Source organism: Hemiscyllium ocellatum, chromosome 17 (assembly GCF_020745735.1).
Source record: "Hemiscyllium ocellatum isolate sHemOce1 chromosome 17, sHemOce1.pat.X.cur, whole genome shotgun sequence".
Classification (NCBI taxonomy): Eukaryota; Metazoa; Chordata; class Chondrichthyes; order Orectolobiformes; family Hemiscylliidae; genus Hemiscyllium; species Hemiscyllium ocellatum.
The window spans coordinates 26763874-27246126 of NC_083417.1; the positions used below are offsets into that span (position 1 = coordinate 26763874).

The 482253-nt window shown below is 40.3% G+C and overlaps 1 protein-coding gene across 1 annotated transcript; it reads left to right on the plus strand.

The window, feature by feature from the left end:
• Window positions 1-140403: 140403 nt before the first annotated feature.
• Window positions 140404-399818, plus strand: LOC132824060 (polyamine-modulated factor 1-binding protein 1-like). The gene is made up of 22 exons (XM_060838326.1): window positions 140404-140458; window positions 143295-143378; window positions 150048-150215; window positions 180283-180525; window positions 185474-185704; window positions 186282-186512; window positions 214120-214242; window positions 226083-226209; window positions 229626-229783; window positions 231108-231354; window positions 258269-258458; window positions 269518-269671; window positions 271745-271912; window positions 286863-287030; window positions 291576-291743; window positions 298042-298209; window positions 305035-305202; window positions 324274-324383; window positions 327243-327317; window positions 337239-337332; window positions 337657-337727; window positions 399677-399818. Exons 3-22 carry the CDS (start codon window positions 150153-150155, stop codon window positions 399768-399770), a joined length of 3051 nt encoding a protein of 1016 aa, XP_060694309.1. The 5' UTR covers window positions 140404-140458; window positions 143295-143378; window positions 150048-150152; the 3' UTR covers window positions 399771-399818.
• Window positions 399819-482253: the final 82435 nt, after the last annotated feature.

The following is a 482253-nucleotide window of genomic DNA, read 5'->3' on the forward strand; positions in this document are numbered from 1 at the left end:
GGCCAGTATATATGTCCACTGTATATCTCTGTGTTTAGAGTCATAGAAATGCACAGCATGGAAACAGACCCTTCGGTCCAACCTGTCCATGCCGACCAGATATCCCAACTCAATCTAGTCCCACCTGCCAGCACCCGGCCCATATCCCTCCAAACCCTTCCTATTCATGTACCCATTCAAACGCCTCTTAAATATTGCAATTGTACCAGCCTCCATCACATCCTCTGGCAGCTCATTCCATACACGTACCACCCTCTGCATGAAAAAGGTGCCAATTAGGTTTCTTTTATATCTTTCCCCTCTCACCCTAAGCCTATGCCCTCTAGTTCTGGACTCCCCGACGCCGGGGAAAAGACTTCGTCTATTTATTCTATCCATGCCCCTCATAATTTTGTAAAACTCTATAAGGTCACCCCTCAGCCTCCGACGCTCCAGGGAAAACAGCCCCAGCCTGTTAAGCCTCTCCCTATAGCTCAAATCCTCGAACCCTGGCAACATTCTTGTAAATCTTTTCTGAACCCTTTCAAGTTTCACAACATCTTTCCAACAGGAAGGAGACCAGAATTGCATGCAATATTCCAACAGTGGCCTAACCAATGTCCTGTACAGCCGCAACGTGACCTCCCAACTCCTGTACTCAATTCTCTGACCAATAAAGGAAAGCATAACAAACACCTTCTTCACTATCCCATCCACCTGCGACTCTACTTTCAAGGAGCTATGAACCTGCATTCCAAGGTCTCTTTGTTCAGCCACACTCCTTATGACCTTACCATTAAGTGTATAAGTCCTGCTAAGATTTGCTTTCCCAAAATGCAGCATCTCGCATTTATCTGAATTAAACTCCACCTGCCACTTCTCAGCCCATTGGCCCATCTGGTCAAGATCCTGTTGTAATGTGAGGTAACCCTCTTCGCTGTCCACTACACCTCCAATTTTGGTGTCATCTGCAAACTTACTAACTGTACCTCTTATGCTCGCATCCAAATCATTTATTTAAATGACAAAAAGTAGAGGACCCAGCACTGATCCTTGTGGCACTCCACTGGTCACAGGCCTCCAGTCTCAAAAAGACCCTCCATCACCACCCTCTGTCTTCTACCTTTGGGCCAGTTCTGTATCCAAATAGCTAGTTCTACCTTTATTCCAGGAGATCTAGCCTTGCTAATCAGTCTCCCATGGGGAACCTTGTCGAACGCCTTACTGAAGTCCATATAGAACACATTTACTGCACTGCCCTCATTAATCTTCTTTGTTACTTCTTCAAAAAACTCAATCAAGTTTGTGAGACATGATTTCCCATGCATAAAGCCATGTTGACTGTCCCTAAGTAGTCCTTACCTTGCCAAATACGTGTATCAGGATTCCCTCCAACAACTTGCCCACCACTGAGGTCAGGCTCACCGGTCTATAGTTCCCTGGCTTGTCTTTACCACCCTTCTTAAACAATGGCACCACATTTGCCAACCCCCAGTCTTCTCAGCAAAGGTTCCACCTGCTCCTTTGACTTTGTTGTTTTTCAACTATTGAATGTATTTCTCAAATTTGTTCTGGATCAAGGTGATGCTATGATTGAGCCAATTGTTGAGAAATGAAGTTAAGGATTTTCAAGCCAAGGACAGGATTTTGTTCAGGAATTTTTCAAAGTGTTTTCTCCAGTGAGCATTGACTGCCCATAATCCCGATGAGACACCTCTTCAAGCTTGGAGCATCTTGACAGCACTGAAGAAACATGTCCGTGATTTGTTAGATCTGTTCTTTGATCTGTTAGATTTCCCAGGTTCTTTCTACCCACCATTTGTCCTCTATATTGTGGATTTTATGTCGTTCTAGTGTTTTCAACCACCTGCTGAAATGCTGCTTTTCTCTTGAACCACAGTGAAGTTTCCAGTCAGTAAAAGCTTTGTTCTTTGTCTCAAATAGGTCCTGTATACCCTGGTCATTTTGCTGAACCAGTCACAATGTTTCCTGATAGATCCCTTTCTCAAGTGCTTGTTTAGGTTTATTTTTAGGCCAACCAGGCATTTTTGCACACCTGGTGCCTGGAAGTTGAGAGGTTGGCCATGAATTGCTGACTGAGGAAGGTCACCTTGGTCGGATTTAGAGGCTTCAATTTTTTTTTTCCTCTGTGTTGCTTCTGCTGTGTGAGGGCCAGACTGATAGAGTTGATGGATTGGATAAGACAATGAAGTCAATGATCAGTGCCGCAGTCATCAGAGCCTATCATGATACAATTTTGTGAGGATTGCTGCGAAGGAGAAAGTGCGGACTGCAGATACCAGAGAGTCAGATTCGAACAGTGTGGCGCTGGAAACGCACAGCAGGTCAGGCAGCATCTGATGATCAGGTGTGCCAATGTTTCAGGCATAAGCCCTTCATCAGGGCTACGAACCCTTGCTTGAATGATGATGCAATCAAATAAGTACAGGTGTCTGCACTATGACTGTGCAAAATGTCTTGTGCTTGTTCTGCTGGTGGAAGTTTCACATCTTTCCTGACTCTGGCATTGAAATTTCTAAGGAGGATTGGTGTGTTGCCTTCTGGGACCTAGAATGGGCAGTTATCAAGGTTGGTAGGATCAGCCTTTGATCTTGGCTGTTGCCTCAGTTTAGGAGCATATACGTGATAATAGTGGTATTTTGATTCCTTATTACAGGGAACCATGCAGCCACAAGATCCTTACCTCCATGTGGAGAGTTACAGAGGTTCCAAACAATCTCATTATTCATTACAGATGCATTCTTCCTTTCTGAAAAGTTCTCCCAGAAAAACATGCACCCCACCCCCAAAAAAATCAAGTAGAGCAAGCAAATGAGATACACTGGTTGATGCATCTTGTGTACATCAGAGCTCCAGTCTGACCAGTGCATTTGTTTCCAAGTATATGGAAGCTTCAAAACTTCCATCATCATAATAACAACCTAGGAATTTCTGGACCTAGGTACCAAAACTGAGACTTCCTGGCCTGTATAGCCCAATATAAACTAATGGTTTCATTTGTCAAGTGACTGATTAGAGTATGTATTTTTACCTTTATCTTTCCACCTTTCCCATTCAGGGTAAGTACATTTTGAAAATCAAAACTCGAATATTGTTAAAGAGGGACATATTACCACTGTTTTTTTTTGTCTTGCACTTATCACAATAAAAACAGGAATGCCAAATTTCAAGTGATCAGAATAATTTATACTACAGGAGGAAAGAGTGTTCATTGGTTGGCAAGATAACTCTGAATTGCTCAGGTATTACCATGGGAAAAACGAGAGAGAGCTCTCAAAGTTCTGGATAATTCAATAAGTTATAATGTTTGATAAACATTCCTTTGCAGAGAATTATTCTCAGCTTATGAAAATATGGCCTTCTAATAACGTAAATGAGTCATGTTTGACTGATTGTGTTATGTTCATTGTTAGTATATGATGATATGGAGGTGCCAACATTGGACTGAGGTGCACAAAGTTAAAAACCACACAACAACAGGTTATAGTCCCACAGGTTTATTTGGAAGTACAAGCATTCAGAGTGCTGCTCCTTCATCAGATAGCTGTGGAACAGGATCATAAGACACAGAATTTATAGCAAAAGATCTCAGTGTCATGCAATTGAAATTACATATTTGTTCAATATATCATTTCAGTTGCGTGACACTGAGATCTTTTGCTTTAAATTCTGCATATTTTGATCCTGTTCCACAGCTACCTGATGAAGGAGTAGCACTCCGAAAGCTAGTACTTGTACTTCCAAATAAACCTGTTGAAACATGGTGTTGTCTAATTTTTAACATTGTTAGTATAGCTATTGGTGTATTCAGGATTGTCGAGCAAGTGTTGCCTAATCACAGAATCACTTATAACAGTAGAAATTTTATTTTGGATTTTGCAAGTGCTAACTAGTTGAGTGTAAGCTGTACTTGGCCAATTCATGGGGAAGGTTGGGTGCACTAACAGTACAGTGGTGGTACTTGTGAGCAAGTGACAAATACTTTATTTTCTCACCAACCTCTTCTTAATTTGCCTTCAAAAAATGGCTTTAAAAATTAAAACGCCTTTATCATTCATTTCCTTCCAGAACAAAGTTACATAGCCATCTCCTTATTGTATGTTGAACATATCAGTTAAACAGTATTATGACAATTCCCCATTGTAATCCATTCTTAGATGATTAAGAGTGTCAATCTTAGTCATTTGGCGTGAGAGATTTGGCTTGTTTTTACTGTATTTAAATATTTTTCATGGATTTCTACGCTTAATGAATTGTGATAAAGTGTGGATGTAATATGAACGGCTAGATTTTGTACTAAAAAACAAATGTGGATACAATCAATCAGCAAGAAAAAGAGATCTTTCAGTTGTCTGTCAAAGCATAAAATGCATCCCATTGAATTCTTTTATATACAAAAATAATTTTCTTTTTAAACTTTAATTAGTTTAGCAGGAACTCTTCTCAGACATATATGCCTCTACTTACTTTTGCTATTGAAATATAACAAGCTAATCAAAACAATGTGAGAATGGGATATGATTGTCATTCTTGCAATCAGTTTTCACTTTGCACCAACACCACTCTTTCAACGCATTTTGTAAGTGACATTTTCATCTTTGCTTTTATTAGTTCAGCTGATAGTCGGTTTCAAAATAAAGATTTTTTTAAAAAGGTAGGTATATTTTCTCCTTTAAAAATATCCCAGTCTATTAATACCTTTACCTCCTTACTTTTAAAATTAACAATCAAATTCAGAATTTCTTTTGCATAAATGGTAGTTAAAATCTGTATATTTATTCTCCCAAATTTCTGTGGATACTGTTTGGAGTTTTCAAAGCATAAATGTCAAGTGATTTCATATATTTTTGCAGTTATGTTCACACTTGCAATTCACTGATAAAATTTTAGCCTAACATAAGGATATAAACTTGCCTTCATCTGGCACTATAGCCCCTGCCTGAAGCATAACATTCGTAAATTGAAGTAAAGTACTACCTGAATACTTGGTGCACGTTGATCCGCACTGGTTGCACCTCCATGAAAGCAAGATAGGCAAATGCAATTCAATGCTGTCTGCCTGGCTGGCAGTGGCCATAAACTAATTCATGAGGAAGGTTGGGGTGCACTAGCAGTACAGTGGGGGTACATGTGAGAAAGTGGCTATACTTGCAAATCATGTGGAACTGAGGAAACCTATCCTGATGACATACAAAGTGATTTTCTCTTCAATTCTGTACTAGCTATGCGTGCTGCTGAAGTGTCCTGTGTAGGGCTGGCCTGAAACCTAATGTTTGCAATAGAACCTTAAGAGAACCTTTAACATATGAAAAAAGTCAACTTGAGATTTTAGCTTGTCAGGGACACCAAAAGTGAGCACAATAAATTTGGCAGTAGGATTAATAGTTGCATTGATTGCATGTAGGCTGGTGCATTACTAAATTTGTATGTCTTGCAGACATTATATGTTTAAGACGCAAGCACGGTACAAACCAATTTATGCCACTTACGTGTCACATTACTTTAGCCCGTGCAACAGGCAAACATTGTGAATCAAATGAGGCATTGTACTGTTGCCCAACTTTTAAATTGTATCTTTGTGTGTTTTAAACTGGCTTTCTTGTCTGCAGATTTTCAATGTTAAAATTTAATGAATATTTGAGCGGTGACAAGAATACGTACAGCATACACAGAGTCCTTTCCAGACCCGTGATGAGGGAACAGTATATTCCAAGCTGCTTGTTCCCATTACTCTGAGAGAAGTAATAACGTCAAGTCAGTACGACATTAATAGTAAGAATATTCTGACTTCAAAGAACTAGGATCTACCAAGGTGTTAAATATTGCATGCACTGTTTTAAGCTGGTAAAACAAAGAAAATTCTGCTAAACTTAAGTTCAAGCTCTTTAGTTTATCAATTTTTTTTCAGATTTCCATGGACTGTTCTCAAGCTAAGTGTACAAAGTGTAGTTACGTGGATATCCCAACTCCTTTTGGGAAACAAGTGCTATTCAACACTATATTCAATCGATTGTCACGAGATTGAACTTTATGGGGATGGCAATGCAATGTAAAATTTAAGCTCTAAAAGCCTTTTGTGTTTCATGTGAAAATAAATTTATTAAGCTAATAATCCAGATATAACCTTTCTTTTATCACCTTAAAACAGGGCTTGTTTTGAAAATCTGTCATTCATGTTAAATGTACTCAAGCTTAAAGATAAATGTAGTTAAAATAAACAGATGAGCTGATGTGTGGTAAGGAAACTTTCAAAACCATACTGTGACAATGGGCAGTGTGCATACCTAGTTATGTCAGATATTTAGATAGAAAAATAGAAAATGACTAGGAGGAGGCCCTTTGAGCATACTCTGCCATTCAATATAATCATGACTGACCATCAAGCTCAATACCCTAATCCTGCCCTGAAGAAATTTCTCCTCATCTCAGACTGAAAAGGTTTACCCCTTTTCCTTAAACCATGACCTCTGGCTCTGGACTCCCGCACCATCGGGAATATCCTTCCTGCATCTCACCTGTTCAGTCCTGTTAGAATTTTGTCGGTTTATACAAGATCTCTCCTCATTCTTCCAAATTTCAGTGAATACAATCCTAACCAACTGAATTTCTCCACATAGATCAATCCAACTATCCCAGGAATCAATTTTGTAAATTTTTTTTTTAGATTAGACTTACAGTGTGGAAACAGGCCCTTCGGCCCAACAAGTCCACACCGACCCGCCGAAGCGCAACCCACCCATACCCCTACATTTACCCCTTACCTAACACTACGGGCAATTTAGCTTGGCCAATTCACCTGACCCGCACATCTTTGGACTGTGGGAGGAAACCGGAGCACCCGGAGGAAACCCACGCAGACACGGGGAGAACGTGCAAACTCCACACAGTCAGTCGCCTGAGTCGGGAATTGAACCCGGGTCTACAGGCGCTGTGAGGCAGCAGTGCTGACCACTGTGCCACCGTGCCGCCCACGTGGCTGCAAAACATTATTCCAGGTGTGGCCTCATCAATATCCTGTATAATTGTCGCAAAACGTCCTTGTTCATGTATTCAAATCCTCTCATTATGAAGGCCAATGTCTAGTTTGTCTCTTTTACTGCCAGCTGCAATTGCACACCTCCTTTCAGTGAATGGTGAACAAGGGCACCAGTGTCTCACTGAGCATGATCCTCTCTCAATTTACAGCCATCAAATAATAATTTGCCTTCCTATTTGTGCTATCAAATTAGATAACCTCACATTAATCCACAGTATACTCTATCTGTTACATATTTCCCCACTCAGTCAAACTGTTAAAATCACACCGCAGCATTATCTCACAGCTCACCTTCCAAACAGCTTTGTGTCATCTGTAAATTTTGAGATTTTATATTTAATTCCCTCACAAATTATTAACTATATTGTGATAGCTAGGGCCCTAGTACCAACCCCTGAGGTACTCCACTAGTCAAGGCATGCTATTCAGAAAATGACTCTTCAGTTGATGCTCTTTGTTTTCTGTCTGCTCACCAATTTTTATTCATCTCAATAAATTCCCATGAGGTTTAACTTCTCACATTTATCTCATATATTGGATGCTGTCAAAAGCCTTGTGGAAGTCCAAATAAACTACATCCACCAGTTCCTCCAATCAACTGTACTAGTTACATCCTTGAAGAATTCCTATAGGTTTGTCAGGCTTGATTTCTCTTTTGTAAATCCATGCTGAGATTTTGCAAACCCAATCATCAGGTCCAATATTTTTTCTTGCCAATTTGTATGCCTCATTTATGCATCTAATGCTATTGTTAACTTCGTAAGCCATGGTTGGTCACTGTTCTCTTTGCACTCTTGCACCAGACAAGAATAAACAATTCTTGTAGTTTACCCATTCATTCTTTGCATTTGCCTTTGCTCATCATTCCTCCCAGAAACGTTTCCCAATCATCATAGCCAACTCATATCATTGTAGTTTCCCTTGTTAAAATTCAGGGTCGTAGCCCCAAAGTCAACTACTTCTCTTATCATTTTGATGAAGAACTCAATCACAATGTGGTTGCTCACTGCCAAGGAGTCTTTCAAAACTGCATTACTAATTCTTCCATTCATTTTGCATTGTACAAAGTTGAAGCTGGCCTTGTCCTAGTTGATTCCTCAATGTTTTGGTCCAGTAAATCATCCCATTCATACACTAGGAATTTCTCCTCTCCATTATTGTGACTAAGTTGATTCAACCAATCTGTATGCAGGTTAAAGTCACTCATATTTACACATTTCCTTTACTGCACACATCTCTGATTTCTTGTTTAATTCCATTTCCAGCGTCACCACTCCAGTTTGGTGGTCTTTATACCACTCACATTAATGTTTTTGCCCCGAGGTATTTCTCAATTCTACTCACACAGATTCTACATTGTTTGAATTAATATCTTTCCTTAATATTGTGTTTATATCCTCTACTGCTTTTTTTCCCTTTTGTCTATTCTTTTTAAATTCTGATACCCCTAGATATTCAGTTTCCATCCCTGGTCACTTTGCAGCCATGTCTCCGGAATCTCAATGATTATCATGCCTGTTTGCATCTATTTGCACAATTAATTCCTCCAACTTATTTAGAATGCTCCATTTATTCAGGTTCAAAACCTTAAGGCTTGTCTGTTTTATGTTTCTTGTCCTATTCCCATGATTTTTTTGAACACTATGGCTAAGTTTAGCCATATGTTCATCCAATATGTCCTGTTATTTCTATTCTGACTAGCACATAGTTCTGGTAGTAGTCCTTAGATTACTAGCTTCGAGATCCTACTTTTCAGTTTGCTCCTTAAGCCATTATATTCTGCTTTTAGATCCCTATCCCCTTTTTCACCCATTTCACCCTTTTTCAAATGTGTACCATGACCCATGGCTCCTTGACCCAAGCACTGAGGAGGCAATATGCCATCCTGGAGTCACAGGAACACCTATGTAGTCCCAAAGTTTTGCTCCTCCTCTGTGCTGCAGAGCCAATTGTGATGCCATTAATTTGCTGTTGCTGTATTCCACTGAAAGACCATTCGTAGAATCATACAGCATGGAAACAGGCCCTTTGGTCCAACTAGTCCACAACGACCATGTTCCCAAACTAAATTAGTCCCACTTGTTTGGCCCATACCCCTCCAAAACTTTCTTATTCATGTATTTATCCAAATCTCTTTTCAATGTTGTAAATGTACCTGTATTCAGCACATCCTCTGAAAGTTCATTCCACACACTAACCACTCTCTGTTAAAAAGTTGACCCTGTCCTTTAAAAATCTTCCTTCCCTCGCCTTAAAAATATGCCCCTTAGTTGTGAAATCCCCCATTTTAGGGAAAAGACTATTGCTGTTCAGCTTATCTATGCCCCTCATTATGTAATAAACCTCTGTAAGATAACCCCTTAATCTCCTACGCACCAGTGAAAATGTCCCAGCCTATTTTTAATCACACAAACCCTCGAATCCTGACAATATCCTGGTAAACCTTTTCTGAACCCTCTCGAGTTTAATAATATCCTTCCTATAACAGGGTGACCAGTATTGCACATAGTAGTCTAGAAGAGATCTCACCAAGGTCTTGTACAACCTCAACATGGCATCCCAACTCACACTCAAAGGACTGAACATGAAGGCAAATGTACTAAGCATCTTTTTAACTATTCTTTGTATACGTAATGCAAATTTTAAATAATTATATTTCTGAAACCCCAGGTCTCTCTGTTCTACAGCACTATCCTCGGTCCTACCATTAAGTCCTGCCCTCGTTTGTTTTACCAAAATGCAAATCCTCACATTTATCCAAATTAAACTTCATCCGCCACTCCTCAACCCATTGACCCAAATGATCAGGATTTCTTTATGATCTTAGATAACTCTCTTGTTGCCCACTATACCACCAATTTTGGTCATGATTTAGAGATGCCAGTGTTGGACTGGGGTGTACAAAGTTAAAAATCACACAACATCAGGTTATAGTCCAACAGGTTTAATTGGAAGCACACTAGCTTTCGGAGCGACGCTCCTTCATCAGGTGATTGTGGAGGGCTCGATTGTAACACAGAACGTATAGCAAAAATTTGCAGTGTGATGTAACTGAAATTATACATTGAAAAATTGATTGTCTGTTAAGCCTTTCATCTGTTAGAATACGGTGATAGTTTCACTTCTTTCATGTGTAAATCACAAAACCCTTCTTTTTAAAGTTGCATTCTCAGGTTAGCTGTTAACAATGGTGATAGCTAGACAATATGTTGAAGGTGTTAGTCCCCTGTGTTCTCTGTCTATGACCTGATGTTTAGATTGATTCTAATCTAATAAGTGAGATAACAGTGTTTTACATAAATTCCTGCAGTTTTTGAGCTCAGAGTTCTACATGAATGTATGCAGTTTTTGAGCAAAGTGCAATGTAACTCTACAATACAAATTCACCCCACAAAATATATGTGTGCATGTGGGTCTTTGTCTGTCTGTGTGTGTCTGTCTGTCTGTCTGGGGTGGGGTGTGTGTGTGTGTGTGGTGGATGCAGAGTGTCTTAAGTCTGCGAGGCACCGCACAACAATCAACAGACAGGAAGGTTCCCTCCCAGTTGGGGAACACTTCAGTGGTCCATGATATTCAGCCTCGGACCTTCGGGTGACCATCCTCCAAGGTGGACTTTGGGACAGGCAGCAGAGGAAAGTGGCCGCGCAGAGGCTGACAGCTAAGTTCGGTACCCATAGGGAGGGCCTCAACCGGAACCTTGGGTTCATGTCACATTACAGGTGATCACCATTGCACTACACACACACACACTCTCACATACACACGGACACAGCTACACACAGACATGCACACAGACACCCACACACACCCTTATAGACACACACACTCCCACGCTCACACATGCACCCCCTCGCAGACTTAAGACACTCTGCACCCACTACACACACACACACACACACACACACACACACTCCCCACCCCAGACAGACAGACACACACAGACAGACAAAGACCCACATGCACACATATATTTTGTGGGGTGAATTTGTATTGCAGAGTTACATTGCACTTTGCTCAAAAACTGCACACATTCATGTAGAACTCTGAGCTCAAAAACTGCAGGAATTTATGTAAAACACTGTTATCTCACTTATTAGATTAGAATCAATCTAAACATCAGGTCATAGACAGAGAACACAGGGGACTAACACCTTCAACATATTGTCTAGCTATCACCACTGTTAACAGCTAACCCGAGAATGCGACTTTAAAAAGAAGGGTTTTGTGATACACATGAAAGAAGTGAAACTATCACTGTATTCTAACAGATGAAAGGCTTAACAGACAATCAATTTTTCAATGTATAATTTCAGTTACATCACACTGCAAATTTTTGCTATAAATTCTGTGTTACGATCGAGCCCACCACAATCACCTGATGAAGGAGCGTCACTCCGGAAGCGAGTGTGCTTCCAATCAAACCTGTTGGACTATAACCTGGTGTTGTGTGATTTTGAACCAATTTTGGTGTTATCCACAAACTAACCATGCCTCCTATTCGCTCATCCAAATTGTTGATATAACTGACAAACAAATCCATAATGGCACATGTTTGTCAGGGAAATGGTTACAGGGGCTTTCTGCATTGTCTGCTGAGTGGTCTTGCTCTATCTGATCACCTATTCCCTTTCTGTCTGCAGAGTCTTAGCCTGCAATATGACTAACTCTCTGTACATGCTAGCTATGTTTCTCTCAGCATTGTGGATGCTCCACCGTGTCCCCACTCCAGCTCCAAAACCCTGGCTTCCAGCAGCTATAGCTGGAGACATTTCCTGCACATGTGCCTGATTTCCCACATAGATCTGGAGGAGCACACCATGGCTTTGAGCTTTCCTACCATCATTTACCCCTTAAAATTAAACCTTTCGGAAGATGCTCAATATCAAATCATATCAATTTCTTTTCTGCTCCTGGTTACTATAGGCTATAGCCCTTAGGATCTGTAAGCGATTAAAAGTTGTAAATATTTATCTGAACTTACCTTTCAGCCCTCTACCTTGGAGCTTCTACTCCTCTTGTAGGCTATGACTAGTCCAGTTTTCCTGAATTGTCAGATTTTATTTCTTCCCAATGAGCAAGACACCCTTTCCAGACTGCTTCAGCGTAATGCCAATTGAGAGGAAAATCTTCCCAGACTGCCTTAAGGTGATACTGAATGAGAGGACACCCTCAGAGAAAGGGAGGATTGCAGATGCTGGCGGTCAGAGTTGAGAGTGTGGTGCTGGAAAAGCACAGCTGGTCAGGTAGCATCCAAAGAGCAGGAGAATCAACAGTTTGGGTATAAGCCCTTCATCAGGAATGTCCAAAAAGCCGATTCCTCTGCTCCTTGGATGCTGCCTGACCTGCTGTACGTTTCTAGTACCACACTCTCAACTGTGAGGACACCCTCCTCAGACTGCTTCACCATGACCCCGATTGCGAGGACACCTTCCCAGCCTTACAAGTTGAGCCATTACTAAATGATTCTACATATAATACTGTTATCTTTATCACTTTACTAACAAAAGCTTATATTTGAAGCCATTCATTTATCTTCATCTGTCTACTTACAATATTCATTTATTGATACACTGCTGAATATTCCAAAAGATATACTAATGAGAAACTGGCATTTCAAGGGGCTAACATTATGAATATAATCAAATGACTTTATTATAATCCATTCAGTCACTACAAAGTAAATAAATTGCAGTTAATTATTAGAGTCTAGAATGAGCTTTGGATTGATTTATGAACTGAACAAAAATTCTGCAACACATTTTTCTTAATTTGTTTTTAATGAGTCTTTCAATTAATTTTCCTGGAAACATCTTAATGATGTTCACCGCGGGTGTTGATGAGAATCTGTCTACTTGTGACATTATGCATATTTTAGAAGATGAAGATCATCTTTAGGGTTTCACTGAACAAATAGCATTTTAAAAAATCAAGTCAGAAACCTATTCTGAATGACTATGTATTATACATTCATTGTTTAGAACAAATAGTATGTTGATAATGTAAAATGTGGCAATTCAAATTGTTGAAGGGACTAAGAGAGTTCCTTTTATTCAAATCTCATCATGGCTAGATGTTGTATTTTTAAAGCCTGTCATGTACAAAATCTATATCCTGTCAAAGTGCAAGAGAAGGAATATTCAAAGATAAGATAATTTAATTTATGTTACACAGCATGAATCTGTGTGCATGAAGCAATGAGGACAGATTTCAGGAGGACACATGCAGCCTGGTGAAGTAAACAAACTCTTGGTGAAGAATCTTAAAAGGGTTTGAGTAAAAGTATGCTATGAAAAAATTTGTGGCAGAATCATACAAGGTAATGAGGCATATCTCTTATCAGGAGCATGACCACGACCTCACCTTCCATCACCAAACCATCATCTCCCAGACCTGTACACAGCCTCATCACTTCAGGGGATCTCCGACCCACAGCTTCCAACCTCATATTTCGGGAACGCTGCACCACCTGTTTCTACCTCCTACCCAAGATCCACAAGCCTGACTAAGCCGGCCGACCGATCGTCTCGGCCTGCTTCTGCCCCACTGAGTTCATCTCCACATACCTCGATACCTCGAAACGATCCCCCCGGTTCAGGTACTCCCCACATACGTTTGGGACATCACCCACGCCCTCCACCTCCTCCAGATTTCCATTTCTCCGGCCGCCAGCGCTTCATCTTCATCATGGACAACCCATCCCTATACACCTCCATCCACCAGGACCAGGGCCTCCAAGCCCTCCATTTCTTCCTCTCCCAACTTCCCCACCAGTACCCTTCCACTGATACTACTGATACTCTTATTCGTTTGGCCGAACTGATCCTCACCCTCAACAATTTCTCCTTAGAATCCCCCCACTTCCTCCAGATGAAGGGGTAGCCATGGGCATCTGCATGGTCCCCAGCTATGCGTGTCTCTTTGACAGCTACGTGGAACAGTCTATCTTCTGCAGTTACATCGGCACCACTGCCCACCTTTTCCTCTGCTACATTGATGATTGCATTGGTGCCACCTTGTGCTCCAACGAGGAGGTTGAACAGATCATCAACTTCACCAACACATTCCACCCCGACCTTAAATTCACCTGGACCATTTCTGACACTTTCATCCCCTTCATGGACTTCTCCATCAACAGTGACCAACTCAACACTGACATTTTTTACAAACCCACCGACTCCCATAACTACCTGGATTACATCTCCTCCCACCCTGCTATCCCTTATTCTCAATTCCTCTGCCTCCATCACATCTGTTCCCAGGAGGACCACTTCCACCACAGAACACACCAGATAGCCACCTCCTTTAAAGACCACAATTTCCTCTCACACGTGGTTGATGATGCCCTCCAGTGCATCTCAAGCATGTCCCATACCTCCGCCCTCGAACCCCACCCCTCCAACCGTATACATCACATCATCCTTCACCAATTCCGCCACCTACAAATGGACCCCCACCACCAGAGATATATTTCCCTCCCACCCCTATCCACTTTCTGTAAAGACCGTTCCCACCGTGACTACCTCGTCATGTCCACGCACCCCAACAACCCACCCTCCTCTCCCGGCACCTTCCCCTGCCACTGCAGGAATTACAAGACCTGCACCCAACCCGCGCCCCTCCCACACCCCCCACTCTTATCTCTGTCCAAGGCCCGAAAAGAGCCTTCCACATCCATTAAAGTTTCACATGCACTTCCACACATGTCACTTACTGTCTCCATTGCTCCCGATGTGGCCTCCTCTACATTGGGGAGACAGGAGTCTACTCGCAGAGCGCTTCAGATAACATCTCCAGGACACCCGCACCAATCAACCCCACCGCCCTATGGCCGAACACTTTAACTCCCCCTCCAACTCTGCGAGGACATGCAGGTCCAGGGCCTCTTCCATCGCCACTCACTTACCTCATCTTCCGCCTCAGGACCCTCGAACCCCATGGCATCAATGTAGATTTCACCAGTTTCCTCATTTCCCCTCCCCCTCCACCTTACCCCAGTTCCAACCTTGCAGCTCAGCACCGTCCTTGTGACCCGTCCCATTTGTCCATCTTCATACCCACCTATCCACTCCACCCTCCCCTCCAACCCATCACCTTTACCCTCACCTCCATCCACCTATTCCTCCCAGCCCCTCCCAATTATCTCTCCATTTCCGAGGCTCCCAGGCTCGCAGTCTCATTCCTGATGAAGAGCTTTTACCTGAAACGTCGATTTTTCTGTTCCTCGGATGCTGCCTAACCTGCTGTGCTTTTCTAGCACCACTCTCTTGACTCTATCAGGAGCACCTCATGCCATCTTGAATGTTTTTTTAAAACTGGCATGTCGATTTTCTCACTGGGCAGTAGTGAGTTCACAATGAAGGGGGATTGTTTCTTGTTATATGCCTTGTTAATGGCTCAATTCACCTCATTAATATTCAGCTTCCTATCTTATCAATATGCAAAAATTGCTGAAAGTCAAGGAAACTTGCTATGGGAATCAGAATGGATGCCTGGTGGTTTCAGATCACCATTTCCTCTAACCAATTTGTATGATGGATACTAGGCACAAATGCCTAAGGGCACGATCATGGGCACTAGCCACATGCAACCCATGTCCATGGATAATGGCATCTAAGAACTAGCATGGCACATTCCTGTTCTACTGACAGGACACTCTGCTCTTCACTGCTTTGAGCAGTACTGGTAACTATCAATGTAATGCTGCAGCAAGGACACCCTGCACTCAGAACATGCGCCCAGCTCATGGAATGGACTGGGCCACATCTCTGGACTCTTCACTCACTGTCATAATGCTTGCTCACTTTGAGCTGCTTGAATGCTTACAACATCCCTGCTGTAATAAGGTCAGCCAGATGGACCTCAGAATGTTACCTGATTAGATCAGATTAACAGTTCCAATCAGGGTGCTCTGGCTGACAGATATAAACAGGAGTGTCGGCATTTCCAATCACTCAGAGCTGGCTCTGAAGGAGCTGAATCAGTGTCAACGCAATGTTTGGTTTGATTTATTGTAATCAATTTTACCTAAGTACAGTGAAAAGCTTTGTTTTGGGGGTAGTACAGGCTGATTGTAGTGTGCTTAGAGCGAGGCATACAAGGTTACGTCTGGACAGGAGGTGCACAAGGCAAGATCAAATCTTATTTGAAGTTAGAGAGGTCCAGTCAGCAGTCTAATAACAACAGGAAGAACCTGTCCTTGAACCTATTGGTGAGTGTGTTCAAGCTTCTGTAGCTTTTACCTGACCGAAGAGGTTGGAAAAGATCATTATCAGGCTGGGAGGGGTCTTTGATGTTGGCAGCCTTTCAACGACAACGAGAAGTGTAAATGGAATCTATGGATGGGAGGTTGGCTTTTGTGATGGCCCAGGCTATGCACACAACTTACTGTACTGTACCAGGCCGCTATGCACCTGGACAGAATGTTTTCTGTGGTGCGTCAATAACAGTTGGTGAGGGTCCTTATGGACATGCTTAATTCCTTTAGCCACCTGAGAAAGAAGAAGCATTGTTGTACCTTCTTGATCGTCGCAACTACATGGGAAGTCCAGGACAGATTGTCAGTTATTGTCACTCTGAGGAATTTGACACTTCCTACCCTCTCTACCGCAACTCCATAGATGCAGATGGGGACACGGCCTCCTCCTTTCTTCCTGGAGTCTTTGATCAGTTCTTTTCCTTTGCCAACATTGAGGCATTGTTATCATTGCTCCAAAACACCAAGCACTCTATCTTCTTCCTGTATTATGACTTGCTGTTGTTTGATATCTGTCCTCCCACAGTGGTGTCGCCGACAAACAGAACTTTCCACGTGTAAATAAAGGGTGACTTGGGGACAGGATATGGGACTCTGGAGTTATTTCAGTGGCCGAGAATGGGATTGATGATATCTCCATCCAAAAACGCCTACTAACTGAAACCCGACTGGACTTCAAATAGGAACTACAACTGCCTTTATTATTATAAAATATTGCAAGTGGAGCATATAAATTGCAGGGTTTTCTGATGAAAATGGATACCCTCGCCACTCTGATACAGCTTGGGGAATACCACTTGAGTGATGGCAATTGCATTGCCTCACTAAGAAAATGTCATGAACAGAAGGACTCTAGTTCAGCCCACAGCAAAACCTCAAAACAAAGCCAAGCCTCGGCCAAACAGTTAAACTTTTCTTCAGGATCCAGGTCGGCAAGCCATTGTACTTGCTGTCAGTATGTGGACCTGAGACAGTTAAAGTGACCAACTGGGTCTGAATTGAGTAAGAGAACTCATAGGTCAGTTTCCAGGAGAGTGCACATCCTGGGACGTTCACCTACATCTTATCTCTGTGGAGTTATTTCACCTCCCTTGTTTCCTTTCCTTTGTGTATTTTGTTACCTCAGCCAGAGCAACAGGTTCATATTACTTCTCTCCAGCTATGCCATTTATTGCAGAAGCAAATGTAGAAAGTTTGTCATCGTTGTCTCAGTCACACCTCAGTTAAGTAAAAGGAGTTAGGCCTGCTCAAGAGGTGTCAGCACACTGTGTCAAGGGCTTGGACACAGTCAGCTACACAGAGCAGTAAGGGATACCTTTTCATTATGTAAAAAGTGAGGTCTGCAGATGCTGGAGATCAGAGCTGAAAATGTGTTGCTGGTTAAAGCACAGCAGGTTAGGCAGCATTCAAGGAACAGGAAGTTTGACGTTTCGGGCTAAAGCCCTTCATCAGGAATTCTTCATCAGGAATCCTGATGAAGGGCTTTAGCCCGAAACATCGAATTTCCTGTTCCTTGGATGCTGCCTGACCTGCTGTGCTTTAAGCAGCAACACATTTTCAGCTACCTTTTCATTATTCCAGGAACAAGATGGTTTATTGCATGACAGCATTAAGTCCAGTTTATATTACTGTTATAGGGTGGCTCACTGCTGCATCACAGTGCCAAGGACCCAGGTTCAATTCCAGCCTCAGGTGACTGTCTGTATGGAGTTTGCACATTCTCCCCATGTCTGCTTGGGTTTTCTCCGGGTGCTCCAGTTTCCTCCTACTATCCAAAGATGCGCAGGTTAAGCGAATTGGCCATGTTAAATTGCCCATTGTGTTCAGGGATGTATAGGTTAGGTGCATTAGTCAGGAGTAAATGTAGAGTAGAGGGAATGGGTCAGGGAGGGGTTTTCTTCAGAGAGTCAGTATGGACTTGTTGGGCTGAAGGACCTGTTTTCACACTGTTGGGATTCTATGAAGTCTAGTCAAATCGTAAGACATTGGAGCAGAAGTAGACCATTCAACTATTGAGTCTGTGCTGCCATTCCATGAGATCTTGGCTGATCTGATAATCCTCAACTCCATTTTTATACCTTTTCTCCATAACCCTTTATTCCCTTACTGATTAAAAACTAGACTTTCTCTGCCTTGAGTACACTTACCAAACCAGGCTCAACATAATTACTCAAAAGCTGTACAGAATACATCTGTTCTTGACAACAGCAACTGTAAAACTTAGTTTCCTCTGCCTCAAGATTGTGCAACTTCATTAGATTGGTGAAACAACTTCAATGTTGACTGTTTCAGAACCATGTCATACTCACCATCTCCCCCCACCACCCCAAGCTTTCGTACCATAGTTAACTATTATACATTTATATGTGGACCTATAGTTTGTTTTCAGTAACCCCATCTCCCCCAAGTCTCTGCCATCACAAATGCAAGCAGTCTGACTGATTTCACTGTCTCCCAGTACTCACACTCTTGACATTGGAGGAATGGTATGTCTTTCATTTGTGGATTGTTGAGTTTAGTTGATTATTTCTCACTGAAGAATCTTTGTCTCTGATAGCATTTGAGGAGGAACAATTCTTGGCAAACTCTTGTGTTCATTATCTTATCTGGAGTACCTTTAATCTCCTGAATACCCTTTGAAGATAAATTACCCTAACTTCAGTAGTTGTGGGATCAAATCTCATGAAAATTCATCATCAAAACATCTGTCCTTTAAACACAAGCACTTCCTTTCTCACAAAAGTCTAGCTTTCTGAACAAGATAACACTTTCTGATTGAAACAGGTTACTCTTTATTTCATATCATCCTGGATGCGAAAACTAGATAACTTTTTTTTTGCCTTGACCATGTCCTGAATCTGTGGGTCCCTGGTCTGACTCCCAAGAATTATATACACCTAATCTTTAGCTTTTTTGATTGGACTTCTTCAGTCACCCAGTCTGGTTGTCTAAGTAGCGAAGCAGACTTATTCAGACTCTCAGCCATATCACTATCTCTGTTGCTGATATTGACCATTCTATTTTAGAAAACAGTGCATTGAACATTTCTATAAAGGCCTGTCAAATGTGTAACCTCTTCTATATTAACGTCATTCAACAGCTCTTTTATGCCAACATAAATAATTTCATTGAATTTGACGATGATGCTGGGAAGGCTGATAAGATTTTTACTGATTAGATCTTGGTCAACTATGGTTTGTTCCTGGAGCGGTGTTTTGACAACTATTTCTAACTGGATCAGTTGATCTTGAAGATATAGTTGCTGTCCTTCAACTTTTCAAATCAAAGTTGAGTCTACACACATTTGACTCAAAAGTAAAGATTGTTTAAAACATGTATTTTAACATGTTAAACATGTGTGTAAATGTATCCAGCTCTCATCTATGTTGCATTGCTGTGTAAGTTGTAGCATTCTTACATTCTTGACAGTCATTCCTCCTGTAATGTCTGCTTCTTCAAAATTATCTGATAGGACAGTAACACTTGCTCCTGTATCATGTTTAACATCCTCAACAGGATGTTCAAATTGTGTGTCTCTTGGCTTATTTGGATCAGCTAGTTACCCTGTTAATGCCTCAAGTACATTTTCAAATAGAAGTATCTCGTCAAATATGGATACCTTTTCAAAGTTTCAAAGAGAATTTTAACAATAATTCTGTCTCTCCTGAATTCTGATTTCAAAGCTCCATATTCATAGTTTTCCACTACTCTGAAGAGGCTATTAATAAAATTGGCCACAGATTTCCCTGAAAGATGAACTCTTCTGTTACATCTTGGTCATTCAACAATTTTGTTTGTTCTTAAATTGAATTAATTAGTGACATCATCTGCAATAGCACCCACTGAATATTTTCACAACACACTTGGAAAGTGTGCTAATACTTGAACCCCTTCAAACGTCACCTGCCCAACATGTGGCAGGGAGTGTAGATCCAGCATTGGAATTGTCTAATTACCTGAGGACCCATAGTCTGCAGTGAAAGTAAGTTGTTCTCAAAGACTAACTGAAAGGAAGACAACATTACAAGTCAGGCATAAGTACAAAAGACTCTCTGGAGCTGCACAGAATTCTCCTGATGTCTACGAAGTCTATAAGACATTGGAACAGATGTAGGGAATTGGCCCATTGCGTGTGCTCTGCCATTCAATGAAATCATGGCTGATCTGATAAGCTTCATCTCCACTTTTCCGCTTTTTCCTCTTATCCCTTGATTGCCTTACTGATTAAAAATCTGTCTGTGTCAGCCTTGAATATTCTAAATGAACCAACCTTGACATCGCTCTTCAGTAAAGATTTGCAGGAAAGAGGAAATTCCTCTTAAATGGATAACTCCACTAGTTTTCACAGTTTGCTGTATTACAGAGGACACTCGATTATCCAAATGAGATGGGCAGGCACTACTTCGTTTAGATAATTGATTATTCGGATAATCAATAATCTTTACATTAAACAAGGAAAGCCATGCTGATCTAATGCTGTGGTCTACCGGAGAATTTGTTTAAATCTATAATTTTAATGAGTCTGCTATTTAAACAAACTATCTTTGCATTCTGCAAATTACAGGTTAAACTGAGAAGGACTAAACCCTTATCATCACATAAATATGTGAAGCCCCAGCATTAAGCAAGGTCCCAATAGCTTCTACAATCGCAAGAGCATTTGTCAGTTCCTAAGAACTCAGCGTCACGATAGAAAGACAGAAGAGTGCCTTGCGCATGTGTATGGTTTCTTGGCCATTTTTGTTCATGAATGGCTCAGTAAAGTAACAGGAATACTGTAAAACGCTTTCTTTTAGGGCTGCGTAACTAACCCTTACCTAAAAGAAATCCAGTCGCTGATGCTTGAGGTGCTTGTGTTTCTTTGTTTTTGCCAGCATCTTCACATGTTCTTCAGTGCAGTAAATCGAATACACTTACCTCTTTGATGTAAAGTTTTTGTAGGATCTTGAGGTCTTTAGATAATCCAAAATTCGGATAATCGAGGGTCCTCTGTATCCACATTCTGCCAAGGTTTTACCCACTCGACACTGTGTCATCCTCACCACTTGCCTTCCCACCTCTTTTTTATGTCATTTGCAAACTTGGTGATAGAAGGTTAATTTCTATCATCCAATTCATTATTTTATATCGTAAATAATTGTGGTCTCTGCATGCAACATTGTGGCAAACTGTTAGTTGCAGGTTGACATTCTGAAAATATTTCCTTTTTGCCAACTCTGTCTTTTGTTAGTTCGCCAATACTTTATCCATGTTAATATGCTAATCATAAGACCAAAAAATGCAGGAGTAGATGTAGACTATCGAGTCTGCTCCACCATCCAGTGAGGTGATGTCTGATCTGAATCCTCAACTCCACTTCCCTTCCTTATCCCAATAACTCTTGATTTCTTTATGATTAAAAATCTTAGCATTTATGGTCTATCTCTAATTGCTCTTGAAATGAGTGGCTTGTTCAGCCATTTCAGAGGGCATAAAAGATTCAAGCACTTTTCTGTGCCCCTAGAATCATGGATTAAGGATGTCAGATTTCTTGAAAGAAATTAGGAGCTGGGTTTTTACAGCAATCAATATTTTTATGTTCACCATTACTGAAATCAGCTTTCACTTCCAGGTTAATAAATCACATCTAAATTTCTAAGCTGCCATGGTGGGATTTGACCCTTTATTCCCAGGGCTCTGGTTTACTAGGCCAATGATAGTCCATCACTCTGTCACCATCTTCCCCCTAAAATTGGCACCGATCTGCCTAAGACACTTCAGTAAAGAATGGCTATTGACCTTGTTTAAGAAGTGGTGCTCGGTCATTTCTTCAAAATAACAAGACAAGGTCATGGAAGCTTTCAAAGTCATTTTTATCAAATCTATTAATCAATTTTGTAAAATATAATGGTGTTTATTTCTAGCTTTACTTTGATACCACATATCTTGATTCACTTAAATTTCATGCATATAAATATATTTGGCATTAAATTTGTTTGGTCACTAGTGCAAAATAGATGATAAATAAATAAAAACTGATTTTCCTGGTTATAAAAAGTCTGTCAATTTGATATACTTTAAAGAATGAACTTTAGCCCTATATATTCAAAGTCCTATCCAATACAAGTGGATTAATCTAAACAACACAATGCTGTGTTTGGAGATTATCTTTCATATGGGAATAAAATGTCCAAGAATGCTTTTAGGAGCTGAGGGGTAAAAACAACAAGCCAAAGATAGGAATATTTGGAGAGTGAGTAACGGATTGACCAGAAACAAATTTCAGCAAGTCATGTATGATGGAAGGGAATAGAGGATCTAAAGAAAGGTGCCCGAGGACACCTAAAAGGACCAGCTGCCAATAGTCTGGTGAAGGATGGGAGATGCTGTCAAGCTAAAGACGAAAGAATGGAACATTTGGGAGTTGGAGAAATTGCTGGAGCAGATTACAACAACTGAGTTATTGTGAGATTATGTAGGGATGAGAGTCAGGAGGAAGTATTTCAGATCTGAAGTGCTGAGAGACCAAGATCCATCAGGATAAGTCAGCAACAGGTGAGGTGATATGGTGTGATACAGAATAGGATAACCAAGCAGGATAATGGACATTTATGTTTTGAGGTCATCAAAAGTTGAATCTTGAGATGTCAACGTAAGACATGGGGTTTCACGAATAGTAAAGCCAGGCTAGAGGTGGATAATTTTATGTAGATGGACATTTGATCTTCTGCACAATCCTTATGATGGAAAATATATGGGCCCAGAAACTGAGTTCCTTTTTTCTTGTACTTTGTCCATGGATGTTGCTAGTGACATCCACAACCATGAACAAATAGGAAAAAAAGAATAAAATTAATTCAAGTGCAAATCAGGACCCCATTCCTGAAGAAGGGCTCATGCCCGAAACGTCGATTCTCCTGCTCCTTGGATGCTGCCTGACCTGCTGCTGCGCTTTTCCTGCAACGCATTTTCAGCTCTGATCTCCAGCATCTGCAGTCCTCACTTTCTCCATAGTTTTGCACAATCTGGTTCATCTCGACACAGTGGCTCTAGCTGAAGATGGAGTCAAGAAAGAAGTAGCAGAGTATGTGCTAGATTCTGTAGGTTAGAACTTCTTAAGCTTTTTTGGATGGGTATATGAATACAAAGGGTTTGGAGGGATATGGACCGGGTGCTGGCAGGTGGAAATAGATTGGGTTGGGATATCTGGTCGGCATGTACGGGTTGGACTGAAGGTTCTGTTTCCATGCTGTACATCTTTATGACCCTATGACTTTATGTACTGTATATCCATATCCAGATCTACCAGCTGTCCATGTATACTTAACAGTATGTAGGCCTAATGTTTTGCTCCATTCAGCATCAAAGCACATAATGCCCAAATTATAAAGTACAACTTAAGCAATGGCTTAATAGTATTACTCACCATTTAGCACATGAAGTTGTTTATTCCATTGTAGGCGCATAATATTTGCACTTAATGGCCGTTGAGTTATTAGTTGTTTCCTGCATAACTTTTGGTTCTACTTCAGTGAGAGAATTCAGATTTAAGACTGTCATCAGTTGAGAAATCCAGCAGCTTCCCTTTTTTTTAATTCTTGACTAGACTGGTTGCATGGATAATGCAGGAAGAATTGTGAAAGGGTGACAGACCCAGCTATTGCAGGGAAAGTAATCATACAATTGCCCTGCCAGTTCAAAGAGAAATTAATTTGTATTACCATTAATACTGCCTTAAACTGTAGTTTATTCATTGTGTTACATGTTTGATAACATTCCAGTGTTGCTTTTGCTCCATGGTGCATTATCCCAAAATTCCTGCTTTATTTTTTAACATGAATTCATTTTCTTTTCTGATCATTGAAGGTGTTTACATTGAGTGCTAGAAATCCTACATTTAGGCAACAGAACATATCTACAAGCCTCCTGGCCATGAGTCATGCTGACTTCTGTAACAGTGTGGGAAGATGGTCTGTAACAACAAACTCAATGTGAAATCCAAAGAAATGTGTCAAAATTGCGTTACAAGACGGACATTAAACCATTGTGTAGAATAATAGATTGAGCTGCTCACTTGCCTTTACATTACACAAGCAGAAAGTACTCTGGAATTCAAGGGGCCAATCTTTTGTAAAGCTTATCACATTCACTGCATTGACCAAAATCATTCAAGTCAATAGGCATGCTCTTGGAAATGAGTACTTCTGTACATATATTGCAATGCATGCACATTGAGAGCAACCAGTCTGATACATGGTCATCTACAGCGTCATTAACTTTGCTTAATTGGTGCAGATGTCATTACCTATGCCCAGATGGTGCCATGTAGATTTCATGAAACTGAATCCAGAAATTTCTTCAGCAATTGAAATGGTAGGCAACATCTGGTGAAACAAATTGTTCTACAAAGATATATTAAGCCAACCTGTAGATTTTCCCAAGAGTTAAATACAGCTACTAATGACAGTTGAGCTAGAACATTATTAGATAAGTCATTAATTCAACATAACAGCCTGCTTGGATAACAAATGACATTAAGGGGATGCCGATTGATTGGGCTATCATTAGCATGGAATGCAGCCAAGCTAATGATGGTCCAAACAATCCTGTTCTCATGCTGCATAAAATGGTGTCTTTGTTTATCCAAGTCTGTTTCTTGCATCCTGGCTCCGATGATTGCTAGATGAAAAGTTTCAACTTCTCTCCATTATGACAGTGTTTAAGTGAATTACTAGTACTATCAAGCATTTATTTATAATACCAATACCATGTCATGAGGATTGTTGGCAACTTACCCTTTCCAGTAGTAAGTGCATACCCCTGCATGTTCCTTCAGCTATCCCTTTCAAGGAAGCTGGGTATCACTAACGGCAGCAAAGTCAACTTGTCCTCTGAATAGTTCACATGTTACCATCACAGCTCTTCTTTCCAAGTGGTCAATCTTGAAATTATCCATCAGTGTTCAAATATTCCAAGTTGCAAAGTTTAAAGTTTTCTTTAACAAAAAGAGAAATTGCTGGAAAAGCTCAGCAGGTCTGCAACATGTGGAGAGAAATCAGAGTTAACAGTTTAGGTCGAGTGACCCTTTCTTCTTTTGTTTTTATTAAAGGTTTCTTTATTTGATGATGATCCCACAGGATTTGGTTTCCCAGTCTGGAGAAATATTTTTTGGGCCAACATTTCTAACCCCTTCCACATCTGACGGTATCCTGAAGAAGATTGCTTTGTCACATGCTGCTATCCAAAGACACCTCTGTTCTATGACAGATGACCTTCATGCATTTGTCACTTGAGTGTAGGTTCTTGAGTAGGGATTTACAAGTTCATAGCCCTGTCCCAGTCACCAGGGTCCTTACCACAGGACTTAGCAAATGGCTGTTAACAGAAGCCTATGCATGACTGTTTAACTTGGGGAACTTGAGACACCATGATTGTCCATGTGGCCTTGTTAGATATGTGGTCAGATTCAGTGACCATTGTAATACATGTTGCAGCTGGTTGTGATAGAATCTTCTTTGGGTAGATTTGTTGCTATTAGTAATCTGCAGGGTTTCCTTATATTGAGTGGTGAAGAAGGAACCACTAATAAATCTTCAGCATAAGATTTACCTGAGTAAACAATAAGTAGTTTATTACATGACAAGATAGCAGATTACATTAGCTTTAAGCTGATTAACTACACTAAAACTAAATAAGAAACACATTGCTACCTCCTAAGACATAGTAGCTAGGTTTATGCGACATTGCTATAGGCTGTCAAAGTGACGAGCAACTCACAACAAACTAGAATGTCCAGCTCCTCCTAGATATGCAATCATTTATATCTCAAAGGATGGTGCTAATTCAAAGCTTTTGAGTGAACTCTTTCAGACTAATTTCTTGATACAACGTTGGAGGGTTGAACTTCAACAACTAAGTCCACCTTACCACAGCAGCTGACTTCTGGTGTTTGGCACCAATGAGATGCACTGTCTTCCTTCATCTGTTTCACTGTTGTGGACCTTTTGGATCACACATTATCTTGCATCTTCCATCTTGCCATCACTGGTGGCCTTACCAGGAGAAAAAAGTTCCCAGTGGTGTCACTGAAGGGATTATCAAAGCAGAGAAGCAACCCCACCATGTCATTGGAGGTGATTCATTGGATCCCATCCCCCACCACAACTTGGTGCAAGTAAAATATAAAATTCATCAGTAGCTATAATGAATTAAAATTCTAGTTTGTTATGTCTGTATCATGCATTTATTTTTCAAATTTCTAATCAACCTGTTAGAACTGCTATAACACCTCCACTAGAGATGAGGCTTGAACCCAGGCCTCCTGGTACAGAGGTAGAGACTCTACCTCTGTGCCATTCTTATTTAATAATTTAGTCAAACCTTAGTGTCATTAGAAATACCACCTACCACCTACTTACATCATGTCATTCTGGGGTACCCTACCTGACACCAATCTCAGCCTTAATTCCACTTTGACTTCTAATCCGATAACCCATCACACCCTGAAGTCATACTTGCTCCTCAGAAGGTCAGAGTTTGTAGCCAACAAACTGCAGCAAGTTTCAAGTGAATAGCTGGGAGCAGCTAAATTAAATGGCTACTTTTTATTTGATAGTTTTAAAAATTGCAAAGAAAATGTCTCCAGATAAAGGTATACACATTTTCTCTTACCTTAAAAAGCAATTGCAACTTCTTTTGAGATGATGTACCTCCAAATGGCCGTCCAACTTCAAGACATATCTGTTGTTCTCAACTAGATAGCAAGCAAATCCTCTGGCCACTAACTGTCCGATTGACCTGACATCAGAGTTTCAACCCAAAGTCCCAAATGCTGTCATTGGTTACTCATTGTCTTATTTGAACCAACTCATTTGTGTATTAACATTTATGTAATTTCATTTTATAAGCTATTGATTATTGGGGTTAATATTAATAAATTAGATAATATGGAAGTCATACAACATGGAAACAGACCCTTCAGTCCAACCAGTCCATGCTGACCATAATCCCAAATTAAACTAATCCCACTTGCCTGAGCTTGGCTCATATCTCTCCAAACGTTTCCAATTCATGTAATTATCCAAATGTCTTTTAAACATTGTAACTATAGCCACATCCGCCACTTGCTCTGAAAGTTCATTCCACGCTCGAATCACTGACTGTGTAAAAAAAAACTTTCATGTCCTTTTTAAATCTTTCTCCTCTCACCTTAAAAAATATGCCCTCTAGTCTTGAAATCCCCCTCCATAGGGAAAAGACACTTGCTGTTCACCTTATCTATACCCCTCATTATTTTATGAAACTTAATAAGGTCACTTCTCAACCTCCTACATTCCAGTGAAAAATGTCCCAGCTTATCCAGCCTCTCCTTATAACTTAAACCCTCCTTTTCCAGCAACATCCTGGTCAATTTCTTCTGAACCCTCTCCAGGTTAATAATATACTTCCTCTAACAGAGCCAGTAGAACTGCACACATTACTCCAGAAGTCACCCCATCTCCAGTTAAAATTTCAGTGAAAGTTCTGAAAACATGAGTAACTGACTATTTTTACCATTTCCCCAAAGGTTCTGCTGATTCTCTGACAATGTAATGGCAGGACATCAGGGAAAACTTAAAAGAAAATCATGGTACATATGTCTGCCAAGAAACAGATCCTTGTATCCTTGTAGCAGTGAGAAATTTAAAGTGCCAAGCATTGCATGTGAAAATGACATAGGGTTAAGGTAAAGAACTTTAAGACCCTTAATAAAGCCGGGGCCAAAGTTCATTTTTCTGAACACAACATAATAGATTCCACAGATTTATTCCTTTGCTAGTATGTAAGTTTGGTTCAAAAGTTGGATCTGACTCTTTGGATGTAGTTACAATGAAGGAATATCATTCTTGCAAATAATTGGACTGGATTAGCAGATCTGATCCAACGAAACAAACTTAGGGTTTATATAGTGATGTTTGCAGATAATTCTTGGTCTTTCTGAAAGGACTGTTGCTGAATTATATGATTTATGCTAGCAGTTACCAAGTTCATTAGTTTGGGAAATGGAATTAATCTTGGGAATTTACTAATAGATGGTGTTATGTTCCTTTGCATTTGTTAGCAGACAGTAAGGGTCAGGAGCTTTTGTATTAACATCAAAACAGTATACACTGTATTAGTAAAGTGAAGATAGCAATGCTTTCTGGTGCATACAGTGTTGAAACTTCTACGATTGGTGATGTCTGTAAGTCTTTAGATTTTATGCTTTCTTTTTAACTTAGTGATATTACATTCTAATTTCTTTGGGGCTTTTGGATATTCCCACTTCCTAGAAGAGATGTTTTAAATTACTTGACCCATATTAACCTAGCCTTGGCACTTTTCCAAAAAGAAATCTTTAATACATTGGGAGACTTGTTTGTGTTTGGTAAAACTTTGTTGGAGAATGCTATGGTCTCCAAAATTCAGACTTGTTAAATGAATTAGATATGCTTAATGTCTCAATAGAGAGGAAGCATTTGGCGTTACATTCAGAAGGTAAAAAGAAATATACCATAACCACAAAAACCTAAAATTCCAACCCTTTGGTTCATTTCCAGTAAAACCTGAATTGGTGGGATATGAATAAATACATAGGAGAATTGCATAAGCTTTAAAATGACTGTAAGGATTGCATTGTGTCATTAACTCATACTTGTGCTCCGCATTGCATCTCACACTGTAACTGATGCAGCTAGCAAATGTTCATTGGCTGCAAACAGCAGCAGTATATCCAAATATCACAAGTGAGTCAAATTGCATCTGTTAAACTAAGGGGGCGTCATGGTGGCTCAGTGGTTAGCACTGCTGCCTCACAGCACCAGGGACCCGGGTTCGATACTAAATTGCCCATAGTGTTGAGTGCATTAATCAGAGAGGGGGTGTATGGACTTTTTGGGCCAAAGGGCCTGTTTCCATACTGTAGGGAATCCAATCTAATCTAGAAGTGTGGTATAGCTGCATTAAGTGCTACTAATTATTTTCAAAATAAATCTGCATTTTAATACAGTGAACAATGGCTCAAAACCAAGAAAGCATGCACCAAGATTTCCAGATAAAACATTGGAAGCTTCATGTTATGAAAAAGGTGGAATATCAAAAAGATGACTTGAATTCAGAGTTCATCATTCTCCCCAAGCTTTTTCTTTTCCCTGTTTGGTTAACCAATTAGACAAGTAGTTAAAGAGACATGAAATTGATCACTATGTCTTCTTCCCATCTAGCTTCCCCATCCCAGAAATCTCTGACTACACTTGTAAAGTCAATCAGGAAACTGATTCTTCCAGACTGCGCATGTGTTGCAGTTCACTGGCTTCAGGATGATTGGTTTGAATTTTGCTCATGTGCCATCATAGATTGGAAATGATTATACTGCTATGTTCAAAGTCAACAAATAAATGAATCAAACTATGTAGACCACTTGGCATTGACTTAGGCACCAGAGACGACAACAGCAAACACAGTCCTGTCAACCTTGCACTGTCCTCCTTACTAACATGTGAAGGATAGTGCCAAAATTGGGAGAGCGGTCTCACAGACTAGTCAATCAGCAGCCTAACCCAAACATATTCACGGTATCATACTTCACATACAATGTCCCAGTCAACAATATCACCATTCCTGGATATGCCCTGTGTCATCAGAAAGCTTTTGTGGCACAGTGGTATACATCTAAAAAGGAATTGTCATAAGAACCCTTAACATTGACTCCAGATGCCATAAAGTCTCAGAGAGTCAGGCCAATCATACTGGTTACGCCATACTGCCCCACATACTGGAGGACTCCAACACTAAGAGTGATTTGGCAGCAACACAATTAATTAATCTGATCTAGTCCTAAAGGACATAGTTGCTCAATTTTGTCTGCGAAAGTTGGTGAGGAAACCAACAGTAGGGAAAAGATATATGACCTCACCCTTGTGCTAAATGGACAGATTTCAAAGAGATCTAACAGTTCCAGACTATGGACCCATGAAGCCTTGAGGGCCATCAGCAGCAGCCAAATTGTACTTAAACATAGCACAGCATATCCTCCATTCTACCATTACCATCAAGCCAGGGGATCAACCCTGATTAAATGAACAATGCAGGATGGCAAGCCAGGAGCAACACCAGACATATCTGAAAATGAGGTGTCATCCTGGTGAAGTGATAGAGCGAAGCAATAAGACTGGACCAGATATAGTGCCACATTTAATTGTGAGTGTTGGTGAATAATTAAACAACCTGCTGAAGGACATCACTTTGGCAACATCCACATCCTCAACAAAGAGGGAGTCAGTACAAAAGATAAGGCTGACGCATCTGCAATGATCTTCAACCAGAAGTGCTGAGTGGATGATCCATCTTGGCCTCCTCCAGAGGTCTCAACACCACTGGTGTCAGCCTTCAACCAACTTAATTCAGTACATGTAAGAACAAAAAGTGGCTGGAGGCATTGGATGCTGCATAAGTTATGGGCAGTGACAACACTAATGCAAAAGAACTGTGCCCCTAGCCAAACTGTTGCTGTACAGGTATAACTCTGACAATGTGAAATATTACTCATTTATGTCCTGTATTTAACTAGCAGGACACGTGCAGCTTGGCAAATTGGCACCACATTAGTCTACTCTTGTCACTCAGTAGAATGATGGAGGGTGCCAAGTAGCACTTAATTTGTAAGAAACTGCTAACTGCTGCAAAGTTTGGGTTTGACCCGGAGCACTCAGCTCCTGACCTCATTATAATCTTCATTCAAGCATGGACAAAAGAGCTGTATCCTAGGTGTGGGTTGAGAGTCACTGCCCTTGATATCAAGCCACATGTAACAGAGTATGGCATTATTGAGCCCACCAAAACGAAAGTCAGTGGAAAGCAATGAGTAAATTCTTTCCTCGTTGGAATCATGCCTGGCACACAGAAATATTGTTGTGATTATTGGAGGTCAGTTATCTCAGCATGAGGATATCTCTGTATATGTTCCTTGGGTAGATTTTTTTATAATTAGCAGGAAAATCAATGTTTTGGGCAAAAGCCCTTCATCAGGAATTTCCAGCATCTGTGGTACTCACTTTCACCATTTTTATAAGTAGCCTGTTCAAAGACATTATTACACATCTTTGGAGCAGGTGGGACTTGAACTCAGATTCAAAGGTAGAGACACTACTAATTCACAGCAAGACTTTCCATTTCTTCAGGATAGTGTCCTAAGCCCAACCATCTGTAGCTGCTTTATCATTGATCTTCCCGCCATCATAAGATCATAAGTATGGAAGTTCACTAATGATTGCACAACATTTAGCAAAATTTGTGATTCCTCAGATACTTAAGCAGTCCCTCTCCAAACAAAGCAAAACCTGGACAATATCCAGGCTTGAACTGACTAGTGGCAAATAACATTCATGCTACAAGATGCCACGCATTGACCATCTCCAACAAGAGAGAATCAAACCATCACCTCTTGAAATTCAATGAGATTACCCTCACTGTATCTCTCACTGTCAACATCTTGGGAACTATTATTGGTCAGAGACTGAAGTGGATAAGCCATATAAATACGGTGGCTACAAGAGCAAGTCAGGGTCTAAGAATCCTGCAATGTGCAGCTTATCTCCTGCCTCCCCAAAGCTGGTTCAGCGTCAACAAGGCACAAGTCAGGAGTGTGATGGAGTGCTCCCCACTTGCTTCGGTGAGTGCAGCTCCAACAATACTCTGGAAATTTGACACCATCCAGTCAAAGCAACCCATCGTCACATCCACAAATATTCACTTCCTGCACTCCTCTCATTGATCAGTAGCACCAGTGTTACCATCTACAAGATTAACTGCAGAAATTCACAGAGGCTACTCAGAAGGCACCGAAGACCGCAACCAGCTGGAAGGATAGGGCCAGTAGATGCACAGGAATAGAGCCACTTACATGCTCCCCTCCAAACCATCCACTATCTTGTGTTGGAAATGTATTGCCGTTCCTTCAGTGTCACTGGTTAAAAATCCTGGAACTCTCTCCTTCACACCATTAGCAGCAAACCGCAGTGATTCAAGAAGGCAGCTCATTACTGTCTTTTCAAGGGTAACCAGGCATGGGCAATAGATACTGACATAGGCAGCGAAGCTGGCATCCCATGAATGAATAAAAATAATAAGGAACTTGGTGGGGAAAATGCATAAAGTCTGTGTTTACTTTTTCTATCATTTGTTTGGCAGTGGATGGCAACAAACTAGTTCTTCAGGAAAAGACGTACACTATTATCAAAGTCATGGTAATCATCTTTTCATGAGATCCTCTCACTGGCTTTGACATCTGCATTTATGCTTTCATTGTCCCCCTTTATCGCTGCTACTTCATGTGTTCTTTGAGGCAATTCGTTCGGAATTGGATTTCTGATGCAGCCTGGAAAATTGGTTTGCCCCTTCATAGCGTATATGGAAAATAGTAAGCTGAATAATGCCTTTGAGAATTTGGTATATATTTTTTCAGTGCCCCTAAACATAGAACATAGAATAGTACAGCACAGTACAGGCCCTTCAGCCCACGATGTTGTGCCGGCCATTGAACCTCATGTAAGATAAACCTAATGTACAAACCCTCACATTTCTGTGATCATATGCATGTCCAGCAGTCTGTTAAATATCCCCAATGGCTTCGCTTCCACAACTGCTGTTGGCAACGCATTCCATGTTCTCACAACTCTCTGCGTAAAGAAACCGGCTCTGACATCCCCTCTATACTTCCGCCAAACAGCTTAAAACTATGACCCCTTGTGTTAACAATTTCTGCCCTGGGAAAAAGTCTCTGGCTATCAACTCTATCTATGCCTCTTATTATCTTGTACACCTCAATTAGGTCCCCCCTCTAAAGGACAAAGTCAGTCCACATTTCAGCTGGTACGAGGTAAACAGAGAAAATATTAACTAAAGGCGTTATTATGGAAGTTAAGGGATGACATGAATATTGTATATAATGCTATAATGTAATATTTGTGAAGAAACTATAGGTTTGGCTTTGTTCTAGTCCTGGAGTAATTAAGGCTGGAAATGAGTGATTCATTCCAATTTTTTCTTTAACAAACATATAACGATTGTTGATTATTTGAAAAGTTCATTACATTTTAATTAAAAGTATAAACCAAAAAGGTGATTAAACAATCTTAATTAATTTGAGTAAATTGGCTGAAATTTATCCCTAGTGCGTTTTGAATTGTGGAGAGTACTTAGAGCTGATTGATTTAACAAAGAGAAAATCATAATTGTTTTGGGAATTATGCAATTATGCTAGACTAACAATTGTGTTTAATTAGTGTATGCCCAGTTTTAATTAGTGTGTATTGTTTCTTGTTGTCCTACTATCACAATAGAAAATTAGCAATAAATTTATATAGCTAACAAAATATAAGTAGTGAACTATAGATTTAAGAATATTATTCATGCAATGTGTGCTTTACGTTCTCATTTTATAATTGGAAATATGTAGAATATTTTAGAGGTAACTTTCACTTTGGGAAGCAAAGAAATTTGCTTGCTCATTTCACTTCAAAAAGGTGAGTGAAGGCGGAGTCTCCCATGTGGGATGAGCCATGAAGCCACACAGAGCAGTTCATTCTCAATTTGAAGGGTGACATTAGCTGATCTCAGTAGGAGTATCTATAAATTACGCTTTGTCTCAGCATCCCTGAGGAAAGAAATCAACCAAATGATCTACACATTAGTTGTTTATCTTGTTTACTTTTACATTGGTTTGGTGCCTCACAAAACAAAAAGAAATCTCCAATATACTTGCCAATTTTTTTTAAAAAAACAGCTGGAACAACTATGTGATAAATGTGTTTTCTGTTTCCTTGCCATGTTGCTTTCCGAGAATCCATCAAGCCATCTCAAATCCCCACTGTGGTGGAAGATGCACATGATTTGAAGGATCAAAAGGATTCTACAGTATAGACAATATATCATAATTTATTTCTAAAATAGATTACTCAACCCAATGGTGAATTTGCAGATGATTTCGGTTTCTGAGTTGAATAATTAGGAAATTGAAGTGGAATTCCAAAATTCATTTCAATTGGTATTTTATAAAGTTATGGCAAAAGAAACTTGCATCTATTTCGGCTGAACTGGGTTTGAACCCTGCCAACAGATGTGAAAGGGTAGTTGTGTAATGCACGATGCTATCTCAAAAACCTTGCTTTTATATGTTCTAATTCAATTTCCTTAAATGAAATATGTAATGGTTGAAGCAATCTCATTGCAGGCTTCAGAATTAAATTAATTTAGAATTGCAGTTAAACTAATGAGTGAATTGACAGGTTGGTTCCGTATTAGTCAGTTCCTCTTTGTATCAATGTCAGCAATGTAGCCGGTAGGTATAGAATCCACCCATAATGTTAGAAGAAGACATTTCCTATTGTGCTTCCCTTGTTCTCATGTTCTGCAGTACCATTAATTAGCTGAAAAGCCCAGCAGGTCTGGGAGCATCTGTGAAGAGAAATCAAAGTTAACGTTTTGGGTCCAGTGACCTGTCCTCAGAATCAGATGCAAAATGTTAACTTTGATCTCTCTTCACAGATGCTGCCAGACCTTCTGAGCTCTTGCAGCAACTTCTGTTTTTGTTTCTGATTTACAGCATCTGCAGTTCTTTCAGTTTTTGCCATTAATTACTTGTTCACTTGACCAGGTGCCACACAAGAGACTGCTGCATAAGATAAAGATGCATGGTGTTACGGTTAAAGTATTAGTGTGGAGAGAGGATTGGTTGACTAACAGCAAGCAAAGAGTGGGGATAGATGAGTGCTATTCTGGTTGGCAATCAGTAACTAGTCTTGTGCCTCAGGGATCAGTGTTGGCTCTGCACCTATTCACAACTTATATAGATGATTTGGAATTGGGAAGCACATGTAGTGTGTCAAAGTTTGCAGATGATACTAAGCTGAGTGGCAGAGCAGAGTGTGCAAAGGACGATGAAACTTTGCAGAGGAACATGGATTCTCAAAATGAGTGGGCAAAGATCTGGCAGATGGAATACAATGTTAATAAATGTGAAGTCATCCATTTTGGTAGGAGTAACAGTAAAAAGTATAACTTAAATGGTACAATGTTGCTGTATGCTGCTATGCAGAGGGGACTTGGGTGTCTAATGATATTTCAATTGTAATTGCGCAATTTTGCCAGGGAGTACAGAAACTTTAACCACCAGAATTGCTTGTTTTATTAAACTGATAATCTTGTTTTATGCAGACCACATTCCCTTGATTCTTTTGACCGATCTCGAAGCTGAGGGATCCCGTCTGGGATCCATATCTTCATTTGGGACCCCTCAGCTAGGTTATCAGTTTAATAAACAGTCAGGGAGCCTGACGCAATTCTGTCCAACAACACGGAGGTTAAAGTTTCTGTGCTCCGTGGCGAAATTGCACAATTACAATTGAACAATAAGCATTTTTTTATATGTTTTTTGTGAGACAGTACAGCCTTAATTACAAGAAAAGTCCAATCAATTGTAATATAGTGACATGATTGACAACAGGCTAATTCAATGATATTTCCTGGGAAAGGGGTCTTGTTTTATGTAAATCATCATCTTATGCTAAGAGTTCAAGGTAAGTTCAAATGGTCAATTAATGTGTCAGTATTCATTTTATGAAAACTCAATTCTTCGCCTTATTTTCTATTTCAGCTAATTCAGCAAAACAGCAGTACAGGTTCACAAAGTCAAGTTATATCTTGCACCTATGTATTGTGTTATTTAAAATTGAAAAGCCATTTTGTTGTTAATAAAAAGCCTACATATATTTGTTGCTTCTGACAACAGCTAGGATTAAAAATTTGAGTCCTCAGCAGTAAAAGGTATTATTACTTAAAAGGTACAAAGTTGCTGTATGCTGCTGTGCAGAGGGATATGGGTGTCCTTCTGTGTGAATCAAAGAGGGTTGGTCTGCAGATACAACAAGTAATTAGGAAGGCAAATGAAATTTTGTCCCTCATTGTTAAAGGGATGGAGTTTAAAAGCAGGGAGGTTAAGGTGCAGCTGTACAGGATGCTGGTGAGGCCACACCTGGAGTATGCATGCAGTTTTGGTCACCTTACTTGTGAACGGATGTACTGGCACTGGAGGGGATGCAGAGGAGGTTCACTAGGTTTATTCCGGAGTTGAGGTTGGCTTATGAAGAGTGACTGAGTAGACTGGGATTATGAGAAAGTGAGGATTGCAGATGCTGGAAATCAGAGCTGAAAAATGTGTTGCGGGAAAAGCGCAGCAGGCCAGGCACATCCAAGGAGCAGGAGAATCGATGTTTCAGGCATAAGCCCTTCTTCAAGGATCCTGAAGACGGGCTTATGCCCGAAATGTCGATTAGACTGGGATTATATTCATTGGAATTTAGAAGAATGAGGGGGTATCTTATAGAAACGTATAAAATTATGAAGGGAATAGAAATGATGGAAGTAGAATGGATGTTTCCACTGGCAGGTGAAACTAGGACAAGAAGGTATACCCTCAAAATTAGGGAAAGCAGATTTAGGAGTGAATTGAGAAGGAACTTCTTCACCCAGAGGGTTGTAAAGCTATGGAATTCTTTGCCCAGTAAGTAGTTGACACTACTTCAGTACACGTTTTTAAAGCTAAGATAGATTTTTTTCAACAATAAAGGAATTAAGGGATATACTGAGAGCGTGGGTAAGTGAAAATGAGTCCACGAAAAGATCATAAGCCCACAAGACATAGGAATGGAAGTAAGGCCATTCGGCCCATCAAGTCCACTCCGCCATTCAATCGTGGCTGATGGGCATTTCAACACAGCCGTGATCTTATTGAATGGCAGAGCAGGCTTGAAGAGCCAGATGGCCAACTCCAACTCTTAGTTCTTATGTTCACTTGGTGATGAATATTCACACTTTGAGGTGACATTGTTACTTTTGTGCCATTGCTTGCACCACCCACATTTTCAAATCCTTATAGCCTCAACAATGATACAGTGCCTAATGGCTAATGTCTCAGCTTCCACTGCAGGTAAGCATCAACTCCAACATCTGCATCCTTCAGTGGAACCTCAGTCAAGGGATAAATTATGGGATTAAGTGGTAAATCAAGGATTAGGGTCAAACCCAAAGAGAAAGGTATTGATACAGGAAATGATAAATAGATCATGACAGGAAGAGATAGAGAGTACAGATCTAATCAATGGATAAGATATTTAGCAAGGACAGGAAGCTTGGAAAAATGGGGTTATTCTGTTAGTTAATGATGATCTTATAACAATAGAGATGAATTACCTAAATTTACAAACCATGGTGTGGAAATGGTAAAGATGGGAAATGATAAAGGCAAGATATCACTTGGGGACTATTGTACCAGCTCAATAACATTAACCACACTGTAAAGTGGAGCATAAAGAAACAAATAATGGGAGCTTGTCAAAAAGGCATGGCAATAATCATTGGAGAGATAAATCTATATATTAACTGAAAAGATCAGCCAGGCAAAAGTAATTTGGATGAGGGGTTCATAAATTTTTTTAAGGATTTTTCTTAGAAGAGCTCCGAAACCAACCAGAGAGCAAGTTAAACTAGGTCTGATATCAGGTAATTACATAAGATTATAGGAAGCCATTGTGAATGGTGGACTCTTGCCTTCAGTTTGAGGAAGAGAATGATGGGTCCAAGACTTCTTTGAAAAATGAAATTGTATATGGGAAGTTATGAGAGTATGAAAGTAGAACTGCAGAGTGGTGTTGGCAATTTTTTAAATAAAAGTCAATAATGATGCAACAATAGGCTTTAAGGGGATATTTAAGCAAACATAGAACAGATATATTCTAATATAAGAAAACTTCCAAGAGGTTGACCCGCTACTAATAGTTAAATAGAAAGTTAAAGTTAGTGAAAAAGCATATAATAATGCAAAGACAGGTGGCAAGTCAGAGAATATAAAAAAGATAACCTAAAACCAAGCAGAGAAAATTAGAACTGCTGCACTTGACTTGCTGTGCTGGGACCTCTGGCTGAAGGCTTTGTCCCTTGACTCAACTAAGGACTACACCCCTTAGAGTTTTGGTCATTATGTCAATATGCTTGCAGTGTATTTGTTAAGTATCATATTGATACTTGGTCTTGATGTTAAATTGATATAGTGCTGCAATATGTCCAGTTCCTTGACTGATCACTGCTGACAGACATGCTAAGTTGCCTTCTTTGTGCCTGTGTTAAAAACAAGGCAAAGCATAAATAACTTACAGGAGCCTTTAAGCTCCAGCTTAGAAGCAAAGTACAAAAAGGAAAGACAAGGATATTGAATGAGCACAAAAAGAACAAGCAAGAAACCCTGAAATGCATTCTGATTGAATCATAAGCTGGATGCTTATCCCTGTACACAAATTGTGCTGGCAGCAGCATTATATTGAAAGGTGCTGGTGCACTCCAAACTGCAGAACCATATTGGAAGTGGTTAGGAATATGTCATGAGGATTTGGAAGGCTACTCAGTGTCTGATGCCAACATCTGTGGACAGGGGTTGCAATGGTTGCTCCCGTGGAGCATGCACTGAAACGTTGGCAACTGCTATCCACGACGGCGGCTGATCCAAGACAGACACTGCAGATCAATGAGGTAACATTAGACAATAATAATATGCTAAGGCATGCACAAGAATCCATAAATGCTTTTTGCCTCTCACTAGCAACATTCTCAGCCTACTGGTCAAAGCTTGGTTGAAGAATCAGACATCTTCCGCTCAAAGTTGAGACCCTTATTCTGCCAATCTCACCCTGTATTCCCAACCAACTCGCCAATGCCCACATAGGTCTATGCTACATAGTTTAGACTAGAGTGACAATGAAGGACTAGCAATATTGTTCCACCTCAGAATGGTGCTTGGCTTGGAGGGGAATTTGCAAGTAGTGGTATTCCCATGTATAAGCTGCCATACATATAGATGGTAGAGATTTCAGGTTTAGAGGGTACTGATGAAAGCGTCTTGGTGAGTTGGTGAGTGCATCTTGTTGATAGTACACACTGCTGCACTGGGCTCATGAAGCGCTTATGCCCAAAATAGTGACTGTCCTTCTCTTTGGATGCTACCTGATCTGCTGTGCCTTTTCAGTGCCACATATTTCGACTCTGACCTCCAGCATCTGCAGTCCTCACTTTCTCTTCGTCACAATGACAATTTGTGGTAAAGTATAGAGGAACTGAAGATGCCAGTCTCAGAAACATGACATCAGATGATGACTGGGGCATCGATTGTGGAAAACATAATAAACCTAGCGGGATTATGGTCAGGAATTTGTGATGAGCCCAGACAGGGGAGTCGTTTATAGGCGGTACTGCTTCAGAGCACCAGAATCAAAATGACATCAGATATGTTTGAGTGGCACAGTGATTAGCACTACTGTCCCACAACACCAGGGACCTGGGTATGATTCCAGCTTTGAGTATCTGTCTGGCGTGGAGTTGGCACATTCTCCCATGTCTGTGTGGATTTCCTCCAGATACTCCAGTTTCCTCCCACAATCCAAAGATGTGCAGGTTAGTGAATCGGCAATGCTTAAAAAAAAAGTACCCTGCAGGGTCCAGGCATTTGTAGATTAGATATGTTAGCCATGGTAAAATCCCCATGCAGGTTTTATGGGGATAGGACTGGGGTTGGTGCAGCCTTGATGGGCAGAATAAACTCTTTCTGCCCTGTTGTGATACTATGTTTTCACTGCTATTGAAGTATTTTATGTTATCTCTGAAATTGGTCCTCTTTGTGTCTAATCTTGGCCTGGAATCTATCACGTTAATTGGAGGAAAGTATAGCAATACATTTCTCACTCTACTTGATCAACTGGAAAAGACATCATTCACGTGACACCTCTGGTTTGTTCCCATAAAACAGGATATGAAGGAAACGGAATGGAGCTCAGGTTCAATTCAATTAAATCAATAAATAATGTTGCTTGTCCTAGAGTAGAGCTATGGATATCTGGTCTATGATTATGGTGCCAGGGCAAGGAAGCCAGTTGAATTCACAGAAGTTTGGATAATAAGGATCAGTATGGTGAATTTCATCACAATGAACTAACTGGCAATATTGAAGAGTTTATTGGAGTGTTTCTCTCAGTGAGCCAAGTGAGTTTGTTCACACAGTTTTAAGTTGCTGGCATAATTATGAATGTTTCACACCTCCATTCTGCCACATTTGTGTTCTCCTATGTTTACCATTGAGGGAAATAGTTGCCATTGTCAGCACCTTCCAGGATTCATGTCATCACCATCATATTTAAGGAGCAACTATACATTAGGTCAATTGTTGCCAGCCACACACAGTCCATCGGGTAGAAGGGAAATTATAGAGGAAAGCTTCTGATAACACATTCATGACATGGATGATACTTCATTGCAAAAAGCAGCAGATGGATGGAAACACCACCCCTATAATTTTCTCTCCAAGCCAAAACCCTTTCACTGTTTTTGAGTCAATATCATGAAATTCACTGCAGGTGTTCGTGGAATGCAATCCTTCAAGAAGGCAGCTCACCACTAACTTCTCAAGGACAATATCTGCTGATTTAGCCAGCAACACCTACATCCCATAAATGAATTAAAATAAAATAAACACTGAAGAAGAATTCTTGAAATTGATTTTGAGAAAGCTTGACCAATTTGAAAGGTTAGTCTATGGGAACATTGCATTCAGGTAGAGAATGTCACACTATTGAAAAAAAAAGCACTGACTGAAGATATATTTGGGGACTTTGGGGGAATTCAAACTGAACAAAGTGGACTGGTTTAATTACTAATGAAGTTCAACATTTGCTGAAAGTGAATAAAATCAAAAATGGAAATAAAGTAAATGTTTTCATTACCATGAGGCTGAATGATTTTGAAATGATGTCTAACCAATGCTGTACACAAGACCCCAAGTACTGTAAAATATAGTGAAAGCAATGACCTTCTGGACTAATATTATGGCCCAACAAAGAATGAGATTGCATTGAGAATTACAGTCCGTGAAAGGAAGCAGTTATCAATGAGTCTGTTCATATCACATTCTTGGAATAAAGAAAATTTCTCAGCACTTTGGACAAGAAAACAATGCTGAAGATACATTTGTAAAAGGCCTAAAGATCAATAAAAGCCTGACCAAGGTTTTGAGAAGAAACATTAAGCTAATGTCAAAGCAGGCCTGTGATGAGGCCACGGCCAAGGAAATGGCAGAAGGAAACTTACATTTTGCAATGGAATTCTCTCCTTTTACCAGCAGAGGAGGTTCATTTAAATTCAAAGTGAAAAACAACTAACGTCACAGCTCCAGAGTCTGAAAATTTAGATGCTCTCTATGCTATAGTAGCCACCAATAATTTAAATGCCCTAATTCTGTTGAAAGTCCCCAACTGTGGTGAAGTTGATTATATCTGGACAACACACAGGAGCAGAGGAAGCAGTCATGTTCCAGGTTACGGTGAAGCTTCAAGTCGTAGTAATACACTGGATTAAGCTGTTTCAGGAGGAAACCCTTAAAAATGCATTCGATAAAATGTACCAGCAGAGGTTCCTGTCATTGAATGGGAAGATCAATAGTTAAACTCTGTCACAGGATAAGAAAAACAATGCTTGTAAGATGAAAATAATATGGCTGAAGATAAAATTCCAGTGCCCACAGCATAAGTGTAAGTTGGAGATTCACAACATTGCTACAGCCACAGCAGTGTCTGTAATTTTGAAAGGAGAGTACAAGAATTTTCTAAATTCTATTCCCTTACACAAAACTGGTGTTAAAAAATTATTTATTTGAAGGATATGGTTATCATTGACAATTCCCTCATTTATTGCCCTTTGTTAATTGCCCACAAAAGGTTAATGATGTGATGCCTACTTGAAATGCTTCTGTCCATGTGGCATTGGTACATCCAGTGTGGCATTAGGAAGGGATTTCCAGGATTTTGACAGTATTCCAATGAGGTCAGGTTAGGGTTAAGGTGAAAAATAATACATTCTACTGCTTACAATTGGTAGTTATGGAATGGAACATAGTCTCTATTTTGAGAAGGCATTAGCTGAATAAGATTTGGTTATACTCGGCTGAGTTTTTTTTTAAGAGATTAGATTCCCTACAGTGTGAAAACAGGTTCTTCAGCCCAACAAGTCCACACTGACCTTCTGAAGAGTAACCCACCGAGACCCATTTCCCTCTGACTAATGCACCTACCACTATGGGCAGTCTAGCATGGCCAATTCACCTGATCTCCACATCTTTAGACTGTGGGAGGAAACCCCCACAGAGGGAGAATTTGCAAACTCAACCGAGGCTGGAATTGAACCTGGGACCTTGGTGCAATGAGGCAGCAGTGCTAACCACTGAGCCACGGTGCCATTCTGAGTAAGGATCCATAAGAGTATGTCTGATATAAGAAAATGGTAAGAGAACATAATCTGGTCTTTGAGCAAGGAGAACCAAATGATAACATTAAAATCACAGGGCAAAAGGTCAAGTTAAATGACAATATATAGACAACATTTTGTAAGGTCAGGTCAGATCAGGGTAATACGCATAGTTAGAAAAATATATCAGGAGCTGAATAGGTTAGAAAGAACACGGGCAATTAAGAATATAATAGTTCGAAAGCAGACTGAGAATTTTGGATTTATGACGATTATAAGCAAAAATGAAATTCAGTGACTGTGAATGATATTTGCTGACTGCCTACTGATGAAGACTGGTTTATCAATTTGGCCAACAGAAAGATGTTTAATACCATGGGCTTGTCAAATACATACATGCAATTAAGATGAACTGAAATGGAACTACTTACCATTCAGAGGCACATTTTTATACCATTGAAGTGTCTCCTGCTTTTGCAATTTTCTAGAATTCATGACTCAGATATTAAGAAGGATAATAGGAATATGTTGCTTTTTTGAAGGCATTTTGATCAACAGTGAAACTGAGAAAAAGCATTTTATAAGTTGAAATGAAGTTCTAAGTAATTTCAAAAGTATTGCATCAAAATGAGAAAACACAATTATTACTTCGTAGTGTCAAATATAACACAGCTGAGTCAAATAATGAAGGTGAGTGAAGTTGGTGAATCCAAATCCAGAGATAGTTGAAGATATTTGAAAGCAAAGAGACCAGACATTAAAGACTTGAAAAATGCACACCAATCCCTACGAATGTTCTACGTTTACCCCTGACTGATATATTTCCTCCATCATAACCAATTGTTCAAAGATGAAATGGATTCAGTGTGGTCTATGGACATTTTGTTATATTTGATTCGGTTGGAGAAGAGGTGTAAATAAAGTTGGTCAATAATGGCTGTGTCACAACTGTGTAACTGTAGTGTATATCTTATAAAGAAAGCTAATCTGACTTTTTTTAAAATGGGCACCACATCTTCCAAGATAGCTTTCAGAACACACTTGATTATACCTGTTACTTAACTTTCAGCCAAAAAGAGAAACTTGTTTTTTACTTCAGCATCAAGCACAAAGGGAGATAGTTAGAAATCAATTAATTTTGCACACATCTCATCCATGTCACACACCTCCACCCTTGAACCCCATCCCTCCAACCGCAACAAGGACAGAACCCCCCAGTCCTCACCTTCTACCTCACCAACCTCTGTATGCATCACATCATCTGCTGACATTTCTGCCACCTACAAACGGACCCCACACCAGAGATATATATCCCTCCCCACCCCTGTCCACTTTCCATAAAGACCGTTCCCTCTGCAACTATCTGGTCAGGTCCACATCACCTAACAGCTCACCCTCCCCTCCCAGCACCTTCCCCTACCACTGCAGAAATTGCAAAACCTGCACCCACACCTCCCCCCTCACCTCTGCCCAAGGCCCCAGAGAAACTTTCCACATCCATCAAAGCTTCACCTGCACTTCCATACATGTCATTTACTGTATCCATTGCTCCTGATGCAGTCTTCTTTATATGAGACAGAATGCCTTCTTGCAGAGCGCTTCAGAGAACATCTCCAGGACACCCACACAAATCAACCCCACCGTACCATGGCTGAACATTTCAACTTACCCTCCCACTCTGCCGAGGACATGCAGGTCCAGGGCCTCCTCCATCGACACTCCCTTACCACCTGACGCCTGAAGAAAGAATGCCTCATCTTCCGCCTTGTAACTCTTCAACCCCTTGGCACCAGTGTGGACTTCACCAGTTTCTTCATTTCCCCTCCCCTCAACTTACCCCAGTTCCAACCTTCCAGCTCAGCACCATCTTCATGACCTGTCTCACTGTCAATCTTCCTTCCCACCTATCCACTCCACCCTCCTCTCCAACCTATCACCTTCACCCCCACCTCCATCCACCTATTACACTCTCAGCTACCTTCTCCCCAGCCACCCCCCCCTCCCCCACGCCCCCTCCCATTTATCTCTCCACTGTTGAGGCTCTCAGCCTCATTCCTGATTAAGGGCTTTTGCCCGAAACATTGATTTTCCTGCTCCTCGGATACTGCTTGACCTGCTGTGCCTCTCCTCAAAGGCTGTCCACCTTCAACAAGTCACAAGCGTCAGGCAATGCTTCCCACTTACCTGGGAGTCAAATAATACTTAAGAAGCTTGACAGCATCCAGCATAAAATCAAATTGCTTGATTGTCACCCTATCTAACATCTTCAATATTTAGATTAAATTCCCTCCTGTGTGGAAACAGGCCATTTGGCTGAACAAGTCCACACTGACTCTCTGCAGAGTAACCCACCCAGACCCATTTCCCTACATTTACCCCTGACAAATGCACCTAACACTATTGGCAATTTAGCACGGACAATTCACCTGACCTGTGCATCTTTGGATTGTGGGCAGAAACCGGAGCACCTGGAGGAAATCTACACAGACACGAGGGGAATGTGCAATCTCCACACAGACAATCACCTGAGGCGAACATTGATCCCAGGTCCCTGGCCCTGTGAGGCAGCAGTGCTAATTACTGGAGCCACTGTGCTGCTCTAAACCATGCCACCCTTCACCACTAATGTACAGTGGCAGCAGAATGCATCATCTTCAAGATGCACTGTAATAAGTCACCAAGGATCTTTAGACAGCATCCTATAAACCTGCAACTTCTACCTCCTAGAAGGACAATGGCAGCAGATACATGGGAGTATCACTACTTCGAAGTTCCTGGGTACTAGATATGACTCAAACTATTGGAATGTTTTTCCCCGATTCCCATTATCTTCGAGTTCACACAAGACACACATCATTCTGACTTGAAATTAGTTCTCCATTCTGTCAAGACTTCTGTCACAAAATCCTCCCACACAGGAATCTAGTTGTACTAAAACTACATATATTACAGCAGTTCAGGAAGACAGCTCATGATCAACTTCTCAAAGGCAATTAGGTATGAGCAATAAATGCTGGCCCAGCCTATGACATGCATATTCCACTAATGTATTTATACATAAAGTTGATATTGATGTTTTCCTTAAAGTACACCGATTACAACCACTTAAAAGATTGCTGAGTCACACCGTGGAAATAGATTCAACTGATGAATTATACAACTGCCTATTCAAGATTCAGCTTAATGCAAAAGGAAGATAATTTGGTTAGGTTGCTGATGTGAATCCTTGTTGGATGCCCATATAAACAGGAAGGAAGCGTTGGCATTAATTCAGAAACTCAGCTAATGTTCTTGGGACCCAGGTTTGAATTCCATCAGATCAATGGTTGAGTTTGAATTCCATTAAAAAATCTGGAATTAAGAATCAACTGATGACCATGAAACCATTGTTGATTGTCAGAAAAACCCATCTTAGTTGAAGACAAAAAAACTGCAGATGCTGGAATCCAAGTTGGACAAGAAGGAAGAACATAGTAAGCCAGACTGCATCAGGAGGTAGAGAAGTCAATGTTTTGGTATGTAACCTGTCAAAAGCTGGTCTTTTTTTCCTAAAAGCTGTTCCTTTTCTCAAGGATACTGTGTCTTTGGGTATTTCCAGAGTGGTCGTAAACAGCTCCTAGTTCTGATTAGACTGGTTTGGTACAAAGATTAAAGGGTATTGAGAGGCCTTTTTGTTTATATGTAAACAGATGAGACTTCAGGCCAAACTGGTCACGTTTTAGAAGTGACCTGTATAATGAAAGGGGAGCAGTCAGCTCTCTAGCTGAGCAATTCAGTTCAACAGTGAGTTGTGTGGAAACACACTTTCTCTCTCTCCTTCTGCCCTTCTAACTTCAACCTGTAAGCATTTGTTCCATTTTCACTGTTTTTAAAAGGTGGTTTGCTTATTTGGACTGTTGTGTATATTCGGAGCAGCATAATTAAGTCTATTCGGAGCAGCATAATTAAGCAGCATAATTTGGATAGACTGAGTTCTGTAGGGGTTCTTTATTCTGTTTTTTCTGTTTCATTGTGTAATTTTGTGAATAGATTTTTATTTGTTTTCAAACCTGGTAGTCAACCTAGCTAACTTACTCTGGGTAATTTTCACAGTACACTTACTGAAACAAATTGCAAAGTTATGGTCTGGGCTACCTGCTTGAGAATGCTTTGAGGGGTCTGGCCTAGTTTAGATTGGCGGCTCTTTGCAGGGTATTAAACAGCGAGTGGTAGGTGCTAGTGTCTTCATTTCAGGTATTTGTTTGGTTGGGTAGACAAAACTTGGGATAGTAATGGCTCTTTCAGTCGCCAAACATTTCCTGAAAGTGGATGGGGTAACTTTAGAAGTTTTGCAAAAGGTGAATAAGACCAAGCCGCAGGAATGAGCAGAGAAGCTGGGATTGGACCTGCCTGCTTATGTAAGGAAAGGAGAGATAATTACAGCAGTAGTTCAGCATTTAAACTTGCCGGAGAAACAATCAGAATCTATGGAGAGGGCAAGAATTTGATTGCAAATGAAACAGCTTGAGTTTGAGGCAAGAGATAAGGAAAGAACGGCAGTGGTTAGCACTGCAGCCTCACAGCACCTGGGACCCGGTTCAATTCCCGCTTTGGGTGACTGTCTGTGTGGAATTTGCACATTCTCCCCGTGTCTGCATGGGTTTCCTCCGGGTGCTCCGGTTTCCTTCCACAATCCAAAGATGTGTGGGTCAGGTGAATTGTCCATGCTAAATTGCCCATTGTGTTCGGTGCATTAGTCAGGAGTAAATATAGGGTAGGGGAGTGGCTCTTGTGATATTTTTTGGAGGGTCAGTATGGACTTGTTGGGCTGTAGGAAATCTAATCTAATCTAAAATGAAACAGTTTGAATATGATTAAAAGCAGAAGAGAGGGAAAAGAGAGAGCAGCCGAAGAGAAAGTAAAACTGACACTTAAAAAGGAAAGTCAGCTTAAAAGGATGGAGATAAAAGCTGAAGGAAGGCCCCAAAGTTAAGGAAAATTATTGCATGAATGGTAAATGTTTTAGCTGGAGAAGAGAATGTTTAAGGATGATCATATTGAAATATTCCAAAGCTTAAAGCATATATGCAAAATAAGTATATATTTACATGTTCACCCCACTGTTTCCCTTGGCTTCTAATTTTGTATCTAGTGCTACCTAAGTGGTGTGCTCAAGCTCCTGACAACAAATTATCCACTACATACTCAGACCATACAACCTGTTTTCTAGCATATTGCACTGCACCAAAAATTCTTGAATACTGATGCAAGATGAAGGTGTCGTGACTACGGCCAGGAGACTGGCATCAATCTGCATGGTTCCTTGCCTATCAACTTACTTTAGCTGCACACAGGGAATGGAATCCCTTCACAGTTCTGTACATGCTTTGAAGTAATTGCAGTCAACTATTCCTTGCACTTGGACAAGGGAAAGGAGGTGAAGTTATTTCCCCTGACAAAGAGAGCCTCAGTAAAACTCCTGATGCAACAACTTGCTGCAAATAGAGTGAAGATGTTGATGATACCTGTGACAGCTGGGAATGACAGTAATGCATAGAAACTCTGGCCACAATGACCTTGTTAGTGGCAATGAAATGTAAATATGAACATTTACAAAAATCCATAGGTTCTTATTGCAATTTCCTGATTGCTTCAAGTATCAAATATCAATACTTCTGAAACATCTAACATAAGATGTTCAAAGCCAGAAACTCCCCTACAAAAGTTCCAAAAAAATTCTTATCCTCTTTGACAAAAACTGAGGCACTTCCCAGACTATTTCTACAAGGCTTGAAGGCTAAAAACACAGGTACTGTTCATGAGTACAATGGCAAAACTTCCATTGGAGTGGAAACACTATTGGTATCTATGTATCTCAGGCAGAGTCCAGGGACATATTTGAATGAATTTTCTGAGCCCCTGAACATTATGGGTAATGGTGAGTCAATTGGGGAAATAAGACTACAAGAGAAAAATGAGATTCTCAATGCTGAGATGAATAGGTTGGATTTTCCACTCAAGGCTCATGCCCAAAACGTCGATTCTCCTGCTCCTTGGATGCTGCCTGACCTGCTGCGCATTTCCAGCAACATATTTTCAGCTACAATCCCTGCCATGATAGTCAAAGCGGTTAACTTGCAGTTCCAGCTCACTGCTTGCTCTTCCAAACCTCCATCTTAGTCAGCAGTCCCCAAGCTCCATGGACAAGAATCACCCACATGCACTAATCACATAGATTGAGAATGGACACATACCAAGCTCACCACATCATCATGGTACATCTCTGATTTATTTAGATTACAGCTACCCAATGCCTCATCTTGTCAAAACCCCCAAGGGCTGAACAGCCTTCTCATGAAAAGTTTACAGTGCTGAGTGATGTGATCATTCTTTGACTGTAAATTTGCTGTTGCTGGAAAGGCAAACAGCCTCTGTTTGTTCCCAGCAGCAAATAATGTTTTTTTTAGTTTAGGTTTTTCTTCACTCTTTCTGTAGTTCAATAAAAGCTAACATTTTTAACTGTTTGAAGGCTTTCCATTATGTAGTGCTGCAAATGTGTTGCTGGTCAAAGCACAGCAGGTTAGGCAGCATCTCAGGAATAGAGAATTCGACGTTTCGAGCATAAGCCCTTCATCAGGAATAAGAGAGAGAGCCAAGCAGGCTGAGATAAAAGGTAGGGAGGAGGGACTAGGGGGAGGGGCGATGGAGGTGGGATAGGTGGAAGGAGGTCAAGGTGATTTTAAGATTCTCTTTCCAAGTTGAAAGGATTGAAATCTTAAAATCAGAATTCAATGTAGCTTCTGCAGTTGAAAGAATGGAGGTTTCTCCTACATGTGGTTAAGCAGAACAAGTGCTGGGATGGAGTGTAGGTCCTTTTCTTTTGTCTGTGTGGCATTGCAAGTATTGGCATTAGTAGCCTGGTTCAGCAAGCATTCGTCATGGAGAAAGTAAGGACTGCAGATGCTGGAGATCAGAGTTGAAAAATGTGGTACTGGAAAAGTACAGCAGGTCAGGCATCATCGGAGAAGCAGGAGAATCGACATTTCGGGCATAAGCTCTTCATCGGTAGTCCTTTAGCTGGGTTCCCTTTCTCTTTGTGCTCTGTTTGACTGAGAACTCTACATCTCTCATGGTCTCTCTGAGTTCTTCTTGAAGTTCTCTTAAAATGATGGTTCACAGTCTGTCTTATGACCAAAATTAAAATGGCTGCTCCATTAACTTTGAAAAATTGTTGTTCCAAAACAAAAATCAGTTATGATGACATCCTTCCTATCTCTTGTTTGCTCAGAAGCTTTAAATTCTCATATTTAGGAGGTCCCCATTTTGTTGTGCAAAGTTAATCGATTTCCATCTTTCTCCCTTTGTGATTAATGCTGAAGTAAATCACCAGTTTCTCTTTCTGGCTGTAAGTTATTTAACAGGTATAATCAAGTGAGTTCTGAACGCTATCTTGGAAGATGTTGTGTCCATTTAAAAAATCTCAGATTATTTTTCTTTCTAAAATATGTATTAGAGTTTCCCAGTTGTGACACAGCCATTATTGATCAGCTTTATTTACACCTCTGCCTCAACAGAGAAGCCAATATAACAAAATGCCCACAGATTACACTGAATCTGTTCCATATTTGAACAAATGGTATAGTGGAGCAAATGTTAGGGATGAACTTAGAACATTCATGGGGTTTGTTATGTATTACTCAAAGTCTTAATGTCTATTCCCTCTGCTTTTGAACCCTTCAACTGTCTCTTGATTTGGATTCACCAATTTCACTCACCTTCATCAACTGTTTGGTGACTCAGCTAATGTGACTCACTTCACACTATGAAAGAATAATTATGCTTTTTATGCTGAATCGATACTCTTGATTTTAGTCTGGAACTTCATTTCATCTTACTAATTGTTTTTTCTCAGTCTCACTGTCAAAATGTCATTTAAAAAGCAATCTACTCTTAATAAAACAATCTTCACCAGTAGGCAGACAGTAAGTATCATTCTCATTCAGGAGAAAGTAAGGACTGCAGATGCTGGAGATTAGAGTCGAGAGTGTGGTGCTGGAAAAGCACAGCAGGTCAGGCAGCATCCGAGGAGCAGGAGAATTGACGTTTCCTGATTAAGGGCTTATGCCCAAAACTTCGATTCTCTTTCTCCTCGGATGCTGCCTGACCTGTTGTGCTTTTCCAGCACCACACTCATCATTCTCATTCACTTCGTTTCACTTTTGCTTATTATTTTCATAAATTCAAGCAGCCTGGTCTGCCTTTGAATTATTACACTCTTAATTGCCTTATTCTTTCTAACATAATCAGCTCTTTACTTAATCTTATAACTGCATAATACTTAACCTTACAAAATTTTGTCTCTATGTTGTCATTTATCTCGACTTTGGCCTTGTGATGCTTAATTTTATCATATGGTTCTCTTTCACAAAGAACATGTTATGTTCTCATTGCACTTTGTAAGTGCCAGACGTACTGTTACTCATTTCTACTCAAAATAAATCAGTCAAATTTAACCATATCTCCTTATGCCACTTCCTTCCCAGCTTGAAGACTTTGTTCCATTCCATAACTACCAGCTGCTAGTGGTACGATGTATCACTTTTCACCTCAACACTAACTTGACCTAGCATTGGAATAATGTCAAAATCCTGGAGCTCCTTTCCTAATGGCACTCTGGATAGCCACATTTCAAGAAGGCAGCTGATCAGTACCTTCCTGTGGCAAAATAAAAATGCTGAAAATGTGTTGCTGGTTAAAGCACAGCAGGTTAGGCAGCATCCAAGGAATAGGAAATTCGACGTTTCGGGCATAAGCCCTTCATCAGGAATTCATGATGAAGGGCTTATGCCCGAAACGTCGAATTTCCTATTCCTTGGATGCTGCCTAACCTGCTGTGCTTTAACCAGCAACACATTTTCAGCTGTGATCTCCAGCATCTGCAGACCTCATTTTTTACCCGCAAAATAAAAATGGGCAATAAATGAATTGTATCTGCTTTATTGTCACGTACTCAAATGAGTACAGTGAAAAGTTTATAAGTCGCCACTTACAGCACTATCTTAGTAAAAATGTACCTAGTTGCAATCCTTAGTTATAGAATAGAAAAATGAATTTAAAAATTTACATTACAGCTATACACAGTATGACCATAGGTCATAAAAAACAAAAGCAAAGTTAAGAAGACTAATATCACAATCTGTCTCCAAAGGCTCTCCACAGCAGACCAACACAAGGGGCCTCCATGTGATCTGATCACTGGTTCCTGCTGCACTCCGCATTGGGCTGCTATCCCCACTCCCACACCAAGCCACTAGGCTCCTGTCTGCACTGGTTGCTGATGTCTCTACTCCGGCTGCTGGTATCTCCACTCCGGCTGCTGGTGTCTCCGCCAAAAGCCGGCACTGCTTCAGAGGCTCGGGCAGGTGTCCGGGACCGAGTGAAGGGTGGAGAGATGGAGAAAAAAGAGAAAAAATAACGAGCAAAGAGGAGGAATTCCAGCTGGGCATCCTACTCAGCTGCCATCTTACCTACAGGCAGTTATGAAATGCTGGACTTGTCAGTGCTAACCATATCCTTGAAAGAAATGACTTTATTAAAAACAAATAAGTTTCCCACCGGTTTTGGGAAAAGGAATATAGTTTAGAAAATTCTTGTAATTTATTGTAGAATAGAGAAAACAGACACTGCTGCAGCTGTATCAATAATGGAAATAAGTTGTGAATTTCCAACATACACTTATGCTGCGGCGCTAAAATTTTATCTTCAGCCTTATTATTGTGATTTTACAAGTACTGTTTTTCTTCCTTCAATGACATGAACTCCTGCTTACGCATTTTATCGAATGCATTTTTAAGGATTTCCATCCTCCTGAAACAGCTTAATCTGGTGCATGACTGTGACCAAGAGCTTCTCCATAATCTGGAACATGACTTTTTTCATTTTCACCTGCATGTTGCCCAGATATGACTTCCTCACAGTTGGAGACTTCCACCAGGATTGGGGCATTTATATTATTGGTGGCTACCATAGCATAGATAGCACCTAAACTTCTGACTCTAGCTGTAAAGTTAGTTGCTGTTCGCAACTTTCTCTAAGTGAACTTCCTCTGCTAGTAAAGGAAAATAATTCATTTGCAACATACAACATTTTCTTTCTGCCATTTCTATGGCCGTGGCCTCAACACAGGCCTGCTTTGATGTCATCGTGATGCTTTTTCTCAAAATCTTGTTGAGGCTTTCATTGTTCTTTCAGCCTTCTACAAATGTATCTCCAGCATTGTTCTCTAAAGTCGTTTCTTGTCTGTAGAGCTGAAAAATGTTCTTTATTCTAAGAATGTAATATGAATAGTCTAATTGATAACTGCCTCCTTTCATGGAACGCAACTCTCAATGCAATCTCATTCTTTGTCGGGCCATAATATGAGTCCAGAAGGTCATTGCTGTCACTACGGTACTTGGGATCTTCTGAACAACATTGGTTAGATATTATCTCAAAATCATTTGGCGTCTTTGCCATAATGAAAACATTTACTTTATTCTCATTTTTGATTTTATTCACTTGGGGCAAGCGTTGAACTTCATTAGTAATTATAGCAATCCTTTTTGTTCAAGTTGAATTCCCCAATGTTCCCAAAAATATCCTTAGTGTTATTTTTTTCAATAATGCAACATGCAATTTTCACACAGGTTTATCCTTCAAATTGCTCAAACTTTCTCAAAATTAACTTCAAGAATTCTTCAGTGTTTATTTTACTTTAGTTCATTTATGGGATGTGGGTGTTGCTGGCTAAATCAGTAGATATTACTTTTGAGAAGATAGTGGTAAACTGTCTTCTTGAAGGACATCTGATAATGCAGTGGCTTTAAGAGTTTATTTTATCCTGTTTCTTTTTAAAGATAGGTTGTAAGGCAGAAGTGCCAAGCAGTCTACCAAAATCATGAGGGTAAACTGCTTATGAGGCCTTGGGTTTCTTTTAAGTTGGAACAATGGAGGCATGCCAAACAGCCCAAGCAGCATGAGATAGACAGATCTACGCAATGCCAATTGTTCAAATCTGAACTCTGCAATCCAGCCACAGCCGGTTACCATTCGTGAGGGACAATTAAACATCTCATTGGATGGGAGGGCTGCACAAAAACTTCCATCTGCTATGATCAGGGAGCCACGCACATCAGTCAAAATGACAAAGCTAACACTTCTTTAAGTATCCTTACATAGAACTGCCAAGTGGACAATCCATCTTAGCCTCCTTCTGAAGTTCCCAGCAATGCAAACAGCAGCCTTCAACTAATTTGAATTGCTCCAGATACTGTCAAGAAATCACCTAAGTCACTGGATGCCACAAAACAAATGGACTTTGTTAACATTCAAGCAATAGTACTTAATAGAATAGAATAGAATACAATACAATATTCTTTATTGTCACATGTACTCCAGTATAAGAGTATAGTGAAAGATTTTTACAATGGCTGCCCTTAATGGCACTATCTAGTGCAAGTAGGTACAAATCTTGGATACAAAAGAAGAATAAAAGGAAAAATAGTCGCATTACTTACAGTGTCTGGAAAGTAAGTTAGAAATAAGACAGTTATAACATAGTTAAAGGATTGGCATTACAGTTTGGTAAAGAATTTCAAATAGCAGCAGCTCAAAATGTGGTCTGACCGCCAGCCCAACAACTGTCCAGCTTCACTCCAAGCCTCCACTCCACTCTGCACCAGCACTCAGCAGTAAGTTGCGCTGCTCGGGGACTCGCTTGCTCCTGTGCTATCCCAGGATTTCCCATCACACTACTTCAGGACTCCTTCCCCTTGCAATGCTCTGGGACTCAGTTGTGCTCCAGAACTAGCCCCACACCTGGCCAATCTGTTTCAGTATACTTGCAATATTAGCATCTTCTTGGCAATGTATAAAATTGCCCAGTTATTTCCTGTCCATAAAAAGCAGAATATATTTGACCTGTTCAATCACTGCCTCCCACAGTCCATTCTGTATTATAAGTAAAATGGTGAAAGGTGTCATTGGAGTGCTATCAATTGGTACTTACTCAAAAATAACCAACTCGGTGACACTCTGGTTTGTGTTCCACCAGGCTCACTCAGCTCATGGCTTCATTACAGCCTTGGTCCAATCACGACAGAAAAGCTGAACTAAGGTGAGTCGTGAGGAGGACAGCCATTGGCATCAGCCTTGACCAAGTGTAAAATCAAGGAACCATAACAAAATGGTCAGTGGGAATTAGAAGGAAGCACTCCATTGCTTGGAGTCATGCTTAGCACAAAAGAAGATGATTGTCATCGTTACAGGTCAATCATCTCAACCCCAGGACATCATTGCTGGAGCTCCTCAGCACAGTGTCCTGGGCCCACATATCTTCAGATTCTTCACCAATGATCTTCCTTGCATCAGAACTGTCAGAAGGTTAGAGATGTAAATGTTCACTGATGATTTCACAACATTTAGTGCCATTCAAAAATCCTCCTCCAAATGCAGCATGATCTGACAGCATTTGGGCTTAGGCTGAGAAGAAGTAGGTAGCACTTGCGCCTTACACTACCATGTAATGATCATCTCAAACAAGAGAGAATCTTTTACATTCACGAGAGTTTCAATAGCTGATTTTCAATAGTTGAAAGATTATCAGTAACCAGAAACTGAACTGGCCATATAAATATTTTGGGTACAAGAGCCATTCAGAGGCTGGGACTTCTGCAACATGCAACTCATCTGCTGACAGCCCGAAACCTGTCTATCATCTACAAGGCATAAGTCAGGAATGTGATAGTATAGTCTCCACTTGCTTAGATGAGTACACTCCCAATAATATTCAATAAGCTAAGCTCCACACAGGGCAAAGCAGCAAGTTCAATTGGTACTCCATCCTAAACTTTAAATATTCACTGTCTTCATCACTGACACACAATGGCACATGCTTATTACCAAGAGTCATTCCACCAACTCAACAAGGCTCCTTAGATAGGATCTTCCAGATCCCTCACTGCTAGAACTTAAAAGGACAAGGGCAGCATATACAAGGACATACTCCTCCAAATCACAAGCTTTCTGGGTTTGAAACGTTATTGCCATTCTTTTACTGTTGCTGGAAAATCCTGAAACACCCTCCCTAACAGTACTGTAAGTGGTTAGCAGCTCAAATATGTTGCTCATCTCTACCTTTCTAAGGGCAATAAAGGATAGGCAATTAATGCTGGCCTATCCAGCAATGTCCCAATCCTGTCAATGAAACAAATACTTTGCAGGGTTGTCAGGACTTGCCATTGTTGTTTTTGCTGTTGGTGGACAGTCAGTTTCATTCCCTTCTTTGACTGTGTAGCAGTTTCTTACAACTGAGCGGCTTGCTAGGTTTGATGTTTGTCATGTCTTATCCAAACTGATAATAGATTCCAATTTCAGTTCAGTATTCCCAGTGTGTGCCAAAATTTCAATCTAATGCAAATGCGATCAATGGAATATTCCAGTCGAGTCCCTGCAGCAACTTACTGTACCAGCCATAGAAATACTGTGATGTGATGTGATCTTGCACATGTGTATATTGTATTCCAACTAACTACAAAAACAGCTTATTTTCAGAACTTTGAATTTCATTGAAAACTTAGCATAATGATTCTGCTGAGTTAAGATGGACAACTTACGATATGATTTTTAAAATTAATATTAGCAGCAACCATTATGTTCCAAGTATATTGTGGAAGGAGGCATCTTTTGCATGAATATCTGGTGTTATATAATAACACCAGATTCTGCCTTTTGCAAAGAAGGATACACAAATATAGTTTGGAATTTCTTTACATTGTTGAAATAAATATGTTGTACACGTGGCAGTTTTGAGCAACAGTTTTTAGACTCGTGTTTTATTTCCTCTGCTTCTATTATGAAAATCTATTGAACTCAAATTGCATCCCTGTTTTTGACCACTTATACCAAACACAAAACAAAAACATATATTGTTAATTTCCATAGTTCTAGTTCCCTTCAACATTGCAACTGCAGATACCTGATCCCTCTAAGATGTTGATGCATGGTTGATGACACACTTTCATCAATGGCGATGAAAAAGAGTGTAACTGTCCAGTGTTCCTTCTCCACAAATATGCCAAATCAAAGGACCTCCAGGCATCCAAAATACCAGCAGACTCATTGCAGTACCTCCAAAATCCAAGACTCTCTCTGCACCTGCTGCCAGTTCATTGAAACTTTTCTCTTGTCTTCCCAAGTCCACTTGTCCTCATTGCAACTAAAGTACAGAACTGCCTCTAATGTAAAGCCAATTCCTGCTCCACAGTACCTCTACATATCAGCTACCAACTTGCAATTGATGTTTCTTGCATTCAAGATGTTAAAGACAATCAGAGATGTTAGAAAAATAAGGAAAATAATAATCTTAAATAGAGACCATTCATTTACAGTTATTGCAAAATGATGGACCTAATGGTGATGTTCAGTCCCCAAAGTATCAGCAAAAATTTTAGAAGGAAATTTAATTTAAAAATTGAATAACTATGTCATATTCAAACATAATAATCCAATTATCCTGGATTATTCCTAGATTTTACAAGCATATCTCTTGTTGTAAACTCACCTGTGGAATATCATAAGAGCTTAACTGGTAAGGTATTAAAATTGAACAATCCTTTGCAATTTAAGAGTTAATCAACGTCATCACCACATATTCTAACCCTAGTCCCTGTCTTTAGACACCCTTAATATTAATTTAAATAGAGTAAGGTAAACTGGTCACAAGTCATATCTGTAATGCAGACCTCCCATTAATTACAGACTGCAATTCTGTCTTCAAGTCTTCAGTGTTCATCTTTAATCTCTCTCAGCCTCATTGCTTCTTCTGCTCACTGGAACAAATTTCAACATAAAAGCTATTCTTGTCACTTATAATTTATCATAAATTTATATTTCCAAATTAATTTCAAATTAAAATCAATGTATACATAGTGAAAATCCATTTCTTCATGGTTGTTGCTCTCCACAATGGTTGCCTCCTGCATTATATACAAAAATTGCATCAATCATTTTGAATCTCTTGACCATTTTAATGGTGCTGATTGGCCCTCCAATATTTGTGACTTTTTGAAGTATCTGGGTAAATAATGTGGACCTAGTCTGCTCTGAAAAAGATGTTACCCCCCTCAAGACATATCACCTTTAAAAAAGAGAAATTTGAGCATCCAGTTGTGAGCTGAAAGGATAACATGATAATATTTCACGCTTAAAATTTACAATAATAAGGTCCAAATGTTCTAAAACAAAACAGCAGCAGGCGCTGAAGATCTGGAACAAAAACAAAAAGTGCTAGAGCAACTCAGCAGGTCTGGCAAGATCGGTGGAGAGCGAAGCAGATTTAATGTTTCAAGTCTAACATCACAATTCACCAGAACTCCAATGAACTAGGAACACTGTTGCCTAAACATTTTTTTTGTAACAATACATTATTTAGTCTGCAAATTGAGCTTTAACCAAACCAAAAGAAAAACCCCACTATCAAGTATGCATTTTACTGTACTTTAAGTAAACATTCAATTCTTCCAATAACAGTCCGAAGTTATTCTTAACCTCCAAGGGTGTACATACAAACTTCTTCTTTCCCAACATGGAAACTTTTAACTACAGAACAGGCTTTCACAGTGCATGTTTTCCTGGAGCTTGCCTCTAACTAAATCAAGTTAAATCTTTCATGCTTGTTTTAGCTCCTCATAAATTTGTTTATTCCTAATTGACCATGAGCTCCCACCCACTTAGCTATGCAGTGAACCTTAGAGACTTTCAGACTGTAGCTGCTGTCCTTTGCCAGACTCAGGCAGACTAACTGTGTTCATGGATTTTCAAGGGTATCTTATAAAGCTGAACTCTATGGCAAGATGAATCACATGCACCTTCTATATAGGTAGATAGCTTTGAATGCAGAACTCTTTTATTTCGGAATTAAATTGACGGCTTAAAACACAACTATTTACAACCAGATATTCTTGACACTTCCAAGGACTCTGTAGGCTCAGACGATGCATTTTAGCATAGAGGTTGCTGCCATTATCTCCAAGCATAAAAATCTTACAATCCCCTCTGCTTTGTAGTTCTCTATATATTAACCCATGAAACAAATACATGAAGATGTTCAATCACATCCTTCCTATAATGTGGTGACCAGAACTGAACACAGTACTCCAGTTGCAGCCTAAAACAGCATGTTGTACAATTCCACAATAACTACCTTGTATTCTATGCCCTGGCTAATAAAGGTAAGTAACCCATAACACCACAAGACCATAAGTTATGTTTTCAGCATTTGGCCCATCCAATCTGCTACACCATTCGATCATGCTGACATGTTTTTCAACCCCATTCCCCTGTCTTCTCCCCATAATGCATGATCATTTTACTAATCAAGAACGTATCTATCGATGTCTTAAATACATTCAATAACTCTGCCTTTACAGTCATATGTGACAATGTGTTCCAGAGATTCACCACACTCTGATTGAAGAAATTCCACCTCATCTCAGTTCTAAAGAGTCGCCCTTCAACCTGAGGCTGTGTCCCCGGGTTCTAGTCTCTCCTACTAATGGAAATATCTTCTGGAGGTCCATTCTATCCAGGCCTGTAAATAGGCTTCAATCAGATCCCCCCCTTGTTCTTCTAAACTCCATCAAGCACACACCCAGAGTCCTCAAAGGCTCCTCATATTATAAGCCGTCCACCCCAAGGATCATCCTTGTAAACCTTCTCTGGAGCCCCCCCCCCCCTCCCCCACTTCCAAATACACACACACACACTGACACACACACACACACACACACACACACACACACACACACACACACACACACACACACACACACACACACACACCTCTTCAAATGAATACCAAAATTGCATTTGCACTGCAAACTGGAGCTGTGTGTTGACCTTATGTGAGTCCTGAACTAGAACTCTCAAGTTTCTTTGAACTTCCGATTTCTGAAGCCTTTCCCCATTTACAAGATAGTCTATTCCTCTATTCTTTCTGCTAAAATGTATAATATCACACTTTGCTACATTGTATTCCATCTGCCATTTTTTTGCCCATTCACCTTACTTGTCCAAGTCCTTCTCTCTCTTCCCACTTCCTCAACACTACCTGTCTCTTCACCTATCTTTTTCTCATCTGAAAATGTAGCAATAATGCCCTCAGTTCCTTCATTCATATCATTAATATAAGACCTCCATTTTTTGTGCCCACACTATCTTTTCAACTCACCATGTGCCCAGATAACCACTGTCGATTCAGAGCTGCCCTGCTTGGTTCCTAACATTTACCCAGACATGGTAGACAAGGAAAATTGGTGCCGTCTTTACAGGCAAGGACCTGGAAGTCCTATTGGATGGGCTGGTATAGACACAGGACGTCCTGTTCCCATCGGACCAGCAATGGAGGCTGCAACATCAGATCACATCAGTCTCGGCTAAGGTTTCTACCAGGATTAGTGCAATCTCAACCATATGAAAGAATTCCCAGCACGTTGGAAAAAAGATCACTGTCTTTCTGCACTCTGCCGGTTGAAGTGTGACCATCTTATCTCTGAAACCTCATATACTCTATCTCTGCCATTTAGCCCCCTCTCACTAAGGCTCATTCTTTACGACTGTCACTATTGTCAGCAACTTTTTCCCTCACTAGCTCTCACCCAACCCCAACAGCACTAACTTGCAAGTCCTTCTTGCTGCCCACTTATTCACTCGGGAAACCTCCTCACCTGCACAAAAAGTAACGACCATGCCAATGGGTCTCATCTCCTTTTATAGTAGCCTCTCACCATTCCACAGTAGAAACAGCCCACAGTAGGATAGAAAGATTCAGTGAGGTGGTGGACTGCCCAACATTCAGCTCCTCACTCCTTAGGTGGAGAGTATCCCTAATCTGACTATGTTCATTCCTGGACTGGTATTGGAGGTTGCCTTTGAAATGCTATATCAGGACCCCTTGAAGAAAGGCTGTCCTCCTTGACTTGACTGATGACTGCCAACAACAATGGCAAGTTTTCTGGCTTTATCTCTACGCTAAAGGCAAGGCAAGACACACATGATATGAGTTTTATATCTCTAGTTGAGAGCGCAAAAGACATAAAGGCAAGGCAAGACAATGCAAGACAGGGGTATTGCAAGTATCCAGGTAGGCTTAGTGTGAGTGAGTGTTACGAGAGCAAACGAAAAGCCCAGAGATACAGTTTGGTCCAGTCCATGAGCTGAGTGCATGAGTTCTTGCTGTAGGATTAGAATGATAGTTGCTGCTGCACCCTTAGGTGCAGCATTGAAATGCATCCTGTAAGTGGATTGGAGATGTGTCATGAGTGTTCTTAGAGGCTGGCACATCAGATACTAAATGTCCATTGGTGAGCAGTATGTGTGGCCAGTGCCCTAAAACGTTGTGTGTCTGGTTTCCAACATGGAGGCTGCTTGGAGCCAGTGGTGAGTTGCAGTCAATAACTTCTCTGACTTCTATGTCGAGAATTCTCAACATCACATTTGTTTGGCATATGTTTCATAAAATGGGGAGTTATGAAGGAACAAATCCTCACATTATTCTACAGATGTTGCACAGATTATTTCTTGCTCACTCATTAAACCTGTCCACCCCACACCCCCCTTCCTAGCCTTTCTCTGTCCTCCTTGTATTTTATTTCCCACATAACTTTATGTTATCAGCAAACAATACAAGGATCCCATTATCTCAGTCATTCATAGAGATTATGTCCAATGCACTGCCATCTGAAGACAGAGGGTGGTGGTGGAGGATTGTTTTTCAGACTGGAGGCCTGTGACCGGTGGAGTGCCACAAGGATCAGTGCTGGGTCCTCTACTTTTTGTCATTTACATAAATGATTTGGATGTGAGCATAAGTGATACAGTTAGTAAGTTTGCAGATGACACCAAAATTGGAGGTGTAGTGGACAACAAAGAAGGTTACTTCAGATTACAACAGGATCTTGACCAGATGGGCCAATGGGCTAAGAAGTGGCAGATGGAGTTTAATTCAGATAAATGCGAGGTGTTACATTGTGGGAAAGCAAATCTTCGCAGGACTTATACATTTAATGGTAAGGTCCTAGAGAGTGTTGCTGAACAAAGACACCTTGGAGTGCAGGTTCATAGCTCCTTGAAAGTGGAGTCGCAGGTAGTTAGGATAGTGAAGAAGACGTTTGGTATGCTTTCCTTTATTGGTCAGAGTATTGAGTACAGTAGTTGGGAGGTCATGTTGTGGCTGTACAGGACATTGGTTAGGCCACTGTTGGAATATTGTGTGCAATTCTGGTCTCCTTCCTAACAGAAAGATGTTGTGAAACTTGAAAGGGTTCAGAAAAGATTTACAAGGATGTTGCCAAGGTTGGAGGATTTGAGCTATAGGGAGTGGCTGAACAGACTGGGCTGTTTTCCTTGGAGCATCGGAGGCTGAGGGGTGACCTTATAGAGGTTTACAAAATTATGAGGGGCATGGATAGGATAAATAGGCAAATTCTTTTTCCTGGGGTCGGGGAGTCCAGAAATAGAGGGTATAGGTTTATGGTGAGCGGGGAAAGATATAAAAGAGACCTACGGAGCAACGTTTTCACATAGAGGATGGTACATGGATGGAATGAGCTGCCAGAGGAAGTGGTGGAGGCTGGTACAATTACAACATTTAAGAGGCATTTGGTTGAGTATATGAAAGGGAAGGGTTTGGAGGGATATGGGCCGGGTGCTGGCAGGTGGGACTAGATTGGGTTGGGGTATCTGGTCGGCATGGAGAGGTTGGACCGAAGGGTCTGTTTCCATGCTATACACCTCTATGACTCTATGCTGCTGTACAGCTCAGGTCTGTCACAGAGTCAGCTCTGAAACATTTCCAGGACACATTCATCCTGTATCTGTGTGTCTGTCACTCTCTCGCTCTGTCTCTGAAATTAGTTTCTCCATACCATTACTGAGGATGCTAGAAAATAGCTCCATTCCCTCTAAACCAGTTTGAGATACCCTGAAGATATCAGGAATACTGTGGACCACTTCCAGTAAACAGTGTCTGCTTGGATCTTCCCAAAAGTAGATTACTCATCCTTGTTTACTTCATTATGAATTTTTGTGTCATCTGCAAATTCTGATGATATGTCCCGTTATATCGAGTTAGATACAGAGTAGAGCTCCCTCTGCAGTATCAGCATTAATGACTCCTGGGATAGATAAAGCACTGGGATCTCTCTGGATGATGTCACAGTCAAATATGTGAAAGACAAGCATCATCCAGGCAGAAATACAGAGCTAAATTCAGTTTGAATAGCTTGCATCACACATACAGAAACAAAGTGGAATGAGAACAACCTCTCTTTCAATGTCAGCAAAGTTAAAGAACTAATCATTGACTTCAGAAAGAAAGGAGGAGAACATGGCCCCATCTACATCAACAGAACTGAGGTTGAGGGAGTGGACAGTGTCAAGTTCCAAGCAGTGGCAATAAATGACAACCTGTCCTGTCTTCCCATGTAGATGTGACAGTCAAGAAGACACAACAGCGCCTCTTATTCCTTAGGCAGCTCAGGAAATTTGGCATATTCGTAAGGACCCTCACCAACTTTTACACATGCATCACGAAAGTGTACTACTTGGCTGCATAATGGCCTGATATGGCAACTGCTGTGCCCAGGACCGAAATAAACTACAGAAGATTGTTTGCACAGTTCAGGCCATCACAGAGAGCAAACGTCCAACGATGAATTGAGTATAAGAGTTGAGAGGTCATGTTACGGCTGTACAGAATGTTGGTTTGGCCACTTTTGGAGTATTGGATGCAATTCTGATCTCCCTCCTATAGGGAGGATGTTGTGAAACTAGAAAGCGTTCGGAAATGATTTATGAGAATGTTGCCAGAGTTGGAGGGTTTGAGCTATAGGGAGAGACTGAATAGACTGGGGCTGTTTTCCCTTGAGCATCAGAGGTTGAGGGGTGACCTTATAGAGGCTTATACAATCATGAAGGGCATGGATAGGATAAATAGGCAAGTTTTTTTTCCTGAGGTGTGAGAATCTAAATCTAGAGGGCATAGGTTTAAGGTGAGAGGGAAAGATATTAAAGGGATGTAAGGGGCAACTTCTTCAGGCAAAGGGTAGTGCGTATTTGGAATGAGTTGTCAGAGGAAGTGGTGGAGGCAGGAAAGTTTGTATCTTTTAAAAGGCGTCTGGATGGATATATGAATAGGAAGGGTTTAGAGGGATATGGGCCAAATGCTGGCAAATGGGACTGGATTTATCTCGGACATCTGATCGGCATGGGCAAGTTGGACCGGGGGGTCTGTTTCTGGGCTGCATATCTCTGTGACACTATTAAGGGGTGTGTTGCAGTATTAACAAACTATTTAATAAGCTATAGTGCCCCTTAGCTAGCAACTCATTGATGCCTGAAAAAAAACCCGTCACACTGTTTATCAAAAGCATAAAAGATGCAGCCAGTTGCTTGCAACATCAAGGCAAGCATTGCCAGACTTTTGATTTGATTCTATCACCAATTCCGCCGTAGCCCATTTCACTAAGGCTCCTATAAGACTAGTTTCTATACTTAGAGTTTCAAAGGTACGGGGTGAATCAGCCAAATCCTTTAAAATAACACATTGATTAACTGGGATAGATTTAGAGATACTAATTTCTCACGTGGTGGGAATTCAAACATGATATAATATTAAAATTTAAGTTCAGCAATTCTGGAATGAGATCAACAAAAAAATTCGCAATATGGTGCTGTACGTCCAAGATTCTATTCCCCCAAAACATGTAAACATGCTTAGTTAAAGTTTTCAAAGCTAAGATTAATTTGATACCTATTAGTCAAGAGTACCAATTGAATAGTGTTATTTCAGTGTTTATAATGTACCATTTCTTTTGGCTGACCATGAACAAATTATGTGACTATCTGTTGTGTACAAATCATTACATCTTCAAATCCCAGTAATAAACATGATAATATCATTTGTTCTTTGCAATGTAGCACTATCAAATTATGATCCCGAAACCGCCACATGAAAGAAACTGATTTCCACAGTTATGAGACGTACTTTGAGGTGGAAATTTCCTTGATGGCATATAGTTAAAATGATCATGGCTGCCTATAAACAAATATTAAGACATAATCCCTAAGTATTCTTTTAATGAAATAATTGCCGGGCAACATATAACTGTTTTTAAATTCCAAGAGATTTTTCATCAGTCTTGCCCTGTTTCTTTGACTGGTTCTGCCAATTTCCCATAGAACTTGTGGAGAAAACTCTGCAGGCATTTCAAATATGATGAATTATATAAGTGTTGGCCAACCAAATGCTTTTAGTTTTGGATCATAACTTTAAATGTTTGCAACACTTGCTTACTTGGTCATCTGTGATTAACTGCTAACATAGTCACTGAATAGAATTGAGAAGTTATTGAAACACAAGATAATTGTCCCAAACTTAATTTTAAAACCCCAACTTTAGGTTTAAAACTCAACATCAGTGTATTGTAATGAAATGCAAACAATGAAGTAACATTTAATAGCTATAAATGCAGACACAATGCTTAATGCTTCATAGGTCTGCAACAATAATTAAACTGCATATCCTAAATTTTATCCATTTCATCATTGTTACCTGCAATGTAGTATTCCAAGAACTGCATTTTCAAAATATACTACTAAGTATTTTATTTATTTTAGTGTTAGTTCTGCATCCAGTCCTACCTTACATCTAGGACTGATCATTTTCAAAACAACAGCCTACATGCACAAAAGAAATGCATGAAATTAGTTTTTTTATTAATTGTATTTATAGACAGTACTGACATATTCAGTGCAAGGCGGTCATAGTATCAGCCAAAAGCAGGAAGTGCTGGATAACACAACAGGTCTGGCAATACCTGTAGAGAGAAAAACAGAGTAAATATAACTCTTTCTCTTTATAAATGCTGCCAGTCTGTTATGTTACTCCAGCTTTTAAATTCTCTGTTTTTGTTTCAAATTTCTAGCATCCATTGTGCTCAGTGTTTCTTATAGCAACAGAGCCTTTGGTTTGCAATCAAATAGATTATATGGAACAGACAAACATATTTTTATCTTGCCTTCGTCAGCACACATTGCAAGGAATAATTAAGATAATTATTATAGAAAATAAATGAAATAAGTAAAAACATCCAAAATTCTATTCTTATTCAGGATGAAAAATGTTTTTATTTCACATTGGTATTTCTTGCAAATTCTCATGAGTGCAAGGCAAAGAGCTTTCTTTCTTGGTAATCTATGATTAACTGTCAACATAGTCACTGAATCCTGTCTTTTCCAATGAGACAAAAGTGGATAATATTCCAATATTCAGGAATTAGCACTTCAGTTGTCCACACAAACTATAATGCAAAAACATAAGAAATGTGGCGTATGACCCAAAATAATTAATAAATCAAAATGTGTCTCGTTACCAAAATATGAACAGATATCAGTTCTTTCTGATGCACATTTGCAAGTTTTGAAATCACTTGCTCAGGAATATAATTAACTGTAAAGTATTACCATTAACTGGTGAATCTGCTATTACATACCCAAGGTAATTAGCAGCATGCAGTGCATGATAGTATGGGCTTGCTAAGTCAAGACAGCAATTATCTGTCTTGGATTCCAGTCAGAACCTGAGATGTGTCTGTGCTGCAACAACAGTCTCTATACTCACCTTCGTTTAACAGGTGTGTGTTTGTCCAATCCCTTTAAAGAGAAATCTCTCTTCAACAAATTCACTTATTCCTATGCTCTTTGTTTTTGTCTTTATCCTTCATTCATAAATTTTCCTGTCTGCCTTTTCATTTTTTTTCATTCCATATTTCTTTTCATTTGCCTTTTTCTCTTTCTTAATTCTGTTCTATTGGCTTTCAGTTGTGTGTGAGGACAGTATTCAGAGTGAGAGTGGTGTTGAGGGGGATTGGGGTACAAGGTGAGTGTTCCTGTTTTTTTCCATATTAGGTAAGTATTTGTAACAATCACTTTTTGATGGTGGCTTCATGTAGACCCAAGTTCTGAAAAAAGTGTCATATTGATCACAAAACTATCTGTGGTTCTGTCACCATAGGTGCTGCCAGACTAGCATTTTTTGTTTTTATTTCAGATCTCCAGCATCCACAATACATTGCTTTTATTATTCATGCCGATCACGTTTTCTGAATCTAGTTGATGCAATATCACTGTTACTTTTCTAAAATTTTCAGAAGGTATTAGATTACTTATTTGTAAATGTTATTAGTAAGTGTATATTCCAAAGCTTGGTGCAAGGACATGATCTGGACACTGCTTTTCTGCCTTCATCAATATAATGGGCTGGTATAGGATGTGCTTTGGTATCCATTTATATCTGTAAAACTAGCGCATTATCAACCTCTGTGCTTGCCATGAACCGTCATTGTAAAGACGTGCACAAACTTTAAAAGTATACAGATAAAATGGCAAATTCCATCTGCATAAGAATATTATTCTACATGACCTAACCTGAATATGATGCCAAAATTGCAATTGAGACACAGTGATGTCTTACAGCTATTTAGGTTAACTAGGAGCATTCTGTGGGTTTTAATAATACTTTATGCTTGCAGGACATGTGATTGTATGCAGTCGGCTTTGCTCTTGAATCACCATAGCAACAGCTATTTCTTTGAATTATGTTTTATTCTAGACTTGCTTCAATAATTGGGCATAAAATTCTTTGAAAAGAGCACATGAATTACATACAGACCAGTTTTGAGAATTTAAAGACGTTCTGTAAAAAATTTAATCAAAATTTGTGATTTTTTTTGTAGATCATTTTAAACTGATACTGTATCCACATGTGAAAACAAAACATTTTAACTCTTAATAATCTTGGTCCAGAGAACATAAATGTAGACCGAACTGGAGCATAGGAATTATGCCGTTCAATCATTTAATCCTGTCGTATTGTTGGAGATCATGGCTAATTATCTCCACACTGCCACTTTCACCCACAATCTTTTACCCATTAATGTCCATACAAAACTCTCTAGAAAGCTATTGGTTTCCTTCTTGAACCTGTTCAATGATTGAACATTTGCAATACTCTACAATAGAGAATCCTAAAGATTTACCAGATTTTAATTGAAGACACCTTCTCAGCTGGTGTCATTAATAATTTTTTTAAATATTACAATTGGGTCCCGTATCAAACCATTTATATAGATTCTGAACAGTTATGGACCTAATACCAATACTTGCAATACCCCGCCAGTAACAGCCTGCTATTCTGAGAATACTGCGTTTATTCCTAGTCTCTGCTTTCTATTTATGAACAATATCTCAATCTATACCAGTCTAATTCACCTCTTTTCATCATTCCCCTCCTAAATCCCATGCCTTCTAACTTTATTTACTGATCTCATGTGTGGGGCCTTGCCAAAAACCTTCTGAAAATCCAAATATAGTCCATTCACTGGTTCTTCTTTGTTTATACTATGAGTAACCTTCTCAAAAAACTTCAAAGAGTTAGCAAACATAATTTCTCTTCCATATATTCGATGTGACGCTGCAGATTTGCCATTCTTTTCTAAATGTCCTATTATCACATCCCTTATAGTCGTTTCTCACATATTTCCTATTGTTGACTTCAAATTAACAGATCTGTAGCTTTCCGTTCTCTCTCTTATCACCCCTTATTAGAAGTGCAGTCATGCTGCATTTTCTAATTGTTTATTCAGCCTAAATGTAGAATCCTTGGATATTCATTTCCCAATCTTGGCTACCCTGTGCTCACATTTGTGTAATGGTAATTAATTCATATCCATTTACCTCAATTTGCGCATTCACATCACCAACCTTTTTTTCCCAAAAGCTTAACCTATTCATCCAGACTGCCTTTAATCCAACATTCTTAACATTATTCTTCATTTTGTTCTTAATATATGCCATTGCTTTGTGTGTCTTCGATGTTTGCTTCCTAATCTTCAAAATCAAATGCTGAATTTGATGCCCAGAGCTCCATAAATTAACATAAAACTGATTCTAAACTGCTTGTAATTGGTATTCTGTGTATCATGTTTAGTAAAATAGAAGGGGATCGCAGAAATATTATTCCTGATACTAAAAGGATTTTGTGAAGAAAGGTAAATGGCTGCCAAGTTTCATGATCAAGGAACATAGGAACAGGATTAGGCTACACAAACCAACCTGTGCTCATAATTTAACCATAATGCTGTTTGACCTATGGTGTACATCTTACAAAGTCACTACATCATGAGCCGTGGTGAGTAAAACTAAATCAGTATTTAAAATGGGATCTGATCAAGGCTCTGTATAAGCACATTCTCACTTTTGTAATCTAATCTCCTAAAATGAAGGTCAGCATTACATTAGTATTTTTAATTGTTATACCTTTGTCTTCCCCAAAATAATGAACACTATCTGATAAGGTGTGGGTCAGCAAGCCAGCCTTCTGTCCAGCAAAGTTGTCATCTTTGACCACAGACATGTTTTCACTTTTTTTTCTGAATATGACAAATATACTCTAATCAGGTACAAAAACAGAAATTGCTGGAAAAGCTCTGCAAGCCTGGCAGCATCTGTGGTGAGAAATCAGCATCAACGTTTCGGGTCAAATGAGCCTTCCTCAGAACAGTCCCGACCCGAAACATCAACTCTGATTCTGCCCACGTGTTACCAGACCTGCTGAGCTTTTCCAGCAATTTCTGTTTTTGTTTCTGATTTACAGCATCTGCAATTCTTTTGGTTTTTATTTGTTCCTGTCAGGTGCCTGGTACTACATTATCAAAACACATGCAAATATCCACAACAATAGAGCAGAAACATACCAGTTAATGGAGAAGTTGCATTTTGTTGACACCAAGTAAGCTGCTATTAGCTTGAACTCCACATTAAAATAAATGGAAATGGACTAAATCTCATACAAACTTTCGACTTAGCAACAGATGGGCTGGTAACTACACTGCATTCCCAAGCTTCATTGTTTGCATCGTCTTTATCCAAAGGTTTTTAGTTTTACATTTGCATTGGACAACACACATGATAAATTGCACATATATTCTGATACCTCTTGAGCTACTTTGAAATTACTTGCTCTTCACTCCATTTATCCTTTTTGGGAAGTATGTTAAATTAGTAAGCTAAAAAAAATCTTGCTACTTTATTCACAGCCCAAATCAACTGGACTAAATAAGAAACACAGTTGGCATCACCTACTCTGGTTTAGCAGATGATGTATTGGCCACATTCACCTCTCCTATTTGTTATTCACTTAGCCAAATTGGAAATGCTAAGTGCGTGAATGTGAGCCACAGATATCATGTCAGAATCTAATATGTTAAATTGTTGAAGTAGTCTGTACCCATGAACATTCGAAGATGTTACTGAGCATGGTAACATTGAAATTTGGCCCCTTGCCAAGGATCTATTATTCATCCTATTGGAAGGATGTTGTGAAACCTGAAAGGGTTCAGAAAAGATTTACAAGGATATTGTCAGGGTTGGAGGATTTGAGCTATAGGGAGAGGTTGAATAGGCTGGGGCTGGTTTCCCTGGAGCTTCAAAGGCTGAGGGCGAGCTCATAGAGGTTTATAACATCATGGGGTTAATAGATAAATAGACAAATTCTTTTCCCTGAGGTGAGGGAGTCCAGAACTACAGGACATAGGTTTAGGGTGAGGAGGAAAGATATAAAAGGGACCTAAGGGGCAACTTTTTCACGCAGAGGATGGAATGTGTATGGAATGAGGAAGTAGAGGTGCATGTATGCCAGGGGAAGTAGTGGAGGCTGGTACAATTGCAATATTTAAAAGGCATCTGGATGGTTATACAAATAGGAATGGTTTAGAGGAATGTGGGCCAAGTGCTGGCAAATGGGACTAGATTAAGTTGTGATATCTGGTCGGCATGGAAGAGTTGGACTGAAGGGTCTGTTTCCTTGCTGTACATCTCTGTGACTCTATGCTGCTCCTTGACAGTGAGTGTTTCATAGTTACAATTGTTATGATTCTGAGGTTGATAAGATTATTAGACTTGAGGATTGCATATTTTGGTTTGTTAGATTTATTTTGGAACAAGTCAGTTTCAGAGAGAGGCCAAGTACAATAATCGCTGGACTGTTAATGCAGAAACCCAGGTAACATTCATTGGGCCAGGATTTGAATCCTGCCATGACAGATGGCAGAACTTGAATTCCATAAAAATCTAGAATTAAGAGTCTAATAGTAGCCAGGAAAACCAATCTATTCACTAATGTCCTTGACAGAAGTAAATCGCCATCCTTACCTGGTCTAACCTACATATGACTCCAGATCCCACCGTAATATGGCTGACTCAACTGCTCTCTGGGCAATTATGGAAGGACAATAAATACTGACTTAACCATTGATGTCCTCACCCTGTGAATGAATAAAAAAAAATTATGACCTGTGCTGGACTCTGTCTGACAGTAAACCTGGGTAGTTTAATTTTTACACATCAGCCAAAGACTCTGGTTGTCTTATGGGAGGAAGGTCCAAGCTATTTACAGTTGAAGAGAATGAGCACAGTCCTTGAATAGATTCTGCATCTTCCGAAATCCCAGAGGATAACAAATTGTAAACAGCAGTGCTGTGCTGATCCATTTACTTCTAAGATGAAAGGGAGAGATTTTTTTCAAAATTCAGTCATGGTTTGTGGACATCACTGACTAGGATAGCAATTATTGACCTCCCTAACTGCACTGGAAAAGCTGCCTTCTTGAACAGCTGCAGTCTTTGAAGTGATGAAACACTCACAGTCCTCCTAGAAAGTGGATCAAAGATGAATAACTATCATTTCCACATAGATACAAGACAAATGTTTCCCATTGCTGTAGGGAAGAGAGTAGAGAAGGCATTCTGGTATCAAGTTTCCAAATAAACCTTGGATTATTTTGAATAGGTGGAACCTGCTGTTATCTTCTTTAGTCTGCAGTCATCTGAAAGGCTGAAAAACTCTACAGCAATGTTCTGAACGTGGCATTTTTGACCTCCAACGATGACAACTGTTTTGAGCTGTTTTCCCTGGAGTGTTGGAGGCTGAGGGGTAACCTTATAGAAGTTTATAAATTCATGAGGGACATCAATAGGATAAATAGACCAGGTCTTTTCCCTGGAATGGGGGAGTCCAGAACTAGAGGGCATAGGTTTAGGGTGAGAAGGGAAAGATCTAAAAGGGACCTAAGGGGCAACTTTTTCACACAGAGGTTGGTGCATGTTTGGAATGAGGAAGTGATGGAGGCTGGTACAGCATTTAAAAGGTGTCTGGATGGGTATATGAGTAGGAAGGGCTTAGAGGGAAATGGGCCAAGTGCTGGCAAATGGAACTAGATTAGGTTAGGATATCTTGTTGGCATGGACGAGTTGGACCAAAGGGTCTGTTTCCATGCTTATACATCTCTATGCCTCTGTGACTCTAAGAGTCTAGCCCATCGAGAATTTTCCAGCTGCTTCCTATTGACTGTTATTATCTAGTAGGCCCTGGCAGAGATGCGTGATGCCAAATTGAATTGGGAGCAAGTGATGCTTTTATGTTAATTGAAGGTATTTGGGTGAGAAAATGACAGGATAGGGAGCAAGTATTCATTGGGATTGGAATTGGTTGTATGTGAGATGAAATTAAACTCAGAACAGAAAAACACATGCCTGAACTTTGCCTAACCAATGATTAAGCCTCTGCTGTGAATATTGCTAGCAGACAGTGGGTAGCTGTTTGTCAGTCATAGTTTGAAAACTAAACATTATTCGAAGCAAAGAGTAATTTAGAAAAAAAAAATCTGCCTAATTAAAATCTGAAGTATTGGGATATGATGATACATTCCTGTTTTCTGAATGGGAACCTAAATGACCGCAGGAAGAATGATATAATCATGTGGACCTGCATTACTTTGTTATTGAAAAGAAATTGCTACCAAAGCAAAGCCTTTCAGACTTGGAGGCCAAAATTTTAAATACAGGTGATTTAGACAAAGGTTTAAACAAATTAGTAAGTTGTTTGACAAAAAATTATCAAACAAATGATTCATTAATTGTTACAGAGGCATGGTCAGATTTGATAAATTCAGAAAGAATGAAGATAGTTCCATGGAAGAGAATATAATGGAATTCTGTAGATTGTATGTGAGATCATAGAAATTCCATCAGGAAATTCCCTAATCTGTGCTAGCTTTTAAGTTAATAGACTGACCAAAGTATTGTGTTTAGCTAGACTGATAGTTTTATTGTGAGCTTCATTTACAGCTCGATACACTCTGCTAGAACAAATATTGGAAGCGCTGAAAAACATTCCGTGAAAGCAATTGTTTAGGGCAATCCACCACACAACAGAAAATGGAGGACACAATGTTAACAGAGCAGTAAGAACTCTAAATCATGTGGACATACATTTTGGTAATATCAGGACCTGGCTTTAAGTGGATATTAAGTTTTTCTGAGTGCATGATGTTCTGAAAAGATAGAAAAGAAAGGACATGGGTTAGAAGCATTGGTTAAGGAGAGCATTGCAACGTTGGAGAAAGAGGATGTCCCAGAAGGTTCAAAGGCAGCATCAAGTTGGTTAGAGCTAAAGAATAAAAAGGATGCAATTACAGTACTTGGTGTAGTGTATAGATCACCAATTAGTGAAAAGGATGTCGAGGAATAAATCTGCAGGGAAATTATAAAGAGACGCCAGCATTATAGAATAGTTATAATGCTGGACATTAATTACAGAAATGTAGACTGGGATATTGGTGCTCTAATTACAGGATCAAAAATGAAATCAACCATCCTGAAGCAAGCAACATACCTCTCCTCTGAGGCCAGTTTGATCTGGAAGAATCATCAAGCCTCCAGATCAATTAACTTTGTAAAGTCAAAGACTTTGAGAGGGAAAATATAGTGGTAAACTTGAAAGATTTATTTAAATAATTCTGTACTGGGTTAAAAAAAGCATGAAAAATGTTTGGAAGGTGATGTTGTATGAGTCAGTTCACCCAAAAGGGTTAATTTGGAAGCTTTGGAATAGCTGCTCTTACAAATATGTAAATAATTGTCTCTTGGAGGAACTAGACGTTCTAAGCAGTTGTTCCAAGTTGTAATTCTATGTTCATTAGCTCTACAAGCTTCAAACAGGCAACATAGACCTGATTACTATTTCTTGGATATAACAGTATCTCTTACCTAGAGTTAATGCTGCTAACCAGTCTTAAACTAATATAACCTATCATGTAACTTGTATGTAATAAGCTACGACTTCCTATTTAAGTACGAGTCTATTCTGCCAAAGAGCTATTGGTAGCTACTTAACTACTTAACACTAGTAAGTCTGTATAGATTAATATTACAAGAAATATTGGTAGAAGCACACTTACCCAGGGGACATACTATCACAACCAAGTGCCAAGACATGTGGACATGTCTTACAATAAGCACCTTAAAATTCATGAGCCTTACCACCTAGAAAGGCAAGAATAGCAGATACATGGGAACACAATTTATCCTCCAAGTTACACACTATCCTTACTTGGAACTATGTCACTATATTTTCACCGTTACTGTATCAAAATCCTGGATCACCCATTTTAACACCACAGAGAGGCTTCTACATCCCAAGAACTGTAGTAATTCAAGTTGGCAACTAATCACCAACTTATCAAGGGCAATTAAGGATGTGCAATAAATCCTGGCCTGGTCACCATTGCCACATCCTGTAAATGACAAAATAAATTCTAGATTAAATTGATTCCTACTATGTGTGAATGTATAAATCTTCTGGGAAACTTTCTGGAGGGTGACCACTGCACATGCAGCAATATCCCAGTAAAAGACAAAGTCTAGTGAAGACAGGAAAGGAACAAAGTTGAATTTGAAAGTTGGTGACAAAAGTGCAGATCATTTGGAAATAATTAGGTTCCTCTATTTTAAGTCATGTTCAGAATGATTGAAGTAAATGATGTGTCTAATTAACCCAGTTTCAATGCTTTTCACAAAAGAATTTGGTCGATTTTAGTTGTATATTAGCAGCACAACCATATTATGCTTTCCATCATCATGATAGACTTGAATATCAATTTCAACCAAGTTTAAATTTGCAGCCTATTACTGAATTGTTAATATGTTCTCATAGTTTTTGTGAATATAATTCCAAACCATTACATGGTAGAACTTAACTACAACATACTGATAAATAGAATGATTTATTTGCTGATAGTGCTAATTTATTTCAGAACAATAGTGAATGCATTAAAAATTCAAAACAGCAGAGGTAAATTATATTACATTTTGATAATTTCTGCTAAGAAAAACATCTATAATAAATAAAAGGGCAATCATGAAAACATGTCTGTAAAATAATAGATATCCTGTAATCAGATTACTTGTTCTTTCGCCTGAGTTTTGCATATCCTTCAGTAAAGCTTTGTTCTCATTATTAAGTCAATTTCTAGAAATGTCAGGTTCTATTTTACTACATTTCCATCGTGTGTGTGCGTGCGCGCGTGTGTGTGTATTCATTGATTCGAAATAACCACAAGTGAAAGATATGGAACAAAGTAATTAAAATTCAAATTGACTTGGGTTTCAATCCCTAAAGTGAAACTCAAAATTTTGAAGCAACATTACATTTAAAGAAAAAGGTAAAGAAAAAATACATGCTTTGTGATTATAAATGTTAAACCATTATGATGTGTAACTATCATAATTGATGGTCACTTCTTCGATAGTATGATGTTTCTATTTCAAGTGAGCACTTTTTACAAAATGGATATTTCAATTACAGAGTGTCCTTACAGAAAACCTACTCCCTGACTTATTAACGAAATCTTCATTCTACCATTCCAGAAAGGGCATTAGTCAGCATATCTATATGTAACTTCAATCACCAAAATGGTTATTTTAGGGAAAAAGTGGGAAAATGGGATTGACAAAACTATCAGTCATGATTGAATGGCAGAGCAGACTCGATGGGCTGAATGGCCTAATTTCTGCTCCAATATCTTATGGTCTTATTGTTGTTGCAGACCAGGATTCAGTTGAAATGGGTGCTTTTGAATTTTATGTCAACCACTGCCTAATATTTTCCCTGAATGTTAATGGATAGAGCTTAATTTTTGATAAATCTAATGTAAGAATAAACTCTTAAAATTAAACATACAAATGAACGGTGGTCATTGCCATCAGGCTTGTTAAGACAACAGTGCAATTACAGACTCTATCTGACCCTGACTTCCAAACTATTGGATATATAGCAAAATATATAGCAAAGTTAACAATTAACAGCTAGGTGTCATTTAGTTTATATTTTTCATGGGGTTTAGCTGTAGGCATCCAGTGTAAATATAGGAGCATAAAATTATAACTTGATAGGGGACTTTATAGGGGAAGCCCATCACATTGATTCATATGAAGTAAAATGAGCCCCGATTGCAATTTTGTCATATATCTATGACTACTGAAGGGTCCCCTAAACAAATTTTGTAAGGCTGAATGCATTCCTAACAAGACTCCCTTTGGCCCACAGAGGAGTTGACCTAATTTGGACTTAATGAACTAATGAAATTGTACTTTTAAAAAATTTTGAATAGCTGTTTTAGCACTCTTGGGCCTGAAAATATTTGGGGCAATGGAAAAACTGGAGAACATCCTGAAACTCACTGGCTCCAATGTAAACATGGTGATGGTTTTAGGAAAAACAATGTTCCATGTTCAGAAGTTAGAACTTGGATTCCATGATTTCAACTGGATTATTTATTTTCTTCTGGGTTCCGTATCTCCAAGGTGTCAAAGTTGTGTAGTGGAAGCAATGCACATCTATGTGATGTTGTTTGAAGTTCACCCTCTCAAAGGGCCAATACAGAAATAGAATGTGGAGGACTCACAGAGAAAAAGATCAGGTCACAATTCAGTGACACTTACTTTGAATTATTGTTGACTGTACTCAGAGTCAAGAGGGACATATTTTTCACTCATTGTAGAGTGAGGTAACCTGCTGCTATCACCAAAAAGATACGCTGAAGAGGTGTACAGCTTCAATGCAGTGATTGTTTTGATGACAAGTGAAGATGGCAGTGATAATGTCACTGTACTAGTAATCCAGAGGGCTAAGTTAATACCCTGACGTTCTGGATTTGAATCCCACCATGTCACCTTGTTGATTCTGAATTAAATTAGTAAACTCATGAAATAAAAGACAGTCTCATGAATAGTACTATAAATTTGTCATGAATTTCGTTTACCAATCCAATCTGAATCACTGACATACTTTTGGACATAAAGTCCACCATTCTTATATGTGACTCCGAACTCACAGCAATGCGGCTGTCTAATGACCTCTGAATGACCAAGGCTATTTTGCCCATTTGCAGATTCACCTGTGCCCAATGGTGTAAATTCCTTGTCTTTTAGGGTCTTCACATGTAGACTTAGAATTACTGGAGATGCACGAGATCAATTTCTCAGTGGGCCTCAATCCTCAGTGGGAACACTGTTAGAAGACATATGTGCATGACCCCTAAAAAACACTTGAATTTAAGTCCACTTACAAATTCAGATGGGTTTTCACGTGGTGATGCATAACATACAAGTAAGCACAAGGAGAAACTGGTGGCTCGGTTTGTTTCAGAAACTGCCCGTCAAAGGGTGCAATTCTTAATTGGATTCAACTGCTAAACCCCATGAACTGAAGATGAGAAGGAAAACAATATTGGCATTGTATCTAGCTTGAGAGTTACTGCCAGAAATTACACGTAAATCTTTGGTAATAGCAGTGATGATAAAGGAGTCGAACTCAAATAGTCTTCTCATTATTTAGTCATTGATAAGTGAAATCAGGTTATGTATGAGAGGGATATTTTTAATTCTGTCTCCTACTTTGTGAGCTCCCTGTCTCCTTATTTTCCACTGAGAAAAATGCAGATGCGCCAGCTGTATCCAAGGTATCCTTCTCTGCTAGCTGTGCTATTTCTGGTGGTCCACCTCCAGTATTTCATTCTTCCTTGTATTTTACGCTCACTTTGCTCACCAAAGACAAGCAAGGATAGGGTTCAGTAGTGGATGGGGAGATAATAAAAAGAAAAACCTAGAAGCTGAATAGATGTGAGGTATATGGTGTAAGCTTAGCAAGCCAATGTTAAAGAGGAAGGGGTGGGCTTAACATGTAAGACAGAGTTAAATTCACAAATGTACTCACTTTTCCTGACTCATATAGGCCATTAGTCTACTTCATGCATCCATGATGTGGGCACAATGAAGCTGATACTCACCTCAAATCATGTTACCTTGATGAGATTGCAGCTTTTCGTTTTGCCCCAGTTATTGTGGAATAAGTATGACTCTCCTGCTCTTCTTGACTGCTACCCAGAAGTAATTTCAATAGTTGTCATTATCTTTGGCAGCTACCCCTGCTCTATGACCCCCATTTATCTCCAATTTCACTTTATGGATTATATATTTCAAAACAGCTTAGATTGCTTTGGGTGAATATGCATCATGCCTGCAGCACATCTTAGTCAAGAAGGCCATGCAGCAAAACTAATTGATACAATTGAATTGAGAATGCACAATTCAACGTACTCAGTTGACTTCTGATTTTCCCTATGTAATTCCACTAACGTTGCACCTACCCCGCTACTAGGTAGGGTTAAAATTGCCACTAATATATTTTTACTTACAGTGCAAAGACTTCAAGTACAGTGGTTGACGGTCAATCTTTTTGGCCTAAGGCCACTGATTTGTTCGTATCTGCTACAATATATTTAGCATTTAGGGAGTATTTCATTATTGATCTAATGTTAAAAATCTACTTCTCTGTCTAAACTCTTATCGATTACCTCCTTGGAGAAGTGTATAAAGGATTGAGTGAATTGAAATTTCATTTCCGACACGTTGTTCCTGTTATTTTTACCCTTTTAGATGAAAAACTGTAAATGTGTGCCTGAACTCAATTTGGTCAATAGCTCTGCTGAGAAATTTAACATGATTTTCCAAACTTTAACACAGAGAATTAATGGTATATTTGTTGTGTTTGGACGTTAATAGATTGTAAGATAACTGGCTGAAAGGTGTATGAAGGGTTTCTTTTAGAGTTTTTTTTAAATGTATAATCAATGTGGAACTCAGATAAACATGTTTCAAAGCTAAGTAATTTAAAAACACATCAGAAATGAAACATTAAATATTGTAATTAATGTTTTTGTTTGCAAGAACGCATATTGACGTATTAAAAACAAAACTAGAAAATAATTTTATCTATCAAGAGGGTAACTAGTTCTCCTTTCCATTAAACATTCATACATGAAGAAACAATGTTAACTGAGCCCTGAACATTTTAGGCCATATTTTACTTTACCACAGGACTTGGAGTGCAGGCACGTAAGATGATGGGAGCTTAAGCAGTGTGTAGCCACCACATTCCACTACACACCATTTTCATTTCCTTGACTTCAAGTCACCTACTTCAAAGGAATGTGTGATTAAGTGAAAAGGCTGTGTTGTCCCATTTACAATTGTGACATACATGCCATTTTTTATAACCGTAGGCCCAACAATGGTCTGTCGCAAAAGCCTGCAGCAACAAGGGATCCAAGCCCTATTGATATATTAACTAGACCAGGAGACATAAATTTCTCTTAATGATTTCACAAAGAAACCTCGATACTCCCATAGTCCAGGAGATCCCTTCTGCCCAGTCTTGGATTGTCATGTAAGTTCTCTTTTCCCATATATACCCATTCAAAATTTCTTTGTTGGAGACTGCTTTGTGGGATCCTGGCTGCATTCATATTGGCCTGAACTCAGGTTGAACATAGATTGAAGCTGCCTGAAGTCTCCATTTCCAGACTGTCCTCTCTAGGGGCTAATAGGGATCCAAGAGAGCCTTAGTCAGCTGCTACTCACAACGATAGGAGACAATCAATTCCTTCAGATTTTTTGGCCACTGCAAATAGAGTTCAAATTGAATTGGTACAAATATAAAATGGAGATCACAAATTATCCTTGTGGGTGGTGGCACAGTGGTTAGCACTGCTGTCTCACAGCGCCTGAGACCCGGGTTCAATTCCTGCCTCAGGCAACTGACTGTGTGGAGTTTGCACCTTCTCCCCGTGTTTGCTCTGGTTTCCTCCCACAATCCAAAGATGTGCAGGTCAGGTGAATTGGCCATGCTAAATTGCCCGTAGTGTTAGGTAAGGGGTAAATGTAGGGGTATGGGTGGGTTGCGCGTCGGTGTGGACTTGTTGGGCCGAAGGGCCTGTTTCCACACTGTAAGTAATCTAATCTATTGAAAGGGGCTTAAGATCTGATTTTAATTTGAGGTAACTGGCAAACTGACAACCACATCAAGAGCAACAGACTCACTCCAGATCACCAACATGAAATTTAGATCATTTTGGTTCCTTTGCCTTTAACATAGAGCAGAATCTCCTTTCTGAATTTAATATGAATGACTTGGTGGACAGGAATGGGAAAACTAAGCAGAAGGAAACCACTGGGAATTCAGTTTGATCTGTGATTACGTAATTACAGTGGATGAAGGTAAACTGCTAGCCAGGGTGATTTTTTTCCTTGAAGAGCCTAGAGGAACATTCCTAGCCTATGGGGAAACATTTGAAAAATAAAATTCACTAATCTTTTCAGCTGTGGGCTGAGTCTTATACTCCACTGTACCCATTATTCCCAGAAAAGCCAGCACCAAATGATAACTACCCGCACTTGCCAGGGGCACAGATATTGTAAGCTTCCCGAAATGTATCTGAAAGGTTCTGGTAGGGCATATGTTTACCTTGAATTTGGGCATGAATACCTTTCTTATTTTTACCCGCTGTACACCTGTTGTGTTTTGAAATTTTATTAGCAATATAGGCAGTCACTAATCTAAACAAGTTTATTACTAGTATATATACAGAGACCACACCACTCTATAGTGTTGGACAACTTGATTGTAGTTAAGGTTATATATTTATACACCCTAGAATCATATTGGTAATGTAGATATTCCAATTATCACAGAATTAGAGACAAAACAAAATTATTACAGTATTTTACAACTCTTTGCAAGACAAATGAGTCCCAGCTGACACACTGACCAAGGTAACATCCTATGTAAGGCTAATCAGTTCTTTCCCTTTATACATTCCATATCACTTGTATGCTTTGTCTAACTATTCAAGTACCAATCAGTGCCTATTCCACAGCATTGTGTGTTTTGTGTTTAAAATCAGATCTTTTCCTTATCTGTTGTAACATTTACTTCAACCCCAGGTCAGGCATTAATCCTAGCTTGCCACATGATTTCCTCCTTTTGTGATAAGGAATCGTTTTCCCTCAAACTGTCTATTGCCATCAGTCCTTAACAAAATCAAAGATCATTCCTTGCATTTATGCAGTTACATTATGAAGGTTATAGCCTCTGTGTGTGATAATATTTTTCCCTTCCATCATCAGTTCGCAGGTCCCATTTCCAGGCTAAAATGTCTCAGTGCCTGTGGCCATGTTCCATTGTAATATCTATACTACCTAGTAATTTCTGCATTTTTTTTAAACTTCAAACCCCATTTTGGACCATGGCCATGACCAAGGAAGCCAACACAATAAATGATTCTCACTCCTCATCCTGCATTTCTGTAACCAGTCTGTAGGTTTGATTTGCAAGTTCCATGTTTTCTTTTCCCTTTTATCTCTGTAAATTATATTTCCCTGTGCAATCCTTGCCCATCTGCTCTCAACCCTTTGAATTCTCTTAGCAGTGCACGCTGGCACCTACTACATTCCAAACTAAATTTCAAAACTGACAAATCTATCAGCTCCACTACACCAGCATATATTACATAATGCCAATTCAGGAGTATTCTTCCATTTTGATGTCCAAGTCCCAGAGTCTCTGTCACCAAGGTTTTTCTGCTAACTTGGCCATCACATCAGCTGTTGGTGTAGTTGGTTAAATCATATTTTTTTCTGTATTGCAAAAGCATTCCTATTAGTGTTAAATATGATGTGACACAATGTGTGCCAGCTGGGTGAGTCCCTGTGAGTCTTCTCAGCATACAAAACAGAGTGGTATCTTTGTGTCACCTATCTTTAACAGGGTGGCCACACGCTGATAGGATTTTATAGATTTCCCTCCTACCCTGGATACCAGCATGGAATAGTTTACAATGGGCAATGGGAGATGGCAGTGTTAATAGGCTCTGATTGATATCTATGCACATTCTGCACTTCCAGCTCCACAACATTGCATTTGCAAACATCCTCGCCTTAACTTCTAGGGGGCCAAAGTTACTTATTTCAAGGATTCCAAGTGAAATCCCATCCCCCCCCCCCCCACTATCTCTGTCCAGCATCTCTTTGGCCAATGACCACTGAGAATTGGTTCACCTTACCTCTTTAGACCTCACTGCATGTATTTTCTTTTGATGCACTCATTCCCCCTTCCCCTTTAGTTTCAGTCCTCCTCCTCCCATTTCCTCTTCCCACTACACATTATAGAATGATAGATTTTTACAGTACGGAAGGAGACTATTTGGCCAAAGGTGTCTACTGGCTCCAGAAGGTGCTGCCTAACTTAGCCCATTCTCCTGGCCTATCTCCATCGCCCCCTAAATTCATCATTTTCAGTATTGTGATCAGAGTATCTTGGATCATAAGAGAACATTCACATCTCTACTTTGTAAGGGCTGTGGATATCAATTATTTCCTATAACTTGTCCCAAAGGTCTGGATGAGCGTGATAGTGCATTTGTACTGCAGGCAGCTCATCAGCTATTATCAGCTGATGAATGAAAGATATTTTACTGGTGTCTGTTTTATATTCCCTTGCCTGTACCATCTCTGCTCTTAGACTGCAGGAGTCATGACCATCTGGGTTGCCCTAGAGTTGAGCCCAACATATGGAGGGGGTGCATTCCATCCCTTATCATCATTCATCATGTTTCTTCCATGTCTAAATTGTGTTCTACAGCCATATGCTGTTGTCCAGATTTCTGTATGGCTTCAAATCTGGTCCTTTGTTTGGTCAGTTCCTGTATCTGTTTTCTCAGTCCTAGGTAGTGTACCTACTAAATAAATCACCAGTGCGTTAGCCTCTCTGTCCTTGTTTTGGAATTTCCATGTGAACTTTTGCATCTCTGGCTATCTCTTGGTTTCCAGCCCTGGTCCGCCATCCTATTGTCTAATTTCTCCTCTTATCCTTTGAGAATTTAGGTATGGACAGCTCAGTCCCTAACTAAAAGTGTCAACTTTAGATAGTTAGTTCTGAAAATGTCATGCCAACTGGAAACTTTAATTCTGTTTTTCTCTGTCTGCAGATATTGCCAGACCTGCTGAGTTCCTCCAGTATTCAGATTTCCATCATCCACAATATTTTGATTTTATTTTTTAGGCATGTTCTTGTTTCCACCCACAACATCTTGTGCCTCTTCTACCTAATTCTACTGGATCTCATTTCACCTCTGGTCCCTGCAATATTGCTCCTATCCCTAAGATTCTTTTAGATATCTATTCCTATTCCAAATCTGAATCCTACAATTCTCGCACCTATTACACAGTATCTTTTGATCTACCCACCAGTGATTCTGCCCTACCAGTTGTGTGTTAATCCATCTGCCTTTGTGTCCTATCCCCTTGTCTGCTTTCACCTCACTACCTCCAAGCTCAATCCCAATGGTAGGAAAGGTGATGGCCTAGTGGCATTATCACTGGGTTGTTAATTCAGAGACCCAAGTAATGTTTTGGGAACCCGGTTCGAAACCTGCCACAGCAGATGGTGGAATTTGAATTCAATAAAAATATGAATTAAAACCATAATGACCATGAATCCATTGCCAATCCCATCTGGTTCACTATCATCCTTTAGGGAAGGAAATTGCTATCCTTATCTGGTCTGGCCAAAATATGACTCCAGACTGACAGCAATGTGGTTGACGCTTAACTGCACTATGGGCAATTAAGGATGGACAATAAATGCTTGCCTAGCCAACGATGCTCTAATCCCATGAGTGAATAGAAAATAAACTCGATTAGCCACCAGACTCCACCTTCTGTAAGAGTGGTAAATGAAGATATATTTCTTCAAATATCCTGGCCTCTGATGAATTATTTTGCCAACCAAGCCAATTCTGAGTTGACAATAGAGACAATGGCAGTTGTTGATTCGGTCAAAACAAGAGTTTATTACAAGCATTCTTCATCAGGGAGTTAGACTCCTTGGTTGTATTTTGAGTTACATATTTATCTGCCCTAAAATCATTGGGTTACTTAGTTATTCCAATGACCACAGGCAATACAATATTTCACCACTCCTTGTGAAACAAACAATTGATACATTTTCTTTGTAAGACTAACTAATTCTTCCCCAGTACGCATTCCATTTCACTTGTGTCTGCTGTCTAACTAATCCAAACTTCAGTGGTGCCCATTCCAAACCTGCTGGTGCCCTTTTTGTTGAAAAATAGGTCTCCATTTTATTCATCTCTAGCAATTTTTCATCTCCAGGTCAAATGGTTCTTTAAGCTTTACAACACCGCATATTCGAATCTTGGAGTTAAAGTAGGGGCTTTCTTAAGCAATGACCTTTGCAGTTGAATATTACAAGTGGTCTCCAATGGCAAACAAAGGGTCAGGTACTATCTCATGACACACAAAATGAAACAAAGGACTGCAGGTGCTGAAGATCTGAAATGAAAGCAGAAGTTGCTAGAAAAACTCAGCAGGTCAGTCAGCATCTGTGCCGACAAAGCAAAGTTAACATTTTGAGTTCAGTGACCCTTATTCAGAACTTAAATGAGTTCTGAATAAGTATCACTGGACTCGAAATGTTAAGTCTGCTTTCTCTACACAGGTGCTGATTGATCTGCTGATTTCTTCAGCAATTTCTGTTTTTGCCTCATGACACATTCTAACAAAAAACTTCGCTCTTCTTTTCGGATAATTCAATGTTTTATTCAATAATTTATATTACAAGTTCATTGTATATGTGGTCTAAATGGATGTGTGCATTGCCATTCATTCAATATTGTTCCATGGCAGGTTGCAGAGAAAGCAGAAGAAATACAAGTAACTAACAGTATACATGAAGACTTGAAAGTAACTGCTGCACAATATGAAAAGACAATCTGTGAACTGGAATCAAAATTCCGTCAGGGACAGAGTAACCAGGAGCATGCTAGAGACAAGGTATCATGACAATACTTAATTTTATTTGACAAATGTGTAAATATGCTTCCCTTTACAGAAGCACATGATGATAAAAAAATTTAAATAATAACGCTATATAGAGTATTTGAAATTCAGTTTATTGATCAATATTCATACTGGATTTGGCAAAGTTTAAAAAGCTGCTACAAAATGGAATAGCTCTTAGATGAACCACAGAAAATGTTTACGTTATTGCAAGAAGTAGAAAATGCACTGAAAACAACGCTACATTTGGTGTTGTCACCTCAACAAAGCTACAGGAAGGACTTTGGATGGAATTGGTCTTATGCAGCTGACAGTGCACATATAATAGGATAGCTATCAATGTGCCCTTCCATTTTCTTTCCAGCAAGGGAAGTGACAAGATTACTATTGTGTTAGATTCGATTGTACAGCAACATTTTCTGAAAGGCAATAGCACACTATTTTTGTAATGTGTTAGAGAAAATAGTGACATTTTTGAAACAATTGCATTTTGCTATCATTATTAATTATTTTTGAAAGCAAAGATTTGCCAGTATGAATCTTCAATTTACCCTGATGCTTGCACAATAGTTAACTCATCATGAAACAAAATATTTTATTGACTTATTTGTCAAACAGATCTAACATGAAGGAGGAAGCAGAACCAAGAGTCAGCTGTAATCCAATGAAGATGGTTAAGCTAAAATATGCATTTCCTATAGAATTTAATGGAATAGCTTAGATTTATTCAATCATCAGCCAAACCTTGTGATTCCAAGAAAATTGAACTGCAATTTCAGTTCCCAATATTTAAACATAGGAAAAGTGACCTGATTAACAAAACAACGTTTGTCTGCCTTTAATACTTGATTACAAAAATATTACAGTTCTTGTTTCTTAAGTATTATATGATATATCAACTGAAATGTTCTCATTTGTTACTTTCTTATACGATAATCCTTGAAGTCCTGACATATGTGGTGGACAAGAATGCTGAGAAACAGAAAAGAGTCTAGAATATGTCACAAGGTGTTATTGACTTTTTTAACCATCCCATTTACCTGGTTCTGAGGTTGTTTTTCCATGAAGGATGTTGTTGCATTCCAAAAAGGACAAGCCCTCTCAATAGCCCTTCCTGTAACTCGATTGCTAAAGGTCTTTCCTCAGATCATTTGAACTCAGTTATGTTGCACCCAAAAAAAACTCATAACCCTTTAAAAACAATCAATAGCTATTTAACAGCTATAGGTGGCACCATGCTCCCTGCATCTGCTCTATCTTTTGTACATTGTCCATTGTAGACCACTGTGCTAATATGGCAATGACTTACTTCATTTACAAGATAATGCATGGCTTAGAAAGGGTGGATGCTGCGAAATTGTTTCCATCAGGTGGGGATACTAGGACTCGTGGGCACAGCCTTAGAATTAGAGAGGGTCAATTTAGAATGGAAATGAGGAGACATTTCTTCAGCCAGAGAATGGTGGGCCTGTGGAATTCATTGCCACAGAGCGCAGTGGAGGCCAGGATGTTAAATGTCTTCAAGGCAAAGATTGATAAATTCTAAATCTTGCAAGGGATACGGGGAGAGTGCAGTTAAGTGGTGTTGAAATGCCCATCAGCCATGATTGAATGGCAGAATGGATGGACTGAATGGCCTTACTTCCACTTCTATTTCTTATATCATTACACAATGTCAACCCTGAACATTACTAGAATCAGACAACAAGTAAAAACTTCTGTTGATCATGATTTACAGCAATTAAATATGTGGCCTCAGATTACCTAAAAACCAGATTCACCTTCACAGCAGATTAATGTTCAAAATGCTTAAGTTATTATAAAGCAATATAACACTCGAATTACACTGCAATAGAAGATTATCCAATGCATCAAACCTAATTTTAAATTATCAGCCGGGCTGGGAAGGATAACAAATTAGGAGAAATATCTGAGGTCATCTTTATTGCAACCTCATCATGCTAAAACTGTTTCACAGTTAAAATAATTTTGAAGAATCATTATTGTTACAAAATAAGCATGCAATTTAGGACAGCAAGTTCCTACACAGCAATTTATTGATTATCATATAATCAGTTTCCAGAGGTGCTGGTTGAAGAAAAATTAATCTTAGATGGAGGGGAGTGACAGTAGGTGGTTTCACCTGAAGGCCACCATGCCTCAAGCGAAGGATGAAACTTCATGGTAGCCTAAGTGGGTGTGGGAATTGAACCTATGCTGTTGGTGTCACTCTGCCTTGCAAAGGCCATCTTACCACCAACTGAGCTAACCTACCCCTTAGCTATTGCTAGATCAGGTTCTGTGGAATGAAATGGGTCAAGTAGATCAAGGGACAGCAATCATATGGTTTAGGATGTCAGTGGAAAAGATGTTGGTTAATCCAGAATACGAATAATCAATTGGTAGAGTAATAGTACCAATAGGGAAAGATTGTTTGGGCACATTCAAGGTATATTCCTTTCAAATGGAAAGGTTGGACAAAGAAAATCTATAATTCCTCAGATGATAAAGAAAATAGATGAGATGAGGAAAAACCTTTTCACAAAATGAGTGTTTAGGATCTGAAATTCACTGATGGTGTGTATGGCGGAGGCAGGTTCAACTGATGTATTCAAGAGGGAATTAATGATCATTTAAATAGAAATAGTGTACGGGGTTACAGGGAATGGCAGGAGATTACCTCTACATAAGAATGCTTGGAGAGTGGGTGCAGATATAATGGAGCTAAATGGCCTCCTGCACTGTGATTCCAGGATTCAAGGAATGTCACTGTGTCCCAAGGGACCAACTAGGAAAAGATGTATGAGGAAACGGGCTGCAAAGAACATATAGGACAGAGAGTCCATCTACCATGGACCTACTCTACCCATCTTCGCAGTCCCCATATTAGTGGGAAGAGAGCAAAACAGAGAGAGGAAGATTCAAGTACTGGCAGGGACAGAGTAAGAACCCCACAAGTAGCAAAAACATTGGAATACGTGGCTCACAGGATACAAAGATACACAGCCTCTTGTGCAAATAAGGGCATGTACTCAGGAGAGAGTCCAACATACACAGCTCAATAATCTGCAAATGTCCAAGTGGCAGAGTCAGTACCTAAAGCATTCCAATGAGTCTTTCACTGCTTGATATGTGTTGAAACTCATGGGATATTAGTAGCCTGAAGAACATCATGGTTCTCAACTTGAACATCTCCAAATCTTTGCAGGATACCACTGGAGTGGTATGAGATCTTATAGACTGTAGCCCATCAGTGCATCAAGGGGTTTCAAGAGGATTGCTAACTATATGTACTAATGAACAAAGCAGGACAGTCAGGTGGAGAGGCACATTGGTTTTTGGAACATTACTGGACAGCCCTAAAATGTCATTAACTGCATGTATGGCTCTGGTAGACTAGCCAGTGGCCTTTGTCAACAGGAATGGCTTCCATGCATCAATATGCAACTACTCCATGAGAATTAAAAGTGAATAGTTCAGGTAACTGCATAGTTGTCAAGAAACAGCCAAGTTTACCAACATGCTTTGGTAATCCATGGTTTCACAGCTTTTATGGGATATGCATTCAGGGATGAATTCTTGAAGACAAGAGCTATCCACTGGAGACAAGGTTATTCACACCTCTGTGGAATCCGGCACTGGAAGGATATAAGCTAAGGAAGCTAAGGAAGGATATAACAACTGCTATGGGTCCACAGAAGAAGGCATCAAGCAGACCATTCTGTAGTTGATGATGTGATTCAGATGCCTTGTTCAAGCCAGTGGATCCCTTAACTAGGTCCAATTGTGGTGGTCTGCCATGCTTTGTGCAACTTAGGATTGCTACGCATAATTAGGAAATCATCATCCGCCACACCTCTTCCCACAAGTAGGATGTGAAGCATGCTGCTAAGAGGAACCCCTTTGACCAGAAGCAAGGTCAATGAGAGGCATTCAAAGGAGTTTCATTGCAATCTCACTTGTTCTAGATTCCTGTAACACTTTGACTTTGAACCATCTGTGGACCAATCCATACCTTTATGTGTATCTCCTGTCATCTTCATTTTGTACTCCATCAGTAGCATCTAAGTTTCTTGGATGTGTTGGCAAAGTTGAGGAGCTGACCAGATAGAAGCAACTGCAACACCACCAGGCTATTTACAGAGCAAGACCAGGAGGATGCTGGCATGCTGCATTGGTGCAGGAGATTTCTCTGTCATCACAGCAACTTGAAGCATGGGGACTAAGGAGATGTGTTCAATATGGGATGCCCTGAGAAGAGTTCATAGGTGCAAAAGGTAAACACACCTCCTCGTTTGGAATAACACGTACCCCCCTGCTGATCAGAGAAAGAAGAACTGTTGGTCACCCTAGATGCCTGGATTCTCTGGGCTTGCTACTACTGCATAGAACTCACTTACAAAGCATTGGCATGCAGATTTGCACATATCTCTGACTGATTAATCTGCTGATACTGACTCAATATAAGGGGTGCCAAGTAAATATCATTCGTCTACCTCGCAAAACCTGAATGAACATCTCCAAATCTCTGCATAGATTTACAGAGCATCTGATATCTGTCAGACATATCTGTACCTGTCATTGTGCCGCCAGAAGTTACCATCTTGATTAACTCTAGAAACATGTTGTCAGCCTGGGGCTCAGCTTGAGTCAAGAGTGTGGTGCTGGAAAAGCACAGCATGTCAGGCAGCATTCAAGGAGCAGGAGAATCAACGTTTTGGTCAAAAGCCCTTCATCAGGAAGGCCTTGTCAGCCTGGGGCTCAGCTTGAGCCTGGTCTCCTGCAAACTTCCAATGGTCAGTAGCCTTACTCATAAAAGCCATCATCAGCTGCTTCAGTATGTCTGTGATACACTCACCAGCGTATGACCCTGAGTCTAATCACAAGCACATATGCACTGACAGGAAGGTTTCTGAGCTATTGGAATGTGCAGGTGGTTGATGTGATGGATCCCTACTTCTCCTCAGAGATGGACAGATTGCCACTAATCTGTCTAGTTGGGTGTCCTTGGTGATTATCAAGACCTACATGTGAGCACACAAATCTTTAGGGGTTAAAATCTTCACATTTCCTTATCTCAATCATGTCTGCAGTGAGAAACTCCAAATGTACAGTAGTAAACACATGAGCACCAAGCCTCGTGAGTCCCATTGTGCCACAGTGTCCTATGGTAACCCTCCTGGTTTCATCAGGAGCAATCACTGAGCAAACCTGAGTCCCAGTCAGTTTCAGGTTTTCTCATCCTCTTACTTGGGGCAGAATATACAGATCAGGGAGACCTGCATTGCTTTTAGCCCTCTTTCATTCCTCCAACAAACAGAAGGGACACTGTTTTCCCACAAAGACTGGAATGCTTATGCTGGAGGCACCTTTTTGGCTGATGATGGAAGTTCATAAATGCTTCTACCATACCTCTATTCTTCAGGAACTTTAGGAGGATCAATAAAATAGAAGCTGTTAAGATATAGATATGCCCTGCTACTGACCCCTGAGTCACATGCTGAGTGGTCACTCTCTCCCACCTAGCACATCCTCCCATGTACCACATTCAAACCACAAAAGGGAAAGTTCCTCTACAGCTGCTGACCTGTTCTGCAATCTCCGTCCAGGTATTTTTAGTCAGGAGAGAGAGTCTCATCTTATTCCACCGTGAAAAGGATCAACTTCCTTGCTCTGCAGCCTGGAGGAAAACCTGTAGGGAGGCAAACTGTGGAGCTGCCAGTGTCTTCACTCTGCCATGTAATAGCATATTCCTATATTGCTATTTCATATTTTCCACTTTATAGATCAGGAGGAGGAGGGGCCTTCTGCACTATAATTTGTATGCAAGCATTTCAAATAATGGAAGCAGGGCTGTCAGTCCTTTAAATATGGCACCAACACCCTCTTTTGAGTCAGCTGTCATGCCATTGACGCCTCATTGCTTGTCTCAGATAATTCATCAGTAACCACATGATCTTGTTCCGCCAACCAAATGTTCCTCCAAGATTAGCGACACCTGCTTCCATTTCTGCCACCAGGACCTGCGGTCTCCATCAAGATTCAGTCTTACGTGCTAATGTGATGTGGGGCTTTGACACCATTTTTCTAACCAAAGCAAGATAGACAATATTTTTTTTAAATTATGTTTACTAACTGCATGAAAGTGAACATGTATTCTTTAAATCTAGTTAATTATACAAAAGTTTTGATTTATTCATCTTGATTACTTATTACTGTGAAAAGGTACTTGCAATTATTTTTACCTATTAAATCTTAAATGATATATCATACTAGAATTACAAGTGATGTGATTGCATTTTTCTAATTATTTCGTATTGGTTCTCAAGCTCTACATGTAAATAAGTAAACAATTAACAAACACTAAGTGAAAAATAAATGCATATTCCATTTTGTTTGGTAATATTTTATCAAACTGCATCACTTAGTAAACAGAAAGAAACATAACAAAAAGTCAGGTAAAATTAATATTATGTTTTACTTGTATTTTTAACCTGGCAGTAATCATGTGTAATTTATTCAGTGCTAGAAGTTATTTTACATAATCAGATCCATAGTATTAGAATTATGCTTCCATATTAAATCTTTATGCATTGTTGGATCTGTAAAATTTGACATGTTGTAATATATTTTTGAGATCTTTAATAATGCTTTAGTTTCTTTTCAGATGGTTTCATGTTTATTGAGGGATTTGTATTGTATTATTGAAAACCTCTTATTAAGAATGAATTTGTAATCCATGTTATTTGGATGTGTGGTCCTGCTTTAGTTACTACATTTTCCACGAAAATCAACAGATAGGTGACCTTCTTTCGAAGTACAATATACTAGTACAACTAATAATATTTACTTTTCCAAAACATATGAGTAAAGGATAAGCTTGTTACAAAATCAAAGTTCTAATTCACAGATTGATCTTTTGTAGATTCATTATGCTATTTGTTTTCATACCTTTTAATAGGGTATAATGGAATATTTTGGAACTCTTTTGAATCAGGTGTTTTATGTTTAAATGGAAATAATTGAATAGAGGCCAGTATCCCATCACCAACTCACCCTTTATTTACATATGTAGGAAACACTAGCTGTGGTCAATCAGCTTACAGTCAGCCCCTGTCAGACAGGAGACTCTGAATTCCTTGTTTATATCTGTCAGCCAGGACCCCCCTGATTGCCCAGGTTAACAACCTCAAACAAGGATCTCATAGTAAGATCCACCTGGTTCCAATCACTGCAAAACTCCATCGAGGGAATGTGGGCATTGGTGGCTAGACCAGCATTTGTTTCCCTTCGTTAACTGTTCTGGACAATGAGGTAATGTGCAGTCTTCTTAACTGTTGCAGTCCATCTATTGAAGGAATGAAGCCTGTTTTGATAGGAAGGGAGTTCCAGGAGTTTGATCCAGCAGCAGTGATGCATTTCTGATATTGTTCCAAGTTAGGTTGGTGTGTGACTTGAATGGGAACTTGCAGCTGATGACATAAAATGTCTTTTGTTAGTCATGTACTTTCACAACTTTTGCTTTTTGTTGTTACATACTTTGTTCATGTTTTTGTTTAACATTGACCATTTAAATTGCCATGTTGACATTTCCATGTTAGTTTACAAAATCAACTATAACAATATAAGGACATCTATAAGCAATATACATTGTGGGCCTGCATTATCTTCTTCCAGTGGACGTCACCTACTTCTTATTTCTTTTCTGTGTTTGTCTTATTTGAATCTGGTCTCCAAAGCTTATAAAGCTCAATCCACACATGTATCAAGCTGATGCATCCATTTGCTTGTGGATTTATAGCTCATTTCCCACTGAGTATCAGTGGGATCAAGGCATCTCTGCCCATTGCTGCAGGACTAAAGTCATTGCCAGTTATGTGCCACGTTCAGTATGTCAATAAGCAATCTTGCGTCATATGATAGGCTGTTTATGCATGAACATGTGAATGCACCAAGGATGCCAGATGTACATGGCAGGATGCATCTGTGTCCAGTTAAAGTTTGGGCATTCATGGAAAGCAATGTTGTATCTGTCAGATTTTGTGAAGACTTGACCCAGTAGTGTATATTCCTCATCTTGACTGAATGGTAGCGTTTTTGCATGTTGCTCAGAAGACTGTGGTTTCAAGCCAGCTCAAGATTTTGAGTTCATAGACCAGACATAATTCAATGCAGCACTTATCATTTAAATGATACCTTAAACTAAGGTGTCATCTCTCTGTTTGGATGAACACAAGGGGTGGAATTTTACCAACACATGAATGGTGTGAGCTATGGCGAGTCAATATAGTGGTAGTACAATGAAAACAGAAATATGAGATTCTCAACATTGATTAGAAAAAATCTGATTAAAACCAAGGTTTTAATGTCTAGATGAAAGTCTCATTAGTGAGTGACAGCAAGCATACTTTTTGTATGCATTAACATCTCATTATTGCCTAATCTCATCTCATTTTCATGCAAGTTTTCTCAAGCAGTGGATTGAAACTAGACCACAGCAATTCCTGACAGAAAAGTCCAAGCAGAACCTTAATGCTATTGCTCACCCTTGTCTTTTCTGGGCCTTCATCTGATCTAACTTCCTTACACAACAGCTAGAATATGGTATCAGATAAGCCCCAGTCTCTCAATTTTATCAGGGCACATTTCCAACTCACTTATAAAAACAGTTCTCCACATTAATACCGCACATCAAAGCTCACAAACACCTACATTGCAATGCTGCTGCCAGTCTGCTTTGCATGCAGAGACAGGCACTCATCTTATGGATCAGAAATGGATGCACTCTGTTCTATTAGGTTACTTTCTTATCATTCACTCATTGTGTGTCGATTTAGATGCTCTTAACATCTATTCCTTGCTTTACATCACTTTTTTACATATTGCTGCCTCATGCCAAACTTCCAGTACTTCTGCCTTGCTCTTCATGCTGATTACCAATGTCAAAACAGCTCTGGATCTTGACCTCACTCGAGTCAACAAGAGCAATAAGAACCCGCTTCCATGCAGGCCCATGCCTGTGTGTTTGTTCCACTACCATACAGACAGATACCATCATTGAATCATTGGATTTCCTGCTACAGATAACTGGAGACTGCAATGAGGCTATGGGATTGATAACGTAGATCCATGAGAGCTACAGCATTATGTTGATTAGAGATATAATGACATTTGTCAAACAGAACAAAATCTTCAGTATCAGCCAGTGAGACACAGTCAAGACTTCCTTCTGAGCATTGTTCAATGGAACTGAATTGTGTCACCTTTCACTGACCTTTTGATTTGATGTTGGAGTGATCAGCATCAGCTGTGTAATTACAACTACAAATGCGTTTAGTGGTTTGATCATTCTATGCTTTTCATGTTGTTTAATAAACATTAAGGTTACAAACTGGTGATATGACAAGCAGAGCTGATCTAAATTATAAGAAGCAGAGTTGATATTTAAAGATATAATAAGCAAAGTTAATAATGTAGATATGTTGTATTTGGATTTCCAGAAGGCATTAAATAAAGTGCCTCCCAAAATGTTATTGCACAGGATCGGACCTCGCATATTGAGGATAATGTATTAATATGGATTGAGGATTGGTTAACACACCAAAGACAGAGGATCGGGATCATGTGGAAAGACATGTCGAGTGGACAACCAAGAATCAGTCTTTGAGCCTCATTATTGTGTACTAATTATTACTAAATATTATCATATTATTTACTAAGTGATTAAGAAGTTGGAGGATGGCACAGAGTATATTACATCTGAATTTTCTAACGTTCAGAAGTATGTTATCACATATTGTGATGACTATATCAGGAATTTTTGATGTGGATGTGCCGGTGTTGGACTGGGGTGGACAAAGTCAGAGGTCACGATACTCGGAAAGAGTCCAACAGGTTTATTTGAAATCATAAAATTTTGGTGTGCTGCTCCTTCATCAGTTGAAGTGGAGGGAAGCACACGGGCACGAATTTATAGGCGTAGAGATAATTGCAAGATAATTCCAGGTAATTAAGGGTGTCAAAAGATAGTACAAATGGTGTGAGTGAAGTGTCGATCGGCTGAATAACAAGTCTTTTCAGGTAATCAAAAGTGTCAAACATTGCTGACAACCATGGCAAACTGGTGTTGTGTCCACACTAAAAGATAAGGCAGGACAAAAGTGCAATGAGTTCTAAATGAAGAGGCTAAAAGGAAGAAGGCGCAGAATCGCAGAGATGCTGTGAGTATCCAATTAGTTGCAAACTAAAAGGGTGTGAAATGAACAAGCTAAGAGCTCTGAGATAACCCTGCATTGTCAAATCCGTTATTTTGATAAGATCAATGGTTTTGATAATTTCACTTCCATTGTTTTAAGCATGCATCCATCGTACTTCTTCTGGTCCATGCACTTTACCATGCAATTCTCATGGCTGTTTTCAGTACAGGAAAGGGAGAAGCCCTTTCATTAACCAGTTACCTCAGTTAAGCATATTACATTAACAAGAAGAGTTAAGTAAAGGATGTCCAAAAAATCCTTAAGGTGTACTTTATCCTTCCAAGTACTAGAAGTTTAATAATTGCAGATGAATTAATTAGTGCATCAGATATAGAGTTAAATGCCTTTGCAATGACTGATTAACATTGGCCTTTAGTTCTTTTGCGACAAAATGAATATTGAGTTAAAGAAGTTAACAAGAGCAATTCAGAATATTATGAAGGAGGAAGGTCAGCAATTGTTAGTTGAGTCATAACTCAATGGTTTTAGACTTTCCTTTTAAATGAGAGGTGCACTCTAAGATGACAAAATGTTTTGAATGGGAAAATAACTCTTCAAGAATAAATCATTATATTTCATGTAACGTGAAATTCACTGTATCTACATTTACAAATTGTGTCCTGTCAGAGGCATGTCTTGATGTTGTTCTGCTAGCCTAATACTTGACCTCAGCAAATATTGTTGCAGCATCAGCATATATTCTGTACTTGTTACTCTCTATGTTATGTATCAATTATATTATTGATGTAATATAAATTATTGATGTACAGAACTAGGGAATATAACTGGGGTAGTATGGTGGCTCACTCGTTAGCATTGCTGCCTCACAGTGCCAGGCACTCAGGTTCGATTCCAGCCTTGGGTGACTGTCTGTTGGAGTTTGCACATTCTCCCCATGTCTGCGCGGATTTCCTCCAGGTGCTCTGGTTTCCTCCCACAGTCCAAAGATGTGCAGGTCAGGTGAATTGGCCTTGTTAAATTGCCCATGATGTTAGGTACATTATTCAGAAGGAAATGGGTCTGGGTGGTTTACTCTTTAGACGGTCGGGTTGGGGCGAAGGGCCTGTTTCCACTCTGTAGGTAATCTAATCTAATTATAACAAAAATATGAAACTGAAGTAAGCCTATCTCCAGTTTGAATTTTTGAAGAAAGAGCTGGGGCTTTTTCAACATTCAGGGAATACTCTGATTTGTATATAAGCCTGAAAATTTGGATGCAATATATAGAATTGAGAAATAGTGTACTATCATTTGACAGAAATTGTGATTTTGTATTCAGAAACACTGTTTTTGCATAAATTATAGGTATTAAAATCAGTGCCTCAATTTCCCTGTAGTTTTATGATTTATTAGGTTATTCTGTTTGGTTGTTGTGCTGATCTTAGAGGATTGATGGTTCTTTGGCAATGTTTCTGTGCAAAACAAAGAACAAAGGAAATTAGTCTCTTATTTTTGCAGTAAGATATGACATTTAGCCTATCTCAGACTGATTACTTTGCTATCTTCTTTAAGAAACCATAACTTGTTATAGACTTGCAGCAATAATATTTAAACGAGCAAACAATTGTCTTTGCTCTCTCTTGGTTTTTTTTAAATTCCTTTGATTTTGTTTAACAGGATATAATCAATGCTGTTCACTCACAGGTTAGTGAGGTGGAAGATTTAATGCTCATTTCCAGTGTTGTTCCGTATCCGGTTTACAAAAAAAAAGTTACATGAATTAGAAGGGTTTCTCAGACATCTACTACTTTTGCGAAACCCTAAATGGCATCTAACATTCTCCCAACAGGTTAATTGCAGCCCACATCTCTCAAAGGAATAGTAATGAAAGCAGCAAGGCTCAGCACACCCTGAGTTTAATAGATTTTATTCCTGAATAAAAGTAGTACAAATACAAATTATGGATTGATCAAGACTTTACCGATGATTGGAATATTAAACAATTAGTGATTCATGTCAATATACAACTTGTTGATGTTACAGTGTACTTAACATCATATATGTACTTTAGGAATCTGCTGAAATTGTTCTAAAGTATGTATTATAAGATATTTATTTTAAGATCATAGATTTGAATTAATCTATTTAGTAATTCATTCATACTAACTTCTTAACCCTCTACTTGTTGATTTTATTTCATTCCCTTAATGTCCCCTTTTCCTTTCCATCTAATTGTATAGTTATTGTATGTAGCTCCCCCATGTCTCTGTTAGTTTCTATCAAATTTATATTCAGCAATTGCAGTTGTTCTCCACAGATGAGGTATTGTTATCAAGACTCCTCACAGCAGCAGCTTCCCTGTATTTCTTATAATGAAAACGGCACATGGTTCTATGTTATAATCATCAAAAACACTTTTCTTATCCTTCCTGTATTGTATATATAAGACTGTAGTTACTTTTAAAACTGACATAACTCGTAAGTGGATTATTTAAAGTGACAATATCCATCGAATGATACTCTGGTTATTTGATTTATGTCAGAGTACATGATTCCCCGTTACATATCGTCATAAAAGCAAGGCACATGAAAGGTAGATCATTCAGAACAACTGAATACCTAACCAGTCAATCAATAAGTAAATTGATTTTGAACTCCTCTTGATTATTATCTCATGCTCTCATGGTGACTGATCTTCGTCGCACAGCTGCCTGTTGATACCTTTGCAGTAATAAGTGAATAACTTTAAAATGAAAAGCAAACAAAAAGATAATAAAGTATAGTTATATGTGTTCACATGATGTATTATGAGGTAATTAATTTTTATGCAAATCATTATAAATATAATAATTTATTTTGGATAATCCATAAACTGAAAATTATCTTGGTTAAATTGACATGAATGTGCGTGATATTGGAAAATTTAAATAATTGCAAAGAAGAGTTTAAAAGGCATACATACACATCAATTTGGGTTAAAGATCATAGAAGGTTAAGATATTTTAGTGAAACTAGTCAAAATCTATTCATGGTTCAACTGCCTCTCATACAAATTATTCTCAATTATTTTGAAACAATTGCTTTAGCATGTGTTTATTTTATGGCTGCTAGTGATAAGGTTGCTGTTGGCACTGTAATGCTTCACTATAGCTAAACTCAAAGTGCAACACTATCTAGGGGTTTGACTGAAATTTGCACTTCTATTCATAAGATTCTTAAGTTTCAAGATCAGGTCACATGATTTAGACAATAGGTGCAGGAGTAGGCCATTCTGCCCTTTGAGCCTGCACCATCATTCAATATGATCATGGCTGATCATCCTTAATCAGTATCCTGTTCCTGCCTTATCTCCATAACCCTTGATTCTACTGTCCTTGAGAGCTCTATCCAACTCTTTCTTAAATGAATCCAGAGACTGGGCCTCCACTGCCCTCTGGGGCAGAGCATTCCACACAGCCACCACTCTCTGGGTGAAGAAGTTTCTCCTCATCTCTGTCCTAAATGGTCTATCCCGTATTTTTAAGCTGTGTCCTCTGGTTCGGCAATCACCCATCAGCGGAAACATGTTTCCTGCCTCCAGAGTGTCAATCCTTTAATAATCTTACATGTCTCAATCATATCTCCTCTCAGTCTTCTAAACTCAAGGGTATACAAGCCCAGGCGCTCTAGTTTTTCAGTGTAAGGTAATCCCGCCATTCCAGGAATTGACCTTGTGAACCTCCGCTGCACTCCCTCAGTAGCCAGAATGCCTTTCCTCAAATTTGGAGACCAGAACTGCACACTAGTACTCCAGGTGTGGTCTCACCAGGGCCCTGTACAGCTGCAGAAGAACCTCTTTGCTTCTATACTCAATCCCTCTTGTTATGAAGGCCAGCATGCTATTAGCTTCTTCACTACTTGCTGTACCTGCATGCTTACCTTCATTGACTGGTGTACAAGAACACCCAGATCTCTCTGTACTACCCCTTTACTTAAATTGATTCCATTTAAGTAGTAATCTGCTTTCCTGTTCATGCCACCAAAGTGGATAACCATACATTTATCCACATTAAACTGCATCTGCCATGCATCTGACCAATCACCTAACTTGTCCAGGTCATCCTGTAATCTCCTAACATCCTCCTCACATTTCACCCTGCCACCCAGATTAGTATCATCAGCAAATTTGCTAATGTGATTACTAATACCAGCTTCTATATCATTAACATATATTGTAAAAAGCTGCAGTCCCTGCACTGATCCCTGCGGTACCCCACTGGTCACTGCCTGCCATTCTGAAATGGAGCCGTTTAACACTACTCTTTGTTTTCTGTCAGCCAACCAACTTTCAATCCAATTTAGTACTTTGCCCCCAATACCATGCACCCTAATGTTGCTCACTAACCTCCTAAGTGGGACTTTATCAAAAGCTTTCTGAAAGTCCAGGCACACTATATCTATTGGATCTCCCTCATCCATCTTCAGAGTTACATCCTCAACAAATTCCAGAAGATTAGTCAAGCATGACTTCCCCTTCATAAATCCATGCTGACTCTGACCTATCCTGTTACTACTATCCAGATGTGTTGTAATTTCATCCTTTATAATAGACTCCAGCATCTTTCCCACCACTGAGGTCAGACTAACTAGTCTATAATTTTCTGCTTTTTCTCTCCCACCTTTCTTAAAAAGTGGTATAACATTATCCATCCTCCAATCCACAGGAACTGATCCCGAATCTATGTTGTATATGCTATACAACACACCAACTCAAAACAGTGTGTGCATCCAACACCATCAGCATTCTACACATCCATTGTAGTACTAACTGCAATCTATGCCAGCGATTAATGGAAGAGAACAGCAAACATGTCATGTTAAGCTGGATGTCTTCCACCAGTGTTGTTTATGTAAGATCCTGGGCATCACTTGAAAAGATAGCATCATCAGAGAAGAAGTGTTACGTAGGATTGGGCAAAGGCACGTACAGCACGTCATGACAAAGAAATAATGGAGACTGAGAAGATATGAATTTCATCTCCTGGACAAATGCTCCTCAAGATAGCTTTTAAATAGACACACTAGATGAGAAAAGAAGTCCAGGCCAAAGAAGTCCTGACAAAGTAACTTTAGAGAGCATCTTTAAGGGTGGAATTCCATCTCGGCTGCAGTAAAACAGCTTGTAGTGCATCAGGACCAGTGGATGAATCTTGCACCCATTATCTTGCATGGACCTGACAAAATAAGTCAAGGTGTTCATGCGGCATGTGTTTCACATAGCAAGCGCTCAAGGCTGCAATTTATTACAACATGGAGATTTTGAGTTCATTGTATTTAATAACTCAATCTCAAGTACTTGCATTTTTCTTTAATTATGTACATCAAACATTAAATTAGCAATCTGGCACATTTCACATAATTCATGTTGTGCAGCAGGCTTTGAGCGTGATTAAAGGAGTTGAGGCAAATTGACATGAGGCAATAAGGTTACTAAAATGTTCCCATTCCCTGCTTCCTTTCCTGAAACCTCTTTGTGACCAAGTGCTGGGGTGAACAACAACTGGCATGAGCAGCATTGGAAGTCATTTTTTTAAAAAAACATGGATAAGTGTACTAGCACTCCTGAACCATCAAGACACACATCTATGATATTGGAGCTCCAACTTTGGATTGAATCTGGATCTTGAACAGGAATGTAAATCTAGGGGTTGGTAATAGAAAAAGGCTGAATTTAGATTCCCTACAGTATGGAAATAGGCTCTTCAGCCCAACATGTCCACACCAACTCTCCAAAGAGTAACCCACCCAGACTGACTTCCTGCTGACCAATGCACCTAACACTATGGACAATTTAGCATGGCCAATTCTCCTGACCTGCACATCTTTGGACTGTGGGAGGAAACCCACACAGACAGGGGGAGAATGTGCAAATTCCACACAGACAGCTGCCTGAGGCTGAAATCGAACTGGAACCCTGGTGCTGTGAGGCAGCAGTGCTAACCACTGATCCACTATGCCGCTTGAGTTGAGGAGGGGGAGAGGCCACAACTTGGAGATCCGGAGAAAACACAACTTGGAGGTGAAGAGGTGGCAAGGCATTGCAGTTTGGAAATTAGGAAGGGGAAAAAGACCACAACCAAGACGTGTGAAGGAGGAAAAGCCACATTGGAAAGCAACTGAGGTGCCAATTAGGGTTCAGGAAGCAAAATTAAAACAGATCTCAGAATGTTCACTAAGCTTACAGACCCCATTATTTTACCCATGTTAAATCAAAATTGCATTAAATAGGCAGCTTTAACCAAGGACTTGTTGTACATGTTTTTAATGTGCTGTGTCTTAACTAGATTACAGTGTACATGTGTCGACTGCAATAAATTTAGCTCTTCTTCTATTGCATTCCAAAATGAAATTACAACCTAGTGAATAATGCCTAAAAATAATCCTTTCTTTCTCCTCTTGTCTTTTTGATGCATTTGTCACTGCGTAGTGCATAAGGTTATGGTCAGTTCTCTAAGGGAATGTTAACTAGCATTGCATGTTACTCATTTGATGTCACATTACATAAAGCAAAAAGCCATAATCTAGGGCACATGTTGATCAGTAACATCCGTTTGTTTTAAAGCTGAAACTATTCAAGTGAACACTTTCATTTGTGTGATGTAACCTAAATGATTGCTCTGTTCATTCATGCCAACGAAGAGGTAAGATTTACATTATATGTATTTGGTTTTACAGATGATAAGACTTGAACGGACAGTCAAGCAGCTTGAGGAAGAAAGGGTCCGACTGCAGGAGCACTGTAATGAATTGGTGGAAGAAAATGGGCAGCTTCACGCACGACTGGAAGTGGAGAATTTAACAGTTCAAAATCAACAAAATATTATGGCAATGGAGGTCATTAAGAGAGTTATTAGGTTTTTGACAATTAGGCCTTTGACATAAAAACATAAAGGGAAAACATCCTTTCTATTGTCGTTCATGCTTTGGACCTTTCAACCAGTTTCTACAGAAACTCATTTTACTCAGGAACTGTACTTGTGAGACAAACAGAAGAGTTGACTTGTAATTCAACAAAATTTTATTCACAAAATACAAAAGATAGGAAAGAGGCACTATAGCTCTATATTGACCAAAGCCCTGCTCTTTTGTGATAAAAATCAATTATTGTATCAGTAGCAATGTTAGGCGGTTGTCGCAATCTTTATGTAAACTACTACTGGCTACCAGCTACTACCCATGCAGTCATTCTCCCTTTAAGTAGTACTAGATTTTTTCACATTAGTAAGCAACTTCACATTTTCCAACATTCAGCTCAGTCTGCCAGATTTTTGCCTAGGAGCTCAATCTATCAATATCCATCTGCAACTTCTTTGCATGCTCTTCATAATTTACCTTTCTACCTATCTTTATGCCATCAGTAAATTACCATGACTTCACTCCCCTGATCTAAGCCATTGATGTAAGTTGTAAAAAAACTGAGGCCCAGCACAGACCCCTGGGGACTCCACTTGTTCACATTCTGTCTCTCAGAAAGTGACTCATTTGCATATACTGTTTTCTGCTAGCCGGCCAATCTTCTATCCATGCTAGTATGTTACCCTCTACACTCTGAACTCCTATTTAATACAGTAACCTTTTATGTGATACCTTGTCAAATATTATCTGGAAATCTAAGCACAGTGCATCCACAAGCTTCCTTTTATCCCAGCATATGTTATTCCTTCAAGGAACTCCAGTAAATTGGTTATGGGTGGCATGGTGGCACAGTGGTTAGTATTGCTGCCTCACAGCGCTGGAGACCCGGGTTCAATTCCTGCTTCAGGCGACTGTCTGTGTGGAGTTTGCACATTCTCCCCGTGTCTGTGGGTTTCTTCCAGTTTCCTCCCACGGTCCAAAAGATGTGCAGGTTAGGTGAATTGGCCATGCTAAATTACCTGTTGTGTTAGGTGAAGTGGTAAATGTAGGAGAATGGGTCTGGGTGGGATACTCTTCAGAGGCGTCAGTATGGACTTGTTGGGCCGAAGGGTCTGTTTCCACACTGCAAATAATCTCATCTAAATATGCTTTCCCTTTCTCAAAACTAGGCTGACTCTTCCTGATTACCTTGGGTTTTTTTAAGTGCTCAGCTATAATCACCTTAATGATCAATTTTAACACCTTCCCTGTGACAGGCACCAATCTTGCTTTTCCACGGCTTCCTGCTTGCTGCTACCCAGCTTTCTTGAATTTGAGAAGTTATATTTGCTACTTTCTAGTCTAATGGGACTTTCCAGAATCTAGCAACTTTGGTGAATTTAAACCAATGCACCTCTGTTAAAATGAGTATAGTGGCCTCGCTGGGAAGATGCTGGGAAGTTGAAAAATTTGAAAGCAGATAAATCACCCAAACCAAATGGATTACAACCCAGAATTCTGAAGGAGGTACTAAGGAGATGGTAGAGACATTGGTAGTGATCTTTCAGGAATCGCTGGAGTCAGGGAGAGTTCCAGGGGTTAGAAAGTGTGTAACGTAACACCCCTGTTGAAGAAGGGAGAAAGATACAACACAGGAAACTATAAGTTAGCTTGCCTGACCTAGGGCATTGGTAAGATTTTAGAATTCAGTATTAAGAATGAGATTGTGGATTATTTGGAAGTGCATAGTAAAATAGGATGGACTAAGTATGGCTTTGTCAACGGGAGCTCATGCTTGACTACTATGTTACAATTCTTGAGGAGGTAGCAAGCAAATTAGACAAAGGAAATCCAATAGATGTAATCTATTTGGATTTCCAGAAGGCCTTTGATAAGGGGCCGCATAGTAGGCTGCTAAATAAGATAAGAGCCCATGAGGTCAGGGACAAGGTACTAGCATGGATAGCGGATTAGCTTACTGACAGATGACAGAGAATAGGGATAATGGCTTCAGAAATCTTACGAAGGCAAATGCAATGTTGGTATTCATTTCAAGGGGGCTAGAAAACAAGACCAGATTTGTACAGAGTAAGGCTCTGGTCAGACCACATTTAGAATATTGTGGGTAGTTTTGGGCCCCATATTTAAAGAAAGATGTGCTGGTGTTGGAGGGAGTCCACAGGAGGTTTACAAGAATGATCCTGGAGATGAAGGGTTTATCAAATGAGGATCAGTTGGGAAATCTGGATCTGTACCCAGTGGAGTTTGGAGGATGTAGGGAGATCTGATTGAAACTTACAGCATACTGAGGTGCTTGCATAGAGTGTACATGGAGAAGATATTTCTAATAGTAGGAGAGTCTAGTACCTTGGGTGGCACAGCCTCAAGGTGAAAGGATGACCTTTTATAACTAAGATGAGGAGGAATTTCTTCAACCAAAGGGTAGTGACTCTGTGGAACTCATTGCCATAGAGTGCTGTGAAGGCCAGGCCAATGAATGTATTTAGGACAGAGATAGATAGGTTCTTGATTAGTAACCAGATTTTTTACTAAACAAACATTGTTTTATTATTGAAACACAACTTTTTCAATAAAGATACAATAATTGGTTAATAACAACAGTCAAGAATATAGAAGTGGAAATTTGTATCCTTCCAAATATCTCCCAAACAAATACGCTAACACACTTATACTCACCCTTCAAAAAAAGAGCAAACAAAACAGATTTCACTGCAAAAATTAGCTTTTTGAGAAAGTAAACACTTTGGTCAATAGATTGTCTTGAAGGCAAAAAGATAAAGTGTTGAAAGTCCCAAACATCAATTGTTCTAATATTCTAGCACATGTGTTCAGTTCACCAATCATGCACAATTTTCTTTGAAATCTTACAGACACATATCTGCTAAGGGAACACACTATTGAGATAGTGATTCAATCACCTTCAAAATAATACAAGTATTTCATCCTGAACTGAACAAGAGGGTTTTCATTTCAGAAATGGCAGAAATCAGCTGGACAGCTTGTTCTTAGCAAGCTTTACTTCAATTCATCTGCTTCTCAGCAGGCTTACCTCCAATTAAAACAGATAAAACAAGAGCATCTCTAAGCAACATGCTGTTTATCAAAGCTCCAGCAAATCAAGTAGTTGTTAGCAATCATGTGATTTATAGGAAGCTTTATTTTGGTAAAGCTCCAGTGACAACAGTAAACTTTCAATGAAGTTTATTGAAGATTTATTAGACCACTGCCTGGAATGGGGGAGTCAATTTATGAGGCAGTGAGCTGGAAGCATGGAGAGATAAGCTAGAGCAGGGTGGGGTGGGGAGAGAGTAGCATTTATTCCTGATGAAGGGCTTTTGCCCGAAACGTCGATTTCGCTGCTCGTTGGATGCTGCCTGAACTGCTGTGCTCTTCCAGCACCACTGAACCATCTGTGGCTGACTAAGGAAGTTAAGAATAGTTTCAGTTGAAATAACAAGTATGCAATAACTGCTAAGGTTTGCAGGAGGCAAAAAGATTGAGAAAATGTTAGAACTAACTACTGATACCTAAATGTAACAACAAAGGGAAACACATGAGATAAAAATGTCAGATAAGATAAAAATTTGAAAATATAAAAGCAATAAAAGTTTGTACAAGTAAATAAAGAAAAGAATAGCTAAACATTGGTCCCTTGGAGGATGTGTCTGGGAAATTACTAAATGGAAAGAAGGAAATGAGAGTTATTGTGTAGGGAGACTTTGAACTGTGCAGTTCAGAGGGACGAGGGTGTTCTTATCAAGAACAATAAAAACTGGCATGTAGATTCAGCAAATAATGAAAAAGGAAAAGGGAATGTTGGGCTGAAGTGCAATGAGGATAGAGTAAAAAATTAAGGAAGTCTTGTTACCTCTTTTTGTGGCATCTGTGAAACTTAGCTTGAGTACAGTTTTAATCTCATTTCTTTGGGATGGATGTAGAAAAATTGGAATCAATCCTGAGAAGATTGACTAGTTTGATTCCTGGATTGAAGGGGCAATATTATGAACAAAGGTTAAGTGAGGCCTATAGGCATTAGTGTTTAGAGAAATGAAAAATGAAACTACTGAAGATGTAAAATTCTGAGAGGGCTTGTCAGAGTAGCTGCAAGTCCACCATGTCCTGGCCAACATCCTCAATCAACATCATAGGAAACAGATCATCTGGTCATTACAGCACTGCTGTTGCTAAAATTTGGTGTGTGCAATTAAATGTCACATTTCCATGTGTTAGTGCTTCAAAAGTACTCCATTAGCTGTAAAGCACCTTGAGATGCCTGGAAGTCTGAAATATGCATTATAATTGTATGTCTTTTCTTATTTTCATTCTTCAGTTTATTTTTGAAATACTTTTGTATATGTCCTCTGGCTGTCATCATTTCCATAATAGTTCCTTCCCTTGTCTCCCTCCTCCACTGCCTCCATAAACTATAATTTTTAGCTCTTAGGCTGTCACTGACAGAAGTCACTGATTTAGAAATTTGATCCTCCCCTGTCCATTTTATAGGTATTCAACAGGTACCAGGGTCCAATGTAGCAATGGTTTATGCATGCTAACTCCATTCAAGATGAGTGCCACCTATTGGTTAGGGATCCCCACAAGGCATTCAAGCTGTACACCTGAAATTGGCGTGGAATCAAATAAACCTTTCTAAGAACGTCACCTTCCCTTAACAGTCGATGGTGTTGCTATTGCAGTGTTACTGTGAATTTCTGTTATGAAGAATATTTGTGGGGATCACAATTGATCAGAAGCTCAAATGAATCATCCACAGAAATATTCTAGCTATGAGAGCAGGTCAGAAGCTTGCTCTCCTGTTGCAAGTACCTCACTTGATTCCTGGAAGAAACGTAGAAAAATATGTCAAGAGTAGAATAGAATACATTCCACATACCTGAATTTGTGCATTTCCAGGAGTTTGACAATGCCCTAGATACTTGATCAGCAATCTATCCCTTCCATTCGACATGTAATGTGCAGTTGTTGCCATACTTGCTGTCTATGAGAAACTCTGACATAACATCAAGGCTTCAGTGGCAGTATGGCCCATATCTGTGAACTGCACTCCAAGAAAGATAGCGGCAATTCTTTGGAGCGCTGCTCCTTCATCAGGTGGTTGTGCAAAGTAAGACACGGAATTTATAGCAAAAGTTTACAGTGTGATGTAACTGATATATATTGAAAAAGCCCCGAATTGTTTGTTAAGTCTCTCATCTTTTAGAATGACCATGTTGGTATCAGTTCTACCTTATCTGGACCAACATGACACCAATTGTTAAAGTGCACTTCAGAATGTAACTTCTAAAAAATGTTTTTACATACAAAAGAACTGATACCAACATGGTCATCCTCAAAGATGACAGACTCAACAAACAATTCAGTTCTTTTTCAATATATAATTTCAGTTACGTCACACTGGGAAGTTTTGCTATAAATTCTGTGCCTTGCAATTTTACTCTCCACAATCATCTGATGAAGGAGCAGCACTCCGAAAGCTAGTGCTTCCAAATAAACCTGTTGGACTATAACCTGATGTTGTGTGATTTCAAACTTTGTGCACCCCAGTCCACCACCGGCATCTTCAAATCATCAGTAATTCTTTTTCAACTGAATAGCTGTATCATCTTATTCTCTTCTTTGTGCTTCAATAATGTTTGGCAAATGAAATTACTCTGTCATTGTGGCAATAACTCGCTATCAAGTATGATTGCCTATCTAGGAAATTCTGTGTCATTGGCCATGAATTCTTTAGATCTTTGCAGAGCTGATGAGCCTGAGCCTAGAACCACATTGCTAACCACACATTAATCAGGTGTTTCAGGGAAGTAGAATGAGTTTGAGGCCCTGAAATTGCTGACATTCTCTCTCCAGTTCCATTTCCATACTAACTCTTATTTCCACATATTCTCAAAGAATTGTGTCCTTTCATATAGGAGTTTCCTTCAAGTCTATTTCTTCTGAGTGATGGTCTCCCATGCATTCACATCTAAGTTGGACTTCTTGAGGGAGACCTTCAGGAGATCTTTGAAATACTTTTTGTGTTCTCTTATTGATCTGCTTTAGCAGTTGTAACTCAGGCATCCTAAGTACATAGTCAGCTCAATGGAGTCTGTTTCAGATGATCATGGCCTCAATGTTGGTGTTATTAGCTGCTTCAAGGACACTGGTGTTTGTACATCCATCTTCCCATCTCTAATAGCATTGGTGGTACTTCTCACAGGTCTTGAGGTGCCGACTGTATATAGTTATGTTTTGGAGCCATATAGAAGAGTCAGAAGGATGACTGCCTTATAGAAACTTGGTATCAGCACAGATTTCACAGCCCTTGAAGACACTTAACCTTACGCATCTGAAGGTGGTGCTCATAGATTAGATGCAGTGTTGAGTATCTGCACCAATGTGAGCCTTAGATAAGGTAAGGGAAGGCTCCACATTCGGGAGGACTTCTCCATTGATCTTAATGGAAGAATGGACCTAAATTTGACATGGGATGGATTGGTAAAAAGTTTCAGCCTTCATGGGTTGAGGCTGAGACCAATTCTTGGGTACGCTTCCACGAAGACATTAAGCAAGGTTTAAAGATTCTCTAGGAGAAAGTGAGGATTGCAAATGCTGGAGATCAGAGCTGAAAATGTGTTGCTGGAAAAGAGCAGCAGGTCAGGCAGCATCCAAGGAGAAGGAGAGTCGACGTTTCGGGCATGAGCCCTTCTTCAGGAATCCTGAAGAAGGGCTCATGCCCGAAATGTCAACTCTCCTGCTCCTTAGATGCTGCCTGACCTGCTGAGCTTTTCAAGCAGCACATTTTCAGCAGTTAAAGATTCTCTTCTGAGACATCAGAGATGATGTTATCATCTGCATTATTGAAGTATCACAAGCACGTAGTGTCATTTTATTCTTGGATTTCAATTGGTTGAGATTGAAAAGTTTTCTATCCATTCTGTAGACAATGTCAACACCAGTGGGAATCTTGTTCTTGACAAAGTGAAGAATGGTAATGATGAAGATGGAGAAAAGGGTGGGGGCGATAACAAATCCCTGCTTGACCTATATCTTGACCTCAAAGGATTTTGTCACTTAACTGTCAGTGAGGACTGTAGCTGACATCTGTTCATAGAGGAGACAGGGAATGTTAATGAATTTCACTGGAGAGTCAGGCTTTGACAGCACCCATTATAGCACTCCCTGATTGACTGAATCAAAAGTTTTGGTCAGATTGATGAAGGCCATGCAGAGTGGTTGATGTTGTTCCTGTATTTCCCTTGGAATTGCTGAACAGTGATTGTTATGTCCAAGATTTCCTGAGACTGGTTGAAGGCGCCTAGCGAGGATTCAGGGAATGATCTTCCTGGTGATAGAAAGGAAGGAGATTCTTTGGTAGCTCCACTGTCAACTTTGTCTCCTTTCTTGAAGACAATGGTAATAGTAGCAGGTGTAGGATTGGCAGGGATGATGGGTTCGCTCTGTGCCTCCAATTTTGAAAATCTCCACTAGAATCCCATCTACCCCTGCAGCTTTTCCATTATCCATCTATCTAATGGAGGCTTCAATGTATGCCACACTAGGTGGGAGTCCAAGATCATCTTTGATGGGAAGTTGAGGAATTCCACAAAGATTCTCATTGATTATTATTTCACAGTTTAAGAGTTCTTTGAAATGATCTCTCTATCGGAGGCTGATGTTTTCCCTGACCCTCAAAAAGGTTCATCCTTACACCACACTGGTTTGCGGTTAAGGCTATTGGCTCTCCTTGGTGGCACAGAAGAATCCCATGGAGACCTGCTTGGCAGCAAAAAGTTTCAGCTCCTTACCTTTCTCAGTCCACCATTGTTTCTTGATTTCCCTCCTTCTTCTTTGTAACTCCACCTTCACTGTTTGATAATTTCAGTTCTTTGTGTCGCTGGTGATGTTGTTTTGCCAGGCATAGAGAGTTTTCCTCTTCTTGTCGATGAGATCTAGGATGGTATGGTCATTCTCATTGAACTTATGTTAGTGTTTCCTGGTCTTGTAGTCAATGGTTTCTTCATAGCATGAGATGAACTCTTTAGAGATTTTGTTGAAGACTTTGTTGGTGTTCACTAGTCTGCTTAGTTCATGAAGCCATTCAATGTTGAGTTTTTGTCTAAACTGTTCCTTCATCTTCAGCTGTGTTTGGTGACATTCCATGGACATTGAGAAGCAAATGAGCCAATGGTTTGTCTAGCAACCATCTGCACTGATCATCACTTTGGTAATGAGGACATTCTTTAGATCTTGGGATCAAACAGTGATGTAGTCGATCATGTGCCAGTGCTTTGATCATAGATCTTTCCAAGAAGTTTTGAACTTGTCTTTTTGTTAAAACAGTGTTTTGGTGATCACCAGCTAGTGTTTCATGCATCTGGTGAGCAGCAGAATTCCATTGGTGTTGTAACTCCAGGCTCTTTTCTTTCGGATGGTGCCTTTTCACAGTTGGGCATCCTTTCCAACACTAGCGTTAAAGGATCCAAGGAGGATAATTTTATTTCCCTGAGAATGATGGTGAGTGTGGTGTCAGCTGAAATAGAAGCCTTCTTTGGATTCATCTGTAGCATCAAGCATTAGTGGATAGGCACTCACGATCATTGCTTTTTGGTCCATATCAAGTGTAGACAGAGAATCCTGAGGTAAATAATATTGTTAGGAGATCCCTGAAAACCCACAGATGCAATTAGTCTTCCAGAGTCCAAGACAGAGAGAGAGCAGTTGGTAGTCAAAACCGTCTGTGATGCAGGTGATAAGTCAAGCTAAAATTAAAAACACTAAATATGTTGGGAGTTAAAATAAGTTGGAAGATTTGCATAGCTTAACTTGAAGGGAGAAATCTATAGGAAAATTTGCAGCATGACAGATACGTTTGGAGTTAAACAGGGTTAGGAAAGAAAAAAATCAGGACCTAAGAATCACTGTTGACTGATTTTCAGAAAAGTTAAATCTCTCCTTAAAGGGCAGTGTAAGTACTGGTTAGGCGTGTTCTTTTCAATTGTGTTAAAAGTTATTTTCTGTATATTGAAGTATAAATTTCCTACAGAAGGACTTTGGTACTTTAAATTTGTTTGTTACATAAATGTTTTAAATGTGAATACCTATCATCTCATCTGTTCAGCTATTAATCAGAAATTTTAATTGATTTGTAAGCATTATTGGTGTCCACAGGGATGTTAGGAATAGAGTTCCTTTTAAACTACACGCATCATTTAACTTTGGACATGATGTTCCTTGGCTGACATTGGTCAAGGTCCTAGAGTTACCAATGTAACAGCACTGCAAAAGCATCCTCACTGTAAGCACTATAATGATTCAAGAAGAAGGCAATGTTTTCAAGGCAATGTGAGATGACCATTAAATGCCAGGATTGCTAGCTATGCCCATGCCCCAAGATCAGATTTTTATTAAATACATCTCATTCTATTCTAAGAACCATAAGTGAAATATCCTGGTCGAATCAAACTGATAACAAATTTTCACATTTTTGCTCCATATTTGATGCATAATTGTACTGTTAAGTGTATGTGAAAGGCAGGTGAAGGAATAGAAAATAAAGAGAAATAAATAAAAATAAAGGTGATAAAGACTAATAAAGGATTTCAGTTTACTTTTGAATTTATGTTTTTAAGGTATAACAGGTATTTATTTTTAAAAAAGCAGAGAAAACAGAATAAAATGATACTTTACCACATCATGATGAAGAATGACCTTTGTTATTAACTCAGTTTGTTTTTGTTCAGTTATGTAGAAAAGAAGACTTGATTCAGGAGTTGAAAAATGAAAAGATTGCCTTGCAGGCCAAAGCTAATTCAACTGCAGAGAAGGTAAGTGTTACAACTGATGTGTTACAACTCGGCTTTGACATAAATGTTCTGGAATTTATCACAAAAGGAATTTTGTTTATCGTAATTAGAAACCAGACATTTATGCAGAAAACAGTTGACAAATAATGTTCAATTAGTTTGATTTCAAAAATATTATGTGGACATTTGTATTGATAATACCAGCACTGTACAGAAATGCACAGTGGCATTTTGATGTAATTATAGCATAGAAAACCTGCAGGGGAAGTTTGGTTTGTAAATGTAGAGGTGGGGAGCAGAATTTCCACTTTCGGCACAAATTAAAGTAGTTACAACGGGCTAAGTTTTACCAAAGGTAGGCTAAGTGTCAATTTTGGAGAGTTTTCTGAAGATTTATTTTCAGGTTCTCTTGCAAATTATCTCATGAAATTCTCTGATGCTCATCTTATTATGTGTACTCCACAGCTTTGTGGCAGAACATTTGATCTACTGTGCACCCACAAGTACTCACTACTTCTGGGATTTCCACTGCCGATTCCATATTTAAAGCCCAGCTGTATGCAAGGCCAATCGCTGCCAGCCATGAGTAGCCCTTCACAGTATATGCATTGAAGGGAAATAAGAAAGAATAAGTTCTGAAAGAACATAGAAATAGAAGCTCGCATTCTTAAATATATTGTTACTGCACATGATTACCAATGTCCAGTGTAACTGCAATTACAGAAATGACACCACTCATTCTGAGCACCATACCATGTTAGAATGCCTGCTTGGAGGTTCCTACGCTTTCCATAATGATCACGATAGCATAACCTCCTGTCATTGTTCAATGTGAGAACATCACATGTTCTAGGAAAACCTTCAAACAATTGAAAGCATCAATTTTTATTGAAAACCAAGAAAAGCAAAGAAGAAGCTAATGGTAAAAGCTACATTTGCTTCTGTGACTAAACAGGAGCAGTTTGCCTTTTGAGCATCAACAAATTTACAGTCAATGAATGATTTCATCCAGCACTGATCTGTTGAAAACGAGTACCAATTACATCCAATGTGACTTATTGCACCCAATGCTGCACCATTCCAGTATGATAAAGGTGATGTTCCTCCTTTTCAATGTCCTCATCCTCCTCAGAAGATTGTTCCCACTCCCCCTGCTCTTCAGCATCCATCGCATAACTTATTTGCTTATTGTAGTTGAGCAGGCCAATACAATCAAGAACTATGCTTCACACTATGTCTGGAGTGGACTGCAAGACCCTTCCAGATTGAGTGAAGCATCAGAACATCATTTTCACAAGGTCTATTATCTGTTGTTAAATGGCTCTCTTGGAAGAATAAGCATCATTGTATTTGTACTAGATTTCATTCAAAGTGTTACATCAACTCTGAATGCAAAAAGTAGTCCTTGTTCCTCCAGAAACCACCCTTGTAAGACATCTGGCCATTGAAATAAAACAGAAACATGCAAGTTCTCAATAATATGGGCAACACTGTAGCTACCAGGATACCTGGCACAGATATGGCATTGAAGATCACAGTTGACCTTCATATTACAGAAGTAAAACCAATGTTTCTTCAAAGTCAGCTGCATTATCATATAACTCAAATCAGTTACAGGTCAAAAAAATTATTAAACATACATGTTTGTGTCGACGAGCTTAAAAGAACAGGTCCAATTATTATAGCCTCCCCAGAAAGTTTGGTGACCTATCCAAACAGACTGAAACAGGCAATGGGACTATTGTTGCAATGCCTCTGCATCTGCAATGCAACAGACAAATGGAAGCAGAAACTGCAGGGAAGGGATACAGCACAAAAGGGGAGGAAGATGGCCTCTTCACAGAAGGCCCTGCTCACTGGTTTTCATGTAGAAGCTTTTCAATTTCTTTAAGAACTACTGTCTGAGGGCACTTGAGGTTCAACAAAAAGGTATTCAGAGAACAATGCCATCTCTTTCAACTGAACCTGCACCCTCACACCAAGTCAAAGGCAGCACTATCAGCAGCCATCAAAGTCAATGTCACTGTAAAGGTCAGTGCTATTGGATCAATCCAGTCAGGATATGTGGCATAGTGAGCATTTTGCTGTATTCTTTACCTTACTGCAAAAGGAATGCAACAGTGGTTCTCTGCATACAAATACAGTCAGATTCATCATTTTTTTTCCACTGACTGGAGGGAAGCAGGATGTGCAGATTTATGACTTAAACCAGCATAGCAGGATTTTCTAATAGCTTATTGAATGCATACTTGTGGCTATGTGGATCTTACTTGCCAATGGGCAAGATGAAGCTGCTGTAGATTAGCAGCAAAAGAGGTCACTGTTGTATTAGGTATGAGTTGCATTCACTTACCTTGACTACTCATGTGAGGTCATTAAACCTTTTGCAGCATTTCTTCTAAGTCCTCAAGGCTGAACTTAAGAAATCAATCTTCCTTGCCACTTTCTCCTATTCATTTGGAAGACCATTCTCAAGGGCCTCATTGCCCTCCCCACTCACCATACCATAGAAATGTGGTCTATCTCCTCTTCTTAAGGTCCCCAACATTATATCTATTTTGCTGGGAATCCTCACCCTGCAGGAAATTTCAGGAGTGATAATCAAGAATAACTTCTTTCGAAGTTCAATAATTCATAAAATATAATTGAGTTTTGAAGACAATTATTATTTTGATAATGTAAACATGAATCCAAAGGAGTAAAAAATTGTCTATCTATGATAATAATTTTGTCACTATTTAAGGTGATATTTGGGTTAGAATGAATAGTCTTCTGACATACTGTGCTTATGTAGCATGCCACATATTTGATATAATTTGATGCCCAAAGATAATCTATTATCATTATTGTTGCCTTGTTTGTTGTCTGTCATTTCCAGTATTTTCATTACCTCATCAAATTGTTTTCAAATCTTTTTGTTTGTTCAATGGATTTGATTTTAATATTGAGCAATTGAATTGAATGGGCTGCTAATTAACAATGATCCATTTCACACATCACACAAGATCAAACTTTTTTTTAGATTAGATTAGATTACTTACAGTGTGGAAACAGGCCCTTCGGCCCAACAAGTCCACACCGACCCGCCGAAGCGCAACCCACCCATACCCATACATTTACCCCTTACCTAACACTACGGGCAATTTAGCATGGCCAATTCACCTGACCGCACATCTTTGGACTGTGGGAGGAAACCGGAGCACCCGGAGGAAACCCACGCAGACACGGGGAGAACGTGCAAACTCCACACAGTCAGTTGCCTGAGTCGGGAACTGAACCCGGGTCTCAGGCGCTGTGAGGCAGCAGTGCTAACCACTGTGCCACCGTGCTGCCCTCAAACTCTACCCAAAGAGTTTTTGTTGTTTTACTGAGACGATCTGTGCAGAGCATAGCTCTTTGAAACTTTCAGAAACCTGCTTACTCTATTGAACTAACCAACAGTAGGTCCCTTGTCTCCAGTTAAAACACTCATCTTCACTTTACAAAATTCTTTGTGTCTCACACTGCCATTGCATTCCCCTCCAGATCTGTGTTCATCCCACATTTTTATTATGGAACCCTCTTTTATCCTTCCCTTCTGTTTAGATAGAGTTTGTAGGTGCCTAAGTCTTAGGGTCAGATGTTTTTCTGCCAGAAAATTTCCAGACTCGACAGATCTACCCTTAGATAAGGAGCCATCACAAACAATTTCTACTCTGGGAAGGCAGAGGCGTTATGTGAGTGGGCCTTCTGCCTCCACGGAAATTTGGTGGCTCCTGCAGAGGAGGGTAAATGCAGAAGTGGGCTAATTAAGAGTCTACTTCAACTCTCTTGGATTTTATCTAGCTTTATGAAAGGCTGTTAATCTGTAGTCTTCATCCCTTAGACATCATGCTCCCTCCATGATTTCTCCTTAACACACCATCCATGGCATTCATTCTTATTTCCATGCATTCTCATGCCCCCATAACATCTCAATAGTCACTAATTATGTTCACTATGAGCAGAGCTGATAAATCATTTGGAGCTGAAAAAAAAACTCTCACTGATGCACACTTGATTAAAAAAAACTGTTGTTCATAAAATTAATTTAGCAACTCTCAAGTCACTCGTGGATTTAAACATCTGTTCCAAAAAGAAAAATAACTTATATTCAGTAACCACATCAAATATAACGAATCATTTAAGAGCTTCTTAAAACTTGAATCAAAATGCCAATTCCGATCTCCCTGGTGAAATCAGTGGTTTTGAGATTTTGCAATTCAGCCAAGCATTCATAATGGACTCAGGTATAATAATAGCCCTTAGTAATGTCAATGATGAAGTCTGTTGAAACTGCAGGAATGAATTGCTTGCTTTTGTGGGAGAGTCTAGGACCAGAAGGGATAATCTCAAAGTTAGGGGTTGCCCAATTAAGACAGATATGAGGATACATTCCTTCTCTTTAAGGCAAGTGAATTAGTGGAATTCTCTATCACTAAGAGATGTGAAGACTGGGTTGTTAAAAATATTCAAGAGTGACATAGATGGATTTTTAATCAGTAAGGGAACCAACGGCCTGGGGAAAAGGCAAGGAATTAAAGCTGAGGATTATAAGATTAGCCATGATCTCATTGAATAGTAGCAGACTTGGTGAGTCGAATAGCCTACTTCTGCTGCTACATTTATGATGTTAAGGATGACAATGGTTTTTATTAATCTACATTAGATACAATCAATACACTCCAGGAATGTGTTTTTATTTTAACTTAAGTTAACTTTTAACTTAGTGTTTTTCATTTTTAAAAGTTTGAAAAGTTAACTAACTTCAGACCATGATATTTAAACACTGTATCTGGTCTTCAGAAACCTTTATATCTCCTTCATAAATTTATGATTCCCATATTGTTCTAAAAGCAGTGAAACAATGCAACTTAGATTTGTTTAAACTCAGCACTGTTTTCAAACGGTCCAACAGATTTTGGTTTCACACCTGATGTGGGACTTACTTAGGTTCATAAGAATGAGTCTGAAAAAAGAACTAATGATAAAAATACCATGAATCAGGCTGTGGCTTGAGACCAGAGATGGATAAGAAATACAAAAAAGTGTTTTCTTCAACTAATACAGCTGAACACATGACTATACTAAGAAATACAGAAGGTAGTTTCCCTCCTGACAGTGCATTAAAAGCCACAGTTTTAAACATTGGCAAAAGTGCATTGTACACCAATTCTATTGCATAAAATGTGCTTAGAATAGGATTTGATGTCCACGACAGTGGTAGTAGGCGTGTTCAGAAATGGATTGAGTTGATGTCTCGAAAAAGGTTTGGCTCGAATGAAAGTTATATCTTCACCTATCATTATATAATATCTGACTGAGAAAGAGATGTAAACATTTACAAGAATGCATTCCAAGTAACATTCCTTCGTGTATGATGCATGCAAGTGCATAGATTATAAAGAAGAGGTGATTCAAAAACAAATTATAAAAAACACAGCGTGAATTCGTTTCTGAATTGTCCACAAAGAGCAGATAGTTGAAAGTTGTGTTTGTTTTTTAACATAAACAAAATCAGAAATTGCTGTAAAAGCTCAGCTCAAAAGATCTGACAACATCTGTGGAAAGAAATCAGATTTTACATTTCAGGTCCAGTGATCCTTCTTCAGATTCTTCATTAAAAAACAGAAAGGTGGATAAATCTCTGCAACCTAATCAAGTGCATCCCAGGATGTTGTGAGAAGCTAGGGAAGAAATTGCAGGGCCCCTAGCAGAGATATTTGTACCATCTACAACCACAGCTGAAGTGCTAGCTAATGCTAAGGCTATGCCTTTATTTAAGAAAACTTGTCAGGAGACGCCAGGGAGCTATAGATTGGTCAGTCTGACATCTGTGGTGGGTACCTTGATGGACAGGATTCTGAGAGATAGGATTTACATGCACTTGGAAAGGCAAGGGCTGATTAGGGATCGTCAGCATGACTTTGTGTGAGGGAAATCATGTCTCACAAACTTGGCTGAGTGTTTTAAGGATGTGACCAAGAAGATGATGAGGGCGGTCTACATGGACTTTAGTAAAGCCTTTGTCAAGGTTCCACATGGGAGACTGGTTAGTAAAGTTAGATTACATGGGATTCAGGGAGAGCTTACCAATTAGATATAAAATTGGCTTGATGATAGGTGACAGAGGGTGTTGGTGGAAGGTTGTTTTTCAGACTGGAGGCGTGTGATCAGCGGTGTTCTGCAGGGATTGATTCTGGTTCCGCTTGTGTTTGTCATTTGTATAAATGGCTTTGAGAAGAATTTAGAAAGCATGGTTAGTAAGTTTTCAGATGACATCAAAATTGGTGGAACAATGCACAGTGAAGAAGGTTATCTAAGATTACAAGCAGTTCATGATCAATTGGGCCAATGGACTGAGGATTGGCATGTTGGAGTTTAATTTAAATAAATGTGAGGTATTGCATTTGGTAAGATGAACAAGGGCAGGACTTATACAATTAGTGATAAATCCCTGGGGAGTGTTGTCGAACAGAGAGACCTAGGGGCTCACGTACATAGTGCCACAAGTAGATAGGGTGGTAAAGAAGGCATTTGACATGCTTGCCTTCTTTGCTCAGACTATTGAATATGGGAGTTGGCGTTTTGGACCAGGCCAGATCCCCTCAAACATTTTAAGAATAGCCCAGATCGTAGCTTCTTTAGAGTTGTTTTAGGCAGATATAAGGTGAATATTCCAAGAATGATGCAGCTTGTCAACTACTTGGTTTCAAGTAGAACAAAATTTATTTACATGCCACCAAATGAAACAAGGAAAAGAAAACAGAATTTAGAATAGCAACTATTTGAAAGCCCAAATGATGCCATATTCCTACAACTCAACAAAGGAAGTGTTCCAATTTCCTGCAGCAGCTCCGTAAAACACCCCTTGGCACAAAAGGTAACTTCAAATACAGGTTCTTACAGGAGACATGTCAGAGAGAGAGACAGCCAGAAATATCTGTTGAAGCAGGGAACCTTCTCCCCCAGCAGCTTCAAACATACTGCCTGTTAAAACCTAAACCAAACCAGGAACAAAACCCTGAACTGGGAGAACTGCCAATTCCCTTTCATTGTACATTGTAAAAAAAAACCTAAAAGCCTTTTAGACCATAAGATATAGGAGCAGAAGTTAGCCCATTCAGCCCATCAAGTCTGCTCTGCCATTCAATCATGACTGATAAGTTTCTGAACCCCACTCTCCCATTTTCTCCCCGTAACCTTTGATCCCCTTGATACTCAAGAACCTATCCATCTCTGTCTTAAATATACTCAATGACCTGGCCTTCACAGCCTTCTGTGGCAATGAATTCCATAGATTCACCACTCTCTGGGTGAAGAAGTTGCTCCTTATTCTCCATTCTAAAAGGTCTTCCCTTTACTCTAAGGCCATGCCCTCGGATCCTAGTATTTCCTAGCAATGGAAACATTTTCCCAACATCTACTCTGTCCAGGCCGTTCTTAATATGTTTCCTTCCTGGGGTCATTCCCATGAATCTCCTCTGAATACGCTCAAGGGCCAATTCATCCTTCCTGAAATGTGGAGCCCCAAACTGCGTACAATACCCCAAATATGGTATGACCTAAGCGTTATAGAGCCTCAGAAGTTGATCCCTGATTTTATATTCAAGTCCTCTCAAAATAAATGCCATCATTGCATTTGCCTTCCTATCTACTGAGTCAACCTGCAAGTTTACGTTGAGAGAATCCTGGACTAGAACTCCCAAGTCTCTTTACACTTCAGATTTCTGAAATTTCTCTCCATTTACAAAGTAGTCCATGCCTCTATTCTTCCTATCAAAGTGCATGACCTCACACTTTCCCACAGTGAACTCCATCTGCCACTTCTTTGCCAACTCTCCAAACCTGTCTAAATCCTTCTGCAGCCTTCTCGCTTCCTCAATGTTGCCTGTCCCTCTACCTATCTTTGTATCTTATGTAAACTTAGCCAGAAAGCTCTCAGTTTCTTCATTTGGGTTAATGTATGAAAAGTTATGGTCCCAACACAGCCTTACGGAACACCATTTGTCACCGGCTGCCATCCTGAGAAAAACCCGTTTATCCCCACTCTCTGTTTACTGCCAGACAGCCAAGCTTCTATCCATGCTAGCATCTCGCCTCTAACACCACGGACACTTACCTCACTCAATAGCCTCCTGTGCGGCATATTGTCAAAGGCCTTCTTAAAGTTCAGATAGATAACATCCATTGGCTCTCCTTGGTCTAATATGTTTGTTATTTACTCAAAGAATTCTAGCAGATTTGTCAGGCATGACCTCCCCTTGATGAAACCATGCCCTATTTTACTGTATACTTTTATGTATTCAGAAATCTCACCCTTCATAATGGATTCAGTATCTTACCCATGACCGAGGTTAAGCTAATTGGTCTGTAATTTGCTGTCTTTTGGCTTACTCCCTTTTTAAACGTGGGTGTCACGTTAGCAATTTTCCAGTCCTCTGGGACCCTCCCTGACTCTCATGATTTCTGAAAGATCACCACTAACACCTCCACTATCTTTTCGGCCATGTCCCTTATAACCCTGGGGTGTAGTCCATCTGTTCCAGGTGATTTATCTACCTTCAGGCCATTCAGTTTTCCTTGATTGTTGCCTTCGACAGTACCTGTTAGCCATTAGCATAGTCCCAAACCCAATCAAATCAGAACTTCTGCCTTAACAACCCCTTTTGAAAAAAGCTAAGGACAACAAAACTTTGTTCAAGAAGCAGCAGCATCACAGTTGGGGTGTCATGTTGCGGTTGTACAAGATGCTGTTGAGGCCACTTTTGGAGTACTGTGTACACTTCTGGCCCAACCCTGCTACAAAAAGAATATTATTGAATTGGAGAGGGTATAGAAAAGATTGACAAAATTGTTACCGGGACTGGAGGGTTTGAGTTTTCAGGAGAGGCTGAATAGCTAGGGCTTCTTTCCCTGGGGTTAGGAGATTGAGGAGTGAACTTAAATATGTTTATAAAATCATGAGGGGCATAGATAAGGTGAATCGCAAAGGTCTTTTCCCTCAGGTGGGTGTGTTCAAAACTAGAGGGCATGATTTTAAGAGGATAAAGATTTAAAAAGGACCTGATGGGTAATGTTTTCACAAGGGTGGTTCATATGTGGAATGAACTGCCAGAGGAAGTGGTAGTGCAGGTGTAATTACAACATTTAAAAGACATTTGATCGGTACATGATTAGGAATGATTTAGAGGGATATGGGGCAAACTCAGGCAAATGAGACTAGTTTATTGGGAAACTTGATCAGCATGGACGAGTTGGACCAAAATGTCTATGTTTGTGCTGAATGACTCTCTGACTATGACCTGGATGAGTCACACCCCACTTTCTTCCCATATTGGTGAAAATTGTATCAGCTGGAACAGGGCAGACTCCACATAAATTCACTCTTTTTTCAATTGAGCACCTCCCTAAGCCCTTCCATTTCTCATTTAGTCTTAAAAAACCCATACTTGAATCAGGCCTTTGATTGTCCCATGATTTGTCCATAGCTTGATTACAATTATCTATTTCCCTTGTAAAATATCTTCAGATTTTTAATATGTTCAAGTTATGGTATAAACAATTGTTCTTGTTGTATATTTTCAAAGCAAAATAATTCTGTTCTATTCTTGGATTAAACCAATATGAATAAGAAATTCATCAATATGTCCAGCAGTACCAGACTTGAGATTTATAACATTGATTCTGAGTATTCTATATGCTATGTTAATAATATGTATTTTGGAAATAGCCATGTGAAACTATCACTTCTGGAATCTTAACCTTTGAACCAAAGATTAATTTAGTCTTCTTGTGGCATTTGCAGTATTTTTTTCCTGTTGAATGAAGAGTTTTATTGTTCATAAAATAGCAGGACTATTATGATTTACTTTCTAAAAATTGAAAACAACATATGTTTTAGGCTTCATTGTTAATGTTTGACTTCACTGCTATCTGAGTCCTTTAAGGATACTGTATTGTCATTACTAAAGATGTCCTCCCATTAGAGAGAGAATGTCTCTGTGATAAATATTTTCTTTTCTGTCCTATCACAATAGATGTTTCAATATGAAATGCAGATTGAACATCTAATGCAGCAGTTTAAATCAGCACAGTCAGAGAGAGTGTCCAGCAATAAGGTGATCCACAGCTTAGAAAGTCAGCTGCAAGAATACAGAACATACCATCACGAAGCCACACAGGAGGTCACTGTTATATTCTAAGCTGTTTTACATCATAGTCTTTCACTTTAATATGCCTATATTCCACTTGTATAAGAAGAGTAATAGCCTGCAGATTCTTACAGGTTGCAGCAGTACTGATCAAAGCTCTCATTAATCAGGCAAAGATTCTTCCTGAAAAATGCAATAATGTGATTAATTGAAACAGAACTGGAATTCATTGGTTAATTTATTTGAATAGGATTTCTATTAACTGCCATAATTAACTTGCCTAAGTTTCACAGGTTTTCCATTTGAAATGTTAACGTTTAGATATGTGATTCAAGATGCAGGAAGTGAGGACTCAGGAAATAAATATTCTGACAACTTTAGATTTGTAATGTGAATTTCTACTCATGATGGCAACGCTATCATAAGGAGCTCCTTTGAAATGTATTGAGTGGAAGTGGCACTGTAAAATCATTATGCAGTTTTCTCTGAATCTACTTCCAGCATCTCATTATCACACTAAATTGGTAAGCTTTAAAAGGAAAATTTCACCAAAAATGACTACAGGATTTTTTTTAAACAAAGAGATGATTAAATATTTGTTTGATAGACTTTTATGAGTAGAATCCAAATTTTAAACCTCATTTTTGTCACTGGGACAAATTCCTCATGGTATTTATCACTAACATTACTCAAAGTTCTAATAAGAAAACTGTAAGTCAAATATCTATTGTCCCACCACAAAGTGGCTCAGAATACCTGCATTATAAGATTCAAATCAGATTATCACCACAAAGGGAAGCCTCTCCATTGTGGCAAAAATGGCAGAACTTCATGGAATCTTAATTCCCACTCCTGAATTTAGCATTTCCTGTTTTCATGGGGCAGGATTGACATCATCCATAGTTCATACCTCCATTTTTCAAGGAGGCAGTTGGCCATTTGCTGCCTCCATGAGAAACGTATTTTGGAGTCATTGGTATCTGGAACCTGGATTGTGGAGATTAAGCCAAGTAAGATCAGGTCTGTTCTCAGCGCATTTTTTTTTTGGATAGTTTGGGTATCCCTTGAAGAGCTGAGGTATCCTGTCAATATGGATACATAACACGTTGGGGACAGAGTCAGGGTTCCTTAGAGGGAGTGGGAGGTGGTCATGTGCCGTTGGGATTATTAACAGAAAAGAAGATTATATGGAAAATGCACAAACCCATTGGAACTGCCCAACATGTTGAGAAGTGCAAACCTGTCTAGAACACTATTAAAATATCAAGATCTGTCAAACCATCTTAAAATGTGTGTTTATTTAGTCTGTTTTCTATTCTAATCTGCTCTTCTCAATATAGTCTACAAAATAGAACTTTAAGTATAGAGCTTCACTTTTCCTCCTCTGTGCATGAGAACTTATGGATATCAGCTAAGTTGACATGCTAAGTGAGGGAGGAAAAGGTGGTGTGTAGAAATAGGAATAAAGTTGGCATAAAGAGTTTGAGGTACCATGGGATATGGAGTAGTGTAAGGCACCTGGTGAAGGATCATGGGAGATGGATGAAGGCCTCAGCTGGCATGGATTCGTATTGATGGGGCTTGGGGTGATGGGGAGTGATAAGAGTGAGAGCTTGAAGAGGCTGGCTTTCTGTTCAACTCATTGCAGTAACTGGCAGCCTCCTTTAAAATTAGTAAACTTGGCAGCCATTTTTAAAAGTCAGGTTTGTGGAGTTGGGATCTCTCCTGCCTCTATGCACCTGACCAGAGAACAAAAATATGGGACTCCATCCTTGTGATTTGTTCTTTTAAAATATCTCAATATGTTTCTACCAAATTACTTTTCTGGATAGTACATAGAACAAGATATATTTGCACAGTATCCAATAGAACGTAAAATGTTGTCAAATGACAACTAAAATTGATAGCTGAAGGCAATCTGGGGGAATCGCTTCAGTAATATCAAAAAGGGAAAGTTGGATGAAGGAACCCCAGTCATCACTAATATCACAATGACAATCCTTGTGAAGTCACACCAGGAATGTATCTAACTAACCCTAGCTGTTGGAATGGTAAGTGCACTTCTTTAATCTGTTCAAGTCCATCAGGTTCCCTTTATATCATATAAACAAGCTGTTGATCTTATGATGTGGCATGACATTTTATTCCTGTTTTAGGTAAATCATTGTCAGGATACAATAAGACAGCTGAATACAGAACTTTCATCTCTTCATATTGCTCAAGAATCTGCTGAAAAGATTTCTGAACATAAGCAGCAGACAATCTACCAGCTGGAGACTGAGACTCAGGCACTACAAAGCAAAGTGCTAGAGCTCCAGACAAAGGTAACTACTTTTCAATGATGGTAAAATACATAGAAATGTGTCTAAATAATAATCAACAATGGTGCAGGTACATTTTGACTAATTTTCTATAATCTCGACCCACTGATATTTCCCCCCTATATTTTGATGGTTTCATTCGTCTGAATCTAATAGTATGGATAAAGTGCTGTTTATCAGAGCAAAACAGCACATAGGCATCATGTTCAGCATTTTAATATTGCAGCAACAGAAACTAATTCTTGTTCAGTTCAAAAAATATCATTGAAAAAATCTTAAATTCATTTAAATTTGTCAAGCAATTTTTACTAGACTTAGTTACAGTTTGATCAAAGCACATTTATCTACTACATAATACATAGCTTCTGCTGAACTATTATTAAATTAGAAAATTATGATTACTGCTAGCAATTATAGCCTATTAGTTCCAGAGATGACTATTATTAGAGCATATACTGAAGTTTCATTCCAAAATAAATAGATGAATTAGAAATCATTGTATGTTTGTGTTTGTCTAAAGGTAGAAAAATGAACTTTGTTTTCTATTGAGAGAATGCTACCATAATGGACTGTGAAAGATTTTATTCCAATCATTGTTTCTGAGCTAAGACACTTGTAATTTAGATTGACTTGTACACTATTCCTTTGTTTTTCTAAATCAATTTCCTGTTCTGCAGAGACTTACTCAGTAGTCCATTCCATGCAGTCACCAGGTACTTGAGGTAATAAAATTCTGTCTGCTGTACTGTGAAGTGTTTGATGTTACTTTCTATAGAATACATCTACAGTTGCAGAATAATAATGTTAAATTCCCAGTGGGTTACATAGAACAGTACAGCACAGAAAACACTCTTCAGCCCTCGATGTTGTGCTGACCTTTTCTCCTCCTTTAAGATTAAACTAACCTACATACCTGACATTTTACCATCATCCATGTGCCAATCCAAGAGTCACTTATGTGTCCCTAATTTATCTGATTCTACTACCAATACTGGCAGTGCATTCCATGCACCCACCACTGTCTGAAATCTCCCCATACCTTCCTCCAAACAATTTAAGATTATGCCCCCTCGTGATAGCCACTTCTGCCCTGGGAAAAAGCTTCTGGCTATCCACTCAATGCCTCTCATCATCTTGTACACCTCTATCGGGTTACCTCTCATCCTTCTTTGCTCCAATGAGGAAAGCCCTAGCACCTTCAATCTTTCTTTATAAGACATGCCCTCCAGTCCAGGCGGCATCTTGGTAAATCTCTTCTGCACCATCTCTAGAGCTTCCACATCCTTCCGATAGTGAGACAACCAGAACTGAACACCATACTCCAAGTGTGTTTTAACCAGGGCTTTATAGAGCTGCAGCATAACCTTGCAGCTCTTAAACTCAATCCCCCTGCTAGTGAAAGCCATATGCCTTCTTAACAGCCTAATCAACTTGAGTGGCAACTTTGAGGAATCTATGGACATAAACCCCAAGATCTCTCTATTTCTCCACACTGCCAAGAACCCTACCTTTAATCCTGTATGTTGCATTCAAATACGACCTTCCAAAATAAATTACTTCACATTTTTCCAGGTTGAACTCCCATCTGCCACTGTCAGCCAGTTCTGCATCCTGTCACTGTCCCGTTGCAACCTACAATAGCCCTCCAGACTATCCACCGTTCCCCCAACCTTCGTGTCATCGGCAAATGTCTTAACCCACCTTTCCACTTCCTTATCCAAGTCGTTTATAAAAATCACAAAGAGCAGAGGTCCCAGAACAGATGCATGTGGACCACCACTAGTCACCGAGCTCCAGGGTAAATACCTTCCACCTACTACCATCCTCTTCTATGGGCCAGCCAATTCTGTATCCAGACAACCACATTTGCCCGTATCCCATGCCTCCTACTTGAACCTACCATGGGGGACCTTATCAAACTCTTTGCTAAAATCCACTTATATCACATCCATTGCTCCACCTTCATCAAATGTGTTTTGTCATATCCTCAAAGAATTCAATAAGGATTGTGAGGCATGACGTATCCCTCACAAAGCCACACTTGTGGGCGGCACGGTGGCACAGTGGTTAGCACTGCTGCCTCACAGCGCCTGTAGACCCGGGTTCAATTCCCGACTCAGGCGACTGACTGTGTGGAGTTTGCACGTTCTCCCCGTGTCTGCGTGGGTTTCCTCCGGGTGTTCCGGTTTCCTCCCACAGTCACAAAGATGTGCGGGTCAGGTGAATTGGCCAAGCTAAATTGCCCATAGTGTTAGGTTAGGGGTATGGGTGGGTTGCGCTTCGGCGGGTCGGTGTGGACTTGTTGGGCCAAAGGGCCTGTTTCCACACTGTAAGTCTAATCTAATCTAAAAATAAATCTCTAATTAAGCTATACTTTTCCAAATAATCATATATTCTATCTCTCAGAATCCTCTCCAATAACTCGCCCACGAACAACATAAGACTGACTGTCTGTAATTCTTAGGGTTATCCCTATTCCATTTCTTGAACAAGGGAATAACATTTGCCACCTCCAAACATCTGGTACTACTCCAATGGGCAGTGAAAACGCAAAGATCATCGCTAAAGGCACAGCATTTTCTTCCCTCGCTTCCCATGGCAACCTTGGGTATATCCCATCTGGTCCAAGGGAATTTATCTATCCTCATGCTTTTCAAAACTTTCAGCACATCCTCCTTCTTAACATCAATTTGTTCAAGCATATCAGCCTATTTCACACTGTCTTCACAAACAACAAGGTCCCTCTCTCTCATGACTACTGAAGCAAAGTATTCATTAAGGACCTCCCCTACCTCCTCTGAGTCCAGGCATAAGTTCCCTCCACAATTCCTGATCAGCCCTACCATTGCTGTAGCCATCCTCTTGTTCCTCACATGTATAGAATGCCTTGGGGTTTTCCTTAATCCTACCCACCAATGCTTTTTAATGCTACCTTCTAGCTCTCCTAAACCTACCCACCAATACTTTTTCATCCCACCTTCTAGCTCTCCTAAATCCATTCTTAAGTTCCTTTCTGGCTACCTTGCTTTTTCAACCTTAAGTAAACGTCCTTCTTCCTTTTGACTAGATGTTCGACATCTCTTGTCATCTAAAGTTCCTGCACACTACCATCCATTCCTTGCCTCAGTGGGACAAACCTATCCAGCACTCACAGCAAGTGCTCCCTAAACAACCTCCACATTTCTGTCGTGCATTTCCCTGAGAATATCTGCTCCCAATTTATATTCCACAATTCCTGTCTGATAGTCTTGTAATTCCCCCTCCCCCAGTTGAATATTTTCCCATACCATCTGTTCCTTTCCTTCTCTTTGACTATAGTCAAGCTCAGGGAGTTTTGATCATTATCACCCGAAGTGCTGTCCCACTGAGAAATCTGACACCTGACCTGGTTCATTGCCAAGCATCAAATCTAATATGGCCTCCCCTCTAATAGCTCTATCTGCATATTGAGTTAGGAATCCTTCCTGGACATACCTGACAAAATCTGCTCCATTCAAACAATTTGCACTCAGCAGGTTTGCATCAATATTAGCAAACTTGAAGTCACCCATGACAACAACCCTATTACTTCTACACCTTCCCAAAATCTGCATTCCAATCTGCTCCTCTGTTTCTCTGTTGCTACTGGGGGGGATCTATAGAAAACTCCCAGTAAAGTGACTGCTGCTTTCCTGTTTCTGACTTCTACCCATATTGACTCAGTAGACAAACGCTCCTCAACAACCTTCCTTTTTGCATCTGTGATTCTATCCCTGATTGGCAATGCCACTCCCCCACCTCTTTTACCTTCCTCCATATTCTTTTTGAAACATTTTTTGATAGTAAAGGAAGTATGAAGACTGATGATGTTTTCTGCATCAAGAATTGGGTACGAGCAAGAGTAGGCCTCTCGGACCTTTGAGCTTGCTCCACCATCTGGTCGGATTTAAAGGCCAGCTCTACATACCTGTATATCCCTGATGATCTTACATCTCCTTGGAGAGATGTGAATCAAGAATTACTGTCTTTTGAGGAAAAGAATTCATAAAACTCACAACCATCTGAGAGAAATACTTTTTTCCTCATTTATGCCTGAAATATGTGACCCATTATTTTTAATGTTAAAAATCACACAACAACAGGTTATAGATTTTTAATGGTGTACTTCCCAATTATTTTTAAACTATTTTGCTTTTCTTTAAACTTTCAAAAGGATATCAACCCTTGGACTTAGAGAATCTAGTCGATTAAAACAAGACAATCAATTTGTTTGTTGAATAAGTTAATGTTGATAAGGTTGCAAGGTAACCAAGGTGCAAAGCAAATATTCCCAAGAGACATTATTTTGAAGAAAACAGATAAAAAGTAAAAAAAAAGTAGTCCTGAGAGTAAAGGATGACATATCAAGACCAGTGAATGAGGATTTGCCTCAGGAATTCACCAGATAGAATCAGTATGACCGGAGATTAGGAATAACAGTATTTGGATACATCCTCTGACAATTATTGTACTGTTGCTCAGAGTTTTAAGCAAGAAATAATTGGAGCTTGTAACAAAAACATTGTATTAATTGTAGTAATGTATATAGGCATAATAAACTACATTGGCAACAGTACTCCAGAGAAATGCTATTGGGACATTTTCCTGGAGAATTATGTTACCAAGAAATTGGGATAAAGATATTTGTATTGTATAATAAGGGAGGATTCATTAATAATCTCAGTGAAAAGGTGATCATAAAACAGTTCAATTTCAATTAATGTTGAAAGCAGTAAACTTCAGTAATAAGAATCTTAAATGTAAACAAAGCCAGTTATGTTCACAGGAGAATTGTCCAAGATTGATTTAATAGACAATCTTGACAAAAATGTATGACAGTAAAGAAACAGTGCCAAATACACCCCCTGTTCATTAACACTTAATTCAGAGTAAATGCTGTTTAATATTACATAAACATAAAAAGCATTGTGGAAAACGATTTAAAGGGCATTTAGTATGTATAACAATAACATAATTAAGAAAAGAATCGTGATCTTGAGAATCAGCTGTCTGTAATCCAGTTGAAATTATATTAATAGTTTCGATAGTGGCATTAGCCATAATAATAGTAATACAGGTTTTCGGTATTTCCATTTGTTAATGAAATATTGGGTATAATTCTTTACCTAATCAAAATATAATATTTGACACAATAGTAGATTAAAAAGTTTGAATTGTTGTGATAAGCAGAAATTGTAGAACAGGTTCATTGAGCTCAATGTTCTATTCCTGTTTCACTGTTATTTTAAACAGTGCATAAACTTTATAGCTTTTAAAGTTAGATGTCATAAAAGATAATTCTTAAAAGATATGGGGAGGCGATGGCCTAACATAGTTAACCCAGACATTCGGGTAATGTTCTGGGGATCGGGGTTCAAATGGCTACAGATGGTGGGATTTGAATTCAATAGAAATCTGGAATTAAGAGTCTAATGATGACCATGAGTCCATTGTTGGTTGTCAGGGAAAATCCCATCTGGTTCACTCATGTCCTTTAGGGGAGGAAACTGCCATCCTTACCTGGCCTGGCATACATGTGATCCAGACTTACAGCAATATTGTTGAATCTTAATTGCTGCCAAGGATTGGGCAATAAATGCGGCCTACCAGCGATACCCTCAAACCGTGAATGAATTTTTAAAAATTGTACATTTGATAGTTTAAAAATTGAGTAGATAATATTGATTCAAGGAAATTAGTTTCTCTTTTCTGTCCTAATAAATTTATCCATTTTACATGTGTACTATGGTAATTATTACCAATTCATAAAATCATAATTTATCATATAGATATTTGATTCCTGAGGAGAATTGAACCTTCTAAATATATCTTTATTGAAAGTTAGGAAAGATTAGAAAGTCAGCAGTATCTGTTTAATGTTTATAAAATTTGATCAATATTTATCTTCTTTGTGGATAAAATTGTAAATGCATATTAAAGGCTACAAAAGATCTTTTCTATTTTATTTTCTTGACAAATCTGAGATGTTGTATATGGGGCTGCAACTAAATTTTGTTAAAATAAATGAAAGCTCTATTTGCAAGGTTGGAGAAATGTGGGTTGATGTAGCACAGTCTGCGTCAGCGGATCAGCAATTCAATGTGAGTTGCTCTCCCTAGTTTAAGTAAGGTATTGACACATGAAAAGCTTGCCCACGCAAAATGGTCTGTAACACAACAGATGCAATTTTCTATTTAACAGAAAATTGTGGCAGTGGCATATTAGAAGAAAGGGACTCAGCAAAACATTTGCAATTTTTTTTAACCTTGGTGGCCTTTACTTCTCATTAGCACCAGCTTGTTTCCCTTCTTGCTGATTGTTGAGCCTATAAAGCTAATTTTGTTTCAGCACTATCCTCTTTTCCACCCACAAAGTAGTCCTTTATTCTAAAAGTGCCAGCACCTTTCTATGTATAATTGTTGCTGGACATTCTTCAGCAAGCCGGGACCAAAACTTTATTTGTTTAATTCATTATGAGGCAAGTTCATGTTGTTTATGAACAAGCATAAAAGGTGTTCCTGAAGTTTTGGGCCAAATACTTTGCAATTAGGGTTACATAATTATTAGTCATCAAAGTATTCTAAATCTACAGGATTGTGTATTTAATAACCTCAAGCAAGTATCCAAAAGAAAATAAGGAGCTCAGCAAAGAAAATATTACTATTCAACAAAGCCACAAAGTGTCAAGGGAAATTAAAATAAGTTTGATCACAGCACACATTGCCTTTTACTCCAATAACAACAACTTTCTTAATATAGTGACTTTAACAAAGTAAATGATTCCAGGGTGACTGACAGGAGCAATAACAAATACAATTTGACAGTGAGCAATATGAGAAGATAGAAAGGTAGATGAATAAAAGCTTTTGCAAAGAGATTAGAGCTTCTCAAAGGAGTAAAGAAAGGTAAAGTGGCAGAGACATTTAGTGAGGGAATTCTAGAGTGTATGATCTTGACAGCTGAAAGAATGGCAGTGGCAATCATGGAATGGTTAAAAGTGGAAACGCTCAAGAGACCATAGTTGGAGGAACACAGAGTGCTTAGAGGGTTGTGGGTGGACAGGAACTTGCAAAGTGAGGGTGAGGCAAGGCACTGGAGGAACTTGAAAAGGTAGAAAATGAAAATCATATCTGCCAATCCCAGAAGAGCATGGACCTTGGTGAGTGAGGTGGGAAATCAGGGTGCAGTCAGCAGAAATGAGATTCATGCCTACAAGAAGTAAGTGGCTGATTCCCTAAGTGCTGAACTGCAAAACAAGAACCTTGCTAATGGGTATTGAGGGCCCTATTTACATTCATCTTTAGAATGCCCAGAGGTAATGATGTGGGCACAGCAAGTGTAGCCATTTCATGTGATTTGCTGGCTATGACTGGATAGATAGAATTAAAATGAATGTTTTCTCACTGCCTAAAGACAGAGAAAGGAGTTATAGGAAAGTGATGCCAAAGTGAACCAAACATTTCAGTACCTGTATCCTTTGGCCTTCTTTTGTCTGCACATCAAAGTCCTCACGTAAGTTTTGTACAGCAAAATAAAGGTGCAACCTTGCTATCTGATGAACTTATATCTATGTTTCCCTTATCTCCCACCCTGGCTACGCATTGTTTCTCCAAGTATAGACCTTTTCTCCATGATATCTGCTAAATGTGTGTACAATGTGAGTCTCTGAGCTGCTAGCTCTAACTGGAGGAAATATTATGATATTATCTCTTCATTACTGCATTCCTGTTCTTCCAACTCTTTCTCTTATCCAATTGATTGGCCAAGTTGTAATTCTTCAGTATCTGAAAGCAGAAAAGCACAAGATTGGGGTTGTGGTAAGGGGAGGGTACAAAATAAGATGTACACGCTCATGCTATGTGCATCATACAAATCAGAAGAGGTTATAGGATGAGATAGAAGTGGAAATGAGAAGGAGGATTAGGTACAAGAATATAATCATTTTCAATGTTTTCAGACCTATCACGGATTACCACAATGACGATGTGTATCTGGCTCCGCAGGGATGAGGATATGAAGTCTTTCAGTCCTCTACATGTACAGTGCTGCTGTCTCCAATAATTCATCATCCTGTCCTGCAAAAGGAGAGAGAAATTTATCAATATGTGTGATGCAGTTTGTTTCTGTGTGGCTACCATGGTTGAATGGCTGACAGTGTGAACAAACTAGAAGTGATAATGATGCTTGCAGCTCTGCTAGCAAAAGGGGTTTAGGTGAATGTTGAATATGAATTAAGATTGATAAATGTTGTTGGTGGGCATCTTATGAGGTGATAGCATGTTGAGCAGTGTGTGCAGGTATTGATCTAGGTGGTGATATTTGATTTTTGGAGATATGTCACTGACCTTAACTGTTAGGTTAGGTCATAGAGTCATGGAGATGTACAACACGGAAACACACCCTTCAGTTCAATTTGTCCATGCTAACAGGAAATCCTAAACTGATCTAGTCCCATTTGCCAGTATTTGGCCCATGTCCCCCTCAACCTTTCTATTCATATGCCCATGCAGATTCCTTTTAAATGCTGTTATTGTACCAGCCTCCACCACTTACTCTGGCAATTTATTTCATACACAAACCACCCTCTGTGTGAAAATGTTGCCCCTTAGATCCTTTTCAATCTTTCCCCTCTCAACTTAAACCTATGACCCCTAGTTTGGACTGTCCTATCCTGGGGAAAAGACCTTGGCTGTTCACCCTATCCATGTACCTCGTGTTTTTTAAAACCTCTATAACATCCCCCCTCAGCCTCTGACACTCCAGTGAAAATAGCCATAGCCTATTCAGCCTCTCCATATTGCTCCAACCCTCAACCCTGCCAACATCCTTGTAAATCTTTTATGAACCCTTTCAAATTTCAGAACAACTTTCCTATACCAGGAGACCAGAATTAAACACAGTTCATTGGACATCTTGCAGCACTGCATACATTTTTGCAGGACTAGATGCCCAACATTAACTTCCATGTCTATCTGGCCCCTACTGCCTTTTTAAAGTTTTTCTGAAAGGACTTCTTATCACCTCATTTGTGTATAGATGACAACTGTCTCATTCTCTAACTCTAGTACAAAAGCTTTCAATGAAATGTAAGAAAATGTTCGAACAACTCTGTAAAATCCTGCAGTGTTCTTATATCTATCACAGGCAAAAATCACTTCTAAAATTACTCTAACATCTGCCCAAGCACGTGCTCATTTAAGAAATGCAAGTTGATTTTAAGCATTGCAAACTTGCTTGAACACATTAGCCTCTCACAAGTTTGCAATCTCTGCTCAGACTATGACAACTCATCAGTATACTTTGCATTGGCGATATATCACAATCAATTAAATGAGCAAGCAGTTCAGAATTTGCACACTGTTTGTTGGCTCAGAAGCAACAGGTATACGTCAATGACCCATCATAATATCCACACCAATCTTAGGTCTTTTTCAATTTTGTAGCCGTTGTGATTTTGGCATTTTTGAAGTGATTTAAAGTGTATACTTCCTTTGTAGAGGCTGAAATTGGAGGACCAATTGAATGCAACTGACTTGGAATCTGCCTCGTGGAGAGCCAATCTGCAAACCAAATCAGAGGAAGTTCAGCAGCTCAGAGAGCAACTAGAAAAATCGCAGAAAACTGTGCATCATATGACTGAAGAATTAAGCAAGATTAAAGCAAACTTGCAACTTGAAGTAAGTGTGTGGCATGGCAACAGAGAGAGATGGGGAGCTGGTGGAAAACAAGGAGGAGGGATATGGGATGGGGAGGGAAAAGGGATTGAGAGGGGAAGTCAAAGGGGAGCAAGGAGTAGTGGTGTCTGGCTGGATTAGATGGACTTGCAATACAGTATTTCACATGACTTCCAAATATGCTTTACAACCAACGAGGTACCTTTGAATTGCAGTAACTGTTGTAATGGAGGAAGCATGGCAGTCAATTTGGGCACAACCAGTTTTCACAAACAACCTTGAAATAAATTACTGAAAAGTCTATTGCAGTTATTTTAAGGGATAAATATTCATCAGAATATTTTTCCACTTCTTCATATTAGTACCATAGAGGGTTTTACTTGGCATAGCAAATAGCCAACATCTTAAATGAAAACTGAACACCTCCAAAAATATGGGTATTTACTGCACTGTAATGCCAATCTAGATCAAATCTGTGAAGTGGGACTTGGATTCAAACTTTAAGCTGTGTGGACTATCTCTATCTAGCATTTGAAATTTGTTATCAGTAGAGCATAAAATTTGGTAAACTGTAAAATAGGTGCCAAACTGAAACTACCCTAATCCCTTTTGGGGAATTATGTTAAGATCCGGACTGAATTTTTGATAAATACCTCAACTTCTCATTTGATTTACAGCTGTGATATTCAGGGGTAATAATCAATATGTTTTTCTTCTGATAAAAACATTCATGGAAAAAGTGCATATTTTTGAACTTCAGGTGATCAAAAATATATGTAGCCTTTGAATATTGCAACTTCAGATATCGTAGATACAGTAAAAAGTTTCATCAGACTTCATTGTGTTACAGCATTGTAATTTAATGAGGAGCTAATTTGTAAGTTTTTTTTCGGAATTGCTAAATCATGAAAAACAGATCCTGTGTCAAATCTCAAGAGGATGCTAATCTATTGGGGGAAAAAAATAAATGTTGCTGTGTTGTTATAATCCATTAGGGTAGCACACCATAAGTCGAGGCCTGCTGCTTCCAGAGTCAAACCAAATGTTAAATGCTTTTTTTTGAGTACACCAGTTTACCTGTCTCTCAGTCCAAGTTTGAAAGCACTATCAAGTTTCTGCATGAAACAATAATTGTTTATTTATTATAAGGAATTAGATTATGACTGAGTTTTCAAAATCTACCTTACAGACATATACACACAGACAAATAAATAAGAAAGTTAGATTATTGACTGAGTAGAATAAAAACTGGTAAGTCAGATCCGTGCTCTTTCCTTTCTGGTTATGATGTCGAGATAATCCTTCTTCAGATAGTCAAGCCCTTAGTGTTCAGTTGAGGTTCTCTGAAAGCTTCTACTGGTCTGTAAGAAGTACAAAGCATTCATTTGGAAAAAGACTCTGATTTATGAATTCAAAAATCACAACTATTGCTACAGGAAAGGTATCTGGTTTATTTTAAGTTCATTTTTTTTTACTGGAGAGAACAAGCAGCTTATGGAAGGAAGAACAACAGCACACCCTTCAGTGTCTTTCTCTCTCTCTGCCTGAGTCTCTGTAACTTGCTTCCAGTTCCAACCTGCTCAGTAGGCTGAGAACCAAGCAGCTTCATTTTAAGCTGTTCATCAACTCCTGATCATCTGCACATTGCAAGAATCCATTGCCACAAAAAGAAATTTACAGTTAGCATTCATTGTGTAAAGTTGTGCAGCCATTCTGGTAAATTCTTGTTTTTAAAAACTGTTCTTTCTTATTGCAATCCGCAGCTTTTAAAGATATAAAAATACACGGTTCTTTTAGAATGCAATTACATTTTCATAATGGTAATGAATTTGTCAGCATAAACTTTTACCAACAGCAGAATAAAAAGAAATTGTGTAGATGTCCTATTGAACCTTCCAACAAACGTACAAAGTTGTTGGTTACCCTTTAATTCAGGTAATGGGGACAACACTTAAAAATGTATCATTAAGTACAAGCCCTCAGAATAGTCTTTGGGAGGTAAATTGGATAGCTTCCAAAAATGGGATTTGCACAGTTAACTTGTTCATTGATTGTAATGCAAGGGAAACACCACCTTTGTGTTACCTGCTTATTTGCATGACCTTTGAGTTTAGCCTTTGTTGTTTCTTGGCTAGACATATCAACAAGCGGTTACCATCATCAGTAACTTTGCTGAGCCACTGAAAAGGGAGCTGCAACGTGACTTGGACTTATATAACTCAAGCATAGAGTGCGGAATAGCACATGGAAGAGAACACACTCAAAGATTTTTTGACAAGAATGAAAGAGAGATATCCTGTACTTTCAAGAGATCACTCACCTCCTATTACTAATTCTGGCTTCAGAAGCATCTTTGCTCTTGGAAGACCAGTTTTTGTTTGGCGTAACATTAGTCTTTGTTCTGGACTATTTTCCATATCTTCAGTGAATGTGTCTCTCTACTCGAGGATTACTTGTATGAAGAATTTGCTTGATTTCTTTCTGATTCTTTTGTTCATTTTTAATGATACCTTCACATGAACTGAGGCCGTTGTCGCTCATGGAGTGTTGGAAATGCCGTAATGACTGAAGTTTGTTTTTGGGCATTCAGCAACCTCAGTGGTAGTAAATGAAATCAACTGCTCCATTTCTCATTAGTAGAACAGTACTCTGCCATGACATGGTTCTAGTCAACAACAGCAGGCAATATTGCACTGTAAAGTATTTGTTGTCATCATGCTTGCATTTAGCTTACATTATGGAGGTAAACTGCAGCCAGTACTCGCTACGTTTGTGTCAGCTATTGCTGTCTAAATAAAAACTCATGTCAGGAATTGTTGGATTGCTAGCCTTTATGTGATGGTTTCCTCCTGGTCTTCAGTGGGCATTTGGAACAGAATAATGGTGACTTAGAGAGGGTGTTTAGATAAGATGTTGCTCAGAACAGGGTATGCTGATGGTCACATAGCAGCAGTTGTGAAGAGTGGGGCTATATAGTCAAGGAAGCATCAATTATGTTATTTACGTGCCACGAACAGCATGGCTTTGTGGCTGCTGTGCCATTAGTTTGCCAGTGAGGAGCAACACTGGATTGCGAACACTTGTCCTGATCACAGTAGCCTTTTAATGATATTCAGGGGCAAAAGATTCCCGCCATTCAGTAGACAACACTGAGTGGCAAGTTATTTTGGGAACGGCACATGGTAAGATAGGGCTAGATCTGGACAAAAGAGATACCATTGGGGTGCAATAGGTAGTTAATAAGAGGAGTTTGGTAGGCTATGGCAAGCAACCTCGTTAGGCCTCACTACATAATACCCTCCACAAAACTCAGTGGAACTAGAACCCAGCCAAAGAAGATTCAGCTCCCTGTTAAATGCATTTTCTTTAAGTTTAATCCAGTATTAAACATTTCAAATTAAACATGGATGGTGGGGTATCCCCCTTGGAATATTCCTTGCTCATTGCAATGATTCTATTCTGTGTATTTCAAAATTTTCCTCTCAAGTATCTGTCTATGTATCTCTTTTCACCTATCCTTTAACCTAATTTACCAATTTAGTTTAGTCAGCTCTACTTTCATGCCCTCATGATACCCTTAATTAAATTTTTAAAATAGTCTCAAACTCACTCATCTCTCTCAAACTGAATGAAAAGTTTAGTCATATCATGGTTGCTGCTATCTTGGGATACCTTCATTATGAAATCATCAATTAGTCCTATCTTGTTACACAGTGCTGGATCTAATATAGCCTGCTGCCTGGTCAGCTCTAGAACATGTTGTTCTAAGAAACTATCTCAATAACATTTCATGAACTTGTCATCTGGGCCACATTTGACCATCTTATTTTTCCACCTTACATGTAGATTCAAACCTTAAATGGTTATGGCCATGCCTTTCAGAAAAACTCCCATATTTCTTTCTTAATGCTCCATCTTTCTATGTTGATGCTATTTTCTAGTACCATCCCACACATAATCTCTTGTCTTAATCATTTCTTGTCTCTAACCAAACAGTATTCACATCCTGGTTTTCTGTACTAGGTCACCTTCCCTGTTGTGCTAAGATCACCATGTTTTCCTAGCTTTCTGTCCTTATTTCTTGTACCTGTCAATATTCAGTTCCTAATTCTTGTCGTGCTGCAGCCATGTCTCTGTAATGGCTATCAAATCATACTTACATTTTCTATTTGCATTCTTTGTTCTCAGTTTTGTTTTGATACAGAGTCTCAAATTTGTACACTCTATCATATTTTAGCATAGGTCTCCTTATCATCTTCTCTCTTGTCTTAACCTTGCTCTTTGGTGCATCAGATCTTCGAAATTTAATCCTTTAATCTTAAATTCTCTTACCTATGTGACTCGCAAGGGTACTGAGCCCAACATGGCTCAAGTGGAGACCATTTTAATGGTACAGATCCCAGTCCCCATGAACCGGAATCTACCTCTCTCACACCAGTTTGTCAACCTTGGATTTATCTCTAATCTAATTTTCCTATCATTTTGCATATGCTAGTAATCCAGAGATTATGATCTTTGAGATTATGTTTATTTATATGGTGTCTAGCACCCTCCACTCCCAAACAGAAAAGTTGTCTAATGATCCTCAACTCTCAAATTCCAGAGCTACAGATGAGTCAGATGAAAATAACACCACCTTCCAGCTCCAGATAAGAAATCTTGTATATAAGACAAGGAAATTAAACAATATTCTGTTTACATGTTTTCATGTCTATTTTGGTGTCTTGTATTAACGTTTTGCGCATTGTATTTGTTTAATGATCTACCAATGTAATCCGATGGATTTACTTATGCTACTATGGGAATATATATAAAAGTGCAGTTCCAGTAGCTCAGTTTCACTTCACACAGCGATTATCAGGAATATAACTATCACATTAGTCAAGGGTTACCTGTATCCTTGAAATATTTTGTTTATAAAATAAATAAAATATGTTTTTGCATACTGCTTTTCTTTCCAAATTGCAATTTTGAAAACAACACCACATTTTTAAAAAAATTATATGCATATGGAAGCTGTTTCTGATACCTCAGGAAATATGGAGAAAAACTGATCTGAGTCATAGATACTGCTCTACATATGTAGTTTTTGTTTTTTGAACTGGATACCTATGCTCTTTAACTATAGACAGTTTCCCAAAAGAGCCATCTACAGAGGAACCATGATTATCTGAATATCAATTATGTGAATTTCGGATTATCCAAAGGAGATCTCAAGATCCCAATAGAAACATTATGTCACACAGCTGTTTCAACCCTGATTGTGTCTTTCGTTTACAGGTACAATGACTAAAAATGAACTCGGCTCACTGAAATGCTGCCGAGAACAGTCCAGGCACTGTCTCTAAATGACTGATCTCCCAACCTCTCTCTCACCCCCAACACTTTCCCTGGAGTTCTACACAGGGTGCACCCTAGACCCCCTTTCCCCAGATAATCTCTCCAACATTGTCCTGTACAGGGCAAGGGTGGAACCTTTCAAAGATTTGCAGTAAAACATTTTTTTGTTTGTGTATGCATTATTTGGAGACTTACCCCACAAAGGCAGCAGCAGTCTTACTGTTGGTGTGCAGTTCAGCTGCCCCAGGGGTGAGAGGGGGGTACGGGGAGCGGGCCGGGTCAGCCAGGGGTGGCGGGGTGGCAGGGAGCAGACTGGGGTTGGATGGTGTGTGGGGGTAAACAGGATTGCAGGGTGGGGGGTTGGACACGTTTGGAGGAGGGCAGGGATGGGGGTGGGCAGGGTTGTGGGCAAGCAGGCGGCTGGGGTGGAGATATTGAATAGAGACTTACAGGAAGAAGAGTGTATAGTCCAGGTAACTGTGCAGTCAGTGGACGAATGGTCAGTGGAAACAGAGATTTTAAGGAAGGGAAAGGAGAAGTCAGAGATGAATCACACTCAACACCTCCTACATCTCCATGACACCATTCCCATGCAATTACAGAAGATGGGGATGGGCGTGGTGGGGGGGGGACAGGGTTGGGGGCAGACTGGGGGCGGGGTGGAGGCAGACGGGGCTGGGGCAGACAGAGGGACAGGGTTGGGGGTAGGTGGGGGTGTGGGGTTGAGGGGGCAGAGGAAGCAGGGTGGGGCAGACAGGGTTAGGGGCAGAGGCTCGCACGCGATGTGCTGCTGCCTAGTCTCCAGAACAGACTTACCAGAAAACTCTGAGCCCCAGTGAAAATCAATTAACCGAATAATCAATTATCCGAACAAAATGGTGCCCACCTACTGCGTTCAGATAACCAAGGTTCCTCTGTATTGGTCACTGTGAACTTGTTTGGGAACAGGTTAAAAAGTAAAGTAGACCAATGTTGAAAAATTTGTTTTTCATCAAGTAAGAATATTTGTGTTATATGTTAACTAGGATAGTATTATAACTTGAGATATTTAATGGCAACTTTAATTAAAATGCTTGTGTATTCAGCTGTTGCACAAAGAAGACAATCTTGAGAAAGTGAAGAAAGAGCTTTTTGCTGTGACAGAAGAAACAAACCAACGTGCAGTGCAGCTCCTCAACAGTGCTGCAGAGAAGCAGAAGCTAGAAGCAGACCTGACTGACCTCCGTGAGAAACACAATATAGCACAACAAGAGGTAACATTAATTCATAACTATAAAATCCACATCTAGAATTTTTAGGGCTATGTTCTGTTTCTATCAGAGTTGAGAGTGGGATGCTGAAAGAGTACAGCAGATCAGGCAGGACCGAGGAGCAGGAGAATCAATTTTTCGGGCAAGAGCTCTTCATCCTGAAGAAGGGCTCTTGCCCGAAATGTCAATTCTTCTGTTTCTCGGATGCTGCCTGTGTGCTTTTCCAGTATCCCACTCTTGACTCTGATCTCCAGTATCTGCAGTCCCCACTTTCTCCTGTTTCTGTCACTCAATTTTCTTTGCTATCCTGCTAATCTCCAGACTGCTCTTTTCTGCTAGTAACTAATTTTACTAAAAGACACTTGTAACCTAAACTGTTGAACTTTATGTAAGTCTTTCAGCTTTAATCCTTTCACCAGCGATTAGAAGTGAGGGAAGGGGAAGACATTGCAATTAGCTGGGAAGAAGGGAAACATGCATAGAAACTATAGTGTAATGGTTGTGTTATTTGATACCAATCTCAAGACCAGGACTACAGACTCAGACCATAAGTCTAAGACCAACCATGGAAGCTAATTAGTTTCAATTCATTGAATTAAATAAGTCTAGAATAATAAAGCTAGGATCAAAATGCTAGCCATTTTCACAGAAATCGATTTGGTTATCTAATGACCTCAAGGAAGAAAATCTGTTGTTCTTACTCATTCAAGCTGACATGTAATTCCAGATCTACAGCAATCTAGTTGACACTTGACTTCCATATGAAATATCCAGTAAAGCTCTAAAATCTATCAAATATCTTTGAGTAAAGCCAATAAAAAGAAAACCAGATGTATCATTTGATATTGACCTAGATACTGCACATGACAAAGGTGGACCTAGCCCAATTAACCATGCATACTCCTCCTGACTAATATCTGGAATCCTGTGCCAAAATTAAAAGTGTTGACTCAAAGACTAGTCACGCAAAAACCTGATTTAATCATGCTCACAAATTCTGTCTTTCTCTGAATGTCCTGTAGTCCTCCGTCACTATCCACCAACGTGATGCATCCACCAGACATTTGCCCAGATGACATCAGGCCAAAAGTGAGCAAGGAAATCTCCTGCTGATTGTGGACTCGCATGCATTTAGAATGGGTGATAAATACTGGTCATGCCAGTCCTCCTTATCTTCCACTAATGAATATAATAAATGGTAATAAGGCAAGAGTGAAACCCCAGTGAGCAATGGAGAGATACACCTTCTGTAATTGCATGGGAATGGTGCCATGGAGATGTAGGAGGTGTTGAGAGTGATTCATCTCTGACTTCTCCTTTCCCTTCCTTGAAATCTCCGTTTCCATTTCTGGGGATAGGCTGGCTACTAAAATCCACCATTCGTCCACTGACTGCACAGTTACCTGGACTATACACTCCTCTTCTGTAAGTCTCTATTCGATATCTCAGTTTCTCCCTCTCCATTGTATCTGTTCTGATCATGCCAGCTTCCATTGTCATCAGAAAGGCTGGAATTTGTTACTCATCTCTAATTGCCCTTTAACTGATTGGCATGCTAGGCTACTTCAGAATCAATCATAGTTCTGTGGGTCTGGATTCACATGTGGACTAGATCAGGTAAAGATGGCAGATTTCCTTCTCACAAGAGCATTAGTGAACCAAATGGGTCTTTTAACGATTGTAATAGTTACCATGAAGCTAGCTTTCTTAATTCCAGATTTTATTGAATTACAGTTTCACCAGCTGACATGGTGGAATTTAAACCTGTGTTTCGAGAACATTAAGTGTGGTGCTCTGAATTATCAGTCGAGTGGAATTACCACAACCTGTCCTACATTAAATTTTAAAAAAACTTGTTTTTTTTAATGCATCTTTCACATCTTCAAAATGTCCTGAAGCATTTCATAGTCAATGAATTATTTTCACATGTAATTGTCATTAAAACCAATTTGCAAGGCTCCACAACCAGCAATAAGATAAATGACTAGCTAATCTGTTTGATGATGATAATTGAAAATTACTTTTTAAAATTATTCTAGGACTAAATTTGATGCCTTAATAATAGTGTAAATTTGATGCAAATATGCTCACCTATAATTGATTTTAAACATTATGTAAATATCATGTGAGAAGTTAGGGTTCGGAGCCCCAAAAGTACCTACTTTAGTGCCAGTTAGTCGGATTCACCAAGTATGTCATGACCAAGTGAAATTTCTCAGTGATTAGAATTTCATGAGGGATGAAGTCATAAGGGGTTTTGATAAGTCTTCAAATGGAATGATTGTGGAGTGTTCCATTTGTAAAACATTAGTTTGTTTCCAGAAAAGGGAAAAAAATGGCTTGTTAAGTATTTTGTAACTGTTGTAAGCAAATAAGCAGCTGCAATGATGTCAGTCTGTAATTGTTGAGTCATACCTAGGGAAATATAATTTTAATTTCCATTGATATCTCACTGCACAAGTTTTATAATTTTTTACAGGACACTTAGAAAGACAGTTAAAAGTAAATATATTAACTATTGTTTTTATTTCATTCTTTAGTAGTTAACAAGATCAACCTAAAACAAAATGAGTAAAGTGGACTGATAAAATTTCATTAACGGCTTTTCTACCGAGAAGTAGTTCATCTTAAATTTATGAGTACGAGTCTACAAAGAAGTCCAGATTACCCAATTTAATATTATGACTTTGGAGTTCTAGAATAGAATGTTGGTGCTTATTAAACTTCACAAAGATTTTTAACTGGTCTAAACATGTTTTGAGCTCTTAGACCAGAATGTTATCGTAAACCTAGCTCCTTATTTCATTAAACAGCATTGCATTTCTTTGCTATATGACAGGTCAACAGCAGGGGTCAGGCTGTTTTGAAGCTGAAAACAGACTTGAAGACTGCAGAGGAAAATTTCAGAAGTGCAAAGGAGGAAGTAAGTGTTGTAAGAAGAATTGCTTTTAACTTTGACTTATGTTACTTTTTTGAAGAACCAAAGATTGAGCACACTTCTAATACTTTTTAGTTATTTGAGAAAGGTACTTATTCATGAAGGACACCATGTATTTCTTAGAATGAACAATTTATCCTGACTACCAGTGTGCAGTCACACTATAATGCCCCATGTCTATTTCTTCCATTATCCAAAAGTCACATTTATGAATATTGTCCTGAAATGAGACCAAGAAAAATCAACCTGTTGATCCACTTTATACAGAAACACAACTAGAGTAACATTTACTATTTTAATGTTTTGATGTCATCTGTTATAAATCTGCTTGTTAACTCTATAAATATTTTTTGTGGTTTGCAATTAAGCTAAGCAGGGGATTTCACTTGCTTTGTGCTGAATCTTGGCCAGACATCCATCAAATTCTGTGTTTATCCTTTGTTATTTGGACATAAAACGAAAGATTTGGCCATTGACTTATCCTCACATCTCCATATGTAGATTGAATGGCCAGCTGAACTACTAGTTAAAATGTGCTACCAATCCTACTCAGATTAGAGAGCCTGAGAATGAATATAAACACAAGAAATTAACAGTTTGAAGACCAAATGGTGCAGTGAAGCCTGTTCCATTTTGCCATAGTGCAACTTAACATGCCAGATTGAATTTTACCAATTTCAGAGAGCTTAATGGACATTTTCTCTTTGAACTCTAGGCGGTTACCTCACAAAATTTTCCATTGTTACCCACTTAAGAATATGTAGTGCTGTAGCAACATCAGTTGAAAATGTTGCTGTTTAGTCAGCAACAGGAAAAGTGCAGAATAAAACAAACAAGAAAGCTACATTTGTTTCTGGGAATAAACAGGGACTGATTACTTTCAAACCGCAAAAATGACAAGTAAATGAATGCTGACTCATCCAATTCACATTTATTAGAAATGAGTGTCAGTTAAGTTTTGTCTGGTTTGTTGCACCCAGTGCTGCATTAGCACCACTCCATTATGTTGAAGGTGCTGCTTAAAGTTCTCATTTTTCTTCTCAGAAAACTGATTTTTCTCTCCTAGCTCTTCAGAGTTCACCAATTTCTCTTTGCTTATTTTAGTTCAGCAGTCCACAATGTATGCTCTTTCTGGAATGTACTGCAGTCCCCCACCCTCTTATCTTTCCTTAGATAAAGGAACCAAACTAATCACAGCTGTGGTATGATTAATGCCTTGTACAGTTTTAGTAAACTTCCCTATTTTCATACTCCACTCCCTTTGAAGTAAAGGTTCTATTCCATTTGCCTTCCCTTTTACCAGCTGAACTTGAACGCGAATTTTATTTTGTGATTCCTGCACAAGGACTCCCAAATCCCTTAAATCTGTTGCTTTCTGCAGTATTTAACCATTTAAATAATATTCAGCTCCTCTATTCTTCCTGCTAAAGTACATAATATCATATTTTCCCACATTATCATTAACAAGTTTTTGTTAACTCACTAAAAATCTTTCTATATTTTTCAGCAAACTCTTTGAATCATCCGTCCCATTTTCCTTCCCACGTATTTTTAGGTCAACCACATATTTTTAAGTTTAAGTTATTTTAAGTTAGATTCCCTACAGTGTGGAAACAGGCCCTTCGGCCCAACAAGTCCACACTGACCCTCTGAAGAGTAACCTACCCAGATCCATTTTCCTCTGACGAATGCACCTAACACTATGGGCAATTTAGCATAGCCAATTCACCTTCCACATCTTTGGACTGTGGGAGGAAACCCACGCAGACACAGAGAATGTGCAAACTCCATACAGACAGTCGCCCAAGGCTGGAATCAAACCTGGGACCCTAATGTTGTGAGGCAGCAGTGCTATCCATATAATCCATTATACACTATAGCACACTAGCTTTCATGATTTGGAGATGCTGGTGCTTGACTGGAGTGTACAAAGATAAAAATCACACAACACCAGGTTATAGTCCAACAGGTTTATTTGGAAGCAATAGCTTTTGGAGCACTGCTTCTCTATCAGGTGGTTGAAGGAACAGCACTCTGAAAGCTAGTGCTTCCAAATAAACTTATTGGACTATCACCTGTTGTTGTGTGATTTTTAGCATTTGATTTCTTCATCCAAGCCATTACAATGCATTGTAAATAATTGTAGCCCAGTCTCATAAAATTTTAGTATCACTTTGATGGTCAACAGGACAGCATGGCCTCCCACCCTTCAGGTTACAGTAGCATTTCCTGTTTCAAGGATACGTATGTCCGATCAGCATGCTGCAGCCTTTCACTGAAGGCTAAAGCCTAAAGCCTTTATAAACCTCCAGTTTTGGAAGACGCTACTAGGCACAGACCTTGGAGATTCCTGCAACCAAAAACAAAATTAAACAGAATGCTGGTTACAAGTCCTGCTCCAACAGATGGTACGATTCATAGAATCCCTACAGTGTGGAAGCAGGTGATTCGGTCCACTGAGTCCAAAGAATATCTCACCCTGACACAGCCCCTGACTCAATCCCTATAACCTTGCATTTCCCTTGGCTAATCCATCTAGCCATCACATCCCTGGACACTATGAGCAATTTAACATGGCCAATTCACCTAACCTGCACATCTTTGGACTGTGGGAGGAAACTGAAGCACCAAAGGAAATCTGCACAGAAACGGGGAGAATGGCTATGTGGAGTTTGCACAATCACCTAAGAATAGAATCGAACCTGGGTCTCGGATGTCGTGAGGCAGTAGTGCTAAACACTGAGCCACCCTGCTGCCCTCCGTAACTGTATCCCAGGACATCTTTGGTTTCTGTTGGAAACGTGCCTTGCTTTTCTGGAGAAAATGGCATTGATAGCCATAGACTCGGGGTCTCCTGTAACTGCTCCGTATCCTGAGAGGACCTTCAGCTGCAACTTCTTCAAGTAGAAACTGTTCAGCAGCCCCTGAAGGTTGCTGCTGTCCCACACTTACTGGCATACTTATTCCTTCTCAAGTTACCTTCACAGAGTTTCAAGAAGTACAGGATGGCTGGTTCACTTTTATGAAAAGTCCAATGCTTATTAGTTAACAGTCACAGCTCACAGCAACCACTGAAGGAAAGAGAATCTGATTTTCTTCAGCTTTAAAGGAGCGTTTACTGCAGAGACCAGGGAGAGCTCCTGAGCTGGTGTTGTCTAAAGGCTTCTCACCATTCTATTCCCAGTCCCAAGCTGTCCAGCTACATGAGAATCAATCCGTAGTAATTAGCACACAGAAGGCTTTTGTCATTGATAACTAATCACTAGTCCACAAATCATTCAGCTCCTTGCTGATGGCTGATTCTTCATTCATACACAGTGTTGGCTCAAACTCATAGAACATCGAACATAGAACATAGAAGGATACAGCGCAGTACAGGCCCTTCGGCCCTCGATGTTGCGCCGACCGAATCCTACCTAACCTATACTAGCCCAATAACTTCCAAATGCCTATCCAATGCCCGCTTAAATGACCATAAAGAAGGAGAGTTCACCACTGATACGGGCAGGGCATTCCATGAACTCACAACCCGCTGTGTGAAGAATCTACCCCTAACATCTGTCCTATACCTACCACCCCTTAATTTAAAGCTATGTCCCCTAGTAACACCTGACTCCATTAGCGGTAAAAGGTTCTTAGTATCTACCCTATCTAAACCCCTAATCATCTTATACACTTCTATCAGATCTCCCCTAAACCTTCTCTTCTCCAATGAGAACAGCCCCAAGTGCCTCAGCCTTTCCTCATAAGATTTTCCTACCATTCCAGGCAACATCCTGGTAAACCTCCTCTGCACTCGTTCTAATGCTTCCACATCCTTCCTATAGTATGGCGACCAAAACTGCACACAATACTCCAGATGAGGCCTCACCAGAGTCTTATACAACTGCAACATGACCTCAGGACTCCGGAACTCAATTCCTCTGCCAATAAAGCCCAGTACACCATATGCCTTCCTCACAGCACTATTTACCTGGGTGGCAACTTTCAGAGATCTATGTACATAGACACCAAGATCCCTCTGCTCATCCACACTACCAAGTAGCCTACCATTAGCCCAGTAATCCATCATCTTGTTATTCCTACCAAAGTGAACGACTTCGCACTTAGCTACATTGAATTCCATTTGCCACATTTCCGCCCAGCTCTGCAACTTATCTATATCCCGCTGTAACCTACCACTTCCTTCCTCACTATCCACAACTCCACCGACTTTTGTGTCATCCGCAAACTTGCTTACCCAGCTTTCAAGTCCTTCCTCTAGATCATTTATAAAGATAACAAAAAGCAATGGTCCCAAAACAGATCCTTGTGGTACACCGCTAGTAACTGCGCTCCAAGATGAACATAATCCATCAACTACTACCCTCTGTCTCCTTCCAGCCAGCCAATTCCTAATCCAAACCTCTAATGTATCCTCAATGCCATACCTCCGAAGTTTTAGCATTAGCCTACCATGGGGAACCTTATCGAACGCCTTACTAAAATCCATATACACAACATCTACTGCTTTACCCTCATCCACTTCCTTAGTCTTGTAAACTACACTTCAACAATTGCTTGAATGTGCAGCTGTGTGAATGGTGCTTGCAATGAGTAACAAAAATAGAAGTTGCTAGAAAAGCTAAACAAATCTGGCAGCATCTGTAAAGCAAAATCAGAGTTAACGTTTCAGTTTCAGTGAACCTTCCTCAGGATGCAGAATGCTTGCAGTGAGTGTCAGGTTATTTGCTTTTGCGACCTGCATTAATCCTTCAATAATCCTTGGTTTCTCAAACAGTTTTTTTTAATTGTTCTTCACAGTTAAAACTACAGAAAAGTAAAAGGTCTTTACATGTGTGGTCACCTTCTAAGTACTTTCATGCACATCTCCAATCTGCTCACAGGGTGCTTCTGTGCTTCAGTACTGCACATCATGCTGCGCTGCCAACTATCATTGTGGGAGTGAAGAAAGCGAGGGGTGTGAAGGCTGGAGTAATGTTTTCTATTTTAGATTAATTTTGGCCACAGGGCTGCAGAGCTGAGGAAGACTTTCTGTCTAGACCCCCTCAGGAACGAACAACCTCCAAAGTTCTTGGTACAATTCCCAATCAAGTCTGTGTCCCCATTCTAAAAAATGGGAAGTGCACACAGCTGTATTTAGGGGCCTGATTATGGAGCCAGAATTTCTCCTGCCTCTGTACATGACCCAGGAATGAAAATCTGTACCTTAGTCTCTTAAGTCCCAGATATGGTGTTGAGAATATCATGCTTTATAAATAGACACCAAGATAGAATTATGTTAGTAATTTGAAGGATACAAAGTCAGCATGCTGCCTGGATGTAAGTCAAATGTCATAATATGGATTGATGGGGGAAAGGTACATGGGAAGCCATTGTAGGATTGGATTTCAATGTTCTCCTAAAAGTTAACCCTGAGTGAGTTTTGAGCAGAATTGTAGCTTGGTTGAGGTTCTGGATGTAGATTTGCTCACTGAGCTGGAAGGTTTGTTTTCAGACGTTTCGTCACTATACCAGGTAGCATCTTTAGTGAGCCTCTAAATGGAGCACTGGTGGTATAGCCCGCTCTCTATTTATGTGTTTGGGTTTCCTTGGGTTAGTGATGTCATTTCCTGTGGTGATGGCATTTCCTAGAGTGAATGCATTTCCTGTTCTTTTTCTTAGGGGATGGTAAATGGAATCCAAGTCAATATTTGTTGATAGAGTTCCAGCTTCTAGGAATTTTCGTGCGAGCTTCTGTTTGGCTTGTCCTTGGATGGCTATATTGTCCCAGTCGAAGTGGTGTCCTCATCCATATGTATGGATACTAGTGACAGTGGGTCATGTCTTTTTGTGGCTAGTTGATGTTCATATATCCTGGTGGCTTGTTTTTGTTTGCCTGATGGTCCAATATATTGTTTGTTACAGTTCTTGCAAGGTATTTTGTAAATGACATTAGTTTTGCTTGTTGTCTGTATAGGGTCTTTCAAGTTCATTAGCTGCTGTTTTAGTGTGTTGCTGGGTTTGTGGTTTACCATGATGCCAAGGGTTCTGAGTAGTCTGGCAGTCATTTTCAAGATACATTTGATGTAGGGGAGAGTGGCTAGGATTTCTGGACATGTTTTGTATACTTTAGGTTTGTTGCTGAGAAATCGGTGGACTGTGTTCATTGGGTACCCGTTCTTATTGAGTACACTGTAGAGGTGATTTTCTTCGACTCTTCGTAATTCCTCTGTGCTGCAGTGTGTGGTGGCTCGTTTTCCTGGAAGAACTCCTAGAAGCCTGGCATTCCATCCGGAACTTCATCAACAAACACATTGACTTGGATCCCATTTTCCATCCCCTGAGAAAAAGAACAGGAAGTGCGTTCACCATAGGAAATGCTGTCACCACAGGAAATGGCATCACCAACCCAAGGAAAACCAAACACATAAATAGAGAGCGGGCTATACCACCAGTGCTTCATTTAGAGGCTCACTAAAGATGTTAACTAGTATGGTGACAGAACATCTGAAAATGAACCTTCCAGCTCAGCTTCTAACCCACATCCAAGATATCCCTGAATGTCATGGACAAGTCAGTCTGCCAGAATGGGAGACAGTGAGGAACAGATACAGCCAGTAAATGTCATTTATGAGGAATAATTAATAATTCATATTTCTTTCTGTTCTGTAGCTCGCATTCCAGAAAACAGAAATAGTTCATTTGAAGACAGAGATAAACAGTCTGCTGACGGAAGTACAGGACTTACGTGATGCTTGCAAAGAACGTGATAAGAAAATGAGTCAACAGGAGCAATCTATACTGAACCTGCAGCATGAGCTAAAAATCAGTAACCAACAGGTGAGAGACAATGTTTTGCATGAGACGGAAGATAAGACCCTTAACTAAATCACAGTGGTTGTTTTTTTTCTGAAGAGTAAATGTATGACTTAGAACTGAAGTCAATATCGTATCATGTAATTTTCATAATGTATTTTCAGATCTTTTTCTCTTAGAGTAATGCCATAGTTCCTGAAGAATTTGAGCATGAGAAAATTGCCACATGATAACTACAGACAGAGAGATAGAGAGAAAAATGAAATCAACGTAATTAAGGGTTCCTTGATCTAGTTTATTTTTAATAATTTGGAGGTGCCGGTGTTGGACTGGGGTGGACAAAGTTAACAATCCCACAACACTGGCTTTCAGAGCACTGCTTCTTCGTCAGGTGGTTGTGGAGTATAATATTATAAAAAAAGTTCTGAGATTTACATATAAAAGAACTGAAATGAACATGGTCATTCTAAAAGATGAGAGACTTAACAAGCTATCCAGATCTTTATCAATATATAATTTCAGTTGCATCACACTGTAAACTTTTGCTATAATTTCTGTGTCTTACAATCTTATACTCCACAACAACCTATGAAGGAGTAGCACTCCAAAAGCTAGTGCCTCCAAATAAACTTGTTGGACTATAACCTAGTGTTGTATGATTTTTAACTTTATTTTTAATGACATTCATGTGCACCCCCATTTATAATAAATCTTTAATTATGTTGTTTTTTTGATGGGATTGGGTTTGCTACCAAGCTGAAATTTGCATTTCAACAATTCCTTGAATGTACAGCTATGTAAACGGTGCTTGCAATGAGTAACAAAAACAGAAGCGAACAGTGGAACAAGCTTAAGGGACTGAATGGCCTATTCCTATTCCTGTGTTCTTTTGATTTAAAGCATTCAAATAGGTAAAGCATTTTCTTCATTCTTCTTGATGTGCTTTGAAAACACTCCTCAAATGCATTTCTGTCCACCTGTCTTAAGTGAAGTTGCATTCCAGCATTGTTGCACAAATTTGATTCTCAAATTGCCTTACAATCATTGTAGCATTTACTAGACTGTTTGGCCTCTCATCTCCATTCTGGCTGTCTGCAAGGGCACTCCATGAGCTAATCCCATTCCTCCACCCTTACCTTTTGATATGATTATTCATTTCCCTTTTGAAAGCCCAAATTGTACCTGCTTCCACAGGCTCTCAGTGCATTACTGATCCTAACTACTCACTGCATAATTGTGTCCTTTTCCGGAAGTCACCTTTCCTTCTTTTGTCAGTCATCTTAAGTTGTTGTTCCTGGATGTCAACTCATCCACAAATGGGAACAGCTTCCCTATCTAATCTATCTTCACCACTCATGATTTTGAATACCTCAACAAATCTCAATAGACAATAGATTTCTCCTTGATTTCTTCAATTGACCCGCCAAAGTTCCCAACACGCTGAAAAACTTCACTCTTTTATCAATTGAGATGAAATATGCCGATGTTGAAAGCTAAGAGACAAAAAGTCCAGACTTTCCTGTTCCCACCACCAAACATCGCAAAGTGCTTTACAGTCAATAGAACACTTTAGATAAATGTTTCTCAGGACGCTAGGTATGTCTCCCCTCCTCTTCAAAGTAGTGCTGCGATCTTTTACATCCACCTCAGAAGGCATTCAGTTTAACAACTTATCCATTCCAACATATGGAATTTGCCGGACACCATGGTGATCCACAGTGACTATATCTGAAGCAAGCGTTTTCAGTTCGAGCAACCTCAGATCCAAGTTGAGGATCTGCAGTTTGATCTGCAGACATTGTGCAACATCAGAGAGGCAGAAAGTTACCTGGATACTTTGCTCCAGGAGGCGGTCACATCCCTTAAAGTTTAAACTTGGCCTGTGATCAAGGATAGGAAGGTGTAGCTGTAGATCAGAGCTAAGGAGCAGCTCTCATGGAGTCTTGGTCCCTTTCAATTGTCTAACACTTTGAGCAGGTGCAGTGGCTCAGCGGTTAGCATTGCTGCCTCACAGTGTCAGGGACACAGGTTCAATTCCAGCCTCAGACATCTGTTTGGAGTTTGCATGTTCTTCCCATGTCTGCATGGATTTCCTCCACATTCTTCGGTTTTCTTCCATAGTCCAAAGGTATGCAGGTTAGGTGAATAGGCCATAGTGTCCAGGGATATGCAGGCTAGGTGGATTGGCCTTGGAAAATGCAGGGTTACAGGAATAGTGTGTGGCGAGGAGTGAGATGCTATTCAGAGGGTCAATGTAGACTCGATGGGCTGAATGGCCATTGTAGGGATTCTGTGATTATATATTCAGTTTCAAGCTTTGTGGATTGCAGGGAGTGATCTGACCACAAACCATGGTACAGGGAGCCATTCAAGTAGAAGGAGGAAATAGGAATGTAGTAGTAAGGGACATTATAGATAGTGGGATAAATGTGTCCTCTGCAGCCATGAGCATAAGCCTTGAATGTTTCATTGACTGCCCAGTGCCAGGGTTAAAGACTTCTCCTTGAGAGGATCTCTAAGCGGGAAGGGAAGGATCCAGGTATTTGAGGTATTTTCATCCACATTTGTATTGATGATATTGGAAAGGGTGTTCTGCTGAATGATTTTGAACAGTTAAGAGCTAAACTAAACGGTAAGTCTCCAAGATGATAGTTTTAAGATGACTGCCTAAGCCATGGAAAAATTGGCATGGGTTAAATAAAGTCAAGGAATTAAGTGAAATAAGTAAAGGAAAAATGTTAAATACAGCAAACTTTGTTTTAATTGGCACTTTATGAACAGGTTCTTTCGATAAACCGGAAAAAAAATTATATACCTCAAATACCGAACGTTTACTGTATTCCCATGATCTCTGCGATGTCTTAGTCAGTTGAGATGCAACTGAGAAGCTGTCTACTGGAAAGTTTTATTTAAGGCAAAATTGCATTATTATTTAAGTGATTTATGTTGTAAATAAAGTTTATTAATGATGTATATATCTCCTACTTAGTGTGTGTTTTTACATTGATTATGTGGACCCCTTGATCAAGCAGGATATTTGATCAGTTGGCACACTCCTGGATCCATAGGTGCCAGTTAATTAAAGGTTTCCTGTATATGTTTCCAAGATTGGTGTGGGAGGAATGAGTCTCAGTTCTTGGGGCACACGCAGCAGTGCTGGGGTAGAAGGGAGCTGTTCTGGTAACACTGGCTTACTTGAATCATGCTGAAAATAATGTTCTGGCAAATTGAATAACTAGGGCCCAAGAGTGGGCTTTAAACTAATTCAGCAGGAGCAGGATTCAGGACCAGGGTGATGTGGCAGCATTATAGGGTATCTATTTTGACAATAATACCCAAGGTGGGATGAAAAGGAACAGAGAATACAAGAGATAATAAGGTAATGTAAAATAAACAGTACATTAATCATAGGTGACTTTAAGTTGGGTAAATCAAATTGGCAGAGGTAGACACAATGAAGAATTTGTTGAGTGCCATCAGAAGAATGGTTCATGTATTGAATGAACCTCCAAAAGGAGTGATGGATATAGGTACAGTTACAATGTTTAAAAGACATTTGGATAAGTACATGAATAACAAATGTTGGGATGGATATGAGCCAAGTCCAGGCAGGTGGGACTAATTTAGTTGGGATAATGGTCATCATGGACTGATTAGACCAAAGCTTTCTGTGCTATACGACTCTATGACAGTTTTCTAGAACAATGTGTTGTGGATCCAACCAGGGATCAGGCTCCTTAGGGTCTGGTAATGCATAATGAGGTATGTTTGATAAATGATCTCAGAATAAAAGGCCTCTGAGGGAACATTGATCATAACGTGGTAGAATTTAGAACTGAATTTGAGAGTGAGAAAGCTAGATCAGAAACAATTGTGCAAAACTTAAAGAAGGGTAATCTTATAGGAATGAGGGCAGAGTTGACTGGAGTAGACAAGGAAAGGAGTTTAACAGAATAAAAGTTCGATAAACAATGTCAGACATTGAAAAATAATTCATGATACCTGGCAATGAAATATCTCAATGTGGAAAAAGGGTTTGAGGGAGAGGATAAGCAACCAGGGTGAAACAGGGAATTTAAGGACAGTATCAAATTGAAAGAAAAAGCATGTAATGTAGCAATGATTAATGTAAATCAGAGGATTGAAAAAGTTTTAAAAACTAACAAACATGCCTTAAACAAAAGGGAGAAATTGAACTGTGAGAGAAAACCAGCAAGAAACATGAAAACAGACCGTAAGAGCTTCTTTAAATCGATGAAAAAGAAGCAAGTGACAACAATGAGTGTAAAGTCCTTAGAAAATGAGGCTGTGAAAATAATAACGTGGATCCAGAAAATGGCAGAAAGTTGGAACAAACATTTTTCATCAATCTCCACAGTAGAGGATACAAATTGTGTTCAAAAATAATAAATAACCAAGCAGCTAAGGTGTCAGGGATGGGGGGAATAAGCACAATAACCATCACCAGAAGAAATAATAAGCCACAAGGCTAATAGGTCTCCAGGCCCTAATAGGAAGTAGCTGCAGAGCTAGTGGGTGCACAGGTAGTATCTTCCAAAAATGCCTTGGTTCTAAAACATTTCCAAAGGAATGAAAAACTGTGAATATAACACACTTATTCAAAAAGAAGGAAAACAAAGAATAAGTAACTATACGCCAGTTAGCTTATCGCCCGTCATTGGGAAAATATTAGTCTTTTATAGAAGATAATATAGCAGAGCATTTATAAATGCAAAATAAAGAAGCAGAGTCAACATGGCTTTATGGAAGGAATCCAGACCAGAAAAACCAATGCATTCCTTTGAGGAGGTAACAAACAAATAGATAAAGAAGCGCCAGTGGATGTAATATATTTGGATTTCCAAAAGACATTTGATAAGGTACCACACATTATGCTACTCAATAAAATGAGACCTTGTTATCGGTGGTAGTACTTAAGTGTGGATTGAGGATTGGCTGACAAAAGACAGAAAGTTGGCGATAAAGGGTTTTCAGGATTGCAACGTGCAACTAGCAGAGTACCAGAAGGATCAGGGCTGAGGCTACAATTACTCATAAGATATATCAATAACTTGGATGATGAAAGTTAATGTACTACAGCCAAATTTGTAAATAACACAAAAACAGGTGGTAAAACAAATGGTGATGATAACCTAAGGAGTCTTCAGAAGAATAGAAACATGTCAAATGACTAGGAAAAACTTGACTTGAAATGCAACGTGGGAAAATATGAGGTTATGCACTTTGACTGGAAGAACAGAAAAGCTAAATGTTATTTAAATATGGACTGCAGAAAGCTGCATTTGGGGTGCATGTGCATGAATCATACAAAAAAACTGCCATCCATTCATTGAATAAATGGAGCATTTATCTTGATTTAAAGAGAATGGAGTTTAAATAGGAAGCTGTTACTAAAATTATCAACGCTCTCGTCATAGATTAGTGGAAGTCTCTGAATAGTTTTGATTCCCTTCATTAAGGAAAAATACATTGGCATTGGAAACAGTCCAGAGAAAGTATTTTTTATTCACTTTGTGGGACATAGGCATTGTTGACTGACTAGTATTTATTGCCCATCCCTAGTTACCCACAATTAAATTCCCAGGCAACGGATATTCTGCCAGCTAAGAGCTGCTGGTCAGTCAAAGGCTGGTTACATCTTGTTATAGGTGGATGGAGTATTGGCAGATGGCAACAATGCATCCACCAGAATTCCAGAATCATCACTAGGTTGATCCTGGGTATAGAGGGATTGTCTTATCAGGAGAGACTGAGTAGGTTGATCTTGTAGCCATTGAATTTAGAAGAATGAGAGGAGACTGAATTGAAACATATTAGGGAGCTTGAGAGTAGACACAGAGAGATTGTTTACCCTTATTTGAGAGTGCAGGACCAGAGGAAATAATCTCGGAGTAAAGGGTCACCCAGTTAAGACAAAATTAGAAGGATTTTTTCTCTCTCAGAGGGTACTGAATCAGTAGAACGGCATGGAGGGTTATGCCGTTCTACTGATTCAAGCGTGACTATGTTGGTGCGCTCTTTTCTGTGCATCAGGGAAAGAAGCTTTAAAAAAAAATCTGAGCATAGAGATGAACATGGTCACTTTAACTCTACCCACCTGGAGAAAACCCGGCAACCAATTAAAGTCTCACAACTCATCCCTGGAAAACTGCACTGTTCTCTCATGCTTACCCTCACAACACCAGCAATGTCTTCTTTTCCTGCAAGTGTATGATCTTAATGATGTCATCGTAAACCGGTTGCAGTTTGAGCTGAGGGCCTGAATGAAGAAGACACTGGAGCTTTTCCTTTTGGTGATGAGAGGGGCAAGTATAGCCAGGGTCAAAAGAAACCCTACAGACAAGTATTTTTACTTACTTCTAAAGTCAGGAGAAGTGAAACCAAGGCTTTGTCAGTTTAGTTTGAAATCAAATTGCAATTCTAAAGATTGTATCTTTTCATTTTTCTGTTTTTGATTGTGAATGAAATTGGAACAGGGCTGTTTTAAAAACCAAGGATTATGGAAAGGATTTCTACACTTTTAAAACAAAAGTTACTGAATTTCTTTATGAATAGTGTTTACATTGCTGCTTTGTTCAACCAGCGGAGGAGGTTGTTTACAAGTTGACAGACACCAGGGTATGTTCACAAAGTGAGATTTAGCTTTCAGCAAGGAGCCGATGGGTTTGTGGAGTGGTGGCCTGTTGTCAATGACAAAAGCCATCAGCCTATCAATAATTATGTGGTTGGTTCCTGAGTAGTTGAACAGTTTTGAGTATCAGTGAGATTATCAGAAGCCCTCAGACCTCAAGAAGAGGAGGTAGTGTGTCTGAACAGTAGAAAGTACCTGAATCTTGAAGAAAATCAGTTATCTTCCACCAGTTGCTATAAAATGTTGTTTCTAACCAATTAGTCAGAGACTTTGTAATTTATGAACCAGTCACTCTGTTAAAATAAAATTCCACTTTCTTTTCCAAGAAAGAGATAGATAGAGCTCTTATAGATAAAGGCATCAGGGGGCTGGAGTTGGGGAAGGGGAGGGTTAGGGTGCTGAGTTCATTCATCAGCCATGATTATCTGAATAGTGGAGCAGGCTCGAGGGATCTAATGGCTTATTCCTGGTCCAATTGAATTGAATTGAATTGAATGATCTTTATTTTCACTGAATGAGTGCAGTTTGTAATGTCAAGTTAGATACAGGTTACCTTGGTACAGAATACTTACATGTTTCTTACAGACTTATACAGAGAATCATAAATAAAGTTCAGCATTAGAGCAAGGAATACGGAAGTTTTTTTTTAAAAAGCCTCAATTTTTAGTCTATACACCAAGTCCTTGGGACTCACCTGAACTCACCGTGCCCACACTGGCCTGACCTGGGACTCACCTCTAGGCCTCGCTTGGGCTCACCGCTCCCACAGAAATGTCTCCGGGCCTTACCTGGGCTTCTGGTTCTATATTTCCATGAAAGAGTTGAACAACAGCAAGTCCTGACAAGCAGGAGGATCATATCAGTGAATCCCACGTACAGGGGCCATTTAACTGCCTTCCCAGTTTTTATTCCCTCCACCCATACCACCAGTTTTTTTGTCTGTATGTGTGTGAGTAGGGCAAGTTTTGAAAGGGGATTAGAGTTTTAATTAGTGGGTTTATGTGTCACATTTCATATGGGAGAATGGCTTTCATTATATGAATATTGCCATAGTGCATGGGTTGTACACTGTGGTCCTAAGTCCTTGTTGTCCAGTAGCCACACTTGGGTGAATGAAATACAAATGCACAGAATGCAGGACATCATGACTATGGCCAAGATATTTTGTTTTATTCATTTGTGCAATGTGGGTATCACTGGTTGGACCAGAATTTTTTATTCATCCCTAGTAACACTGGAGACAGGTGGTAATGAACTGTCTTCTTGAACTGCTGCAGTACATGAAGTAATAAGATGAGGAAAGGAGTTCCAGAATTTTGCTCCAGCAACTGTGAAGGATCAGCAATAGATTTCCAAGACAAGGTGGTGAGTGGCTTGGACAGGCATTTGCAGACCATATATTTGCTGCCCTTTCCCTTCTTAATGGAAGTGATTATGGATTTGGAATGTGTTGTCTAAGGAACCTTAGAAACTTTCTATAAGCATCTTGTTGATTGTACACACTGCTGTTACATCGGTGTTGGAGGGAGTGGACGTTTGTGGATGCGGCCAAAAAGACTCTTTAGTGCCTCCAGCCTTGCAGAAGGGTTATTTTTCATATCCTGACGCTGCTTTCTACAGAGGTCAACAAGTTCTATACACTGAACATCAACATAATCCACTAAGGACTTGATTTCAATCTCTGGATAGCTTCTTGTTAGTTGGTTGAAAATGTACTTCGCCATGGTGAGTTTTTGCTGAGGGTTTACTGAAACAAAGATTTATTCTTTGCAGGATTAAAGGTGGGGTGGCACAGTGGCTCAGGGTCCTAGGTTCCATTCCAGCCTTGGGCAACTGTCTGTGTGGAGTTTGCACATTCTCCCCTTGTCTGCATGGAAGGTGCTCCAGTTGCTCCAGTTTCCTCCCACAGTCCAAAGGTGTGCAGGTCAGGTGAATTGGCTATGCTAAATTGGTCATAGTGTTAGGTGCATTAGTCAGAGGGAAATGGGTCTGGGTGGGTTGCTCTTTGGAAGGTTGGTGTGGACTGTTTGGGCCGAAGGGCCTGTTTCCACACTGTAGGGAATCTACTCTAGAAAGGTCTCTTTCTAGCTCCAAAATACTGATTGTTGCAGATTTTGCAGTCTCTTTACAGGTTGTGAAATTTGTTCAGAAGTTCACTTGCTTTTATTAGTATTTGTACCAATACAGTGTTACTTACTTGCTTCCCAGCAGTAGTCCGGCTTTGTACTTTGGAAGGAATTTCTTTATCAAGCAATGCTGCCTCTAGTTCTCCTTAATAGTTTTCATGCAATAAGTCAACAAACTTTACTTCCTCCTATCCTCTTCAGTAAAGAATTGATTTTTCTTGGAAGAGGTAACTGGGTTTTGAAGAAATGTGTGCCAAGGCCCAAAGAGATGCACAAACATTTTTCTTCTCGATAACTAGGTTCTGAAAGAGCTGGTGGCTTTTTGCCTACCATTTCCAGTTTCTTTCTGAAGAGAAATCATGGCTTTTTTTCCCCACCCTCTTGTACTACTTGAACCGAAGTGTTTTCAGAGTCCACTAAATGAAGAATGTCTAAAATCAGACAATCAATTCCACTCAATAAAAAAGTCATAAACGTTATAAGCTACTTACAAGGTCCTGGTAAATCACCTCTGCATACTCTTTAAAACTTCCATATCCTTTCTATCATGAGGTGACCAGAGCTGAACACAATATGCCAAGTGTGGCCTAACCAGGGCTCTATAGAGCTGCAGCATAACCTTGCGGCACTTAAACCCAATCCCCCTGCTAGTGAAAGCCAACATACGATATGATTTCTTAACAACAGAAATTGGTACACACTTCAACTGCTCTGCAAAACAGGGGAAATATCAAACTACTTTGTGAAGAAAATGATCAATAGTGATGCAAAATAAATCATAATTCACAAAGGTTATAAAGTGCAGCATAGACAACCTGTTCCTTTGATGCTGCCTGACCTGCTGTGCTTTTCCAGCAACACATTTTTAAGCATAGACATGGATCACATTTTACTTGTGTACAAATGCAACTTCTGGCTTGGGGCATCACTTTACATTGACAATCAATCTCTAATGAAATAGGTTCAGAGGCAAAATAATAAACATAAGTCGTTAACTACGTTTACAGGGCAATTACTTAAGAAACAACAGTGCCTAAGGAACAGAGTCAAAGAGCTACAGCCTCCTGTGGTTCCTTCTTCGCTTGCCAATATTCAGGCCGCTGGGCTTACCTCTCGGCCAAGATTTTTTGCCTCTATAAGGGAGGTAGTGAGGAGTAGATTGTCAGATCTCCACATGGCTGCTATAAGCTCCCCTCTAAGCAGACAGAGCCTAACGCTGCCATGTCGGATCTCTCTACCAGTCCCACGTTAAAATGTTAAAATACTACCAGATTCAGCCCGAGCAGTCGGCCCAGGCACATTACATCCTCAATATCTATATATTGTCTGCATTCAACTTTGTGAGATTTTATCAAGCCCAACTGAATCGAGTTGTGGATGGATTCGGATTCCACTATCAATAAATTGAAAGCCTCAAGCTACTGGGGTGACACGGTAGCTCAGTGGTTAGCACTGCTGCCTCACAGTGCCAGGGACCCGGGTTCAATTTCCACCTTGGGCAACCGTCTGTGTGGAGTTTGCACATCCTTCCCGTGTCTGCGTTGGTTTCCTCCCACAGTCTAAAGATGTGCAGTTTAGGTGAATTGGCTATGCTAAGTTGCCCGTAATGTTTGGTGCATTAGTCAGGGGTAAATGTAGAAGAATGGGTCTGGGTGGGTTGCTCTTTGGAGAGTCAATGTGGACTTGTTGGGCCGAAGGGCTCTTTCCACATTATAGGGAATCTAATCTAAAAACCCTATCAACTTGGGTGGCAACTTTGAGGGATACGTGGACGACAAGATTCCTCTGTTCCTCCACACTGCCAAAAATCCTGCCTTTAACCCTGTATTCTGCATTCAAACATGTCCTTTCAAAATGAAAGACCACACTTTTCCAGATTGAACTCCATCTACTATTTATCAGCCCAGTTCTGCATCCTATCAATGTCCTGTTTCAACCTCCAACAGCCATCCACATAGCTTCACCAACCTATGTATCATTGGCAAACATACTAACCCACCCTTTCACTTTCTCATCCAAATCATTTATACAAAATTACAAGGAGTAAAAGTCCCAGAACCAATCCCTGCAGAACACCACTGGTCATCAAGTTCCAGGCTGAATATTTTCCATCTACACTACCCTCTGTCTTCTAAAGGTCAGCCAATTCTGTATCCAGACAGCCACATGTCACTGTATCCCATGCCTCCTTACTTTCTGAATGATCCTACCATGGGGAACCTTACCAAATGCCTTGATGAAATCCATGTATACCATATCTCCTGCTCTACCTTCAACAACATGTTTTGTCACATCTTCAAAGAATGTCTCCACATTTCTGTTCTGAATTGAACCCCTCTAATTTTAAGGCTGTGTCCACGGGTCCTAGTCTCCTCACCTAACGGAAAAAATTTCCTAGCGTCCACCCTTTCCAAGCCATGTATTATCTTGTAATCTTCTATTAAGTCTCCCCTTAATCTTCTAAACTCCAATGAATACAATCCTAGGATCCTCAGCCGTTCCTCATATGTTAGACCAGCCATTCCAGGGATCATCCATGTGAATCTCAGCTGGACACATTCCAGTGCCAGTATGTCCTTCCTGAGGAGTGGGGACCAAAACTGGACACAGTACTCCAAATGGGATCTAACCAGAGCTTTATAAAGTCTCAATAGCACAACGGTGCTTTTATATTCCAACCCTCTTGAGATAAGTGACAACATTGCATTCGCTTTCTTAATCACGGACTCAACCTGCATGTTTACCTTTAGAGAATCCTCGACTAGCACTCCCAGATCCCTTTGTACTTTGCCTTTACGAATTTTCTCACTGTTTAGAAAGTAGTCTATGCTTTTTTTTTGCCAAAGTGCAAGACCTCGCATTTGCTCACGTTGAATTCCATCAGCCATTTCCTGGACCACTCTCCCAAACTGTCTAGATCCTTCTGTAGCCTCCGCACTTCCTCAGTACTACCTGCCTGTCCACCTAACTTCATATCATCTGCAAACTTCGCTAGAATGCCCCCAGTACCTTCATCCAGCTCATTAATATATAACGCGAACAGCTGTGGCCCCAACACTGAACCCTGCGGGACACCGCTTGTCACTGGCTGCCATTCTGAAAAAGAACCTTTTATCCTAACTCTCTGCCTTCTGTTAGACAGCCAATCCTCAATCCATCCCAGTAGCTCACCTCGAACACCATGGGCCCTCACCTTGCTCAGCAGCCTCCTGTGTGGCACCTTATCAAAGGCCTTTTGGAAGTCTAGATAGACCACATCCACTGGGTTTCCCTGGTCTAACCTACTTGTCACCTCTTCAAAGAATTCCAACAGGTTTGTCAGGCATGAATCCATGTTGACTTGTTCTAATCAGACTCTGCTCTTCTAAGAATTTAGAAACCTCATCCTTAATGATGGATTCTAGAATTTTACCAACAACCGAGGTTAGGCTAATTGGCCTATAATTTTCCATCTTTTGTCTTGATCCTTTCTTGAACAAGGGGTTACAACAGCGATCTTCCAATTATCCAGGACTTTCCCTGACTCCAGTGACTCTTGAAAGAACTCAACCAATGCCTCCGCTATTTCCTCAGCCACCTCTCTCAGAACTCTAAGAGTTTCCGACCTGAGAGTAAGAAAAAAGACTGGCAAAACATCGAGGGCAAGGGCCTATACTATGCTGTACTATTCTATGTTCAATGTTCTAGACAGGATGCTCAAGCAGGACACTGGGCGGTATGGTGGCTCAGTGGTTAGCACTGCTGCCTCACAGTGCTAGGTTCAATTCCAGCCTCAGGCGACTGTCTGCGTGGGTTTCCTCCAGGTGCTCTGGTTTCCTCCCACAATCCAAAGATGTGCAAGTCAGGTGAATTAGCTGTACTAAATTGTCCATCGTGTTAGGTGCATTAGTTAGAGTGAAATTGGTCTGGGTGGGTTACTCTTTGGCGAATCTGTTTCCACACTGTAGGGAATCTAGTCTAATCACATAAGAACATTCCTTGGGCATACAATTACCAGTGACACCAGGTGAGTGCCTAAGAGCAGAGTGGCTTCAGGTTCCAGGCATGTATCTGTGCCATTAGCAACACCAACCTCCTGTTCTGTCAGGAGATAGATTTTCTTTTTTGTGCTACTGATACAACCCAATCTCTCTTTTCACTGTGACTCTAAACAGCTGGCTTTATGGGGTTACTGGCAATGGAAGTTCCTTCTTGGCTTGCACTGCTCCCATTCCTTTGCACACTTGTTTGTATTTTCTGCGTGCTCATTTCTTCCCCATTTCTGTAAGTGCCATATTCTCCCTAATACTTTACTTACTGTAGCCAATTGATTTTCCTCTGTTGCTAATGCCATCCTACTATGGGTCTCCTCTTGTGTTTTTGTTTGTTTGTATGCGGGCATTTCCTTGAAAGGAAAGAATATGGAAAAGGGTGGCCATGACTTTTTTTGCAGACCACGAAGGAAAGATACTGTTAATCCTGACACACAAAGAAAATATTCCAACTCACATTAGACGATCTCATTATTCTCCTGACTGCTGCTTCCTTTAAGAAAGAAAATTTGCTATTCTTTCCTGATGTGGTGTGCATATGACTTCAGATCCAATGTAATGTGATTGACACTTAACTGCCAACTGAAGTGGCTTAGCAAGCCTCTTAGGTTCAAAGTCAGCTACGGATGTGCAGCAAATGCTGATCGTGCCAGTCATGTCCACATACCATGAATAAAGTAAAGAAAATAATTATATTAATTAATTATAAGTAATTAAACAATTCATAGTGTTGACACTCTTATGCAAAGCAACAGATTTAAGTAACATGGTGTTTTGTGGTGATATATCTCTAGAATATCAGTTATCATTCCAAATTCACCAATTGCATCAATCCATGTTGGCACTAGACCTTCAATTGTTTGTCAACATGAACTAAAATGGATCAGTTAAACCACCACTTTATTATATTCCTTATTGATGAACATTTTCTGCTGACAAATATCTTGCTGATTCTCATGAAATCTACAGTGTAGAAAGAGGTATCTCTAAATATGCTTGTTATGTTCCTTAGACACTTAGTTGCATTAACAACATAGGAATGTATGGGACCAGAAGAGGAGATTGTGGTGTATCTGGTCAGCAAAGTTTTCTTCTTCTAATTCACACCTTTATATTTCAAATGGTTTGTGTATCTGGAAATTAGATATATATTTGTGTGTTTGATAAAAATAAATTCAACACAAGAAGGGTTCATTTTCAATGTTACAAATTAAAAACACCATTAGCGACTCCCTTTCTTCTTCTGACCTTTTATCTTTTAGAATTATGACAATTAAAATGGTAATAAAGTCAATTCATTTCTGCCATTCATATACAGTGAAAATTATGTGATATTTCAAAATGATTTACATGAACTTTTGTCTCCTATTGAAGCAACCAGCATGACATTAATTTTTAATGATTTCTTTCTGCTTCATTTGGAAAGAGATTGTGGCAATGCATTTTACAGGTATTCAGGCATGCAGACCTGTACAGAATGATAACCATTATGCCAACAATCTCAGAAGAAAGAGAAAATAGGTTGAGGTTAGTCACTAAAGGTGATGCAGTAATGTATTCATTGCCAACAAATTACTTGGACATTTGCTTTCTTTCCTGTAGCTTAGAAACAGGTATGTTTAATCATCCGAGGATATTGGAATTCTGATTGACCAACACTCTCCTGGAAAAGTGTTTCTTAATTTTGATTGATGAAGCGGTTTATCTTTGACTTTTTTCTACTCTGCATCATGAAAATGATATTAGAATCTAAATGAGATTCAAAATTCCCTGTTTGACAAGCTTGGTTGCTGAAAGTGTTCCATGTCAAGGTCTGACACACTAAAATTATATGCAAATACTGTTTGAGCTCCATTCAAAATTAATCAAGGGGCAAAAAAGCAGACTATCATAGGAACATGTTCATATTTCTGGCTCATTTTAAATTGCCAAAGGCTGTTTTCAGATTAGTTAGTTTGAGAAATTGGGATTTGACAAGTATGTGAAAGCTCAGCTATAATGGATTCTGATGACTAACGCTTTCTTAATTTTCTTTATCTTTGCAGATTTGCAGGCATTTATTTTTGTTCCTCGTGTTGTAATGTTGACAGTTACAATGTCTTTTGGTCTGCATTATCATTATATCCTTTTAAAAGAAACATATCTTATCCAAGTGCACCCTTTTTCATCATCTAAAATCTTACCCCCATTGCCTTGTGAAATATTAATGATAATATTCAAAATATTATAACATCAAACATAACAAAGATGAAGGAACTATATTATCAATATTAATTTTGGCCTAATTTAGCACTATTTTAGAGGTTTCTATATCACCATGACCACATGTAAATATTTTATGTGTCATCACATGAAAGGTGTGATTTCTGAAGTAATACACCATGTTTTGCTAGATATGTATTTCAATTGAATTAACAATACAAACTTAGATAATAGCATCAATAGTATGCACAAATGTGTTAGAATTAATTGGCAGAGGTTTGCATGAACATAAGTTAAATAAACCAGTCGTGACAGGATGTATAGGTCAGATGAAAATTAAATTGAGAAGAAGCTGTGTATCCTTATGGGAGAGAGATAAGATACTCAAACACAGATAATGAAAAGTAGCTGATAAAGAGCAATGTCAACTATAAAGAAACTTATGACATTCAACTTTAAAATGTCATCATAAATAAATTCCTCTGACTTCAAATATTTGACTAATTTGTTTCAAATTGGTTGGAGAAAATATTTCATGTTAAATAGCTTTGGGCAGTTTGTTTGTTTGCATTAAACTTCATGCTGAATTGTAATATGTTATGTTCTTTTATGATTCATCACACCTCAGAGCTTGCTGTTAATTTTTAACAAGTAAATAAGACAGCTGTATACTTTCAGTACTGGAGAAAATTTCAACACTTACTGAACATACATTAAACAATAAGCCACAAACTGCAAAGATTTCGAACCAAATGCATCAATATATGCTATTCGAATTATTTCTCTACTTGTCCTTCATTGTAGTTTTAATGAATCTTCTCCTCTTTCTGGAATATCACACAGCTTTGCACCATTTCCTAAATTGGTTTTCCTCAAAGATCTGTCAGTACCACGTTGGTTGGATACATAAAGGAATAATAAGAGCAACAATAATTTGAATTCCGATAGTAGCTTTACAAGGGAAAAGTACCCATAAATGGCCTTGAAGATCTAACCAAAAAATGCCATTGAACTAAATAATTACAACAAAACATGAAAAAATAAGGCAGTTGTATCAAAAGCATACACAGAAGAGGAATCTGAGTGTATAATCAAAGTGAGTTGCAATGAATGGAGCTCACCTATTGTGATGATGCCAAGGCCAGATAGTACCCAATGTTTATGTGTTGATTACCACAAAGTCAATGCAGTTATCACTACAGTTGTTATGGGGGATTTTAACAGGCAGGTAGACTGGGAGAATCAAGATGGTACTGGACCCCAAGAAAAGGAGTTTGTGGAGTGCCTCCCAGATGGATTCTTAGAACAGCTTGTGCTGGAGCCTACCAGGGAGAAAGCAATTCTAGATCTGGTGTTGTGCAACGAACCGGATTTGATCAGGGAACTTGAAGTAAAGGAGCCATTAGGAGGTAGTGACCACAATACAATAAGATTTAATTGCAGTTTGAAAGGGAGAGGGTAGAATCGGAAGTGACAATATTTGAGTTGAATAAGGAGAACTATGGAGCTATGAGGGAGGAGCTGGCCAAAGTTCAATGGTGCAATACCTTAGCAGGGATGGCACTGGAACAACAATGGCAGGTATTTCTGGGTCTAATGCAGAAGCTGCAGAATCAGTTCATTCCAAAAAGGAAGAAAGATCCTAAGGGGAGGCAGGGGTGGCCATGGCTGACGAGGGAAGTTAAGGACCATATAAAGACAAAAGGGAAAACGTATAACATAGCAAAGATGAGTGGGAAATCGGAGGACTGGGAAGCTTTTAAAGAACAACAGAGGATAACTAAAAAGGAAATACGCAAAGAAAAAATAAGATGTGAAGGAACACTGGCCAAAAATATAAAGGAGGATAGTAAAGGCTTTTTTTAGATATCTGAAAAGAAAACAATGGTTAAGGCTAACATTGGGCCCTTGAAGACAGAAACGGGCGAATTTATTACGGGAACAAAGAAATGCCAGAAGAGTTAAATTGGTACTTTAGATCTGTCTTCACTGAGGAAGACACAAGCAATCTCCCAGATGTAACAGTGACTGAAGGACCTGAACTGAAGGGAATTTATATTAGGCAGGAAATAGTGTTGGAGAGACTGTTAGGTCTGAAGGCTGATAAGTCCCTGGGACCTGATGGTCTGCATCCCAGGGTATTGAAGGAGGTGGCTCTAGAAATCCTGGATGCATTGGTGATCATTTTCCAATGTTCTATAGATTCAGGATCAGTTCCTGCAGATTAGAGGGTGGCTAACGTTGTCCCACTTTTTAAGAAAAGAGGGAGAGAGAAAACAGAAAATTATAGACCAGTTAGTCTGACCTCCGTGGTGGGAAAAATGCTGGAGTCAATTATAAAGGACGAAATTACGACCTATCTGGATAGCAGTAACAGGATGGATCAGAGTCAGCGTGGATTTATGAAGGGCAAATCATACTTGACTAATCTTCTGGAATTTTTTGAGGATGTAACTCTGAAGATGGACAAGGGAGATCCAGTGGATGTAGTATACCTGGACTTTCAGAAAGCTTTTGATAAAATCCCACGTAGGAGGTTAGTGAGTAAAATTAGGGCACATGGTATTAGGGGCAAAATACTGACATGGATTGAAAATTGGTTGGCTGACAGGAAACAAAGAGTAGTAATAAACGGCTCCCTTTTGGAATGGCAGACGGTGACTAATGGTGTGCAGCAGGGATCAGTTCTGGGACCGAAGCTTTTTACAATGTACATTAATGATATAGATGAATGTATTAAAAGTAATATTAACAATTTTGCTGATGACATAAAGCTGGGTGGCAGGGTGAAATATGAGGAGGATGTTAGGAGAATACGGGGTGACCTGGACAGGTTAGGTGAGTGGAAGGATGCATGGCAGATGCAGTTTAATGTGGATAAATGTGTGGTTATCCACTTTGGTGGCAAGAACAGAAAGACAGATTACTACCTAAATGAAGTCAAGTTAGGTAAAGGGGCAGTACAACGATATCTAGGTGTTCTTGTACATCAGTCAGTGAAAACAAGCATGCAGGTACAGCAGTCAGTGAAGAAATCTAATAGCATGTTGGCCTTCATAACAAGAGGGATTCAGTATAGAAGCAAAGAGATCCTTCTGCAGCTGTACAGGGCCCTGGTGAAACCGCACCTGGAATATTGTGCGCAGTTTTGGTCTCCAAATTTGAGGAAAGACATTCTGGCTATTGAGGGAGTGCAGCGTAGGTTCACGAGGTCAATTCCTGGAATGGCAGGACTATCTTACACTGAAAGATTGGAGCGACTGGGCTTGTATACGTTTGAGTTTAGAAGGCTGAGAGGGGATCTGATTGAGACATATAAGATTATTAAAGAATTAGACACTCTGGAGGCAGGAAGCATGTTTCCGCTGATGGGTGAGTCCCGAACCAGAGGACACAGTTTAAAAATAAGGGGTAGGCCACTTAGAACAGAGTTGAGGAGAAACTTCTTCACCCAGAAAGTGGTGGGTGTATGGAATGCTCTGCCCCAGAAGGCTGTGGGGGCCCAGTCTCTGGATACTTTCAAGATAGAGTTGGATAGAGCTCTGAAGGATAGTGGAATCAAGGGTTATGGGGATAAGGCAGGAACAGGATACTAATTGAGGATGATCAGACATGATCATAATGACTGGTGGTGCTTGTTCGAAGGGCAGAATGGACTACTCCTGCATCTATTGTCTATTGTTATGAAATCTAATTTGTATCCTATTCCACGACAGAAAAGTTATATTGAGAAGGTGGACAAGCAAGTTATATTTCAATGGTGGACTTACTCAAAGGATTCTAGCAGGTACCTTCATCTGAAAGAATGAATAGACTTTACCAGTTTAAAGTTTTGCCCTTTGATATGAAAAATGCTTGAGTTACATTCAAAGACACCAACACAGTGGGCACAGTGGTTAGCACTGTTGTCTCACAGCACCAGAGATCCGGGTTCACTTCCCACCTCAGGCGACTGTGTGGAGTTTGCACATTCTCTCCGTGTCTGCGTGGGTTTCCTCTGGGTGCTCCAGTTTCCTCCCACAGCCCAAAAATGTACAAGTTAGGTGGATTGGCCATGCTAAATTGTCCGTGGTGTAAGGTGAAGGGGTAAAATGTAGGGGAATTGCGCTTCGGCGAGTTGATGTGGACTTGTTGGGCCGAAAGGCCTGTTTCCACATTGTAAGTAATCTAATCTAAACAAAGCCATTGCAGGATTACTCCATTGTGTGCTGTATATAGATAACCTGGTGATTTTTATACATAATGGAAGGAACATTTGGAGCATCTGTTGGAATTGTTCACTTGACTTCAGAAGTTGGGCTTGGTGATGACCAAGAGAAACTGAGGACTGCAGATGCTGGAAATCAGAGTTGAAAAGTGTGGCGTTGGAAAAGCACAGCAGGTCAGACAGCATCCTAGGAGCAGCAAAGTCGATGTTTTGGGCATAAGCCTTTCCTCAGGAATATAGGGTATGGAAGGTGTCTGAGAGATAAATAGGAGGCTGGTGAGGCTGGAGGAAGGTAGATTGGAAGGCGATAGGTAGATACATGTAGAGGTGATGGTCAGAGCAGAGGGTAGAGTGCATATTTGGGAAGGAAGATGGGCATGTCTCAATTAAGTCACCTCTCAATCATCTCTCTTTTGAAAACAGCCTCAAGTCCCTCAGCCTTTCTTCGTAAGACCTTCCCTCTATAGCAGGCAACATCTCAGTAAATCTCCTCTGAACCCTTTCCAAAGCTTACACCTCCTTCCTATAATGTGACCAGAACTGTACGCAATACTCCAAGTGCAGCCGCACCAGAGTTCTGTACAGCTGCAGCATGATCTCATGGTTCTGAAATTCAATCCCTCTATGAATAAAAGCTAACACATCATATGCCTTTTTAGCCATCCTATCAATCTGAGTGACAACTTTCAGGGATCTATGTACATGGACACAAAGATCTCCCTGCTTATCTACACTACCAAGAATCTTACCATTAGCCCAGTACTCGGTGTGGACTTGTTGGGCCGAAGGGCCTGTTTCCACACTGTAAGTAATCTAAGGTCACCCCTCAGCCTCTGACACTCCAGGGAAAACAGCCCCAGTCCATTCAAACTCTCCCTATATCTTGTGGGCGGCACGGTGGCACAGTGGTTAGCACTGCTGTCTCACAGCGCCCGAGACTCGGGTTCAATTCCCGACTCAGGCGACTGACTGTGTGGAGTTTGCACGTTCTCCCTGTGTCTGCGTGGGTTTCCTCCAGGTGCTCCGGTTTCCTCCCACAGTCCAAAGATGTGCGGGTTAGGTGAATTGGCTATGCTAAATTGCCCGTAGTGTTAGGTAAGGGGTAAATGTAGGGGTATGGGTGGGTTGCGCTTCGGTGGGCCGAAGGGCCTGTTTCCACACTGTAAGTAATCTAATCTAATCTTTATTCCTGTTACTCTTTGCAAAGTGAATCACCTCACACTTTTTCACATTAAACTCCATTTGCCACCTCTCAACCTAGCTCTGCAGCATATCTATGTGTCCCTCTATAACCTACAACATCCTTCTGCACTATGCGCAACTCCACCAACCTTAGTGTCATCCGCAAATTTACTAACCCATTCTTCTATGCGCTCACAAAGTTAATTTTTAAAAATGACAAACAGCAGTGGATCTAAAACAGAACTTTGCTGTACACCACTAGTAACTGAAGTGCAGGATAAATGTTTCCCATCAACCACCACCCTCTGTCTTCTTTCAGCTCGCCAATTTCAGATCCAAACCCTCAATCCCATGCATCCATATTTTGTGCAATAGCCTACCATGAGGAACATTATCAAATGCCTTATTGAAATCCATATATACTACATCAATCATTTTACCCACATCCACCTCAAAACTGTGTTGACTATCCCTAATCAACTTATTCCTTTATAGATGATTATTAACCCCATCTCTTATGACCTTTTCCAACACTTTACCCATAAATCAGAGTTGAAAATTGTGGCGTTGGAAAAGCACAGCAGGTCAGACAGCATCCTAGGAGCAGCACTGGTCTACAATTACCAGTGTTGTCTCTACTCAGAGGAGATTTACTGAGATGTTGCCTGGTATAGAGGGAAGGTCTTACGAAGAAAGGCTGAGGGACTTGAGGCTTTTTTAAAAGAGAGAAGATGATTGAGAGGTGACTTAATTGAGACATGCCTATCTTCCTTCCCAAATATGCACTCTACCCTCTGCTCTGACCATCACCTCTACATGTATCTACCTATCACCTTCCAAGCTTCCTTCTTCCAGCCCCACCAGCCTCTTATTTATCTCTCAGACGCCTTCCTTACCCTATATTCCTGAGGAAAGGCTTATGCCCGAAACATCGATTTTGCTGCCCTTAGGATGCTGTCTGACCTGCTGTGCTTTTCCAACGCCACACTTTTCAACTCTGATTTCTTGAACAAGGGGACAACATTTGCTAGCCTCCAGTCTTCTGGCATTATTCCTGTAGACAATGACAACATAAAGATCAAAGCCAAAGGCTCAGCAATCTCCTCCCTGGCTTCAAAGAGAATCCTAGGATAAATCCCATTAGACCCACACACCTCCTCCTTGTGAACCTCAATCCCATCTAGTCTAGTAGCCTGTATCTCTGTATTCTCCAACAACATTGTCTTTTTCTAGTGTGAATACTGGCAAAATGTATTGACTTAGTGCTTCCCCTATCTCCTCTGACTCCATGCACAACTTCTGATGACTATCCTTGATTGGCCTTAATGTTACTCCAATGATTCTTTTACTCCTGATATACCTATAGAAAGCCTTAGGGTTTTTCTTGATCCTATTCGCCAACGGTTCTCATGTCCCCTCCTGGCTCTTAACTCTCTCTTTAGGTCTTTCCTGGCTAACTTCTAACTCTCAAGCATCCTAACTGAACTATCACATCTCATCCTAACGTAATCCTTCTTCCGCTTGAATAGGAAGGGTTTGGAGGAATATGGGCCAGGTGCTGGCAGGTGGGACTAGGTTGGGTTGGGATTTCGAGTCTGCATGGACAGGTTGGACCGAAGGGTCTGTTTCCATGCTGGACATCTCTATGACTCTATGACCAGAGAATTAACTTCCTTAATAAACCACGGCTCCCGTACTCGACAACTTCCTCCCTGCCTGACAGGCACATGCTTATCAAAGATCCGCAGTAGCTGTTCCTTGAATAAGCTCCACATTTCAATTGTGCCCATCCCCTGTAGTTTCCTTCCTCATCCTATGTATCCTAAACCTTGCCTAATTGCATTGAATATGCCTTTCCCCCATCTATAACTCTTGCCCTGTGGTATCTACCTATCCCTTTCCGCCACTAAAGTAAACATAACTGAATTGTGGTCACTATCACCAAAGTGCTCACCTACCTCCAAATCTAACATCTGGCTGGGTTCATTACCCAGTACCAAATCTAATGTGGCCTCACCCCTTGTCAGCCTGTTCTACATACTGTGTCAGGAAACCCTCCTGCACACATTGGACAAAAACTGACCCATCTAAAGTACTTGAACTGTAGTATTCCCAGTCAATATTTGGAAAGTTGAAGTCCCCCATAACAACTACCGTGTCACTCTCGCTCCTATCAAGGATCATCTTTGCTATTCTTTCCTTTACATCTCTGGAACTATTTGGTTCCAGTGAAGATCATAAGGATAACTTAGCACAGGGTAGAAAAAGAAACCCTTGAGGAGGACAAAGAAGTTAAAAAAACTCCAGTGTTTTAAATGTAATAAAGTGGACCACACAAAATCACAGTATTAGTGGGCTAGGAGAAAGCTACATGCTACCCAACAGTTATGTGTGGACTATCGCAAAGTCAGCACCATTACAAAGACTGATGCATATCCAATTCCATGGTTGGAGGACTATGACGAAAAAGTGGGATAAGCAACTTACATTTCTAAGCTGTACTTGCTCAGAGGCTACTGGCAAGGACCTCTGTCAGAAAGAGCAAAGGCGATTTCAGCTTTCGGGTATCCAAATGGACTATATCAGTTCAAAGTCATGCTATTTGGTATGAAAAACGCTCCAGCCACTTTTCAGAGACTGACTAATAAGATTATTGCCAGATACCCAACCGTGTAGTGTATATCAATGACCTAGTGATTTTTAATCACTTATGGAAGGAACATTTACAACATTTATTTGACTTGGTAGTAAACCTAGCTAAAAGTGAATTTGCCAAAGCCCAAGTCACCTTCTTGGACCAAGTTATTGGACAAGGATGAATGGCCCCACAGGGTGTGAAAATGAAAGTAATTAGGGATTTTACCGAAAGTTTGTGCTAAACTTTGGCAGTGTGGCTGCTCCACTCACCGATATATTATAAAAAGTGCAAGAAGTTTAAGTGGTCAGCGGACTGTCAAAGGCATTTGACAGCCTAAAAACTGTGTTAACCACTGCCTCAGTATTAGCCACCTTGGATTACACAAAGCCTTTCAAGGTGGCTTCCGATGTGAGTGATATGGCTGTCAGTGCAGTGCTCTTACAGGAGGATGGCAAGGGATAGAAAGACCCATAAGATCATAAGACATAGGAGTGGAAGTAAGGCCATTCAGCCCATCGAGTCCACTCCTCCATTCAATCATGGTCGATGGGCATTTCAACTCCACTTACCAGCGTTCTCCCCGTAGCCCTTAATTCCTCGAGACAACAAGAATCTATCAATCTCGGCCTTGAAGACATTCAGCGTCCCGGCCTCAACTGCACTCCGTGGCAATGAATTCCACAGGCCCAGCACCCTCTGGCTGAAGAAATGTCTCCGCATTTCTGTTCTGAATTGACCCCCTCTAATTCTAAGGCTGTGTCCACAGGTCCTAGTCTCCTCGCATAATGGAAACAATTTCCTAGCGTCCACCCTTTCCAAGCCATGTATTATCTTGTACGTCTCTATTAAGTCTCCCCTTAATCTTCTAAACTCCAATGAATATAATCCCAGGATCCTCAGCCGTTCCTCATATGTTAGACCTGCCATTCCAGGGATCATCAGTGTGAATCTCCGCTGGATACGTTCCAGTGCCAGTATGTCCTTCCTGAGGTGTGGGGACCAAAACTGGACACAGTACTCCAAATGGGGCCTAACCAGAGCTTTATAAAGTCTAAGTAGCACATCTCTGCTTTTATATTCCAACCCTCTTGAGATAAGAGACAACATCGCATTTGATTTCTTAATCACGGACTCAACCTGCATGTTTACCTTTACAGAATCCTCGACTAGCACTCCCAGATCCCTTTGTACTTTGGCTTTATAATTTTCTCACCATTTAGAAAGTAGTCTATGCTTTTATTCTTTTTGTCAAAGTGCAAGACCTCGTACTTACTCACGTTGAATTCCATCAGCCATTTCCTGGACCACTCTTCCAACCTGTCTAGATCCTTCTGTAGCCTCCCCACTTCCTCAGTACTACCTGCCTGTCCACCTAACTTCGTATCATCGGCAAACTTCGCTAGAATGCCCCCAGTCCCCTCATCCAAATCATTAATATATAATGCGAACAGCTGTGGCCCCAACACTGAACCCTGCGGGACACCACTCGTCACCGGCTGCCATTCTGAAAAAGAACCTTTTATCCCAACTCTCTGCCTTCTGTTAGACAGCCAATCCTCAATCCATCCCAACAACTCACCTCGAATACCATGGGCCCTCACCTTGCTCAGCAGCCTCCCGTGTGGCACCTTATCAAAGGCCTTTTGGAAGTCTAGATAGACCACATCCACTGGGTTTCCCTGGTCTAACCTACTTGTCACCTCTTCAAAGAATTCCAACAGGTTTGTCAGGCATGACCTCCCCTTACTAAATCCATGTTGACTTGTTCTAATCAGACTCTGCTCTTCCAAGAATTTAGAAACCTCATCCTTAATGATGGATTCTAGAATTTTACCAACAACCGAGGTTAAGCTAATTGGCCTATAATTTTCCATCTTTTGTCTTGATCCTTTCTTGAACAAGGGGGTTACAACAGCCATTTTCCAATCATCCGGGACCTTTCCTGACTCCAGTAACTCTTGAAAGATCTCAACCAATGCCTCCGCTATTTTCTCAGCCACCTCTCTCAGAACTCTAGGGTGTATCCCATCGGGGCCAGTAGATTTATCAATTTTAAGACTTTTTAACTTTTCTAGCACTATCTCTTTCATAACGGCAACCATACTCAACTCAGCCCCCTGACTCCCTTTAATTGTTGGGATATTACTCATGTCTTCCACTGTGAAGACTGACGCAACGTACTTGTTAAGTTCTCCTGCTATTTCCTTATCTCCCATCACTAGGCTTCCAGCATCAGTTTGAAGTGGCCCAATGTCTACTTTTGCCTGTCATTTGTTTCTTATGTACTGAAATAAACTTTTACTATCATTTCTTATATTACTGGCTAGCCTACCTTCATATTTGATCCTCTCATTTCTTATTACACTCTTTGTTATCCTCTGTTTGTTTTTGTATCCTTCCCAATCTTCTGATTTCCCACTGTTCTTAGCCACTTTATAGGATCTCTCTTTTTCTTTAATACATTTCCTGACTTCCTTTGTCAACCATGGTTGTCTAATCCCTCCCCGGATAATCTTTCTTTTCTTGGGGATGAACCTCTGTACAGTGTCCTCAATTATACCCACAAACTCCTGCCATTTTTGCTCTACTGTCTTCCCAGTTAGCCTCTGCTTCCAGTCTATTTTTGTCAGTTCCTCTCTCATGCCCTCATAATTACCTTTATTTAACTGGAACACCATTACATCCGATTTTGCCTTCTCTCTCTCAAACTCCAGACTGAACTCTACCATATTATGATCACTACTTCCTAAGGGTTCCCTTACTTTAAGATCTTTTATAGAGTCTGGTTCATTGCAAAGCACTAGGTCCAGAATAGCCTGCTCCCTTGTGGGCTCCATGACAAGCTGTTCCAAAAAGCCATCCTGTAAGCATTCCATGAATTCCCTTTCTTTGGATCCACTAGCAACATTATTTACCCAGTCCACCTGCATATTGAAGTCTCCCATGATCAATGTGACCTTGCCTTTCTGACATGCCTTCTCTATTTCCCGGTACATGTTGCGTCCCTGGTCCTGACCACTGTTAGGAGGTCTATACACAACTCCAATTATGGTTTTTTTACCTTTGTGGTTCCTCAATTCCACCCACACAGACTCCACATCATCCGACGCTATGTCATTTTCTAGGAACTTGAATGTTCATCAACAGAAATATTCAATGGTGGAGAAAGAGACTTTAAGCTTGGTGTTGGCATTCCAACATTTCAGTGTTTATATAAATCATCAATGCATCTGAGACAATTGTATATACTGATCATAACACATTGACCTTTGTGGAAACATTTAAGGACAAAAATGCCAGATTGTTTAGATGGAGCTTGTTGTTGCAGCCATTCACTTTGACAATTGCGCATGTGGCAAATCATGAAAACATGATTGCCGATGCATTATCGAGACTCGAATGAGATACAGAGGCATTCAGTGGTGAGTGTGCCATGGCCTGAACTTGCATGATGTTGTGCATGTTTGTATGTTTATAGTTAATGTATATGTGTGTTTAGACTACTAACCAGGTTTTTGAAGGATTTTAAAAATGAAGCCATCTTTTGATAGTTATGGTTCTTATTTTTTAAGGGGGAAGTGTCACAAAGCTGGTTTCTTTTCTCCAGAAGTTGTTCCTTTTCTCAAGGACAAAAAGGTTTTTTGTCGGAGGGGGTTAAGGATTACGAGCTGCTCCATAAAGCTCTGTTCAGCTTCCAGAATCAATTAGACTGTGCCAATTAGTGCCAATTAGACTGGTTTGGTACAAAGATTAAAGGGTATTGAAAGGCCTTTTTGTTTATATGTAAAAAGATGAGACTTTGGGCCAAAGTGGTCATGTTTTAGAAGTGGCCTGTATCATGAAAAGGAAGTGGTCAGCTCTCTAGCTGAGCAGTTTAATTCAGTCCAGAACTAGTTGGGAGTTCAACAGCAAGTTGTGTGGAAACAAAGTCCCTCTCTTTCTATCCTTCTAACTTCAGCTGTTACACTTATAGCGGTTTTTAAGGGGGTTTGTTGACTGAGGCAGTTGGGTATATTCGGAACAGCATAATTAGGTTTTTTATTCTGTTCTCTGTGTTTCATTGTGTAATTTTGTGAATAAAGTTCTGTCATTTTTAAAACTTAGTAGTCAACCTAGCTAACTTACTCCAGGTAATTTTTACTATACACTTACTGAAACAAATTGCAAAGGTATGGGCTGGGCTACCTGCTTCAAGAATGTTTTGAGTGGTCTGCCCTAGTCCATAACAGGCTGCTCTCTCATACAGAGATGACTAGTGATGAGTTACACTTGACGATCACCATGCCCCAAGTGAGGAACAAGGTTGAAAGACAGAAGCTTCGTGGAGACCTCAGCTGGTGTAGGAATTGAGCCTATACAGTTTGTCTACATAGCAAACCAACTGTTTATTAGTCCAGTGACGTTACCACAAAAACCACCACCTTTCCTTACCTTAGATTAATCAAATCCTTTTACTCTCTAACTATTCATTTTCCCTTGCCAGAAGGTAATCTCCTTATACAATGGCTAAAATCAACTTGCTTGATTTAACCTAAAAAGAAGGAAAGGCGTGAAGAAAAATTAGACCCTGAGATAATTATGGAAGTAAGGAAATATTAAAAGAGGTTACCAAACAGTGTTCAAAGAGCTGATTTTCTTGTAAAAGGACTTCAGGATCCTGGAGCAAGTTTGTGGTGATGTTATGAAGCTGCATAAATAGCACAATGTGAGTGAAACCAGACTACACTGCACTTTAAATGAGAGCATTGACAGCACATGGACACGAACATGCATAAGCTAAATTAGTTATTAACTAATGTCTTTTCTTAATAGGATCAGAGCCTGATATATCCATGTTTATTGTGTGTAGCAGTATTTAGAATTAATGTTATTTTGAAGTCAGTTCCTGATTTTGCCTTCTCCTCGACCTTTCTATATTTAACCCAAACATGGTGTGGCATCAAATGACACAGTTATAAATGGTGATAATAACGGCACACACTGCCGATAAAATTGTGGCAGCAGTGAAGCTCAATGAACAGACCAGAGTTCATCTGGAGAAGAAAAGGAATCAAGTTGTTTCAAGAAATTATTGGTACAGCATTAGACTAGCTATAAGCAATCATGAAGGAAAAATGTCTAAACATAAAACTCCTCCGGAGAAACCACCAAAATCCTAAATCTCAAAAAGCCTTTTGCAGCTAGTAATAAGAGAAACAAACTTTCTTGAAGAGAAAATCATATACTTGACTGTTAATACATTCAAAGCTATGGGCCACTTGCTGGACTGTGAAATGAGTGTGGATAGATCAACACAGCCTTGATTGAGAAAAGGTGTCCTCTATGCTATATGACTCTACTATACTAGACTGAATGTTTAGAGAGTCCTAAAACTACCTGACCATGAACACACAAATTCCTTACCTCAGATTGGAGCCTATTAAATCTATAGTTACCAGGTATAGCAATACCTAGCATTAATGTATAATAATATAGTGTCACTTTCAAGTCCAAACCGAAAGACAGTTACTGACTTTGACTTCTCCTCGACCAGCCTGTAAAGAACTCAGTGTTGCATCAAACTACACGTTAGAAGAGGTTTTAAGGAAGCTCTTAAAGAAGGTAGCAGAGACGGAGAGGTGGAGGGGTTTAGGAATGGATCTTTTCCTCTGCAGTGGTTGCCACTGTTGAGCAATGAAATTAGGTACATACAATAATCCAGAATCAGAATGTTTCCTGGGGAGAGAAGTTCATTTCATGGAAGAGATTAAAAACTGTGGAAGAGCAATGCCATGCCGAGATTCTAATGAAAATTTTAAACTTTGACGTTTTTATGAATTGGGTGCTGTCTGAATTGATGGTGCAAGTTGGTAAGATCCTCTGGTACTAATTGAATAGTTAATAGTGAAACCAAATAAATGCAGTCCCAACAAACTGGACAGTGATGGAGAGGCAATAAAAGAAGTTGATTTTTGTTGACTTAGTTACTGTCTGTTCAGAAGTTAAGGAGGAATAATGGATTGTAGGCACAGAAGTAGAGAATGTTATTCGTCGTGTATTATAAGGGCAACTTTGAAGCTATGAGAGTCTGAAGGAATGGGCACTGATCACAGAGATATCATAAAAGTAGAGGTGGCCAAACGAATGGTCTCTATCATCTTGACAAATCTGTAAATTCTCATCCATAAGAGGACAGATGGCATAGTACAAGATTTTAATAAGGCATTAGGCAATGAAGATAAGCTACCAGGATTACTTTTGCATAAGCGAGCAATTAGAAGAGCCCTTAGAATGTTATCCTTTATTGCAAGAGGAATTAAATACAGAACTATGGAAGCTCAAGATCTGAAACAAAAACAGAAATTGCTGGAGAAACCCAGCCGTTCTGACACTATCTGTGGAAAAAAAGCAGAGTTAATGTTTCGGCTCCAGTGACCCTTCCTCAATTGGGAAGAGAGAACAAAAGGGAAAAATATGTAGTGGAGCAGAAGGCAGGTGAGACTGAAATAAATGGATAATAATGCAAAGCAAAAATGCAAAGAAATAGGATATGTTTAGAAACAATAGATGGGTCTAGAGGAGCTGTAACTGGGAATGGAAGAATTACCTCAACATTCTGGAAGGCTGAAGGGTAGGCTTAGGTTATGTGCTCTAGTGTGAGAGTGAGCGAAGATGACCAAAAATCTGAGTTTTGTGTCTGTCTTTGAGTTGTAAACACTGATGTATCCTCAAAAAAAATGTACCATGGATGCTGAAGATCTAAAATGCAAACACAAAGTACTAGGGAATGTCAGCAGGTCTAGTGACATCTTTGAAGAGAGAAACAGAATAAACATTACAAGTCCAATATGACTCTTTTCAGAAATGACATTTTCTCTTTCCTGTCTGTAAAAATTAATTGCTAAGAAAAATATAGTCTCCAAACCTGAAGAACAAAAACATGTCCAAAATTGTTAGAACACTAATTGAAGAAGCATCTTCACGAGTGTATCTTCATCAGCTATGTGGCTGGTTAATAAAGTACATTAGCATCGAAATAAATCGCAATCTAACTGTGTCTAATTCAATCCCTAGAATCACTGTCAGGAGAAATCCATGGAGCAGCTTCAGAAAGAATTTGATGTTTTCAAACTGGCACATGAATCTGACATGGACCATTTTAGTCATGAAACTGCTCGAGTGCAAAAGGAACTTGACTCAACTGCAAAGGAATTACAGGAGAGGTTGACCAAACTGCAACAGTACAAGTCCACAGTTGACAGACTGAATTCTGACCTACAACATGCACATGAGCAACACCAAGAGGTGGTCCAGGAAGTAAGGATCTATTTTCTATATATTTCCAGCAAGAGGCTACTTTTTCTTGCATAAAAACAGAAAATACATGAGCTGCTCATCAGGTCAGGCAGCATGTGTGGAAAGAGAAACAAGTTAACATTTCAGAGTAAGGAATTTGATAAGGTACCTCATAGCAGGCTGTTACAGAAGGTAGAGTCTCATGGGATCCAGGGTGAGCTGTCTAGATGGACACATAACTGGCTTGGTCAGAGAATAGCGATGGAAAGGTGCTCTTTGGAATGGAGATCAGTAACTAGTGGTGTTCTGCAGGGATCAGTGCTGGAACCTTTGTTGTTCGTAATATAAAAACAATCTGCAGGGAAATGTAGGTAGTCTGATTAGTAAGTTTGTAAATGACACCAAAATTGGCAGAGTTGCAGATCATGAGAAGGATTGTCAAGGGATACAGCAGGATATAGATAGATTGTAGATTTGGGCAGAGAAATGGCAGATGGAGTTTAATCCAGACAAATGTGAGGTGATGTATTTTGGAAAATCAAATTCAGGTGCAAATTATACAATAAATGTTAGGACCCTTAGGAGCTGAGGGATCTGAAAGTGGCAACGCAAGTAGATAAGGCAGTCAAGAAGGCTCACAACACGCTTGCCTTCGTTGGCAGGGGCATCGAATATAAAAGTTAGCAAGTTATATTGCAGCTTTATAAAACTTGTTAGGCCACATTTAGAATGTTGCATGCAATTCTCGTCACCATAATACCAGAAGGACATGAATGCTTTGGAGGGGATACATCAACAGCAACTGTCCAAAATAAGCTAGTAGTATTGTCATCTGAAATGGTTGAACTCTGAATTGAGTCCAGAGGTTATAACGTGTCTATTCAAAATGTGTGACAGTGTTTCTCAAGCTAATATTGAACTAGCAGTGTAGGAGGACAAAGTCAGAGAGGTTGGAATTCAAGAGGGATGGATAATTAAAACAACAGGTGACTGAATGCTCTCTTTCAGTTTTTCAGAGTACACTAGGCGACATGCTTTCAGTGTTACTAGAGGTGATTCAAAGAATGTATGCATGAGTTAAAACAAATATTAATTCCTACCTGGCACAAAAATAAAGCAAAAAATGTGGCTCAACCATGGCTTACAAAAGAAATTTAGGATCATAGCTCCAAAGAGGAAGCATATAGAAAATACTAGAAAAGGCAGCAAGTCTCAGTACTCGGAGCAATTTAGAATTCAGCAAAAGAGGACAAAAAGGTTGGTCAAGAGAGGGAACATAGATTACAAGAGTAAATAAGCTTGTAGGGAACACAGAAATTGGCTGTAAAAGCTCGAAAGTGGAGTTGAGGCCAAGATGAGACTGGATTGTATTAAAAGAAATGGTAGGCTCATGGGGCTGTATTCTCTACTCCTGCTCTTAGTTCTTATGTTCTTAAGGGATTAGACCATGTCTACATGATTTTATGAAATGTAAATTACACTTAATTAATCTACTAGAGTTTTTTAAAGATGTAACTGGTGGAATATATAAGGAAGAACCAGTGGATGTGGTGTGGGTGAAATTAAAGCAAATGGGATTGGAGGGAATATAACGGATTGATAATTAGTTGACAAACCAGAAATACAAAGTGGGAATAAATGGGTCTTTTTCCAGGTTGCAGGCAGTGACTAGTGCTGGGATCAGTGCTCGGGACCTCAGCTATTCACAACATATATGAAATATTTCCAAGTTTGTTGATGTCCCAAAAGTTAGTGGAATTGTGAGCTGTGAGGAGATTGCCTGAGGCTACAGGGTGATCTAAACAAGTAGAATTTGTGGAAAAACACATGGCAAATGCAGTATAATGTGGCGAAAGGAGTCGTATTATTTAACAAGTGAAGTATTGGGAAATATGGATGGACAAAGAGATCTGAATATCCTTATATACCAGTTAATGAAAGAAAATAGGCAGGTACAACAAGCAATTAGGAAGGCAAATGGTATATTGATCTTCATTGCAAAAGAATTTGAGGTTACAAGAAAGGATACCTTACTGCAATTAAACATGGCCTTGGTGACACAGCACCTGAACATTGGGCACAGTTTTGGTCTCCCTACCTAAAAGAGAAAATACTTGTAAAAAAGGGTGTGTAGCAGAGGTTCACAAGATGGAGGAAGAGAGTTTGGCATAATTGGGCGTGCATTCACTAGAGTGTAGAAAAATGAAAGGGGATCTGATTGAAACTAATATGCCTAGACAGACTAAATGCAGGGAAGGTGGTTCCCATGGTTGATGAGCCTAGAACCAGGGATCGGTCTCAAAGTATGTGCCAGGCCATTTAGGACTGAAATTAGGAAGCATGTCTTCACTCAGGTGTGACCAACCTGCTGAATTTGCCACAACCGGGTCACTGGTATGTTCAAGAAAGATATTGATATATGTTTAGATCTTAAAAGCATCAGTGGTATGGAAAGAAAGCAGGAAAATGGTGCTGAGATAGAGCATCATATATGTAGAGGAATACAGCTTGTGGTAGATGCCATCAGGCAACCAGGTTACCGCCTCCACCTGACCCTCCAGGTCTTCTTTCATCCTGGGTCCATTTGTGCCCATCCCACCACGTGAAGACCTACCACGTTAAACCTTGCCCTCTAACTTTCGTCACAGTCTCATGAACCACAATATGACACCTTAATGATGCCCACCCTGGTCCTCTGTATTCACCCTGTGGAGGCCACAGTGATGATCACTGCCATTAATCTCCCCCACTCTTCCATAGACTACCATGTCCACTAATGATGTTCCACATATCCATTTGTGCATTGAGTTTTCTCGTATCACCTTATTTTTCCTCACTTCAATACATGCCTCTGCATCCGTTCCCATCCCAGCCTTGACTGCGCCACTCCTTTTGGAATTAAGCCCCGTTTTGCCTCTTGCAACGTCTTTAATGATCAATGCATGGACCTCCATTACTGTATTTGCCCCAGGTCTCTGACCAGCTTTGAGGAGCATAACTGATCAGATCCTTGACACCTGTCTCTGCTGCCCTCAACTAAGGATATGCAAATCCCCTAACGACTTGTGCATACAAGACTGACTGTTACCCACTTTCCAAATTGAAGTTGACCATATCCCCTGACCATGACAATGCTCAACAGATGGCTGACTTATGACCAAGCTCATAGTGTTTGTTCATGCTCTGCAGACTGTGCCTAAGTGATAGGACCGCTAACTTACAGCAGACCCACCTTGAGTGGACTGAGGACTGGCTCCCATCCAGTTTTCAACATGGCCATTTGGTTGAGCAAAGTGACATTGTACAGCAGCCTTTTAATTCTAGATACTGGTGTGCCTGCGATGCAGCTCTGCGTTTTGTAAGCATCCTGTAAATTGATTGGACATATGCAATGTGGAACTTGAGATCGGTAAATATTGGATGCCAATTTCTGAGGACCAAAGCCCACGACCTAAGATGCTGTTTCATGCTGAGCGGCGTGGAGGCTATTCACAGCCAGCAATGAGCTGAAGTCACCAAGTACCTGCTCAAGAATTCTTGACATCTAGTTTGCATGCAACAGATGATAGGATAGGAATCTGTGTATTAATGAGAAGTACAATCAATAAGTCATTAACAACCACTAAATCTCCTTACTAGGCAACTCATCTCTCCCTAGCAAGAATCTCACCTCGATGCTCGGAAATCACTTAAAAGATGCAGAAATTTCTCGCTAGACTTTTTGCATGATTCTATTGCATTTCCCACCTTAGCCCATGTTATTCAGGCCACTATAAGATTCCACCCACAAAAGATGGGCAAGAGTTCTGCTGAAGCTTTACTCACTAAAATCATGCAACATGGAAGAGATCATCAAGAATATGCTGCTACTTTCTCTTCAAAGCCTGGGCTTATCTGGAGGTGTATTTTGAATCAATATCCATTATTGCCACAACACTGTATGGAGGGTTTGAGGGAAATTAAACTATTTCTATGTCAACATCTTCTTTTTCATCATTAAAAAGATGCCACTTAGCGATTCTGTACATGTTCTTAAAAATGTTTAAAATGCATGCATTATTTCATACTCCAAAATTTTCAGGCATTTTTCTTTAAAGAATAGCTGAAATTCTCAAATTTATTAAATTGATCTCTTTAGTTGCTTTAAACTTTTAAAAGTTTCAGCAACATACAATGTTAGCATCACAGAGAATATCTCTGATATTGAGAAATCACTCAAGTTGTGCTAATTCAGTTGATGCCCAAAATTCCAACCAGTAACTCATTTTGACTAAAGAAAATCCCACTCTGCTATATTTTCTGAGCAGATATTGTAGGTTGCTGTTCACAAAAATAAGGAAATATACCCTCCTGTTTGTTTGTAACTGTAACTTCACTGCAACAACTACCTTTGGTTTTGAAATTAAACTAATAACTATATAGTGCATTTCCAATAACACAAATTATTTCAGAAAAATTATCCCCCTTCCACTGTCAGATCAATAATACCCTCATCTACTGTCAAATTAATCATATCCTCTTCCAGTGTCAGATTAATAATGTCTGGGGTCTCTTTGCACTCTCCCACCTTTCTCTACCCACCAATCCTCAACTAGTAATAGCACGTATCAGCATTTCTATTGTAATGAGTCTACTTACCTGGTACTTACAGTTTTTTAAAAGTGCAATATTTCAATCCAGTGGATTTTTTCTGTGTCATGGGTTCAACTGGGGTCTTGGTTAAGTTCATGCATGAATCCACCCAGGATCTTTTCAATGCAATAATATGGGTAAGTCATCAAAAGAAATACTAAAAGTAATTTGGGATCAGAAAAGTCACAAAAGAAAAAAGGTAACCTTATTAAAATTTAGTTACATTTCTGAATGGTTACTAGTCCCATTTGTAGGTAGTCATTGTCAATCAATTCTTACAGTCCTATGTTCTGAATTCATTTGCACAAACTGACATCGACAAATGCATGTTTTTCAGGTTTCTCAGTGCGAAGATATTATGCGCAATCAAGAATCGGAAATAGCTCATCTTAAACAGCAGCAGTTTGATTCTGAGAACCAAGTAGCCACAGCCAAACAGAATTGCAAATCGCTTGAAACTATGTTGGATCTTTATAAGCAAAAATACCAGACTTGTATAAACAGGATCACAGAGTTGGAAAATTCAATGCAAAGCCTGGAGACAGACGTGCAAGATGCAAATAGACAGGTTAGAAGAACAAAATGAAATCTCACAGCCTGCAAAGCTGCACTGTAGCAAATCTGTCTGAGACATCGAATTGGTAATTGTGGCATTCGACCTATTTTCAAGCTTTTAAGATAAAAGTGGTCTTACTTTTGTAATACCTCTAAATGATTTGCACTTCAGGCCTGTTCTTTTGAAATTTTCCTGGTGGAGCCAATGTTAGGTGGGTTAGCAATAAAGGAACCCAAGGGTCTGTTGAAGATATTATCATGCCTATTCTACACAATTGTATATAGTCTCTGGTAAAACATTTATCATTACCTGTTATCATGGCTGTTAACTTTGCAATAAATTGTGGAAAAATATTGATTCTTCCCCATCTAATTCATGTCGTATTTGGAACCCTGATAATACTTTTAGATTGATATATAAAGCCATTGGCTTTGCTACCACATTGAGAATGAGGAAAATTGAACATCAAGATGCATTTCTAAAGAGGAGTGCCCAGTTCAGTTGCTGGGCAACTTAACTTAAATTTAAAATTTTCAACCAAGAGGAGGAATGTTACTTCTAAAATACTTTTCTCTATCCATTTCATTAGCTTTGCAACCGCGATGAGACTGTTCACAAGCTACGAAATGACATGCTCACAGTGCAACACCAATATGAAACAAAGTGTCGACAAGTGGAACATTGCGAAAACAATGTTGATCAACTGACCCATCAGTTACAAGTTGCACAAGAAAGCCTTTCTGCAAACAAAGAACATGTTACCCAGTGTGAGGAGATCATTCGTAGCCTTCAAGAACAGGCCACAGTTCATCATAATCAAGTGAGTGTGCACATGTTTATTCACCTGTAAAAGTTGAGATAGAAATGTTTCACTCCATATTACTTCTTTCTGGAAATATTTTTTATGGAGAAACTTTTAGAACTTAAATGCCAAATATTTTCAATAGCAGGATGCACCCAGCTTATATGTCTAAAATTTTGTATTTAAAAAAAACCAGTTAATATAAAGGAGCATGTCTCAAATGGAGCTTGACACTGAAAGATGATATCATTTAGATAGTTGCACCTGACTCCTGATTGAATAATTATATAATTATTACAAATGCACAACTTCAAAATGTAACCTACAGAGAAATGGTAACTTCATAAATTGATTTGCAATTAGGGTTAACCTTCTGGATAGGAGAAAGGGAAGTGGAACTCAGGAAAATTCATGATTTTCTCACTATATTAATAAAATTGTTGATCAAATTTATTAGACTCATGGAGTTATAAAGCATGGAAACAGACCCTTCAGTCCAACTCATTCGCATAGATCAGATATCCTAAACTGATTTAGTCCTATTTGCCAGCATTTGGCCCATATCCCTCTAAACCCTTCTTATTCATATACCCATCCAAATGTTGTTACTGTACCATTTCCTCTTACAGCTCATTCTATACACACACCACCCTCTGCATGAAAAGGTTGTCCCTCAACTCCCTTTTAAATCTTTCCCTCTCACCTTAAAGCTATGCCCTTTAATTTTGGACATGCCTACCCCGGGCAAAAGACATTGGCTATTCACCCTTCCAATGCCCCTTATGATTTTATAAACCTCGAAAGGTGACCTCTCAGCCTCCAAAACTCCATGAAAAAAGAGGCCCAGCCTATTCAGCCTGTCCCTATAGCTCAGCAAAATATTTTCTGAGCCCATTCAAGTTTCACAACATCCTTTTAACAGGGAGACCGGAATTGAGTGCAGTATTCTGAAAGTTGCCTCACCAATGTCCTGACATCCCAATTCCTGTTCTGATCAATGAAGACAAGTATGCCAAACGCCTTCTTCACCACCCTGTCTGCTTGCAACCCCACTTTCAAAGAACTATGCATCTGCATCCCAAGTTCTCTTTTTTCGGCCACATTCTCCAGGGTCCTATCATTAACTGTGTAAGTGCTGTCCTGGTTTATCTTACCAAAATGCAACACCTCACAGTTATCTAAATTAAACTCCATCTGCCACGCCTCAGTTCATTGGCCCATCTGACCAAGGTCCCGTTGTACTCTGAGATGGCCTTCTTCACTAACCACTGTCCTCCTGGTATATCTCTGACCCACTTATAGTACAGTTCTCTCCTTCAGTGTAGAACATCAGAGCACACCAGCACCTTTCATTATAATTTCAGGACACCATGTGCATGCTCTAAGCAACCATCTCATGGATGGGATCATGCTTTTTGCATGCAAAGCTCTTTGTTACTATGTGGTGGTAGTATCCACATCTGTAGACCGGAGGTCAGGGTTCAAACTCCACCTGCCAGTGAGGAATATCAAAACATTTCCAAGCCGGTTGATTAAAAATGTTTGAGAGTCTTGTGGCAGTGTCCTTAACTCGAGGCAGAAAGGTCCTAGTTCAATCTCATCTGACCCAGATCTGTACAGAAACAGAATAAGAGGGAGCCTGGTCCTGGGGCAGAGGCAGATTGTATCTGGAATGGGGAAATAGTGGGAGGGAAGGGGGAGGTGGGTGAAAAGCTGGGAGCAGGTCCTGAGTGAGAATTGGGTGTGGAGTTGGTAAAGGAGCATGTGCTCCCAAGAAGGGGGTAAAGGGGTCAACAACTGGTGGATGACAGGTGGGTATGGGTCCTGAGTGAGTGAATGGAGCGTCGGACCCAAAGTGGGGGGTAGGGAGTTAGGACCAAGAGGTGAATGTGTAGTTCAGTCTTGAATAGAGCAAATGTGTTCATGATCAGTACTAGGAGAAAGTGAGGACTGCTGGAGATCAGAGTCAAGGGTGGTGCTGAAAAAGCACAGCAGGTCAGGCAGCATCTGAGGAGCGGGAGAATTGACGTTTCGGGCATAAGCCCTTCATCAAGAATGAGGCTTGTGGGCTGGGGGGGGCTGATAGATAAATGAGAGGGAGATGGGGCTGGGGGAAAGATAGCCAAGAATGCAATCAGTAGATGAAGGTAGAGGAGAAGGTGTTAGGTCAGAGAGGAGGGTGCAGTGGATAGATGGGAAAGACAATGACAGATCAAGAGGGTGGTGCCAAGTTGAAGGCTTGGGACTGGGATAAGGTGGAGGGAAGGGAAATGAGGAAACTGATGAAATCCACATTAATCCCATGTGGTTGCAGATTCCCAAGGCAGAAGATGAGGCATTCTTCCTCCAGGCATCACGTGGGTTTGGCGATGGAGGAGGCCCAGGACCTGCATGTCCTTGGTGAATGGGAGGGGGAATTGAAGTGTTCAGCCATGGGGCATTCGGGTTGGTCGGTGCAGGTAGTCCCGGAGATGTTCTCTGAAACAAACCGCGAATTGGTGTCCTGTATTCCTGATGTAGAGGTGATCACATCGGGTGTAATGGATACAGTAGATGACATTTGTGGAGGTACAGGTAAATTTCTGTCAGATGTGGAAGGATCCTTTGGGGCCTTGGATCTCCATGAGGGGGAGAGGTGTGGGTGCAGGTTTTACACTTCCTGCGGTGACGGGGAAGGTGCCGGGTGTGGAATGGACCTGGCAAAGGATGTGCGGAAGCAATGGTTTCTCCAAAACACTGATAGGGGTAGGGAGTTAAATATATCCTGAGTGGTGGGGTCTATTTTTGGTGGCGGAAGTGGCAGAGAATGTTGCAATGTATAATGGAGGTTGGTGGGGTGGAAGGTGAGTACCAGGGTAGTTCTGTCCTTGTTGCATTGGAAGGGGTGGAGTTCAAGGGCAGAGGTGCAAGAAGTAGAGGAGATGTGCTGGAGGGCATCGTCAACCACATGGGAGGGGAAATTGCGATCATGGAAGAAGGCAGCGTTCTGGGATTTTCTATGGTGGAATTGGTCAACTTGGGAACAGTTGCGGCAGAGGCGGAGAAATTGGGAATAATGGATGGCATTTTTATAAGAGGCAAGGTGGGAGGAGGTGTAGCCCAGGTAGCTGTGGGAGTTTATGGGTTTGTAGTAGATGTCTATGGTTAGTCAGTTGTTGGAAATGGAGATGGAGAGGTCCAGGAAGAAAAGGGAAGTGTCCGAAATGGTCCAGGTGAATTTGAAATCAAGGTGAAAAGCGTTAGTGAAGTTGATGAACTGTTCATACTCCTCATGGGAGCACGTGGTAGCACTGACACAGTCATCAATGTGTCGGATGAAAAGGTGAGGATTGGTGTCAGTGTTGCTGTGGAAGATGACAAAAAGGCAGGCATAGTTGGGGCACATGCGGGTGCCCATGGCTGCCCCTTTGGTTTGGAGCAAGTGGGAAGATTGGAAGGAGAAGTTGTTAAGGATGAGGACCAGTTCAGCCAAGTGGATGAGGGTGTCAGTAGAAGGGTACTGGTTGGAATGGTGTGAGAGGAAGAAACGGAGGACTTAGGGGCCTTCGTCGATGATCAGCAGTAGGTAAGGGTATCAGGTCTGGCACCTCTAGTGCTGGGTCAGGGTCTGGGGTGTGTAAAGAGGCTAGGGGAAGTGTAGTTGGGCGTGTGTGAGGTAAGTATTGGGTCAGTTGAATAGGTAATCAGGAGCTAGACAACATATCTAATAATCTAACTTTTCCTGAGTAACTATTTACTTAAGTTCATTGGAACCCTTTGGTTTAAATGGAGACATTCAGTAAGTTCCAGGTATAGAGAAATTGCCCAGCAGAATCTTCAATTTCCTGGGCAATTCCTCTGAGTATTCTACAGTAGGAATTCCGCAGGATCCCAGGCATAATTCCCATCAATGCAGGAATAATGACTGTCTGCATATTGGATAATCTGGACCAATTATTCTCCCACTAGAGCAATCTAATCAGTTCCATGCAGTCTGAAGTGACAATAAAAATTCTTCATCTGTCAATTGTGTTCCTTTTCTGATATAAAAACAAGAGATTTCACCAAGAATAGATTGTAGAAATATCTACCAGTCTAACAAAATCAACTAAGACCAAATTAAGTTATTGTTTGAATCTAAGATTAAACACCTAAAAAGTAAGGCCAGCATTTTACAGTAAGTCTGATTGCAGGTTTAAAAGAGGATGAAATCATTTTTTTGTCGAGTATTTCTGTTTCTGTTCTTTAATTATTACTTTTCTGTTGTGTTCAAAAGTTTTATTAATCGCGATAATTGAGGTCAGAGTGGTGATACTCTCCATTTTTTCCCCTACCAAAATTGTAAATGCATCCAAGATTATTGTTTCAGCTAGAATTTGAGACAAACTATGGAATGGTACTAAATCCAGCATTTGTGGATGTGTAATTTGCTCCACATAATTATTACCATGCAATAATATTGTGAAATCAGACTGCTGGTCTGATGCAGTCCACAACACCATTCCATTTCGTCAAAGTACAAACGTCCATCGACACCGGTCTCAATCCCTTTCACGATTCACAATTTAATTTTCCTGTTACAATGTCATGCAGGCAATCAGACTTCCTTTCCTCTGGTTCTGCTGATTTCAGAATCCATTGTCTGTTCCCAAAGTGGATGGTGTTGAAGGCTTTTAGCATGTAAATATAATGTTTAGGCTCCATATAACTTCAACTGGGGCCAGTGCTTCCATTTCACCTGCCCCACCACCCTTATATATGCTAGAGTGCATGTATTCCCTGTAATAATTGCCTAATAGGGTCCAACCCATCATAATCACAGTCCCACATGTTTTGGTAACATTTTCACCCTTACCTGATCTCCTAGGTTAAGGAGTATCACCTTGGATGTTTCCGTGCTCCCTATCCCAGTCTCTGATTCTCTGTACATCTGCAACATCCCCTCTCAGCACATACAGCTGCTTCACTAGTTTTTTCACCAATTGTTTAACCCTATCCTTGCCATTGCACATCACCAATCCTCCTACTACCACGTCCTCAGGTAGCTGCATAGCCCGCCCAGTCAATAATTCGAAGGGGGTCAGCCCTATTTCCTTTGTTGGGGTTGACCTCAGTTTCATTCGGATAGCGGGTGTGTATTCTAACCCATCCCTGCCTTGTCTCTGTTGAGGCCTTAATCAGACTAACTTTAAGTGTCTTGTTCTACCTTGTTGTACCATTCCTGAACTTTGGGCATGGTATGGGAGATGGAATTTCTATTCACTGTCTAACTGTACACATACCTGTTTAATTACTTTCCCTATAAAATGTGTCCCTTGGTCAGAATCAGCAGGGGAATGCTTCCACACACCAAGTAAACCTGTCTATTAAGACCTTACAGGATTTTGTTCCCAGGGACTGGGGTAGGAGACGTGTAAAATCCATCTGCAATTGTTCCCATGGGCCCCTGGGTCTCGGCTGGTGGCTCTATTTTATTTTGATTGCTTTCTCTGGCTCGCACTATGTGCAGACTGCATATCTTTAACAACAATTTGCTATATCTCTCCCTATTCCAGGACATTTCTTGCAGCGGGTGATCTGATATTGCATTTTATCCTACCCTATATGTTTTTGTTTGTTTTGTTCACTGTGGTGGCACTGCCTGATCCCGCATGTTCCAGATTCTATCTTGCCTTCTCATTGCCTCACATTTTTCACATTCCTGTTTCCCCTGTTGTGGGACTGTTTCTTGGGGTGTCTTTAAACTTTCCTCTCTTCCTTCTGGAACTACTGCCATTTCTTGAAATGTCTGCACTGTTTCAGTAAAGATTTTGTGGTGCCAGTGTTGGACTGGGGTGGACAAAGTTAAAAATCACACAACACCAGGTTATAGTCCGACAGGTTTATTTGGAAGCAACAGCTTTCGGAGTGCCGCTCCTTCATTAGGCAGTTGTGGTGCTCCAAAAGCTAGTGCTTCCAAATAAACCTGTTGAATTATAACCTGGTGTTGTATAATTTTTAACTGTTTCAGTAAGCATTTTAACTGCCTTACACACATACTGACTGCCCCATTGTTGCAGGACTTCTGCTTTTCTGGGAGCTCCAATCTTCTGCTGCTTCACTCAGAAAGTTAGCTGTTTTCATTAACTCTTAAATTTTTTCTTCGTTCTGTATGTGGTCTCCAGACAAGGTAATGTACCCTTGTCGAGCTCCGGCCAACATATGGTCATGAACTGTCTACTTTCAGTGTTCTGTCAGGGCTTTTAATTCTGCTCCTTGTGCTTAGTACCTACTCTCCTGGTATCAAATTTCCCTCCACCTCTACTACCGTCCAAGCAGCGCAGGGTGTGCCATCACAGTATTCCCTTACTCCATATATAAATAACTCTAACACTGTGTCTCCTTCAAATGATTCCCCGGCAATCCTGCCACTCTCTCCATCATTAATTTCTCTCACACACTCAAGTTCATCTCCTTCTTTCACCATCAGTTCTGCCAGATTTACTAAATTATCCCTGACTACTTGTACATTAAAGATGTTGTGGTTCTAGTCAAGAGTAAAAGAGAATCTCATTTTAGATATAGACAACTTGATTTAATTGAATTTCTTAATCAATACAAAGAGTGTAGGGGCATTTTTAAGAGAGAAATCAGGATAGCAATGAAGGGATCTGAGATAGAATTGGCAGGTAAAGTTAAGGATAATCCAAAGAGATTCTCCAAATACATTAAGAGCAAGAGGATAACTTGGGAGAGGGTAGGCACTCTTAAAGATCAAGGAGGCATCTTTGTGTTGAAGCCCAGGAGATGGGAGAGATACTAAATAAATATTTTGTGTCAATTTTTACTGTGGAGAAAGAAATGGAGTCTAGAGAATGCAGAGGAATAAACTTTGATGTTTTAAAACAGTTCACATAACAGAAGAGGAAGTTCAGGAGGTCTTAAAGAATATAAAGGTGAATAACTCTCTGGGATCTAATGTATCCCAGAATGTTGTGGGAAATAAAGGAATTTACAAGACCCCTTGCAGAAATATTTGCATCATCTATAACTATGGGTGAGGTGCCTGATGACTGGAGAGTGGCTAACATGTACTTTTGTTTCACAAAGGTTGTAAGGAGAAACCAGGGAACTATGGACCTGAGAGTCTGACTTTGGTTATGGTTAAATTGTAGGAGGTGATTATAAAAGATAGGATTTATAAATATTTAGAGAGGCAAAAATTGGTTAAAGGTAGTCAGCATGGTTTTGTACAAAGAAAATCATGTCTCAAACTTGATTGAGTTTTTTTGAGGAAGTTGCCAAAAAGATTGATGATGGCAGAGCAGTAGAGATTGTTTATTTGGATTTTAGTAAAACCTTTGACAAGGTTCTGCATGGTAGACTAATTAGAAATGTTAGGTCACATGGGATTCAGGGTGAGTTTTCCAATTAGATACATTTTGGTTAAACAGCAGGAGACAGAGAAAAATGGTGGTGGATTTCTTTTCATACTGGAGACTTGTGACCAGTGGAGTTCCACAAGGATCAGTTCTGGGTCCTCTTTTTTGTTTGTCATTTATATAAATGATTTGGATGAGAATATAGAAGGCATGGTTATTAGGTTTATGGATGACATCAAGATTGGTAACATTGTAGACAGTGAAGAACCATTTCTAAGATTACAAAGGGATTTTGATCACATGGGTCAATGGGCTGAAAAATGACAGATGGAGTTCAATCTGGATAAATGCAAGGTATTGCATTTTGGTATAACAAAGAAGGATAGGGCTTATACAATTAATGGTTGGACCTTTGGTAGTGTTGTAGAACAGAGGGTACAATCACAGCATTTAAAAGACATTTGGATTGATACGTGAATAGGAAAGGTTTGGAGGGATATGGGCCAGAAGCAGGCAAATGAACTAGTTTAGTTTGGGATTAAGTTCGTTATGGACTGTCAGGTCTTTTTCTGTGCTGTATGACTCTATGACCAGCTTGAAATCAAATAATGTTTGAAAGATTGTCAATTTAAAACCCAACTTGTTAATAGGTTTATAGTTATTTGTGCAATGAAAGTCATGAAATGAGGAGAATTTTAACCTTGTATAACAGAAAAGAATTCTATTGTCTGGCTGAAGTTAATGTGCTGAAACTATGTTAGACTAAGAATTCCATTTCATGACATCTATAAAAAATCCGTGGTGAGATTTTCAACAGCATCCTGATATTGGAATTCTTTTTACTATCTCTATTAATTCTTTGCTTGAAAATTTAATTTTCAGAAGGATTTCCACATTGAGACCCTGAAAGACTAGAATCCTCAGAACATAAATATAAAGTTGCAATCTTGAAGAGATGACAAGGAGACCCATTCGCAGCTGCAGAATCTTTGTTCCAATCTGATATAAATCATGCACAATTATGCACCGATCTGCCTCAGTTCTGTCTGCCATGTTTGGAGTGGAAATTCTACTCCTTATGTCAGAATCAACATGACCCTACAACGCCATGGTATAAATCTGCCATTTGGCTCATATAATCCTGTCACTGAGGTTGAACATTGTTTTGGCTTCAGTTCACCGACATATTAGATCCAAGGCAAGATAAAAGTAGTCAAGCAAAAGTGCCCAGTCTCAGATTGGCAGAATTCAGTTGCCACAACAGTATCCACATTCAGCAGCCAGCAAGTTGGTTGCAACCCAACTGTAGCAATTTCCAGGATCGGGCTCCTAATTGCTTGTCATCAAGGTTCACAGAGCTGTCAGAATGAGGATCTCACCTAAAGAGCTGCTGGCCAAGTGAGGCCCAGCAGATATTCACATCTGGCAGTGCCGTGAGAGCAATAGTTAAAAATCACCCAATACCAGGTTATAGTCTAACTGGTTTATTTGGAAATCTTGATAGACTATAACCTGGCATTGTGTGATTCTTAACTTTGTCCACCCCAGTCCAGTACGGCATCATGAGAGCAATAGCCACTGCTAATACCAAGAATGCTCAGGGTGAAGAACACCAATGGACGTCCTGAGGAGAGTTAAGTGGGCTCCCTTGCTGATGCCAAATCAGGCAGATCCCATGGTTGATCCACAAAAAAGCTGTTAGATTCCAGGGCTTATGAAATTGCCCACTCCACCCCACAGTTGGATAAGGCCCTTCATTGGCCTCTTAGCACCCTTGATTGGCCTGAAAGTAGGAAGGCTTTCTCACCCTTAATTTACTAAGGAAGAGTCTGGAAGACAATGGGCTTTCCACCACATGTCTTCCTAGTCAATAAAGTACAACCCCCCCCCCCACACCGCTACACCTCTCCTCTGTTTCCCAGTGAGCACCTGGGAGGACTATGAGCATTAACCTACACTTGACATTACTTGCAATTGCCAGTAGGGTCTCCTCCATATCACTGCTTTTCCAAAGTTAAATAAAAATTTGCTGGTTTGGTCCCCTCTCAATATTCCTTCATGGGAGCTGGGAACTCAGTTTGATCATGTAAGCCTAAAAAGGATCGTATGGTTTACAGCAAAATTGATTTTAGAGCAGCTTATCTGTGATTTGTTTTGTGTTGAAATGTTGTTATATAATTGTGGGCAAAATACCTTTGGCTTGTTACTAGAGTTTAACAATGGAATGGGTTACCATCAATGGGGCTTAATGTTTCTAAGTTTATAAGTGGGCTGATTACCTGAGTTTTTATTTAAAGTCTGATCATGTAAGTGCATTTGGCTTACAATGAAAAGGAATCCAAGATTCAAAAATGCAACTTAATTTTTTATGTCCTTGAAACTTAGTGTTATTTTAGATATTGGTGAAGATTAAAGTGTATAATTTTCTTATCATCCATGTTAATGTAGTACAGAAGTAACAGTTCTCACAGGACTCGACAGGGTAGATGCAGGAAGAATGTTCCTATTGGCAGGGGAGTCTAGAATCGGGGTCAAATTCAAAAGATACAGGATAAACCACTTCGGAATGAGGAGAAATTTCACAGAATCCCTACAGTGCAGAAGGTGGCCATTTGGCTCATCAAGTCTGCACCGACGCCCCCAATGAGCATCCTACCCAGACCCAGCTCTCCCACCTTAACCCAACTAGTCTGCACATCTTTAAACTGTGGGAGGAAACCAGAGCACCTGATGGAAACTCATGTAGACACAGGATGAATGTGCAAACTCCATGCAGTTACCTCAGGCTGGAATCAAAACAGGGTCCCTGGCACTGTGAGACAGCAGTGCTAAACACTGACCCATCATACCACTCCAAATTTCTTTTTCACCCAAAGAGTGATGAGCCTGTGAAATTCACAACCACAGTCAATGCCAAAAATTGTATGATTTCAAGAAGGTCTTGGATATAGCACTTGGAGCTAAAAGGACCAAAGGTTATGGGAGAAATGTGGGATGATCAGCCATGATCATAATGACTGTGGAGCTGGCTGAAAGGGCCACATGCCATACTCCTACTTGTATTTTCTATATTTCTAAAAAAGAAAGTACAGAACATACAAGAAATGTTTTTTTGAAAAACACACAGAACCAAAGTCATGTTAAAGGGATGCTACATATGTTGTCACGTGAGTGAAAACTGCCTTCTTTGCAATAAAACAGTGATGATAAGCATACATTATTTTGTCATAGGAATATCTGCACACAGCCATTATCACAGTTGAATTCTGAGTGTGCAAGAGGAAAAGTGTGTGTCCAGCATTTCCATGAAGTTGATGCCATTAACCCAAGTGTTTAATGTGTTTCTGCACTTTTTTTAAAATTATTGTGAGGTCTTTACATCTTCACATTTAAAAATTAACAAGTGAAATGAGATTAGTTCATTCACTGACATTTAAATAAATATTTATTATGTAAATTCAAGACAGTCTGAGCATTGTGATCACCAGATAGAATAATATATAATGCTGCACCATGTAGAAAGGAGACAACTTGCAACTAGGGGCAGTTCACATTTATGCAATGAGAATATTCTTAAATATAGATGAAGAAGGGATGCAGCGGACATGCATATTTCATGGAAGAGTGAAATTAGAAGATTCCCATTTCATTAGAATTTGGACATTTCTCTTTTATTCTTTTAAAGAAAGGATTATTATATTTAATTAAGTTGGATGTATGGTAAAATAAGCCTTTACCTTAATACCATTACATTAAAATAAATTCATAAATAAATATGATACAGTTTTGTGTTCTTTCAAAACAAAAGTTAATAAGATCCACTTAGTTTCTTGAAATATTTTGAACAGACTTTGCAGGACTTATCGCAGTCTATTTAAAAACCCCTTGCTTTGAAAATTATAAAGTATGCTAAATAGTGATGAGTGACAGTTATCAGAATGTATTTTGAAAGTCTTGGTTAACGCCAGCACCTTGAATTTCTCTCCTCAACACATTGTTCTTTCTCTCCATCTCAAAACCATCTCAACGATACCTTTCTGCCCAAATCTTTTGTTACTCTCCTCAAGATCATTCATCTGAGAGCTGTTTGTGGGTCTTTATTGTACGCAAATTGTGTACCCAACTCTTCGTATTGCCCAAATCTGAATTGTCTTCAGTTACAAGTGGCCTACTTTCTGCGTGGTGCAATATTACATATTCCGTCAGGTGATCAGAATGCACAGGCTGCCTTAAATTTTTTAACTTAATAATTATTTTAATGTCAGTGAATAAACTAATCTGATTTCATTTGTTAATTTTTTAATCTTAAGATATGAAATTGAAAATATCTATATATTAGAAGTCTTACCTGATTCTATACTTTCAGATTTCAGTCTCTATTTTTAAAATGTAAGTCATTGGGCAGAAATTTTCCAGGGCAGAAATTTCTGATTTTTAATTAAATTGTTTTGTCAAGTGCGATTCATGACACCTGAGCTGTCATGGCTAAGAGTGACTTTTCACATGGAATTCCCACTCCTTACCTCAGTAATTATGCAACCTGGTTCCCGGGTGCTCTTCTCATGGAACTGCATGGCAGGATTGGTGGAAATGCACACCACAGCCAGGACCTTACAGCATTGCTACTACTGGTGCCACATTTAAAAGCCCAGCTGCACATCATTTGAAACTCTGCAAGCCCGGAACTGTCTCTCTCACTGCAATACTCAAACATTATGACACAAAAGAAATAAAAGTTCGTGTCCTGGTGGATGAAGTGGAGAAAAAAAGAGTCACAGTTTTTCCTGTGGATCACCACACAAGACCTTGCCACTAGACTAAGCCAGCTTGGACCCAGATAGCAGACTGGGCCAGTGCTGTGTCCCAAGTCAGCTTAGATTAGATTACTTACAGTATGGAAACAGGCCCTTCGGCCCAACAAGTCCACACCAATCCGCCGAAGCGCAACCAACCCAAACCCATTCCGCTACATTTACCTAACACTACGGGTAATTTAGCATGGCAAATTCACCTAACCTGCACATTTTTTTTGGACTGTTGGAGGAAACCGGAACACCCAGAGGAAACCCACGCAGACACGGGGAGAATGTGCAAACTCCATACAGAGAGTTGCCTGAAGCGGGAAATGAACCTGGGTCTCTGGCACTGTGAGGCAGCAGTGCTAACCACTGTGCCACCGTGCCACCCATATGCCACCGTATCGCCCGTTAGAAGAAGTACCTAGTTCTATGGTTAAAAAGATCAATGAACGTCTGTTCTCCACATTCACAAGGCCACCACTCGCTCATAACTCTGCTGCTGCACCACATATCTCACCAAGATTTGTGGGCTACAACTCTCAATACTATGTTCATCCTGTCCACTCAAGATCTGTCATTCACTTCATTCTGATCAAGCTGCAACTAATCCTGCCAACTGTACTTCCTACTCACTCAGTGGGGATACCTTACCATTCTCCAGCTCATGCATCATAATGTACTCAATCATTCCTTTATACCATTACAGGAAAAATTAACCCATAGCCATCAGGCTCTTCACTCCATCCAAGAAGATTCTGGAATTAGCTGGTAAAGAAAGGAAGATTTCAATGACCAGCCAACCCAGTAAGCTTCTTTATACTCTGCTGCTCTCCCATTAACACCAGTGGTAATTCATTCTGAATTTACATGAGCCTTATTCGCCCTTAGGTATTTCATTTCTATTTGGAGGCACTGAGGGCACTTAGCAAGCTTCCATAAAGTGACCAGTGCCAGATCCCTTCAGCTCCACTTCCACTCCTAAACAGCAAGTTACTGAGCCCTCAGAGGAATCACCAGCAGAGCTTTCACTTGCTTCCTCCTCCAACTTACAAACTTTCACCTCGTTGGCTGTTCTGTCTAGTTTAGACTTGGGTGCACAATCTGGTGAGCATATCATTGAGACATCTTCACATGTGCTTGAGAAACAAGTACCCCAAGCCTTTAGCACTCAAGGAACTGCCAGGGACCTGTTCAGTCCTAAACAGAAGATGATCCCATGAATTCTTACATTAATGACAACAATAAAATGAACACGTTGACATGCCACACGCAAGTTTGTCAAAGGTAATTGGCAAACTGTGTTGAAGGATAGAGGAGTCCGTCAACACTGTCATGGCTGTGTTGTCTCCAGAATGCCTGGGTCTGTCTGTTTCCATGGACCAATTGTCAATTACCATGGGTAAATAGTCCAGCACACTGAGTGTCTGCTGAATTTGTGCAAGAAGCTGCATTCTATCACTGTAGCCATTGGTGTCAACATCAATGGCAAGAGAAGAAGATGATGAAGGACCTTGAACTCATTCCAGGTGCCCCTTGTTCTCAGGACCTGGTTAAGTCATACCTAATTGAAAGATGAGCAGCTCCTAAAAATTCCAAGGATAAAAAAAATGCATTTTGTAAACACTGCTTATCTCTCACAGCATATATGTAAAATCTGAACTGCAGTTAGCCTCAGACAGCATAGCCCATTGAACCATGTCATTTAGAACTCTCGCCACAGTGATCTCTGTGTGAGCTCCAATGGCAGACAATCTGTGGGCAATGTCAGAAAGATGACAACACAAGAGCATTGAAGGAATTCTCAACCCTCACATTGCACATGAAACTTCGTGGTACATCCTCAAAGTGTGTCATAGAAACCCTACAGTGTGGAAAGAGGCCATGTGACCCAGTGTATCTGCACCAACTTTCCAAACAGCATCCCACCCAGACGCCTACCTCATTCCTGTAACCCCATATTTACCACGGCTAATCTAATTAGATCATTGTGATGAGAGTCCCAAATGGCACGGTTCAAGGCTCCATTTTATCCGAGGCTAGCTGCAGTTAGGATGTTTACATGTAGCTCATGAGAAATAAGCAGTGTTTAGCAATTGCAATGTTTCGTTTATCCTTGGGATGTTTAGGAGACTGCTCATCTTTCAATTAGGTGTGACTTAATCTGGTCCAAGAACAAAAATTATACTGAGGCAGATAATTTAACAGTGCAGATGAAGATATTTACAATTGTGATTAGTTATCTTCAGTCATGTTTCACCTTTGACACTACAGCAAAATTTACTATGACCAATTCACCCAGCCTGCACATCACTGAATTGTGGGAGGAGATTGGATAACCCAGCAGAAATCCACACACACAGGGAAAGCATGTAAACTCCACACAAATAGCCACACAAGGCAAGAACCTAACCTAGGTCCCTGATGCTGTGAGTGCTAACCACTGAGTCACCTTGCCACGGTTATGGAAGTTTCCCACTTTGTTGTCAGTCAAGGTTGAATAGGTAAGGTCTGCACTGTTTAGAGTTTAGAAGAATGACTACATCTCAAATTCATATAATCTGACATGGATCTCTCTTTGTTTCTACTAGTCCCTTTATGTTGCAATTAACATACCCATTTTATGCCCAAATCCATTGACTTTGCAAATTTCCATGCATTTGATTGCCATATACCCTCCCAATTTAAAGGCCAGAGTTACTTTGACTTGTGAGAACTGTAGCCCCTTCCAGGATTTCCCAATCCCTTCAAATTCTACCTAGAATTGCTCTCCATCATGATAACCATTCTCTGTGATCCAGTGCAACATTGCTGGCTTTCCTCAGAACTGACCATGTCCCAAGCCCCGGCAGATTAGGAGAACATCCCCAACTGAGCTTAGTCGAATCCTTGGACTGGTATCTTCACAGCACCCAACTGCCCTATCTATAATTCTGGACTAGTTGCATTGACTGAATGTAGTTAAGGACTTTCTTTTAACTTTCACAATTGCCGCTTGAGGCACATGCAGTGAGTTTGCCTCAAAAGCTGCTAGCTCATACTGCAGATGTGGCATTGCATGGAAATAAAATAGTAACTGATAAATGGCAAAATCTTAACATCACCTTTTAAGGCTAAAGGGGAAATACACAAACCTTTCTCTTGATGTCGAGATTCTGAAATTTTTCTTCCAATATTTTCCCAATTTTCTTCTTTTGCTCATGGCATATCAAGGAGGGAATAATGCACTCACATCCACACTTGGATGTCAATCTTCTGAGGTAGTTTTTGGACAAAGAAACAATGAAGGCAGCAATATTCTGATGATACATTACAGCATTTCTGAATTGCCGCCATTTCATTTCTTGAAAAATGGAATGCCAGTTTCAAATTTCCAATCCAAAGGCAGAAACCTAGCAAGTTCTGGAAACTTACATTTCATGCATCTACTATTTACCTACCAGTATCCTGTGGAACTTTCAGGTCCTAGAGATTTCATCTCATTCTATTCTCCATTGCTATTTTTAAAACTATATTTATAGATTGCTAGTCCCTATGACTCATTGCTAGGTGCCACTGGTGCAGTGTCCTATTCTTCCACTTAGCAAACAGACACAAAGTACCCATGAATAAATCTGCAATTTATTTATTATTCTTTGTCATCTCACCTGCATTCATTTTTAATGGGCTCACATTGCCCTAACTAATCTACCTCGACATATTTCTGAAAAGTTCTGGAGTTTTATTTTATTTCATTAGCAAGTTTTATTTTGTATTGCCTTTTTATCTTCATTCTACTTCAGTGGTATTTCTGTGTGCTGGTTATAGTTTACTTAGTCTGCTGAATGCCCACTTTTCTTTGTATTACTATAATCTTTTATTTTAAAAATTGCCAGAGTCCCTTACCTCATTCATTTGTCATGAATGCTTAACTACATGCTTACATTATATTACAATTACTATTTATTTTATTGAGTATTCCAATCTATGACTCTATAAGTGGACAAAAAGGACTGGAATAGTGAAATAATGGCATCTTATAACATAACAAAGGTTCAAGTGTTAATTAGACTAAATCCAGGCATACGCTTTTTTGATCAGAGTTTGATTTAAATTTAAATAACACAAAACTTTAACACAAAAATAACAAAACATCACTTTTTTCACCATATATTAACCCAAGTTTCCCTTAAGTGTATCCACCCTCTGTTCCATAGTTTTCTTTGGTGTCAGGTATCCCTTTTGAGCACCCACTAGATAATGATACTATGGTGGAAGGTTTACCATTGTGTCAGTAGAATAGGTGTTTTTATACTGAATATAATGTCGTTAATTTGTCTAAATAGGGCTGTGATTCTGAACTGACTGTCTAGTAATGCTTTAGGGCAGTTCTGCCACTGATTAGATGATCAGTGGTGTATTGACTATTGTACTGCTCTCATGTCACAGTATTAAAATAGTGTTGAACAAGTTATGTGCTTGAGCAAGGGATGGTGTGAAAGATAGTTATTCCATTTTCCAAAATGTAAAAAAAATCTTTAAGTAGAATACCAGTATATGAAAGACTTATCTATGCATCAACTCCTCAAGTTATGGCTTTTTATAAAATCTGACTCTGGAATGTTAACTTGTCCAAAAAGAATGAAATTCCCAGGGATGTGCAATATTATAAGGGTTAATCTAATAAACCTTAATTAGAAACAAGACTTTTTTACTTTAAATGACACAGAACTAAATCTGAAAGATAAAGTAATAAAAAACAAAATCAAAACTCGGGAATTAAATTCAGTCGACAGCTAAGCCAATGACCCATTAAAAAGCTCACGTGAAATCGGCATGTTTTTGTGTTATCTTGGGTTTTTGTATTGATTTTAAAGCAGAAGTTATTTGACTGTTCAATTTGCAAATATGTCATCAAGGAACAAGGCTTGCATTTGTCACACAAAGTCACTTGGATAGAAAAGCAGTATTGATTTGTGTTCCTGTTAGCTGAATGAATGCCTGGAATGTTTCCCTTCATGGTTACTTTCTGTAATAAAAGCAGACTAAAGGAACTCCTGGGGATTTACAGAAGGTGACTATCATGTTTTACATCCCACAAAATACTTACCCTGTGCTTTGCGGCAGCTGAGGTTGATATTTGTATGCTTTTGAGCTCTTACTGTGTTGGTCCTGATCTTTAGCTTGACTTTGATCAAATTTTTCCACCATCTAGTGTAAAAATCAATTCCAATGAAGTTCTAAAATAGTGACAAATAAAAGCAAATTTTGGAGAAAAAAAATTGAGGTGTGTTCAGAAATAAAAACAGAATTAGCTGGGGGCATTATTAACTGTCAGAGTAGACAGCGGTCTATGTCTAAAAAAATCAAAAATTGTTTGCAATTCAGTAGAAACAGAAAACTTTGGAATTTATCGTGAGTACATTTGTTAAAGCATGGGAAACTCTGATGGAACTGTTCTGAAAGAGACATTAGCATGTCAAATGCCAATGAAGTGTTAAGCAGGATTCTGCCTTTGACTCTGAGACCACAGATTTTCAGAGCATCCTGGCGCTCACCAGTAAAGCAAGAGTACAGCGACGATTGACAGCTGAGTAATTGACAAGCAGCACAGTATTTATATACTGAGACATGGCAGCTTACCTTAATGAAAGATTTCTCGCACAGGCCTAATGAGAATGTGCTTTCGGTGTTTTGGAGATGATTTCAAAGACTTGAGGTTATTTCTGTTACCTTTGAGAAATTTAGCTGTGATATTCAATTTCAGCCTTCATAGCAACGTGGGAGCCAAGTATAGTTCTTGCTTAGACCTCCAATAAGGAGCAAGCGGGCAGCAGCAGTCTTCTTCTTAACCACCTGCACTGGAGATGGGCACAGGGTTTTACTTTACAGGAGGTGATACTCCCAAGCATACTGTACAGCCACAAGGTCAGCCTTCTGAACCTGACTGAACACCAGATTCTCAGGAGGCTTCAACTTTGCCATAGGGATGTTGCTGACATTTATAACCTCCTGGAAGAAGAACTCCTTCCTAGTGTGCCAGCTGTACATGGATTGTTAGTGGCAATCATCATCATCTCTATTCTTTCCAGAGTTTCACTGTGATATTTTAAAATCTCACAATTTGCTACCAAAACCTGCAACTTCCAGGTGACAAGTGCCAAGTTTGCTAGGACAGGCAATTCTGCTCAATTCACTACTGATTAGGCCAGACAGTAAGCAAGGGCTCTCGATTTGCTGCTCAAGCTGAATTCCCACAGGAATTATAAGTCATGCAGTACACATGTGGCAGTGAAGGTGCCTTTATAACATCCTGGAGTATTCATCAGCCAGGAAGGGTTCCACTCCAACATGGGATGCAACCACTGAAAGGTTATCATGCATGTCTCTGGAAGATAGTTTAGAGGTCTCAGGATGCCTTCATCCTATGGCAGTCAAGTCTCACGCAGATAATATCATCTTGAAAAATCAGTAAATGGTCCCTTGGAGACAGTGGCAATCCCTGAGACATCTTTAGGAACCCTTCAACTGATGCCCAGGAAAATGATTACTTAATTCACTTGAGCACCTTATTGGTAATTGAACAAGCCAGTGTGCAGTGAAGATGGAAACTCACTTCCTACACAGATCTGGGAGTTTTTAAAAATACATTAATTCATAGCACCTGGACATTGCTGACTAAGCCAGCATATATAATGCCTTCCTACTTGCTCTTGAAAAGAAAATGGTGTTGGCCCTGGCAATCATAACATTTAGAATGCCAGGTTGTAAGTTTACTTGCTGAGCTGGAAGGTTTGTTCTCAGATGTTCCATTTCCATGCTAGGTAACATCATCAGTGAGCCTCCATTGAAGCACTGATGGACTGTCCCACTTTCTATTTATGTGTCTTGCTCTGTTGTGGTGGGTAATATCGCTTCTGGTTCTTTTTCTGTGAGGTTGATAAATGGGGACCAAATCAATGCCAGGCCTCGAAGAATTCCTGCGCATGTCTTTGTTAAGCCTGTCCCAGGATAGATGTATTGTCCCAGTCAAACTGATATCCCTCATTGTCTGTGTGTAAGGATACCAGTGATAGTTGGTCACGTCTTTGGTAGCTAGTTGGTGTTCGTGTATCTTCGTGGCTAGTTTCCTGCCAGTCTGTCTGATGTAATGTTTGTTGCAGTCCTTGCAGTGTATTTTATATATGACGCTCATTCTGCTGGTTGTTGGTACAGGATCCTTTAGATTCATCAAGAGTTGTTTCAATGCGTTGGTAAGTTTGTGAGCTACCATGATGCCAAGGGGCTGGAGTAGTCTGGTTGCCAACTCCTAGATGTCTTTGATGTATGGCAGGGTGGCTAGTGTCTCTGGGCATGTTGTGTCTTCTTGTTTAGGTTTGCTGTGTAAGAATCAGTGGACTGTGTTTATCAGGTACCCATTGTTCTTGAATACGTTGAATACATGTTTTTCTTTGGCATCTTGTAGTTCCTGCGTGTTGCCATGTGTTGTGGCTCATTTAAATAATGTCCTGATGCAGCTCCGTTTGTGGGTGTTGGCTGTTTGCTCCTGTGGTTGAGTATCTGGTCTGTGCGTGTTGCTTTCCTGTAGACGCTGGTCTGCAGCTCTCCTTTCGATTTCTGTCCTATTGTGACATCTCGGAAGGGGACTCTGTTGTTGTTCTCTTCCTCTTAGGTGAAGTTTATACCAGTAAAGATATTGTTTATGTGTTTGTGGGTTTCTTCTAATTTGTTCTGTTCCCTGATGACAAAGGTGTCATCCACATAGCAGGTCCAAAGCTTGGGCTGGATCGTGGGGAGGGCTACTCATTCCAACCTCTGCATAACTGCTTCTGCCAAGAAATCTGATATTGGTGATCCCATGGGTATCCCATTGATTTGTTTGTAAGTCTTGTTGTTGAAGGTGACGTGGGTTGTGAGGCACAGGTCTACTAGTTCAAGGACGCTGTCCTTGCTGATGGAGTTGGTGCTGTCTGTTGTTTGTGTCCTTGGTTCATTCAAAATGCCCTTTAACATACAGTAGCAAGATTTTACAGAATAATAGTGGATTGGTGCATCTTTAGCAAATTGTATAGTGACAGGAGTGACACTACTATAGAAGGAAAATAATGTGGTAAGTAAATGCTGTACATCATTGAAGGACCAATTGGAGAAACAGGAAGTGCTTGCTGCGATGAGAAACTGCACAGCACTCTTTGCTATCAGAGATGCCCATTTTCAGTTATTCAGAAGTGAGGTAGTTATCAGACATATTAATTCTGTATCCACTCTAACCTCAACTATTAGGTTAAAGTAGTCAAGCAAGCAATAATTCATTTCTCTCACAGACACCCATTGCTTTAAATTCTGTTATACTGTTCTTCAAGAGGTCACTTGGCTGACAGCAGGGAGAATATGAGAGATGGAACTTAAATTTAGAAATAAAGTTTACACATCAAACAGAAATTAAACAAATGTGAAACTATTGCACAATGGATCGAAAAACTGTAAATGTAACAATGCTCTTCAAGAAAGGAAGGACACAGAAATCAGAAAACTATCTCATTTAGTCTAACATTTGTGAGGAAAAGTGAAGAGGATACAAAGAATTGAGAAGGAATGCAAATATGTTAAGTGAGTGGCCAAAATCTTGATAGACGGAACATCATATGGAAAATGGAAAAATGTGAGGGGGAATAGAAAAAAAGATTGTTATTTTGAAGGACACAGTTGAATACCCTATTAACCATGCTAAAAGACAAATGCTTTGTCCAGAAAAAGAGGAAAACATTGGGATGGAACCAAAAGAGAAAATGCTGGAAAATCTCAGCAGGTCTGGCAGGATCCGTAAGGAGAGAAAAGCTGGACTTTGACAAAGGGTCAGTTAGACTCGAAACGTCAGCTCTTTTCTCTCCTTACAGATGCTGCCAGACCTGCTGAGATTTTTCAGCATTTTCTCTTTTGGTTTCAGATTCCAGCATCCGCAGTAATTTATTTTTAACATTGTTATGGAAGTTGACATTGTCTTTAAGAGTGGAGGATGTGACAATAGGTGCGTAATTGAGAAATATCAGTCCCTTTATACAGAGGCATAGAGATGTACAGCATGGAAACAGACCCTTCGGACCAACCCATCCATGACGACCAGATATCCCAACCCAATCTAGTCCCACCTGCCAGCACCCGGCCCATATCCCTCCAAACGCTTCCTATTCATATACCCATTCAAATGCCTTTTAACTGTTGCAATTGTACCAGCCTCCACCACATCCTCTGGCAGCTCATTCCATATGCGTACCACCCTCTGCGTGAAAAAGTTGCCCCTTAGGTCCCTTTTATATCTTTCCCGTCTCACTCTAAACCTATGCCCTCTAGTTCTGGACTCCCCCACCCCAGGGAAAAAAACTTTGTCTATTTATCCTATCCATGCACCTTATAATTTTGTGAACCTCTATAAGGTCACCCCTCAGCGTCCAACGCTCCAGGGAAAACAGCCCCAGCCTGTTCAGACTCTCCCTGTAGCTCAAATTGTCCAACCCTGGCAACATCCTTGTAAATCTTTTCTGAACCCTTTCAGGTTTCACAACATATTTCCAATAGGAAGGAGACCAGAATTGCACGCAATATTCTAACAATGGCCTAACCAATGTCAGTGCAGCCGCAACATGACCTCCCAACCCCTCTACTCAATACCTTGACCAATAAAGGAAAGCATACCAAACACCTTCTTCACTATCCTATCTATCTGCGACTCCACTTACAAGGAGCTATGAACCTGCATTCCAAGGTCTCTTTATTCAGCAACACTCTCTAGGACCTTACCATTAAGTGTATGAGTCCTGCTAAGATTTGCTTTCCCAAAATGCAGCACCTTGCATTTATCTGAATTAAACTCCATCTGCCCATCTGATCAAGATCCTGTTGTAATCTGAGGTAACCCTCTTCACTATCCACTACACCTCCAATTTTGGTGTCATCTGCAAACTTACTAACTGTACCTCTTATGCTCACCTCCAAATCATTTATGTAAATGACAAAAAGTAGAGGACCCAGCACCAGTCCTGTGGCATTCCACTGGTCACAGGCCTCCAGCCTAAAAAACAACCCTCCACCACCACCCTCTGTCTTCTACCTTTGAGTCAGTTCTGTATCCAAATGGCTAGTTCTCCCTTTATACCATGAGATCTAACCTTACAAATCAGTCTCCCATGGGGAACCTTGTTGAAATCCTTACTGAGGTCCATATAGATCACATCTACCGCTCTGCCCTCATCAATCTTCTTTGTTACTTCTTCATAAAGCTCAATCAAGTTTGTGAAACATGATTTCCCACGCACAAAGCCATGTTGACTATCCCTAATCAGTCCTTGCCTTTCCAAATACATGTACATCCTGTCCCTCAGGATTCCCTCCAAAAACTTGCCCACCACCGATATCAGGCTCACTGGTCTATAATTCTCTGGTTTCTCCTTACCAGCCTTCTTAAAGAGTTGCACCACATTAGTCAACCTCCCGTATTCCGGCACCTCACCAGTGACTATCGATGATACAAATATCTCAGTAAGAGGCCCAGCAATCACTTCTCTCGCTTCCCACAGAGTTCTAGGATACACCTGATCAGGTCCTAGGGATTTATCCGCCTTTATAATTGCGTTTCAAGACATCCAGCACTTCCTGCTCTGTAATATGGGCATTTTGCAAGGTGTCACCATCTATTTCGCTCCTTTCTATATCTTCCATATCCTTTTCCACAGAAAATACTGATGCAAAATACTCATTTAGTATCTGCCCCATCTACTGCAGCTCTGCACAAAGGCCGCCTTGCTGATCTTTGAGGGGTCCTATCTCTCCCTAGTTACCCTTTTGTCCTTAATGTATTTGTAAAAACCCTTTGGCATCCAATTTGCACATCACACATCACAAATTAGATAAACACAGACAATGTGTTGAATGAAACTTCCTTTACCTGTCCTAACAATTTTCCTCAACACAACCTGGGCGGCACGGTGGCACAGTGGTTAGCACTGCTGCCTCACAGCGCCTGTAGACCCGGGTTCAATTCCCGACTCAGGCGACTGACTGTGTGGAGTTTGCACGTTCTCCCCGTGTCTGCGTGGGTTTCCTCCGGGTGCTCCGGTTTCCTCCCACAGTCCAAAGATGTGCGGGTCAGGTGAATTGGCCAAGCTAAATTGCCCGTAGTGTTAGGTAAGGGGTAAATGTAGGGGTATGGGTGGGTTGCGCTTCGGCGGGTCGGTGTGGACTTGTTGGGCCGAAGGGCCTGTTTCCACACTGTAAGTCTAATCTAATCTAAAAAAACAGTATATGTGCCACTTTCTCCAATTATCACTCTCACTACCCTCATCTATCTAAACTATTATCAGTTTGTGCCAAGTGATGGGAATTTTGTGCATGCCCAGAATGACCTCAGTCTATCTGTTTTGAAATAAGGCATTTCTTGTAGCAGCATTACAGCAGATTTTAATCCAGTGATCTCAGTTGGATTTCTGCTTACATACTTAAGACTAAAGGAAGAGTCATCCCAATTGTTGCCTCCTTCCCTCCATGTCTGCAAAGAAATTTATTTCAATCATTCCACTGTTCCATTTCCCAAAAGAGTGATTTCTTTGTACAAACTGCATTTATTTAGAAAATCTATTTTAGTAATTTTAATGAAAGACTCTTTCCAAAAACAGATTTCACATTTAAGAACCAGACTATATCATCGCATAATTGTCTAAGCCCAAATAACTCCAGATTGACTGCTATTTCTGCCCTACTGCACATATTCTGATAAATAAATACATCTTACTCTTAAAGAAAATATCCCTTCCTGTGAAATTTTACCACACTGCTTATTTGGCTTTCTCTCATTAATGAAATAACCTTCAGATTAAGTTGTGTTCTCTGACCATCATGATGTTAATGGAAATATTTTTATTTATAACTGAAGTTTAAAATATAATTGGAATTGATCAGTACTTAGTTATGGAATACCATGTTTTACCACAAAGTTTGATTTTTCTTGTTTTAGTAATAAAATTGTTTTACATGTTTTTTAAGCAAGCTATCTGCATTTTAAGACAGGTGTGACATTAAGGCCTTGTTAACATTGCATTGGAGGTTATCTGAATGGTGCATTTATAAATTGTGTTTGCCCTGGAGGTAACACGAAAAGATTGATTTTTCAACCTTACTTGGTTTTGATTTACAGTTTTAGATTACCTGGACACAGCATGGTTTGTTTTGTTGCGTGCAGTGTTAAAGCCTGTGCTTCTCTATCAAATAATTTAGTCAACCCCACACCTAACAAGTAGAATTTTGAAAGAAAAATATTCTCAAAAAAAGCTGATTTAGTCTCAGTTGTCTGAAATAGTTTTAATAGTCTCCACATCTAATCATGAGCTGACCAAAAATTTTTTACTTAAAAATTTATAAACATTCTATCTGAACTTGCATTTTATTTTCCCCTTAACCATTTTGTGACAAATACCAGACAGGTTACCGAGTTGACTAAGCAAAGTAAACAATTAGAAACTCATTTTGTTCTTTAAAATGAAGCTCAGGTTAGTTTAATGATGTGTACTGTATATTGTATAATTAAACTTAATTGGAGAACTACAGTGACTGGTGCCAAGGGATAGAAGTCTGACTTGAACCTAAAGCAGACCACAAGGTAGTGGAGAGATTGGTCTGGCTGCTAACCAACCCTTCCTTGATCCCAAAGGCAAATTCAACATTAGACTCAACTCAATTAAAGTGGCAAGGTGCCAGTGCATGTTACCTGCAACCTGATGAAATGCAAACAGTCCTGGTGTTGAGTCATCACACAGGTAGAATTGGGGAAGCTCTGCCTATTTGTGTTCCGCTTTACATTGTGGTCCTACAACAGACAAACGATCCCAGTTTGTCTAGGAAAACAGATTTATGGTTTGTTGCAGATAGGCTGCTTGCAGGTAAGCAGGTAGACCTGAACATATTATTAGGTAAGGACTCAGGATGAGTGACCATTGAATTTTCCAATTTCTTCCCATTTCCTCAATCATAACCTCTTGAATGCCCATTGCTTAGGTACATGCTAGTTGACTATAATCTGAATTCTTACTCTATTCCTGAAAGAATGTGCATTTAGAAGTTTTTCTGTACAAACAAAGCAAGAGATTAACATAGTCCTGTAAAGTGCTTCTGCTGAAGCAAAACAGGACTACGTGCATGCCAAATATCAGAAGCATTGTGCAGTAATAGAGGTGTTATTATTAACAGATCAGATTTAAGCTCTGCAGTTCTCCGACATCCAGTTCTAAATGGTAGCAGACAATTAAACAAGAATAAGAAATTCCACAACTATCCCCATCCTCTCAGTGCAAAAGAGAAGGCTGAAACATTGGCATCCTTCTTCAGAGTTGCGGAGTGCACAATCTGTCTTGACTTCCTTCAGAGATTCCCAGCATCCAACTGCCAGGCTTCAGCCAATTCAATTTATTCAACACCATATCAAGAAATGGCTGGAAGATTTTAGATACTGCAAAGGCTGTAGGCACTAATGACATTCCAGATCAGCCTTTCCCCCAACCAAGCTGTTTCAGCACAGTTCCAGCACTGGCATCAACTTGCCAATGTGAAAATTTGTTGTGGTATTTATTTTTTGCTCGAAAAGCAGGGTAAATCTAACCAGACTAATTACCACTCCATCAGTCTACTCTTGGTCATCACACAAAGTGATAAAAGAGGTCACCATCAGTGCTATCACGCACCACTTGCAAAGGAACTTTCAAACCCACAACGTCTACCACTTAAAAGATCAAGGGCAGCAGATACATGGTAATACTCCCATCTACAAGACTCACAACATCCTGAATTGGAACTATATTGCCTTTCTTCACTTGCTCTGGGTCAAAGACCCAGCACTGTGGATGCATCCACATGCCAAGTACTGCAGCAGTTCAAGAAAGCAGGTCACCACTTCGCCAATAAAAATTAGAGATAAAATCTACTCTGTGACACCTTGAAAGATCACATGTGTGTTGAGCTGCTACACTCTCATGTTTGTTTGAAATTTCTTCTCTTACTGTAATGTCAACCCTTTAGTGATGTTTTATTTCTCACATATCTTTAAATTCTGTAAAAGTACTTTTGTTCCTCTGTTGTATCCAAGATTGTACCTCGGTACTTGTACCTAAGATATCACCATGAGAAGGCAGACATTGTGAAAGCTTTTCACTGTTCAGCTACAAAGGAGTACACGTGACAAGAAAGGATATTCTACTCTATTCTATAAAAAGGTGTTTTTCTTTGTCCAAAATCCATCCTGCACATTTTCAACTGTCTAAAAGGAAACATAAAGTTGTCACAGTCCCTGAGCAAGAAGAAAGGGAAAAAATGGCTAAAAGAAAAGTGCCTTTTTGTGTTCATTGGATGTAGGCACCACCAAGAAGAGGATGTTGCCCATCCCAAATTGCCTAAATAGCCTCCATGGTGCCATTTGAACCCGTGTCCTCATTCTGACCCTCTGGATTGCTAGTTCATTATGTTATCACTATATCACCATCTTGAAAATAATGAAACAGTAATCATATATGCCTGGGAAAATGCAATGACAGCAAATTTCTTCCAAGGCATATTTGTGCTGTTTTTTTCCTTTCAATAACTGCACACAATTTCCGGCTATGCATGTCTTTAATTATATACCCCCAAAGGAGATGGTGGTGTTGTGAAATGTCACTGAACTAGTAATCCAGAAGCCCAGGTTAATGTGCCAGAGACATGGGTTTGAATTCCACCTTGGCAGATTAGATTAGATTAGATTAGACTTACAGTGTGGAAACAGGCCCTTCGGCCCAACAAGTCCACACCGACCCGCCGAAGCGCAACCCACCCATACCCCTACATTTATCCCTTACCTAACACTACGGGCAATTTAGCATGGCCAATTCACCTGACCCGCACATCTTTGGACTGTGGGAGGAAACCGGAGCACCCGGAGGAAACCCACGCAGACACGGGGAGAACGTGCAAACTCCACACAGTCAGTCGCCTGAGTCGGGAATTGAACCCGGGTCTACAGGCGCTGTGAGGCAGCAGTGCTAACCACTGTGCCACCGTGCCGCCCACGGCCGCCAGATGATGAAATTAGAATTCAAAAAAAATCTATCCTAATGGTGATCATGCAACCACAGTTTCATTGTATAAAAATCCAACTGATTCATTTGGCAACCTCACATGATGTGGCCTACACATAACTCCATACCCACCACAATCTGGATCACTTTTATCTGCCCTCTGAGCAATTATGAATGGGCACTAAGTGCTGACCTAGCCTAAGATGCCCACATCCCATGAACAAATTAAAGAAAAATAAGTGTACTTCCTCAACCCAAAGCACCAAGCAGATGCATTGTCAGAATACTGCAAAATATTTCAATGAAAATATTGGCAACAAATAAAAATAAAGGAAAATAAGGTACATATAATTGCTTTTTTAAGATACTTCAAATTTCAAGTGTGTTCTCTTTCTAAAATGAAGTTTTTTCATTCCAGGTTATTGGATGGGAAGAGTCGCTTGTAAAACTCCAAACAGATTTTACCTCCTACAAAGCCATACACGGCCATTCCGATACAGATTACAATCTCCAGACTGCTCAACTTGACCAATTAAAGAAAGTATGACAATTTATTTATTTTTCTCATCCATTGCAGAGTAATGCTTGTTTGACATTGTTCTGTACATTAGCTCCAAAAGAAGAACTCCCAGTAACTTATGTAATACAAAATAAAATTCAAAACCACACATCTGCTTGAGAGATTGTCATATTACAGTAAAGGAAAAAAATCTTTTCTGACTACATGAAAATTTACGCAATATTTTTAGGCTATACTTTCACATATTTTGACCAAGTATCCTTTTCAGGGAGTTTCATGGCAAGTCTCCCTCCATGAGTCCTGACCACTTTTTTCACAGAATTCTCTGCTGCTCATGTCATTAATTATGCATTTGGCATGAAAAAGACATTTATTATATAATTTTTAAAAAAGTAATTATCTAAATGTAATGCAGTTTGAAAGATTTCAAAACACACGACAAAGTAAAGTCTCCTTTAAATTGTTCTCAAAAGTTTTTAACTAATATAAAAAGTCTTGCTCATCTAGCTTTTGCTAATCTATTACTAAGTGTTTTTCTCCTGTCATAAACCCCACAAAATAAATTACTACTAACCTCGCAGGAGGCCTTCAAATCACCTTTGACACATACTAGTTTTAAAATCTTAGTTCTGAAACGACTGATCCAGTTAATTGTTAGACCCCTTCACAAAAAATAGACAAACACCCATATGCCATTAATTTGAAATCCAAACTCAAAAATAAACTATATTTTAATGTATAAATCACACTCCTTAAATCATAAACTCTTTATTTACAACTTTATTTCAACATTACTAAGATTTTTCACAATTACAGTTTTCTTTAAGTTTACATTTGTCTCAAATCTCCACTGTTTTCATGGATGGTACATAGGTTGGCGACTTGACATAAAATAACAGAGAGAATGATGTCAAAGAAATATATTATGCGTTTGTGCTCCAGAATCCTATAGCAGAATTTCAAAAGCAATAAACATGATGTTCCCAATGTGCCAGGCTTTGCAAAGAGCTCTCGATGAAGATCCGCACATCAGTTCTTTTTTAATTATAAAATCTATGCAGCTGAGGGCAAGCTAGATTATGAATATTTCATGAATCCTTCCACTTCCAAGTCCGTTCACACTTCTGACTCAAGGAAAAAGTAATAGTAGCAAAAAGAAACAGCATCATCTACTACAATGGCAGAAACCCAATGTAGATTTTAGGCTGAAAGAAATTGCTGCCACTTTTTCTTCAGAGTTCACACGAATAATTTATTATTTGTAGTGGATTCCCAATCTTTATTTGTTACTATTCATGGTGTTTGATATTTATTTGCCAGTGGAGGCAGCTCAGGCTGTTGGTGTGATTTCAAACATGCAATCCCAGGGGGCAGGGCTGCATCGTGCAAACTCCACTATACAACACAATATTTAAAATAGGGGGAGATCAGGGGTCCCACTCCTCTCTAATTAAGGACCTGTTAAGCTCCTTGAGGAGCTTGTTAACAGGCTGGGGAGAATAAGAAGGTAATTTTCAGTTCATGCATTGCCAAACCTGAACAGTCTGCATATTAGTGCAGACATCAGGTTCAAAACAGACAGAAATTAAACCTTTTGTTTTAAAGCAGGAAATTGCAGGATCTTGTGCATTAGCTTTCAATTTGGCCACTTTTGTTTGTTATGGGTTTGCTGGCCTTCCAAGGCAATGTCTGTCTTCCTCCTCAAGTAGCAAAGGCACTATCATGTCTCCTGTCTGTATTTGCTATTTATGCTCAGGAAACAGCTTCCACCATTTGATAATGCTTAGCACTACCAATTGGGATCCAAGCTTGCCTTAACCCTATCAAGGTATTTACATTTCAAGGTTGTGTTGCAACATTTAATAGAAGTCTTACCTTCAACCTATTTTGATTCATTTGTGCTTCTCACTACTGCAAGCTATTTTTATGCCTTCTCATGTGCATCTCACATATCACCCCCTTCACCTCCATTCTACTAGGTGGATTGTTTTCTTTCTAAAATAGCAATTGGTGTTTAGCACCACTTAAAAATAACAAAAGTCATTTTCTGTCAGAATTGCATGTTCTATAAATGATTGATGGCTAAGAAATAAGTAAGTCTAAATAGACTTACAGAAAGAAATAAGACTTTTCTCAGACATACGTGATTGAAAAATTATTGTAATGCATTCAGTTATTTCTTTACAGTTTGGATATTGTTTTATTTAACAGAACTTATTGTTTTTAAAAATGAGTGATTAATCTATTCAATGTAATATGATGTTGATATGTAGAACCGATGGATTTCAAATCTTGCAAAGCTGATGGTTTTACTTTAAGTAATTAATTTATTGTTTTCAACTGAACCACATATGGAGTGGAATGTGACAGTGCCTGCAAATAGTTTTATACACAATAGTCTTAGCATTGTAAGTGATTCACTATCCACTATTTAGGTGGTGTTACATTATTATTGCTTTATCAACTTTGAATATAAATGAATAACATGCCCTTCTTCAGCTAACTGAAGTTTCTATAGAGCAGTGTCTATTTTCACACATTTTATAATGCTTTTCTAAACAGTTTATGAAACTGGTAAACTCTTTCACATATGGAATGGTAACATTTACCCAAATCCTATTTGTTTAATATCAATAGGCCTGTGCACAGTATGCATATCCTAAAACAATTTCTTTTCACCTTTCTCTGTTACTCGGGCCATCATTTTCTGACCCCTTTGAGGATCCCCTTGGAGGCAAGGGGAGAGTGGGATGTGTAAAATTCTTTGGGCACAGTTTAAATAGCATTTTGACATCTTCACACTTGGAACCCATTTTAGAAAGAGCAGACTGCAATTCTTGTGAGAACATTTCATGGTGATGAAAATAAGCATTCTTTTCCCATTCATTCTGGGAAAATGGGAGTAACCAGCTGGGCCAGTCTTTATTACCCATTTCTAATTGTCAGCACAAACCTGAACATTTTCCAAGTCTTATTGCATTCGGACATAGACTGCTTCAATATCTGAAGAGTTACAAATGTCTGAACATTGTTCATGGATGATGCACATGACCAGTTCTGACCTTGTAGGTCATTACAATGGAGGGAGATTACACTGATGAATTCCTGTGAAATATTTTGGAACTGAGACGACTGACCTCTGACAACCACAACCATCTTCCTTCATGCTAGGTATGACTTCAACCAATAGACAGTTTTTCCTCTAAGTCCTCACTGAATAGCTTTGCTAAGGCTCTTTATGCCACATTTAGTCAAATGCTGCCTTGATGTCAAAGGTAGTCAAGCAGGAGGCTGGGAGAACACAGAAAGCCAGGCAGCTACAGGAGCTGAAGAAGGGTTACACCCAAAATGTCAACATCTCCACCTTCTGAGGCTGCTTGGTTTGCTGTGTTCTCCCAGCCTCCTACTTGTCTACCTTAGATTCCAGCATCTGCCATTTTTTTTTGTCTCTAACAAGCCTTAATGTCAAAGGCAGTCACTCACTTATTGCCATTTGAGTAGAAATTGATTGTTATTTTGGCCCATGTCAATTTGTAATTACGGACTTGGGTCACCCAGCATCAGTGCACCAAGCAGTTATGTCAACATGGCAAACAGGCAGCAGGTTCAGCTATTCAAATCAGTGCTACACAGAGGTAGGTTCAGACAAACGGCTGAGTAGTGTGAAAGGAGCATTTCACACCGTGAGTTCAGGTACCAGGACTTTGGAGTTGAGCCTTTACAGTATCATCTAACTGACAGTTGGATCCAATGAAAAGATGTTTGGAGGAAACAACTGGGAGAGTGGCTCTTAAGACTAGCAGAACACCCACCATATGCATTGTCCACTCAAAAACCCTCAGAGAGAATGATAAGCAGGCTGCAGTGCAGGCAAGAAACTGTTGTATAAATACAAATCGACAAAGATAATAAAGAAATACGACCTGACAGCCATTATATAGATAGTTGCAGATTGGAAGAGTTTGGGACCTGAATATTGAAGGATGTTTTAACGTTTCTTAAACGTAAGATAGTAAGAGATATTGGGGTAGCTCTCTTTAGATTAGATATGTCATTAGTGTAGTAAAGAGAGTTGAACTAAGCTTGAAAGACCAAGATGTAAAATCAGTTAGCACAGAGATAGGAAATAGGAAAGGCAAGAGTTCACCTGTGAAAGAAGTTTATAGGCCCTCCAAACCATGGAGCAGTGTATACAGAAATAAATAAATTAGACATGTAAAAAAATTGGAATTATCATGCATGACTTTAATTACATGTAGATGAATTAGACTAATCAAGGTAATGTAGAAAATAAGTTCATATCGTATATTCAGGACAATTTTTTTAAAGCAATACGTTCTAAATCTAACCAAACACTGCCTATTTTAGACATAGAAATGAACATCGAGACACAGTTAATCATTAATTTCAAAGTAAAGGAGCCTCAAAAAGAGAGCAATCATAAATGTTATAAAATTTCAAAACCAATTTTAAGGAGAGAAGTTTGAGTCTAAGAGTACCTTTTGAACCTGGATTCAGTAATTATAAAGGCATTTACATAGTACATAGAACATAGAAAATTACAGCGCAGTACAGGCCCTTCGGCCCTTGATGTTGCGCCAATCCAAGCCCACCTAACCTACACTAGCCCACTATCCTCCATATGCCTATCCAATGCCCGTTTAAATGCCCATAAAGAGGGAGAGTCCACCACTGCTACTGGCAGGACATTCCATGAACTCACGACTCGCTGAGTAAAGAATCTACCCCTAACATCTGTCCTATACCTGCCACCCCTTAATTTAAAGCTATGCCACCTCGTAATATCTGACTCCATACGTGGAAAAAGGTTCTCATGGTCAACCCTATCTAAACCCCTAATCATTTTGTACACCTCTATCAAGTCACCCCTAAACCTTTTTTTCTCCAATGAAAACATCCCCTCAGCCTTTCCTCATACGATCTTCCTACCATACCAGGAAACATCCTGGTACACCTCTTCTGCACCCGTTTTAGTGCCTCCACATCCTTCCTATAGTATGGCGATCAAAACTGCACACAATACTCCAGATGCGGCTGCACCAGAGTCTTATACAACTGCAACATGACCTCAGGACTCCAGAACTCAATTCCTCTACCAATAAAAGCCAGTACGCCATATGCCTTCTTCACAGCACTATTTACCTGGATGGCAACTTTCAGAGATCTGTGTACATGGACACCAAGATCCCTCTGCTCATCCACACTATCAAGTGTCCGACCATTAGCCCAGTACCCCATCTTCTTGTTACTCTTACCAAAATGAATCACTTCACACTTACCTACATTGAACTCCATTTGCCACCTTTCTGCCCAGCTCTGCAGCTTATCTATATCCCGCTGTAACCTACCACATTCTTCCTCACTGTCAACAACTCCACCGACTTTCGTATCATCCGCAAACTTGCTCACCCAACTTTCTAGTCCCTCCTCCAGGTCATTTATAAAAATGACAAACAGCAATGGTCCCAAAACAGATCCTTGCAGAACACCGCTAGTAACACCGTGGGCGGCACGGTGGCACAGTGGTTAGCACGGCTGTCTCACAGCACCTGAGACCCAGGTTCAATTCCCGACTCAGGCGACTGACTGTGTGGAGTTTGCATGTTCTCCCCGTGTCTGCGTGGGTTTCCTCCGGGTGCTCCGGTTTCCTCCCACAGTCCAAAGATGTGCGGGTCAGGTGAATTGGCCATGCTAAATTGCCCGTAGTGTTAGGTAAGGGGTAAATGTAGGGGTATGGGTGGGTTGTGCCTCAGCGGGTCGTTGTGGACTTGTTGGGCCGAAGGGCCTGTTTCCACACTGTAGGTAATCTAACTCCACTCCAAGATGAACCTTTACCATCAACTACTACCCTGTCTTCTTCCAACCAGCCAATTCCTAATCCAAACCTCCAACTCACCCTCAATGCCATACCTCCATATTTTTTGCAGTAGCCTACCATGGGGAACCTTATCAAATGCCTTACTAAAATCCATATACACCACATCTACCGCTTTACCCTCGTCCACCTCCTTAGTCACCTTCTCAAAGAATTCAATAAGGTTTGTGAGGCATGATCTGCCCTTCACAAAACCATGCTGACTATCCATGATCACATTATTCCTATCCAGACAAATCTAAATGAACTGGGCAGCTACAAAAAAAGTAGAACACTAGAGATGCAATCACAAACATTTTCAACACTATTTAATAATGCTCAACAAAGTTTTATCCCCGTGAGAAGGAAAGACTTGTTGAGAAGGCCACATCATTTATATCCAAATAAGGATGTGAAAGATAATTAAATCTGAAAAGATTAGTGGTTGGTCAGTATTAAGAGCCAGCAAAGAATGACGAAAGAAAGGAAGAAAATAGGTATGAGAGAAAGCTATCTAGCAATACAGAACAAATAGTAAGAGTTTCTACAAATATATAAATGGAGAGAAAAACAAATAAAGTTTGTGTTGGTCCTCTAGAGAATAAATCTGAGGAATTGATTATGAAAAACAAGAAAATGGAGTAGATGTAGAATAAGTATTCACTGTAGAGGACTTAGAAGAATTCCCAAAGACAGCGGACGCTGAATCCTATGAGAAATTGGCTAATTGTCATTTTTGTACACTTGCATGGAGGTGTTTTTCTAATGAGGCCTAATACATTTTCTCCTGCTAGCGTCCTAAACATGCCTTACTAACTAAGTACCACATTCCTATAGTGTCACATTCATCCATTGTTATCCAATTCTGCCACTCGCCGAAGTCATAAATACATCACTGAACTAAAAACAAAGAATGATACAGTACAAGAACAGGCCTTTCCACCCTCCAAGCCTGCGCCAACATATTTTGCCACTGCTGGGACATCATGGGATTCCCAGTACCAGCAACTTTTTAGAAGGCCCTTTTTCACCCAGGCACATGATGACAATTTTGAGCTGCCCAGCAATGTTTATGACATTTGTTCCAGATATGGCAGGTAAGGATAAACTAACACCCCACTTTATGAACCTTGAGGTCCTGATTGGCGGGGTGATGAAGTGAAGGATCATCGTCTTCTCCAAAGAGGAGGAGGCCATGGCACCTTGCCAGCCTCGTTCAATGTTATCATCAGGGCCAGTGCAGTCGTCACAGCCTCAAGGAATACACAGCAGTAAAGGAAGAAGGTTGTTTTCCATTCCATGAAGGTAAGTACTACTATCTTCTTTTTGGTACCCACACTCATTCTATCTCTGCTTCCCAAGTCTCATGCTCCAAAATTACCACGATTGCATATAGTATGAAGCCTCACACAGTTTCACCCACTCAGATCCCCCAGATTACTAAACCTGCATGGCCTCTGCATTCCTATTCACTCAGCAAAGCTCATCACCTCTTTTACGATCTGCACCAACACTAACAACGTTGCCAGCTGCTTTCATCTCACTCAATCTTTTCCTTTGTTTCATTCCAGGCAAAAATTGCCTACGATAGGACAGAAAGAATGAAGACAGGTGGTGGGTGGGTCCCCAATATTTGGTTCCTCACTTCCCACAAGAAGACAATTATGATAATGGCTTCGTGGAGTGGCCGACTGACCATGCCCAAACCCCTGGATTTATATTGGATATTGTCCTTGACTTACTGTGCTTGCATCCCCTGCCTGAGGGGCCTTGACTTGAGGACTAGCTCTTAAACCTTGGCCATATGGTTGATGTACAGGGAGTGTTTGTGGCATATACACAGCTGATACATGATGCAGATATGTCATTGACACCGCATGGTTCCATACAGCCTCACGTTTATTCCTTTGACTATGGAGTGCTGACAACTATGACAAGCTGCATGGCCTTGCGTCTGCTGCCATGGCAAGGCAAAACAGAAGTACCCTGTTAGTTCTGACCTCGGGAGCAAAGGGCACATTGGCAAGGTAAAGCAGAGATGTTGTGGGGCTCAAAGTGAGTGAGTGCTAAAAGAGCAAGTGAGGATGCCTGAGATTCACCCTGGTCAAATCCATAAGATGTGTGTCTGCCCTTGCCACACCCTGCAAGTGTCCTTGCAGCAGCATTGCAATGAAAGCTGTCACTGTGCTCCAAAATGCAGCATTGAAGTGCAGAAGTGTACACAATAATGCGATGAGGCTGGTATGTTTTCAATATCATGGTCTGTGAATATGGTGTGTAAACAGTTGCTAACTGTGCAATGTGCCCTGAGATTTCATTTCATTTCATGATATCCAAAATGGCCGTCTGGAGGAGGAATCAGCAACAGAGTCACTGGGTAACCATTTTGACTTCCATATCAGGGATTCCTAGTTAAAAATCACACAACACCAGGTTATAGTCCAACAGGTTTAATTGAAAGCACACGAGCTTTCGGAGCATCGCTCCTTCATCAGGTGATAGTGGAGGGCTCAATTCTAACACACAGAACGTATAGCAAAAGTTTACAGTGTGATGTAACTGAAATTATATATTGAAAAATTGATTGTCTGTTAAGTCTTTCATCTGCTTGAATACCATGAGAGTTTCACTTCTTTCATGTGTAAATCACAAAACCATTTTTTAAAAAGTTGCATTCTCAGGTTAGCTGTTAACAATGGTGCTAGCTTGACAATATGTTGAAGGTGTTAGCCCCCTGTGTTCTCTGTCTATGCCATGATGTTTAGATTGATTCTCATCTAAAAAGTGAGATAACGGAGTTTTACATGAATTCGTACAGTTTTTGAACTCAGAGTTCTACATGAATGCATGCAGTTTTTGAGCAATGTACAATGTAACCCTGCAAGTACAAATTCACCCTACAAAATATATGCGTGCATGTGGGTCTTTGTCTATCTGTCTGTGTGTCTGTCTGTCTGTCTGGGTTGGGGGTTGTGAGTGCGAAAAAGTGTATTTGTGTAGTGAGTGTAGAGTGTCTTAAGTCTGTGAGGGGGTGCATGTGAGACCGTGGGAGTGTGTGTGTGTCAGTAAGGGTGTGTGTGGGTGTCTGTGTGCGCATCTATGTATATGTGTATCCGTGTGTATGTGTGTACAGGAGTGCCTGTGTGTGTGTGTGTAGGAGTGTCTGTGTGTGCGTATAGTGCAATCGTGGTCACCTGTAATGTGACATGAACCCAAGGTCCCGGTTGAGGCCCTCCCTATGGGTACCAAATTTAGCTATCAGCCTCTGCTCGGCCACTTTTCACTGCTACCTGTCCCAAACTTCGCCTTGGAGGATGGTCACCCGAAGGTCCGAGGTCGAATGTCCTGGACCACTGAAGTGTTCCCCAACTGGGAGGGAACACTCCTGTCTGTTGATTGTTGTGCAGTGCCCATTCATCCGTTGTCGTAGCCTTTGCTGGGTTTCCTCAATGTACCATGCCTCAGGGCATCCTTGCCTGCAACATATAAGATAGACAAACTTGGCTGAGTCACATGAGTACCTGCCATGTACAAGGCATTCCTAGAGTATAGTTGCTATCTGATGTGTGAGCGAATGGAAAACTGCATAATAATGAGGTGAAATTAAGTGATAATGAGGATGATGGTGTGCAATATAGTGAAAATTACATTTAGCAATTCAAAATTTGTTGGAAAATGGGACTTTTTGATCTCAACATGTCTCATTAAATGTCTTACTCAATTTTCTCACCATGGTCAACTTTGTTCAGAGACTGGACAGATTCTGCCCTTGAAAATCAAGAGGTGAACAGGTAGAAGGGACTTGCAACTATCATCATCACCTCATAAGGGATACTGGAAAACTAAAGCCATACAAGTCCCCAAGATCAGATGGCCTTTCCACCCGCCATCGGGTTCTAACCTAAGTGACCACTAAAGAGATGGTTGTGACTCCAAACAAGAACCCTTGAGTTAAGGCAGTGGAGAAATACACTACCAGATTTGAGACAACCCCAGCCACAATCAGGCAGACCACAAGTTGCCTGAAGATAAGCATTAGATGCTGGGACCTCTCTGGTGGGGAGTTTCCCTGGTAAGGGTACCCCAGATCATGGTGACCTGCTCGGTTTTGCACAAGCAAGTGCTTAAAAATGGAGGGCCATGGTCAAATAGGATATGGTGGAGAGCAAAGCATCTTCAGACAAACAGGAAACTGCAGCATCTGGAAAGTTGTGCAGAGATCACAGAGAGAACATAATGACATAGAGGTTCAGGAAATATTCATAAATGTTCATTTCTGATGACTATTCCACACCATTCTTCCAAATAAAAGTTTACCTGGAACCTCCACTGTTGCAGTTTACCACAATTGCAAGCAAGTCTCTCAATGGAAGAGACCACATGCATAGCCAAGAGGGATTTGACAGCAGGCATATCTAGATGGACTCCTCCATAACTGATCCAGAGTTCAGCCAGCCTCTGGAATCTCTACTATCTTCACACATGCTCTTGCTGAGCTTACAGCATCTGCTGCTTTATGACATTTCTTGAGGCATATCATCTGCCTGGGGCTCAACATCAGCCTGGTCTACCTCACTCCTCAGAGCGTTAGTGGCCTCAGCTACCCTAGACTCTGACATCCAGTCAAAATATTGTGGATCTAGTATCCAGCACATCCCACAGTCCAACAGTGGCATATTACAGTATTTTCACGTTCAACCAATTCAGATGATGCTTTTCTGGCAGAAAGGTAGTACACTCCTTTCTAATAGAAATGAAACATTCTTGTCTCTGCTTACTTTCTCTATTAATGGCCTGTGAGGCTTTCATTGAGAATCTCATACTCAAGAACCACTGCATTCCAGTCAAGAAGAAACATTCTGATTAAGCACTGTACCACCTCACCCTTGCCACTCCACTACCCTACTCTCATAAAATGTGGAGGTCACCAGGAACAACATCAGGTTAGTTCAAAATCACTTGCTCAATGGTATACTTCCACAGTACTAGTGCAATTCACGATGAGAACTAGTCTATCAAATTCAAATTAATGTATTAATGCCTCAAATCTATGTACCTGAAATGCATGCACATGCAACTGATATGGGGGTTTACCCCATGTTGTAACAGTTTTCTCCCTCTTTGCTCACCTAAGGATTTACATGGTCATCATGCTCATTTTGTGCCTGTTTTTGTTATGAGTATTTGGCCTACATCTAAGTTACTGTGATAGGATTTCAACCCATGTTCCCAGACAATGAACTTGGGGCTCTGGATTCCCATTCCAGAGACATTACTGTTATCCCACCATTTCTCCTACAAAGTTAATCTATGTGTCAATTCAACCTTGCATCTTTAACATCTCAAATCACTTTTTAAGAAATCTAATCGATTTTATTTCTTCAGCAGAGAAAGGGCAAATTGTTGAAAGGTTGGATCTGTTTCTTAGTCCATTGAAGCCACATGAGTTTATTTTCTGCGTATTTCTGAACGCCTGATTTGTTTAGTTAATCAATAACCTACAGTTTGTTAACCTACATTTAATCAGCGTTGAACCCATCTACCAGATACAGTTATATCCACCACAGACCAAATTCCCAGAGGTGCACTGGCTTCCAAATTGGTAGCCAATGACATTCAGTTTCCAGTCTATCTACCTAAAACAGATTTTTCTCATGGTTAAGATCCTCAATAAAAATCACTACAAGTAACGTTGTTCCTGCTACATAGATAAATAACCCATCTTTCCCTAAGCAAGTTGTGTGCCAATAGACACTTGTGAAAACATAGAACAGGGTAATGTTGACTATTATTTTTCTATAACAGCAGTCATGTCGTACAATGGTGCAGTAGGATGAAATAAGTACTTCCCTGCCCCATTACTGTAGTTAATTTGCAGTTCTATTTTGTTTTTTTTAATGTGGATGAATTATGGGGCATTACATGAAATGGTTTATTCATATGGCTGAATAAATCATTTTCTTTGTTTTAATATTTGTACTTCCAGGATTTTGCACAAGTCAATGTTCAGAGTTCTGAATTTGCACAGGAAATCAGTAATTATCAGGAAATGATACACAAGATGAAAGCACAATTAACCACTGTTACAGAACAGAAGAATGATGGTATGAAAGGTAAATATAATTGATAATGTGTTCATATTTTATGTCCATTGTTTAATTTTTTGTTGCATAGAGTGAAAGATATTTGAAAGATTATGGGACAGGTTTTAACTCCAAGTGTGCTTTTTGGCAGAAAACCTGTCTGTTGAGTTGATTTCCTACTGGAAGGGGCAGCAGGAGATCAGTTCAATTTTATCTGCCAGGCTATATTTAAAGACTACCCAGTTGACTTTCTGTTCAGGTTGACCATGAAGAGGAAGGAGAGCAACTCCCACCAGATGCAGTTTCACAACACTCAGATCCACATTAGTTTGCTGGTTTCTGAGATTCTTGAGTCTGAGGAAGGGTCATCCACAACTTCCCTTGTGGTCCAGGAACTTGCAATCTTGGTCCTTCTTTCTCCACAAAGCTAGGTTTTGCTCTCACCTGTGTCTTCATATCAGCTATTGGTCTGCGTCTGCCAAGGAGGACATATGGTTTCCCTACTCAGAATTGCTTCAGAATAGTTGGGCTGAAATTGGATGCCTATACTTGTTTTTGGAATATATAACTGATTTGCTTAAAACCGGCAGAAGGGTCATTTATTTATCCATCTCCTACTCCAAGTTGCAAAACTCTGCAGATTAATATCATGGTTGGTCAGAACGTTGACCTGATACTTTACCTGTTCATTACTAACTGCTTAGCCAGCTATTTTCCATTGAGCATGTAATGTTACAGTCAACTCTTTCAATGTGATTTCTACTATGCCACGTTACCTAACGTAATTAAACTTTAAAAAATAAAATCTTGGGAACAGAAAATGCTTGAATTACTCCGTAGAACAGAGGCAGATTTAATGGGTTCTGGAAAAGGATGTTGTGACTTTTTGACATGCAACAGTAAGGAGTCATGATTTTCTTGGGGCTGACCTACTATTTGCTTGAGGTGGGTTGGGTGACAAATTAATAAAAGAGGGCCAGAACTAGAGGAGGGAGAGCAGCCCAATCTAAGCACAGAATGGCAGCCATTACTAGTGGGTCAGGCAGCATCTAAGGAACAGGAGATTTGACGTTTCGGGCATAAGCCCTTCTTCATTCCTGAAGAAGGGCTTACGACTGAAACATCGAACCTCCTGTTCCTTGGATGCTGCCTGACCTGCTGCGCTTTTCCAGCAACACATTTTCAGCTCTGATCTCCAGCATCTGCAGTCCTCACTTTCTCCTCGAAGCCATTACTAGTGCTCAAGTTTCATTTGCAGGAAAGGCAGAGGACAGGAAATCAGCCTACCCCTGCCACATGCTTTGCAGATACTGTCCTGAAGGTTTGCCTTGATTCTGTGAGAGAGAACAAGAATGTTCTTTTTCCAGAGGATGACAGAATGAAACTGCTTTTTCAAGCCAAGCAAACGTGGATTGAGATGGATGAGAATGTCAGTTGGCAGTGCATACTCACTGGGTGGAGCACAAGAGTGGCTATTGTGCCTTAATTCATTCCAGCAAGGGGAATACAATTCCAGACTTTTGTAACAGGCCTCTGAGAATTCAAACATCAGCAGATGAGCCTGAGGGTACATGCTGTTCCTGAACATGCAATAAATCTGTGCCCAGGGTGCCTAATGACCTTTCAGCAACAGCTTTGAGCAGAATATTGAGTCAATGGGACTTCTTCACTTGTAACCTTTAATACGTTATACATATTGATATGTGACACATGTGACCTTCCATTTATTAATGCTGGATGCAAGGAGACTTCAAACTAATTTAGAGACCTCGAGTGATTGGGCAAACACTTGGCAGATGCAGTACAATGTGGCAAAATGTGAAGTTACATATTTCCTCGTGAAAAATAGAAAGGCAGAGTACTATTTAAATGGTGATAAATTGTGGATGCTCAAAGGGATCTAGGTGTCTTTGTACACCAGTCAATGAAAGTATTCCTGATGAAGGGCTTTTGCCCGAAATGTTGATTTTCAATAGACAATAGACAATAGGTGCAGGAGTAGGCCACTCAGCCCTTCGAGCCTGCACCGCCATTCAATATGATCATGGCTGATCATTCCTAATCAGTATCTGCTTCCTGCCTTATCTCCATAACCCTTGATTCCACTATCTTTGAGAGCTCTATCCAACTCTTTCTTAAATAAATCCAGAGACTAGGCCTCCACTGCCCTTTGGGGCAGAGCATTCCACACAGCCACCACTCTCTGGGTGAAGAAGTTTCTCCTCATCTCTGTCCTAAATGGTCTACCCCGTATTTTTAAGCTGTATCCTCTGGTTCGGCACTCACCCATCAGCGGAAACATGTTTCCTGCTGCCAGAGTGTCCAATCCTTTCATAATCTTATATGTCTCTATATAGTGTTTCCAGCTCCTCGGATGTTGCCTGACCTGCTGTACTTTTCCAGCACCACTCTAATCTAGACAATGAAACAGGCAGGTGCCTATCAGGAAATCAAATGGTTTATTGGCCTTCATTGCAAGAGGATTTTAATTCAGAAGTAGAGAAGTTTTATTACCATTATACAGGGCTTTGTTAAGACGACCTCTTGAGTATTGAATATTGTGTGCAGATTTTTCTCTCTTCCTAAGAAAGAATTTACATGCCGTTAGGGGGCAACTGCAGTGGATGTTCACCAGGCTGATACCAAGAATGGTAGGACTGTCCCATGAAGAGAGATCATTCAACTGTGTCTCAATACACAAAAATTTCGAAGGATGACAGGGGATTTGATTGAAACATATAAAATTCTAACATATCTGGAAAGACTAGATGCTAGGAGGATGTTTTCCTTTGTTATGGAGTCTAGAATGAGGGGTCAAAATCTCAGGATGTCAGTTAGAGCATTTAGCACTGAGATGCGGAACAATTCCTTCACTCTACCACAGAAGAGTGCTGAGGCCGAGTCAATGAATATAGTCAAGAAAAAAAATTGATAAATTTTAAGACATTTAAGGCATCAAAGGTATGGGAGAAAGTAGGAATAAGACATTGAGGGAGAGGATAAGCCATGATCAATTTGAAGGGTGGAGCAGCTTCAAAGAGCTAAATGACCTATTCCTGCTCCTGTTTTCTAGTTTATATACCTATATTCCATGAAGAAATGCAAAGTCAAGTCAATAAATATGTATGGTTAGGAAGCTTATTGCAAATGTGCTAGAAAAATCCACATTCCTATGTTGAGTGCAAAAGTCACAATTTGACAGTTATATTCATATCCTATACTAACTTGCAGAACGTCAAACTGATTAAACATTTTACTATGCTATAGACAGTATCCTTGATTGATCTCTTTCTGTTGAACCTTCTGATTGATCCTTGGCCAAGTCCTTTGTTACTTGGTCTATTGGTGTCACGATGGTGTGGAACACCACAACTGGTTCATTATAAATGTCACAAAATTCTTTGATAAATTCCAATAACATTTTGAACGTAAAATCTTCCCTAAAGATGTAGCCCGCTTAGAGAAAGTTGTCCAAGGTCTTCAACTTGATCTAGCCTCTGAGTTGCAAAAACACCAAATGGAGTCAGCCAAACTGGGACTGCAGATCACTCAACTGGGAAATGACCTCTGCAACAGTCAAAAACTATACAACCAACGAGAACAGGTGAGCAATTAAAGATGTAAGGTTAATTATTTCACAATATCAATACTTTCACAGCACTAATTGAACAAATTGAAAATAATAGATTTGAAATACATCTTTATTGAAGGAAATACTGCATGAAGAAAATGGAATTTCATAGGTATAACTGAAAATGTCTTTGTTCCAAAGGCAGATTTCCCGCACCATATCTTATCATTGAAGGGAGTAATTCTGATTGCCTGGTGTGTTCTTAATATTCTAGTTTCTGGAATACCTACATTTTATTCTGGCTTCTACAGTCCCTGTCAATATGTAGAGTATTCTTCTGAGAATTACTTTAATCCAGCCTCTGCTGGCTAGCAAATTGATTGCTTATCTAATGATGTGGAAAAAGTCATTAGCAATTTAGCATTACCATTGGTCAAAACTGATACTAGCTTGAGGCAAATTTGTGACTAATTTGCAGTCTTAAAGGTTCCTCATTTATAATTAACTACAAATTTAATAAAATGGGTGTTTTTTCAGTAAAACAAAATTAACAGATGCAGTGATGACTTTTAATATTTACTCCCCCCCACCGAATACAAAGTGACCTGGCCGAGTTAAAAATATTAAATGTAATAATACTTCCCTTTCAGAAATCGTACTACAACATCATAAAGTGCCTGAGAGAAAAAAAATATACAGCTGGGGTTGGCATAACTCAAGTATTACACATGAGTAGTATTCATTGAGTTGAAACATTGTTGCTGTTTAATTATTGGATCGGTGCATAGTGGCATTCATTATTTGTTACAAAACCTATTTCATCCATTTCAAGCAACTATCTTTTGAGGGCTAAAATTATGTTCATTTGAATGTTGTGTCAAATATAACCAATTCATTTTTACACTACTTCACAAAAAAAAGTCTGCAACTTGGTTATAAAATGTGCTTGTGATTTCCAAGCCTTGCAATTACTTATGCTGCTTTCTGATTTAAAGCAAAGTCCAGTGTAGGTTCACAACTTTTTCAAAAGCATATGTTTAGTTTTAAGATCACTTTAACACCAATATTAATTTCAAAACTTATCTACACTTTAGCTGCTGGTTCATATTTCAGGGCCTTAAGTTGGATCTATAATTTCATAACATGCCTGTAGATTTATTTTTAACAATGTTCTGAGATTGATGTGCTTGTTTGAAGCTGTAAAGTCACTTTGATGTCTGATTTAAGCTTTAATGCAGCTTCTGATGGACATGATCAACTTCTGATCCAAGTGATTAAGCGTAGGTTTTGGACCACTTAAATAATGCCCTTAGAAGTGAATTTGCATTCTACATATTCTGCATGATTTCCTCCAAAGGCAATACAGAAGAGAGATGACCTCTTGAGGAAGTCTGAAGCAGACCTGCTTCAGGCTCGTGATAGTATCAAAGGGAAAGTAACAGAAATTGAAAAGCAAGGCGCTGTGGTGAAAAGCCTAGAGATGGACGTTCAGAGGCTGGAAAAAGAAAAGCAGCAAAAAGAAAATGAAAACATATCCCTTAAGGCAGAGATAGAACAATTGAACCAGGATCTACAAAACAGCAATAAAAACTGCAGAGAATTTGGTAAGCATGCTCTGGTATTTTGGTATGTTCCACAGTATATAATTTTCAAAGTCATATTGCTACATTAAGAGCATATCCTTACTTTCCAGTCTTTTTTTTTGGAAAGAAAACAACTGATTATTCAAATGTACTTTGGAGTTCCTTGATGATTTTTCTACACATTTTAAATTGCTCAAGGTTATGCTTAAATGCTTTTCATTACTTTTTCTGTTTCATTGAATTAATTAATACGTAAAAGGTGGTGAGATACCTGGTATCTCACTGCACAGCTAATATGGTGGATTTTGCTGTGAAAATTAGACCACACCTTTCACTGAACATACATGTACAGTTAAACATAAAAATCCAGAAGATGCTATCTCAGACTGTTCATTCAGAAGCAGTGAACAGCATGAAATTCCTGTGCTGGCTGACATTGTATGTACAGCAGATTAAACTAAGTACAAAAAGTCAAATCATTGCAGTCTACCTAATCATTTAACAATGTGGGAGGTCTTCAGTATTACAGAAGAACCTCTCTGGCATCAAGAATTAACCTTAAGAACTGAGGAGACTTTTTTCCTTCAGTTTTTAATTATTGTCATCATCTTTTACCTTCTGGCTGTATCTCTATATCAATTCAGTCTTTCTTTCCTATTCTTTATTTAATTTTCTCTACCTGATTTGACTTTGAATTGACTATCCCAACTGACTTTCTTTCTTGAGACTCTGAGCTGCAAATAAATGATTCTCTACAACCCCGTTTACTGCCTCATCTGCGTATTCCTAAGTGCCTTCCTTCTTCTTCTGACCATTAGCAATATTATTCAAAATCATCTGGTATTAATAAAACCTAACTCAACCTTTCCAATCTTCAATTGATTCTCCCAGCGATTTATTCTGTTAGAATACATGTTTGACTCTCAGTATTCAAATTTCCCAATTGTTGCATTCCAAAACCTGTTCGGCTATCTTCAACATAATCTACCTGTTTTCTGGTAAGCCCTAAGGATAGTATTCAAATCCTAAGTCTTCCTGCCTCTTCATCTCGCACACTTTTGGCCAAACCTTTATTCACTCCTAGCTTGTCTCCACCATTCACAGTGATTATACTTGTGTGAACGTATGAACAGAAATATCAAAAGTATGAGTTGGCCGTCAGGCCCTCAAGCCTTCATCATTCACTAAGATCATGGCTGATCTAATTGTAGTCTCAAATCCACTTTGTCGCCTACCTCTGATAATCTTTCATCCCTTTGATTAACAAAAATCTATCGACTTTTTCCATAAAAACTTTCAAGCACTCTCCATCCACTGGCTAGTTACTGAACTTCAATTTTAAATAGGTGACTCCTGATTTTTTAAAAAGTGACCCCTAGTTCTTGGTCACCCCATAAAAGGAAACATCATCTCCACACCTACCTGTCAAAACCACTCAGGAGTTTATGACAAAACCCCTCTCTAAACTTGCCATCATTCATTTCTTTCTCCTTGATGATTACCAATGATTTACTGATTAAGGACACCGCTGACTTCTTCTTACTCCACACATAAACTCCCTCCTCGATCCTTGTCTCTGCCGTTTCCCTACTTACCCACTTGCTCCTAACCTCTATGTAAAATGCCCTGGGATTTTCCTTAAGTCTACTTGCCAAAGATATTTCATGTTTCTTCTAGCCATCCTAATTTATTAAAGTTCTTTTTAGCTTCCTTTGTACTCACCAAGGTCCTTGTTTGATTTCGGTTTTCTAGATATTGCTTATGCTTTCTGTTCCTTTTTAACTAACCTTACAATATCTCTCATCATCCAAGGTTCCCGAATCTTGCCATTCTTATATTTCATGCTGGTGCTAAACTCTGGTCAACTGGCTTTTATAAGACACCCACATGTCAGATGTAGGTTTAACTTCAATATGCTGCCCCCACTCCAATTTTTCTAGTTCTTGCCTGATACTGTTCTTACTCGCCTTTACCCAATGTAGCACTTTCATCCCAAGACAATCCAACTTTTTCCAGAACTATCTTAAAATTTGTGGAATTATGATCACTGTTCCTGAAATGCTCCCCCACTGAAATTTCAAACACCTGAACAGGCTCATTTCCCCAGTACAAAGTCTAATATGGCTCCTGCCCTAGTTAGACTATCTAAATATTATTTCAAGAATCCCTCCTGGATGCACCTAATAAATTCTGCCCCTAAGACCTTACCACACAGTGTCCCACTGAATTTTGGGGATATTAAAATCACTCACTACCACAATCCTTTTGATTTTACATCTTTCCATGATCTGCTTAGATATCTGTTCCTCTATTGCCTTTTGGCTACTGGGGGAGCCTCTCACATAACCCCATTATAGTGATTACACCTTTCTTATTCATAAATTTTACCATATGGCCTCGCTGGGTGAGTCCTCTAAGATGACTTCTCAGTGCAGCTGTGACATTCTCCTTAATAATTCAACTCTTCCCCCTTTTATATCACTCTCTATCATGCCTGAAACATCTAAACTCTGGCATGTTGAATGCCAGCCCCACCCTTCTCTCAACCAAAATTCTCTAATGGCTATTACATATACTAATTCAGGCTTTAAGTTCATATATCTTATCTGTTCCACTCTTTGCATTAAAATAAATACATTTCAAACCACTGGCCCCACTGTGTTCACTCCCTCCTATACCAGGTGCATGGCCATGCATTCAACTGTATTATCTTCCTTATCCCGACCAGTATGAGGCATACACAGTAATCCCAAGATTACAACCCTGGAGGTCCTGCTTCTCAATATCCTACCTAATTCCCTAAATTCCCTTTGCAGGACTTCACCCAGTTTCTGCCTACCAAGTGGACCACAACCTCTGGCTGTTCACTCCCCCACTTCAGAATATCCTGTGCATGCTGGTACCGAGGAGGCAGCACACCAACCTGAAGTCACAGCCACAGGAATGCCTACTGATCTGGATGCTGCTATTGCTTTCCCTGAGAGGCCATGCCTTCCAAAAGTAATGAAAATGATATACCTGTGTAATAGGGAATGGCCACAGGGGATTCCTGCACTGCCTCCTCACAATTATAGTCTTACTGATAAGAGAACAAACAACAAAGAAAATTACAGCGTGGGAACAGGCCCTTCAGCCCTCCAAGTTTACACTGATCCAGATCCTCAATCTAACCCTGTCACCTATTTTCGAAGGATCTGTATCCCTCTGCTCCCTGCCCATTCATGTATCTGTCTAGATACATCTTAATTGATGCTATCATGACCACCTCTACCATCTCCACTTGCAACACGTTCCAGGCACCCACCACCCTCTTCATAAAGAACTTTCCACACATATCTCCCTTAAACCTTTCCTCTCTCACCTTGAACTTGTGACCCCGAGTAAATGAGTCGCCTACTCCGGGAAAAAGCTTCTTGGTATCCACCCTGTTTATACCTCTCATGATCTTGTAGACCGCAATCAAGTTCCCTCCCCCCCCCCACCTCGGTCTTTCTAATGAAAATAATCCTAATTATTCAACCTCTCTTCATAGTTAGCGCCCTCAAGCCAGGCAACATCCTGGTGAACCTCCTCTGCACCTTCTCCAAAGCATCTACATCCTTTTGGTAATGTGGCGATCAGAACTATACACAGTATTCCAAATGTGGCCAAACCAAAGAACCAAAGTCCAACTGTAATATGACCTCCCAACTTTGGTAATCAATATCCTGTCCGATGAAGGAAAGGATGCTGTATGCCTTCTTGATCACACTATCGACCTGCATTGCCTCCTTCAGAGTACACTGGACCTGAACACCCAGATCTCTCTCTACCTCAGTTTTCCCCAGGGCTTTTCCATTTACCATATGGTTTGCTCTTGAATTGGATCTTCCAAAATGCATCACCTTGTATTTGCTTGGATTGAACTCCATCTGCCATTTCTCTGCCCAACTCTCTAATCTATCTATCTTCTACTACATTCTCTGAGAGTCTCCTTCTCTATTTGCTTCTTCACCAATCTTGCTAATCACCTACATTCCTTCAGATAATTTATGTATATCACAAACAACAGTGATCCCAACACGGATCCCAATGGAACACCACTGGTCACAGATCTCCATTTTGAGAAACTCCCTTCTACTACTACTCTCTGTCTTCTGCTGCCCAGCCAGTTCTCTATCCATCTAGCTAGTACACCCTGGACACCATGCGAATTCACTTTTTTCCATCAGCCTACCATGGGGAACCTTATCAAATGCCTTACTGAAGTCCATGAATGTGACATCTACAGCCCTTCCCTCATCAATCAACTTGGTCACTTCCTCAAAGAATTCTATTAGCTTAGAAAGACATGACCTTCCCTGCACAAAGCCATGTTGCCTATCTCTGATAAGCCCATTTTCTTCCAAATGTAAATTGTTCCTATCCCTCAGTATCTTCTCTAGCAGCTTACCTACCACTGACATCAGGCTCACTGGTCTCCAATTACCTGGATCATCCCTCCTACCCTCCTTAAATATGGGGACAACGTTAGCAATTCTCCAGTCATCCAGGACCTCACCCGTGTTCAGGGATGCTGCAAAGATATCTGTTAAGGCCACAGCTATTTCCTCTCTCATTTCCCTTGGTAACCTGGGATAAATCTCATCCAGACTTGGTCACCCAACTCCTTTCTGTCCGTGTAGCCCTTACTGGTGATGTGATCAGCTTACTAAATGTGATATTCAGAACTGTATGCAGTATTCTAAAGGTGGCCAAACCAAAGTCGTATACAACTTTAATATGACCTGCCAATAACTTTGTAATAAATACCCCATCCAATGAAGGAAAGCATGCTGTATGCCTTCTTGACCACTCTATCGACCTGTATTACCACTTTCAGATTTCTCTGTACATCAATTTTCCCCAGGGCTTTTGCATTTACCATTTGGGATCTTCCAAAATGCATCACCTCGTATTTGCCCAGATTGAACTCCATCTGCTAGTCCTCTGACCTACACCCATACTCAGAGTCATGGATGTTCCATAGTGAGTCCTTCCACAGCCCCAGGCACATTATGCACTAAATCAGAAACTGAGGCTGAACACAAATCCCACATACATTGTCACCATTATTTTCCACATATCGCTGGTGGAGAATTCCATGGTGTTATGACGTGGGTTAAACCCCTCTGCAAATTTAAACCCGATATACAGACAAGCTCACCTCGCGCCGTAATCTGTTAAGTTTCGAGAGGCAAAAAACTATCCCAGATTTCCCTAGTGAAAGTAAAAATTAGCAATTTTATTCTTTAAGTTCAAAAGAGAACATTAAAACCACAACTATTTACAACTCATTTCTCTTAACCCTATATGTTACCTCCCACTCTAAACACTGGTGCGAATAAAAAAAATTAAGATTTACAAAAAAAAATGTCATTTCAAAAATAGCCAGCTTTGTCGATTCTCCTTTGTAGATTTTCTTCTGTATTTTCCTGAGTCATCTTTTCTTCGGTCTACTGCTGCACAACTTTAATTATGGACAGGTATCTTTCAGAGGGCCATATGGCTAGTAATCCGTACTTGTTGGTGCTCTTTGTAGTTCTCCCCCTAACTGTTCAAAATGTCTAGTTTTATACCCCAAAACATAGGATCATTTCATTGGTTTGATGTCATCCCAAACAAGAAATTCAAACTCAATTGGATTTTGGTATCTGGGGCATAATTTAAACTGATTGGCCAAATTTGGATTTGTTTTTTGTTCCATGGCAATGCAATTCCAGCTATTTGTATCAACCAAATGTTATATTTTTAAATTGTTCAGCACATTCTGTACCTTCAATCAATTCTTGCCAACTTCCTCTCTCTCTCTCTTAAAGGTACAGTACACAGCTGCACCATCATAACACCTCCCACCTTCAGAAAAAGTGAATCATCACAATGAAAAGATAGTATCATTTTTTTCTCTATTCCTTAACCATATTACCATGACATATGTATAACTTTAATCTAAGTTTATATTAACTTCTTCACACACACATATAAAACTTTGAATAGATACCAATCGTATCTATACTTTATCAGTTAAATCCACAATAATACATCTGTGATTACATTCTTTCATGTACGATTTGTAAATTAAATGTCTGTAACGTAAGACTCCAACAAAATAGTTTCATACTCTGTCCTTAAAGCGTGCCAAGAATGTAAGAGGATTGTAATCCATGTACACAACGTTCATGATGTACACATTAAAATGTTGTAAGGCCAGTACCAAACTCAACAGTTCTTTTTCAATCATGGAGTATTTCCTCTGGTGGATGTTGAGTTTTTCTGAGAAGTAACCAACTGGCAGTTCAATCCCACCATCATCTTCCTGTAGCAGTACAGCTCCAACTCCTATGTCATTAGCATCATGGCAGCTTTTAAGGGTTTTGAAAAGTTTGGTGTAGCTAAAATTGGTGTGGTGGTTAATATTGCTGTTAAATGGTCAAATGTCATCTCCATCCCATTAACTTGACTTTGCAGACTACATCACAATTTCTCAAGTTCAAATTTTCTCTCTTTTTGCTCAACTAAGAACTTTCTCTCTCCCTTTCTTCTCTCTCTCTCTTTGCTAAGAACCTTCTATCTCACTCTTTTCTCTCTCTCTCTTCTCTTTCTCTCAGTCCACCAAAATTTTGTGTTTGTGAGGTCAACCTTCCATGACCAATGTTATCTCCCAAGAACATCACCTCTGCTTTCTCAAATGCAGTTTTGTTTAAGTTTATTACCAGTTTTGCTTCTTGTAGACATTCAAAGAGTTCTGGAAAATGTACCATATGATCTTTCCAAGACTGACTAAAGATCACAACATCATCTAAATAGACTCCAAGTTTAACACAGTCACAACTCTGCTCATGAGTCTTTGGAATGTGCCGGGTGCCTTCTTCATTCCAAAGGGCATCACTTTGAATTGATATAGCGCATTTGGGGTTACAAACACAGAAATTTCTTTCATCATCTCTGATAAAGGTACCTGCCAGTAACCATGCAGTAAGTCCAACTTGGCTTGTCCAACTTTCTTGATTTTGTAATGGTATTAACCTTCCGATAATCCACTCAAAATCGTTGAGTCCCACCTGGTTTGGGAACTAAGACAATCAACGAACACCACTCACTCTGGCTTAGTTAGATGATATCCTCATTGAGCATGGCCTCCACCTCCTTCTGGATTTGTCTGGCTTTAAAAGGATTAAGCCGATAGGGGTGTTGTTTTCTTGGAACAGCTTTCCCTACGTCTATTTCATGTACAATATTCCTCTCCATCTGATTCCTACAAATGTCCTCATACTGCAGTAACAAACTTTTCAACTGCTTTCTTTGCTGCTGAGGCAGTTTACTAACCTATGCCACTCCACAAGGACTACTTCATTTTTTAACATATTTTGTGGCACATCAAAACCCACAACATCTGGATTTGATTCCTCACTCTGTGGGGCAGTAACTAACACCTGTTTATCCAGTTGTGTCTCTCTAGTATAATACAGTTTCAACATGTTCACATGACATACCCGATACAGATTTTTTTTCTATCTGGCATCTTTACCAGATAGTTCACCTGACTCAACTTTTTCTCAATTTGATAGGGACCACTAAACCTGGCTTTGAAGGGATCTCCTATCACTGGTAACAGTACGAACACGTCATCCCCTCAGGAAAACGTCCGGGACTCAGAGTTTTTATCTGCCACCAGCTTTATTATATGCTGTGCCCTCTTTAGATGCTGCTTCGGTAATTCATCTATTTGATTTAATCTCTCCCAAACTTCCAATACATAGTCTAACTGTGAGATCTCCAAAGTTGGTCCTGTCAATTTCTCTTTAATTGATTTCAAAGGGCCTCTCACTTCATGTCTGAATACTAACTCAAAGGGAGTAAACTGAGTAGGTTCATTTGAGTCATCTCTAATGGCAAACAATACGAATGGGATACCTTTATCCCAATCATTTGGGTCATCCTGACAGTATGCTCTCGACATGGTCTTCAAAGTCTGATGCCATCTTTCTAAAGCTCCCTGGGATTCAGGACGGCACACATTTGATTTAAAGTGCTGTATAAGCATTTAAAATAGCCTGTTTGACCTCTTCATGATCTCTTGACCCCTCATCTGACAGTGCGGCAAATATCTCACTAGCTCTGCCTACCAGTTTAGTCTGAGCTAGCATTACCCATAAATCCTCACTCTACCACATCTGCCTAGCCAATTTTTCAAATGAAATAAAGAAGGCTTTGATACTTTTCTCATCAAAATGTAGCAGAGTTTTGACATAGCTGTACATATCACGACTTTCTCTTTTAATCTCCATCCTGTTAACTTGACTTTGCTGACTAAGTCACAATTTCTCAAGTTCAAATTATCTCCTTTTGCTCAACTAAGAGCCTTCTCTCCTTTTTTTCTCTCTCTTCTCTTTCTCTCTCCCTCTGTCTTTTCGCTTTCTCGTTGTTTGCCTTCTAACTCCATTTTCCTCAATTGCAATTTAAGTCTTTCTAACTCTTCTGCACTTGTCTGTTTCTCTGTCAAGCCTAAGTATTTGAGTAATTCCCTAACAATTTACGCTTTACTTTTGTCCTTGGTTAAACCCCATTCTAACTTTTTGCTAATTCTAAGAGTATGGTCTTTTCTTTCTAAACTTTCTTGGCAAATTTGGGAATTACCTTCAAACCCCAGAACCTCTTTAGCCATTTTAAGAGCCATTTCTCTCACTTTTAATTTAACCAACTACAAGTAACTGAAATTAAATAAATTGTCTCACCTATATTTTATTTAAAAGTCTAGGAAACTAACCGGCAAGTATTTAAATCTACTGGGCTTTTGTCATTCCCCAAATCTATTAAAAGCTGTCCAAATCTCAGACTGGATGTGTCTAAACCAGTTCAAATCATGGATGAGAGCCCCCAAACTGTTACAACATGGGGTAAACCTTTCTTGCTAATTTAAACACGACACATAGAGAAGCTCACCTCATGCCGTAATCTGTTAAATTTTGAGAGGCAAAGGATTATCCTGGGTCTCACTAGTTAAAGAAAAAATTAACTATTTTATTTCTTAAGTCCAAAAGAAAATATTAAATCCACAACTTTTTACAACTCCTTTCTCTTAAACCTATATTTTACCTCCCACTCTACAATACTGGTCCAATTAAAAAAACCCCAATTAAGATTTACAAAAAAAAATTATGTTTAAAAACCAATCAGCTTTGTTGATTCTCCTTTGTAAATTTTCCTCTGTATTTTCCTGGGTCGTCTTTTCTTCGGTCTTCTGCTGCACAACATTAATTACGGACAGGTACCTTTCAGAAGGTCATATGGCTAGCAATCTGTACTTGGTGGTGCTCTTTGCCGTTGTCTCCCTAACTGTTCAAAATTTAAACTGATTGGCCAAATTTGAATTTGTTTTTTGTTCCAAGGCAATGCAGTTCCAGCTATTTGTTTCAACCAAATGTTACATTTTTAAATTGTTCAGCACACTCGTCTTTCAATTAGTTCTTGCCAGCATCCTCTCTCTCCTAAAGGTACAGTACACAGCTACACCATCATAACAATGGTGCTGTGCTGTCCTGCCATTTTGAACCTTATCAACTACATGCAATAAACTAAGCACCAATTATGCAACCTTTCCCACTACTCACCAAAATCAGATTTCTCACTCTCATGCTCTATTCCAAACAAACTGCAGCAACAAAAGTAAGTACTTTATGCTCTATCTCCCCCTTGACATGACTCGCTTAGTCTCTTTACCTGGTTGGCAAAAGTGGGTACTAGAACATAGAACATAAAAAAAACAGCGCAGTACAGGCCCTTTGGCCCTCGATGTTGCGTCGACCCAAGCCCACCTAACCTACACTAGCCCACTATCTTCCATATGCCTATCCAATGCCCGTTTAAATGTCCATAAAGAAGGAGAGTCCACCACTGCTACTGGCAGGGCATTCCATGAACTCACGACTCGCTGAGTAAAGAAAATGATGATGGAGATTAGAGTCAAGATTAGAGTAGTGCTGGAAAAGCACAGCAGGTCAGGCAGCATCCGAGGAGCAGGGAAATCAATGTTTCAAGCAAAAGCCCTTCATGCTTTGTTATCCACCTCAACTATTCTCCTGTTACCTTCAAGGAACAATTCACATGCACACGCAAAACTGTTCATTGTACCTAGCTACATGTGACAATAATGAACCAAATCAAAATCTTTACATCTCAATAAATAATTTAAATTGCAAACAGTTGTATTTCTAGCACTAACTGCTGTGGCACATCACTGATTACATCCTTGCCCACTGAAAAAGACCCACTTGTGCCTACCCCCTTCTTCCTGGCAACCAGCCAATCTTCTATCCATGCCAGTATACTACCCCTTACTTCACAAGATTTTATTTCCCACAACAGCCTTCGATATTGTAAAGATCACGGGTTTAGAATTTTCTATTGCAGACTTGGTGAGTTGCTGCAGTGCATTTTGTCTGTGGTACTTCTGCCATGGGTGATGTTGGTAGACAGGGTGAAATTAAATGTGGATGAAGTTATACCAATCAAACAGATTGCTTTGTCTTGGATTGTGTTAGCTTCTTGAGAGTTGTTAAAGCCTCATTCACTCAGGGAAATGGAGGGTATTCCACCATACTTGTAAATGGTCGACAGACTTTGGAGAATCAGAGATGAATTACTCACTGCAGAATTCCCAGTTTTTGATATGTTCTTGCAGCCACAGTATTTATATAACTATTCAGTTTCTCATCAATATCAACCCCCAGAATATTGATGTTTAGTAATTAACAGGAAAAATGAATAGATTCTTTCTGGTTGGAGATCCTTGTGGCTTGGCACGTAAGTAGCGTGAATGTTAATTGATACATCTCAGTTCAAGCTTTGATGATATCCATATCTTTCAGCATATGGACACAGATCTCCGCACTCAGTCCTTTGATGTCAAGGTCTGTCACTTTCACTTTATCTCCTGAATTCAGCTTTTTTGTCTATGTTTGAACTAAGGCTATAATGGGGTCAGAAATCAAATAGCCCTGGTGGAACAATAACGGTGTGTGGATGAGCAGGTTATTGCTATTTAAGTGCAGCTTGATAGCACTGTTACCAACTTCTTTCATCACCGTTACTGATAACTGAGAGTTGACCGTATCATGACCACAAATTATAACCCTAGAGTACGTATTAAACACATCAAACTTCAATTACAAATGTTTCAAGGAAAGGACATATGGCCTAAGGTTGACTGCAAAAGTAACTTTGATGTATGTCTGGAAAGAGAGAGAGAGAGATCCTGGAATATTACACCTGATGAGTTGTCAAGGAAGATTTAAAGGAATGCACTTAATTTGACAAAATGCTAGTAAAAGGAATTGAATGTCTGGAAGGGATGATAGACTTGGTGATGCTTATTCTCCTTTACCTGCTGCATGTGGAGTGTGAACTTTTATTTGGACCAGTGATCGAAGGAGTCATTCCCCTATTTGCCTGTGGATGAGAATGACCTGCTTCTAGGCAATAACCCGGCAGAGTCAAAGGGAATTCCTTCCCCAGTTTTCTCAAGTTTTGAAACATATCTTAAAGTGCCGGAAATAAATTAAGGGTTTCCTTCACTACTGTAGAACATAGTCTGTGGTGTTTTGCTTTTGTCTTAGGAAGTGCTTGATTGGTCTTTGTATTTAGGGATTATCTTCCTGCAGGGAGGATATCCCCAACCCTGGTGTTACTCACATTAATAGCTATTTAAATTGCTTATTTGAAGTTAGGAACTGCAAGCTCAAGCTTGCTTGTTAAAAAGGTCTTTAGCCTTTCAAAAACAGTTGGCATTTTTCAGTCCATGCTACCTTTGCTTTTCTCTACAGTAGATGAGTCAGCACCATAGCTACTGCGCTGAAATTTGGGACAAATCTTTGGTAGAACCCACACATTTCCATGACTAGGAAGATGCACGATATCCAGTTTTGTTGTGGGAATATGCCACTGGTACAATTTTACTTGTCCTTGATCCAATATGTGACCTGAATAGATCACTTGTGCCTTGAAGCAGTTGTTCTTTGTAAGATTGACCACAAGGTCAGCCAGTTATATTTTCTGGAATAGTGCTTCCAGATGCTCTCTGTGCATTTCCCAGATGTCATTGCATAGTCAGAGATTGTCCAGGTACACCACACAATTAAATAAGTCTGCCACTATCTTGTTCATCAGCCTTTGAGAAGTGTCTGGGGCATTTTGGAGTTAGAAAAATTGAGATTTCCTTGGTGGGTGCAATCAAGGGAACTAGCTTGAACCCTTTAAGTACATTTGTCTTGGGAATGTAGAATAAAATGGCAATGGTTAACCTCGGTCCATACTGACAACAAGCTGTTAACGTTTAAGGAGATACTTTTTGCTCCCAGAATTTCAATTTATTCCTTCAGCCACTTAAAAATTATTCACATTGATCAGGAATCAATGATGCCCTGTCTGGAACCTAGGACTATCTCATTAGAACTAACGCAGTGTAACTGACCAAAGTAAGCAGAATTGCTCTTTGTAGGATTGACCACGAAGTCAGTCAGTTGCATTTTCTGGAATAGAGCTTCCAGATGCCGTAAGTGCATTTCCCAGATGTTATTGCACAGTCAGAGATTGTCAAGGTACAATACAGTGGGGTGGCATGGTACACTACAGTGGTTAGCACTCCTGCCTCACAGTGCTAAGTACCTGGGTTCAGTTCCAGCCTAAGGCAACTGTCTGTGGAGTTTGCACATTCTCCCCACGTCTGTGTGAGTTGTCTTCGGGTGCTCCATTTTCCTCCCACAATCCAAAAATGTGTAGGTTGGGTGGATTGGCCATGCTAAATTGTCCATCGTGTCCAGGGATGCAGAAGCTAGGTGTATTAGCCGTGGGAGGTGCAAGGTTGCAGGGAGAGGGTGGATTGCTCTTCAGAGGATCAGTGTGGAATTGTTAGGCCAAATGGGATTCTATGAATGAATGTGTGTGTCACTGTCCACTGTTTTCTGTTTTATTTTTGTTTTTCTCATTCATGAGTCTCATGAGTCTTGTGGGAGAAGTGTCATGACTGCAGATCAGCAATGGACAATCAAAACTTTAATTACAGCATTTTTGTTTTAAATGACAAAGTCTAAGGTTGAATGCATATGTAAATTCAGTGGCTGTTTGGAGAGAGACTTTGGAATGCCACATCAGACAAGGGTCAAGGAAACTTCAAAGGAATAGAGTTATAGGAGGAGAAATGTTCTACAAACAGAGCTATCATTCCCTAGGAGTTATCCCAGACTATGAATATGATGTGAGGAAAGGCAACTGAGTACGAGAGAGAATGTTTGTGCCTTCCCTTTCAAGAATAAAGAAGAAAATGGGCTCAAAGCCAATTCAACCTGGTGTTTTCTACTGAGCTGAGGGGCTTGTATGCTAGTCTGGGTCAAAGCAATAGTTTGCTGTGAAAGTCACACTAGTCACTTCGACATTACACGTAAAAGCTTCACTGTCACTCTGAGTGTTAGAAGTCAGCAAGCCAATTGATAATAAACAGGGCAAATGATTTCAACCAATCTGAAAAGCTAAGAATTCCTAAGTCAGTTGTTCAACTATCAATGTTTCACTCTATAATCCATGGAAATGACTCATAGAAATGAACCATACGCATTCTAACTTCTATCATTTTTTGCACTCACTTCTCAATTTTTGATGTGTGTACCTGTGTTCTATTACTATTTCTTCTTGTGTAAAATAACTAATATAATCACTTTATGTTAACTCAAAAATGCCTGGTAAAGTTCTCTCCTTTAAAACATAAGTTCATATGATCTAAGAGAAAAGCATTCATAATAGAGGTGGTTCCTTTGTAAATAACTGTGGTGGGATGAACCAAGGGGATGGGTGAATTAGTTAGAGTAGTCATTTCATCCCTCCACATTCAGGGGTGTGACAATTTGTGGTGTCCTGTCTGGAGCTGTAATATCCTGGGAACCTCACAAAGGATCTGCTTCCTCGTCCGAGAGCTGGTCATGACATCAGAATTTGTGGTATTCGGACTGATTGGAACTGTCCTAGTTTTGGTGAACAGGACGTTCTTATGATCTTCATTGCAACTTTTAAAAAGAGATTTGAATTCTGAGTTAAATAAATGATGACAAAATTTCACATTTTAAAACCTTTATTGAATCAAATTATCTCAAACTTGGCTTTCTGTGCCCTCTTGTCAATGACATTTTTGTTTATTCATTCATTAGATGTGGGTATCATAGGCTAGGCCCATCCCTAATAGCCCAGAAAGCAGTTAAGAATCAACCACATTGCTCTGGAGTCACCTGAAGTCCAGACCAGATAAGGATTTCCTAAATGGCATTAGTGAACCAGCTGGAGTTTTCTGACCATTGGCAATGGATTAATGATCATCATTTGGATTCTTACTTCCAGATTGAATTCAAATTCCACATCTGCCATGGCAGGATTTAAACCCAGGTCCCCAGAACACAACCTTGGTCTCTGAATTAACAGTCCAGTGAATGTACGACTAGGTCATTGCACCCCCCACCCCCGCCAAAATACTTGACCTTACATTGAGGTAGAAATGCTAATCACCTATCTTTGATCCTAACTCTCTTTAATGTTTGAAGTAAATGATTGTTTACAGCACAAGTGTTGACAGCTTTCACAACTTTGTGGGACTTTGGGATTCTACTCATTGTAGACTCAGAAACTGCCATTTTTTCCAAGTACAAATATGTTTTATTTTTTCATTAAAACCAATCTAAGCCTTCAGATTGTCTAACAATCAAATCACTAGACATACCATCAGGCAGACTGCAACATAGAACACATTATTATCTTCACTTACTTTACATTTAAAGCTGCAGTCATAAAATACAATCATCTTTTTAAATCTTGTAACTGTAGCAACAATCAAATTCCACATTGTTGGTTAATTGCATGCCCACTGTATTGAAACAGCTAAAGGCAATGCTAGTCCAGAGTACAAAGCTTCAGTACTACTGCTTTGATGTTTCATAATCATGGTGTAACTACAGCCTGAATATAGAGTACGGACCTGAATCATCACTTAAGTAAGGAGGTGAGAAATTCCCTGGAGAAGGTAGTCTCATTCTACATTGCCTCAGAGAATTTTCCAACCTTGATGCCCACTCACATTGCTAAAGTTGGACATAAGTGGCAAGCTAACTACAATTAGTAGTGAAAATATATATTTCACATGCAATGTTAATATCCTTCTTAGTGATCATTGGTCTTAAAATTTAAAATAATACTTGTTGTCCAGTTAGAAAAATAAAACAGAATTGATAAATACTAGCAAACTTGTTGACTCTGGTCTTTGATAACGTTTAGACAAAAGCGAGGACTGCGCATGCTGGAGATTAGAGTCAAGGCTGTGTTGCTGGAAAAGCACAGCAGGTCAGGGCAGCATCCGAATAGCAAGAGAATGGACGTTTCGGGCAAAAGCCTTTCATCAGGAACCTGATGAAGGGCTTTTGCCCAAAATGTCGACTCTCCTGCTCCTCGAATGCTGCCCTGACCTGTTGTACTGTTCCATCACCATATTCTCAACGTTGATAACTCTTAAACTAATTACAATAAATGAGTGAAAAAAAAGAGTCAGAGTTGAAGACAGATACAGTGCTAAATCAGATGCCTAGGAATTGTTAGCCATGTACTTTCATTGCTGAAGTCATGAATGGTTATTGTAGATCAGGGCTGTCCAAACTTTAATTTGCATGGGATACAAAGATGCATACTGTTGATGCTCAAGAACTCAGTAGAAATCTGTGTTCCTAGTAATTTGCATAAATGTCCAATGGCTTTGAAACAGATCTTAAGAATTTTAGTTTGGAATTATTAACCATTGAGAGAAAAGCACTAAAACAAAAAGCCTCTCCAAACATTCCAAACCCATGAAACAAACCAACAACTAACAAATGTAATCACAGAAGGAACTGGTTTGTCAAAGCAAAAACATTGGCAATCCTTTGGGCTTTAAATGGAATAATTAATCATGCAATTTTCCACAGAAATGTATGCATGGCTGTTTGATCAGTGTAACCTGGCATGATAGAATATTTGCTGCTTGTAAAAGATTGTACATAGGCTCTTTGACATCCTAAAACAGCTTGAATCTGTCTTTTGTGCAGGCCATGGTGGAATATGCAATGGCAGTAAGTGCTGGATTTACCAATGATATTCAATCCCTTATATAAATAAATATGTATCCTTCTGCTTAGAATACTTGCAACTTTGTAGATGCCTCCCCAAAAGCAAAAAGCTTTTTGCTGCAAACTGCATATAGACCAATCTAATCTTAAATTTAAAACAGTTACACAATGACCGAAGCTTATTAAAATTTATATTATTGATTATTTGGTGCTCAGTGAATGCCTCTTATTTGTAACAAGCAACAAAGGTGATGGGAATATGCAATTCGCTACAATTCTTCTAGATTAAATACGTGTGATACATCTCCGAAAACAAATTGCTGAACATAAGAAAGCATGGAATGAGAATAGTTCAGCTTCCTGAATTGTCCACAGATTGCATGTATTCTACATTATAATAATTGTATCCCTGTTACTTCAGACCTTGGGCATTTATTCTGCTGCCAGATGACATTGACTTTCTCCCAAATTTAAATAATTGGTGTTGGCAGCCAGCACCCATAACCTGGGACAGTGCAAAGGTTCCTGACACAAAGGAATACCAAACAATTGAAATGGCATACTTAATGGCCAAAGATAAACATCTTTAAAGGTATGGCACAACTACATCTGGAGTGTCCCGAGAGAAACTGCTGAGGGGCCTGTGCAGGTGTCCTCAGGCATTGCCCTTGCTCTTTGTGAGGAAAGGACGCATGGAGTGTGGGCCTGATTCCCTATCCCCTGGTTGCTCTGCCTTCAGTCTTGAAAACCAATGGCTGAGGCAATGGAATGCAAGTGTGTGTATCTCTCCACGGCTGGAGCTGTGAACATTCGATTAATGTTCACAGATCAAGTGAACATTAAGCAAATAGAGCCTCTTCCTGTTGATGAACTTTACAATGTTGTGATATGGCCCTCTCAGTGCCACGTGTGTGCAACTTCAGAAAGCCAATTGTCTTGCCAAATCATACTGCTCAGGCTGCAGCACTGACCTTGTCATGGGGCAATTAAGTGAACTGGTGTGATTTTCCACAGATGGCATCAGTCAGTATCCTCCTGATGCTCCTGTAGGTTCATGACTGAGAGATTCACACATGTCACCGTAACTTCTTGGAATGAGTCAGTTGCAGAGAAGTTCAAAGATCATGTCACCTTCACAACTACATGGAACGGATTATCTTCCTACTCCTTCAGGCCTCAGGAACCGCACCAGTATCCAGCACAGTTCCATCACAGTATCCTGGGAAATATGAAACCTATGTCAACGGTATGCCTTTCTTTGGCCCATGAAAAGGAGTTGAGGCTGAAAACCTGTGGGCCTTTCACAGACCACATGCATCCTGAGGGGCCCTATGGCTGTGACTGCTCCTTGAGATCGGTGGTCCCCAACCTCTACAGTGGGCTTTCCTTCAGCCCTGAACCTCCTGCATCCACCTTTGCCTTCTTAAGAAGACAGCAACAGTGACCAACATCCCACCAGGGGCTGGGTGGAAATGACGATTTTGGAAAATAAGAAGTAAAAGAAGATTTGGTGCTCAGAAGAGTCACTGGTTCCATACCCTGCAGATGAGGCCTAAGTGCACTTTTCCAGACAGTGAGACATGCAGCACCCCATTAACAGCGTTATACCTCCACCATTCATCCAGCATCAACTTCAGCATGTGCCCCAGCTTGGTGAAGGTACAACACTGGCTGAGGGTTCAACACAATACACTAAAAAGGGAGTCCCTGCTGTGATCAAAACCACTTCCCATCTCTGACCCACATCAACCATTCAACTTTTAATTGCAGTCAATGTAGACCGTCGATGAACTTGCATATCAGATGATGAACTGATAGTTTGCACCTCCCACAACACCCTAAGAAATTCCATGATTAATGTTCACTTTTGGCCAGCATTGACCTCTTTTGAAGCTTGTGTTGCTAACTTCACCTTCACTGAGATGCCAGCATTCAATTTGTAAGCCCCAGTGCCTTTGACCAGCATCTGCATCTAAGCACCTTCAGTCTGCATGCTTAGCAGCTGGTGATGCAATGACTGTAAACTAAATGTAGCTGGGGTTTACAAAGGATAGAGAATTAATTAGTATTCTCTATCCTGCATTTACGTCCATCAAGCTAACACTTACTCCACTCATCCTGGACATTGTCCAAGCTATATTTTAGCTTCACATCTAGAGAACAGGGCAGGATGGCTGGAAATGCAGATTGCAGTAGGCACCCTCAGCAGCAGGCTCTGCCTGGTCATCAAGTATTCTTCACCCCTCTCCTCCCAAATCTGGGAAGTCACCACATTGAACATTGCCCAGAACTGTACTCCCCAACCTCTTTCATTGATGTTTCCATCCGCTGCCTATTCCAGCCCCTTGCACCCTCCTGAACAATCAACAATCCGACCCCAGGGACTGTATTTGTCCCAGAGATCTGATCAACATTAGTAAGCAGCCCCCAGACATAAACTAACCAGACACCCAGCTGTGTTTGTAGCTCCCAATTGACAACCATTTCTGTGACTGCTTTGTTTGCCGCTATAAGACAGACATAAGCTCTAGACTATAGTTGGACATATCCCCGAACGTAAGCATTCCAAGCAGGTGACAGATTGTGGCCATACCCCTGCATTGTGTGCGAACCATGGCCATATATGATGGGGAAACTCTGACAACACAGGGATCCCTTTGACTGGACTGAGTATTAGCTCCCATCAGTTTCCGACATAATAATTTATTTGAGAAAAAATGCTGTAGGTTTGCCATGCAAGTGGCCGACACATGTTGCAGGTTTAGATTGACATGTTGGTGTGCTGTCCACCATAAATGGTGTCAGTAGTGGAAGGCAAGGCAAGGCATGAATGGTGTGAAAAGCCAGGTCAACACAAAGTGAGTGAGTGCTATGAGAGCAGATGAGCTTTCCTGGGGTGCAACCTGGTCCAATCCATGAGTTGGATGCTTGTCCCTGCAAAATAACTTTGTAGCAGCCTTTGAATTCTAGTTGCTATACGCCCTGCAATGCAGTTCTATGCTTCCTGAGTAGCTTGCAAATGTATCAGAGAGGTGCCATAATGGTTGTGAAGAGTTGGAACATGCCAATGTCAGTGGATGAGGGTACATGCTGCTGGTGCCCATGGATCATGGCACGTGATTCCTGCCAGACTAAGAGATATAGGGAGCAGAATTAGGCCATTTGACCCGTTAAATCTCCTCTGTCATTCAATCGTAGCTGATATTTTCTCAATCCCATTCTCCTGCTTTCTCCCCGTAATCATTGATCCCCTTACTAATCAAGACCCTATCTACCATAAATACACTCAATGACTTGGCCTCCGCAGCCTACTGCGGCAATGAGTTCCACAGATTCACCACCCCTGGCTATACATTTCTCTAAATCACAGTTCTAAAGTATTGTCCCTTCACTCTGTGTCCTCGAGTCTTCTTCTCCTCTCCTCGTCTCTTCTATATCTTCTCCATAACCACTCTATCCAGGCATCTCAGTATTGTATAAGTTTCATTGATGTCCTGTCTCATTGTCCTAGATTTCAAGAAGTACAGACCCAGACTCCTTAACCACTCCTCATATGGCAAGCCCTTCATTCCCAGGATCATTCTTGTGAACCTCCTCTGGACCTTCTCCAAGGCCAGTGCATCCTTCCTTAGAAACAAAACTGCTCATAGTATTCCAATTGTGGTTTGACCAAAGCCTTATATAGCCTCACCAGCATATTCTAGCCCTCTCAAAATGAATGCCAACATTGTATTTGCCTTCCTAACTGCCAAATGACTCTGCATGTTAACCTTAAAAGGATCATGAACTGGGACTCATAAGTCCCTTTGTGTTTCACATTTCCAAAATTGGGCTCGCCATTTAAAAAATAATTTTTGCTCTATCCTTCCAACCAAAGTAAATAACTTCACACTTTCCCAGATTGTATTCCATCTGCCATTTCTTTGCCCTCTCTCCTTCCCTGTCCAAGTGCTTCTGCAATCTCCATGTTTCCTCAATACTACCTGCACCTCCATCATCTTCGTGTCATCTGAAAGCTTCACAACATACCCTCAGTTCTTTCATCGAGATTGTTCAGTTTGCATGGTTACAGACTAAATTATGTCTATTATGTCATGGCTCTCCTTCGGCTTGCTCAGTGCTTTTATCACTACTCTAACAGTGGAACAGTACAACATTTAATTGGAAGTGCAATAGCAATTAACAACTGCACCATCACTAGTACATGGGAAGAAACTCTAGTTCAGGGGTCAACGGTCACCTTAATACCCCAGTCCCAAACCAACAGCATCCATTGTGCATATTCCAGTTTGGCTTCCACATCCTCATCCAGATGTTTGACCTCCTTGCTCTCTGGGCCTCTCTCCTCATCTTCCACAAATGTTTGGATGATTTGGGATTGCTTCCCATTGGGAAGTGAGTATCTCAGCAAATCCTCCATAAGATCATTAGTTATGTTCATCGACAGCAACGAGAAGGCCGGATATTAGTTATCACCAAAGATCCGATTGTTTATGAGATTTAGGGTGGAAGCACAAACTCAAATGATAACTTGGCAATGGATATTACCATACTATTATTGAGACTTGTTTGCAGTCACTCTTCATGGTCTGCCATCTACATTCGTTCATGGTAATCTCTTAAAATTTCAAGGGTATAGTTTAGATGATGCTTAAACTATATATGACTCCTATCACTATCCCTAAGTGAAATACACAGGCATTGTTGTCCACATCCAGCCAACAGTAGGAAATCCCACTGTACTTGGGTACAGTGAAGTCCTTTAACCAGTTCGTATCTCCAGTGTTCTCAATGTTGTTAAGTGCTTTGTTATCATGTTAATCATGTTCAAATTGAACTTAAAATTCTGTTTGAACGTTGCTTTGCTCATTGTTATTTAAAAGTTGGCAATCTTGTTATGGCTAACAACTGTAATTCATTAATAAATACTGACTGACTCTCTACACAACCACTGTAGCAATTCAAATTTTCTTGAAATTAAGTGTTACGATTGAATTGTTGACTCTAGCTGTGTAATTCAGCTAACCAAAGTGCTCATGTACACCTAATGAAGTTAGAAATTTCTCTCATTCAGGCTACAAACTCTGAACAGGTTGTCAACAATGTGAGCTTGTAGTCAACATTCACAATCTGAAAGCAAATAACTTGAATAATAATTAATTCATCACAAATAACTGCATATAGATATCATGGGGATGATAACAGTTAAAACAGTGGATGATTCTGATGCTAGATTTATACTTGACAGTTTTACATATAAAGGGAACTTCATTGCCATACTTCGTGACTTCAGGTATTTCTGTTCCCCATTCCTTGCTGCTCAGAGCTATTCCTTATGCATATTACTTTGCTAACAATGAAACATAATGTTTCACACTGCTGATTGCAAGAGACATCTCAATTTTTTTATAGAACTGGGACCCACGGTCAGTTCCTTCCACAATCATGATTACCAGATGTATCAACAGTTCTGTTGTTTTCATGGTCTTGTAAAAAGAGAACATAATGGACACTAGTTGTCACCATTTAGTCCTTATTATTTTGTGTGCTTCCATACTGCTTGATCTGAATCCAGTGTTTCCACAAGCCTGTCCTTTCCATATCCGCACATGCAAGTGTCGCTGGTGACCAGTATTTGATGAAGTCCTTGCCAGCAAAGTATTAAGCCTGATTTTACAAGTAGGACTTAACCATTCCTTGATCCATGTCAGACGTTACATATATAAATAACACACATATAATAACTAAATCCACTTGTTCCACAGACAAAAAGAATGGAACAGCATATGCTCTGAAAGAAAATACACAGAAATCAAATTTGAAACTGAAACAACAAATTGCCTTAAAACTACCTACAAAACAGACCACAAGTCACCAGCCTGCAAATACACATTTGAAGAGCTGTGTATTTGTCTGCCTGTCTGTCTCTGTCTCTCTCTCTCACACACACACACTCCAGAACAAAATGAAGAAGGTGCTGCAACACACAGTGACAGATTCAGCAGCAGCCTTTCACAACCATTCTTTTGTTAGTATTCTGAACGAGTTGTCCTATTTCCCTTTTCTGAAGCCCACAGTCCATTCATTTGAGGTGCCTCAAGCCATTCTCTTTTTTTCTGATAGGACTGAGTACATCCCTGGGGTTAGGTGGTCAGCAGTAACTTATTCTCTTCTGTTTTATCAAAACCATGGATTCCCACCTTCAATCTGGAAAATGACATGCAGCTTTTGCCCTTGTGTCAGTTTCTTATCCCTAAGGCCAGGCTCTCCAATTCCTCAAGTGCATGGAACTACAAATTCCTTTTCTTTCTCTCTGTTGCCTGTCCTCAGTACAGCCCTTAACCCAAGGAGGTCACAGAGCAGAAACAATCCCTCTCTGTTGTTATAAGCTACGTTTGAGGCTGCCAATGATTCTGTTACATCATGAATGGTCTTGTATTCTGACTGCAAAATCAGTGACCTTATTATCATCTCTCTCCTGCTCATCTTCCCATACCTCTGCTTTACTTTTTATCCACCTCCCATTTTTCCCTTTCCCTTGACATATCCACACAATACGACTTCAACAGCTCCACTTTCCCAGCCCATCCATCTGTCTCCTCTGTATGTCTGCATCATTCTGCCTCTCATTTATCCCTTTCTTTCAGTAAAAGATCCTTTATCCTGTCATCAACAACAGGCCCTTTTTTTGCTACCCAGGAATTTAGTTATCAATATTTCAGGTACTCATCTAAAGATAGTGCCTTATCATGCACCCATGTATTTCCACTCATCACTACCATGAGTTTATTATTTTTATTCTTATGACCGTTCTCTTCCCGTGGCCCCTACCCTATGGCAGTTCTGACCTTTGTCACAAAACAGTTCACATCCACCAAGTGGTTCTGGCCTACCATGTAACAGTTCTAATCTACCCTGGCAGCCCTGCATACCACCCTCCAGCACTTCTCTACCTTGAAAGCACTTCAATAATTTGAAGCTCAAGTCTCCAGACATTGGTTCTATGATATTCACTTAAATTGCCAGTCCTTCAACTATGAGGAAGACCTTTCCTAACTACAGCTGATAAAGTAGAGGTACTCATCCCTTAATTGGTCTCTTCAGTGCCACAGTCCGGATGTAGCTTATCCCATCTTGCCAGCCTGTGTAAGCACAGGGCTTGCTACCATACCCAAAAACACTTTGAGAGTCAGGCAATTTGTTCAAAATGAATGATGTCGCTTAGATATAAATAGTGCAAGGAGAATTCCTACTCTCTCAAATGATTGGAGATAGTCTAAAGTAGAATGAGCAGTCAATTTGTACAGTTACACGTTTCTTTGACGAGCTGTGTCTTTGATTCTGGTATCTTGCCGCTTTATTCTATTCCCTGGCCTGCTACCCCATGATTAGATTCAAGTGATTCTTGTGTGTTACAGCAAGCTTTCAGTCACCCAAAATTAACTCTAAATATCCCATCAACATATCAGTCACTCCCTTACACAAGGTATTTGTCTGTCCAGTTTTGAAGATGAAAGGGATAGCCTGGTCAAGGAGTAATGATCCTGAACAATAAAGCTCACTTGCCATTCCAAAAAAATTGTGATTAAACCCAGGAAATGGGAAGTATGCTTATTTAGAAACTATGGTTATTTTTGTTGAAGCTGACTAACTCTTTTTCTTAATCTATCATAAAATGTACTTAACATGTCTTAAGCATGTAACTAACTACTTAGCAGTTCTTGTATTGCAATTGCAGTGTCCCTAACTTTGAGCCAGGGGATCCAGTTTCAAGTTTTACCTCCTGCAGAGGTGTGCAACCCTGATCAGGTTCATTGGAAAATACCTATAACTAATATTTTCAGCTGGAGTACAGTATCAAAGTTTTTTTTGCCAATAAATGTATTTGCATATGTTGAAATTTATAAAATTGATAAATAAAAATGTTTTATGGTAATTGCTCCAAGTCAGACAGTGTTACACGGACAGAAATATCTGGATGTTTAGCTAACAATGTAAAATAGCTTTAGTATAATGGTTCAGTAAGTGCCGACAGTAAAATGCTGGAGATTAAAAGATATTTTGAAGGGGTATTCTCCTTCACTTTATTCAGCTGGTAATTATTTATATAAATAAACTAAGCTGCAAAAAAATGATTTGAAAGCAATTGGGTTTCCTGCACATGCTATAACAGTATGTCTTGAACATATACCTGAAGGCACTACGTAAATTGCTTTGTTTTTCGCATTTGTCATTAATTAGCTTTATTTAATGCAATTAACTAAATCCTTTGATAACAATTGCAAAATATATCTAGACTGAAAAATATTTGAGAAATTGTCATAATTATTTTGAGTATTCATGCCTGTATCTCAAATCTCAGTGTTTTTGTTTTGTGACTCTGATCTGGAGAAAACTTGGGATCTTGTTTCTCGACCTTTTTCTATCTGTTATACAATATAGAGATACAGCAACACTTAACCTTTTGCTTAGCATCAGAAATGCCCTGTGCTGTATTAGAAATGTAAGAGTGCCTCAGGCAATGAATTGATGAACCTTTTTATTTCTTACTATCTGGCTTTACTAACAAGGGATGGGATTTTGGAGCTTATTAAAACTACCCATGGGGAGAGGGTCAATCGTTAGCATGCCTTGGAGATTTTTTTTAAAGTGTTAGCAGTTGTGATTTCTCTCTCCTTAATTTTCATTTTCTTTTTATTAAAGTTAATTTTACTAATTTAGCTACACAGTAAAGCATTTGATTATTTTTAAGACACATGCAAAGACTGATGGTAGAGATAGGGTAGGTTACAAAGAAGAATCAATAGCTTACAGGAGAGGTGCTCCACATTCACTGTATATTTCAGTTCTGTTACATATTTTGTCTTTCTAACAATTTTTCCCTGTGGGCCACATCTTCTCCCCAGCTATACAAAAACACTGTTTTATCATTCCGCCCCCAGAAAGGGGAGTGGAAATGGAGTAAATGGGGAATTTTTCAGCTGCTACGTACCTTTTGATTAAATTTTTGATCCATTCGACACAGATTTATGGGCCAAGCAAGTTCAGTAGCCGTCTGCGATAATGCCTCCTCAGAGAGGAGAGAATGGAAGCAAACCCACATTATTATCGTGAAACTGACACCCCCTATTGGTGGTTTATTGTGTTCACTAGCATGTACACTACATGTCTGTTCCCGATCATTTTCCAGAAATGAAAGCACTTTGAAAATATTTGAAACCTGCTGACCAACACAAAATCTGATGTGTGCAGTTAGATAAGCATGGTGAGCAGCACTAGTGTTTTTTTTTTATTTTTGTTCTACACAAAAGTATCCATGTTAATAAAAATAAATAAGTAACCCTTGCTTTCAGAATTAACAACCGTGTCTAATCTGCTGCTTCTGCAAGTGTAAATTATTTGTTATTGATTCTTGTTTGATGATATGTTAAATTTGTGATTTGCAGTATCAATAACATGTTAACCAATAATGAAGTAAAAAATATTGTGCAAGAGTACTGCATGTTATGTCTTGTGTTTTAGAATACATCGTCCATGCATTTGTTATATGACTAGTTTGCCCAGTTTTCCAATCATAAGGTCATTTTCATAGCACTGTTCCTGTTTCCTTTACTATCTTTACTCAGTTTACAACTTTATTAAGGATGGTGCACTAATGATATGCACAAGCAAAACAAAAGAGCTTAGATTTATGTAGCATCTCATTAAATCTTCAGATTGTCTCAAAAGACTACACAATCAATTAATGACTTTTAAAATATAATCATTGTTGTTTTGTAGGTAATCCAGTCACCAGTTTAAATGCAAAAGGTTCCGCAACAAGCAAACAAGTGCTCACAAAATCTTTATTAATAATGGCTTGAGCATATTCAGCTTAATACTACTTCTGTTAGGATAATACAATTCTTGATTTGTGCAATTCCTCAGTATCATTTTGACATTTTTTTCACGTCATCAGCACAGCTCGCACAACACATCTTCATAACTTAACCTATGTTATTCAAGGACAGTATCAGCCGTGCAAAATTTATGCCACATCAGTTCTGGGCTCTTATTACTTGTGAAATATTTGAACTCTAAGTCTATATACAACAGTCAGTAGTGAAGGAATGACAGTTGCCATACCCCTTGTGGCTTTAGCAGGGAGTCAAAAAACTGCTGATAGCAGAGAAGCAACTACAAGTTCCATACTTAACAGAGATCTTGCCTGAACTTTCTCTCTGAAACCTCTCCTGCCTGTAAGAATCTATGTTTGAATTTACTTTTTGCCAAGGGATGTTTATGGGATGTTGCAGGAATCGAACCAGCTCCTTGTTTAAGTTGTGATAGAGTCAGTTGAGTTATCAAATAAGTTGTTATTCTAAATTCCGTTTTCTTTTGTTCGTGTTTCTTCTGTGGACTTTAAATGTGTGGTTTGACCAGCTGCATTACTCCTGGAATATCCACTTTACAGCTGCTATTAAAATAAAAAAAGTTAAGGTCTGGGCTACCTTCTTAAAATGTTTTGAAGGGATCTGGCCAGTCCATAATGAAATCAATTGCTGGAAAAACTCAGCAGGTCTGGCAACATTTTGGAGAGAATTAAGAGTTAATGTTTTGGGTCCAATGACACTTCTTCAGAACTTTAAAATGAAAACTTTAAAAATAAAGCTCGAGTTTATTTTAAGGATGATTGACTGTGGTTTCATCCTGTGTAGTAATAAAAAGAAAATCATTTACTGTAGGCAAATCCTTGAATCATTTACAAAATTATAAACTCAGTGTTATTGTGTGACTGTTTTTCACAGCACAGGAGATGGCACACCATCAGGAGAAACTTTTACTGATGGAGAGTAGCCTACAAACCACACAGGATCAGCTCAGTGATCGTGTTACAGAGATTGTCCGGCATGAACAGGCAAATCGTAAACTACAATCAGAGCTTAAAATTCTGAAAGAGCGAGAAACTAGCAACAAAGAAGAGATCGATGCTAACAGGTGAAATGTTTAGTGCATTGTTGATCAGAAAGCAAGTTACTACTAAGTTCGTCCAGTGTTGTATTTCTGCCAAATTCATTTGGACTCAGAGTTCCAGTTAAAGAGCACATCATTCAATGGTCAAAAATCTTATGAACAACCTATGCAGTAGTGCTGCAGTACCTCAGCTTAAATCTTCCTAGCTACTCAGCCTGTACTGCTTCAGACAATCCAAATTTTCTATTTCTCAAGTTGTGTGTTGCTTTTTAACTATAAAAAATAATTATATTTCATTAAAACATATCTTAAAAGTAAGCAGAACACGATTGACTTTAAAATGGTGACTAAATTATATATGCAACCATGAATAAATTATACCAAATATTTAACTTTGTTTCACTTGAATAATGCACGTGCTATGCAGTCCCTGTGCACAACCCCTTCTACAATCAACTGAGATGGAACAAAATCATGATATAAGCAATTATGCACATAGTCCCAATTATTTTCTGCTGACTTGCATTTTCTAAGAATCCAGATTATCATCCTGAAATTATGCAAGATTCTCCAGGTTCCTTGTCACTTCATTCTTTAGCATGAAATCAGCAGAAGCCAGCAAAACAACATTAATAGCTACTTTTAAGTGTTTTTTGAAGCCCTCTGAGGGTTTTGTCAATTTCATGCTTAAAACAAACTTCCAAAACTTCCAACCCTGGATATTTTGCATGCCTCTGCTAGTATGCTGTCAAATAATTCCAACCTGTCATAGAAAATTGCAAATTAATTTTGGATAGAATTTTAATTGGAAAGAAACTGCCTTAACTGGGCCAGCTGAAATCATTGATTAAGATGTCATTAATTAACAATAACACCGACTTTAAGAATAGTACTTGACAATAGTTGTGCTTTCACAATAAATCTAAATTCAGTAATTGACTAATTACTACCCAGATAAAATTTATTTCCTTTCAGACTTGAGATTATTTACTGGAATAGTTTTATGCTTTGAAAAATTTTGTGTAAAGTAATAATGCTGAAAGGGTTAATGTTCATGTTATATGGTTTCATCCATTTCACTGATATCACATTTTGTCTGGGGGTGAAGATAAGGAGTTCTACTGTAGCTTTTGGCAAGAGTAGTTAAATCTCTAGTAGTTCCTTCAGGTCCTAGTAATTATGGCAGACCAAACGTAGGCGTACTTATTGCTATCACACACTATATCATCTTGTTGTCTCAGAACAATGCCTCTTCTATAGATTCTTTACCATGGGGCATCTTGTACAGCTAATTTCCAGATAGACCCAAAGCAAAGGAGGATTGTTGAGTAGCAAATTACCTCAAACAACCCAGTATCACATACTGGAGAGATAAGATACCAGGAATTGTCATCTGCAGCAATGTAGATTTGACCCCCACCACAAGAAGATAAGATCCCAAATACACAGAAGAACAGGAAAATTTTCAAGCGAGTTTACCATTTTAAGAGCATTACCACTTTAAAACAACAGACAGCAGCTGAAACATGATTACAAATTTAGAGAGACCATAGCAACATTGGAAGTACCAAAAAGGCAACTCAGCACTCCAAAGGCAAAACTTCATTCTAAAGCTGATACGATAAACTAGGGCAACAAGGTAGGCTCAGCAGAGGGAAAAGCTTGCCACACTTAGAAAATACAGATGTAAGAACGAGGAAGACTGTGAACAGTGAGCTGCAAGATCCAGGAAGTAGATGGAATAACTTGTGGAAAATGGGTCAAAGACCAGAATAGGAAGGCAGGGTGTGTAAAAGAGAGCTTTCACTTCCATTGACCAACATTGATGCTTGGCGGAGCTGCAAAAAAACAGTGAAAAGGTCAGAAAAGAAACTTAGACCAAAGTTACAGAATCGGGAACGTCTCAGAATTTAATTGAACTGATGAAAGCTATTTTGAAACAATCTCATTGAGTTGTCTAGCCAAAGAAAAAAACCAGAAAAAATACAAATTTGAAAGGATTAAGTCTCAATAATTAAGCTGTGATTTTGGTGGGAAAATTTATAAGTGTAACAGCCAGAGAACTTAATTTTAACATTTATGCTGAGAGAAGTGTTTGTTGTTTTAGACTATGAAAAGTGAAAAAAATATTCATTTTACCCAGAAAGAAAGGAAAAATCTTGCCTCAGAAGGTGTGAAACCCCTGGAACCAGTGGGTAATCACGAATTTGAATTGTTCAAAAAGGCAGGCAAATGCTCAAAAATACAGGAAAACCCAATAAGCAATACAGAGATAAAGCATTTCAGAAACAGATTCAAAATCCACAAAAGTAATGAATTATAACAAAATAACCAATAATTCCAATTAAAGCTTCATTTAAAAATTCAACATAGTATTGCAGAAACAGAGTTAAAATGTTTGGCATATGAAGCACAAGACAGCTCCATTGCTGTGTTGCAGAGTCTAATAAGCTGTACAAGTCATTCAGTTTAAAACAACAATGGTGAGTACAAGGTTAAATAACAGCAATTTTTTTTAAAAATGAAATGATAAATTTGAAAGACCTTTTTAGCACTAAGATTAAACAACACATTGAGAAAAAGACAATGGAATAATATTAATGCTTCCTAGCAGATTCAATGTCAAAGAAGAACCCTACAAAGGTAAAGATTGGCCATCATGGAGCTGGCAGTTTCTAAGGTGCAGCATTGCCACAAAATTGAATACTAAAACTTAATCCAACAATGTCCGATTATGGATGATGTTATTAACAGACAACATCAACCAGAATTCAGACATTCTGGAAGCACAGACTTGCATTGCAGGTTGCAGCAGCAACTTGCACTGAAAGGTTGCATCAGGAACACAACACACAGGAATACCCACCTAGCTCGCAGACCTAGATAACAAATGTAGCACCTAGCTGTTTGCTCACAGCTGCCTGCCTTACCATTCCAATTAGCTCAGTCACACATTCAGGTAGCATGCCTTGCTGCTAAGCAATCCTCAGTCTAGGGACCACACATCTTGCTGTACAGTAGTGTGTTACATCAATCTCACATTTACACTGTATGTGAAAAATACAATGCATGTGCAGCAGGCAGCCATGGGTCTGACTCTGAGGGAAGTAGTCCAGAATAAAGTTCATGGAAGCACCTGTCAGTCAGTTGGTCCAGGCACAGGGCAGCCTTCCATACCAGGCAGAGGCATTGGCCATGGTCAAGCATCCGGTTGAGAGCTGGCTTGGTCAGGGGGCTCATGTTGGTACAGTCCAGGGAGTGGGCCACGGTCAGCCAGTCAGGTGTGTCTGAGACAACAGATGATTTATTGCATGGCAGCAATAAGTACAACTACATTTGACCTGCCATAATTGCTAGGACTTAAGCAACACCTACAGATAGAAACCAAGGAAAAAAGTGGGAGCCTTAGCCGTTTAGTCTTCAGGGCTGAGGATGCCTGGTGTAGGTAAGGACACAGTGCAACTGTGATGGGGGGCAGGATTTCAAAGGGGCCAACACTGTAAAGTATGGCTGGGAGGGTGTAACGCTGAAGGGAGGGTCATCCACGGTCACAAACACCTGGGTTTCATGGGAGGGAAGAGCGGATCAATGAATGTGCACCTTGAGCATGTGCACCTTATGCCAGAGTCTAGATTGAAATGGTAGGCTAGAGTAGGTGAAATGGGATGGGTGGATGTTGGCCTGGGAAATGTGTGAATCCTGTGGGATGGATGGGATTGCCTCCCAGAAAAAGGATGTGGATTTTGGGGACACTCACTGACATGGTCAGACTGAGGTTGCAAACCACCAAAGAGGAACCCTCATTGTCACCTTCCATCTTGCTGGAATTCGAAAATGTGCAATAGTAGAAAATGGCTGCAAGCACACAGGGTAGGAGGGTAAATGAGGGAACAGACTGCAACAATTACCCACACGCCGAGCTTTTAAATGGGAATGACATTGGTCACAGGCCCATGAAAAGTGTAGTGAACAGTCACAGAGGCTGTCAGATTCCCTGGCCATTCTACATCATTGACCATCGCTGTACGTGGCACATCCCTGGCAACACCACTACTGGACAAATCCTTGAACTCTACACTTTCCTCAGACAGAGTCAATCGTAAGGGATTTTGAACCAAGAGGATCAAAGGTGTCAGCAGCACCCAATGCCATGTGTTCCCATTGTTCCTCCTGTTTACTGATGATGCAATTGGCTGTCAGCACAGACCGACATCCAAGCCTCATGAGTGACCATGAATTTTTGCTAGCTGGTGTGGAAATGCATTGACTACCTATACAGAAAGATTCAAAGTAGATCCATGAATCTTAAAGTCATCATTATTTATGTACACAATTCCATTTACGAAAATGTCTTCTCTACTAATGTCACAAAACTGTCCTCAGTACGATTCCTTCTTTCTCTCCCTCCCATTACAATTTATTGCCTTCCCTGGCCTCAAAGAATGGTTCTGGGGAGTCTACTCTGACCCCACAGGTACTTGTGTCTGGACAGGCCAGACATGCTAAGGATCTTTTGCCAAAGGGAAGTTGACCCTCCTTGACTTGAACTTCCAAGGGTCAGAGGCAGATGTGATGGAGGTGGAAGGCTTGGCCACCTTTGTAGTATCCTAAGTGGAAATTACCAAGGGGCTGTGTGATTCCTTTAGCTTGATATTCCTGGAAACCTCCCCACCCCACCCCACCCCAACCCACCCAGTCTCCATATGAGGACAGGCCACTTGGACTGGTGCTAAGGTTCCCCAATCCCTGTCTTTGGGCTGAGGACCACTAACTGAGGTGATGGAGTGAAAGTGAGTTCACTTTTCCAGCAGCTCTGGCAATGTTTATCCTGGCTTTCCATGGCAGTGTAGACAGACAGACGGTTGCATGACATTGCAGGAATGCAGCTTCAGGACATTGAGGACCATTGCATCCTCTGTGCATCTGCTGCTGCTGCTGCTTACTTCCCTGTGCATTTTAGATGATGTCCCTGATTACCATAACCACTGGATTATCCACTGCCTAGGGCTGATCAGGTGGCTGGCCCTTGGCAGTTCTTCAAATCCCAGCCGCCTGGGCTGTTTTCTTCCTCAGTCAGCAGCAAGCGTCACAGTGTGGTGCTCATCAGAGTGCGAACCCACACTTTCTATGCCTATGGATCCCACTACCTGGGCTTCAGGAATGTAAGAGACAGCCTTGCAAATTCTTTCTCTGAGATCTCAATTCTCTCGTAGAGAAAGGCAGTTCTTCCACAGCTGGCTGCTTCTCCATAGACATCGTGGGGAGACTTGAGGAACCTACAAGACAGGAAGAGAAAGAAAGTATCATAGGCATGAGTTAGCAGTGCCATGTAGAGTGATACTAAGTAATTTGGCATTCCCACAGGACCAATACTATTGTGAGCCTTAGGATTTTCTCCTTATTGAGAGTAAAATCACGGATGTCAGAATCACCTGATTCCCACCTCCCACCCCCACCCCCATGACCTGTATGAGATCCCTCTGCCCTGTTATGGGCCACCTTCTCCTGTAATGAGAAAAGGTGGGGAAAGAGTGAGATGACAGTGGGTGACATGGTGCTGATGCATATCAGGAAAAGGTGGTGAGATGTTCCAAAGGACTAAGGAGACAGCATGGAGTCATGCCAAGATAGCGATGTGGAAGGCTGAGGGAAGAGCTGTGAGGAAGTATATCTTAGCCAACATGGTTCATCATGAGCCTTGATGGGAGATGTTGGAAGTGGCACTATTAGATTGAGTCTGAAGTGGCAGAGAGAAGGGTTTAGCACTTAACCTGGCAGAGTGGAAAAGGTCATTAACCTTCATTTTGCCCTGTTTACCATTCCTCCACACCTTGGGGATGACATTGACCCAAATCTGGTGACACAATCATCTTTGCCAGTCCTATAAGACGAGGATGTTGCTCCTTTGCAGTACCTTATTTACCAAGACCTGCAGGTCATTGTTTAAGAAATGCAATGCTGTCTTCCCTTTCTGCACCAAGTACTGATTCTGTCTCACACTGAGCAGGACAACTTTGGAATGCCAGCACTCATCCATATATTCTATTAATCTTTACGTTGATATTCACTGAGTGGCAAATTATTCTATAAATGTATGTGATCAAATGGGGCAGAAATTGGATGTGAGAGATGAATTAATGAGGCAATGTTGGTTAGATAGAGCAAGAAAAGTTGCTCAGCCTTGTACCAAAAAATCTTCCATAACATGCAACTCAAACTGATCCAAAAATTGCAATAGTCCACCCAGGATGGTTGTTGAAGTTCTTAATGAAACTTGTCAGATTTGTTATAATTCAAGGGAGATTTAATTTCAGAGAAAGCAATTTAAATCATGCTGGAAGCACTAACTAGAAAGACACAGACAGATCCTGAGCGGAGAAGACAAACACTCCATCAAGAAGCCAGTAGAGTCTGTTAACTTTGTAAGGTATGAACACTCTAAACATACATGCAACAGGCCAACAACTAGGAACAACCCTAACAGCTGATGCTAAACAAACCACAGTCAGCACTGTGAGACATTAAGGAATCATAAAATTAGACAAGATCCATGCATCTCGAATGAATACTACATTTATAAAACTATAGGTCATTTCTAGAAGATGTACAGAAGGAAAGCATAGTTTCAGATAGTGGAAATAGTCTGAATTAGAAGTGTATACAGTGGCATGTCCATGACTATTAGTAAGGATACTTTCACTTGATGATATCCTTCCTCTGGACAAGACAACCGAGATACTCTTAACTAATCCAGATGAGCCAAAAGAGACAGAACCTGTTTACATAAATGGATATCCTGTTGAGTTTGTCCTTGATACATAAGCAAATGGTACTATCCTAAGGCACCAGTTACTGTGGCTGAAGAAGTAGAAGCTGCAGCCTGCTTCAATTATACTACAGATGTCAAGTGCAACTGACAGAAGAATAGGAATGCTACAGTTACACATGTATGTTATTCACAATCAACCAAATTCATTTTCGAGCTTGTGTGCATGTCTCAACATCATGTGCATAAGAGGAATTGAAGGCGATTGATAAGCTTCCAGAGAACAACTCGCTCAGAAGCACACAGCTGTTCGAGCATTAGTCCAGGAAAAAGAAACCATTATTGACTGATCAGGAGAAGACTTCACTGGATTCATGGTAGAACATAGATAAATTAAACAATCCAATAAGATGCTGGCATGTTATCAACATGGAGGAAGTCTCAGATTTTGTGGAATTGGTGGTAATGTTTTTCTTCCAGAAAACAGAACAGTCAACACCAGTGACAGAGGTCGTGTTGAGCGAGCACCAATCTTTCAGTAATGTGACTGAGTATCTGAACATGTTTACCTCAGCAATCAAACAAGCACAAAGAGTAGGAGAAGAATTTCAGATCATCAACTTTAAATGAGATGAGATGCATTGTCCACAGATTCAGACATGGCCAAATAAAGGAAAATGTCTGGTTTCATCATCCAGGATTCTGTAGCAAATACCTGCACCAATCTAAAGACTATTGGCTGGCTCAGAAATCTGGGATACTACAAGGAGGAAAGTACTTGTTTCACAAAGCAGTTTCTTCCATTGATGGACATTCATAAGATTTTAGGTAACCCACCATAATGTGATCGAATAACTACATAAATAATAAAGAAGTGCTCTTCTGCAAAGATAACTCAGAAAACTAAATGATAAGGGAATAAACCAAAAGTTTTATGCACTGGCATACTATTACCTCATTGGTATGTTGTTTCTCATTCTCCCAGTTAGAAACTGGATGGTGACAATTTTTAACACAAAAGATAGAGTAGATACTTAATCACTCCAGTTTACTACTTGCTTCTCTAGACCTCCACCTTGGACAGCAACATCCCAATGTCTTGTGATGTGTTCCATGAACAGGGATCACCCCCTAAGTTCATGGACTTTGGCATTGGATGCATGTCAATCTTACCACATTTTCATTGTACATTTCTGACCAAAATTAGAATACAGTGAGGTTCTTCAGTGCTGAATTTTGATGCTGTTGCCAGTACACTTTGTGCACAGGGACAGGCACACAATTCATGGATTGGCCAGGGTGCTTGTCAGAGCTCCTTGTTTTATCTCTTAGCACTCATTCACTTTGCTCCTGCTTGGAAGCTCCTAGCATCTCTTCCGTGCCTTGCTTTGTTTTTTTTTATGCTTTTTTTTCTCCTCAGGTAGGCCTTAAGGATCATTCAAATCTAAACCCTGAAGGCATTTGAATGCAGACCCTGGTAATTAATGATCTTTGTTATAAATGTTATAAATACCACTGAAACCAATTTTGTTGAGCATTGTGTTGACAACTCGTTGATCTCTGTATAATAATTAAATGAGAGTGGCTTGTGGCCTAGAGTTGCATCCAGGGTGGCTAGTTGCTGAAACTGTGCTGGTCAGCACACTTGATGTTCCTGTTGAGAGGCCCTGTCTACTTTAGTGACAAGGCCTCATTTGATATCAACAGAGAATGTATGTATTACTGGCATCACCTGATAATTAGTTGCAGCTATTGTTCTCCACTAATCTCCCCACCCCTCAACCACCCCCTTCATTTACCACCATTGCCAATAACCTTGTCGTCTCCAGTTTGGAAACTTGTAGTTTAGAGCTATGTTTCTGCATTCTTAACAAAAAGCTAACAGAAAGTAACTTAATTAGAGTGGGCAGGTTACTACAGGTATAAATTTCAGATTTTTACTGAGTATTATTCATTACATATCAGTTTTCTTATAATTAGCTTTAAGGGTATAGTTTTATAATCCAATGTTTGTGTATTCTTTATTTGTATGAATTCACATCAGCTAACCTCTTAAGCAACACTTTAAACGTTTATTGCCTTTTCTTTAAATTTCAGATAGCAACATGAACTCTTTTAGTTAATATCAATACTTTGGAATATTTGAACAGTAAAATTGTAAATATTTGTTTCAGAGAATTGTTTAAAAAAGCAATCTGACATTATTGCTGTAATATTTTCCTATCATCATTTAGAAAGATGACTGCACAGTAAGTGAACAAAAGTGTTAACTACATGATATGCCAATAGGTATTAGATAGGATTAGTAATTAAGTGATGGAATGAAGAATAAACTAGGTATTTTGTCAAACCTGAAATGATTCCTTAAGTGTCTTCTACCGCAGACCTGGCAAACATAATTGCTGGTGTATTGATTAGGCTTTATGCTAGTGTGGTGGCATGGAAAGATGCTGGCAGTCTGCAATATTGATTAACCATTATAGGAGTTAGTTGTTTGTGATGTCTGTTTGTTGTTGGAACTTTACTCTGTGAGAAATATTTCTTTTGACAGAGTGAATAAGTAAATATAATATAGCACAAAAACGGCTCATAATTTCACACATTATTACAGATAGGTTATTTTACTCATTGCATTGTATTGAACATCTCTGCAGGAATATATTTCAAACATGAAATTGCATTAGAATTATCACATAGATTTTTAGATCAATGTTTCTCATCATTATAGACAATATGCTGAAGTATATTAAATGTTCTTTGTCCGAGACTGTTTTATAGAAAGCTACGGTATAAATATAAGGAGTCCCACTACTTTCCTGAAGTCCATTCCTGAAGAAGGGCTTATGCCCGAAACGTCGAATCTCCTGTTCCTTGGATGCTGCTGCGCTTTTCCAGCAACACATTTTCAGCTCTGATCTCCAGCATGTGCAGACCTCACTTTCTCCTGAAAGTCCCACTACTTGGCCTTTCAAGTAGTTTTCAAGTGGACGCTACTCAACATTAGCATAGGGCTGGGGGAGCTGTTGGTGGAAAATAATTCCCTCAGGACAAACTTTCAATTCTGGGCTTCCACAATGTTCGGTGACATACCCATCTCCAAGTCGAGGAAATAATACTTCTATGGGTTGGAGGTGGAGAACAACACGATATGGCAACCGAGAGGAGCTTGGAGAAGCCTGGCAAAGTTCTCCTGGTATTTCTGATTGCACAAAAATGAAAAAAGAAACATTTTGAGTTTATTTCAAAATTACCCTCATCAGTGAGGCACAAATAAAGGTTTTGCTAGTGTAAAATCATCTGAATATTCTCTTTAACGCATTTGCTTGATGGTAGTTACATAGCAAAACTGAATTCTTATGTATCCAAATTCTTGTTACTTTGACAAAGACACCCAGAAAGAGAAATTAGAATTCTGACATGAAAACATCTTGAAAATTTGTTGGGATAATTATTTCTAGCAATTGAGGAAATGTTTTTTGACTTTATTATAAAGTGACCATGCTGTTACAGCATATCAGGATGTTTTCCATTCTGTTGTGTCTTTGTCAATTCTCTAAAAATATAATTCATTTATTGCCATACTCTGCATTCTCCATGTAATTTGAACATGTTTTGCTTTTTTAGATAATAATACAATTCCCTCTTGAAATTCTCTATTGACTCTGCCTCCACTATACTCAGTTTTCACATTCCAGCTCATAACTAGTCACTATGGGACATTAATTCTCATAATGTTGTCATTGCTTGCTTTGCCAATTACCTTAAACCCATTTGTTCGCGATTTTTCCCCTAGTATTCTACATCTTCTCCCTATCTGCTGTGTTCAGGCCCGTCATGATTTTGAACACCTCTATCAGATTTCCACTGCACATTCTCTTCTTCAAGGAAAAAGGCCTAACTTGTATAATTAGCCTGGGTCTTGACTGTGTGATCCACCTAACATCTGTCATAAGTACACTGTGCCTTCTTTATCATAATGCTGTCTCGTTCAACAGCTAGGAAGCTCTGGATTTTCTATCCTTCCTTCCGTTTTCATGGGAATATATCTTGTCAAACCTGAACTGACTTCTTTAGAGATAGTCCATTATTCAGTTACCATCTTACCTGTCAGTATTTGAGACCAACTTACCTGGTACAGATCCATTCTATTGAAGTTGCCTTTTCCCTAATTAATTATTTTTACGCCAATATTTTCTTTGTCCTTTTCCATAATCAACCAAAATCTTATGATACCATGATCACTGTCCTCGATATGTGGGAACCATTATGGCAACAACATCCTTAATTAGATTCTCTATTTTTCATTAATATAAATAGGGTACAAATTGAAAAACTTAAAGCTGAAAATGCTCAGAATAAACAGAGTCATGAAAGTGCAGTCACAGAAGGACTCAAGCACCAGAAATCAATTTGCAAGTTGGAGATGGAAGTCAACACCAGCAAAGAGCAGATTAAAATGCTACAAATGCAGGTGGGTGAATAATGAGTTGAATTTTGCTGACTGTGGAGTCAGAATTAGATTTGGGTGGGGCTTGTTAAGTAGCAGAAAAACTCCTTCAGTGGTGTCTGACTTCCCCAAAACTGTCCCAACTCCATACGACTTATCCAGTAGGTGGTTATCATGGGAACTGATAGTCCAGTCTATTGTGGCAGGCAGGTAGACAATGAACTAAGGCCCCAATCAAGTGCTCTGTTCCCCTGTGATCTGGCATTGCATGGGACCCCACTGCAAATTTGTGGAAGTGCACAGTCACCTAGAAGTCAACAAGTGGAGGTGGCTAGATTTATCAGCTACATCAGGGAGCCACAGTGACAACAAGGACTCAGACTGGCTAGAAGGGTAAGACTCCACTCTGAGCCGAGAGTACCTTGTCAGCTTTTCACACTGAAGAAGAAGTCTATGTGAACCCTTCCATTTTGCAGTACTCCCTTAGTCACCTTCTCCAGTAGTACTCACCTCTCCCAGTGGTGTTTCATTCTGGATTTTTTGCTGAGGACCCTTACATTCTGCTCATCATTCCATTAGTTCACTCTATCTTTTGGTCAATGAACTGGTAGGTATTCCATTAGATGACCACCTCATATAAAGTTGTCCCAGTGGACTTGCTAAGCCCATTGTTAGTACCATCCTGACAGTGAAACTTCAGGAACCATTGCTTAAACTATATGATCCACATTCATTGTTCATTTAGGGATAGCAGTCAGGTTCCAATGACATGAAAAGGATGACATAGGCACCACTGAAGCAGAGAAGCAATCTCAGAGGCTATCTGAAATGGAAGTGTCTCAGAAGCCTGCTAAAAAGTTAAAATTTTAAAAAGCCAGTAGTGTGGGGTAGAAACATTCCTGAATGGGTTTGGATTATAGTCGTGGCTCAGACAAATGTGGCTCATTTGTAGGGCCAGTGAGGACGGGGGCAGAGGGTAATGTATCCAAATTTGGTGATGATACATAAATAATGGGTGAACATGTTGTGATTAGGACATAAGGAATCTGTAAGGGGATATAGATAGGTTGATTGAGGAGTCAAACACTTGACAAATGTGATTTAGGAAAGCATGAGGTTGTGCTCTTTAGGAATAAGAATCAAAAGTGGATTAGTTAAATGGAGAGCAACGCCAATAAAGTCCAAAGCAGAGGGACCTGAGTGTTCTTGTGCATGACACATGAAAAGTTATCATGCAGATGTAGCAAATAGTTAAGAAGGCAAACAGAATTTTGGCTTTTATTTTTGGGGGGGTTGGGGTGTTGAAGCTTGAAAACAGGGAAGTTTTGTTACAATTGTACGGCGTGTTGATGAGGCTGCTCTCAGGTACTCTGCAATTTTGGCCCTATATTTAAAACAAAGTACAGCATACTGGCATTGAAAGCTGATAAAAAATACATTCACAAGGCTGATTCCTGGTATGAATGTGTTGACTTATCAAAAATGGCTAAATAGGTTAGGCATATATTTATTCAAAGTTAGAAGAACATACACAAACATTGAAACATACAAGATTCTGAGAGGGCTTGTCAATGTAGATATTGAGAAGATGCTTCCAGTAGTGGGAATCACAAACTAGGAACACAGTTACAGAAAATAGAAAGCCATTTCAAACTGAGAGGCAAAGGCGTTTCTTCTCCCTACCCCAGAGAATTGTGAAGGCTAGATCATTGGAAGTATTTAAAGGTGAGGTAGATAGATATTTGAAATATCAGGGAGTTGATGACTCTGCTGAGCTAGCATCAGAGAGGAGTTGAGGACTGGGACAGATCAGTCACGATCTTGTTGAATGATGAGCCAGGATTTCGGGGTCCAAATGACTTACTCTTGCTCCTACCTCTTATGTCCTTATATTCGTTAATAATTTGGTCCAGGGTACAGAAGGACACACTTATTTATAATTTTCTGGATTAGTGGTGCTGTAAGAGCACAGCAGTTCAGGCAGCATCCGAGGAGCAGTAAAATCGATGTTTTGGGCAAAAGCCCTTCAGCAGGAATCTGGTTTCCAGCATCTGCAGTCATTGTTTTTACCTTATTTATAATTTTGCCCGTTTTTAGATTCATCAAAAGGAAGGTGAGAGCAACAGACTTCGAGAAGAATTAAAATCGGAACAAACGAGACAAGAGGAGTTACAAAGACAGTCTCAGAAACTGAAAGAACAAGTAGGAGAGCTCAAAAGAGAAACTGATGAATTGAATGACAAATTTAAAGAAAATACCCAGTTGGTAAGTAGACAGTATTAAAATGTGAACATATCTTATGAGCATAGTATATAAATATGAATAGTCAGATAATTAGTAACAAGGGTTTTATAACAGATTATTTGAATCTGCAAATATTTACAAATTAAGAACTCTGATCATGTTTTTGAGAAATTTCATCATACTCATTTCATTAGCTTCGAACAATACAGTAGCTTCAACAGAAGGAAAGGCATTTGTCTCCCATGATTTGTATACCTCTGAAAATTATTATTGGATCTCCAATAGAATAGAGATTTCTAAACAATTTGATGAGATTGTCAGAGTGTGCTTTGACACCTTGGCACTTATGAAATGTGATTTGGATGTATTTGATATACAGCTGCAACTAGGAATGCTTACAAATCAGTGCACGATGAACACTGATGCTCTTTCTCTGCAGTAAGACAATACACAGTCAACAAAACTAATATGTGATTATTAGACCCTATTCTGAGGAAGAGTCATTTGACCCAAAGCATTAACTCTGATTTCTTTCCACAAATGCTGCCAGATTTGCTGAGCTTTTCCAGCAATTTCTGTTTTTGTTGTTGTTATATATGTGATTATTAGGGCTCATATTGCAATGGCAGTGTTCACCCAACACAAGCTGGAGCACAGAGATCCAAATAGCCAGTATCTGAGCAGTAGACACTCCTCCTATTGGATGAGATAGAAGCAGTCATGAATGGAACAAACCAAGGCAGCTGCAGAAAAGTCTAAATTGTTTGAAAACTATTGGGAAGATGCCAGAGACAACAAAAAACTGCAGATGCTGGAATTCACAGCAGGCAGGCAAGAGGCTGGAAGAACACAGCAAGCCAGGCATCATCAAGAGTTAGAGAAATCGACGTTTTGGGTGTAACCATTCTTCAGGACTGAGGATGGGTGTAGGGGGAGCTGGGGGCAAGGTGATGACATGGGGATATGTGAAGACAGGTAGAGGGTACAATCTGGTTGGTCAATGGGAGGAATTAATCCGATTGATGGAAGGGGAGGTCTGCGAAGGTAGTCAAGGGATGTGAAGGGAGGTTATTTGAAATTGGAGAATTCCAACTGGAGTTTCCTAATGAAGGGCTCTTGCCCAAAGCGTAGATTTTCCTGCTCCTCAGATGCTGCCTGACCTGCTGTGCTTTTCCAGCACCACTCTAATCTAGGCTCTGATTTCCAGCATCTGCAGTCCTCACTTTTGCCTTGGAGAACTCAATGTTGAGTTGTCCAGGCTGTAGGCTGCCCAGGCGAAAAATGAGGTATTATTCCTCCAATTTGCGGTTTAGTTTGTTGTGGCATTGGAGGAGGCCAAGGATTGTTATGTTAGAAAGGGATTGGGAAGGAAAATTAAAATGAGCAGTGACTGGGAGGTCTGGTTGGCCCCTGCGGGCCCAGTTGAACTGTTCCCTAAGTTTACATTTGATCTCCCCGACATAAAGGAGACCATGTCAAGAGCACTTGATGCAGTAAACAAGGTTGGAAGAGAAGAGAAACAGGTGGAGCTCTGTCTCCCCTAGAAGAGCAATTTCAGACCCTGGATGGAGGTGTCGGATGTGGTTTACCGGCAGATTTTGCATCTTTTTTGGTTGCAGGGGAAGGTACTTGGGGTTCGGGGAGGTTGGTGGGGAGAGTGACGCAATCCATGGACAGTTGAAGGGAATGGTCCTTGTGGAAGGGGTAGAGCAGTGGGAAGGGGAAGAGTTTCTTGGTGGTGGGGTCTAGTTGGAGTAGGCAGAAGAGTTTAAGGATGATGCGTTGGATGCGGAGACTGGTGGGATGTTAGGTGAGGACAAAAAGGACTCTGTCTTTATTGTGTTTGGTTTTGAGCAGTGCAATGGGGAATGAAGGTGGTGCAATGGAGGGCTGTATGGATGACAGAAAAAGGAAAAGCATGTTGTTTGAAATAGGTGGACATCTGGGGTGCTTGGAAGTGGAATGTCTCTTTGTCCAAGCAGATGCATCGGAGGTGAATGAATTGGGAGAACGGGATGGGGTTCTTGCAAGATATTGTAGGTGGAAGGAGGTGTAGTCCAGGTAGTTATGGGAGTCTGTGAGTTTGTAGTAAACATCCACCTGGAGACCGTGGCCAGAGATGGAAATGGAGAGGTCAAGAAAGAAAAGGGAGGTGTCTGATATGGACCAAGTGAATTTGAGGGCGGGGTGGAACTTGCGCTGAATTCAATCCATTCCCCAAGTTCAGCCTGGTGCAGAATGTTGCATCGATGCAGTCATCGATGTAACAGCGGAAGAGTTGGGATACACTGCCTGTGTGGGTACTGAAGAGGGACTGTTTGACAGAGCCAACTAAGAGGCAGGCATAGCTGGGGCCCATTCGGGTGCCCATGGCCACCCCCTGGAATTGTGAGAAACGGCAGGAGTATAAGGAAAAGTTGTTGAAGGTGAGGACCAGTTCAACGAGGTGGAAGAGTGTATTGGTGGAGGGGCATTGGATGGGTCTACTGGAGAGGAAGAAGCGCCCTCTGGTGTAAGTACACACAGTGCTGTTCGGAAGGACTTCAACTCAACAGTGTAGGACCAACAATGTAGTTAAAAATCAGGATATGTGCTTGGATGGGAATTTGCAGGTGATAGTGTTCATGTGTATCTGTGACTTTTCACCTTTTGACTGGTAGAGGTCATTGGAATGGACGTTTAGTTCTGATAAACAGTCACCAAATTCAAAACATTAACTCTGTTATTCCCCCCCCTAGATGATGCCAGACCTGCTGAGTTTCCTCCAGCAATTTCTGTTTTTGTTTTGGAAGTGCTATCACAAAATAATGTCATTAAGTCACGGAAAGCTAGCATGCACGTGCAGCAAGCTATTCGGAAGGCTCATTAAATGTCAACCTTTATCACAAGAGGAACTGAGTACAGGAATGCAGAAGTCTTGCTTCACCTGTTGGGAGCTAGGTTCGTTAGCACCTGGAGTGCTGAGGTTTGGTCTCCTCATCTCAGAAAAGGTATTTTGGCCACAATGGGAGTGTAATGAAGATTTAATAGTCTTGTTGCCAGAATGACAGGCTGTCCAATGAAAAGAGATTGGGCAAACTGGATCTATATTCCCTCAAATTTTAAAGAATAAGAGGTGATCGCATTGAAATCTACAAAATACTTGAAGCGATTGAATGTGAGCATGGTTCAGTAATTGACAAACAGGGCGCACAATTTAAAAATATGGGGGATGCATAAGAGACATTTCTTTTGCTTGGATGGTAATGAATCTTGGGAATTTTCTACCCCAGAGGACTGTGGAAGCACAGTCTTTAGCATAATTAAAGTTATGGGAATAGTGAGGGAGAAATACATTGAAGTTTTCAATTGGCCACAATTGTGTTGAATGGTAGTGCAGACTCAATGGACCGAATGGCTTACTATCATTCCTACTTTGCTAAAATTTCCAGCCTAAGTCCTCCTGCTATAACTACTGTGTTCTGGTAATTTGTTTCTGGTCAGTGCTAACATCCAGGATGTTAATGGTAGATGATAATACTGATACATTCCTGGGTACTATTAAGTGCTATGGGAAGATGGCTATATTCTCTTGTTGGAGATTATCATTGCTTGGCTGTTATGTGGCATGAATGTCACTTGCCACTTACAAGCCCAAGTCTGAATGTTGTCAAAGTTTCTGCATATTGGAACAGACTGCTGCCACATCTGAGCAGTTGTAGGTTGTGCTGAACAATGTACAATCATCAGCAAACATCCCCACTTCTAATCTTGTGATGGAAGAAAGGTCATTGATGAAACAGTTGAGCATATTTGGCCAAGGACACTACTCTGAGGAACTATTGTAGCAATATTCTGGAACGGAGGTGAATGACCTTGAACAACCATAACCATATTCCTTTGTGTTAGGTATGACTCTAACAAATGAAAATATTTTCCTTCTTCCATTGTTACTTAGTGATCTCAATTTTACTTGAGCTTCCTGTTGCCACACTCTGCCATATGTTGCCTCAACAGCAAGGCCAATTGTTTCACCTCACCCTCTTTAAATTAACTCCTTTGTCCATGTTTAGATCAACAGTGTGGTCTAGAGCTAAATGGCCTTGGCAAAATCTAAACTAAACATTGGTTAGAAGGTTCTTGCTGAACTAGTGCTGCTTAATAGCTCTTATAAGAATTATAGTAAAATAACATAGAATATCTAAAACTAGGGGGCATGCATTTAAGGTGAGAGGGGGCAAGTTCAAAGGAGATGTGAAGAGCAACATTTTTACACAGCAAGTGGCAGGAGTGTGAAATGCGCTGCAGATATGATAGGGGTGTTTAAGGGACTTTTATGTAAGCACATGAATATGTGAGGAAAGGAGGGATATAAACCAAGGGCAGGCCGAAGGGATTAGTTTAATTTGGCGTCATGTTCAGCACAACATCGTGGGCTGAAGGGCCCATTCCTGTACTGTACAGTTCTATGTTCTGTGTTCTAATCACAGAAGGGTTAGAGTATGAAAGGGGCCTTTTGGACTTTTGTATCCACACCAGCTCTTCAAATGAGCTTCAGGACTTAGAGCCATTGTCCCACTTTGTCCCATTGTCTTCATTGCACATTGGATACCTATTTAAATAGAAACAATGCTGTCATGAATGCCTCAATTAGACCTGTCTCCCCCATACTTCCAAGCATTGAAATTCAGAATCAAATCACGTGTTGTGTGAAAAGGTTTTCTTCTTACCTCTCATTTACTTGTTCTTGACCCTCCTCTTATCCTCCTCTGTCCAAGGAAAGCAGACCCAACCTCTCAAATCCATCTAAATAACTGAAGTTTCCCATGCCTGGAAACATTCCTGTAAATTCTCTTTTGTCCACTGTCCAATGCATTCACATTCTTCCTGTAGTGTAGTGTCCATAATTATACACAATACTGTAGGTCAAGTCTAACAAATGTCTTATACACTCAAGTTCCATTCTTACACCACTAAAGTCAACTCTTCTCCCGTTGATTTTTCCTACTCTGGGTTGACCATTGTCCTTTTCCAACATCAACCTGAACCTCACAAGACACTGATCATTGTTTCCTAAATGTTCTCCACTTACAATGGAGCAATTTTCTACCTTGGTGGGTAGGTGCCAGTGTTGATCCTCCCTCTCGGCTCACAAGCCTCATTCCTGATAAAGGGCTCTTGCCCGAAACGTTGATTCTCCTGCTTCGCGGATGCTGCCTGACCTGCTGTGCTTTTCCAGCACCATACTCTCGACTCTGATCTCCAGCATCTACAGTTCTCATTTTCTCCTGGTTGATTTTTAACTTTACTGCAAAGCCTCTTCCAAGGATACCTACCTTGAAGAAATTCTCCTCCTCTGTCTACAGGGATTTAGTGAGTCTCTGTCACTGCACCCCCAGGTCATCTCCTACCTATCGCACTCTCAGCTACCTTACCCCCAGCCCCTCTCATTTATCTCTCTACCCCTCAACTCACAAGCCTCATTTCTGATGAAGGGCTTTTGCCTGAAACATTAATTCTCCTGCTCCTCTGATGCTGCCTGACCTGATGTGCTTTTCTAGCACCACACTCTCGACTTTGATCCTAATGTGTGTCTATCTAATAGTTGCTATTCCAGTTTTTGCTATGTAGCCATGCCTCACTCACAGTCGGGATGATTACAAAACACGATTATGCTTTTTACTTCAGAAGGGGATTTTTTTAACCAATAATGCATACTTTATTATTCTGTAACTATCTTCCAACAAATTAAACACTTCCAATCTGCAAGACCATAAAAGATGAGTGGGGAAAGAAGAGGGCTATGAGATGGCTTTGGAAGGAGGAGGATGCTGAGAAAGAAGTGGTGGAGAGGAGGGGGCTGCAGAAGGAAGTGGTGGAGGAGGAGCTACAGAAGGGGCATGTGGAGAAGGAGCCTACAAGATTGGTGTGGGGAGAAAAGGAGTCTACAAGAGCACAGTGGGGTGGTGGGGGGGGGGGGGTGCAGAAACATGGTGAGGGAGAGGGGTGGGGAGTTTTAAACCTGTCAACATATGAATACATAGCTAACTATGATTCAAGATATATTTAAATCAATGAGGTAGTGCATTCGTTGGAGCCTCTGGTTTAAGGCTGTATTAGTTCAGAAGCTGCTATGTTTGGAAAATAATGCATTGCATCCTTCTGCAGAGAAAACTCTAACTTAATCATGTAAATCTGAGATTGTGATGCTGCAAGAAAGTTTGTGGTTCTAGCTTTGTCCATAGGCAATGGAAATGTAATAGCTGTGACTTTATCAGTCTGTGGAAGATGGTGGCACTTTGTAAGCAGAAGTTTGTGCCAGTTATTTTAAAAAAATAACTTCTGTTGCTAACTTATTGCTGTTGTCTTATACCAATTTAAATACTGTGGTATCTAGGAAATGAACAATTTTCTTAGGTTTTGAGGTTTTAAGTTTAATGGAGAGTTGATTGTTCTTGAAAACATTAATCAATTTCTCTAATTCTGTTTCTGAATGAGTCGAACTACCTCATACACCAATAAAGGTCAATGTGGGGGTACTGTTGGCCTAATAGTATTATCCTTGGCTATTAATCCAGTAACTCAGCTAATGTTCTAGGAAGCCGAGTTTGAATTCTGTCATGGTAGATGGTGGAATTTGAATTCAATAAAAATATCTGAAATTAAGAATCTAACGAAGACCATAAAACCACTGCCAGTTGTCAGAAAAGCCCTTCTGTCCTTCAAGAAAAAAAATCTGTCATCCTCCATGTGACTCCACAGCTACTGCAATAAAGTTGACGCTCAATTGACCTCTGAAATGGACTAGCGAGCCTCTCAGTTATATCAATCGTTCTGGTGTCTGTCGCAACAGAGATATGAAACTGTGCCTCGACCTAGGCACTGAAAACGATAATGGCAGAAACAGCCCTGTCAACCCGCAAAGTCCTCCTCACTAACACCTGGGGCTAGTGCCTCAACTGGGAGAGCTGTCTCACATAATAGTTCATTAACAGCTGACAGCGTCATACTCATGGAATCATACCTTCCAGACAGTGTCCCAGACACCACCATCACCATCCTTGGATATGTCCTGTCCCACTGACAGGGCAGACCCAATAGAGGTAGCAGCACAATTGTATACAGTTGGGAAGAAGTTGCCCTTTGAGTCCTAAACATTGACAAGAAACCCCTGAAGTACCCTGTCATCAGACTGAACAGGCAAGGAAACCTCCTGCCACTTACCACGTACTTCGTCCTTCAGATGACAAATCAGTACACCTCAATATTGAACAACACTTGGAAGAAGCACTGAGGTACAATATGTACTCTGGGTGGGGATTTCAGTGTCTACCATCAAGAGTTGTTTGGGAACTGCACTACTGACCGAAATGGCTGGGTCCAAAAAGACATTGGTGCTAGGCCAGAGCTGCAGCAGGTGACGAGGGAATCAGCTTGTGGGAAAAGCATGCTTAACCTCATCCTCACCAATCTGCCTGCTGCAAATGTATCTGTCCTTGACAGTATCAGCAAGACTGACCATCACACGATCCTTGTGGAGTCCAAGTCCTGCTTTCACATTGAGAATACCCTCCATCGAGTTGTATGGCACCATCACCATGCTAAACGGTGCAGATTTCAAACAGATCTAGCAACTCAAGTTGGGCATCCATAAGATGTTGTGGGCCATCAACAGCAGCAGAATTGTACTCAAAGAAATCTGCAACCCGATAGCCTAGCTTACCCCCCACTCAGCAATTACAGTTAAGTCAAGGGATTAACCCTGGTTCAATGGAGAGTACTGAAGGGTATTTCAGGAGCAGCACCAGGCATACCTAAAATGAGGTGTCAACCTGACAAAGCTACCAGACAGGACTACTTGCCAAACAGCATAAGCAGCAAGTGATATATAGAACTAAGTGATCACACCCGATGGATCAGACCTATGTTCTGCAGTCCTGCCACATCCAGTAGTAGAAAATGAAATATTTAACTGGAGGAAAGCCTCTTCAAATATCCCTGTCCTTAATTTTGGAAGAGTCCAGCAAAAGATAAGGTTGAAACATTCACAGCAATCTTCAGCCATTAGTATCAAGTGGATGATCTGTCTCTGCATCCTATAGTGCTTCCCAGAATCACAGATGCCACTGTTCACCTAATTCAATTCACGCCACATGACATCAAGAAACAAGCACTGGATACTGACAACATTTTAGCAATTGTACTGAAAACTTAAACCATAGATATAGGAACAGAATTCTACCATTCATCCCATCTAGTCTGCACCACTATTCAATACGACCAATACATTTTTTGTGCTCCAAAACTTGCTGCACATCTAACCAAGTTGTTCCGGTACAGGTTCTGCACTATATGCTGCCCGACAGTATGGAAATTTGCCCAGGTGTGTCTGCTAATAAAAAGCAAGACATATCCAACCCAGCCAATTTCCATTTAATCAGTCTACACTCGATCATCACTGAAGTGATGGAAGATGTCATCAACAAGCAGCTATCAAGCAGCACCTGATGAGCACTAGCCCGCTCACTGACACTCAGTATGAGTTTTGCCAGTGCCACTCAGCGTCTGACTTCATTACAGCCTTAGTTCAAACATGGACAAAAGAGCTGAGTTCTGGAGATGAGGTGAGAGTAACAGCCCAAGGCTGCATTTGACTGTATGCGACATCAATGAACTTGAGCAAAACTGAAATCAGTGGGTGTCGGGACAAAGACTCTATTGTTTTGAGTCATACCCAACACATAGGAAGATGATTGTGGTTGTTGGGGGTCAGTCGTCTCAACCCCAGGATATCTCTGGAGGAGTTCCTCAGTGTAGTGTCGTAGGCCCAAATGTCTTCAAATGCTTCATCAATGACCTTTCCTCCATCATAAGGTCAGAAGTGGGGATGTTTGCCGATGATTGCACAAGGTTCAGCACTATACACGACTCCTCAGATTCTGAAGCAGTCCATTTTCAAATGCAACAACATCTGGACAATATCCAGGCTTGGGCTGATAAGTGAAAAATAACATTTGCATCACACAATGCCAGGCAAATGACCGTCTCTAATAAGAGACAATCTAACCATCTCCCTTTGACACCATCCAGGACAAAGCAGCATGCTTGATTGGCACCACATCCATGAACATCTGCTCTCTCCACCACCGATGCTCAATAGCAGCAGTGTGTACCATCTACAAGATTTACTGCAGGAATTCACCAACGATTCTTAAATAGCATCTTGCAAACTCACAGCCACTTCCACCTAGAAAGACAAGAGCAACAGATACATGGGAACCATGATACTAGTTTCCTTTAGGGAAGGAAACTGCCAACCTTGTCTGATCCAGCCTACATGTGACTCCAGACTCACATCAATGTGGTTGACACTTAACTGTGATGGGTAATAAATGCTGGCCTAGCCAGGTGAAGCCCTCATCCCATGTATGAATATAAAAACACCTTGCAAGTTCCCTTCCAAGCCTCAGCATCCTAATTTGGATGACAGTCAGTTCTGCTATAATGCGTGTTTCTTCAGCACAAATTAGCTTTAACACAATTGAAGAATTTTAGACCATTATTTGTAGTATGCAAACATTCCTTAACTGTATTGGCTATAATGTGATTCTGACCCCATTAGTTTAAATGGCGTGTCTACTACATGATTTTCTTGTAATGCAAGATCACGCAAGAATGGAACCATTGCATTATATCAGAACTGACTATAAATCATCATTTCTATGCTGTTGCTGGGTCAAAATCCTGGAATTCCTTCCCTAAGGGCATTGTGGGTCTACCTACAAAATGACTACAGCAGTTCAAGAAGAAGGCTCACAACCATCTTCTGTACGACAACTAGGAACCAGCAATAAATGAAACCAAAAGAGAAAATGCTGGAAAATCTCAGCAGGTCTGGCAGCATCTGTAAGGAGAGAAAAGTGCTGACGTTTCGAGTCTAACTGACCCTTTGTCAAAGCTGCCAGACCTGCTGAGATTTTCCAGCATCTTCTCTTTTGGTTTCAGATTCCAGCATCCGCAGTAATTTGCTTTTAACCAGCAATAAATGCTGGCCTGGCCAGCGACACCCCATCTCATGAGAGAATTTTTTAAAATGGTATTATTGCATCTCCTAATAAATAATGAGAATGAAAATGTATCTCACAACAACCAAAAGGTAACTTCCAAAATTCAGAAAAATAGTCCTCAGGAAATTCTCACAAAGAGTGCTCAAAACTATTCTTTGACCCCTGATTGACATTTGAGTGATTGCAATGATAAAGGGCTTCATTTATTAACGTGCAAAATGGTTAACTCCATTACATTTGCACTCATGTTCTGTTCGATGCTTGACAAATCCTGTAATAACTGCAAAAATAACAGAACTCAAGCATTGTTCTTCTTTTAAGTTCAAATTTGAGATCAAATCTCAAGAGCTATGCACCTGAACAAAGATGTGTGCTAACCCTAGAGTGCACATATTCTATTGCCTTTCATTTCCTCCACAGGTACAGCTATCCAAGCTGCCTCATTTTGTATATCACTCAGTGGATGTCCCTACATCCCATGATCTAAATTCCCTGAGGTGATAGTTCCCATGCTGGTGGTTAGATCGGAAGGAATGCTGTGATATGATATCTTTTAAGTCAATGCAACCAATTAATGTTATGCTTCTATTTACATAACTCCCATTTACATGCAAACTTTCAACTTCATATGCCATCGTACTTGAGCACTGGCTTGTGAGACAGCATATGACTGTTGAGAAAGAACACCAAGGAAATTATACTTGTTCTTTACTGTAGCCTGTAATTTTGCCTTTGTTGCTCGATCTATCCCATGTGGTTCAGCAGTCGTGAAAATCTCAACTTCAAATGCATTCAAGCAATTTGATACATTGTGCTTCCATGCTCTGACTGCTCTCTTTTGTTAAGTGATTATCAGGGTGACAAGGTAATAGCAGAGCTGAAGGGTTTTTCAAGTGTCAGAAGTACAAATAATTGTTACCCTGCAACTTATCATAAGGAATCATAATGTGCACACTTATCGTGCAGTAATATTTAGATGGAACAGTTTTTGGGATGAAAAGATCCAAAGATGAGCACGTAGAAATAGTGATACTGTTGTGTCGTGTGTCCTGCTGCAGAATGGGCATAGATGGTTATGGTTAAAACATTGCATAGTGGCATACTTTGTAGCGTACATAATTTACCTACCTACTTAGGACAAAGTAGTACTGTGCTCACTTATATTACTTGATCTGGTGAGATACCTGAATATTTTCCTTACTTGCAGTTGTGTCTTTAATGTGAGTGAGACAGGGCTGATATCTAATACATTTATTCCCTTTGCATTATGCTTGTAAACAGACCCATCTACTATGTCTTGCTTCTTTCACTATCACATCTACAGATGCATCAGTGAATAATGCTGCTTTGCGAGGCGTCTGCTTTCTTCTGATTACACAGACATTTCTTCCTCTAAAAAAGACCCACCTGGTTAAATAGCTGCTGAAAGTCTTCAAATCCCTAATGAAGTGCCAGCTTCCAATGAAAATACACAATACAAACGAGGATCTTGCTATAAATATTTAAATAGGCCTGATCCTGAAAAGTTTGGTGAGATTAGATCATTTCCCTTCACAGTTCAATTCCATTCTATGACTCCCTTCACTTTCTATGAACTTCCCAGAAAATTCATAATTCTAAGTATTTGTATTAATGATTGTGATGAGGTAACACCTATTTATCGAGAGAAATTTATTTACATCTATTACTTTGATATTGATAACTGCTTAGAATTACCATAGCTGTTAGTGTGCACCGTGTTCCCTCAATCTCGAAAACATGTTGGAGCAGATTGCTAAAGGTTAAACAAATAGATGTAAAAATCATTAATGAAAATTTTTGGGCTTCAAACATATGCTTCCCTTGAGATCGGCGTACATTTAACTGATATAATGAATACTTTACTCTGTAGAATAGATCTGAATATATTTTAGAATGCTTATAAAATGAAACAATTTAACTCCTTCAGTTATTAAGCCTAACATTTTTAAAATGGCATTCATGTATACTTGGCTAAATTTATCCTGAACTATTTTATATTCTGCAGATAATGAATACATTAGCTTTTGAGTCCATGCCCTATCCATGTGGTTATACTACATCACCACTATCGATCTAAACACACAATTTTTGATAGTCTGTTTAAAAGCATCACTGCAGTCCTATTCCATGAAGCAAGAATGATTATAAGGTGTGATGTAGCATTTCACACTGGTGCTTTCTGCAATTTATGTTAACCTCCAACATCACAAAAATGAGAGAAAAATTTTGATTTTGTTATGCACCTGGATGCCTAATTATTACTCAAAGACTGAATAGAGTTTGATCTTGCCTCTTGCTAAAGGTGATCTCTGATGGGATTACTTTCTTTCCTATTTAAAATAATAGGTTTGTATTGACTGCAATATTAACATGGATGTTTGCTGGTTATTCAGAAAATTTACCTTCTTGCACCAAACATTACATTTCAAATTCACCTATCTCTGTTATCTCTGAAGTATGACTGTTCTTGCACATAACCCAAACTAATTCTGATTTTAAAAATAAATTATACTTAAGAGATGGCTCAACAGCCAATTTTCCCCATTTGCTTGTCTTAGTAAAGCTTTATGCAATCTTGAATTGAGTTTCAAAATCTGACTTATTCCCTTTGTACGGTTCTAGTGTTTGACAGGTAAAATTTTAGGTAAACTTTTAGAAAAGTTGATAATCATTAGTCCTTTTGGGCTAAAATTTGGCACGGGGATTTAACATGGATTAGTGTGAGGTTATCCATTTTCGTCGGAAAAACAAAAAGACAACTTTTTATCCAAATGAAAAGAATCTTCAAAATGCTTCAGTTTAGAGGGATCCTGGTCTCCTTGTGTATGAATCACAGAAAGCTAGTATACAGGTATAGCAGGTAATAAGGAAGGCAAATGGAATTTGAGATTGAGCAGTTTAGGCCTATACTCACTGTACTGTAGAAGAATGAGTAGAGATCCATTCTTATAGGTATATAAAATGTTAAAGACAATTGACAAAATGGATGTGAAGCAGATGTCTTCCCTTGTGGGGCAATGTTGAATGAAAGGTCATGGTTTTTGGCTTAAGGGTGGCAAATTTAAAACAGAGTTAAAGAGGAATTTCTTCTCTCAAAGAGCTGTGAATGTGTGGAATTCACTACTCCAGAATGTGGCAGACTCTGGGACACTGAATAAATTTAAGGAGGAAATAGATTTGGCACAATCATTTCAAATGACGGAGCAGGCTTAAGAGGCTGAAATGCCTACTGCAGCTCCTAGTTCTTATGTTCTTATGGAGTTGCATAATACCAGCTAATACTCAGTGGGAATTTTGATCTCACTCAAATTTATCGTCCACAATTTATGCATCCAGTCGTCCTTATCTAGAAACAGATAGGATAACGCAGGTTTTGGAATGGAGGTGAGCAAGGAGGGGGATGCCATTGCCTTCCCACATCTTCTGATAGTTTGCCAGTGGCAGAGCAAATGGTGAGCAGTTTGCCTGCCTTGAATCAATTGAGACCCTTAAATAGCAAATTAATGGCTACTTGAGGACTTGTAACTGTATCACTGATATTTTACCAGCACCGTCACCCGAGCAGGCCGACTAAAACCTGGCAGCCTCCCTATAGGCTTGGTGGGGATAGGTGAGTGCAAATCTATCCACTTCACACTCCTCAGAGCAGTGAGGGCTGTCACAGCTGAAAGACTCCTGTCCCAAAAATCATGATAAACTGCTTCCTACCAATCCCTGATTAGTCTTAGCAATCCTGGCCCCTACTTACATTTATTGCAGGTCTTGTCCATTATCACTGGCCCAGGGCATGGTACAATCCCAACACTGGTCATCCGTTCCGAATAGAGGTGGAACATCCTGGCTCTTGATTGCTATAAGCCAATATATCTACATACATATTTGTCCTCAGGCCAATCAATAGCAGTTGTTATGAATTTGTGTCCTGTACCTTATGGCTGGCACAGAGTGTGCTGAAAAATTTAAACATGTAACATTTGGTTGTGAAACACAAAGCTGTAACTAAGTTGCCATGGTACACAACGAATCCAATTTCGGGCAATCAGTTCAAATTATGCCCCAGATACCAAAATCCAATCGAATTTGAAATTTAGTGTTTTGGATGACATCAAACCAATGAGTCGCTCCAATGTTTTGGCATATATAAACTGGGGTATTTTGAACAGCTGGGGAGAACAGTAAAGAGCAGCCAAGCATCAACAGATTGCCAGCAGAAGAGCTCTCTGAAAGGTACCTGTTCATAAGAAATTTATGCAGCAGAACACTGACAACTTAAAGGAATCTACAGAGGAAGTTCAATATCCGAAGACGACTGGTTTTGAAACTTATTTGCCATAATATTTAAGAGGGAATTTATCAACAAGTATCATAGAGTGGGAGGTAAAAGTAGGTTTAAGAAAGGAGTTGTAAATAATTGTTGTTTAATGTTCTCTTTTGGACTTAAAGAATAAAATTGCTAATTTTTCTTTTCATTGCCACTCAAAATTTAACAGATTGTGGCGTGAGGTGAGCTTTTCTGTGCGTCTGGTTTAAATTAGCAGAAGGGTTTACCCCATGTCACTACCAACAGAGGGAAGCTTGCTTCCAACTTTCAAGCCAGTGGGTGGATCCACCTCCTCCTAGTAAATCCCCAGGCATTAGATCCAAATAGCTTGTCCAGGAAGAAATTCATAGGACACTCAGATGAGAGTCATTAAAAATTCAAACTTGCCATAGTTGTAACTTTATATTTGATAGAAGTAATTGCTTCTTAAGTACTTTTGACTATTAGAATCTTGGAAAATACATATGTAGGTTTGTTTATTTATTGACTAGAAATATTATAATAGCAAATACTGTGTGAAAAGAGCCACTAAGAAGAATAAAATATCACAGCAAAAACGCTGCCATAAAATTTTATCTTTCAGCTGAAGGAGAAAGAGGATCATATTTTATTTCTGGAAGATAATTTAGCACAATTCCAGAAAAAGCACCAGGCTTTACTTAATGAATACAGGAACTGTGAATCAGAGCTACAGGAGGCCCAATCAAATCTATCAACAGCTCAGAAACAGAACAAGTATTATACTGAAGAGGTAAGAATGGCATTATTATTTTCTCCCATCTTTAGTAGTTTAGGTTATTAAAACATAAAAATATTAATTCCTATAGATACATTGCAAAAGCTTAAGATATCTTCGTCAGATTTAAACATGCTGCTGAATGATACAAATTGCAAGGTCAGATAATTTCAAAATAACAAGTTGTCTAATTTTTAGTTTTGTTTTGAAAATTTGCCTTCATAATAATGCAGAATATTCTTGTTGGGAATAGATTGTATTCTGTTTCAGCCATCTGATGTCAGCGTTGAGTATTCCTTGTTAAAATAATGTAGTTACATGCTAATTAAATTTCCTTCTACTTTTTCCCAACAATATACTTCATTTGCAGAAATACAATATACCCATACCACTCCTTAGAAAGTTAACTTGAGAGCAAGATATTAGCTGGACGTGATAAATTAATTTGTTTTGCTATTCTTATTATATTCAAAAAATGTAGTGTTCCAAAGTTATCTGCTGGATCCAAGCTCAGTGACTTAGAATCTCAAGTCTACTTGTTTGCCGTAATATTTAAGAGGGAATTTATCAACAAGTACCGTAGAGTGGGAGGTAAAAGTAGGTTTAAGAAAGGAGTTGTAAATAATTGTTGTTTAATATTGTCTTTTGGACTTAAAGAATAAAATTGTTAATTTTTCTTTTAAATGGTGATATTTGGGATAGTTCATTGCCACTCAAAATTTAACTGATTGTGGCGCGAGGTTTTGGTATTTAATTAACTAAATTTCTGTTCCAGCTTTGGAAGTTTACTTTCTCCTCCTTTTTTCATTCTTATGTAACTTCTTGTGGGCCCATAATTTCTGTTGAGTTTTGATCACACGGGTATTATATGTTTGGATAGAAACTTGCAGATGTGGAGGTTTTGGGTGGGAGCTTCTTCATGCAAGATTTCATCCCACCTTTGCTGGTGACACCAGCATGAGACAAAACTGGCTATATTTGTCTGAAAATCATTACTCCACTAATGAGGTGGAAATGTCAATGAAATTCAAATAAATTAGTTAATTTTACTATTTAAGTGCTAGAGAGAAAAACTGACATCCTGGATTTTGCTATATAAATAACCGCAAAGCTGTCAGCAGCAAATTTCATCATCAACATATGTGCAGTTAAATTCAGGAACCCAAAGGGCTGTGGGTAATACAGTGTGCTTCCAGAGCCTGTAGTATTTAACAAATAAATCTGTACAGATATCACTATCATCCCCTACTTAGGTGAACTAAGCTTTTGTTTTGTTCTAAGAATTGCTGAAACAATTAGCGCTTATTCATTCAGGAGTAACTGAGTTTTCAGTGCTTTCAAGAATAATGTTCCCTCTAATTTCTGTTTGCTGCATGTGTCCAGTTTGTTGCATTTCATGATCCCTTTGAGATTGACATGCAGCATTGCATATAAAGGATGTGTTTCCTGTGTGAGACCTGTTCAGGCATGTATATTTCCAAATGTTGCACACATACATATCTGTATACCTGTGTACCTATTTTTGCTGAACAACTTCTCTGTCTCAAGAGAGTTATTTTCTTTAACCTTTTGAGTTAATCATTTTTATGTATTCCTTAATCCTATGTATATGTACCAATTTTTATTTTGCTTTCTGTGCAAGATTAAAATGGAATTTGTATTTCCTATGCTGAGCTTCCTGCTTTGAATTCTGTGTCGATGAAAATTTTTCTGTCTGATGAGAAAGACTCTCTGCTACTTGCTCTTCTCACAATAGTCACAGAATCCTGAAGAAAGAATCATGTTCAAATAGATATCAGTTAACTAGAGACCTGCTGAAGTCTATGACCAGCTGCAAATGCAGTGAATTGACAAAAGACATTCCTTTATCAATCACACCAAAATATGTGCCATTTATAGAGTCATAGAAACGGAAACAGACCTTTCAGTCCAACTCGTCCATGCCGACCCATTCTAGTCCCATCTGCCAGTACCCGGCCCATATCCCTCCAAACCCTTCCTATTCATATACCTATCCAGATGCTGTTTAAATGTTGCAATTGTACCAGCCTCCACCACTTCCGCTGGCAACTCATTCCATACAGGTGCCACCCTCTGATTGAAAACGTTGCCTCTTAGGTCTCTTTTATATCTTTCCCCTCTCACCCTAAATCTATGCGCTCTAGTTCTGGACTCCCACACCCCAGGGAAAAGACTTTGTCTATTTATCCTATCTATATCCCTCATGATTTTATAAACCTCTATAAGGTCACCCCTCAGCCTCTGATGCTCCAGGGAAAACAGCCCTAGCCTATTCAACGTCTCCCTATAACTCAAATCCTCCAACCCTGGCAACATCTTTGTAAATCTTTTCTGAACCCTTTCAAATTTCACAACATCTTTCCGATAGGAAGTAGACCAGAATTGCACACAATATCCCAAAAGTGGCCTAACTAATGTCCTGTACAGCCATTACCTCCCAACATGACCTCCCAACTCCTATACTCAGTACTCTGACCAATAAAGGAAAGCTTACCAAATGCCTTCTTCACTATCCTATCTACCTGCGACTCCACTTTCAAGGAGCTATGAACCTGTACTCCAAGGTCTCTTTGTTCAGCAACACTCCCTAGGACCTTACCGTTAAGTGTATAAGTCCTGCTAAGATTTGCTTTCCCAAAATGTGGCACCTCACATTTATCTAGATTAAACTCCATCTGCCACTTCTCAGCCCATTGGCCCGTCTGATCAAGATCCCGTTGTAATCTAAAGTGACCTTCTTCGCTGTCCACTACACCTCCAATTTTGGTGTCATCAGCAAACCTACCATTTATGCTCACATCCAAATCATTTATATAAATGATGAAAAGTAGTGGACCCAGCACCGATCCTTGTGGCACTCCGTTGGTCACAGGCCTCCAGTCTGAAAAACAACCCTCCATCACCACTCTCTGTCTTCTACCTTTGAGCCAGTCCTGTACCCAAATGGCGAGTTCTCCTTGTATTCCATGAGATCTAACCTTGTTCACCTGTCTCCCATGGGGAACCTAGTCTAACACCTTACTGAAGTCCATATAGATCACATCTACCGCTCTGCTCTCATCAATCCTCTTTGTTACTTCTTCAAAAAACTCCATCAAGTTTGTGAGACATGATTTCCCACACACAAAGTCATGTTGACCATCCCTAATCAGAACTTGCCTTTCCAAATACATATACACCCTGTCCCTCAGGATTCCCTCCAACAACTTGCCCACCACTGATGTCAGGCTCACTGGTCTATAGTTCCCTGGCTTGTCCTTACCACCTTTCTTAAACAGTGGCACCATGTTTGTCAACCTCCAGATTTCCAGCACCTCACCCGTGACAGCGAGAGGCCCAGCAATCACTTCCCTAGCTTCCCACAGAGTTCCAGAGTACACCTGATCAGGTCCTGGGGATTTATCCACTTTTATGCATTTCAAGACATCCAGCGCTTCCTCCTCTGTAATATGGACATTTTTCAAGATGTCACCATCTATTTCTCTACATTCTATATCTTCCATTTTGTTCAAAACTGTTTTTTTTTAATTGGTAACGTTGCTATAGAGCTTCACTGTCATTAGAGAGAAATGACCGGAGATGGTTTAACCTGAGGGTCATCACACCTCAGGTGAGGGAAGAGCTTGAGGAAGAGAATCAACCGGTGCAGGATTTGAGCCCAGCTTGTTTACATCACTCTACATCTCAAGCCATTCATCCACGCTAATCCTCTATTTTAGGGCCAGTCTTTCAGTGAAATATGTGAAAATACTATGACAAATGTTTAGTATTTATAATAATCATGTCTAATATTAATTAAAGTAATGTAGAAATAGAAACACCAGCATTGGAGTTTATACACAGGGCAATAGCCCTATTTTACAGCAACCTAAAATGGAAGCTACAATATAGAATGTTCTAATGACTGCATTGATGGATGATTCCTGCCAATTTATTCTTCACATGACAACTTGATTCAACCATACTACAATTGAAGTATCAAATGACGTGTTTCAATTTAAATTTAAATAAGTATCAAACTAAGATTGTATCAAAACTAAGATGGATATTAAATGTAAATCAAAGCTAATATTTCTTGTATTGTGACACAACTTGTATTGACAAGCTAGAGATTGATGAGAATAAATCTGTCCCACTGGTACAATGAGACACACCTTTAATTTTCACCACTTGTTTTCTTACCCTGCAATCTCCAGCAATTGTATTTCACACCCTTTAAGGAGCTAGAACATCAATAAGTGCACGAACAATAAAATTGCTGGTTAAAATTAAATCATTTTCAATATATGATATTTTCAACATGAGGGAAACAACATTGCTTTTCGTACGATTTCAGACAATCAAAAGCTAGGTTGTAATCCAAATTTTTGTTCCCTAACTGGTGCATGCAGTTTATCATGGCTGAGTTTTAATTCAGTTCTTTACAGTTTCATCTTTGCAATATAACTTTACATTGCTTGTCTAAGCAAAAACAAAGTTGATGTCACTTTCAAAATTTACCTGTTTAATTTCTAAAGCTGTAATAATGTCATGCCACAGGCAACCCGACAAGAAGATAAATTTGCCAATCTTCAGTCAGAGCTGAATACAGTCCAGGAACAGGCACGAAAGACTAACCATGAACTGAAATCAGCAGACCAACTCATCCATGAACTCAGACGAGAGCTAACAGCATGTCATGGTACCCAAAAAGAAAACATGGAGCAGGTTTGCTATAAATTCAAGTCTTTCTTTTTTTGCTTGAATATTATCTTGAAATCAGTGGCATATTTAAGCAATCGAGTGTGTTTCTGTTGTGGGAGTTGGATTGTATTTCTCTGGGTACATACGGCCATTAATATTATGGCATAATCTTCAGCCCTTGTAGCCTGAACCATATGTTCATGGTTTTCACGACTGTGCGGCTAAATCTCAGGAACAATAGACCAAACACTTGGTGACAAAGTCTGTTAAGAATTGTTACTGTGCTTTATTTCATAATCAAGTAAATATAAAGAACAGCAATCATAATCATATAAAAGCAAAATACTGCAAATACTGGAATTCTGAAACAAAAACAGAAACTGCTGAAGAAACTGGGTCTGGCAGCATATGTAGAGTGAGAAGCAGATTTACTGCTTTGAGTCCAATGTGACTTATTTGGAACACATAATCGAATTCCCTTAATTCAAACAGGAGAGCTTATCTTGTCCAATGAAACAAAAAAAAGAAAATGCACGTTTGTTCACATAGAAAAACTCTCTTTACTAATTTAGCCAGGGTAATTGCTCACTTATAGTGGCCTGCAAAAAAAAATTTGATTTTGAAACTAGATCTCAAAAATTGTTTTAAAAGAAAGAAAAGATGGCTGCAGAAATACTGACAAGTTAATCACTCGTATCAGACTCACAGAAAACCTATATGTCACTAACTCAAAAAGCCCAAATTATTATACTCCTGAGCTTAAATGTATTCAGATTGACCTAACCTGTTTAGAGTTTCAACTCAACCCATCTAACCTGGGACTAACATTGATTCTTTACTCTAAGGTAATTTCAGAGTGATTTGGACAAGCTGACTACAAAATCATGGCAGAAGCAGTATGTGGATAGATATGGAGTTTTCCACTTTAGTAGCAAAAACAAGAAGGCAGATTATTAACTGAGTAGCTATAAATTGAGAGAGGGAATGTGCAACGAGCTGTAAGTGTCTACGTGTATCAGTCACTGAAGGTAAACTTGCAGATGCAGCAGGAGGTAATGAGTGCAAATGGTATGTTGTAGGATTATTGTACAGAAGCAGAACGTCTTGCTGCAATTATACAGGGTCTTAATGACACCACACCTGGAATATTATAAGTTTTGTATATTTATTTTGATCTCTTTATCTGAGGAATGATGTTCTTGCCATAGAGGGAATGCAGAAAAGGTTTACTATGTATGTGGAGAAGTTGAATTGATTAGGATTATATTTGCTGGAATTCAGAAGAATGAGGGGGCAAAATCTTATAAAAACCTATAAAATTCTAACTGGATGAGACAGATTAGATGCAGGAAAGATGTTTCTGTTTAGGGGGGTGCAGGGAAATTTCCAGAAAAAGGGATTAAGAGGTCACTGTTTAAGGATTGGGATAAACCACTTAGGTCTGAGATGTGGAGAAATTTCACTAAAAGAGTAGTGAGCCTGTGGAATTCACTATCACAGGAAGCAGTCAAAGCCAAAACATTGTATGATTTCAAAAGGAGCTGGATTGAGCACTTGGGGCTAAAGGAATCATAGGATATTGGTAAAAGCGGAGTTGGACGATTAACCAGGATCATAATGAATGGCCGAGAAGGCTCGAGGGTCAAATGTCCTACACCTGCTCTTCTTTTCTATATTTCTATGTGTAATCTAGTTACCCTCTCCTTCCCTTCTCAGGAGCACTGACCTATACAGCCATCTACATCCAAGGACTTCATAGGACTGCTTTAAACATGAAGTAAACTTAAAAAAAACCTTCCAAGAGTGTTTCTTCTAATCCTGAAAAGAAAACAAGTTTTGGAAACCTCTAATATATCTTGAAGCTCCATTATGTGGCATGCTGAATTACAAAATAGTCTAAGATATATGTCTATTAATGTTACACAAAACCTCATACATTCTAAAGCTAGGTCTCAAAAAATGTTTTAACATAAATTACCGTAGCTATAGAAATAATTGCAAGTTAATTATTAACTTCAGACACATGCAAAACACAAGTTGCTATCTTAAAATCAAAAAAAACTTTTCAATCACTGATATTTAAAATTTATATAAATCACACAGTGTCTATCACATGGGGTCAAATTTCTAATGAGATTTGGTGGCCAACAGTGTCATTAACAGTGAGTTGCTGAAAAATCTATGGGATGCCTGAGACAAAGGAAAATGGTCATAGTTATCAGAGGCCAATCGACACATCTATCACTGACAAAGTGAGAATGGGATGAATTCAGATAATGAATGTTTTTGCCCTCCAAAGGCCAAGACAGTAAGGCGTTATTTTATTTACCTTTTTACTCCCATTCCTTATTAAAGCAGACTGCAGAGTGTTCTCCAAACTCTGCTGTCACGTTCCAATTAATGAAATCAAAGATTGGGGTTATTAACAAAACATTCCAAATGCAAGGGGATTTGCTTCATTGCTCTATCCTCACACAAACACTCAGGAAATTAAGGAAGACAGGATAGGAGAAGAGTTTGGAGTTTTACCCAACCCAGAGGCATTAGAGACCAGTTCATGTCAGTGACAATCTCTCAGAAGCCTGTGTCTAACAATCGTTTCCCAATTGATCTGGAGCGTTTCTGAAGAAGAGTCTTACTAGGCATTGAAACAATAACACTATTTGTCTCCAGAGATGCTGCCAGACCTGCGGAGTTTCTCTAGCATTCTCTTTGTTCCTGTAGCTTTCCCTTCTTGCAGGCAAAGTGTAAGTTTCTTTGTAGCTAGTAACTTGGTGACATCGATGAAAGAGTGAGGCAGGCTATCAATTAAATTCATTCTTCCTCTGGGGGAATCACAGAATCTGATTTCGTGTCCCAAAACTGTGTACTAAACCAATTGGAAAACTCAAATTTCAGCTATGTGATATAGTTGAGCATTTCAGATGCTGAGGGTCCATCTTGGTGGGCTAATCAGTGTAACTTTACCTCCCCTGTTAGACTTTCCACTGCAAGTTAATGCAGTAACTATAAAAACATTAACACTCAGATTTTACTCATACGTGAGGAGGAAGAGAATGATCAAGGAGAAAGTAGGGCCAATCAGGGATAGCAGAGGGAACTTGTGCATGGAGTCTAAGCAGATAGGGGAAGCCCTAAATGAGTGTTTTGTTTCGGTTTTCACCAAGGAAAGGGACCTTGTTGTGAATGAAAACTTTGAAGAGTTGGGATACAGGCTTGACCAGATCAAGATTGATGACATTGGTGTGGTGGAAGTTTTGGAAAACATTAAGATTGATAAGTCTCAGGGCCAGACCAGATTTATTCTAGGCTGTTTCAGGAAGCGAGAAAGGAGGTTGCTAAGCCGCTGGCGAGGATCTTTGCCTCCTCACTCTCCACAGGAATCGAGTTCAACCTGGATAAATGTGAAGAAATACATTATGGAAGGTCGAACTCGAATGCTAAAAATAGGATTAAAGGCATGATTCTTGGCAGTGTGGAGGAACAGAAGGATCTGGGTGTGCAAGTACATAGATCCCTCAAAGTTGCCACCCAAGTGGATAGGGTTGTTAAGAAAGCATATGGTGTTTTGGCTTTCGTTAATAGGGGGAGCGAGTTTAAGAACCACAAGGTTTTGCTACAGCTCTACAAGTCCGTGGTGAAACCACACTTGGAATATTCTGGTCGCCTTACTATAGGAAAGACACAGAGGCTTTGGAGAGGGCGCAAAGAATGTTTACCTGGATGCTGCCTGGACTGGAGGGCTTGCCTTATGAAGAAAGGTTGAATAAGCTCGGACTTTTTTCTCTGGAGAGAACGAGGAAGAGAAGAGAGCTGATCGAGTATACAAGATAATGAGAGGAATAGATAGAGTCAATAGCCAGAGACTTTTCTCCAGGGCAGAATTGACTGGTACGAGGGGTCATAGTTTTAAGATATCAGGAGAAAGGTATAGAGGAGACATCAGAGACAGGTTCTTTACGCAGAGAGTTGTGAATGCATGGAATGCATTGCCAGCGGGGGTGGTGGAAGCAGAGTCATTAGGAATATTTAAGAGACTGCTGGATATGCACATGGAGAGCAATGAGTTGAGGGGTGCATAGGTTAAGTTATTATATTTTACATTAGGATTAAACCTCGACACAACATCATGGGCCTAAGGGCCTGTTCCGTGCAGTACTTTTCTATGTTCTATGGATAAAAGCTTTGTCCAAAGCTGACTGGAAGCAGACTCGCAGACTCCAAAGCCTTTCTGTCAGTTTTAACTGGAATATATATACAATACAGGGGGTTCAGAAGTTTCTGGAAATAAAATCATGTTATCAATCTCATCCATGTTATAAGCCCATTCCAGGTTGTCCATTTTTAAAAGTAACAATATAAACTTGGAAATATAGAAGAGAATAGTTTTCTTTGGGATTTCCCTTCCTACCCTCTGACCACAACACAGCACTAAGTTATTGCTGGTCAGGCAGCATCCAAGGAACAGAAAAATCAACGCTTCAGGCAAAAGCCCTTCATCAAGAATGCAATTCTGATGAAAGGCTTTTGCCCAAAGCATCGATTTTCCGGCTCCTCAGATGCTGCCTGACCTGCTGTGCTTTTCCAGCACCACTCTAATCTTGACTCTGATCTCCAGCATCTGCAGTCCTCACTTTTCACTAAGTTGTTGCTGCAGGTTTTCCATGGGGAAGCATCTCCATCTTCACAAACTCCATTCACTGTTTGCATCCCATGAAATTTCAACATCCTTGTTACCTTCATATACCTCGTACCTACATATCCTTCCAATGGCAACCTTTCATGCACTGGAGGAGAAAGAAATAAAATTACTTTCTATCCTCTATCCTGTAGGAGCACTGTTACTCATCTGTCTTTGCTCCACTATTGTGATTAATTACATAAGCCCAGTAATTTTAGCTATATACATAATGTCAGCAGTTGCTTCCTGTTAATAGCTTAATAACTTTATTAATAACTATGAGATAAAGTGCATCCTCGGTGATCTCAGATCATTTAGAAACTGTTTGCAGAGAAATGATGGTTTTAGTGGAGTACTGCTGTTTTCTTTATTTATTCATAGGATGTGGGCATTGTGTTTAGGCCAGCATTCATTGCCCATCCCCAGTTGCCCAGAGGTATTTAAGAATCAACCACACATTATTTATCTGGAGACACATATCAGCCAGATCAAGTAAGAATGCAATCTCCTTCCCTGAAGGGGCATTAGGAAATCAGATGGTTTCTTCCCCTGACAATCAACAACACTTTCACCATCACATTCCAGATTTGTTATTGAATTTGTTCTTCAAATTTCTACATCTGTGATGGATTTGAACACAGGTCCTAAGAACATTACCTGGGTCTCTGGATTAGTAATCGTGCAACAATACCAGTAGACTATTGCCTTCCCACTGCTGAACTTTGTCTCTGTGAATAGTGCAAATAATTAGTAAACATTCACCAATTTTTCACTAGCAAGGCTTCCAGTCCTCATGTTAAAAGCATTGGAAACCAGTCATATTTATGCACTTTGCACCAAATTTAGTTTTAGGCTGCATTGTGCAGTTTGAGACAATGTTGCTATATTGTTCTGTCTCTCACTTCTGTCAGACTTGAATCATTGAGTACAGTAGCACCCCAACTTATGAACTTAATCCGTTCCAGGACCCGGTTCGCGAACTGAATCAATTTTTCCCATTGTTCGAATAGCGTAAGAATACTTGGACGGCTGTTCACAGCGCACACGCCAAAGACGAACTGAATGAGATCACATGGGGCCCAAGAGCTTTTGCATTCAACAAGCGCGTAGCAAAGCAAAACAATGAAACTATGTGGTCGCACGTGGGCTTTTTGTGTTCATACCTTCGTTCGTACCTTGAATTTCGTATGTACGTTGAAGCAAAGTTTTGCGTACAATCCTGTTTGTAAACCGATTTGTTCGTGAACGGGGTCGTTCGTATGTCGAGGCGCTACTGTATATTGAAAATTGTAAATGCCTGGATTTTATGTTCGCGAGCCAGCGGATTTGGAGCTGGGGGGTGCTCAGAAAGTAGAGCGAGCAGCATACCCACCCATCCTAGTGCCTGCCCTTGGCCTACTGAGGCATCTAAGTAGCAAATTAAGTTGAATATAAATTTCTTCATTGCGAAAACCTGTAAGCTCTGCTGAGTTTTTCCAGCACTTTGTTTTTATTATATTTAAAAAATGTATGTGGTAAATGAGACTGCCTCATAATGCAATGTCCTAAGCGTATTCTGTGGGAGCATGACATTTCTGCCTCTGTATTATTTTGGCTTTTACAAGTAAGCAGCGCAGCTTTTAATTGTGCTTTCCATTGCAGCTAAGTAAGAAGAGTCGAGAGATAGCCAGCCTGAGAAATGATATTGCACGTAGTCAACAGAGAAATATGCAGTTAGCAGAGGAAAGTGCAGCATATGAGGAAAGGATGAGAAGACTGCATGATGAACTGAAAAAAATGCAAGCACTGAATCAACGGGCAGAAGAGGAAGTAAGAGTTTTATTTAACGTTACGAGTATGTATGTTACTTTCAGTTTATAACTGCAAGTTGTTTTCCCTCTCATCGTGTTGTTCCATTTCCTCTTCTCTGCAGGTATATTTAGTCCTTGCCCGTGTGCAATTCAGAGTCAGATCTATACTCCAGTAGTTAGACAAGGTTACCATTATACTTTGTATGAACAGTCTGTTTTGTCACACACACAATTTCAGTTAAGTGCAATCCTTGCCTCAAATTCTAAGGACCGTAAGGAGGGTGAAAGATTATATATTTCGTACCTAGTTTGAACTTGTAGAGATGAAACTGTATTTCTTTTTGCCAAACAGTGACCCTTCATGATTTTAAAATCACTTTTATTAATGGGAGTTATTAAAGCAGATGGGAATGAAAGCTAGGAGGATGAATTAAGCTACAAAGAATACAGGTTGGCAAAGTGAATGGGCATGTAAGTGGCAGATGGAGGATAATGTATAAAATATGAGATTATTTGGTTCGCCCGAATAATAGAAAATCAATTTTTTTTTCAAAAGACATTAAACTTCTTAGTGTCGATGTTGAGAGAAATTTTGGTGTACCAATACAAGGAACACAGAAACTTATCATACAAGTACAGCAAGCAATGTAAGAGGCAAATGGCATATAGACATTTATTGCAAGGGAGATGAGTGCAAGAATAAGGAAGCCTTATCACAACTGTATAAGACTTTATTGAGCCCAGATCTAGAGTACTGCGAATAGTTTTGATCTCCACATTTAAGAAAGCTTATACTTCCAGTGGAGCTGCAAAGCAGATATTTGCCACATTGCTTCATGGTAGGTAAGAGTATATATGGTAAGAGTCTGAATAAATTGAGCCTATAAGGCTGAATTTTCATCTTCAGTTTAGCAAGTGTCAATTAGGCCATTTTCTGGCTTTGTAAAGTTAACTTAGTCATCTGGAATTTTCATTTCTGAGAATCTGTGATGTGCTAAAGTTAGGACAGTGAATGGAGATGATCAGATTCCAATGCAAACATATTAGAAGTGTGTATCCATTCACTTGGACATCAGGCAGTGCTCCACATGTTATTAGGCATTCTAGCTATCAACCCTCCCACCTACTGACATGCCCTTCTTCAATTCTATAATGCCTCATCATACCCTCTCAAATCCCATATACTCCCTCCATGCCTTCATCCCACATGCCAAACAACCAGTCATCATTATATACAAAAGTCACAAGCCATATGCTAATACAGGGAAACTTTTTAAACGTTTAGGAATTATTTATTAAAAATCAGCCATTCAAATTCTTTTTTGAAAAAGTCCCTCTTAGAACCTCATAAACTGTCAGTCAAATATAACTATTGAACTCCCTTTGAACAAACATTCTATCATCTTGATTGCTTGTTAATATGAAAATGCACAAATAGAAATTCAGAAACTTCTTACATATTCATAAAACTGTCAATCAAATCACAGCAGAAAGTAATATCACACATAGCCAGAGGTGTGCAAGAGATCTCAAAGAAAAATGCATTTTCTTCTACAGTTTTGTGTTTAAATTCTGTTTATTTTGAAAACAGGAAGCCTTGCCTAGACTCATGAAATGTCCAAAGTTGGTCACAAACTTGTATTTCCAGAAACATCTTAACCCTCTGCATTTTATAGATATTCCAGCTAAAGCTGACACAGAGAAACTGGAGATAAAACATCTATATCCAACCAAATCTGGATAAAAGACTGCATCAAGACCTGTTGTGCTAAAATGAGAGTTAACATTTTTATGGTTACCTCATTACCTCATAATGGAAAGTATAGTAGAGAGGTAAAGCTACAATATTAGCTTAACCTTCTAATAGCCCACCAGAATAGATCATCAGCACCTGAAACACCAATCCTTGCCACATGACTGGTATTGGACCAGGTTGAATTGCTTAAATGTATAATTCTGGGATTATATGTCTGATACTGCTTAAACCCCAGAAGAAAAGCAGGAATCCCTGATGAGTTGGCAGTCTACCTTTGACCTCCATCTCTGTCTCCAAGTTGTTGGCTGGAAAAAAGCCCACAATTCTTCTACAAGAAGGAAAAGTTACTGGACCCAACTCACCAAGTGAAGTATTATCAGATACTGACCTCCAGGATGTTGCAACTCATGAGAACTGATTTCAGTGTCTCTAGATTTACCAAAACTGTTGTAATAGATTTTTCAGCTTTTATATAGAAAAGAAAGTTAGTGGTTGTAATAAGCCATCAGCTAGCCATACTTTCACGGCACTTGGATTAAATAGTGTTGAACTCTCTGAGCACTATTTTTAACATGTTGATGAACATACGCCTGCACAATTCCGAAGTGTACTATTTTAATATATTTCTTTGTTTCACTATATATTGTATTGCAGCAATATTGCTTGTATTTAACTCATATATATATTTTTCCAGTCATTCAAGTGATTTGAAAACTTCCTCTATATGACAACTTAATCGGTTGCTATTTATTTAATAAATTCTGTGTTAAAAATCACACAACACCAGGTTATAGTCCAACAGGTTTAATTGGAAACACACTAGCATTTGGAGCGTCGCTCCTTCATCAGGTGGTAGTGGAGGGCTCAATCCTAACACACAGAATTTATGTTAGGATTGAGCCCTCCACTACCACCTGATGAAGGAGCAACTATAACCTGGTGTTGTGTGATTTTTAACTTTGTACACCCCAGTCCAACACCGGCATCTCCAAATCATAAATTCTGTGACTTTCAAACTATGGCTTTCAGAGGTGTATTTTGGGTTGGGCTTTGAAAAGGGGTTTGAAGGCAGAAGTGACAAACTGCCTATTTGAATCCAATAATGTAAATACTTGTAAGGCCTTAGGTTTTTTATAAGTTGGAACAATAGAAGCAGCTGAACGGGTAGGGTCAAGCTCCTCAGAGCCAGAATTTTAGTTTTAGTTTTTCTGTAGCAGTTGCTGAGGTCTTGAAGCTGCAGTACATCGCTCCCTGCTACAGTCTCTCTCAGGGTTTTCTCTTGACGTTTTTCCTCCTGGACAGGAGAATTGAATATGAGACATTCTACTGAATTTCCCTTTGCCAAAGATGTGTTTGTAGGATTTTACTACTTTGGAACAGTTACTGTTTAGTAGTTAAATAATCTATTATTCTGTTAAGTTTCCAATAGAATTAAGTTACTCCAATTCCTTTTTTCTTTTGTTGTATTTTAACTATAGTGTATGAATAAAGTGTGTTTTGCTTCAAGATTGGTAGTTTGACCAATCGAATTACATCCAGAACACAACACTTGCCTTTAAAATAAGAAAACGTTTAGATCTAGGCTATCCTCTTAATATATTTTGAGGGGTTTGGTCTGGTCCCTAACATGAGGAATTACAAGGTTAGCACCACTTTAAATCATCCTTTCATGGTACACACCCATCATAGATCTTTAACAACAAGACCTGATTCATTAACCCAATCAGATGTGAAACAAGATCACACATTGTAATTTTTCTTTAATACTGTGCAAATGTAATTGTGCTGTGAGTCATCTGAGATATTAGCAGTTGAAGAACATAGCGCAGGTGGAATACATGAAAAAATAATTAATTCTTTAGAATGCAATGAATTCTGCTAAGGTCATCCTCAATACTGATTAAACGTGAGACTGTGATGAAATTATTTTTTATAGACCCTGTGACATAGAGATTGCTTAAGGATTAACCTAGATATGGCACTAATACAACAGCAGCCAATATTAATGTAATCTCACCCCCACATACTCACACTTTGGGCACACTTAATCAGCAGAAGCTTAATTAAAAATGCTTTACAAATCAAACTTATATTAGTTTCTGCATTAAGCCATCTCCCATTGATTTTCCTGTGCATTTTAGGTATAAAGGTTATCTGCTGACGCTTCATCTTTGTGAAGAAGTGGCATTGGCTTAGGCTGGTCAGAATAAATGCATTAATGGTTTTCTGCAGATGATTCTGCATTATTTTGTAAGATACTTGAATTGAATGGCATCTAAATTTTGTGTTTAATTCAACATTTCAATTAGCTTTTGCTAATACCTGTAGTGTTTTGGTAGTTAAAGGTTTGTATACCAGTTCTGCTTGTATCTGCTTCTTGTTGCTGTATTACTTCTGTTGCCGCAGACAGCTATGCAGAAGGTAATACGAGGTATCTAAAAGTAAGGGTAAAATTCAGAATTACTCCAGTGAAGCAACATGTGCATGGTGTCAGCTATAATTTTGGCCAAGATTTATTGGAGACTTTTTCTACTTTTCAAGTCCATCATGGTTTCTTGCCACCACTTCTGTTGGGGCAGCACCACCATATGAACTAATAGCAGGCATCAGCAATTCAGCCCATCAAGTCTGTTGAACCATTTAATATAATAAAACTGATCTCATTTTGTACTCAACTCCACTAATACTGCCTGCACTTCATAACTCGTCAACACCGTAACTATTTAAAAATCTGTCTATCTCCACTGTAAATTTTTAATCTGTAAGGGAATTGAAGGTTACATGGGAAAAGACAGGAAAGTGGACTTGAGGATCATCAAGGAAGACAAGCAGGAGGCTGGAAGAATACAACATGCCAGGCAGGATCAGGAGGTGGAGAGGTCAACATTTCAGGTGTAACCCTTCTTCAGGACTGGGGGTGGGTGTAAGGGGAGCTGCGATAAAGAGTGTGGGGGGGAGGTTTCTGGGTAGGTAGTGAGGCTTGGTGGTGAGGTTGTGATAGGTGAACATGGGTAGAGGGTATGATCTGGTTGCTCAATGGGAGAAATGAATCCAGCTGATAGCTGGAAAGAAGGGTCAATCAGAGGAATAGAAGGAAGCGGGTGGCTGGAAAGGGAGCCGGTGATGGGTAACAAAGTTATTTGAAATTGGAGAACTCAATGTTAAGTCCTCTGGTCTGTAGGCTGCCGGCAATGGAGGAGGCCAAGGGTGTTCATGTCGGAAAGGAAGTGGGAAGGCAAATTAAAATGGGCAGTGACTGAGAGGCAAGGTCAGCTCCTGCAGGCCCACCTGAGATGCTTGTCAAAACATGCCCTGAGTTTACATTTGGTCTCACTGATGTAGAGAAAGATCAGGAGCATCAGATACAGTAAAGTAGGTTGAAGGAGAGATAAGTTAATCTCTGTCTCACCTGGAAGAACTGCTTGGGGTTCTGGATAGAGGTGAGGGGTTGGTATGCTAGCAGATTTTGCATCTTTTACAGTTGCAGGGGAAGGTACCTGGGGGTTCGGGGGGGTTGGTGGGGAGAATGGCACGAACCATGGATTGGCGAAGGGAACTATCCTTGTGGAAGGCGGAGAGGGGTGGGGAGGGGACGATATTCTTGCTGGTGGGGCCTAATTGGAGTTGACGGAAGTGTTGAAGATGCTACATTGGATGCAGAGACTGGTGGGGTGGTAGGTAAGGACAAGTGGAACTCTGTCTTTATTGCGTTTTGAGCGGTGGTGATTTAGAGCAGTGGAACAGGGAATGGAGGAGGTGCAGTGGAGGCTCTTAATGACAGAGGGGGGAAAATACATTGTTCAAAATAGGTGGACTTCTAAGCAGTCATGATCTTGTTGAATGTGGAGTAGGGCTGATTGACGTGCTTCTGCTACTACAGCTTATATGGAGGAACAGGTAGGTGGCAGCTTGATTCCACAAGAACATTGACCCAAAGTGAGAAATTTCTCGTAAATGATATCCACTACTCCTCCCCATCACCCCATATCAGTTTCAGAATTTTGTTCACCAACAAATCTGAATCCAGTGATTAGGAAGATGCTGAATAACTTGGTGGTGCAGCACATTATGTACTGATAGACATCTTTCATGATGATGTAACATAGAATCATAGAATTTTACAGTACAGGAGGCTATTCAACCCATCGTGTCTGTAACAACTCCTGAAAGAATTACCCCAGCTAGTCCCACTCCCCAGTCCTATCTCCATATCCTTCTACTTCATCACTTTCATATATACACCCACCTCCGTATGAAATCCGCCTCCAACACTCTCATGCAGCGAATTCCAAATCCTAACAACTCTCTCAGTAAATAAGTTCCTCCTTATCTCACGTCTAGCTCTCTTGCTAACAATTTTGAAATTCTAGCCCCTCAACAAAACATCTTTTAAGTGCATAGTTAACATTCAACTATGTCAAATCTCTGAAAAGAGAAGTCAAGCAATGAATAGATGATAAGAGAAAAGATCCAGTCTTTGACATATTTCCCAGCCAAACAAAAAGTAACTGGATAGGAAAGAATCATTTTACTTGGTCAGGAAATGGGAAGTTGTGTGTGCATATCTTAGAGGTGTGTTATAATTAGAAGTAGGCTACATTTCTCTCAGGAAGTGTGAGTTGTTTTGTTAAAAAGCACTTTCACGTGCGTGTTGTGGTCTTGAGCTATAGGTATTGATGGTGGACGCTCCGACTTTCTTCACTCACAAGGCTGACCAGAAATCTTTCCCATTCTTTCCAACTGCTGTTGGATTAATATTCAGCTCACCTTTCCTGGCCATCAAGTCAGAGGATAAGACTCAAACTCAGAGCTCCTGACTCAGAGGCAAGATGGTTCTCACTGTGCCACAAGACCATCTCTATTACTTGGAATTGGTTATGAAAACAAGATAAAATGCAAAATGAACACAAAATCCAGGAGTCTTTGTTGTCAGATTGAGAAAATTGGTCATTAAATAGACCGAATTGCAATGCACCAATAATACAAGTTATATGTGGATATCTTAGAGGTCTACTTTATAATTAGAAGTGTGCCACAGTTCTCTTAGGGAGTGTGATTTGTGTTAAAATGCACTTTCATTTTTTCCAGGCTCACATTTGTGAGAATCGATTAGTGGAACTCAGCAACCAGATGATAATGTCACAGGGGAAATCCCACGAAACCATGAAGGAACTTAGCAGTAAGGAAGAAGAGTTACTAATAATGAAAGTCGAACTGGTCTCCCTTCGAGAAAAATATCACTCTAAAACTGAAGAGGTAATACGTATTTCCAGATCATTTAATAAATATTAGGCTCCAAATGTTACTTTACTTATTTAAAAATAGGAGCTGGGTTTTGCCCACCAATGTGGATAATTCAAGTCAGAAAGTTTCTAAACTTGCTGTCGAAAGTGGTCCGATGCACTGAGTTTTCATGGGGCTTAGGGGAGTTGTGTGAAATGGCTTCAGGTTCACTGGAAGAAAGTGAGGACTGCAGATGCTGGAGATCAGAGGTGAAAATGTATTGCTGGAAAAGTGCAGCAGGTCAGGCAGCATCCAAGGAGCTTCTTGAAGAAGGGCTCATTCCCAAAACGTCGATTCTTCGGCTCCTTGGATGCTGCCTGACCTGCTGCGCTTTTCCAGCAACACATTTTCAGTACAGGTTCACTGGCCCTAGGAACAGATGTAGACAGCTAAAAAGGCAGATGAATGAGGTGGTGGCCTGGTTAGAAAACCCATCTTCATTTTTTGGGGCTTTGCAACAGTTCTTTTAAAAACTGTTAGACCTCTCACCATTCTCACTCCATAATGCACCCATACAGCTTCCATGCCATCGTGCTCAGTGAATGAGACATGACTGTATTCAAACATATAGAATTCTGGCAGGCAGATGAGATTAGTTTAGATTGGCATCATGGTTAGCATGGTCATGGTGGGGTGAAGGGCCATATGCTGTACTGTTCTATGTTCTTATAGGGATTGAAAGGGAAAATTAAGGAATGATGCTTCCCCTGCCTGGCAGCCCTAGAACTAGGGGACACAGTCTTAGAATAAGAGACCGGCCATTTAGAACTCAGATTTTCACTATGTTAAAATGCTCAGGGAGCCAGTGCAGACACAATGGCCAAATGGCCTCTGTCTGCACTGGAACAATTCCAGATTTCTGAGAGGTGGGAAAAAAAAATCTCTTACTGAGAGAGTTGTGAATGTTTGTAATTCTCTTCCCCAGATGTCTATGGAGGCCATTACTGACTATGTTCAAGATAGAGATTGATACATTTTCAAATATTTAAAACATCAGAGGATTGGTGGGACAAACTCAGATTTGGCTGCATCTGTGGAGAGTTTCTGCCTCCACAGACAATTCCAAACATGATGAGTTTCATCAGCATTTTCTGTGTTTGTTCCAGATTTCCAGCATCTGCAGGTTTTTGTTTTTATTCCAGGGGTTGGTGGTAATTGCAGGGAAATGGTAATGAAGTAAAGGATAAGCCATTGATTAGTGGGATGGGTTCAGAGGACCGAATGACCTACTCTTGCTCCTATCTCTTAAGTTCTTGTATTCTTAGTCAATGATTTCTGGCTAATTTAGAAAGTAGAGCCTTAATCAAATGGTAAGTTTTAAGCAGACTTCAAGGAAAATATTCTTTCAATAAACTATATTTTTTTAATTGAGATCATCTTCACAGGAGAAGCAGCACAAAGGCTTTAAAGGGTAAATTTTCCAAGGCAATAAATCATCAGCAGGAACATACTAAATTTACCTTAATGGTATTTGGCCTTTTTAGTCAATTGACTTAATCTTTTTAAGGCATATATAGAAGACTGTGATTTGCATGTGGCAGTTTTTGCTGTTTCTTAAAAATTTATATACACCTTCTTTGAATTAAATTGAGTGCACTCCACACTTCAATCAAACATAGAAGGGCAGAGATCAAAATGTGACAGGATGCAAAATGACAAGAACAGATGAATGAAAGGTGCATATCTGCTTTGAGTATGTAATTGTGCTTTCCATAAGTAAATGAAAGATCCAAGTACGTAGTTGGCCCTTGGACTGTAATGCATCTGAAGATCACCATTCTAGGAATGAAAATAACTTTTCCTAGGTATGTAATATTTCTCTTTACCCATAGTTAAACAGGCACCTGTCTAAATGAAGGACGTTTCTTAAAACTTAATTGCTACTTTCTGTCTTAATTAAATATAACTTCAACTGGATTAAACAGCTTCCTTTAAACACAAATCATTGATCAATACCTGCCCTAAGGAGCCGTTTTGATATGTTCCCAAAGATACTGCATAATGCAGTTTTCATTATAAGAAATGTAGGTTATAGCTGAATCTAATTTCACTGTATGAACATTTCTATTAAAACAAGACACTGTATTCCTTTACGAGCTGTCTTTTCTCTGACACTCCCAGAGAGATGCGCATCAACTGGACAAGAAGTGAATTCAAAATGTTGTCAGCCATGACAGCTGTTATATAGTATGCCATCCACAATGGCTAAAATTGCCATATTCATTACACCACCCCTTGTCCACATAGCCAGGCTTTAAATTGATGTTGAAAAGTATGTTAGTCAGTGCCTCAACTATGTATTACAAATCATGTCACCAGAAAGTGATTTTTTTTCACTTTATTTCTATCATGTTCTCTATTTCTGTCTGTTCTTGATGTTGCTATGTTTAGCTGGGTAATTAAGTGTAATAGAAAATTTAGACTGAAGTGCCTCTATTTCAGAAAGGGTCTTCTGTTAATAAATGATTGCAATGTTGTTTGACTTCTTTTGAACAAGACATTTCTTTTTGTGAAACCAACCTGTGTTCTTCTTCAATATGAATTTTAATAGCAGCACTGAATCTAGCAAGTGAACTACTAGTCAGAGATGCAAAACTGCAGTCAGTAACACAGGAATCAAACACCTACGAATTATTACAGTTTATGAAACATTTCTATACTGCACAGAGCAATTTGGAAATGAGAAGTATTGCGCAAATACAATAACAATTTACTACTTTAATTATGGAGCCCAATATAAGTTGGCAATTAATCTGTTCTGTTTACTGATATAGATCATTAGCTTTACCATTCATGGAATTAAAATGTTTTTGAATGGGTCAGTAATTTAGTTATCTCAAAGTGATAAAATGTATAAAGTATTTAGGGTAAAAAAAAGTTGTGATTTATTGTTGCAGGACTTGATTTCTTAAGATGTGACTAGTGAGCTGAATGTTAGTGACATCTAGTGGCCAAAGTACAGTATAAAAATGTTAATTGGTTTGTGAGATATTTTTGCATATAAACAAATTTAATTGCTATTTTTCTTATTTTCAATATAATTATTTAAACATAGGCTTATGAACTGATTAGCAATCAGTGCATTACTTGCTGTTTATTATGGAAATTGTAGAGTAATCTTGATAACTAGTTCATAGCACGTGTATATAAAAACGCTACGTCCATGTAATGACAGCAGCAAATTAAGTGGCAAGTTTTATTTTTAAGAAAGATCAGCAATTAGATTTTCTGGCTTAATGTGCCCTTCATATTTTGAATAATTTCCCCAAATTATTGTTTTGAGTTTTGTTGGTAAAAATTTTGAAAATTGTATTTGATTCAGAGCTAGTCAAGAAATCATCTGCAAATAAATAACCCAGATTCTGATGTTAACCAGATTGAAAACAGCCACCAAAGAAAGCAAAGGAATTAATATCATTCAAAGAAAGCTGATGGAGCATGTTTTGTTTTCTCATCTGTCCATCAGAATTTCAGATTTATGTATTTTCTAGGGATGGTAGCTGTCAACAACAAAACTAGTTTCCAGTATTTACACCAATGCAGTTTGAGTTCACCATGGCAGCAGCAACTTTCTCCTGGCCAATTGATTGAAAGCAAGCATATTGCAAGCTGCTCCAAAGAAAGCAACAACCAAGTTAACTGCTGTAGTCAGTATTTCTACACGACAACCTAGGATTTTAAATTGGCCTTGTCAATGTTGCAGATTATTTCAAGAAACTGGAAATGGTATAATTTCATATTTTCACCAAACAACTTTTTATAGATATTGTTTTAAAAGTGTGTACTATTCAAAATTAGCTTCACTGTCAACATCAGTACTTGAGGTTACTTACTGAGAACAAAAAAGACAAAAAAATTCATGATTTCAGGTTGTACCAAAGTGCTTTATAATCAAGGAAGTACTTTGGAAGTGAAATCACTGTTGTCACACAGGAAACAGGGCAGTCAATTTTGTACAAAGTGAATTCCCACAGACAGTACCCAGATAATGTTTTTTACTGATCTTGATTAAGGGTTAATTATTAGCCAGATTAGTGGACATAACATCCCTGTTCTTCTTTGAAATAGTGTCATGAGATCTTTTGTGACACCTAAGAGAGTAGATGTGGCCTCAGTTTAACTTGTTATCCAAGGGATATTTTATAAATCTCTATGCCACCAAATGTTCTCAACTATCTGAAATGAAATTGTAAGAATAAGAACAAGTGTGTCTAGGGAACTAGAGCCTTGTGTGTAGAAGAGGAAGATCAATTCCTTGATGCTTTTAAAGACCATATTGACTATTGGCTGTTTGATGAGGAATATTACCTTTTTGCGTTGAAATGCAAATTTCTTGAGACAGAAAATATTTAAGAAATTAAATGATGAAAGAAATATGATATAATCTGTGAGCAGTTTGGCACAATTATTTAGCTCATTCAGCCAACACGTAATATATTGCTGCGTATAAAGGTATTTATTTGCACTAGCTTGTATGAGTTTCCAAAGAAATTTATCTTGCTAAACTAGCATATTTTTCAAAGTATTGATACCTGACTTTGATGTTTAAAAATGGCTGTTTTTGGAAGCTGCATTCCTTAACAGGAGTAGAATTTTTGCACAACTGTAAATTATAATTAATAATAATTGTAATTAAAATGCAAAATAGAGTAGCTCTCTTGCTGTTTCACCCAAGAGATTATTTTTAATGTAGTTGGCTAACAAAGCCATGAAACCAAATGCTTATTGATAAATTGTGCCTGATGACTCAGCAGACTCAAGATGGATGCCATCACTCCTTCTGCTACGAAGCAAAATGCACTGATTATCCTTCATTTATATCATACTACAAAGAACAAAGTTAGGATTGGTACATACGCATTAGAATTATCATAAATATACTTTTAGAAAATGTAGTAAATTCAGATAGTGGAATTTTTCTCTTAATAAGATATATCAACATAACAGTTATGAACAAAGAAGTTAAGGATTATGAATTTCTGTGGAAGAACTAAGCTGACTCAAATAGAACATGTAGGGCAGAATGTTGTAAAGGCTTGAATGATATGGGCTGCAGCAAAAAATCACACATGACATTGGGCGAAGCCTTTTTCTACATGGGGACGAATTTATTGCATTTTCAAACAGAATTCCAAGCAACATATTCTCGGTATGGAGTGACAAAATGTCTGTTAATGAGATTAATGTGGATTAACAGTATCATTAATAACCAGTCTCACCTCATTAATGTACAACTTCCTATTCTATCATATAAATAGTCATCAACAATTCCCAATGTGCAAGTACGAGCAGATACCTAGCGACATCCACTCCTCTGGGCACTCAGTAACAACTTCTCAAGGCACAGTCTAGTGCACTAGATTGCAGCGTGTGCAAAGGACACTGATAATTGCCAGCCTCTCAGAACCCATGTGGTACCTCTCCACTCTGCATGCAGGATGCTACAGTACTTTAAAGCTGCACTTCGGGGCACAATGGTAACTAGTATTAACGTACTGTTACAAGGCCAGTTTGCATGCAGGGACAGGCTCCCAGCTTGCGGATTGGATCAAGCTGTGTCCCAGCACTACTTGCTTGCTCTGTCAGCACACATTCACTGAGTACCAACCCAGTTGCTCACTGAATTGCTAAGCAGATTTTTTAGCACAGTGACAAGAGCCAGGTAACTTGTCTTTCCGATAAGCAATCCCCAGTCAAGAAAGTGGACATTGTGCTGTATAGCATATCAATACATCAATCTGAAACCGACACCATGTGTAAGTCACGTACACGTACTTCATGTACTTCAAACAGTCATATCTAAAGGTCTAAGGGGAGTAATTTTCACTGAAGGCCATCTGTCAGTCAGGCGGTTTGGCTCAGGAAGTCAAGGGCAGCCTCTGAGATCAATCCAGAGGCATGTCCAAGAGTCCTGCCTGGGTGCCCATGGTCCAAAGGGTCATGCCTTTGAAATCTATGGTCACGGTCAGTCATGTGGCTCCTTAATAGTCGGTTCAGGGTCAATGCTGACACAATCATGTGTGGCCATCATTCAGTGTACTGGCTCTTGAATGATTGATTGATTGATTTGATTTATTGTTCCGTGTATCTGAGTACAGTGAAAAGTTTTGTTTACAAACAGTACAGGCAGATCTTGGTAAGCAAGGACATATAGATCATAGGATAAGAGAGAAGAAAAATGTTGGACAGGGGCATACAGATTACAGTGCACGGGTCAACAGTAACAAGATCAGCATTATTTGAAGTTAGAGAGTCCGCTCATCAGTCTAATAATGGCAGGAAAAAGTTGTTCTTGAACCAGCTGGTGCACGTGTTCAGGTTTCTGTACCTTCTGCCTGACGGAAGAGTTTGGAAGAGAGCACTACCGGGGTGGGAAGGGGTTGTGATGATGTTGGCAGCCTTTCTGCAGCAACGAGCTGTGTAATTGGGGTCTATGGATGGAAGGTGATGGTCTGGGCAATGCACGCTTCCTTCTGTAGTTTTTTTACGGTGCTGGACAGAGCAGTTGCTGTACGAGGCCATTACGCACCCGGACAGTATGCTTTCTAAGATGCATCTTTACAAGTTCGTGAGGATCCGTGCCAAATTTTGTAAACCACCTGAGGAGGAAGAGGCGTTGTTGTGACTTCTTGACCATCGCATCTACATGGCAAGTTCAGGACAGGTTGTCAGTTAATATCATTCCTAGGAACTTGATGGTCTCAACCCTCTCAACCTCCACTCCATTGATGTAGATGGAGGCATGTTCTCTTCTTTCTGAAGTTAATGATCAGTTATTTAGTTTTGCCAACATTGAGAGAGAGGTTGTTATCCAGGGTTATGTAGTTAAGTGGGTTAAGGAGATGGACTATGGTCTTTCAGTTATTTTCATCCAATAAAAGCAATGGACACAGGGATGAGCGGAAACTTGACGGGCCACTGTTGCAGGAAGGGGAGTTGGTAACTTTATTCAAGGGGATACAGTGCAGGCACAGAGACAGGAGAGATAAAGGAGTGAAGGCAACTCAATATATAAGATGATGACACAATAAAACATGGATAAGAGCTGAGTCATACAAGAGTTGGGGAGTTCACCATTGTATAGAGTCATGCTAGCTCCCAGTGGGTACAGTGTCTGAACAAACCTGGCATGGGGCTGTTGGGGAGGGGTAGCAAGATAGGCAGGTACAGACTCATATACAGAGGAACCTCAGTTTTCTGAATATCAATTATCTGAATATCGGATTATCCGAAGGAGATCTCGAGATCCCGATAGAAACATTACATAAAAGACGTGTTTCCAACAGTGATCGCGCCTTTTGTTTACAGTGATTAAACGTGAACTCAGCTGACTGAAATGCTATCAAGAACAATCCTGGACTGATGGGAACCCAGGCACAGTCTCCAAATGACTGACCTCCTGCCCTCTGTCTTTCCCCACAGACTTTCCCAGAGTTTTACACAGAGGTGTATCCAAAACCCCCTTCCCCAGATAATCTCTCCAACATTGTCCTGTACATGGCAAAGGTGGAACATGTCAAAAAGTTACAGTCAAAAGTTGAGTGTGTGGCAGTGTGTGCACGCACTATTTGGAGATTCACTACCCAAAAGGCAGCAGCAGCAGTCTTATTATTGTTATCCAGTCCGGCAGCCTCGGAGAGGGGTCGGGAGCAGGTCGGGGGGCACACGAGTGGGGCTGTGGGCAGGGTGCGGGGGTGGAGGCAGACGGGGTGGCCAGTTTTGGATGGGGTTGGGAGACGGGCAGGAGTGGGGACAAATGGGAGGGGAGTGTTGGACAGAATTGGGGGGTGGGGGAAGGAGAATGGTGTCGGATGCGATTGGGTGCCCGGGTGGTGTTGGACGGGGTTGGGGGCAGTGTTGTATGGTTTAGGTGGTGGGGGGAAGGAGGGCTGTGTTGGGCAGGTTTGGGGGTGCAGGCGGTGTTGGACAGGGTTGGGAGGCAGGCGAGGGCAGGGACTCGCGTGCAATGTGCTGATGCCTAATCTCCTGAATGGGGAGTGGTCTTAAGAGAAAACTCTAAGCCCCAGAGGAAAGGCATTGAATTAATTAACCGAATAATCAATTATCTGAACAAAATAGTGCCCACCCATCTCGTTCAGACAATCAAGGTTCCTCTATAGATGGGTTTGGTTGGGACCTGAGGAGGTTTCTGGAAAGGGGATTTGGAATTTTGGGACCTCTCTGACTCACAAACACAGTCTGGAAATTACTTTCCAAGAGCGTCATTTCGTCTTCCATCATCCTGGAAATTGTAACTGCTCAGTTGGCAAGACAATAGCTCTAGCTGCAGCTGGCGTAAGATAATGTAAAGGTCTTGGCATGTGTTAGAAAAAGCTGCAAAACCCAACAATGTCAGGCCTTTCAGTAGGCAACAAGACAGATGGACCCATTCATTGCATAGGATCCAGACCGACAGGTTCCCAGTCCAATGCAGATTGTTTTGCTTCTCTTCACTGTATGTTACACACCTCGAGGTGGAAACATTGCTGCCCATTTCAAGCAAGAGCAATATCTGAGGTCACTGGTTCTGGATTATTGGGGCTGGAAGAGCACAGCAGTTCAGGCAGCATCCGAGGAGCAGTAAAATCGACATTTCGGGCAAAAACCCTTCATCAGGAATAAAGGCAGAGAGCCTGAAGCGTGGAGAGATAAGCTAGAGGAGGGTGGGGGTGGGGAGAAAGTAGCATAGAGTACAATAGGTGAGTGGGAGAGGGGAGGAAGGTGATAGGTCGGGGGTGGAGTGAGGGTTGAGTGGATAGGTGGAAAAAAAGATAGGCAGGTAGGACAAGTCATGGGAACAGTGCTGAGCTGGAAGTTTGGAACTGGGGTGAGGTGGGGGGAGGGCAAATGAGTAAACTGTTGAAGTCCACATTGATGCCCTGGGGTTGAAGCGTTCCGAGGCAGAAGATGAGGCGTTCTTCCTCCAGGCGCCTGGTGGTGAGGGAGCAGCGGTGAAGGAGGTCCAGGACCTCCATGTCCTCGGCAGAGTGGAAGGGGGAGTTTAAATGTTGGGCCACAGGGCGGTGTGATTGATTGGTGCGGGTGTCCCGGAGATGTTCCCGAAAGCACTCTGCTAGGAGGCGTCCAGTCCCCCCAATGTAGAGGAGACCGCATCAGGAGCAACGGATACAATAAATGATATTAGTGGATGTGCAGGTAAAACTTGATGGATGTGGAAGGCGCCTTTAGGGCCTTGGATAGAGGTGAGGGAGGAGGTGTGGGCGCAGGTTTGCAGTTTCTGCAGTGGCAGGGGAAGGTGCCAGGATTGGAGGTTGGGTTGTAGGGGGGCGTGGACCTGACCAGGTAGTCACGGAGGGAACGATCTTTGAGGAAGGCAGAAAGGGGTGGGAAGGGAAATATATCCCTGGTGGTGGGGTCTTTTTGCCATCTCAAACATCAAAAACTGTAAGTACTAAAAACTTTTATCTACCCACCTCCATAACCAATGCTCCTCAAACATTCCAGAAGATTCCCCAGCCTCTGGAACTGCTCGGACGCCATTAGCCATGCAGCTGGTGCAGCTGCCACCCCCACGCTGATTGATTATGTCACTTCCGCCCCCATTATGGCCACTCCCACAACCACTTCCGCCCCTCACAATTTCTCATGCATCACACGTGACATCACTTCCGTCCCTCTCAACATCGCTGATGTCACACGCTCAGTGACTTCCGCCACCCATACTGCCGTGTCTGCCAGCATTTCTGCCCCCACCAACGCCACTCTCCTGCATTCTGCTGACATGCCCCTCACAGATCCCACTGTCACCACTCCCGGCCTCCAGAACCCTGAGGGGAACGAGGGGAACACCACCCCTGCTCATGACTCCACCTCCATTCCCCACACCATCACACCCACTCCAGTTACTGGCTCCGCCCCCACTCACAGCTCCACATCCACACCAGATCCCAGCTCCCAGCCCTACCGAGTTTTCACCATCCCCCAGACCTCCCCCTCACTGAGGACGAACGATCAGTCCTCAGCAAAGGACTCACCTTCATCCCCCTCCGTCCATGCATCAATTAATTTAATACATGCCGTGACGTTGAACACTTCTTCCGCCGCCTCCATCTCCGAGCTTACTTTCACAATCAGGACTCCCGCCCACTTTCCGAGGACCCCCGCCTACCTTCCGAGGACCCCTTTGCCCACCTCCAACACACTGCATCCACTTGGACACCACGCGCTGGCCTATTACCTGCCCTCGACCTCTTCATTTCCAACTGCCGCGGGGACATTAACCGCCTCAATCTGTCTACCCGCCTCCAACCCCTCACCCTCACAACGCACAGCCCTCCGATCCCTTTGCTCCAATCCCAATCTCACCATCAAGCCAGCAGATAAAGGGGGCGCAGTGGTAGTCTGGCGCACTGACCACTGAAGCCAAACGCCAACTCGAGGACACCTCTTCCTACTGCCCCCTCGACCATGACCCTAGCCCCCATCAGCAAACCATCATCTTCCAGACCATACAGAACCTCATCACCTCAGGAGATCTCCCACCCACAGCTTCCAACCTCATAGTCCGGGAATCCCGCACTGGCCGGTTCTACCTCTTCCCAAGATCCATAAGCCTGACCGCCCTGGCCAACCAGCATGCTCCTGCCCCACTGAACTCATCTCTACCTAACCCGACACTGTCCTATCCCCCAGGAACTCCCCACAAATGTTCAAGGCACCCCCCACACCCCCCACCTCATCCAAGACTTCCGTTTCCCCGGCCCCCCTCGCCTCATCTTCACCATGGATATCCAATCCCTCTAAACCTCCATCCGCCATGACCAGGGCCTCCAAGCCCTCCATTTTTTCCTCTCCCGACATCCCCAACAGTACCCTTCCACCGACACTCTCATTCGTTTGGCTGAACTGGTCCTCATCCTTAACAATTTCTCCTTCAAATCCTCCCACTTCCTCCAGACCAAAGGGGTAGTCATGGGCACATGTATGGGCCCCAGCTATGCCTGTCTCTTTGTTGGCTACGTAGAATAGTTGCTCTTCCGTAATTACACCGGCACCACTCCCCACCTCTTCCTCCGCTACATTGATGACTGCATTGACGCCACCTCGTGCTCCCGTGAGGAGGTTGAGCAATTCATCGACTTCAACACATTCCACCTTGACCTTAAATTTACCTGGACCATCTCTGACAACTCCCTCCCCTTCCTGGACCTCTCCATCTCCATTAGTGATGACCGACTTGACACTGACATTCTTTACAAACCCATCAACTCCCACAGCTACCTGGATTACACCTCTTCCCACCCTACCTCCTGCAAAAATGCCATCCCGTATTCCCAATTCCTCCACCTCCGCCGTATCTGCTCCCAGCAGGACCAGTTCCACCACAGAACACACCAGATGGTCTCCTTCTTTAGAGACCGCAATTTCACTTCCCACGTGTTTAAAGATGCCCTCCAAAACATCTCGTCCACATCCCGCACCACCGCCCTCAGACCCCACCCCTTCACCCATAACAAGGACAGAACGCCCCTGGTGCTCACCTTTCACACTACAAACCTTCAGATAAGCCAAATCATCTGCCGACATTTCCGCCACCTCCAAAAAGACCCCACCACTAGGGATATATTTCCCTCCCCACCCCTTTCCACCTTCCACAAAGACCGCTCCCTCCGTGATTACCTGGTCAGGTCCACACCCCCCTACAACCCACCCTCCAATCCTGGCATCTTCTCCTGCCACTGCAGGAACTGCAAAGCCTGCGCCCACACCTCCTCCCTCATCTCCATCCAAGGCCCTAAAGGAGCCTTCCACATCCATCAAAGTTTTACCAGCACATCCACCAATATCATTTATTGTATCTGTTGGTCCCAATGCGGTCTCCTCTACATTGGGGAGACTGGACGTCTCCTAGCAGAGCACTTTAGGGAACATCTCCGGACACCCGCAACAATCAATCACACCGCACCAATCAATCACACCGTCCTGTGGCCCAACATTTAAACTCCCCCTCCAACTCTGCCGAGGACATGGAGGTCCTGGGCCTCCTTCACCGCCACTCCCTCACCACCAGATGCCTGGAGGAAGAACGCCTCATCTTCCGCCTCGGAACACTTCAACCCCAGAGCATCAATGTGGACTTCAACATTTTCCTCATTTCCCCTTCCCCCACCTCACCCTAGTTCCAAACTTCCAGCTCAGCACTGTCCCCATGACTTGTCCAACCTGCCTATCTTCTTTTCCACCTATCCACTCCACCCTACCCCCGCCCCGACCTATCAATTTCATCCCCTCCCCCACTCACCTATTGTATTCTATGCTACTTTCTCCCCACCCCCACTCTCCTCTAGCTTATCTCTCCACGCTTCAGGCTCTCTTCCTTTATTCCTGATGAAGGGCTTTTGCCGTAACATCGATTTTACTGCTCCTCGGATGCTGCCTGAACTGCTGTGCTCTTCCAGCACCACTAATCCAGAATTTGGTTTCCAGCATCTGCAGTCATTGTCTATACCAACATGGTGCCTAGTTTCTAGAGACATTGTTCCACGTGAACTGATGCATATCCTTACAGTGAAAGAATTACAACAGAGACTACACAGAGTCACAAACAAACAGCTTTAGCAGCACTCTGGGCATGTTTTAACAAACATTAGACTTTATTGGGAATGAAATGTCAACTTGCCTTAGTGTACTCTCATTAGATTTTGTTTTACCTTTCTATCTATAGTACTCTCATTTTTCTCTTCTGAGTGCCAGTATTTTCTCTTTATAGGAAGTAGGGAGCCTAAACTTGGGCATCCTGCCACCCATCTAGGCCTTTTCTGCCCTATTGTGGGTTGTCTTCTGAAAACAGAGAAAAGGAGGAATTGAATGAGATGAAAGTGGCAGCTGTTAGTACAGGTACAAGTTGGGGTAAGCTAGTGAGGTGCCCCAAGTGAATGAATGGGCAGAACAGAGGGCATTGAGGGCTATTATTATGGGAGGATGGGAGAGGAGGTAAGAGCAAATAAGACATTGCTGCTTGCAACAATTCTGTGTGGTAGAGCTTTATTTTTGCTGGGAGATGAGGGCAGTAGCAGGGACAAAGTATGTATGAGGGAAGGTGGTGGCATTACCCAGGTGGATAAAGGTCATTTACTTTTCTACAGCACCTCTGAGAATTCTCTGAATAGTTGATCCATGACCAGACTGGCAAAGTCTGAAGACGTGGCCTCCTCTGCAGCACATCCAGGTCCTTGTCCACAAAACAGGGCAGCAATATTCCTTTGTCTTCCATAGCTGGGGATAATGTCAGGAATGTTGCACAGTCACGTCTGAATGTGAGTGCTCATCCTGCTGTGCAATAGCATGTTACAGGTGATGTGGGCACCAGGGATGTTAGTCCATTCCAGAAATCTGGTCAGTGGTTCATTTTTGGAGCAGCCAGGGCCATTTCTGGAGCGGCCATTTTTGAGAAAGGCTGTTTTGTGGTTGAAGTGCTGCTAGTCGGTCTAAGTGTGGGCTTAGATGAATATTGGGCTTTGGTGTGGAGGGTAAGCAGCAACAAGGTAAGGGCAAGGTAAGATCTTTTTTTCCAAAATCCTCTAGTTAAAGGGGCAGAGTGGTATGCTCCTCCTGTTCAATGTGGGAGATCAGGGAGCAGTTGTGTGTCCCTTTCCTGCAGGAAGTGTATCCGACTGCAGCTTTTCTCAGACCACATGGATTGGTTGGAGTGACAGTTGAACATACTGAGAAGCATGCAGGAGACGGAGAATGTGATAGATAGTAGCTTTGAGAAAGTGGTCATACCACAGATACAGTCTGATAGATGGGTGTCTGCCAGGAAATGTAGCCAGGTAGTGTGTGTTGTGGGGGGCAGACACTAAAGACAAAAGAGAAGGTTGAGGCTGGTACAGAAGTGAAAGGCAGTACATTTCACAGATTAGGCAGGCAAAAGCATGGCAGGGAACAAGGAAAGACTGATTAATTAAACTGCATTTGTGTCAATACAAGAGGCCTGACAGGTAAGGCAGGTAAACTCAGGGCATGGATGGGTACATGGGACTGGGATATCATAGCTATTACAGAAACATGGCTGAGTGAGGAACAGGACTGGCTATATGGGGGGAACTGAGAAATAAGCAGGGGGTGATCACTTAGATGGGATTGTATTATAGGGCACCCAATAGTAAGCAGGAAATTGAAGAGCAAATATGCAGAGAGATTTCAGATAGCTGTAAGAACAATAGGGTTGTTACAGTAGGTTGTTATAGTTCCAAACATAGACTGGGACTACCATTGTGTTAAGGCTTGGGGAGCAATTTTTTAAGTGTGTTCAGGAAAATTTTCTCAATCAATTTGTAGATGGCCCTACTGGAGAACAGTCAAAACTCAACTTTCTCTTGGGAAATAAGGCAGGGCAAGTGACTGAGATATTAGTGGTGGAGTGCTTTGGAACCAGTGACCATAATTCTATTAGTTTTAAAATAGACATCTGGCAAGTGGAAGGTTTTCAAAACCAATATGATGAGAGTTCAGGGCCAGCATTTTCCTATTAGTGTGAAAGGTAAGTCTGGCAGGAGTAAGCAACACTGGATGACTAGAGATATTTAGGCACTAGTCAAGAAAAAGAAGGAGACATATGTCAAGTATAGACAAGTGAATCTCTTGATGAATATGGGGATTGTAGGAGTACACTTAAGAGGAAAATCAGAAAGGCAAAAAGGGGACATGAGATAGCTTTGGCAGAGAAGGTCAAGGAGAACCCAAATAGATTCTACAAGTATAATAAAAACAAAAGAGTAGCTAGGAAGAGAATAGAGCCCCTTAGAGATTAGTAAGGTTATCTGTGTATGGAACAATAGGAGAAGTGTGAGATTATTTCTCTTCAGCATTTACCATGGAGAAAGAATAGGGAACTCAGCAAAGTAAACAGTAAAGTCGTAAAAAGAGTCTGCATTACAGAAGAGGAGGTGCTGGATGTCTTAAAAATCATAAAGGTAGATAAATCCCTGGGACCTGATCAAGTATATCCCAGGACATTATCAGAAGCTAGGGAAAAAAGCACAGGGGCCCCTCTTGGAGATATTTATATCATTGACAGCCACAGGTGAGGTGCCAGAAGACTAGGGGGTGGCTAATGTTGTGCCACGACTTAAGAAAGACTATAAGGAAAAGCCAGGAAACTGATGGGCAAGTTGTTGGAGGGGATTCTGAAAGACTGAGAAACAAAATCTACATGCACTTAGAATGACAAGGACTGATTAGGGATAGTCAGCATGGCTTTGTGCATGGGAAATTGTGCCTTACAAAATTGGATTGAGTTTTTTTGAAGAGGTGACCAAGAAAATAGATGAGTGCAGTGTGGCAGATGTTGTCTATGTGGACATAAGTAAGGCATTTGACAATATATCGCATGGTAACCTGGTTAGGAAGGTTAGATTACTTGGGATCCAGGGAGAGCTAGCCAATTCAATACAAAATTGTCTTGATGGTGAGACAGAGGATGGTAGTAGAGAATTGTTTTTCAGACTGGAGGCCTGTGACCATTGGTGTGCCACAAGGATTAGTACTGGATCCACTGTTGTTCACCAGTTATATAAACGATTTGGAGGAGAACATAGAAGGTATGGTTAGTAAGTTTGTCGATGACACCAAAATTAATGGTATGGTGGACAGTGAAGAAGATTATATAAGAGTGCTTAGACTCTTGATCAACTGGGCCAGTGGGCTAAGGAATGGCAGTTGGAGTTTAATTCACACAAATGTGAGGTGTTGCATTTTGCTAAGACAAGCCAGGGCAGGGCTTACATAATTAATGGTAAGGCCCTGAGGAGTGTTGTCGAACAGAAAAATCCAGAGGTGCTTGTAAGTGGCATCACAGGTAGACAGGTTGCTGAAGAAGGCATTTGGGATGCTTGCCTTCATTGTTGCAGGAATCATATTATAGCTGTACAATACATTGGTACGGTTACATTTGAAGTACTGTGTACATTTCTGGTCACCCTGCTTCAGGAAGGATGTTATTAAGCTGGAAAAGATGCAAAAAAGGCTTATAAGTATGTTACCAAAGTTTGAGTTATAAGGAGAGTTGAATAAGCTAGGACATTTTTTTCCTGGAGCGTTGGAGGCTGAGGGGTAATCTTATAGAGCTTTGTAAAGGCTGTGCAGGACATTTGTTAGGCCACTTTTAGAATACTGCATGCAATTCTGGTGTCACTCCTATTGAAAGGATGTTGTGAAACTTGAAAGGGTTCAGAAAAGATTTACAAGGATGTTGCCAGGATTGGAGGATCTGAGCTATGAGGACAAGCTGAATAGGTTGGGGCTGTTTACCCTGGACCATCAGAGGCTGAGGGGTAACCTTAAAGAAGTTTATAAAATCAAGAAGGGCATAAAGAGGATAAATAGATAAGGTCTTTTTTTCCTGAGATGGGGGAGTCCAGAACTAGAGGACATAGGTTCATGGTGAGAGGGGAAAGATGTTAAAGGGATCTAAGGGGCAACTTTTTCACGCAGAGGCTGGTATGGAATGAGCTGCCAGAGGAAGTGGTGAAGGCTGGTACAATTACAATATTTAAAAGACAACTGGATGGGTATATGAATAGGCAAGGTTTGGAGGGATAAGGGCCAAGTGCTGGAAAATGGGACTAGATTAGGTCAGGACATTTGGTCGGCATGGATGAGTTGGACTGAAGGGTCTGTTTCCATGCAGTACATCTCTATGACTCTATGAGGGGCATAGATGAGGTGAGTAGTCAGGTCTTTTTCTCCTGGGTAAGGGAGTCCAAAAGTAGAGAGTATAGGTTTAACCCAAAAAATTTAAGAGGGACCTAAGGGGCAACTTTTTCACACAGAGGGTAGTGTGTATATATGGAACAAGCTACCAGACAAAGTGGGTATAATTACATTTAAAAATCACTTAGACAGCTACATGGATTTGGAAAGGCTTAGAGGACCACACACAGACAAATGGGCCTAGTTCAGTTTAGGGGACCTGGTCAGCATGGACCAGGTGGGACAAAGGGTCTGTTTCTATGCTGTATACCTCTCTGACTCGATGAGTGGCAACTTCATCCAGCCAAGATGAGATGGTAGAAATCCAGCTAGTACCAAATGAGGCTGATTCCATAGGTAGATAATTGATGGATAATTAATTGAGTTTGGTATGATATGGTGAGAAGTGTCATTAAGCTTAATGGAGAGAAGCCTTCCTTTCAGGGTGGCACAGTGGTACAGTGGTTAGCACTGCTGCCTCACAGCGCCAGGGACCTGGATTCAATTCCCACCTCAGGCGACTGACTGTGTGGAGTTTGCACGTTCTCCCCGTGTCTGCGTGGGTTTCCTCCGGGTACTCCGGTTTCCTCCCACAGTCCAAAGATGTGCGGGTCAGGTGAATTGGCCATGCTAAATTGCCCGTAGTGTTAGGTAAGGGGTAAATGTAGGGGTATGGGTGGGTTGCGCTTCGGCGGGTCGGTGTGGACTTGTTGGGCCGAAGGGCCTGTTTCCACACTGTAAGTAATCTAATCTAATCTAGAAACTTGATGAAACGGCACTTAGCCAAAATAAAATAAGATTCTGCTCAAGAGGCTAAAAGTGCTGCTACAGGGCACCCATCTATACAGCTAGAGACTCTTAAGAGGATCGTAAAAACATACCCAGAAAGGTAAAAATATTTAGAATACCAGAAGTTTGCAACAGATAATGAAGGTCTGAGAATTCTAGCTTTGGAGAGAAACAAGAGGAAGAATTTCAAAGGAACTCAGTATAACATACTTTCTTTGTCTTGTGGAACCTTTAATTCCTCAAAATAACAGACTTCAATTTTGAGCTTTTGAACAGTACTGTATAAAGAAACTTAAGCTAAGAGCAGCTAATGTGCAGAAAAAAGTTTTGAGACCAAGGGAGGTCAAATAAATAAAAGTATGCAGAAACCAAAACCTATTTTGATGAGGGCAAGTGAGCCAGAAAGTGCGAAAACCACACAACTGGTGAGTAATAAGAAACATTCTGACCCTCCCAAAATCTGCTGTTCTGAACAGCCTGCTTTTACAAGAAAATGCCAACTGTTCAGCTGTAGAAACCATTTTAGCCACTGGATCTGATCTGAAATGGTAATATCTTTAACTTCAGCAAGAAAAAAGAAAACAAAAGGTACCTACAGTAAATCACAAAGGTCTAATGTGGTTTTGTTCTAAATATTATTTTGTCTTACCTTTAATTGTTATGTTCTTGGTATTTGATATTTCTTGATAACAACTTTATGTTTTTAAACTAAGGAATCTTGAGTAATAATTTGTAATAAACTAACTTTAAACCTGTTTAAAATGAAAATATAACTGCTAGACTTCTTTAACTTAAATAATTACATATTTTAAAAGGGCTTCATGAGCTATACTAATACTCAAGTCACTGACCATTGATGGGTGTGACAATGGCAGAAATATGCAAAATAGACGTCCAGGACCAGAGAAGTTGTTAGGTAGTAGTTAGTCTGTATAGATCTTTGTAAATCCACTTGCATGCCATTTACATGGCATAACTTTTTTTCGGATGTTTTCAACAATAATGTTACAACTTATAAGGGGATTTTCCCATCAGTTCATTGACTTCTACAAAATTACTGTCTATAGGGACTTCAACAGCACACTCTGTGAAGGAGCAGAGAATAACAGACAACCATGTTCAAATTTTCACATTTAACTACAGATGCAAGATCTTGCTGTTAGTTTCACAGTTTTAATGACTGAAATGTTGATATCCTTATCATTTCAACTGCAAAACCCGGACCACTATAATTTTAGTGTCAGACCTATGCCAATACCTCTCTGAAATTAAGTTATAAGTCAGGGAAACTGCCCTTCCAATTTTCCATCTACCTCTGTTGGGAATTCTCTTGCAACTGTTTAGTAGATTTTCCCTGCAGCTATATAGCTAAAATAGAAACTCAACATGTGAAAGGCTAGAGTCACAAGTCCATGCTGAAACAGCCTGGCATAGTATGGGCAAACTTCAACACATTTTCACTGTAGCATCTTATTTATGATACATGAGATTTAAATCTACTGCAGTTAGTTTATTCTAACTGACAACTTTGGATTGTTTTAGCTCGAGACCTTACGAAAATCCCTGCATGGTGCAAGGTCAGACAGTTCAAGATTGCATCGAGAGAGTGAGCTGGTTGTAGCGAATGTTAACCAGTGGGTAAAGGACCAAAAGTAAGTAACTTAATTTCTACTACGGTTTAGTAAAGATCCATAAATTAAACATGTAACAAGTTAACGTTCTGGTATGTTTCAAATATACATGTGGTTCAGCTGTCAGTTTAGGCAATTTGACCAATAATGGGGTATGAAACTCTAAACCTGTGCCCAAACAATGAAGTATTACTTTAATGTGAGAGAGCCTGTTAATAGGACCAATGATACTTTCTATAATGTTGCCAAAAAGGACACACTCTGTTGAACCTTTTGGCCTGCACTTATCAGGGTATTACCCAACAATACAAACTCAAGGGAAAAAAACTTCTATACTGCATGGGAGGAGAGCATTGACTGGTTAGCAAGCAGACTGTAATTGATAGAGGTCTTGTCATGGAGAATGCACACATACATGCTGATTGACAGTTAACAACCAAGCTTTGTTAAATTTTAAACTAGGCAAGTTGACTTTGATTGGTCAGGACATTGCCGTGAAAAATAAACCAGCAAAAGTCTGTCACCTGTTTCGTTGAGTTGAAACAAGTGCAGTACATGTACATGTTCTTTCTGTCTGCAAAGAACAAGGACCCTGTATATTAATATATGTGGCTTTGCACACATGCAAGTGCATCACACTGAAAGTCTGATTACAATCCTAAATTGCTTGTGATTCTGTTTATGTTGATTTAATGCAGGTCTGTTTCTTCAATGATCAAAATGCTTAACATTGCGAACGTATTCATATTATTATCTTTTGGAAAATAGAGTGTTTGATGGATTTTTCAAACTGATTAATAACCTTTATTGAGCCATGAAACAAATACTGAAGGGGAACTTGAACCCACAACCTTCCAGTTCAAGTCTACCAACTGAAGCGTTTGAATTCTCAAAATGTGAACTACATTTGCTGTCTTGTCCTACCAAGTCCTGTGCCATATGTAGGAAAATGCTAAGGACAAGTAGCTCTTTTAACTAAAGTACATTCCTCCATTAGTTTGCTTCATTTAAAATAGGTTAGTTCTAATAATTAGTTTTCTATATAAACCAGCTTTCCACTTTGAAAGCAACATTTTAACATGTGTTCACCAAATATTACCACTTAGTGGTGGTGAATGGAAAATGACAGCCACAATATAGATTATGATTTACAATGACTAACTTCAAATTATTGTATATTTTTAAATAGAATAAAATTGTCTGGAAATGCATCCTTTCTGATAACAAATTAATTTCGCAAAACATCCAAGCTATATATTCTCAGCATTCATAATAATCTCTGCCTCTTGAGTGAATTGCATCTTTATTGTTTAGGTCGTAAATGTATTTGTATTAAACCAGAACTGAATGTTTGGAATTTATTTAAATGAATATCTCAATTTTAAAGTAATTCCCAACAATCTATTACTAAAAAAAATACCAAAATTGAATGTCACTAGAGAGTAGCGAAGTTCTGTTGCACCCTGTGGTTGATTCATGAAAACATTGTGATTGTTGCTAAGAAACAACCCGAACCAAAATTAGTGAGTAATGTGACTGACATCATTTAATCATATCACAGAAATAAGCAGCATCACAAATCTTATTCTATTGATGGTGCGATATTATTAGCTTTAGGTTAAATTAATTAATACAGAAGTAATCTAATAAAGGGATCATTATGGTGTCACACATACATCATGTGCTGCTTAGCAACAAAGTTGCACCATTCTTGGTGATTTTGATATAAATCTGATTATTGTGCTGTCACATCATTTGTGACCATGAGGAGGAGCGTGAATCATTGAACTACTGGTACAATTAACTTGTGCCCAGAGCTGTGAATGTAATTTATTTATACTACCTGGTATCAGCTTTGGCCCCTGTGACTGAGCTCACAAATAAACTTCACAAACCATCCAAACTACGTTTTCATCAATCAGAACATATCCAAACCCCTTGAGCTTATTGTATCTTTATCCTGTACATATTAGATTAGAATTGAATGTTTAAATTGAATAAAATGAAAATCCCCAGACCTAAGCCAGTCTCTAACTAGAGATAGCAATTGTATAGGAATGAATGTTCAGCAAGTTGTAATGGCAGTAAGGAGTCACTGATTTAATATTTTTGTTAAATATGGCAATGCTAATAAAGCCAAGAATCAGATCCGATAAAGTAATATTTATGAATATACATAGATATTTTCCAAATACACAAAACATAGTAAAAGCAACTAAACACATGATGATTAGATTCCCACACAGTGTGGAAACAGGTCCTTCGGCCCAACAAGTCCACACCAACCCTCCGAAGAGTAACCCACCCAGACCCATTTCCCTCTGACTAATGCTATGGGCAATTTAGCATAGCCAATTCGCCTGACCTGCACACCTTTGGACTGTGGGAGGAAATCCACGCAGACACAGGGAGAATGTGTAAACTCCACACAGACAGTCACCCAAGGCTGGAATTGAACCTGAGGCAGCCGTGCTAACCATTGAGCCAACATGCCACCTCAAATGATGTTATGCTTTTCTGAAAAGATGGAAATGGTTAATTCTTTTATTTTTACAACATTTCTGGCCAAAATGAATGCATTAGGAGATCCACTAATGCATATTACAAAATCACACAAATTTGTTATTTTTTTTACTTAATTATTCAACTGTAATATTTTTCTGCAGTAGCATGACAAGTATAAATAAAAACTGAATGCTTGAATTCTGATAAAATTATTGGAAAATTAGAAAAATGTGGTGTATAAAACATGAAAACATTACTTTTCATGCTCCATGGTCAAAATGACAATCCATGCGGTTCCTTATTATAGATTTTTCTGTGTCTTTCCTGTATTAACTGCAAGCAATTAATACATTGTGTGTGTGTTTTTTTATAAAGGCAAGCCAATGAAAAACTTGGAAATAAGATCAAAGAACAAACAAAGCAAATCCTTCAACTAACAACTGAAAAAGAGTAAGTATCAACACTGGGAACTAACTAGTGTAAATGTCAGACTTGCCTGTAGTAGGTATTAATATTGCAGATCTTCATCTGTGCTACCTGATAACACACCTTTGGATAGAAACAGCATTGCTCCTTTTAAACACAATTGTTCAATGACCTACGAAGATAGATTATGTGCAAAATTATTTTGAGAAGTAGATGAGTCTGATCGAAACAAAGCAGATCTATTAGTTCTTTGTTTATTACAATATAGGATGGTACAGATAAGCAAGTAAATATTTATTTTCAGAAACCCCAAGTCAATGATGATTGTCATATAAACGGAGTTCAGAGCTTCAGTTTCCTTTCCTTAGCTCACATTCTCCACGCCTCCCCAGACTAGTTATGTGCCTGACATGTCTTATGATATATTTGACCTTTACACATTTTGATTTATGTCTTCCCACTTGTACTCAGAGACATGAAAGCTTATTTCATTGCAACTTAAAATAAAAAGCACCAGTAGGGGATATTCAACATTTTGGTCATGGTTCCTGATTTGATTTGAATTTCTGGGTGTTCTGGGCACCGCAATCATTCAACCTTTGGAAGCCGTTGATGCTATAAAGTCTGCTTTGCAAATTCAGCACTTTTGCAATATATTGTTGACAATGGACTAAAGGAAAAATTTAAAGTTATGAGCTGACTTCATGTTATAAAGCAAAGTGAGCCCATTTGTGAACAAGCACACAGAGTGCCTTCAGATCCACCACCTCTGCATTATATGAAATGAAATGATAAAAAATTGGCCTTGGTATATGTTGTGGTTGCATCTACCACTACCATCTCAGCTATGTTGGGTAAATTCACTGCCACTAATCCTTCTTACTTATATTCGTCTACATCGCTGATACCAACTGAAGAAGAATGCCCACACAAAGTCTTCAGTCAAAGTGAGGGTCTGTCATGCTGAAGAGACTAGATTCATAGTACATAGTGCTTAATGCATACTCATATCACATCTGAGTTACACACCCATTTCCATCGGAAGGACAAAGGCAGCTGATATATGGGAACACCACCACTTTGCAAGTTCCCCTACAAGCCACTCATCATTCTGAGTATAAAAGTAGTGATGTCTTAGTTCAGTTGTATTGGAATTTGGTTATACCACAGCTGGAGTACAGTGTACAGTTTTCATTCTCCTGAGAGTTAATATTGTCATTGAGGGAGTGCATTTAAGGTTCACTAGATATGTTTCAGTGTTGCTGAACTATCCTATGAAGAGAAATTGGACAAATTGGTCTGTGTTTTCCAGGGTTTTGAAAAATAAAAGATTATCTCAACAAAACTTACTGGGGTGTCTAGACCAAGGAGGCAATTTAACATAAGTAGGATGTCACTTAGGTCGGAATTGAAAGAGGTTTTCTTCACTCAGAAAGTTGCGAACCTTTGGAATTCTTTATCACAGATGTTTGTGGAGGATCATTTTTTGAGTATGTTTAAGTTAGTGATTGATAGATTTCCGATTACCAGTGGCATAAGGGGTGAATTGTAAGGGATGGATAAAGACATTGAAGTGTTTAATCAACCATGATAGAACTGAATGGTGGACAGGTACATGGGCCCCTGTTTCTATGTTCCTAAAACCAGGAATTTGGATTTGATTTTCGTAGGTTGATCTATTACAATTTACCTGTATTTTTCATTTCCTCTATAATCTTTATTTTGGCTTTAGCAAGTTTTATGCTATCCAACACAATGCCTCCTGACAGAAAAACCACACATTTGTTTGGTAACTTATAGATTCTGTGATTGTGATTGAACAGCACATCAGATTGAGATGTTTATAGCGATTATTTCTTTTCACTGTTGACATCTAATCTTAGAGGATACTATCTAGAAAAAGCAAAGACCATCAAAAACTCCGCTTTACTTACGAGGCAGCAGGACTAACAACTGAGCCACCGTGCCTTCCAAATCTTATCATTGTACTTCGTTTCTTAATTCACAATTTTTTGGAGTAGAGGATTAACAATGTTAAGTAGCATGGTTCTGTGTGCTTATATATGTTGCTATTTTCTATGTATGATCCTATCCATTAATAGCTTTAATAGGGCTCTTGTTGCACTGTGGTAGTGCACTGTGCCTACCTCTAGGTACCTAGTTCCTACCCACTTCAACAGTGTAGTTTAACAGGTATAATTACATTAGCGAATATCAATGTTTTCCCATTTTTCAAGCTAGTAAAAACTGCTATTATTTTACAATTCAGGTAATAAACACAGCACAATGAGATTCTAACAATGAAGTGATTCTCATTTTTAAGATTTATTCTCATTTAGAGAAAAAGTTTCTACCATATTGAATACTGAAGTTTGAAGAAAACACTACTTCTCTCTTAGGTGCCTTGCTTCGTCATCTGTAGTAATTGATTCGTGGGGATTGAGAAGGTCCCTACCAGGATCATTACCATGTATTGTTTATAACTGAAAGTGTTACTTTCAAGTCTAAGCCTGAAGAACATTCTTAATTTTGCCTTCACTGTAACCAGTCTATCTTGATCTCAAATTCAGGGTGAGCCACACAATAAAAGAGTACCCCTTGCATTAAATTGCCTTTCCTTTGTCTTCCTACAAAAATATATCACATTACATTTCTCTACCTGAAATTTATTCTGCCACGCCTGCCCCACATTCAAGCAACCTATGTTATGCCAATCTATATTAAAATATTAACATATTCATCCAACCAGTGTAAGAGAACCTAATGTGTACCACTTCAAATGAAATGCATTTTATTTCTATCTATAAAAATACTAGCTTACCATTGGGAATCTACAGGAAGGAGATTCCCAACATTGAGAGCAAAGAGCTCCATTTTACAAACAAGTGTTGAACAATGAGACCAGAATTTGGCTAGTGAATGGGAAAGGCCATTCTGCATTTGTTAGCATGCATTAACATCTTATTAACAGCCAGCTTTCAGCAGGATCTACTATACTCAATTGACTGAGACAAAAGCTTTGGTCAGATCGATGAAGGTCATATAGAGTAGTTGATGTTGTTTTGGCATTTCTCTTCAAGTTGCAAACTGTGAAAATCATATCCAGAGTTCCACAGGTTGATCAGAAGTCACACTGGCTTTCAGGAAGGATTATCTCTGAGACTGTGAGAAGGCACCTAGCAAGATTCAAGTAATGATCTTCTTGGTGATAGACAGCAGGACAATTCTTCGGAAGTTCCCACAGTCAACTTTGGTTCCTTTCTTGAGAACAGTGATAATGGCAGCTTCCTTAAGATCAGCAAGAATTTCTTCTTTCCCCAGATTATCAGGAGCAGTTGATGGAGATGACAGGTAAGCTCTGCTCCTCCAAGTTTGAAAATATCCAAAAGGAATCCAGTCTATTCCTGCAGATCTTCCATTATCCGTTTGTCTAATGGTCGCACAAGATCATCTTTCATGAGGAATTGGGGTATTTCCTCAAAGATGTTGTCATTGATGATTGTATCACAGTTTAGGAGATCTGTGAAGTGTTCCCTTCATTGGAGGCTGATGTTTTCTTTGTCTCTTAACAGGGTTCTTAGCCTTATCCTTACTTTGCACTGGTTTAAGGCCAAGGATGTTGGGTCTGTAAATTTACTGAAGTAACCCCTGATGTGAGCTGTTTGTCAGCAAGAAGTTGAAGCCCCTTAGCTTTCTCAGGTCACCATTAATTTTTGATTTCTTTCATTCCTTTTTGTAGGCCAGCCTTTGCTATTTAATAAATTCTCCTCTTTGCCTTACTGGTAATGGTGCTTTGCCAGGCATGGAGTGCCTCTTGTTGATAAGAATTTGGATGATATAGCCATTCTCATTGAACCAGTCTTGGTGTTTGCTGGTCTTTTGGAGCCAATGATCTCTTCACAGCATGAGATGATGGCTGTCTTCAGCTCTTTCTAGATTTCAATCGCTCCACTAAAATTAATTCTTGGAGATTTTGGTGAAGACATTGTCACAAGTCTACTTGACACTTGAAGTTTCTCGATGTTGAGTTTTTTTTCAGAGTTGTTTCTTCGTCTTTAGCTGCATCTAGTGGCATTTCACAGACATTTAGGAGCAGTCATCTGCACTCGTCACCACTTTGGTAATGAGGACATCCTTTTGGCATTGAAATCAAACAAAGACATAGTTAATCGTGTGCTTGTATTTTGATCATGGATGCCTCCAAGTAGTCTTGAACTTATCTTTTTCATGATGGTGGTGACCAGCTGTACTCCGCAAATTTGATGAATAGGAGAATCCCATTGGTGCTGCAATTCCTGAGTTTGGCGTCCTTTCCAATCCTGACATTTGAAGTGCCCAAGAATGATAATTTGATCTTCCTTATGAATGTTGGTGAATAATGTGTCCAGGGTGGAGTAAAAGCTTTCTTCGGATGACCATTCAACAACTATGATCTGCTGGTTCTTGGCAAGTTGTAGACAGGGTTGCGAGATGATTGTTTATGCCAACAGGCAGCTCTGAGAGTTGTTTAATGGTATCATCCTGATAACAAATCCAATTCCATGTGTCCTGGATTGATCATTGTATTTTCCACTCCAGAATGAGGTGTGACTATTACCTACTTCCCTCAAGTGCCCTTCACCTGCACTTCTAGTCTGCAGGGCAACAATATCAATGTTGACGTGCCTGAGTTCACATGCAACCAAGGCAGTTCTTCATACTGGGTGATTGTTTTCTTCATTATCTATGAGGGTAAGTACATTCCATGTTTCAAGATTGAGTTCGATTTTGGTATACAGACTGCAGGGACATGAGGTGCCTGGATGTAGTTTTCCAGCTAAGTTGTTGAAGAATTGTCTATTTGTAGGGCACCTTTCCAAGCCCTTCCCAGTCAGGTTGAGTGGAGTGGATCCTGACAAGGGCTGCTCAGTTGTGAAGAAAGCTGTAGAAATGCTTGCCCATTCCTATTCCAAGAGTGAAACAGCAGAGTTAGACTCAAACACCTATGTGATGGAACTAACCTAGGAACTTTCAGATCTCACAATCCTGTTAATCACAATTAAGTTGGGAGCATAGGCTAACAGGGAGGGATGTCATTGAAGTGTTGAACTTTTTCAAGGAACAGACGTGTCCTTGATATGTATATACCTGTCAGATAAGAAAGAGATGGTTGTGTGAGGGAACCTTGGTTGACGAGGGAGGTTGAATGTCTAGTAAAGAGGAAGAAAAAGGCTTACATAAGATTGAGAAAACAAGGTTTAGACAGTGCGTTGGAGGGATACAGGATAGCCAGGAGGGAGCTGAAGAAAGGGATTAGGAGAGCTAAGAGGGGGCATGAAAAATCTTTGGCGGGTAAGATCAAGGATAACCCCCAAGGCCTTTTATGCATATGTGAGAAACATGAGAATGACAAGAACGAGGGTAGGTCCGATCAAGGACAGTAGTGGGACACTGTGTACTGAGTTGGAAGAGATAGGAGAGGTCTTGAATGAGTACTTTTCTTCAGTATTTACAAATGAGAGGGATCGTATTGTTGAAGGGGAGAGTATGAAACTGACTGGTAAGCTAGAGGAGATACTTGTTAGGAAGGAAGATGTGTTGGGCATTTTGAAAAACTTGAGGATAGACAAGTCCCCCGGGCCTGACAGCATATATTCTAGGATTATGTGGGAAGCAAGAGAGGAAATTGCAGAGCCGTTGCCAATGATCTTTTCGTCTTCACTGTCAATGGGGGTGGTACTAGGGGACTGGAGAGTGGCGAATGTTGTGCCCCTGTTCAAAAAGGGAATAGGGATAACCCTGGGATTTACAGGCCAGTTAATCTTATTTCGGTGGTAGGCAAGTAATGGAAAGGGTACTGAGGGATAGGATTTATGAGTATCTGGAAAGACACTGCTTGATTAGGGACAGCCAGCACGGATTTGTGAGGGGTAGATCTTGCCTTACAAGTCTTGTTGAATTCTTTGAGGAGGTGACCAAGCATGTGGATGAGGGTAGAGCAGTGGATGTAGTGTACATGGATTTTAGAAAGGCATTTGATAAGGTTCCCCGTGGTAGGCTTAGGCGGAAAGTCAGGAGGCATGGGATAGTGGGAAGTTTGGCCAGTTGGATAGAGAACTGGCTAACCGTCGAAATCAGAGAGTGGTGGTAGATGGTAAATATTCAGCCTGGAGCCCAGTTACAAGTGGAGTTCCGCAGGGATCAGTTCTGGGTCCTCTGCTGTTTGTAATTTTTATTAATAACTTGGAAGAGGGAGTCGAAGGGTGGGTCAGTAAATTTGCAGATGATACGAAGATTGATGGAGTTGTGGATAGTGAGGAGGGCTGTTGTCAGCTGCAAAGGGACTTAGATATGATGCAGGGCTGGGTTGAGGAGTGGCAGATGGAATTCAACCCTGTCAAGTGTGAGGTTGTCCATTTTGGAAGGACAAATAAGAATGCAGAATACAGGGTTAAATGTAGGGTTCTTAGTAAGGTAGAGGAGCAGAGGGATCTTGGGGTCTATGTTCATAGCTCTTTGAAAGTTGCCACTAAGGTGTATAGAGCTTGTAAGAAGGCCTATGGTGTATTAGCGTTCATTAGCAAAGAGATTGAATTCAAGAGTCGTGAGGTGATGTTGCAGCTGTACATAACCTTGGTAAGGCCACATTTGGAGGACTGTGTGCAGTTCTGGTCGCCTCACTTTAGGAAAGATGTGGAAGCTTTGGAGAGGGTGCAGAGGAGATTTACCAGGATGTTGCCTGGAATGGAGGATAGGTTGAGAGTGCTAGGCCTTTTCTCATTGGAACGGGAAGGATGAGGGGTGATTTGATAGAGGTTTATAAGATGATCAGAGGAATAGATAGAGTAGATGGTCAAAGACTTTTTCCCCGGGTACAACAGAGTTTTACAAGGGGACATAAATTTAAGTTGATGGGTGGAAGGTATGGGGGGATGTCAGGGGTAGGTTCTTTACCCAGAGAGTGGTGGGGGCATGGAATGCGCTGCCTGTGGGAGTGGCAGAGTCAGAATCATTGGTGACCTTTAAGCGGCAATTGGATAGGTGCATGGATAGGTGCTTAATCTAGGATAAATGTTCGGCACAACATCGTGGGCCGAAGGGCCTGTTCTGTGCTGTATTGTTCTATGTTCTGTCCCTGTCACCTCTCACCGATCATCACAAAGCTTAAATTATAGAGGCAAAGAGATATACAGCATGGAAACAGACCCTCCAGTCCAACTCATTCATGCGACCAGATATCCTACATTAATCTAGTTCAATTTGCTGGCACTTGGCCCATATCCCTCTAAACCCTTCTATTCATTTACCCATCCCTGTGCTTTTTAAATCTTGTAATTGTATCAGCCTCCACCACTTCTTCTGGCAGCTCATTCCATACACGCACCACCCTCTATGTGAAAAAGTTGCCCCTTAAGTCTCTTTTAAATCCCTAAACCTATGCCCTCTAAATCTGGACTCCCCACACCCCAGGGTAAAGTCCTTGGCTTTTTAGTCTATCCATGTCCCTCATGATTTTATAAACCTCTAGAAGGTCACCCCTCAACCTCTGATACTCCAGGAAAAACAGGCCCAGCATATTCAGCATCTCCCTATAATTCAAACCCTCCAACCTTGGCAACATCCTTGTAAATCTTTTCTGAATCCTTTCAAGTTCCACAACATCCTTCCTATAGAAGGGAACGCAGAATTACATGCAATATTCTAAAAGTGTGTTGATAGTCTTATCTCTCTATGTCGATGCCTTGTGTAAGACACTTTTTTATTGGGAGAGTGCTGCTGCTCATCAGCCTCCAGAAGTTAGATCCAGTTCTGGTGGCAAGGTAACTTTGACGGCTGGGGATGCCCCTACTGCTCAGCCTTCATCCACCTTCAGAGCCATTGATATCATACAAATATCTTCTGCCTCAACTGCCATTGAGGACTTGCTTTAGATTGCTGTTTGTCTGATTCCTCCCCTCCAACTTTACCATCATGGGTGACCCTGCCAAGTGTTGAAAACTCTGACAGCATCATTTTCAGAATCACCAAAACAGGATACCTGTGAAGACAACATTCTGCATGTGAACTCAGACATTGAGCTCTGTGTGGAGTCCACATCCTGACTGTAAACTCCCCTGATCACCTCATGCAGCATTGAGAATCAATTCCACTAAAGGCTGCAGTGTGCAAGCAGTACATTGCAGCCTTGAAGGACTGACCCTAACAGCTAGAAAGACATATATTCACACAGCTGATGATGAACAGTGACCACAAATTTAGGAATGTAACAACGGACATCAGTGAAGTTTCACTCATGCCTTCAGAAGATTATATTTATCCTTTCCCTCCTATTATTCATGGTGTAGTCCCAGGTTCTGGTACTGAGATGAAGAGTGCTTGCCTTTCAGTGGAGTCTGTTGGCCTTTAAAATTTGGTTTGGTGACAATGGGGTATTTGTGGCCAGAGTGCTCAGTCATCATGAGGGTGACAACCCAGTTAGAGGGGAAACTTCTGGGGCGGCCTACATGTGATTGCTCCTCCAGCTGGGTGCATACAGGCACCGCCCTGTCCCCTGATGAGGAAAGCGCCCATGGGATGGTCAAGGTCTCTTGTCCCCTGTTACCTTGCCATTTGTGCTGAGCACCAATGGTTCAAGAGATGGAGCCCTAGCCTATACATATATTCAGCAGACACTGAAGATGCTGGACCTGGCTATCCATGGCAGCCACCTACCTGCCCATGGAGGCAGCCAAAGTTCATGTGCTGGAGGCAACATAGTGCAAACTGTCTTGGTGGAGTCTTCCAACCTTGGAGTCAGTTGCCCAATGTCTCTGGCAAACTTGACAAACGTGTGCTGCTGTATCTGCTTGTGCATTTGTATGAAACTAATCATTGACACCATGAGGTCCTGTCCTGCCTTGGTTTCTGGCAGTGCTCTGAATACAAGCAATTTGGGGCATTTCTTCCTCAACCAGCTGCGCAAATATAACAGTGATGTGCTTACTAGTATGTGCTTCTGACTCTATTCTAACTAAAATACTCATTGAGCATTCAATATCTGAGCTGGTGAGGTTGCTTCTTCTTCAAAGGTGGAAGAGGAGATATCTTGCTGGGATATCCTCTTACTGCCAAGACCTTGCAGATGTGACTCCTATTTGCAGGAGACAAAAGAGGGAATGTGTATCAAATAAGAGGTAGAAGTTTAGGCACATTAAGAATAATGTCTGTATGGTGATATGGGAGAGCAGCAACATGATCCAGTGTCAACCTTGGGCCAGTCTAGCAGAAAGTGGCATCGAAGTTTCTTCTGATAGTCCAAGGGGAAGAGGGCAACCCTGCTTTGCCCCACCAGGACCTCCAAGCCCCTGTCAGAAAAGCAGGGTGCCAATTTCCCTATGCCTAATGTGCCTGGGCAATTGACAGGAACTGCACAAGGCAGCTCTGAACAGACTGAATGCTGAACCTGGTGCATGACTGCATTTTAAATTCTGGAAGGTCTGGACATTGACAACCTGCTGTCATTGAGACAATGCAATGAGCAGGGCACGGTGCATAGGTAACAAAGTGAGTTAGAGAAATCTTGCTAGGCTTCATGGAAAGAAACACTCCACAGAACTTGCCAGCATTGACAATGTCAGGTTAAACTCAGCTCACAAAATTTATCAGCTGTTATGCGAGGATAACATGTGTACTACTTTTGTGGCAAATTCAGCAGAGAGCTTCTTTTTATCTATGCTAGTGGATAGGATTAAGGTTTTTCTCTTACAAGATCAATACATTACAAAAAATATTATGACATAAAACCTGGGGTTTACAGAAGTGTTGTGGCACATTTTCTTACACCATCAAATTAATGACTACCAGATGGCTTTTTGGTTGAAATATTTTTCATTGTTAGTTATTGCATTTACATTCTATTATTCCTTTATCTTTGCTGCAGTAATGACCCTTTCTGTTATTGCTATTGTAATCTTTGTCACAACACAGCCATCTGCAGGAAATGAATGAACGACTACAGCATGAGAATAAGAAATTAAAAGTTGAAGTGGATGAGAAGAGAATAGCAAACGAGAGGCTAAAGGTAAGCCGCTTAATTCCTCAAAGGCACAACAGGCAGATGAATAAGTTGTAAACTTTAAATGTTGGCTTGGTGTAGGCAAATCTGGTCCCAAAAGATATCATTAGAATGAATGTCTGATGTGTTCTGTGTCATCAATATATTCTTGAAAATGTTCATAATCTGCTTTTGAAAATATTTTTTGCTCACCAAAGTTCTTTTATTAATATGGAATCAGGAAAATTCTGAATGTAGACTTCCTCCATGGGCACCCTGAGTGCAGCACCTGGAAATATCAGTATTCATTCGCCCAGTTGTCAAACCATGTTAATTTGTATCTCTTTTCAGGCTTTGCACAGTCATCCAGGTGAGCACTCTAATGTCACACATCAATTCCGGAGTCCATTTCAAGATGAAGAGTAAGTATTTATCCCTGAATATTAGCATATTTCATTTTCTTAAAGCTCAGCTATACATTGGGATCCAGCACAATTCGCATGACCACTGACATTAAACTGCAAATGGGAACCCATTCTATTTAACAGTGAAGCACTTTAAAGTTATTTCTGAATCATAAACAGTTTACTAATGGCTCAGTAGGTTTGCATCATAAATAACAGCCATAAAGACCAGGTCAGCAATCTTTGCTGACTTAACACAAGTACAATTGGCCTCAGCAGCTCGAGGTTAGACAAGAGTTTTTTTTTCTAATCACCATTAATTGATCCTTCTAAGAAGTGAATGTTTGTGTATGTGTTAACATCAGATGAGGGCAGAGTTGAGCTTGGCTGAAGTCATTAAATAGCTTGCTGACACTTTATCAAACTTTATCGTGCTTGAGTAATGGACACTGGGGCAAATGTACGTAAGAACATTCATTACCTGTATAATGTTCATGTTGCAAAAAGATATTCAGTGATGAGAAATGGAGAAAAAGGAAGACAATTGGTTTTATGAGTGTGGCATTACTTAATCCAGCATTTTTGTATCCTTCCCGGCTAAGTGCCATTCCAGATGTTACGTAGATGTTACTTGGACAATTCAGATTTGATTTGTTAGAATCAAATTCTAAAACTTGAAAATCTGGAAAACAATGTCATGATGTAGCATGTTCTGCTCATCTTGTAGGGTATAAGGAAATGTTTGTCTGGAACTCTGATTGTCCCATTGATTAAATACAGACCACAAAACAATACCTTTAAAAAAAAATCACTGAATCATGATATAAATATGCATTCAATAAAAAGTTATCATTCATTTATCAATAAATAAGCCACAATCATCTCTAAAATAAGTTACTAGAAAATAAACTTCAAATTTCCCTGAATATCATGCTGTTTCCATATCTAGGAGAAAGTGAGGACTGCAGATGCTGGAGATCAGAGCAGAAAGTGTGTTGCTGGAAAAGCGCAGCAGGTCAGGCAGCATCCAAGGAGCAGGAGAATCGACGTTTCGGGCATGAGCCCTTCTTCAGGAATGAGGAAAGTGTGTCAAGCAGGATAAGATAAAAGGTAGGGAGGAGGGACTTGGGGGAGGGGCGGTGGAAATGTGACAGGTGGAAGGAGGTTAAAGTGAGGGTGACAAGGTGAGGGTGATAGGCCGGAGTGGGGGTGGGGGCGGAGAGGTCAGGAAGAAGATTGCAGGTTAGGAAGGTGGTGCTGAGTTCGAAGGTTGGGACTGAGACAAGGTGGGGGGAGGGGAAATGAGGAAACTGGAGAAATCTGAGTTCATCCCTTGTGGTTGGAGGGTTCCTACGCGGAAGATGAGGCGCTCTTCCTCCAGTCGTCGTGTTGCTATGGTCTGGCGATGGAGGAGTCCAAGGACCTGCATGTCCTTGGTGGAGTGGGACGGGGAGTTGAAGTGTTGAGCCACGGGGTGGTTGGGTTGGTTGGTCCAGGCCAACACACCCCATCCTCCTGGACACCCTGTGCTGGCCTCTTACCTGCCCTCGATCTCTTCATAGCCAACTGCCGCCACGACATTAACCACCTCAATCTCTCCACCCCTCTCACCCAGTCCAACCTCTCACCCTCGGAACATGCAGCCGTACACTCCCTCTGTTCCAACCCCAACCTCACTATCAAACCGGCAGACAAGGGAGGCGCGATGGTAGTTTGGCGCACCGATCTTTACACCACTGAGGCTAAACGCCAGCTCGCGGACACCTCCTCCTATTGACCATGACCCCACCTCCCACCAGCAAACCATCACCTCCCAGACCATCCATAACCTCATCTCCTCAGGGGATCTCCTATCCACCGCCTCCAACCTCATAGTCCCACAACCCTGCACCACCCGTTTCTACCTACTGCTCCAAATCCACAAACCTGATCGCCTCGGCCAACCCATTCTCTCAGCCTGCTCCTGCCCCACTGAACTCATCTCTGCATACCTCGACACAGTCCTGTCCCCCTTAATCCAAGAACTCCCCACCTACGTTCGGGACACCACCCACGCCCTTCACCTCCTCCATGATTTTCACTTCCCCTGTCCCCAACGCCTTATCTTTACCATGGACATCCAGTCCCTGTACACCTCCATCCCCCATCACGAAGGACTCAAAACCCTCCGCTTCTTCCTTTCCCGCCGAACCAACCAGTACCCTTCCACTGACACCCTCCTTCGACTGACTGAACTGGTCCTCACACTGAACAACTTCTCTTTCCAATCCTCCCACTTCCTCCAAACCAAAGGAGTAGCCATGGGCACCCACATGGGCCCCAGCTATTCCTGCCTCTTTGTAGGATATGTGGAGTAGTCTATCTTCCGCAGCTACACTGGCACCACCCCCCACCTTTTCCTCCGCTACATCGATGACTGTATCGGCGCTGCCTCGTGCTCCCACGAGGAGGTTGAACAGTTCATCCACCTTACTAACACCTTCCACCCCGACCTCCCCTTCCTAGACATCTCCATTTCTATCTCGGGCGACCGAATCAACATGGACATTTACTATAAACCAACCAATCCCACAGCTACCTAGACTACACCCTCTCCCACCCTGCCCCCTGTAAAAACGCCATCCCATGTTCCCAATTCCTTCGTCTCCACTGCATCTGCTCCCAGGAGGACCAGTTCCAATACCGAACAACCCAGATGGTCTCCTTCTTCAAAGACCGCAATTTCCCCCCGACGTGGTCAACGATGCTCTCCACCGCATCTCCTCCATTTCCTGCTCCTCCACCCTTCAGCCCCGCCCCTCCAATCACCACCTGGACAGAACCCCACTGGTCCTCACCTACCAACCCACCAACCTCCATATATATTGTACCATCTGTCGTCATTTCCGCTACCTCCAAACAGACCCCACCACCAGGGATATATTTCCCTCCCCTCCCCTATCAGCGTTCCAAAAAGACCACTCCCTCCGCAACTCCCTCATCAGGTCCACACCCCCCACCAACCCAACCACACTCCCAGCACCTTCCCCTGCAACCGCAAGAAATGCAAAACTTGTGCCCCCCCCCACCCCCCCTCCCCCCCGCTTACTTCCCTCCAAGGCCCCAGGGGATCCTTCCATAACCACCACAAATTCACCTGCACCTCCACATGCATCATTTACTGCATCCACTGCACCCCATGTGGCCTCCTCTATATTGGGGAGACAGGCCGCCTACTTGCGGAACGTTTCAGAGAACACCTTTGGGACACCCGGACCAACCAACCCAACCACCCCGTGGCTCAACACTTCAACTCCCCCTCCCACTCAACCTTGGCCTCCTCCATCACCAGACCATAGCAACACGACGGCTAGAGGAAGAGCGCCTCATCTTCCGCGTAGGAACCCTCCAACCACAAGGGATGAACTCAGATTACTCCAGTTTCCTCATTTCCCCTCCCCCCACCTTGTCTCAGTCCCAGCCCTCGAACTCAGCACCACCTTCCTAACCTGCAATCTTCTTCCTGACCTCTCTGCCCCCACTCTGGTCTATCACCCTCACCTTAACCTCCTTCCACCTATCGCATTTCCAACATCCCTCCCCCAAGTCCCTCCTCCCTACCTTTTATCTTATCCTGCTTGGCACACTTTCCTCATTCCTGAAGAAGGGCTCATGCCCGAAACGTCGATTCTCCTGCTCCTTGGATGCTGCCTGACCTGCTGCACTTTTCCAGCAACACATTTTCAGCTCTGTTTCCATATCTAGCCCACATAAAAACCTAAACAATTATAAAAATAACTGTCAATAAGCATTTTGCCTTATTCTACTTCTTCAGTTCTATGACAGAAGGCAAGTCTGACTAACAGTGCCACAATCTACAGGGAAATAGACATACCCTAGCAAGTTTTCATCCCCACCAGAACAAGGGTCAAACTCTATGCTGTTGGCACTAATCTGATCCACGCCATACGGCTGAGTTACTGTAGTAACGTACACTTTTGCACGCATGTTATAGTCCAGAGCTATGTAGACAATGGCTGTAGTTTTCCTTGTATCTTATGGCTGACCAGGAATCTGTTCCACACGCACTACCTGGTATTGGTATTGGTTGGAAGGATTTATAGATTGGTGATTGACCTGTGTGGCTGCTATACGAATGCACCTTCCTTTGCCGTCAAGTCCTAGGGTGAGACATGAAACCAGAGATTCTGACTTCAAAGAAGGAATGTTACCAAGTTCATCACAAGATCTCTAGGTCTGAGATACAGTAACTAAAAGTTGCACTCATGCAAGTCACTCCTCTTGCTCAGGGCTTGCTTTTACTCCAATTTGACAGCCACGTCAAAAGGTGTACCTAACTGAAGCTGTAAAACTCAAGAACCATATCAACAACAATAGAATATGGTCTGACATTAAATTAAAATCATTCTGTGATTGCATTAATAAAGTGGATTAGATTGGCTGGAATATTTAGTAGCAAATTATTGGTGTATTATTGAGTTGAAGGAACCACAAGCTGTAGATTTTAAGCCATCCGATGATCTGGACCTTCATTTAGAATGTCCAGTTGTTTAATTCACAGACCATCACCATGACACTTTGCTACAAAATGTGATGCATTGTACCCTTACCATAAAATGTAAACCCAGACAGATGAGAGATTATTCTTCTCCCCATTACAATCTTTACCATGATATGTAATGGATCCATATGGCTTCATTAATTATTCACAGTCCCTATTTTTCACATTTCAGGAGATGTATTTTTCTACATTTGCAGCTATACTACAACAGTGACCACACTTTAGAAGTACTTCATTTGTTGCAAGGCATCTTGTGATTTTGAAATCTACCACATAAATGCAAGTCTTGTTTATTCTTTCTTTTCTTTCAACTCATTCTGACCCAAGCTTTCTCTATCCTTTTCAGGCAAAATAGTAGCTGAACTAGTAAATCGTGAGAACTGTTTTTTTTCATTTTGAAAACATAGTCTGTTCAAGCAAATCTAATCTAATCTAATCCTATTCCTGCGGCTTCCAATTTGGTACCGATTTTGTTGGGGTATTGTATTGCCCAGTTACTTGGAATACTACAAATGTAATGACAGTGGATTTCGAATGTCAAAGCAGATAATGGCATGAGGTAGAACTGTGTTATTGCATGAGTATAGAAACTGACCAAAGTCTTTGGATGATGTTACGAAGGTTCGTCAAGTGTTGAGGAAAAGGATGGATACTCGGAGACATTGAAGATGACTGTATGCACATATAGGAAGATAAACCATTTTTGGAGATTCTCTGGCTATGATTGGATAGTTAATAATAAACTCTGGTAAGGATAAAGTCAGAATACACTAGCAATACATTGAAAAAGGCAACAGTGTGGTCAAATTGAAGGCTGCAGAAAAGTCAAAGAAGAATAATGCACCACAGCTAGAATTCATATAATTTGTAACTTTGAATAGGAAATTGTATTCCTTTAGCAGGTTGCAGAGCTGATTTGGGAGATTCAAGGAGCCATATACAAGACAGATGGACATCGATTTTGGATATGTTAACCGTTCTGTGACTTTACAGGCAAGTAGGAGATGATGTGGCAGTCTTGACAGACAGAGTAACTGAGGTCGGGTTTTCTGAGGAGGAAACTGGTAACTAATTTTGAATGAAATGGAAATGATACCCAAGGCAAGGGGACCATTTACAAATCAGCCAGCATTAAGGGGTGAATTTAGATGATCAGCCGTTGGACCAGTATTAAGAGTGTAATGAGGCAAACACTTTACTTCAACATCCCTTACAATTTTATTTGCTCTTCTTTGTCATCTCAAGCCTTGCAACATTCCTTGACCAACCATCTATCCCCTGCAACAATCTCTGATCACCCACCTGTAGATGCATGAAAGTGATTTTTAAAAAGCTTGTAGTGACTGTGGAGAGAAATAGAGTTAGGATTTTCAAATCCTGAAACCTTAACAGTTTCTCTGCATAGATGCTGCCTGAGTTGATAGGTTTTTATCAGTTTTTTTTAATAATAATTTCAGGTATTCAGTATCTGCAATATTTTGCTTTCATGAAGTTATCAGTTAAGGATGATGATTTTCTTTTCCTTTTCTCTTCTGCTATTGATACCTTCTTGTTTATCACTTCCCGGAGACTAGGAAATCCCAGTGTGGATAACATTTATTCAGTTCTGTATTAGCATTCCGGTACTCCATCTTGATTACCCACCGAACCAATTATTCAGAATTGCACAACCAACATAAGCTTCTTCATAATCTTTAAATTTTATGAAAGAAGCAACTTTATGGCAAATAATTGTGGATGCTTATTTCTAACATAAAAATTTAATGTCATAATGAAGGAATTAAAGAAAGATGGAAGAAAGCAGAATGACAGTGTACCTTTGACTTGTAACTATTTATGATCACATTTCAAAACATGAAATTAAGCTCTTTAATTCATTTTGCACTGTTATTTTATTTCTCAAAGTTGAGAAAGATAAGTCAGGAGATCGGCTGTTTCATTCAACAGTGAGACATTGCTTGGCTGTTTTTTTTCTCTCTTGATCCTAATAGTTAAAAGTATTTGTGAAAGCGTTTACGTGAAACCTAATGTAGCTGTTTAATAAAGTGACAGGATTTGTCATTGATTGGTAATTACACCACAAAAAATCAATTCAGCTGCTCCTTACTTAAAAGAAATCTACAGTTTTCCATTATCCAGCGTAAAGGAAAAAATTTAATGCATGACAGACAACCAAAAGGTCACACTCACTCCACAATCAAATGTTGATCAAAGAAAAAATCCAATTAACCCTATCACCACTCATAACTATTTTGTTTCATATTTCATTTAAACCGCTTAGTGTACAGAGAGAGGATGTTGTACAAGAATTTAACTCAAGCTGGTAAGCAAAAAAGGGTAATTTAGTCACAAAAGATTATTACAGTTGACAGCAGGAGGGCGTCGGATAAATTTTCTATGGAATAAACCTTAATATATATATATTTAACTTCTGTGCATTGATTTACAAATTAACTAAAAATTCAGCTGAATTATAACTACTGATGTCTGAAACAAAAACCGAATTAAATTTTATACCTGTTCTAAGCAAGAGAAATACTGAGCTCTAAATAATAATAATGACTTGTGATTAATCATTGAGTTGTACACTATGGATGATACTATAAGTGTCCTAAAAATATACGAGCCACCAGATCTTGTCCTTCATCACTTTATAGTTGTCATGCAGCAGCTAAACACTAAAATTATTCAAAAGGACTGATCAAATATTCACTTCTCCATGGTACCTCATGACAGGAAGAGTTATATTATTTTCCTTTTACCAATTTCAGCTTGTTCATGTTTTAAATTCGATGCTTCACCATCAACAGATGCTGAAGTTTTACCCTTACGTCAGATTACACAGCATGTACAAGTCATTTGATTCAAACAATCCATACTTCATCAACTCATTGGGCCTCATCTCAAATACTTGTAAGTGCTCAGGCAACAGTAAGATGACATAGGAGAGCTGGCTCAGATAGGTGTCAAGCTTTCTTTAATGCCTTCCTTTACCTGAATGTCAACTGTTTCCCTCTTGTAAATTTCTGTCAATTCTACCTTTCTCATCCTAGTCAATATTAGTGTCTGTAAAAACACTAATTGGCTGGTTGTAGGACAGGAATGCTTATTCCCATATTCGTACTTTTTGTGACAGAGTAACGCAATATCTTCCTGTACTGGATATACGATGTGAGCTGGTTCCTTTCCAAAATATATAACTTCATTTGTACATTTGGCTGTTATATTGATCGCACACCTTGCTTCTTCTGACTCATACAGAAGAGGCGATGGCCTGGTAGTATTATTTGCTAGACCATTAATTCAGACACCCTGGTAACATGCTGGGGCCTCAGGTTCAAATCCTGCCTTGACAAATGGTAGCACGTGAATTCAATAAATTTCCGAAATTAGAAATATAATAGTTACCATAAAACCATTGGCAATTGTTGGAAAAACCCTTCTGGTTAACTAATGATTTTTAGGGGAGGAAGCTACCGTCCGTGGTTGATATTTAACTGCCCTTTGGGCAATTAGGATTGGGTAATAAGTCCTAGCCTGGCTATACAATACATTATGTAGATGAATAAATATAAATTATATGTGGACACACCACCAAAGAGGCTTCTATCTTGCATCTATCTTAAAGTAGTGTTACAATATAAACCCCTCTATTTGGACAGCGAATTGCATATATTATGATTGCAAATTAGCACAATATTTTCTGTATGATGCCTTAAAGGTTATTCACCCAGGTACAACTGAGATTGCTGAAACATCAATGGTTAAAATAATTTACAGTACATTCTGCTTCATTTTTATAAACACTGGTCAGGCCACACTGCCTGTGCTGTGACAAGTTAAACAAGTCTGCATTTGTTATTCACAGGGCTACCTCACACTCATAAATTTGTCTCAGGTTTTTTTTTGTCTGCTCAAGCATCCATGATCCACAGATGTTGCAGAAATCATTGCAGATTGTTCCGTCTGAGAGACTTTTTCTGTACATTAATCAATGTGTTAATGATTTTCTAGCACAGTGGCCAAACTCTGAATTATCTGGGTCAGGTTTTAAAGCATAGTGAGCTGTCTGTCCTGGATCTGTTGACCTTTTTCCAAACTTTTCACAGCTGAGAACTTAAAGTCTGAACCTTTTTGCCCACTGTTGCCAAATCAATTGAATTTACTGCTGAGGTCTCTGTGTTAAATGCTGTTGTGACATCAGTAACCAGACTGTATTTCAGTTGACCTTTTCCCTGATCAGGGTATTCAGTCATTGGTCACACGCATTGTTCAATAAGCATATTCACCACTGCCCTGTTAACATCCCCGGTTTTATTAAATGTCACTAAACCACTCTGACATGCAGCCTAACTTGGGATTGGTGCCAAAACTTTTCTCCTCCGCTATAGAGGAGCATGATACAGTGTGGGAAAGCTGCTCACACTTGCTTGTCAATGTCATAATTGTTGGCATAGGGCAGTGACTTAATTACTCATTTCTTCTGCTTCCACATGTGCAGTGTTAGGGAAAGCATCACAAGTCATGCGCAGTAGGTCTCTCACCATAAGGTTATGTTGCCCCTAGGTGTAGCCAATTTCATTGTACATTAACATGTATTGATAGTTTCTCAGGAGTTATTGGAGGGAGGCAATTAGTATCCCAAAATGTGTACTACTGACATGGTTGGTATAGTTAAGTTGCTCCCATGACAAATTATTCTGCAAATCATAAATAATTTCATGAGTTGCTTCAATATGAGTATCCCTAATCACAAGGTCTCATCCACTCAGGGCAAAACCTGGTTTTCCAGGGGTCAGTTTCACAATTACTTTATCGACAGCTCTGAATACCGCAGTCTGTTCTGTTCCTGCCTCTGCTTCTACACCATGTATGATTTACTCATCGCTAGCTTCTCCTACAAACTCTCTCTCTCCCTCTGTCTCTCTCCACCCTTCCCTCTCTCCAGTCACAATATCTCATCACCCTTCCTGTCTTAATTCGTGTGGAGTTTATCCAGTAGCTCTACTCAGACTCGCATGATACCAGACAGTACATCTGTCCATTCTTGATCTTTCTGCTAGATAGTGCTCTCTTTCAATTAATCTTTTAATTCATTCCTACAACTATGTCTGAGCTCTGTGAAGGTTTTATTCACAGCAACTTACAAAATTTCTTAATCAACTGTCCTGTAAAATGTGTTCCCTGATCCATATCCATCTGCAATGGTACTCCTCATCTAAGGGTTACCTCTTCTACCATTCCTGAAGAAGGGCTTATGCCCGAAACGTCAAATCTCCTGTTCCTTGGATGCTGCCTGACCTGCTGCGCTTTTCCAGCAACACATTTTCAGCTCTGATCTCCAGCATCTGCAGACCTCACTTTCTCCTCTTCTACCATTACTCAAGTTTGTAGCTGAACAGTCTCAGGTTGAATACGTTTTGACCCCCTTTGTAAATTGATTAATAATGGCCAAGCAATCAATCTTTCCCTGACTTGCTGCAACTGTTCTGTGAAATCTAACTGTAACTGTTCCTGTGGTCCCTTGGTCAGGGGAGGTGCGACATGGACTTTGACTGGTCTTCGCAAGTTATGTTGGGCACATACCAGACATCGCTGTCAATGTTTTGCTATGTTTTTTCCCATTCCCTGTCACCACAATGTCTTTCCATTGATTACCAAATTGCTTAAGATCTGTTCACGTTTGGTGTGTTTTAATCTTTGTCACCACTTCCTATGATGGTAGTCTAGCAGTTTCCACTGATTCCTTAATTATTCATAGTGTAAATTCCCTCCTCCTGAGTTGACGTATCTCCTTAAACTCTTTACTACCTTATAGTTATCCACTAAGCCAAATATGTATCTACTGACAGTGTAAGTGTTAGCTCACTGAGTGCAGTAATCTGTACCCAGTATTATGATTAATTTTCAAAATTCTGTTTCTTCTCTGCTCCAGTCCTGAAGTTGATGATAGTCACTATCTACCTGTGATGGCATTGCCCACCTACAGATCACCTCACTCAATAGTGTTCTATCACAAAAGTATTGCTACTTCTTGATTACCTGCACTTCGGCATGAATGCTATAAATCCCAAATAAAACAGACTTTAAGAATCCTACAGTTCACTTTTTCTTACACTGTCTTCAATCTGTGGATACTCCATACAATTCGTGTCACCGTTCCCAAAATTTACTTGCTCTAACCCAAACTTTATTCCATGTTTACCACTCTCAGCTGCACTCTCCTTTCACAAAACTCTATATAAATCCCAAAGTAATACATTCAATTGAATTCCACCCTCACAAATCATTTAAGTTCTCAAAATAAAATATGTTTGCTGTTTGTAACTTCTCTTCTAAGGCATATAATTGGTACCATTTTATCTCATTTACAAGTCTTGAAGAATGTTTAAAGTCCAATAAAATTATAGAATCATAAAACCACACAACACAGAAAAGGCCCTTTGACCCATGAGTTTGTACTCCCAAAGCTACACTAAATCTACACTAGTCCCATCTTGCAGAACTGAGCCCATAGTCTTGAATGTTATGAGATTTCAAGTGCTCATCCAAGACCTTTGAAAGGTTGCAAGGTTACCCACCGCAACTAACTCCGAGCTTTCCAGAACCCCACTATCCTCTGGGTGAAAACATTTTCCTCAAATCCCTGCTAAACCTCCTGCCTTTTACCTTAAAAGTATACTGCCTTGTTATTGTCCTAAAGGAAGCAGTTCCTTTCTGATCACCCTTCATAATCTTATATACCTCTATCCGGGCCCACATCAACCTTCTCTGCTCCAAAGAAAACAACCTTAGCTTATTCATAACTAAAGTGCTCCATCCCAGGCCAGATCCTGGTGAACCTCTTTGACAAAGGGTCTGTTAGACTCAACGTCAGCTCCTTGCTCTCCTTACAGATGCTGCCAGACCTGCTGAGATTTTCCAGCATTTCCTCTTTTGACATCTCTTGCATGTTCATTCTTTGCACTTAGAATCTTATCTGTTTCTTCAAGCGTAACTTTCTAAATTCCGGAAGACATTTCACTTCTCAAAATTAGTCCACATTAAAACAATGGTGTCATTGGACTAATAAATTTCCTTTAATTTTAAATTTCCTTTTTTAAGTTTGTTGTTTCTATAGAAACAACTTGAGTCTGTGCAGTTGTCTGTGCATTTGTTCATTTTTAAAATCTCTTGTCCTTCACAAGCATCCCCCCACCAACATGGGTTTCTTTCTTTTCATTTTTTTTAGGTGTTATGGTCACAGGTCTAAATTTTTCTCAGGTGGCAGTGCAGTGAGATCCCACTTGCATACAAAGATTCGTCCAGCTCATTCGTAGCCAGATCCTCTAAGTTTTCCCATCAATTCCTTCCTCTTATCTGTAACAGGGGGTGGGGGTAACAGTGTCTGACAGTTCTTATTTTAGACAAGTGTACACTGGCATTTACTGGCCTGCACAGATGTAAATATAAAGTCATAGTAATAGTTGTCCCTTTTCATTCCTTTTACTTCTTCTGGCCTAGTCACCTCGTTTCTGTTCCTCAAGCATTCTGCAATTACTTCATGACCTTTTCCTGGTGCTCCACCATGAAAACTTAGTTTTTGAGTGCTGCAGACCCTACTCATAGTTTATGGTGCCCTGTGAGATATATTAAAGGTGCATGGTTATGAGGCTTACAAGATTTTCAAGTGTGTCAGAGGAGTGTGATAGGGATGTGGTACACTTAGCATTGTGTGTAAAACTAGTGGTGCAGTAAATAGAAGACATTTAAAAATGCATTCACTTCACCTGATCATTCATCTGAAATCTTCAAACTTATGCAATGATACAGACAGGTCCTTAGACACAGATAGCTTAAACAGTTATCTGCTCCCAATCCCTTCACGGGGTATACCTGAAGGGCTTCTTGAACCCCTGTGGAGACATGAACTCTCCTTTCTACCTGTAGGACTAAGGCCTCTGACACCACACCCAAGAACCAGTGAACTCTCTCTGTCTCTAGCTGGCTGCTCTATTGGTTCTTTTGTTCTTTCTCTGAAGTACTTTTGGTACAGTTCTGCCAGCTGTAACTTGTGCTGACCATGTTAAGCACTGGGTACATGCTGCAATCATGCTGGTGAACAGGCAACACAAGGATTGAGTGCTGTGTTCACCACATCAACCAGACACAAAATGTTCATTATGCACATATCTGATTACCAGCACTATCACAATTTACAGCCTACTGTATTTTGAATTTATCAAAAACATAGAAGGTTCAGAGGGAAGGTGAAAAAGTAAGACAAACAGGGAAGGATTATGAAAAACATAACTATAAACTAACAAGCGAATCCCAAAGTTCTTCCACAAGCATATAAATGATTAATGTAGTGTCAGCTGGACACCAAATTGGTGGATTTATACATGGAAGCGGGGGCACCACTGAGATATTAAAATAATTCTCAGTTTTTGCCAGGAAAAAAAACGATGCTATCCACTCCATGGAGAAAAATGAGTTGGCTTTGGAGTGGTTCCAAAAGAAGTTCACAAGAATGATCCCTGGGGCTTGTCATATGAGAGCAGTTGAAGATTCTAGGCCTGTACTTGATGGAGTTTAGAGAGACCTGGATATAGTGGACGTGAATAAGATGTTTCCATGGGTAGGAGAGACTAAGACCTGAGAGCATAGCTTCAGAGTGAAGGCACAACTCTATAGAACTGAGAGGAGGAGGTATTTCTTCAGTCAGACAATGATGAATCTGTGAAACTCATTGCCACAATGGGCTGTGGAAGCCAAGTCATTGAGTGTATTTAAGGTAGAGATAGATTCTTGATTAGTAAGGGGATCAAAGGTTTTAGGGAGAAAGCGGGAAAATGGGGTTGAGAAGCAAATCAGCCATGATGGTGGAGCACTCCTGACAAGTCGAAAGGCCTAATTCTGTTCCTATACTTTACAGTCTTTTCCTGATGTAATGGCATCATGTAATGGAAACCTTGGTGTATTGGGCACAATTTCACAAGTTGTGGTTGTGGAACTTGAAAGCATTGTAATCTGTGAGAAGTTTAATGGAGAACTTGAAAAGGACTTATAGAAGATACTGAAGTGGATAGGTATCTGACAGATGAAGTTCAATGTGGAGAAATGTGAGGTGATTTATTTTGCTTGGAAGAAGATAATGTACAATTAAAAATATAAATCTAAAGGAAGTGCAAGAGCAAAGAGTCCTGGTGGCACAGTGTCTCAGTGGTTGGCACTGCTGCCACACAGCACCAAGGACCCCGGTTCGATTCCCGCCTCGGATGACTGGCTATGTTGAGTTTGCACACTCTCCCCGTGTCTGCGTGGGTTTCTTCTGGGTGCTTCGGTTTCCTCCCACAGTCCAAAGTTGTGCAGGTTGGGTAAATTGGCCACGCTAAATTGCCCATAAAGTTAGATGCATTAGTCAGGGGTAAATATAGGGTAGGGGAATGAGTCTGCGTGGGTTACTCTTTGGAGGGTCGGTGTGGACTTGTTGGGCCAAAAGGCCTTTAGGGAATCTTATCTAATGTGTGCATAAGTAATTTAAGGTTGCAGGACAAGTTGGTAAGACAGTTCTTAAAGCATGCGGTATCCTATGCATTATTAAGGGGGACACAGAATGCAAGAGCAAGGAAATAATATGGAATTTGCGTAAGACATTAGTTTGCCCTCCCTGAAGTATTGACTCCAATTCCGGGAGGAACTGGCTCACTTTCTTTATTCAGTCCACCCTCTCTGTCCTCCCTCCTGGATACCTTTCCCAATTTAAAGAGTTTAATCTTTAAAGGGAGTCAATTTAGCCATATTTTCTTGAGCTAAAGAAAGAATGAGTTTGACTTTCTAAAATGTAAGGATAAAGAAATGCAACAACATGTACACAGATTAGAAATGAAAACTGAACAAAAAGACTAACAGTTTAAAAAAGTAAGAATCTGTTTTTGATTTATCCATGTGATGATGATGGTGTTATGTTGCACATTGGGTGATTCCAGGAACATTGACTCTGGCAGTTGGGCAGTTGTGTTGGAGCTTCTCGGTTCTGCAGATTTGCTTGGAGGATTTGAAACAAACACAGAAAATATTTTATTTTGAAATAAAATAATGTATTTTGAATTATTTGATTTCCTGATCAATTGTGGCCTTTCAGTGGTGACTTGCTTCCATTAATAAGAGACAGAGAGAAAGGCATTCTGCACTTTTACTTTTTAGCTGCAAGTGTCTACCAGATATGCTTCAACTTAATTCTCATAACACAATCGAGTTAAGTTTTTTTATTCATTTGTGGGATGTGGGCGTCACGAGCTGGACAGCATTTACTGCCTGTCACTGGTTGCCCTTGAGAAGGTGGTGGTGAGCTGCCTTCTTAAACTGCTGCAGTCCACCTTCTATGGGTTGACCCACAATGCCATTAGGTAGGGAATTCCAGGATTTTGACCCAGTGACAGTGAAGGAACAGTGATTTATTTCCAAGTCAGGATGGTGAGTGGCTTGGAGGGGAACTTGAAGATGGTGGTGTTCCCCTATATCGACTGCCCCTGTCCTTCTAAATGGAGATGATCATGGGGTTGGAAGGTTCTGTCTGAGGACCTTTGGTGAATTTCTTCAGTGCATCTTATAGCTAGTAGCTGCTTCTGAGCATCAGTGATGAATGGGCTGCTTTGTCCTGAATGGTGTCAAGCTCCTTGAGTGTTGTTGGGGCTGCACTAATCTAGGCAAATGGGGAGTATTCTGTCTCACTCCTGACTTGTACCTTGTAGATGGTGAACAGGCTTTGGGAGTCGAGAGGTGCATTACTCGCCACAGTATTCCTAGCCTCTTACCTGCTCTTGCTCTTGTAGTCACTGTGTTTATGTGGTGAGTCCAGTTGAGTTTCTGGTCAATGATAACCCCCAGGGTGTTGACAGTGGAGTTTTCAGTGATGGTAACACCATTGAATGTCATGGGGCGATGGTTAGATTGTCTCTTATTGGTGATGGTCATAGTCTAACATTTGTGTGGTGCAAATGTTACTGCTACTTGTCTGCACAAGCCTGGATATTGCCCAGATCTTATTGCATTTGAGCATGGACTGCTTCAGAATCTGAGGAGTCGCAAATGGTAATGAATGTTGTGCAATCATCAGCAAGCATCCCCACTTAGATTAGATTAGATTAGATTTACAGTGTGGAAACAGGCCCTTCGGCCCAACAAGTCCACACCGACCCGCCGAAGCGTAACCCACCCATACCCCTACATTACCCCTTACCTAACACTACGGGCAATTTAGCATGGCCAATTCACCTGACCCGCACATCTTTGGACTGTGGGAGGAAACCGGAGCACCCGGAGGAAACCCACGCAGACACGGGGAGAACGTGCAAACTCCACACAGTCAGTCGCCTGAGTCGGGACCTTCTGACCTTATGATGGAGGGAAGGTCATTGATGAAGCAGCTGAAAATGGTTAGACCTAGGACACTATCCTGAGGAACTCCTGCAGAGTCACAGAGAGTCATAGAGTCCTACAGCATAGAGACAGGCCCTTTAGTGGTCCATGCCAACCAAAATGTTCATCAGTGCTAACCCCATTTTGCTGCATTTGGCTCATATTCTTCTAAACCTTTCCTATCCATGTATTTATCCAAATGCCATGTATTTGTCTGAATATTCTGAAGCTGAGATGACTGACCTCCAACAAGCATGACTATCTTCCTAAGTGTCAGGTATGAATCCCATCACCAGAGAATTTGCCCCCGGATTTCCATTAATTCCAGTTTTGCTGGGACTCCTTAATGCCACACTTGGTTGAATGCAGCCTGATGTCAAGAGCTGTCCCTCTCACCTCACCTCCAGAATTCAGCTGTTTTGAACCAAGGCTATAATGAGGTTCAGAGATGAATGGTGCTGTGGAACTCAAACTGGACATCACTGAGCAGGTTATTACTGAGTAGGTGCTGCTTGATAGCACTGTTGATGACGTCTTCTATTATTTTACTGATGGTCGAGAATAGACTGATGGAGCGGTAATTGACGGGGCTGGATTTGTCCTGCTTTTTTATGCACAGGACATACTTGGGCAATTGTTGAGTAAATGCCAGTGTTGTAACTGTACTGGATCAGCTTAGCTAGGGGAGCGGCAAGTTCTGGAGTACTAATGCCAGAATGTTGTCAGGGTCTGTAACTTTCTCAATTTCCAGCATCTCCAACCATTTCTTGATATCATGTGGAGTGAATCGATTTGGCTGACAACTGGTATTCGTAATGCTGAGGATCACGAGAGTACCAGAGTAGCATGCTAAGAAAAAAACACCAGACTGGTTTATACACACCAGGTGTGCATTCCTGGCAGAGGAAAACACAGATGTATCTCTTTGGAAATGCCAGAATGGAATAGGCTAGAGCTGGATTACTGAAGGCACGCTTGTTATTCGCACCCTTCTCCCAGGGCCATTAAAATCCCATATGGAGGATTTTCCTCCACAGTAGGGGTGGGAATTCCTGGAGTCTGATCCCAAGAACTGATTTCAAATCATTCTCCTATCTCCATTTCAACACAGACAAAGGGAAAATATGTAACCATGACTAGCTCTTCAGCTGATGCATTTTCATGCTGTGCGCCTCTGCAATATCCACAAAAACGCTTCTACATTTAGCCCATTTAGCCTCATGATACTTTTTTTAATCCATCAGAAAGTACAATTTTACTCAGCTAAATCATTTAAAAAGCACTGGCACTGAAAATCAGAGACTCATCTGCAATCATGTTGATCTAGTCGATGACTTAAAGACAAAAATGATTTTGGCCAGGGATTGTTGGTTGGGAGTTTGTTTTCCAGGAAAAATTAAGAGTGAGAAAATAAAATCTATTTCAACAAATTGCCCCTGCAATCCTTAAAAAAATTAGACAAGCCCTCATTTTGTTGGTTATTTTTCTTTGATCTTTGCTTATTTTAAACTGATTAATGACTTCCCTGCTTTCCATTGTAGGGAAATGTGCAGCTGGCAGGCAGCATGCTGCAAAATGCTGACTCCTGCCATAGAAGTTTAGATCTGACCCAGCAGAGCATGCAGAAACCTGCAATTAAGGAATATCTGACCTGCTTTTACTATATTGTCTTATTATTTTAAATTAAGAGCTGTGAATTTGCTATTGTCCCACTAGAGATGGCCGGAAACATCAGAAGCGTGCTCGTGAGTGTGGATTCAATCCTTTGTTCCGTAATTAATGCAGTTTTATTAACTGTCATTATAATCCTCGGATCTGTGAAACTAATGCAACAGAGTATTTCATCTCATCTGAATTAAGCTCCTTTGAAGTAAAAATCAAGGCAATTTTCTTGGTCAGAAATCCACACCTGCTTTGACAAATTACCATATTTTAATAGAAATGTGTAGATTTTACAATAAAGAGAAAGCTGCGCTGTCCCCAGATGTTTGATTTAAAGAGTTGTCCTCATTAATTTTTAGTCCATACAGATGGGGCTCTTATCGATTGAATGCTCTATTTATTTGGGATTAAAATGAAATATTTATTTGATATGCATATTGAAGCATGATTTTTTTTTGTGTTAGTTATTTTTGTCTTTGTAAATGTCAGCTAACCAATAATGACATTGACTGTTTATCTGCTCCTAACTGCAATGTTAGGAAACTTGAAGAGCTTCTTTGGATATTAGGTTTACAGTGATGATCAAATGGAAGCTTAATGCTGCATGGCAAAAGTGCTTTGCTTTTATGTTGAACCATGTTAAATTGCTAAATATTTTGGCCTGGTCACAGTTTCATATTCCTGTGAAACATTTTATGGATTTCTGTAAGACCTAAACCACAGTAAAATTCATATCTGATTCATAAAATGGAATCTCTATTTTAATCAAAGCCAATTTCTACTGTAGCCATATCCCCAAAATATTAATTGCAACTCATATCCAAGCCAGCATTTGGAAAGGTTTAGCAAAAGAAAGAGTAAAAATAGATTTTTTTTTCCTTTTGGCTTTGCTGTGCACCTTTTCCAGGTTCAGAAAATTTGCTGATGTACATGAATTTGAGGTGAAACTTGTACTGCCAATGTCCAAAACATTGGTGGGATAAGGTCCGCTATTAGAAGAAAGTGAGGACTGCAGATGCTGGAGATCAGAGCTGAAAATGTGTTGCTGGAAAAGCGCAGCAGGTCAGGCAGCATCCAAGGAGCAGGAGAATCGACATTTCGGGCATGAGCCTGAAGAAGGGCTCATGCCCGAAACGTCGATTCTCCTGCTCCTTGGATGCTGCCTGACCTGCTGCACTTTTCCAGCAACACATTTTCAAGGTCCGCTATTAACCAAGGTAAACTGATATCTGACTATTCCTTGGCACTGTGAATTGCACTCCTAAAACATGGAGGTATTTTGGTTAACTATCAAAGCTATATCAGAAAGCTTAATAGGTTTCTTCTTCTCAAACAGGCTATTGACTCAACAGCCCAATCAATCATTGTGAAGGAGTAAAAAAAATCTTACAATAATCTCACCAAAGTGGTTGGTTCATGTAAGAGTGGTTGGTCTTCATAATCTACCACCAAGAGAGGAGGAAATTTTTACTTACATTTAGAAACTTCACATTTTTTGTACCTGCTGACTTGATCATTTATACATTTTTTATTAGTTCTTGAAGGTCTTCCATTACTTCCAATACTTAGTAGCATTTCAATAGATCAAAGCATCATTTTACTATTTGATTGTGCTTTCAGGTCATTCTTGTGCACAACTAGTGTTTGAAAATTCCAGAAAAATCTTCCTAGCCATTGACCTTTCAATCTCACAGTACTTGGGAAGTATTAAAATTACTAATTTTAAGAAAACATATGATAGCAAATAAGCAGATCAGCCATGCCTCAAATATAGCATTCTTCTGAAGTGGAGCTTAATCCTGAACTTCCAACTTAGCAACATAGAGCATATTTCAGGGAAGACCATACTGTGGGAGTGCTGCGCTGACAAATTTTGAATGAACCATCAAACCATGGCTGTGTGTGCCTGTTGAGGTGAATGTGAAAGATCATACACACTATTTGAAGAAAAGTGGGAGGTTTCCCCTGGTGTCCTGGCCTAGATTTATCAACCAACGGAAGTAAAACAGATTGTGTGGTATCCATTTTATTGCTGTTTGCAAGACCTTGCTCTGTACAAATTGGCTGTCACATTTTATCACATTTATTGGGATTATTATTTTTTTAAAAATTGCCTCTCAATAGCTTTAGGAGACTAATGATGTAAAAGGTGCTTCATAGCTGCAATATTTTCCTTAGCTGCATGAAGGGAAAACTCAGAGGTTCTAAATGTGTGCCTAAAGTGTGTGCAATTATTGGAAGCTATAGAAAGTTAAAATTGTTTCATGAGGTAGGATTCAAGTTTGTTTTGTTGGTGCAATTCTGGTCTCCTTGCTATAGGAGGGATGTTATTAAACTTGAAAGAGTTCAGATAAGATCTACAAACGTGTTACCAGGATTGGAAGGTTTGACCTACAGGGAGAGGCTGAATAGGCTGGGGCTATTTTCCCTGGAGCATCGGAGGCTGAGGGGTGACCTTGTAGAGATTTATAAAATCATGAGGGGCATAGATAGGGTGAATAGCCAAGGTCTTTTCCCCAGGGTGGGGGAAATCTAAAACTAAGAGCATGGGTTTAGGGTGAGAGGGGAAAGATTTGAAAGGGACCTAAAAGGCAACCTTTTCACACAGAAAATGGTGCATGTATGGAATGAGTTGCCAGAGGAAGTGGTGGAGGCTGGTGCAATTACAACATTTAAAAGGAATCTAAGTGGAAATACATATAGGAAGGGGTTAGAGTGATATGGGACAAATGCTGAGAAATGGGACTCGATGAGTTGAGGATATCTGGTCGGCATAGGTGAGTTGAACTGAAGGGTCTGTATCCATGCTGTATATCTTTACTTTACTCTGTACTTTTCTAACAGCCTAACCTTTCCTGAGTAATCATTTCCTTAACTACAATGATACTCTGTAAATTCTCCATTTTGAAAGGATGATTTTTGAGGATTCCAGGCCCATCAGAAGTTCCAGTTTCTTGGACAATTCCCTCGGTTTCTGCTGCATCAAGGTTTCAAGAGGGTCCCGATGCACCCATCCTCTCTAAGCTGCAGAAACAACTGCGTGGCCATTGGAAAATTCAAGCCATTTTATTTCTCAGGGTCTCTCTGTATCGTCTCAGGGAATGCCTTTTCTATATAGAATCTGTGGTACTTATGGAGTGCATTGCTAAATGACAGTCTGATCGAGCTTAGTCTTAAGAAAATTGAAGAAAGAAATAGGTTTAAATATATTTGCAGGGAAAGGTGTCAGCTTTGTAACCATGTTTGTACCTTCAGGCACAAAAAGATTAAAGTCATAAGAATTTAGTATTGCTTTCCTATCATTTACCACATTCCTGTTGTAAATAGCTTCCATAAAACACAATGAGGAGCTCAAACAAGAGGCATGAGGAGCAATTTTAACGATCAGGCAGCCAGTTAACAGACAAACCAGATCTTTAGAGTTGGATACTCTGTTTAAAGCTGGTCTCATCGACATATTGTTGGTAAATTGTTCATCTCAAATTTGTTCCCATTGCAGCTCACCAACTCTAGCCTGATACAATATGAGGTGACAAGAAAGCTGACTCAGCCTGAAAAGGTGTCAGTACAAGCAGGTCAGGACTCTGGGGAGGTGAAAGTCTGATGAAATGGAGTGACAGGGAGACAGTAGCTTGCACTGTGGTTCTTCCTAGCTTCACAAAAGTACTTTGACTTACCTTTTGCAACCTAACTTCCAGCCTTTACTGAGTGTCCTTAATTAAAAATGCATGTGTCCAATGAAATTCACTGGTGCCCAATTTGGATTAATGAGGCTCCCACCTAATTCAATAGGAACATGAGGGCATCCAGTAGCAATTGAACAGGATAAGACTGATTAGTCGACAACCAGTTTTTACTTCCACTATCATCCACCTCCTCAAGGAAGATGGATAAATTACTGTCATCCTGTGGCACTCCCTATTATCCAGTTTTGTTTCAGAGTCATTTTTTTTCTGCAGATGTATTTAACCAAAGTCTTTAGATAAGATTTAGTTGTTCATGCTTGTGTAGAGATGAGCAGAGTAAATGATATGAATTCATTATCAATATGCGGCCTTTTTTTCTTTTTCACTTAACAGTTTTTAAATAATTGCAACTTCAGATCATTACGTGTAGCCCTGTATCTATACATTTGAATGATAACTAACATGATGGTATCTTTCCTCAAAAACTAGGGCTTTCTTCACTACTGATGTTCCATGTGCAATTTCTGCTTTTGCTTCTGTGTAATCTCAGTAAATGTGTTAGTTTTGCTGTTTCTAGCAGTCGGTCTCTGGGAATGAGTCCCATACTAGAGCATAATTTGAAGTGCAGTCCCGAGATTATGCTATTTAAGGAGTTAACATAAATTTGAAACAAAAAAACACAAGTTGCCAACTGGCTGATGCTGACAGCTGTTCTTCAGCAATTTAGTGCTGGGAATATTGTTAATTGCCTTAAGATTAGTTGTGTGCCATTTTCCCATGAGGAAGTCCAACCATAGAGAGCTTCTGGCCAATCAGATGGCGGGCATTTCTGAAATCCCGACAGTGCCAACTGTGTGTAGCAGTCACTGCTGGGTTTAAAGGTAGTAGCAATATGCCAATGAATCCATGTATTTGTGGAATTGAACTATTCAGTGAAGGAAAGGAGTAAAGAGGTGTAAGACAGGTTCAAGAGGACAGGGTGATGGGTTCATAGGAGCTATCATGGTAGGTGATTACTAATTGCAAAGGAATATGGTACCACCCCTCAAAATTAGACACTTTTTAACTAATGGCATTTAATGTATAATGTTCAATTTCCTTTTCTTTATAATCTTAATACATATGGGCACAAGTTGTAGCTAAAGCTACTGGACTTCTTGCATGATGTGGGCCTCCCCCCACCCACCCAGACTGGGTAGAATACCAATAGAGATGTAATATCAGTGTTAAGTGGTCACCAAAACCTCGCGAGTCTCATGCGGTTAGGAGACAGAAAGCGTACCTGCTGGATTTTAACTGCTCATCCATCTTCAAACCTGCCATCAGAAGAGATCAAATCAGCTCCACAAAACAGGGCATGCAGCAGTTGAATTCTTATAGCTAAAAAGAAAGTTCTTCATGTCAATGATAAAAAAATACATTATTGTTTAGATAAAACCATTATAAAATAACTCTTCCTTGGACCAGTGTGTGCTACGACAGAATTTGCACTGGAATTAGCAACTAATTAATAAAAATAAGGAAAGAGTAGAAAATATGTGTAGAAGAGTGTAGTAGAAATTAGAGCAAATAAGAATAATAATGGTAAAAAGTCAAAGCACTTTACCTGAATGTACATGGCATTTGTAATAGGACAAATGAGTTGAAATAGTCGAGTAAAAAGTGAGGTCTACAGATGCTGGAGATCAGAGCTGAAAATGTGTTGCTGGTTAAAGCGCAGCAGGTCAGGCAGCATCCAAGGAACAGGAAATTCGACGTTTCGGGCCAGAGCCCTTCATCAGGATTCCTGATGAAGGGCTTATGCCCGAAACGTCAAATTTCCTGTTCCTTGGATGCTGCCTGACCTGCTGCGCTTTAACCAGCAACACATTTTCAGCAAAGGAGTTGAAATATAAATGAATGAATATGACTATATAGCTGTTACAGAGATATGATGACAACATGACCAAGAGTGGGAACTCAATATTCAAAGGTATTTAACATTGCAGAAGAATACACAAAAAGGCAAAGGAGGTGGGGTGGTTTTGTTGATAAAGAAGTGCATCATTACAATGATAAGTAGTGATAAAGATGCAATAGATCATGATGTGGAATCGGTTGGAAGTAGGAATGGCGCAGATGGGAATCATCCGTAGGCCCCAAAGAGTTGTCCCATTTTGGAACAAAGTATAAATTGGCAACTATTGGATGAGTGTAAGAAAGGCACTGCAATTGTCATGGGTGATTTTTAATCTGCATTTTGACTGGACAGATCAGATAGGAGGCAATGACATGGAAGACTTATTTCTAGTGCACATCAGGGATTGCTTCTTAGAGCAGTAGGTTGCAGAACCTACCCAGGAATAAGGTATTTTAAATCTAGTAATGTGTAATCAAGTAGAAATAATAGGAGATCTCATAGTTAAGGGTCCTCTAGGGGGTGGTGATCACAACATATTAGAATTTTAAATGGGAAAATAGAATATGGGAAAAGTTAGTGGATAAGCCATGGAAGACATTAAAGCAGATACTTCATAATGCTCAGCAAAAATGTATTACAGTCAATAAGAAGGGCTTGATGAGAAGGATGAACAATCTATGGTTAACAAAGGCTTTCAAGAAGAGTATTCAATCAAAAACTAAGGTGTACAAGATAGTGAAAACTAGTGGTTCGCCCTAATGTTTGGCATTTTTTTAAGAAACAACGGCAGATTACTAAAAAGACAGAAAATTGATTATGAAAGTAAATTGGTAAGAAAACAAACAAAAGCAAATACCAAGAGCTTCTACGCATATATAAAAGGAAAATGAGTAGCTAGACAATCACCAGGACCTGCTGGCCTGTATCCAAGGATTTTAAATGAAGTGGTTCCAGAGATGATAGAGGCATTAGTCAAAATGTTCATGAACTCACTAGAATCCAGATGGATTTTGGTGGATTATATAGTCACTAATGTGAGACCCTTGTTCAGGAGAGAGGGAGACTAAAAATAGAAATCTATAGGCCAGTTAACCTAACATCTGTCATTGGGAAAATGCAAAGAAAGAATGAACAGGATACTTAGAAAAGCTTAAGGCAATCAGAGTCAGTGCAGTTTTATGAAAGGGAAATTATGTTTGACAAGTTTACTAGAGATCTTTGAAAGTATTGAAAACAGTGTTGACGAAAGAGAACTAGTAGATAAAGTGCATTTGGATTTTCAGAAGGCAGTCGAGAGTATGGTGCTAGAAAAGCACAGCAGGTCAAGCAGCATCCAAAGAGCAGGAGAATCAACATTTCAGACATAAGCCCTTCATCAAGACCTTATGCCAGAAACATCGATTCTCCTACTCCTCGGATGCTGCTTGACCTGCTGTGCTTTGCCAGCACCACATTCTCAACTCTGATCTCCAGCATCTGCAGTCCTCACTTTCTCCTGTTTTCAGAAGGTATTCAATAAGATACCATATAAAAGGTGATTGTACAAGACAAGAGCACACAACATTTAATGTAATGTATTAGCAAGGAGTGAGGATTGGTTAACACACAGAAGACATAAAATTGGAATTATTGCCTGTTTTTTTCAGTTTAGAAAAACAGGCAATAGAGTACCACAAAAAAGCGGGTTCTGAGGAAAGGTCACTCGACCTGAAATGTTATTGCTGATTTCTCTCCACAGATGCTGGCAGACCTGCTGAGCTTTTCCATCAATTTCTGTTTTTGTGACCACAAAGAGCAATCCTGGGCAATGCCCCACTAAGCTGCACAATCAAACCTGCATATATGAATTGATGTGTTGATGTATTGGCTTTTGGTTCCAGAAGCCGCTACCATGCATGGACCCTGGAAGTCTGCATAATGGCAGGAACATTCGGCAGAACATAGGATTTTGGTGTTCTTGTCCCTGAATGAAAAGTTAGCATGCAGATGCAACAAGTAATTAAGAAGGCATATGGCATTTTGGAATTTATTGTTAAGAGGTTGGAGTTTAAAAACAGTCATATTACAATTGTACAGGGTATTAGGCTGCATCTAGAAAATGGTGTAGCGTTTTGGTGTGCCTTTTTAATACAGGATATGTTGGTATTTTCAAAAGGGATTCACAAGACTGATTCCTGGGATGAAGAAGTTGTCTTATCAAGAACAGCAAATCAGATGTTTATTTATTACAGTTTAGAAGACTGTGAAGTGCACATTTTGAAACCTGTAGGGGGGTACTGAGGGGGCTTGACGAGGTTGAGAACATGTTCTCACTAGTGGCAGAATTGCAAACTAGGAGGCATAATTACAGAAAAAGGGTACATTCATTTAAAACTGAAATGCAAAAGAATTTATTTTCCCAGAGGATAATAATTGTCAAGAATTCTCCACACCAGAGGGTTATGGAGGATAGGTCACTTAAAGATGCAATTGATGGAGTTTTGTAAATCAGGGAGCTGGTGGGCATGCTGTAGGATTTGAGACTTTTGGCAGATCCACCACAATCTTGATGAATAACAGACAGGTTTGAGAGGCCAAATGGCCAATTTGTGTTCCTATTTCTTATATTCTTGTAACGCCACACAAAATAGAAGATAGCATGTCCTAATGGAGAAAGCAATGCTCTAACTCTAAAAGGCTGAATCAATTTCTGCAAACATGTTTAGCTAGAAAGAAGCAAATCAAGCTGATAGAAATGACTGCTGGATCATCATCAGTTGATGGATTCTGTTGAATCATTTTATACCACACAACAGGTTGCTGTCAACAAATCTAAAGATTGTGACTGTTAGAATGATGACTTCAGAAGGAGAACATCAAGGTAATGTGAAGTGCCAGATAAACACCAATGCTTTGTGCAATATTATGAACTTTGCAGACTTGTGCCAAGTGGCTCAAGAGGGTAACCAAAAAAATGAAGCCCTAGTAATTTAGTTTGAAGATATACAATGGAATTATTACAGATGTCAAGAGGCCAAATAAAGCTGAGGTCCCAAAGCAATAGGAAGAATGAAGACCTGGAGGTACAGCAACATTCACTCATCTCAGCTGAAGCAAAGTTATCCATTTATGATGAATAAACACCCCTGAAAGAGTAGAGATGAAGCTTGGAGGATCTATTTATCCTGCAACGATTGACTACTATCCTTACTACTGGGAGTTAAACACACAGATATCAATGACCATTGGTGAGATTGCAGAAAACACATTTCAGTCCTTCCAGCATTTCATGCAATGTCTGACAATTGCCCTCAACTTACTTGTGAAGAATTCAGCTACTTCATGAGGATTGAGAAATTCAACACAATGCACTATCCTCAAACTGTCCCCAGTCAAATATAAAGAATATGATAATGGTAATGAAAATTCCAAAAAGATCATAAAGAAATCAAGCAAACTCTGAACAGATCTTTGCAAGGCAATCTTTAAGTGGAGACTTACAAGAATTGAAAAAAATGGAAAGTAGCCAAATCCAGAAACTCATTTCATGCCGCACCTAAACTACTCTCTGAATCGTAAAAGTAAAACTGCGAAACCCAGAATTGGTAAGAAACATAAGTGATATAGACAGTGTGAAATGATAAAGAGACAAATTTCATTTGATAAAACTACTAAATCATTATCAGAGCTCAGCATTGGAGAATCAATTAGAGTTCAAGCATTCAGTGCTCTCAACAAACGTCAGCTCTCCTGATGACTTGGTACCTGCTTAGAATAATAGCCATCTTGATCCTATATATGGTGAAACATGCGTGACTTATATATATTTTGATTTTAGAATTTGGATTTAAAACTAATGACATATGAGAGCTGGTTTATTTTTATGGAAGTGTTTAAAAATTAACTAGGTCAGTCCTTCCGAAACCATGACCTAAATAAAACGTGTCACAGACAAAAACAGTTGTTGGAGAAACCCAGCAGGTCTGGCATTATTTGTAAAGAGAAAACAGATCAACGTTTTGAGTCCAATGACCTTTCTTCAGAACTGATAGAAGCTGGGAAAAGGTGGTCCCTATACTTAAGACGGATTGAGTGGAAAGGAGTAAGTGGATAAGCAGAGATGAAGCCCAGAGACAGAGAACAACAGTTATAGAGACAAAGAGAAGGATGATAGGAAGCAGGGAGAAAGCAAAGCTGATAATAGATTCCATAGGTAGATGAAAATGTGTTGGCTTGCTGAGGGTAGCCCATGTCAGGATTGTGGGGGTGAGTTAAAGACATGGAAGAAAGTGTTCAAGTTTTAAAATTATTGAGCTTGATATTGAGTCCTAAAGGCTGCAAGGCCTTGAAGCAGAAAATGAGTTGCTGTTCTTGCAGTTTGCATTGAGCCTCATTGGAGCACTGCAGGATGCCCAAGACAGAAATGTTGGCTAGGGAACACAGTAGTATGATAAGTCAAGGCTACAGACTGAACAGGAGAGGAAAATTTCTTTGGATTTTGATTAACTGTAGAGTTAGAAAATGAATGGGACTTTGTTTTGCCATACATTTTGAAGTCTTTGAAACTGTGTTACAGTTAGATAGCTTTTTTTAAATTTCTTTTATTTATGCAATGTAATAAACTTCTGTTTTATTGTTAAAATCAAATCTGCAGCATAGTCTGTTGTCTTTCAGTACAAGATCACCAAGTTATTTTTTATTAAAAAAAACAAGATGTGACCTATGAGGCCAGATTTAATTTGGGAATCAGACTTTTTCAGTTGTAACATCAGCTGGAATCATAATGCAACTCTTAGATATATTGCCATGACTTACTGGGTAGTATGCTGGAACTCAGGTGGGATTGTCATAAATGTGAAAATTGATTGAACCACCTACTTGCCCGATTTTACCCAACTGTCTCATTCCGGTTAAAAAAATGATACATGCCAGGTTATTCATTAATAAGTAAAAACTACTTACTGTAATGAAACTGTTTTTAACCAATGTCAAGAAAGAAACATGAATTGCTAACTTATGACTTAAACTTTACCCTGCCCTTCAAATTTTCATACACATACAAACAGACACCTAAAGAGACAAGACAAAACTCTCAAGTGTTATGGGTGAGAAAGGAGTAAAAGGACAAGTTGCACAGTTGAGCTGAGATCACAGTTAAGTTGTTTCCTTGAAGTTCCTTCATTTCTATCATTTCTTTGCTGACTTTTATTCACGAGTTAAGAATTTTCCCCTTTTTCCAGCTCTGAGGTGGTTTTTCTCCCCTTTGCTTTCAATAGGCAATTTGCAGAGAGAGTCATTTATTGGAAAATGTTGAGTGAAAACAGATACCAAGAGATTTTCTGTTACTTCTCCAAAGAAGAGAAACTGATTGAGGTGCTTTCTATTAGCAGCCCAAATGCTTCTGCTCTATTCTCCACATTCATGACTGAAGCCACAATTAATAGCTACAATGCTGAATCTTTCTGAACTTGGTCAATTGAAAAACCAATCGAAAGAGTGACTGTGGGCAAAATTGCCCTGAATACTCACACACATGCACACGCACAGAGACGACGTCTGGCATTCTTCCAACAGCACTGTAGATACAACTTATAATATCCTTCAGTAACATATTTTCAAAACATCTTCCACGGTTTCCTTGATTTAAAGCAGTATCTTTTCCCACATTTTAGTCCATTGTTCAAAGAAAGTGATCTTTACAGCATACAACTGGTGAAACTATGCCTTTGCTGCAGGCAGCAGATCAGAAAGAAGTGACCTCATCATCTGCACGGAGTACAGAATGGTCATCAGTCCCAGAGGTCCACTGTTCACCAGCAGCACAAATAAATAGCAACAATGAGTACCAGCACAATATCACTTACTATGGGAATGACATTCCCCAGACAAGAAGCATCACTCCAAGAGAACGAGAAGATGCCAGATGAACACCTATTAAGACAATCGGTCAAACATTTTTAATTCTTAATTCCGAATACGTTTTTAAAAAAGGACTTGTGCATAGGCTTATCTTCTGAACTACTACTGAAATCTTCTGTGTGGGACTGATTGAATATAACACCTACAGATATCCAAGAGACTTCAGGCAGACAGGACTGTGACTACAAAGCGGGGCTGTCAACCTCTGATCAATAGCAAGCTACACACTCTGGATTAAGTCTCAAGCTGCACAGTCACTTGGTGATATTTCCCTTCGAAACTTTTCCCTTTGAAAAATATAGATGGACAATGATTTAAAAAAAGTTCAGATCAACAAGGATAGATTTGAACATTATTGTGCTGTGAATGTCAATTAAAGTACTATCCCCTAATTACCACTGTGTGATGCAAAGACACAGAATTTTTGAAGAAGTAACAAAGAAGATTGATGAGGGCAGAGCAGTAGATGTGATCTGTATGGCCTTCAGTAAGGCATTCGACAAGGTTCCCCATGGGAGACTGATTAGCAAGATTAGATCTCATTAAATAAAGGGAGAACTAACCATTTGGATACAGAACTGGCTCAAAGGTAGAAGACAGAGGGTGGTGGTGGAGGGTTGTTTTTCAGACTGGAGGCCTGTGACCAGTAGAGTGCCATAAGGATCGGTGCTGGGTCCTCTACTTTTTGTCATTTACATAAATGATTTGGATGTGAGCATAAGAGGTACAGTTAGTAAGTTTGCAGATGTCACCAAAATTGGAGGTGTAGTGGACAGCGAAGAGGGTTACCTCAGATTACGACAGGATCTGGACCAGATGGGCCAATGGGCTGAGAAGTGGCAGATGGAATTTAATTCAGATAAATGCGAGGTGCTGCATTTTGGGAAAGCAAGTCTTAGCAGGATTTATACACTTAATGGTAAGGTCCTAGGGAGCGTTGCTGAACAAAGAGACCTTGGAGTGCAGGTTCATAGCTCCTTGAAAGTGGAGTCGCAGATAGATAGGATAGTGAAGAAGGCATTTGGTATGCTTTCCTTTATTGGTCAGAGTATTGAGTACAGGAGTTGGCAGGTCATGTTGCGGTTGTACAGGACATTGGTTAAGCCACTGTTGGAACATTGCATGCAATTCTGATCTCCTTCCTATCGGAAAGATGTTGTGAAACTTGAAAGGGTTCAGAAAAGATTTCCAAGGTTGTTGCTAGGGTTGGAGGATCTGAGCTACGGGGAGAGGCTGAACAGGCTGGGGCTGTTTTCCCTGGAGCGTCGAAGGCTGAGGGGTGATGTTGTAGAAATTTACAAAATTATGAGGGGCATGGATAGGATAAATAGACAAAGTCTTTTTCCTGGGGTCAGGGAGTCCAGAACTAGAGGGCATAGGTTTAGGGTGGGAGCTCCTGAAGAATGGCTCATGCCCGAAACATCGATTCTCGTGCTCCTTGGATGCTGCCTGACCTGCTACGCCCTTCCAGCAACAAATTTTCAGCTCTGATCTCCAGCATCTGCAGTCCTCACTTTCTCCCATAGATTTAGGGTGAGAGGGGAAAGATATGAAAGAGACCTAAGGGGCAACTTTTTCATGCAGAGGGTGGTATGTGTATGGAAAGAGCTGCCAGAGGATGTGGTAGAGGCTGGTACAATTGCAACATTTAAAAGGCATTTGGATGGAAATATGAATAGGAAGGGTTTGGAGGGATAGGGTCGGGTGCTGGCAGGTGGGACTAGATTGGATTGGGATATCTGGTCGGCGTGGACAGGTTGGACTGAAGGGTCTGTTTTCATGCTGTACATCTCTATGACTCTAAACAAGTTATTAAAGGAATTGAAACAAAGGAACTTCAATCAGTTTACAAAACCAAGAATTTGTAAAAGTGATGGTTCACAACCATTAACACTCATGATAACCTGCACTGCAATGTTAAACTATCCACTCGTGGTTTTGTTTTATCTACTACTTCCTATATTTAGTTATGAATAAATTCACACTTTCTTAGCCAAGAAGCCCTCACCTAATTGGTTCCTTTTGAAACATAGGACTGAATTTTTCCCAGACGCCCAAATTACATGTGAAATGGTGAGTTAGTTCAGAAAATGTCGCAAGATCATACAAAAATCTCAAGATTGGGGAAAATTGCCCAATTTTGCACACAAGGTTTGAATAGCATTTCATCAGTGAGGCATGAGAGGCCAGTTTGAATGCATTTACATCTCAGTCCCTAATCTCACCTCAGTTACATGCAGATTTCAATTCTCCCGCACACCAGAGAGAAACTAGAAGACTGACAATTCTTGATATGAAGGTTAGTGCAGATATCTGGTGACTCCAGCACACTTGTTCCTCCAGGACTCCATCTTGGACAGCACTGTCCAACATTTACTTGCACCCCCTTCACAGATGTTGGCAATGGACAAGGACCAGCATTACCACATCTTCATGGCAATATCTCTGACTCAGTTAGAACATAGTATTCTACTTCAGTACTATACTTTGGAGCACAGTGACGCCTTACATTGTTAATGCTGCTAATGGGCCACGTTAGGGGACAAACACCCATGTTATATAGTGGACCAACATGGTTGATCATTCAACACTCCCTCACTTTCCATGTATTTACTGAAGGCTAATCAGGTTGGCACTCTATTCACCGGAGTTTAGAGAATGAGAGATGGACTCATTGAAACATGATGGATTCTTAAGGGGCTTGATAGACTAAATGCCATAGGAGACTCTAGGTCCAAAGGGAATGGTCTTAGAATGAGGGGATGCCAATTTAAGACCGAGATGACAAGAAATTTCTTCTATCAGAGGGTTTTAAGTCTTTGGAACTCCTTGCCCCAGAAAGATGTGGACGCAGAGGTCCTTGTTTATATTTAAGGCTGAGAATCATTCTTGATCTGTAGGGTAATCAAGGGTTCTGGGGAAAATGCAGGAAAGTGGGCATGAATATTGAATCAGCCCAGATCTTAATGGGCGGAATGGCCTAATTCTGTTCCTTTTGCTCAAGGTCTTACGTGGACCTCTTGAAAGGACCTACTATGTCAACTAAAAATCCTGGCAACAATAATCTTGACCACATCATTCAACCTTACAAATCATCCTACAAATGTCAGTGAAAAACAAGTAATGTCTTGTAGACTGTAAAAACTCACTCAAATTGCCAAAGTTGTAATCGCCTCATAAATAATATAATCAAGCAGAATCAGCATAGCTTCATGAAGAGCTAATCATTCCTGATAAATTTACTAGAATTCTTTGAAGAGGTAACAGCAGTTCGGAAAAGCAGTGATGTAATATTTGTGACTGAAGGCATAAGACTGTAGGATGCAGAAGCAGAATTGGGCCATCCTGCCTTCTCCCCCCATAACCCTTCATCGCCTAACTAATCAAGAACCTATCTCCGACGTACATACAATCAATGACTTGGCCTTCACTGCCTTCTGTGGTAATGAGTTTTACAGATTAACTGGCATCTGGCTGAAGAGATTCCACCCCATCCTGGTTCTAAAGGGTCATCCCTTCATTCCGAGTTTGTGCCCTTGCGTTCTTGTCTCTTTATCTAAGAGAAACATCTTCTCCATGTCCACTCTTTTCAGGGCTCTCAGTATTCTGTAAGTTTGAATGATATCCTCCCTCATCCTCTTCTTCTAAACTCCATCAAGTACAAGCCCAGAGTCCTCAACTGCTCCTCATATGATAAGCCCTTCATCCCGAGATCATTCTAGTAAACCTCTGGATCCCCTCCAACACAAGCACATCCTTCCTTAGGTACTGGGCCCATAAGCGGCATGGTGGCACTGCAGCCTCACAGCACTAGGAACCCAGGTTCGATTCCAGACTCTGGTGACTGTGTGTGTGGAGTTTGCACATTCTTCCCGTGTCTGCATGGGTTTCCTCCAGATGTTCCAGTTTCCACCCACAATCCAAAGATGTGCAGGTCAGGATTGGCCATGCTAAATTGCCCGCAGTGTTAGGTGAAAGGGTACATGTAGAGGAATGGGTCTGGGTGGGTTGCTCTTCGGAGGGTCGGTGTGGACTTGTTGGGCCGAAGGGCCTGTTTCCACACTGTAAGTAATCTAATCTTAATTGTCCTTAGTGTTAGGTGCATTAGTCAGAGGGAAATGGGTCTGGGTGGTTTAGTCTTCGGAGGTTCAGTGTGGACTTGTTTGGCCAAAGGGCCTGTTTCCACACTGTAGGGAATTTAATCTAATCTAATCTAATCTAAATAATTGCTCACAATATTTCAAATGATGTCTGACTGAGCCCTGTAGAGCCTCAGCAGTACATCTCTGCCCTCAGCCCTTTTGAAATGAATGTTGTCAGTGAATTTGCCTTCCTCACTGAACCTGATTCTCCAAGGGAAGCTGGAGGTTGGCTTCAGGCTAGCAAACTGTAACTAGTGGTGTGCCACAGGAATCAGTGTTGGGGCCACAATTACTTACACTTTCCCCATTAAATGTATATTGTATGTACTATAGCCAAGTTTGCAGATGGCACAAAAATTGGTGGGAAATCAAGTACTGAGAACGACACAGAGTGTCTGCAGAGAGTCACAATTAGTCCAACGAATGTGCAAAAACTTGGCAGATGAAATATAATGTAGGGAAATGTGAAGTTATACACTTTGACAGGAAGACGAGAGGAACTGAGTATTGTTTAAATGGTGAATGATGCAGAAAGCTTTGGAACAGAGGAATTTGGGAGACCTTGCCCGTGAATCACAAAAATCTAGCATCCAAGTTCAGTAGGGAAGTGGGAAGGCAAATGGAATAAAAGCAAATTACTGCACATGCTGGAATCTGAAACCAAAAGAGAAAATGCTGGAAAATCTCAGCAGATCTGGCAGCATCTGTAAGGAGAGAAAAGAGCTGACATTTCGAGTCTAACTGACCCTTTTTCAAAGGTATATTCAAGGCTGGGTCAGACAAATTTTTAGTGATTATGGGAATTAAGAGTTACGGGAGAAAGGCACGAAATTGGAGTTGAGGATTATCAGATTATCTGCATACCAATCGAATGGTGTGCAGATTCACTGGGCTGAATGACCTACTTGCCTACATCTTATGGTTTCTTATGGTTCCATAGCCCACACAACGTGTATGAGCTTCTCACTTCATACCCTGGAGCATAAATCATCCACATCATTATCATATGTGCAACATTGCATTTCATGGTAGTGTGAAGATTGAGGTTGAGCAGAGTTCATCATTATTGCTGCCCCATGTACAGTCACCTGCTCTATGTTCATGAAAAGGGTAACTGTGTACAACACATGTGACCATGTAAAGGCATCTAATTGGTCTCTTTGTCTCCACGTCTAAAGTTTGGAGGACGCAGTTCAAATGATATTTGCATTTGCTGTGACTGCTGAATGATCACATGACTGAGGGGCTGCTTTGTTTCTGATAATGCCCACATAGACTCATAGGAATCATCCCCAGTGGATCCAGGCACCGAAGCTGGGGGTCACCCCGGCATCCACTGCACTAAGGGTTGCTCCACGAATGGATGACCGATCACATATCTGGAAACCCAGGATCAAGATCAAACTTCAGCAAATTTGGAGCCATCTCCTACTGCAGAGCTTGGAGCTATAGGGGCTGCCATGATGCAGTGAGGCAACAGGAGATGAACATTCATTCATCTTCCATGGAATGCTGTGCAAATAAGAGAGGGGCAGCATCACTATGCACTTTCCAGAGCTGGTGGTCAGAATACCATCTTATGATGTACCTGTCATGCAACAATTTCCTCCACTGGGGCCACTAAAAGCAATAGGATACCCGCTCTACTTCAGATTTCCATGAAGGTCATGTCAGTGTCTTCATACCAGTATTGTGCAGTTAGAGGAAGCTGTTTTGTCCTTGCAAGCTCTGCCCTTGACAAGTAAAAGATGCATCACATTGATGGACAATGAGGATCAGTGAAATCTGCAAAATTGTGCTGAGTAACAACATGGGGACATTCTTCAGACGGAACAATACCTTGAGCATCCTTCAGTATAGAATCATCGGCCAAAGCAATGGAGGCAGAACTTTTTTTGTGAATCTCGGTCAATGGAACTGTGTGTGTAAAATCATCTTTTATAGACTAAATGTTTTGATGCTGCTGAGGCCAGCATCCCTATATAATCCCAACTACAAGTGCAACTTCACAAGTTGATCTTTCTGTACATTTCCTGTCTTTTTGTAAAAGTTAAGATTACAAATGGATGGAACCCTTCACAAAATTCAATGCTCCCGCACTGGATCATGACAAGGTTTCATGCTAGTATGGCACTGAGAAAAGAATAGCAATTGTTCAGATAGAACATAGTATAGTGTTAAGGATGGCTAGCTTTTCTATTTATGGTTTTGTAGTTTCAACTAAAACGACATTTGCTGTGGAGCTGATGATGAATAGTGAACATACATTAACAAGTGTGATAACGTATTGAAGTGAAGAATCGGCTATTTCACCTATCCAAGCTCATAAGGTCTTCATTTTCCTTTTCTTTACACTACATGTGGGTGTAGTTCCACAGTTGGAGTGGAGGGATCCTGCCCTATATTGGAGCCTGTTAGCCTTAGAGATTTAGTCAGGCCTCCCTCAGCCTTTTTTCACAAGAGAGCCCAGATAGGGTTGGGATATCTGGTCAGCATGGACATGTTGGACTGAATGATCTGTATCCATGCTGTACATCTCTATGACTCTATATGCTGAGTGTCTTCTGTCCTGATGCAGGTTCACCTCCTTGGATTGAATTCCCTCAGGGTCAGGGATCATGAGTAGAATGGATGTAGAGGTTCTAGCCACCTCTAGCCGGTCCTGAGAGAAGACTTCTGAGAGGCATGTATATTGTTCCTTCTCTGCTAGATAGCTACTGGCACACCCTGTCTCCTTCTGAGGAAGTGGCACCTGGAGGGATTTCAAGGTCCCTCATCCACACATTGCCATTTTTGATGAGCCCCGGTGCCTGAAGCGATGGAGTGCAGGCCTGTGCTTATATCTGGCAGTGCTGGAATCTGAGCCTCCACAGCAGCTGCTGTCTGTCCATGGAGACAGCCAGAAACTCTCATGCTACAGGCAGTATGCTACAGTTGGCATTGGATGACTCATCCAACCTTCGAGTCATACTATCTGACAAACATGGCAGCTGCTACTGTGTCTGTCTACTTGAATAAAGTTCTTAATGGCTCTGTGGCTCTCTACTGCCCAGTATTGTGCAGATGATAACCAGTATCCAGGAGTTGGCCATCAGCCTGGGGTGTTTCTACCTCAGCTGGCTGCAGAGACACGGCAGTGTTGTGCTTGCCAACATTGATGTACTTCTAAATGTATTCTAGCTAAAGTGGTATCCACTGAGGAGTCAGTATTTAAACTGACAGTCAGTGCAAGACTCAGTTATGCTGACTCATCCTCTGAGGGATCTGTAGCTTCTTCCTCAGATGTGATGGAAGACATGATTCTTGAGGAGCTGATCTGTTTCTTGTGGTGACTATATGGACGCCAATGGTACCCACAGGAGACAAGAGAAAATGAGTTATGAATAGGGGTAGAGATTTGGGCATGTAACATGACTTTCATAGTGGTGGTAAACAGGGAGCAAGGCAGTCTTTGTCAGTAATTCTTACTTGGTTGCTGGGGCAAGGAATGTCTCAATATTATGACATTTGTGATCACAATTCATTCCCACCAGGGCAAGGATCCTCTTCATGCAGAGGGTGAAAAGATGGATGTTGGGAACTCCAATGTTTATCTTGCATCACTCAGCCTGACTGTGGTAGGTTTTCTCCTAGGATGAGAAGAAGGGGTAGATTGAATGAGCTAAAAGTGGCCAGCTCAGTGGTTAACACTGCTGCCTCAAAGCGCCAGGGATCTGGATTTTATTCCAGCCTTGGTTGACTATCTTTATGGAGTTTGCACATTCTCCCTGTATGTGCGTGGATTTCCTCTGAGTCCTACAGGTTCCCCCCACAATCCAGAGATGTGCAGATTAGGTGAATTGGCCATACTAACTTGCCCATGGTTTTCAGGGTTGTGTAGGTTAGGTGCATTGGTCAGGGGTAAATGTAGAAAAATTGCAAAGGGGAATGGGTCTAAATTGTAGGGCAGTAATCACCCAGGATTCACATGCTCTTTCTTTATCCAATAATTCTGAATGGAAAGTACATACCAAACTCTTGGGAAGATTAGGTCCCTTTGAATAACACATGTCAAGGTTGTCCATTTCAGCAAGGCACTCAAGAGGGACCTGTTCCTATCTCGCCACAAGTCAATATCAATGAAAGAATACCTATTTTTTTTTAAATCATGAGGATACTCATTTAAGAGATAATATTTGTTCAATATCTGATTATTGCTAATCTAATGAGTATCTGGAAATTGGAGTGATTGTGCCATTGTTCCAATTATTCAATTCTTAACAACCTGATCGATGATATAAAGTTTTAACATATGATGATTGCCAATGCCCAGTGGCATTAGCCTTCCGACAAAGATTAAGCAAATTATACACAATGGAAGGACTCCCACAGCTATCTGGACTATACCTCCTCCAAACCTACCTCCTGTAAAACGCCATCCCTTATTCCCAATTTCTCCACCTCTACCGCATCTGTTCCCAGGAGGGCCAATTCCACCACAGAACACATCAGATGGCCTCCTTCTTCAAAGACCGCAATTTCCCCTTCCATGTGGTCGGTGATGCCCTCCAGCGCACCTCATCTACTTCCCGCACTTCCACCCTCGAACCCCACCCCTCCAACTGCAATAAGGACAGAATCCCCTTGGTTGTCACCTTCCACCCCACCAACGTCCGTATATATTGCATCGTCCTCCACCATTTTCGGCACCTACAAACAGACCCCACCACCAGAGATATATTTCCCTCCCCTCCCCCATCCACCTTCCATAAAGACCAGTCCCTTTGCGACTCTCTTGTCAGGTCCAGGCCCTCCCCATCAACCACCCTCTCGTCCCGGTACCTTCCCCTGCCACCGCAGGAATTGCAAAACCTGCGCCCTCCTCACTCACGTCCATCCAAGGCCCCAAAGAAGCTTTCCATATCCATCAAAGTTTTATCTGCACTTCCACACGTTATTTACTATTGCTCCCAATGTGGTCTCCTCTACAATGGGGACACAGGCTCCTACTTGCAGACCACTTCAGAGAACATCTCCGGGTCACCCGCACCTACCAACTCCATCATTCTGTGGCCGAATTCTTCAATTCTCCCTCCCAAAGACATGCAGGTCCTGGACTTCCTCCATTGTCACACCCTAACCACCCGAGCCTGGAGGAAGAACGCCTCATTTTCTGCCTTGGGACCCTCAAATCACAGCATCAATGTAGATTTCACCAGTTTCCTCATTTCCCTTCCACCCACCGTATCCCATTTCCAACCTTCCAACTCAGCGCTGCACTGTCCTACTTGTCCACCTACCTTTCCACCTATTCGCCCCACCATCCTCTCCGATCTATCCCCATTACCCCCACCTCAGTCTACGTATCGCACTGTCAGATACCTTCCACCCAGCCCCAACTCCTCTCATTTCTATCTCCACCCGCTTGGCTCACAAGCCTCATTCCTGATGAAGAGCTCTTGCCCGATGTGTCGATTCTCCTGCTCCCAAGATGCTGCCTGACCTGCTGTGCTTTTCCAGGACTCCACTCTCGAAACAGAAATGGCAGGCAAGACCACAAGATATAAAGCATAAATTTCTCCTCTCTCTTCCTTTTAGCTTTTACATTCAAAATGTGGAATTATGAAAAATGATTCCTCTCCAACGTAGTAGCATAACATGAACCAAATATAAAAATATTGTATTGGTATTTCTATTCCTACAACTGTAATTGATTTAACATGTAGTTACTTCAGTGCAGTGATTTATATTTACATAAAAGCATAGTGGTAGCTGGTTAATCTATCCTTAATTGCAGCTATGATAAAGTGGCATGTGTATGTAGAACATTTGTATAATTCTCAATTACCAGGTGTAATTCTTAATGCAAGTATGACTAGCAGAATGGTTCGCTACAAATTTGAATGGATTATCGAGTCATAATGGTTCAGCAGTATTTCTCTTCTTATTCTTATGATTTCTGCTTGCTTCCTTGCTCTACTTCACAGCACAGCCACATTCATTTTATCAAAAACCTAATGCAAACTGACAGGAATCTTCTATCCTGCTGCAGTTAACCCTCCCACTGTAAGACTGAGCTTCATTCTCCCCCTATTTTCACAATTTGATATCTTCTTGTATGAGTGCTTTCCATGGAGATATAGCAATTCCTCCAACCATCCGTTTTTTTCAGTTGCACACTCATTGTAGCACTTTGGGAGTTAATCACGAACCTTCTCTGCACGATTGTCATCAGTAAGTAATTAAGTTCATTGGACTGTGGCCTTTGAAGTCACAGCGGAAAAGTGAGAGACAATTAGAGTAGTGGAGCCCATGACAAAAGGCTATAAATTAAACCTTGGCAAATATGACACTGATTTATGTACTGCAGTTATTTGCTTTAGTTCTTCAGAAGTGGATGCTTCTCTGTGAGAAATATGAAGAATTCATGTTCTCTCTTCTACCCCCACCCATTCTTAACACATTCAATCTGAGAACAACATTTTCACCTTAGCCTATGAATAACAGAATTGTTTCTGCTTCACAGGAAATACCAATTGGATGTGTACTTCTAGTTTGACTGTATGTATTTAAACTAACCAGTATATTTTATTGAACAGAAGTGTACCCGTAAATATAGTCAGAGCTTCAGTTAAGATCAGAGTGACAAGAACCAAAGGAAATTAGCTTTAATGGCCGAGCCTCCAATTCAAACATAAAACTCATTTGTTTAGTACTGTCCTTCGTTTTGTTTTTTTACATTATTCCATGTGATTTTATGACAAATGTATTTCAAATATATTTTCCTTTCAAAATGTGCTTTTTTCTTTCAAGTTCATTTCTAATTTCGTAATGAAGAGAGACTAAGGAATAATGACAATAGATTGTGTATGTTAAAGGTATGTTGAAAAATGCAAAAAAGATCCTTACACAAGGCTGAGTTGTGGCGCACATTACAAAGCAATTCGGCTCTTATATGCATTCCCTTATTTTCTACCACGGTTTAAACAATTAAGGCACATTTAAAAAATACTGAGTTTGAAAGCTTTTAACCTATAGAATGGGAAGTATAAGAGGGACAAACGAATCTGGCACATGATCACCAACCCTGTGATGTTTTGAATGTAGTGAAGCGCAAGTTATAAATTACCATAGCTGATAAAGGCACATGACAGTCCAATGTGTTCATAGCACATTCAACTCTAATCTGCTTAAAATAAATGCTATCTTTGCCAACAGTGACTGCTTGTGTGATATATCGTTACAGTTACACAATAAGAACAACATCTTGCTTTTCATCAGTGGGAGATTATCTGATTACTCCATATTCTTCTCACTCTTAATTCAAACAAACCCTTCTGTCCCTATCCATGATGTTAACAGCACATCTCTTTCAGTTCCATTATTAATTTTGCTTCCTTTTATAACTGTATTATGTATAATACCAGAATATGTTTCAGATGTATAGCAGAGCAGTAGCATAGCGATAAGAGTAATCACCAAGTTTTATCAATGTGACAGTTTCCTAATATGGTTCTCCATATCAATCCTCTTAGCTCAAGAAGCTCATTTGCATACGTTGCATGGTGTGTCAGGTTGTTTGATTTAGCGTAATCTTGATTGATTTTTAAAAAATAAAATTAATCTGCAACATTCATAATCTCTGAGAAAATTTAATTTTGGTGCATGTATGGAGTTGGATCTTGGTTGTGTTATTCTAACTAGAAAATTTGGTCCTGACAATCAAAAGTCACCACGTTAACTTTATGCAACTTCATGGCTGAATTGTTTTTTGCTTCAATTCCAAACAAAATCATCTTAGATTGCATATTGGAGATGGGGTGCAGGGATGGACTCAAGTATTGTGTTCTGTTTCTCAATCACTGCTATTTCTGCTGAATTCCCAGTATTAAAATAGAAATGATTGTTTTTTTCAATGGAGGACTATTGGTTCACATTCTTGAATAAAAGTTGTTTGTAATCAGGACAGTCTTCTCCAACTGCTACCTGCTTTTGAATGTAAAGTGCAGAAAATTCAAAATTTATGTGATAATAAGAAGTACTCTACCATGGTTTATGATGGAATAGGAAGATGGAAAACTGATTAAAGCACAAGACACAACTGAGTGCTTTAATAAGCTCTTCGCCCTCTCTTTGTCATAAAACACATTGGAAAGGTTTGTATGACCACAAGTACATCATAAAATAACAAATCCTTTTCAAAGTCCAGAATTTTATTTATATTATCAAGAATCGCATCATTCATGTTCTTATCATTACAAAATATAACTTGTTAGGATTCTGGAACAGAAATTGTCTTAAACTGCAGAGGTTTCCGGAGGTAAACCCTCATATCTATAGTTTTTTCCCTGCATATTGTCTGGTGTTCTGTAAAGAAGCCGATCCATTTTACCAATATCTTGGATATATCTCAATCATTTTCACATCAGCAAAAGTAATTGCACATTAAAGAAAGAAATAGTGGACCACATTCAATTTTTGATCAGCCAATTATCTAGTAAACTACATTGTGATTTAACTACTGAAACAGTTGAATGAACTTGCACAGTAATACGAACAGACAAGGGTTTTGGTCCATTTGATTAATCTATCTGGATATATTTTATAATGAATATTCCAGTACGTTGATGCTGTAACTGGAAATTGAGACCTGATTACAGTGTGCTGAAGTTTCTTCCTGGTTTATCCCAATGTAACAAACAGAATGTCTATTTAAACCATTAGGATAGGTTTGTGCCATAAATCATTTATAATTGTTTTTCTTATATATTGAGGTTTCCACTTCACTTTCAGTGTTGCAGCTTCAACTGTCTTTTACATAGCTTTTCTTCCTCTCTGATCTCTGCTATATAATCACGTGTATGTTCCCCTTCAAGAACATTTCCTGATATTATCCATTTTTTCTTCCTTCCTGCCATGGGGCAGACTGGTTCTGATGATTTTGTATGTCCTTTTTCTTGCTATTTCATAGCAGTTCTCCGGCTGTTATCAATGTTTCACTCTTAGCACTGTCTCTCATGCAATAACATAAAAGGCTGTCACTTTTCCTTTGCCTTCACCTTTTTTTACTCTTTATCTATCCTACTACTTGTATTGAATGTCTCCACTCTGCTCCTAGTGTCAATGTGTCAGAGAGATCTACAGCACGGAAACAGACTCTACTGTCCAACTCATCCATGCCAACCAGGTATTCTAACCTAATTTAGTCCCATTTGCCAACACTTAGCCCATATATCTCTAAACATTTCCTATTCATATACCCATCCAGATGCCTTTTAAATGTTGTAATAGTGTCAGACGCCAACACTTCCTCTGGCAACTCATTCCATACAAGCACCACCCTCTGTGTGAACAAGTTGCCCCTAAGTCCCTTTTATATCTTTCCCCTCTCACCCTAAACCAAGCCCTCTATTTCTGGACTCCCCAACACTAGTTAAAAGACTTTGTCAATTTATCTTATCCATTCCCCTGATGGTTTTGTAAACCTCTTTCAGGTCAGTCCTCATCCTTTGACACTCCAGGGAAAACAGCCCCAGCCTATTCAGCCTCTCCCTATAGCTCAAACCCTCCAACCCTTTTACTCCAGCTTAGATTCCTAACTCTCCGGGTATAATCAATGAGTTTATAGCCTCCCATGCTCTACTGTTTTTCAACTGTCATTTTCTACTTTATCAGTACATCATTCTGGAGTATTTGGGACAGCACAATGGCTCAGTGCTTAGTATTGCTGCCTCACAGCGCAAAGACCTGGAATTGATTCCACTATTGGGTGGGGTAAGGTTCTGCATTTTGGAAAGGGAAATCAGGGCAGAAGTTATACTCTTAATGGTAATGTCCTGGGGAGTGTTGCTGAACAAAGAGACCTTGGAATGCGCGTTCATAGTTCCATGAAAGTAGAATCACAATTAGATAGGATAGTGAAGAAGGCGCCATGTATGCTTTCCTTTATTGGTCAGAGCATTGGTTACAGAAGTTGGAAGGTCATGCTGCGGCATACAGGACAATGGTTAGGCCACTTTTGGAATATTGTGTGCAATTCTGGTCTCCCTCCTATAGGAAGAATATTGTAAAAATTGAAAGGGTTCAGAAAACTTTTACAAGAATGTCGCCAGGCTTGGGAGGTTTGAGCTATAGGAAGAGGCTGAATAGGCTGGGCCTGTTTTCCCTAGAGCATCAGAAGCTGAGCAGTGACTTTATAGAGGTTTATAAACTCCTGAGAGGCATGGACACAGGACATAGACAATATCTTTTCCCTTGGGTAGGGGAGTAGAGCTAGAGGGCATAGGTTTAAGGTGAGAGGGAAAAGATTTGAAAGGGACCTAACCGGCAACTTTTTCTGCAGAGAGTGGTGCATGTATGGAATGAAATGCCAGAGGAAGTGGTGGAGGCTGGGACAATTACAACATTTAAAAGGCTCCTGGATGGGTACATGAATAGAAAGGGTTTAGAGGGATATGGGTCAAGTGCTGGCAAATGGGACTATTTTAGGATATCTGGTCAGCATGGACGAGTTGGACAGAAGGTCTGTTTCTGTTCTGTACATCCCTTATGACTCTGTGACTGTCTATGACTGTATGGAGTTTGCACATTCTCCCCATGTCTTTGTGGATTTCCACCACATGCCCCGGTTTCCTCCCACAGTCCAGGGATGTGCTGGTAAAGTGGATGAGCCATGGGGAATGCACGATTACAGGAATGGGGTGGGTCTGTGTCGGATGCTCTGCGGGAGGTTTCAGTGTAGCTTCAATGGGCTGAATAGCCTGCTTCCACACTAGGGATTCTATAATTTTTTATTATTTCTGTTCAAGATAAAATAGACCCCACTACTTATAGTATATATGATGGATAGTAAAATCAAAATTGTATGTTGATAACACTTAGCAAATGTGCTTCCTGATAATTAGGTATCGCACTCTGAATTACATCACTAAAATAACCTCAGTAATCCAATTGTTAAAACAAAAACTGAGAAATTAAAAAGAAAAAAAATATGCTAACAATGTTCTGTCCTGCTGTATGTAGTATAATGTTTTCTTATTAAGTTTTCACATGTTATTTAATTTGAAAAATATTATTGTTAATGCAAGCAGTTGTTCTTCTGCACAAAAAAAAAGAATCCGAGCTTGCATGGACTTTACTGACATTGAATGAAAACCTTTTAAATAAAGTCAAAAAGATTTCAAAACAAAAAAGTAAGGAATCCCCATCTTCTAATAGTCAAACAGACTTTCTGGAAGTAGCAATATCATTAAGAAACCATTTTGGTTTAGCAGTGTACTCAAGCGAAAAGAACTGTCAGCCCTAACCTGCAACCATTCATCATCTACAACTGCAGGCCAGTTTTTTCAACCCCACCTGGAAAAATGGAACAGGCCTTGCACCAGAAGGATATTTGTTGTGCTGAGTTAACCATATGACTTTGCTGGAGGTTGCCTGTCTTGGTGCTGGGGACAGTTAGGTTCAAACTGCCAAATTGACCATTAAGTAAATAGAATTAGATTGTCAATGAATTTACATGCAATGCAACATTGTCAGTGCAAGTGAAGAATCACACTTGCCCTCTTGTTCTTTTAGCCACCCCCCAGTACAACTTAAACATTTTAATGTGTTTCAACCGTTAGTTAGTCAATCACATTTTGGTTTGCCATGAGAGAATGAATGTAAGTTGAAATATGTGTCTTACCATCCATTTAGTCTGTTATTCAGCACATAGATCATAAGTTGTGATGCTCAGATCTTTAGCAATTAGTTAATGTTCATTTTGTCTGTTTTTGGTTAAGGTAGTAATCCACAGTAAACATTATTCTTAACTCTTCACAAATATTATTAAACTCGAATATACTATGCCAATTTTTAAAAAAAATTGGTGCTTAAATGTCACTTTTCCACAATCACATGTATCTTTATTTGAAAGAATGTAGGGATAAAGGTTCCTCTCCTTGATGTACTACTAACAAAGCCAATCAGGTAACCAACTATTTAGTAATAAAATAAAACATCAGTGTAGATTCTACTTAGCAAATTTTAAAGTTATAAGAATTTTTTTTAAAATCAATTACCCACAATTCTTCAAGTTTGTTTCTACCTCTGATATGTCCTGAATGTGCTTTTTTTTTTAACAAACTTTGTTCTAGAGTTCACAGCCATATAACCTGGACTTACTTCAGCTCAAGCCAAAGGTTATAGTTGGTTACAGTTAAACACATTTCACACATAGTTACAAAGGAATGCATCCTAATTAGCCATGTAAGCCAAAAGCTCATTGACCTTTACTATCAGTCATTCTCTAACTATGCAGTGCTGCCATATTGACACTTAAAATTTGATACTAGTTGCCTAAATATTTTATGGCTATGCTGCTTTACTTAACACTTCCTAACAAATCTTGATGAGTGCAATAAAACACCATGCTATCAGAGCCTCTCTGCAGGGTTTACTCCCACATTGACAAGCCATCAAGAGAGCATTATAATAAGACTGCTGTACCACAGTAGTTTTGTGTGCACATTTGTTATTAAACTGTATGAGACTGACTACTGGTGTAAGCTTATCTTTTCCTTAGATATCTGTAAGAATATCACCAGAAGCAACTATGTTGATGCTAGCAAAATAAAGCTGTAGACAAGTACAACATTTTGTCAAGGAAATGGTAATTATAGACCATTAAATATTCAGTTTCAGAAAATTCAAAGTCACTCCACATCTCAGTACAGTGTGCCCTGTTCCATTGTTACCATAACCCTTATAGGTGTAGATTATGATTCAAGATATAACAGCCATTTGAATTAATTGTAATAAGATTTTTTTGGCATAATTCTAATAGACAGTGAAAAATCACACAACATCACGTTATAGTCCAACAGGTTTATTTTGAAGTACTAGCTTTCAGAGCATTACTCCTTCATCACGTAACTGTGGAGCAGTATCATAAGGCACAGAATTTATAGCAAAAGATCACAGTGTCATGCAACTGATATGATTTATTGAACAATCTAGGTTTGTTCAGTATATCGTATCAGTTGCATGATACTGTGATTTTTTTTGCTATAAATTGTGTGTCTTGCTATAAATTGTGTGTCTTATGATCCTGCTCCACAGCTACCTAATGAAGAAGCAACGCTGCAAAGGCTCCTGTTGGACTAAAACCTGGTGTTGTGTGATTTTTAACTTTGTCCACCGCAGTCCAACACCAGCACATCAGCATCATGGCAGAATACGAGCTAATTGTAATTCTAGGAAAAAGATAATTTAAAAAGATCTGAAATGATTATCTCTCATTGAGCAAATACCCAACAAAGAGCACAATAAGAAAGAGTTGTTTCAATCAGAATTCTATTTTTGAAGCAATTTCTACAGATTTGATGCCTCCTTAGGGGACAGTAAAATTCTTTAATTGATTTAAGGGCTGCTCAATCAGAGTGACATTTCAGAATTCTCTTGATCTGAACCCAATTCTGAGTGTCATTATATTCTAATTGCACACTTTCCAATCCATCTTCAGTTAAAAATAACAGCACATGTAATAATTCATTAAATGTATGAGACCTAATGATTCACACATCAGGTTTCTTTAATAAACACAAAGTTACTGATTTTTATGAATAAAATTTTATTCAGTATTGATGCAAAATTGGTTAACATACTTCATTTGCAGTATGAAAATATAAGTGTTTGTGCCTCTAAGTAACCCAAAAACTCATGGACACAAGCGCACATACCAGGTAAATGAGGAAGAAAACACATTTCTTTCTTCAGGGTTGCATTTTTGAGGAAAAAAAATCACTTTTGGCCAATAATTCTTTATTCTTGATGGCAAAAATAAATAAGTTGTGAAATTCTCAGATGGTTATCAATCTAGCATTTCAGCACATCAGAGGAAGTTTCTATGCATTCTGACAAACTGTTATTCTGGGTACAAATGAATCAGTTCCTGAAACACAGAAGCAAAAGTTTTGAAATTTAAGAAAATGACATGAAAAAAAACTACATTAATTTTGAAAGTATTAAGCAAAGTAATTTTGATAGGTGGATACTAGCATTAGAATTTGAAACCTAATATGAAGGTCTCAAAGAAATCATTCTCTCAGAAGAATGTAAAAACATTTTGTAAGAAGACACTCTGTTAAAGATGAAAGGTTTGCATCTGCTAAACAGGGAGCAGTAATAGCTAATGGCGTTTATTTTCATTATTTCGTTTGTGGGATGTGGGATGTGGGCATTGCTGGCTGGCCAGAATCTATTGCTTGTCCCAAGTTGGCCTTGAGAAGGTGGTGGTGAGCTGCCTTTTTGACCGCTGGAGTCCACCTACTGTGGGTTGGCCCACAATGCCTTTAGGGAGGGAATTCCAGGATTTTTACCCTGCAACAGTGAAGGAATAATGATATATTTCCAAGTCAGGATGGTGAGTGGCTTGGAGGGGAACTTGAAGTTGGTGATGTTCCCATGTATCTGCAGCTCTTGTCCATCTCGGTGGAAGTGGTCGTGGCTTTGGGCAGTTCTGCCTGAGAATACTTGGTGAATTTCTGCAGTGCATCTTGTAGATAGTACACACTGCTGTTACTTAACATCAATAGCGGAGGGAATGAATATTCGTAGATGTAGTGCCAATCGACTACCACAAAGAAAGCTGATTTGTCTTGGATGGCATCAAGCTTCTTGAGTGTTGTTGGGGCTACCCTCTACCAGGCAAGTGAGGAGTATTCTGTCACTCTCCTGATTTGTGCCTTGTAGATGGTAGACAGGCTTTGGAGAAGCAAGTAAGTTACTTGCCACAGTATTCGTAGCCTCTGATCTGCTCTTGTAGTCACTATGTTTATGTAGAGAGTCTAGTTGAGTTTCTGGTCAATGATAACCCCCAGGATGTTGATAGGGGAGGATTCAGTAATAGTAATGCCATTGAATATCAAGGGGCGGTGGTTAGATTGTGATGGTCATAGCTTAGCATTTGTACATTGCAAATGTTACTTGCTACTTGTCAGCCCAGGCTGGTATATTGTCCAGAACTTGTTGCATTTGAACATGGACTGCTTCAATATCTGAGGAGTCGCGGATAATGCTGACTATTGTGCAATCATTGGTGAACATCCCCAATTTTGACCTTATGATGGAGGGAAGGCCATGGATAAAGCAGCTGAAGATGGTTGGACCTAGGACACTACACTGACTAACTCCTGTGAAGATGTCCTGAAGCTGAGATAAGTGACTTCCAACAACCACAACCATTTTCCTGATCCACAAAATTAATTTTTTTTTTCCCTGTCATCTCCATAAACTTGAAAAGGATTGAGGATTAGAGAGTGAAAAAAAGGTATATTACCAGGGTAAAGAATAGACAGCTGAGAGTGCCCCTAAGGTCCCTCACCAGAGCAGAAAGAGTGGAAATGAAAATGAGTGTTTCCATTGTAATTAAATGGAGCTCCTTTATTCAGAAGTATTGAAATTGCAATAACCCCATAGGATTTATTGAGTTTCATAAGAGTGAGTAAAAAAAGGAACTCAAAAATAAAATGTCGCAGATCAAGTTGTAGCTTTTACTATAACCAGGAAACCACAGGAAAAGTTGCCATGAGTGCAAGAAAGGGAAACGAGGTGGATAAGAGATATCAATGGTTTTCTTTGCCAAGAGAAAAATAACTCTTCTATCTTCACATGATTCAGGTAAACCCATAACTATATAAGGGATGCAAGAGCTTGTCAAATTCTTTTGTTGGAGAAATAAATTGCAAATCAATTGCATTTTGTACAGTGGAATCTGGGATACACACTTTACTTATCCCATTTACTAACACTTATGCCTTCATTTCAGTCTCAAAAGGGAAAAGTAGATATTTTTTTTAGTCTAATCTAATCTAAAAAAAAATATCTACTTTTCCCTTTTGAGACTGAAATGAAGGCATAAGTGTTAGTAAATGGGATAAGTAAAGTGTGTATCCCAGATTCCACTGTACAAAATGCAATTGATTTGTTGTCCAGAGCAGTGGAAGTAGGAGAGTTTAGAAATTATCCATAAATGGGGTTGACTTACTCCTAAAGAATGATTTGGCTGGAGTAAAGGTTATGGCTTTACCCATAATCACGGAAAGTCCAAATGAGCTTAAGGAAACAGAATTGTTATAGGAACAAGTTCCAGGTATTTTGCATTGTGTCTGGTGATCTGAATAATGACAAAACAAGTCGCTCACCAGTGGTCAGAGTAATGCAAATACTAGAGTAGGTAAAGTTTGATTTAAAGTTGGGGATAATTCAAAGGATTGTCTGCTCATGAAGAAGATCCAAAGTTAAATACCTTAGCACAGGCAGTTCACACTGAAGCTGAGGCTGAAGGAGTCCAAAGTGTTATCACATTAAAAACAGAGAAGCAAGGAAGCGGAACCAGCCTCGTAGACCTGTGGATGAGGAATGGATGGTTGTTCAGTGGATAGCAGTATCCCCAGATATTGCGGGTAACTCATGAAATTCTTATAGCAGGACATGGAGGAATATGGAAAATCTTTCATTGTCTCTGTCATCCTCAATGACTCTTACCATCTGACATATTTGCTCTATCTCATTTCTTCTCTGTGATGATGTCACATCAACATGTGCACATGATATAATTGATTTTTCTTTTTGCAATCAGGGCAATCCATCAAGTAAGTCACTTAGGACTGAATTGAGGAGGAGAGTAGTGAATCTATGGAATTCCCTGCCCAGTGAAGTGGTTGAGGCTTCCTCAGTAAACGTTTTAACGTAGATAATTTTCAGAACAGTAAAGGATTAAGTGTTATGGTGAGAAGGCAAGTAAGTGGAGCTTAGGCCACAGAAAAATCAGCCGCGATTTTATTTAATTGGCGGAGCAGGCTCAAAGAGCCAGATGGCCAATTCATGCTCCTTATGTTCATTATCTCCTAACTATAAATGTGTATATATATATATATATATATATATATCTGAATATTTGTCTTTGTTACATCAAATGAGTTACATCAATATTGAGTGATGCTATTTGGTTTTTAAGATGCCCAGATATGTTCCAAAGACTTATGAATCAAGTTGTAGCTGAAACTAAGTGACTGTAATTTATTTAGATGACCTTGTGCTATGCAATTATACATGGTAAGAACATTAAGACAGCAAGAGGGCCAGTTTATGAAATTGGAGTTTGCTAGCTTCGTAATAAATCTGGCCAAAAGCAAATTTGCAAAAGCAGAATAACTTAACTATAACTTGACGGAAGGCAAGGACAAGTATTAAAATGAATGACAAAAATTAAGATTTGGAGATGCCAGTGTTGGACTGGGGTGTACAAAGTTAAAAATCACACAACACCAGGTTATAGTCCAACAGGTTTAATTGGACTAGCTTTCAGAGTGATGTTCCTTCATCAGGTGACTATCAGCTGAAGCTTCTAACTTGCAAAGTGAACACACTTAAACCTTTCTTTCTGTCCTTCCTATGTGAAGTAGTAACAAAAAAATCTGCTAGTAGCTGTTGTCACTCACCACTCCTCTGTACTCTGCAAATGTCCTTATTGAGAGGAAAATGAGGAACAAGAAGCATTCAGAGGCATTGAAAGGGTGAATGTTCAACCACTGAAAGAAAGACTGATATCTTCATGTTATTGGTGAAGAACAAAAAAGGCCAAAAGAAAGTGCTGGGTTCCTAAGAAATAAGGAACGAGTCTACAATCTTTTAAAAATCCAGCTTTATTTCTTCTTATTCGTAGACTACATAGTTGCAAGTTGAGACTTTTGGATATAACAGCTTTAATCGTGCCTCTTACTTACATTTTTACTTGATCCTCCACAAATAACAGTCAGTACCTTCAGTTAATCTATTCCATGATGTCTTCCCGTGAAATCCTCGCAAGCTGTGCCCAACATCCTAACTAAAAGATCTAGGCGACAGTCTGTTGGTCACGTACTTCCATATCTGCTTTGAACCAATCTTTTTAGTCTCAACCACACCTGCAATTCGGTTTCTTGCAATAATATTTGTAAATTTAACTCTTGTTAAGTTGTAGCTTAAATCATACAATTTTCAATGTACTGCACAGAGAGCAACCCATCTATGTCTGTGAACCAGAAATTGGTGCCAGAATAATGCTTCTCTGATATTTTCCCCATCCATATTACTTATGTCTTGTCTGCTTGTATTGCACTTTTTAAAATAAAGGATAGAGTTTAAATTGTTGAATTACAAGCTAGTAACCATGCTTTGTTCTTGTTATTGAAGACAGTTTAATTACTGTAAATAGTTATGTTCTTGGTATTCACATGCACAGCCTTTTAACCTGATTGATAGCTAAGTAGTATTTGGCAATTTAATGGTTGAATCACATTTTCACATTTGTGAACACTCCAAGAATAGTGAGGCTTAATTTCCAATGTGCTCCAGTAAGCATAATTTTTAAAATTGTAACTATCACTTCACACAATCTCCTTGATTTAAAGTAGTAACTTTCTTTTATAGTCTACAGTCCAAACGTAAATGAAAGACAAAGATGTGGATCTTTACAAACTTTGGGAACCTGGAATAACTAGTCTTCTGTCACAGACCAGTAAATCATCCATGAGTTTGAAATGCTGTTGGTACTCAATGTATCTGCTTCCAGTCAACTCACTGAACATTTAGTCTAGTCATCCTTCAACACCTAATGAATGGTATCACAGATTGGTCACTCTTTTGTTTTTATCAAACCTAATTGAGTTTCTTTTGATTTACTGACCACTGCTTTTTTCTTGACATAAAAGAAATGGTTTGTATAGTTATGATACATAATCTTAACAGATTTCTTTGCTTAGATTCAAAGAATCATATAGTACAGAAGAGGCCCTTAAGGCCCATTGAGCCTGTACTACGAAAAAATACACTACGGCCTACACTAGTCCAATTTTCCCACACTGGGCCCACAGCCTTGAATGTTATGCTGTGATATTTTCTTTAATTTCTACATGAGTCTCAGAAGCCCAATAAAATCTTCTACCAGTTACCCTGTGATTAGTTGTTTGACAACTGGTTGTTTTTGGACTGGATTTTGTCTTAGAACTATTGGGATGCTTTCAATCCTGTTAAGGATATTGAAGGAGAAAGTGAGGATTGCAGATGCTGGAGATCAGAGCTGAAAATGTGTTGCTGGAAAAGTGCAGCAGGTCAGGCAGCATCCAAGGAGCAGGAGAATCGATGTTTCGGGCATGAGCCCTTCTTCAGGAATGAGGAAAATCAAGGATATTGAAGCCCAAACATGCATTTTGGATCAAATCTAAGGAGCTTGGATTGTGAACTATGTAAACATTTTAAACTACCTTGTGCGTCTCCTGTTTCTTGTAACTTGTACTATTCTTATGTTCTTGACAGTTATTCCACTTATAACACTTAGTGTCATCTGTTGTAGCTTTTACTCTATCAGCAATGGTAACTAACAGAATACTAACCTCACCACGTGCAAACATCAAATTAACAGGATGTCCATTGATATAAATAAGTGCTGTCATTAGAATCATCAATTTCCCCTATGAATACCTCAGATATCTTTTCTAAGGTAGATTGCTCTACTGTATGGAGCTGTTAGAGGAGAAAAAGTGAGGACTGCTGATGCTAGAGATCAGAGCTGAAAATGTGTTGCTGTAAAAGTGCAGCAGGTCAGGCAGCATCCAAGGAGCAGGAGAATCGACGTTTCAGGCATGAGTCCTTCTTCAGGAATGGAGCTCTTAGCATACTAAACATCTTCCTTTTCTTCAGTTCCATAACTGTCCTACTTCTGTATTTAGAGTCATAGATTCGTACAGATATGCAGCATGGAAATCATCTAATCTAATCATATTTGCCAGCATTTGGCCATGTCCCTCTAAACCGTTCCTATTCATATACCCATCCAGATGCCTTTTAAATGTTGTAGTTGTCCCAACCTCCACCACTTCTGTCGGCACCTTTCAAACACACAGCACCCTCTACATGAAAATGTTGCTCCCAAGGCCCCTGTTAAATCTTTCCCTCTCACCTTAAACCTATGCTCTCTAGTTTTGAATTCCCCCACCTGGGGGGAAAGACTTTGCCTATCCATGCTCTCATGATTTTATAAACCTCTATGAGGTCGCCCTTCAGCTTCTGATGCTCCAAGAGAAAATAACCCCAGTCTATTCAGTCTCTCCCTATAGTTCAAACCCTCCAACCCTGGCAACATCCTTGTAAATCTGTTCTGAAGATTTACAACATCCTTCCTATTAGCAGGGAGATCAGAATTGTACACAATATTCCAGTATTGACCTAACCAATGTCCTGTACAACCGCAACATGTCCTCCCAACCCCTATGCTCAATGCACTGACTAATAAAGGCAAGCATACCTCCTGGGACAATTACCTTTCTTCACTATCCTAACTACCTGTAACTCCACTTTCAAGAAACTATGAACCTGCACGCCAAGGTGTCTTTGTTCAGGAATACTCCCCAGGACCTTACCATTAAGTGTATAAGTTCTGCCCTGATTTGCCTTTCCAAAATGCAGCAATTCACATTTATCTAAATTAAACTCCATCTGCCACTCCTCAGCCCATTGGCCCATCTGATCAAGATCCCATTGTACACTAAGGTAATCTTCTTTGCTGTCCACTACACCTCCAATTTGCAAACTTACTAACCATACCTCCTATGTTCACATCTAAATCATTTATATAAATGATGAAAATCAGTGGACCCAGCACTGATCCTGACCACAGGCCTCCAGTCTGAAAAGCAACCTTCCACCACCACACTCTGTCTGCTACCTTCGAGCCAGTTCTATATCCCAATAGCTAGTTCTTCTTCTATTCCATGTGATCTAACCCTGCTAATTGGTCTACCATGAGGAACCTTGTTGAATGCCTGACTGAAGTCTATGTAGATCACATCCACCTCTCTGTCCTGATCAATCCTCTTTGTTACTTCTTCAAAAACTCAAAACTTAGTGTTTGATTTTGAGGCAATTCTGTATATTAAGAGTTTTCTCCAGGATGTTCAATCTTATGTTAAATATGGCCCATCTCTGATCTTGAATCTCTATGAATATATTATCGTTCCTTCCATTTTTCTGAAAGTAATTATGCTTATTTAATTATTGTAGAGTGTCCTAGACTCTGTACAGTATTTTATTTATTTACAATTTTTTAAACTCTGTATTGCAGTAATATTGCTTAAAGTTCTTCAATAATGTTTTGAATTGTAATGTTGTATCTCTGTATTACATCCTATGTATTTATGACTCTTTGAAGGGTCTTCCCATCTTTTTTACAATCAAACTTATGATTGCCCAACTTTTTAAGTGCCTTCTTTATTTCTCAAGATGGAATTTCCTCAGTTCCTCCTGAGCAAAAACCTTGTTTCCCATTTTTCACAGTCTAAAATATCAAGCACTTCCTTCAAAATATGAAAATGTTCTTTGGCTTCAGCCACTATAAATCTTGACCCCAAAATCATAGTTTAATTACTGAGTTCCAATCCTTTTAACATTTAGTTTTTGTTGAATTGCCTTCTGCAAAAATCTTTCACCAGAATTCACTAAAAATTTTAAATCCATCTTAGATAAATTCTGAAGTCTTCCCATTTTTTTTAGCACCACTTTAAAATTTCTTTTCCTGGCCCTTTCATTCTTTCTTTCAGACGCAACTGGTGGAATCTAATCTCAGTGGCTGCAGTGTTCATTATGAGAGACGAGAACTCTCTTGACTTCCTTTGCTAAGGCTTTGTATTCATAAAGTTATTCCGTTTGCCCTTTGAAATTTTACACCTGCAATCTTCTCCTGCTGCCTACAAAACTTCCTTCAACAGGCAATGGTCTTTTACTGGGTGTGGTTAGCTTTTCTCTCTTTTCTTAACCCACAAGCATTCCCTTTCTTCTCATTTTTCTTGTGAAAGTCCTGCTTCTCTTTGGCTGCTATAGTCTCTGTTTGTTGATAAATCACATTTTAGCTGCAGACTGACTGCATGTATTCCTAAAGCAGTAGTGCTCTTAAAGTGTTAAACCTATTTATTTTCGATATTTTATTTTCTTCTGGTTTTTATTCTCCTCACGGATTAATGTCTCAGCATGGAATTTGATCAGTGTTATTGCTCACAATGTGGCAGTAGTCTGATTGTCCCTACTGGCAGCTCATGATATCTGCCACCATGTGTTTAGAGTAACAATTGTTTGAGTCACCAATCCTCCTATCCAATGATCTGTGATAGAGCTTTTAGTGGGGAGGCACTATTTTATAAACAATAAAGTGGTGTCCAGATAGCTATACATATAACAGCATACTGCTTGACAGACATAATTACTGGGACTCTTTAGAGCTGTGTAAGATACATCTGGTCCCTAGAATGGCAAGTATAGAACTTACTGTCTCCACCTACAGATTTGGTTAGAGACAAATAAACTGGAGATGCTGGAATCCAAAGTAGACACTCTGGAGGCTGGAAGAACACAGCAAGCCAGGTAGCATCAGGAGGTAGAGAAGTCAATGTTTCGGGTGTAACTCTTTTTCAGGACTGGGGTGGGTGTAGGGCGAGCTGCACGGAATACAGTAAACTAGGTTAGAAGAGAGGCAAGTGAACCTCCATCTCACCTGGTTCACCAGACAAAGGTTCACCAGCCTATCTGCATCAGGTGCTCCCAAAGTGGTCTTCTCTACATTCGGGAGGCCAAACATAAACTTAGGGAACAGTTCGCCGAGCATCGCAGTTGGGCCCGCAGGGGCCAACTGGACCTCCCAGTCACCACCCAGTTTAATTCCCCTTCCCACTCCCGTTCTAACATGACCATCCTTGGCCTCCTCCATTACCACAACAAACCAAACCACAAATCGGAAGAAGAACAACACCTCATCTTCCGCCTGAGCAACCTACAGGCCGGGGGACTCAACATTGAGTTCTCCAATTTCAAATAACCTCCCTCTCAATCCCCCAACTCCCTTCCCAGTCCCTCCACCTCCCATCCACTCCTTCCAGCCAATAACCAGATTCATTCCTTACATTGACCAACCAGGTCGTACCCTCTATCTGTCTTCACCTGTCCCCACTTCACCACCCTGCCACCCCCTTTATCTGCAGCTCTCCCGATATCCACCCACAGTCCTGAAGAAGGGTTACACCAAAATGTTGACTTCTCCACCTCCTGATGCTGCCTAGCTTGCTGTGTTCTTCCAGCCCCCTGCCTGTCCACGTACAGACTGTCTCTGGCATCAACAGAATGACTAGGGCTAAATGTAACGTGAACATGAATTCTTACAGAACCATTACCTAATACAGCAACAATTAGGCTCATATTTAAGGACCAAAGAGTGGTTGACTGCCTGCCACTACCCCACCACAGTTAAAGCCTAAATGGATAAGTTTAAGGAAGTTTTGGGTTCAGAATATGATTTTTGAGGCTCAAGTTCTCCCAGCCAGTATAAACACTGCAGTTGTGTTAGGTTAGTAGTGGCAATATTCCTAAATGTGGCAATAATTAGAATCTAATTGGCACTTAGATTAGGAAGTAAAGATGTTGATAACAGTACTGACAGTTAGGTCAGTTACATTGTTGTCCAATACACAAGATGCATGCTGTGACATCTTCATGTCATAACTAACCTGAGTGTATTTAATTCTGCTAGCAAGTACAATGCATGCTATTTCTACAGTTCACAATCACTTTGATCATGAACCATGAAAAAAACAATTAGATGTCACAAAAAATGTCTCATTTCTAAATGTTTCATTTGAATATTGCTGCAATTATGCCACCTCTTAAAGTGTTCACATTTTAGAATTGATGACTTATCTATGCTGTCTATTTTATACTCAACAAATGATGCTTTTACCATGTTGAGCACTTTAATATCAAATGGCTGCATATATTATAAATAATGACAGGTACTTAGGAAAGCTGTTAAACAAATCTGTCTTAGTTAATAGCACTCTTCTTACTTGCAACTGCCTTTCTTAATTTACATCAAACATATCCAGAAGCAATAAAACATCACTTACCTGTAACAAACACTGGTGCAAATCGCTTGTAGTTCTATTTTATGCCAAACATATTATGCAAACAAATCCCAAGGCATTTTTAAAAAATCATCATTGCATATGGAATAGAACACATTTAGTGCAGTATAATTGTACCTTATCTGAATAGTGCAGAATATTTGTGATCATTTTCAATTATGTGAAAGATGTGTATTACAGAAATACTTCCCACATCTTCAGAATATTTTCATGGTATAGTATCAAAAAGGGAGATGAGAGTGTGACAGATGAAATATCTTCTTTCTGACTCAACTTGTGCTATTGGTTTTGACTTTATAGATTGCCTTTTTGTTTTAAGAATGAACAAAGCAAAATCCATTTCATTTTCATTCTCTGGATTAAATGAGATACACTTTTACATCAACACTTTCTGCAGTGACAAGTCCAAAAACAATAAAAGGCTGTACACATTTTAACCAATCTTCCCTTCCAATTATATTCCTGCATTCAAATATCTTAACCTTTTAACCAACCAATAAAGGGCATAGACCACAAAACCAAGAAGAAAAAGGCAAATTAAGGAAATTATTTTGATTTCCTTTCACTGACCTTGACCTTCTTTCTACACATATCACTGTTAGAAATTATCATCAATATGCACTTGCCCTATCTTATCTTTCATTTGCATGTTGAATTTATATCTAAAAAGCTTCATTCCTTTTTACATGGGACAAAAACAACAGAAGAATCTGGATTTTCTGCAGAGTAGAAAGGAATTGCAGAATCCCTAATATTGATTGATTGATTTATTGTTGTTACATATACTAAGTTACAGTGAAAATGATTGTGTTGCATGCTATTCAGGCAGATCATTGCCAGAGTCTGAGGGAAATGCCTAGGAAACTGAAGATTACAGTAGGCAATTCTGCTCACTTCGTACCCTCTGAAAGTATACATTTAAATCAGAGAAGTCAGAGAATCCTGCTACAGTTTATAGCAACCCAGGAAAAATTAGACAAGTAAAAACCTCATCTAATTAAAATTTTTTAAACTGATTCATGACTTACCAAGCACCCCTCAGCCAAACCTTAACCAAACCCCTTAAACCTCCAGACCAGCCTCTTGAGTTCCCCAGGGCCTAACAATTCAGTCTCTCTCCCAGGGACTAGCAACCCTTACCACCTCCCCTGATCCCAGCATCCTCCCACCATACCTGGACCCACACCTGATTGCCAGTGGATCTGACAATCCCTCTCCACCAGCCCTCTTCCCTCGACCTGACCAACCTGCCAGGCAACTGACATAATCCCCATCTTCCTGCAATCCACCCACTACCCATCAGGGAACTGACAACTTCCCTATCCCGGGATCAAGCACTGTCATCTCCTGAGAATCTTAATCCCAAGATCCGGCACACCCGTTCCTATGTAGTTAGAGCTGCCAGGTCCTCTTCCCCTTGTTGGCCACAACACTCCTCTCACATACGCCCTGCCTTGCCCAACCCAACCCAAGCTACCTTAAACACCTTTCCCACTTTGCATCATGGCAGCCCATCCACTTCCACCCTCACAATCAATCCACCTGGCAACCACACACCTAGTGCCCTTGCCATTCACTATACCCACCTGGCCCCCTACTTACCTAGCACCTTGATTAGATTCCCTACAGTGTGGAAATCGGCCCTTCGGCCCAACTAGTCCACACCGACCCTCCAAAGAGTAACTCACCCCATCCTATTTCCCTCTGACTAATGTACCTAACACTATGGGCAATTTACCATAGCCAATTCACCTGACCCACACATCTTTGGACTGCGGGAGGAAACCGGAGCACCCGGAAGAAACCCACGCAGACATGGGGAGAATGTGCAAACTCCACACAGTCACCCGAGGCTGGAATTGAACCTGGACCCTGGTGCTATGATGCAGCAGTGCTTAACCACTGAGCCACGGTGCCACCCCCACCTTATCCACCTAAAATTCTTCCCACCAGGTACCCTAACCTTATACTTAACCTAGATATTAAAACTGTCATAGGAGCTAACAAAATGCCTGCCTGTGCTGCTGGGCACTCAGATCTCCAAGTACAGCAATTAGTGCCTTGAAGAAAGGAGTATGGGTGTGCCTTCCTCCAACTATCCTGCATTATGAAGAGGTCATTAGGTTAAAAATATACTCCTCATTTTTGCAGAATCCATGACCAGAATCTTCTGCTAAAACTGGGGAGATATTTCTTAATGGAAAAAATAGAAAGAAAGTGGAAGTCTGACTATAGCTACCATTCGTCAGAAAATCTGGCTCAAGATTCCCTGCAAAGGCTCAGAATGTAATGTATTGGACTCCCCATGACTGGAATTTAAGCTTTCAAGCTCATTCTAGGTGGTATTTAATCACAGATAAACTGATTTTGATAGTTCTCCAAATGTCAGTCACTTTTATTTTACTATCAGTAAAAATTAACGCTATATGCTTCAATGAGTATGGGGCACATTTTAAACCCATGAGTTAAAATGGAAGAAATCATTCTGTTCCTAGCTCTATCTGGCCAACTCAAATTTGAAATTACAGGTATCAAAGGGCTCAAAGCCAACCATGTTCTTTAAAGATGCAAATCAACCTTTAATGATGTTCTGAGCATGTTACAGCACAGGAGAAGGCTATTCTGTTTAAACGTCCGTAATTGTTTTCTACAATATGGCTTAACCTATTCCTGCTCCCTTTAATTTTCCCTTTCACACAGCAGTATGTTTCCTTCAATTAATTGAACAATTCACTTTAAAGGCCACCCCCATACTTTCAAGCAGTGTATTCCAGATCCTAAAGACTCACTGCTTATAAAGGTTTTCCTCATGTCACCATTGCTTCTTTTGACAATTTCCATATATCAATGTCTGGATCCAGATCCATCTGGTTATCAGAAAAGCCTCTCCCTTCTTATTTTGTTGAAACCCTTCATGAATGTGCTAAAATCCATTGTCAAATCTCCTTTTACTCTTCTTTCCAAGGAGAACAATGCCACCTTTCCCATCTGTCTCATGAATCTTTCATCCACCCTCTGTAATGTTTTCACCTCTTTTTTAAAGTGTGGTCCTCAGAACTGGCACAATATTCAAGTTTAAGCCAAACAGTTTTGTAGGTTTATCATAATTACTTTGGTTTTTTTTGTGTTCTCTGCACTATTTGTAAATAGAATCCTATTTATTTTGTTAACTATTTTCCTAATCTTTTCTGTCACTTTCAATGATCCATGCACCTCTACCTTGGTCTCTCTGTCTTCCACCTGCATTAGAAGTGTACTCTTTATATTGCTTCTCCTGTTTCTTCCTACCAAAATGAATTGCCTCACACTTATCAGCATTAAAGTTTATCTGCCACTCATCTGTCTGTTTCAATATCCTCTTGAAGACTAACACTTTCCTCCTCACAGTTTGCAATAGTTTAAGGTTTGTATCATCTACAGATTTTGAAATTTTGCACCATACTTAATCTGGGTCATCAATGGATAGAGGGTCCAACAGTGACCCCTGAGGAACCCCTCTACATACCTTTCTTCAGTTCAATAAATAGCAATTCACCATTGTTTCCTAGCACTAAGCCAGTTTCGTATCCATGATCCTCCTGTCCATTTTATTTCATAGATGCTGACATGGCTGACAAACAGCATTACCCTCATTTATCTTGTGTAACTGTATCAGGGCCCAATTGCTATTTTTGTTTGATTCATGAGCAAAGATCTCAGGATCCAGCCACAAAGCTAAAAGAGACTCTAGTAGTTGTAGACACCAAATTTTTTTAAAAATAGATTTCCTATGACCAAGAAGAGTGCATGCACTGCCCTAGGTTTTCATCCCTTTTGAATAATTAAATCTCTTGCCTGGAAATTCAACGCATCTATCTCGCATGGGAAACATTCCAACATGTTCATTATAATGACCTCTGTGATATCTGTTTTAACGACTTGTTGAGATATTTTGCTATCACTCACACTTGGGAAAGAAACTCATTGTGCTATGTTCCTGCCAGATGTAAACATCTATAATTCAAAGTACCGGGTGCTTTTTCTTACCTGTAACCAAAAACCTGTATGCATATCTGAAGCTTTGAAGTGACTATTTTGCCCCAGCCTTATTTCACAGTGCAATTATGTACTCTTATGTTAAATGTATCATATAGCATGTCACAGAAACAAATTTCAAAAGCATATCTTGCCATCCTTTAATGCAACTTATTCATAACAATGTGTTTATAATCATATTCTTTTATTCCCCAGTGTCGATTTCACTGAAAATAATAAATTTATGGATTATGTCAAAGAAATTCTGATATATATTAGTCAAAGACAATAGTCGCAATGATTTGTTTGATTCCAACAATTTTTATTTTTACAAGCTATTTTTAGTTTTTAAGTGAATTTTCACACATATTTCAAAGTAGTAAAAGTCCCGTGTAAAATAACTGTTCTTCCTATCCGTATCTGTGAATTCACAAATGCCTTCTAACCAGCAAGCTCTTTCACCACAGTAATTAACTTCTAATTGATCTCTGGATCCATGCTATAGATAGCAGTTGCAGGATGTGTCTTTGAAGACCAGATCAGATTCATTCAATTCTAACTACAGCAGTGTGAATGTTCTATAATGTCAAGTGTATTAATTGTAATGTATCATCCACGTTACCTAGAGGAGCCTCCTGCTGATTCACTGGTGGGTTAAGAAAGTAAGTGAAAAATTGAGTGATTGTCAACATCTCACAGAAAAATACTTACTTAATTTGCATTTATTTTTATTTCCTATAGCTACAACTCACTGCGGTCAATGAGGAGAACCTTCAGCAGCACAGGGAACCTGAGAAAACTCAAGCCTCTTGCTGCCAATTGGAATTTTGATTAGACAGCTGTACCCTGAGAGTCCAGATTGAACCAAGCTGCATTTACCTGTTCAGCCACCGAAGTGTTTCAAGAGGAGTAATTTTTAATCTTCGTTGCAATATTCTGAAACATATAATGGATGATCATTCCAAAATAAAGTGAGAAGTTAAGTGCAAGAAGACTGGACTTAAGACTGGATCAATAGGCCTGACAGCTCAGGCACTAATAGGAGACCACTACCGAGACTAAGGGAAATGAAATTGGCTGAAGGCCCAAACATATGGAAAATGAGTAGGAACCCACCTTATACCCTGCCTGACGTTCTTATCCATTGGAATTCAAGTTCCACCAATTAGGGCTGTTAAACGTCAGTAGCTCAATGGCCAAATTTAGTAGTGCATTTTATAAATTGATTCATTTCCTAACTTCCCTCTAACTAAGAATCCCCTTGATTTGCATAGATTTCATCAGACCCAAGATGGGGTGAAATCAGATATTGACAGTAAATGGGTACAAGTTCAGTTTGGGAACATGGTTCCCACATGATTGCAAACACTAAGTGTGTCCCTGGCCACTTGTTGAAACCAAAGGTCAAGTCCTTGAATAAGCCAAGGGCCATCACCTACTTTAGGACCTCATCTGGATTAGAATTTGCCTTGAATATTGTAAAGGATGAGGGGTTGCTGCATTTAAAATATCCCAGCAGTAACCAGCAGTGGTATTTCATTGTAGTTGTGGGCCATCACCAAAGGATACAAAAAATCATTTATAAAAGCTGCAGGCCACAGATATCAGGCAATAGCTCTTCCAATTGAATGAAATCTGGTACCTTCTTCTTCCTTAAACACCCTTCCTACTTAGATGTTTCCAATGGAGTTGACAAAGAATAGAAGTGATTATGAAAATAATCTAATCCTTAAACAGTTATTGGTGAAAGTGATTGCAAAAGTAAAAGTTTCTGTTTTGGTCTGCTTGTTTGCAAGATTCTTAATACACAAGGCTAGTAAGATACTGTGTGACATTGGTAAAATTAGAGTTTTTATTAATATTGTACTGAAAAAGAGCAGTTCTTTAAAAAAGATCAGAATCCAAAACAAAGTAATCACTTAAGGAGTCCTTTTGGTGGTCTTTGAATCAATCTTTGAAAACATTGTATCCTACAGATTGAACCTTACTAATTGTCTTTGTTTAAACTGTTCAAAAGCTCATGTATTTGATAATGTTACCATTGTATCCCAACGGTATACTTGACTCAAATATCTCAACATGTACCTTCTGGCAACTCACCAGGAAAGGGAGAATCCATTTAGTCACCTAATCATACTGTTTCTTAGAAGCAGACCGAGTCATCAAAAGAAATAACAATTGTCGGTTCTTAATGTCATGATGTTTATGGCGAACAAACTTTAAATTATTTCCCAATTTAATTGGCTTTTGCTAATGCTCTTCTACTATCACCACTTTGTTGTCAATTTGTGTTTTGGATCTCCCAATCTCCTGCCATAATATCAATGGAAAAGTCACTGAAATATGGAAAGGACAATATAAATCCATCCACAAAAACTCATTTCCATACTCAATGAGGGCCAGAGGTTACTAAATTCTACGTATTGTAGTTACTTGTATTTAATTTTTATTTATTTTATATTTTTAATTGCATTAACTGATACTAAAATCCCCTGCTGGTCCAGTGGTTCTCAACTCAGGATAGCACACAGGTGGTACTGAATGTGTATCTTTGTACAATGAAAGGAAGAGAACTGTATCCTTCATGTAGGATCTGTGCCTGCAGCAGAAAACATATTCCTTGCTCAAATCTTCACATATTGAATGCACGTCCAAATAAGTATTCAAACTAGATGATTTTTTCATTTATCACTAGTTATCAACTTAACTTATTAATAGAGTTTCAGTCTTTTATAAATAAGATAAATCAATTTCAATAATTTTTAAAATATCTTGTAAAATGATTACATAAATCTTTAACTATGAAGAGGCAAACTTTATTCTCTTGCCAATGGTCAGCATTCAGTATGATAATAGATGTTTTCATCATATGTACAATACTGTTTTGCACATTCCAGACTTTTGTAACATCTTTATATCTTTAACATGTGCGTACCACTTAGTCCTGTCTGTAGGCTCTACAGAACTTAGCCTTTATCTTGAAATTGAGACTTTTCCATGCACTGCGAGTGTCATCATGAACTGGCAATCAAACAAACCTCCAACATATTAGCAAATAAATGATCAGCTAATAAACCTGTGTGTTTTGTAATTAGATAAACCAAGCTTATTGGAGTCATTTTATAATCGGAATGTTCTCATTCGATTTTGTGCAGTATTTCATATGCTAAAATCTCAAAGCTATTTGAAAACCATTAGGAGCCCGTTGCTGATTAATATCATTGCTGGATAACAATGTACAGGCACATATTTGCTACAGGAGGGATTTTAATCTCTGCACTACCCTTCAAAATTGGACAGCAGTCTAGGTGGTACATTCTTGCACAGTGTCTGTTAATCAAAGGATATGATAGGCAGGTTTTGTGCAATAAGTAGCCATTGCTGCATGAATGGTATCCAATTTGCTGTGGGTTTAATTTTTCTTATTTCATCATGAGATGTAACATTACCGGTAAGACCTTTTGAACCACGGTAGTCCATGTCGTGTTTAAGAGATGAAGAAAAGAGTTTCAGAATTGTAACCAACTCACAATGTTAGAGTGCTGACATAGTTCTCTAGTCAGCAAGGTAAGCCTGTGTGACTTGGAGGAGGACTTGCCCAGTGGTGGTCTGCTGCCTTTCTTCTCGGCTGTCAAAAAAAGGAGTCAGGCCCTGAATATGATCCTACCCTTCTCAACTTTTCCCCATGAAGTAATTTCTTCATCCCAGGAATCAGTCTCGGGAGCCTTTGTTTTATCTTCTCTCAGACAAGTATATCCTTCTTAACGTAAGATCAAAAGTATACACAAAAATATGTACCAAATCAAGGCACTGCTAATCAAGAATTGTCCTTCGCCATGCATGTAGTGGGTAGGGAACCAAAGAGAAACACTTCTCAGGGCAGATATGTGGCATATCTGGTACTTAATTGCACTATTGTAAACATATTGCTGTTTAAGAACCACAAGCTCCACAAGTCACCCATCCTTAGTGTCATCTCGTCTTCCAGACTATGGGAGTGTTAATCTTTCCCTAACATTCAGTCGAACCTAACATCTTCCTGTTGTTCAGTGTGGGACAAACACATACTGAAATGTCTTCAAATGATTGAAAACATTCACCTTTTATCAGCAACGGCAAAGGGAAGAAGAAAACAAATAAGCAAAAGTAATATTTGCTCTGGGAGCAGACAAGGACCACTTTTCTTTCAAGTAGCAACAAATTTACAGCCAATGAGTGATCCCTGCATCCAACTCATTTTTTTCAACCAGATGTAAGTTAGGTCCAATCTGCTTTGTTGTATCTGATGCTGCATCGTTCAAGCATATAGAAGATGATGTTCCTCTTAATCGATGTCATCATCTTTGTCCTTGGAAGACTGCTACCTGTCAAGAATTATAACCTCATCTTCAACACGCTGATCGTGACCCCCATGATAACCCTACTCAAAGAATAGGCACATTGTGTCGAGGCTCAGCCTCTACCACAGGATTGTATAATGGAGTCAGCAGTTGCAGAGGGTAGACCTGTCTACCAGTAATATTCCTTGCAAGGCATCAATTAATTGATGGTATAGCATAATCTTCCATACAGTGGACATGGATGACTCTGACAAGGAAGGCCATAACTGCTTCTACCTTTGACATGGGACCTTATTCCCATGAATGTAGCATAAGCAATGTCATGCAAATAGTGTAAGAGATTGTAAGTGCTGAGTGATTACTGATAGTTTGCACTCCCCATCATCCTTATCGCCAAAGAAAGGCAGCATTGCATATAAAATCATGTTGGCAAATACTTACAGTGCAATGTGAGGGCAAATCAGTTTTGTGTGCCTGTACAGCCTGACCTCTTGCATTATCTTTGTAGTTATGGCCCACAAGGGCCAGTTTTAAGGTTGCGTGAGATTACTTCTGCTTCATTGAGTTAACTATCTTCAGATGGAATATCATGGTCAAGATTGGCCTATAACGAGCATTTGTACACCACCAAGTTGGACATTGTCTGCGTTTCACATGCAGGTTTTATGATTACAGATAACTCCAACCTATACTGTAAAAGTGCCTGAAACTGCCCTTGCTCACAAATAAAGCCAAAGTACTCAGAACAGAACAAAAACACATTTTTTTCAAATCCTAGTGCACATGTATTTTTGTATCAATATGAAGGCGTTACAGATCACACTTGTCACAGTAAGGTAAATGCTCACTGAACTTTCTCATGTTCCCACATATTTCTTTGAATTACAGGGGCTTGTCTTAATCCAATTATCTTGCTGCATTAGTTACCCATCAAATTCATGGTGGCAGTGACCTTTGAGAAACACCCCTCATGCAGTAACCCATGTTCTCCAATATACCATCATCATTCCCCCACTTTACAATTAATGTCCACTCTGCATCCCAACATGCTGCTTCCAATCCTCAGAATTGACTTCCCCAACTTCTCTACCACAATAGTGGCCCCTGATGACTGCCTTTGACTTCCATTGAGTTGACCCCCTCCCCCTCAAACACTAATCATAATCCATTCGCTTGACCGACTTGAATGATCTCAACCAATGACTGACCAGACCCTAACCTAATGACTGTTTTATCACACACCCCTGGGCTGGGTGCTTTGGACCTGCAGAACTGATTGTTGCCTACTCCCCGGACTTTAGTGATACTGACTCTCTGATCCAGACAGCCCAAGCAGCCGTTTGAGCATGTCCATCACATAGACTGATGGTGAATAATGTCCTTGACCCAGGACCTTCAGAATAAAGGCTGGGTCTGACTGAGGACAACTCTCCTTAAACATTTCATTGACACATATGCAGTGTGTTGGCGCATAATGCAGCTGTGAGGTTGACATGTCTTGGTAACATAGCAACACATTCACCCCCTGTGCTGACTACTATTAACAACCATGAAAAGATGCCTAGCTTTGTGTTTGCACTAAACAACCGGGCAAAACAGAAATCGTGTCAGCCTTTAAGCTCTGCTGAGGGGGCAATGTGCAAAAGGTTAAGGCAGAGATGCTGTAAGCATCCAAGTAAACACAAAGTGAGTCAGCAACAAGAAAGCAGGCAAGAAGCCTTAAGATGCCCCTGGTCAAATCCATCATATGAGTCAAGAGTGTGGTGCTAGAAAAGCACAGCAGGTCCAGCAGCATCCAAGGAGCAGGAGAATCGATGTTTCGGGCATGAGCCCTTCATCAGGAATGAGGAACACTCTTGACTCTGATCTCCAGCATCTGCAGTCCTCACTTTCTTCTCGTCCATCATATGGGAGCCTGTCCCCACACACAAAATGTCCTGGCAACCAGCATTCCAATGGAAGGTGTCAGAGCATTCCAAGATGCAGCATTAACGTGCAGCATGGATTGTAAGTAAGTTGGAGGTGTGTCATGAAGCTGCAGTGAGGCTGGTGCATGACTGACGACAATCTTTGCGGATGGGGGTATGTGGAGTTACTGTCCACGGACCATGCCCTAAGATAATGGGGTCTGCTGTCTAAGACAGAGACCCAAAGGTGCATGCAACGTGCTGGAGTTCCTGTTACCTGCTCTGACTTACATGATGGGAATTATTGCTGTCTAGTGTCCATCCAGCATATGAGAGAATGTGAAACTGCATATAATGAGGCAAGATTCGGCAATAATAGTTGGCTAATGCATGCAAATTTCACAAGTGTGATTCGAATCCCACCATTCAAAACTTGGTTGATAAATTGAAATTTCTTTCTTGACATCAAGAATCTAATTTCTGCTCATCTCACTATATTTTGCCAGCTGACTTGTCAATGCCCAAATTGTTCAGTGGCTGTGCAGCCTCTGCCCAATGTGTTGATCAGTGTAAAGTACTTTTTGCCTTCAAAGACTATAATCCTATCATGAATTATAAGACCATAAGACCATTCAGCCAGCAAGTCTGCTCCACCATTCGATCATGGCTGATATGTTTCTCACCTTCATTCTCCCCATAACCCTTCATCCCCTTACCAATCAAGAATTATTACATCATGTTTGTGGTACTGAACTAGTTAGAACCTATTAAAGTGAAAGTTGCAAGTTACTCTTGTTCTGTTGTTTGTCCATTAACCGATCTACCATGATATATTACCCCAATCACATTAGCCCTGATTTTGTCTAAACAAACTCTTGCTTGGCAACTTATCAAATGCTTTTTGAAAATTTGAATGTAATGCATCTATAGCTGTTATTTACCCTCCTAGTAATGGTATCAAAACAAAATAATTTCCATTTCCATTTCATAAATTTATAGACTCTGCCCAATCAGATTTATGATTCCTACTTCTGATGTTTTCTCTTCTTTCTTCTGAGCATAACCTAGTTATAGTTGCTACAATTCAATCTATGCCAACCATTTTAAAATCTAGAGAATTCTTTAAGATCAAAACTAATTCATCAGCTATTTCTAAAGCCACCTCTTTTGACACCCTAGAATGTAAGCCATCAGGTCCAGAAAATTGGTTGACTTTTAATCCCATTAATTTCTGCATTGCTACTTCTCACTAGATCCTCTATTTTCCATGATTTTTGGAACATTGTCTGCATTAGCCACCACTAAGACAGATATAAAGTGTTCATTCAATGTCATTGCCAGTTCTTTATTCTCCATTATAATTTTGCCTGTTGTGAGAACTTTTGTTTGTTTTCACAATACTGGGACAAAATACTTCAATAAACATTCAGTATGAGTGACAAATCTACTGCAAATTTAAATGGGAGGTAGTGCACCATGGTTAGTGGAATTAAGAAGGCCCCTGCTTCTCCACTTCTTGGAAAGAGCATAAACAAAATAGAGGACTAAAGGAAACATCAGGTTACAGATTTGCAAATCAATAAAGTAGCAATGTAGATGGGCAAGGCCATAAAAACATGGAAGTAAAGCACTGGAGTTTATTTCTTGAGAAATAGAATTGAAAGTGGAGTGACTTTGTTAAACTTGCATAGAATATTGATGAGATAACACTTAAAAAGTATTGTGCACAGTTCCACTCTCTATTTTACAAAGTGATAAAGATGCACTGGCAAAGGTGAAGAAACAGATTTACAAGTATGATCCAAGACCTCTATGTTAAAAAGATTTTTTTTTAAACTTCTCTTGATTCTTCTGCTGAGAATCCTGACACTATGTCCCATTAATACTTATTCACTACTAATATTATTGTCATCAATAGGGAAGAAGTACATTAGGAACATGATATTATTGTTGGTTGACCCACTTTTGTGATGCATAAGGAGTGTGTACTTCAAAATTAAGCTCATTATCTTTTTTCTGTTGCATCTTTTCATCAGCAGCACTATTCTGGTTTCTTTTTTTCACAGTGTTTAAAACAGAATCCCATTTGACAGAATAGGCTAACTCCTGAAGCAATTAAACACCTATAACAGTGAAAGCCCTAAAGCAATTTTTTTTTCTCTAACCCATTTAAGCTGAATAACAGAAACCAATTATTAGACTCTCACACAGATGGTGTTTTTAAAAAAAAATTAACTGGACTGAATGATTGCTGGTAGAGCAGTCTCTTTTGAAACTTAACAACTAACCAACTTATTCTGATGCCTCTTCACTGTTCCTACAACATTCAAGCTGGGATGGACTCACTGTTAGGTTTTTGTTGAATCTAATCTGTCAGTGTGAATGAAATGGACTGAACAAGGCTATCTTGGTCACAGAAAATTGAGTATAAAGGCTTAAAATAACTGGATACTTTAATTTGCTCTAATAATCAAGCCACTAGTGACCACATGAAAGCTTTTATGATGTCCCCAGTGTGTACATGAATGCATCACCATGTTGTGGTGTTCTGCATCTTGCAGCAAGCCAGGTCAGCCGGTCACCTGCTTAGCAGCTCATTGCCTACTGTTGCAAAGAGTCAAGCTCAAGCAGGTAGACCGGTATGGAGATTGTCTTGTTACGATGTATAGTACACCATTTTCAACACCATTTTCATTCTTTCTACCACCACTTGAGAAGAAGCAAACCCATAGGTCAATTTCGATTCAATAGTTCTAAGCATAGCTGTATTGTTCTTGGCTAAGGTGTTACTACATCACATTTAGTCATTAGTCATGGTCATTGTATTGTAGCTGGGACTAAGCAGTGTAAAATGTATTCAGCTTGCCTTAGAGGTATTTGGGTCATGATCTATGCTTGGGTAACTGGTGCAACTATTATATCTAAAATGGTATGCTAAAAAGTTAACCTGTAAAATAGTCAAAAAGTAATCCATAAATTCCATTTTGCAAACGAGTCTTATCAGACTCAAAACATTAATTCTGTTTTTCTTTCTCCATAGATGCTGCCTGACCTGCTGAGTTACTCTAACATTCTCTGGGTTTGTTTCAGATTTCCAACATCCACAGGATTTTGCTTTAAAACCTAGTTGTATGGATTAAGTGGAAGAGTCATGGGTGAGAAGAAAGACAGAGACCCTTGGAAACTTAGTAATTATTCCACCAGCCCAATAATGCTCTCTGTCTGCATACAGTTCAATGCAATCTTGATCAATTGGTTAATGGGCTGAGGAGTAGCAGATGGAATTTAATTTGAATAAATGGAAGGTATTGTATTTTGGTAAAACAAACAAGAGCAGGACTTACACAATTAATGGTAGGGCCCTGAGTAGTGTGTAGAACAGTGAAACTTATACATTCAGGTACATAATTCTTTGAAATTTGCATCACATCTGGATAGGGTGGTTAAGAAGGCATTTGGCACGCTTGCCTTCATTGCTCAGACCTTTTGAGTACAGGAGGTGAGGCGTTATAGGATGTCATGCTGAGATTGTACAGGATGTTGGTGAGGCCTCTTCCAAGTATTGTGTACAGTTCTTTTCACTCCATAGGAAGGATATTATTAAATTGGAGAGGGTTCAGAAAAGATTTACCAGAATGTTGCCAGGAATGGAATGTTGGAGTGAGAAAGATAGATTGGATAGGCTGGGATGTTTTTCACTGGAGCATAGGAGAGGGATGACGTTATTTAGGTTTATAAAATAATGAGGGGCATAGATAAGATGAATAGGAAAGGTCTTTTCCCTAGGATGGGGGAGTTCAAAACCAGGGAGCATATTTACAAGGCAAAAGGAGAAAGATTTAAAAAAGAACATGAGGAACAACTTCTTTTCCAAAAAGTGTGGTTTGTATATGGAATGAACTGCCAGAAGAAGTGGTAGATGCAGGTACGGTTGCAACATTTCTAAGAAATTTGGATAAATACATCCCCTTTGGGGATGAGCGACCATAACATGATAGAATGGTTTATCAAGGTGGAGAGTGAGGTGGTTGATTTGCACTGGGATGCTGAATCTTAATAAAGGAAACTAGGAAGATATGAGACGTGAGTTGGCCCTCATAGATTGGAGAGAGTTACTTAAAGAGATGACAGTGGATCAGCATTGGCAAACATTCAAGGAATGTATGGGGGACCTGCAACAACTGTTTATTCCTATCTGATACAAAAACAAAATGGGTAAGCGGGCCAGTCCATGGCTTACAAAAGAAATTAGAGATAGTATCTGATCCAAGGAAGAAGCATATAGATTGGCAAAGAAAAATAGTAGGCAAAAGGGAGGACTGCAGATGCTGGAAATCAGAGTCTAGATTAGAGTGGTGCTGGAAAAGCAGATGAGAACACCTCAGAACACTTCAACCCCAGTACATCAATGTGGACTTCACCAGTTTCCTCATTTCCCCTCCCCCACCTTACTCCAGTTCCAACATTCCAGCTCAGCACCATCCTCATGACCTGTCCTACCTGCCAATCTTCCTTCCCACCTATCCGCTCCACCCTTCTCTCTGACCTATCTCCTTCATCCCCAACCCCATCCACCTACTGTACTCTTTGCTCCCTTCTCCCCAGTCCCACCCCCATCCCATTTATCTCTTCACCCCGAGGTTCCCTGCCTTCATTCCTGATGAAGGGTTTTTGCCCAAAACGTCGATTTTCCTGCTCCTTGGATGCTGCCTGACCTGCTTTGCTTTTCCAGCACCACTCTAATCTAGACCAAGAAAAATAATTGGCTTGAGAATTGAGAACAGTTTAGAATTTAGCAAAGAAGGACCAAGGGATTGATTAAGAAGGGGAAATACATATGAAAGTAAGTTTGCAGGGAACATAAAGACTGAAACTAAGTTTCTATAGGTATGTGAAGAGAAAGAGATTGCTGAAGACAAATGTAGGTAATGTATAATGGAGAACAAAGAAATGGCTGAGCACCTGAATATACACTTTGGCTCTATCACCACTAAAGAAGACACAAATCAGATACCAGAAATGTTGGAGAATGCAAGATTTAGTGACAGGGAAGAACTGAGGGAGATCAATATTAGTGGAGAAATGGTGCTGGAAAAAATGCTGGGATAGAAGGTAGATAAATCCCAAGAGCCTGATAATTTATATCCCAGAGTAATTAAGAAAGTGGCTCTCGAAACAGTAGATGCATAAGTGGTCATCTTCCAGGATTCCATAGACTTTGCAGATTGGAAAGTAGCTAATGTCACTCCAATATTCAAAAGGGGAAGTAGAGAGAAACGAGAAATTATAGACCAGTAAGCCTAACATCAGTGGTGGAGAAAATTCTTGAGTCCTTTTCAAAAGTGTTTATAGCAGAGCATTTAGAAAGCAGTGGCAGCATCACTCAGAATCAGCATGGATTTATGAAGGAGAAATCATGCTTGACAAATCTGTTGGAATTCTACGAATATGTAACTAGTAGAGTTGACAAAGAGGAGCCAGTCGATATGGTATCTTTGGACTTTCAGAAAGCATTTTAATGTTCAAGATTAAAAAGCGTGGGATGGGGAAAGTGGATTGAGATGGATAGAAAATTGGTTGGCAGAGAGGAAACAAGGAGTAAGAATTAATAGGTCCTTTTCAAATTGGCAGGCAGTAATTAGTGGGGTGCCACAGGGATCGATGCTGGGACCTCAGATAATCACAATATATACTAATGTTTTGGATGAGAGAACAAAATGTAACATCTCAAAGTTTGCAGATGATACCAAGTTGGGAGTGAGGGTGAACTGTGACAAGGATGCAGAAATTCTTCAGCATGATCTGGACAGTTTGGGTGAGTGGGCAAATCAATGGCAGATGCAGTATAATCTTGACAAATGTGAGGTTATTCACGTTTGGACGCAAAAACAAGGCAGATTACTACCTGAATGGCTGTAAATTGGGAGAGGGGAGTATGCAACGAGACCAGGAGGTTCTTGTACATCTATCGCTGAAGGTGAGCATGTAGGTGCAGCAGGTGGTAAAGAAGGCAACTGGTATGTTGGCCTTCATTACGAGAGGTTTCAAGGACAGAAGCAGGAATGTGTTGTTGCAGTTATACACGGCCTTGGTGAAACCACATCTAGAATATTGTGTGCAGTTTTGGTCTCCTTTTCTGAGGAAGGATGCTCTTGCTCTCGAGGAAGTGCAGCGAAGGTTTACCAGGCTGATTCTGGGTATGGCGGGACTGACGTATGACGAGAGATTGACTAAGTTAGGATTGCTTTCACTGGAGTTCAGATGAATGAGGAAGAGGTCTCACAGGGACCTATAAAATTCTAACAGGAGTAGACAGGATAGATGCTAGGGAGATGTTCCCAATGGTGGTTGTGTCCAAAACCAGGATCACATTATGAGGATTCGGGGTGAACCATTTAGGACAGAGATGAGGAGACATTTCTTCACCCAAAGAGTAGTGGGCCTGTGGAATTCATTACCACATGAAGTAGTTGATGCCAAAACATTGAATGTATTCAAGAAGCAGATTGATACAGCACTAGGGGCGAATGGGATCAAAGGTTTTGGGGAGAAAGCAGGATTAGGCTATTGAGTTGGACAATCAGCTATGATCGTGATGAATGGTGGAGCAGGCTTTCTCCTACTTCTATCTTCTATGTTTCTATCTATTGGACAAATTTGAAGGGATATTGGCAAATGCAAGCAAAATGGATTAATTCAGTTGGGAACATGGTCAGTGTGGACTAGTTGGACCAAAGACTCTGCTTCCATGCCTCATGACTTTATGGCAATCAGTAATAAATTAAGACTGGTAAGTTCCCTTTTGCTTACAAAGGTGCAATACTGCAAGGACTTTACAGGGGACAGCATCAATCAATCAATTTTGTTCTTTGAAGATGTTGAGATTGTAACTGTGGTCTCAGGAAATACATCCATATTTGTCAGAACTAATTCTCTATCCCTAACATCACCATTTTGAGGCTTTCTGAGCTTAGAAATTCTGAAACCCAAATACTAGAATTAGATTATAAACAGTAAACTGAGTGGTTTGCTGAAATATTTCAGAACGCGTTTAAGAATTAACCATATTGCTGTCAATCTGAAGTCATAGGTAGGCGAGATCAGGTAAGGAAACCACATTTCCTTCCCAAATAGTAACTAGTCAACCAAAAGCATTTTTAGAACAATGTTTTAATAGCCACCATTTGACTAGTGTTTAATCCCAGATTTATTATTTGAATCTAAATTCCAACATTGCCTCCTCTTTTAAAGCACTTATGCAACCAACCCTGACACTTCAAAAATTTGTGTACTTACCCTAGTTCTCCTTCTGTTCCTGCACACCTTTTAATGATATGTCATGGCTTTAAGACTCTGGAGCAGCCTAGTGATAATGTAATTCATCTGCACATCACTGAGCATAAGTGGAGCAGTGTGGATGGTGCTTGTTCAAACAAGACAAAGAAGCATAAGTGAGATAAAACTGGAAAACTCACATGAGCAAGTAAACATGAACACACAAGGAAGGTGGATCAGTCTTTACCTAAAGTCAGAGCCTGGTATAGCTGTGATTACCATGCATAACACTATTTAATACTAATGTACAATAAATGCTGTTACGTTGAAGGCTAGGCATGAAGACCTTTGTGACTTTGCTTTCTCCTTGTCCAGTCTATTTTGAAACTATACTCATAGCGTGCCATCAAATCACATGAGAAAGAGTACCCTTTGCATTATATTGCCTGTACCTCATTCTTTCTGCAAAACTACATCACATCACACTTCTTTAGCTGATATTTATTCTGTCATGCCTGATCATCCTAGCAGTCTATGTTACACAAACCTATGTAAAAATATTTCATACATGTCATTCAACCAGTGTAAGAGAGCCTAATATTCACTACCTCATATGGAATTCCTTTTTTTTCAATATATGACCATGGTTTACACTGGGAATGTGGAACAAAATGTTCCCAGCCCCTCAATGTAACTAAGTGAAATGCTTATGGTTTGAATGCTCGAAATCATAGTTTCCCTATCTCCCATCTGTCTTTGTGCCCTCCCAGATAAATTAATAAAAGGTTGCAAAAGGGCTCTTGAGTAACAGTGGTAGTGTCTGTACCTCTGAGCCAAGAGACCTGGTTCAAGTCTCACCTGTTCCAGAGTTGTGTAAAAACATTTTTGAACATGTTATTTTAAAGTACTTTTTAAAATATTTTTTAAAAGTTGCATTAAGGATCAATTGGCAATCTTATTATTTCCAGTATTTTCTGTTCATTCTTCAGTTTAGTAAAATGGCCAGTTTTGTTTTCATTTTTCTTTTCCTCCGTGCTATTAAATGCAATCACTTTTAAGCTATTTTAGCCATTGTCCTAAGGTTACATCAACTGTAAGAAAATAAAACACAGCAGTTTGGAGATATCTATGTGCTTCTCACAAAGAACCTGTCAAGCAAGATGAAGCTGACAAAAAAGCAATTTTATTAACACAAGATCCTACAATAAATAGTCCTCAGCAACAGAACTGGAAAATACACAGAAATAATGGAGAAAGCTACTCAGGTTTTCCAGCTTAAAAGAAAGGCAAGACTCCAAAATGAAACATAAACCATTAGAAGCTTTTAACAAAAGTAGGATTGCCCAATGAGGCCATCTACAAAAGATGGTTTGCAAAGGTGAATGCTGATAGAGGTCGCTGCACAGTAACAAAATCCATGACAAAGAAACGTTACAGTGAGAAGATTATAGTCATGTCTATAATGGATAACTCAAGCACTTTTTGACAAATCTAAGTAATCAAAAGCTAGGCTTACACCTCTACATGTCAATCAGATTTTAGTACATTCTTTGAAAGCATCATGTTATGTAGCACAATTCATTGAAAATCCTTCAGCTTCTTATTGGTATTTTAAATTATACTTAGATCAGTGAAGGCCCATTGGGGCTCAAAGAAATAACCTGGTGCAATTCTGGACCAATACTGAAAACAAGACAAGCCAGAAATTCTTATTTATCACAGAAAAGTATTGTTCTTTGTTATTCTGGCAGATGCACCTCTCATGATCAAAAGATTCACAGATATATAGTATACTGGTCCTTCCATAAAACACAACTAAATTCCATTTCTTAATTCATAACAAAACTTGGCCAGTTGGTACAGCTTCCCCACTTCCTTGTTGTTAGCAGCATAAGGCACGTACCTTTAAAGAAGCAAGCCCCATAAATCTCTAGCAGAAAAGAGGATGATTGAAGTAAAGCTACCAGCTCAGAATATGATTAGCAGTGGTGATGATTCAATGAGCAGTCAGTGGAAGAAAGAAAATATCAACAACAACAGAAGGAAGACTGTCTAAAATGGCAGCTTCTCATGCAAAGCTTCAAACACAGCCCAATCAGTAGCTTACAAAAAAAACTGTCGCCTGCCCAAAACTCAGTCAGCATCAGTTCACTTCTTTTTCTTTTTTATCTTTCTTTTTCACCATTCTCTGTGGTTGGCTGGCCAGCACCAGTCCTTCCTTGATTGATCAATTCAACATCCAACTGCTGCAGTCCCTGAGCAGATATCTTGGTACCAAAATGTCTACAGGGTCCTTAGAGCCAGAATCAATCTGTATCGTCTTTGCAGGTCAGTCCCCAAACGTAAACATCTGTCTTTTCTGTTCTCCTTTTTATTTAAAACAAAACAGTCTGTTAATGTTCAAAATTCATTTTTCAATTACAACTCACAGTTCCAAACCATAAATGAGAAAAATAAAAGAGAAAAAAATAGCGATGATCTCAACTATTTACATCATGTCAATTTGCCTGTGGCTCAGGTAGTAATCCTGAGATTATCATCTCGGAGGTTCTGCATTTTAGTTTAGTTCCTAACTGTTCCAAACCTTTTAGCAGAATCTAATTTTCAGCCCCATCAATGTTCAGGTGCTAATGTAGACCAGAGAAAACCCCTCAAAACATGTCAATGATATAGCCTAGACCCTAACTTTTTCTTAATTTAAAGACAACTGCCAGGATTTGTGTTCCAGATGCAAATCAAGTGGTCAAACTATCAGGCTTGAAGCAAAGCATACTTTATTCATGCACAATAGTTAATTTACAGATGAATTAAAAATAAAAGACTTTGTTTCATTGTAACTGTCTCGAAATACTTAAAATAATTAACTACTCATTAACGATTCCAATATGGTAACATCCCATAACCACACACTTGGTGAAGGCAAATTCAATAACATAGATTTTCTCATAAGCAATTCTAGCAGCAAGAAGAGAACCCATGCTTTTAGCTGTAGCAAAGAGAGAGAGACATTGCAGTTTTCACAACCACAACAAACACTGAAAACTAAACCAAAAATACTGATTCTGTGGGAGCTTGACCCCACCATTTCAGGCTGCTTCTATTGTTCTACCTTTCAAAAAAAACTTCACAAGCTGTTACTTTATTGACTTTGAACAGATCACTTTCTACCTCTGTCTCAACTTCTCTTCCTAAAAAAATTGACAAAATACACCTCTTAAAGCCGTAGTATCATCACATTCTCCCTCCTGCTCCAAGTTCTTCTCTAGCTCTGAGAAGATATCCTTAACCCCGGCACCAAGCGAGAAATAGTCTTCAGATCTTATGGATGCAGAGAACAATAATATACACAGAGAGGAGCAGGAGTGGCATACAAGTGTGTAGGATGCAATAGTTCTTGTTGCCCAGAGGCGACAAAAGTGCAGCTATGCAATGGGTTTCCAGCTGCCCCAAGTATTTGATCATCCATTTTTTTCTGGATGGATCTGATGGAATGACTATGTCCACCTCCTTAAATGATGTAAGCAGACAACTCAAATAAGAAGTACCCTGATCCATGGCTGATGCCTGTACATCTGTTTGCATTAACCATATTCCCCTGATTGACCACCATAGTGTCTCAGGACTGGCTATGACCCGCTCCCTGGATAGCAAGGACATAGATCCCAGACTGAGGGCACCCTGGCCAGATGCCTAACAATTGCCAATCCTTTAGACTGACATCAGAGGCTGTCTTTGACACAACATGCAAGGACTCCCCAACTAATGAGAGCTTCCCTGGGCATCCTTTGAGAAATGGCTGCTTGGTTGCTACATATGTACTGTGTTTGCTTTGTATGGTCCTGGCACATGGTGCAAGTGTGAGATTGGCATGAAAGCTTAAGGTGGAAAGGAGGAAGGATGTTCTGTAACTGTAGACAATGGAGGCCATGCACAGAAACCCTCAAAAGCAGCAGGAACATATAGTCATAATGTAAATGCCAGGAGTCAATCGCTGAAAGCTTGGACCCACTATACTTGCATCCCAGCTGATGGAACTATTGGACAAATCAGATCCAACAATTAAGCCCGTTTGGACCGATCATATTTTTAATGTTTTTGTTTTGGTAGTTAGTCGCTGAAACATGGCACGTTCACCTTAGACACTCTTTAGTGCCAGAATATAAATTTACCACACAAGCCAAATAACTATAAGAAAGATTTTAACAGGAACATTAAAACAAAAGTTTCAACTTGTTTCCCAGCTCTATCCATTACTGAGACTTTAGTCCAGAAGACATTTATTGTTATCTCAATTAGTTAAGCTTCTATTCATCTAACCTTTCCTGCTTTCTCTTTCTTAAATCTCAGAGGCAATTTTACAAATTCCTATCCTCAATCCTTGTAAACTAAAGTAAAAACAAAACTCATGAGTTAATATATTTGTGCTGCCCATCATGAGCCTAAATGTATAAACATGCTACTCCTTTAACATTCCAGGAATTCCCCAAGGCCCTTGATTCCTTGATTCCAGTTACATGGAATCTGTCTTCTTGGAACTGATGTATTTAGATCACTGTTCAAGAATGACTTATTTTTAAAAGGAACCTTCGCAAAACTGAAAGGAAATAAAATAGTAAAAATTAATATCTTGCTACTTGGTTGTAGACATCAGTAAAAGGGTGAAGTACAGGGAATGGCAAGATGTACGTAGCTCAAAAATGAGACCTGCTTCTGAATTAAAAGAAGGACAGGAACACAAAAGGGCTAGAGATGGAAATTATTTAGCCTGGCTGTGTAAGAACTAATGACTGTAAATGGGTTAAAGCAGAGAATTGCTATGAAACACAAAAAGGCAAGATTACCACAGAATGTGTGATATGAAAGAACTGATTAACTTTGAAAAGCATGTGATCACTGTAGAATGTGTTAACTGGAGTCATGTCTAGTTTCACATAGTGTCACAAAGCTCTGCAGTTGTTTAAAGCAACACATAGCTGTATGTTAATAAGAATCTTTGGATACATAGAAACATTGTTAAGTAAATAAATATGTACAATTTATTGAGGAGATAGTCTCCTCATGGGCTGTGCCCTCTTGAATAATAAATTACTGGCTTGTTAGAATCCCCAAAGTGTTACTTGAACACTGAAACAGCACTAACCATCATCCACATGCCCCTCTTTGTGAAAGACTTTTAACATATCTATAGTTCTGGTGAAGCTGCACTCCACCTCTTCCAAGGCCAATACATCATTCCAAACTGAGAACATTATTCCAGTCAAGATGTCTGAAAAATCTGAATTCACTGCCTCAATTTAAAATTCTAATCCTTTTGATATGAAGATTAAAATTACAGTAGTGTTCTTGGATAATTTTACCTTTGCACTACTTCATAATGACTTGTGCTTTTGTTTCTCCTCAGATACTCTCACCTGATGTTGTAATAACTTCCTTCCATTATGTAAGGGCAAATGACATGCAGGTGTTGGTCGGCATGCATGATAGAGTTTAATAATCATCATGTGGGCATTAATGGAGTGTTATTTTTTAACTAATATGAGAGAGTTCCTGGAATGAATATGGGAATAAATTTGTGTTGTGGGAATTTTCCATCAAACAGAGTTTAGAAGAATGAAGTTTAGATTTAGCAGAATGAAGGTTTTTTTAGCATAAGGGAAAAGCTCATTGTTTCAAAAGCTTTTAGTTTTAGTTTGCAGAAGTGAAGGTTGAAGTTAGATGCAAGAACACAATTTCTCCTGAAAAAAAGGAGATAGTTCTGAACAGATATGAAATAGATCGCCTCAGCAAAAGGGTTTTAGTTTGAAAGTTCTAGATCACAAGTATTCGGTTAGAACCCTGAAAAAAATTATTTGAGTCAAGTCTAAGCTCAGTTGTGTGACTAATCAACAAAAAAGCCATCAAATTCTTAAGACTGGAAATTGAAAGAAACAATCCAATCCAATCTACAAACAAACAGAAAATGCGGGAGAAACTAACAAGTCTGGCAGTATCTGTGGTGGGACAACAGAATTAACATTTCAACTCCAGTAAGAACAGCCAGATTTCCAACATTCACAGCATTTTGCTTTTATTTGAGAAGTCAGAACTGCAGATGTGGTACAGTTGGAAATTTCTCTGGGAATTGAGTACGGTCAAGGGATGCTGCTGGAATAGGGAGAGTACTGTATTTTTAATGTGTGTTTCAAAATATTTCAATAGCTTTGTTTATTTCATATTATCTCCATCTTTGGGGTAATAAACATCTGCTTTATTGTTAAGCAAAATTTGTAGAATTGCATGTTAGTGTTTAAGTGAATGAATATCTTGTTAAATAATAAAAGCAAACTACAATCTATCAATGTTCTGACTTGTCCAGTAATAACATCAGTTTGGATAATAACACTTCAAACATTTTATATTTTATTAGAGCTGGCAAAAATACTCAAATCTTTATAACTGAACTTTTGATGAGAAGAATTATGTTGCCTGTCCATAAGTCAGTAACAATTAAACACTTACAATGGAAATCATTTATAAGTGCAAGAACCCTGTATATTACAAGAGAAATAATTTGCCAATAGCTGCAAATGTTTTCCTGTTCAGCCATCTACTGTGCGTCTGTTTTAACTGCAAGCAGTCGAGGTTAATACGAACTAGTTCAGAGGAACGCCATCACTTTCAGGCTTACAGCTAAATCAATAGCTAACATTTTCCTAGAGCACTTTAGTCAATATACAACACTTAACTTGTCTGAAAGAAATGGAAGATGCCAATAATCACTACTAATGCAGTTTTATTTCTCAGATGTCCCTTGTGACACCTTGTTACTGCAGGTGATGGTTACTTGTTACAACAAGCCTCAAAGTAGAATGGGCTGCTTGAAGTTATTGTCTTTATTCTCATTCATTCAATGTTATGTACTGCTTTGTAAATGACAAAAATTGCAGCAAATTCAAAGTGGGACGAGCTGTGATTTGAAGAGCAACCCAAATTGCTGGCTAACTAAGAACAATGTGAGTAATCTGCAGAATCAGATCATGACCAACAGCAACACAATAACGCCCCTTGCTCAGGCTCAATAAAAGGGTGCTTTCAAAGAATGATGTGACTACAGCATAGAAGAGGGCATAGGAACAAATTACTACAGATTCAGGAGTCCCTACTGTAAACAAAAAATGCTGGAGATCACAGCAGGTCAGGCAGCATCCATGAGAGAGCAAGCTAATGTTTCAAGTCTAGATGACTCTTCATCAGAGCTGGATTGAAGTGTGGGGGGGGCAGCATTTATGCTATAGTTGGGGGGAGTGGATTTGGAGTGCTGGGGGGATAAAGGCTGTCGATAGAGCAGATTAAGTGATCGGATTGTGAGAATGGCAGGACAAGGGTGTATCAACTGCCAGACTGGAAAGAAGCCCTCCACTTCTTCCTCTCCAATAGACCCATATAGTCTCCCTCCACCAATACCCTCCTCTGCCTCACCAAACTGGTCCTCACCCTTAATTTTTCCTTTAACTCCTCCCATTTCCTCCAAATCAAGGTGGTGGCCATGGGCACCCTGATGGGCCCCAGCTATACCTGCTTCTTTATCGGCCTTATCGAACAGTCCCTCTTCAGTATCTGCACTGGCACTGTGCCCCAACTCTTCCACTGTTACTTCTTCCATCAGTGCAACGTCCTGCACCCAGACTGAACTGAAGCAGTTCATTGACTTTGCCCACAAAATCCACGCTGCCTCCAATTCACTTGGTCCATCTCAGACACCTCCCTCCTGTTTCTTGACCTCACCATTTCCATCTCTGGTGACAAGTCTCCAGAAGGACATCTACTACAAACCTACAGACTCCCATAACTATCTGGACTACACCTCCTCCCACCCAGTTTCCAGCAAGAACTCCATCCCATTCTCCCAAATCCTCCACCTCCGCTGCATCTGCTCAGACAAGTACACATTCCACTTGCAAGCATCCCAGATGTCCACCTATTTTGAACAATGTGCTTTTCCTCTCTCTAACATCCAGACAGCCCTCCACCACACCATCTCCATTCCCTACTCCACCACTCTAAACACCCCCAAATAAAGACAGAGTCCCCTTGTCCTCACCTACCACCCCACCAGTCTCCGCATCCAACACATCATCCTCAAACTCTTCCGCCAACTCCAAATAGACCCCACCACCAAGAATATCTTCCCCTCCCAACCCTTTAAGCATTCCACAAGGACTGTTCCCTCTGACAGTCCTTGGTTCATGCCACCCCTGCCACCGAACCCCCAGGCAACCAGAAAAGATGCAAAACCTGCCAGTACACCACCCCTCTCACCTCTATGCAGGGCACCAAACAGTCCGTCCAGGCAAGACAGAGGTTCACCTGCCTCTCTTCCAACATCATTTACTGCATCGAGTGCTCATAATGTGGTTTCCTCTAAATCGGGGAGACCAAATGTAAACTCAAGGAATGGCTCATTGGGCCGGAGCCCTTCATCAGGAATCAATAATGAGAAACAACATGTAGCAATTAGGCCAAATGAACAAAACATTGAAGGTACTTATAAAGATGGGAAAGAAAAGAGCACTGAGAACATTCACCAATAGCAAACATGCACAAAAGAACAGGGCATAATTGATGTGATTAAGGAACCCCACTAGCAGAGCCCAAACCCAAGACCTTTGGACGAGGGTTGTGAGGTCCAAGAAAGGGAGAGAGAGCGACAGAGAGAGATGGAGAGTCATGGAGTCATAGAGATGTACAGCATGAAAACAGACCCTTCAGTCCAACCCGTCCATGCCGACCAGATATCCCAACCCAATCTAGTCCGACCTGCCAGCACCTGGCCCATATCCCTCCAAACCCTTCCTATTCATACACCCATCCAAATGCCTCTTAAATATGGCAATTCTACCAGCCTCCACCACTGGCAGCTCATTCCATACCCATACCACCCTCTGTGTGAAAAAGTTGCCCTTTAGGTCTCTTTTATATCTTTCTCCTCTCATCCTAAACCTATGCCCTCTAGTTCTGGACTCCCTGACCCCAGGGAAAAGAATTTGCCTATTTATCCTATCCATGCCCCTCACAATTTTGTAAACCTGTATAAGGCCACCCCTCAGCCTCTGACGCTCCAGGGAAAACAGACCCAGCCTGTTCAGCCACTCCCCATAGCGCAAATCCTCCAACCCTGGCAACATCCTTGTAAGTTTTTTCTGAACCCTTTCATGTTTCACAACATCTTTCCAATAGGAAGGAGACCAGAACTACACGCAATATTCCAATAGTGGCCTAACCAATGTCCTGTACAGCCGCAACATGACCTCCCAACTCCTGTACTCAATACTCTGACCATTAAAAGAAAGCATACCAAACACCTTCTTCACTATCCTATCTACCTGCGACTCCAGTTTCAAGGAGCTATGAACCTGCACTCCAAGGTCTCTGTTCAGCAATACTCCCTAGGACCTTACCATTAAGTGTATAAGCCCTGCTAAGATTTGCTTTCCAAAAATGTAGCACCTCGCATTTATCAGAATTAAACTCCACTTGACGCTTCTTAGTCCATTGGCCCATCTGATCAAGATCCTGTTGCAATCTGAGGTAACCCTCTTCACTGTCCACTACACCTCCAATTTTAGTGTCATCTGCAAACTTACTAACTGCACCTCTTATGCTCACATCCAAATCATTTGTGTAAATGACAAAAAGTAGAGGACCCAGCACTGATCCTTGTGACACTGATCCTTGTCACAGACCTCCAGTCTCAAAAACAACCCTCCACCATCATCCTCTGTCTTCTATCTTTGAGCCAATTCTGTATCCAAATGGCTAGTTCTCCCTGTATTCTATGAAATCTAACCTTGCTCATCAGTCTCCCATGGGGTACCTTATTGAACGCCTTACTGAAGTCAATATAGATCACATCTACCACTCTGCTCTCATCAATCTTCTTTGTTACTTTTTCAAAAAACTCAATCAAGTTTGTGAGACATGATTTTCCACGTACAAAGCCATGTTGACTATCTCTAATCAGTCCTTACCTTTCCAAATACATGTACATTCTGTCCCTCAGGATTCCCTCCACAACTTGCCCACCACCGACGTCAGGCTCACTGGTCTATAGTTCCCTGGCTTGTCCTTACCACCCTTCTTAAAGAATGGCACCACGTTTGCCAACCTCCAGTCATTGGCACCTCACATGTGACCATCGATGATACAAATATCTCAGAAAGAGGCCTTGCAATCACTTCTCTAGCTTCCCACAGAGTTCTCAGTTACACTTGATCAGGTCCTGGGGATTTATCCATTTTTACCCATTTCAACACATCCAGCACTTCCTCCTCTGTAATATGGATGTTTTGCAAGATGTCACCATCTATTTCCCTACAGTCTATATCTTCCATATCCTTTTCCACAGTAAATACTGATGCAAAATACTCATTTAGTATCTCCCCTATTTTCTGCGGCTCCACACAAAGGCTGCCTTGCTGATCTGTGAGGGGCCCTATCCTCTCCCTAGTTACCCTTTTGTCCTTAATGTATATGTAAAAACCCTTTGGATTCTCCTTAATTCTATTTGCCAAAGCTATCTCATGTCCCCTTTTTGCCCTCCTGATTTCCCTTTTAAGTATACTTCTACTTCCTTTGTACTCTTCTAAGGATTCACTCGTTCTATCCTGTCTATACCTTACATATGCTTCCTTCTTTTTTCTAAACCAAACCCTCAATTTCTTTAGTCATCCAGCATTCCCTATACCTACCAGCCTTCCCTTTCACCCTGACAGGAATATACTTTCTCTGGGAGGAATTGGTCGATGGGAGGAATGAATCTGGTTGGTGGCTAGAAGGAAGGGTCGATGAGAGGAATGGAAGCTGGGGGGAGGGACTGAGAAGGGACATGGGTGATGGGAAGGGAGGTTATTTGAAATTGGAGAACTCAATATTGAGTCCTCCAGTCTGTAGGCTGCCTAGGCCTACTCCATTGCCACAATGTATCAGACCACAAATTGAAGGAATAACACCTCATCTTCCTCCGGGGTGGATTCATTCCTCCCATTGACTAACCTGTCTTCAACTATCTCCACTTCACCACTCTATCCCCCCCTCCTCTTTATTTGCAGCTCCCCCAACACCCACACCCCAGTCCTGAAGAAGGGTTACACCCAAAACATTGACTTCTCCACCTCCTGATGCTGCCTGGTTCTTCCAGCCTCCTGCTTGTCTACTTTGGATTCCAGCATCTGCAGTTTTTTTTGTCTCTAACCAAGGAGATAATATATTGGCATGGAGAGAGAATTGGCTCATGGGCAGGAAACAGCGAGACGGGTAAAGTCTTCTTCAGATTGGTGACATGTGATCAGAAGGATCAGTGTTGGAACCACAACTGTTTACAATATATTTTAATGACCTGAAGAGAGGAAGCGAATGTACTGTTACCAAATTTGTGACAACACAAAAATAAGTGGAACGACAAGTTGTGAGATGGTTGCAAACGGTTTACAGGGAGGTTAATTAAGTGGGCAAAAAGTGAGCAAATGAAGCATAATGTCATAAAATGGAAAGTTGTTCATTTTGGAAGGGAGAACAAAGAACAGTAACAGAAATCTGCAAAACAAAGGGACTTGGGTACTGGTGCACAAACCACTGAAAGCTAGCACACTGCTACCTAGCAGTTAATCAGGAAAGCTAATGAAATGTTAATCCTTATTTCAAGGGAGTCAGAGTATAATAGTGGAGAAATGTTACTGCCACTGTAAAAGGTGCTGGTGAGGCCATATCTGGTTTATTGTAAGCAGGTTTGGGCTCCTTATTTAGGACAAAAGATCATTTTATTGGAAACAGTTCAGAAAAGATTCCTTACAATGATCTCTAGTATGGAGGGATTAGAGCAAAGGTCAAATAGGTCGGGACTTTAATCATTGGAATTTAGAAGAATGAAAGGTGATCTCATTAACACAAATAGAATTCCTAAAGGACTTGACACGGTATATGCTGAATGAATGTTTCTTAACATGTGAGAAAGTGAGGACTGCAGATGCTGGAAATCAGAGTCGAGAGTGTGGTGCTGGAAAAGCACAGCAGGTCAGGCAGCATCCGAGGAGCAGGACAATTGACGTTTCGAGCATAAGTTCTTCATCAGAATGAGGCTTGTGGGCCAATGAGGATGAGAGATAAATGGAAGGGGGGGTGGATGTGGGGAGAAGGTAGCTGGGAATGAGATAGGTAGATGAAGGTTGTGGTGAAGGTGATAGGTCAGGGTGGGACTGAAGGTAGTCTAGAACCAGAGGGCATAGTCTCAGAATAAAAAGGTGTCATTTTAAACTGGAGATTAGGAGGAACTTCTTCTGTTGGGGTTATAAGTCTTTGGAACTTCTTGCCATAGAGACCTGTCAGGGCCTTCTGTATGTTGAAATCTGCAGTCGATAGATTCTTGATTAGCAGGGAAACCCAGGGCTATAGCGATGACCCGGAAATGGACATGAGGAATATTGGATCACTCATGATCCTATTGAATGGTAGAGCAGGTTCAAGTTTATGGTCTACTCCAGTTCCTATGTTTTATGATATCATTGATTGCTTTTGTAAACAAAATCATGAAGCTCCAAATAGTTTTCACGCAAACAGCACCTAAACCAGTCTGTTCCTGAGGTGGATTACATTATTGTCAGAGCATGAAGCTTGGTATTTCTTCCAAGTCAGGACTGTACAGACTCTGGTACACCTCTGCAAAATCCAACAGCAATTTTATCTTGAACTGATATAGCACTGTGCACTTTCACTTGATAGGTTGGTAAAACTATATTGCAATGTTCAAACCATGGGATCATTTAGCTCTGGTGCACTTTTGTGTGACTGAAGTTTTTTTTATATGAATGTGTGCGCATAGAGATAATATCCTTCTGGCTGCTAATAATTTTATCATAAAATCAAACATTTTTGGAATCTGTGATCACCTTAATAGCCCATTAAGGAGAGAATATTTTCTTGCATGTGCACTGAAGAAATATGTTAAATAATGCTTTGCTAAATAATGTTAATTCCACTCAGCATAAAATCTATAATATTCCATTTAGAGTGGACGTATATAAGAAGAATTGTACATTATGGAGGAATTTAGCAAATGAGTATCATAATTACTTGGAAGCAATCAAGCTGCGTCAGGTCAAGAAGGCACCTTGGGAGGCAAATGTGCAAATCATGCATATTTGCATATCGTTCACTGAAGCATAACTAGTGTCACCATTTTTACTGCATGGTAATTTACTATTAATTGTAAATTAAGGTGAGAAATGAGAACAAGATTTCTCTATTTGATTTAGCTGATATAAATGCTTAATGAAGAGGTGAACAATGCCTATTCCCGCACCCCCTTCACCAACCATGAGAGAAGACAACTGAGTAGCTAAATGAGATTTTCAAAATTAAAAAACATGATTGATGTCAGAAAAAGTATGTAATGCTGGAAGGAAGCTAGCCAGAAATAAGAGTGAATAGAACATGACAGCAATCACCATTGAGCCTGAAGCAATTGACACCTGTCAAGGATGGAACGCTCAGTTGATTTACATTGAGCATTTGGAAAAAGCTTAGAAATCAGTCCGACTGAATTGGATTCTGCTTAATAATCTAAAATCGTTACAACTTCAATCATTTCCTTATGTCAGATAGACCATGGTATATTCATAAAATGGACACAGTTTGTTTCATTTTGTTCTTGTTCTTCATTTACATTTGATTTGGACCAAGGCATAGGGTTACAGTACATCTCATGAAAAATATGAAATACAATGAAGGATAGTGTTACAAATGTATATTTCTCTTAAATGAATTCATCTTTAAGGACTCCATGTACAATGTGTACACATTATTGTGATTTTGCCTGCTAATCTTTCTCTTTCAGCTTGCAAGTTGCACGTAGAGCAGTCAGTTGGTTTTGATGTATTGTAATGGCTGCTTCATAACTTCAAATGTGTTATACTGCATTAAATAAACGAGGATATGGTGTTAATCAATCCTTCATAAGAACTTGATTATTGATAAGTGGGGGGGAAAATGGCTTTCAAAGATAGGTTGAAGATAGTGCAAGATAGGCATGTCCCTTTAAAAACAAGGATAGGAAGACCAAGATTCATGACCCATGGATGGCAGGAGACATTGTGCAACTAGCCAAGAGGAAAAGGAAAGCGTAAAAAAGGTCCAGGCAGCTAAGAATAGAACAGGCCCTGGAGGAATATTGGGTGAGTAGGACCATTATTTAACGAGGAATCAAAGGCAAAAAGAAGTCATAAAATAGCTTTGGTGAGCAGAATTAGGGAGAATCCCAAGGCCTTTTATTCTTATATAAGAAGCAAGAGAGTAATCAGAGAAAGGGTTGGTCCACTAAAGGATAAGGAAGGAAGTTGTGTGTCGAATCTGAGAAAATGGGTAAGATTCTCAATGGGAGGTGATGAATGCTGAGATTAGAGATAGACGTTTGTTTACTCTAGATCATGGGTAGGCTAAAAGATATTAAGGTGGACAAACCCCCAGGATCGGGTGGGATCTATCCCAGGTTGCTGTGGGAGGCAAGAGAGGAAATGGCTAAGGCCCTGACAGATATCTTTGTATGAAGTTAAAAATCACACAACACCAGGCTATAATCCAACAGGGATATCCTATAGGATATTTTTGTAGCATCCTTAAACACAGGTGGGTGCCGGAGGACTGGAGGGTTGCTCATATTCTCCCCCTGTGCAAGAAGGGTAGTAGGGATATTCCAGGTAACTACAAACCAGTGAGCCTGGCGTCAGTGGTGGGAAAATTGCTGGAGAAGGTACTGAGGGATAAAATCTATTTACATTTGGAAAAGAATGGCTTATCAGTGATAGGCAACATGGTTTTGTGTGGGGTAGATCGTGCCTTACCAACTTAATGGAGTTTTTTGAGGAAGTGACCAAGTTGATAGATGAAAGAAGGGCTGTAGGTGACATATACATGGACTTTAGTAAGGCGTTTGATAAGGTTCCCTATGGTAAACTAATGGAAGAAGTGAAGTCACATGGTGTGCAGGGTGTTCTAGCTATGTGGATAAAGAACTGGTTGAGCAACGGGAGACAGAGAGTAGTAATTGAAGGGAGTTTCTTGAAGTGGAGAAAGGTGACCAATGGTGTTCCATAGGGATCAGTGCTGGGGCTACTGTTGCTTGTCATATATGTAACTGTTAAGTATATTACAAGAGGGAACTGTTAGTCTGATCAGTAATTTTGCAGACGACATGAAGATTGGTGGAGTAGCAGAAAGCATAGGAACTGTCAAAGAATATAGAGAATATAGATAGACTGGAGTGTTGGGCGAAGAAGTGGCAGATGGAATTCAATTTGGGCAAATGCGAGGTGATGCATTTTGTGAAGTCTAATTCTAGAGTGAACTATGCTATTAACGGAAGAGCCTTAGGAAAAGTTCATGAGCAGAGAGATCTGGGTGTTCAGGTCGATTGTATCTTGAAGATGGCTGCACAGGTGGATAGAATGGTCAAGAAGGCATATGGTATGCTTGATTTCATCAGATGGAGTATTGAATATAAGAGCTGGCAGGTCATGTTAAAATTGTACAAGACTTTGGTTTGGCCGCATTTAGAATACTGTGTGCAGTTCTGGTCACACATTACCAAATGAATGTGGACACTTTGAAGAGGGTGCAGAGAAGGTTTACAAGAATGTTGCCAGGTATGGAAAATGCTAGCCATGAAAAGAGGTTGAGTAGGTTAGGACTGTCTTCATTAGAAAAAAGGAGATTGGAGGAGGTGGGGGGTAGGGAGACCTGATTGAGGTCGACAAAATCATGAAAGATATAGACAGGTGGAGAGAGATAAGTTTTTTTTCCCCAGGGTGAGGGATTCAATAACAAGACATCATGTGTTCAAGGTGAGAGGTAAAAAAGTTAAGGGGGATTTACATGGCAAGCACTTTACACAGAGGGTGGTAGGTGCCAGGAACGCGTTGCCAGCAGAGGTAGTAAAGGCAGGCATGGTAGATTCATTGAAGATTCATGCGCAGGTGGGGAGCAGAGAAATGCAGATGCTTAGGAATTGGGCCATAGCTTTCGACATTGGATTTGGATCAGCTCAGGCTTGAAGGGCCGAAGGGCCTGTTCCTGGGCTGTAGATTTTCTACATTCTTTGTTCTCTTTGTTCGAATTACAAGAGGAATTTATTGATGTGTTAGACATGTGGCAAATGTTACAACAGCTAATAACTATGAAGCAGCATTTTTAGAAAGAAAAACAATGCAAATGTAATCTAAACAATAAAATTCTCAACTGAATGCAAAAGCAGATTTATCTAGAAATACAAATATGCTAATTTGGCTCTCCCTCTCTACTTCTCTATCTGGACCTCCCCTGATTTTGAAAATGTCTATCAGATTTCTCCTTAGCCTTCTTGTCTGCACAGAGAGCAATCCCAGCTTCTCCAATTTATCCTCTTAACTTCAACTGAAGTTTCTGATCTCTGAGTCCATTCTTATAAATTTCTAATGGAAAATTGTTCCTCTAATGTATTGACATTCTTTATGTAGTGTGCCACCCAGAACTGGATATATCACTCCAGCTAAATTCTAGTAAGTGTCTTGTACAAGTAAAGCATTACCGTGCTCCTCTTGTAATCTGCTTTATTAACTGCTCTCCACCTGTCCTGCCATTTTGAATAATTTGCACACATATACACCCAGTTCCATCTGTCCGATACCCCTTATCTTATATTATTTTTCAATGTTCTTCCTACCAAAATGCATCACCTCACATGGAAATTCATCTGTTACCCATCCACCAACTTGTCAATGTCGTTTTGTCTATGCTCCTCTTCATAGTTTATGATGCTTCTAAATGTTGCATCATCTGCATACATTGAAACAATCCCCTGCACACCAAGATCCCAATCATTTATACATAGCAGGAAAAGCAAGATTCCCAATAGCAACCCTGAGGAACTAACTGCAAACCTTCCTTTAGCCTAGAAAATATCCATTGGCCACCACTTATTATTCTTATTATTTCTTAGTATTATTATTATTATTATTATTATTATTATTATTATTATTATTAGACAATGTTGTATTCACTTTGTTACTGTCCTTTTTATTCTATGACTGCAACTCTTCTCACAAAAGTCTCCTGTGTGACATAATTTTACGTACCAAATTAAAACCGAAAGAATTGCAGATGTTGTGAATCAGAGACAAAAATAAAAATTTCTTGAAAGGCTCAGCAGGTCTGGCAGCATTTGTGTAAAGAAATCAGAATTAAAGTTTTGGGTCAAGTGACCCTTCGTCAGAACTACCATCGGTTCTGAGAGGAAGGCTCACTCGATCTGAAACGTTAACTCTGTTTTCTCTCCACAGATGCTGCCAGAGCTGCTGAGCTTTCCCAGCAACTTTTATTTTTATCTATTATTTCAAGTACCATTTGATCATCCATGAACACTGACAACATGACCCTGAATGACCCTTTCTGTTACTTCTCCAGAAAAGGAGAAAGTGAGGACTGCAGATGCTGGAGATCAATGTCAAAAAGTGTGGTACTGGAAAAGCACAACCGGTCAGGCAGCATCTGAGGAGCAGGAGCATTATGCTCGAAACGTCGACTCTCCTGCTCCTTGGTTGCTGCATGACCAGCTGTGCTTTTCCAGCAACACACCTTTTGACTCTTCTTCAGAAAAGCACCAGCAAGTTTGATAAAACAATTTCCCTTTAGAAATCCATGTTGATTATTCCTAATCAACACAAATACTTCCATGTGACTGCTACTTCTATCCCAAATAATTGTTCCTGGAAGCTTCTCCATCCACTGGAAGTAAACTGACTGGATTGTAATTACTAGTCTTAACCATATAGCCTTTCTTGAACAAGGAAATAATGTCTAAAACTCTCCAGTTCCTGGGACTTCCTCTGATTCTAAGGCAGACTGAAGGATTATGACCAGTCCCGCTGCAATTTCCACTCCAATTTCCATGAAACTATTCTTGGAAGCAGCACATAAGGTCTGGGTTTTTTGTCAACTTTAATGATTGACAGTCTCTCCAAAACTTGCAATTTATCAATTTGAATTCTTCTAATTAGATTAGGTTAGATTCCCTGCAGAATGGAAACAGGCCCCTCAGCCGAACTAGTCTGACCCTCCCCTACATTTACCCCTGATTAATGCACCTAACACTATGGGCAATTTAGCATGGCCAATTCCATTGACCTGCACATCTTTTGCATTGTGGGAGGGAACTGGAACACCCAGAGAAAACCCATGCAGATACAGGGAGACTGTGCAAACTCTACACAGACAGTCGCCTGTGTGGGAATCAAACCGCTGAGCCACAGAGGTTACAGCACAGAAACAGGCCATTTGGCCCAAAAGGTTTGTGCTAGTGCTTGCAGACCACACAAGCCCAAGTCTCACTTCATCTCACCTTTTCTATTCCTTTCTCCTTTCTATGTTTATCTAGTATGATCAAAAGTGTATCTATCTTATTCATCTTACTCTGCAGAGAAGTAAGCATGTTCCACAGGCTAAACACTCTCTAAGGTAAAGAAATTCATTTGTTTGATTTACTGGATGACATTTTATTGACCCTCATTTTGGATGGTCCCACAACTGTAAACATGGAGTGAAGTTTTCACCGTTGTGGAACTCTAACCTGCAGATAATATCAATCCGTGTTAAAGAAGTTGTTATGCCTGTGGAATAAGTGGGACTTGACCTCAGGACATCTGGTCCAGAGGTAGGGACATTACCACAACATCAGACCCCCTGGAATTCCAACATTTATGGGATGGATGAGAATAAGATCCATAGGGCTTTCTTCATGGAATCAGAACACAGACCTGAAGCTTCCCACCTTTCCCCACTCCCCTCACCTCCCAATAAGCATTTGACATTCAAACTTTTGAATGATCACATCAGGAATAAACGCGAGAGATAACTTGAGGGGAGAGTTGAAGCTATGACCTACACAATGTGCTCTCTACAAGCCTGGTGGAAGGCGCATTCGATGGAAACGATGTGGATGTGCACTTTCGAGTGTACTTTGCACGGCTCTGGGGTAAGCGAGGGAGAATGGGAGGGTTCTATCATGTCTGACCTAACTCTCATCAGCTCCAAGTCAAAAGGCCTCCCCTGCCCACAGTACAGTCTCCCCACTATGACAGGGAGGCCCCTCCTGCCTCACTGCAATGCAGTCTGACTGCTCTGTATCTCAAAATCAGCGATACACTCTTCCCACTAACCCACAGCTCACATAACACAGGGCCCAGGTTCGAGTCCCACCTACTCCAAGGCGGGGAACCACATTGGAAAAGGTGATGTAAAATATTTACAGCTAAAGGGGGCAGCTGGGTATTACCCAGCAAAATCTTCAAATTCCCAAGCAAATCCCTCAGAGTCTGCTATGTCAGGGATTTTGTACAGTCCCAATGCATAACTTCCATCTATACTGAAGAATGATTAATTGGTCATTCAAAAATGAGAGAGACATTGTAAAATAGATGACATTATTCTAGTAGGAGCAAGTTGATCTTGGTGTATAACTGTCTTTGTCAAGTGTGCTGTTATGCTTGCCTTTGTTGGTCAGTGCATTGAGTATAAGAGTTGAGATGCCATGTTGTAGCTGTATAGGATGTTGGCAATCCCCCACACCTCTGAATGTGTGACCACTTTGCTGCTTCAATAGTAGCCTTGAGATTTACAGCTGAACAGTGAAGACTGACTGAACGAGCTCCTGGTTTCCCCGATAGGGTTGCATTTCCTCAACCACTCGCAAACAAGCGACTCCTTGAGAGCAGGCAAGTTCAAACCACTCAATGAAACCTGAGCTCTTGTCCCCTTTACTTACTGCACAGCCAAACAAACCAGCCCTTCCCCACCAGAATGGAACAGTCCAGGAGGAAAGCTCTCTTACCTGGGTAGGTGTTCGCATCAGGAGGAGGTTTCCCTGAGAGAAGTTACCCTGTTCCCAGGCGAGCAGGTCAACGTGAGAGGCCAGAAGTGGAGGGTGGGGTGTCCGAGAAGGGGAACCCACACAACTTTGCCAGGGGCACAAAAAAAATGACAGAACTTATTTTTCTCTGTCATAGAGTCATTGAGTTGTACAGCGCAGAAGCAGACTCTTTGGTCCAAATTGTCCATGGCGACCGGATATCCTAAATAAATCTAGTCCCATTTGCCAGCATTTGGCCCATATCCCTCCAAACCCTTCCTAATCATATACCCATCAGGAGTCTTTTAACTCTTGTAATCATACCAATCTCCACCACTTCCTCTGGCAGTTCATTTCATACATGCACCACCTTCTGTATGAAAGTGTCGCCCCTTAAGTCCTTTTAAGTGTTGCCCCTCTCACCTTAAAGCTATGGCCTCTAGTTTTGGACTCTCTTACTCTGGGGAAAAGACCTTGACTATGCACCCTTTACATGCCCCTCATGCTTTTATAAGGTCACCCCTCAGCCTCTGATGCTCCAGGGAAAACAGTCCCAGCTTATTCAGCCTCTCCCTGTAGCTCAAAACCTCCAGCCCTGGCAACAGCATTGTAAATCTTTCCTGAACCCTTTCAAGTTTCACAACATCCTTTCTATAGGAGGGAGACCAGAATTGTACACAGTGTTCCATAAGTGGCCTAACCAACATCCTATAAAGCCACAACATGGCACCTCAACTCTTATACTCAATGCATTGACCAACAAAGGCAAGCATAGCACCACACTTGATAAAGACAGTTATACACCAAGATCAACTTGCTCCTCCTAGAATAGTACCATCTATTTTCCAATGTCTCTCTCATTTTTGAGTAACCAATTTATCATTCTTCAGTATAGATGGAAGTTATGCATTGGGACTGTACAAAATCCCTGACATAGCAGACTCTGAGGGATTTGCTTGGGAAATTGAAGATTCTGCTGGCAATTCCCCTAAACACTGAAAGTAGCCATTTAAACTAGAGAATTTGGAAGGTTCTACTGCAGTTGAGTAAATAGTAACTGAAGGAAGGTTAGACTATTAATTACCTAGCTATCAACTAGGTAATGATCAAACTATCCCCCAACCCCAAGAAAAATGTACTGATTATAGGTCACCACTCTCCTCCGCTATCAGCTCTGACACCTTCAGCTTCTCAGGACCAAATTAAACTTCATGATTCATTTAAAATATATATAACTGAGCTGTCCTATAAGTGCTAAGGATCTCAGGTGAAATTCTGCAGTGAATCTTGAAGAACACCTTCACTGCTGCTACTAAACATCGAAGATGGAAGAAGTGGATGCTTATGGATGTGGTGCCATTCACACTGGCTGCTTTGTCCTGATGGCATCAACCTTCTTGAGTGTTGTTGGAGCTGCACCATTCTAGGCAAGTGGGAGTATTATATCCTGACTTGTACATTGTAGATGGTGGATAAGCTTTGGGGAGTCAGGAGGTGAGTTACCTGCTGCAGTATTCCTAGCCTCTAACCTGTTCCTGTAGCCACAGTGTTTATGTGGCAAGTCCTGTTGAGTTTGTGTTCAATGGTGACCCTCCAGGATGTTAATAGTTGGGGATTCGTGATGGAAACACCATTAAATGTCTAGGGGCAGTGATTAGATTATATCTGAATAGGAATAACCATTGTCTGGCCTTTCTACGGTGTGAATGTTACTTGCCATTTGTTAGTCTAAGCCTGATCTTGTTGCATTTGAACAAGTATCTGAGGAGTCACCTTTGGTGCTGATCAGTAGCAAACATCCCCACTTCAAAATTTATGGTGGAGGGAAACAGTTCAAGTTGGCTGGGCCTAATAACCCTCTGGAATTCCTGCAGAGATATTCTAGAGCTGAGATGACTGACCTCCTTCAACCACAACTATTTTCCTCTGTGTCAGGTATAACTCCAACCAGTGGAGAGTTTGCTTCTGATTTCCACTGATTTCAGTTTTACTCAGGTTCCTTGGTGTCACACTTGGTTGAATGTCGTCTTGTTATCAAGGGCTGTCACTCACCACACCAATGGCATTCAGCTCTTTTGTCCATGTTTGAACTCAGGCTGGAATGTGGTCAGGAGCTGAGTGGCCCTAGCAGAACCCAAATGGGCAGGCTATTGTTAAATAATTGCTTCTTGATAACACTGATGATGATGCTTTCCATCACTTTACTGATTTTTTTTTATTCATTCACAGGATGAGGGTGGCATTGGCTATGCAGAAGGCAGTTAAATCATACTGCTGTGGGTCTGGAGTCTGATGCAGGCCAGACCAGGTGAAGATGGCAGTTTCATTCCCAAAGGACATTACTGAACCAGATTTTTTTTTCAACAATTGATACTGGTTTCATGGCCATCATTAGATTCTTAATTTCAGATTTTTTTTTAATTGAAATCAAATTATATCATCTGCCATGATGGAATTCAAACTTGAAGCCACAGAACATTACCTTGGTCTCTGGATTAATAGTCCAATGATAACACCACTGGACAGACAAGGGCGGTAATTACTGGGTTAGATTTGACCTCCTTTTTGCATCAGGACTAGCTTCCACATTGTTGGATAGACGTCAGTGTTACAACTATGCCAGAATGGATTGGCTAAGAGTGCAGAAAATTCTGAAGCGCAAGTCTTCAGTTCTGTTGATGGAATATTGTCAGGGACCATTGCTAATGCAGTATCCAATGCCTCTAACATCCAATGATGTTACATGGGGTGAATTGAATTGCTGAAGACTGTGATGACGGGGACCAATTGAGAGAACTTTTACATTTGGCTGAAAATTGTTGTGAAAGCTTCAGCCTTATCTTTTACACATACTACATGCATACAAGATCATATAACAATGTAGCTTCAAAGGAGGATATTTGGCCCACTGTATCTGTGCCAGTTTTTCAAAAAATAAATCCAGTTTAGTTACATTACCCTGCCCTTTCTCCTTACACTTCCAAATGTACTTATCCAGAATTTACTCTATTGCCTTGAGAAATGTATTAATGACTCAGCATCCCCACTTTTTGAAGGTAGACAAGCAGGAACACAGCAGGCCAGGCAGCATCAGGAGGTGGAGAAGGCAATGTTTTGGGTATAACCCTTTTTCAGGACTGGGGGTGGGTGTAAGGGAAGCTGCAGATAAAGGGGGTTAGGGGGGTGGTGTTAATGTCAGGGTGGTGAAGTGGGGATAGGCGAAGACAAGTTTGTTTCTCTCCCCTGACTCTTTCAGGCAATGCATTCCAGATCATTACAATGTGCTTCATTATTTAATTTCACCTGCAGATCTTTTGCCAATTGTGTTAAATTTCTGTCCTGGTTACCACCTCTTATGCTACTAGAAACAATTTCAAGATGTTTTAGCATAACCAACCATTCACCAGGAGTGGTTTTCAAACACACACTCAGATACTCATGGGACATAATATCTAATTCCTTTACCAATCCATGATTCAAGGATAGAAACACATAAGATTTTTCTATAGGTACATTTGTGTATCTCAATTTATGAGTCCTGTCCATCTTAGACCCAAATCCAATTATGAATTCCTATTGATTACTTTTAATTTTAGCTTATTTTCCAGCACAGTCTCACCTTTTGTGTTATTCAATGTTGAAATGCTGTCATCAAATTTAACTCCATATATCTGCTGCCATTCAAAACAGCATGGTGGAGATCATTAAGAGTCAATACTTAATAGAAGCGACCTGTATTGGCAAAGCGAAAGCAGAAATTTACTTGCTAAAATGGTTATTGTGAAGTTTTGTCCATCACACTTACTATATAGAAGGATAATTAAGGTGCTATACAGATATTCAATACATCAATCTCAATTGCCACAGATCAGATTAACAGTGGCAGTCTTTTCACAAATTTAATAAAGCTGGAATAATAAAGGAAATCTCTGATTGCTTAGCTGTTTAATTAAGAATACTCATTTTTATTCAATATCAGTTTTTGCCAGAGCTCGTCAACATATATTGCAGAAATGTATCCCTACATGAGATATTAATTGTACCCGGAGATTTAATTTTAAAACCTCCCACCTCCCACATTTTGACCAACTGTACGAAAAAAATAAAGACAAGGAATAATATTCTAAATTAAGTTACTTTGATCCTACCTTACAATTTGTGAACTAAACTTGTGCAGTTTTCTTTTGTCACTATTACTCATAATTGCTTCATTAGTTATTAATATCATTGCAAGGCAAATAAATCTGGTATAGATTGTTTTAAATTGCCACATGAAGTATTGATACAGCTATACCCTTAAGTTCATTTTTATCATTAGATTTTAATTTCTTTGTTTAGTATGTCATCTAATGCTATTTAGGAATGATAAATCAGATCCACAAGTGGATATTAAGAAGTAACTTAATAGTCACAAATTCTGAATATTGTTCTGATAGGGGAGCATTGAATAAAATAAACATTTTAAATACAATATTGTCAGTGAGGGATTTATGAAAACTGTGTTAGTTAATTATAGCACTAAGAGGAAGCTTAACTTGATTGAATGCATTCTTAGTTGAGAGTGTGTTGCTGGAAAAGCACAGCAGGTCAGGAAGCATCCAAGGAGCAGGAAAATCGACGTTTCAGGCCAGAGCCCTTCATCAGGAATATATTCTTGTATGCTTTTCTCTCAATCATCTCTGTTACCTCCTCAAAAAACTCAATAAAGTTAGCGTGGCATGACTTTTCCCACACAGAACCACGTGTCGAACACTAAAGTCCATCTTGAATGTATTCTTATGTCATTTGTTCTCAACTATTATGCTATCAGTTATTTCATGAGAAAAAGACAGACGCAGGCAGAGACAGATAATTTTCAAGAAGCAACACCAAAAATGGTGCAATGCCTCGAAAGTATCTCAATGAGAAAGCTACATCGGCATATAATATTGTTAAAATGCATTAGGAAGTGATTAATAATTGTTACCATGGTGACAAGGATATCAAATCAGACTGCAGTTGTAAGTCTTAAATCTGTCTTTCCAGCAGGTATCAATGTGATGATTTTGCCTGTCCATCCAATTTGCAATCTTTTCCAGACCATTTTTTCAAACATGGGAATAGGTGAAAAACGGTACTCATATGAAAAGTATGAATTGGTCCATACTTTTATTCATTTGCTCCTGCATCTGAAGAGTTATGGCACAGTGAGGTAACAACTCTGTAACAGGACCAGCAGTCAGAGAATGCAAGTTCAAATCCCATCATTTCCAATGGTATTGTCCAATTGTCAGAAACTCTGAAGATAAAATAATGGAATTAGTAAATGTGACCAGAATATTGTCATAAATATTCAAATAAAGAATCAATATATTTTAGGAAATGAAACCTTTCAACCTTATCCAGTCTGGCCCACATGAGACTAGGCCCAAGTTTGCACCAGGGACAAGATCGATACTCATTTCGAAGCTAATACGTGGTTCTGTGTGGGGAAAGTCATGCCTCACTAAATTTATTGAGTTTTTTGAGGATGTAACAAAGATGATTGAGAGAAAAGCAGTTGATATTGTCTACATGGACTTCAGTAAAGCTTTGCCAAGGTCCCTCATGGCATGGTATCAGGGTGAGCTGGCAAGATCAGTACAGAATTGGCTTAGTCATAGGAGACATAGGGTAGCAGTGGAAGGATGTTTTTCAGAATGTAGAGTTGTGACTAGTGTTCCACCAAGAATCAGTGCTAGGATCTCTGCTGTTCATCATCTACATAAATGATTTGGAGGAAAATGTAGCCGGTCTAATTAATATCGTCAGCAAACATACAAAGATTTGTGTTGTGAATATTGAGGAGGATTGTCAGAGGATACAGCAGAAGATAGATCAGTTGGAGGCATGGGCAGAGAAAATGGGAGAGGAGTTGACTCTGGACAAATGTATGGTAATGCAATTTTGAAGGGCAAGCACATTTGGAAATTATACAGTGAATGGCAGAACCCTTCGGAGTATTGATATACGGCGGAATCTGGGTGTGCAGGTCCATAGATCACTGAAGGTGGCAGCACAGATAGATAAGGCAGTAAAAAAAAGGCCAATGGCATGCTTGCCTTCATTGGAGGGAGCATTGAGTATTGGATCAGGCAAGTTATGCTACAGCTTAATAGAAGTTTAGTTAGGCCACATTGGAACATTACCTACAGTTCTGGTCACCACACTACCAGAAGGATATGGATTCTTTGGAGAGAGTACAGAAACAGGTTTACCAGGATGTTGCCTGGTTTGGGGGAGCTTGGGTGGACAGAATTTGTTTGCAATGAAATGCAGGAACTCAAGGGGCGACCTGATAGAAGTTTATAAAGTTGTGAATGATATGGATCGAGTGGAAAGTATGAGGTTTTTTTTCCAGTGTGAATGGGTCAATTACTAGGGACACAGGTTCAATTTCTGGGGTGGTGGTGGACGCAGAGCTGTGAAGGGGTTAACTTAAAAGAGATGTGCAGGGCAAATCTTTCTCACAAAGGGTGGTGATTACCTGGAGCATGCTGCCAGAGGAGGTGGTGGAAGCAATCACAATAGTAGCATTCAAGAAGCGCCTAGACAAATACATAAATAGGAAGGGAATAGAGAGATACAGATGCCGTAAGTGAAGACAGATTTCACATGGAACGGCAAAATGTGTCAGCACAGGCTTGGAGGGCTATGCTTCATTATTCTTTGTTTTTTATTTGTTTAATATAATTAACTGTCAACCCTCCTCAGAAGTAGCTCAGCAAACTCCAGAAATGTCTGGAAGAAAACCAAATATAACCTTTTCAGGGCAACATGGATAGGCTTTCCAATGACATCTAAATCAAAACTCTTCTGATTTTTTAATTTTTCAATCATTGTTGGATCTGAGCACTTGATGATAATGGTTATATTTGTATAGGAAAGCATTACTTTTTGTTTAGTACAGTATATATTTGTTAAATTTTTACCACGTTACACAACTTTGGCATCATCCTGAATTGGTTCTTGCATTTTACTGAATATAACCTTCACCCATAACTTCACTTGCACAATGTGTCAATTTAGCAGAAGTGATATAAGATTTGTATTGCACATTCTCTGTAAGTTTTGCACATGACCAAGTGCAACCAGCAGAAAACGCAGAGGGGCAGTTTGATAAGTGTGGGAGTGGTTTTTTTTTTCTTTTTTTCTAATGTCTTGTTTTCCTAGCTACTTTCATCAATGGGAGCAGGAGCAAACCAAGGCCTACGAGCTGAGAGATTATGATTAGATTAGATTCCCTACAGTGTGGAAACAGGCCCTTCGGCCCAACCAGTCCACATCAACCCTCCGAAGAGTAACCTACCCAGACCCATTTCCCTCTGAATGATGCACCTAACACTATGGGCAAGTTAGCATGGCCAATTCACCTGACCTGCACATCTTTGGACTGTGGGAGGAAACCAGAGCACCTGGAGGAAACCCACACAGTAATGGGGAGAATGTGCAAACTCCACACAGAGAGTCACCTGAGGCTGCAATCGAACCTGGGACCCTGGTGCTGTGAGGCAGCAGTGCTAACCACTGAGCCACTGTGCCACCCCAGCATAGAAGGCCTCCAGTGTGGAAACATGCCCATCGGCCCAACAAGTCCACACTGACCCTCCAAAGAGTACCCCACCCAGACCCCTTCCCCTACCCTATTAGTTTATATTTCCCCTGACTAATGCACCTAACCTACACATCCCTGAACACTATGAGCAATTTAGCATGGCCAATTCACCTAACCTGCACATCTTTGTGACTGTGGGAGGAAACCAGAGCATCCAGAGGAGACCCAAGCAGACAGAAGGAGAATGTGCAAACTCCACACAGACAGTCGTCCGAGGCTAGAATCGAATCTGGGTCCCTGGGGCTATGAGGCAGCAGTGCTAACCACTGAGCCGTGCCACACCATGCAATTATTAAGGGGTTAATTGAGAATCACCAAAACTAACTAAAAGTCAGTGAATGAGAAGGAGACTAAAGTTAAGGTAAAGGAAGTAACTTTAAGATTAAGTAATTCCAAAAAGTTAGCAAGAAAGATTAAGTAAGTTCAAGTTTAAGTCATGGCAGTGTAAGGTCGGTGTACTGGAATGTGTGACCTGTCATATCCGGGAAGTCATGAACTGTAAACAAGTTGCAACAAAAAAAATTGTCCTGTATTGCATCTTGCAATTATATATTTTCACTTAACTGTACAAATTGATTTAATCAAGTACAGGACTATAATTTTCAAAGGTATTGATACTACAGCTTTACCATAATTGGCAACTGATTCCTGATGAAGGGCTTATGCTCGAAATGTCGAATTCTCTATTCCTGAGATGCTGCCTGGCCTGCTGTGCTTTGACCAGCAACACATTTTCAGCTGGACTACAGTTTAGTCTGTCTTTATATTGCATTTGCACTGATTCTGAGAGGATTATTATCACTTTGCATTACCTTTAACACTGTTTACTTAATTTTACTTGCTGTTGGGCAAAGGAACTAAGTCTACCATTCTGAGGATTATACCTCAGCTTAATGCTACCAACGCTGAAACAGGTTATTTACTGATTGTTGCTAACACTTTGAGAAAGCCAGCTTCCACCAACTGACAACATAGGCACTGAAAGGAGTGAGTATAAATGGGATAAATAAAACCGTAGGAGAGACAATGGATGATATCAGAAAAGGTTTCTTCTTTCTTTCCCTTCCACAACTGGGGTGAAGAGAGCCTGCACTGTGGTGCAGCCCCCTGTTGGTCTTGAAGTGTCAGGCAACTCTAGGGGCAGCGTTTGTGTCTAGGGAGCCCAGACATGTTGGATTTGTCCTGCCAAGAGGCAGGTGCAGATCTGTCCCAATATCCTGAGACTGCTGGATCTGGCTCTCCTCTACAGCTTCCAACCCCCCGCCGTGGAGGACTGAGGTGGCAGGACCTTTCTGTTGTTGCTGCAGACCTGTAACAGTGTGCTCTGGTTGCCTTTGTCACTGTCCACTCCACCCCTCTCAAATCAGCTTGCAGCTCCTTTGCCTGTGCATTTGTGAAGTTCCTGATGCTGCCACCATAGGGTGCTGACTTCCCTGGGTCTGAGCAGGTACCTCATCTCCAACAGTCCTCCAAGTGCCAGCGACTGGGGGTTTCTCCCTCCATTAGTTGTGGAGATGTGACAGTGATGTGACAGATGTGTCCTGACTCCTTTGTAACTAAAATACCCTCTGAGGTGCCCATATCCAAACCAATGGGGAATACAGAAGGCAACCTTGCTCGTGTTTCTTGCTCAGAAGTGTGGCAATGACACCCTCTTATTTCCCCAAGACCTCGGACCTGTTAACTGCAAGACATGAAAATGAGAAGGCACCATAGCCAAAATTACATTAACAGTGACGTCAATGTAAAAGTTGCACTGCAAAGAATATGGCTTCTTAGCCTGTTGGCAGGACATGGATCTCTGCAGGAGAGGTCCCGGTTCACTCCAGCCACTAATAGAATCCTCTCAGCTGCAACAGATGTTGGGTATGTCAGAATGGAGGGCTTTGGGTTGGGTGAGGGCAAGTGAGGGATGATGCTGCATGGAATAGTGAGAGTGTTTGAGCATGAGCCTCAATGGGAGGTGGGTGCAGTGGCAGAGGTAGTGAGTGTGAGCATCAAAGGAATGGTGGCACCATTCACCCCAGTGAAGCAGAGAAAGTCATTGATTTTTCGCACCATTGCTGGACGTTTCAGTGAACCATGGAGAATGCACAGACCTGAGTAGCGAATGTGGTCCAGGATACATGGCCCCATCTGAAGTTTCTGAAGGAAGAAGATGGCTCTCCTCTGCATCCACGAACCCGCAGACAAGGGAGGCGCGGTGGTAGTTTGGCGCACTGACCTGTACACCGCTGAAGCCAAACGCCAGCTCACGGACGCCTCCTCTTATCGCCCCCTTGACCACGACCCCACCTCCCACCACCAAACCATCATCTCCCAGACCATCCAGGACCTCATCACCTCAGGGGATCTCCCATCCACCGCCTCCAACCTCATAGTCCCACAACCCCGCACCGCCCGTTTCTACCTCCTGCCCAAAATCCACAAACCTGAATGCCCCAGCCGACCCATTGTCTCAGCCTGCTCCTGCCCCACCGAACTCATCTCCCAATACCTCGACACGGTCCTGTCCCCTTTAGTCCAAGAACTCCCCACCTACGTTCGGGACACCACCCACGCCCTCCACCTCCTCCAGGATTTTCGCTTCCCCGGTCCCCAACGCCTTATTTTCACTATGGACATCCAGTCCCTGTACACCTCCATCCCCCATCACGAAGGACTCAAAGCCCTCCACTTCTTCCTTTCCCGCCGCACCAACCAGTACCCTTCCACTGACACCCTCCTTCGACTGACTGAACTGGTCCTCACCCTGAATAACTTCTCTTTTCAATCCTCCCACTTCCTCCAAACTAAAGGAGTTGCCATGGGTACCCGCATGGGCCCCAGCTATGCCTGCCTCTTCGTAGGATATGTGGAACAGTCCATCTTCCGCAACTACACTGGCACCACCCCCCACCTTTTCCTCCGCTACATCGATGACTGTATCGGCGCTGCCTCGTGCTCCCACGAGGAGGTTGAACAGTTCATCAACTTTACTAACACCTTCCATCCCGACCTGAAATTCACCTGGACTGTCTCAGACTCCTCCCTCCCCTTCCTAGACCTTTCCATTTCTATCTCGGGCGACCGACTCAACACAGACATCTATTATAAACTGACTGACTCCCACAGCTACCTGGACTACACCTCCTCCCACCCTGCCCCCTGTAAAAACGCCATCCCATATTCCCAATTCCTTCGTCTCTGCCGCATCTGCTCCCAGGAGGACCAATTCCAACACCGCACAGCCCAGATGGCCTCCTTCTTCAAGGACCACAGATTCCCCCAGACGTGATCGACGATGCCCTCCACCGCATCTCCTCCACTTCCCGCTCCTCCGCCCTTGAGCCCCGCTCCTCCAACCGCCACCAAGACAGAACCCCACTGGTTCTCACCTACCACCCCACCAACCTCCGCATACAACGTATCATCCGCCGCCATTTCCGCCACCTCCAAACGGACCCCACCACCAAGGATATATTTCCCTCCCCTCCCCTATCAGCGTTCCGCAAGGACCATTCCCTTCGTGACTCCCTCGTCAGATCCACACCCCCCACCAACCCAACCTCCACCCCCGGCACCTTCCCCTGCAACCGCAGGAAATGTAAAACTTGCGCCCACACCTCCACACTCACTTCCCTCCAAGGCCCCAAGGGATCCTTCCATGTCCGCCACAAGTTCACCTGTACCTCCACACACATCATCTATTGCATCCGCTGCACCCGATGTGGCCTCCTCTATATTGGTGAGACAGGCCACTTACTTGCGGAACGCTTCAGAGAACACCTCCGGGCCGCCCGAACCAACCAACCCAATCACCCCGTGGCTCAACACTTTAACTCCCCCTCCCACTCCACCGAGGACATGCAGGTCTTTGGACTCCTCCACCGGCAGAACACAACTACACGACGGCTGGAGGAGGAGCGCCTCATCTTCCGCCTGGGAACCCTCCAACCACAAGGTATGAATTCAGATTTCTCCAGTTTCCTCATTTCCCCTCCCCCCACCTTGTCTCAGTCGGTTCCCTCAACTCAGCACCGCCCTCCTAACCTGCAATCCTCTTCCTGACCTCTCCGCCCCCACCCCACTCCGGCCTATCACCCTCACCTTGACCTCCTTCCACCTATCCCACCTCCATCGCCCCTCCCCCTAGTCCCTCCTCCCTACCTTTTATCTTAGCCTGCTTGGCTCTCTCTCTCCTATTCCTGATGAAGGGCTTATGCTCGAAACGTCGAATTCTCTATTCCTGAGATGCTGCCTAACCTGCTGTGCTTTGACCAGCAACACATTTGCAGCTCCTTTGCATCCAGCCACCTTTCGAGATGTCAAGATGCCTGTTGGCAATTTCCATTTATTTGTCAAGCCTTCTGGGAGTGTGTGCAGCTGCACAGGGTAGTTTTAAATTGCTAGCATTTCTCTGGGTAACAGCTTGTTAAGGCTGGTGCTGAGGGTGCTGTTATACCCCAGGATACCCAAGTAGAGGCAAATGCTTCCAGTTGTTGCAGAGTTGGACTACTATCAGATTAGAGGGGTATGAAGATTCAGAAGATAATTAATGAAGCAAGTTTGGGACAATAGCATAAGACAATTCACAACCTCACAAGGAAAGAAACTCTCCATCCCTCCCAGAATAGGTCCTTCAATGGAATCATCTAGTTCACATTCCTAGACATTTGCACTTTACCTTTTGTTTTAAAAAGTATATTATCTAACTAAAAACTTTTCAATTTTCTGAAACACTTCCTTAATTTCATGTGAATTCCCCTATCAAATTATGTTAAGATTTGAACACCTTTCACAAGAAGCTTTCCAAAACCATGATTTCTAAATAAGTATCCAGTAGGATTTACAATTTGTGTTACTTAATCAAGTTGGAGATGAGAGCTTTCATATTCAATTAAGATCAGAGAATTTTTATTACAGAATATCAGTTTGGCTATCTTAAGGGAGTGTGGAATGACAATATAAAGTATGCGTACACGCAGACACCCAATACTTAATTAAGAATTGTATTTTGTGCATCATTACTGCAATATCTTTATACGACCTTTGAACAAACTTGCCCTGGTTCAAAACTGTCAGCAAACGTCCACATCAAACAAATAGCAGTTATATTATACATCATTTATAGAAAAAGGACACTTCAACATATTGGGAAATGAATTTTGTAGATGAATGGTGCAACAAAGATTAGAATTGAAGGGCTGGAAAAATAAATTGCATTGTGAGCAGTATTCTATGAGTAGACTGCAAATTTGAATATATGTGGTATTGTTAAAACACATCATTAATTTCACTTTAGAAATATTACTATATCGCATTTAGTGGTGACGTACAGGATTCAGCGCTATTAAAATCTATGTATATCCATAGTACTTTAATTCTTAAAAGCATCACTATCCTTATATCTCTATTGTCTGAAAAGGGAAAGAGGCATAAAAAAGATTAACAAGTAAGGAGTTAAAGTAAATATTTGGTGGCATTAAAATATCTTTTTACTTATAGCATCATAAGCCTGGTGTCATATCATTCATCAAGCAAATTAAAGGAGCATTTATCCTGCTGTTGAAATGGACACAAAACAAATTACCATGATACACAATGCATATGGGAGGATGGAAAAGGCAAAGGTCATTTCAGCATCCTCAACACAAAACAGCTGATTTTCTTTTGTTTCCTGATGATCTAAATGCCACCCTGGAGAAAGAAGATCATCTATCATGATTATGGAAAATGTCAAATACCTTTCTAGCTGATAGAGTGCTAATTAAATATTCAATTTCTCTATCTGTATAATTTAATTATTGGTAACACAGGCCACTGTACAGAATGTAATTAAACAATATTAACATCAACTGGTGCCTATGATTTCTCATGGTAAATGGCACAGTTTCCATTGCTAATAATTAGACAGTTTCACTTGGAATCACAAAGTAATTTGTCTTGCTTTTCTCGAATCCAGAAAAAGATTAAGAATTATTAAAAGTTGCATAAAATCAGAAATATTTACCTGCGTATCAAATTATGAATCAACATGTTTGAACAATATTCTGAATATAGGGAATATTGAAAATATTATTTTCCATTATTACCTTTATGCATCTTAAATTTTTACAGCTGCAGCCACATAGGACAAATTACTACTTGAATCAGTTGCACAAGTTTTAGAGTCCGACAGCACAGAACCAGGCCCTTTGGTTAACTATAGGTCATTGTGAAAAACCAAAAGAACTGCAGATGCTTGAAATCAGAAACAAAAAAAGAAATCTCTGGCAGCAGCTGTGGGGAGAAATCAGAGCTAACATTTTGGGTCCAGTGACCCGTCTTCATGATTAGGATCTGAAGAGTGTACTCAAGTATAGTGAAAAGTGTACAAAGTCACCATTTTTGGCAGCATTCTGGGTACACGGCTACCTCAGTCTAAAACAGAAAAATAAAGAAATAAGTTAAAAGTTCATTATTACAATTCGTCTGTAGCCATGAACCTATAGTCGCTCGATGATGGGCTTTCACCATGAGGGCTCACTCTTCCTGGTGCTGGGCTCCCTCACCACTGACTATCATCTGAACTTACCAGCTACATTGCCACCAACCATCATACTTACTTTGCACAATATAACAAGTGGTGTGCTACAGAGCTCAGTGCTGTGGCTTTGTCTTTTCATAATTTTTATGAACACTTACATGAAAAGACTGAAAGAAAAGCTGGTAAATTTGCTGTTGATATAGAGATAAGTAGGAAAATAAGTTTTGAAGAGGACATAAGGAGTTTAAAATGAAGACTGTTAACTGAGTGGACAAGAATCTGTTAATTGACAAACTAATGTAGGACAATGTGAAATTCAGTTCCAAGGAAGGGTCACTCGATCTGAAATGTCAACTCTTGATTTCTCCCTACAGATGCTGCCAGACCTACTGAGTTTTTACAGAAATTTTTATTTTTGTCTTTGATTTACAGCATCCACAATCTTTTCGGTTTTTAAAATATGAAATTGTCCATTTTAGCAGGAAGAATAAAAAACAGCATGTTGTCTAAGTGGTGAAAGAATGGAGAGTTCTGAAATGCAGAGAAATCCCACTGTCCTAAAGCATGAAACACACAACTGCAAATGAAGCTAGTAATTAGGAAAGCTAATAGAATGTTATTGTTGATTGTGAAAGGAACAGAATTTGAAAATAGTGAGGTTTTGTTTCAGTTATACAGGGCACTAGTGCCAACACTACTGTTATAGCATTGGTCACCTTATTTAAGTAAAGATATAAATACATTGGAAACAATTCAGAGAGGGTCTACCAGCCTAATACTTAGAATGGCCAAATTGCCATATAAGCAATGTACAAGCTTGTACAAGCTTGTACCACGCAAGCTTGGAAGAGTAAGAAGTGACATGATTGAAATATATAAAATCCTGATGAGTCTTGACAGAGTGGATATGGCGAGGATGTTTCCTCCTATAGCAGAATCTAGAACCAGGGGTCACCCATTTTAAACAAAGGTGAACAAGTTTTTTTTCCTCCCAGAGGATTGAGAGTCCTTAGAACTCTCTCTTCTTGAAAAGCTAATGGAAGTGGAGTCCTTGAATATATTTAAGGCAGAGGTGGATTACTTCTTGTCAAGCAGGAGGGTGAAAGGTCATCAGGAGGAATGCAGAGTGATCAGATTAGGCATGATCTTGTTAGGTGGTGGAGCAGACCTATTGGAATGAATGGCCTACTCTTGATTTGAATGCTTCAGGTTGTTGATGATGGGATCAATTGAAATGTTTGATTGAAATATAATGAATAATTATCAGTTAATTCTATGATAAACTGCTGTGTAACCTGGAGTGTTCTGCCTGAAAGGCTGGTGGATACAGGTGTAATAAAAAATTTCCAAAGAAAATTAGATAAATACTTGAAGGGGGTAAAGCTTACAGGACTATAAGGAAAAGGCAGGGGAGTGGGACAAAATGAATAGCTCTTTTAAAGAACCAGTGAGGCACAATGGGCTAAATGGCCTCCTTGTGTCCATAATTCCAACTGACATTTAGTGTCTAATCATGTTTTTGACACTTTCAAACACTTCACAGCAAATGAATTACTTTTAAAAATCAAAGTCACTTTGTAAAAGTAAAACGAAAGATATTAACCAGGAGACTGCCATGTTTTTCTTTGATTGGTACATCGTTGATATGTCTGAACAGTGTCTTGGCTTGGTGAGTCATTTCATAAATAGAACTACTCATAATGCAGCACTCAGTTAGTATCACATTGACTTAGCAACCAGGATCACATGCTCAAGTCCCACAGTGGAACTTGAACTAACCCAGTGGGAAGTCAACTAGACTTTCAATAAGGTAGATTATTTAGCTTTATTTGTGTGGTGTTCATATGCACAAAAAGGATATAATGATAAAGCACTAATTTCATTGGACTAATTATTCAGAGACTGTGTAAAGCTCTGGGGCTAAGGGTTCAAATCCCACTATGGAATTTAGATTCAATTAATAAATCCATAATCCAGTGATAGTGACCATGGAGTTATCAGTGATTGTTGTAAAAACTCATCTGGTTCACTAATGTCAGTTTAGGAATGGAAATCAACAACCATACTTGGTCAGCTCTATATGCAACTTCATATCTGCATGTGATTGACTCTTAACCACTCTCTGAATGGCCTAGCAAGTTATGCAGTTCAAGACCATTTAGGGATGGGCAACCCATCTTAGACAATCACATCACATCAAAGAATAAACTGAAAGACTGCCTGATTTGCAACATTATAACAGTGGCTACACTTCATGAGTCATAGAGTATTAGAGATGTATAGCATGGAAACAGACCCTTCGGTCCAACCCGCCATACCGACCAGCTATCCCAACCCAATCTAGTCCCACCTGCCAGCGCCAGGCCCATATCCCTCCAAACCCTTCCTATTCATACACCCATCCAAATGCCTCTTAAATGTTGCAATTGTACCACCACAAGTACTCCACCACAAGTACTATGACTTGTCCCAAGGCTCTGAAAGCTACATTAATGCTTGTATAAAATCAATTTTGCTTGAGCTTTACAACAGAATGGAGATAACCTTTTTTGGGAGAAATGAGGAAAAATTCCAGGATAAAAGCTTGGATCCTATCCTTGAATGAACTGGCATCAGCTTCCACCACTGTGACCCTGTGCTCCGCCTCTTCCGTCCTCCTCTCCAGGTCTTCCAGCTGCTGCTCGTGCTTCTGCAGCATGAGAGAAATTAGAGCCAGTTTCTCTTCAATCTGTTTCCCCAGCATCTCACGAGATTTCGTGAGTTCGTTCACCAGGACTTGGAAAGTAATCAACTCCGAGGATCCTGTAGGCTGAACTGCAGACCCAGCCTCAGCTGCTCCTCCTCCCTTTTTCGTCTTCTCTGGACGGCTGGAAACACAGGTAAGTTAACTTTTAGACATTTCTTGGGACTCCATGATTTTTCCAGAGTCCAAAGATATCGCGATGGTCTGGGTTGTGCAGGTTAAAGATTTGTCCTTCTTGTGTTGTGATGTAGAACTTTGAAGTGCAATCTTCTTAGATCGCCACCATCTTGGATCCCCCTCCTGACTCTTCTTAGACCTCTCTTTCGATCTTTTCTGGCTAACTTATAACTCTCAAGCCCCCTATCTGAGCCTTCATACCTCATCCTTACATAAGCCTTCTTCTTCCTCTTGATAAGAGCTTCAACTTCTTTAGTAAACTTTCTTCTCTCCTTCTCTCAAAAACTACCACCCTGCCTGATAGGTATACACTTATCAAGGACCTGCAGTATCCATTCCTTGAATAAACTCCACATTTCAACTGTGTCCAACCCCTGTAGTTTCCTTCCCCATCCTATGCATCCTTAATCTTGCCTAATCGCATTATACGGTATGATTAGATTAGATTCCCTACAGTATGGAAACAGGCCATTTGGCCCAACAAGTCCACACCAACCCTCTGAAGAGTAACCCACCCACACCCATTCCCCTACCCTATATTTACCCCTGACTATGGGCAATTTATAATGGCTAATTCACCTAACCTGCACATCTTTGGACATTGGGAGGAAACCCATGCAGACACAGGAAGAATGTACAAACTCCACACAGATGGTCACCCAAGGCCAGAATTGAATTTGGGTCCTTAGCACTATGAGGCAGCAGTGCTAACCACTGAGCCACCTTGTCTCCCAAAGCCTATATAGCTATCCCTGCCCATTGCTATTGTAAACATAACCAAATTATGGTCACTATCACCAAAGTACTCACCTACCTCCAAATCTAATACCGGACCAGGTTCATTTTCCAGTAACGAATTCAGTATGGCATTGCCCCTTGTTGGCCTGTATACATCCTGTGTCAGAAAACCCTCCTGCACATATTGAACAAAAACTGACCTATCAAAATACTTGAACTGTAGTATTCCAGTCAATATTGGGGAAGTTAAAGTCCCCTATAAACAACTATCTCGTTACTGTCGCTACTATCAAGAATCATCATCTTTGCTATCTTTACCACTACTTCTCAGGGAAAAAGTGAAGATTGCAGATGCTGGAGATCAGAGCTGAAAATGTGTTGCTGGAAAAGTGCAGCAGGTCAGGCAGCATCCAAGGAGCAGGAGAATCGACGTTTCGGGCATGAGCCTTTCCTCAGGAAGAAGGGCTCATGCCCGAAATGTCGATTATCCTGTTCCTTGGATGCTGCCTGACCTGCTGCGCTTTTCCAGCAACATATTTTCAGATCTACATCACTGGAACAATTCAGAGGCCTATAGAAAACTCCCAACAGGGTGACCTCTCCTTTCCTGTTTGTAACCTCAGCCCAAACTACCTCAGTGGATGAGTCCTCAAACATTATCTCAGCTGCTGCCATATTACCTATGATTAACAATACCAACTCCACCTCCACCTCCCCCCCCCGCCACCACCTTTTACCACCATCTCTGCTTTTGCTGAAATATCTAAATCCCGGAATCTACAACAACCATTCCTGTCCCTCCTTTAGCCATGTCTCTGAAATGGCCACAACATCAAAATCCAAGGTATCAACCCATACTCCTAATCACCCACCATATTCCGGATGCTCCTGGCATTGAAGTACACGCATTTCAAAGCAACATCCTTGTTGCCGGTGCCTACTTGCAACCTTGTAAACCCGTCCCTGACGTCACTACCCTCAACCTCCTGGTCACTGGAACTGCAAATATTGCATTGTAAAATTGTAAGGAATATTGTAAAATATTCTGATATGGCTGTGAAAGAAATGTAGTTTACACTTGATGTTATTTATGACACATTGGTCTATTGCATAATCGCATACTCTATTTATTCCAGGTAGAACTCATGATTTTATATCTTACATATAATTTTACATGTCATTTAGAATTCATAGATCTCCCACAATTTTCAGAGAAGAATTCTTCAGAACTCAAGAATTGTAGGAATAAGAAGACATTTTCATCTTGCACTCTTCAGGACTTTTGCAAGATACATCAATATAAGTTTTTTTAAATACTCTGAGAAGAGAGCGTACATAGCTGGCAAGTGGACTCCAAATGTCAGAGGTGCTATCACACAGAATGTACCAAGCAGATGATTACCATGCAATGTTTATTTTTAAACAATGAAGGTTGACTTTCAGTGGTCAAGGCATTGCCATGAGGAATGAACCAGTGAATGGCTGTCACCTATTTTATTATGTTGAAACAAGAACAATTGAAGATGTGTGTTATTTCTGTCTGCAAAGAACAGATCTCTATGTATTAGTATATGTAGTTTCCAGTATGTGGAACTATATTGAGAGCCTGACTGACAATCTTAAATTGGCCAATCACGGAGTCACATCTAACATTGTTGTGTTTTACAAGCATTGTCTGATTGAGTACAGTCAATAGCTTGCCTTTTGAGAATGGGAGATTGTATCAAACAATATGTCTCTTCAGCCAATCATTGGGACATATGACATCACACCAGCACTGAAATTCATATATCATATATCTAATTTGTTTGATAGGCAGAACCACTTTTTAACTTGGTAGTATTCTGTAGTGTGAACGACCCTTGTGAAATAACTAATTTTACCTGTTAACCAAAGTTATGGCAGAATTTACCCTTCTAGGATCATTTTAGACAAAATAGGGATATTTTAGGACTGCAAGTCATGGCTCTAGATCCATACCCTGAGTTTGCATAATATACAGCAAGAAATGATCTGATCAGGTAGCCATTACCCTACAGAATAGCTTCAATATTCCCTATCATCAGTATCAATCTGCCACAGTGTACAAATATAGTATGTACATTAAGCCAATCTATAATAACATGTGGAACTATAAGTTTAGCTATAAACTGTCAGTTGTCATCTAACTGGTGTACTGTTCATGGCAACTCAAAGTCCACCCTGCAACCAACCAGCATAGTCCTCCCATACAGTGCAAAACATTGATTCCCTTTACATTGTTATTTCTTGCAAGATGTAAACTTGACAAAATGTCTCTTCAACATTTCCTCTTTTTTGACAATATTCCAAAGAAAGGAGGACTGTAACTATAAATGTAGGGTTTAATAACAACTCCAATTTACAAATTCAAATTTATAGTTTTCGTGGAATACCAAGAATTCTGGGATAAGTATTTACTCAGAAATGTCAAGAGTATTTTCCTGAATTAATGGTCATGTTGGTAGGCAGGCAAATGATAATTAACTATCATGGAACAAATAGAAGTTATTCTAGTTAAGGACTAATATGTAAATGATCATGTGCTCAGAGACACAGCCAGTGGAAGAGGATGTAGGAAAGATAAAAGGCAAAAATAAATAGCGGCTAATGATCCTCTAGATATGGATGCTGTTGGCCATTTCTATCACCACCAGCAGGATGCCACCACCAGATACACATTCCCCTCCTTGTCAGCCTTCTGTAATTGCCATTTCCTCGAGGACACCCTAGTCCAACTATCCTCCATTCTCAATACCCATCTTATAACGCCATGGCATCTTCCCCAGCAACCATAGAAGGTGTAACACCTGCCAATTTATTTCCTCCCTCCTCAGTAACCAAAGGCCCAAACACACCTTCCAAATGAAACAATGTTTTTCCTGCACTAAAAAATCTAATCTATTCACTGCTCATAGTGTGGTCTCCTCTACGTTGGGAAAGTGAAGCATAGACTGAGTGACAGCTTCTCAGAACACCTACATTCTGTCCTCAAAAAAAGTCCCTGAACTTCCAGTCGCCTGCCACTTCAACATATCACCATGCTCCCTGGCCAACAGCTCTGTCTCAGGCTTTCTGCAGTGCTCCAATGAAGCTGGAAGAATAGCACCTCATTTTATGTTTGGGAACTCTAAAACCTTCTGGACTCAATATCAAATTCAGCAATGTTAGGGTTTGAGGCAACTTATCCCATGTCCTTACCCCAACTCCCACACCATAGGCCTTGTTATCACATGGTTTGTTGTTACACACAACCCATTGTTAGCCACTAATAGAATCCATTCTCCTAGGTTGATTATTATTCACTCCTTTGTCTGTCAAACAGTTCTTCTCTCACTTTGGGCTCTATCTCCACATATCCTTTGCTCCTTACCCCCTCCCACCCCATCTTCTGCATTTAGAACCAATTGTTTTCCTAGTTGCCATTAATTAGGGCTGCACAGTGGCTCAGTGGTTAGCACTGCTGCCTCACAACACCAGGGTCCCAGGTTCGATTCCAGCCTTGGGTGACTGTGTGTGTGTGTGTGTCCATCCGTTTCCTCCCATAATCTGAAGATGTGCATAGTGTTAGGTGCGTTATTCTTCGGAGGGTCGGTTTGGACTGAAAGGCCTGTTTTCACACTGTAAAGAATCTAAAATAAATTCTAAAGAAGGGTCACTAGGCCACAAATGTTAACTCTGATTTTTCTCCACAAATGCTGCCAGACCGACTGAGATTTTTCCAGCAATTTCTATTATTGGTCAATGTGAATTTAGTTTCTGCTAGACTAACATCTATTTATATTGTGATGTGTGCTTGTACAGGTCATGAAGTGGTTAAAGGATCGTTTGTGAATATGGCTAAAGGGATCGTTTGGAACAAGAAAATGTTTAAAAATATTAAACACTACTGACTCCACTAATACATCCATTATATAGATCAACCCACCTACCTGTCACTTCACGATAACCCTCAATCCATTTTCTCTCCAGAAATCCACTCAATCACTCCTTGTACCATTTAAAACCGTAACCCAATCAGTCTTTATGTGACTGTCTCTTGTACAGAACGTGATCATTTTTATTTTGTGTCCTTTTGGTATAAATTCCAAATCATTTTGACAATTTGCTTGAATCAACATTGATGATGTATTTCAAAGCAATGGCTAAAATAGCTATAAGACTCTAATTGTATTTCTTCTAAGAAAGCCTAAAGGAACTATCAAGAAACACCACCTTGGAATCAATATACCTTGAATTTTATAAGGCTAAATTCCTTCAGCAGAAGTGTGACTTGAAAGTATATTTCACAGTACAAAATCTGATGCACAGAATGAGGCAAATAAAGTTTGGATAGTCTTTGATGACCAAATATTAAATGTGCAGCTTTTGTCACGGTTAGCAATTGGCTCAATTAATCCTCTAGTAATTTCGTTGGGAAAAAGATTTGCATTTGCAAGTCTTTTACACTCACCTGACATTTCAAAGCGCTTTACAACTTTTTATTTGAGATATGATGTGGCAATACTGGAAACAGACAACGAATTTTGTGCTTTGCAAACTCTCTCAAATACCAATGTGGTAATGAACAGATACTTTGTTTTTGTGGTCTTGATTGATCTCTCTTCACTCCTCCATTGTTGCTGAACTTTCAAATGGCGTATTTGACATTCAGTACTGATGAGCAAAACCTTTCTGCCATTAAAAACTGGGAATGCTAGTGTTTTCAGTCTCTGTTCAAAATTCCATTTGCTAGTTAAAGACTGCTTCCCTCTCCCTGGCAAAAATGTGATATTAAACCAGTCTCAAACCAGTCAGACCCTCAAGTTTCAGTTGATCTTGAGCTGAGACTCTGACTTCAAATTTGCTCCATCACAAAGGTAACCTGCTTCCAATTCCATAACATTACCTGACTGCGACTCTTTTTCAGCTCATCACTGGAGTGGGGAGACATGATGGCATAATGATAATCCAGAAACCCTCAACTAACATTCTCGGGACATGGGGTTTGAATTCCATCATGACAGATGGTGAAACGTGAATTCAATAAAGAACCTGGAATATAAAGCAGCGCGAATGGCAGCTATGTAACCACAGGCGATTTTTATAGACACCCAAAAAAACTTACAGATTCTGGAAATCAAATGCAAAGACAGAAATTGTTGCGAAAACTGAACAAATCTGGCAGCATCTGTGCAAAGAAAGCAGAAACAATTGAGAAAAAACTGAGGTTCTGAAGAAGGGTCCCTGCCAGACCTGTTGAATGTTCCCAGCAATTTTTGTTTTTGTTTTTATAAGCCCATTTGGTTCACTGATATACGTTAGAGAAAGAAGTCTGTCATCCTTACTTGGTCTGTCCTACAGCAACTCCAGACACACAGAAATATATAGTTGATGCTTAAATGGGCAATTAGGAATTGGCAATAAATATGACACCCACATTGTTGGAATTTTTAAAAATCATTCATTTGTTTGTTTTCTTTAGATTTAACTATTTCAGTGCATTTCTGGTTGGTTTTTCACATTTTACTCTCAACAAATGAAATGTCATTTCATTCTGCTGTAGTAGTGTTATCTCACACCAGGTTCTGTTCCCATATCATCCCTCCCATTTTTTTTGCAGATTAATCCAGCCTCACAACCTGCCAGAGTATTCGCACTCTTCTAGTTCTTGCCTCTTGTCTGTTCTTAATTTCAATAGTTCACTATTGATAACCAATTGCTTAACTCCCAGGCACTGGAAAGTCCTCCCTATGTCTAAACCCACATTCTTCCTTTAAGACACACATTATCTCTTTGGACATCTGACCTAATCACAGAATCATTAAAGGGCAGAAGGAGGCCATTCAGCCCAATGGATCTGCAATGGCTGTCTGAGTATTTTGGCTTAACGCCAATCTCCTACCTTCTACATTTCGCCCTAACTCTGTGCATTTTTTCTATTTAGTGATTAATCTAATGTGAATTCCTAAATCAAACCTGCCTTGAACATACCAATATCGCTTTATGTGGCTCTGTACTATATTTTATTTGATTATGTTTTTATAAAGTGCTTTGAGTCATTTTGTTATGTTAAGTTGCTTTATATAAGTTGCACTCTTTGGAGGGATGGAGAGATCTGATAGGAGTTTACAACATTACGAAAGGCAGATAAAGAATCGCAGGTGGTGCAAGGAGAAGGAGACACAGATTTACCATGTTGATTGAGAGATACCATGGGAGTGTGAGGAAGAACTTTTGAAAACATTGCTAGAAAGAGACACAAATTCAATGCTCTTTCTCTTGCTCTCATTAAGACTGACATGCAAGAAACCAAGCTTGGAAAGGGAGCTTCAATGTAAACTGCAAGAGAAGAGCATGCTGATGTGTTGGACCATGGTTAGAATGGAAATGCAGCAGGAATTGTTAACTGTTAATCCTAATTAGCTGAAAAGCTCAGATCTGTCAGAATGAATTTATAGTCTCAATTGCCCTTCTTTCAATGAAAATGTGCAACATATTTGTTCCATCAACAAAGAACAGGGTCCTTTGTGTTCACATATGTAGCTTCTCACATGCGCAAATCAATTACATGACGAGGCCACTGTGACACAGTGCTCTGAAGTTTGCAAGCATGGCCAGATTGAGCACAGTTGGCAGGCTGCCCACTGCAAACAGTCAAAAAGACAGGTCCAGGCGTTATACTCCACCGGTTCTTCACGAAGTCTGGCCATTAGATTGTTCTGTGGATTCCCAGTTTAGTCATCTTCTAACATATAAGACCTAATATTCATGATTGAAAGTGTTAATAGTGCCAAGAAGCATCAGGGTGTGTTACTTGTTGAATGCTTGGGGTATTGTCGCAGACATATGATGAAAGTGATGATTGGGGAGATCTACATTTGGAGGCACAAGGCATGGCTGAGTAGCTGCAGGATTACTTTATAGGCAAAAGTGAGGACTGCAGATGCTGGAAACCAGAGTTTAGATCAGAGTGGAGCAGGAAAATTGACGTTTCGGGCAAAAGCCCTTCATCAGAAATGGAGGGTTTCAAGGGTGGAGTGATAAATGGGGGGCATTGGGGCTGGGGAGAAGGCAGCAAAGAGTACAATAGGTGAATGTGGGTGGGGATGGAGGTGATAGATCAGAGAGGTGGATGGGGGATGATAGCAAAAAGTACAGTAGGTAAATGGGGGTGTGGATGGAGGTGATAGGTCAGAGGGGCGGGTGGGAAGAGAGATTAGTAGGTAGGACAGGTCATGAGGACAATGCTGAGCTGGAAGGTTGGAACTGGGGTAAGGTGGGGGGAGGGGAAATGAGGAAACTGGTAAAGTCCACATTGATGCCCTGGGATTGAAGTGTTCTGAGGCGGAAGATGAGGCGTTCTTCCTCCAGGTGTCGGGTGGTGACGGAGCGGTGTTGGAGGAGGCCCAGGACCAGCATGTCCTCGGCAGAGTGGGGTTGATTGGTGCGGGTGTCCTGGAGATGCTCCCTGAAGAGCTTTGCGAGGAAGCATCCAGTCAACCACTATAGAGGAGACCGCATCGGGAGCAACGGATACAATAAACGACATTGGTGGATGTGCAGGTGAAACTTTGATGGATGTGGAAGGCTCCTTTGGGGCCTTGGATGGAGGTGAGAGAGGAGGTTTTAGATTAGATTAGACTTACAGTGTGGAAACAGGCCCTTCGGCCCAACAAGTCCACACCGACCCGCCGAAGCGCAACCCACCCATACCCCTACATTTACCCCTTACCTAACACTACGGGCAATTTAGCATGGCCAATTCACCTGACCCGCACATCTTTGGACTGTGGGAGGAAACCGGAGCACCCGGAGGAAACCCACGCAGACACGGGGAGAACGTGCAAACTCCACACAGTCAGTCGCCTGAGTCGGGAACTGAACCCGGGTCTCAGGCGCTGTGAGGCAGCAGTGCTAACCACTGTGCCACCGTGCCGCCCTAAACGGGTGTGGGCACCCGTTTTGCAATTCCTGCAGGGGAGGGTGCCAGGATGGGAGGGTGAGTTGTTGGGGGTCGTGGACCTGACCGGGTAGTCATGGAGGAAATGGTCTTTGCAGAAAGGGGTGGGGAGGGAAATATATCTCTGGTAGGGTCCGTTTGGAGGTGGCGGAAATGTCGGCGGATGATGTGGTTAATGCGAAGGTTGGTAGGATGAAAGGTGAGGACGGGGGGGTTCTGTCCTTGTTACAGTTGGAGGAATGGGGTTTGAGGGCAGAGGTGTAGGATGTGGATGAGATGCATTGGAAGGCATCTTCAACCATGTGGGAAGGGAAATTGTGGTCTCTAAAGAAGGAGGTCTTCCTGGGAGCAGGTTCGGCAGAGGCAGACGATTTGGGAATACGGGATGGCATTTTTGGTGGGAAGAGGTGTAATCCAGGTAGCTGTGAGACTCAGTGGGTTGGTAAAAAATGTTAGTGTCAAGTCAGTCATTAATGGAGATGGATACATCCAGGAAGGGGAGGGAGGCATCAGAGATGGTCCAGGTGAATTTAAGGTCAGGGTGGAATTAGATTAGACTTACAGTGTGGAAACAGGCCCTTCGGCCCAACAAGTCCACACCGACCCGCCGAAGCGCAACCCACCCATACCCCTACATTTACCCCTTACCTAACACTACGGGCAATTTAGCTTGGCCAATTCACCTGACTCACACATCTTTGTGACGGTGGGAGGAAACCGGAGCACCCGGAGGAAACCCACGCAGACACGGGGAGAACGTGCAAACTCCACACAGTCAGTCGCCTGAGTCGGGAATTGAACCCGGGTCTACAGGCGCTGTGAGGCAGCAGTGCTAACCACTGTGCCACCGTGCCGCCCACGGTGAAGTTGATGAACTGCTCAACTTCCTCGCGGGAGCACGAGGTGGCACCGATGCAGTCATCAATGTAGCGGAGGAAGAGATGGAGAGTGGTGCCGGTGTAACTTTATATCCAGCTTTGCAAAGAAGGGAATGCTGTCAGAGACAATGAATGAGTTTGGAGTTGGAATATTGAATGGGCTACAAAGAGAAACTATTTAGAAAGGTTAGCTGAACTGAAAACTGACAAGTCACTCGGTTTGGTTGGTATGTATCTGAGGATACTAAGGAAATTAAAGGTGGACATTGCAGCAGTCATAACTGTGCAATCCTCCTCCGGTACAGGCGTGGCTCCAGAAAACTAGAATTCAAAAAGTCTGGCAAGGATAAACTCAGTCACTGTGACGCAGCAAGCTTAACTTTGGGCATGAAGAGCTTTCAGAAATGGTAATCTGAGACAAGATTAGCAGTTATTTGGACAACAGTAGATTAATTAAATCATACCATCAAAAGCAAATTGAGTTTACCTAACTCGCTTGAGCTTTTTTAATGAAGTAACAGGGTTAATTAGGGTAACATGATCAACCTGGACTGCCAAAAGATATGCCACATAACAGGAGTGCAGGCAAAGTTGAAGCCAATGGAATGAAAAATACTGTGGTGGTATGCATACATTTTTGGCTGAGGGACAGGAAGCAGTGAAATGGTGAATATAGAATATAGAACATAGAACATAGAACATAACAGCGTAGTACAGGCCCTTTGACCCTCGATGTTGCGCCAACCTGTCATACCAATCTGAAGCCCATCTAACCTACACTATTCCATGTACGTCCAATGTACGTCCAATATGCTTATCCAATGACGACTTAAATGTACTTAAAGTTGGCGAATCTACTACCGTTGCAGGCAAAACATTCCATACCCTTACTACTCTCTGAGTAAAGAAATTACCTCTGACATCTGTCCTATATCTATCACCCCTCAATTTAAAGCTATGCCCCCTCGTGCTCACCGTCACCATACTTGGAAAAAGGCTCTCCCTGTCCACTCTATCTAACCCTCTGATTATCTTTTATGTCTCTATTAAGTCATCTCTCAACCTTCTTCTCTCCAACAAAAACAGCCTCAAGTCCCTCAGCCTTTCCTCATAAGACCTTCCCTCCATACCAGGCAACATCCTAGTAAATCTCCTCTTCACCCTTTCCAAAGCTTCCACATCCTTCTTATAATGCGGTGACCAGAACTGTACACAATACTCCAAATGCGGCAGCACCAGAGTTTTGTACAGCTGCAGCATAACCTCATGGTTCTGGAACTTGATCCCTCTATTAATAAAAGCTAAAACACTGTATGCCTTCTTAACAACTCTGTCAACCTGGGTGGCAACTTTCAAGGATCTGTGTACCTGGACACCGAGATCTCTCTGCTCATCTACACTACCAAGAATCTTACCATTAGCCCAGTACTTTGCATTCCGGTTACTCCGACCAAAGTGAATCACCTCACACTTGTCCACATTAAACTCCATTTGCCACCTCTCAGCCCAGCTCTGCAACTTATCTATGTCTCTCTGTAACCTACAACATCCTTCGTCACTATCCACAACTCCATCGACTTTAATGTTGTCTGCAAATTTACTAACCCACCCTTCTACGCCCTCATCCAGGTCATTTATAAAAATGACGAACAGCAGTGAACCCAACACTGACCCTTGCGGTACACCACTAGTAACTGGATTCCAGGATATACATTTCCCTTCAACTACCACCCTCTGTCTTCTTTCAGCAAGCCAATTACTGATCCAAACTGCTATATCTCCCATAATCCCATTCCTCCGCATTTTGTACCATAGCCTACTGTGGGGAACCTTATTGAACACCTTGCTGAAATCCATATACACCACATCAACCGGTTTACTCTCATCTACCTGTTTGGTCACCTTCGCAAATAACTCAATAAGGTTTGTGAGGCGCGACCTACCCTTCACAAAACCGTGCTGACTATCCCTAATCAAATTATTATTTTCTAGATGATTATAAATCCTATCTCTTATAACCTTTTCCAACACTCTACCAACAACTGAAGTAAGGCTCACTGGTCTATAATAACCAGGGTTGTCTCTACTCCCCTTCTTGAACAGGGGAACCACATTTGCTATCCTCCAGTCTTCTGGCACTATTCCTGTAGAAAATGACAATTTAAAGATCAATGCCAAAGGCTCGGCAATCTCCTCGCTGGCCTCCCAGAGGATCCTAGGATAAATCCCATCCGACCCAGGGGACTTACCTATTTTCACACTCTGCAGGATTTCTAATACCTCTCCCTTGTGAACCTCAATCCCACCTAGTCTAGTAGCCTGTATCTCAGTATTCTCCTCGACAACATTGTCGTTTTCTAGAGTGAATACAGTCGGAAAATATTCATTTAGTGCTTCCCCTACCTCCTCTGACTCCATACACAAATTCTCACTACTATCCTTGATTGGCTCTAATCTTACTCTCGTCATTCTTTTATTCCTTAAATACCTATAGAAAGCCTTAGGGTTTACCCTGATCCTATCCATCAACAACTTCTCATGTTTCCTCCTGGCTCTTCTGAGCTCTCTCTTTAGATCTTTCCTGGCTACCTTGTAACCCTCAAGCGCCCTAACTGAGCCTTCACATCTCATCCTAACATAAGCCTCTTACTTCCTCTTGACCAGAGATTCCATTTCCTTCGTTAACCACAGCTCCCGCTCTCTGTAGCTTCCTCCCTGCCTGACAGGTACATACTTATCTAGATTTGGAGATGCCGGTGTTGGACTGGGGTGTACAAAGTTAAAAATCACACAACACCAGTTTATAGTCCAACAGGTTTAATTGGAAGCACACTAGCTTTCGGAGCGACGCTCCTTCATCAGGTGATTGTGGAGGGTTCGATCATAACTCAGAATTTATAGCAAAAATTTGCAGTGTGATGTAACTGAAATTATACATTGAAAAATTGATTGTCTGTTAAGCCTTTCATCTGTTAGAATACAGTGATAGTTTCACTTCTTTCATGTGTAAATCACAAAACCCTTTTTTTTAAAGTCGCATTCTCGGGTTAGCTGTTAACAATGGTGATAGCTAGACAATATGTTGAAGGTGTTACCCCCCTGTGTTCTCTGTCTATGACCTGATGTTTAGATTGATTCTAGTCTAAAAAGTGAGATAACAGAGTTTTACATAAATTCCTGCAGTTTTTGAGCTCAGAGTTCTACATGAATGTGTGCAGTTTTTGAGCAAAGTGCAATGTAACTCTGCAACACAAATTCACCCCACAAAATATATCTGTGCACGTGGGTCTTTGTCTGTCTGTGTGTGTATGTCTCTGTCTGGGGTGGGGGTTGTGAGTGTGAGAATGTGTGTGTGTGTGTGTGTAGGAATATCTGTGTGTGTGTGTGTGTAGTGCAATGGTGATCACCTGTAATGTGACATGAACCCAAGGTCCCGGTTGGAGCCCTCCCTATGGGTACCGAACTTAGCTATCAGCCTCTGCTCGGCCACTTTCCTCTGCTGCCTGTCCCAAAGTCCACCTTGGAGGATGGTCAGCCGAAGGTCCTGGATCACTGAAGTGTTCCTCAACTGGGAGGGAACCCTCCTGTCTGTTGATTTTTGTGCGGTGCCCATTCATCCGTTGCCGTAGCCTTTGCTCAGTACCATGCCTCTGGGCATCCTTGCCTGCAACATATAAGATAGACAACGTTCGCTGAGTCATGTACAAGGTGGGAGGTGTTCCCACGCGTAATAGTGGCATCTATGTCCACAATCTGACACGATTTGCAGCGTCCACTGTGACAGGGTTGTATGGAGTTGTCCTGAGAGCCGGGCAGTTTGCTACGAACAATGATCTGTTTGAGGTTTGGCAGTTGTTTAAAGGCAAGTAGTGGAGGTGTGGGGAAGGTCTTGGTGAGGTGCTCATCCTCATTGATAATGTGTTGCAGGTCACGAAGTAATTTTACGCCATGTTCTTTGTGACCTGCAAATACGATCAGAGACATCACGAACCCTGGCACCTGGCAGGCAACACACCAACCGTGAGTCTCTCTCATCCCCACAGAACCTCCTATCTGTCCCCCTAACTATGGAGTCTCCAATGACTACTGCTCTGCTCCTCTTCCCCCTTCCCTGCTGAGCAGGAGGGACAGACTCTGTGCCAGAGCCCTGTGCCCCACTGCTTTCCCCTGGTAAGGTCCCCCCCCCCCCACCAACCCAACAGTATCCAAAACGGTATACTTATTGTTGAGGGGAATGGCCACAGGGGATCCCTGCGCTGCCTGCTGGTTCCCTTTCTGTCCCCTGACAGTAACCCATCTGCCTTTTTCTTGTACCTGAGGAGTGACTACCTCCCTGTAACTCCTCTCAATAACCCCCTCTGCCTCCCAAATGATCTGAAGTTCATCCAGTTCTAGCTCCAGTTCCCTAACGCAGTTTTCGAGGAGCTGAAGTTGGGTGCGCTTCCCACAGATGCAGTCAGCAGGGTCACTAGTGGTGACCCTTACCTCCCACATTCTGCAGGAAGAACATTCAACTGCCCTAACCTCCATTCCCACTATTCTAAATTCCCAAAGACACTGTTGAAAAATAAGGAATAAAAAATAAACTCGTTACTTTACCAATCTGGCGCACAGAACCTGTTTTTTTTTTGGTTAGAGGAGGAGGATGGGTGGGAGACACTACCCGAGTAGTGTTTCGGGTAACACAACCACATAAATATGACTTCCCAGAAGTCCTTCGCTCCTCCCTCGCACCTCTCGGCAAATGATTGACTGTATTTTAGACTGGAGGAAGATATAATGTGAGATTTTCTAGGGGTCAACACTGAGAGTGCTGTTTTTTCAATATATAAGGAAACCAAAGACTTGTGTGGACAGGGGACTATGCCAAAATTTTCAGAAAATGTGAGTTCATTGTGCACAGTATGAAAGATTGTACCAGATTTCAAGTGAGTGTAGACAATCGGTAGAATGGGTGGTCACATGGCAGACAAAATATAAAGTAGAGATGTATGAAGTAATACATCTTGATAGAACAAAGAGTGACATAATAAACTAAAGGGTCCAATTCCAAAGGGGGTGCAGGAGGAGAAACACCTGGGAAAATATTGCATCCATCATAGAAAGTGGAAGAACAGTCGGACAAAGTATTTTTAAAAGGACTTTGGGATTCTGGACTTTGCAAACAAAAGGATTTCATTCAAAAGCAACAATATATTACAAAACTTTGTTAGATACATGGTTTGCTTCTGGAGTATCGGATATGATTCTGGGCGTCACAATTTAGGAAAGCTGGGAAGGATTTACGAAAGAAGGATTTATGAAAATGATTCAAGTGTTGGGGGACTTAAGTTACCTGGATAAATTGGAAAAAAGCCAGGATTGTGTTTTCCTCAGAAAAATGATCGGCAGGAAATTAGTTAAAGAAATCTAGACAGAGGAGCTCGAGAGAAGCTATTTGGTGGAGGGGTTGAGAATCAAAGGATACAAATTCTAATTTTCAAGTTTAGTATACACTAGGAAGGATATTATCTACAGCGCACAATTATTGTGACATGACTACATTTATCCTGAAGCTCAATGGCAATGGCTTGGAGGCAAACAGGAGGCAAGCTGCTCGTTAGTACTCAGGATGTCCACTACCACAGATTTTTTTAAAAATTCTAATGTACAAAGGGCATAAATAATTAATATATTATGTCATAGAGGCTAAAAGTCATGCATTGATGAGTTTAAATCTTTGTATATATTATAGAAAAGATGATATCTCAGCATAATTTGAGCAGATGTTTTCTTTCTGGCTCCAATACAATCCCATGTTTCCATACCTTTGTGAAGAAACTAAAATATGAGCTGTTTTTCACTGGATTTCATCAAAATATTTTTTCAAAGAAATGATTTATTTATTCACAGGATGTGGGCGATGCTGGCAAGCATTTATTGCCTATTCCCAATTGCCTTTGAGAAAGTGGTTACAAGTCACTTTCTTAAACCTTTCATGCAACCTAATGTAGGAGTACATGCAGAGTTGTTAGGAAGGGAGTTGTGGGATTTTGTTCCAGTGACAGTGAAGGAATGATGATATAGTTCTAAATGGTGTTCGCATGCATCTGCTGCCTTTGTTCTTCAGATGGTAGAGGTCATGGATTGGGAAGCTCCTGTTGAACATGAAAGAAAATTTTAAAAGACTGCATTTGTAATGCATCTTGCATTTCCTTAGGATGTAAAGGTATTGCAGTGAATAAAATTCTCTTGGAATCTTGCCTACAATGTAGAAAAAGTAGCAATCAATTTACACAGACCTCCTGAAGAAGGGCTCATGCCCGAAACGTCAATTCTCCTGCTCTTTGGATGCTGCCTGACCTGCTGCGCTTTTCCAGCAACACATTTTCAGCATCAATTTACACAGAGCAGGGGTTGAAAACCACCCATACTAATTTGATTGCGCCATGACTGACTCCTAGATATAGTCAATCATGTGAATGTGGAAACACGATTTCTTGTGTGCATACATTAAGATTCAGTATGCCTATTAAGTTTGAAATTATGCAATTCTCCTGAAAGTAATATTAATAGTATGAAGATGGAACAGTAAATAGATCTGCACTTCAAGTCCGCAAATTACCATCCTAAAACATTTTTTTTTAAATGACCACATACAAAGACTATTTTATATCTGAATTGTCCTTCAAGATGAAGAAGCACACTTGGATACTTCTGGTGGGAAAAATTCATGGTTGCTATCTGTACACACAAACTCCTGCTACAAATGGGATAGGATACTGCAGCTCGCTCCTGACCCTGGTCAGGTTTTTCACCGGACTCCAAGTTCATATCGAAACACCATTCTAAGTTACTAATTACTTGCTAAATTTGGAGGAGGTTGGTTTGGTCAGTTGGCTGAATGATTGGTTTGCAAAGTAGAGTAATGCTAATTGTGTGGGTTCACTTCCTGCATTGGCTGAAGTTACTATGAAGGACTCTCCTTCTCATCCTCGCCCCTTGCCTGAGGTGTGATGATCCTCAGGTTAAATAATTACCAGTCATCTCTTTCTAATCAAAGAGTAGGACAATGACAACTTTACCATTTATTTTTACTAGGAAACCCAGATCCCTCAGTCCCTCAAAGCACTAGAATTTCTTTCCATTGAAATACACTTTTTTATTCTTCCTGCCAATCTGTCATGTTCACACTTTCCCAATAATACTCCATCAGATAAACTTTGCCCACTTGCTCAGCATATCCCTTTGCATACTGCTTATGTCTTCTTCACAACTTACTTTGCTACTTATCTTTGTACCATCAGCAAATTAAGCAACTAAACAATTGGTCCCTTGCTACAAATCATTGATGTAGATCATGTTATTAAAAGCTGTTTTGGGGAAGGTGATGTAACATTTGGCAAACAAGAACACAGGCAGAATTTTGGATGACTTCAAGTTTCCAGAGAATTAAAAATGGGAGGGCCAGCTGGAGTCTATTAGAATAGTTAAGTCTAGAGATAATAGAGGCAGTCATGAGGGGTTTCAAGAGTAGATGGATCTGAGCAGGAACTTCGAGTGATTTTGCGCATAATAATGATGATAATAGGTGATCTTTATGGTACTGGGTGTATGTGATCAGGTGATCATCTTGGGTTCAAATAAGCCATCAAGGTTGCAAGCAATCTGGTTTACATTCAAACACTTGCCGTTCATCTATCATCCCTATGCTTGTTAGCCTATACTGGCTCCTAGTCACCAATGTCTTCATTTTGAAATTTTCATCCTCATTTACAAATCCTTACATGTATTTGCACATGTCCAACACTTCACCTTCAACTCTAATCTTCTCCAGCTTAGTTAAAAATCACACAACATCAGGTTATCATCCAGCAGGTTTATTTGGAAGCATAAGACCATAAGACACAGAATTTATAGCAAAAGATTACAGTGCCAGGCAACTGAAATAATATTTTGAACAAACCTGGATTGTTTCATCTGTCTTTCATCTTTTAGAATGAATTGCAGGTTTCGGTTCATTAATACGTAAATCCCAGATTTCTTTGAAGTCACCTTCTTGACATAACAAAGTTTTATAACAAAAGGTGACATCTCGGCTCAGATAATGCATTAAAGGTGTAAGGTTATAGAGTCCGTCTGTATCCCAATCTTGAGTCAGACTGGTTCTGTCTCCAAAGCGGAATTTACAAAATATTACATGGATTATTACTGCCTGCAGATTGTGCATTTTTTGAGCAAAGTAGAATGTATCTGCAAATATAATTCTGCAAATATAAATTCATTCCATAGACTTTTATGTGTGTGTGTGCATGAGACAGAGAAAGAGAGAGAGTGAATGTGTGCATGTGGGTGCGTGATTGTGAGTGCATGTAGAAACTATGTGTTTGCATGTCAGAAAGCTTGATAAAGTATTTTGATGTGGTGGAGTATGAGCCTGTGAGAGGGTGTGTGCATGGGTGTGAGTCTGGGGTGTGTCTTTTTGGCGGGACGGTGGCTCAGTGGTTAGCACTGCTGCCTCAAAACAACAGGGTCTCAGGTTCGATTCCAGTCTTGGGTGACTGTGTGGAGTTTGCACATTCTCCCCATGTCTGTGTGGGTTTCCTCCGGGTGCTCTGGTTTCCTCCCACAGTCCAAAGATATGCAGGTCAGGTGAATTGGCCATGCTAAATTGCCCATAGTGTTAGCTACATTGGTCGGAGGGAAATGAGTCTGGGTGGGTTACTCTTTGGAGGGTCGGTGTGGACTTTGTTGGGCCGAAGGGCCTGTTTCCATGCTGTAGGGAATCTAATCTAATCTAAATGTATGAGAGAGAGCATGTATAGTACAGTGGGGTCACCTGTAATGTGACATGAACCCAAGGTCCCAGTTGAGGCCATCCTCATGGGTACCGATCTTGGCTACCAGCCTCTGCACAGCCATTCCAGCTTCACAACCCTCTGAGATACCTTGTACTCCTCTAGTCCTTGTCTGTTGAGCATCCCCAATTTTGATTGCTCTATTATTAGTGATTGTGAATTTAACTGCCTAGTCTGAAACTCTGGAATTCCTCCCTAAAATTCTCCAACAGTCCATCTCTCTTTTCTCCTTTAAGGTGCTCCTTAATGCCTACCTCTTTAACCAGCTTTGTGCGATCTGCTCTCGGAATGCTGTAAGTTTCTTTGCCTTTAATGCCTCATGAAATACCTTGGGAGATTGTTTTTTTCACATTAGAAGATCCATTTACTTCTAAGTTGTTATTCCTCTCAACTCTCTTCAGTAGTATGTTTCAAATTCTTGCTGCTCTTTAGACAAAGAGATTTGATTCGATTTCTTGGAGAATGTCTTTTCTGATGCCTTCTAGATCATGCTGCTCCCCACAAATGAAAATGTCTGCCTGTCTACTCTAGAACTACTTTTTTTTATTTTAAAGACCTCTAGGATACCTCGAACAAGGATATTCATCCTTTTTTGATATCAAAATTAGTGCGGAAGCTAAGTTTCCACATGACAGAGTTAAAAATGACTTATTTTTATGCAAAATGTAGTATATTTTGTGGGAGTAAGCAAGGGTTTACTGTTGTTTTAAATTTGGATTTTATTCTTAATTTGCTGTTCTACATGAATGAAGATTTTCAGAGAGGAGAACTGAACTGGCTGGGTCGACAAAGCATAAGTCAATTAATAAATAATCATGAAAAAAACAACTGAACCATGACCTGGGTTGGCGAATTAAATTAATTATGTAAATACAAGTGAGTTATAAACATGTTAATTAATTGATGAATCAGGGGTTATGAATGCAGACATAAATTAAGACTGAGTTCAGAAATATTCTCCCACAAAAATTAAAAGTTAACCTTCAGATAAACATTGCAGTGAGTGAAACAAAACAAAGAATTATAGGAATAATAAAAACAATTTGTATATGAATTATATATATGCAAATGATTTGATTCCTATTTTGAAGCTACAATGAACTCCACAAAACACAACAACCTTTGGTGCAGCACCTGATGAGTTATATTAATCACAGAAATTAAAGCTTATTTAGTAGTTCTCGCCGTTTATACTATAAAAGAAATTGCAGTTAATAAATACAAATTTTCATTACTCAACAACGATTATTAACAACTCCAATGAAAACACTAGGTACATAGCTTTCATTGGATCTCTCATGACTTGAAAGCTGCTTTCAGGGATTGACTTGTAACCTATGTGTGACATACTTAGGAAGCATACTTCTGATAAGTAGTTCAACCATAAGGATTCATGAAGAAAGAGTGGGAGTTGACTGTCCACTAACTCAGAGTCTACATTGCAATAAGTACATTCTGTCAGATGTTATGTGTCGTATAGGATAAATCAGATTTTCCAATTCTCCACCTTTCGATAATCAATTTTTCATTTGTAAATTCTGCCCACCTTGTGGACGAGAGTATGAATTTGCCATGTGAGTCATATTCTACAACATGGGATAGCAAAAAACATGAATGCGCCGTTTTACACGAATAACTATGTTATTAATTGCTGCGTCATTTTTAATTTAGATGTCAATATTTTGACATTTCAGAATCTTGGTCAAATTGTGAAAAAGATTTGTTCAGAAAAATTCTCAAAAGTGTAGCACCTTTAGGCAGCATTACAAACAGATTACCACTTGAAGAGCATCACTAGCAGGTAACAAAGTATTTACTTATATGTAATGTTTAATCATTTTCCTCGTAATCTTTGAAATCGCCCTCCAGCATCTTTAATTCTTGAGCTTTTGTGGTGTTCCCCACTCAGTATCATCCTGTAATATTAAGCATAAAAAAAAGGTACACCTATAAAGAGATACTTAACTCAAATTTCAGCATAATTATAACACAAAATTACCTCTTTGCAACAGTCATAGCACTGATGGACCACATCCGCACAGGAAATTTAGGATATTGTAGACATTACGTCCAACAAGTGCACATAATGCATGAAATGAAATCACTGTAAGACTGTAAGTCAAACATATTGTCGTAATTCACATGTAAAATCAATTGTAGATCTTCGACTTGAAAACAATCTATGATTAATAGTTTTTGGTCAATGTCACAACAGAGTCAATAAAGTCACTAAAATGCCACCAATAATCATAAAAGCCACTGAAAGATCTTCTCAGTTGCCTCAAACAGAGAAGTCACCAGCACCTACTGAGTGAGGGAAAGCAGGACCAAAGACCGTTATCAACCCCAATACAAGCAGGAGGTAGGAGAACCCAAAGACATTCAATTACAACTAAAGGAACAGGAGAGAGAAGGATTCACAAATAGCTCCTAGGACTAAATGAGCATGGCACAGATGAGGGAGTTAATTTGTAAGAGTAAAGGATTTCTACTAGTCTACAATTTTTAGTTAATAGTACATGAGTAAGCTAAAGTAATCAAAATTATCATAAGGGAAGTAACTTAAAAGTATAAGTTAAGGTAAGGCAGGGAAGCCAAGTAGAATGCTTGACTACGGAATGTGGGGAGTCACGGACACTACTTATGACTAGGTGAGCCCATATGCAAAAAGCACCACTAGCAGCACAAGCTTGAGCTCAAGCAGCAGCTAGCGAGGTGAGGTCATCACTGAGGAGTATCTGTGTTTCAGAAAGTGGTGTTATAGCAGGACCAGAGAGGTGGTCACACCATAGGTTAAATGATGTTGGCATATAAGGATTGGGTAACCACCAGGCAGTCTAAGAGAAATAGACAGATAATGCAGGACTTCCTAGATGTACTGTTTGATAATCAGGTTTGCATTCTGGATAGCAGTGAAGTCAATGATCTTCAAAGGTAGGGTAGCAAGAGCCACATATTACTGATAGGAGATGCTTTAGTAAGGAGAATGGACAGTCATTTCGCCGACTCGTTGGAGGAAGACAGCAAGTGGTGGTAGGTTCACATTGTTACCAACGACGTTGGTAATAAGGGGGATATGATCCTACAATCAGAATTTAGGGAATTTTGTAGAAAATTAGCAAGAGGATCTAAAACCATTAAAAATAGGACATAAGATCATAAAAATAGGAACAAGAGAAGGCTGTTCAGCACCTCAAACCTGCTCCACCAGTCAATAATCTCATGGCTGATCCGACACTCATGTCCACTTTCTTGTCATTTCCCCCTAAAGCAGTAATCTCTGGATTAATTCCAGTGCCACATGCAGGTGAGTACTGATATAGAAGAATAAGTCAAATAAATGTATAGCTGGAAAGATGGTGTAGGGGGAGGACTTTAGATTCCTGGGACATTGAGTCTTGCTGTAACAAGATGGAACCTCTGCCAGCCAGATGGATTGCACCTGAACAGAGGAAAGCTCAGTTCCTAGGGGGGCATTTTACTAGTGCTGCTGCAGAGGGGTTTAGTTAACTCACTAGAGCAAATGAGAAACCATAGTGCATTCATTGCTGGAAGAGGCAGACTGCATTATCATAGAGAATAGTAAGTTAGGAGATGGTGTTGAAGTTAGGGAGAAAGTAATATCCTGCACATATCTGAAAACATGGAACGTAGTTGATTAGTTTAGGGAATTACCGGCACATATGGCCTTGTATTGCCTTAAGCTGTCGTGATGATAATGGAGACCTGGCTTAAGGAATATTGAGGTTAAAGTATTCCTGGTTTCAAAGTGTTCAGTAAAGATATGAATGAGAATAAAGGACAGGTGGAGTATTTGGTTAGGGAGAGAATCGTATACTGGATAAAAAGGATGTTACAAGGGGGAGATTGAAGGTTTATTTTTGCATACTGGCGGTTGGAGCAGCAGTTAGAGGTAAGGGAGCAAAGAGATATGATGAATGACAACTATGGGAAGGGAGAAAAACAGTACACCAAGTCAGGTGCATCGGTTAATTCCAGGAAAGGTAGGATAGGGAGGCAGGCAGTGCAGGAGTCTCCTGTGGCTATCCCCATCTCAAACAAGGATGCTGTTTTGGAAAATGTAGGGGACGAAGGATTCTCAAGGGAATGTAGCACAACCAGCAAAGTTTCTGGTACCGAGACTGGCATTAATGTTACGAGGGGTATGTCAGGTTCGAAATAATCAATTGTGATAGGGGACTGACTAGTCAGAGGCACAGACAAATGTTTCGGCAGCCAACAACGAGAAATCAGAATGGTGTATTGCCTCCCTGGTGCCAGGATCATGGAGAGAGTGCGGAATATTCTCAAAGGGAAGAGAGACCAGCAAGAGGTTATTGTATACATTGGAACTAATAACACAGCAAGGGAAAAGGATGAGATTAACAGCATAGAATACAGACATAGGACAGTACAACACAGTACAGGCCCTTCAACCCTTGATGTTGTGCTGACCTTTTATCTTTTCTAAAATCAAACTAACCAACATACCCTACATTTTACTATCATCCAAGAGCTGCTTAAATGTCCCTATGTATTTGACTCTACTGCCACTGATGGCAATGCATTCCACGCACCCACCACTCTCTGTGTAAAGAACCTACCTCTGACATCTCTTCTAAACTTTCCTCCAATCACCTTAAAGTTACCCCGACCTTGGAATAAGTCTCTGGCTACCCGCTTTATCTATGCCTCTCAACATCTAGTACATCTCTATCAAGTCACCTCTCATCCTTCTTCACTCCAAAGAGAAAAGCCCTAACTCCCTCAAACTTTCTTCATACGACATGACCTCCAGTCCAGGCAGCATCCTGGTAAATCTCCTCTGCACCATCTCCAAAGCTTCCGCATTCTTCCTATAATGAAGTGACGAGAATTGAACACAAGTGTAATCTAATCAGGGCTTTATAGAGCTGCAGCATAACATCGCTGCTCTTAAACTCAATGCGCTTGCTAATGAACCCAACACACCATACGCCTTTTTAACATCTCTATCAACTTGGGTGGCAACCTTGAGGGATCTATGGATGTGGACCTCAGTTCCTCCACACTGCCAAGAATCTTGCCTTTAATGTTGTAATCTGCATTCAAATTCGACCTTTCAAAATGAATCATTTCACACTTTTCCAGGTTCCATCTGCCACTTCTCAGTCCAGCTCTGTATCCTGTCAATGTCTTGTTGCAACCTACAGCAGCCCTCCACACTATCTACAACTCCACCAACCTTTGTGTCTTTGGCAAACTTACTAACCCACCCTTCCACTTCCTCATCCAAGTCATTAATAAAAATCACAATGAGCAGAAGTCCCAGAACAGATCCCTACGGAACACCACTGGTCACTGACCTCCAGACTGAATACTTTCCATCTATTACCACCCTCTGCTTTCTATGGGCCAGCCAATTCTACATCTAGCCAGCCAGATTTCCCTATATCCCATGCCTCCTTACTTTTCGAATGAGCCTACCATGGGGAACCTTATCAAACGCCTTGCTAAAAACCATATACACCACACCTCATCACCCAAGGTTCCTTCACTCTATCATCCCTCCCTTACCTCAGTGGGACAAACCTATCCAGCACTCACAGGAAGTGCTCCCTAAACAACTACCACATTTCTGTCGTGCATTTCCCTGAGAATATCTGCTCCCAATTCATGCTCCACAGTTCCTGCCTAATAGCATTGTAATTCCCCCTCCCCAGTTAAATACTTTCCCATACTGTCTGTTTCTATCCCTTTCCATGACTATAGTAAAGGACAGGGAGTTGTGATCACTATTATCAAAATGCTCTCCCACCAAGAGATATGACACCTGGCCTAGTTTTTTGCCAAGCACCAAATCCAATACGGGCTCCCCTCTAGTCGGCCTATCTACATATTCAGTCAGGAATCCCTCCTGAACACACCTGAAAAAATGTGCTCCATCCAAACTATTTGCACTGAGGACTTTCTAGTCAATATTCGTGAAGGTGAAGTCACCCATGTCAACAACCCTTCTGCACCTTTCCAAAATCTGCTTCCTAATCTACTCCTCTGTGTTTTCTTTGTTACTGGGGGGTCTGTAGAAAACTCCCAAGAAAGTGACTGCTTCTTTCCTGTTTCTGACTTCCACCTATACTGACTCTGTAGACAAACCCTCTTCGATGACCTCCTTTTCTGTAGCTGTGATACTATCCCTGATTAGCAAAGCCACTCCACCACCTCTTTTACCTCCCTCCCTATTCCTTTTTAAATGTTTAAAGCCTGGAACATCCAACAACCATTCCTGCCCCTGTGATATCCAAGTCTCCGAAATGGCCACAATATCCTAGCTCCAAGTATACTGATCCATGCTTTAAGTTCATCACCCTTATTTCTGACACTTATTATGTTAAAATAGACACATTTCAACACATCACACTTGCCCTATCAGCTGTCTTTCCTCACAGACTCTCTGCATGTTGTATCTGCCTGTTCACAGCTACCCCATTCTATGATCCATAGCGCCAGATCCCATTCCCCTGGCAAACTAGTTTAAACCCTCCTGAAAAGCTCTAGCAAACCACCCGCCCAGGAGGTCCAGTTCAGGTGCAACCCGTCCTCCTTGTACAGGTCCCACCTTCCCCAGAAGGTATCCTAATGATCCACATATCTGAACAAGTCCCTCCTACACCAGCTCTACAGGCACATGTTCAGCTTCACTCACTCTCTGTTCCTGGCCTCACTAACCCACGGCACCGATAGCAATCTTAAGGTTGCTATTCTACTCGCCCTGCCTTTTAGCTTCCAACCTCACTCCCTATATTCACTTTTCACGTCCTTATCCCTTTTCTTGGCTGTGTCATTGGTACCTATGTGTACCATAATTTCTGGTTGTTCCTCCTCCCATTTAAGAATCCTGTGGACTCAATCCGAGACATCTCTGATGCTGGCACCTGGAAGGCAATATACCATCTGGTAGTCTTGTTCACAACCACATAATCTCCTGTCTGTTCCTCTAACCATTGAATCTCCCACCACTATCACTCTCCTATTCTACCCCCCTCTCTCCTGAACCACAGAGTAAGGCTTAGTGCCAGAAACCTGGCCACTGTGGCTTTCCCCTAGTAGTTCATTCCCCCCAAGAGTATCCATAGCGATATACTTATTATTGAGGGGAACGATTACAGGGGATCCCTGCATTGATTGCCTATTCCTTTTCCCTCTCCTGACTGTCATCCAGCTCCAGCTCCAGTTCCCTAACGTGGTCTGTGAAGAGCTGGAGTTGGGTGCACGTCTCATTGGTGAAGTCAGCAGGGACACCAGTGATGACCCTTACCTCCCACATCCTGCAAGAGGAGCATGCAACTGCCCTCGCCTCTTCCCTCTCCTCTAAATTGCCAAATGAGATTTTTTAAAAACTTCCCAACCTTCCACAAAGAGTCTTTCTTTTGAAGATTCTGAAGGGAAAATTTGGGAAGTTAGGCAGGAATTTGAAAAAAATTTAAATCTCCCTTCTCCCTCAGGGATAGTAATATCTGGATTACTTCTAGTGCTTAGAGTTAGTGAGGGTAGGAATAGGAGGATAGAGCAGATGAGTGCATGGCTGAGGAGCTGATGCAAGGGAGAAGAGATCCAATATACCGGCAGGCAGATTTGCTGGGCTGCTCAGGAGGATTTAAACGAGTAAGGTGGGGCCAGATGGGGGTGGGGGTGGAGGGGGAGTGGGATCTGGGGAGATAGTGAGGAAAGAGATCAGTCTGAGACTGGTACAATTGGGAAAAGGAGTAAGTCAAACAGTCAGAGTAGGCAGGAACAAAGCAGAAAACAAGGTGGGATTGATAAATTAAACTACATTTATTTCAATGCTGGAGGCCAAATGGAAGACAGATGAACTGAGGGCATGGTTAGGAACATGGTGCTGGGACATCATAGCAATTACAGAAACGTGGCTCAGGGATGGATAGGACCGGCAGCTTAATGTTCCAGGATACAAATGCTATAGGAAGGATAGAAGAGGGGGTAGGGGGAATGGTGTTTTTGATAAGGGATGGTGTGTACTTAGGGAGGATATTCCTGGGAATGCATCCAGGGAAGTTACTTGGATGGAACTGAGAAATAAGAAAGGAATGAGCACCTTATTAGACCACCTCCTCCCCACCCCCCCCCCTTCCAATAGTCAGAGAGAAATTACAAAACAGATTTGTAAGAAGATCTCAGTTATCTATAAGAAGAACAGGGTAGTTATGGTCAGGGAATTTAGCATTCCAAACATAGAGTGGGACTGCCATAATGTTAAGATTTAGATGGAGAGGAATGTGTTAAGTATGTACAAGAAAATTTTCTGATTCAGTATGTGGATGTACCAACTAGAGAAGGTGCAAATCATGACCTGCTCTTGGGAAATAAGGAAATAAGACCATGGTGTCAGTGGGGGAGCACTTCAGGGCCTGCAACCATAATTCTATTAGCTTTTAAATAGTGATGGAAAAGGATAGACTGGATCTAAAAGTTAAATTTCTAAATTGGAGGAAGGCCAATTTTGACGATATTAGGCAAAAATTTCCAAAAGTTGATTTGGGCCGGATGTTCACAGGTAAAGGGACAGCTGGTAAGTGAGAAATCTTCAAAAATGAGATAACGAGAGTCCAGAGACAGTATGTTCCTCTTGGGGGTGAAAGGTGATAGGTGTATGGATTGCTGGATGTCTAGAGAAATTGAGGTGTTGATCAAAAAAAAGAAGGAAACATATGTCAGGTATAGACAGGATAGATCAAGTGAATCCTCAGAGTATAAAGGCAGTAGGAATATACTTGAGAGAAATCAGGAGGGCAAAAGGGGACATGAGATAGCTTTGGCAAATAGAATTAGGGAGAATCCAAAGGGGTTTTACAAATACGTTAAGGACAAAAGGGTAACTAGGGAGAGAATAGGGCCCCTCAAAGATCAGCAAGGCGGCCTTTGTGTGGAGCCGCAGGAGATGAGGGAGATATTAAACTAGTATTTTGCATCAGTGTTCACTATGGAGAAGAATATGGAAGATACAGAATGTGAGGATTTAAAGATGGTGGCATCTTTAAAAAATGCCCATATTACAGAGGAGGAGATGCTTAAAATGTATAAAGGTAGATAAATCTCCAAGACCTGATCAAGTGTATGCTAGAAATCTGTGGGAAGCCAGGGATGTAATTGCTGGGCCCTTTACTGAGATCTTTGTAACAACAATAGTCACAGTTGAGGTGCTGGAAGATTGGAGGTTGGCTAATGTATTGCCAATATTTAAGAAAAATGGTAAGGAAAAGCAATGGAACCTGACATTGGTGGAGGCAAGTTTTTGGAGGAAATCCTGGAGGACAGTATTTATATATATTTGGAAAGGCAAAGACTGATTATGGGCAGTCAACATGGCTTTATGCGTGAGAAATCATGTCTGACAAACTTGATTGAGTTTTTTGAAGAAGTAGTGAAGAGGATTGTTGGGCAGAGCGGTGGTCATAACCTATATGGACTTCAGTAAGGCATTTGATAAGGTTCCTCATGGTAGACTGGTTAACAAGGTTAGACCTCATTGAATACTGGGAGAACTAGCCATTTGAATACAGAACTAGCATGAAGTTAGAAGACAGAGGATGGTGATGGAGGGTTGCTTTTCAGACTGGAGGCCTGTGACCAGTGGTGTGCCACAAGGATCGGTGCTGGGTCCACTGCATTTTGTCATTTATATAAATGATTTGAATGTCAACATAGAAGTACAGTTAGTAAGTTTGCAGACGACACCAACATTGGAGGTGCAGTGAACAGTGAAAATGGTTTCCTCAGAGTACAACAGGATCTTGATCAGATGGGTCAATGGGCTGATCAGTGGCAGATGGAGTTTAATTTAGATAAATGGGAGGTGTTGCATTTTGGAAAGACAAATTAGGGCAGGACTTATACACTTAATGGCAAGGTCCTGTGAAACATTGCTGAACAAAGAGACCTTAAAGTGCAAGTTCATTGTTCCTTGAAAGTGGAGTTGCAGGTCGATAAGATGGTGGAGAAGGCTTTTGGTATGCATTCCTTTATTGGTCAGTGCATTGAGTATAGTAGTTAGGAGGTCATGTTGTGGTTGTACAGAACATTGGTTGAGCCACTTTTGGGATATAGTGTGCAATTCTGGTCTTGCACCTATAGGAAGGATGCTGTGAAACTTGAAAGGATTCAGAAAAGATTTACAAGGATGTTACCAGGGTTGGAGGATTTGAGCTATAGGGAGAGGCTAAATAGGCTAGGGCTGTTTTCTCTGGAGTGTCGGAAACTGAGAGGTGAACTTACAGAGGTTTATAAAATCATCAAGGGTATAGATAGGGTGAATAGACAAGGTCTTTTCTCTGGGGTGGAGGAGTCCAGAATGATAAGGCATAAGTTTAGGGTGAGAGGGGAAAGATTTAAAAGGGACCTAAGGAGCAACATTTTCCACGCAGAGGGTGGTGCATGTATGGAATGAGCTGCCAGAGGAAGTGATGGAGGCTAATACGATTGCAACAATTAAATGGCATCGGGATGGGTATATGAAGAAAGAACATAGAACAAAGAAAATTAACAGCCCAGGAACAGGCCCTTCAGCCCTCCAAGCCTGAGTCGATCCAAATCCACTTTCTAAACCTGTCGCCCAATTCTGAAGCACCTGTATCCCTCTGCTCCCCACCTACTCATGCATCTGTCCAGACGCATCTTAAATGAATCTACTGTGCCTGCCTCTACTACCTCTGCTGGCAATGCGTTCCAGGCACCTACCACCCTCTGTGTAAAGTACTTGCCACATGTATCCCCCTTAAACTTTTCTCCTCCCACCTTGAAAGAATGACCTCTTGTTATTGAATCTTACGTGCTGGGAAAAAGCTTATTTCTATCTACTCTGTCTATACCTTCATAATTTTGTAAACCTCAATCAGGTCCCCCCTCAATCTCCTTTTTTCATATTGAAAACAATCATACTCAACTTATCTTCATGGCTAGCACCTTCCAAACCAGGCAACATCCTCATAAACTTTCTTTGCATCCTCTCCAAAGGGTCCACATCCTTTTGGTAATGTGGTGACCAGAATTGTACACAGTATTATTCTAAATGCAACCAAACCAAAGTCTTGTACAATGTTAACATGACCTGCCAGCTTTTATACTCAATACCCTGTCCAATGAAGGCAAGCATACCATATGCATTCTTGACCACTCTATCCACCTGTGCAGCAACCTTCAGGATACAATCGACCTGAACTTCCAGATCTCTCCGCTCATCAACTTTTCCCAAGGCTCTTCCATTTACTGTATAATTTGCTCTAGAATTAGACTTCCCTAAAGGCATCAACCCACATTTGCCTAGATTGAACCCCATCTGTCACTTCTCCACCCAACTCTCCAGTCTATCTATATTCTCCTGTATTCTTTGACAGTCCTCTATGCTTTCTGCTACTCCACCAATCTTTGTGTCATCTGCAAAGTTGCTGATCATACCAACAGTACCCTCTTCCAGATCATTTATGTATATTACAAACAACAGTGGCCCCAGCACTGACCCCTGTGGAACACCACTGGTCACTTTTCTCCATTTTGAGAAACTCCCTTCAACTACTACTCTGTCTCCTGTTGCTCAACCTGTTTTTTATCCACCTAACTAGAACACCCTGCATACCATGTGACTTCACTTTCTCCATTAGTTTACCATGGGAAACCTTATCAAACACCTTACTAAAGTCCATGTATATGACAGTTACAGCTCTTCCTTCATGTATCAACTTGGTCACTTCGTCAAAGAACTCTATTAGTTGGTAAGGCACGATCTCTCCCATACAAAACCATATTGCCTATCATTGATAAGCCCATTCTCTTCCAAATATAAATAGATCCTATCCCTCCAAACCTTCCACCACTGACATCAGGCTCACTGGTTTGTAGTTACCCAGAAAATCCCTACTACCCTTCTTGTACAGGGGGACAACATGAGCAACCCTCCAGTCCTCTGGCACCTCACCTGTGTTTAAAGATGCTACAAAGATATCTTTCAAGGCACCAGCTATTTCCTCTCTTGCCTCCCTCAGCAACCTGGGATTTGTCCACCTTAATAACCTCTAGCCTACCTGACACATCTTCCCTACTTATATCACTGTGATCCAGACTACTATCTCACAGTGGTTCAGTGGTTAGCACTGTTGCCTCACAGCAGTAGAGTTCCAGGTTCAATTCCAGCCTCGGGCGATTGTCTGTGTGGAGTTTGCACATTCTCCCCAAGTCCGCGTGGGTCCCCTCTGGGTGCTCCGGTTTCCTCCCACAGTCCAAAGATGTGCAGGCCAGGTGAATTGGCTATGGTAAATTGTCCATAGTGTGAGGTGTATTAGTCAGAGGGAAGTGGGTATGGGTGGGTTACTCTTCGGAGGATCGGTGTGGACTGGTTGGGCCGAAGGACCCTAGATTAGATTAGATTACTTACAGCGTGGAAACAGGCCCTTCGGCCCAACAAGTCCACACCGACCCGCCGAAGCACAACCCACCTACATTTACCCCTTACCTAACACTACGGGCAATTTAGCATGGCCAATTCACCTAACCCGCACATCTTTGGACTGTGGGAGGAAACCGGAGCACCTGAAGGAAACCCATGCAGACACAGGGAGAACGTGCAAACTCCACACAGTCAGTCGCCTGAGTCGGGAATTGGCGCTGTGAGGCAGCAGTGCTAACCACTGTGCCACCGTGCCGACCTGTTTCCACACTGTAGGTAATCTAATCTAATCTCAACATTCATCATGTCCCTCTCCTAAGTGAACACTGATGCGAAGTAATCATTCAGCATCTCACCCATTTTCTCAGGTTTGACACACAACCTTCCTTCCTTATCCTTTAGTGGACCAATCCTTTCTCTAGTTACCAGCTTACTTCTTATACCAGAATATAAAGCTTTGGGATTCTCCTTAATACTGCTCACTAAAGCTATTTCATGACCCCTTTTAGCCTGTTTGATTCCTTGTTTAAGACTGGTCCTAACTCTCCCGATAATCCTCCAGGGTCCCTTCTGTTCTTAGCTGCCTGGACCTTATGTATGCTTCCCTTTTCCTCTTGGTTAGTCATATGATTTCTCCCCTCACCCACAGTTCAAGAATCTTGCCTTTCCTATCCTTTCAACAGGATATGCCTATCCTGCACTATCTTTAACCTATCTTTGAAAGCCTCCCACATATCGAATGTGGACTTCCCTTCAAATAGTTGTGTCCAATCTACATTTCCCAGCTCCTGCCTAATTTTGATATAATTGGCCTTGGCTCAGTTTAGTACTCTTCCCTTTGGACTACTCTCATCTTTGTCTACGAGTATTCTAGAACTTAAAGAATAGGAAGGGTTTAGAAGGATATGGGCCAAGTGTTGGCAAATGGGACAAGATTAATTTAGGTTATTTGGTTGGCATGAAAACGTTGAACCGAAGGGTCTGTTTCCATGCTGTACATCTTTATGACTCTATGACTTGGATAGTGCTAGACCTAGTTCTTTGGATTGAGATGGGCCAAGTAGATCACATGATGGGGGCAGCATTTAAGGGTCAGCGTTCATTGTATCAAATGGTTTAGGATGATGTTAAAAAATACATTGTCAATCCGTAGCACAAATGGACCATCGACCTCAAGAGTACAAGAACAGAACTGGTTGGGTGGTCTGAATCCGAACGTTATCAGGAGAAATAATAGCTGAACTATGGGCTGCCTTCAAAGAGGAAATGGCTTGGTCACAGTCAAAGTATATTCCCTTAGAAGGGAAAGGTTGGACTAATACATCCGGAGTACCCTAGATGACAAAGGAGATAAAAATCAAGGTGAAGAAGAAAGTAGTATACTTATGGTAGATGTCAGGTAATAGATGTAGTTCATAACAAGCTGAATATAGAAGCTTATGAAAGGAGGTGAAAAAAATAAATGAGTAGCAAAGAGGGATTATGAAAAATGATTAATAGCTGACATTTCAGGAAATCCCAAAGTCTCCTGTATATATCAATAGTAAAAGAATGGGGCCAGTTAGGAATCAAATAGGGGAATTACTTTGAGGCAAGAGGCATCGCTGAGATATTAGTTGGACACTTTTCATCTATCTTTATCTATGAAGCAGATGCTTCCCAGGCCATGGTTACAAAGGAGGAAACTTGGCCATTTGAAGGGTCTATAATTGATAAGAAAGCATTATTGGATAATCTATTAGTATTTAAAGTTGATAGGGCACCTGGGCCTCACGATTCCAAAGATATTGAAGGAGGTGAGAATGGAAATTGCAGAGGCATTGGAAATTATCTTTCAATCTTCTCCAGATTCATAAATGGTGCCAGGATTAGTCAATTGCAAACATTATACCCTTGTTCAAAAAATGTAGTCAAGGTCAGCCCAATATATACAGAGCAGTCACTTTAAGTCTGGAGTTGAGGTAGTATCTGGAAACAATC

Bases quoted from the DNA above. Each gene is read 5' to 3' on its own strand.
- LOC132824060 (XM_060838326.1), top strand. From the start codon at position 150,153: ATGAGTCAACAGGAGCAATCTATACTGAACCTGCAGCATGAGCTAAAA. The intron at 180,526-185,473 runs GTAAGGATCTAT...CATGTTTTTCAG, and splicing joins ACCAAGAGGTGGTCCAGGAA to GTTTCTCAGTGCGAAGATAT. The intron at 258,459-269,517 runs GTGAAATGTTTA...TAATATAAATAG, and splicing joins GAAGAGATCGATGCTAACAG to GGTACAAATTGAAAAACTTA.